The sequence below is a fragment of the Fringilla coelebs genome (assembly GCF_963513975.1).
Source record: "Fringilla coelebs genome assembly, chromosome: 2".
Classification (NCBI taxonomy): Eukaryota; Metazoa; Chordata; class Aves; order Passeriformes; family Fringillidae; genus Fringilla; species Fringilla coelebs.
In genome coordinates, this window is record NC_140029.1 from 91132688 (window position 1) to 91709403 (window position 576716).

General features: G+C 42.0%; 13 protein-coding genes across 19 annotated transcripts; 8 read left to right on the forward strand and 5 right to left on the reverse strand.

Annotated features, from left to right (window-relative positions):
* Positions 1-1985: 1985 nt before the first annotated feature.
* Positions 1986-41216, reverse strand: SIDT1 (SID1 transmembrane family member 1). 2 transcript variants are annotated; one of them, XM_084227228.1, is made up of 26 exons: positions 41040-41216; positions 27324-27445; positions 26182-26352; positions 25931-25976; positions 23415-23516; positions 22594-22677; positions 22370-22463; positions 21098-21169; positions 20645-20738; positions 19496-19539; positions 15658-15729; positions 13794-13942; positions 13144-13217; positions 12554-12620; positions 11844-11917; positions 11148-11271; positions 10013-10130; positions 9500-9636; positions 7767-7875; positions 7399-7413; positions 6556-6632; positions 5407-5453; positions 4548-4653; positions 4139-4249; positions 3286-3399; positions 1986-2885 (listed from the first exon to the last, which is right to left on the reverse strand). In XM_084227228.1, the coding sequence occupies exons 3-26, from the start codon at positions 26241-26243 to the stop codon at positions 2823-2825; spliced, it is 2055 nt and encodes a 684-aa protein (XP_084083354.1). In that variant the 5' UTR covers positions 26244-26352; positions 27324-27445; positions 41040-41216; the 3' UTR covers positions 1986-2822. The 2 variants fall into 2 exon arrangements, with proteins under 2 accessions (XP_084083354.1, XP_084083353.1); XM_084227227.1 differs by lacking the exon at positions 7399-7413.
* A 6146-nt stretch (positions 41217-47362) lies between these two features.
* SPICE1 (spindle and centriole associated protein 1) lies at positions 47363-71671 on the forward strand. Of its 2 annotated transcripts, XM_084226275.1 has the most exons (17): positions 47363-47496; positions 47936-47983; positions 49119-49265; positions 53109-53211; positions 53934-54055; positions 55596-55681; positions 55977-56119; positions 56350-56490; positions 57251-57516; positions 60723-60854; positions 61464-61611; positions 63011-63235; positions 65229-65614; positions 66993-67164; positions 68592-68694; positions 69431-69509; positions 70322-71671. In XM_084226275.1, exons 1-17 carry the CDS (start codon positions 47410-47412, stop codon positions 70373-70375), a joined length of 2442 nt encoding a protein of 813 aa, XP_084082401.1. In that variant the 5' UTR covers positions 47363-47409; the 3' UTR covers positions 70376-71671. The 2 variants fall into 2 exon arrangements, with proteins under 2 accessions (XP_084082401.1, XP_084082402.1); XM_084226276.1 differs by lacking the exon at positions 63011-63235.
* A 5442-nt stretch (positions 71672-77113) lies between these two features.
* TRIM45 (tripartite motif containing 45) lies at positions 77114-84520 on the forward strand (the record flags this gene model as incomplete). Its single annotated transcript, XM_084226394.1, has 6 exons — positions 77114-77439; positions 79565-80298; positions 81244-81373; positions 83173-83287; positions 83508-83634; positions 84266-84520. 6 exons carry the CDS (start codon positions 77114-77116, stop codon positions 84415-84417), a joined length of 1584 nt encoding a protein of 527 aa, XP_084082520.1. The 3' UTR covers positions 84418-84520.
* Positions 84521-89512: 4992 nt separating this feature from the next.
* VTCN1 (V-set domain containing T cell activation inhibitor 1) lies at positions 89513-98132 on the forward strand (the record flags this gene model as incomplete). Its single annotated transcript, XM_084226307.1, has 5 exons — positions 89513-89544; positions 94121-94185; positions 95140-95487; positions 97048-97326; positions 98011-98132. 5 exons carry the CDS (start codon positions 89513-89515, stop codon positions 98130-98132), a joined length of 846 nt encoding a protein of 281 aa, XP_084082433.1.
* Positions 98133-100317: 2185 nt separating this feature from the next.
* On the reverse strand, positions 100318-115829 carry CTC1 (CST telomere replication complex component 1). 3 transcript variants are annotated; one of them, XM_084226019.1, is made up of 24 exons: positions 115726-115829; positions 115502-115641; positions 113828-114074; positions 112734-112930; positions 110985-111129; positions 110298-110600; positions 109996-110124; positions 109434-109660; positions 107808-107979; positions 107522-107722; positions 107161-107287; positions 106846-106960; positions 106038-106503; positions 105613-105702; positions 105187-105330; positions 104830-104900; positions 103946-104046; positions 103449-103614; positions 103131-103217; positions 102889-103048; positions 102355-102419; positions 101960-102122; positions 101692-101818; positions 100318-100755 (listed from the first exon to the last, which is right to left on the reverse strand). In XM_084226019.1, the coding sequence occupies exons 1-24, from the start codon at positions 115744-115746 to the stop codon at positions 100595-100597; spliced, it is 3825 nt and encodes a 1274-aa protein (XP_084082145.1). In that variant the 5' UTR covers positions 115747-115829; the 3' UTR covers positions 100318-100594. The 3 variants fall into 3 exon arrangements, with proteins under 3 accessions (XP_084082145.1, XP_084082144.1, XP_084082146.1); XM_084226018.1 differs by having other exon boundaries at positions 105613-105705; XM_084226020.1 differs by lacking the exons at positions 100318-100755; positions 101692-101818; positions 102355-102419 and having other exon boundaries at positions 101966-102122; positions 105613-105705.
* Positions 115830-119279: 3450 nt separating this feature from the next.
* On the forward strand, positions 119280-135437 carry TNFRSF1A (TNF receptor superfamily member 1A). Its single transcript, XM_084226128.1, has 10 exons — positions 119280-119580; positions 128304-128505; positions 128827-128955; positions 129262-129408; positions 131282-131363; positions 131680-131747; positions 131961-132080; positions 132322-132359; positions 133128-133287; positions 133852-135437. The coding sequence occupies exons 1-10, from the start codon at positions 119542-119544 to the stop codon at positions 134151-134153; spliced, it is 1287 nt and encodes a 428-aa protein (XP_084082254.1). The 5' UTR covers positions 119280-119541; the 3' UTR covers positions 134154-135437.
* A 2147-nt stretch (positions 135438-137584) lies between these two features.
* On the forward strand, positions 137585-146972 carry METTL16 (methyltransferase 16, RNA N6-adenosine). The gene is made up of 9 exons (XM_084226477.1): positions 137585-137765; positions 137864-138063; positions 140340-140480; positions 141512-141627; positions 142390-142532; positions 143725-143794; positions 144611-144700; positions 145603-145776; positions 145867-146972. The coding sequence occupies exons 1-9, from the start codon at positions 137638-137640 to the stop codon at positions 146464-146466; spliced, it is 1662 nt and encodes a 553-aa protein (XP_084082603.1). The 5' UTR covers positions 137585-137637; the 3' UTR covers positions 146467-146972.
* Positions 146973-147318: 346 nt separating this feature from the next.
* On the forward strand, positions 147319-200933 carry POLQ (DNA polymerase theta; the record flags this gene model as incomplete). The annotated part of the gene is made up of 30 exons (XM_084226611.1): positions 147319-147415; positions 151756-151938; positions 152661-152791; positions 154184-154340; positions 158240-158348; positions 160986-161205; positions 163012-163156; positions 163254-163400; positions 165213-165425; positions 169207-169349; positions 170603-170807; positions 171343-171485; positions 173835-174028; positions 174349-174473; positions 175991-176234; positions 177066-180139; positions 181106-181249; positions 181858-182054; positions 183499-183739; positions 184831-185024; positions 186730-186867; positions 188177-188351; positions 188806-188941; positions 191363-191478; positions 192052-192236; positions 192581-192692; positions 194286-194410; positions 195924-196077; positions 197902-198017; positions 200820-200933. The coding sequence occupies 30 exons, from the start codon at positions 147319-147321 to the stop codon at positions 200931-200933; spliced, it is 7677 nt and encodes a 2558-aa protein (XP_084082737.1).
* An 8256-nt stretch (positions 200934-209189) lies between these two features.
* STXBP5L (syntaxin binding protein 5L) lies at positions 209190-389443 on the reverse strand (the record flags this gene model as incomplete). 2 transcript variants are annotated; one of them, XM_084226863.1, is made up of 27 exons in its annotated part: positions 209190-209231; positions 210260-210480; positions 210857-210968; positions 212759-212924; positions 213881-214241; positions 215130-215369; positions 227255-227425; positions 246057-246122; positions 252786-252857; positions 254548-254699; positions 258545-258670; positions 262973-263145; positions 266360-266577; positions 269797-269837; positions 271012-271079; positions 272626-272773; positions 273995-274067; positions 275664-275818; positions 275994-276072; positions 277598-277721; positions 282417-282500; positions 289402-289465; positions 300059-300193; positions 320432-320532; positions 322556-322637; positions 373234-373331; positions 389255-389443. In XM_084226863.1, the coding sequence occupies 27 exons, from the start codon at positions 389441-389443 to the stop codon at positions 209190-209192; spliced, it is 3561 nt and encodes a 1186-aa protein (XP_084082989.1). The 2 variants fall into 2 exon arrangements, with proteins under 2 accessions (XP_084082989.1, XP_084082990.1); XM_084226864.1 differs by lacking the exon at positions 252786-252857.
* Positions 389444-435737: 46294 nt separating this feature from the next.
* GTF2E1 (general transcription factor IIE subunit 1) lies at positions 435738-484635 on the reverse strand. 2 transcript variants are annotated; one of them, XM_084226124.1, is made up of 5 exons: positions 484459-484635; positions 476245-476722; positions 445462-445663; positions 440533-440780; positions 435738-437577 (listed from the first exon to the last, which is right to left on the reverse strand). In XM_084226124.1, exons 2-5 carry the CDS (start codon positions 476690-476692, stop codon positions 437147-437149), a joined length of 1329 nt encoding a protein of 442 aa, XP_084082250.1. In that variant the 5' UTR covers positions 476693-476722; positions 484459-484635; the 3' UTR covers positions 435738-437146. The 2 variants fall into 2 exon arrangements, with proteins under 2 accessions (XP_084082250.1, XP_084082249.1); XM_084226123.1 differs by having other exon boundaries at positions 483947-484635.
* A 168-nt stretch (positions 484636-484803) lies between these two features.
* Positions 484804-495968, forward strand: RABL3 (RAB, member of RAS oncogene family like 3; the record flags this gene model as incomplete). Its single annotated transcript, XM_084224299.1, has 8 exons — positions 484804-484849; positions 485034-485125; positions 486728-486857; positions 489677-489791; positions 490911-491061; positions 491699-491770; positions 492581-492619; positions 495197-495968. The coding sequence occupies 8 exons, from the start codon at positions 484804-484806 to the stop codon at positions 495260-495262; spliced, it is 711 nt and encodes a 236-aa protein (XP_084080425.1). The 3' UTR covers positions 495263-495968.
* A 7496-nt stretch (positions 495969-503464) lies between these two features.
* HGD (homogentisate 1,2-dioxygenase) lies at positions 503465-527195 on the forward strand. Its single transcript, XM_084201390.1, has 14 exons — positions 503465-503595; positions 508771-508842; positions 511661-511749; positions 513412-513517; positions 515679-515738; positions 516202-516293; positions 516879-516913; positions 518036-518115; positions 518245-518344; positions 520666-520790; positions 521371-521475; positions 522602-522728; positions 526051-526232; positions 526831-527195. The coding sequence occupies exons 1-14, from the start codon at positions 503581-503583 to the stop codon at positions 526960-526962; spliced, it is 1320 nt and encodes a 439-aa protein (XP_084057516.1). The 5' UTR covers positions 503465-503580; the 3' UTR covers positions 526963-527195.
* A 2960-nt stretch (positions 527196-530155) lies between these two features.
* On the reverse strand, positions 530156-532956 carry NDUFB4 (NADH:ubiquinone oxidoreductase subunit B4). The gene is made up of 3 exons (XM_084226937.1): positions 532716-532956; positions 532324-532470; positions 530156-530772 (listed from the first exon to the last, which is right to left on the reverse strand). Exons 1-3 carry the CDS (start codon positions 532914-532916, stop codon positions 530707-530709), a joined length of 414 nt encoding a protein of 137 aa, XP_084083063.1. The 5' UTR covers positions 532917-532956; the 3' UTR covers positions 530156-530706.
* Between the last annotated feature and the right edge of the window lie 43760 nt (positions 532957-576716).

Genomic DNA, 576716 nt, shown 5'->3' on the forward strand with positions numbered 1-576716 from the left:
ACAATGAGAGTGATAAAATACAAGAACAGATTGTCCACAGAGGTTGTGGATGCACCATCTTTAGAAAGGCCTGGTTGGATGAGTGTTTGAGCAACTTATTCTAAGTGGGAGGTGTCCCTGCCCATGGCACAGTGATTTCCCTTTTAGGAGTTGTGACAGCAGCTTATCCCAAGCATGGGCACAGCAGGAGGAAACAGGGATTCCACTACCAGCCCATGGGCAGCAAAAAGGCCCCCTCACCTCCCAGCACAATTCCACAGTGCTGCTCTGCCTTTACCCCTACACATCTGTCTCCCTCTGTGAGCAGAGCAAGGTGAGGGAACAACAGCATCCCTCCTGCAAATGAGGGAGTGAGGGTTCCCCGTGCACCCAGCAAGCTGCTCCTCCTGCCCAAGGGCAGGGCCCAAGGAGGACAGCAGCACCCAAGGAAGGGAAGGCTGCATTTCTGGGGCAAGGGCTGCAGAGCCAAGCATGCCTAGGACAGCTGGGAGCACAGAGTGCCCGAGTGCCCAGCCAGGCCCCCAGCAGCCACAGCCATGGAGGGGTCAGTGGCCACCAGGTGAGAGAGCTGCAGCACCAACAGAGCCCAGAGGGCAGGGAAAAGCCAAGAGGAAATTTTAAAAATTGATGCAGCAAGCTGGAAGCACAGAGGCAGCAGGGAGACTATTCCAACCCTTCCTCCCATCTCTCAGGCTTGAGGTGCCTTTCCTTGTATTTAATTGAATTCTGTCATGGTTTTCTGTTTGTTCTGTGCTGTTCCCCAGCCTCCCTCTCCCTCCCTGCTACCACCTTACCCTTCCATGCTGTGCTCATCTCTGCTCAGCACAGCAAGCCCATATGTTGTCCTACCTCCTACGTTGAGCCTTCCAACTGCTGTTCAACATTAATTTTTCCTCACATTTCAATTTAGAGAAGATAACCAGCTTCCTGTCTAGAAACAAATACAAGCTTGAAAAATGGTCTGAGACTACAGATTATGAAAACACAGGGAGAAGGTATATTTTATGAAAATGTGTCCCCAGAACTGGACAAATCTGGGGGCACAGAGGTCCTCCTTCAGCCTGGCACAGCTACCCTGACACACTCCAGAGTGGCACAGCTCTGCTTGGGAAGGTAAAGGCTGGCAGGCTCTTGTGTCCCTCCTCCTCCAGCCCTCTCCTCACCCTGCCCAAGGGACTACAGTGACAAACAAGAGTGTCTGTTCTTTTACTCTATGTAGCCTCACAAAGGCAATTTGGTAAAAGTACAAGCAGGTCAGCCACACCTACGCTCCAGAAACACCTGTGACAGTCTAAGGGTGACACCACTGGGCACTCCTCTGCCCTGACTGCTGTCTCTGCTGCTGCTGAGAGCAGGAGCAAGAATTCAGATCAACCTGCAGAGCAGGGTACCAGGAACATCCATTTTATTGACCATCTCAACAAACTCCAACATAGGAAAAAATAAAAACCAGCTGGTGCAAAACTCTTCAAGGAGATACAGACTCCTGGAGTAAAACATCACCAGAGTCACCTGCCTTAGTAAGCAGAAGTGGAATGACACCTTTGCATCACCGGCTACATGCACATACACCAAAGTAAAAATGCTCAGGCAGACAAGAATAAGGACAGCAGGCCTCAAAGAACACTTTTTAATTGCAAATTAGCAAAACAGGTCCCATTTTAGATGCAAGGCCTGAAATAATTAACACCTTATTCTTATTCTTGTTTTTTAAATAACCAAGAAACTGGAAAGAATGCAAAAGCCATTAAAAAACTCATTTCCGATTTGAACAAGTTGGAGAAGAAAATTTGGTCCACATCTTCAGCTAAAAAGCTCAACACCAATTGCCCCAAAATCTCCTTCATCCTCCCAGCCCATAAGAGAACCTACTTTGCCACGGTCGTCCAAGGCAAGCTCATGAGAGGAGAGAGTCTGAGGCTGCTGCAAGCCTCCCTGTCCCACCCTGTCCCCTGGCAAGGCACCCGTCAGGAGCCCAGGGCTGCCACACGGGGCTGTGGCTTTGCCGTGCACTGTCCCGCAGGGTCACTGGAGGAGAGCACTCTGCTGCCGGGACAGAGAGCAGAGCACTGCCAAGTGCCAGCAGGAGCTGCCAGAGGAGTGTGGCTGCTCAGCAGGAGTGACAGAGAGGCTGCAAGGGAGCAAGGCAGGAGGCTCTGAGTCTGGCAGAGCCCTCACAGGCAGCTCTAGTTCACCACCTCCTACCGACGCTGCAGCCTTGGTAGCGTGGCTCCCCACCAGCCACAGAAAGAGTCTCTCCAACAAAAAGAGGAAAAAAAGAAAACACAGTCCCCCCACTGCCGCCTCGGTTTGGAGTCCTTCTCTCCCTTGGCTGCTGCAGTACAGGAACCAAATGCTGCCCCTGTGCTGCTGAAGGGACCCTCTGAGGGCTGCAGGGCGCAGACATCAGCTCCCCGTGCAGCAAGGCTGGCATGGCACTTCTCAAGCCTGCTCACCAGAGAGGAAGTGGAGCTCATCAGCAGGGAGGAAGGGAAGCAAAGGTCTCTGACATGCCTCCCTCCTGTTTCCTCCCCCCTCACTGGCCCCAGCACCCACTGCACCCACCAGCCAGAGGGCTGTGCACGGGCACGGCCTCTGGATCAAGCCTGCCCCAGAGGATGTGGCGGGAAAGGAGTGACATCGTCTTCCCTCCTGGTCCCACCTCACTGCCACAGCACCCCTCCATGCCTGCTGGGGGATCCAGTTCCCTGCTCCCACTGGGCTGCTGGCCATGGAAGCGGGCTCACTCTGCACAGACACCAGCGGCCCAGTGCCTTTGGCTGAGCGCTTTGGGACACCTCTGCGCCCCCGGCCCCGGGCACTCAGAACACCGGGATCTTGTCCCTGCGCACCGTATCCAGGTCATCGTCCAGGGTCAGCAGGACCTGAGGAGGAAAGGGAAAGCCAGATTCAGGTCTTGCTGGCCAGGGAGGTCTTCTTTTCAGATCTTCAGACCTTGCCTTTATGGGAAGTATTCACAAATCCATGAATCATTGGTCACAGCAGCAGCACCTCAGCTTCCCCACAAGAGCTGTGTGACCCACAGCCCCAGAGGAAATTTGAGGCCAGAAGGCACTGGGAGAGAGATAAGATAAAGGAGAAAGCCTGATCCCACTGACAAGGAGCATCCCACTGTGAAGGATGTCAGGAGGTAGAGCCAAGCAGAGGAGTAGGGACACTCCTGTGGAGTTCTGGAGCAGGCACAGCTCCACATGGATAAAGGGGAGCAAGGTTAAAGGAGAGAGAGAGGCCATCCAGCAGAGTGGGAGGCTCAGCAGGACTCACCAGAAAGGAGAAGAACAAGGCAGCTGCGGAGAGGAAGTGCCAGACATCGTGGTCATCAAAGAACCCCAGCAGGATGCACGGCCGGTTCTTTTCCCGGGACTCTGCTGGAGTCTCCTAGGAGGGCAGGCAGAGGGTCAGGACCTGATATCCACCCCTACTGGGCCCTTGCTGGCCACACCAGACTCTGTAGGGATCACCCTGTCTTAACCCTCCAAGCAGGATCCAGGAAAAGTTGCTGTGCTGGCCAGAAATGTGGCATGGGCAGGCCAGAAACAACACAATGTTTTAACTGGACCTCAAAATGGATCTGGGACACCAACCCACATGCAAGGGGAACCTCTGGTCTCCACCTCTGAGGTCCTGCATAGCACAAGTTGCACAGCCTCCACCAGAGCACCCTGCAACAAGCCCCTCATTTCCATGGAGATGGATGTGACATCCTGTTGGAAGGCACCCAGTCAGGATTTAATGGCCTCCCAGGCCACCAAGAGCCCTGACAACCCCAGGCAGGTTGACCTGGTTGACTCCAGGTGACCATCTGCTCCAGGATGTCTTCCACCAGCACTGGTCAGGATTTTCCCAGTTTTCCTTCCAGAAACCCAGCTCCTCCTTTGTCCCCTAGGAAGGACCAGTCACCTCCAGATCACCTGGTTATAAACAGCCTCTACACAGTCATTTTTGGCTCAGCACAGCTTCCCATGCTCCCTTCACAAGTCTGCTACGTGAGTTAAACCCTTTCAACACCCCATGAGCAGCCCAAGACTCTTCAGAGTTGTTTTTGTGCAAAACAAGCACCAGGAAGGAAAGATGATGAGAAAGAGAGGGACAGAAGAAGAGTAAAAGGGAAATTTACCTCCCAGCTGCTGAGGGTCTGGAAGAAGAAGTAGAGGGCAGCTGCCCACACCACTGCTGTGGCCACGATGCAGAACATGGGGATGGGCAGGAGCTTCTCAGAGCTGCGGAGCTGCAGACAAGGACACACCCTGAGCTCTTTCCAGGGCACAGAGCCATGCACAGGGCTCACACACCAGCCTGTACTTCCTGCATCTGGGAAGGGCTGCCCAGCCCCCAAAGACACAGCCACCCCTGAAATGGCTCCACACCATCCCTCCCCAACACCCTGTCCCAGCCAGAGCCCCATAAAGGTCCCTCCACATCCCTCTGCAGCACCATAGGAACCCAAGCTGCAGCCAGAAAAAAGGCCCATCCCTTCCCCTTTGGAGCCAGGAGCCCCAGGGACAGCTACAGCTGCCTCCCATTACCTTCATGATGATGTAGAAGGCCAGATAGAGCAGCAGGTTGCAGATGAAGATTCCCAGTATGTAGGAGGCAAAGTCTCTGGGCCGGTACACCAGCCCAAAGATAGCACTGAGGGAGAGGACAGAAGGGACATCATGCATCTTCCTTCACTGGGGACAGGGAACATTCCCAAAGTGACAGCCACACACTGTTCTACCCCCCACCAGGACTGCAGGACACAGCACCAGTGCCACAGCTTCCCAATTCCCTGGGGGAAATGCACTGCTTGCCTCTGCTCCCAGCCAAGGAAATTAAGCCATGGTCAGCTGCTGAAGTGACTGGAGACCCCAGAGGACAGGCAAGGGCCTTGGATTGCTTCCAACCCATGGCCAAACACATCTCCCCTGGTAGGATCTGGCACTAGACCTGTCCATTTGGTAGAAGGCATGTCCCTGTGAAGCAGTCTCAGTGAAAAGCAAGAGCCTGGGGCAATGATTTTAGGTACATCTGATCCCTCCCATGCAGTTACTGCTGAGCCAGGCTCTGTGACTGTGTCTGCCAGGTCTCCTGCACCTTGGCTGTGCCAGAGACCTCCCAGCTCTGTGGGAAGCACAACACAGCAGCACAGTACCTGCACAAGCTCCCTGAAAGACGAGCCATGAGACACCCCCAGCTGAAATGCTCAGGGGATGCTCCATGTAGCTCTACTGCTGCACTGCATCCCATGGATCCGCCCTCAGACCAGCCTGCCTGCCAGAACATGTCAGGATTGTTGCACAGACACTGCTGCATCTCCCCATCACTCCAGGCCACCGTGCCCCAGTACCAAATCCTGCTGCCCACACGCACAAATACACAAAGCACCAGCACGCCAGCACTTACAAGGACCAGTTCACCAGGTTCCCAACGATGAGCAGCACCATCCTGTCCTGGAGAAAAGACACTGATGATCATATAAAGTGAAAAGAGTATGCAAAAAGGCCTTTGCCTCAGAAATTCAGGAGAGCATTATGTGAGAATTTGGAGTCCAGTTTCTGCAAACACAGATGCACCTGACTCTGTGGGAGCTTTTACCAGATGGAAACTGCTCTGACCCTCGAAAATTTTAAGAAAGTGTTGTAAGGAGACTAAACATCTAAAAAAGGACAAACTCAGCATTTAATGGATCAGCTTCAAGAGGTTCTGTGAATCCTTTGACTGCTTCTGTTTTTCTAGCTAGATTCCTTCCCTCCCACTGTTTTACAAAAGAATTACTGCAGAGAGCAAGGACGTGCCTGAAAGAGGTGGCAGGGGAAGCTTTGGACAGCATCCTGCACATATTCAGGGAGCCTTTTTTTCCTTGCCATCTCATCATTAGCTGGGGAAGCACTGTAACAACAGCAGACAGAAGGATTATATCTGTGGAGCATGTGCATTTATGCTTACAGCTGCTTTCATGATGTAGCTGTTTCAGGCTGGCCAGGCTTACTTCATGCCTGAGTGGACCAAGTTTGCTTATTCAGAGATGGGAGAATAAATAAAAAATTAGGAAGGCTTACGGATAAAAACTCCACGTGGCTTCAAGCCCTAATTAGCACTCTTTGCTAAGGAGAAAGCAATCAGTGGGACACAAGGTAACAGCCACCTTTCCTTAACTTTTTGCTATCTGCCCTGAGGTGCTGCAGAAACGGCAATTGCTTTTGCTTAAGCCACAGACCCAAAATAGCTGCAGCCTTCCCCAGAGGGGCTGCACTGCACAGAGCCTCGTACCTGCTCCTCTGAACGGATGCTCCCAGAGAGCAAGTGCAAAGGCACATCCTGTCACACTTGTATCACCTCTGCTCTGATGGTTTTTTTGCTGAGATCAGGGGAGGCCTGGAGGCTGGGGGTAAACACTCCAGCAGAGACCTACACTTACCCACCCATTTTGGGGGAAGGAGAACAAGGGGAGTGAGGACCATCACTTTTCCAAACAGCCCCACCTCTCTCCTCTGCACATTGCCTAAAGAAGTGAGGAATTGCAGAGAGGTGCTGGGACGAGAAGCCACCTACCATGTACATTGGTCGGCTGCACTGCTGGATACAGTCCGTGTACAGCACCATCACTGCTCGCCGAAATATGCCCATGTCTGCCAAAGGAAAGGATAGAAAGCCAGGACAGCCAGCACACTGAGCTCTAAAATGCCTGTGAGGAAGAAGCTGACACCCACCAGCTGGCAGCAGACAGCCCAAGGTGTCAGCAGACTCATGTCCTGCCCCTTGGAAGCACTCTGTGCTGAGCAGGAGGGCATCCACCACAGGATGTAGATGGCAGTTGGCCAGAACAACAGGTTACAACAAAAATAAATTTAAGATCCCCCTCTATACTAGCACTGCCCAGAAATCACACAAGCCCTGCCTGTACATGTAAAGAGGCTGGCTTTGCAACCCCATCTCTGAAAGAGAGGTGTGTGGAAGAAGAGGAAAAGCTCCTCCCATGGAATAAGCTGCCAAAGCAGGGAAGCAGTAGAAACAAGCCCCGCAGACTTTAGAGGGTCCTAGAGGGGCAGAGCACACTCAAGACAGTTCTGCTCTCAAAATCATTGCAGAAGCTTCACTGCAGAGCCATCAGTGGCAGCGGGCATGGACAAACATGCGTGAAAATACATGTTCCCCTTTAGCTACAACACAGAGCTTGAAAAGGCTCCTGCAGCAAGATCTGAGCTCTCCTGTGCTGGATCACTCCCCTCCTGCCAAGGAACAGGACTGGCAGTGCTGCTGGCAAACTGGTTTCACTTCCCAAGAGCTGACCCCAGGTGGCACATGATCCTGCCTCCCCACACACATCCATGCAATCCCTGGCTACTACAGCTCAGCACAATCAGTCCAACAGGGAAAAAGGAAAGCTGTGGTTACCTGAGTCAGGGTCATCTGAGGCAGACAGGGGCAGAAGAGGAAGAAGAAATAGGTTTGAGCAGAGCACAAGAGCCAGGGTCCCCAGCAGACCCTCTCCCCCCCATCCCATGACAGGGGGTAGGTCACCCTCTGAGCTCAGCACTAGGGAGAACTGCAGCTCCTCGGCAGTCCTGCCACCACAGAGCACACAGCTCCTGCTGACTCCCACTGGGAATCGGGAGCACAAGGACTTCAGAGGCCAGGAAAGCATCAGATGGATGAGAGGACAGGGAAGCCCAGAAGAGGGGCCACAGGACTGTGCTGCACAGGCAGGTGAGGACAGGAGGCACCACACACCCAGGAGGAGATGGCTCAGGCACAGCACTCACCGATCTTGAAGCGACCCATGTAGTAGATCTGGGTGCTGAGAGCCAGTGAGCCCAAAATGTGGATCAGTGAGAAAATAACCCAGAACCACATGTCATTTTTTCCAAACACCTGAAAGCAAAAACATTTTAAAAGCAAATTGAGCCCTCTCTCAGCAGGACAATCCTTTCCTGTGCTGTATCACCATGGGACATTAAACAACCTCACTGAACACAGAAAAAAAAAACCCTAAATCTTCCAATCAGAAAACAGATCTATAAATTCAAAATGAAGTCCAGAGAAGCAAGATTAGCTCAGCATCCTGGAGAGGAGACCATCCTTTCTGAATGCCTCTTTAGACAAGACTGGATGGACAGCAGCTGGCTCAGGCAGCAGAAATACAAGGCCAAGCAAGCTCTCTCTGCTGAGCTGGGCAGCAGCTCTCTGGCCAGGAGGTGGATTTTTACAAAGGCAGACAGGGAACCAACCATTACTTTCAACAACTGTACTGAACTAGACCAAACAGGACAGAACTGCTCTGCAGGCAATTGCTTCTATGGTGCATTTTCATTTTATTTAAGGACTGGAAGTAACCTGCAAGCACAGGTTAATGCTACATTAAAATCCTAATTTTTCATTCATACAATAAGAAGTCCAGAAACTCTGATCTGACATCAGGCTGTGACCACTTCCCTACCCTGGGGCAAAGCATTCGCCTGAAATTTTCACTTTGTGTGGGCAGAGATAAAAACCCACACACCAAAAAGCAAGCGGAAAAGCCACCTCTCCATGAATGGAACAAGGGAGACATGCTGCTTTCAAGCTCCACTGAACAGCTTCAAAGCATCCCACAAAAGAAGACAGAGGAATCCATAATAAAGTCTCAGAGTTTTGAACCTTGTCAAGCTCTACCACACCTATCAAGAGATTGTTGGGAAGTCCCAAGGTCACCAGCTCCTCCTGCATGCCTTATCCCACAGACAGCCTCTTATCCCACAGAGACCTCTGCATTATTTGGTAGTGAGGAGCTACCAGCGCACTGGAATCTAGCTGTTAGTTCAGAGCAAGAATTCCATGGATTTTGCCTGGTTACTGATGAATGAAAATGAGTCCTTCAAAAGAAGAGAAGCAGAGACTTCCAAGGAAAAGCACAGCTTGAGGATCCTGGTGAGCCCAGCTCAGTACTTGCAATGCTATGAGCAAAGTCTTGTAGCTTCTGCTCCAGGGCTCTTCTATAGGCAGGTACTCCAGGAATTTGCCTGGGAGCCCCCCACACATCACCCTAACCCTGCTCCTTTCCAGAGATAGGAAAATCAACTGCAGGAGGTGTGACAAACAACATGGAGTATTCCAAAGGGGAGAAATAGGCACAAGCAACTAGGTATAAGACACCTGTCTTGAAGCCCAGTCAGCCTCACCCCTCTCTCCTCAAATGTGAATCATACCCCAGGAGACCATCTGTGCACTTGGACATGAACATCTGGGTGCATCCTCTTGAGAAGGATGGCATGTGGTGGGCAAAGCCCAAAACAAGAGCTCGCCAAGAGGAAACTGTTCTGCTCTTCTCCTGCCTGAAAGCTCAGGGGAAGGAAGGAGGAAAGCCTTCTCAGCAGAACTGAGAATTCAAGTGCTGACAGCTGCTAAACACACTCTTACCCTACTCTGCTGCCTTCCCCAGTCATTTTCACACCTCAGCCATATTCCCAGCCATGCCACCTCCTTCCCAGAGAAGCAGCAGAGTAAGAAGGAGTCCTACCACTCCAAGGACAGCCAGGGAGATCACCACAGCAAACGAGGCATAGGCGGAGTAGGCGCTGGCATTGATGTCTGGGTGCCGGGTCTGGTAGAGCTTGAGCATGCACAGTCCTGCGATCATGTACATGAAGGAGGTGTCTGTGGGGGGACAACAGAAACAGCGTGAGCAGCTACTGCCAGTGGCCCAGAAAGCTGCTCCAAGGGCACACAGAGCATCAGGCATCTGTGCCTGCCAGCTTTAGGTTTGGCCCTGCTGCTGCACTACACTGTGCAGCACTTTGTGCTTTGCCGCCTTGCAGCAGCACATCTTCCGTGCTCTGGGGCAACAAAAACTAAAGGGGATCAGAAAATAAGTGCTCACAGGGTGTCACAACCTCCTGACTGAGCTTTGAAACAGGAAAGCTCCAGGGAAACTTGAAAGGGTAGAGAGATGGGAAATGTCAGCAACCCAGCAAGAGACAGAACATGGCAAGTCCTAGCTCCAGCTCAAAAGGAGAAAGGAAACTCAGCTTACCAAACTGGAAATTGGAGTAATTAGGGCAGACGTGGTAACAGGCACTGAGCACCCCTTCCATCATCAGAGCAATGCCCATAGCATAGAAGAGACCAAAATGCTTTGGGATCCCATAGTCCTGCAAGAGAGCAGAGCTGTATAGTAAATGCCCTCAGTGTCCTGATCACAGGCAAGCTTCCATTCTCCATCCCTTCATCCCTCCTAACTCCTACACAAGTCCTCCAGTCACCAGTGCAGCACAGTGTCCTGGGTGCAACCACAGGCTCTGGATTTAGATACATGGTATAGCCAGGTGAATCCACAGGCAGCAAACCTAAGCTAATCATGCTGGAAGCTCTCATCTGAAGACCTCAATGTCTTAGTACTGACACCAAGAAACTGAAAATCTCTGTCCTGCACCTCATGCCGTGCTACATCCTGCCCAAAATTGAGAGAGGACTGACCAGAATTGCTCTTGTGGTCAGTAGGGTCTTAGAAGCTCTTGAGCAGAGCCCATCAGCCAATGTGAGAAGGCATTTCCATCACAATGTGGCCAAGATGGCATCTGAAAACCACAAGCAGCAGACCCTTACAACTGCTCTTGTCCCTACTTGCTTCCAAGCCCATGAGAACAGAGCTGTGTGTCTCCAGAAACCACCAGCAACTCTGCCCACAGGGCTGCAGATATCTCCATCCTCTCCCACAAGAGACTACAGAAGCTCTGGCTACAAGAATCTCTGCTTCAGAGACTGAGGCAGCAAAATTCCTCTGAGTTATCATAAGCAGCTCTTGTGTAAGACAAATCAAACTTCACTATAAAGAGAAGCATCTTGGGACACTCCTACTGTCCCAGTTCCCCCACAGCAAGCACTGCAGGAAAACCCAGAGCCATGGGAATCCTTCCTCTATTAATCTCCTTGTCTTCACAGGCCCAGGCTGGGTCACCACCACAGCAGCATGGTCATACTGTAAGCAGTAAAGCACTGGGGTGTGCAGGAACACAAGCATCCCACCTAGACCCTTCTGCACAGGAGGAAAAAAAAGAGGAGGATTCAACCCTCCAGCGAGGAAGACAAGTGGCAACCCGTTGTGTACCACTCTGACTTTTGAGTTCACTCCATGTTCCCTGCCCCCACTCAGCCCCAGTGCCTCCTACCAGGGTGTAGATATCCTTCATCTCCATGGCCCGGCGGTGGAGGATGTCCCTGCGCAACACGATGAGGAGGAAGAGGAAGCCCAGCATCATGTGGCCCACGTTGCTGAGGACGTTGTTGAAGGCACTGCAGGAAAGAAGAAGGTTTAAGACAAAGGCAGCATAGCAGCAGGAAGCTGAACCCTGGGTTGTGATAAGCTGAATCCATTTTGCTCCCACCTCCACCACCTTCCACCTCAGCAGCTGCCGAACTGCAATCTAACACTCTAGATGACAATTTAATTTGAATAGTTTACCTGTATCCCAGTTAATTTAACACTTCTGAGAGACTCCCAACTCTGGGCTTTCTTTGCACTCACACATTCATTTAGAGAAATGCTACACTGGAAGGACTGATCTGAACTTCTTTGCAGAGCTGCTGCTCCTTGGATACAAATGTCCAACAGAGCACGGGAGCACCTCATTGCTGTGCCAATGATTTTTAAGGGGTACCCAGGTGTCACAAGTTCTAGGGTGAGTGTGTCTCACTGCAACAGAGCAGCACTGCTGAGCAAAACACAAAGATCAGAGTCCCAAACTCCCAGTGGTCTTATCAACACTGCTACTGTGAGCCCGGCAGGCATAAAATCCTGATCTGGGCACAGCACAAACACTCAGGAGGCATGAGACAAATATGCAGTGAGGAAAGGGCTCACTCACCTCAGCACCCCAAGGGGATGAGCACACAGGAAGTTGTAGTAGCAGATGTCCTGATTGCCAGTCACATTCACCACCTGGACAGAGAGCAGGTCAAGACCTGCCATTAGCAAATCCTCCCTGCTCTGGGGGGTTTGCCCCATGCAAACGCGGCACAAACACAAGGTGTACCAGGACACAGCCTAGCTCTAGCACCAGCACGGGGAGTACTGACATCTGCAAGAAAAGCTTTTAGGGTGGGACAAGATGTTGTCAAGGGCCACAAATCTGATAACAGTCTTCAGAGGAAACATTGTGTGCTCTCAACCCCCCACTAATACACCTGCTTGCAGATATCTGCATAACAGCAGGATAGCAAAGGTTGGGAGAAGACAGGAGAAATCACAGCAAACACTACTTGCTTTTAGCTGTCTCTTAGAGATAAAATCAAATTCCTCCTGTCTCTAAAATGAAACAGGACCCAAATGAGACATCAGTTGATCAGGAAAACAGCAGCACTCCCACTTCCCAAGCAGAAATAGCAGAAGTGCAAGCCCAGCGAGCCAAGCTCACTGTAACATCAACACAGTGCAGTGAGAGCAGCTGAGGTAAACTGAGATGATCTGAGAGCAGAACTCCTGGATGATCCCAGTTCCACTGTGACTGTCACCCTAGCCCAACACAACCAGAGGGCGAGTTTGAACAAGAGGGGGCAGCCATGGAGACAAACGCACCGTCTGGTAAGTGATGACCAGCTGGATGACCGGCAGGGCATAGAACACCGCAATGGTGATGATGTTCCTGCAGAGGGGAGACAGCAGCAGCACTTACACACACACCAAAACCAGGGGGGCACACCCAGAGGAAAGGCCCACAGTGCTCGTGGAGGAATGTGCACACCTCCCTGCTCTGGGGTTATGATCTCATTGTGAGCCCCTGAAGCAGAGGAGCACCTGTGCTCATGCACACAGGAGGTGAACCAGAGGCAAATGCTAAGGGCAGAGGAAAAGCCAGGATGCTGGCCACAAGCTCGTGTGTTTGAGTGCCAGTTTCTCCCTCTTCCCATTACGTTTCAGTGCACTGGTTGTTACCATGCTTAAAATCAAATGATGCAAAACAGAATCAACTGCCAAGATCATGTGTGCACTGGCCCACAAATATCCTTACTTGAGGTATGTGGGATCTGCAATTACTGATTGGAACAGGGTCAGAATGGGCAACAGGGTAGTTCAGAAATGGTTCAGAAGAAAGGCATGTGGACAGACTCCACAACCAGAGACTTTGGGTCCAGAGCTTGGGTCTTACCAGTTTGCCTTCTCCTTACCAGAAATAGATTTTGTATTTTTTGCTGACAATCCTTCGGTCTTTCCTGGACAAATCTGACAGATAGAGGAACACCTAAAAGATTATTGGGTGGGGAAAGAGGGAAGAAAACACAAAAGAACCAACGTAGATTACAGATGCCAGTAGGAGATCTTGACATATTTGCAGCTTGGTGATATTTGACCTGGTTTTACACTGTGTCCTTTGATTCTGTGGGGGTGAGTTCTGCAAAATCCCCTGACCTTCAGGAATGGCTCCAACCACACAGAGCAGTGCAGGATGACAAAGGGAGGCAGTTTGAGAGCTGCTGGCTTAAAGCCCCTCTTTACATCCACTGTAGTCACACTATTTGTACTAAATAGCACCTACTGTTGCAGATTATTTTCTCCCTATCTTCACACCTCCTTGAACTTTTCTGGGCATTTTCCTCCTTTCTCAATAGTCCAATACATTTTGATTTTCCATATTAAAGCACCCACTTCACCAGCACTCTTATCACAGCGGGAAAACTTCCAGTGACTGAAAAGACTAAGAAGCACACTCAGCTCTATTAGATGAAATCCACCCTGAAAGGGAACAGGATTTTTGAGATTTCACTGAAATGACCCGGCACGGCCCGGCACGAGGGCCACGGGCGAGCACCGGCCGTACCTTGGTGCGGATGATGTTCTTGTCACTCTCAATTTCCGGCATGGTGTCGAAGTCGCTCTCCTCCTCCACGGAGCTGTCTGTGTCCGAGCCGGCCGGGGCCCGGCGCTCCGGGGAGGACAGCTGCCGTGCGCCGCTGGAGCTGGACTCGTCTGCGCCACAGCAGGGACAAGGAGACACGCAGGGTAAGGGCTAACTCCTCTTGGCACAGCTAGAAGCCAGCTGTCCCAGATACTTTGATGCTTTGACAAGTTGATAGGGTCAGTTCAGGGAAAAAATTTTTCCATGATTGTCACAGATATATTTTATGAAAAATCCTTACGTTAGGATTTTTCCTCCTGAGAAGCTGAGAGGCCTCAGAAATGAAATGTAAACAATGATTATCTGCCGTTGTGGAATGCAACAGGTGGATCTTTGATTGGGCTCATGTGGTTGTTTCTAATTAATGGCCAATCACAGTCCACCTGTCTCGGACTCTGGTCAGTCACAAGATTTAATTATCATTCCACTCCTTTCCTTTCCTTGCAAGCCTTCTGATGAAATCCTTTCTTCTATTCTTTTAGCATAGTTTTAATATATCATTAATATCTTTTAATATAATAAATATCATAAAATAATAAATCAGCCTTCTGAAACACGGAGTCAAGATTCTCGTCTCTTCCCTCGTCCTGGGACCCCTGTGAACACCACCACATTTGGTGACCCCGAGTGAAGAAAAATTCCACATTGGGTGAACCCCGAGTGAGGAATATTGCCACACATGATCCCAAACCTTCCAGAAGTCTTAGATACTCAGCTAAGAGCAGTTTGAAGGACCATTATCTTTCCCTCTCTGCAGCATTTTAGTTTTCACTCTGCTTTTATTCTATTACTTTTCATCTCTTAACATTTTCTACTCTCTACTAGCCCAGGCTCTGAAATTTGGAATTCTGAGACAAGACAAATACCTCCAGAGATAGAAGCAGATTGTTAGGGGTCAAAACCTCACTCACCTAGTTAACCTTCAGATTTTATGTAAGCTTTATATATATATCTAAGCTTTCCTTTGTCTTCTGTTCTGCAGTATTTTTAGAAGAAAGTCGATTTTTACAAAGCAGGCAGAGTACCAGCTTTATTCCCATTGCATCCCTGGTACTGGTCACATACAGGTTAGCAGGACCTGCCTGCACTTCCCACAGGCTGGGCTACTCCCAGCTCATTGCCCACATCGATATGGGCAGAACACAGGTTTCTTCTCATTTCCCAAATGCTTTTAAAAGATTTCTTTGAAAAAAGGGGAAGGAGAGGTAAAGTGGTCATTAAGTCCTCAGGAAGCTTTTTCTCCTCTGCCTCCAGGGCATGATTCACCTGCTGGCAGTATGACATTACTTCTTCCCTAGTGAAACCCCTGGGGGCAGGAAATCTGATTGTGTCTTGCTTTATGGCACAGAACCCTTCAGCCTCCCAGGGACAAGTATGCTTTGGTTTAAGGGCAGCCTGTGAGCTAATAACAGGCTCCTAAAAGCTTGCTTGAGAGGGACCTTTTTCAGGCACTAGTAAATGTCCTGCCTGAAGCAGCATTGTCACCCACAGCTCTCAGGTGACTGTAGCTTTGTCTAAGACACATTTCCAATGAAATGTATCTCTTAGGGCACCTCTTTCAGATTTGCCACTTTTATTATGTAGATGCTTTTCCCTAAAGGGCAACCTGAACCTCACAAACTGCAATTTGGTTGTTTGGGTTTTGTTTTTTGTTTTTTAAAAGTTGCAAGACACTCCTAAAGTAACTTGCAGCTTTATTCTCCTCTGCTGTTAAATCACCCTGAAAGTGCCTTCCTCCACCCCAGGGAGAAGCCTCCCTGTGCCCCAGTTCTGGAATATACTGTACCAATAGCACCGTAGCTGCTTCCCTCAGGAGTGCTGGCTGAGATGGGGTGTGAAGAAGTCATCATCCCAGATCCTGCAATGAAACAGACCCAGGAGGGACAGTTAGTTTCATGTCAGTGCTTCAAAACATCTCTGAGGTGAACACAAACAGCCTGAAGAGCTGGAGGGGCTTGGGAAAAGGAACATTTCTCTAAACAGATGGCAGTCTCCCTCCAGAGCATACTGTGCAAAAGGGAAACCCTTGTTCTGCAGTGTGAAGGAAATCCATTCCCTTCAGCCTCCCCACACAGGGTGCCAGTGAGACTGGCAGCAGGAGACCCCTCCAGCACCCTGTACAGATCACACTGTGGGGCTGCAAGACTTGCTAAATTTTAGAGCAAATCTCATGATGTTCTTGACAGCCTTCTGAATTTCTAATTCTTCTCTTTCCCCATCTCATGCACCTATTCAAATCTCTTCAAATCCTGCTGCCTTCAGCTGTCTCTGGAAGAGTCACAGACTTTGGCAGGACAGCTGCTACATAACTTTAACAATCAAGGAGAAAGAAAAAAATGCTTTATGCAAAAAGTGGTAATGATCTCGTGCTGATGACAAGAAGGGCAAGCCTTTGGGGGCTAGGAACATCCTGCCTCCTACCCACATATAGGAAGCAAGGAGGAGTGCTTTACTGCCTCCACATTCCCCTTTTTTGCATCCAATGGTGGAGCTCAGCAGCTGACCTACATGGCAGGAAACAAAGCCAGCTGAATCCCTTCACTGAGAGGTCAGTCACAAAGGGAGGGAAGCATGGGCAGCAGGAACAGGACCATGTTTTCCAGTAGTGACAACCAGTGAGAGACAGGTTAAGTTGCTTTAAAGCTTCACCCCTGCAACAATCTCATGTGGTCAGTCTGCAGCACAGCAATGCAGATCATGGCACAGTATTTAAAGCTGCAGCCTGGCCATGGTCTGGCTTTCCAAGCTGCATCTCTGGTTTTCCAGTACCTGACTGGACTCAAAGTGGCAGGCACAGGCAGAGTGCTCTTTCCAGCTGGAAATTCTGGGAGTTCTGTAACACCTTGAGTAGGTTTTGATACCATTTTCATTAGCCACAAACGTAGAGAAATCTAAAACTTGTCCCTGGCTGACCCCAAGTCAGGGAAGCACCCATCCAGCAATGATATTTGGTATTTCAAGTCCCAATTACTGCTTTTCTTTGGCATGTCTGCTGTGCTTGTTGGGCGAGGGGCTAAGACTTGGTCTCAAATTTTGGCTCCTTTACGCTCCTGCCCCATCCCTCTATCAGAGAAAACAAACAGAGGAGCATCAGAAGTGAACATGGCATGAACTGAGCACCAGAGGGAGGGCTCTGGCACACTGCAGCCCCCAGGTGACAGCCCTTGAGCCCTGGGCTGAGATGGGCAGGATGTTGTAGGCTGACACATGAGCAAGATGCGGCTTCTACTCATCACCTCCAATCCAATCTCCCTCTCTCATGGAAGCTTTTCCTGTTGCTTTAAAAGTCATTTGGAATCCAGATCACTGGGAAGAGGGCAAAAGCATTTCCTTATGTTCACGGCAGCAAGGAACAAGCACAATTCCTAGGCCTGTCAGTCCTGTTCCACAAGGATACTCCCTCCTAATTTTAGACCAGGTTTTATTCTTTCAAATGACCTGTCAACCTTCTCTCCCAAGTTACCAAAGATTTAAATCTGGACAGAGCAGGCAAGCCGAGGAGAAAAGGCACTCTGCCCTGTCTCTAATAGCCACTTTGGACCCAGCTCACCCACTAATTTCCATCCCACTTCCCACTGTGAGAATGAGTCAGCAAAGTAAATGTACCACACCAGGCGTGGCTCCTCCAGCCATTGCCTCCACCAGATAGTGAGGAAAGGAAGGTGTGCCATGGGATTAAAACCACAGAAGCCAGACATAAGATGGATAACAAGAGCAAGGAGGCACATGGAGTGGCAGGACATTCCAAGACCAATGGCAAAGACACATTGCTGACCACTTCCATCCAGTTCCTTGGTGGGGAAAAGCAATAGGGAGTAATGAAGAAGGCAAGATCCAGGGGTACTTGGGAGGAAAAGAAATTCCAAAGGGTGGAAAGGGGACTAAAAAAAACCTAAGCGAGAAAGCCAGTGTGTCCACTGATCTGGAAGACAGGGAAGCTGCTAATTACCATTTTATAAGCATCAGTCAGACACACCCTGAAGAGACAATAGATGAAGGAACAGCGTGTGGGTAGGACACAGATTCCTCCCCAAAGGAAAGGACGTGGCTGCAACATTCAGTGCCAGGTATGTGAAAGTGGCAATGGATTACAAGGGAGAGGACAGGTCACAGAAGCAGTAGGTGCCTCTGGGAAGAAAGCTGTAAACTATGAAGGAACTGTGCCCCTCCCTCCCTCCCTCCAAAGGGATGCTGTTCAGCAGTCCTCCCTGCTCAGCAACCCAGTTCTCTACTCGCCAGGTCCATACTAAGTCCAGCATCTGTGCCCTGCAGCTTTTTGGGAACTTTCCAAACACCAGAATTTAACTTCCACCTCTCAGCAGGGCAGTTTGGCTTCAGCACATTAAACCTCAGCTGCAGCACCAGCAGCACTCCCTGGGACTTCTGGTCTCACCTGACTGAGACTGTGCCTCCTTGTCTTAGACAGTGATTCCTTGTCAGCACCCTGGAGCTCTTCCACAGCCTTGGACAGGTCCCTTCAGCTTACTCAAACTCCCCAGCACACTTTCCCACTGCTCCAGTGCCCTAAGACCTGCTCTTGTTTTACAGCAGGATCCATCCCAAATGATATAAAATTAGATTATCTTTATGGACACTTCCACAGTTCCCTGTACATGCTGTGAAAAAAACCCTTTCACATGTATTCCAAATACAGGGATACACATGGATCTTTAAGTGGCTGACAAAACAAGTCTAAGAACTCAAATGTCCCCAGGTCCTCAGCAGAAATATTAAGCCAATTATGGCCAGTCAGGAGTGAAGTTCCACTGCTGATCCTTTAAACACAGCTCAGCTACACTACCATGCTTATCTGATGGGATGCAGCAGACCGGAGAGACTGAAAAATGCTCACATCAAAAAAGGAGTAACATCAAGAACCTCTCAATGCTGCCAAGACTGTGTCCTCCCTTGCTCCAGGAGAGAGGTACAAATGTTTGAGCTACTTTACAGGCACTAAATATTTAATCAGAATGAAAAGACTCCCATGCCTCACCAGAAAGCAAGAACTCCCAGTGCCCCTCATCCTCATGACAAAATCTTCCATCTTTCACTGGCAGCTTCTTAGATGCAGCTCTGTTTTTATAAGGCAGAAGGCTGCAGCTTGTGGAAATGTGGGTGCAGCACAAAGTAAACTGAATCCAATGCCAACACAAATATCATAAACACCATTACCTAACTCTGTTAGTCATCCATTCACCTGGCTGTCTGCAACAATTTAACATTTAAATTCAATTAAAAGACCCCACGCTTAAATCAGGCAGAGGAATTCTTAAAGTGTAAGAGCTGACTTTCTCAAAAGTGCCTTGTTTAAAAATTAGCAGACCTGGCATCAGGAACATTTGCCTGTATCCAGGTCCAGGCAAGGCTTGGCCTTCCTCCACCCCTTTAAAAGGCAGCTCCTAGGGGCGAGTCAGGACCAGGTTCCTGGCGGCTGGCTTCAAAGGTCCTCTCTTGTGAGGGCAGAGAGGAAGCTCTGACATCTCTCCCCAGCACCAGAGACTGTGTGAGCTACCAGGGAAGAGAGCTCCAGGACAGAAGGTACTCGACTGACAGCCTGTCCTCTGCCTGGCCTGGGGCCTGTGCTGTTCACTCAAAGCTGTCACACGACAGAGAAGAGACCTTACCATGCTCAGGGCTCAATCTCCCAGCTGAAGCCTTCCTCTGAACCCTGCAAAGCAACAGACAGCACTCATGAGACAGCCAACAAATATCACCACCAGCCAGCCATGGCAGGATTATCTAGGACACCAACAGGTAAATATGGCGCAACTTCTAAAAAAAACAAATTAAACCAACAAAAATAAGCACAAAAGAAACAAACACACACAACAACAAAAAAGATACATACTGTTTGGACTAGACACAACTCAGACATGAGTGCTTGCTGTCCACCTCTCTAACTTCCAAAGCAACTTTTTCATCCCCTCAGCTATCCGCCAGAGGCAGGACAACCATTTCCACGACTTATCCCATCCTACACTGCTCAGTATGCTGGGAGAGACCTCCACACCATCTTTCCAAACCCATCTTCCCTGCTCAGGGGAACAAGCCCATATGAATCTCCTGAAGTGGCAGCAGGATTCAGAGGCACTCACTAGCATGATACTTAGGAAGCCCATATCACCCCTGTCAATGCAGATGTCAAAGAGAAAGAAGATGGTAAAAAAACAAACAAACAACAAAAAAAACCCTACCAACATATTCCCACAACACAGAAAAATACCAGCAAAGAAGAGCAAACACTTAAGTAATTTCATTGAATTGTTCCAATGAAATGTATTTTCACTGATGTGTCTTCAAGTTAAGCCATGCCCATGCAGACATTCTTCTAACACAAGCCCAGACACCAAGGTTTGGGGCAGGGGAGGCAGGTAAGGAAGGGAACCAGCATTCTTGGTCCTCCAAGGTCCAATTTGTGTCACTGCCACTTACTGCAGTTCTCAGTCCAGCATGCTCTCACACTCCATATCCCAGACTGGTCCCTTCAGAATTCCCACCTGCTGCCCAGTGTCCTTACATAAGAGAGCACAGGGTTGGGGCACTACAAGACTGGGAGGGCAGACCCTTAGATTTTCATCCTTCCCATGTCCCCAGAGCAGAGGAAGAAGTATTTTCTGGCTGATGGTCAGTAGGAGCCCACTGAGCAGTCATGGACTTCTTCAGCTGATCTGTTTAGATGCTTGCCACCCCACTCATCCCAAATTTTCTGTAGGGTGTGGTGTCCCTGATGACAGGAAACAAAAAGGCTGTTCTTTTATAACCCCTTGACTCACCTAATGTAGTGCACAAAAGCAACAACCACGGAGCCCAGGTAAAAGGAGAGGAAACCCAGGAAGCTGAAGAACATGGCCTGGATATAAACAGACTCTGAGGAAAGAGAAGGGATCAGTCAGCTCACAGAGCAGGAACAGCACCTCTCAGGGTCAGCACTCTTCCCAATACCACCTTGTAAAAATGCCCAGTCCCAAACAGCCCTTCCAAACCCATTTGCTTTCTTCAAAAGGAATTGACAGAACCTGTTCAGCACGATCTGCCCCCATTTCTTCACCCCCAGTGCTAGCTGGTGTGCCACACAGCCCTTCCTGGAAGGGAACAGGCTCCAAGTGGTTCTGCCTCCTTTGCTGGTGCTGTCTACACCATTCCTTCAGAGGCTGCTGGCCCAATCACACCCCTGTATTCAGAAGTGCCCCCTGTAAAGTTGCACTGCTCTACCCAAAGACACTAACTTTTAATGGAGGGCACAATTGTCACTTGAAGGTTCTTTGTCCGCTGCAAGTTCCAGGTACGGTTGACATTCCCTGTGAGGTGCAGTATACAGAAAAGATAAAAACAATCAACATTAATGATTTCTGGCACTGATCTTGGTTCTCTGAACTTGCAAAACCAACAGGTCTTTTCACTAAAATGTGGGGGGGTTTTGCTTTAAAATGTTCTCTGATCTATCAATACACAGCCTTTCCCAAATGTTTCTCCCTTCCTCCCTGTTCACAAACATTTTTTCAGACTAGAAATCCCTGCTTTGAGCCTTCCATATATAGCTTAAGTCTGGATGTCTGAATCCCAAAGGCATCTCAACTCCTATTCATTTAATCCCCAAAGGAGAGGTTCTCTCATTACAGGTAGTGGGAGTCCATTTTTGCCTTTGGCCAAATCTCTGTGAGTAAAACACTTCTGTGCAGGATGCCACTCCCAAAACTCACTTGGTTTCTGCAGGGCTTAGCACACCTGGCCAGTACAGCTCTGCTGACAGCATTAGAATGAGAGAATGACACTCCAAAGGGCACAGGTCTTTTTTTGTGGGAAAATTGCGGCAGAAAGGTGGCAGGGGAGTAGTAAAAAGTATATTGAGCTGTCAATAGCTCAATATATCTGTTGGTTGCAGTCTTGCTTCTTCTACAGGGAGGAAGCTTTGAGGCTTTGAGAATAGGAATGTTCCCACTCCAGTTACAGCCACTACATGAGTGGTGCTTTTACCACTGCCCAGCAAGTGGACACAGTGTTTTCTGGTTGGAAAAGACACTAGAACAAGTCTTTTGTAAAATTATTCCCCCAGAATTACCAATTTTTCCTGTTCCCCCAAGTTCAGAGCTGCCACAAATCCCAAGATAGCAGTTGGAGAAGATGCTCTCTGCAGGAACTGAGACTCCATGGAGCCAGGAGGATAATACAGCAGCAGGGAGCAGAGGTGAGAACCAAACAAAAGGCTGTAAGCAGCATTGCCTGGATGACTCCAGTGTCTCCCAAAGCCCCAGTGGTGCTGCTGAAAAGCACATAAGCCCAGCACACCAGGCACTGCACTAGCCAGCCACGTCCTGCATTGATCAAGACTTTCAATCCGCCCAACAACATCAAATTGATACTTCACTCTTCCTCACAACTACCTGGATAAGACAGACCTACATAATCACCCGGTGGCATCCCACAGGAAGGTCCCAAAGGACACCCACTGCTCCATCACTCAGATGCAGCAATCAAATCCACCTCCCAGAACAACTTACCATGAATTGAAGAAGGCACAGAACCCCCACAGGCATAATCCTCTGGCTTGATGACAAACACAACGAAGAACTGCTCACCTGGGAAATCTTTTCTCTGCACAGGAAGATGGAAGAAGACAGAAAATCCATGAGACACAAAGCCTCTCCCCTCCAAGAGGCCAGAGATCAGGTTTTAATTGCTACACAGGCAGCAGAAAACACTGGGACACAAATCAGCATCTCACCTGCACTGTTATGGCCGCCTGCTTTGTCATAGACTGATAAACTCCATTGAACTCCACGTTATGGTCCAGGTCATACACTGGGCACTAAAACAGACAACTAAGGGTTAAACCAGGGACAACATCCAAACTATTTTCAAAGGAAGCCAGCTGGAAAACACAGCACAGAACAGCAAAAAAAGGCCCCAGTTGGGGTATCCAAGGGAACAGAACATCTTGCATCTCTGTCTGCTCCTATACTGCAACCCCCTGCATTATTCAGTGAGGTGGGAAAAGAGAATAAGGATGGGGCTATTTCCCAGCTGCAAGCAACAGCCAGCCTCCATGACAGGGAGCACCCCAGGAAAGGGGATGAAATATACAGAAAGGAGCAAAACTCAAGGAAAAAAGACATTGCGTGTCTGAAAATCAGAAGTTGCTCAAGCTGCCTTGAGCCAGGGGAGAGTCAAGGGAATCGCAGTGTTCTCTCCCTGAGGCACCAACATTCCATCCAACACCCTCCATGGGAGACAGACCCAAATCTCAGAGCAGCAGGGAACCTCACAAGGGAGACATAAAGTCCCTCTGTGGAATGTGTTCCCTATGGATAGGCTAGAAATGAACAGCTTGTTCACCTATTTACAACAAAAGTCTCAGTATGAGCTGCTTGAACTCAGCATCTCTCCCTTGGCCTCCTTCCCACAGAATTTCCATGCCTCTTTCAGGGGCTCCCTTCACCACCAGGGCAAAGCCCTGCCTTGGGCTTTTCCCTCTGCAGGGCCCAGCCCCCTCACAGCTGGACACAGCTCCAGCAGGCAGCTCCTTACCCTTCTCTGCTGACTTACCACAATATCCTGCACAGAGACAACTGAGCATGGGTAGGCTGCATCAGACACCACATTAATAATGACTGAATCGACATCCTGAGGAAATTTGTACAGAAAATACTGTGGAGAAAGCAGAGTACAAGAGACATGATCCAGAAATCACCCTTGACAGTGTCTTCAACACCTTCCTAAGCTAGCTGAACAGCCCAAGATGGGCTCTGGGGTTGGATGTGGATGGCTTTCATAAAAAAATCAGATTTCAAATATTAGGACCTTACACTACAGAAGAGCAAATTAAATATACACAGGCAACTGTCCCCCTTGTACAGTATGCTGTTAGACACAAACATCTTCAATGTGCAAAATACAGCATTGATCCCTTCACCTTTCTCCCACCTGATGTAGCTAAAGTGACTTAATTTTACACCCTATTCCATTTTACATTGATATGAGCAATTTCCAGATGTTTTCATACTGCTGACTGCTCTTTTATATATGGAAAACATCATGGAGCTTTCTCAAATGGGTTGCCTCAAAGACAGACCAAGAACAGTATTAGGTCAAATGGCTGAAACTCTGTCAAGAGTTTAATAAACAAATGACTGATATTAGTTGAGGGATTTGGGGTTGTTTGTTTGCTTTGATGGCAAAGCACAATGGAGGTTTCTCTTTGCACTTCAGCTTTGAAAATAATGCAGCTGTAACTCTTAAAAAAATTTGTGAGAAGCTAATATCTGGCAATATTTCTACTTTTCCTGTGGGGGAAGAAACGGCATCTCCTTCACTGAGCAGGCCCACAGTTTGTGGGGTTAGAAGAAGCTGGTTTTTTCAGATCTGGGCAAAAGATGTCCCAAGCAATATCATTATTTGTATATTTGTCCAGTGAAAAGTTGGATGCACTACCTCAGCCAGCTGCTGGAGGAGTGGGGCTCCTGTGCCTGCCCCAGCAGGATGCTTGTTGCAAGGGCTCCCATCACCCCACTTGGAGGCCAGACCCTGAGAGCTCAGGCTCCAAGCCACAGCTACCACGAGGGGCTGATGGGCACCTCACACCCCCTCAGAGGGACACAGGCTGAGGAGTGCCACCAGCCACCTTCCCCCCTTCCATACAGTCACCAGGCAGCCACTGCTGCCACGCTGGGAGCTACCACCACCCCTGCTCCAAAACTATCACCTGAGACTTTCCCTTTCTGGCACATGAACTTTAGTGCTGAGCAAGCACTAAGGCACACCAGCTGTCTCCTGTTTCTCTTCCCCCAAGCCCTAGGAATTACAGCCCCAAAGTGGGAGGGCAGGAACAAGCAGGAAATCACCCAAGCCTTTTCCAAGTTGCCCATTTCTACTAAAGCATTTATTCCCAGCACCCCTGCCCAAGCAGGGTCCCTTCCCTGCTGAAGGAGTGCTGGCTCCAACCACAAGCCCCTACAAAGTGCAAACTCACCAAGCCAGTTTCCTTAGCAGAGCAAGTTTTGTCTGCACCAAGCAAGGACATGGGCAGACTGAGCTCCTTCGTTTCCCAGGGGCACTTTTTGCCCTTGGAAAGTTTTAAGGGCATGAGGATCACCTTTTAGTCCATGAGTACTCTTCTATAATTTCCTCTAAGCCATGCTTGCACCAAGGTACAGAATTAACACAAGAGGCCAGCAGTTCTCTGCTGCACACACTGCAAGTGTTAAAAGCACGTCCAGCCAACACTTCTCACCTATACAAGCATATCCAATTTCTCCTTCTGCCCTCAGGCACAAGCTGGGCTCCAGACAACATCTCCTTCAGTTGTTACTTTTTTTTACAGCACCCATCTAGGTTTTAAATCATCTTTTTTTTCTTCCCCCTAAAGACTGCTTAATACTTTGATTTACAAAAACCTCAGCATTATACCAATTAAGAAGCCAGTCTTCTACTCCATACACCTGGTTATTAATTAGAAGTCATAAATCTCATATTATTAACTGTGACAAAAAAATCAGACCACAGTCACAAAGTTAATTTCATATCCTAAACATTCTGTATTCAAACCACAAAATCCTAAGTAATGAGTGCTTACAAAGAGTCACCATCATTCCCTATGCTTCTATAGTATAAAACACTGCATGAATCTGCAAACCAGATTAAGACATTTGTCAGCAAAAAGGATTAGCCAGGATGCCTGGTAATACAAAACCTAAAATTAAATGGTGTTATTAACAGTGAAAGCAACAACAAAAACAGAGTTCCAGAAGCCTGGGTAAATCACACACCCTCCTAGCTCTACAAGTTCCTATATCTCTACAGTTACTGCCAACAGCATTTTCATTCAAGAGGGGATCTGTATCTGCAGGGCTCTAAGCAAAGCTGTTCAGCTGGAGGTGCTGCTCATACATGCCTCCTTCTGAACTAACAGACATATTGATGCCTTAAGTTTTAGCTTTCATATTTTCTAGATTCTGTACTGTATTAGTATATAACACTGACCTTCATATAGAAAGATCAAAGATCACATCAAACACTTGGATGTGGTAAGACATACAAGCAATCTACACAGGATTCCTCCTTACCTGGGGCTGGGAAGGGCTGGCAGTGAAGTTAAAGGCTTTGTTGGTCCTAGAAAACAAATGCCAGAATGCTGAAGTCTAAAACTTTTACAGCTGGAACACACCCAAAGTACCCTCAGACTGAACAAAAGAATTTTTTTTTTCCCCCTAGGAAGGAAAAATAAGGGAAGAGTAGGCAGATGGACCAAGTCCCTTAAGTGATGTTCAAATGATACATGAAGAAATTGCATTTGTATTCTCACATCCCAGCTTACTCAAGTTGGAAGTGCTCCAGCCTGGTGACTAGCAGCTCATATGCAATATTGAATGGTGCCATGGAAGCGACGTCCACAAATATAATCTGCTCAGAGGGTCTTGTTTCAGGTGTTGGCTCAGAGGGACAGAGGGTCCGACTCACTTCTTGGTAATTGTAGGTCCTCTGATACCTACAACAGCCAGGGAAAGGAGGGAAGAGAAAGTTAGATAGGAAAGAAAGAGAGAGAGAGCAGTTAAGATGTTTTTCGGCACTACTAAGAATGGCATCATTTTGCCTCTGTTTGCATAACTGAAATTCTCATCTAAAAGGTCAGGAGCATTCACTCTTTTATTCAGCATTCAAGCTCCACCTCTGTTGCCTCTTGCAACGTGCCCAAGGGACTGGTCATCCTCAACATTTCACTTCCCTCGGGGATGCCCACAACAGCTGTGGATTTCTAACATCTGCCATTTAGTGGAGGCAAAGAGAGCACTGACAGCCACTGCTGTACCCATCACCTGCATCAGGCAAAACACTGCAGGATATCTGCTGCTGGCACCAGGATTCAGTCACAGGATGAAGCTTCGCATCTGAAATGGACTAAGGTGCCTGAAAATTCTCTATTTGCAGCCCAACGAGCTCTGGGGTTAATGAAGATACAAAGCAGCATTGCTTTCATAAAGAAGCACCCGCTGAATAAATTTAACCTACATGTTCCTGAGGTGAGAAACAGAAGCTCTTTCTCCCCAAATGCACTGTTACACAGAAGCTATGGTGCTCTTTCATGAGCCTGTTCAAACGCTGTCCCAAACCAGAGCCCAGGAACTACCTGCACACATGGCAGGCAACTGTGGAATGACAGCAACGGTGTGTGGCAGATTCAGTGACTGGTGCCACAGGCAGAACCCTGCAGACAAGCCTCCTGGTGCTCTGTGCACATATCTGAGAAGCTAAGAGGCCAGAGCAGGCTGCCAAGTGAGAGGTTACCTATGAAATCCTGGTCTCCCTACACCCAGCTGGCAGTGAGCAAGGACCAACCAAGCCCTGCAGTGCACACAGGTTACAAGATGCAGCAGGTGAGGGAGGCTGCTGATGAATACAGCTGGTAGAGGAGTGTGCAGAGAGAGGAGTGTGTCACAAAGAAGAGCCTCCAGCACTTACAGGCCTCGGAAGATCAGTGGGACCTGCCAGGAGAGCACTCCCTTCTGCTGGCGGACCACAAACAGCACGGGGTACTGCAGGTTCTCGGAGCTGCTGTTCACGTACACCCGCACTGCATCTACCTGTGGGAAAAGAGAGCATAAGCTGAAGGCAGAGAACAAGGCAGCTCCAAATCTAGGTGGGAGAAGCCTTTCCTCCTTCCTCAGTCTCACCTAGGTGCTGACAATATGCACAGGGAGATCAGCAGTGTTTATCACTAGACTAATTATTCAGATCCAGAAGTCATTTACAGAAGTGCCTCTCTGCTGATGCTGCAGTCCAGAATCACGGCCCTGTGCCCTGGTGAGAGGTGACTGTCAGACAAAATACAGTGGACAAATGCAGAATACATAAGAGAGTTCAGTAGCTTCTGTTGGGAGCAACCCACGTAATTTATCTTACAAAAATTAAGCAAGCAGACGTGGACACACAAGACAAAGACTCAAAGCTACAACTAAGAATTTTTTTGCTGGACTCTTATGTGCCCAACTCAATCAACATTACTGAGAAAGTCACAAAGATGACACCAAGAGCCAAGGATGAAAAAGCAGATCAGCAGCTGGCTCTCATGTAAACAATTCCAATCTGACCATAATCCCACCTAACAAAACAGGAATACACTGCTGACTGCCCTCAAGTGGACAAGAAAGGCTGCTTGTGAGAAATGTTTTAATGCAGCCCACTGCACCAGCAATTGAAATTTCTCCTTACATTATCACTGGCCACCATATGGTTGCAGAGGAAGGACAGCTGTGGTGTAACACACCCTCAGTTCAATATTTGAGAAGCAAGAAGTTTGCCTGTACCACATGGAAATATCACCATTTCCATTTGAAAATGGCATCCCTTCAGCTCCCTCTCCAGAAGTGTAGACACTGATGGAGAATACAAAACACAAGAGTGCATAACTCATCATATGATAAGAAACAGTCCATCTCAACTAGAGGCCTTGAAATAATGAAAACATATTAAGTAGATAATGTATGCACATTTTAAACCTGACACATCCTGAAAGATTATAATGGACTCTCACTAGATCAGTAAAATACTTCTCACAGATATTCTGATTTTATACCCTCCAAGAAGAGTAAAGGGTCAAGGAGGTAGCACATTCTGAAAAGAGTATACAGAATTAGGAAGCCAGAAGAAGAACAGTTATCAGAGACAGCAGCTTATTCTTACCCTGGGGACACCAGTTTCAGAGAAATGACTTACATCTGCAATTCCAAGTAAAACAAAATTTCCTATTTATTCTTGTTTAGTGATTCTTGACTCACATGAGAGTTGAATCTAGTATAACAAAACACCTTCCTGAAAGCCATAAGCATCAGTTTTCCTGACATTATTACCATAATACAGAAGCGACAGCCATCAATTCCTAAAAAATTAGGTCTTTAACCAAACAAAAACAAACAAACAAACAAAAAAAAACCACCCCAAAAAACCAAACCAAACAAACAAACAAAAAAAACCAAACAAACACAAACCCAAATAATTTAATTAAAACCCCCCTGAAATAGGAAGGTGTCTTTTCTCATTGCCTTCTGGCTTCTAAACCTTTGCAAAGCTCTTTTGGCCTGCTTTCCAGTTTTTCCTTCCAGTCACAAGAACTATATATGCAATTTTGTTTCCAAGTATATTTCACCATAAAGTGCTAAAACAAAGTTAAGAAAAACAGCATCACAAAGCAAATGCAAAACACACAAGGAACACCTGAAGGGTGTGACCCCAGCAGCACTGGAAGCCACTCAGTGGCTTCCTCAGTCACAGCAGCTGCCCCAAGGGAGCTGAGCCAGCAGATATAGGTATGACTTGGAAACACAGGGACTGGGCTGAACAAGCTCCTGCTCCTGTTTCTTGGTGTTTGCTGTGACAGGGAATGAGGACATGAAGGAAGCAACTGGAACTGAACAAGAAAACAAATCTAAGGAGCATGAAGACACAATGGTCAAGCCAGTCTCCTGTAAGGACATGGAACAATTCTCCACCCATGGGGAAAACAACTATCACTGCAAAAAGGACCCATTTCAGCTACCTGTCCAGCAGCTTTTTGCTCATGAAGCAGTTCAAGCAAGCCCACCTCCACAGGTGAAGTGATTCTTGCTTGCCTCAGGCTGGACATGGCTCTGTGAACCCTCCAGGGCTCAGCACATCAGCTCAATGCAATGGGGAGCTCACATCAAACTCACAGCAACTATCACAACTATCACTACTGGCTTATGCATCCTCAACTATCCATACATACAAGCCAGAGATTGGGAAATTCTCTTCTCCATTGACTGCACAAATACAGACCATAACCCAGGACATGAGTTATGCATATATTGCAGATAGGTTTTCTTAATTGTACACAAGTATGTGTACATGAAATGAGTACAATTCCCTCCCAGTCCTCTCCTTATGGGGAGAGGTATTCCAGTGCCTTCATCGGCTTTGTGGCTCTGCCCTGGACTCACTCCAGCAAGTCCATACCTTCCTTATACTGGGGAGACCAGAACTGGCACAAGCAGGATCACCTAGAGCCAGCTGAGCATGGATGGAGACTCCATAACCTCTCTGGAAGACCTGTTATGGTGACTGATCACTCTCAGTAAGAAAAGAAAATTTCCCATCAATTCTAGAGGAACACAAGAGAAGGGAAACAAAAGCATTGGTGATTAATGCTCTGACAGAGAAAAGCCTGAGAAATGGAAGTCCTTTCCCGCTGCTGCAATCCAGCAGCCAGACCCCTCTTTTGGTTTCCCTCTCTCCACAAAACTAAGCTGATTGTACACCACCTACAACATTTATTCAGCTTTGCTGCTGATTCCATTATCTTATAATATGTGTAGGAAACAGGAATATCAGGAGAGGGAGGTAAGAGTCTCAAGACTCAATACCCTTTTAAATCCAAGCAATTACACACAAGAAAACCAGTATATGTCACATTACTACCATAATGACTTCTCTACATCCTTACACTGTGCTCAGCACTCTGTATTTGCTCCCTGTTACAGCTGGTTATAGCTTCTTTGCCCTGCTCCCATAAAAGCCCATATGCAGGTGCCTTGAGCTCTTTTTGGTCTGATATCTGGGGCAACACTGAGCTGCATCAAGGCAGGACCAACTATGGCCTAAGTACGGGCTCACAGATGGGATCCCACGACACTTTTTTCCCCCTCTAACCTTTCTCTCTGCACTCTACACAGGCAAAGCTGCTTCCCAGGCCACATTCAAACAGGGTGCCTCAAACAGAGAGGAACATCAGAAGTCAGAAGCAACATTTACAGAGAAGCTCATTAAGAAGATCCCAGTGTAATTTAAATTTCACCTCAATATACCAATAATTCCCTTGCAATAAATACCTCTGCTCCTCCTGCAATTGCACATACCCAGACCAATCTGGAGCATCACACTGAGTCTAACCCCATCAATATCATTATTATAAAGTCCAGGAAACAAACAGGGTGATTAAGAAGCTGGACAGATGGCAATTGAGGTTCCAGTCCATCTAGTTATGTACCCTGCTGCCATCCCCACAGCAACACAGGGCCTCTTGTGGGCAGATCCTGCACTTCTAGTGAGGGGCCAGATCCCCATCCCAGGGTGCAGCTCTGCTCTCCTTTCACAGGATCTCAGGGATACAGCAGCAGCTCCCAACAGCTTTGGTTGATGGGCATCTTTCTTATACAACAGCTATTTCTGCCAAACACTGCGACAAAACAGGTGGGACTCGCCTTCTGGCCAAACCTGTGCAAGAAGTCCCCATTAATGGTCGATGACTTGGAAATAAACTTGGGCATAAGTCCAGAAAAATGTAGGTGCAATTATCTAGAAGCTTGGAAAAGTGCAGAGAAGAATTACCATTTAACTGCAACCAGGGCATCTCTTCATCTGTTGTCACTCACTCTCCAATTTAGTGCTACAGATTAGAAGGAACCCTAATTAGTGTCCTGGAGAAAGACATTTTCCCTGGCAGGATGAACTGTCTAGCAGGAGCATCAGAAGGGACAGGATAAAAATATAACACTTATGAATGGATGTTTATGATTTTTTGGCCTTCTTCTATTTGACCTACCTTAAACTTGTAATCCATGCTTTACTCCTAGATTCTCTTGCCTTGATATAGACAACATACACTCATGCTACAGATTTAATGAATTCACTATTGAGTCAACGCTACTAATCCCATCTTTCCCTTTGAAAGTCATTTGGCATTTGCCTTCAGCAAAATATTTTTACAAGAGTGAAAAAAAGCAGGAGGTGAAGAAAGTGATTTATTTATTTCAAACATGCTTCCCCCTCCACACCTTTCCAAAGGTTATTTCATTTTAAAAACAAACAGTTCTAATTCAAGAACCCTCCCTGCTACAGAACCACTGCTCCCATCACACATACCTCCCCCTTCCAACACAAAACTTTATGTGGTGACAAGAGGAACTCCAGTGAAAAAGCAGTGATTTAATTTAAAATTATAATCATCACAAAGACTATGAGCCCTCTCTGCATCCATCCCAACTCACTTAGCACTGGTGAGATGAGGAGGAAGTTTTGCCTGGGCAGAAACAGGGTCAACCAGGCTGCTGTCACTCCTGCACTGCCAAGGGACTTCATTTTGGAGCAGATCACTGCCAGCCTCACAGAAAACTAGTTGCACCTTCCCCTTCCTTCTACACTCCCAGAAGGAGGCTGGCATTATAATATAGTGCTAGATTTTAGCTGCACCCTCCAAGCTGAAAACTCTCATCTTGGGAAACAAACTTGCGTACAAAATGCTCCCTTGGACAAGGCAGGCCTGCACAAATATTTGTCAGCAATAACCACACTGCTGCCTTTTGTGCTGTGGGGCTGAGGCAGGGTCAGGAGCGCTTCAGAGACTTCTGCTCCTCACATCCCTTCCCAGTGCCAAGGCTCTGCCGTGCCAGGCTCACGACAGTTTTGTTTCTCAGATGACTGACCTTGAAGTTTCTCCTGCGTTTCAAGGTGGACAGAGCAATAAGACAGCTGAATAGAGCTCTCAGCTCTGCACAAAAACGTGTTAGACCAGGAAAGACAAATATTTGTACTTCAGTTCCACCACCGCCATGGAGATAGGGGGAGGGAAGAAAAGAAAGGGAAAAAAAGTACAACTGAATTCCATTCTCTAGATGGGAACAGGCAGAAGGAGCTGGCCCCAAATTGGCACAGCTGAACAGAACCAACATGGCTGCAAGTATTAAGCAAAATGAACCAGGCTCTTGTTGACATGAAAGAATCTTTGGACTCATTATTAAATCTGCATTTGCCACAGAGATTACACATCATCTTAAGACTGTGGGGATGTGAATTTAAGGGCAAGGCAGGAGGTTGCAACAACACTTTGTGCTGTAAGCAAGGGTTTTCAAGGGCTTTACCATGGATTCCTTTCCAAAAGCTCTTGCTAAGCAAAGCCTTTGAGTCACAGCAGGGCTGCACCACGCTCTGCGCCGCACCCACACGCCAGCCGCTCCTTGGCAGCCTGTTGGGATTGCCAGCCCGTGTTGCGACAGCGCTGGGTCGTGGGCCTGCCGAGGCAGCGGGCCAGGTCCGTGGGCAGGGAACACATCCGGCAGGCAAACACCGACTGCGCTCCAAGTAAGGCCTCAGCACAGGACACGTGTGCACAAGGCACTGAACTGCTGCTGCACGAGAAAGAGGCGCTTCATTTGTATACAAACCCTGAAATGAAGTGAAGTGGGATTGAGCCGGATGGACTGGAGCAATCGGGGCAGTGAATGGATACCCCAGCAGCGCGCAGCTCTGCTGATCTTCCCACTGACGAGGCAATAGCTGAGACCCAGAAGGAAAATAGTTGAGACAGTGACAAGTTTTGGAGAACCTCTTTTCTGCCGTCCCTTGAGATGTGAGCACTACTCCTGGCTGACAACAGAACAAGAGGAGCTCAGAGGAGCATTGCCTTTCAGCCTCTGTCTCTGCGCTCCAATGTCAATAAGACTTAATTGCCAAAAGCAATCTGTCAAATAACCTTGGCCCAGAGTTTTCTTCCAGCATTTCTGCCAGGAGTATTAAATACCTGAAGCAGCATTAATGAAGACAGACTCTGGGTATGTCAAGTACAGCCTTGGACACATTAACATAACTGCTCCAGGATTAGCATTTTTCATTTAAATGTTTCACTCTGTGCAAATGTGCTGTGTGGATTTACAGTCTGCCATGGACTTTCCCATGAGTTCACTTGTTTGCAACAGTATCTGTGAAGCATAAATGAAAGTAAGACAAATATAAAACATGATAATATTTATCTTTTTCCATTATTGAAGTTTTGTCCTCTAACCAGTGTCGCCAGGGAGTCTCCAGGACAGCCAGAAGGAGACACTGGGAGTTGCTATGCTGGATGAAGTAGGTACCTGTTTCTGAACATCCCCAGACTTCAGAAATACATTAAAAATAAAAAATCCTATTTTGAACAGTCAGTTAAGGAACAAACTACTCTGCAATAATTGCATCTTCTTAAACCACAGCAGCTGGAACTCTGGGCCAGGCCAACCCTTGAAAGAAAACGGTATATAACCTTTCCAAATTGTAACCGTGTAACTCCAAGCTCCTGGCAATAACTCTGGGGTTTGCTGTCAGAACTTAGATACCTAGTTCTTTCTTGGCTCCCAAGTTCTTCACTTCAGTATGTGAAGAAGTTCAACACTTTGGATGTGGATTGAATTATGTCTTGTAACGCATGATGTCTTTTTTTTAAACCATTTTCCATTTATTTTAAACTACTCTGAAGTAGCTATTTCTACGCTCAAAGAAAAACATCAGTGTAAAAAGTAAGGAAGGCTGTTTCTGAAATCTTCTGTGGTTCTCCAAGTGTACACAGCACAAAATTATGTTTGCTTATGCAAATGTACTAAACTATATTTTCAAACTGAGCAGATGGCACACCCTTGCAATATACCTTTTACAGTCTGCACTGGGATTCCTTAAATATCCCCTGAAATAGCAGATGAGGTCCATACAGAAAAAGCTTACCTCCCTAACCAACAACTTCTGCACAAGTTATCTGAGGACATTTCAGCCTCTACTTACAATGCAAATGTATAATAAATTGCTGCACTGTTCTTGGAAAGAGCTCAAACTGAGGAGAGGCATTTTTATGAAGTTCCTCTTAATCAGAATTTGTTTTCTTTTTTAATCTAAACATCTCAGGGCTGGGACGGAACAACAAAACCTGATCAGCTTTGATTTTAAACATGACAGCCCAACAAGAAGAGAATGACTAAAATTTAGAGCAACATTCAAATTCAAAAGAGATTCTTTAGTTCAAGGACAAGTTATCAAGCTTGACAGCATTAGCTTACACATTAGAAATAAATAAAAATAAAATTCTTGCCAGCACTGCAGTCACCATCTGAAGTTCTGCCGGCTACCCTGCAAGAAACCAGAGCAGCTTTCAGTTTTTTCCCCTAAAGCCTGCAAACTGATAGGCTCTGTCAAGATGTACTCTCTTTTTGCCTCCTAGGTAGAAAAAACCCACAAAGTGCAAAATCCTAGAAAGATAAAGAATAACTTGAGTTTGAGGGGATCTCAGTTGCTTCTATCCCCAGCCCAAGGCAAAGCCACATCCCCCACTGCTCTTTCACCTAAGATATCCCACTTTTGTCAGTGTTTTCAAGACTGTATTTTCTGATGCAAAAAACAACAGTCAAGTTTAAGTTTTTAGAGGAGCCACATGCAATTTCTCTCATAGTTTACTTTTGTTTTCCTGTGTAAGCAAAAGCTTTTTGTGTGACCATAGGCAGGGTGAGGAGTGTTCAAGAGAACCCACTGAGAAGCAGCAAGCACATTCCAAGTGCTGTGTGCTCTACACTGCCTACGCTGTCACCTCCTAGGGTTGCCTGTTTTCTTTAAGGAATATAAATTATATATACAAAAGTTACTCCAAAGGGATTCTGTTGAACCTTGCTTGGCTTCAGACATCATATACTATAATTTGCTTTGATTTTTTTTTGGATTTGAAATCGTGCCTACATTCCTGTCACATAAGACATTTACTATTAGGTTCCAGAAATGGTGTGCTGAAGCTCTTCCAGGGTCCTGTGGTGAACAGACTAGAGCCAGCAACCAAAGACCAATAGTGTTCAGGCCCTGAAGATCCTGTAATAACAGCAGCTCTACCAACATCAGGAGATCTTCTTATGCAACTATTTGTAATCTTCCAATTTCTTTGATTTTTACCTGCATCTCTGTGGCTAAACTGGTGGGCTTCCACTCAGCATTAAGGAAAGACAGAACTCAGCCTGTTGTCCTCACTATAGCTCAGGTTCAGCCTTCTCCAAACAGTAGACTAAAGTTTTATTGCATGCATGGTGTAGCTGTGGACTGAAAGCTGGGCTGGAGCCAAGACTAACATTATGGAGAACGTGTGCAGGACACCATGGGAATATTTCAAGGTAGTTTAGCCTGAAGGTTCCTACATGTGAAACCCAAAGCCAGCTCAGAAGCAAGAGGTAAAAAAATTGCTCTTAGAGTTGTTATAATAGACATGGGTGCTGCTGGAGTGAGACCTACACTACTATGTCAAACAGCAGAGAATAGCAAACATAGATTTGATCACTACCACTTATTAAACCAGGCTGCCCTGTGTAGCAGATCAAGGAGTTTTCCTGCAGCTAGGACATATGGCTTTAGTCCGAGCAATTGTGTGAGTCATCACACAATTCCAGAGGAACATACAGGTTCTGGCTTCTTGCCTAAAGGAAAGCAAGTGCAACTACCATCCACACCTAGGAAACGAGACCCATTCACTAGAGGTCAGAAGAACACAAATACATTGTTCTCTTTGGCTGGAAAAGGCACTTGGTCACAAAATTTAAGGCACGCAATTGCAGTACATCTGATCTTCTTGCTAGTGTTGAAATCGCTCTTCCTCTAAAGATGTCAACTTTTTCCTATCTGCAACTCTGAAAAAAGGGTAATGATGGTAGCAACCCTCCCTGGTAGCACACAGCCTCTCATAGACCGAAGGTAATTTTTTACTCATCACTCTTCAGATAGACTTCACAGACAAGACACTCCAGGGCTACACATCCTCACACTGCACAACTGCTCAGCAGAGAAGCCACAGATTAATCAACTGTCAATCACAATTTATGGTAAGTTGGGCCATATGGGAACAGGGACTGGGGCTCTGTTCCTAGTCCTGGCAAGGGAGGAGGAGGGAAATAGCACCCACTCTTTCTCTTAAAATAGGCACAGCCCACTGCTCAGCTTCCGAGCTCATCGCAACCAACATGTACTGCATGAATGTCCAAGAACTGTGTCTGGATTGCAGCAGCTTTGCCTACAAATGGAAAGTTGGAAACGTGTTCTCTTCAGAGATACTTGGTTTTCTAAATATAGTGTAAGTATTTCCCAAATCATACATTCAGCTGACCTAAGCTCCAATGAGGAAAAAGAACTTCGAATGTCTTCTTTCTCATGATATTCTCCTGGACTGCTTACACTTTGATACAGGACATACCAACCTGCACAATATTAGTACAATTTGTGTTTTCAGCAAATTAACCATTAGCAATTGCCAGATCCTACAGTGGTGGAAAGTCTGATTCACTTTGAATTCCATCAGTACTCTCACACACACACAATTCTTTTTGAAAACCCTGGTATTACTGCAAACATAGAACTAAGCAGGTCCTCTTATTTATCACATAAAGCCTTCTCCAGTCAGTAGTAAATCCAGCAGAAACATTCTACAGCACTTTTTCAGTCTTCTGAGCAGGAAAGCACTGCACATACAGTTCCAGCAAATCAGCAAAGGTCTCCTTCCTTTCTCCCTCCCAAGCAGGGACATGTTGAACATGTGGAATGATTGTGCTTGTTTTTTACCCCCATCCTGGATGTCTCCAGTGTAAATAATCCTAAAATAAAATAACCCTGTTTGCTCAAATAATTGTTCACCCGACTTCTAACAGTGCACATCTGCCTTTCCTGCTAGAGCAGGAGGGCATAGCAACAAGTGACACAGTTTGGTTTATTACTATATTTTTTAACGCTTGGAGTTAAAAATTAAACAAACAGCTGTACAGGGGGGAAATTTCAAAGAGCATCTAGAAGGGGAGAAAAGGGAATTCAAAAAAGCAGTAAGACCCCCCCCTTTAGTCTTAGCAGTAAGACTAAGCAGAGGTGGCTGTCGTCCTCAGCACAGCTTTACCTTCACATTTCCACCTCAGCAATTAAGGCTGAAATCCTAGTACATAAAAGGCTGTCAGCTCTCCTACCTCAAGACAAGCATTTCTGCACAGCACATAGGAAGGCTTTTCCGCATCCACTGACAGACATGTTTTACACACAGAAGTTTCAGCTAGATGATCTGGTCCACATACACATATCATCATTTTCATTTCACCAAGCTGTACAGAGAGGCAGCCACATGTCTCAAAGCAGCTCTGCTGCAGAGCCCTGAGCTGTGGTTTCTTCACCTTGTATCTATCTGCTTGTGAATACTCTCATGGCACTCCTGTTTTTTCCCTCCTGTCTTGCATGCATTTCCATATCCCAAGGAGTAAGGATAATGATGTGGATGAAGAACACCCTCTCAGATCAGGCAAGCACAACACTTTTCAAAAAGCAGCAAGTCTCTAAACACCAAACAGGAGAAAAGGTCTTGTTCCCTCCTTTCTCTCATCTAACATCCAAGCACTGCTCTATTCAGCTGCATTTTCAGACGTGCCTGTGCACCCATAGCACATCAGTAACCAGAAAATTTACAGAGGGGCGACGGATCCCAAGCCAATGCTCACATTTTGCCCTTGTTCCCAAGTTTTCCCTTGCTTTGTAGGCCTGGCCTCATGAGAGAGAGCAGCAGAGAGGAAAACAGCAGAATTTACAGCATCATGAAAACAAATTCCTATTTTCAGAACCAGATCACTCCAGGCCTGACTTTGTTTCAGAGGGGAAAGCAATTAAACTCATCCACTGCAGCCTTTCCATATGGGGAATGCTCTTTTGATTCAATTAAGTTTTCTGTAACTAAGGTTAATTGCCCACGTAGTATCTGCCTTGAGTTATCAGAGGCTTCTGGCTAAACTGCCATCAGCACAGAGACAGGAAGAGACCAAAAAGACCAGGAAGAGCAGAGAGCTCACAAGCGGCAGGTAACTGGCAAACACTGGCTGGTATTCCCTGACTAGGAGTTCAAGGCTTAAGACTGTAGCAAAAGGCAATGAGTAATACACTGAGGTTTTGCAGGACTTGCATTCCTTCACAAGACTCAACACCAAGAAGACAGCATGTCCCTAAACACCTTCCCAACTTTTGCATAGGAAAACCTTGCCCACAAGAACTTGGTGATTAAAGCCAAGGTTTCCACTACCAAGCTTCTAAATCTTGAGCAATTCTAAACAACAGGGAGGCACAGGAACACCAAGACAGCTCAACCTTTGACCATGCCAGCAAGAGGAGATCCAGTCACATTTGCCTCTCAGGGCTGCAGCTGGGAAAGGAGCTGCACACGGCCACAGCCATCCCCCAAACAGGTCAGCCACCTTCTTCCCAGCTGCCACTGGTTGATCTCAGAAATGGCACCTGTGGAGCTCAGTGAGGAATCACAGAATTGGAAGATCATCTTCAGAGATCATCTAGTGCAAACATCCTGCCATGGGCAGGGTGATATCTTCACTAGATCAGGTTGCTCAAAGCCCCATCCAACCTGACTATGAACACTCCCAATGATGTATATCCACAATTTCTCTGGACAACCTGTTCCAGTGCCTCACCATAAAAAAAATTCTTCCTTATGTCCTACCCAAATCTACACTCTTTCAGTTCAAAACTGTTGCTTCTTGTCCGTCATTATGCTGTAAAAAGCTTTTCTTGATCATTTTATAAGCTTTTTTTAATACTGAAAGGCCATAAGAAAGTCTCTCTGGAGCCTTCTCTACTATCAGAACCTGTTCTAGGCATCCCTCATCAGAAAACTTCCTATGAAATTCCATCTTTTTTTAAAGCGTTTTTATCTTCCAAACACTTTTCCTAGCAGGAGCTGGTTGCACAGCCCATTAAGAATGTTCATGGCAGTGCTTAGTGAGTTCTGCATTGAAAAAAATAATGAATCTAAAACATGAATTTTCCTTTCCTAGATATGCTCTTGACCCTATCTCTGCAGAGACTTCATGTTCCAGCACACAGGACCATGGAGATTAGTCCATTAAAGCTCCTGCTTAAGCAAGGCAGTAGTCTGCACTGAGCAGTCTGTACTTCATAGCCACAGGAAGAGCTTAGTGTCTAGAAGTAGCCTAGAAGTTGCATATAGGTACCTGCAAACACCCCTGAGCAGCCATGTGCTTCCTCCCACTGTGCTTTCCTCCCACTGTAGCTCTCCAGGAGGGAAAACTTTTTTCCCAGAGGTGTCCAGCAAAAAAACACACGGTTTCAAAGAGCACACTAAATTGAAGGAACCAGATTAATTTTAACTGAACTCAATATTCGTGCTGTCTCTGCTAACAAGCCACAGACAGAGGAGTTCAAGGCTTAAGACTGGCCAATAGGCCCTCATCATAATACCCAATACTTATAACACCTGAAGAAACCTAACTTACACCTCATCCAGCTTCCAAAAGGAGGCTCAAGCCCAAAGTGTGCTTTTGGGTGAGACCTCCTGAGATCACTGGTGACACCCAACAGTTAAGTAAGGCTGGGCTCAGTTGCATCATAGCCCAGACACCCAACAGCTTGCTGGCCCATAAATACCAGGTGCATTTTATTGCATAGTATACAGTGTGGGAAAAAGCCACAGTTTCCATTTTCTATTGTTCTGTGCAACTGAGGACAGGAGGGAAGAGCCATCTACCTAGTTCACCATCTTTTGGTACATCAGATCATCTTACTCAGCAATTAACACCCAATCCAAAAAACGGGGGGGAAGGGGGGCAGGCAGAGTTTCCAAGGTACCACTTAGCTACTTGACATAAACACGACACCAAAAGTGGGGTGGAGAGAACCCACAATAACAGGGTATACATAGAGGACAGGTTTCTTTTCCCCATCAAACAGCCATTGGTGGCCTTGGCCACCCTGCCCTGCATCCTCCTCACGACACACCTCACGTGCACAGCCCTGCCTCACCTCCCGGGCTACCAGGGGAGAGCACCCTGATCCTAAGGAAACGCACAGCGGGGAAAACGGCGTTTAAGAAGGCTTATTACGTGCACAAGCACATACACTCTTTTTTTTTTTTTTTTCTCTTTCTCTTTTTTTTTTTTTTTTTTTTGTAGTTTGGCTTTTTTGTGGGTTTTGTGTTGTTTTTTAAAAATTATTTTCAATGTAATACTATTATCCTCACAACTCTCTTCTAGACTTCAAACGCATTCTGCTGCTAGAACCGCTGGATATCAAACCCCCCCTTTGGCGGTGGGGGGCACCAATCCACTTGTCCACCCCGCAGCCCCTGGGACACCAGTACCCTCCCAGCCGGCAGCCCCGGGGAGCCCTGTCCGCGCCGGGGAAGGAAGGTGGAAAGGAGCCCGCAGGTGCACTGCGGCTCCCGACCACCGCGGCGTCGGGAGGATGCGGGCAGGACAGAGGGAGAGCCCGGCCCGCTCCCGCACCGCGGCGGAGCCGCAGCGGCGCCGGTTGCTCCCCGGCACACACTCCCACCCGAGAGGGCGAGGGGACGCGGCGCCCGCCCCGCCGCGGGGACCCCGGCGCGCCGGGGGTCGCTCCTACCTGCCCGGGCTCGCTGCGGTAGGCGAAGGCGTAGACCCGCTCCGAGCTGATGTTCACGGCGCCCCGGTAGACGTGGCCGAAGGCGCCGGGAGCGGGGTTGTCCTCGGGGCCGTCCCCCGCCGCCGCCGCCGCCGCCGCTGCCGCGCAGAGCAGGGCGCAGAGCAGAGCCCCGGGGGCCGGGGCTGCCCTCCCGGCCATGGGCTCCTTCCTGCACACCCCGCGGGGCGCCCAGACTGCGTGTCCTCGGCAGGGTGGGCGGCGAGGCGCTTTATCTGCGACTTAAATAAAGAGCTCGGCGACACGGGCGAGAGGCGGCGGGGGCAGCGCCGCATGCCCCCGCCCCTCGCCCGGGGGACGCCGAGCAACTTTCCCCGGGGAAGGACCCTCCGCCGGCCGGCGGGGCGGGGAGGGGAAGGGAGGCCGGCCGGCGGGCTGGCCGGCCCAGGGGAGGAGGGTCTCCTCTCTGTGACCGGCCCCAAATTCCGAGCCCGGCTTAGCCGCCGATTGTCAGGGAGCTTTTCCCCTTGGGGAGCCGTACCGTCACCGCTGGCATCGTCAGACACGTGGGGATCAGCATCTGCAGGGCTTCAACACTCCCTGCCCACCGCGTTAGGGGCGTCCCCGCTCCATATTCTGCTGGATTGCTGGAGCTGCAAGTCGCACCTGCAGTCCTGTATGGGGCGCTCCCTAACCTTTAGTTTTGGCTTCTTATAACTTTGGGATAAATACTCTCGTCCTTTAATTCAGCCTAAAGGTGTGAAAGGCAGCAGCAAATGTAATTTCATTAATCTGAAAATGGCTTGGTGCATCTTTTCTTCGTGTAATCCATGGAACTGGCTGCAAACCATACTGTGATGCCCTTAGTTTTTTCAGCAAGATGGGAGCGATACTGTTGGGCTGTGAAAAGGCAAGGGATCTCTCTCTCTCACGGCTTAACACTCCTATGGTCTTCTGTTGAAAACACAACTAGGAAATGTGTAAGATTCCATGGTATGGGGATGCACTTTAAAGTCAGAGAAAATGGAGCGTTACTTACAAAGCAATCAGAAGGGTTTTTCAGGCTGAGGATAAACTTTCAGGAGCCACACTTTTCTATAGTCAGCCTGCAGTCTCCAGCTGCAGCGACTGTAGCCCTAGAAGCTTTACACAAGCTGTGGATTTTGTTTTCAAGGCTGAGAGATTTCCTGGGGGGTCACTTGTTGTCTTTGGAGGAAAAGTTGCGAAGCTCAGCAAAATGAGCCAGCATGCCTTGTGCTGCCATTTTGATCTCCGGGCCCTTGTGTGATTTCTGCCAAGAGAAAAAAAGGCAACAATTGTGTCAGTTCTGTTTGTCTTGAAGCAGGGTTCAAGTCACCCTGCCTTTTGTCAGAGTCCCAAGAAGTATCATTTAGGGTAAAATAAACCACTTGCAGTCTGCTGGAAGATGGAGAACCCAGCACAAAGATTTTGTCTTTCAGCCTGGAACATCATGCTCTTCAGACAAAGAGGGTTTATGACCCTATCTTGCCTCTTAACAGGACATGGCGTAACCTGTCCTGGGAGACTTCAAATAGTGGTGGCACTGGGAGTCTTGTGGCTTCCCCTCCCCACCCTGCAGAGTCCAAGGCTCCTGAGCCCTACGGCTCCTTCCTCACCACTGCTCTCTGCAGATGCACAGGTCCTTCTGCCAGGGCCAGCAGCCCTCTAGCATGTGCTGGAGGGAGGACACCATGAAACTCATCTTCTCCCAGAGAGGAGACTTCAGGCAACAGGAGGAGGTAAGGCAGAGCAATGTCACCGATGGCACAAAGATGGTGTTCTGCAAGCCAAGGTAGCTGTGGCAGCTGCAAATAATTTTTGTGTCATTTGGTGTCATGCATACTTCAGATTGGGATATCACTTTATTATCCCTCTCTAGTTGTGTTGGTTTCGTGGCAAAAAAATGCCTCTTCATATAGCCACATTTTCCAGTGCAGAGTTATGTTATTCTTCAAGTGCTTTCCCTGATTGGATGTACATTATGGTATCTTACCAAAGACTACGCATTTTCCCTCATTTTTAATTTGAGAATTCAAATTTTCTAAGTGTCATACACTGTTCTTATCTTAATTTCATCTCACTATTTCAATGCTCTTTCTGTGATGTAGCAATGGTAAACCTTTGCTCAAATCTTTGCCTCCAAGGTAAAATACTGCTTGACTTGGTGTTATTTGCAGAAGTTTGAAGTCAAAGGTCAACTCCACCATTCAAGTTGCTAATGAAAGTAAACAATCCTAGCAGACAGAGCAGATCTCTTTGTATGATATACCTTCCCACTGACAGGAAAATATCCACTGCACTAGTTTGGGAATTACTTTTTAATCACACACTCTTCTCATTTTAATACCATGTGAGGCCCATTTGCCTTTATGAGGGTGGTGTTCAAGACAATGTCAAAAGCCCTACGGAGTCAAAACATATTTCACCTATTCCTTTCAGCACTTAATAAGTCAGCTATCTTGGCAAAGAAATAAATTAGGTTAGTTTGACATGATTTGTTCTGGACAAATGCAGAGTGCCTGCTACTCATCACTTTACTGTTATTTAGTTGCTCGCACACTGATTGCCGAACGGCTCGTTTCATTACTTTTCCAGATAACAAATGGAGGCTGGCTGACTTATAACACTTCACTCAGACCCTTTGATAAAGATTAGTAGTCCATTTTCCCTTTTCATTACACCTGGATCTTGCTCTTGAAGGGCAGCATGTACTTTGGAAGAAAGAACCAATCCCTCTGAGAGATAGTATTCTCATCCAGATACACCATGGGTCCGAGGCAGTGGAAGCGATCTTTTCTTGTGTATGCCAAAGTTCTCTGGCATCAGGAGCCAGTAAGAGCCAAATGCTCCCTAAGGGACAGAGATGCGAGTGCCACAACACAGACAGGGGAGAGAGGGGCAGAGCAGGGATCTCACCAGCCCAGGCTCCATCCCCCAGGATCTGAGCAAGACAAGCAGGACAGGCCTGGATCTGGAATCAACAGAGTCCAGATTGGTGGACAAGTCAATAGCAATGAGACAGGTCTGAGGTCAACGTAGTTAGTGACTCAGGTCTGGTGATGGCACTCAGGGACAGACACAGTCCCATCAGCAGCAGGCAAGTCCCCAACAGTGAGGCAGACCTGAGAGCTGGCTGGGAAGCTGGTCAACAGGTCCAAAGGGATACAGACAGGGCTGTCACATGGCTGTAGCTCCAGCTCAAGCAGAGCCACGGACCAGAGCCTTACCTGAAAGGCAGCTGCCTTGTGAGGGGGAAGAGAGCCTCACTGAAGCCTCCCCACAGCCCTGATGCCAAAGTCTCTGGAGGGAAGAGGGGCAGCCCTCAGCTGGGCCGTTTCTAGGCTGCCTACGAGCCCAGAGTGCCAAACCTCCAAAAAAGGAGATGATGATCTCGGGGCCCTTGTCTCTGGCTGTGAGGAGGGCATGTATTTTGTAAAAGGACCCATTTTTGCAATATAAATAAAGCCTAGGGTTGTGAGTGTCTCAAGGGAAGAAGGAACTGTGCTGGATGAGAGGCTCATAACAGTGTGTTTTTGATTTTTTGCTGGTTTTTTTTTCTCTATAGCACAAAAGCAGAAAATCTCATTGCTGTTGGGAACAAAATAACAACAAGGAAAAAAAAAAAACCACCCCCAAACCAGTATACATTTCCCCTGGTAACCATGGCTGCAAAAATATCCAGGATAGAGGATATTACAAAGGAATTCCCTAAATCATGCTAACTAAGAAAGGAAAATAGCATAAGTGTATAACAAACCAAATTGTTTGGAAACCTGATGATTTAAAATTACTGTTTGCATATATAGTCTCTGTTTTATGTAAGCTCCTCTGCAAGTTAATAGATGCTGTAGATGCTCAGCTGGCTTCTGCAGAGATAATGCCACATTTTCAGACTCTGCTGAAAATGCAGTGTGAAGAGTAATGAGAAATGAAATGTAGAGAGGCTTTAAAGATGTCTGATAGAACATGCTCCGACCTTTCTTATACGTGGGCAATGTGTCTGAGAATACGCTGCTTGAATGAGAGTTGTCTCTGTCTTGTATCATATTTGCTTGTATTAGGTATTTAACATTTGTATTTGATTGTAATTAATAATAGCAGAGAGGTTAAAGAGGTTTCAAAATAGATGATGTGATAACGCAATTACGTCTTTATTGCTTTTTTTCTTCGGTAGGCCTCATTCTTCAAGACAATTTAAAGCCATGTTAAGAGAGAAGTCCAGATGTGCCCTTGATTTATGCTTTTGGCTTCCACATTTTCAGACCAACACAGATTAATGAATTGCCTCGCATGGAATTCTCTTCCCACAGGCAGAACTCTGATGATCACTTTCAGGTGCATATGGTACCTATGCAGATTGTCTAGATGGAAACTGAAGGTTTTGAGGTGCAACCTCCACATTTGTTGCATTTCATAAGAGGTAATTACTGAAAGTATTTCTCAAATGCTTTTTACTCCCCTTGTGATTTCCATCTTCTCCTTGTATCACATGTTATGCAATTCCTTCCTTCAATACACTAACCACTACCATCTGCATTTTCACATAAATCTTTTTACAGTAATGCTGGTCAAGCCAGAATTGCATTGATGGGGACCCTAAGCATCAGGAAATCTTAGTGAAATGGGAAAAGTTTTGAATGAAAAGCCGATAAATCTTATGCCTTCACTTTCCAGTTCCCACAGACAAAATATTGTGTTCACACTGTAATAAATGTTGTTATAAATAAGAAGCTTGACTGGGCCAATATTCAAGCAGCAATCAATTTATTAATTAATATGGTAAAGTAGGAGCAATACAGTTCTGGGTGCAGTGGGGGAAGTTTTCCCTCCAACTGTACACCGATGGTTGGGGCTTACAGGTATTTCTAGGGGTACTCATAAGCTTTCTCAGCAGTTTCTATTCCCAATTTGTACTCATCAGCAGTTTCTATTCCCAGTTTTTACGTCACAATTCTATACACTATTGTGATTTAGTTTTTCTCAGGATGTACATCCCGAAAGAAGTATCCCAGGTGGTGGTGGTCCGGTTTCCGAAAGAAGGAAGGAGTGTTTCATCTGGTGAAGTCCAATTTCCAGATGTGGGTCCACCTTTTGATTGCAAGGACTATAAATCTCATAACAGTGATGTCCAGCTTCCCTTGGTCGAACCTATTAGTCCTTGAGTTGATGTCCATCTTCCTTGCTCAAGCTGCATGTTTCCTTTTTATATAATCTAAAGCTATAGTTTCAAAGATCCTTACTACAAGCAATATTCTAAAATTATACTTCAAAAGGTTATTATTGCAAAACTCTTTAAGGCTTAGCTACAAGCAGAAAGTTCCTGTCAAAAAGCAACATCCTTAAAGCTTTCATTCAAATGCTCCTAAATCAACTTAAGGCTTATAAAGGTTAATTGCAAACAAAGGGTAGGTTCAAAGGCCTTCTTCCATGCTTTACCTTTCTCAATTATTATTAGAATTCATCTTTATAACTGTCCCATGGTCAGTTTCCACACATATTACAATCACAATTACACATGTTGCCTGTATGTACCTAACACGAAACACAGCTCTGTATTTCACAATGTTAACTGTAGCCTTTTGGAGCAATTACTCCATGTCTTCACCTGTGTGGAGGGAAGTGGAGGATCTGTGGCGTATAATGGGGTAAACCTGTAGGGAGTATGTTGCACCCATCTGTAAGCTCAATGACTCATTTCAGAACCACCAGTTGCTTTACAGAAACCAGAAATTCCTTGTGGCTACCGAGGTACACCCTTCCTCGGTGGTGCAGCTAGTGAGATCTGTTTGTTAAATTTAAACAAGGACCACTCTTTAATTTCGTATCACTTAATTTCATGGCTTGCGTGACATTCTGCTCTGAACCACCTGTAACAGCGCCTGAAATACATTCTCACACAGGGAAAATGCCAAGGGTTCCTCAGAGGGACACTAAGACATGTCTTTGGAGGGTATTTGCAGCGAGGAAGGATAATAGCGAGGTGAACGAGTAGAAAAATTAAGGCGAGGCGAGAGGGAAGACGAGTGCCGACGCCAGGAGAAGCTCCAGTGGAGAGGCTGGAGCAGCCAGGGCACTGCTCTACTGAAGGGAGGCGGCGGGCAGGGCTGTCCCCTGCAGCCCTGAGAGAGGGCGGCGGCAGAGGCTGCCCCTCACAGAAAGCCCGAGGGGCGCAGGAGCCGCGCTGCCGTTCCAGTGGCGGGACCGCAGCCCGGGGTCGGGAAAGGAGGGACGGGGAGGAAGAGGCGGAGGAAGAGGCGGGCCGAGGAGGCCGCGCTCCGCCCTTCCCCTCAGGGCGGGCCGAGCAAAGCCGGTGCCGTCGGTGGCGTCGCTCCCGCCCCTTCCCGCGGCCGCGATGTCGCTGCTCCGCGGGCCGCGGCCCCGCACCGCCGGCAGGAAGGGCCCCAGAAAGGCGGCGGCGGCGGCCAGGCGGGACTGGGATGTAAGTGCTCCCCGCTGCCGGGCGGCTTCCGCTGGGAAAAAGGCCCGGGAGTCGCCGTGCCCACGGCCGGGGGAGCCGCTGCTCTCCGCGGGGGCTGCGCCGTGGAAACGCCCGGGTTGTGTGTGGGTTCGGGCGGGCAGACACGGCGTGTGCCGGGGGGACACGGCCCCTCTGGCTTCCTTGGCCCTGGCACAGGCCAGGCCTCCTGCGTCTCCTGGGAAAGAACGCGCTCCGGGTTGGTGGGGGTCTCGCTTCTGGCGGCTGCCTCGCCGAGGGTGGAACGCTCTGCAGCGCCATGGAAGTGCACAGCAGTATAGTATTAGGCTTGTTATAATGCAGTTTAAAAGTTGTTTGTGTTTTTTTTTTAAATAAAGCTTAAAAAAAGAAAAGTTTGCCCTCAGTTATGACTCTTGACGTGTTCCCTGGTTACTGTTCGCAGAGTACCGTCCATGATTTGACAGTGCACCGTGCAACTCCTGAGGACATTGTAAGTTTAATAGCACTCCCTGCTCTGGCCCTGTGGCAAGGACATTTAGCTGGTTGCCTGACATAAAAGTGCTTACCGTGCTTAAGGGGGTATTTTCTGCCAATGTTTAATCTCTTTTTCGAGCTTCTGAACATGTTGTCTCTTCAGTGCTATTTTTTTGTTTATGATACTGAGCATTCCCAGGTCCAGCAGTTAATGTTCTTCAGTTTCCTGTTCCCACTGGAAGGCAGTAGCTGCAGTTTTTATTTAAATAAATTGTGTGCTATCATAAAAGCATGAAAACATAAATACATGAGAGGTCAGTAGATTAGCTGAAGGTCCTGCTTCTGCTGAGAAGGACTGAAAGATGTGCTTTGTCTGAGGAACCTTTCTAATTCTGAAAATACTCAATTTTAATTTAAACAATTTAACACAATTTCTTTATACTGAGTGGCCCGTTGGTTGCAAAGCATGTGAATTCTTTGCAATAAACAGATCATGTGTATTTACATTTATTCAATTACATTGTATTTACATGTATTTAGATGTGTATTTGCATTTTCTTGATAGCACTAATTACCGGGTTGGAAGAGGCAGTATGAGCTATTATTACAAGTTTTGACAGGTTTGTCAGGACAGATGGTCACAGTAGCAGAGAAAGACTTGACTCCAGAAATGTTTGCCTTGATAGCTTCTTGAGACTTTAGCAAGCACCTCGCACATTTAATTTCTTTAATTTGTATTTAAACTATATAATTTATATATAATCTAATTGTTATAAGAAGGGAGACACTATCTCTGGTGCCTGACGATGTTAAATCAGGAAAATGCATTCTATCTTTTTATGCACCTTATAGGTGCTAGTGTTTGGGTTTTGCCTCCCTTTACAGCTGAGGAGACTTTGCCAAGTCAGTGGTGTAGGGCACACAGAAATTGAGACTTTCCCCATTCACCTTTAGAGCTGCTTTAAATTTAGGTGCTACTGATGGCATTTTACACTTGTGGATGCTTATGAGGTTGTCGTTGGCAGTGCTGTGCAGTTAACATAAATAATGTTCAGTGCATGAATGATACAATCAATCAGAGCTCGTTAGCTTTGCTCTGAAAATTTTGCTTCAGGTTGATTTTTGAAATTATTTCTTTTACGTTTCTGTAGCTCCGTCGCCGTGAAATACACAAATCAAAAAACAAAGCATTGGCACATGTGGAACTCCAAGAGAAAGCGCTGAACAGAAAATGGAAGAAGCAAAGGCAACTGGATGCAGATTCCTTGGAGAAAAGGAAATTGGCTCTGATGCGTGAGGTGAGAGCTAAATTTGCACTTGCAGCCTGCTGCAGGTGATCTGCGGCACTCCTGGAAAACTGCTCATGCACATGGAAGCCACAATTGCTCCTCTTGTTGGATAACTTGATTTCATACTTGCACATGCTGTGTGTGCTGCATGCATGCAGTGGTTGGAGTAGACTGACAAACCAGCTCAGAATTGCACATTTGACCTAGGTTGCCTGGCTATCTATGCCCTCTGTAATTCTGCAGGCCTCTTTTCATCTGAACAGGAACTGTTTGCAGAGTTCAACTGTTGTAAAAAGTATGTGTATTCTTTGGGTTCTTATTGCCAGCTTGCCGTTTCTTCCTCATGTCTGGCATTTTTCTTTGATGCAAACATGAACATTTCTCTATCAGGGAGGGACGTTGTTTATTTAAACAGAAAGTGCAGTTTCAAGGCACCTGAAAGGGTGAGGCAAGAAGTTGTTAAGGGAGGAAAATTGACACAACAACGATTGATGAGCTATGGCTGACAAGCTTGTCATCTGAAGGATTGAAAAGCTTGTTCTCAGTATTCTAAAGCACTCTGAGTGTAAATATATTATTGAATTTGATTTTGAATATTGAACTGTAGCAGTAAACCTAAGCCTAGTTAACAGAGAGTAGCTGTCACTGAAAAGTGGTGGTAGATCTTCTTTTTCACGTGGCAGGTCACTCCTTGCCATATGTTACAAAAACTAATCTGAAAATTGGCTTTCAGACCTCTACTCATTGAGAATTGTTCATGCTGGTAAAGAATGATGATGAACAGTGTTCACTTAGCAGTCAAAATAAACATGATCTGCTAGTTCTGTAAATGTGCAGTGGACTAACCATCTTAATCTTCATTGTTTTGTCTTTTGTAATTTTTTGGCAGTCACTTTCTGATCTCTGAGAGCATTCAAGCATAGACAAACAAATGGAAGTACTTAGAATTGAAGATCACCACCTAGTTTTCTATTTGACCTGTTTCTCTGCAATCACAGTAGAATTTTTTCTGTTATGGATATTTTGCTAATTAAGCCTCAGACTTGGACTTTTGTTACTTTGGTACTTCTGCCAAGCATATTTCAGTAGAGTATTCAAAAAACACTATGAACTCCTACATGACTTTCCCTAATGCAGCCTAGTTTCAATAATACTTCCATGCAGAAATAAGTTATGTGTCACAAAAGGTAGATTTGACCATATTTTCTAATATTTGGCTGGGCTACCTATTATGTGACTTCATTCTTTTGCAGATGTGAAACTCATGTTAAGGAAATAGTCTTCTATATTTGTTGCTGTTTCTAATGAAAATGTACAAATCTCACATCCTCCTGAGTGGTTTTCCCCTTTATAGTTAAGAGATTACTTTATTCAGTTTACTCTGTGTTTACTTCTGAATCAGTGAAAAGGAAGACAAAAGGAAATGATGCCAAGCAAGATGAAACAGAAACACAGAGACAAAAACAAAACAGAATAACAAAATATATAGAGAAGAGTTACCATTTTCACCTCTCCCTAACTTAAATCTTGTTAATTGCCAGGTCCTGTTGTTCGGAGTAACTGTGGAGACTGTCTCTCCCAGTAGAGCACAGCCACTGAGAATTGTTTCCTTGTCTCTGTTACCGTGGTGATCTTTTTCTTTTAGTGCTGTAACTAAGCCTCTTGAATCCTGTTTAACTGCAAAAGACTCAGAGACAAAAGCTAAGAAGCTGTTGCTATTAGTGTTGTTTCTCATATAGTTGTGTGTTGAACAGGCAGACATTACAAAAGAGTTACAGAATAGATAAGCAAAATTTTAATATTTTGGGGATTTGTCTGCATAAAAATCTGAATGAAAAGATAATGAGTTTACTCTGAAACTTAGGACTGTGAATTTGTAGGTACCACACGGATTAGTCCTGTAGCAACTTATTTTTTAAATAATGTTAGTGCATTGCACCAAAAAGTAGAGGTAAATGATTTGCTGTAGTGGAGAGATTTTAGGATGAGTCCAGTTTATTTCCTTTGATAGCAATCTGAAACAGGAGGGAAGGTGATTTTTAATGAAATTTGTAGGTGATACTAAACTGGGACAAAGCACACTGCTCAGTGAATTTGTCCAGGGCATGTAAATGGGCCTAAAGGGGTTACAAGATGATACCACTTTTTTTTCTCATCACAAGCAAATGTGAGCTAATCTACCTTGGGAGCAATGCTCTAAAAATGTTCATAACGTGTTCAGCAGGAAGGTGGAGCTTAGGAACCTGCTGATGCCAAAAAAGATCTAGTGAGGAGGGTAAAAACAAACTAATCAGGATAATTTTTGTCTGATTATACACATCACTTTAATTTTAATTACCTTCAGGAAATGAATCCTATAAAATTTTTTCCTTTCTATATTTTTTTTTCTTCTGCCGATCTGGTATAATAACTTTACCTAAAAACCTGCATTGTTTTGATGTCAAATGGCTTAATGGAAACACTAGTTTTAGTTTGTATCAGATGTGAAAATTGAGCAACGGTCTGAAAAAGGAGATACGTGAAGTGCTTGAAAGGTGAACATTCACTGACTTGCTAAATTATTATGAGAAGTCTAGTTTATTGCAGTGCAATGCAAGCTCAAAAGACTAGGAAACATGGAAACTCAGATATGTAGGGATGCTTTGTGACGTAACAAAGCATGTTGTAAAATAGGGGGTTCAGGAGAAACAAGTGAAATGCCATTGCCTAGAATTTTTTGAGGCTAGATGCAAGCCAGCAAAATTACCAATGGACATTGAAAGGAACTCTGTGGAGATAGCAGCATAGAGTACTATGAAACCATTTAAATACAGTTTCTTATAATTTCTGGAGGAGCAAAAATTGTCAGTCAGTTTTCAAATTTTGATTAGGAGGACATACATGAGCCTTTTCTTTGAGGTCTTCTGAAGTACTCACAGTCTCTGGATCAATTTGGTGAAGGAGGTCACTTGCATATCTCCTCTCAGGTGTGTAAGAATATCTACCTTCTCCCCAGGTTGTGGGATATAATTTTACTAGTTTTTGATTTCCAGCTTTTGAATGAAGCCAGCATCAGTGAGGAGCCTTTAAACTGTGTTCTGCTCACAAAGCCCCATCCCCAGGCAGCTCCATTTGGCTCATGGTAATTGAATGCCTCTTGCTTTGCACTCCCAAAACGTCCTTCCTTAGGAGGCACCTGTTTTGATGGACTTCAAATGCTAGGGAGAGACCTTGGGAGAGAGAATTTAAATACAGAAGCTGTATTTTCTGGAGATTCCCAAAATATCTTCTGACGCCAGATGTAGTCAGCTGTGTTTATCTCTGTTGGAACTTTTGGTGGTATGTGGCTTAAGTTTTAGGTAGGATTTTCAGGAGGTGAGACTGAGTGAAACAAGTCTGCTTGAATTGGTTTGAATATCATCAAATAGTACATGTTTTGGGTGTCAGATGTAGGTAAGTGTTCTATCATTGAGATCAAATGATTTGAGGAATGCTTTTTTTTTTTTTTAATTGCTATATATGTCCTTTTTTTTCTGATGAGCATGTCATAAATACCCAGCTTCTTGTGTCAGGCTGGGAGGAGAAGAGGGAGTGAAAGAAGAGAGTGTTCTAAAGAGAGCCAGTGCTGATGAGTGCCTCAGAAGTAACAACTATTTAATTTTTCAGAAAAACAGTATGAATTCTAGTTACTCTGAATGAAGTATGTTTTTCTGATATGTCTTATTTAGGATCTTATTGCACAATACCAACTTTGCAAAGGTTCTCTTGTTGGCTGTTCTCTTAGTAACTGTTTAGAGAAACAATACCAAGGGGAAAAAAAAGGAAAGGATCAGTCTGCTCAGTGTAAAGTTTGTTTATGCACTGTACTTTCAGATTCTGTCTGATCAGTACCATTTGCAAGATGTATTGGAACAATCTGGTCAGGCTATGGCTGTGGCAAAAGACTTGCTTGAGGATGCTCCTCGCACACGAACAGGTAGCACATCTCATCTATATGTGGTAGCACATTTAAGGTGATCTCCTTGCTTTCCTTGAATAGTCTTGCTTTGCAAAGCGTTCTTTTTAACTGCTTTCATCTCATTGTCTAACACAGTATAATTGATCCTGTTCATGTTGGATGAAACACAGGTGAGGCTATCACCTCCCATGGCCAGGGAGAGTGACTGATGGCTGGTTATTCCACTGTATTGGCCCACTGTGGAATTTCACAACGTGTGCTCTGAAACACCTCCATGCTCACCATTTCATGGCCTGTGCACAGCAGCAGTTTGAGCTACTACAATAGTTTTGATTCTCAGTGCTGCATGAGCTGACTCTTTGCTCTTGGATATGGTTGAAGATTTATCAGCAGTATCAGCTTTTCCTTTTCTTAATTTGGCTTGTGGATTGGCCGTCTGTCCATGAAATCTTAAACCTAGGAGTTTTTCTCTGTAGGCTGCCATTCTCTTTTGTTCCTGGTGACTTTGATCCTGCAAGCTGCTTCTGCACAAGTGAATTTATGCAGGTGGGAAGGATAAAAGCTGGGTATGTGGCCCAGTGTATTAAATTAACCCTATTGTCTTTGGTTGTTGTTTAAAGCGGCATCCCTGTGACCCTTTTTTTGTGAAGTACAGGAGCTTGATTTTCAGTACAAAATCCTGCAACATAAGTACAGATCAAGCCCTCTGTGTTCTTCCCTGTGTTGTTTGATTCCTCTAGGTTTTCCTAATGTAACAATGGCTCCTAACTGTGACCTAGAATCATCTCAAGGACCCATTGTACAAAAAAGTCATCCTCCCAGTCAGCTTTCCGTCCTTAATGAATCTGTCATGGATTCCCAGGTAATGTACATTTAGTTCCATGCATACACATCCTGTGGCTTTTTTGTTTGCACAAAATAAGACTATTCAAAGATAAGAATTTCCAAGCAGAACTAAATTGGTTTTTGTTGATAACATTCACAGAAGACCAGATTAAACAGAGGTGAGTTTCTTTTGTGAGACTCTGGGAATCGTGATTTTTTTGATTTAACTCTCATATATGAGAAACTAATATCATTATGTCTTGTAGAAGCTCTCTCACAGTAGCATGTCCTCCCTTTTAAATTCTGGAATTCTCAGAACGAGTACAATGTGATTACAGTCTAAGAGAAGAACTTTCTGTATCACTTAACTAATTCGCATATTTCAGAATATGTCTCTGATTTACCAATTATGTCTGCATATATGGGGACACAGCCATTTGTATCCTAGTTCACTCCACAGCCTTGATTCCTACAAGTTTTACTTTTAATATTTTGCATTATTTTACATTTATCCAGATTTGTTATAAACAATTTTTAAATTGTTTAAAATTTAATTTAGTTTGCCTTTGTGCTCTGTTTTCTTTTAAGAACTTATTGTATCAGGAATGCTCACTGGGATTTGAGAATAGGCTTATGATGCTTGCAGAAAACTTCCCTCTGATGAAGACCAAACAGGCTGTTGGGAGCAAAAGTTATGGTGTCATATTCCCATGGTTCTCTACCTCCATTTCCTACTATCTGGCGAAAATATCTGTAATTTGAGTTGTGGTACTTCTGTGTTAGGTGTTTTGGTGTGGCATTTGTTTTTCCATTTTTTTAAGATGAGGAGTGAACTGCAGCACCTTTTTAAGCTGTGTCACTGAGTGCATGCTGCAGGATAAGCTGAAATTTTTAAAAGAAACATGTACTGATTGTGTGCCAAGCTTTTGTGAGTTCTTATGTGCCTATGAAAATCACAGTTAAAGGCTACCTGGTGAAACCTACCCAGCAGCTCAGAAACTTGGTAGTTTGAAGAACCCTAATTCCAAATTTGGTTTTTTGTATTTAGCTATAAATGTAGTACGTAGAATTGTATTTTGTTCTGGTTGCATTTTACACACAGACTATAAATGTAATTTTGCAGGTCTCTTTATGAAGTTGTTTAGCTTGTAATGTCAAATGACTGAAATGTTACAAATTGTATGGATTCAGGTTGCTTTTCCATATTTTGCCTGTTGTAGCTCTGCTTTGGTACAGCCTTAACAACTTTTATTTTATCCTCTAGTTTGCATGGATTTTCATATTTAGTATAAATCATACAAAGAAAACATTGGTTATTGAATTAGTCACTTGCTGTGTTATTTTCAGAGACAATTGTCAGTATCAGTGTTTCTTAGGTACTAAAATCCCCCAGAACTTCCTACAAAGGGGTGTGGATTTTTTTTTTTTCTGTGTGGTATTTTTATTTTGAGCATGTTTGGGGGTGGGGGGGAAGACTAAAACAAATGTTTTTGGTTTTTTTCTTGAAACAATTCCATAAAATTGGTCTCTAACTTCTTCTGAATTCTGTTTTGTTTTCTTTGTTGTCTCTTGAGAAGGCTGTTAATGAAGAGGAGGAGGAAGCATTATCAGAAGATGGACACCATGATGTTTTGCGTTTCAAATCCAGCATCAGTTCTGACAGGTCAGCACAAATACATCCATTCAGGTTTCCACCTGCTTGACACTGGAAACAGGTGGCATTAAAAGGGTGTTGAATGGGTATAGTTAAGTCAGTTCTTCTCTTTCCCTTTGCAGTCCTTTCCTGATCTCAGAATTCCAGGGAAAGGCCTTGTTGTAACATTGAGACTGGGAATGAAAGTGAGTAGGGAACTCACCTGAGCAATTGCAGATAATTTTAGGAGCTCTGTCAAGACAGATTATGTGGAATCATGCCCTTGTCCTGTTACAACTCACTGTTATTCTTGTTTTGAATGTAGGCTACTTCGATTGTTGAGAAAAGAAAATTCCTTGGTGAATTCTCCATTGTGGGCTGAAAAGGGCGTGAGAAAAACCACCTTATCACAGGAATCAAATGTGCCTCGGACTCCAACAACTGTTTCCCCTTCATTGGATCAGTCAGGTTGGTTTTGCCAAATCACAGCAAGGTTGTGAAGCTGTTCATAGGATCCTATCTGGAGTTCCTTTCCTGGGTGCAGGTCTGAGACAGAAATGTATGCTAATTTGGTTCAGATGTATTTTCAGACTAAAAAGCCATCTCTTATCATAAAATTACTCTAGAACATACTACTATTAAGGACGAGTCTGAAATATTTCACGTGTACTTTTTTTTTTGTTTTGTGTTTAAATCAGCCCTCAATGCTACCAGTGTAATCAAGAGAACCCATTCAAGACTTCAGAATGAAGATGAAGAAGAGTCTGTAGACTCCATTGACACTGTGAGACAAGTGCTGAACCCAAACTCAAGGAAACAAAAGCAAATTGCAGCAAAGAGTTAAGTACTTTTAAAAATAAAATACCCTTTGTCCAAGGTCCTTAATGTTGTAATAAAACGTGGGTTGGAGGGGATTTTTGGAAGTCCTTGCAGGGCTAACACCAAAGTTGGATGAGGGGGTTGAGTCTTGAGCATATCTCAGGCTGAGTGTTCCACAGCTTCTTGTCTGGTGTATTTCCCTGTGTTCTGCCACGTTCATTGGCAAAGCCGAGTCCATGGGAATTTGGGAACCATAAAAACAGCCCTTTGAGGCTGCCCATTACCTTGCTGCCCATGGAGTCCTCTCCTGTGCAGGACATCTCTAGTTCTGATCCAAATTTGTGTTCTGTGCTGCACAGGTTAGGGGTGCATTTCAGTCCCCATATTCTGCGTGTTTGTATGCAGGGACTGGCATCAGTTGCAAGTTGTAACATGAAAGGAGAGTTGCTTACTGAGCATGAGAAAGCAGTTGATGTTTTTCATTAGCAAACTATTTCCATGCATTTAACTGGAAAGGAGAAAAGTACAAACAGGTGTATCCAAGATAAAAGCACCAATCAGCTGTCCTTGAGAGATACTACTGTGGCAGCAAAAAATGTGGTTTTTAGGATCTGAAAATAGCTAGAATAACTGGGAGACATTCTTTGATGGTCTGTTTCATCTTATGGCAAGAGAGGGCATTTCCTTTGATTTACTTCAATAAACAATGCAATTTCATTGGTACTGTGAAGATCTCTGTACAAGTTGAAATTCCAATGATTCCTTTTTCTTCCCCTTCAGTGAAAAGAAAGCAGGCTGAACAGAACTCTGCAAGACAGAAGAGAGGTGATTCTCCAGCTAATTTAATCCAGACTGACCTTCAAAGGGACAACAAATCCAGCCTAGATGTTCTCAGCCACATGATCCAGGAAGTAGAGCATGAACTGGAGGAATATGAGCGATGTACAGGTCGTGAGGTCCCAAAAAAAGAGAGGAGTGAAGGCCTGTCTGGGTTTACTCTGTCACTGGTGAACGCTCTCTGTCGCTTGATGCGCTACCTCAAAGAGGTGAGGGACTTAGAACTGCCCCTGGCGACTGAGTGAAGAAGGGTGTGAAGTTATTTTACAGATGGGAACTTTGGTCTTTTCTGGCTTCCAAGCATTTTACATTGAACTCTGGTATCATTACTTATTACTAGGTTTGCATGCAATTAAGAGTTAAGGCTTTTGGTTTGTCAGGAACTGGTTTGTTAGGAATTGGTATCCCTAGTTAAAATGGAGGAGTTGACTGCAGTGAAAGTCTCAGTGTCTAAGGGCAGAAAATACCAATTGAAATAATTTAAATTTGTTATTTACATGTACTCAGAGTTGTAGCAGGGTAATAACTACAGCATTGTTTGCAAATTAATTTTCTTCCTTTGCCTCCCAAAGGTGATGCTGTTGTTACCAGAGCAGTGGACCCAAATCCCCTGTTTTACTTGAGGGATTCCTTAGTCCTCTTTTACTATCCGGAACAGAAACTTTACCTTAAGCAAGAATGACCTGAAGTGCTCACTGTAACAATGCATAGCTGGGAATTAATTGAATTTTATAAAGATCACCTGTGTACCATGTAGAAGCTTTTTTTAAAAAAGAAAAGGGGGGGAAAAGTGTGTTCCAATTCATCTGTATCCCAGAGCTATCAAGAGGCAGCAGTGCCTCTCAGATCATTTGGTCTATGTGACATTTTAAACCAGATTATGACAGTTCCTGCACTCTTAATAGGTTCAGCAGGATATATTATCTGAATGCTAATGCTCTATTTCATAGCAAAGGTAATAGATCTCTAATAAATGTGTAACTCTTATTTAGTTCCTTTTCAGAGGGTATAATAATTGAAAGGGAGAAACCCATCTTATTTTAAAATCCTATTTTTTTCTCTTGCTAGATGTATAATAACTTAATCCTTGTATTACTCTGTATTTCATCTGTATAGAAGAATTTACTTTAATTAAGTCCTGGAAGCAAATAGTAAATAACCAATCCAAGAGTGAAAAGCAACTGCCATTAGAAGATGGACTTCAGCTGAGAAAGTCTTATGTTTTAAAAAAAAGTTAATAATGCTTGGTTTTTGTTAAAATTGTAATACCAAGGCAGAGAGTTAAATTTGGTTCTTTGGCAGTTATAAGGAAGGATCTTAAAATTTCAGTAGAATGTTTTCTGTTTATTAGGAATACATCAATTTAATAGCATCCAGTTTGTGTTATAAATGTAATTGCAGTTTTAATCCTATTTAGATTGTCTTTAATTTTTCTACAGAAATGAGTTATTCCTGAGCCTCAGGCATCTTCCAAAGCTACTCTCATAATTTTTCTTGTTACCATTCCATCCTTCCAGAAGTTGATTTTTTGCATAATTGTCTGCCACACATAAAAATTTACTACCTAAATTCTTAAGTAAGCATTATTACAAAGTCACTCAAGCTGCATAATGTGGTTAATTGTATTCAGGCTTGCTTGAGATGGATACTGAATTCATATTCTAAAGTGACTTTTCTCCTTTTCAGGGAGGTTTAATTACAGTTATAATTTGAGAATTTGCTGGGAAGAAGCCCAGCAAATTGTCATGAGTGTTTCATAAAACCTGGTCCCTGTGATGCCAGACATAGATCAAGCACTTCTTTGCACCATCTGTCTTGCCTAGCCAACAGAGTTAGCAGAATTCCAATGCCTGAATTGTAACTGGCATTGCTTTTTAGGAAATTGACTTTGCAGGGGGTATTTAGAAAGCCCCTGATTTTAGTTAGACAGTCAGTCTTCATGGGGTTTCAAAGCTTTTAGAGATTCTCTTCCTCCCAGTTTTGCTGCAGAAAATCAGAAGGATTGCAATAAAGGGTGTTGCCTAATTTATTCTCAAAATTGTATCTAAAAAGTAGGAAGAGAAACTTGAATTCAGGAATCTTCCATGAAAGAGTTTTTATTACATGATTAACAAACCAACATCTATAAGAAGGAAACAGTGACTATGGAAGAGGCTAGAGAAAAAGAAATTTCTAAAATCCTTGCAAAACCATATGATATTCTTAAAGGGAAATGGATAAATCTGACTTGGTTTCTAAACTAATTTTTAGATCATCTTCCAAGTGTTAAAATTAATTATTCCCTCCTCACCTTCATTCTGCTGAGAAAGCTGTTTCTTTGCCAGACCCACATGACAAGAAGAGTATGGGCATACTCCCTAATCTCTGCTTTCCCTGTCTGCTTTCCCTGTCTGCTGCATGTTCTGGTGCAGTGTTAAAGCTCACGTGATCAGAGCCACACCTAGCACTGGGCTGGGACGAAAATAGTTCTTTCAGGGTATACCAGACCTAAATCCTACCTGGGGATAGGAATAGATGTTATCCTGATGGCTTCCTTATGCATAAATAAGACAGAGCTGCTTGGGAGCTTTTCTTCCAAGACTAGGTTAGTGCTCTGTAGGATTAGTAGATACAGTAGCTCATCCAGATGATCTAAGGCATCAGAAGCTTCATCACTGCTACCAGGGTAGAAATGCTTCTTTTGTGCTGTCTGATTTCTGAAAAGAAAGGACCAGGTACAGGATTTTTTTATCCATTTTCTGAGCCAGCATGCTTCACTTGGATCAATACAAAACAAAACTGTTCTCTCCAGCTGGAAGGGAAACAGAAAATTTCAAATACTTGGGAGGTGTATCTGCTTGTCTTTGTCTAGTGGCAGTATCTGTGAGTTATTCTCAAAAATATTTATTCATTCACATCATGTGTATGCAGAGCTGTTTGGTTATCATATTTTTGAAACCCTCTAGAACTTTTTCTCTCTGACTGAAAACATTAGAAAGCAAGTGTGTTCTCCTTTACATAGTCAAATTTGTCTTCATTAATGAATTAGGAAAACTAAAGATTAGGCACAAGTAGCATGGGAAATGCACAAGCATCAGCACACCTGGAATTATTTGATTCCTGCATGAAGATTCAGTGACTTAAGAAGCTGTATCTGTGCAGAGAGAAAATGCTTTTAGTTACATCCTGTAAAAGCTGTCAAGGGAGAAGAACAAGGATGTCTAGGATTCCCTACAGTGTCCTGGAGGATCAAAGACAAGCAGTAAGCTCTCTGACAGTTCTCAAGGCCAGACAATTTGATTTTGTCATGAAAGTAATGAAGTTTAGTAATAGTGGGAAGAGCTGTTACATTGCGATGTCATCATGACTCATTCCTGTTTTCAAATGAGTCTTTATTGGTTTATAGTAAGTTGTCAGTTTTTTTCTCCATCTTTAGGCTGAAATGCAGCTGCATGAGAAAGAGATGTTTAGGCAGCAGCAGAAGGAGAAGTTGAATGAACACAGAGAACTGATTGATGCTCTGACTGCTGAGGTTCTTCAAGTAAGGGAAGAAAACATTACTATGCAGGTACTGAGCCCACCTTGCTTCTTACCCATCAGGATTATGTGTTAGAATTCTGAGCTCTGTTATGGAGATTTTAACTATAAACAGAAAGAAAGTGATAAAATTGAGTGAGGACCCTGAGAATTACAGTAGCAGGTATGGGTATGAAATATTTGGAAAGTCATTTATTTATGTTTATTTAACTTCAAAGCCTGAGAAAGTGCTGGTTCTGTGAAACTGACCTTTACTTTATCCATCTAAAAGTTCAGGCATCTTCCTTCACACTTCTATACTGTTAACACTGCTGGAGCAATGAGTAGATGTAATACTACATTTTCCTTGTTTTAGGTTCCAGTGGAGGTAGATTTGATCAGTGGCTACATTTGGGAATGATGCAATTAAGAAACCTTAGAGAGGAAATAATGTAATGAGTAAGGCAAAACAAATTATTTATAAATTAGAAACATGGAGACAATAATATTTAATCCTTACTGGAATCCAGCAGAATCATGCAGTAGTATTAAGAGGCCAAATTTCTTCTCAGGACTTCTTGTATTATATAGTTTTCTAATTTATGTTGGTAGAACACAAATTTCTATACCTCTGTGTATGGTTTTTTTCCTCCTCCTTTAGAAGAAACTTCAGCAGTATATGACAGTAACAGATGAAAAGCTGATGTGTCTCACACAAGCATTTCAAGGCCTCCCTTTGGTAGAACCGGAAAGAGAACAAAGTCCAAAACATTTTGGAATTGCAAGCAGAGGCCCAGCAAACAGCCAAGGTGTGTACAATGAATGTGTGAAGGATGAAAGAGGAGTGGTTAGTTTATCCCTGTAGTGAAAAATCTGGTATTTGATAGGTGCCTGCTTGCACAAGTTCCTCTTGCAAAAGCATGAATGTCACTTCTGTAAATTCACAGGCCGTAAGTTCTGCTGTGAGCACAAGAAAGGAGGGAGAGTAGCATTCCCCCATTAAGGTGGCTTCCAAAATCAGTTTCTTTCTGAGCCTCCTAAAAGAACCCCAGAAACCCAAAGAAGTCAAACCAAACAGAATCAGGATCTCAGCTTCCCATTGCTGAGCAGCCTGACAGTCAGGTTGGTTCTTCCATGAGACACTGGAGGTCGCTGCTGGCCAGAACAGCAGCAGCTGAGGCCAGGAACCAGCCAGTCAGAGTCACTTGGTGTTTGTGACTCTGTGTGAGAGGGCAGTGGCCAGCTGAGTGATGTGTGACATGGAGACAGGCGAAGCTGAGCCAATAGATTGGTGGCCAGACTAACCAAACCGAATTCACCTTGGACTGTTATCCACCTTTCACCACTGAGTTCCCTCCCAGCTGTCTTTCCTGGGCAGTTGTTGCTTTTGCTACCAAGGTCAGTAACTTCTTGTGAATCCCAAGATTTCTCAGAGTTACTTGTATTCCATAGTTAAATGTTGGGTTTTTGAATCTTTCTGTAGCTAACAGCTTTCTTCCTGGAAAGATTATATTCTTCAGAAGAAGCCACATACCAGATCCTTTTTTGTGATTGACCCAGGCCTTGTAAAAACAAACCAAAGGAAACCACCCCCAAAATATAAAATCCAAACAGTCAGAAAAGCACCCTTCAAAAAACCCCCAACCTAATACCTAAACCTTCACATTCATCAATTGTGCAGCACTAGAATTTTCAAATCTTTTTCTTATTATCCTTAAAGGAAGAATGCTTTCTTTTTTCAACAGAGCTCAAAAAAGCCTTGAATTGTTTTCTAACAGCATTGTTGCTATCAAATTTATAATATGGGGGATTAGGACAAGTGCATAAGTTTATTTTCTCAAGAGATTGTTGCCAAATGCAGCTCGGATAGTTCAACTCATGTATCTGTAAGTCTTGTGCATGAGCTGCAAACAGATCTCATGCCAGTGTCCTGAAATTGTGAGGCTACATGTAAGAGTTCTTCTTGCTCTTATGGCCAGTAAAGATTTATAATTTGCCTGAGTGAAAGACTTCTGTGCCTGGATATCAGAAGAAAGGTGTAGAACATACTCTACTCTTGTCTGTCTTTTCAGGTGTCTGAACATAGGAGTTGTTACTGATACTTTTTCTATACTGCTATCTCACTATAAGTAGTTTTTGTTCCTTTTTTTGTTTGGCTTGTTTTGTTAATTTGTTTAACTTTTATCCCTGCTTTGCCTTTTTCTTTAGAAAAACCTGATTTGACCTACTCTGAGCCCAGGACTGAAGTAGGCAATAGGGAAAATATGCTGAAATATCCACAGGAAGAACTTCCTTTCACGTTTCACCAAGGGTCGGGTGCCTCAAGTGACGTGAGACCTAGTAGAAGCTTCCCATCTCACATCTTCCAGCCAGCTGTGCTGTTGTCCCCACCACAGCAGAAAAGCAGTCAGGAATTGTCTTCTCTCCAGAATGGTGAGATCTCTCTGACTGCAGTAGACTTAGGAGTCTGTGTTGTTGTTACTGTTTCAATCTCACACTACCTCTGAAGATGCATTTTCCATGGAAAATTTTTTATCTGTATGCCTAGACATATTGGCCCTATAGCTGGAGTGTCCTACTGCTGCACTCAGATATGCATTTCCTTTGTTGCTATGCCTGTTACTAGACAGCCTTTACACTTCCTGTTTTCCATCTCCTGGCAGCAGTCCTGCCAGTGGCAATCTAGACTGGCATTTTTGTTCTGTACTCATTTTGAGTATCATATCTGTGTGATTCCTGAAGCTCTTTGTCAATGACCTACAGCACATCATTTCAGATTTCCATCTGCTGATGGTGTAATCCAGTCTTCATCACCTTTAATGGTGAGACCACAGAAGCGTGGAACTTCTGGTTCTGCTATGTTGCAGACACAACAGGATCTCTGTAGGCTGTGTGCTCCTGCTTTGAGCCAATCTTCCCAGCAGAGGGGTTTTTGGAAGCTGTGGGAGCCAGGTTCCCATTGGGTTTCATTCCATACGCAGGAAATGGTTGAGAACATTTTGGGTGAAATTGTGTTGCCAGATAACCAGGTAGCTCAGTCTTGTCTCAGTATCCATAGCTCAGTTCTGGTTCATGGGAGGAAGAAAGTTCATCAGGGTGATTAGGTGAGGTGTTTCTCAATTATCCTTACTGAAGTGAGCACAAGGAAGCACTCTGTGATTCTAAAACTGAGCTGTTTCCTGCTGCAGTTGTCACTGAAAGCACATGCATCCCACTGGACATGCCACGGCCCTGAGTAGCACCCTTATTGAGAGGCAGATAATTACATCCATGGCCAGATTGATGGTGGCTGACAAGAAGGAGGGTACAGGAATAGGTTTTGGTGTTTATCTCCTTTTTCCTCCCTTTTAGCTGTTGTTTTGTAAGCCTTTTCTAAGTCAGAAAAATAACTGAAAGTCCTTTTGATTTTTAAGGAGTTGGCTGGGCAATTGGAAGTTTGTATCTCATTCAGCCACTTGGTGGGCTGCTGTGCTGTGCAAAGGTACATAAACAATCTGGAGGAAATGAGCTAAAGGTCATGATCTACAAAAAGCAATGTCTGGTGTCAGTCCCATTGAGAACTGTCAGATGTCTTCTGTCATTTGAAACAGCAATGCAGAACTGTATTCCAAGATTTCTCTAAAATATATTGTTCCTGTCTTAAGACTGGCCCAACAAATGTTAACCTTAATGAATATTTTTTTATGCTCATAGCTTCATAAAACACACTTGAGTGTAATTTTTTAAGTGTTCATCTCTGCTCAAGAGACAAAAACTAAAGCTTGTGAAGGAATGGGCTGTTTGCTGTATGAAGCATAGAAAATCTGGTTTTGGTCACAAAAGTCAAGTTGGACTTAGCATATAGCATCAAACAGTGCTGTAACTGTAGTCATGTCTCTGTGGTGTGTTATCTCTTTGCTGATGACGACCACAAAAAATACCTTGCTATTTTGTTGGCCACACTGCTTCCTCTTTAGGGGCTGGGTAGTTAGTTTATTATCATGCCAAAAGTCTTGTATTTTTTTGTTTCAGTTTCCTGAAAGTTTTGTTAATAACCCAGTGTAAATATCAGAACTGAAACAAAAACTTAGTTTATCAGGTAAGGTAACCGAATTTTGGAAAATGGAGGACTAACTAAGATTGTATTTGATCTGTCAGCTAAGAAATTCAAAACAATGTATCTTCTTAGTGACTACTCTGTCAATCTCAAATTAAATAATTTAAATGTAAGACTGTTTGCAATAGAAAATACTCACCTAGTGAGTTCTTACAGCAGGATATTGCATAGAATGGTTTTGATCAGTACCATAACACCATTCAGGCCAGAGGTTACAATTCAAATTCCTGCTTGATTATTAGTTGACCTGATGCAATAAAGTCACTGTTAGTCTCCTCAGTGAGGATCTCATGTCACTGTCCTTACTGTTCCTTCATTTTGTGTTTGTAGTGTTAGCAGCCATTTCCAAGTCTACTGAAAGAGAGCCATGCAAGGAAAGGAGCTTACCTTCCTCCCTGAGGACACACAGCACAGCTGAGGAGAACTGCCCCATCTCTCGAAGGCAACCAGTTCCTCCTGCAGACAAAGACTTGGAGAGTTCCCATGAGAAAACCACTCTGTCCTGCCCAGGTGACGCTGGAAAAAGCAGCACAGCTGAAGAGTTCCTTCGAAATGGTGATCTACTGGGACAGATAGCTGAGCTCACACAGCAGAATGCTCTAATTAAAGCTCAACTGAGCAAATTCAGAGGTGCCTCTGGAGACAGAAGTGATTGTCTGCATCAGCCAGACCTGACACAAAAAGCAGATCCTAGTCCAGACTCTTCACAAGGACAGGTCAGAATTTAACAGGAAAGGAAGGCTGGATCTCCTTTCTGCTGATCTGCTTTCCCATAGTTTACCTGGTGATTTTTTGTCTTTCATGTTGTCACTTACTATTTATTTGCTTGGAGACTTGTTATTTTTATTATTATTCCATAAGCAAATCAGCAGCAGTTTCTCATATTGGGCCTGTGTTGTGCATGGGTTCTGAAGAAGGTTATAAGGTTTTGTTGCAAAAAGAGCTGGTGTTGCAATGTGATCCAAGCTCTTGCAGTTTGGATACTATTAGCAGTGAAAGCGCTGCACCAGCCCACAGCTTCTTGTCAAGGTTGTAAAATTGATATTTCAAGCCATGTCATACACCTCTGCTACTCTGACACAAAAGCAGATGAGATTCAAGTTCGTGCAAGTACATCTTTTGTAAATCCTTGATCATAGTGTGTGCACTTGTTGGGTCTGTCTTGTCAGTCCTCTTCTGTGAAAATTCCAAAAATTTTGGGAAAGAGAGACCTTTCAGGCTTCAGTTTAAGTGGAAAAAAAATAAACTGCAACTAAGCAGTTACTCAGTAGGATCCCAATGAGTGAAGTTCACATCACATCCCTGCCCGTGCTATTGTCTTTTGTTCTATCACACTGACTGGTTGGCTGTTAAATTAAGGATCCCGAAGATTTTTAATTTTGGAGAGTGTTGTCACTTTCCACTTCCAGGCTAATATACTAAATACTGTGTAGTATTTATGTGTAGTATTTAGTCATTTGGTTGTACAAGGTGATGCAAACTCTTAGTAAGTGTTGTTTTGTGGAAGCAATTAGCCACAGGGAGGGGAAGAGGTCAAAAAAATCAAAACCTGCCTTAAAGATGAGTTCCAGGACACTTCTGTTAGAAACCTGCTTTTGCTTTCCCACACCCTCCTGAATGTGTCTCTCTGATTATGTATATTCTTAATTGTAGTTAATTGCTGGGTGTTTGGTGGTTTGTTTGGGTTTGGTGGGGTTTTTTTTTGGGGGGTGGGGCAGTTGTTGTTCTTTTTGGGTTTTTTGGGTGTTTTTTTGTTTTGTGGGGTTTTTTGTGTTGTTTTGTTTTGGTTTTTTTTTTTTGGTGGGGGCTTGTTTGGTTTTTTTTTCCCTTCTCAAATTGTATGGACAACAGTTGTATTTTTCCTACTTGAGGGAAGACCAGTATAAAATATTGTAATGTTTAATCAGTTGAGGACTTAGATACAGGACAGTAAAAGGGCCAAAATCAGATTTTTCACTGAAGTGCTACATAATTATATTAACTTTCAGTTTGAAATCAAAATGCATAGAAGTACTTGAAATATATTGTATGCCCTCCTTTAGGGTGAAAATTGTAAATATTTCTTTGAAAGTAATTATCCCATTATCCAAGTAGAGTCATCTCATGGTATCAAGGAGCTTGGAGGAAAGGATAGCGGAGCTGAATCGCCAGAGTACAGAAGCACGGGATAAACTGTTGCAGTTGATAGACCAGCAGAAATCAGCTGCTGCTGACATGGTCCCTCCAACACTGTCTCCTGTTCCAACCCCGTCCCTGAATTACACTGGTAAGTACCCAGCTTCAGGAAAAACAAATTAGTCTGACAGTTTTTTTTCTCCCTTGGTGAGTCCTTATCTTAGTGGATCAGTGGTTGTGGTCAGAACTACACTTGCTGTTAATGCCTGTGTGGTACAAACACCTCTTACTTCAGAGAGCTAAAAACATATCAGCTAAACCTCTGCTAAAGTTATCTTCTTAGTCATTAGTCTGCTGCAAGTACTGTGCTTCATGTTAAACCTGATCTTTGCTGTTTCTGAAGAGCAGGTGCTCCATTTGGACATTAGTAGGAACTTCTTTACAGAAAGTGTTCAGGCATTGGAATGGACTGCACAGGGAGGTGGTGGAGTCACCATCCCTGGAAGTGCTTAAGGAAAGACTGAATGTGACACACAGACAGTGCCTTGGTCTGTTTGACAAGGTGGTGTTCAGAGGTTGGAGTTGATGATCTCTGATGTATTTTTCAACTTAATTGATTCTGTGATAATCTCTGGTGGTCAGCACTGGGTTTTAATTGATTCTGTGATAATCTCCGGTGGTCAGCACTGGGTTTTTTTAATCAGTCCTCTGTTGTGCAGAATCTTGGGTGAAAAAAGACTAAAGTATTTATATGAGGCTTCTAAAACTTATGGCAGAGTGGTCATCCTATTCTCAACCTCATTTTAGTTTTTGTCTTTTGGGTACTCTTTCCATCAGACTGTCTTGCTGAGTTACTTGCTGTGCTAATAGAAAGGAATAACTGGAGCTTCCAGTTGTGTAAAGAGGTGGATTGGTTTAGAGAATGTACTTGCGGGTTCAAGATTCATAGATTAGCTGCCATATGTAACTATAAAAAAAGATTACTTTGCAGGGGATCAGGGCTGCTTTATCTTTTCACGGAGTTATTGTCATTATGAGCAGAACTGCATGTCACCATGTGCACATGCTCTGTGTGAGACACTTGTCCTTTCCCCTTGTGAAACCACAGAGCCCCCCCCAAAGGGGGAAGGACTTAGAGGAAGAAGGGGGAGGAGGGAGCAGCGTGCGGGCATTTGCATGCAGGCTCCTATGCAATGACTCTTGGGTGGGTTCATAACACTTCCAATGCTTGTTTGGCTGTGGTAAATTCAGCATGGTAAGTAAAATCTTAAAGCAACAAAGGTGAGAGATCAGAAGTCTCTAAGCCTGTTGCCAAAAAACACAGAAAATTTAACCGTGGAAGAATCATTCTATATATGTGAGCATTGTCTGTAGTTGCTCTGATTCTCTGCTTTCATTGTCAGTCATTGTCAGAAAGCGAGTGTGAGGTTGATGTTTAACCTGATGTTTTATTTCTGGTCTGTGTGTCTGTGCAATTGGGAAGAGGTTGTGATGCCTCTGGAAAAACAGTAAAATAAAATGAATGTTGTGCAATGTTGCTGTGTTCTCATTGGAATCAAGCAATTATTTATCACCTAGAAAATGCAAGGAGGACAGTTGAAGTGTCTGTTCCCATGACAGTGGCTATGGACAGCCCCAAGGATGACAGTGTTCCCCATGCCAGTATGACCAGTATGAGAAGGTAAAAGTTCACCCTTTACTATTTCATATTTTTAGTATCCTAATTGGAGAAATTACCATGTGGTTTTTTGGTTTTGTGGTTTTTCCCTTACTTTTTCACATTAAATTCTGTGAGTGGGACAAAGGTCTAATAGCTTTTTCACAACTTCCTATGTTTGTATTTAAAATATGTGCAGTCTGACACAGGACAGATGACATATATTGTATTTGTGGGGTGCCCTCGTGGCAGGAAGGAATGATGAATCTGACTCCATGTTCTCAGAAGGCTAATTTATTATTTTATGATACTATATTATATTAAAGAATACTGTACTAAACTATACTAAAGAATACAGAAAGGATAGGATACTTACAGAGGGCTAAAAAAGATAATAATGAAAACTTGTGACTCTTTCCAGAGCCCCGACACAGCTTGACCCTGATTGGCCAATAAGTCAAAATAATTCACAGCAGAAACCAATAAAACAGTCACCTGTTGGTAAACAATCTCCAAACACATTCCAAAGGAGCAAAACACAGGAGAAGCAAATCAGATAATTATTGTTTTCCTTTTTCTCTAGGCTTCTCAGCTTCCCAGGAGAAAAATCCTGGGCAAAGGGTTTTTTCAGAACGTGTAAATGCCAGAGGCATGTGTTGTTGAAGACTGCCGATGAGGGGTCCTAACTCAGGATCAGAGATAATATTCTAGTAGTCACTTCCATTTTTCACTTTTTAAATCTTATTTTGAATATTTCCAGGACTGTAGGAGACTCCAGCAAACCTTTAAGTGCAACGTCAGAAAGCGCCAAATTAGCTTCTGTCAGCCAAAGACCAAAGGTGAGACTGAAATCTTCAGCCAGAAAATTTTAATATGTTGTCATAAAAGGGAAAAGATAATCGTAAAATGGATGAAGGGAGGAGAGCTCTGTCCTATTTTAAATATCCCAAGGCTATTATTAATCAGTAAGTGGCAGGTTGGATTACAGACAATTGGTAAGAAGAGACCTAAGAACTAGTGACATTCATTGTTTTCTGCCGCAGAGTTGTTTATAAGTAACCCTTTTCTGCTGTGGCATCTTTGTGTTAGAACTGGAAACCTTTGGAAGTCTTTCCCTGGTGGCTCCAGAGAATCTCAAGCCATGATTCTGATGTACTGGTTGAGCCACAGTCAAGAGGCAAGCAAGCTCTTACCTAGCTGTTGCACAAGTCATCCTGCACAAGGATGAGTAAATCCAAATGTAAAGAGAGCCACAATCTAGATTTCTGACTCCTGATGTGCAAAGAAAAGGATATCCTGTGGTGAGATACTTCCATGGGGCGATCTGCAGTGACACAGACTGGTAAACCAGTCATAAGGGCTGTTTATAGGCTTGAAAGCAACCATGAGGACATATCAATAACCTATTTCCTGGTGTCCAAAATAACCTAAATTAGGACTGATAAGGAGAACAGAGTTAGGGTTCAGGACTTGCTATCCTGACAGCAAACTGTACATCCCTAGAAGGGAAATTTGAAATTATTAAAGTAGATGTGGCTTGAAGTAGGTGGTGGGATTCCCTGTATGGTGCCAATGGCAGACAACAGTCCTAACACACAGGTCTATGGGAAATTTACTGTATATGAATCTCAACTGGTTTCTTCTTTTACAGGTAGAAAAGCAAAAAGAAGAAGGGTGGTTTGCATTGTCAATGCACGTTATGTAAAGGAAGCTGAGCTCAAGTCCTGTATTTTTAAAATATTTTTTTATTAACTACAAATAAATCACAATCTTAGTCTACAGATGTGCAGTTTAACTCTGAAGTGTTTCCGTGTCAGTGCCGTTTGTATGGAAAGGTCCATGTGCTTACTGTATTTGTGCCCTACAGAGCACTCTAGGAAGCCCTGGGAATGAGTTTCTGAGCTGGACACACTGCTGTGACCTTACACCTTTTCACCAAAAAAAATTTTCATGAGTTGTAAACTCAGGCTGCTGAAGCTTTACAAGTGAGTGCCTTGATACCTCTGTTAGGTATGCTGAAGGCAGGAGGTTTTAGAAATTGCCTGTGAAACTTACTGGAGCATTTATTTGCACAAGATGTGGGAATAAAATGTCAGGAAGAACTGAGATGAGGGAAGGTACCTGCATTGAAAAGGAACCTGGACATTAGGAAGCCAGTCTGTTTCTGGTGGATAAGTATTTGCATCAGAAAGAATTTATTCCTTCTATGGTTTACAGTTGCTCCCAAAAATTGTGTTTTCTGTGCAGTTAGCATGTTAGAGATTGCATCTAGACTGGAGGATTGCTTTTCAAAAGTCTCATTTAATATTTCATCGTAAATGTAAAGTGACTATTTGAAGTTAAAATCAGAACCTCTATTTGCTATGTAATAAAGTATGTGGTCTTTGATAAAACAGAAAACTGATGCATATAATTGTATTAAGCTGGTTTGCTGTGTGTTTATGTAATATTCTAATGGCCATGGTTCTTACATTGGTTTTACTTGACTTTTTGAAGTAGTCATTATTTTATTAGCAATGATTACCTATAAAATTTAAGACTATGGGGACATGCTTTATCTGTTCCTTACCTTGTAGTAAACCTTGCCAAAAACATTTATGATGGAGAATTATAAAATGAAAATAATTTGCAAGTCTGGGAAAGAAAATAGCTGCAAGTATCAAAACCAGACTTTTTTTTTTTTAACCTGTGAAATTTCCTCCTAAAGGACATGATAGGGTAGAGCCAGCCTCTGTCCTCTCAGTTGGTTCAGTTATAGGAGAATGAAGAAAATATGCTTTTTTTTTTTCTGTTTTGTTTTGGTTTTTATAAAGGGAGGGTTCTTCTAAAAAGATCTAGAAAATTAAAAAAAAAGTGGGATTCAAAAGAGGATCTGTTCAAATATTCATTGATGCTTCCATCATTTATTTTTCCAATGGGAAGTGAAGAAGGTTTATATTTCTGTATTTTGCGAAATAACAGGTAAAATTTCTTGGAAGAAATCCCTCAACTCATGAAGAGACAGCAATACCACAGTTGGGATAGGACTACATAACCATAGTGCCACAGGTTAATGTTGTTGCCTCTGCTAATGTTTGCTACAAATGCTCTGGAATTAATGAGAATTCCTTTTAGAATACAGAATTGGAATTAATCCTTTGAGTCATCTATTTTCTTTAACTTGGAAGTCTCTAGGTGGGAGGGACGCTTCCACTCCAGATGTCTCCAGTCACCTCCCATCATCTCCTCCACAGCCTGTGACTTGCTGTGGTTCAGGCTGGGGTCACACAGTCTTCTGTGCTTAGAAATGAGCTGCCCCTGGAATGTCATGGAAGTGTGTTTGCTGGAATGCTGAAGACTAGTAAAGCTTGAGGCAGTGTCTGAGAAACTGCTAGCGCAGGGAGTTTTATGGAGGGGTTATTTTTTTGTCTGTTCTAGACCAAGAAACAAACTGCAGCTGTTGCTGGAATTGGACTCACCAACTCAAGCTTTGCTGCTTGATAAGCAGGCTGGCCGGTACCTGTCTGAAAGAAAATGCTCACTCTCATGAGATTGACATCTGCTCCTGCAGGGAACTAGTCTTCCTGCACAGCTGTTGCAGGCAATCAGATTTTATATTTCTTTGTGTGTACATGTATGCATAAAAGTATGATTGGCCAGGCCTCATACTGACCTCAAGTCTCATCTAAGTGAATTCTCTGGTCTCACTGCCCTGCAGCAAGGCCAGGTTTTTGTTCCTAGCTCTATCTCAGTGAAATACCCTACTGTAATATCCTTCTCTCTCGTGGTCCCAGCAGTGGAGGAAAAGAAAAAAAACCAACTCCATTTGTCTTCTCAGCATTAGTATTAAGTGGGCACAGCACCAAGCCTGACAGATTTCAAAAAGTGATGGGACAATATTCTTGGGTACATGGTGTGGTTCTTAGGGCTGTCCTGTGCAAGACCAGGAGTTGGAATTCAGTGATCCTTGTGGGTCCTTTCCAACTCTGAGTATTGAATGATTCTATGATCTTTTGCATGTAGAAACTTAAAGCCTTTCAGATCACTTCCCTCTCTCAAGTATGGCTGAAGGGAAGCTAAAAAGGATTAATGGCCTGACATCACAAAGAACTTGCTTCCTTAGAAAAGCCTCCTTGGAAAAAATCCAGTTTCATCTTCCCTTCAGAAAATGTATGCAGGATTCAGGAGAGATTAAAAAGAATATATATATAGCAGCAGAAAGCTGCAAGTGGCAGCAGGTGGCTGGAAAGCTGCAGGGAGGAGGGGAAAGCAGGAATGTCTGGTCAGAAGCCACAGCAAGGGCAAGTCTGCACAAATCCTGTGTTGCTGGGTGGTTTGGCTGCAGCTGCTTTGGTCTTCAAAGAGCTGCTGCTGCCAACTAAAAGGGATAATGCTTGACCACTTCAGACTCAGTGTTTCTTGTCACAAATCTGGAGAACAGGAGAGATCCACACATCTTTTGCTGCTTTCTTGATATGTTTCAAGTGTTAGCCCATCTCCATGCCCTATCCACTTCCTGTTTGCTGTTCCAGGGTTAAGCCAAGTCCATGTGTGATGGTGGTGAACCTTCCATTATTCAATGAGTGGCAGAGATTTAGGCTGCCAGGTGTGCTGTTTGGCTGCCTTCCTCCTTCACCTCTCCCAGGTCACACTGCAGTGTCTGAAGTCCTGCTGGAACAGAGGTTTGATGTGTGACAGCAACAGCTCACAGAAATGTAGTTTGAAGTCCAGCGTGAAAATGAAGATACATGGGCTTATGTTAAATGAGGTAACTTGCGATTCAGTTTAGTTTTGTCTCCAAAGCTCAACACAAGCCTGAAGACTAAAAGCTACTGGCAAATTTAAGTGTATATGTGTGAAGGGAGACATTTGGTAGTGAAGGTGTTTCTCTGAAGAGTGAGTTCCCCTGGGAATGCTTTGTAGAAAATCTGTGAGTTATCCCAGGACAGAAGTCCTCTCTCTCTGTCCCAAGTGGTGTTCCCAAGCAGGAGATCAGTGTTGTCCTTCTGCTGCAGCTGTCACATTCCCCCATGTGCCATCAGCTTGCAGAAATTTTGTCATGGGAGACTCAGGGCAATTTACTTGAGTATGTTTGAGGCCCAGCACAAGTAAAGGTCAAAGGGCGCCTCCTTTTAAAACATCTGTGGTTTTAAACTAAAAAAGAAGAGAGTTAGGTTAGATGTTAGGAAGAAAAATTTTACCCAGAATATGGTGAGTCCATCAGGCTGGACGCAGAAAGTAAGGGCTGGGGATGACACCAGCCTCTGTGCCTCTCAGAAATGCTCCTCTCACCATTCAATTGCCACATAATTTCAAATGCATCTTTAGCTGACTGAGAGAGAGGTTCTGCCTAAATTGGGAGATGTTTGTAAATCCTTTGTTGGATTTCCTGGATGAGGTTGATATATAGGGGAAGAGCTGTCAGCTGGTTAATGGTGCATCAAGTACTCCCAGACCAAGCCTGGCAGCTCTGCCATATTCAGAGAAGTCTCTGAAACATAGTAGTTCCCAGGGCTGACAACTTCATGGCAAAACTGCTCTTGTTGGTCAGCAGGAATGAAGCCAACAGTACGTTCTACTTGTCTTTTCTTTGTAAATTCCCCAAATAAGTAATTTTCCAGACTCCTATGGCTGCCATTAAGCTAAGCTCTGCCATTTTGACAAGTTCTCAGGTTTCTGTCAACAAATCATCTTGGACTTTTCTTGGGTCCTGTTTACTAATGACTTCTGTTTCACCACTTTTTCAGTTTATTTGTTTTTATGGCAGGATATCCAGAAACAACTCCCTAAAATTATCAGAGTGAATAGGTTCAGGAAAGCATGAGACATCCAATTAAAAATTTAATAAATGCACTATACCGACACCACCCACAGAGTCTAGGAGGGAAATCATGGTTTAAATATTTTCTGAACATGCTATAAAAAGTTTTACCAATGTTCCTTCAGAAAAAGATAAGCGGGAAAGCAGCATAAAGCTTCCCCCAGAAGAGGCTAATTAGGAGATACAATGGAAATATCAGTCAGAAGTCCTTGATGAGAAGGGAGAAGGAAACAAATATTCCATATCTCGGTGTAATGATCTAGTGCGTAATCATAGGAAATGAGAAGCAGATAAACAGGAAAAAGAGGAAGGAGCTGGCAGCGAAAGTAAGGTGGGGAAAGACCAGATCACTCAAAGCAACTGCTCTGGGAGGCTCTGATAGACATCATTAACAATAAGGGCAGGAAAACAAGTTTAGAGGGGAACTTCATTTCAAGTAAATCTTGGGTCAAATGAGAATAATTAGCTATCCATCAACTCTTGAGGAAAAAGGAAAACATTGGCTAAATTTTAATGACATTTTCATTGCTTCATTTATGTAACTACGCTCCTTTATTACCCTCCAGTGTATATAAATTAACACACTGGATTTTTCATCTGTAAATTTTGATCAGTTACAAAGCAAACTCTGAATAATCCAAGATGGGAGAGAGTCTCTCAGTCAAGTTCTTGCAGTGCTTTGCAGGCCAACGTATTTGAGATATTCACAGAGCTCCAGTTTTCATGTCCATTGAGTTGCCTTGCACAAGTTAGGATGTAGTGGCACAGGGGCTTCTTCCACTGGCTGATAGTACCCAAGAAAGCAATATTATGGGGAAAGTAACCAAAGTCAATCATGAGTTTGTAATAATGCAGCTCCTGTTTTGTGGGTCACAGGCTTAGTTTTTTGGAGGGGGGGTTTCTGCATTTCTGCTTTTCCTTTCTTTCCCCAGGTCTCACAAGGCTCCCTTGATGATTCTCTCCAGCCCATTTCACTACAACTTCCTCTAATCATCCCGAGAGTGCTCCTGCTTTGTACTGGTAGCTCATAAATACATTACTCAGCAGCAATCTGTGCTCCAACCTGATCAGTGGCAGGGCAGGTGATCAGATCAGCTGGGCTGGATCCTCAGATTTCCTCTGCCACTGCCAGTCATGGCTTATTCCACCATCTCTCTGCAGTGCTGGAATATGCTGCTGTTCTCTAGGTTGCTGACCTTTTCTGCACAAAGGTGACATTATGACTCTTCCCGTTTTCTTCCCACACCCACGTTTACAGGGCCATTTACTATTCTTTCTTCCAGCACGATTAAAGGAACCAGTCTTTCTTTGTGACAATATTGAATATTGTTATCAAGTAATCTTGTCTCACAATTACTGCAGCTTTTATCCTCTCCAACCTCTGCAACCACTGCACTTGCTAATAGTTAATGTGAAGAAGGCTGTTGGAACATCTTTCTTCTTATGATTGGCTTTGAGGTTGAAAACACTTCATCGTGACCTAAAACTTTGAACTTGTATTACAGCATAAAAGACACAGAAATGTTTTGAGTGTATCAGAAGAAGATGATTTCTGTGTTAAGCCATTGGGCATCAGAGTGGCATTAACATCTGTTACAGAGGAAATATTTACTTGTGTTATATACAGGTATTAAGTACTTATCTACTGCTCTGTAAATGGACTCTGGTTCTAAAAACAAAAACCTGGCTGGAGATCTTGCTGGCTGTTGATTTTTGACCTAGGGAAATGAAACTCCAGAAGTCTCAAATGCTCTTCACGTTACTTTGTATTCAAAACGGCCAGCAGGATGGGACAGGTAAGATACTGAACGTCCTGGGCAAGCTGATGGAGAGGCTGTTAAAGAGTTCAATTATTAAGGACTAAATGTGGTTCTCTAGAGAACACTTTATAGAAAAGAGCTTTTTCAAAACAAGGAGAATTGGTTTCAGTCTTTGAAGAGCTTACACATCAGACTGATAAAGACAACCGTGTAGATGCCATCAAAGTCCAAGGGGCATCATGCAGGGAGGGCTTCGCCGACGTTGGGCTTCCCAAGCTTGCCTTTTGCAGTATTCCTAATTCCTGGTGCAGTGAACGAGGACAGCCACCAGCCCGTCCCGGTGGAGTGTCGCAGGGAAGCCCGGCCGCCTTGCACGGTCTCAGTTAAAGTTTCACCGCTCTCGCTCAGCTGTGCGGCGAGCTCTCCAGTGATCCGAAGGAAAAACTTCCAAAGCCTGAAGGTATCCAGCAGACCGACAAAGAGGCTACAGTGGCCAGTCAGGCGGTAAACCTGGAAGTTTGGAACTGGAAGAAGTAGGAACATGATCTGCCGGCGGTGGGGTGGGAAGGGGCCGTATCCCAGACAACCGGCGGAGACAACCCCGCAGGGGCCAGAGGAGAAGAGCAGCGGCCCCGTCCCTCCGCGCCTCGGTGAGGGGGACGAGGACAAAGCGGGCTGCCAGATCCCCTCCGGCCGCCTTCCCCGGAGGAGGAGCGGCGGGCTAGGTAGGCGGCAGCAGGGTCCCCGGGCAGCCCCCGCCCCTCACAGCGCGGCCCCGCGCTCCTCACGGGGCGGGGAAGGACCCCGCGGTGCGGGGCGGCGCGAGGCGTTCCCGACGGGAATGCTCGGCGGAGCGCCGTGAGGGGCCGCGCGGGCTGCCGGCATGTCGGGGCCGCGCTGCCCGCAGTGCGCCCAGCCCTGCGTGTCGCCGCGGCTGCTGTCCTGCCTGCACTCGCTGTGCGAGCCCTGCCTGCGGCGGCTCGGGCCCCCGGAGGGGCCGCCGGGCGCCGCCCGCCCCGTCCTGTGCCCGGTGTGCGACGCCGAGCTGTCGCTGCCGGCCGGCGGCGTGGGGCAACTCCCCCCCGACTGCCTGGCCCGGAGCGGCGGCCGGGCCGCGGCCGGGTGCGACCTCTGCGCCGACGGGGCGGCGGCCGGGCGGTGCCTGACCTGCGGCCTCCGCCTCTGCCGCTTCTGCTGCCGGGCGCACAGGTGAGCGGCGGCGGGGCGGGGACGCCGGGACAGGGATACCGGGACACCGCGGCTGGGTGGGCGGCGGGAGGGCAGGGACCCACTCAGGGCCAGCCAGAGCAAGAGTTGGCGTGTCTCCTGGTTTTTACCCACCGCTCACCACCCCTGCCCAGAGGGTGTCCGCAGGGATGCTCTGTGCTGGGGTGGGGACAAGCAAGCTGCTAGCGTAGAATCACAGAATATCTGGAGTTGGAAGGGACCCACAAGGATCATGGAGTCCAAGTCCTGGCCCAAGATAGCTCCAGGAATCTCATGAGCCTGTGAGTGTTGTCCAAACACTTCTTGAACTTCCTGGGAATAGGTCCATCAGCCGTGTTATTGTCCACTGAGTTAAAAGCAAGCCACCCTTTGCCTGTAGTGGTGTCCACATGCTGGTTAGCACCTCAGTTTAGTGTCACTGGGCAACAGGTATGGGCAAGTACTACTAGGACAAGAGCCTCACATGCTGTACTGTCCCAGTTTGGAAAAGACTCATCTCCCAAAGGAAAAGGGGAACGTTAAGTTGCCGCTCTGCCTCTCTCCACCTGCAGGATCATTAACTCTGTGTGTGTGTGTAAATGCACCCTTAGGCAAACTGAAAGTCCTGTGGAAGTCCTGCCTAGCGTGGTTGCTACCTGCTGATGATCACCCCATGTGCTTGCCTAATACATGTTGTAGAATTATTGCAGAAACAAGAGGTAACTGCAGCAGAGTTAGGAGTCGAAGAGGAGAGGGATGCAGTGGCCTGTAAGCCAGGCAGAGGACAGAGAACACTACAAAAGAAAAGTGATGTAAAGCCTGAATGGCCTTCTGAAGCAAGGAGGTGACAGGCAGGGTCAGAAAAACACCCAACAGCACAAGTCAGCAAACCCTCAGCCTGGGTTAAGCAACTCAGCCTATTCCCTCCATGTTTGCTGCTTCCTTCTGCTTGATTAGCAAATTTTTTCCCCAGAAGGAACTGAGACATATTCCTGCCTGCCCTGCCCCCCTGCACACAGTGGTGCCTGTGGGGAAAATAGTTTAGGCTCTTAGTTACCTTTCCACTCCGGGTGTAATTTTCAGCATACCATTCTGATTAGCTAATGCCTTGTACCCCATGGAGCTGCTGAAGAGTGATAAGAGACCTTGAATAGCAGCCTGCTGCTCTGCCAGGGATAACTGCAGAAGAGAGAAAGCAGCAGAAAATTTGTCCCTGTGACTCTCTTCCTATAGTATTTACCGCAATCATTTTTTCACCCCACTGTTATCTACAGACTGTCACTTGATTTAGTTGATGCCAGAGCAGAACAAGAGCTAAGAAAAACCATTTTGATAGGATTTCCTGGTGTTGTAGGGAAGGTTTATATGGTTCTGTGGCATGGTTGTGCTCCTGGGAGCAAGTGAGAGAGATCTTAGGCTGAAGTCACACAACACTGGAAGGCTTTGAAAATGTGGTGCATCTAAGGGAGGTTAGTGGGAAGCAAAAGGAGAAGCATAAGAGCCTGTGGTGAGGTTGCTTTGTGTTACCAGAGCAACTCTGCAGAGCTTGGTCCTTGGAGTATGTCTTTGGTTGTGGCTTGGAGCTCCCATTGCAGCTGCCACAAGTCATTAGTGCAGGAGACAAGTAAGGAGAGGGGAGTTTTACATCCTTCTAAAAAACTAACTCCCAGTGTCCAAAACAGCATGGTAGATGTCTGGGTTATAAAAGGTTCCTTGTGTCCCATCTTTGGTCTCTTCTGAGCAGGACCTAACCTGGCACGCAGAAGGAAGCTGAGTTTGACTTTTGGAATATTAAATGTTTTACTGTTTGACTGTCTTCTGGCAGTGGCCTGAACTAGATTTTCCCCTAAGGGATATTAGAGCTCACTTGCCTTGTGTCTGAAATCAGGGCTGACCATGCAGTCAGTGAGGCTCCGGGAGCCTGGGAGCAGCCCCTAACGAGCTCCTCCTTTGTGTGGAACCTAGTTCTTGGGAGAGCACAAGCCCTTTTGAGGAATTTCAGTGGAGACTGGAGGAATCAGTACACACTATGACTGCAGCCTGTTGCAAATAGGTATTTTTAAAGTGTCTCAGTTTTTGTGTTTTGTATCCAACATGCACATAGTGATTGGTGTTTGCTCCTGCCTAGGAGACAGAAGAAAACGGCCTCCCATGCTGTGACAGAGCTGGAGAACACCAAGGATTGCGGCCAGGCCGGGAAGCCTCTCCTGTGTCCCTCCCATCCCACAGAGGAGCTGCAGCTGTTCTGCGAGCAGTGTGACCAGCCCGTGTGCCGAGACTGCCTTCTGGGCAGACACCGTCAGCACCGCTGTGACTTCGCCGCCAATGTCATCCACAGGCACGGGGACGCTCTGCGGGAGCTGCTGAAGGGCAGCCAGCAGCACATGGACACCCTGGAGGATGTGCTGAGCCAGGTGGATGAGATGAGCGGCGCTGTCCGCAGTCGCGCAGAGGCTGTGGCCGCAGAGATCTGCCTGTTTGCCAGGGGCTACGTGAAAGCGATTGAAGAGCACCGGGACCGGCTGCTGAAGCAGCTGGAGGACTTGAAGGTGCAGAAGGAAAACCTGCTGCACTTGCAGAAGGCCCAGCTGCAGCAGCTGCTGCTGGACATGAGGACAGGCGTGGAGTTCACGGAGCACTTGCTGATGAGCGGCTCAGATGTGGAGATCCTCATCTCCAAAGGGGTGGTGTCCAGCCGTCTGACAAAGCTCAACAGTGTTGCTTACAGCACCCACCCCAGTGTGGATGACAGGATCCAGTTCTCCCCCCACGAGAGGGCAGGGCAGTGTTGCGGCTATGAAGTTTTTGGTGCCATTCTTAATAAAGTGGTTGATCCAGCCAGATGTACCCTGCACGGGGAAGGTAATGGGGTGCTGTACAGCAGCTGAATGGGAGTGTGCCGCTCCCTGAAGTCAACCCTCTGCTCTCTGTAGCCACATGGTGTGCAGGTTCTGGCACTGTTGGCTCCTTGCTGTCCAGACATTCACCAGGGCAGAGGTAGAGCCCCAGCAGAGGTTGCATTGCCTGCCTATGGGAGCTGTGCTGGGCAGGCAACCAGGCAGCTTTTCTCATCCAGATGTGCAGAGCATATGGTACTACCCTCCACAACATCAGCAGCCTCAGCATGGGGCTGAGGCGTGAGGAGGGCTCGCTCAGGGGATGGGAATGGCGCCTGCAATAGCAGGACGTGATGATTAGCTGGTGGTCTGAGCTGTTCTGCAGCATGTGCCCAGGCAGATCCTCTTTGTGGCTGACTTTTTCCCATTACAGCTTCTGCTGAGCTTGCTATAGGAATACCTGGCAATACCTTGATGGTTTTATGTCACTAAGGACTTGGAGCTGGGCCAGCAAACAGATAATGTTCAGAGCATCCCACAGAGCACAGCCAGCTCTGGTCAGTAATGGTCTGCAGGGCAGATGAGACAGACTCAGAGCTTGTTCAATCCGTTGAGTGCCAAACTGTAGGTGTTGAGTTCTCTGGGGCACAGTGGGGCTGTTCCTTTTTCCTCTGGGATGCATGGTGCATCTTGAGGCCTTCTGGGAACGTAGAATGACAGACAAAAAGATGGTCTGTGCAGATCTCTTGGCTAAACCTGCCAGACATCTCTCAGAACCCATGGCTCCCGCTCTCTCCTGATACCCAGACTTTTCCCTGTGAGTGGAAGGAGCTGTACACCCCAGAAGCAAAGTCCTGGCTGTGCACTGATGGGGCTGCAACTCTGCAAAATAGATGGGAGGTGGCAGTCATGGCTTGACTTGAATCCTTTGTAGTTCTGTTTCTTTCTGGTTTGGTGTTTTTTCCCCCAGATCTCCACAGTGCCCGTCAGAACCAGCTGAGTGGCTTTACCCTGCTGTGCAAGGACACTACGGGGGAGCGCATGGGGCGGGGAGGAGAGGCTGTGCGGGTCACCATCACCCACAAGGACAAGAGGGACTGGTGGGTATCTCACCCAAGAAATCCCTGGCTTAGCCTTTCTGCCTCCCTTATCCTGGCTCCCTGCTTGCCTAGGTGGGTGGGAGGATGTTCTTCAGCATGTGGGTCAGAATCTGTAGAGGAAAAGGCAATATTCTTTTTCCCACTCTGCTTTCTAGTGGTTGTATTTGGCTGGACAGTGATTGCTAAGATTTGCTGACAGAGATTTGTATTAAGTCTTTGTGTGATTTGAGCTTCTTAAAGGATTCAACTCCTTGTGTGTGTTGCTAGGCAGAGGGAGCTGTTGTTCCTTCTCACTCCTCCCAGGAGACACCTGGGGCTCCTGCTTTTGTTAACGCCTGATCAGTGTAAGTCATTGCAACCCCTGTATGACAGTCACAAGTCAGACAGTTCACCAGCACCATCAGCCTCTGACAGCTGATGGAAATGCCTTCCTCATGTTCTGGAGAAAGAATCCGTGTTGTGCTTTCCTTCTTTTTCCTGTAGTTGCAATCATTGAGTACTCTAACAGGTTTGAAGGTTTTCTAGCAAGACCAGGAAAGGCTGCACTTGAACTCCTCAGTGTTTCCACAGGGAAAATGACCAACCAGAAAAAAAATATAACTGTTTCCAAACTACACTTGTCACTAAAGAGTAGCCAGGCACAAAAGCAGACCCAGTTGGGGGTTAGTTCTTAAGAAAAACATCTATTGTTTTATAGGAGCTGGAACCAGATTCCAGCATTAATTTGTTCCAGGAACACTCATGATGGGATGACATGATGAAAAAAAGGGACAGGATTCTAAAACCCTTTGCTATGTTGACAAAGTATACGGAAGCAGTGCTGGCTGCACAGATGCTTATCAATAGAGCATCTTTTTCCAAGAGTATTGTTCCAATGCACCTTCTTTCCATAAGTGCACTTAAAATGTAGGAAGGTGCATGCCCGAGGGGTTTCTGGATTTCTCTTGGTGGGGTAGAGGTCGCTGTAGCTACATTAACTCTGTTTCTTGCTCCTGGCTGTATGCAGTTGCTACATGGGTTGCTGTCTGGCTTTGCAAAGCTGTCTGGCTTTGCTTTGAGGCACAACAGCTGCAGAAGAGCATGAAGTATCACCACACAGTTCATGGCAGGAAATTATGTAGGCAGCTGTATTGATGTGAAGTGTTGGGGGTGGGGAATACAGATTATAAACTTATGTCAGGGGGCCGAGGAGACTAATTAGCAGGGATTAGCAAGAACACCTTCCTCTCTGCAGAGCTGCCTGATAATTGTCTGTGAAAAGCTTTCCATCTTCCTGTGAAGCAGGCAATTTATCCTCCAGTAACCAGCTGAGGCTTTCTCTTTAGCTCTGTTCACCAGAATTCCCTGTGAAACACAAGGAGCTTCACTAGGAAAAGGAAGAGTTTACCAGCAGGGACCTAGAACTCCTCAGCGTTGAAGGGAAGAGTTGGGGTCAGTGCAGTTGGGAGAGTGGTTAAAGTGATTAAAACCTACCCTTCCTGTCTTCTTAATAGGTTTTTCTGTAGGTAACTGCTTGCTGAAGCTGTGAATTTACCCCATTTCTGTGGGCTCTTATCTGATGGGATAATCTGACTTGTAAGTGTGCTGTGTGTCATCTTCTGCCTTTTTGGTGTGCAGGTTGCTACAAATCCTTGCAGTGCAACTGGCTTTGTGTGACTTCCTTTTTATGGTAATTGCAGCTTCCAGTAGCAGGGGTGTGTGAAATCCACTCTAGGCCAATCTAGGCCAAACTCTGGTTTACATTTTAAGCAATTTTTTGCCAGTCACTGACCTCTTGGGTTTCTCTCCACTGTTCACAGTGCAGTCAAGCCAACAGTGTGTGATAATGGTGATGGAACCTACTGTATTTCCTACAGCCCTGAGGAGCCAGGCTTGTATGCTGTCTGCGTCTGTGTGAAAGGGCAACATGTGCAGGTAGCATTTCTTGTTTCTCTTGCACTGCTTCTTCTTTACCTACTTTTCTTTCCTTAGGTATTTGTTTCAAATCTGTCTAAGGATTATTTCTACCACATAGCAGTTTAAGGCTGGGCTTAGTGATCTGTGGCTGACAGGGTCACCCAGATGGTGTCTGAGAATGCAGACACATCTGACAGCACCCACTGCAGCAGCCTCTCTGTTTGCTTGTCCTCTGCAGGGCTCTCCCTTCACTCTGATGGTGAAGCCCAAGTTCCGTGAGCACCAGGGGGTGTTTCACTGCTGCACGTTCTGCTCCAGCGGAGGCCAGAAAGCCGCTCGCTGTGCCTGTGGTGGGACCATGCCAGGTGGGTGCTCGGCTCTCCCCGCGCTCCTGGGATCAGCAGGATTTGTTGCACTAGGTACTCTCATCCAACTCCACCCTTGGACATGCACCAGGAATGTGGTAGACTGTGCGTACACTTGTTCTGGTGGGGTGACTGCAGCAGGGAGAAATGCAACAGGACACACAAAGGGGCTTTGTGGCACATCCCATAGACAGAGACCTGAGCCAGCTGTGCAGGAGGTGGGGCAGTGCACCTCAGCCTTTCAGCCCTTCTCAGTGAGGCTGAGTAGCATTGCACCTACAGTGTTCTGTTTCAGTGCTGGCATGTTGGGAGCTTGTGGGCTGTCACACAGTGACCAACTCTGGAGAAGCCTCACTCCATGTTTAGGACAAGAGTTCAACTCCCTTACTTGTTTAATCCCAACCACCTTTACTGTGCTTCACCTGCATGTGTCATCATGTGTTTTGTGTGTTTTTAGGATAAAACTGACCTCTTCCTTTCTTTATTTATGAAGTCCTGGCGTTTTTGGGTTTGAATATGCTGTGTTCTCATCTGCACATTTTAGAGAAGTCCTGGGGCCAAAGCCTGGGATTACACACTGGGATTTTCTGGCCCACTTTGGGTTGAGCTACTGGTGCCTCTTCTCTTGCAGGTGGGTACCAAGGCTGTGGCCACGGACACAAAGGTCACCCTGGCTGCCACCACTGGTCGTGCTGTGGACAAGTGAAGGAGAGCTCAGAGTGTTTGTATGGGCCACCCAGTGACACCTCACAGAGGAGTTTGCTCAGGACAGTGGAACTCTGAGCAGCCAGGTGAGCTCCTGGGAGTCCAGGGCACTGCTGCTGGCTGCTCCAGGAGCACAAATGATCCATGAGGATCCATATGATCAATCCCTGCGCACAGCAAACAGCATGATGGGTGTGAGCTGAGAGAAGGGGGGATGAGGGAAAATAAAAACCGTGCCTTATGTTCCACCAAGGGGTGTGTATGCAAAGTTATTTTGTGCTCAAACAGGAGCAAATTCTGGGAATGTACTGCTGCCTACACTTCTGAGGACTTGTGGCCTGTGAGGACATGCTCTAAGGGGAAACTCACTCTGAGCAGTAACCTCACAAGAGGGTCAAGATGTGTCCTATTCTGCAGGGTCAACAGCCTCTGCTGTCCTTCTTGATGAGGTTAAAGCTGCTCATCAGGGCCCATTCCAAAGGGTTTGTCGTCATGCCTTGGAAGGGCTTTGCAATGTGAATATGGCTTCTGCCTCCCTGTTGGATATGCATCAGGATTCCAGCCTTGGATGTGTGCACATAGCACAGTCATGCTTCTGGGAGCTGCTCTTTGTTTGCAGCCCCTACACTTCCTCCAAGTATACTGTAGTCTCATACCCTGCCTGCAAAGTACAGGCAAGGTGAGTTAGTAATGTGTCTGCAGGAAGGCCCAGAAAAGCTCCTGGCGCTGATAGGAACAGGAATCAGAGTATCATTCACCTGGTCTGTTTGTTCTCCATGGAGATGATGTGGGACACAGTGCTGCTGGGGGTGGTGGGGGAGCCAGGGGAGTGCCCAGCTCACCAAGTGGAGATCTGGGGGCAGTTTGAGCATCAGTAGGAGTCACAGACACCAGTTTGCAAATGTCTGTCCAGAACTCTGGAGCACAGGAGATGGAACACAGCAAAACTCCTGGATTTGGCTTGTGCAACTTTGGCAAGGCATTTACCTGCCCATAGCTGGGGAAATGGCATCTGTAATGAGGAAGAAGAGGCACTTCCCTGGAAGGGCAGTTGCCACCCTGCTGCCATCTGCTTGCCTGGGTGAAGCAGACACCCTGAATACCTTCCTTTACAAAACACGTTTCTGTCATTGAGGCTGAGAACACCACAGGCCTGAGGGTAACCTTGACAGTGGGTGTGTGTGGATAGGGGCTCCTAAATTCTGCCTGAGGAGCTGGGCACAAAGGTCCCACTGTTGGTGGGTCACTCAGGGAGAGGAATGCTGCTCCACTGTCAACAGCAAGGACTGAGTCTTGCTTTCTGCATTATGACAGCTGGCTTGTAAATAGCAGAAACCTGCACTGTCTGTTTGTTTGCTCTGCCTTAGAAGTCTCTCATTTGTTGTTTGTTCCTCTTACAAAGCCAGTTTTGGAGCTTCTTCCCAGCAAAGGAGATAGATATCCTTATGCAAATGCTGTTTATAGCTTTCCATAAATCATCCAGAAAGTTTCCCTGTCAAACAATCAGGGAAGGCTAGACAGTTTAAATCTCCAAGTTAGGCAGTTTAAGGTTGCTGAGTCTGATTTTTCAAAGCAAAAGTTTAGTTTGAGTTAGCCATTAATGGAACAAGTAGTAACTCATTCTCATCCTTGCTATGTACAGAGTCAGTGCTCAGTGCAGAATGTGATGTAAACCAAAATGCCTAAATTTTTGTCTTTCTAATTCTTTCCACCCACCCCTTAGGTGTGTTGTTTTTTCTCAGAGCCTCCATGCTGTCTTGCAGAGGGAACACATAAGGACAGCACTACCTTCTAGGCACATAATTTCTGACTAAAAACATCTTAGTCCTCTCAGAGAGGACTTCCAGACAGAGGAATGTGTTTTCTCTTTGTCTTAGGTATCCTTTACACACCCTGTTGCTGATGTTTTCCAAGAAGCTGTTTGTCAGAATTACACCAATGAAATTTAAACCCTTCATGGACCTGCATCTGACATGGGTGGAGCAGTTTTTGGACAGCTTGGGTCAGGCCTTGGTATTGATTTTTTTCTTCTTGTTAGACTTGAAGGCCAAGTTGGTCCCAGGGATTAGGAAGTATTGACCAACTACCGCTGTGAGTTTGGTGTTTGTTGTGCATGAGCATATCTTGATAAAAGACATTTAATGACCTTAGTGACTCTGAGGGGGAGTGTGGTAAGAGTGTCCTCCCATTATTTGACAGCAGCCTCAATATTTATAGTTCAGAGTACTTTGCAAATGAATACATCCTTCTGATCTGCTGGAGTCTGACATTGGACCCCAACATTCATTCCTGAGATAGGCTTCCAGGGCTGTGTTGGTAAACACCTGGGTCAGGGGGTGAATTAGGAAGTGTAGTTAGTCTGCTGGGCTATATGATGTTATTTCTGTCCAGCTGGTCCTTGAGATAATAAAGGTATTTTCAAGACAGACATGAATGCATGCTGACAGGACTGCACTGGTAGATACTGATATTTTTCTTTTCCCAGGACAAAAGCTCCTGATAAAATTGCCTGTCTCCAAAATTTGAGGAAAAAATGAACATGGGGAGGGGCTTTTGGACTCAAAAGAAGAGGATTTAATCTCTCAGTAGGGAAAACAGTGTAGCTGGAAGAGAAACCATGAAGAACAAGAGACTGTGGTAAACCTGGAAGATTTCCTGGAACCTGAAACCCTCCATGTAGGGTGCCTCCAGAGTCAGGGTCAGGCTAAGGTATCTCTCTTTTGAGAGGCAAAGCACGCTGGTGACAGGACTGCACTTGTGCCACCAGTGTCTATTTTGTCCAGGAAGATCTCAGGAGCAGAGCAGATTCTGGCATAGATGGGCTTCTTCTTTTTCCCACAGCAGAAGGTGCTTCACAGGGGTGCACCACCTGATGGGAATGCCATGTCAGGACAGATCCACATGCAGTTTGGAGCACTTTGTGTGTTTGCAGCCCAGGGTGGCTCAGCACCTTCCTCTTTTGAGAAGTGAAGGCTTGTTCTGGTGCTGCTGCTCCCAGCTTCCCTTCACAGGCTGGTGAGGCTGAGGACAGATATTGCCAATAAGGCAGTGTCAAGTTCTCCTTCCAGATCGCTTGCATTCTCATTTGTGGTGCTTCTCAAGCACCTCTTGACATCATTGTTACAGATGTGGGATCATAAGGCTGGAAAGATGTCCTACATTTTGGGTCAAACCCCAAGAAAAGCTTTCATCTCTTTCAGCTTACTGGTTGCCTACACCTCTGTGGAATGCTCTGTCATACTTGGCTGCTGGTCAGCTTCCCACAACTCCATCTTCTCCTTCACCGATAGCTCCTGCAGCATTCCAGTGACACTCAAATAAAGTGTGAATTCCCCATAAGCAGGGGAACTCTTCTGTAGGGCACCACCAGCTGCTGGGCCCAGCAAAGCTGGTAGCACTTTGTGCCTGCTGTTGCCTTCTCCTCAGGGAAGGCAGCTGATGAGTCCCAGGTGTTCAACAGCTCTCACAGACCATGTGGAACCAGATCCTGCTGTCACATTTGGTTGGATTTGCTAATAAATTCAAGATTGGTAAGAGGTGGGCAGATCATGTAGTCACAGACCCTTGGTTTCTTTGGGAAGTATCCTGACCACCTCTTTGTTTTTTTTGCAGTATGAGCATACAGACAGGAGTAGGCTCCAGCATGAGCTGCTCAGAAATGAATGTGGTGTTGCCCTGGGGAATGGGACTGGCCCTGGTCCTGCTGGGGCCGCCTGTGCCCAAGAAGCAGACGTGTTTTTCCAATGTGGAAGTAACCTGATTGTTGACTGTGCAATGGGGTGTGCTGTGGCTGACCTGGAGTTAACTGGAGTGGAAAGGGGACACTTGGTCTGCCCGCTGCACATGCAGCTGTAAATCAGGTGTCACCACAGCCATTAATCAAGTGTCACAGAGGGCAACAGGATATTTCTCAATGTGCATTTCCCACCAGGCCACTGTGACCTAGAGCTATTCTTAGCTTGTTGTACTATACTGCTAAATTATGAGAGGCTTAATGATCAGCAGAATGCTGACAAATAATGATGATTTTTTTTTTCTGATTATCACCACTGACCAGTATTAATTGGTCTTGATTATAACCTCTGGTTATTGCAGAGAAAGTAGTTTGGTTTTTTAGGTGCTGGACTGTTCCCAGTTCCTCTGGGCATCCTCAGCTCTGCATGGGAAAGCTGTTCACTCCCACTAACCATCCAAACTTGCTGGAGATAGCTACAAACTGTAAAAAATCCCCTTTTTCCCATCCTCCCTGGAACACAGGCTGATGTAGATGACAGGATACACAGGTTCCCTTTCGGGAAACTGAACATGGTGGTGCAAGCTGCCTTCCCTTCTCTTTCACAACCTCTCTGCCCTTCTCAACCTGCTCTGCCCAAACTGCTCATCCTGCCCCCAGCCTCATCTGAGACCAAGCCCAGAGGGAAAGACCTGCAGGGCCTTGCAGGTGCCAGTTTCTTTCCTTTACATGCTCCAAAGTGCACCACCCTGACAGACCTAAGAGGAGCTTGCCTCTGGGGAGGGTGAGAGGTGGTTTGGCCAGGAGTTCAGTGGGATTGAACAGCAGTCAGAAAAGGGGCTGCTGCCAAACCTGCGTGGCTCTGAGAGCACTGCTGAGCTTGTAGGAGCCTCTTAGCACAGCACAGAGAGGCAGGGGAGAGGGGCAGGGGAGATTCACAGTGTGAATGGGGCCAGGAGGAGACCCTCAGGCGGGACCTCTCTGCCCAGTGGCAAGAAAATGGCTGGAGATTTTTGTAGGGAGACCTGAGCTAGTCCTGGTTATGACACAGCCCCTAAGTGATGGGTAAGCTGCAGATCTCCTGGGATATTTGTGCAATCTAACCCCAGGATTAGCTGGCTACCAACGACAAGCTGCAATATTTTTTGTCTTAAATAAGACATGTTTCTTAAATGGATGTATAGGAGGTCTCTCCTGTTGCCCCAGTGTCCAACCAGGCCTCCCTGCTTATGACTGCCCTGGGGGTGGGGGGAGTTGAGATGCTCAGTTTCCTCATTCCTGAGAGTTGCATGCTTGGGCTCACCACTCCTTAGCTGCATTCAGTTATTTAAGCAGGACAGCTTGGGTGGATATATATAATGCAACAGGCAGGGGCTGTGCTGAACAGCGTGGGACCTTCAGGCTCCTGGTGTTTGACTTGTCTCCGTAGATGCTATGACCATGGCATCCCAAGGCCAGGTCATTTTCTGGAGGTATGGTACTATCTGCACTTGCCTTGGCAGAGGGGAGGGAGGGAATTGCATTTTTCAGGCTCTTGGGATGTATCACCCTGCTGCCAGGAGCTCTCAAGAGAGCAGATCTTTGCAGCTTGACTGTACTGCACTCACTCAAGCTACTTAAATACCAGTACAGCTTGTTTTATACAATTTGTTGGGACATGTATGTATCAGACACCCATGTGCAGTCATCAGCTGTAGTCAAGATGGAGATGCATGTCCTAGAATTCTGCATTTACTAGAATTTTCTATCCCAGGGTTGAATCCTGTGGTAGATTGGGGTGGCAATGCTTCAGGAAGAGTGTATTCTTGCTGTTGTATTTTGGGGGTTCAATGGCTTGAGGAAGACACCCCTCTTCTGCTGGTCCTCAGACAGTTGCTTGTGTTTCCATCACATCAGATGGAGAGAAAGAAACTGTGGGGAGAAAGAAACTGTCCTCCAGAAGTTTTCTTGCAGGAGTAAGAGCTGGGAAGACATTCTCAGAGTGTTTTGTGCCTCTCATTTCAATTGCCCCATTTCCTTTGGAGCCATTGACTGAGTGCTGGTGAACTAAAGTTGGAAAATGAAGTCATGAAAATATCTGCCTCGTATCCTTATCTTCTGATTAGTTGAAAATAACCCCGACCAGATGGATAAAAGGGCAAATTTTTCCTCCTCTAGTGAATGTGGACTGAGCTTTCATCTAAACCTCGTTGCTTGAACAGAGGCAGCAACAAGCTGTGTCTTTCCATCCCAGGTGTGGACTTTCCAGGCTGGATGGAGCAGAGGTTCCAGTGGTGTGTGAGACAGTCCTGCTGGCATTATTCTGTGAAAAAGATTTCAGCTGTTACCAGTATCTGTCCCACTGGAGTGGAACAGCAGTGGGGAGAAGGAGAGGCCACATGTGAACAGAAGAGACCTCACACATGAGCCTTGCCACATGGAGCATCAAGGAAGCACTAAATAGCAATATTTATTATCTGCACCTTTTCACTGACAGAAGTGAGGCGCCTGTAGACACAATGTCAGAGTGTAACTATTCCCTGGGAACTGTATTCCTCATGTGTCTGGAATGCATGCAATAACCAGCTCTGTTATTCTCAAGAGGCAGCCCAGCCAGCCTTTGTCAGGGAAATGAAATAACTGATGGGTGTGAAAAAATGCTCATCTATACCTTGCTGCTGTGGAAACTTTCCTCCTGCTCTGCCAGAGCCTCTGCCTGCCCTGCCAAGCAGCAGTAGTTTACTGGGAGAAGCAGGCTTTCTTCAGGGACATTTGCTCTTCAGGCTAATCCTGAAATGCAGAAACAGATCAGAGAGGGGTGAATTTTCCAGGAAGCTCCAGAGAAGCAGTAGGAGATTTCTGCTGATTTCAGGAAAAAAAACCAAAACCAACCAAGGAAACAAAACCAAGACATAACAATCCCCAACAAAAACAACAGCAACAAAACCCCCTGAAGTGCTGAAGAAAGTTGGGTTCTGCAATCATCAGCTGCATATTGGAATAGAAACCCTTTTGTTTTGGGTTACCACTGCCATTTCTTTTCCACAGTAAACTGCTATAAAGAGGAAGGCAAGGGACCCTCAATATCCTAATCTTCCAGTTCTTTTGACCCTCTAAGCCCATTCCTGAAGGAAAGCTCAATCCAAGTGGAGCTATAGAGATCTGGACAATAAGGACTGTTGCCTATCACAGCCAGGCTGTGAGCGTCTCCCTGTCCCTGGGCTGTGATCAGCAGCCTTCAGGCAGGGAATGAATGGATACATTTAATGTCAAATTTGATTCCAAGTTTGACTGGTGAGGAACAAGACTATGGAGAATAGGGTAGGAGGCACCGAGCAGCATCCCACAGGCTCCCAAATTGGCACTGGGAACTGAGGTTGGTGTCTGGCCTCTGACTGGTGCAGCCTCAGCCACCCACATCAGTCTGTTTCTATGCCTTTAAAACACTGGAGGTACCAGGGGTGCTGATGCACAGAAAATTGCTTCTTGCTTGAAGTGCTTGAACTGGACTGCTGCAAGACACAGCTACCACCAGCGTGTGGCTAGGATGCCAGGTTCCTCTCATTCACTCTGCATGCCAGATCTACTCGTTACACGCAGTGGGCACACAGCAAATGTTTGTAAGGATCTTGTGATTCCTGCATCTTGCAGTTTCTGCAGAGGAAACTCCAGAGGGACTAATTTCTCCTTGTCCCTCACAAGGGATGTTGAAGTGGGCAGTGGCATCTGTACACCCAAAATTGTCGTTCCTCCTGTGACAAATGAGCAGCTTTTCCAATCAGCCCTGCTGGAGCTCTGGAGCAGGGTGGGTAGCCACTCTCTGGGTGCAAAGCCAGCAATGCTTTGCAGCCATGGGGGCAGGTGGCACCAGCAAAGGACAAAAGCGTTGGTGTGGCCTGTTTTTGCTGGTTTGAGTTTGTCTGTGAGTAAGCTGAGGATGGTTTTGGACAGAGGGGTGTGAGGACAGAGGTGGTGTTCAGGCCAGAGGGTCCTTTCAAGTACCAGAGGCAAGTGTGGTGACACTTGAAGCATGCAGGGACTGCACAGGAGGACATCTGGCTGTTTGTCCCTCTGCCATACCTCCTAGCATTTACTGTAATCCTCTGGCAGCATCCCTTGACTGAGCAATTTCTTCCCTGCCTGTCCTTGGGAAGAGGGATTGTAAGATATGGGGATAAGGATGAGTCACAACTGTCGTGAGTCGGCACAGTGTGGCTGCTGCTTGCTTTGTGCTTCACAGGTGTGAGAGCTGAGGCTTGTCCTGACAACCTTGGCTGAGTTTGTAGCAGCTATCTCACTCTGGGATCAACTCCCAGAGTGGAAATTGGTAGAGCTCCTCAAGGAGATGGGTGTTATTCAGTGTACATGAAACACTCGGCATCTTCCCCAGAACAGGAAAGCACAGACTGTCCTGCTGTGAGCCTGGCTGGGACCTTGAGTGACTCAGGATTGAGTCCTGTGGGACATGGCAAGGCTTTGCTGAAAGCTGTCATACTGCAGAATCCACAGGAGCCATCAAGGTCTCCATCCTACAGGCCCCCAAGGGAAGTAGTGCCTGGGTCCCCAGCTGCCTGGTGCCCATGGCTGGATGATGTCCATGGCTTTTCTCCCAGTAGGGTCAGCTGTCATCCACCTTGAGGGATTAGGTGGGGAACTGCTGTTGATCCCAGACATGACTGAAAGCTGGTGACAACGGGGAAGAAGCCAGATGTGACATCTCCCAGCTCTGAGGGCATCTAGGCAGAGCTTGGTATGGATGTGAATGTGTAAATGGATTTGTGTGAGCCCTTATATGGAGGTACCACACATTTTGGTGAAATACAGAGTTCTGATCCCTTCTGAGCATGTGCAAACACGGCTTCCTCAGACAACTTCCCACTAGCTTTAAGGATGAGGATGCAAGAGAGACAGTGGAAGGTCAAACAAGTCTGCAACATCTCCCTTTTTCTCTGTTCCCTCTTCCCTTTCTCCCTTCCCTGCTGCTCCCTGTGGGAGAGGCTTGTTCACATGGTATGATTCTCTGGAGTTCCATATCAGCCCTGTGATGGTGGCATCTGTGGAAATGGAGCAAGTCACAGATTCAGGCGCACATCAGTGGTGGGAGGAGTCCATGGTTGTAGGGACACGATGGACTGTCCTGCAGGAGGCTGCCCATCAGCTTTGTGTTGGCCAAGTGTGCTGCAAACCAGTAAATGCTGCTGAAGGAGGGCAGCTGGTTTTGTGTGGGCAGAAGGACTCTGACCTCTCACAGCCTGCAGCTCTCTGGGCTTCTCCTCTGTGAGGAGTCTCTGTGAGACTGCTGGGCACGAGCCCCAGGATGTACCTGTGGGTTTTGTGAGGAGCTGCTTCAGGGCTCGCTCTGGCTGGGAGCTGAGTTTGCTGCCACAACTCCTCAGCCCACAGGGAAATGTGCCTGTGACCACATGACAACTCCACTGGCTGTGGTGGGAGTCCTGGGTCTGTCCAAGCTGGGTTGTGCCAGAGAGGTTGTGCTTGGCAAAGCTGGACCATGACATGCTGCCTTTCTTCTCTTCTGGCATGGCTGCTTCACCTGTGTGGCTTGGCAAGTGGTTCTCTCCTCTTCAGTCTCTCATTCAACAGCCCATTACCCATCCCCGCATGGTGCATCCCAAATCCAACCAGCTCAAAAAAATGGCCCTGTTTTCAGACCCCTCCTGCACATTCCCTGCCTTGTACCTGGTGTCTTCTGGGCTCAGGGACTTTGCTCACTCCCTGGTCACTCACAAGCACCAGCAGGGACTGCCTGACTTGCTTATGCACCAGGGAATGCAGAGAGAATCATCCTGCACTGGGGCCAGCTGCCTGCTCTCAAAGGCCGAGCCCGGGTCTCCTGCCACATGGTCCCCCACTGTTGATGACAAGGGCTGCTCACCTGAATGTTCATCACTATTGTGGTGGTGTGCTTTACCCATCTGCCTCATTCTGGGTCTGTGGCTCACCTGCCTCCACCTCCTTCCTGCAGGCAGCTCTGCAGATGGACAGTACGGGCAGGGGCTGTGAAGGAGGTGGGCTGTGCACTAATGCTGTCCTTTCCTTTTTCTCCAACAGCATGACTACAGTCATTGTCCTCCTGGCTGCAGTAATCGCCCTCATCATTGGTTTTGGTGTTTCAGGTACCTGACTGCTCAGATTTCTTGCAGTTACTGGTGGGATGATGAACTTCTGTCCTGCCTCTACCTCTGTGCGTACATCTCGTGCACAGGCTGAGATGTGATCATGTGTGGAAGTGCCACCCACCACCCTTTAACAAAGACTAGGTGGGTGTAGTGCAGCTTGTGCTGCTGGAGGCATAGTGGTGTGTCACCTGAAATTTCCTTGGGCTAGGAGCCCCAAACCTACACATAAAGTCCTGCACATTCTCTGCTCCTTCTCCCAGATAGGATGAGATGATGGGATGGTATTTATTGTGAAATCTGAGAGCATGTCCCAGGATGGGGTGCCTTTCCCAGGACCCTCAGAGACAACAAAAATGTGTTGTTTTGGCGTTGGCCAAAATGCAGCTTCCTTGGAATGTGCTGAGTGAGGACGGGTAGGGAAGGGCTGCATGGGGAAGAGGGCCTGGCTCTGGGAATTCTTGGGCTTGCAGTTTAGGATTTCAGATGCTCACTTTTCTTAAACGAAAGAAAAATATTTGGATTTCAGTAAGGAGGAAAGAGCTGCTATTTCTCTGCCAGCATTATGCCTTCCAATCACATTTATATTGCACAAAGGGAGATCCTGACTAAGAAAAGACATAAAAATCACGCTTTTCTGGCACCTGCGAAGAGAAAAATCCCTGATACATATAAGTAAACAAGAAAAAACCACGTGAACTCTTCTCAAAAAAGTAAGAAGAGCTACTTTTTGAAGCACTGTTTTGCTACAGAAATACTCCTGTGCTTTATCATGACATACAATCCACGGGAGCTGGCCTCTACTAGCAGCACTGGTAGCAGCCACTGGGGGCCTTGCTGTGTGCCAGTGACTGTTCAGCCTCAGGCTTGGTCCATGACAGCCACAGGGCAGTCTGGCCTTTCTCCAGGCTTGCTGCCTCACCCTTCTCCAGCCTCCTTGCTCTCTCCTTGCAGGAAAACACTCCATCAGTGTGACGGCGCTGACGTCTCCAGGGAACGTTGGCCAGCGCAGCATCCTGGGCTGCTCTTTCGAGCCCGACATCCGGATGGACAGCATTGCAATCCAGTGGGCCAAGGAGGGGGTAGCTGGGCTGGTTCACGAGTTTAAGGGTGGGAAGGACAACCTGCAAGAGCAGGATCCGTCATTTCAGGGCCGCACGGCCGTGTTTGCGGACCAGGTGATCGGTGGGAATGCTTCCCTGGAGCTGAGGAATGTGCAGCTTTCCGATGCTGGCACCTACCAGTGCTCTGTCACCACAGCCAGAGGGAGTGGGGCAGCAGTGCTGCGGTACAGGACAGGAGGTGAGGGCTACAAGGAGCAAAATCCTGCTGCAAAACACATGCTAGTGGGGCTTGGTTGAACCTACCTGTGCTTGTGATGCTGCTACACCCCTGAGTAGGGTATATTTCTGGCTTTTACAGGGACATTTATGGCCTTAACCCCTCTTTTGACACCCTTGTTCCAGAAAAGGTTATAATCTTGATAACAGCTTTTTCTCTCTAGAATTAGGATATATCTCCACCCAGAAGTGCTGCATAGTAAAAACTGTAGTGTATTGCATATATATTTTTCTCAGTTTTTCTGCAGTATTCATTTTTTTAAAATTACTACCAAAGCAACAAACCTCTGATATCACAGTTACCTGAAATGTTCCATATTTACAAGAGTCAGTTCTCCAGGAGAGATCTGGAAACCACCAGCCTCTTCCAGAGAGATGCATTTAGCTGTAATAACAAGTCACCTCCCAAGCAGTCACCTCATGTTGAGACTGAGGGATGAATCCCTTGAGGTCTCCTCCAGACTGCAGTCTTTGCACCCTCCCTCTCATCCCTGTGGCCAGAATTGCTGCCCTACAGCTCAGATTGGGGAAAAGCCCTCAGACCTCTCCAAGTGAAAGAGGATTTTGCAAGCACGAGGGTTGCAAATGTTCCATGGGGACTTGGTCCCCTATCCCTCCATCAAACCTTGTAGCTCTGCCTACTTTTGTGTTGCTTGATTGGATGTTTAAAGTAATCCACACAGAAAAGGCATTAGAAAGAACATGTGAAATGTTGTAATGGGTTTTATTTGCAGCATGGCTGTAATACCTGTTCTGTGTGGAATCCTTTCAGCTGATTTTCTTTAGCTCATCCTTACACCAGTTCACTTCCAGGTCTGACCACCCAAAACAAAAGTGGACAAATACTGAAGGCAGCCATCCTGTGCTTTGGCTGTGTAAGCCCTCCTTACTCCAGGTCTGCAGGGGATTGCTTAGGAGAGAAAATGGCCTCAAGTTGCCCCAGGGGAAGTTTAGATTTAGCATTAAGAAAAATTTGCTCATGGGGAAAGGGTTATCAAGCCCTGGAACAGGCTGCCCAGGGATGTAGTTGAGTCACCTACTATCCCTAGAGATTTAAAATACATGCATTTATGGTTATGGTATAGTGGTGGACTTAACACTGGGTTAACAGTGGGACTTTATCTTAAAGGTCTTTTCCTACCTTAACAATTCTGCAACTCTGTGAAGCTGTAGGTGTTGGTCAGGCCCCTTTCTGAGCGAGTGGAGAGGGTGAATTGTCTTTCCCCCTACTATTAAGAATAACTAAAAGACACTAAAGCTCTGTCACGACCTCAGCAGATCCTGTCACATTGGACTGCTATGTCCTAGGAGTCCTTAGATCCCTTGTACTCATCCTCCCACAGCCCAGCCTGTACAGAGCTCTCTGTCTGAGCCTGTTTTTGGCTTGGCTCCAGGAAGTGCTGTGCTGCCAAGCAGCAAGCAGCCTAGAAATACCTGGGACTGGTAGATGCAGTTGGGTATTTCATGCCCAGCTCCTATCACTTGCCTTGTTTTGACTCTCTCCCTTTTTTCCCTCCCAAAGCCTTCAGCCTCCCCGTGGTGCAGGTGGAGCACAGCAGCCATGGGGACACTCTGCAGTGCGAAGCCCCGCGCTGGTTCCCTCGGCCCGCCCTGCACTGGACTGCCTGCGGTGACACTGGGCAGCACCTGCCCCTCGCTGCCAACACCAGCTACGAGCTGAACCCCGAAAACATCACTGTGAAGGTGGTTTCCCTCCTGCACAACATCACTGCTAATGCCACCTACACCTGCGTGATTGAAAACAGCATTGCCAAGGCTGTGGTCAACATGACAGTGACAGGTAGGGTTTGATAGCACCCCAAGACCACAGGCATGGGGAGAGTTTCAGCAGTGTTCCTGGTGCACCTGGGGGTTCCTGCAGCAGCTGTGTCAGGCAAGAAAGGGACTGAGTGCATGGCTAATCCAACCACTTCTCTGTACCTGGGATGAGTGAAAGGGTCTGTGTTTGCTCCTGTAATCTCATATGCTTCTCGTGGTATTGTCACCTTGGCTTGGGGACAGAACTGCCAGGGCACCAGAAAGAGGGACACACTTCAAAGGAGTGTATTGCTTGGAATGTTAACCCAAACCAACCAAGCAAGCCCCACATCTTTTGACACTTTCTTTAGCCAGTTCATCTTAGATTCCATTTGTGCACCAAACCAACAGGCCCCTTCAGCAGTTATTGGTGACAATACCTTTGACTCCAGCCCAATCCCTTTATTTAAGAAGCCATTTTGCTCACAGAAAACCAAGTGTTCCAAAGGTCCCGAGTATTTTCTCCGAGTATTTTCTCATGTATTCCTACATGAGAAGGGCCACAATGTTTCTACAGCCAGGACTTCACTGCAATTGGTCTCCAGTACAAGAGGCAAGGTCTACCTTCATCCATATTCAGGAAAATGGGAAGGAATAAATACACACTTTATTTGCCTTCCCTGCTGTGTTCCTGTCCTGGTAGCCTCTCACAATTCTTCTGCTACAGATTCCAGCACTACAAAGGTGAGCAACTTGCAGCTGGTGAACCTGAATGCAGAATCAGTGTCATCCTCCTTTCCAGTCTGTCACTGGATGCTTCTGCTTCCCTTGTACCTGCTGTCAATATAAAGCCTCTGTGAAGCAATTGGGAACTCTGCTGCACCTGCAGGTAAGCTTGGGAAGAGAAATTCATATACGTACAATATACAGAGGCCCTCTTAGGGAGTTTTGCTACAGCAGCAGCCCTATCTCAAGCCTGCCAGAATGGGAGAGCGTGTCTTTCCCCTCTGCCCATCCTTTCCCCATTCCCACCTTTAGGTGGGACACATGGCTTGTCCCTCCCACAGGCTTCTCCCCTCACTTTCTGCAACCACAGAGATCCTTCTCTTGCATCATCAACTGTCAGCTCTTATTTGTCCCCTCATTTTCTTTCCTGGGCACCCTCTGGACCTGGGCTGCAGCTCACGGCTGCAAGGCAGCACGGGCTTTTTCCTCTCCCTCCCTGCTCACAAGACCTGCTACAGTACAAGCCTCTCCAGTAAATACTACAGACACCTTGAACATGGCTAGAGGGAGCTGCCAGCCTGAGCAATTCCCTGCAGACCTGGAATAAGGAGGGCTTACACAGCCAAAACACAGGACAGCTGCCTTCAGTATTTATTGGCTTTGGCTTTGACTGGTAGGACCTGGAGGTAAACTGGTGAAAGGGTGAGCTAAAGAAAATCAGCTGAAAGGAACACATCTGTCCTTCCACACAGAACAGGTATTACAGCTACACTGATGGCAGGACTCACAACAGACTTTCCTCCCAATGAGGCTGAGGGCTTCAGGAGTTCCTGCTGGTTCCAGAGTACACTGTAGTACAAACATGAAATTAGCTGATTTTTCCTATGTTATTACTTCTTACCCACACCAACAACAGGATACTTTGTTTGGCTTTGCAAAGACAGCAAGGAATGTGATAAGGAGAATTGCATAAAGTTCTGATTGTAGGACAAGATATGTTCCCCTTGTCTCATCTAACACAGTGACCAGAACTCTGATTGTGGGCAGAAGTTCAGACACAAACAGGAAAAGCGTTTCCCGCAATAGAGCTGAGAATAGCTCCTTCAGAGTACTAAAAGCAAGCAAATCTTAACTCCCCCCAAACAGAATTGATTCACCTATCTCTTGTGATTCTCTGACTGTACTAATACAACTGTAAATAGGAGGCAGTTAACCTCCATCTTTTTGGAATGCTAAAATCAAACTCCCCTGCTGAAAAAGATGTGAATGGCAGAACAGCAATGGGTTAGAAAACTGCCAGCAGTTTTGGAATATCCTGGCAAAGACAAACCACATCTAAAGTCCTGTATGAGGAGTGATGATTGCAGTTGTAATGTGAAATGAAAGAGGAACAGACAAGCAGACAGCAGACAGAAAACTAACATACAGCATGAGGAGGAAAAGGAGACTAGTAAGATACCACTGGAAGCTTCAAGTTATTAAAGTTATTAAACCCAGATATAACAATAGAGCTGATTTTTTTTTTAAAGTAAGTGTTATCAGGTACTTCCTATCTATTTCTGTCTGCTACTGTGTTATTCATATTACAGGACTACTTTCAGTTGCACTTTTTAACCAGATTTTAATCTTTGTCTTATCACTTACAGTCAACATTTTCCTCAGGCTGAGATAGTTTATTTTGGGGTTTTTTTGGTTTTGTTTTTCTTTCTGGAGGGTGGAGAGAAGCTTTACTAAAATTTTTTCTGTTCTGCACAAAGCACCCACAGAAAGTAAGGCTGTCACAGCAACATTTGCAAAGACTTCAGCTTTAAGGTACTTTGGCAACCTTTTATGATGGAGTCTCACAACATTACTGAATGGTGGCATCTATCAGGTCTTGTGACACTCACACTTTGGTCTCAGAAGTGGACAGCAGGCCTTGAAAGGGAAGACACTTCACTCATGCTCAGTAAAACCACTGCCTGTATCACAGCGCAGTGCCTGCCTCTTACCAGCCCCACCTTATGTTCAGTCTGCTGCTGATGAACTGCAAAATAATGCCCAAATAATCTTGTCATTTAGCACTGTGATTTAGTCTCCAAACAGCAGCTTACTCATTTCCCTTCTTTTCTTGAAGGAGATGCTTTAAAAGTGTAATTTTAATTGTTTCAGTTAGGTTAAGAAGACCATACCCCGTGAGAACTGTATAGTTTTGTTAATGATCACCATATAGCAAGTAAGCCTGAATACTAAAATAGATACTAAAACAGATACAGTGTTCTTTAAGTAATATTTTCATAGCTTTATTTAGTAGATACTACCACACAAAATGCACACACTGTGTGCCCTAGGCCCAAGAAAGAGCTGTCATATAAGAAGCACTGAACACCTCTCTTCCAAAAATTAACCCAGAGTCACTGTTTGACAATAGCCCAGAGTGACCATTCAGGAATTCCACAAGGCCCAGTAGCTGCTTGACTGCACCCTTCACCCTGTGCTCACAGGCTTGTGCTTCCACTGGAAAGGAGATTTAAAAAGCTCCCGATCGCAGTAGGTATTTCCATAATTCCTCTCCCACTAGGAGGGATATTAAGCAGTGATCCCACTCAGCAGGAACTGGATGTCCTGCTCATCCTCTGGCTGTTCAGGTAGCGTAAAGCATCTTGTCCCACTTCCTCCACCTTCAGGCACAGCAGGCTCGGACGAGGCCCCACTCGTGACACGAACTCCACTTCACCAGAGCGAAAATTCCGCAGCTGCAGGGGAGCTGCAGGAGAAGGATACAACGGGTAACAACAACTCAGTACAGGGCTCTGGCTCTGCTCTAGCCCACAGCTGCACAAGCTGCTGGGGGAGGGAAGGCCTTGCAGCAGCTGCTTGGCATCTGCTAAACCTCAAAGGACAGCACGATGAATGACTCCGGGCTGTAGGCAGAGGAATGCATTTTGCCAGCATCCCTCCAACCTGCAGGAAACAGACATTCTACACTGTGAAATGCTGTGAACTGTGTGCTCACAGAGCTGATGCTCTGAGCTTTGTATCCTCTATCAGTATCAGCAACCTGCCTTTACAGACAGTGTACATGACAGCCAGAAAGTCTCCACTGCAGAGCATCCTCTGGTGAGCCAAGCAAATCAACCCCTGCAGCACCTGCACTCAAACCTAAGCTCTAGGTATGTGTGCAAACAGTGTGAAGAATTGGTGTGAAGAATGTTCCCTTAACACAGCAACCGCACAGTGGTGGAAGCATGAGCTCAGACCTCAGCACTCATGAATTCAAAACACTTCAATGCTGATATCCAGGTGAGGATTCCCAGGCCTGCTGTGGACCCTACATGCTGTCCTGTCTACAGTCAAAACCCACTGGATTTGAGGAGCCTGCACAGTAACTCTGGCTGATCAGATTCCTGTCCCAGACGAGGACTGAGAATCTTTCTCAAGAACAGTTTTATGTTTCTGTGTGAAAATTTCATCCTATGTTGTTTTAGGAATTTCCATATTATTTCTCTATTTTTATAGCCATGGATCTACTAAGATACAACTTAGTTCTACATTACAGAATACAAAATTCCAGGAAAATCCTTCAAAGATCTTGCTATGATGGGCAGTGAAGGCACCTCTCCTTCCCCAGCCTGGTGAAATGCCTCCTCCCTTCCTTTCCTTCCCACACTAAATATTAGAAAAGCCAGCAGTACTTGCTTACCAGGCTGGAGGATCTTGGAGGGCTTCCTGTCTAGGCTGAAATCCAACAGGATAGGGCGACATATGAGAGGACTTCTGCACAGACTCCTTAGGTAACAAGCAACAAGATCCTCAGGTTCCTCTAGACACTGAGGAAGGAAAGAGTGTGTTGCCAGGGAGTGTTCAGTGGGAGGCAGGGAGGCTCTGGAACACCCAGAGCAAAGGGAAATCCTGTCCAGCCGAGACTTGAGTCCAGCAGGCTGCAATTGCTGCTGGAATAGCCCACTCACCCCTGTTCCAGGAGCTTCCCTGTGCTGAATGCACACGCTGCCCCTGCTCTGCACGCAGTTCTGCACAGCTTCCCACTCAGGAAGGCTCAGGCCCAGCACTGCTGCCACATGCTCATTCCTGCACAGCACCACAGCTTCACCAGTTCCATCCTCCACCAGCACCCTGTGCAGAGAGCAGGCAGGATGGGATCAGGAGGGCAGGACAATACCTGCTCCCTCACAAGGGTCACACCTCAGAAAACAAATCTCAGAAGAGAGTTTGTTCACATCTCAGAAGATGTGATAACTCCATCTTTGCTGTTGTGTCCACATCCCATCCTTGATATGATTTTCCCCCTCCTGTTTGTGGTGTAATTTGCTCCCTCCTTCCCCCTCTTCCCACACCCAATCCCTACCGTGCACTGGCTCGCCTCACTCCTGTTTGTGATGGACATGGAGGATTGTGTCGGGTGCACCTCCCCTGAAGGAAGAACAAAGCTACAGCTACGTATGGGTGTAAGTGAGAAGGGGAAGGGCCACTGCTTATTTTAATCCATCTCTAATTAAGTAGGCAAAAGTGTAAAGAATTTTACTGCATTTCCAAGGAGTGCCCTGGGAAAAGTTTATATGGGGAGAAAAATCACCTTGCTGCAAGGTGCTGACCCCCAATAGCAGTGAACATGGGAAGAGCAGAGCATTAACACAGTAGGATTGTCCTCTTCAGTGTCCTCACTCCACCCCCAGTCCTAGCTGCCAGCCTGCTTGGCATCAGATACACACTTCTCATCAGTTATCACTTTGGTCCCTTTCTAATATGCAAGTGCTTCTCCGGAAAGAGGGTTTGCAATTGAGATAGGAACTCTCATTTCTCCTACATAGTAGCAAAGGGTATGTGAGAGTAAAAAATCTGCAAGACCTCTCAAAAATTATGTTTGTGGAAGCCTGAATACCTCTTTGAAGATGCAGCTGCAAAGTGAGCAAACCCACTGCAGGCACACAGTCAGTACACAGGACAAGTGGCATAAAATCCGGGCCTGGGCCACATTTTGCAGCTGAGATCTCAAGCTGGATAGATACACCAGTGAGGGGGATGAGTCTTCTCCTGCAGGACTAGAAGAGATAGCAATTTGAGAGGCTTGGAACATAGAAGTCTTTCTTTGGACTCTATCATGAGAACAGACCCAACACTTACGTAAAAGGAAAAGGCCGGTGAGAAGCTGGCAGAGATAGGATGCTCACACAGCTGGAGGCAATGTATGTGCAATAAACATTATGGAATCTGCAATATGAAAGAGCAGACGTCAGAAAGAGCTCGCAGAAACCAAACTCAAGTTTTCTTGGGATGGCTGGGCTGATCTTCACTTGTAACATTGTAGGAAAAAAATTTATGGTAAGGGATTGGGAGACATGAAGGCTTGCACAAGGGATGAGGAAGGTCCACATGGGAGGTGAGATTAAGAGATGGTTTCAAAGACAGTAAGAGAGGTCAGGGCCCTGAAGACAGGAGCACCTTGAGATCTTGCGTTCCAAGTTCTGGAAGAGGATCTTGGCTCCAGGTAGCAAGCCCCTGAGGTGCTGCAGGTAGGTGGCAGTAATGTAAATGTCCATCACAACAGGGGAGCCTGGAGTAGCTGAGATGCTGAGCTTCACACTGTGATCCCTGGACAGCAGAGTCCCTGAGGAGGCACAGAACCACACAGACCATGAGCTCACTCACACAGGCAGCATGGCCTGTCATTGAGCTGGGCCTGCTAGAGGGGCTTTTCCTCCCATCATGATGAGGCTATCACTGTTCCACCTCCCAGATTTTCTGGATACTGCATTCCCATTCCCATCTTCACATAGACAGTGTGCAGTTTCCAAGCCCTTTGACATGCAGCAGGATGCAACATCCTGGCATACTTCCACTACTCCCAGAGCAGCAGCACACTTAGCCAAGTGCCCTGGCTCTCTGAAACAGAAAGAAGAACCAATCTGTTGCTTCTCAACAGGCTGACACGATCTTACCTGTCTGCTTTGGATGGCCAGGTGGCTTCTCATTCTTGGGAGAGGCACACAAGGTCCTCTCCACGATCTCACCACAGAAAGAAACAAGAGAACCTGTGAAACTGAGAGCAGACCAGGATTTTTGTTCCGCCTGAAGACAAAGGGAGTGGAAGAAGGCCTGATTTCAAGATTGCAACAAAGTGGAGCACTGTTGGTTAAGCCCAGTTTCTGGGGAACTTGCCCTTGAGCACCTGAGCTACTGGATTGAGGGCAGGCTTGTTGCAGCCTATCCCTCCCAGGGACAAGAGGCCCCTCTACCTTGCTTTCTGCTGCTTCAGGCTCAGCAGTGAAGATGAAGGGTCAAGCACTACAGCCTTCCTCTCTGCTAAACTCCTAACTGGTTTTCTGAATTAGATGAAGAAGCCAAGCAAAAATCCCGCAGTTTTTCATAAAGCACTGGTGAAAAATCCAGTGTACATACATATCACCCCAGATTAAACATGCTTTGAACAGAAAAGCTTCTAAGTTTATTATGTGTTTGAGCAAGGTATGCTAAAAAAAATCTAAAACAAAAATACCCAAAAAATTTACATTCAGTCTGATTTTCCCTGCTGTGCTTGTTTCCACTTCTGACAGGAATTTGGCAGACACCTTTGGGACTTAGTCCACACCAGCAGTAGCCAAACCTTTTCCTGGATGCCATTTTGCAGTTTTGTCACCTACAATCCCTTTAGCTTCAATAACCAGGATGAGAGAAGTCTGAACTACTTGCACACAGATTTTCCAAACCATATTCCTAGGGTGGATATTTCTTTGCACTTTAATATAGCACTTCCCAATAAAAAATCACCACAGAGCCATTCCCTAGGACACAGTCACTTGTAATTTGGGGCAGACCAACATACCTGCTGCTAAGCACTTCTGGGATGGAGGCAGTTTTCTGGTCCATGCCTGTCAGCACTGACAGGGCTGTCAGCTACAAGTGAGGGAGACACAGCCTCAGACGGGCAGCAGTTTACAGGCATCCCCAGCCAGAGCAGAAAAGACAAGCTCTGCGTGCTCAGAGATAGGTCAAGAAACTCATGCTTCCTCTCCAGATGAATTCTGAAGGAGGAAAATGTGAAGCCCAGCAGCAGCCTCTGATGGAACTTAGAGCAGAACAGTCTCACCAGAAGATACTCTGTATTGATAATTTTTCTAGCTAGTTCTGGAGAGACCTACAAGTAGCCTGTGAAAGCCCTGTGCAATAAGGCACTGCATACCTGGTGCTCAGGCAGACAGGAGATCCAGGTCTCATGCTCTAAGTGCCAGCTATCTTGGACAAGCAGGCACAGGGGGCACGATGGGCTGCTCAGAAATGTTGCTGGCACAGGAGGAGAACTGAGCTTGTAAAACACTTCCAGGTCCTGAAGTAAGAGTGATAAGGCAAGACAGAAGGCTATTAGAAGGAAGGAGATCAAAGTTCAATAGGGAAAAAGCAAAGAACAATGGTTTAAAAAAGGAAAAAAAATCCACTGAACTCAGAGTTCTGAGAATTTTAATCAAACACAGAACGAAACCAGTTTCTTGGAAGAGCAGAAGGAAATTCCAAACCTTGAAAACAGCTTAGTCACCCTCTGACTCCTTGACTCCCACATGCAGTTCAGAAAAGTGTCCAAGAGAGAAGAGCACGACAACTTGTCTCTTACCGAGCAGCAGGGCACAGTGAAGCGATACAGTCCATCCACGTGCAGGAATGGAAACCATCGCAGAGACTTCCCCATAAACAGCAGCAGTGCCTGCTGGGGAAGGGACGAGAGAGAGAGAGAAGGTGATTGGAACTGTTAGGTATGGAATGAAAAATACAGTAAAAAGAGAGCAAGCCCAGCCCAGAGGATGTCTTGATTGAGAAGTAAGGTTAGCATTACCAAGAGTAAGAGAAGACAGATACATTTGCAGGAAGGTGACAGAGAAGATGAAACTTGCTTGGGGTGCAAGAAGGAATTTGCTAGCACAAACACACAAAGGCATCCAACACAAAAATCACTTTCCCATTGATACTAAATTACCCCCCAGGCCCACTTGAGAGGAACCAGCTCCCAGACTTTCAAACCACACCCCAAAGCTGCCTCACTTCTTGCTGCTGCGTCACACCCTCTTTTCCATCACAGCCAGCCTCCTCCAGCTCCAATAGGTTCCCAGTTTCTCTGGGGTGGCTCCAGAGCTGTGGTCTGCCCAGCCACAGCACTGTGGCTTGGAAACTGCGCTGCAGCTCATGTGCTTCTTTATCTCCTTCTGCGGGCAGCTGGTAATTGCGTAACATGAGACCCTCTTTCTGGGTAACCAAGAACAGGTGAGATACACAGCTCCTTGTTCTGGGGCTGCTTGGGTCCCCCTGACAGTTCTCATCTCTGTCAGTATCTGCCTTGGGATCCTCCAGTTTCAGCATTTTTGCCTCTGGGGTTTCCAGCTCAGATGTTGTGCTGCCATCTTTTTTATTCCTCAAAGAGGAGCTGTTTCCACTCCTAAGGCCTTTCTGGATTTGTCCTTCAGCAGCATAGAGAACCTGCACATCCTCCAAGTAGAACTGTACATAGACACTGAAATGACAAATGGTAACAGTGAAACTCCCTATTCCTGACACGTGGCTGTCCTAAACAAACATTTATCTAGGAAAAACATATCTGGTGAGTGCCCCACAGGTACTCAGCAGAAGCAGTGGGAAAGAGTGAAGTGGAGGGCTGCTCCCAGGCTGCAAGTACTCTGAACCAAAGGGAGATGGTGGCTTTGATACTGAGAAAGCGCTCCTTTTATGCAAATAGCAAAGAACGGGTGCTTTGGCACTGAAATGCTACGTTGGTAAGAAGGCTTACCATAGTCAAAAATATTCTTGGAACTTGGGAATTGATGATTTTATCTACACACTGAATAAAGGGACTCACCTAGTTTTTTTCTCTCTCACATGCTCCAGATTTTCCAGGTGTTCCCAGGAGGGAAAATCAGTCTTAAGGAATCTCTCGACTACAAGCTGGTAGTTTTCCACCTGCAAGAGTGATCCTGCAAACACATCAGAGAAAACAGCCCAGCTAAATAAAAAGAGAACATAAAACCAGTAAGGTCAATATCCTCATTTTAAAGTCACGAGGTCAGGCAGTGACAGTTCAGCATCTCCACATAACATCTCTTCTTCCTTGTTTTGGAGCTGGAAGGCAGAAGAGCAAAAGCTCAGCCCTCAAATGCAGTTTAGTGGGACATACCTATGAGAGCAGTCTGGGCAAAGGGGCTACCATCCTTACGGGAGATCACACAGCGAAGTGCACTGCTCTTGTCCTGCAGCTGGAGGGAACTGCTCCTGGAGGAGACCCTCAGCACACCCAGGAGTATCTACAACAGAATGGAAGCTGCAAAGAGCATCAAACAATTCCTATCCTTGAAAGCCATAAATCAAAGTGTGTGCAGCAGCAACTCAAATTCAGTCTGTTTTCAACATGCCACAGTGAGAAAAGCAGGGCTGTTCCCTAACAGGAGGAAGAGGCATGCACTGGACAGGGTGCTGGAAGGCATGACGAGAAACAAGAGCTCTCAGGGTACAGACAGGAAAGAGAAGGAGGCACATACCAGTCGGGGCTGGAAACTTTCTGCTGAGAATGTGCAGTAGGACCAGGCCAGTCTGCGATTCAGCTCCTGGGTGCCCATATGCTGTGCCTCCAAGGGGGAAAGCAACTGTGATGGACCGAAGCCTTCCCAGCTCTTCTGCTCTGCCACACGGCAAACTGCAGACAGAGATGGGGCCTGGCATGGAGGGTTCAGAGTCAAATACTGTGAACAAAAGAGAGAAGGAACAAATAAGCTGGGTTTCTTCCCATCAGACAAACAGGAAACAGCTCAAAGAACATTTACTCACTTTCTGCAGGGGACACTGGTGTATTTTTGACAGAATTTCATTATAAATATCTCTTGCTTCTTCTCTGTCTGGCACCATAGCTTGCAGAAAGGGGACAAGGAACTTTTCAGCAGCTCCAGGGTTTTGGTGCATAGAGCTAAGCAATCGACGACGCCCAAAGAAACAAGAAAACCTGAAAAGAAGTTATGACCATTAAAAGCACAGGCAGTCCTTGCGTTTTAGTGAGTCTTGCATCTAAGTCAGGGACTCCTTCTGCTTGTATAGGACAGGAACTAAAAAGATCACAAAAAACATGAAATTATTAAAAAATAGAGCATTTAAGGCAAATGCAAATTATGTTGGGCAGACAAGGAACAGGAAAATCCACAGAAATGAAGAGACTGGCAAAATCTCAAAACTCAAATGGCCAGAGAAACAAACAACATGAAGATAATCTCCCTCTAAGCAACACAAATAGATCTCCATGTCTTTCAGCTGGGCATGATATGATTACTCATGGCTTTCTTTCACAGAATGCAAAAAACACAAGTGAGAAACAACCACAAACTATTCTTATTCCATTTCCCTCATGAAAAATTAATTTTCTAAGTTTAGCTTACTGCTTTTGAATGGCTGGAAGTGATCACACTGCCAGCCAAAATACGACAGAAAGTGAACTCAAATGAAAAGAAATAGCACTCACTGGAACAATTTTTAAGCAGTACCAGGACTGAGCAATCACATTTAAAGAAAGTGGAAAAGATAATAAAACTTGAAACTTATAGCTAGCATGATTCCCAAGGCAAAACTGAAATTGTTTTACTGGTAGCATGTCAAAATTCCACAGTGCCAGTAAAGCACAGGAACACTGAGCATTCTAAAAATTGCTACTTGACTGAGAATAAAATGTATATACTTTAAAGTCCAAGGCAGCAGTCACAGTGATCAGCCATAAGTGCTTCAGAACAAACACAAATATTTTCACTAACAGAAGCCAGAAGTAAACCCAGAAACTGGCCCAAAGCTGTCCTGCAAACAGAGTGCAGTGTCAGGGAGAGCAGGAAGCCATCTGGAAGACTTGGAGGTAAGCATGGGTGGGAAAATCTGCCAAGACAGAGACTCTAAAACAAATTATCACACTCCTGGGAACACTCAGAATATCTCAAAGTGTTATGCTGAGCAGCTGCTGCTGTTTCCATGCACAGTCAGGACACAAGAGCCTTTATATCACTTATGATCTAGCTGTAGCACCAGTTTCCAGCTTCAGCCTCAGTGCCCACCTTGATCTGCCAAACAAACCACATTGGCAAGCAGACACCCTGAGGGTGCTTCTGTATTTCAGGACAAAGCCTTCCAGCCAGGATTATGGGAGTACAATGCTCAGAAGCACTGCAGCTTCCCAAAACTTTTACCTCACCTGCACTTGAAAAATGCACTGGCTTTTCTCGTAGGAGCAACTGCAAGGTAACAAGCAACTGGACACAATGTGAAGTCTGGATAAATGGCTTACTTAGGCCAATAAACTAGAAGCAATTGCTGCTTGTATTATCCAAGCACAGAAATGTTGTGATCTTTTGGTCTAGAAGACACCCAGAAACCTACAAAGCACATTCAGGCATAGCCTGACTTCAGAAGAATTGTCCTCACCTCTCCTCAAAGGTCTCCAGGAGGCTCACCAGCCAGAGGTACAGCGGCATTCCCAGATTGAAGCGGAAGAGCAGCTGTAAGCAGAGATTTCCCGAAGAGGCCAGTGCCTGGTAGGGGGTGCTGAGCCTTGAGAAGCTCTTCAGCACAACCATGCTGTTCAGGCAAGCACCGAGTACAGTGAAAGGGAAGGACGCCAGAGGCTTCTGCAGGAGGTGGACGTCGATGAGCTGGCGTACACAGACACAGAGTGTAAGAGAAGAGATAGCCAGTCTGCCACCACTCCCCAAAACTGTAACCCCACCTTAAATCCTTTCTCACTCTACTGGATTGTCTATAATCAGGCCTGAGGCATCGAGAGCACAGTTTAGGGAGGAATCAGATAATAATTACATCAACTCTCATCACTGAGTCCAGGCAGCAAGATCTCCAGTTTTGTTCCAGATACTTGCTGAAATAATTCCCATGTTCCTGCAGCCTTCTCTGACCCACACACTCACAAGCCATGCCCAAGGCCTGAGTCTTGTCTACGGAATACTTAATGACCTTGCAAATCTCAGCTTACCTCCACACAGGCTCCCGGTCGGAGGCCCCGTGCAGAGTTCAGCAGTGGCTGGTAAGCGAGGCACAAGCAGACTTGGTTATCCAGTAAAAAGAGACCAGCTTGGACATTGAGTACTTTGGTGACAAATCCCTAAATAGAAAGCAAACAGAAAGCAAGAGGACTGTAGAGAGTCACAAAATATAAGAGACTGACAGGCCTGAGCAGTAAAAAAATAAACTCATGATGAAAATAATGGTCCTTGCAGGCCAGGAGCTGAAACCCCAGTGCATGAGTGGGTGAAGGCCAAGCCTATGAACCCTTACCACATAGGAGATGATCCTGGACTCTTTGGCTGGTCTTGGCGTCTCCTCTTCAGCCCCCAGCTGTAAGGAGCAACTGAGCTGCTCAGCAGTCTCAAGGGAAGAAGACTGAGTGGATTCTCCTTGTGAAGCACTGTTCAGTGGCTGCTCCCTCACCTGCTCTGCACAGTAGGGCAGAAGGCAGGAAGAAGCACTGGTGACGAACATCGTCTGTCCAGATTTCTTCAGGCTGGACATACTCAGGCCTGTGATTGTGTACCTGTGACCCAGCTGGAAGACACGATGCCACAGCAGCTGGCTGGGTTTCTAGAGCAGAGAAACAAAAAGCAACATCAGCTTCAACTCCAGTGAAAAAAACTCGTCCTGACCTAAAAAATCCCACCCAAAAAAACGTTTTCCACCCAGAGGATTGCCTCACACTCTTAGCAAAAGGACTGTATCTGCAAGACATTCAGAAACATTCAGAGACACTGCAACTGCATGAGGGAGAAGGACTGCAATTTGGCAGGCACAGAACTAGATTTCTTACATACCAAAACTATTGTACACTGGGTGCAATTAAAAAGATATCACTAGTAAAAGGAAGAATAAATCAAACTGGGAAATCAATGGCAAGCTTCAAAGAATTAATCAGCTAGCACATACACAGATCCAGATAGTGAATTTGTGAGCAAAATTCCAAGGACTTACTTGCACCAGCACAGGAACACAAACAGCAGATGCAAAGCACTTCAGAAACAGAAAGAAGAATGTCTTGTGGTGAACACAAAGGAGAGGCCCGAGTCTGGTCAATTCCCCTGCTACAGTAAGCTTTGATCTTTTCTTACATGGAATCCTAGAGGGCAATTGAAGAGGCAACTGAAATCAGAGATGAAAGAAAGCTTAAAAGTATCCCAAAAGCAAAATAAACAAATATGCAGCATGTACTTTCCGGGAATAACATATCCAATGAAGCAATATTGTCAATCTCTCAGAGAGGTTTTCAAAACACTATTTGACTACAAAATTTGTACTTTAACTTTTCTATACTAAATCCTTTTGATATTTTAGTATTTGAAGACAGAAGGAACAGAAGAACAAATTCACACACTCCATGACAACAGCCATGTTATAAAAGGCTTTACCACAAACAAGCAACTAATTGTTGGTCTAAAGGAGAAGAAAAAAGTCACAAGCAATTCTTCTGCAGGAAACAGAATTCGGATTCGTATATCCATGGAACATGTCACTGTGGAAGCTGTAGGCCTATGAACAAGAGGCCTGAAAGCAACAATGGAGTCTTTCCAACAAACCTGACACAGAGAGAAAGAGCAGCAAAACTGAAAGCAGATGAGAGGCAAGAGATTATATTTCTTGAATCAATTCTGTTTGCTGTTTCCAATCTATGTTTCAAAAGATTAAAAAAAAAAGTAATTTCAAAAAAAAATTTGTTTGTAATTTTCATTTCAGCTCCTAGTGGACTTGAATATAACTATCCCACTTACTTTGAACAAAACCATTCTTGATTCCAAAACATCTAAACAATTATCTAACTTTATGACTTTAAAAAAACCCCAACTACACACAATAGTATCAGCACCTCACTGTAACATTTTAGTTGTAACATGGAAAATTGGTCAGATATCAGTCAATAACAAAGGAGCTTTATGTTAAAAGTGTGAGAATATATACTGAAATATGGAAATAGTCTTCTTGTTTAGAAAGGTCTCTTGAGCTAAATGAAACACTTTACCTTAAAATTACTTTCTTAGAAGCAGATAAACCAAATAAAAACAAAAGATAACTACAAAGAAATGAAAGCAGCATGATTAGTGACATTTTATTGTAATTAAATTACACCAGGAATTCTCTATTCAAGAAGACAGAACATGATCTAGCACGACTCGAAATTATCAACTTATTAAGATTTGCAATTCCATTGGCTCATTTTCACATACTGTAAACTAAAGCACAGTTACTTCTACCAGTTGACATTTTACTGGCACTTTTATCTCAGTAATCTGATAAGAATTTGACCAGTGACACATATTAACATCATAACAAAATACAGGGTTACTTTCAAGTATACTTTTGGTTCACTGGAGGATCCAAAAAAAAAAAAAAAAAGTTGTGCTAATCAAAAGAGTGAATATTAGCCTCAAAGGCATGTGAATTGACACTGTTCTAATATTCTTTCTATAATCTGAAATTACATCTAGAAATACTTAAAATTCGTCCTATTTTTTCAAATTACAGAACAAAAACTTCCAATAAACTCCTGGGAAACAGATGGTTAAAGAAAAGGGGCTTTGTTGTATAACTTTTACTTCCACCACTCACTGCAATGCTTCCAAACGTGGTAGAAATAGAATTTGTCTGTTTCTAAGCCAAGTGCTCTTCATGTTACCTGCCAAGCCAGAGCAACAGTGGTATGAGGAGTTGGGCATGGTAGGTGTTTACCTGGAGGTAAGCAGTGGCTCAGCTGGCACTGGGGAGGTGACTGGAATGCTGTGAAGTACTTCCTTGGGGGCATTTACTGGCACTGGATCCACCAGGATTTCCAAGTACCCTGCTGCACTCTGGTCTGTCTGTGGGATATATGACCAGCTCGGGAAGACAAACAGTGAGTCCAGCCAGTCCAGTTCAAAGTGCAAGAGCTAAACCAAAAGATAATGAGATTGAAGCTTGAGATGAGTTTCAGTTTGTTTTCTCAGCACTACTTACAGTGTTCATTACCAGTACACCCTTGCACGTGCACCACAAACTCTTCTCCTACTGCCAGGCTTCATCACTAAATGAGAGCAGTGTTTTCTGCCCACTCTCTTACCTTGCATGGAGAACATCTGTCCTTCCAGATGCAAACCTGCCACAGACTTGCTGAACTCTACAGCTAGCACTTCCTGTTTACAGCCACAACCTCACAGAAAAGTGATAATTAATTCAATGCAAGGCTTAGTTATTGTCAGACTATTTTTCTAAAATACTTGCCTGCTTTCTTTTGCCCCTGTCTTTTCAGTTAGAAGTTCTTAACAATACAACTTTTTCCTAGAGTTTGTCTCATTGGAAAGCAAAACTTCAGAGTTCTGTCACCACCACTGTAGGGGTTATTTGTTACCTCAATTCCACCTGCAATTACCTTCAGGAGGCTTTCAAGTCAACTGTCATGCAAGCTATTATTTCCTGAAAGTATGTCATCAATGCATCACTGAACACGAAGTACAGCTCTCCAGAAAGTTATTTTTGCTCCACTAGTTGGAATTCAGCAAAGAGTGGAAAGGTCTCCCAGGCCACCTTGTACTGTGGTGAATAGAATAGAACTGTGCTGGCTGTCTCTTTTTTCCAGGCCAGTACATTCAGCATTTCTTCTCTTAGCAAAGGCACATTTCACATGTTCTATCCTCTGCCCAGGATGTGAGCTTGCTGTTTTCCAGCCTGTTACAGAGACATGTTACTTCCTTCCCTAGACTCTGGCAGAACACCTGAAGCCCCTGGTGGTTTGTGACACTGCCCCAGAAGTGGGAATAAACACAGAACCCATCAGAGAGAGGACCTACCTCACATGGAATTATCCCAGTATTGTCCTTCACATATAGGCAACCATCTACCAGCTTTTCTTTGTTGTCTTGCCTTCCATCTGCTAAATAGCCAACCAGGATCAGGTAAGTCCTTGGCAAAGTCTGCTGCATGGGTAAAGCACCTTGTCCTTGATGAGACCATTCCTTAAATTCATTAGTGCTCCAGCTCAGGTGGCTGCAGCACGGTATGTGCTGCTGTTGCTGCAGGTCAGAGATGGAGCTGAAACTGGAAAAAAAGAAAGAAAGAAAAAAGCGAGACTACAGCAGGATGTGTGAAGAACTCAGTTTACAAAGTACCCCAATATCACCACCGAAAGAGCCAACACAAACTCTTCTCCAGCCTGTGATTTTGGTACTGGTTTCCAGTGAGCTTCACTGACAATTTTAGGTTGTGAAACTGGAGCTCTAGTCACAATACCCACTTCCTCAGTAGCAGGACATAATCAAATTCAAAGGGTGTGAATTTGAAAAGTTTCACTTGATTAGTTTGGGATCAAAAGTTCAAAGCAAGAAACTAGTCCAGATGAGTGATGGGTCTGAATCACCAGTAAACAGTAATTAGATATATAAAAATTAATGAGAAGACATCAATTTATGCAGGTACTTATGCTGTGCATTTTGCAGGGAAATGAACAGGGGATTATTTGAAACTGCTCCATCTTCGGAGACAGAGCACCACCAGGAATGATACTGGTACCTATGATCCACAAAAGCACAGTGCTGCTCGTGTTTTTGTCAAATGTGCTGAGTGCTTTTCGGGAGAAACCCAGAACTACAGCAGGACACTGGCTCATGGTTATCACATACAGAAGCAAACAGAGACTCTCCTCGTACTCTATAGCTTGGTGGTTAGCTGGGGATGTAGCATACTGCACAGAAACAGGCTCACAGGAGGTAAATACCAAGTACCTTCAATTCTTCTTTATAGATTCTTTTAAATATGAACCAAAGTCTGATTTAAATGTCATAAAATACACAGGAAAAAATATGGCTTAAATTAGATAAGTTTAGCTGGTCTGAAAGATCAACCACCTGCATTTATTAACTATTAGTTAAAAGTCACAACTCCCTAATAAATTCCAGTGTACATTTTCTCCCAAAACTGGTCATGCCAAAGATTTTAATTCTCACACAAGTTGGAGCAAGAAACAGATCCAGACAAGCCAAACTTTCCAATATGGATATCTCTCAACGAGCTGCATGTTTTTCATGATGATGAGCACCCAAAAGCCTTTTAGCAACTAAAATATGGGCCATGTTATCCTAGATTCCCCTTTTTCAAGAAGCGCACACTCGAACGCTGAGCTCAGCTCGCCGACAGGTTCGGAGACCAGGAGCATCCTCCCGTGCGGGCCAGCAGGATCCAGCCGGGAAGGTGCCGTGCAAAGGCTGTACGGTGCGGCAGCCCGCCTCGGCGAATGCCCGCTTCGGTCACACGCGCGGCCTACCGCAGACAGACGGGGACGGTGCCTATCGCCCCGCGAGGGCGGCGGGGCCGCGCCGAGGCCAAAGAAACGCGCGCGGTTACCGCGTTCGACAGCATCCCTCCCACAGCGGCATCCGGAGCGGGCATGGCGCCGGAACGAGCCGCGCCGAGCTCACCGGAGGGCCGCGCGTGGGCACCGGAACCCCCCGCCCCCGCCCCGCTCTCACCTGTAGGCGAGCGGCAGCGTCCCGCCGCCCGCGCTCCGCAGGCACCGCAGCACCGCCTCCAGCGCTGCTGCCTCCTGCCCGTCCGGCCCCGGCAGCGCCCGGCGAAGGAACTCCCGAGCCGCCTGTAGCCAGCGCTGCTCCTGTGGGGGGAAAGGAGGGAAGCGGGGTCTCAGTGCCGGGCGGGCGGCGGGGAGGGCGCAGAGCGGCCCGGGCCCTTCACTCACCGCCGCGCTGGGCGCCGCCATGACAGCCCGCGCGGCCCGCGCCGTTGCCGTGGCGACGCGGCGGCGGGAAGCGCGCGGGAGCCGCGGGGAGCGCCGCGCGCGCACCAGGCTCCGCCCCCTCCCCGCCCTCCGCCCAATCACCGCCGCCGGTCCCCGGCTGTTCCCGCCCCTTCCGCGCGGGATGGTGAGGAACGGGAGCGGGAGTGCGTGGGACGGGCCTGGGCTCGGCTCGGCTCGGCTCGGCTCGGCTCGGCTCGGCTCGGCTCGGCTCGCCTCGCCTCGCCTCGCCTCGCCTCGCCTCGCCTCGCCTCGCCTCGCCTCGCTCACCAGCGCCGCAAGTGGGCAGGGGAGGGAGAATAAAACGAAAGGTTCACGGGTTGAGACAGCGACCGGGGGAGATCACAAATCGATTGCCGTCACCGGGAAAGCAGGCTGAACTTGGGCATAATAATTGAGTTTACTACGAACAAAATCAGAGCAGGGTAATGAGAAGTAAAAGAAATCTTAGGAACACCTTTCCCCTCCCGCCCCGCAGGTAGAGAGCGGATGGAGATTAGGGTCAGTTCGTCACGCCTGTTCCTGCTGCTGCTGAGGGAGAGCGCGGCCATTCCCTGCTCCTCCGGCAGGTCCCTCCCACGGACTTGGCCCATGACAGCCTTCCCTGTGAAATACAAAGCTGTGGTTCGTGTCAGGTACATACAGGCAAGGTGTGTATTTGTGATTGTGATATGTGTGGAGACCGACCATGGGACAGTTATAAAGACGAATTCTAATAATAACTGAGAAAAGTAAAGCATGGAAGAAGGCCTTTGAACCTATCCTTTGTTTGCAATTAACCTTTATAAACCTTAAGTTGATTTAGGAGCATTTGAATGAAAGCTTTAAGGATTGTTGCTTTTTGACAGGAACTTTCTGCTTGTAGCTAAGCCTTAAAGAGTTTTGCAATAATAACCTTTTGAAGCATAATTTTAGAATATTGCTTGTAGTAAGGATCTTTGAAACTATAGCTTTAGATTATATAAAAAGGAAACATGCAGCTTGAGAAAGGAAGATGGACATCAACTCAAGGACTAATAGGTTCGACCAAGGGAAGCTGGACATCACGGTTATGAGATTTATAGTCCTTGCAATCAAAAGGTGGACCCACATCTGGAAACTGGACTTCACCAGATGAAATACTCCTTCTTTCTTTCGGAAACCGGACCACCATCACCTGGGTGGTACATCCTGAGAAAAACTTTCGGGATGTACATCCTGAGAAAAACTAAATCACAATAGTGTATAGAATTGAGACGTAAAAACTGGGAATAGAAACTGCTGATGAGTAAAAGCTGGGAATAGAAACTGCTGAGAAAGCTTATGAGTACGCCTATAAATACCTGTAAGCCCCAACCATCGGTGTGCAGTTGGAGGGAAAACTTCCCCCACTGTACCCAGTGTTGTGTTGCTCACATTTTACCATATTAATTAATAAATTGATTGCTGCTGGAATATTGGCCTAGTCAAGCTTCTTATTTATAACATTTACCACTGGCAACAGAGCTGCTCTGACATGACCTGCTCTTCCACGGGGTGCACTCCTTCAGGAACAGCCTGCTCCAGCATGTGTCCCCCACAGGATCACAAGTCCTACCAGGGAACCTGCTCCAGTGTGGGCTCCTCTTTCCAGGGGTCTGTAGGTCGCTGGCAGGAGCCTGCTACAGCCCAGGCTTCCCACGGAGTCAAAAGCCTTCTTTCAGGCATCCACCTGCTCCAGCATGGAGCTCCTCCGTGGGTTACAAGAGGATCTCTGCATCCTCATGGACCTCTGTGAGCTGCAGGGGGATACCCTTCTTCACCATCTTCAGTCTTCATCACGACTGCAGGGGAATCTCAGCTCTGGTGCCACCTTCATCCCCTCCATCTCCACTGACCTTGGAGTCTGCAAAGTTGTTCCTCTCACATGTTCTCACTCTGCTCTTCTGTGGCCGCAGTTACATCTGCACAATAACTTTTTCTTCCTCCTTAAATAGGTTATCACAGAGGCATTGCCACCATTTCTCACGGGCTTGGCCTTGACCGGCGGTGCATCCACCTCGGAGCCAGCTGGCAGTGGCTCTGCCAGACACAGGAGAAGTTCCTGGCAGCTTCTCACAGACACCACTCCTGCTGTCCCCCCGCTACCAAAACCTGGTTGTGCAAGCCCAATACAGCTCTGCAGGCTGGGAGTGAAGCAGTTAGGCTGTCAGACGAGCTGCAAGCCACTGGTGGTGTGACAGGAGGGTGGGCTCAGTCCTTCTGGGCCTTAGCCCATAGCCACAGGGCCTCAGGAAGCGCTGGAGACCTGGCAGGCTGCAGGGAGGTGGCAGGGATGGAGGGAGGCCTGGACCTGGGGGTTCTGGTGAAAGCTGGCAAGTGGATGTGCAGTGATGCATTTGGCATTGGTGTAAATGTCAAACGTGCAGTGGGCTGTGAGATGTCCCTCCCTGAACTTGGGAGGAGTCAAATGTGAAGATTCACAGGGATTTTTCTGACATTTATGTAGTTCTAGAGAAGTAGGGCTGGTTTTTGCCTTTTTTATTTTTTTGAAGGCTGAACCTCCAGGAAGGTTGAAGGATGTGCCTCATCCACTCACATGCCAAGTGCTAAACCTGAAACAGACCATTAAAAACATTATTTCCTCCTTCAAAGAGTGCGTGCCAGAATTTTCCCTTTAGGGGCTAATTTTGTATTGTCCTCATTCGAGGCTAGGAAAAAAACGGTAAAAAATCTTTTCCACCTCTATCCCTGGAGATGGCTGCAATCTGGTAACAGGTTATCTGCTATTTCCTTCCCTCCTGAGACTTGCAGCTGGGAAGTCACAGCTGTTCCAAGCCAAGGTGTGGAAAAGTGCCCTCCCTGTTTTCTCCTGTGCACGTGCTGTCATTGGCTTCCACACGGCAGATAAGCCACTCCGTTGCAGGATCAGTCTGTGGAGGTGTTTGGATTTCTCCGCAGTAATTCAGGCAGTCCATGGAGTGAATTGTACCCATTTTGTGCTGAAATGGGCAAATTCTTCCAAAACAATGCTTAGTAACTTGATCTAATGCCTTTTACTGGAGTATAGACACAATTCCAGAAAGCAAGGGGAAGTCTTAATGGGCAACAAATGAAGGGGAGTTCTTTATCATTTAGCCACTCATTCCTAGCAGGATTTATGTTTTTCAAGCATGCTAAGAGGATTATTAAATGAAGCAGGGCTTACACAGAATGTCATGTTGGTTTTGCTTATATTTGCACTATCTGTACAGCTGGTTCATTGGAGCATGCAAGAGGACGTGTGTTTTAAATTAAAAACTGCAGGATGGCCATATAGACTCTAAAAATGCTGATCGTGGCTGCAAAATGCCTTTCTTTAAAATTAAGGCAGTTACGATGCAAAAAGTCTTTTTCTTACAAGTACATGGTTAATTTTCACGTGGAAAGTACAGCTGAAGAGTGAAACACTCCTGCGTCAAGAACTTTAAGATTTCAGCAGACATCCTCTGACTCCTTTCCCGTGTGTTTTCTAGCAGCTTTAGCCACTCGATGCTCCATCCGTTGCTTTTCTTCAGCTTGTCCATCTGGGTTTTTAAGGAGTACTGCCGACGCCGCTCCTCGCCCGGCGGAGGGCGGGCGGGGCTCGGCGGGACTCCGGGCCGCCTCCCGCTCGCCGCTCTCTTTCCTGCTGCCGCTGCCAGGAAGTTGGAGACGGGGTAGTCACTCTCCGCGCTGCCCCGGCCGGCGCTGGGTAGGGCTGGGCCGGCTTTCTCTGGACGGCGGGGACCCTGCCACGGGGATGTAGCGGTCCGCGGCGCCATGCGCGGCCCGGCGCTGCCCCGCTCCTCGCTGGGGACGGTAAGTCGCGGCGGGGACTTCGCCGCTCCCGACGGAGCGGGGCCGTGCGCCGGCGGGACCCCGCCGAGCCCGGCGACACCTCCGGTCCCGGGGATCTGCAGCTCGCTGCGGGTCCGCTGAGCGGTGTCCGCCGTCGAGCTTTCGGGCCCGGGCTCTCTTCCGCCCTCCCGGACGCCGTCGGGCTCCGCATCGCTGCCGGTCTGCGCCCAGCCCGCTTTCTGCTCGCCCTCTCCGGGGCGCTGGGGCTCGCCTCTCGGCAGCCCCATGCCGGGGCGGGCGGCGGCGGGAGAAGGCTCGGGGAGTCTGCGGGAGGGCGAGGCGGGCGGTCGTCGTCGCAGGGGAGGCTGGTGCGGGCGCCGGAGCGGCAGGAGCGGCGGTAGCGGGTCGAGGAGCGGAGCCGCGCCATCCGCCGGGCGCCCGCGGGGCAGCCGGGCAGCGGCACCGCCGCGCTCGCCGCCTCCCTCCCTCCGCTCCCCGCCCTCCGCTGGGCACCGAGTTCTCTGGCGCCGTTCCCGGGATTTGTCCCTGACTCAGGGAGAAGGCGTCTGGGCTTACAGGAACGGCGGTGGATTCCCCGAAGCCCGCGGCGCGGCCGTTAACGCGCGGGGCGGTCCGGGCTCGCCGGGACACCGACCGCCCGGCCGGGACCGGAGCCGCTCCGCTCCCTCCGCCGCTGTGCGGGCGCCGGCGGTGAGCCGCCCCCGCTTTGCTGAGCAGCCGGGCGCACACAAATGCCACTCTGCGGGCGTTTGAAGAAAGATTAGAGGGCTGTAGCTACGCCCCAAACCACGGGATTTGTATAAAAGCAAGTTCAGCTCTGCCTGTAGATCTTCCTTAGCCTTCCCGGGCTTCGTAGGGCAAGACTTTTAAGCTGCCCGTTGGGATTTTGCGGATGAAAAAGTTAAAAGATATCAAAGAGTTTTTTGAATAGCCTGATTGCCAGACGTCTGATTGCCAGACGTGAATGGCTATCGAGTATCAGCCGATGCGTGCTAAAGCTGGGACAGTGGAGTGGTGTCACTCAGCATCGGGCATGGCTATAAATTCTGCTGTAGAGGTTACGAGGTCGAACTGTTCACCCTTAAATACCTGAGCATCCTAGAAATGCACACTTGCACTTGGCTGCAGCGGACTTGTAATGTTTGCTTAGTTGTTAATTTGTGGTCAGAAAGTTGCAATGTGGGCAAAGTTACCTTCCAGGAGGGTTTGGATTTGGTCCTGGGGTTTTTTTACTGCTTGAAAGGTATGGAAACCCGGTGGTAGACTTAAAGCTAGTAGTTGCAGGACAACACAACTAAAACTGGAGAGAATGAATACCTTGACTGTTGCTGTGGATCACTTACCTTCTTGGGACTTAGGTAGGACACAAACTGTTGACTTATGGACAGATTTTCAAATGTGTATTTCTGGCTTAAGAATAGAGATGCATACATTTTGGTGTAAATCAGGTACTATATGTGATATTATTCATTCAGTTGGCAAAAAAAGAAAGATCTGTTGGATTCCCCAAATTATATTATCTTCAGTTAAATAAGACACTGGTGGAGGTGTCCTTCAGTGGGATTTCTTTTTGAAGCTGTTTTCCCCTTCCTATTTGCGTGTCATTTCAAGTTGTCAATAGCACTCTACTCCCTACAGATAACATTTATCTTTTCAATTAAATCATATTCTCTTTTTTTCCCCCCCCAGAGTTACAGGTCTCACTCTCACTCTGTTGCGTGCCCATCCACTGTCATTTACATTGCATAGCATCCTGTTTGCCCTCATAGCCTTTCTTGGCTCCCTGATGCCTCCCTTCTACCCTTCTGATTCTCATATGTTTCCTGTGATTCTTCAAAATTTCCTGTAGCCTGTTTCCATGCATTCAATCCTTCTGCCTGTCCTAAAACTCATTTTCAGGTGCTCTGTGTTTTCTCCATGCACTCCTAACTTTTACAGTGGTCAAAATTGCATCCATCTTCACTGAGGCCAGGGTGTTTTCTGTCTCATTAAAAGAAAAAAAAATTAACGGAAGTTTCATTTATTAAATAAAATTCTATTTTATGAAGAAAAAAGTCAAAATAGCCATAAGAGTACTTCTGGCACTGATTTATTTTCAAAGTAAAGGGAGAAACTGCCATTTTGAAGTTAGAAGCTACATTATATAAAAATGGAAAACCAGGCCACCAAGAGTGCATTGTAAGAGAGAGCTGTTGGGCCAGCAGCCTGTTTCCAGTAGTGACCAGTCACAGGTGTCTGCCAAGGGTTTTGGAGCAGGGCAAGTGTACAGCAATGAAAAATAAGAATACTTTCCTGGCTTCCAGTGGGCTGGGACTGTAGGAATTTCCAAGTTGAAATGGCCTCTTCATATTTTGCATCCCTGACTGTATTTTTTTTTTCCTTCTCCTATGGGTGTGGTGATCAATTTTGGAACCAGGACAGGTTTCTGGCAGAGCCAGCACTCTGTCATGGAGTCCCACACCTCAGCTACACGTTGGCTGTAGAAGTACCTCCCTGTGTTTGTTTTAACTTCCCTGCTGCTTGTCTTACGTGATGCCTCTTAGTTCTTGTATTGGAGGAGACAGAGAACACTCAGAGAACACTCATCCCAGTTCATCTTCTCTTTGGCATTCATGGCTTTGCCTGCTACAGTATCCTTGGCTCAGGTTTCTCTTTTATAGACTGGCGTATTTTATCATTCCCTGTGTGGCAGGCAGTCTGTACCAATGATATCCTTTTTACTTTTCTTTGTATTATATCTGGGTTGGTTTATATTCTTAAGGTTGGGGACCAGAACTACAGTCAAGATTCAATCCTTTATATATTGTTATAACAACACTCTTGGTTTTGCTCTCAAATCCTTTCCTAATAATTCACAGCATTTGATTGCATTTCTGATTGTTTTCTCCAATAAGATTAATTGAACTTTTACTGCTTATTAATCTAATTTGAATTTCTATTTTTAGGACTAACTGCTTCTAGCCAAATGAAATGTTTATATTAGGGTCTGTGCTAAGTACACTTATGTGGCAATTTTTGTTCTCACGAGTAACCAGTACTGTAGTTTGGATCCCTTTTCATGAAACAATCAATTTTCTACATTAGCAGTATTATTTGTGGTAAAACCAGTGTTGTCATTTTGCTCTTTCTTGCCCATTTTCTTTAGTCATCACAAAGAGGCTTTGTTTGTATTTGGGGCAGATGCCTCGTGTTTTCTTCCGTAATCCCTGGATAGCTGAGCGCTTCCTTTGCTAACACATATCCTTGTGCTGTGCTCTTAGGAACCTGACAGTGGAAAGCACATCTCACAACATTTTCCTATTAAACCAAACAGGAATATATCTGTTCCAATGAGTAGGACTCGGCATTTGACAATTACCAGACTTAGAAATTCACCTAGTGAGTCACTGACAAGGGGCATGAGCAGGTCTGTGGCACAGCGTGGGCAGGGGCCGAGGGCTCATGCCCAGCTGAAAATCATTTCAGGATGGAAAAGTAAGGACCCCCTGTGTGTTCCCATGGCTCCTGCTCCATCAGCGCTCTGCTGTGAGGCTCTACAGCAGCACAGTGGAACTCAGCCCTGAACACAGAGGCAGGTCAAGTGCTGGGCTGTTGAGGGTCAGTGAATGTGGCACTTTGACACAGTGTCCACCTCAGTGTCCTCGGAGGGAAAGCTTCCAAAGAAATTTTCTTATGGTTGTTGTCGCCTCCTGACTTCTCCATTATTTTCTTAATCTTTACTAATATGAAATAAAGCCTTCTAACTTTATATACTTTATGATGTTTTATGATGTGAAGTCCACAATCTTTATAGATAATCACAGTTTTCTTTTGATTTTTAAGTTAAGATTTCTAAGGCCTTTCTTCATTGTATCAAAGCTATTACTGGTTTCCTGAATTTAGACAAGGTCTGAAATCCAGCATTCTTTCATCTGACCTTCATAAAATGAGGATTATTTATAATAGTAGTTCTTGTAGCCTTCTTTTGTCCTTTCCAGACATTTTAGAGAGCAATGACAAAAGCTTCCTGTAAATGTTGCTTTAATGCACATTTCTCAATGTGTAAAGCAGAAGTCCTGGTTTCCCTTTCATCTTTGTATAGCAAACTAAAACAAATGCGAACCTCAAAGAGCTTTTGGAAATGGCTGAACCAGACAAAGAAAATGAGAGTAAATCCTGTACTCTGATTTCTTTGGTAGCTCATTAGTCTGAGCAAGATACTGGCTTTTGCCCAAGCCTCCAAGCTGACTAATTTTTTATGACTCATTAAAAAGGCTGACAGATGATTTATCTGTAGAATGCTTGTGCATGGGGTGTGTATCATGCTGGATTATTAAGCCAAGGTAACTTGCTGTTACAAAATATATTGAGACACTCTAATGACTCATAATGCCTCTTATTTGCAGGTAATTGATAATTAATTAGTTTAAAAATGGAATTTGCAAACTGGAAGCCTTTTTTGAGAGAAGCGGTTGATTAAGTTATTACAATGGAATCTTCGTGGATCTTGGTCCATGAGGAATATGGATGATTAAATATATTTATATTAATGAAATACTGATTTCATTGATGATGATAATGCTGAGACTAAAAGACTTAATTCATAATTATTTACAACACAATACAGATAGTTATAACTAGTAGTATGGTGGGCTGTTTTTTCAAGAAATATTGAAGCAACAGTATTAAAGATAGCAAAATGACCTGTATGTCACTGTACCTGCTCCCTCCACCCTTGTGCAAATTGTAGTGGTGGCAGTAATCCAAGAATATTTGAGTGTGAAAATTGTGGAAAGACTCCTAACTCCTGTCTTAGCTGTCAGAACGTTGCATAAAAGAGCTTTTGGGCTTGTGCTGTGACTTTTTTCATTGTAGGTGAAGTGCTGGGCAGTAAGTGCTGGTGTGAGGGCATGGGAAGGAACCAGGGTTGCCTTATGTGTGAGGAGAATGTGCAGCTGTCATCCAGAGGGGTGGAATGTTTAAAGGAAGCAGCGTTCTGCCATATTTTGGTTATTCCTGCAGCAGTTTCATAAGTAAACCCCAGAGTTTCTGCTGACTCTGTTTTCCCTGGGTAGTCCCTGCTGACTGAAAAGGCTGAGTAGGTATGAATCAGTGGTGTGTATCACATGTGGTTTGAATTACCTCTTGGCTTAGGTAATACACGTTGTCTCTGTGAAGTTGCTTAGTGGCTACTGGTTTTTTTTATCCTGGCAAGCGGAGTGTGCTGTACATCTAACAATGGATATTCAGCTTATTTCACTTGCAGAAGACCTCTAAACTTTGCCTTGGCAAATTCTTATCAATGACTTGAGGCTTCAGTGCTTGGTAAACAGAGCTAAATCTGGCAGGCGACTGATCACCAGCAGTGTTTCTCAGGGCTCAATTCTAGGGCCAGTTCTGTTCAATGTATTTATTCTAGATAAATTGGAGCACTGGGCAATGATTATTGGAATGAAATTGAACAAGTCCAAATGCTGGATCCTGAATAGGGGGACAGAGTAATGCCAGGCACAAGTACAAAGGGTGCCAGCAGTGTTGCAGAGTGCCCTGCAGGGAGGGCCCTGGGGTGCTGGGGGCAGCAGCAGCTCAGTGAGAGTCAGCAGGGCGTGCCCGGGCAGCCCAGAGGGCAGGAACCGTGTCCTGGGGGCATCACCCACAGAGCAGAGCCGGGCAGAGGGGGGATCACCCGCTGTGCTCAGCGCTGCACGGCCTCACCTGGAGTGCTGGGAGCAGTTTGGAGCCTCACAATTTAAGGATTTGGAGGTCCTTGATGTGTCCAGAGGAGGGGAACTGCAAAAGAATTTTTTAAAATTGGGTTCTCATCTCCATCAGACAGATTTCTTGGTACAAATCCACTCTGTTACATGGTAGCTTGAGCCAGGTGCCTCAAAAGAGGGATCCCCAGAAAAGGAATTCCTGGGCAACATCACCCTTATGATCTAAACTCCCTATCCCTCAAGCAACAGTCTGGATCAAAAAGCATTATGATATGGGATTCCTGCTCTTCATTGGGTCACTCTTTCACTACCAAGTGGTTGCCGTGTAGTCACCTTCATATCCTCTTAGAGTGGTTTTGCTGAGGATTTTGATCAGTTCTGCAGTCCATGTTGTAATATGGTTGTCACAGTTCATGTACCACGAGTTGTGTGCCTTCCAGCTGAAACAGAACAGACTGTTCTAATTTCATGTATTGCCTGAATTTGATGAAGCTGTTCATTGGTATAAGTCAGTGTATTGCTGAATGACTTGGGGAGCTGGTTAAAATGGTGGTGTTTTGGTGGTTTTTTTCCATCATGTGAATGATTTTGCTGGATGGCCGAGTCATTGGGGTGTGAATCACTCCTGGCCTGTGACTTTCTGTTCCTCAAATTGTGTTCCATAGCATGTTAACTCTGCTTTGATGACACTTACAGACATGCTTTCACTTAATCTGAAAAATTAAACCCACTTCTGTTGTCTTTTGGCTTTGAAGGTGTAGCTGACCAATTTTCTCTGTATTTTTGTCTTAATCTTTAATCTTCTTTCTATTGCTGACTTGTGTGACTTATGGCGTGACTGTTTATGTTCTCGTATCAGGGGATTAATCACTAGCTAGAGAATCAGAATGTTTTTATTGGTACTGTGTGTCAGACCATCTGTGTGAAGGATCTTCTATCCCTTTTCCTGCAAGCAATAAATCTTGTAATGTCAGCTTCTGAAACAATTTTTAGTTCCGCTGAGGAGTTGTTGGAGTGCTTACAATTATTCTGTGGTCAACTAATGAAGTCTGAAATGATATCTATTTAAATATGTGGTTCTCTTTTTTCCTGTTCACCATTTTAGCATCTGGTCTATTGAATGTGTCAGAGCTCTCAGAAAAACAATGTTTTAGTTTTGTCAGAATTGCAAACTCCATCCTTCTTGAGGTTTTAAGTTGCTTTTAGGTATGTACCTTTCTCTCCCAAGGCTTTAATTCTGAAAGAGAAACAGGACAGTGTAGGGCTGTCATAACCATTTCATTCTATGTATTTTTTTGTAAGCTTGCTACCACAAAATTGGTATCATGACTGTGGTTTATCTTTATTGGTTTACTTTGCTTTTGCTGTAAGTCTCCTAGCTGAAAAAGCAAAAAAAAAGGAGAAAAAAAAAAGAACTCTGAAGATGTGCTTGTACTGCTGGGCATCTTCAAAAAAACAATTTCAAAAAAACAAGCTGGGAAAACATTACAATTACAGGGAAGGTAGTATAGTAAAACTTTGTGTGAGATTATATTGGCAGGGCAGTGTTCATTTGCAAAAAATATAAGTTGATTTTCATCCTTCACATGATCAGATGCATAGAGTTCATTGGTACATCTGTACCATACTCAGAAGCATCAGCACATGGATGTCCAGGCAGTGTCCTGGCCAGGATCACTTGTGTGCAAAGAGGATGACAAGGGATGAAGGTTGTCAAGTCTTCATCATGCTGCTGGGCTTCTTCACAGTACTATAAAGTAGTTTTTGGACAAGTCTTTCATACTCTTCAGGAGTCATTGGTTGGTATGGGATGGGTCTTTGCTAGAAGCAAAGACTTGCTAACTTCAGGTTTCATTAATCTTGGACCAAGTTTTGACCTAGTTTTGTTTTGTTGTTGGTTTTCTAACCTTTTTGTTAACCTTTTTGTTGTATGTTTTTTCTTTATCTGAATGTTTGAAATGCATGCTTGAGGTCTGTTTCTCTATTGGGTCAAGAAGCAAAGGGGTTGTGTTTGTGATCTGCTGCAATCTTCTTACCAGCCTTCTGGATGATCATCAGGATCTTTTGCTCATGAGTCATTTATGCTGTCCTCTTACCAGAGGGGAGACCTTTTGGCCATTACATAAACAGTATATTTCTCAATTTCAGTGCTGGGAATTGTGTCCTGAAAACAGTGTCCAGGGAACAGCATCCTTCATTATTGGTACAGCTGTGCTTTTAACCCCTGGTTCATGTGTGTGTGGGTGTAGAAAGTCACCCTCTCTTACAGTCATGTGGCAGTCATTCCAATCCTAATATTTTTGTTAAGATTGGCATGACCACAGTAACTTTCAAGTGGAAAAATAGAAATCAAATTTTAACAGAGTTAAAGAAAGAAGAAATTGCTCATTTTTGTGTTGAATTGTATGGGCTGATTGTTAACAGCTGCAGTTTTAAGAGGAAGAATGTGCATTTGACACGGGAGAAATCAAAAACCTAACTTTCCCATGTTTCTAGGTCTGACTTGCTCAGGAGGCATTTTGGAAGATTTCCTGTACTTAGCAGGCAGTGAGATCCTCTTTTGCCATCTTATTCCAAACTTCCCATCTTGTGTATTTATTCAGTGGAATTACAAGTACTGGATGCATTCTTCTCTGTGGAACTGTTTCTACACGGACAGCTTTACTGCCTTCCTTAATAAAAACATTTCTTTGCTCTTGTGTAACTTTTATGCAAGCTGCAGCATTTTCGAGGCATTCCATGTATAAAATGCACATCATGAAAAATATTTGTTTTATATGCAACCAGTTTGCCATAGAGGCCATTGAATGGTATATTAATATCACAGATGGCAGGCATTGGTTTGTTGGAGTTTATTTTTGTAAATCATCTCCCCACACATATTTGCCAGTGGAGTGTCCCATTACCAGAATTAGCCAAGTAAACTGAATTCATGTAATTCTAAGTGCTGAAATCAGAGCTGCAGTCTGTAGGAGGATATAATGTTTTCTCATCTTGTTTCTCTCCTCCCTTCCTCTCTATTTACAGGTTATTCTAATATTTGTCTGTGTGTTGACAAAGGAATCTGTAGAAATTACTCCGGTGCCATATAGAGTGCAAGTCCGACGGGTAGCTTTGGATGGAAGAGACCCCTCTAACCCTCTGAGGAGAGAAAAGAAACAGATGCACTGTCAACTGGGACAATACCTACACCCCAGAAGGACCCACTGCTGCATGAGGTGTCATGCAGGTACGCAAAATAAATACAGTAGTAGTGACTTTCACCTGGGGGGAGGCATTTCCCGGTCTTGCACTCTCAAACTGTCTCTCTCCTACAGCTAATCAGCTCTCCCTTTGCTTGGTACCTATCCCTACCCAGATAAATTCTTATTCCTTTTATTTATTATTCCTTTTCTCCTCTTATGGGCTGTCAGTGTCATTCACACTGGTGAGAGGAAGCATACTTATGGCATCAACTCCAGGGTTTGTTTGAGGAACCAGTGACTCCTGTCCTCCCTAAGACAGCGCATTTGCCTTCCTGTCAGAGCTCTGTTAAGTGATTTTCTTGCAGGTACCTACAAGGCAAAAGACTGTGATGGGCCTGACCAGGCAACTGTCTGTCTTCCATGTGCCAATGGCACATTCACAGCTGTTGATAACACCATGTCTAAATGCTTCCAGTGCAAACGCTGCCGTACAGGTGAGGCACTGTCAGATCTGCAGGATCTGAGGAAAATGGGGGGCGATGAGGGCTGGAGGGGATGGCAAGGTGAGCGAGGGAGCTTGGAAAAGTAAGCAGTTGAGTGGGTAAGACAGTGTATGGGGATGGACTGGGGACAGCAGGAATAAGGGTTATCAAGTTAGTGCAGTCTGAGATATAGTTTGCAGGCCTTTCTGGTCTTTTTCTGTGAAAATTAGGGGATAACCATACCTATGATCATGACAGTGCTCTCAGTTGAAGGTGAAGGAAGAGGCTGGAGTAACAATTTCTCCTTTCTTCCCTCAGCACTCCAGCAGATAGTAGAGACCCCCTGCACCCCGAAGCAAGATACTGTATGTGGCTGTCAGAAGAATCAGTATCAGATTGATTCTGAGTCTGAATACTTCCAGTGTAGGAACTGCAGCTCGTGTGCCGATGGGGTTATTGCCAGCTGTGAGTATGGCTCCAGTGGATATGGGGCTGTGCACTGGAGCTGTGGCTATGGCTCCAGTGCAGATGTACTGTAGTAGGGTAGACTTTCTGATATGCTGCAGTGCCTTGCACTGAAAGGATGGTACTTTTGGAACAACTCTGGGGTTCATCTGCCCTCTTTCCCCAGAAAGACTGCTATTTTTTGCCTGCTCTGGCATCAATCCCTGTTTCGTATCATAGCTGCTTTCTTTTGACCTTGAATGGTTTCTTGGTTTTGGCTGTTGTGAGGAGCTACTTTCTACTTAATTTTGGTGCCTCTGCCTTGCCTGTCCTGAAACAAGGTCTTTATGTTCTAGAGCAGGTTTCCCCTTGCCTTCCTTGTTTGTCTTTCTCCTGATGCTCACTGCATTTTCCCTACCAGCTGCTGGAAGCGCTTTGAGTATGATGGATGAAAATACCTCTGGCCCTGGTGCTCAGCTGAACTGCTTGTCAGTCAATTGCTGAGCAACCACAGTGTTCTGTGCAGGGTTCTAAAGTAAGGAGCTGCTAGTAATGCTGAAGTATTCCCAGTGGCATTGGGCATTACCTTGGGATGATGCCAGTGTCTGGGAGAAGTAATCCTGTTAGCTGTCCCAATCAGAGATCTTAACAAACACTGCTGTCTAATTCTTTCCATGTCCCTTAAATGTCTTCTTTTGATGTGAGGACTGAGAAAGCACGAGTCACTATTGGATGCAGCACAAACTAACTTTATTTCCTTGATAAGCTCTTTTATAAGGTTACACAGGCAGATCTGATTGTGCAGCCGAACAAGACATCACACATCCATGTCCATTCGCACCCCGACTGCTCTTCCAAATCTGCACATACATACATTCCATAGTGGCTGTCTTCCAGCCCAAGGACACACACTCCCCTCTCAACATCTTATTCAGCTGGTCATGATCTGTATCAAAGATCCAATTATAATTAATTTAGTCATTGCTCTTTAATTATCCAGCAGATCCATGCTTCCAGTCCAGCTCCTCCCACATCTTACCTTGTCTTAAAGCTATCCTCTCTTTGCAAACTAGGCTGCTCCTGATCCCTTACCCTGCCCAGTGTGAGGTTTGCTGTTTCACTGGTGAATGTGTTCCCTCTAGTGTTCAGTCATCTTGCCACAGTTTCCACACTTGAGCTTCTCCTCAAGGGTCATGACTGCACATTGTCCTTGAGCAGCTTCCTTCCCTCTTGGCTGATGTAGAACTGTTTTATTCCCCTCCCTCCCTTGCTACAGAATGCATGCTCCTTGTTCTAGTACAGTTCCCTCTTCTCATGCAATTTGATGTCCTTCCATCACTGTTCTTGCCTGCTTCTCCCCACACCTGTTTTATTCAGGCTCTCTCCTGTGCCTTGCTTAGAAGTGATAGTTCTTTCACTTCTTACCCCTTCCACTCACAACATCAGAAGAGTGCTTATGTGTCCCATGACTTGAAATTATTTCTCCCTGCCCCAAACTGACTTCCTCACCAGTCCCAGCTGCTCAGGGACCACTTCTTCCTCATCTTGGCCTGACTAATGTGGTTTCCCCTTCCTGTCATGCTTGAACTTGGGTGACTTCTACTGCTTTTTGCGCATTACACTAATTCCAGCTGCTCTGTAATTATAGTCCCTTTCCAAGCCTCTACAGAGGTGCCCACCTTCAGGACAGTGGCACTCTTATTTTTATTACTTTTATCCTTCCCCAACTCTGTTTTTATATGTAGATCAAATCCTTTTTCTTTTCTTCAATAGCAGTTTTCCAGGCTTAAAAAAAGGATAATCCCTCGTCCATTTTGGAGTGGATTTTTTCCCCTTTGTTTTCTTCCTTGTTCATATTATGGCACCAGTTTCTGATTTTTTTTTTCTTCTACAGGTTCAAAGAACAAAGATGCAATTTGCAGGTGTAAGCCTCAATTCTTCCTGTCACGTAGTAATATTTGCAAACCTTGCAACAGGTGAGCTTTTTTAGTCTCTATGCCTCACCACTGAGTAGGAGAGACAGCAGGAGCTCCATGGGGGGAGGAAATTCTTCTCATGACTCTTTCTATTTAGACATAAATTTACAATATTCTACTTGCCTTTCTGGGGCAAGTAGGTCTTCACCCCCAGTCTGCTCCATGTGGGCATTAGCCCACTAAGAGCCCACAGTCACTAGTCACACTGCATTGCTCTGCTTTGCAGGCTCATCTTGACTTGTCTGTTAATTAGGGAGGTTGGAAATGGCCACAGTTTCATTGCACGTGTGCTCACCTCTCTGATTCGCCCTTTCAGCTGCACTGGAGAAGACTGCTTGCTGTGTCCTAGCCCAGTCGCTACCTCACCGACTTCATCTGGGCTGAGTGAGTGCTCAGGGGACTGAGGGGCAGTGGAATCTTTTCATTGTGGGGTGTTGTTCTCTTAATGGCTTTTGTAAAGGGTTATAATTTCCAATTTGTCAAACCTTTATCCTTTTTCTCCCTACCATTTGCAAATCTCCACTTGCTATTCTTCCTCTAGCACTTACCTCCTCTTTTCTTAGTCACTCATGCATTTGCTCTCTTCCTTTTGTCCAGATGGAAACCTTGTACTTGGCACTCTTGTTGCAATATTTGGAGTTATCTTCACCCTCTGCATTGCACGTAAAGTAGGGAAGCTGGTCCAGAAACATAAGATGGTGTCCTTCTACTCCTGTGGTGAGTACAGTGGCACGTGCAGTGATATTGACTGGGACAGAGACCGATTTCTGTGGGCTTTTGTGTGTGAGGGACAAAGTGGGATCCCCTGACTCTGCACATGAGCTTATTTCTGGGATGTTTATTTTGCTATAAAACATTTTTGAGGGCAGGATTGTGAGTAGCTGCTTTCCTGTTTTCTCTGGGACAAGAGGAAGTGAAAATAATTTCTGCTTTCATTTTTTTTTTCCTTTCTTTGAAGCTTCTTCGCCACAGACAACCAAGGAGCCAGTATCAGAGGTGAGCAAGATGATAGGTATAAGGGCTTACCTTCCACTTTCAAATATGTTAGCCTAGGATCTGGAGTAATATTTTTCCCCATGGGCTGTTTTCAGGCCTTGTATTTTCAAGTGAGCTGAGTAATAGAGCGGTCTAACTCAGAAATCTTTTCCTGTAGAGGGTGGAGCCAGTAACACTTTACTTCCCCTCTTCTAGAGGATGCTTTTCAAACTCCTGGCTTTTCTTTTTTTCCCTGGATGCATTTTGTTCAGATAGTTGATCCTTAATCCCCTTTTCTCTCTGTGTATCCCAGGCATGGAGGATTTAATTAATTTGACTGCACTTCAGATCTTGACTCCACAAGCCTCTCAGTGCTGCTTCACAGTATTCTCTCAGGTCCAAGGCAACTTTGCAAATGAAAGGGCTCAGGCAGCAGCTGAGATGGGGTTTCCACAGCCTTACAGAGGAGGCTGATGGGAAAGATGGCATGTGGAGCTTCTAGAATGGTGATGATTTTGGGTACCAGCCTTACTTGATTTTGTAAAGAAATACTTTTTCCTGGACTACTGTTTTGTGGTACCAAACGAAAGTTGAACTCTTTGGGTTCTGATGGATAGAAATGTTTGGTGTCCTCTGCTGAAACAAGGCATGTAGGAAGGATTAAAATCTCAACACCCCCTCCCCATCTATCTTGGATAAATTTTAGCATATAAAGCTAGTGGCTGCTTGCAGGAGACAGGTGTATTGTGTTGCTGTGGGTAATTCTGGACTATGTAATGTGTCTTTCAGGTTGGGGAAGAAAGAAGTGAAATTCCCACCCTTCATCCTGAGTGCCAGAAGGAAACAAATTTGCAAGTACATCAAACCCTATTACCTACACCTCTGCCACAGAGTCCACCTGAGTTACCAGACTGTGTCAGACCTGCCAGGAGCACACAGCTTCCAGACAGTAAGTGAAACTCCTCCATCCTTCTCTCCTTCCCCAGTCAAACGGGAAGCTAATTTGCAGATGCAGCTAGGAGTATGCTGGGCAGACCTTTCCCAGTGTATGTGACCTGGATGTGTACCCATGCACGGCACAGTTGAAAGGCAGAAGCATGCCCAGAGCCTGTGAGTCTGTATATGCTAAATATCAGTGCAAGGCCTTTCTGTTGTCCCGTTTCCCTACCAGCAAAACGGATCGCCATATGTATTGATATGCTGTCAATATGGGCAGTGACCCAGAACAATTTTAATAATTCACTCTTTTTCAAGAATGTATGGCAGAAAGGCCCTAAGCAAATGTGCTTGACTCTGCTTATAGCCTTATACAAGAGCATATGGAAACATTCCCATTACATTCTGAGGGACAAAAGCAAGTCTGGAGTCTGTGTGATTACTCAGGAGGACTGGAGAAGACTTGAATAAGAGGGGGCAATGCGAGATACCAAGGCAACCCCCAGCCCTGGATTATTCACATTCTCCTTGAGGTGGAAGAATCTTGCTTCTCAGGGTTTTCCCTCTGTGTTCACAGCCCCTGCCATTCTGTACACCGTGGTGGATCACGTGCCGCCGTCGCGGTGGAAGGAGTTTGTGCGGCGCCTGGGCCTGAGCGACTGCGACCTGGAGCGGATTGAGCTGGAGCAGCGGCGCCTGCGAGACGCCCAGTACGAGATGCTCCGGCTGTGGAAACTGCGCCTGGGCCGCGCTGCCACTGTGGAGCACATCAGCCGTGTGCTCAACCAGATGGAGCTCAGTGGCTGCAGTGACGCCGTTCAAGAAGCTTTGCTAAACCAGAACTCTCCTCAACCTTGCAGCCTCCACAACCATCTTTAATCTGTTTCTGCTTTAGCTGCCTTTGACCATTAAGGGGGATCATAACTCTCTTTCTTTCCTTATATCTCCCCATCTTTGTAACACTTGTCAGCTGGTTTTGTTGGAGACAGCATCAGGTTATGCTGGAGGAAGGCTGAGGTTTGCTTCTTAACCACCACGTAGTTCAACCTTTAAGCCACGGCAGACCTCTGCAACACCTCCTCTCCCAAGGAGGGGAAGCACCTCATCAAGGAAGTGGTGTATCAACTCTGACCAAGATGCAAATAGGAGCTCTGAGTGACTTGATCATAGATCAGCTTCTATGGACAAGTTGTTGCTGAAACAGGTGCTCCACACATTGTGTAGTGCGTAAACTTGTAGGGTGCTTTGGTTAAGCTGACTGTTCAGATGCTAAAGTACTCACTCACTTCTTGCAGATCTGTTTTTCTGTGAGATCAACCAGTTGAAGTGGCTCATATTGCAGCCTTTGGATTGCTAAATCTGACTCAGAGGAAGTGGTGGGAGGATGTGCCTATTTCTGGGAGCGGGAGAGGATTGCCCCCTCTCGGTGTCAACCAGTAGCAACTAGTTGGTATCGCTGTAGCACAAGTCTCCTGGAGATTCTGAACTGGTTCTCTCTCTGTGAGAAACAGGAGGACATTATCCTTTCCACACCATGTCCCTCAGGTTCCAGAGGAGTAAGAATTTCACGCCAGTGAGTCAGATGAGAGGGTTGGTGCTTTTTTCCTCAAGTTTTTTTTTTTTCCTGTATCTAGAAATCATGTAAGTTAGCATTAACAAAACACCTGCCTGTGTGTTTGTCCAAGTGCAGGGTGGCAAGGAGTGCGTGCACCTGCCTGGGTGAGGTGGTACCTATGCATGAGCACAGGTAGCATGAGCACCTCTGCAAGTCTGTGCTTGCACACAGGCTGGTAGACTTGTGTCTACCTGCTTATCTACATTGGCTGATTCCATGAATCTAACTGCAGATTGGACTGTGTATGTGTCTGTATAGATATTTTAGCAACTGTTGAATAACTGCACACTACTTCCTGGACTGTGTTCTGTGATTGCTGCTTGCCTGTGGGAGCCATCCGGTACCATCTCCAGGCTCTCCCCATCGCTTCTCACCAGAATTACCCTGGAGAACCAGATGTAGAAAAAATCAACTAGCCTGCACCAGGTGCAGGTTGTCCACATGTTTGTAACATGGGTTTTTTCAGTCTCTAATCCCTTGATCAGAGAGGAACTTTCTATTGTAAATACACTAAATGTTCTGAATTAAAGTGAATATTTTTACCTCTGTGCTGGTTTTGCTCATATCAGCTTCTTTTCTGTGACTGTGCCTGGGGGCAGAGGAAGGGAAATAACTTATAGAAGTGTCAAGAGTGGATGGCTTGGTGGTCTTGGGTATTTTTTTTTTTAAAACCTAAGTTTTATATATTTTGGTATGCAAAACTTAGCTGACCCTCACATCACAAGAAGCTAGCTGAGGGCAGGAAGTAGGCAGGATTTAAATGAAATGCAGTTGTAGGTCTTCTCAGATATTCAAGAATATGAATGCCAGCACATTTAGAGTGAATTTTTAAGCAATATACAATGAGTCATTTGGATTTGTATCTGGTTTTTTAAACCGGAAAATATCTTTAAACAAAAGAATAATGATAGTTATACTTTAATGTTAATCTTACATGTTTTTGTCTGAGGAACCAGAGCACCATGTTAAATAAGGAAGGACTACTCCTATTCTACTTGAAAGTTTCCTACTTGAAACATGGAAGTTCCTGACTGTCAGTAACAAAGCCAGGAACTGACATCAGTTTTAATTCCCAGTTTAAGGCTTTGTTTTGCTATGCCTACATCCTATTTTAATTTAGGATGATATTGTTGTTTTGGTTGGTTTTTTTTAATCAGAGGCAGTACGAAGCTCTCTGTAATACACTTTTTCTTTCATAATTTATATTCAACAAGCACAACAGTATGATAATTATTAGAAGTACGAGCTGTATATTCAAAGTGCTTGAAGTGGATAAATTCTTGGAAATCTTTTCCAGGTGTGATGTCTAAACCTTGGGTTTTTTTCTCCATCTCAAACTGTTCAATACATCATTTAAAATCCATGTGTTGCAAAGCTTGTGGCACAAGATAAGCCACAAGCAGCAGGCCCCAGGCCACTGCTGGGTTGCCAGTGGCTTTGTTAGCGTTGAGGAACACACATAATCACAGATAGATGATATGCAGGTACTAGGGGTATTAGCAATCCAAATCTAGCTCCGTGGTTTTGTTCAAAGTGCACATACTTATACAATCTCAGCTGGAGCACTAATCACTATAACAGCCTTATGGATATTGCTTCATTAGAGCTTAGCCCGAGCTTGTACAAACATGTATGAATCTTACCTATAGGTACCTTGGAAACTCTAAATACTGATTCCTGTTACTATAAACGTTCCAGCTTGCTAAACTATCCCCAATACCAAGCATTCTTTCGGCCTAGTTATACGTGATTTTCAGAAACTTTGAACCCTGTACTAACAGCTTCATGCAGGAATTTTACAGAAATCCATGGCTATGAGGTGTTTCAGAGAATGCTGAAGGTAACAAAGGTGCTTCAAGGTAACAAAGGTGACTTGGGTGGGTAATATATGTGAAGATGGGAGTGGAGGCTACTCATGCTGCTGCATGGACGGAGCAGCCCCCAGAGAAACACAACTTTTCATGTAATTTCATTTATTGTCTTCATTACTCATTGAGTATCCAACGCTGGAGCAATGATGGCTGTATATAGAACATTTACATTTTAACTTGTATGGGGTGCAGCTCTGGTCCCGAAGCATGAGGAGGACACGGAACAATTGGAGCAGGTCCAGAGGAGGCCATGATGTTGATGAGAGAACTGGGGCACCTCCCGTACAGAACAGGCTGAAAAAATCGGGTCTGTTCATCCTGTGGAGACCTCCCAGCAACCTCCCAGTATCTGAAGGGGGCTACTGGGAAGCTGGAGAGGGACTCTTCGTCACTGTTGTGATAGGGCAAGAAGTAAATTGAAAGAGGGGAAATTTAGGCTGGATATTAGGCATTCTTTACCGTGAGGGTGGTGCGACACTGGGCAGGCTGTCCGGGGCGGCTGTGCGGGTAACCATGGCCACGCTCAAGGCGGGGCTGGATGGGGCTTTGAGCAACCCGGTCCAGTGGGAGGTATCCCTGCCCTTGGCAGCGGGGTTGGGACTAGATAATCGCTAAAGTCCAATCTAACCCATGACGTTCCGGGATCCTATGGAACAGCGGTGGTCACTTCTCCTCAGCAGCGGCACATCCCTCACCGCGGCGGCGGACGCTGCACCGAGCGGGCCGGCGCCCAGCTGCCCTCCCCCGCGGCCCGCCGCGCCTTGGTACGGCCCGCGGGGCCGCGGTGCGCGCCGGGAGCGGGCCGGGCCGGCGTGCGGGGGTGCGGCCGAGATCCCGCGGCGCGCTCCCGGAACATCCCGGCACATCCCGGCCCGACATGGCCCTCAACAAGTCCATGCACGCCCGCAACCGCTACAAGGACAAGCCCCCAGACTTCGCCTACCTGGCTGGCAAGTACCCCGAGTTCCAGCAGCACGTGCAGACCACCCTGGCGGGCAGGGTGAGGTACGGCCGGGCGGGATGAGGCGGGCGGGTATTCCCCGTGTGTCCCCCTGGTGTGTCCGGCCCCGCACACCCCTGAAAGCTCCGCGTGTGCCTTTCAGCCTGAACTTCAAGGATCCCGAGGCCGTGAGGGCTCTGACGTGCACCCTGCTGAAGGAGGATTTCGGGCTGACGATCGACATCCCCGTGGAAAGGCTCATTCCCACCGTCCCCTTGAGGCTGAACTACATCCACTGGGTGGAGGATCTCATCGGCCACCGGGATGCTGACAAGCAAACCCTGAGACGAGGCATTGACATAGGTAAAGCTAAATGCTTAAATCCTTATTTACCATCAGCGACAGTAGCAGGTACAATTGGTTGCACAGGAAAACGTCAGGTTTGAGGAACAAAGAGATCCGAGGTGTGCTGGCTGTGGTGGGAGGCGGTCTGAGCTCCACAGGTGTTTCATGTGCCTGCTGGGTGGGCAGCGTTTCTCTGCACAAACACAGGAACATCGTGGCATGCAATTATGTGGCTTTTCAGGGCCTTGAACTCACTTGAGTGCAGCTTTGTGTGGTATACAAAAACTGTGCTTCTAGAAATGCAGGGAAAAATGTCATTCTAAAGGATCTAAAAAGTGTTTCTCCTCAGTGTCCTAACTAGTCAATTGTGTTTTGCTGCTAGTTTATTAATTTTGATTTTGGATGTCTACACCAGAGAGTTTGTGAGTTGCATAGCATTTTTTTTTGTGTGTTCCACTTAATAACATTTTTTCCTGTTATAGGTGTATTGGACAAGTGAATGATCTATCCTTTTTAAATTTCAATTTTAATTTTAATTTATTTCGACACAGTTAAATATGTGAGGTGAATTGTAGAAGAGGCCAAATTAGAAACCAGGGCAAATGGGTTTTGGTTGTAGATGGTCAAAGATTTCTTGTTTATTGTTGAGAACAAAATGTCTTTTAAGTTGGACCAAGCATCAGCAGATGGATGATGCTCTCCACTTTTAGTCTGGATTACTGGGTAATATCATGACGATATCTAGATTAGGCAGAAGATAAATGTAAACAGTAGAGGTGTGAATTTATAAGATGTATACCAATGGTTTTCATTGGAAATAAAAGAAAGGCTCCATAAGAGCTTTCACACACAAGTAATAAAATTGGCATTTGGATTCCCAGTCTTTGCTTATTCTGTATGAATTATTTAAAAGGCACTAGTACATTTGAATTTAGGTCGCATCTTTTATTTTGTCAGTAGAATCTTCCTTTACAATTTCAGAGGCCTGATTTCAAAGCCTATTTTGTGCTGAAGAAAACTTAAAATGAAATTGAGAGAAGCTGGAATTTCTTTTGTAACCTGTTTTAATGCTTGACATTAAAACTTTAAAGTTACTGAATTCCTCAAAGCTAAGGTTCAGTAATCTCTGTTACTGTGTCAGATTTTATGTTTCTTGGCATCTGCTAACATGACTTTTTGTAATGGGATTTTTTGTTCTCCTGAAATTTACTGACTTGTATTTTCAGCTGGAGTTGTACTGGGTACCAGGTTTGCATCATCACATGTGTGTCCACAGCAGCTTTCTTCTAGTAACTTTGAAATTTCTTAGACAGCTTCTGTGCATTTGATATTAGTTTTCATTTTTGAAAATTATTTCTATGGACTTCATCGTGGTAGGTGGCTGGGTAGAAGAGACAGATCCTCTAAGTCTTCCACATACTGCAAAATCTTCAGTTTGAGTTTGCATGAGCTTTGATGTTTCAGCTTTGGAAAAGAAGGAAGTCATCCAAGAGGGACTTGACAGAAGTGCTAAAGTAACCCCTTGCTGTTGTGTACTGACAGATGAACTTATTGATGGTTCAGTAAGCAAGTGTAACAGATTTTAAACATATGTCTAAACTCTAGTTTGGTGATGGTGGGATATCTTTCCCTTTTCTTGTATCCATTCCCTTTAATCCTAAATTTGGTTGTCATTGATAATTTGATCACCTAGGTATGCCATGATTATTTTGTGCTAGCATCTCTCTCTTTTTTACCAAGTTTTTATCTATCTGTCTCTCTTTTTGAATGTCTCAATTGATGTTGAGGTTGCTTTGATAGTTTTGGACATTAGAGAAAGGCAGTCTCGTGGAATGGATTTTTTTTTTGTGGTTGTTGTATGCATCAAAGTAAATTATTTCTGATAGATGATAGAAAAGTGCAGAAGAGGGATTTACTTGTGGTAGGGTTTTTGTTTTAGTAAAGCCAGAATGTATTTGACTTTCTTTGTATAAATTAACCATTGTCATATAGAAGAAAAATAGCTTAAGCCAAAGCTGATAGTTTACTAGAAATTTATTACAGATTATTAAATTTTTTCATTTTTTAAAAATGCATATTTGACAATGCTATTTTTCAAATTACAAAAATTAAGTTCACTAAAGAATTGAGTTGCAGATGATCAATAATCAGATAATAATCAGCAGATTATTAATAATAAAGTTTCTTGAAGTTAGTTCTTTTTGGTATAATAAGTTATTATTATAGTCTAACAGCTACGCTGTGTATAACACCAGTACTTATTTTGCCTTTTTCATGGATTTGCACTTCTGCAGGGACAGGGGCATCCTGTATATATCCATTGCTTGGAGCAACTTTGAATGGCTGGTATTTCCTTGCAACAGAAGTGGATGACATGTGCTTCAATTATGCCAAGAAGAATGTGGAACAGAATAACTTGTCTGATCTTATAAAAGGTACACTGTAATAAGGTATTTAGTAGCATATGAATGTTGTGGCATATTTTTGCCACGTTCAGTGGCATATCAGAATGTGTATTCCTTCCCATTACATGCTCAATTATTTTTACTGTGCAGAATATTTACTGAAGTCAGTGCATGCTTAAGCCAAAAAGCTGCCTTGTCTAGTATGGGATGTGTGGATAGAGAAATACTCTTCCTTATGAAAATCTGAAAGTTAAACTTCACCCTGGGGTGTTTTTATCTCTGTATTCCTTATCTGTTACTGAAGTATTTCGTAGTGTTTGGGCTATTTCTGCTGGTAGGAGACCTGGAATGCTCCCCTTGGATAATTGTATGATGCTGCCACAAAGGTGTATCTTGTACAGAGGGTTCCTCGTCCTCACTTCTTGAATGAAGTCCTGACACTGCCTGTAGTTGCAGAGGCAGTATGCCAGACTTGGTCTGGGAATGAGCTTGGAGAATTTTCTGAAGGAACTCAGTGTAGTAAAATTTTCTATGTAGTAAAAATCAGGGGCATTTATGAGCTCTGAATAAAAACTTTTGGAAGCATCCATTTGAACAACATGTCTTAATCTTTTGTCCATGTCAGTCTTGAAGATCCAGAACTTGATCTGGAGAACAATGAGAGCTTTCTGTCACTGCTGCCACTGATTTTTAGTGGTGTGGTGGTGTTCCAATATGCTGGAAAAGCAGCTGGCAAAGGAACAGGCCTCATGTGAAGCTTTAGTGCCTGTAGTTGTAAGGGCTTAAAGCACATTTGTGGTTGTGTTGGAGAACTTGGTATAACTCAGGTAGTCTTTGTTGTTTTAAACAGATTCATGTGGTTCTGCTGCTTTGTATAAACATAAAGGCTGTTTGTATGCTAATCCTTGACCTGAAATCTTTATTTGCATGGTGATATTTGTTACGTCTCTTTTGTAGAAAGCATTGTTTAGAAAGCACAGGTTTTATGCAATGTATAATGTATATAGCATGTTAAATCAAATAGGAAGTTCTTTACTGACCAAATTCACTTTTTCTAATAGTGGTTAAGGTACCACAGAAGACTCTTCTAATGGATGCACTGAAAGAAGAATCTGAGATCATTTATGATTTCTGCATGTGCAACCCCCCTTTTTTTGCCAACCAGTTGGAAGCTAAGGTAAGGTAACAAACTGCATGTTAAACATACTTCAGTACTCACTGAAAAGGTAGCAACAATTTAACCTCTTGGCTTGGGCAAGGTTGAGAGGAAAATCCCAAATCATCATGAATCGTATTTAAGTCTTCTCCCTCCTCAGCACCTAGTCCCTAAAGGAGTTCTGAAAACTTAACTGTTACCCCTCCTAAAGTGGAGAATGAGCTGGAGCATTCTTTCACAAGTTCTTACTGTCTTAGAAAATGAGTTTGGAAAGGAGAGAGCTAGTAAATCTGGAATCAGGTGCCTGCTGCATAACAGGCACCTCTGTGGTACAGAGGAATTAGTTCCTGGAATTTTGCTTAACTGTATTTTTCATTTCCATAATCATGTAGATGGTATCATACAGGTCATGCAATATCCACTGAATACAGCTGGAAATGTATAATGCAGGGCAGTAGAAAAGAAGGTTGAAGATTTAATTAAGCACTATAGATTGTAATTGCATAGATGCACTTAACATGTCCTACATGTATCGGAATCACATATTTCATATGAGCAGAATCCTGATGTGACAAGTAGCTAACCTAGGTTTGAGATTGTGGAGAATTCGCTCAGGTATGTTTATTTTGAGTGGATCTTTGTTATCCATGGTTCTGATGGTGGAAGGATGAGTAGAGGTGGTGGTGCTTGCTGCCCCCTAAAGATTAAGATAGGAAGCAGTGTACAAAGCAGCATAACATTTCATTAAATGTTCATGTCAAATGTTTTTGTTTTTTAATCCAGGGAGTTAATTCTCGAAATCCACGGCGTCCCCCTCCCAGCTCTGTAAATACAGGAGGGATCACAGAAATCATGGCTGAGGGGGGAGAACTAGAATTTGTCAAAAGAATTATTCATGATAGTCTCCAACTTAAAAAGAGGTTAAGGTAAGTGTTTTGTTCCAGTCAAAAAACCCCAAACTAGCACCTTTGATCTTCATCTTTGGCAGAAGTCATGCAACAATGTTATTTTTAGTACCTCTGGTCCAGTGGTATCTACTCAGTTTGTTTGATGATACTTACACATGCAGTTGTTCTTGAGCAGCAATTAGAAGTTATTGCTGGAGGTATTTAAAGGCAGAAGACAAAAAAAAGCCTGTACAAGTAACATTTGTAGCTTGCAGCAAAATTAACACGTGTACCTGATAAGACAGATCAAGGATCATTCTTGGGGATTTTTGGGATGGAAGAGGCTTTAACTATTGCTTAGTTATCTGTTGATTACCTAAAAAATTCTGTCTTTTCCTGGCTGAATTTTGGTAACATGCAGCTTTGTCTGCTGAAGGGCACTGTTGTACTGAATGCTGTCTAGGGTGAGCATAAGCTGCAATAAAAACCATAGTGAGGCCTTGTTTTGACCTTATTTTTAAACTGATGGCATGTTCTCGGTTTTCTGACTATATCATCAGGCTTTCGCTCCCCCAGTGTTGGACAAAACTGTCCCTTGATAACTGGCAAATCTTAAGTTTTGTACTTCAATATGTTATATTTATGAATAAGCTTTTTTGGATCCAGTCATCAAAAAATGTGGAAGATGGGGTTGTAAAGCTCAAATAATAGTTTAGATGAAGAGCAGGGCTTCATCTAAAGTAATGTTTGGGAGATTCTGAAGATGTGGAGCTGGGTGAAAGGATAAGCTTCACTACAAGTGGGAAAATAACTTTTTCCTTTTTTTTTTCCTGATTTTTTTTCCTTATGAAATATGGGTTATGTGATGGAAACATGGATAAGTGAGCACAAGTGATAGTCAATATGTCTGCTTTTGAGCATGATTACTTGCCAATAGTTGGTTATTCCTTTTTGTTCTGATAGAAAGTGGAGAAGTTTAAACAAATTCTTGTAAGGTGTAACATCTTCCCCATAACTGAAGTCATTCTTTCAAACAAGATTACTGAGAGTTCATGTGTTGTTTCTAAAATACTCCTAATGTATTTCTTAAAAGCTCAAAAAGATTTTCCTGTCCAGTCTGTCTTTGGACCTTCTGTTCTGAATTTTTTTGTACTATGTCCTAGTCACTCTGCTTAAGTATGATTTTTTTGTTGTGGTTTTGGTTTTTAATCTTGTAATGTGCGCTTTGCAGATGGTACAGTTGCATGTTGGGTAAGAAATGCAGTTTGGCACCACTGAAAGAAGAACTTCGAATCCAGGGGGTAAGTTTGCATAGAGTCCATATATATCCTGCCTGTGTTCTACACAGAATATAGTATGCCTCAAGTATTTATGGGTCATTATTGTTGAATTATTTCATGGAGTTTTTATTACAAAAAGGAACTGCAATTCCTTCTTAGGGAAACAACTGAGGTTTAACTATTGTATATTCAAAACTGACAGATAAGTAGCAAATATTATCTCCAAAGTTTTGTCTTTAGCATGTGTTAGAGCATGTCTTCATTCTAGAAGATTCAGGGTTCCTGTTTTAAAATAGCCTTAACAAGGCTGCAGTAAAAAAAAAAAGGCAACAAAAAAATATTCTAGCTTTCTAGCCATTTGGTTGATAAAAGAAATAGTAACATGATTTAAGTGGCAGTGTTGTTTTGTTTGTGTTCAATTCTGGCACCAAGTAAAATTGTCATTAAAGAGGGCTATGCAAAGGACTTTTGGATGGTTTTCTGGAGGAAGCATACTCTTCGCTAATTCCCATACAAAGAGAATAATTGTGACACCTGTCTGTGTGTTCACTGGAAGGAAAGAGAATGGTGAAATGGTGGAATAAATTCCCAGAAAGATGAACTACCAAAAGCAGATGCTGAGCTAGATACAAAGTATCTGATTTTCCTTCTCTGTCCTTGAAATGTTGCACCTCCTTCTTAGTAAAAGGAGAGAAATGAGAGAGGACCCTGACACCTCTGAGCCATGTCAGAAAGAATCTCCATTTATATAATGAGAAAATATGCTTTGTTTGGAAATGTATGCAGTAAAACAATACTGTTTATTAATCTGAAATAATGTATTGCTTCTTTGCATAGGTCCCTAAAGTCACTCACACAGAATTCTGCCAGGGACGCACCATGAGATGGGCACTGGCCTGGAGTTTCTATGATGATGTGCAAGTACCTGTAAGTAGCTTAATTCTGGTTTGCTTGTGATTTTCTGTGCCTCTTACTTGAGGAAGGGGCTAATGAGCTATTACTACTGTGATACAAACTGTTCTTCAGACTGGAATATTGGATGTGCTGGGCTGTATGGACAGTGGAATTTCTTAGATGGCTGCCAGTCTGTTAGCAGTTGTGACGTGGGATTCATGAGTGCCCCTTGTTGAGGGTGGAAAAAGGAAGCCATTGTAGGAACTTCCTGTGGGTTTCAGTGAAAATGAGGATCATTTGTAACATACCTCAAATAGTTCAGGAGTAATAAAAATATGCTAAGTTTGGGGCTGGATTTGAATTTAATCTTCCCTCCGAGAACTCAGTTTTAATTTAACATGTGGATTCTGTTACCAAATAGGTATGACCACGTCTAACTCAGACTTGCCTACATGAATGTAAGTGGAACTTGTTCACCTTAAATGTGAGCCAGTTGCTTTTCTGGATCTGGATGTTTGTATATTTGAATATAGGTATAGACAATAACAAATCTTAAGGAAGATGCAAGTAAACCTTCAGTGCAGTTGGATCAAAATGTGGATATTGGCAGTTAACCTCTATTCCCAAGAGCAGCCACACTTTCTCAGCTCATGGAGAGCTCATAGTTTAAAGGAACCAATGAAGCTTTTTGCCTAATACCTGAAGATAAACACCCTCTGTCTATCAGGCTGGCATAAAGTGCATCATCCTCTTAGCTGGTTTGAGTCTGAAACTCCTGGGAGTGAAGTGGAGCACAGGGCAAATGAATGACTGCTTAGTGCCTTATGATACACTCTTAATCCTTGTGTCTTACGGAATCGCAGTCTTCTGAGTACAAAAGTCACCCCACTAGTACTGCACAGACTTGTAAATATTGTCTTTCTTTCTTCTTCTAGTCACCTCCCTCTAAAAGAAGAAAATTAGAAAAACCACGAAAACCAATTACATTCATGGTTTTGGCTTCTACAGTCAAAGAGTTGTCTGTCAAAGCTGCAGCTATGGGCTGGGATGCTGTAGAAGCTATTGCTGTGGTCAGAGCCTGGGTGGAGAAGATTCTCACTGATCTGAAGGTACAGTATGAAGTATTAGATGTTAAAGTAACGTCCTAATTGAAAGCATAATTGTGAGAGGGTCGTATGAAATTCTGTTTTCTGCAATAGGTTCAGCATAAACGGGTTCCATGTGGAAAAGATGAAATTAGCCTCTTTGTGACTGCCATTGAAAATTCCTGGATTCATTTGAGGAGAAAGAAACGAGAGAGAGTAAGGCAATTACGAGAACTTCCTCGAGCTTCTGAAGATATTCTGCAAGCAATGGAGGAGGAAAAGAACAGCCAGAAGAGCGTGAGCAATAACTCGGACTGTGAAAACCCCAAGGCTGAAGACTCTGAAACGGGGTTTATGGCACCTGATGAGGATGTCCAGATGACAGCAGGTGATGAGCAACCAGAGGAGTCTGCTGCCAAAGAAGAACACAGTGATCCTGTGAAGGAAGAGGAGATGGAAGTAAAGCAGGGAGAAACATCACTTGGGAAAGGTTCTGGTGATGTGAAGGAGGAAGCTAGCAATCTGACAGTGGAAAAAGAGCCAGGCCCTAAAGAAACTAGTGGGGGTTTTCTCTTCAAGTGTTTAATGAATGTGAAGAAAGAAGGAAGTGATGTAGTAGTAGAAATGCACTGGGTCGAAGGACAGAACAGAGACTTGATGAACCAGCTGTGCACGTACTTGCGGAACCAAATTCTTCGATTGGTCGCTAGTTAGCTCTTTTTCCTACTTTGGTAAAGTAGGTCTGTCCTCAGATTTTGTAAACTATTTTTAATTAATTAAAAATTTCAGATAGCAAAACCTGTCTTTTCCCCCTTAAAAAAAAAAAGAAGAGTAGAATGAAGATAGATGTCTCCTTTAATACTTTAAATAGCTTTTTCAAAAGTGTAAGGAAGACATGAAGTGATGAGGAAGTAATAGATTTCATACTGCAGTTGTAAAACTACATGTTGAAGTGAAACATGTTTATGCTGTGAACATTTTAAATATCAGCAGTGCTTATTCTGGACTTTTTCTGGCAGAATAGAAATCTATATTGTTACTAAGTGGAAATCTTTACTGAGTTATTTTCTTCAATATTTTTTCAGTACTAATATAGGAAACGATTAGTCTGCAGTGGGAATTGTTTCCTGCAGTGAGAGCCTTTAGCAGAGGATTTCTGTATGCCTCTCCTCCCTTTAAAGTATCTAACTTTTGGTTAACAGAGTAGCAGCATAGATACATTCTCCTAGTGTCAATTCATTAAAATAATTGCATTAGGGAAAAAGTGTGTTTTGTATTTATCTGGTGCGTGGGCTTTGAAACACAGAAGAGCCTGCTGTTAGCATCTGGTTCTGTAAACTTGAACAATGAAAGAAGCTTTTTGAGCTACTTGATTTAAAGATGATTAAAATATGTTGACTCTTCTATTAGACCATCCTTTACACTTACTCAGATATAATTGTCTGAAATGACTGCAGTGTTCCTAAAGAATTTTGCTGCCATTTAATTTTAAGATTTAATGACAGGAATGAGAGCACATGCTCTTCTTCAAGGGCCAGAAATTTCTGTGTGTATGTGTTTGAGATGATGACCACCGGTCCTGCTTCATGTGAAGTCAGCCTCCTAAGCTGCGATCCATTTCTCTGCAGAGAGATACAGAATATGAAGAGCTTTTTTGAGTGGGGTGTGCGTCTGTGTATGTTACCCAAAACAAAGCAGTGGTGTTCAGAAGGAAGTTACTGTGTGTGTTCATACTCCTGCTTTCAATGTTCACCCTTTGTTGTCCTTATTTCTGGAAAGATCAGTATGCTTTCCTCAGTTGAAATGAAAAGCAACTTAGAAAAACCTTTGTTTTTGATATAATACTTCTTAGCACTTCAGTGGGTGATAGACAAAGACATACAATTTTTGGGTACTGCAGAATTTTCATAGAACTGCTCCTCATAGTCAGGTTGCTGAGGAGAGGTAAAACCAGTCCTAGTCTTTTAGAATCTGAAACAGCTATTTTGGCGTCAGGGACATTAGAAACAGCAAACAAAGCTGATTGTCCTCTGGGCCCTCTCCTGCAAGGTAAGCCTTGTTTTGTTGAAGCAGACCCTTCGTTGAATTATCTCAGCCTTTCACCGGTACAGCACGCGTTACCGCACGCTCGGAGCGCTGCCTCAGCGAACACCGGTGTTTTTACACAGGCAACCCGTACTCTGCGGTGGCCGCACGCCTCGGGCGTGCCGGGCTCCCCGGTCCCCCGCTCCCGCTCGGTTCCCTGCTCCCGCTCCGTTCCCCGCTCCCGAGGCCGCCCTCCCGCCGGCCGGGGCGGGGCCGGGTTTGAATGGCGCGGCGGGAAGATGGCGGCGGCACCGTTATCACCCCGAGCGGTGCCGCCGCAGCCTCGGCCGCGGCGCTCGGCGGCCGCAGCTCCCGCGCACCGGTGCGGGACGTGCCGCCCGGCCCCGCCGCTCCCCGCCGCGCTGTGCTGAGCCCCCCGCCCGGCCTCGACCTCTCCCTGCGCCGCAGCGGCTCGGCAGGTACCGGCGCGGAGAGCGCTGCCCTTCTCTCCCGATCCCCTTCTTTCCCTTGCCGCCCTCCCCTCGGTCGTGCAGCGCGGCGGGTCGGGACGTGCTGGGCGCGGGGAGCGGGGAGCGGGGCTGCCCGGAGCAGCGGGGCGCTGCTGGAAGCGGCCGCGACCCTCCGAGCCTCTCCCGGCGCGGGCGCGGGGCCCCGGCCCTGAGGGCGGCGCTGCTCGGGCCGCGCTTCGGGCCTTTCTTTCCCCTTGGAGGGCAGCGGCTCGGCCGAGGGACGGGCTTGTGTTAGCGTGGTGGTGGTGGAGGCGTTTCCTGCACCCCTCGCTGTGCAGTCGAGGAAGAAAATAAGAAAATGTGTATTCTGTGCACAGGTGCGAGATGAGGGCGTGCTGTGTGTCGTGTAACAGTGGGCCTTATTCTTGGCTTGGCCTCTAGGTGTTGCCATAATACAGCAATCGGTATCATCCTTTCTCCTCGGTCTCCTCGGTATACCAGGCCAGGTTTGTTTACCTACGTTGAGAAATCGATCAAAAAATACATATAGAATACAGAAGAAGTATACACAGTATGCTTCTGATTTTGTATAAACATCTTGTGGCAAGTCATATCAAGTGCTCCTGCTGCCAGACAGAGCCACTTAAAGTGATGCTTCTAGATGCCATACATACATTTTACCAGTTTATTGTGCTCTTGAATCAAGAGAGAAATCAAGACATATACAGCATCGAGATTGTATACAACATCTTAAATCAAGATATTTACAAAGCATCTTGCAGTTTCATCTCTTTTGTGATTTTTCTGTAACTTTTTAAAGCATTTACATCTCTTGGTCTCTTCTCCAGTCATGTCACATTTTCTCACTGATTATGCTCTGAAAGATACAATTTTGTCAATTTCTGCAAATGGAACCGAGCAAGGAAATGTACACATTTCCACAGTCAGCTCCCCAAAGACAATTCAGTAAGCAGCACTCTTGTGTTTAACTGGCCCCACACTCTGGAATGGTTTTCCCCCTGAGAAATCTAATACCTAATGCTATTAACCAACAATTTGTGTCTTCCTAATTTTGACTTTCTTAGCATTGTTTTAGTAAATAAAAAAAAAAGTTGGTTTCACAGGTTTACTTCTGTACATAGATCTCTAAGCCACAAGTTTCCAAACACATCTTCAGTTCTAATCTAAAGATATTCTTCAATCAGCTGAATCACCTGATCCTTTACTCATTCCATCTTTTACATAAAATTTGTTGGTTTGAACACTAGGGAAAAAGCTTGAGGTCCCATCACGTAGGGTTTTTCATGTTCCTGAATCTTAATTCTTGTCATATTAGTCACTGTTTTTGATTTGCATGGCAAGGGTGGGGGGACTATAAACTTCTGGTGAGAAGCCACCAGAAGTTTCCCCTATATTGGACAGAGCCAATGCAGCCAAATGCAAGAGGGACCTGCCATCAGCCAAGGCCATCAGCAATGGCAGTAGCCCCTCTGGGATAATGTATTTAAGGGGGGAAAAAGCCTGTGCAATGGCACCTGCAGCTGGAGGAGTGAGAATATGTGATGGAAGCAGCCTGCAGACACCAAGGTCAGTGAAGAGGGTGTGGAAGGAGGTCCTTCAGGTGCCAGAGCAGAGATTTGCCTGCAGCCTGTGGTGAAGACCATGGTGAGGCATGCTGTGATCCACCTGCAGCTCGTGGAGGTCCATGGTGGAGCAGAGATCCACCTGCAGCTCGTGGAGAACCCTGTGCTAGAGTGAGTGGTTGCCTGAAGGAGGCTGTGGCCCTGTGGGAAGCCTACACTGAAGCAGGCTTCTGGTAGGACCTGTGGAGAGAGGACCCCATGCTGGAGCAGGTTTGCTGGCAGGACTTATGACCCCATGGGGGACATGAACTGGAGCAGTTCATGGAAACTCTCTCCTATGAGAAGGACCCCACACTTGAGCACGGGTGGAATGTGAGGAGAAGGAGGAAGGAGTGGTGATGTGTGATGAACTGACTGCAACTCCTGTTCCCTGTCCCCTTGTGCTGCTGGGGGGAAGGAAGTAGAGAAAATTTGGAGTACAGTTGAGCCTGAAAAGAAGTGAGGAGTAGGGGGTAGGTTTTTTTGCTTTATTTCTCATTATCCTACTCTGATTTGATTAGTAATAAATTAATTCTCCCCAAGTCAAGTGTTTTGCCTGTGATGGGAATTGGTGGGTGGTCTTTCTCTGTCCTTCACTCATGAACCTTTCACTGTATTTTGTCTCTCATGTCCTATTGAGGAGAGGAATGACTCTGGCTAGCACCTGGTGTCCAGCCAGGATCAACCCACCACAGTCACAGTTTAGGATGGACAATTCTGGTCTCCTCCGAATTCCCCTTGGGAAGTCTGTCCTGCTTTGTAGCATATTTCTGTTCTCTCCCAATGGTGCATAAATTTTTGTTTTGTATTTTATGGCACTTTGATTACACAAAGTGAAGCAAATCTATGTAGAGGAGACTGATGATGCAGCAGTGACAGCCTAGATTGGGGTTAACCTCAAGGCAGCAGTTGAAATTTTTAGTGTGATGAGAGAAAAAAGGCTGGCTGCTTATGCAGGCTGGTATTATTCATCTAGCCTGCCCTTATGCTGTCAACAATGGTGGGAAATTTCTTTTAGAATTTTTTGAATGTACCAGTAGAAGAACAGGTGCAATAGAGGCAGTACACACGATTCTTGGTTTTCATCTCAATTTGACAAGGTCTTTCACAAAATGCTTTTACAGGAACTATATATTTATGGGTGATAGGGGAGGCATTCCTGTGCATCAGAAACCTGAATGGGGACAAAAAGCTTGAGTTTTCTTAATGACTTGGAAAAACAGAGAAGGAGAGGGAGGAGGCAGTGCCTGTAGTCAGCACAAAGTTGTTTAGGGTTACTAAGACAAGAAATAAAAAGCAAGGAACTTAATTAAGCTAGAGGAACTGGCAGTGTTGTGAAGATGCTATCAGTGTTAATAAACTGAAATATGACACACTGTACAGAGTAGCATGAGCTGCTTGTTTGCTTTAGGTTGTGGTTTTCATTCATCTGTAAAACAAAAAACACTGGGCAGTTCTGTAATCAGTGAGAATTAATGAAATTTCAGTAGCAGTAACTTCTTAAAAGGGAAATGGTGTGGGTGAAGACAAGATGGCAAATACATTGCCATGCTGTTACATCAATCAGTGCTGAAGCTCTCTTTGACTATGTATTTGGTAATGGCTGCTCTGTCTCAAAAGTAAATACCAGGGCAAGAGCCTGGCGAAGAAATTAATTGAATGTGGAAAATCTGACAGGAGCAAAAATTGAGAAAAAGATGTCAGAAGATAAGAAAAATGGTGAACCATCCACACAAAATATTGAAAAATATAGGGCAGATGGTTTATTGCCTTTTCTTGTAATACAGGAGTTTGTAGGGAAGTTTCACATTTGGGTGTATAACCTAAATGCCCTCAGATGCAAAAATGATACTTGACTTTTTAAATTTTATTTTCTCATTCCAAAGGGCAATATCAGCAGGTAAATGTTCCTGAAGACCAAGCAGACAAGTTGCTCCTTGCAAGCTGGGATCTTCCCAAAGCAATTCTGGAGAAATACCACAGCCTGGGAGTAGTGCAGATGTTTGAATGGCAAGCAGAATGCCTGATGCTTGGACAAGTTCTGGAGGGAAAGAACCTCGTTTACTCGGGTATGCAAACATCTGACAAAACCAGTGCCCCCCTAACTTTTCCAGTGCCATTTACAAGGACTTACTGGTGCTGAGACATTTGGGTCTGTGAGGTAGAAAGCTCAAGATCTTCTGGTGACATCTTAAGATCTGTCCCATTTCTGTACCTCAAACGTGACTTAATGATCTCCTTTCCAGATGTGAAGAGAGACTTTTTGCCTTGTTTTCTCTGTTAAAGTTCCTTTTCAAGTTGATAATTAGCAGTCAGCTAATGGTGACTCTTTTTTATTACACTGTCAGCTAGGAACTGAATGATGACAACAATTGAAGGTACACATACTTCTGAGAATATTATTTGCTATTAGTTTTCTTTCAGTCCATTTTTCATTTTTCATCACATATTGTGTGTGGGGTGTGTGTGCAGAAGGGGAAGTAATGCAAAGGGAGAAGGAGGACTGGTGGACTAGAAATCTGTAGGAAATGACAGTTGGTTGTCTACCCTTCATGGGAAAAAGGTTCTAGAGCAGCACTGAGAGGATGAAGAGCTTGGAAGAGAGGCGGGTGATTTTAGTCTTCTTGACTCTTTATAGGGTGACTGCAAATGTGGTTGTGGGTGAGAGACATCAACTGAAGAGTCCCACCCCAAGTTCTCCAGAAACTGCTTTTTATGCTTGATTTGTGATGCTTTTGGATTTATTTTTTAACTTTAAAAATTAATTAATCCCCCCCCTTTATTTTTCAAGCTCCTACCAGTGCTGGAAAGACTCTGGTCGCAGAATTGCTTATTTTGAAGCGAGTCCTGGAGACTCGTAAGAAAGCTCTTTTCATCCTTCCCTTTGTCTCTGTGGCCAAGGAGAAGAAATGTTACCTGCAGGTAAGCAGCATTCAAGGAGGGTAAATTTATGGGTAGTAGTTGTTTGGTCATGGTTTTTAAACAGAAATGCAAAAGCATGGATTTTGGGGGGGAAAAAAATTGCTGAGTTTTTTCAAAAAGAGGTTGTAGATAATTTAAAATTTGCTCTAAGCTGGAGATAAAAAAATGAAATGTTTAGCCAAAAAGGTAAACTTAGAAAAATTTTACAGGGTCAATTAAGACATTTTATTTCAGCTTTGACTTTTAAAACATTGTTACTTGCATTTATTCACCAATTTGATAATATACACAATTTAAATGAAATTTCTAATGAAAGATCATGTTAGGAAAAGTACAAAGGGAAGGTGTCAATGCTATCTTAAAGGTAAAAGTATATTTTAGCCTTCCTTGGTGTAATCCGCCACAATTTTGTGCATTTGATTTCACTTTGACTTTGCTAATTTTTTTCTGCCAGAATATGGTTATGTCTTGGCTTCCTCACCCCAGCTATTTAAAAAATAAAATTGCAGTGGGAACACTCTTCAAGACATAAATATTTTTTCTTGAAAGACTTCCATATCAAACATTGTTGCCATTAGATAATGACAATGACTAAAACCAAATCCAAACCCAGCAGGCATTTTTGTTATAGCTTCTAGCAGTTAAGACAGTTTGGTTGTTCATTAACTGAGGTATCTTAACTTTACAAATTGTTAGGAAATCCTACAAACTCAGTTCAAAAGCTACTTTGAAGTGCTTGATAATGGAGACACGTTTTTGCTTTAATCTTGTAAAAGTGGAGGACTATCAGTGCTCTGTTCTGCTACTCCTGGCATGAGGTTTGGCCATAGCTGCACATGCTTGAACTCGAAGGGTGACCTACCTGTGAGGTGCAAATATTTGCATCTTTTGTTAATGCTGCGTGGGATATGTCAAAGCTTTGTCACTGCAGTAAGGAGACCTGGAAGAGAAGAAGTTACTGTTTCTTGGCTTTCAGTGTGATATGTGTCATCACTGTGTTTGGAGTTCCATTTTGGCTTTTGCCCAGGATTTCTCAAGAGGAAGGTGTCTTTTTACATAAGCCACTGATATTATAAACTGTTGCACTGCGTGTTCCCTAACATTTTTGATATTAGATCTTATACATAGCAGGGGTCCTCATCTTTTACTTAGTTAAATACACTGTCTTGCAGTGTGTGCTCTGTGGCTTCTGTTTTGGAAATAAAAAATGTCAGTGGGGGTAAGAAGTGTCTGAGATAACTGGCTGAGATACGGCTTTAATCCGATTAGTTGGCGTTAAAAGTACCAGAAATTGTAGATGTTGAGTGCAGGCCTTTATGTGATTCCAGCAGGCATTGGTCAGAAGTTCAGAGTTGTAACCTTGGCCTGATGTTCTTTATCCTTGGGAAACAGGCCCTGTTTCAGGAGGTGGATGTGAGAGTTGAAGGCTACATGGGAAGCATGGCTCCTGCTGGACGTTTCTCTGCTCTGGATGTTGCTGTCTGCACCATTGAGAAAGCCAATGGACTAATCAATAGGCTCATAGAAGAAAACAAAATGGATTCACTGGGTAAAATACTACAGCTTGACCATTGTGGGGTTTACATATTCTGAGTGGATGTGAAATCATGGGATACTTCAAATTTTCTGAGTTCTGTATGTGACAGACATACCATATAGGATTATGCAGCAATTTTCTTCTTCCAGAGAACCTCTTATTTGGATTTAGGAGGACAGGCAGCACTGTTCCATGTAACTCAGCAGCTGGGATGAGTAGGTAGAAGCTGCAGGCTTTAGTTTGTCTCAAATGGATGGCAAGCTGCATTTCACAATGATTCTCATTGCTGGGAACTGTTCTCTAATTAATAAAACTGAATTAAAGTTCTGAGATATGTTTGAGTTCAGGAATGTGTTCAGTTCATTTGTTTTAGACACAGATTGGGGAATCTAAGATCTGTCTTCATTTAGCTTGAGGAAGAGAAGGAATTACACTCTGTGCACATCTAGATCCAGATAAGCAGAATGAATACATAGTGCTCCTCTGGGTAGGCATTTTGACTGGGAGGGCTGTGCCATTCATTTCTGTCTTGTTTGCTCAAAAACCCTCTGTCCTTGTAACATTGGCTTCTGGGTCACTGTGGCCCTGATGGCCACTAGATAATGAAAATGTTCATTAAGTGTTGGGGATAAGATAAAAGCTGAAGAAGCTCAATGTTTCCGTGTACACTCGAGAGAGACGTGCTTTCCTAATCCAATCAGAAGTTTGTTATTCTCTTTTTTTCTCTGCTCCAGAGAGCTATACCAGTTATGTTTTACACAGTAATCCTTCCCATCTTCACTCTGTAACATAGCTGGGTGCTATTTTAAGAATATAAAAATAGATGAGGATCGAACTGCTCTGAGACCTCCACCTTTGAAACTGCTGTTCTGTGTGCATCTGGTATCATCATATTCTGCTGCATTGTGTACCAGAAGAGCTTTTTAGAGAGAAAATGGGAAATAAAACCTTATAGGGTTTTTCAGAGTGTGAGATCATGGGATAACACATTCACACCTGGATCTATAGGGGCTGAATCACCATGAATGCTTTAGAGACCGCCAGTGGGCTGGAAGATGAGTGGGTGACTGTTGTGCAGCATTTTAAACTCATTCAAATGAAGGCTCCTGCAGTCCAGTTTGATTCTTGAATGTGGATCTTCATCCCTTCACTTGGAAGAAAACCTGTTGTTTATTTCAATGTATGGCTACTTGGTTGAAGGTTTTTTTGCTTGTTTAAGCTAGGGTTAGTGTGATCCTACATCACCACACTGTACAAGCTGTACTGCCACCACAAGGAATACAGTGGGGTTAGGATAAGCAACTTTTTGTTGGCTTGTGTGCCTTGGAAGCATACTCAGAATATTAAAATGTATTGTTTAATGATATCATCTTTCAGAAGCTAAAGATATACCAAATCCCTCTGGTTGGAACCTCCATTTCATCCCTACATGTTGTTGCACTTTCAAAGATTAATGTACTTGAGAGGAGTCATTTAAGTATAAGCAGCCAAGTGACTACAAGATTTGAGTTTGAAGATGTGTTCTCAATGCCAATTCCTCCTTAAAGCATCATGTTTTTCTATCACCATTTGAAAATACCTGTGCTGCAAGCCTCCATTTCCCTCATGCCCAAACATGACCATGTAAGAAAAATAAGGGTAAAATGCTTATTTTTTTCTTTATATGCTTCTCTGACATTAATTTTAAAATCAAATTTGACTTTAAAAAGTCATCGTTATGTAGGAAATGGATAAGTTTTCTGTTTGGAGGTAAACTTTCACAGAAGCTGTAAAGTATGGGTATGAACTGAAAATGCCAGTTTAGCTGTCACCCAAAGGAAACTTGTCTGAAACTGCAAGATTGTACCTTGTCTTCTAATTAATTCTAAATTTAGACCAGTTTGTAGCAAGGGTGTTTTATCTTTTGAGATGAGTTATTGGGAGATGACTGCAATCCTGGCTGGATTCCATCTCAGGCTTGAGCTGTTCCTTTTACTGATGTCAACCCCATACTGATAGCTCACGTTGCCTTTGGAAATTGTTGAGAGACTCAAATCCTCTGCCTGCCAGAGCTCTCTTTGCTGCATGAAGCAGTTAAAAGCAATGTTGTGTTGCTAATTATTATATAAGGTGTCAGTTTAGAACATCTAGGTACGCGGGAGATGATATTCCTCTTGTTCAGCCTCTTGACACTGATGCTAAAGAAATTTTTAGGAAAATGATTAGAGAAGAATCTGCTGCTTTCTCAGTGTGTCAGCTGGGAAGGGATTTGTAAAGTGCTGTTGTGATATTTGTTTCTTAATTTAAACTTAAAATTAAAATGTTAATAGTTGAATTATATTTTAAAAAAATCAAGTCCTTCCTGCTTTTCATTCAAAACTTTTTAATTTTAAACAGGATGGAGAATTAAAAAAACCTAGTTATTCTACAGTAAACATGTCTGGTATCTCTCAGGTACTTTTTAGTAGGTTTTTTCTGCTGCCTTCTAGGGATACACCTAATTTGCAGACAGAAATAACAGACTGAGTGTAGCCTCATTTTCAGTACTTATGTGGTATGATGAAGGTTTGAAGTGACTTGCATGGATTTTACTTTGGTAGGTATCTGATTAAACTGTCCTGTCTCAGCTCTGGAAGAATTCAGGCAGATTGTTGTATGGGGAAGCGGGAAGAAGCTTTTTCTGGTAGCTGAACAAATATATATTTGGTGACCAATGAATTGCCATTATTTACAAGCAAGCACAGAATAGAGGAAATAGAGGAAGACAGAGGAGCTGGATGGGTGGGAGTTTGTAAAAGAGGCTGATGAAGCAGTGCACCACTCTTTTCTAACTTGAGTGGCTTGAAAGAGGAGGGAGAAAACAGACGGAGAGAGAAGGAACATATGTAGGAAGGAGAGAAAAAAAAAGAGAAGGAAAAATAGCATTGAGACAGATAATGTAAGGTCACATTTGCCCTTAAGCTCCTGCTATTTTAGCCGTACCAGAAAGATATTACATAGCTGCACCAGGGAGGAAAAAAAATTCCACAGCAGCAGAGCTAATGAAGTGTGGTGTCCTCTGTGCCCTGCTTTTTTTTGTTTAACCTTCCTTTATCCTACTCCATCTCCCTGGGACCCTGTCAGCTGGCCAGAAAAGATACATACTGCTGCTGGGATGTGTGCAGGAGGTGCACTGGGTGCCTGAGTAGTAGTGGCTCTGTGTTTTCTCCCCAGGGAACACTCTTGTCTGGTCTATTGTCTCCAGCTGCTGATATTCAGAAGCCTTTGTAGATATTAGTCTTTTAGATATTTCTACACACCTTAAAAATTTCATGGAGGTGGTTAATAGATTAAAATGTCATTTGCAGGAGGCAGGAGGGCAACAAAGCTGTCAGATAAAGATTTTTTTTCATTAGAAAGCCAAAGCTGAATAGTAGAGCTCGTTCAGGTTTTGTTAATGAAGAGCAATTTAATAGGAAGCAAACTCTGCCAGTGTAATTACATCTGCTCTTGTTTTTTTTCTGACACAACTGCATTACTAAAAAATGATGTTTTTAACTAAAACAGTGATGTCAACAAAATTTTTTACTAGCTCATTTGGGTGCTGGAATTTTCCTTTCCAGATATTCTGAAGCCTGAGGGTTTTTACTTGCAAGGAGATTACAGTATAGATGCTGCAATACTGTTTTGTGTGGTGTCTAGACTAACAACTCACCTATTTATTTTTATTATTTAAAAGCTGATTGTGTGTATGTGTGGTTGTGGTGGGTATGAAATATCATGACGGCAGTCCTGATTTGTCTCTCTCAGTGACAGAAGGAAGCCATTGTGGTGTTGGTAAGTATAGATGGACTTGTGAATTTAAATTTCTGTTCATCATGTGGAATGGGAAAGGATCGAGGCTATTTGTTCTTAGTTTGGAGGTTTGTGACCTGAGTGCTCTTCTTTATCAGGAGTGGTGGTTGTGGATGAGTTGCACATGCTGGGAGACTCTCATCGAGGATATCTGCTGGAACTCCTCCTGACCAAAGTGAGATATGTTACAGAGAAGGTAGCAAAAAGGTGAGTAGACTGAGATGTTTGTCTTTTAATGCTAAATAATTGATGACTCTAAATATTTGTTCTCTGCGTGAATGGAAACTTGGGTTAGCTCCAAGGTTTTTATGAGGGCGATGACCTAGACTATTTTGTTTATTAAGATCTCATCACAGCACTTTTCAGGAGTCTGCCATTGTAGTTAAACCCTCTTTTCCACATGGTTAGCAATTTGTGTGCTACCATGGGATTTATCCTCTCAGGAAAAGAAGTAAGGCTGAAGCTTTCATTTACTTCTTTAGCCTTTTTTTTTTTAAAACTTTGGATTTTTTTAAAAACAGTTTTGCTAGCAGATTTGCCCTGCCTAATTTTTCAGTGCTTCATGGAGTGGTGTAATTATCCTACTGGAATGCTCTGGTGTGATGGAAGAGTGGGCAGGCTGTTAACTTGTGCATGGTGAATTGATCAGAAGGCTTAGAGGATATGTCAGCAGTCTGCTTGGTTAGCACTGCTCAGGGTGAGCTCTGCTTTTGCTTATAACATGTGATAGCCTAGTGGTTGCATGTTTTCTTTCCTTTAGCAGAATTGATTTCACTCTGGGGAATAGATAAGATGTTTGAGAAGACCTCTAGAAGCTTTTAAGAATCTAGTATCTAGATGCTCAGCACCAAACTGTCCAGCTTCTCCATAGTGCCCAAACACAGAAAAAAGGAAATGGAGGTTGTGGTGTAATCTCCTTAATCTTTATTGGTGGTGCTGAGAGAAGAGTCAAAATCAACTGTTTCCTTAGCACAAAAAGTCAAATTTTGTCAGTTTTCTCTGCTGCTTCTTGTCTTGTGAATTGTAGCAGTGCTGGGCTAAGCAGAGACCATCTATTTAGTGCTGGGCGAGCTGCCATTTCTACACTATCTCTCCACTGGACATTTCACTCAGTATTGCCCATCATGATCTCCAGGAGCCAGCAATGTTCTTGGTCTAATATCTGACTTCTCATGTTCTCCCCATAAATCCTGGAAGCCAGTACAATTTGGAGCAGTGTGAGTGACTTTGCCTCTCCTTTTCTCTTGGTTTATCAGGTAGCTGCAGCACAGATGCGGGCTTACCCTCTGCTTTACTCCCTTGCATTGAGGAAGCAGGAAAGAGAAAACACTTGCCAGGGGAAAAAAGTACAGGTGCATCAAGGGATGTTCCTGGGAAAGCACAGTGTTTCAGCCTTCACCATGCAGGCATGCTAGGACCCAGATTCTCTCTCTCTCTGCCAGGATCAAGGTCACAGTGGTACCCTGTACCACTCCCTGACACGAAGGAAGTGGCAGCTAATTTTATTTTGGAATCCACTGGATTCCTGGAGCTGAAGAGCACATTTTCTCTCAAATGTCCTTCTAAGTCTGTGGTTTTTTTTTTTTTTCCCTCTGTTATTTAATGAGCTTATATAAAGTCTTTAAACACTGTCCAGTCTGGCCAGTTATCAGAATGATCAGTGCCTGTCCCACTGAAGTACAAGCTGTGTCTTCACAGCAAGAAAATGTTCTCAAATGGCCATTGCCTGTGTGGGTGTCCATGCTTCTCCATGAGGCTTTTCCAGACTCAGCCAAAATTCTGCAGCAGATTTTTCTCCTCCTTAGTCATATAACGTGCTAGTCATATATGAGCTAGAACTTTTCTTAAGCCTTGGAGGTCAATAGTTGCCTTAGGGAGGAAAAGGTCCAGAGTTCCTGTAGGGACAAAAATCTGTAACCTTGATGGTGAAGCTGTACTAGCAAATGCTTAAAGAGCTTGGATAACAGAGAGTCTGCCTCTCCTCAACGTCCTTATTTCTGTCTCATCAGTGACTGGCCTTTTATACTACAGCTTCTGGATAATCTTATTTTCTCTGTCTTGTCTTTGCCAGGATTACCAGGGTCTTCTAAGAGGATTCAGGTTATTTCTGAGCTCACGGTGATTTGTCAGATCTTTTTATTTTTTAGAGTCTCAATTTGTGGCTCAGTGCAATGCAAATGAGTACTTTTCAAACACAAGCTTAGAAGCATAAAAAAACCCTATTGTGTGGATGTAAAAGCCTGAATTAGAATCTAAATTTGGGTATCTAAATTAACAGTTTATGTTGTCAGGTTTGTTAGGAGTCCATTACTTCTCACTGTCTTTAGTGAAAGCTGCTGTTCAGCATTTTAGGAACAGAAGCTACTTGCTTCTTTGCTGTTCGTAGGGTTTTGGTTCTCAGATCTAGGAAGACATTAGTCTAATATTTTTTGTCCTGAAATGGAAGCAGATAGAAGTGTTTTAATTAAGCTTTTTAAGCTTAGAAAGATTGCAGTGGAGATTGAGCCATTCCTTTATTTCCACGTTTTTGTTAGTGGCAATGAACTAGTTGATCTTTGTATTTGTTTTCAGTCTCTCCAAATATGCAATCAATTTATAGCTGTTGGCTACCTAAAAAAGGTAAAGGTTTAGGTTCAAATTGATTAAAAGCTGAATTATCTTGTTATCAGTGCATAACCTGACCTGTTTTCTAAGAGTAGCGTATGGCTTCTTTCTTTGTCAAGAAGCTGAAAAATTAGCTTTGCACTTGAGAGGCTGGAAGGAATTAGATTGAACTGTTTTTTCTGAATTCCATTTTCCAGCCTGTGTTGCCACTAACTTTCATTTTCTTTTAACCACTTCCAGACACCCAAAGAGCACCAGTCCTGGTTTTGGTGGGATACAGATAGTAGGCATGAGTGCTACCCTCCCTAACCTGGGGCTCCTGGCCTCATGGTTAGATGCAGAGCTCTACTGTACAGATTTCCGCCCTGTGCCCCTCAAGGAGTGGGTGAAAATTGGCAGCAACATATATGACTCCTCCATGAATTTAGTGCGAGAATTCCAGCCCAAGCTGCAACTGAAGGTAACAAAACTCTGAGCAGTGCTTTTGGGATAATGCCTTTTGTAGTGCTAAAGTTAAGGAGACAGCTCCTGGTATGTTTTTAAATTTCTTTTAAAATAGATGACATTCACAACTTTGTTGTTTACTTCATAGATTCATGCTCAAACTGAGAATAAAATTGGTATTTTTGTCTTCTCCTGACTTAAACAAAAAAACCCCAAAATACAGACTCATGAAGGTATTGAAGATTTTTCAATATGACTTGAAGACAAAGTTGACTTTGCAGTTATGTTGTTTCTGAGAACTTGACAGGTATAAAGAGTTTGATTCTCCCTTTACCCACCACTCTTATCTTGTGTCTGGAAATCTACTTCCCTTTCATAAATGCAGGTAAGTATTTCCTGCTTTGGCCAAAGAATTTGCATTCATAATTGGGAGAAAGTATTTGTATTAAAATCTGGTATTGAACCTGCTTATGTTAAACTGCTAAATGATCTAAATATGACACTGATTAGAAGGGAGATGTCCATTCAAATTCTTCTGAATCTGTTTTCAGTAGTTAGTCCTTTTGCATGCTTGAAAAGGATACAGAAAGTTAGGGGTAACATGATTTCAAAGAGCCAAATGGGTACAAGTGGAAAGTTTGAGCTCTCTACTTGTAGGTCCTTTCCTGTGGAGTCTTTGAAGGGTAAATTCTCCAGTTGATTTAACTGCTCTGTATAATACTAGTGTAGTAGTTGGGCAGTATGGGCTGAATGGCAGCAATATTTTGGAAAGTTTTGCACTCCATTCTTGCTGTGCATAGATATTCTCTTGTCAGCAGCATGGTGGTACAGCAAAGAAAAAGTATCCTGGAAACAGAAGGAAATTTTTTTCACTAGAGCTTTTGTTGTGTGGTCATATTGAGAAGGTGATGTTGCATTTGGATATTTTTGAGACAGCTGCTTTGGATAGTTACTAAATTAAGCAAGAGAAAGAGCTAAACTAGGCTTATGACTCAATGGTTTAAAGGAGTTGGCTTATTTTATAAGACTGGGGGATCTTGGGCTTGAAATCTATCACTGGACCTTCAGACTTCAGTGCCTCAGACTGGACCAATAAAAGGGAACTTGATGACTTCACCACTTCAGCTGAATTTGGCTGATTCCTTGTGGAGAAGTTCCTGCCATTGGTCCCCTGTTTTCATTTGCATGTTAGTGCTTTTTATTTCTTGCTGTACGCCTACATTTTTCTCTTCCTCCTTTAGCCTGCTTGCTACAAGAGAATCTGGCATAACCAACCATAACAGATCCAAAAAAGCAAGCTGTAAACAGCAGGTTTTTGCACGAGTATCTATATAAGTATCCCCAAAAGCCTTCCACTGTGCTCTGAACACCTGCAGTCTTTGGTCAGCAGTGCTTGCTGAGTGCCTCTTACTGGGGATGCTACATGCCACACTTTTAGTTCAGACATCCAAATTAACAAATGTTTAAGTAGAGGGGTTTTCCATTGGGGCTCTTCCCCACTGTTGTTAGTCATGATGTGGAGGTTGCAGTGATTTATTTGTGCACTGTGTGGCCTTCATTCAGATAAAGATTTCTGAAAACAAGATGTAAAACATGACACGTATTCATGGGTAGGTCTAGAGCTGCGCTCAACAACGTGGTCATACTAGTGCTTGGACTTCATTAAGCAAGACAGAAACTGAGATAACAATCCTCCATGTTCTATGTTCACTTATCTTACTGACTGGAAGTAGAAGGTTCCTACTGGGATACAGAAGGAGGACAGCATTTACAGACCTCATTCAATCTGAGAGTGCACTGAAAATATTTTATCTCAATTCAGGGAGATGAAGACCATATTGTGAGCCTGTGTTATGAGACTGTTTGTGGTGGCCATTCAGTCCTGCTCTTCTGTCCATCCAAGAGCTGGTGTGAGAATCTGGCAGACATCATTGCCAGGGAGTTCTACAATTTGCAACAAACTGAAAGTAAGAGAAAAGTACTTAATAGAAGACTACAGTATGCAGAATGCCTTTAATGAAAATTAATTTTAGTCGGAACTATAAAAATACTTTCTTTCTCAAGGTTCTGCAAAAAAGTCAGCCCTTGCCCCAGTTGTTGTGAACAGAGAAGGGATGGATGAGGTCCTGGATCAGTTAAAGCGCTCGATTTCAGGCCTGGACTCTGTGCTCCAGCGTACTTTGCCATGGGGAGTGGCATTTCATCATGCAGGTATTCCTGAATATCTTGGTCTTGAATTCAGTAATGGTTAAGTCATATGGGTTCTTTTTCTTGCAGGTATCAGCAATTTACCAATTGCTTTTTTAAGCATTTTGTAGACTATGATTAAATAAGCTTTAAGAATCCCACAGTTACAGGCAAATTTGAAATTCGTTCTTTGTTGGCTGAAGACTTTAATTCACAAATTGTTTTGGTATGTCTTCTCTGTGTTGTGTTGGTGTCCTAGGGTGACATTATGATGCTTGTATCCCCAGTCATCTGTTGTGTTTATGCTGGATGTCATGTTCTGTGCCTTCAAGACTGGCTCTGAAAAGCAAAGTTTTGTTTTGTTTTCAGCCTGCTCACTCCCCCACAGTCGGCGGGACACAGACGAGGCAGTCCATAGTGCTGCTTTCACTTTTTACTCTTGCTTTTGCTTTTTGCTTTTGCTTTTTGCTCTTGCTTTTGCTTTTTGCTCTTGCTTTTGCTTTTTGCTCTTGCTTTTGCTTTTTGCTCTTGCTTTTGCTCTTGCTTTTGCTTTTGCTTTTGCTTTCACTTTTTGCTCTCGTTTTCACTTTTTGCTCTCGCTTTTGGTTTTTGCTCTTGCTTTTGCTCTTGCTCCTGCTTTGCTTTTACTTTTGCTCTTGCTTTTGCTTGTTAGTCAGTTTAGCTAGGCAGTCCGAATTTTCCCTGGACTGTCTTTCTTTCCCTTTTCTTGGAACTACTTGAGCCTGCTCTGGACTGGGACCTGGGAAACACCAGGAGTTTTCACTTTGTGGCCTGCAACAGCCATTCTCAGCTCCAGAGGGACTGATAACAGAGCGACCCAGAAAAGACTTTCTAAATTTGTCATCTTTTTCAGAGCATTGAAGGAGTTTTGTCATCTGGTATTGTTCATTTTGTGTGCTGTGCCTGTTAAATAAACAGGTTCTTTCCACTTTTCTCTGAGGAATCCTTCCCAAACGGGTTGGGGAGAGGGGCCATGTGGGTTTGCTTTCTGGAGGGGCCCCCTTTGGAGGCTTTCTCCCAAGTTTGCCCTAAACCAGGACAGTTGGATAACAGCAACTTCTAGAAAGCAACTTGCCTGATCCTTTCTTTGTGAAATGGCTGAAAACTTCAATGATTTGCAGCTCCAGCATTTTCAAGTTGTTCCTAAATAAATGAGTAAATAGAGGCAGTATAACAATAAAAATAAAAATGAAAGGAGCATGTGTTGTGAACATTTCTGCTTGGATTTTTTATTTCTTACTTAGGTAGGTAATAGAGCATGTCACCTGTTGATTCACGGAGAGAAAAGACTGACTGGGAGAGAAAACAGTAGCTATTGCACTGACTATGTAGGAGGAATAATTCCAAATGCTTATAGAATCTGTATTTCCTATAAAATTGGCCTGAAGCCCTGAAGGTAATGTAGAAAGATGCATACTAGACATGTAATGGAAATAATGAAGAAGCAATCCAGGGTCAGGATGGCAGATGAGTAAATCCTATTTCCCTACTGTTTTCTCATTTTTTATTTTATTTCTTTATGTATTTACTTGCAGTGCTTGTAAATATGGAGTAAGTAGTTCATCTTTCCACAATGTGTGCAAGCACCTTAGAAAAGCTAGTATATCAGTGTCAGTTGAATAATAAAAACTTAATGGTGAAATGTTGCTTCATTTACTGGTGAGAAGTTAACTAAAGTAGTGCTGCAAGTCCGGTTCCTAATGCTGACTGGTGAATGTTCATTAAGTCTGCTCTTCCCTTGCTGGCCAGCAGTATTTTCAGCTCTTCCATTCAGTCTCACCATCACAAGGGTCAGTAAAAGCCACGTCTCCCCAGGTCTGACTTTCGACGAGCGGGACATCATTGAAGGAGCCTTTCGGCAGGGCCTGATCCGAGTGCTGGCCGCCACCTCCACGCTGTCCTCGGGAGTGAACCTGCCCGCGCGCCGCGTCATCATCCGCACGCCCACCTTCGGGGGCAGGCTGCTGGACATCCTCACCTACAAGCAGATGGCTGGAAGGGCTGGCAGGAAAGGGGTGGACACAGAGGGTAAGCAGAGCCTTTATTGACATTCTGTCGGAGCGGTGTTAACCTGATTAAATCCAGGGCGGTGCTTGGCAATTAGGGACTAATCATGATGAATTCCTTTTGCACGCTGTATGATTAGGTTAATCAAGATGAATTTGTTTGGTGTTAATTTTTTTGGTATTAATGGAGTAAAAGTTGTAATTCCCAGGGGATTGTTTTCACTGACTGAGACTGACTTTGGTATTTATATGTCAGTTACTTCAGGAACAGGCTATTTTTGCCTTTGAATTCTTGTTAGCTTCAAAGGCTGTGTTGTTCATTTGCCTTAATTCCGTGATCCATGGTCAGTTGATTAAAGTGTTTAGAGTTTCAGTGAGAAAATTTGCAGTAAACTCTCATCAGATGGGCCTAAAATGTAAGAAATGCATGTAAAGTCTACAACCCTAATTTGACAAACTTCTGTTGTCTGAAATTATGATTTAGATTTATTAAACTTAACCATCAAATTTATGGATCTGGAAAGTAGTAATGAGACAGAGACAGAGAAATATGAACAGTAGTTCACAGGTAATATGGCATCTTCTTGCATACAGTGGCACTGATTGATGTTCAACAAAAAAATCCTGCCTGTTATTTTAATTTGCAATGAAAATTTATCTTTGTGGATGATTGCAAAAAGCCACATTATGCAGGTATAAACACAGTAGAAAAGAAGAAGTTCAACAGATGCACGAAGTGGGATTTGCCCTCCTGATTGTTTGATTGGTGCTTGCTGGAGCCCTATGTAAGCAGACTGTTCTTACATTTAGCTTTCTATTTTTGCCTGAGTAGCATAGCAACAGAGCATTTTTGCGACCTATATCTCTGTGAGCTCTCCCTGTGCGTTCAAGGAAAGGGCAGCTGCAGGCTGGATTTTGAAATTTTCCAGACTTTCTCATTTGACTGTAGCAGGCAGGTGTAAAATTACATTATTCCTTGAAGTTTTTTCTTTTTCTCCTTCAAGTAACAATAATTAGTACCCTTTTTGACAGTTCTGATGTGTAAGCAGTTGATTTTATGCTGATGAGCTTCATGAATGTACCATTTTTTTCCACTCCACAGAATCTTTTGGATGAGAACATAAAGCTATGTTGCCAGCTGCTACTCTGTCACAGAGTAGAGAGACTGGAGGACAGCAACTTCAGCTGGAAAAAGTGCTTTATGTGGATATGAAATTTAGCTGACAGACAAAAGATAAATGCTGTTGGGTTGAATTCCTCCTCCTCTCCCAACATTGTAGTTTTGGATTGTCTTACATTTTGGTTTTTTAATTTATTTTTCTTGATTTGATGGAAACTTAAAAATATAATTTTGGAGAGTGAAATGTGTTTCTTTTTGCATTCATCAAAAGTACTGTTTTCCCAAGGAGAAATAGGTAAAGCTGAACAAAGCCTAGAATTTAGTAGGGCCTTTGTTGGCTGTAATGGAGTTTTATGCCTAGAGATGGAGAGTCTTCTGGTGTTTGTCTATCTGATGCTAACCTGGACCTTCCCTAGTATCTGAAATGTTCAATAATGGATATTGGAACAGCTCAGTTCCTTTTTTTAAAATTTATTCTTTACTAGATTGCAATTATTAGCTTTGAATTATCATTAGCATCTTGGGAAAGAATATCCCCCAAGTCTTGTAAAACTTGAATAATATGTCAGATAATGTAGAGCTAAGTGGATACCCATCTTCTGTGAGGTTTTCTTTTAGATACATCACTCTGAAAGAGTCAAAGGGAAGTTTTCAGAGGAAATTTCAGGTCACATCAGAACCCAAATGCAAAATGAATAGATGTTCTTTATTGCTAAAATAAAAACAAGCTTTTCTTTCACAAAACAATGCTTTACAGGCAGTTTATCTTAACTACTCCCCAGTTCTGTCAAAAGTATGTGATCAACTGATATCAATGTTTTCACCTGGCAGGATTAAAAAAATCAAAGACACATCCTCTGAACATCATTTGATTCTACAGTTAATATACGTAATTATGTTTAAGCTGTATTTCGTTACTCGCCTACACTGCATTTATTTATTCTGTTCATTAAATTTAAGTGCAGTTGTGTTTTCATTACCTCTGGATTTGCTAATTACTGTAGCATTTCCAAAGCTACAGTTTTATCCTAAGTTAACATTGCTAGGATCATACTAAGATACCCACTACCAAAATTACCTTGTATCCAGACTACATGCATTTAAATCTTAACAAGTTATCATAAATCTGCCATGATATTTAATGTACAGCTAATCCAACACTAATGTTCTTCTCTTAGTCAAAGGCAAATGTGTCCTACCCTGTTCCTTTATCCTGTGCCAGCTGACAAAGTGTGCAACTAGCTAAGGTCTTCAGTGGTCCAGTTTCTCCCTAACAGCTTTGTGGAAAGAAATATCCTTTATGTGACCACTGTGTTTTCCATGGTTAAGCTGTACTGATACATGGAAAAACTCCACAACTTGTAAAAGTTGTGAAGTAGGTGTGTGTTTATTCAGCGCTGAGGCGTGTGGGGTATAACTCCTCCAAAGATGCGTGCTTTCTGAAGAACTTAACCCTCTCTTTATTCCCTGAGATGTTACACGTGCATCAAGTTTTGCAGTACTCCATGCATATTCATTTCCTAGCCCTGCCCAGCCCTGCTTGCTATTATGATTAATAATAAGTGCAGTCCTCTGGTGGTCATCTGGTGGTTGCACGGGAGGAAGTGAACGAGCTTTCCAATGTCTTCCTCAGGGTGGGCATCTCACCTTGTCTCCTTGCACGTGCTCCCTGCTCTCTTGGTCACAGTTCCAACCACAAGGCTGGTCTAGGCTTTTTTGGGGGTGCGAGGAGCCTTTCTTATCTCAACAGCCTTGCAAGTCTGGCACTCTTTCCCTCCTGCTTTGGGATGCAGTTCCTAATCAAAGTATCCTCTCATTTTCTCATCTCGTCTTCGCAAGCACAGCAGAAGTTAAACAATACACATGATTAAACAGCTATCCTTAATCAATCACCTTTTAGTTTCTCACCCCCTTGTCTCAGTACTATGTCTCATTAAAGGAATTTAGCCAATATTTTCATTTTTCTTTCATGGCTCTGGGATGGTTTTTATCTTCCATAGAGTTTCAGTAGTTGGAGATTACCTGAACAATGTCTGACAGAGAATTTTAAGGTAGGATATATTGAGATGTACTTTCAGTGGAAACCATGCAGGATACTTATGTGTATGTGTATATAAATGCATATATAAAAGTTCAGAGGATGCCTAGTTAGATCAGTAATTTTGGATTTCTGAATTAGTTATATCTGGAGTGAAAGCTGGTTGACTTAATACAAACTGTCAAAATACTGCGCAGCTTTTATGTTTTCTTCTTTTGAAAATTTTTTTCAGTTTATTAATGTAATGAAAATCTCAAATTGATGCCACTGTATATTATAGTTCCAGTCAACTCCAGAAAAAGAAGCAAGAGTGGTTCAGCAGCAAAGCAGATGAACAGAGGCTGTGGAATCTCCTTAGACGACTTGGCAAGACCCAGACTAGCCTAATGTAACTTTGAAGCTGGCTCTGCCTTAGTTCTGATGTACTGTGTGTCTTTGCAGTTGTTACATAGCAATTCATATGCACTGTTTAAGGTTGCACATTTTTTTCTCTTCTTTTGTTACTCAGCTTTTTTGAAAATACTTACAGTTTTCCATTCCAATAATATGCCCTTGGTGAGCTGTGTGCAGCTGTTATAGTGCTAAGATGCCGTACTAAAGTAATTGTTTTTGTATTTGTTTTGTTTTTCTTTTCTTCTCCAATAGGTGAGAGCATTTTAGTCTGCAAGCCCTCAGAGAGATCAAAAGGTGCTGCTCTACTTCAGGGATCTCTCAAGCCTGTTTGCAGCTGTTTGCTTAGAAGAGAAGGGGAAGGTGTTGCTTCTAGCATGAAAAGAGCAATACTTGAGGTACGGGACTCTGAGGGATTAGAATTGTGCTAGGATGGTTTCTTCTGTGACACAACCAAATGTTTTCTGTGCACTTCTTTTTCACGTGTTTCCTCCTTTGTCAAGTCAGTCATTTATTTGGCTCTACCAGCTTGCTTCAGTATTCAGCATTTTGTCTAGGATGTTTCTTTGCTTGTTGCAGATTGGGACACTCAAAGAAGCTTTGCTATTGTGTTTAGATGTACTCAAGCAGCAGGCAGAACTAAGTTTGATTCTTAAACTTTAGGTGTGACCTGACACTGTTAACTGGAGGATGTTTGTAAATTACTGATCCTAGAGGCTTTGTAGGCTGAATTGGGCCATAATGACATTTGTGGAACCTTGTAGGGTCTCTTATTTACCCCCTCAATTTACCTACCTCTTCTGCGCAGGAACAATTGAAATTTTGTGAATACATTTTGGGTGAGCAAACAGGGGTGGTACCCAATTTTCTCCCTGCTCTGTAGGGCTCCTATAGCAGTAAAAAGGACCAAAAGGATTTCATTTCACTTGGGTGAGCTTATGTCCTTTTCCAAAGCTGCTTTTGGGCTTGAACTTGGATTAGATGCAAGACTCTTTAAATAGAATCTGTTTGCTATACTTTTACTGTCTTTTAAAAACTTTTGTGATGCTTAGAATTTGGTTGTACTTCCATAGATTTTGAATTTTAGCAGACCAGTATAATTTCTAAATGTATTTTTCTGCATAAGGGCTATCTAAAAGAAGGGGGTTCCTTTAAAGCAAAACCAAAATCCAAGATGAACAAAATCACTCTCAATCAGGATAACAATGGTGGGGTATAACATTCATATTTATTAACAGAAACCTTCTGTGTGCTGAATAGCCTTACAAGAACTCCACTTTCATGGTTTGCTTTTTGAATTCACAAAATTGCAGTTTGTGTTCTAACATACTTTAATATTTCACAGTGTTGGCTAAGAAAAATGCCTCAGGCTAGTCTCAAATCTAAATTGCTGCTATGTGTATGTTCACTTTCAAAATAAGATTTTGTTAATCATTCTTTTCCATAGCTTAGTCTTCTTACTTCTGCCCAAGATGACTGACTTCTTGCCAAGAAAGTCTTTAAAAGTTATCTGTTGCTTTGCCTCATATTCCCCTCTCTGGGAAAATGGTTCTTTAAAACTGAGATGATGGATCACTCTCTCGGATTCTCTTATCTGATGTTCTGTCCTACTGCATCTCTGGCAATATGAACAGGTATTTTTCTTCAACAGATCATAGTGGGGGGAGTAGCCAACACTCCAGAGGATGTGCAAACCTATGCCTCTTGCACTCTGCTTGCATCCAGTTTGAAAGAAAACAAATGGGAAAATGGGAAAGAGCAAGACAAAGCACAGGCTGGACCTATTGAGGCTTGTGTGGCATGGCTGCTGGAAAATGAATTCATTCAGGTTGTGGACTCTGGCAATGATGTGAAAGGTAAAGCTGGTGTTCCTCCCAGTGATTGCAGTTTTGATTTGCTAACTGAGTAGATGTTCAATGTAAATTAATAGTAAGGACTTCTCTGCATTTTTTAATATGTTATTTAAAAGAATTGTGTAACAAGAATATTCTAGCTTTCTGGAAGGTATCTTTACACCTGTTTATCATATTTTGCATGCACATGTTTTTGGAAGGCACATCACATCACTTGCACATCACCTCTAAGACTGATGCATCCTAGTCTGAAAATTCCCAAAATATCTTTAAACAAAGCAAACTTTTACCACAGGATTGGTGCATATTAACTGCAGACGGTGATTTTTGTCTTTCTAAAGAGAAAAAGTCTAGTTTAGACATAGGCATGGCTAAGCCTGTTATTGTTTCCATTTTTCTGTCTTCAGAATGTAGACATACACTATTTCTTATTGAAAAAGCAGCTGTGAAAATCTCAAATGCAGCACAACCTGAAAATTATTATAAACTTGCACCAAAATGTTTCTCTATGTAATATATATCTATTTTTTTTTGACAGCAAAGGTTTATCACCCAACACATCTTGGCTCAGCTACTCTTTCCTCTTCTCTTTCACCAATTGAAGCCATAGAAATCTTTGCTGACCTGCAGCGAGCTATGAAAAGCTTTGTTCTGGAGAATGATCTGCATATTGTCTATTTGGTAGGTTCCTAATCTGTGTCCTGTATTTTCCACTGCCAAAACTAAGGGGAGACAGCACAATGCAAGGTTCTTGGCAGCTCCATGAACATAGGTTTGAGTTTTTCTGTGCTTTGCTTTGTTTATCCTTCATGAAGAAAAGTTTCTAAATTGAAGGTTCTTCAGAATGAGTGTTTTACCATAGTGTCTATTGTGCAGACAGGTGTTGTGTGCCATTTAACCCCATTCTTGTCACCCTTGACTTACTAAGATTTCAGAACTTAATAACTTTTGAGCATAAAATAATTGTAGATTTTCTGAGGCACTTGAAATTGGTGAAACAAATTGATTTTTGAATGTGTGTTTGGGATCAGCAGGCTTAATTTCATATTACTTTTGGAGGCACAGGAAAATGTTGGGCTTTTAGTATCTATTTTGCTTCCAAAAAGCCTCAGAGACCCACACCACTTCCTTTCCATGGATGGGCCTTTCTTTGATTCAGTTACAGTGAAATTCATCCCTGATTTAGTTTACTTGCCTGGTGATGCTGCCAGGGCTAAAGGAAGGAGTGTGATAAATCTTAAAAGGGAAAAGTGTCCCAGAGTGTGTCAAGATTTATGAGCACATAGGCCTGAAAAGCTAAGCACTGCTATTTAAGACCCTGAGAGAGGAAGCCATGAACTTGTGAAGATCATTAAGGAAACCAGATGGATTTGCACTGAGCTGATTGGGATTCATGGCTGCCAGAGGTCCATCATGCAACCATCAGCTGAAATCTGTCAGTCAGCTTTAGCCTTCTTTAGGAGTAAGGTGTATTGTCTTTACCAGGATGATAAATCAAAGGCAGAGTTTGGGAGTCTTGTCTGAAAAGAAAGTTCACTTCAATAGGAATGTGCTTGCAGTTACAAAGCTTGTTGAGCTGGGAGACAGGGGCAGGCTGAGGGTACCTGTCTCTGCTTGGTGAATTCAATAGCCCAGTTATGGGGTAAAACAGCTAGATTTTTTTGGGGTCTACTGCTGTCCCATATGTACTCATATCTCTGTTTTAGAGGACCACATTATATATTGTTCTATTTCTGCCAGGTAAAATGAACTTTGTGTTATGCACCAGTGAATTTTTTCCCTGTTTGCATGTCCAAAGCAGAAAAAAAGGATGAAATTTGTTCCTGTTCTGGGGTAGAGGCAGTGATGGCATAATGTTTTTTATGCTGTACTTTTTAATTGCAGCAGCTTGTCTAAGGTTATTTAAAATCATACACTGTTGAACAAAATGTTCTTGAGATTCTCTTCTGTTAAGCTACTCTAAAACACTTTCTTGCAAGTCTGTTCATTTTCAAGGCCAAAGGTTTATTTCATTTTGTTGCTTTTTTTTTTTTTTTTTAAGTATTGTTCTTCATGTGTTCCTTATGAGCTACAGGGAGTTTATCTGCTAAAATACTTTTTAATTCTTTTAAGCTTGCATCTTTTACATGTACAAATATGAGACTGAATTCCAAGCCCTTGTATTTTAGGGAACTTGATTAAAACAAATAAGGATTTGCTAGACTAGGAAAATAGATTTCTTTAAAGAAAAAACCAAATCACAGCAAAAGCCCAATAAACAACAAAAGATAAACCCCCATCTTAATAACTTTTGTTTTTCTCAGCAGATGAAGAGGCATGGATGATTTACAACCACATAGGCATCTAGTATTCTGTGCCATTTAACATTTGTGCCAAGCAACTCTTAGTTCTTTCAAAATAATTCATCTTGCTTTATATTGATAAAGGTATGAAGACATTTTGTCTCCTCATAGAGGATCTGACTCTGTGCTGACTAAACATTAACAGAATTGGTTTTATGTCTAAAAAACATTAAAAAAAAGTTGTGGAGGGCTTTTTGTTAGTGTTTATAAAAGTGGAGATCTTTTGTACTCCAGGTAAATGAAAGCTTCAGCAAGTTCTGGCAAGTTCTGTGTCCTTCCTGCTTTATCAGATGCTGTGGCAGTGGTTACTCATGGTTTTAAAATGTTGACGGATGTCTGTAAATTATGTTAAAAAAATAATAAAATTTTGTTTTCTTAAAGGACAGTGAAGAGGCAGCTTAAAAATCGTTTAGTGGCTTGGATTTAAAGAATAATCTGACAAAGATTCTAAATGGTTTAATCATTGGAGTACCCATATGAGTCAGATCTCATCAGTACAAGTATTAAAGAAACTGGATTAGAAGAGCTTTTACTTTCTTCATGGTCCACGCCTGTGACTCAGTGCCTTTACGTCGTGCGTAGGATGCTCTAACCATATTCCCTAGGCTGTAGTTTTGTTTACCCAAAACTCTGTTTAGTTCTGTTTATTTCTCTAAAACAGTTTTTTGCTTTGTGTTATTTTCTTTAGGTCACCCCAGTGTATGAGGAGTGGACCACCATTGATTGGTACCAGTTTTTCTGCCTGTGGGAGAAGCTGCCTGCCTCAATGAAACGTGTGGCTGAGCTGGTGGGGATTGAAGAAGGCTTTCTAGCTCGCTCTGTAAAGGGCAAAATCACAGCTAAAACAGAGAAACAGCACAGACAAATGGCCATCCACAAAAGGTAGCCACAGAATGTGGGTGTGAAAGTGCAGAGATCAGAGGCTATAACATTTGTAATGCACAGGCTCTGTGTCTGTTTTCAGGAACTGGCTCTCTTTCTGAGTGAGCTGATAGGTCAGAGAACCTGGACCTGGTCTGCTCTGGTCTGGGAACACTGGAGGCACAAGATGTTTGTGCTGATGTGTTTGGAAGCCATCCTCTCTGTTTCTTTTGTGTGCTATAGCGTTGAACTGTTCTGTCCTATGTATCACAGCACATTTTGCCATGTACAGTAATGTGCCCCAGATGACAATTTTATTTCTTCTTGTACTTTCTCAACAGGTTTTTCACCAGCCTTGCCCTTCTGGATTTAATCAGTGAGGTTCCTTTACAAGATATGACCAAGAAATATGGCTGTAGTCGTGGTCAGCTTCAATCCTTGCAGCAATCTGCTGCCACTTATGCAGGCAAGTTTTCTGAGCAAAATACACCAGGCAGGAGTCTTTGGCTACTCTGTTTTGTTGTTTTTTTTTTTTTTTTTTTTGTCCTTTCAGATTTGGGGCAAAGATAGCCACAGTGTGGTACTGACAGCAAACAGCCTTGTGAAACCACTTATGGATTTATAGCTTAACCTGTGGTTGCCCCTGCTGTGGAACCACAGAGTGTGCAGTGGGAAGGGGGCCAGCTGAGGGGAATCAAGCAGTGTGCAGCATGCTGAGGTCTGTGGAAATCAGCTGTGTGCTGTGCAGGAATGTATCTTGTTCAATACTAAGTATGGAAATTAGTGTAAGTCCCTTCTAAAGCTTTGCTCTATGAGGAAAGAATACCTTTCAGGATTAAGTAAAGTTTGGAGCCTCTAAGATGGGACATGGCTTTCTTCTGAATGCAAAATTAATTGTTCAGAAGGTATAAGGTTATAGTTTTCAGAACAGAGTGAGTGGCTTCTGGGTCATTTATCAGCAGATCACAGGAGGTCAGACAGCTGCTGCCTTTAACTTCCCTAAGAAAGCTGTGCAGGAGTAGAAGTAACAGCCCACCAGTGACCAAGATATTTTTTTTCTGTTGCCTAAATCCTTCATTACTCCATAAGTGGGTTTTCAGTTTTTAAGACAGTTTTAGCTCGACTTGCGAAACCCTCTGTGTGGGCTGCAGCATGAGTCAAAGCCCCAAAATGAAAAGGTCACGCCAACTGATGCAGAATAGTTTAATTTAATTCTGGTAATATAAATAACGTTTTTTTAAAACTTCTTGGTATAAATAACTTTGTAGCAGTTTCATAATTCTGTGTTTCCAGTGTTAATAGTTTTCACAGAAGTAATCTGGGAAGTAAAATGAACTATTGATATGACATAGAGTTAAGAGATACGATAAAAGTTGTATTCTATGATCACTGTAAAATTAGTGAGGAATGCCATGTCTTTCAGTGGTTTTCACTGTCTGTAGATGCAATCTGTGAATAAGAAACTGTCTTCTCTGTGCTCTTTTCCTTCTCCCATGCACTGGGGGCTGCAGTTGTAACCTGTATCATAGGATTTGCTACCTCCTATGATGCTCTCAGTAACTGAAATCCTGCAGGCCAAGGTCTATTTTTATGGATGTCAGTGCTGGGTTTCCTCAAAGATCTATGGCTTCCCTTAATGACTCTCCTCACTACTTCTTCCTTTGCCTTTTTTTTCCAGTATGATTCTTTCATAGGACTCCTGTTTCAGGATATGCACGTGCTTCAAACTTTCAATATTAGCATCTGGGAAAAAAACAATGTCATTCAGAATTTCTGCCTCGCTGATTAACTAGCTAATTGCAGATTGAGTTCTGCAAGACTAGCTCCTACTCATAGATGTAATAAACATGTGTTTGTTTTTGTAAACAATGGAAGGTGAGAAATGTAAAGTGAGTGCTGAATCAGACTGGGAGGCGGGGAGTGAATCCGGCTTAGTAGAACTGGAGCTGGAGTTCAGACATTAATGTAACTTTTGTGTTCCAGGAATGATAACAGTTTTCTGTAATCGATTGGGCTGGCACAACATGGAGATGTTGCTCTCTCAGTTCCAGAGCAGGCTCACTTTTGGGGTGCACAGGGAGCTGTGTGACCTGGTGCGGGTGTCTCTGCTCAATGCCCAGCGTGCCAGGACACTTTACAGCGCTGGCTTTGTCACCGTGGCTGACCTCGCTAAAGCCAGTCCTGATGATGTGGCAGCTGCTCTGAAGAGCTCAGTACCATTTAAAAGGTGAGAAATCAGTAAGTCCAGAAGTCAAGTAAAGGGGTTTGTAAGGTGAAGGGTTACAGGATGGAACTTGCAATAAAATGTGGCAACCTTTTGGAACTTTGTGTCGAACATTAATTAGGCATAACTTGTAGGTTATGTCTCTCCGACTGATCACAGTCATTCCATGGTTGTTCTGAAATTAATAGAAGCACCTTGCATTTACAGAATAAGTTTTTGACACCAAAATGTTCTTCTTATTCCTCTTTTCAATGCACTGTTTAGTCCTGGGTAAATGGTCAGTGCTTTCTGGTCAGTTTTTGCTGCCTCTAAAGGGCAGCTTCACCATATGTTCAACGATTTAATAATGATTATCTTTTGGGATTCTCTTGTGATTTATATGTTAGTGCAGTAACAAGTTTCCTTGATCAAGTACTTGTTGGACTGTGCCATGATACTTGTCCGGTTCATGCTCTTGAAGTTTCCTTAATTTGGAAAACAGTGCACAGAGGATGATTCATTGAGACCTGCATCTTCCCCTGGCAGGGAATTGGGATTTGTCTGGGGTACGTTTGAACACAGAAATCTGGAAATGCTTTTGGGGTATGCAGCCAGGAATATCTTTCATCAGCATCTATTCATATTTAGAAATAGTTATTTCCAATTAAGTTATTTCCCATCAAGTGCATTATATTTTAAGTAGAGTGCTTCTGTAAAGGAAGCTGTGAAGACAGTTGACATGGGAGCAGAAGAGAATAGTGCCAGCTCCTTGTGTTGTTTGTTATGTTCTGCATGGGTGTTCACATGCGTGTCATGTTGTGCATGGGTGTGTTACATGTGTTACCTTCCCCGCAGTGTTCGTAGGGCTGTGGATGAGGATGAAGAGGCAGCAGAGGAGCGTCGGGCCGTGCGCAGCATCTGGATGGCTGGAATGAAGGGCTTCACTGAAAGAGAAGCAGCCTCTGTCATTGTGGAGGAAGCCAGGAGACTTCTGCAGCAGGATTTGGCACTGCTGGGGGTGCAGTGGAACCCAGAGTCTTTTCTGGAGACTGATACATCCTCTGTGATCAGCAGTGAGTCAGAACTGGAAGACAGACTGCATAGATCAGATGGAGAGGAGTCTGCTGAGTCTTCAAGGGTGTTAAACAAAAAAGGCTGCAGAGTTCAACACTGTAATGGCCTTGGTTCTCAGATTGGAAACTTATCAAATATTAAAAAGGGATGTAAAAGGCGACTGAGTAGTAGCACAGAAAGCTCTGTATTTGAGAGTGAAGTCCTGGGCAGGAAACAGGCTCGAGCAGAGAAAGGCAAGGGTGATTGTGTGTACAGTGCTAGAAAAAGGCCAAATGTGTGCAGAGGAAAGGAAAACGTGGAAGAAATTTCTCTGGTCAAAACCAAGATGAATTCCGGAACAGCAATCCGAGAGCACCTTAGTGAACAAGGAAAAACACCAACATTGAGAACAGAGTCTTCAGCCTCTAGATTGATTAAAAGCACAGATAGACACTTAAATCAGACTAGGAACAAAAATACCACTTCAAAACTGCAGGGGTCACTTCTTGAAGATTCAAATAAGCTTAGCATAGATAGACAAAATCTGCCTGTTTCCTGCACCACCATCTCTACAGATGATTCTGTTTCAAACCCAAATAATAAGGAATTTATGGAAACAGATTCTGTAACTCATAAAGTCTCAAGTTCTGTACAGATGAGGGATGTTAAGATTGGGAAGAAAGATAAAATGGAAGGATTATTTACAGAGCCTAGTACCACTAATGAAGGCATGTCCAAGGGGAGGGCAGGTTTTCAGGCACCTGTTATGCTGAAGGGTACTCCCCACACCAGTGTGGAGACACACAGTATTGTAGGAAGTAGAGGGATACCTGGTAGTGCTGGGACACATAGCACTGACAAAACTGATGTTAAGCAGAATAAAAGGAATAAAACTCAAACAGATGCGAGCTGTGCTGAGGCAAGGATTGATAAGAATTTTTGTCCAGGTGGAGAGAAAATCTGCAATATTCAGATTCAGAATGCTGGCAAAAATGGGAGTGAAAAGCCCAATGGAATATTGTTGCAAGCTGGAACCATGCAGAATGGCAGCAGTCATCCTAAAGATTTTCTGAAAGGGTCTTTCGTAAAATCCAGAGGTGTTTGCAATGCAAATGGTGTTCAGAATGATCCAGCCTCTCATCTGTTTTCTGACTCTAGAGACTTTGAAGACAGCATCCAGTTGGATACTCAAACAGAGATGATAATAAAACAGGAGGGAGCAGCTGGAATCACAGGACAGCAGGGGATACAAGGTTCAGAGCTGGCAGCTATACCACAGCAGGAAATATCAGAAAAACGAAGCAGTTTATGGACTGAGAATGATACTGATAAAAGGCTGGCTGCAACAGTTAGGAAAGTGAGCTTCCCAAGCCGTATCACAACAAATGACGTTACAAAAAACACAACTCATTACTGTAGTAATAAAGTTTTGGAGTCTGGAGGCCTTAATTTACAGCCTGTAGTGAAGAAAATAGAACTTTCACCTTGCCTTAAAGAAAGTGATTTCTCAATGACCGACTCACAACTACACAGTTTTCTGCAAGATTACCAGACCCAAAATTCAGTGAAAGGGGAGAGTGTGTCTAAAGACCTGAATAAAGCAACCTCCCATTTTGGTAGGGAACACATTGTACAAGTAGAATGCCAGCCTGTCCCTGAAACAAGCCTAAATACGAGCGATAACTTGCTGTTTGATGAGAGCTTCAGTAATGTCAGTGACCTTTCAGCTGTTCACATCATAGAAGCTGATGGAAAGGACCCTGTGGCTTTGCTTCCTCCAGATGGTGTTTTGCAGAATCCAAGGCCTGTTGAGAATAAATTTGATGTTGGTGACAATCAGAAAGAACATGAGAATCCTGCACAGTGTAACAATGTGTCTCTAGCATCCTCAGATGTAATAGCAGAAGTTTTAGACCATGGAAATTCCCCGTCTTTTCTGAAAGACATTCCTCCTACATTTCAAGGTCAGTCAGGATTAAGAAACTCAGTAATTTGTAACAGTGACCCCAGACCAAAGGATTTAGTAGGAGATCAAGGTGAAAAGCTCCAGAGAAGCCACCAAACTTTTGAGAAGAACCCCCATCCAGTGGTGTGGACTGAATGCTCGTTTGAGCTAAGCCCAGGATTGCAGGATGTGTTGGACAAATGGCCTAGCCTCTCAGGCATTGAAACAGCTTCAGCAAGTTCCAGTTTGAAAGGAGAGTTAGTTGCTCCTCTCGTTAGTCCAGAGCCAGATCCAGTTTTTGAATCTGACTGTTGTGAGCAGGAGCCTTTGCCCACTTGCCAGGATTTAAAAAGCTCTTTCAGGGTTAAAGAAAACAAAATGGAAAGCTTGGATCTTCAGAAAACACATGGCATAACACTTCAGCTCGAGGGAAGCAAGAGAACATCCAGTCTTGCAGCAGATAGTAATAATGGGTTTATTCCTCCAACACCTCCCAAAGAGCTTTTCCCAAAATGTCCTGTTCCTCTCCCATCTGCAAGAAAGGGACAAGTCACCTGCAAGAAGGAAGGGCAGACGATTCAGCTGCAGTGGAATAGTGAGGGAAATGCAGAGCAGCAGGGAAATGCAGAGCAGCAGGTAAAAACATTCCAGGACAATCTTGAGTGTCTAGACCCAACTGAGGCAGATGAGATAAAAGATAATTCCATTGTAGACCAAGGCTTTTCACTGCAGCTATCTCAGGATGTTTTTCCATTTGTTCCCTTAAGTGCTGAAAGTTTCACTATTATTGATGTAGCAAGCGACAGAGCACTTTTCCAGACTTTTGTTGCAGAATGGAAGGAGAAAAGCAGATTCTCCATCTCAGTGGCATGTGAAAGAACAAAGTGCCTTTTGTCTCCCAAATCAACGATTGGTGGCAAATTCAAAAAAGGTCAGTTTCCTGTTCCAGTGCATTATTTTGTGAACAGCATGTGGTATCTTCAGCTTAAAGCAGGCTAGAGAAGAAAAGGATATGCAAAATGGAGGAAAATCACTGATATAACAGAATCATGGAATGTTTGGGGTTGGAAGGGTCCTCTGGAGATTATCCAGTCCAACCCCCCTGCTAAAGCTGGTTCATGTAGAGCAGGGTGCACAGGATCCCATGCGGGCAGCTTTTGAATATCTATAGGGAAGGAGATTCCACAACTTCTCTGGGCAATCTGCTCCAGTGGTCTGTCACCCTCAAAGTAAATAAGGTTTTCTTCCTGTTCATATTAAGCCACCCATAAGGCATCCCTTCCAAATTCTGGCCTTTTCTAGCAGCCTCTTCAAGAGTTGAGATAGAAGTGTGTTCCTTCCTTTCACTCTAAAAAGCATTTCATATTTGCCCGTCAAAAATCTATTTTGATAGTTAAGAAATGTTGCTGTTGTCGTTATGGTGATGTGACAGCAAAGAATCTAACTGCTTAATCTTGTCATTTTAAAGGAAGAATATGTTTAAAAAGCAGCAGCAAACTGCAGTGTATGAATACTTCTGTGGGGAAAAGAAAGGAAGCAATATTGCAACAGCCCAGAGACTGATCTGAATTTTGCATGTGCTTATATTGAACCAAGTTTACATTTTGAAAGTATTTGAAAATGTGTAACCTTGGTTCAGAGGCAGTCACAGAAGAATATTCAGATGCTCTCACGTACCAACTAGCTGCTAACACTTCATTACTATCACCTGAGACCTGTCAAGGAAATGCTTGACACCAACTCTCCATCCTCTACCAACACACAGTGCCTTTGCTTTACTAAGACCTGATAATACTCAATTTTAGGCTCAACTGTACGTATTTGCATTTTCAGGATCCCAAATCTTCTGTATTTATGGATGCCATTTTATAACAGTAACTTCAAATTATTTCTTTAGTAAGTTCTCCTCAGCGGACACAAGTTAAAGATGAAGGATTTCCTGTCCAAGGATGCGAAGACATCTCGGTAGTTGGACTGGCAGTGTGTTGGGGTGGAAAAGATGCCTACTATATCTCTTTGCAGCAGATTCAAGACCAGACTGGTAAGTGAGCAGACAGGCTCTGCTGGGTTATTTGACACTGCATCTCAAGAAAGTTCCTTCAGCAGATAAGGTTCTTGGAAGTGCTGTGATTGTCCTGACCCCAGCTCAGTTGTGTGGTGGAGTAATTGGGCAGTCTTAGGTGTTAAACACCCTTGGACAGGTTGCTGTGGGTACATCTATAGCACTGTGTGATAAGGGCAGGTAATTGGCTCAGACACTGGACTGTGAGCATGCATATGGCTAAAACATTTGCTCACTCCCAAGTTCTCTTTATCTAACTTGCTTTTTCCTGTAAATCTCTTCCAGTTTTTGTTCTCCAGAACATATCTAGCACTCAAATGCTGAACATAGCCCAGTCTGTGCTAAGTGGCCTTGTGACTAGGGTTTGATTCCTGGCTATCCTTTGTTTGTCAGTACAGACACAGCATATTGCTTTTGGGAGCCTAGTCTGGTTTGATAAAAACATGTAATAGTGCTATAGATGTATTGTTTTTCATAGTTCAACTGAAGATTTTGTGCTTTAGGTAGTTGCATTCAAATTTTTTCTCTTGCTGTTTTTACCATATAATGGGTTAAAAGATGATTTTTGCTTGTATTTCCTGCCTTAGAAATCAGTCTGAGTTTGGCACCCCCACCTTTGGACCAAAGCCTACCTGTGACAGAGAGACTGAACCATCTGCAGCTGTACCTGCAGAAGAAGACCAAGAAGGAGCGCTCACTTATCATGTATGACTTCATCCAGCACTACAAAACTCTGCTGATGGCATGTGGCATCTCCTTGGAAGGAAGTTTTGAGGACCCAAAGGTTTGCAGGGTTAAGAAATTTCTCTTGGGTGAAACTACTAGGTTAAAAACAACAGTGGAAAGACAGGAGTACCTTCTGGTACTTCTGTTATTTCGGTATGAATCTGTCAGGAAGTTTAGTGAAATTTTCTTTCAGTAGGCAATCTAGAAGAGTATTTTGAGGACATTTGCTTTGCTATGGTTGTTCATGGTGCTTGCAAGAGAAACAAACAAAGGGTTTCAGAGGTTAGCACATTATTATTTCATACCTTACCTGGCAGGGGAAATGAAGATAAATCTTTCCCCAGTCCCATGGACAGGGCTTCTGTTTTGTTGCAGTAAGAAGCCTGGGACTGTAGTGTTACGAGTGCTTCTGGTCAGGTTATTCCTTTTGAGAGCAGAGGACTCTATAAGCAAAAGATTACCCACTATGCATACAGACCGCTTTGCTACCCCTGTTTTCTCAAAAGAAAACAAAGTTTACATGGAATTTCAAAGGTTTGGGTACCAGCTGTAACTCACATGAAACACTAGCTTGAGGTAAAAGTACCTTGTTGCTCATGTTACATAAAGCTCTGGGTGCACAGAAAATGCTGTTGATTTTTAAAGCTTGCTTTGCATTTGGGCTGAATAGCTTCATTGCAATACTCAGCTCTGCAGCAAAGTAGCTAGGGTGTTCAACACAAGGACAAATATAGATTTTTTTTATACTAAGACATAGTTTTAGGATGAAATTGAAGAGCAGTAAAAGCATCTTTCCCTTCACTGTTCCATGTAATAGTCATACTCATGTTGGTTCATTTTAGTGACACAATGAATATATACATACACCCTCCCCAACCCCATGTATATACATATGAGTTTTTACTTCTGCTTGCATGGCAGAGGCAATGTAGAAATCTGTGCTTCATCTTGTTTTGACACAAGAAATTGAAATGTACATATAAATTAATTTGCTTTAAGGACAGGGGTTTAAGCTCTACAAGGAGTAAAATATCCCATGCAGAATTCTTGGTATTAATCCTGTTCTGCAAAAGATAGGAGAGCTCAACTTGGCTAATATTCTAGATCAATAGCAAGTTCTGATCTCCAGAAAGTAATTTTTCAGATTAAACATGTTTTGATCCTGATTTTTGTATTTATTCCCTTTGAGTCAACTTTTAATAAATGAAAAGACATTTCAAGATGTGTTTATTTGACAGAGGATAAAGTTTTCAAAAGTACAGAAATAACTTTTCTTTTAGAAAGAAATAACTTTTCAATCTCACTCAAGAATTAAGCTCTTCAGTGACTTAGGCTTTCCTGAAGGTTTTTACTGAAATGATGTAACAAATGATTGCAGTTTACCTGCCAAACGAGAAAAAATAATATCCACTATAACCTTGAATTAAGCCCTGGCTAAATATTTGCATTTTATTATGACTAAAAGGTAAAACAAAAGTCTCATGGAGGTTTCCCTTTTTAAGGTTGCATGTTGGCTGCTAGATTCTGGCTCCAAGGAACATACCCTTCACAGCATGGTGACCAACTTTCTCCCCAGTGAGCTGCCCCTCCTGGAAGGAGTGGGCACGGGCCAAGGGGTGCAGAGCCTGGGGCTGAGTGCCAGCACTGACCAATCTGGGCGGTACAGAGCAGCCATAGAGTCTGTGCTTGTCTTCAACGTCATGGACCAACTCCACAAGGAGCTACAGAAGGAAAATCTGACAGGTAAAGAGACCTCCTCCTCTTGGCGGCAAAGATGGAAGGTGCTGCCACAGGCTGAATGATCCGTGCAGAAGAGAGGCAGTTTGGAAGTTCTTATCTAAATGTATTCGGTCAAAATGCTTCATTTGTTAAATGCTTTCATTTGTTAAAAGAAGAGAGGGAAATTCCCTTGGAAACATATATATTCTGAAAGAAAAATTGAAATATAATTCTTATTTCCCAAATTTCCACCAGTTCCAGTGGTTAAGGCTGTGGCAGAGTCTATTCTAAGTCTCTAAATCAAGCAGATTTGTACCTCCCAGGTGAGTGCCCTGGCCATTCTGAGGGTCTGTCTATGATTTCTCATTAGCATTTTCAAAAGTTTTTGGATTTTCTTGTCAGAAGTAATTCCTAAAATCCTTGAATGTTTTCTGAAGGCGATTTCTTGCTGGTTGGCCCGCCCATATAGCATGATTTGTCATGTATGCATTGTGTCCATGAAACTCTTGTGGTTCCATAGTGAATGATCCTGTATGTTTGCACTAATAATTGCTGAGTGCTTGTGCTGTTTTAAAACAAGCCATCAAAAAAAACCCCCCAAAATATACTATTGGTGGTCATTATAATAGTTTCCCCTAAATTATATCCAGAGCTGAGGATTGTGGTCTAATCCTGCTGAAGCATTTTATTGCAAGTTTACCACATCATTTATGATTGTTACAGTTGAACCTTAGAACATTTTAAAAAGATGTGGGTGGTGGAATTAATGTGTATCAAGTTAGAAAGCCTTACATTAAGTAAGGCTTAAATGTCTGCAGTTTATAAAATGTTGACATACGGAGAGATGTATTTTTTAGAAAAAAAATTGACAGAAGCTGCTTTCTTTAATACCTTTGTGATAGGGTGTTCTGGAACACTTCTTATTATGAAATATTTCTTATTCCAGAAACAAAAGTATTTAAATGAAATCTACAGTAAAAGATTTCAGTGTGCCAGAACATTTCAGTATTTTCAAAACATCATTCTCCTTTTTTTTTTTTTTTGTTTTAATGAATGTGTTTATCTGCAGTTGATCTGTTTTATAAAAGATTTTCTTTGGTTTGTACTTACTACAGATGTATTTTCTAAAGTGGAGATGCCCACCCATTATTGCTTGGCTCTGCTGGAGCTGAATGGCATTGGTTTCAGCACAACAGCCTACGAAACCCAGAAACAGGTCATGCAGGCTAAACTGAGCCAGATTGAGACCAAGGCATATCAACTGGCAGGGCACAGCTTCTCCTTGACCAGCCCTGATGACATTGCAGAGGTACGTGAGGGTTGGGGCGGGAGGGGGAAAACTTCCCCAGAAGTTATCATCAAGAGGCTTTGGCTAGAATAAGAAAAAAATTTCTTCATGGGAAGACAGCGTGAAGAAAATCCAAGATGCAAACCCAGCTCTGCTGAGTTAATTTATCCTTACACTCATTATGAGCTTGCTGCCTGCAAGAGGCTGGGTCTCTCCTGCTTGTTACTGATCATTCTGGTCTGTGCCAACTTTAGCAGAGATAAAGAAGGTAGAATTGGAAATAAGTACGATGGAAATAAAAACCAAGTGAAAATAAGTATGTGGTTTGTATAGGACCGTGGCCTCTCAGGGTGCATGAGAAGATCTGCCAATTAAATGGCTTTTGGAGTATTTTGGATGAGTGGTACAGGACTGGAGAAGCTTTTTTGCAATGCCACTGTTCCTCACACGAGATGTGATTTGGTGTCATGTGGTCTTGAGTCTAAGAAAAGTTGTACTGAAAAAGTCACATTGTTACCCTTGCCCCGTACAGGCATGAACGAGGAGGAAAAACTGCTTTAAAAGTTTTGAATCAGTTGCTGTCTGCTTTTAAGAACTGATACTTTTTAAAGTCTAAGAAACAGATTTCTATGTAAAATAGCAAAGCTTTTCTTCCTGAAGAATTTAACTTTTTTTTTTAATGCACATTACGTTGAATAATTGAAATTGATTAAAATTGCTGTGCATGGTTTTCTCCCCCTTCTCTTTTTTTTTCTCCATATACTATTTTCTCTCTGAGGGGCTGTACTTTATATGAAAGTAGTCAAAATCTGCAAGCAGCTATCAGTAAAGAAATTCCACAGAAATATTCCTTCTTTGTTGCAAATGTAGAAGTCTTGCTCAGTAACAGTAGTCTAAGTTAGAACACCTGAAAAAATGTTTGACTTCAGTTTCACTCTGCTTCATGGAAAAGGGGAAGTGAAGTTTGTCTGAAATGCTGTTTTCTGAACTACAGAAGCTTGTACCTCATGTGGGAATTTATTACCAGTCATGCAAAGTACCTTGTATAAGTTAATGGAACTTTAGCCTTCTAGTTTAGTGTCAGTAAAACTTCTGTGCCATAAATGGGCAGGAGAAAAGCTTTCTGTTCCCTTCTGCCAGCTGTGAAATCAAAGACAATAGCTGCTAAGTAGTGTATCATGCTGCATAGAAACATAAAGTGAAAAATTAGGACCTGTATTCTGTCTGTCACCAAATGAGCATATACTTAATTTTCTGCTTTTTGGCAATTTGTTTGAAAAACTAATATTCTAGCTATTCTCTAAAAGTATTTGTGACCACATCTTTCTGTGCCATTCGTATTGTTCTGAAGCCTGCTCCCTGCTAACTCTTCTTTTTTTTTTTCACCAATGTTCTTCCTACTTTCAGTCATCTGAACATTACATTTTATTACAGCTGACTGTCAGTAATAACCTCACTTATTAGATGGAGTTAATTACCTTTTCTAAAAACATACCTCTGAACTTAAACTTAGAGTGTTCAGAAAATGAGATTTTAAATTGCATTTCGTAGTTAATTAAAATGAGGAGGAATGACTTTGATAGCTGGGATCTTTAATCAGCTTTTTAATTACCTGAAGCATTTGTACTATCCTTTGGCTGGAACAAGCTGTTTAAGTGCTCAGTAGCTTTTGTTTTCTCTTGGGAGCAGCATGCAGAAACTGATTTGAAATGCTGGCCTCTTTCAGGTGTTGTTCCTGGAGCTGAAGTTGCCACAAAATGGAGATGTGAAAGTCCAAGGGAACAAGAAAACCCTGGGTTACACCAGAAGAGCAACTGCTAAAGGAAACAGGGTCAGGCTAAGCAAGCAGTTCAGTACAACCAAGGTACAGTAAAATCTGTTTCTAGTCTGAAAGTGAATTTTAATTGCCTTTTGCTCCTCCAGTTACCACTGCAAATTCTACCTTCTCTGTTAGCAGAATTAGTGACTCCTACTCTCCTAAAGCTTGAGTGCAGTGAGGACATGGCTGTAAATAGCAGGCTTCAATAAGAGTAAATCAGGCAGAATCTGGTTTCCCAAATCACGTGTAAGACCAAAATAGCACAATAATTTTGTAAAGCCAATAGCAGAAAAATTTTTCCACATCAGCTTGAAAGATACTTAAATACCATGTCAACTAAATACAATATTTTCTCCTCCTGCTACTATCAAATCTGTATTTTTTTGCTTTGGAGAATTTGTCTTCAGAATGGCTAATCTGATGGTTTATCAAATTAAGTATATCAGAAGCTTGTATAATGTGAAGGCTATTGACATTCTTGCCAGTTGATAAATATTGTGGACCTGCATTAATACCAACTGCTTCAGGCTAATGGGTGCTCTTGCCAGACAAGTGGAATTAGCAGATATATATGTTCCTGTTTTCAGGACTCATTAATCTGTGTTGTTTTCTTAGTTTCCCCTTGTTCAGTGTAGTCTGTACTCGGAAGACAAGTATTGATTTCTTGAACTCAAGTGGCAGTGAAGACATTGGGTGCAGTGGTGGTGGCAGAGCAGGGAGCAAGAAGCAAAGGGAGGAGTTCCTCCTTTTGTGATGCAGAGGGATGAGGCTGCAGCTGCCTGCGGCACACAAGAAAAGTTATTTTGAGAAATGTTTGCATGACACTGTCTTTTGAAATTCTTGTTAGTCCCTTCATATTTCTGATTAAACTGAAAGGATTTGATTGCTAGTGATCAGCTTTGTCTTTCAAGGAGCGTGGTCAAGGGCTTCACTTGGTGTTCCTAGTGTACAGATAGGAGAGAGCAGGGAGAAAAATATGCAAGAAGATGGAGGAGAAGCATTAACGCTGGACAAGAGGAGACAACATAGGGGACCTATGGCAAGTGATGCTTTATTTCATCATTTCAGGTGTGGTTTATTGGTTGCTGTAGATTAAGAGTGATGATGAGGGTGCAGAAGTCCAGAGAGAAGTGATTGTCTTCTTTTGGGTAATAAAACTGCAGCTGTGTCAGGTGGTGCTTTGATTACCCAGGTGTAGGTGGTATAAGTGGAGAGGATATGGATTTAATTTTAAGGCAGTGACACTGGAAGCTCACTGTGGGTGAAGGAGTCACTTTTTCCTGCAGAGCAGCAAAAACTTTATAAATAAAGTTTTAAAGGCCGTTGATTAGTTGTGCCCTTTTCTTCCCACAAGGATGTTTTGGAGAAATTAAAGACACTTCACCCATTGCCAGGGCTGATATTGGAATGGAGGAGGATCAACAATGCCATTACTAAAGTGGTGTTTCCACTACAGAGGGAGAAACGATTGAATTCTGCGCTGGGAATGGAAAGGATATATCCAATTTCACAGACTCATACAGCTACAGGTGAACAAATGTGTGCAAATGCCTCTGTTTTTACTGGCTTTTTGTCTTTTTTTATGTGTGTGCAGCTTTCCTAAGAGGAAAAGATAGGAAATCAAGCCTGTGCTGTGCTTCAACCAAGCAAAGATACTGGTACATCTACTTGGCATATGTCTGCCTTAAAAAACCAGATGTGTTTAAAATAGCTTTTGTGTTCACTGAGCAGTATTATTCATTTCTTGCACATATTACCATGTAAATATCTGACTCCAGAACAGGTTATTAGTGGCACAGAAATGGGGAGCCATCACAAGCCCATTAAGCACAAATTACTTTTCCTTTTTAAATTTTTTTTTCAGTGGTTGTGTCCTCTCACTCTCCTGGCCATTGCATTTTGGAGATGCAGTGTGTGCAGCTGTACTGAGTTAGAGAGACTCCTTTTGGACCCTTCCTTACTTCTGCCCTATCTTGCTTTCAGGTCGAGTAAGCTTCACAGAGCCAAATATCCAGAATGTGCCAAGAGATTTTGAGATTGAAATGCCGACTGTGGTTGAAGAAAGCCCCCCCTCCCAAGCCCATGGAAATGTTAATTCTTGTGCTGCACTGGGGGGCAGGTAGGAGGATCTTGACAAAGCTTCTGTCTAAATGTGGTCGGGTTGTCAAATTTCTTTTTTCTGCCTTCACCTGTGGCTGCTGTCGTGTCAGTGTGACTTGTTCTTCAGTGTTTTACAGGGAATAAATGCCTAAAAATCAGTGATACATGAAAGACATAATAATACTAACAGCATGTGGTTTCATGTAGCTATTTGCCTTCTTTTTGACGTTCTTTATGAAACCCTTCAGTGAGATTAGTGTTAAGTTCCCAGCTGTTGGATGGAAAAGCCCAAGTGTGAAAATAACCAGACTGAAGTTAGGATCTGGTTTGACTTGCTAAGAACCATCCTGAAAGAGGATAGAATATTGTGGAAGAAGTAGAAGAAAATTCATTTGTTTTATGCTGTGCAGCTCCCTTTTTAAGGGAACAGAGGTGAACATATTTTTCATTCTTTGTTAATAATTTCATTTTTGATAGTGACCTGCAGTAACTACCAGGTAGCAGAGGAAGATTTCTAAATTTGGTTTTTCTTAACCAAATACCCTGTTTTCTATGATTCTACACTTCTACTTTGACAACATTACAAGCCAATGCCTAAACAGTTGTGTGGAAGTCTACTGAAACACCAATCTTTTAGCATCTACCTTGTGAGCTTTGAGGCTTCCTACTTGGTGGTGCTTTTCTGCCCTTTCAGTTTCTCTTTCCATTAAGGTTCTTGTCCCAGTTGTGTCACCTGAGTGACTTTTCTAAGCATTTTTCCCCACAGCAAGATGTGAGAAATTTGAGGTTTTTGCTTCTTCTATCTGGTGTCTCCTACCACCATGTATTTAACTGCCTTGGGAAAGAAATGAGAAAAGAACCCAGGAGTAGAAGGATCTTGTTCATATCCATCTCAGAAGAACCAGGCATAGCCATGGAGGCAGGAATGTCATTCTGAGATAAAGCTGTGGCAGGCTCGGGCTCGCAGCAGCTTTTCAGGATGGCTGGGGAGTGTGCTGGTTTCTTGAGAGTCTTCCCCGTAGAGAAGAGCCCATCAAAGAACTGGAGTGCCTGCCAGACTCTGAGAGGGCTCTCAGGCTGACTCTTCCTCCATTTTTCTACATTCCTTACTTAAGCAGCCACTGTGTTAGGAAGATGGGCAATCCTAAAGGCACAGAAATGACTGCTGGCACAAAAGAAATTGCCATCCAGCCAAGTCTGATCAGCCTTCCAGACTTTGGTCCCAACTGTCTATTATTTTACTAACTACTATTGCTACTCTTTCCTCCTGTTGTAAGAAGCTTCTGACCAAAGGAGTGTAGCTAAATTAGGTCATGGTATAAAGCTCCTTACACATTTAACTAAACTGAGAGCCTATGCTGAACAGTGTGATTTTCTGCAGTAGCCAGACATGCAATTGTTCCTCACCTTTATTTCTTTTGAAAATTTATTTCTGTGATTTTTGTGCATTCATCTCATTGATCCCTACCGTGCCTGAAAAGGCAATATTTAAAAAGAAAAGGAAGTGCACAAGGGAGAACATGATGTTTTTTTTTCTGTGCTCCGCTGAAACTAGTCTTGATCTCAGAGATACCTTTTCATTTTGATAAAGAATTTGCTCAGATCCCTGATCCAGACATCAAGGATTTAAAAAGGCTTTTTGCCTTCCAGTGAAGAGCCCATTGGACTGTCTGGTAGACTGGTGCTGATGGGAGAATGTGATGTGAATGCTGTCAGAGCTGTGCACTGCTCAGTGAATGTGCTCATGGATACAAATCCATCTGCAGCTACAAATGGCTTAGTGGGACCTAAGCTGCCCTGAGAGGATGCAGAGCACGTGGGTGACACTATAAACTTTTGGCCTCTCAGAAAAGAAAATTGAGCAGCTTTGGGGCACTCTTTCCCTCAGACTAGGGAGGAAACGTGCAGTGTGTTATGAGCACCTTTTCTGCAACTTCTGCTCTGTTTTTACAGGCTTACTTGTGAATATGTGTGTGTGCAGTAATGAGGGTGATGTTGAGGGGGGGATTTTCTGCCTCTGGGCTGGTGTATGCATTCTGCAGAGGAGAATGGTGTTGAGAGACTTGGCACTTAAGGTGAAGTGTTGAATTTTTCGGATTCCTGTGACTCCATTGCCTGTCTGGAATAAGCTCATCACAAATCTGGGGCCATTCATCTTACCTGTTTTAGAGCAGAATTATCTGATTTCTGAACTGAATCCTGAATGTACTAGGAAGATTTATCCCTAAATCTTTTTGTAATCAATAAATCCCTTTCAGATGTTTATTTATGTGGTCTCTCTCCAGTTCCTCCATGGTCAAATGTGGGTATGGATTGTCCAGAAAAATGGAATAGAGGCCAGTGTCTCACTTGTTTTCACTGATCCGCTGTGGTAAAAATGATTATGCATTTCTTAGTATTTTAGAAATTGGTGAAGGGCAGTCATTTTTTTTCTCCACAGATGCAGAAAGCGGTCCATTTTGCCTAATGGGCTCAAGATTCAAGCTGCAAACAGATCCGAAGCAAGAGGAATACCATTTTCTGTTAGCATGAGGCACGCTTTTGTTCCTTTCCCAGGTAATGCCCAGGTCCTGCTCTGGAATTGTTAAGTACATGGTTAGCAAAAAATCCTAGATATAATGAAGGTTTAAGGATTGATAACAGTATATATGTGTCTGAGCAGCCTACTTGGAAAACTAGTGCAGTAGTTAGCATGCCTTCAAAATTATTCACACAACTGTCAGAGAGTTTCAGCTGGGCAAAGTGTTCAAATGATACCATTCACATGTTCACACTTACATTTCCTCTTTAAGAATACCTGGTTTTTAAAGAGGTAGCTAAGGCAGCTGTTAATACACAAATTGCACTCTGCCTAGTGTTCTTTCTATCCAAATGTCAGTTCTCACATTGCCTGCTCTGTCTGAGACACCTGGACAGATACTTGTTTATATGGTTTTGATGGATTCTAAATGGGATTAGATGTAAAGCATTCAGGCCTGAGCATTGGGGAAACAGACAAGAATTTGTCTTGATAGAAATTGCTGTGAAAAACTCTCCGAGCAGAGGATAAAGGACGGGTTCAGTCCTTCTTGCTGGCAAGTTGGATGGAATGTTGGAGTAATTTATGAAATAATGCTTTCTTGACTTCAGGTGGCTTAATCTTGGCTGCTGATTACTCTCAGCTGGAACTGAGGATCCTTGCTCATTTGTCTGGCGACTGTCGCCTCATTCAAGCCTTGAATGGTGGTACCGACGTCTTTAAGAGCATCGCAGCAGAATGGAAAATGATCGATCCCGAAGCTGTGGGAGACAGGACCAGGCAACAAGCTAAGCAGGTAATTTTAGGAAAAAAATTCAATAGCAGCTTTCTGGGCAGGAAGGTTCAGTGTTCAACACATTGTAGTGTGTTTTTCTGTTTGAGTCTGGCCATGATTGTTCAGTAGTTGCTTTGTCCGTCCTCCCACTCTCAGTACGTTGTAACTGGAGCTGTTGGGGATTTTTTTGGGGGGATGAGGGTGGAGAAAAGCAGCACAAATGGCTTGGACTCGGGGTCTCTCTTCTTCAATACTTGCCCTTGTTTCCGTACACTTGCCTTCCAGTGGATCAAATTTTGTTTTGGCTCTGCTTTCTCTGCACGGCTGACCAAACGGTTGCGATTCTTCACCCTTTCCTCTGGCAGATCTGCTATGGAATCATCTATGGAATAGGAGCAAAATCTTTGGGGGAGCAGATGGGGATTGATGAAAATGAAGCTGCCAGTTACATTGAATCCTTCAAATTGAGATACACAGGTTTGGATATGGCTGTTTGGGAGGGGGGTGGTGGTGGTTGTTGTTTTTAATCCCTTCCCTCCGTGTCTCTTCAAATCCTAAATTTGTCTCAGCCTAATACTTGTATCTCTTGAAAATACTTTTCATTTTGAAAATGTCCAGTCATGAATGCAGCAGTTTGATACTCTGTAATGTTTTACTCTCTCTGGTTTTATTTACCTTTAGGACTTTGTTCTTTACTTATTACAATAATTCTTTTGTTATTTTAATTAATTAATAAGCCCTGAGGAGTCATTTTAAAGCTCTTTTTTTTCTGAATGCGAAACATGCTTTTCCTTATTAAAACACACAGCTTCAAATGATACGCTGTGATAACTTTAGAACCATCTTATAATTTTTATATATAACCATTCTTATAATTTTTAAATATAACCATTTCTTTCTTCTGCTTTTGTCTTCTGCTTTCATGGAGTTTTAAACTGTTTTGCATATTACCCTTTAATTTTTATCCAGCTGTTCAGAGTAGCTCTCCCCTGATTTGTTAAAAGACATGGTTGTGTTTCTAAGAAGCATGTTAATTTTTAGGAAAGCTGTAGAGACAATAGAGCTACAATCAAAGAAGAATGGAGGGCAAATGGGACAAGAGGCAGCTAGCTCTAATCATAGGACTTGAAAATGAGCTGGAAAATGATGTTCTGAAGATTTAGGGTTTGTTTCTTTAGGAGACAGATGCAGAAAAATGGTTTTCTGTTAAGATTCTGTTTAGTCTCCATTAATTTCTGAATAATCTCTCCTTCATGACCATTCGGAATGTTTTCCTGCTTCCTCTCTCTGTACATGTGTGTGCATACAAACTGCGGTGTACCTTATTTTGGAACTTCACTTCTCGTGGGTTTTAACTTGCTAGGTGTTGCCAGGCTGACTGCTAAATGACATACCTAATGAATTGACTTAGGCTGTCAGTCCTGATTTTGAATAGGCTCTTTTATGTTTTATATTTTGTAAACATGGAAAGAAACTGTCTGAAGTTAACTTCTCCCACTTTAGTACAGTTGTTACCTGAACTTGCAGTGCAAGTTCACTCTTCCCTGTCTAACCTTTCTTTGACCTAAGTTTCTTTTTAACACTCTTGGTGGATTGGCTCCTTCCCTTGCAAAGTGTAGGTGGGTTATTTTCTTTCATCCTAGAATCTGAAGGGACACAGATTCCTGTGTCCCTGAAGTCAGGCAGCCTGAGGCATCAAGGGCTCTGGCTTCTGCTTTCAATTTACTCCCTCCCTACTACTTGTCCTTCCAGCGCTGGTCCAGGTTCTGACCTCTCCATTATCAGTAACAGACGTGTGACCCTCTGTGCCTGGGCACTGGGCAGGATGGACTTCCCACCTCCTTGTGCACAGCCAGATACCCTGACACTGTGCACTCTCTTCCACCCCAAAAGTCTTAACGGGTTTTGCAGCAGAGCTGAATGAGTGATGGTGTGCCTTTGTCCACTGATGGGGTCTGGGAAGCTGAAAGGATCTCCTCTGTGCTGCTTGGCTGCCCCAGACTGCTTTCACTGAGAGGTCAGTACAGAACACCAGCTGTATGACAGAAAACTTTCTCTCTCCTTTCACAGGGGTTCAGAAGTTCTTGAGGGAGACAGTGCGGAGCTGCAGGAGGGATGGGTTTGTGCAGACCATCCTGGGGAGACGGCGCTACCTGCCAGCTATCAAAGACCCCAACCCCTACAGTAAAGCTCATGTATGTTCAGTGCTGTGCCTTTTTTAAATTCATTTTTGGTTTTATTTTTAAAATGCCAGATTTCTTTGTGTAGCCATGTCTGCAGTTTAACGAGGTTTGTGAGCCATCTTAGTCGTGACCTTCCACTTCTTGCTTAGTTCATTGTTCCCTCAGTCACTCTCTGAATAGCAGAGCTTTTGTCATGGCCTGTTTGACGTAAGTCTTGTGTGACTGGGTGTGCAGCTGTCATCACTGTGCTAACCTCACTTCAGAACTCCTACGTTGGAGCTGCAGTGAGTAATTTATTGAAATCGATGGACATGATTTTAAAAAGCCTCCACACAGGGGTACACTTTAACTCTTCAGGCTGAGTTGCTCCCACTCAGCAGTCTTTGTATGTTTCATGCTGTCAGCACTTGAACAAGAAAGGGCACTTAAGACCTGTATTTTGGGGTATTTGTTCCTTTTCTTATTTTCCCTGAAAGGAAAATTGCTCTAACTTCTTAGATAAATATTTACTTAGTATACACCTTTGCACTAGCATAATTTTTTTTTCCAGGTAATTTTGGACACTTCTGTCATAGATTCTACTTCAGGAAGAGTAAATTGATTCCCTAGGAAGGTGTTTCTGTGGGGAGGAAGCATTATACTTCTCAATAGGAAGCTGGATCAAGTTGTGTGGAATTAAAGATTAGAGTAGAAGAGGGAGGAAGTGGGGGAGTTTGTACTCCAAAGAGTTGACAGGGAAACAAGGAGGCTTTCAAAAAACTTTTGAAAATAATGGACAATTTGATCTGAAAAATACTTCAGCAGGAAGCTTTCTAGATGCATCTTCTGTCCAAATTTGATTTAGTCTTTAAAATCCTATTAAAGACCAGTTAATGAATTATCTTCACTTTCAATTCAGCATCCTCATAATTCTTTGCACATGTTTCAGCTCTAAACAAAGAAAGAGGAAACTGAATACAGTTTTCTTGTCTGAGGAGGGGATTAGTAGAAAAGTTGCTTGTGTTGAAAAAACAAAAGGTGGTCTGCTGTGTTTTTGCACAGCTGTAATGCTCTGGCAGTCAGGGTGGCAGACCAGATTGTTAGTCCATGAAGTCCAGTTTCTTGCCTTTGGTTGTCCATCCCTTATGGCTTTGCTTTAGAAAGGCAGAAATGTCATGTGGTGCTTGGATTAACTGAGATTTTTCCTCTCCCCTTGAAACTGTTACCATGGGTATAGGCTCCTCCTTCTGGGTTGGGGTGGGTTGTGACTCTTGACTCTTATTTCTCTTGATATTCATTAATTTTAAATTTGTGGAATTTTGTCTGATGCCTGTATAAATTGTGTGTCTGAAGCTAGTCTATAATGTTTCTTTCTCTCAGGCAGATAGAACAAGTGGAATTTAGAATTATTTGGAATTTGGAATTATTTGGATTTTTGACTCTGTGTATATTTGGCCACGTATTTAATATTTTTAATTAAGTACATGTGACATGTTGGATTTGATTTTTGGGGGGGTGAGTTTTGAGAACAGCTATCTCTGTTCAGGCAGAGCGCCAGGCTGTGAATACAACTGTTCAGGGATCTGCTGCAGATATTGTCAAAACAGCCACTGTGAATATTCAGAGACGCCTGGAAGCTTTCTCCTCTGTGTTCAAGTCCCATGGACATCTGGAGAGCTCCTTCCAGAGGGATAAAACTGGTATGGTTGCCTCTTCTTTGCATACTGGAGCAAGATTTTCAGTGTCACTAATGTTAATTAAAAAAAAAAGAAGCCTGAAAAAAACAAAAAAAGAGTGCTTTTGGGCCTAGAGGTGGGGAAGTTTTATTTCCTAACAGTGGTAAGTCTGTGTTTAATGGGCAAAAAAGTCATCAGGAAGGAGGAAGAATGTCTGCTCAACAAACTGAAGCAAATGTGACCAGAACAGAGACTTCAGTTACCGCAGAGCAGATCTTGCAAAGGTTGGCAGTGAGAGTTCATGTGTGATGTGGTCTGTGATGCCACCACAGAATTGTTCACAAGTAGGAAGGAGGAGCTAAGCAGACACTTTGGCTTCAGAGGCAGTGAAAAAATTGAGTGGGGTGACTTCTGGTTCCAAAATTACAGGTTTTGGTTAGAATTAAGGCTGGAATTTGTTGGCTGGAATTGGATGTACAGAGACTTCACAAGAGTCTTCATATGAAGAGACTTCACAAGTGCTTCACAGAAAGCACTTATCATCATAAGCTTTTTCAGCATAAGTTTTTTTCTGCAGATAACAAAGCTGTGCTGGGGTGCTCATTCCCAGAGGAATGCCACAAAGACTTTTTTTAGCTTAATGTAGATGGTGTTTTGTTCATCAGGTGTATTTTAAAAGACTACTGAAGAGATGGAGAGCTGCATTTCTTTGATAGTTCTTATGCTTCGACTGAAACATGAAGCTGTCTTAATAAGAAGAGTCTGATTTGGAAACTCAATAATTAATTGGCAAACCTCTAAAAATGTGTCAGGGAGTGTATTTTGGAGAGACCAGATTCAGAGGTCAGCTAGGAGTAGAAGGCACGAGCTTGGCAGAGCTCCCCACCCCTCCTAGGAGCAGAAGCTCCTGACCTTTGGCCAGTGTAATGGTGAGGAGGTGAGTAGATGCATTTGTGAGAGTTTTCCCCTGCTCTGATACTGAGTGTTTCAAGAACTGTAAGGAATTCTTTTTCAGCAAGTTAGAGATGCCTGTGCCATCAGAGGAGCATCCTGCATCTTGTGGCTGCTCCAACATTGTTGCTTCAGGGTGAGAATTGTGTGAGCAGCTGATGATGGCTTGAAACCCTCTCTGTGAACTGAAGTCCTCCTGCTAGCTAACCTGAGAAATAAATAACTTTTGAGTGTCTGTGTGTGAGGTGGTGTTTGTTTATTTTAAAACACCAACAGCTTTTACTATGGAAGGGTTTGGTTGGGTTTTTTTTTTTTTTTTTTTTTTTTTTTTTTTTTTTTTTTTTGTCGGGAAAGGCCCACCAGGATCTTGGTTTTGTCAACTGCTTACTTGTTTATTCAATAACTGCTCTTTTCTTCCTTCCTCAGTCCTACTCAGGAGCTACAGTTTCAGAAACTGCATTTTGCAGGAGGCTGACTGCTTTCTTGAACTAGCCATTAAAATGTTTGTGGAAGAAAAGCAGAATCTTAATTCATTGCCAGAGAGAATGTTGTAAACCAGCTTCTGATTAAACTTTGCATGATTTTGTTTAAAATTTACTTTCAGAACAGATGGTTCAGGAGACACAACTGTCTCTTCTGTTCTGATTCATGTCTTTATAATGTAAGGCTGAAATGTGTATATCTAACATACTTTTCATTAACATTTTTTCCCTCAGTAGCTGTACAAATATTGACAGAATAGCCATGATTTGTGGTTCTGGCTGTAGGCACGGGCTTTTTAATTTTCAAGGTCCTCACATTCTTTTTCTCAGCATTAGGAATGTGCAAAGGTTTTTGATACAAGAAACACATTTTTGTGTGATGGTGCCTAACAAACTCTGCTCTTCACCTGTGTAGGAAGGCTGTTGAGGAGCAGAAACACAGGGATGTTGCATCCCATCAGAGGAGGCTTCTTTGTCCTCCAGCTGCACGATGAGCTCCTCTACGAAGTTGCAGAGGACGATGTCATCCAGGTACAGCCCTGCAGTTCCTCTTTCAGCTCTGCTGTGGTGCTGTGTTTGAAACAAGCCTTCCTTCTAGGAGCTCACATTCTCTTCCCTGGACCCCCCCTCCCTGGGTGCTGTGAAAACAAAGCTCGGTGGGATGAAAAAAACACGTTTGCATGCTTGATCCCTTGATTTTTGGATTCAAGTCATCCTCGTGGCTGAAGTTCATTTTCAGCGTGTGCTTTGTTGCTTGTAACAGCAGCTCATGCAACTTCTCTGTGAGGCTTGATGAGTGAAGTGGCTTAGTATTGTTTTCAGGTGTAGGGGGAAGTGTTTCCTCATCTGGAGGTATTTTTGCCTTCCTGTTCATGTTCTGGTGCCTAACTCAGAGCATGGACTATAACAGCTGTGGTTTGTACTCTGTGCAGGGGAAGGAGGATTCTGTCCTTTTGGTACTCATTTCCTCATTCCCTACCTGCTTGTCTTCCTGCTAGGAGCGCTGTGGCGCTGCTTGGCAGCGGGGTAGGTACAAGGAGTGTGCTCTGTGGTTTTTAAGTGCCCTTAAAATGTCTCTGTGTGTGCTCCTCCTCCCTGAGGGCACTCCTTGGCCTGGGCACAGGGAGTCTCTCAGGGGCAGGTGTTGGAGCTGGATGTTGGCAGCTCAGTGGTGCCCAAGTCCTGAGCATGGACACAGGGAGGCTCCCAGGCTGTGCTTCCATACCTTGGGGTTCCTTTCTTCCCCTTCTGCACATTTGCTGTTGACAAAAGGTCATCTCCCGATGGCAAGCAGTAACTCCTAGTCTGACAGAGCTTTCAGCAGTGCTGACTGGCCTGAGCATGCATTTGTATATTAATAAATATGTGCAGAATAGAAGTGAGTATATTTATTAATAATATTGATACGTTCATGTAAATAAAAACAAAAGGTTTTCTATTTTTGTCTTGAATCTCAGCTCGAACTTTTTCTCATTTTGTCAGCTTTGTTCAGACATCTGCTGCTTCAATCTAGGCAGGCTGTTTTTGAGACTGAAAGGCTCCTAATATTCTTCCTGAAGAAGAATGAAATCCCCTGAGTGTAGGCTTTAACATCTTTAGATACTGACTCCAGTTTATCATGGTGTTCCCAGGAGGACTGGAGACAAGTGCATGGATTTACTTATTATTTATTGTATTCTATTTAATTCATTAACTACCTCAACTTCAAGAGCAATTATTACCAGCTTTTCTAACTTCCTTCAGATGCATTTCTCCATAGATTTTTCTGGGCAGTTGCTTAAACCAGCATCTGCCTGCCCTGCAGCACAGCTGCTGTCCCTGCTTCTGGGTGCAGCAGCCCTAATCAGACGTTCTTTGCTGGTGCCATGTGCTGGACTTGTGACCATTCTCAGAGAATCTCCTTCTGTACGGTTCATGTTTCTTTTGATCTGCTGGGCCCCAAACTTGATCAAGGCTGGAGTGGTTTGAATAGAGTGGAAAATTGATTTGTGTGTCATGCAAGCAACATTTTCTATGTTCCAGAATTTCATTTCCTTGTTTTCTCACAGCAGTGGGCCTTGCTTAGGCCCTGTTCAGTTTTTAATCTCTGATAACCCCATTTTTTTCCTGCCCAGGCAGTTATTTTTCAGCCTATTTTTGAACAGTAGATTATTTCTGTCCTAATTCTCTACCCTGCTTCTTTCTACTCTGTACTTGTCTGTGCTGAATTACATCCTATTTCAAAGAACTTTTCTAGGTTATCAAGCTTATTTTGAAATGCAGTATGTAGGGGCAAAGAGGTTTGGAAGACAGATCTTCCCCTACTTCTTCATGCTGTTGCAAAGTCTTGTGCTCTGATCTCCTCACATCCCCTCCTCCATTCCCCAGCAAAAACTACGGAGGAATTTTGATGGTGGCTACCTGTCAGCAAATTATGAAAACACACGGAAGAGTCAGACAGCTTGAATAGTTCCTCTGCTGCCAGGCTGGCTTTTAGCTGAGCTGAGGAATCCCCATAACTTCAAAGCCTCTTTTCACTCTGCTGTGGAAAGGTTGATGGGATGGGTGTGGATTGAGATATTCATTCAAATCCAGGACAAGCTGGATTCTGCATAGGGGAAAGAAAGGGGGTACCTTTGTCCAGGAGAAAGGTTTTTACAGTCAGGAGAAAAAAAAATCCAGTCTCTTGTAATCCAAACTACTGCAGAAAGAAATAATTTCTGGTCTCCTAACTGTGTATAGAAATGAGTGTTTTCTTAGGAATACTTTTGGAGAGCAGAGAACAGTTACCTCATCTGTTTACTAGAGGGCAGGAGTTGCCTAAACTAAATAGTGAGGGGGAACCTGGGCAGTATTTGTAGCACCCACATGGAATGTGACCTGCTTTCCCAGAGGTTTATAATTTGTGTTTCACAGAGCGCTTTTCAAGCTGGCACAACATGGAGGAGCCACTGTTCTTTGCTTCTGGCAAATTTGTTTTGTGCCTTGCTTTCAGTACCTTGAAGTTTTCAGAACAGACTCCATGAAACACTTCAGAGTTGTGCAGCTGAGGGAAAGATGAGACTCTTCAGGACTCTCTGGTGTTTAACAGAAAGTTAATCTTGGCCCCTTTTTTGAGTAGTCTTAAACACTGCAGAACCAGTCACAGCTCTGTGCTGCATAAAATCTCTCTGGCTTTATACAGTTTCTCCATTCAAAAGCACTAATCAGGATTTGGTTGCATTCCCACTGGTGGTAAGTCAGCGCAAATAAAGGCAGGATAGGATTCCAGGTGCTCGTCTGCCCCAGCTATTGACAGAAACCCAGAGCACTGAAGCTCTGTGTGTGTGTCTGATGCCTGATGTTTTCTTCTAGGTTGCTCAGATCGTGAAACACGAGATGGAAAACGCCATCAAACTCTCAGTGAAACTGAATGTTAAAGTGAAAGTTGGCCCCAGCTGGGGAGACCTGCAGGACCTGGAGCTGTGACGCTGCTGTGTGACTTTGCCGTGCGTGGGGAGGCAGCAGGCACCACGGGCTGGGCAGGGGGCAGGCTTGGGATCAGCTGCTGGCGGTGTGATCCTCCTGGGCTGTTTCTGCTGGCAGGGTGCCCAGCTGCCTTCTGAAACCTGTGGTGGAAGCTGCTATGAAGTCACCAAGCCAAACCATCCAGAGCTCGGTCAGAGCACTGAAGCATGTTGAAACTGTAAAATTATTAATTGTTAAAAGAAGGATATTTAAATGAATTCTGTCAAGGGTGCTTGATCTTGTATAAACCCCCAAAGCCTAATGAATTTATTACATATGAAATGAGCTGGATTACGTTATTAAAACAAGGTGCAAACATAATTTGGCAGTGCCTGTGTATAATTGTCTAGGGCAAAAAAAGTCAATGTGATTGCACTTGATGTAGAATTTTGCAGGCCTTTGCCAGGATTTTCTTGTACTGGATTCTGCTGATGACACTCATGTGCTGAAGTGGCTTTACAGTTGGCTGGATTTCTGACTGAGCAGCTGTGCAGCATTCACAGTGAGTGGAACCTGTGCTTGGTTGGCCTCTGACTTTTAAGAAAACATTTTGGTGACTGACTGCTGTAATTCATCCTACTGCTACCTTGCAAACTGGCCTCAAGAGGAATATTGTTTGGAATCTCTTAGACTTAATACAAAATCACTAGCAGAAACATTTTAAAGAATGAAGTTCAATTAATTGGTTCAAAACTTCATGGCAATGCAGATTTTTGTGAAGAAGAAAACTACCTCAGTCTGGCCAGCTGACATGGCAGCCTTGCTGGTGCTTGAGGTCTGGTGTGTTTAAGAGAGTCATTACACAGCATTGGGTGACCTGTGGCTCTTCCTTCAGAGACCATTCTCCTAAGGAAGCCTCACACCTGCCTGTTGGAGCTAAAACTAAAACCTGCTCAGATTTCTCCCACTCTTTGCCTCAGTGTCTTTGGCTCTGACCCTGTGATGAGGCAGAAAGTTTTCCTGGGAGTTTGGGCTTGTCAAGCTGAGCCGGGATCAGATCCTTCAAAAGAAGGGGCAAGGAAGGACCTTGCAGGGAATTAATCTGCCACTATTTGGCATCACTCTCCCCACTAATACCTTCTGGTCTGGCTAAATCTCACATCACAAGTTTTCATTTCCCTTCCAGACAGCTGTGATGGTTACACAAGTTCAGCTGCTTTTGTTAACTTCGCACAATGCCTGACCTTGAATTCTGTAATTTTCATCGTCTAGCCCTTGTATCTCACAAGAAAGGGAGGACAAGTGCCTCCCGTCATCTTCCTTATGCCTCTAATTATTGTATCACGTCTTTTTCTGCAGTTCCTCCCTAATGTAATCAATCTCCATCTTTCCATTCTTGCCTCCTGTGAGAAGTTTTCAAGCCCTTAATTATCCTTTCATTTCTGAACTTCTGCTGGGTCCTTTTTAAGCAGTGTACTTTTGAAGTTGCTTTTTCAGCCTGATCTGAGAGGACGCACACTTGGCTTTCAGCAGCCTGAGAGGGGGCTCGGCATCGTTAACTTCAAAGGCGGCGCTTTCGGCAGGGCCCTCATCCTGACATCAGCAGTGGCCAGCACCGAGGGCTGGAGAACACAGGGAGTGCTCAAAGATGTTAATGGAGCCTCCTCACAAAAGGCAGCATCCCGGGCTCTGATCCACCTCCTGCCTCTTGTGCAGCAAAACGGACACTGAGCCAGAGCCCCAGGTGAGGCTGCCTTGACTGCCCCTCTCAGCACCGTCTTGGCCTTCTTTGCTGTTCTCTATTCCACCTTACATTGAGATTTTTTTTGTTTTCTTCCTGCCTGCTCTATGCCATGGCTTTCTACACCTGTCACCTGATGGCTGAGCTCTTTATCCACAGCATTGTCTTTTTTCTTACTTTATTAAAGCTTTTGTTATTAACGGATCTGAGCCTCGGCACCCTGGTGCCTGACCATTTGTGTGCTCTGCCTGTGAAGCTGCTGGCTTGGGCTCATTATCAATTCACATGGCCTAATGCTTTCCTGTCCTGGGTGTCCTGCAGTGACACACCTGTGCCGTATTCCAGGCCTCACTGGGGCTGCTGTCATTTGGGCTGCTTGTTCCTTGGCACATTACAGTATTTCCCTCCCACACGCTGCCTTCAGAATTTCCTAAGGATGGATCTCACACGTGTTTCTCAGCAAGCTCTCTAGAAGGGGGTGATGCTAATCAGTAAGGGGATTAACATGTACCCAAACTTATTTTGACTAACAAACTCGATGGGCTCATTTTAATTAAGCAGTAATTTGGAGCAAATGAGAAGATAAGAGGTAGCCACTGTGGCATTTGAGTTGTGTTACAGGGACTGGCTCTGAGCAGTTTTCTGATTGCTGCTATTTACATTCCTCAATTCTGATTAGACTTTAACTCTTAGCGAGACTGAGCAGAGGAAGCAGAAGAGGGCTAAGTCAGGTAAGCAGAGGCACTGTCCAAAACTGCAGAAAAGGGTTTATGTTATTTTCTGAAGGTGGTAAGAAGGAGTTTGGCTGCTCACATTACTTATCTGGTTTTGCCTGTGGGCTCCTTTCCCCCCCCTCTGATTGGCTGAGGGCATTTTATTAATTCAGGACCTGATAACCAGGGTGCATGTTAGTCTCAGTCTGTGTGTAGTCAGGATGGGATGCATCTGGTGGTGTTTGTTCCTCAGCTTGTGTGTTTCTCCCTTCACAGCCCATGCCAGCCTCCTGCCAGCTGGCACAGCCCAACACAAGGACATATGAATGCTGCAGAAGGGGTAAGAGTTCTGTTTGCTACAACTTGTGCACAGCCTTGTCCCTCGGTGCACACAGAATTCCTACTGCAGCCCAGCCCTGCACGTGCTCTGCACTGCCCTTGCCTGGCTGCTGCAGCAGCAGGGATGTGCCTGCCTGCCAAAAGAAATCCGGCTGGGATGCAGTCCTGGCAAACAGCTGTTGTCACTTGTGTTCATGGGATGGGAACCTGCAGGACCCCGCTCCTCCCAGGGACGGCCTGTCCCCTGGGGCTGCTGAGCAGCCTGGTCTGGTTGGTTCCCATCTCCTTTCTGCTCAAAATGACTCAAATGTGCATTCAGCTGGCTACTGGTACGGGGCAGGACTTGCCCAGCCCTGGTAGCAGGAACTCACACCTTTGATGTTTGCTGCAGCCTCTTGGTCCTTTTCCTCACGTGCAGACCACAAGCTTGTTTTGCCTTGGTGTTCTGCTGCAGCTTTCCTTTTCTAAAACCCTGGCTACTGGAAGCGGTGACACGCAGGTGACAAATAATGGCACTGGTAATCTGATCTGCTTTGGTCCTTCTGCCTTTCTCCCGTGCTGCTTGCATTTCATGGAGAGAGTTGCACATGGCTGACAAGAGGCAGAGGGGAGCTCAGCACCTTTGGCTGACATTTGGAGCTCACTCCTGCCCTTCCCAGAGCTCAGCCTGTGGCTGGCTGCGCTCACCCTGAAGTGGGAGGGACAGGAAGGGCCCTTGGCTGGCTGCCAGCCCTGGCCCAAGGCTGGTGGCATTCCCGGGGATGTATGGCAGTCAGGAGCTCCGTGTGAGCATGGGAACACCGGCTGGGCGTGGGTTCTGTCCGGGCAGCAGCTGCTGGAGGAAGGGAGGCGACCAGCCACACCCCAGCAAGAACCATGACTGCAATTTTTATATTCCTGAGCGAGAAGTGAAAACTCCAAGCACAGGCTTTACACAAACCATGCACCTTTGAAATACCATAAAGAATGTAGTTGTAGAAGTTGGGGAAAAAAAAGAGATTACACCAACTAGTATTAATTCTTTCCTTTATTTTCTTTCCCTCTGTCTTGTTTTTTTTTTATTTTTTTATTTTTTGGTTGTTAATGGGGGCTTGAGACAGCCTCACTTTAAGATGCCTTAGCTTTGTGATACTGATTTAGGATACCTGTGGAAACAGGACATGGTTAGCACAGGAGTGTGTGGTTCACCCCAGATCAGCCTTCGTTCTGAGAGACAGGTAATGACTCGTCAACAAACCACACACATACTCAGCCCACATTTCCTTGACACTGAATCTGAATATTTGCTGCTATTTAAAAAAGTACAATGTTTGATTTGCTGATTAAACCACAAAACAAAACACATGAATGGAAACACTCATATACATGACTATTGCTTATACACCTAAGAGGAAGAGTTGACTACAAATGTCCACAGCAGTTCCTTCATGAGAGAGAGTGTGCTCTTACCAGAGCCTGCCAAGGCAAAGAAACATCCAAGACTGAAATATGCTGTGCTTGGATTCACCTTTGGGCTATGGGAAAGGATGCATGGGGCAGGGCTGGGCTATTTGAGGGGCAAAATTAACCAAAAACTGGGGCTTTGCCTGTGCTGCAACACACACAGTTTGTGTATGAAGGAGGGCTGTGGCTGGATGCAGCTCTGAAGTGGTTTCTATTGAAAAAAAAAAAAGCAGCTTTCTATGCCCACCTGCATTATGCACACACTGTGGTGTGAAAGGGATTCTGGAAAAGGAGTATTAACTGTTTTAGAGGAGGGTTTGTGTGATAATTTTATACAATACATGTAGTAAATGGAGTATTTTTGTTACACATTTTTGTAACAATCCTGGTGCTGTGGGAAATGACTAATTGAGTTGAACTGTAGAATTGTAAAAATACTTAAACCCCCTCCCCCCAGGTAATTGCAGAAAACAAAACCTGATTCTCAAAATTTCAATTGTCATGTCTTTTAATTCAAGGTTTGCAACTGAAGTTAAAGCTCTAGGAATAGATTTAATTTTTTTATTAATAAATAAAGTAGCTTGTACTTCATTGAAGACTTGCCAACTCTGCAGACTTATAAATAATCTAATTCAATGCATTTTTTTCTCTCTATCTACAGCACTAGACATAAGATTACAAACATCTGGTCAAACCCAAAGGTGTGTGTGCTGTTGGAAGTTCTGTGTAACTGGTTTTGGATCTGATTGTGACAGAGCTCCCGGAGAGAAGATCGTGAGAGAACAAAGTATCTAAATGAACAAACAGCATTTTAAACTGAACTAATACTTCCAGCCAATCTGGCCTGGTGTAGCTGAGGGTTGCGAGGCTGAAGAGACATCTAAGCTTGGGATTTTGCTTGAGGTGGTGCTGTCTGAGTGGGAAAGGGTGAAAGCACAGAAAGATCTCAACATCCAGTGACAGCCAATGTCCTTGATTTTCCTCCAGCCAGTCCCAGTCCTACAGTCTTTCTCAGATGCTGTGCTCCTCGCTGGGAATGCTGCAGCTCCTTTGTGCTGTCACTGACAGCCTTGAGCAGCGTGCAGGGCAAGCCTTGCAAAAATCCCACACTCCCCCTCATTTCACAATAAATCACCCAGGCAAGAGTTTTTCCTCCCTCATTGAACTTTTTAAGTGATGGGTTTTTTCCACATACATGGTAAATCTTGATAGAAAGCATTTAACAGTGTGCACTAACAAACTTATACAACATATACATTACATATATATATTATATATATAGAATGTTCTATATACAAACATATACAACTTTTTAGATCTCTACAGACTACAAGAAAATTGATAATTATAGTCACAAGTGGTGAACTTAAATTGTAATTGGTAACTGTCTGGAAATATGTAAAATATGTAAGAGTGGAAAGCTGTGACCTGATGGGGAGTACTAAAGAAAAGTTGCTTAAAAGTTTAGCATTAAAAATTGTAAGTTTGAGGGCTGCTAAATTCTCATTTCTCTGTTGCATAAAAATGCAAATGGAAATCTACTGGCAGGTTTTTTTTTTCACCCTGGTGTTAAAGACTGTTGGCAGCCAGAGTCAGCTGGGCCTTGTGTAAAGACTTGTTGAGGACACTTTTCTCTCTGGGTGAGATGCAGCGATCAGCAGTCAGAAGTTGCTCTTAAATTTTCTTTAAAGATCCCACAATTCCAGTCAGCCTCTGGGGCTACTTCTGACTGCCACACACCAGGGCAGAATGGAGAATAATCTGGCTGTTGGACGTTTTGAATGCTGCCCCAAATGATTTTGTTGCCCCGAGACAGTGGGTTTGGATGACAGGGCAGAGCACAGACCGGTGAATGCAGGTTTGTACTCAAGGTCAAATTGCCATAATGTTCTCCTTTATTTCTCATTCCCAATGCCTGCTTGGAGTAGTGCTTCCTCACAGGCACAAGTTACTTCTGTGACCCAGCCCCTGGAAGGAATTCCCCAACCCAGTTCCAATTGGCATCAGACTGGCAAGTTTGGCTTATCCTTGCACACATGCACACAGAGAAATCCTCTTGGGTCATGGAAAACTCCAATTTCTGAGCTCTCACCAGAAACCCAGGCATTGCTCAGGCTTTGACCTTTTTCCCTGCGAGTTTCTACAGTTCTGACAACATAGAGCAGTTTCTCCTTGCCAGAGAAACTTGTGGAGTCTCACTCCCAGCTGAGCTAGACCTGTCAGGGCCATCATTTTGGTTTCGGCTTCAACAAAATGTAAAAATCCTGTAAGTCATGAAATTCTGTTCTGCTACAATGGCAGTTTAAAACTTAACACCTCAAATCTCTTCCAACCCTTTAACTTGTGCAGTGGGCCAGTTGTGAGGCCAGACTTGTGGATGGTACAGCTTCCTGGGCTGTCTTTTATTGTAGGCAAAGGAAGAATAAGGAAAAGATGTCTTTGAGAGGGATCATCTGATGATACAAACACCAGTGAAATTAAGGTCTAGGTGGGAGTGGGATGGTGCCTGACTCCATCAGTGTCCATCAGGATTCCTTGAAGAGACAGAAGATGTCATACTTCTTCAAAAGAAAAATTTTAAAGGCTGTTTTTCCAGTTTTTCCTCACTTTGTTTTTTCTAATTTGAAACTATGTCCAGACACATGAAAACAAGCCTTCAGTGCCTTGTTTCCAGGCCAATCTTGGAAAAATTTCTAACCTAAGAGTTGACCTGTGAGTCTTGTAGGATAGGCAATAAATCCAGCTTCTGTGGCCGCAGGTTGCAGAGTTTCCTGCAGCATTCACTACAAAAACCAAACAAGCCACTCTGAAGCAGAAGCAAGTTTTAGCAGTGTGAGCAGAGTATAAATTGCCACTCACCCATGGTGTCACTTTATATCTGTTTTCCATAGATATGTTGGCAATGATTTTCCATGCTCCTCCCTGGCCCACTGTGTAGTGTTCCTGCTCTAATCTCTCTTTCTCTCACAGGTTTTGGGGGGGTTTCTGGGCAGGCCCCCTCTCATCATTTCTGCTGAGCATTTCAGCTGCTCTGCAAGCTGCTAAAGCAGCCTCTGTGAGCAGTGTTTGATGGGACTGTTGTTTCCCATCTTGCCTTTCCTAGCTTGAAGAAATGCTTTCAAAAGGTGGTTTTCTATTCCTGTTACTGGGAAATAAGGCAACCAAGTGATACAAACTCCACAGGGATGAAAAGTGCCACGGCCCCCCTTCAAGGAAAGCAGATGAATCTAGAGCACATTTTAAAAAGTATAGATTAGGATGATGTTTCATGTGCTCTGAATTGCAAATAAACTATCTATGCACATGTCTTAATGATCTTTTTAGAGAGTGCCTGTCCAGCTACCTGCAAAATCGTTAAATTTTGGGGATAGGATTTTAAATTTATTTATTTTTCTGGTAGGAATTAAAGAGCACTGCCTTGAGCAAGGCTTTTCAAGGGAAATAAATAGCAGATAAGAAAATGCAGCTCAACTCATTTTTATGTGGAGAACAGTAGCAAACATGCTTGAAATGTCCTGGCTTTTCATAATGTAACTTTTAAAAAATAAAGATTTTTGTCATTTAAGGTGGTTTTTTTTTTTTTTTCCTCAGAATAGAAATAAATCCCATTTTTCTTCGGTCACAACATGCTTCCTTTGTCTCTTTTTTTTTTTTTTTTTAAGTTGGCAATTAGTCATGCAAAGTTTTATAAGTGCATTAACATTCGAGTTTGTACAGAATATTTTTAACCAGACGCACTCCCCACAGTTCATACCTACAGCTTCTGAAAAACTACATGCCACAGTGATGGTTGAGTTCCTTTTGGGAAAAAATTGGCCCCCCCAAGAGTCAGCTGTTGGAAAGACCCTCATGATTCCAGCTTCCATCCCACGGTCTGTAAAATTTCTCCTTGACGTCCACTGTGATGAATCCAATAACAGAAACAGGAAAACATCTTCTAGGAGAAAAAACTGTCTCTGGCCAGTGACTGGTAATCTGGGAATAAAGGCTGCTTCCCTGAACAGTGTTCTTAATAAAGCCACAAGCAGCTTCTTTGAAAGTCTAAAACTGGTACCACTTTTTGTCCTTGTATTTGAGCATCACCTACAGAGATGGGGAAAAAACCAAACAAACGGCAATCAAACACCACCCTGCATCTGAGAGACCACACATGACCTAGGCTCATTCACTGTCAAACTTCAGAATTAATAAATGCAGAACAATGCAATACTTCACTAACAATATCAGCAGGTCTTGAGTCCACTGAGATCTCATATTTAATTTCATAGTTGTTACATTTAAAAAGCGTTACCTGCTATTGCTGGTTTTAGAAGATTTTCTCTGAGGAACTTTAACTACTTTTCTTCTTCAAAAATTAAAGGAACTTGCTTTCTATAGGAATAAAAAGACGCTTCTCTATGGAGCATAGTAGATATGCCCTGACTATATAAACTTCTTGCAATTCAGGGCACATTCTTTCTGCCTCACACTAACAAAAGCCAATAAAAATGTAAAGGTCTTGTCTGGAGATGCGATGCACATTAAATGAAAAATGTGCATTTTGGGAAGTGTCCTTTGATGTTGTTTTATCTTCAAGAAAAATCATTTCAGTTTTCCCAGTCTTAACAGCGTGGGATGGAAAAGCTTTCCATTTCCAGCTCCAAGCACAGAAGCTATTCCTATTCCTGGCAAGGCCTATTCTACATAACAGTACCACAGGGCTGTACTAGTGATGTTCTCCTTTTCCCAGTAAGATCTGTAAAGGCTCCTCTACACTCATCCACCTACCTCTTTTCTGCCCTACTGCATGGATGTGCTGCATTAAGCGGCTTAAAAAAACAAACCATAACGAAGTAGTGAGAAAGGCAAGATGAGAAGTGCAGCGTTCTAAATTCAGAGGCTAACAATGGATGCTCATTTCTGGAAACGTGAAAGGAAGGGGCTGTGTTTATTTTTGGCATTCTGATAGTTTGGGAGCAGGAACAATGCCGTGCCAGCTGACACGAGCACACCTCCAACACCATGACTGGGTGAAGGGAGAAAGGGCAACTTGGCTTTCCCAAAGGGAAGCACAGGCTGGTTTGCAGGGTTGGCAGTTCCCAGTTGCAGGGTGTGGGTGCCAGAGCTCCTACCTCGTGTGCATGTTTGGAAAACGCCTCTGCGCTGGCCATCATGCTGGCAGTCCTTTCATCCAGCTCGCCCAGCTTCTGTCCCCTCTCGTCCAGGGCAATGCGCGCACGGGTCAGGTCCCCAATGACCCCGCCGGCCGCTCCTCGCACGCCTTCAATCCCGCCGGATCCAGGGATGTGCTGGGCGAGGCTGCGAGAGGCTTTTCCTGCTGTGGCCTCGCCGACTGCAAAGGAGAAATGGACAGACAGAGAGACGGGGATGAGCTCTGGCCTGGCTCTGTCAGCGCTCCCCAGTCTCGACTGCCTCCTTGCAGCAGTGACACCATTCGAGGGGCAGGTGGCACATCTGGAAGGCTCTGCTCTGCCACCACCACATCTGCAGCGCAGTCGTGTGCCCCCCACTCAGCTGATCGAAAGAAGCTGCCAAGGTGAAGGAGTTATGGGATGGCAGACAAGGACCCTCCCCTTCCTCCACCAGGTCAACTTTCTCTTTTCATCAGTCATCTTAATCATGTGTACTGCTCCATTCCTAGATGACAAGGGCAGGAGATCTCAAGAATGAATTTCTGCCCAAAAAACCCCAAACAACAAATTACTCACAAAGCTCCTCCCTGTCAAAAGCTTGTCCGCTTCCTCCAAAAAGTCCTTTGAGGAAGCCTCTGTTCTGGGCTTCTGGTGTTTCCACAGGAGTAAACAAATCCCCAAGCATGTCCTAGTAAAGCCAGAAAAAAGTCCATGTAAAAGGTTACTGAGGTGAAAGTGATTCTAGGTGTTTTCTTAATTTTCATTAACAAGCCACATGCACTGGATCTAATAAACTAGTTTTAAAAGAGTCTGTTGTGTGACCAGTATGGTGCAGGTAATATTTGTGTATTCTGACAAATCCTTGGGCTAACTAGACTCACTCAAAGGGACTTGGTTTGTCACTGCTCAGTCCCATGTTACCAGAGGGAAGAAAACTACAGCTAATATAGAATGAAAATACCAGGGATAAGGTCACATTTGGCTTAGAAACAGCAGAGGTGACACTACAGTTGAATAAACAATTTGTTGTGCATTATGTATTTTGCTTTAGCGATTGCCCAGCCAGGCTGGGCAGTCACTCTGCTTTCTTTTTATAGCACACCTGAGTTCAACGCTTGCCAGCAATTCAGAGTTTGGTGGTTTGTCATTTCGTTGATTTTTTTCCTTTTTAAACAAAATTCATTACCTTCCTACAACTTTCCCCCACCCCATTAGTGTGCCATCAGCATTGCTAAAAAAGCACATCTGCTGAAGGCACTGCTCTGGTGCCACATCTTGGAACAGTCATTCCCAACAAATGTCAGGCTCAGATTTATTTGCAGCAGTATTAGGAAAAGCAGGCTCTCTGGAAAACTGATGGGAAAAGTGTGCAGTCCCATTAGTGTTTGAAACCAGGGGGCTGTGTGTACTGAGAACAGTTTCTGCCCTGTTGCTCCGCTCTGTGTTTGCTCAGCCAAGCCTCAGCAGGCAGATCCAGCTGCTGTGCTGCACACAGCGCTTGCTCCTGGGGGCTGAGCGTGAGGACAGTGCTGTGACTCACAGCCACTGCTCCTCTGCACAGTCACCTGCTCTGGGGAGAAAAATTACTGCAGCCCTTGGAGCACAAGTGGAGCTCTTGTGCAGCCCAGCTTTCTCTTCTCAAGTAGCAGGTGATACTGGGTCATCTGCTTTCTGTACACACATAATGATCATGCAAACCTTTTTTTTGCCTAAAAGCCAAGATAAAAGCAGCCACAGTCCAGGAGTACAGAGAAGCAAGGGCTGTATTTCCCTTTGCTTAGTAGTTGCATGGTGCTGTTAAGGCTGGTAAAAAAAAAAACCAGCTTGCAACAGCCTCTTGCTGTAGGTCCAGAGTCTAAGATGCATCGGTCAAACCTTTAGATTACTTTAAAATTGGCTCCTTGCAAAATGATCTCCTCTCTGGTGCACAAAAGCTGGTGTGCAATACTCGCTCCTCAAAGTGCCTTTTCAGACTTGAGACAGACAGTGCTGTGATGTGAGTTGAGCAGCTCAGCACATGTTATTCCCTAGGGCATAATGAGTGCTGGCAGGACCATTTCTTTTATACTTCCATTCTGGTTCACTGGTAATTATATAACCCAGAACTTATTCCCCCTCTTTTTTTTTTTCCTTTTATTACTCATGTTTCTCCCTGCAACCTCTCACAATTCCCTCCCTTCAGTAAATGACATTTTTATTTGCATTTTCATTGTAAAAGAACCAAACCAAACCAGCCCATCTCTAACATGGTAAAGATGTTTTGCACAGGTGCAGGTGAGAGTGCATGAAAAAGCCCAAGGAACAACAGAGCTGCTGAACCTCTCTCTGTTGCTCTGGCATCATTCAGTCAGGGCAAGTGGAGAGGAACAGATCTGTCCTGCCTCTGCAGCACTGTGCTTATGGGGGCCAGTTTAGCCCTGATGAGTGAGGCCACCGTCCCTCCCACACACAGGCCCCAGGGCGAGGTGTGAGCCCTACCTGCAGGTTGTCACACATCTCCTGGCTGTAGGTCAGGCGCTGGATCTCCGTGGGAGAGCTCAGGTACAAAGCCTGCCCTTCGTTAGTGAAACAAAAGGTCCGTGCTATCCTCATGTCTGTGACAGGCAGATAGTTGATGTCCAGCAGCGGGCGAAGGCTGGGCAAGCTGAGGAGAAGCACATTCCCAGGTTAGCCACCAGCTGCCACACGTGGTACACCTGCTCTGTGCCTGCCTTTTAAACCAACACTTCACTTCCTGCTCTTCATAACTGCAACAGTTCAACTACAGCTCTAAGCTGAAAAATTCTGCCACAAAAATGCTGCATTGCCATGGTATTTTGTTTGCTTGCATGGAGGAGTTTCAGCTGCCTTGCCTCCATGGCCCTAAGGCTTCTGCTTCTGTCGGGATATGGGATGTGCATGTGGCACTGTATGGCTTCTGCCACATGGCTGGGTCATTTGCAGGGCAAGGCCTGCAGGGACATCTGTAGGAAAGGGCCTGGCAGGGCCCCGCTTCCACCCTGTGGACAAAGGCTCCAGCATCACCTTTGCTGTCCTCCGGCTTCCCGTGGTTTCTGGGCAGTACTTTTTCCAAATTTAAACGGCCTGGCCAGGGAAACAGGGAGCAGCAAGGTGAAGGTACAGCCACAGGGCTACTGCCCAGTCAGCTCCTGGGGGGGAGGGGACAAGGAAGGGGAACCGAGGGCTCTGAACAGAAAAGCTACAGAAGTGCCTAGAGTGGGACTTGGTACTTCACAAAGGACAAACAGAACCCTTTCTATGGCTGAGTTTTATACTTCTCTATACCTGACCCACCATAACCAGGCAAAATTATCAGGGCTTTCTTTTATCATAGTTAAAAATCACCAGCCATCAACTGTCACAGGTAGGGGATTACTAGAAAACACCAGGAGCTTGCTTTACTGTGCACCTGCCTGCCTTAACTCCCCAGGTGGAGACAGCCCAAGGATCAGGTGTGGCTGCATCAAGGCAGGGAATTATACACGCCCAGCAGGGAGTTAATGCAGAGCATCGGGTGCTCTGGAGCAAACACAAGTGGAATATGACAGCACTGTGCCACCTCTTTGCTTAGTTTTGCCACAAGATTAGTTAGATAAGTACCTCAGTGTCATGATGTGCCCATTAGCACAAAAGCACGCCAGACAGACGCTGTTACAGAGGGTGACCACATCTGCTCGCAATAAAAAGGACGTTTCGGTGATGTTGTGGACATAAAGACATGTTTGGGAAGGCAATGAGAAGACTTTGGCTTGTTTTTCTGAACAAATGACTGCAAATTGATGATCACCCATATCCTGGGAGGAGGAAGGGGAATGCATGACAAGTTTCCTTTTCCTTGTTTTGTCACCCTCATCGGCACTGTGTGGATCCCTCCATACTTCATAGGGCTGATGTGTCAGCGTCCCCATGCAGTCCAAGCACGCGAAGGTCAGCACGGCTCCCTTCAGTGTCAGCACGGTGCCTGCAGAACAGAATTTCCTCTCACTGGCACTGGCACCACAAGCAGGCTGCTTGTGAGCCCAGCACAGCTGACACCCAGCTTTTGTAAACACAGCACACACATTAATCCAGCCAAGGTGACAAGGCGTGCTTGCTCAGTTGTGTCTGAGCGCATGAGAAGGTGAGCAAACAGCCTGCCAGTACTGGAAAGGTCTCAGGCAGCTGATATCTATAATGATGGATGGAATACATGCTGGTAAAGATGGCCTGTTGTTTATCTCCACATTATACTAGTAGAATATGTATTCCCCAGCCGTAAAATCGCTCCAAGTCCGGTGACCTTCCAGCATTGTTTTTCTAAACAAACTGGGGGTGGGAAACCTCTGCTTCTGTGCATTCTCCATTTTTTGTCCATTTTTTAAGCACATGCTGCCTCTCCTCAGACCTGACCTCTCAGCCCTCTGTTCTCTCTGCTACACCATCTGTCACTCACTCAGCCAAGGATCTCTCCTGGTACAGCAACCTGCCAACATTTTTGTTTCCTTTCCTGAACTCCCTTCTGCTTCTCTGCAGCTTTCTGATACTGAGACAGCCAAACTGCTTGCAGAATCCCAGACGGAATTGTAAACAGGACTGTAATTTCACAATGTGAAGGAGGTCTGGTCCTCACAAGAAACATGTAACTTTGCCTGTTACACAAGGCAGTCTTTGGAGCTAACACAACCAAAGTGTCTCAGTCCGTGATGCTGTCTGTCCTTCATGAGCATCTTTACCTGTGTGCCCTCCACTCAGTGAGTGACCACTGCTTGATTTTTGAGACACTTCTGCCCAAAAGGCCATACAAAATCATGCAGTTATTGCCCCATTGTACCAAGCCAAATGAAAAGCAGGAAAAGAGCTGCACTCTCACCACTTGGTGACACCATGACCGGCTCTGACTGCCGTAAGTCGTCGCTAGCAGGCAGATTAAGGGACAGGATTATGACCATTCCGAGGCCTGTTCCGACCCAGAGGCAGGAGGAAACAGCAGAGTCGTTCTTTCGGGCAAAGGACTCCATGAAGTACAAAGCCGTGATCGCCTCCTTGGAGTCCCTGTCGATGCTGGACACGCTGGAGCTTCGGGAACGGCTGAAGGAGTTTTCCCTGTTTTCTGCACAAATAGATACAAGCAAACAGGCATAAATCAGTGCTCCAGGAGCAGGCACAAGCCTGCAGCAAATACAAACTCCCTGCAGAGTACAGAAAATAAAGTTTTCTTAACCTGAGCAAACATTGTGACCCTAGCATGATACCAGCTTCCTGCCAGTGTATAAATAAGTGTGGAAAATGCTGTCAGACATCATCAGTTAGAGCTGCATTAGAAATAGCTGCCTATTATGGAGATTAGCATGGACTAATTAGAATTTACAACAGCCTTAGCTCAAAGGACTTGTTCTAAATAGCACAAAACAATTTTAGACCCATATGTTACCAATGCATTTAGAATTAATCCATGTATCTCATTGCTGCAGGACATGAAGGGAGATGCCATTACCACCTTCAGAGCATGTGTCCCCTGCCCTGATCTTGTTGCCATCATGAGACATTCCAGCACTGCATTCACAGCCACCATTTATTGTGAAGGAATTAATAACTGCTCCCTGGGGAAAAGATACCCATTGCTGAACTGAGCCCAGTCTCCAAAACCTCTCAGGGTACACATCCACTCTGGCTTCCCAGGGAGTGAATTGAGAAACCTGCTCTGTGCCCTTGGCAACAACTGCAGAGGGAGCTGGCACTGCCTGAGCTTTAGCAGGCAGCATCGAGAGCCAGCTGGAGACAGAGCTGTGCTCTCCCCACTGCAAGTGCCCAGGTACAGAGACTCTCTCAGAGCTTTTCAGAGAGAGGTAACCATGAACAGGCTGAGGAGCTCTGCTTGGCTTTGTCTAGTGCCAGGCAGGAAGCATGGAGCTGTGTGAGGGGGCTCGGGGCATTAGCAGGAACATCAGAGGCTGGAAAGCACAGAGAGCTAAAAAGTTCCTGAAGAGTCAAGGAGCCAGAGGGAAGAGGAGTAGGGCTGGCTGCTGCACAGTCCTTGCAAAACAACTTATGCCAGTGCTGCTGTTTACCAACCTGTAGTTAAACATGGGATCAGATCACTAGAAACCCCACGTGCTCTTTTGCAACAATAACAACTAGAAGTAGAGAAATAGTTGAAGGTACTGGATCTGAGATAAAGGTCTTGCTCCTGAACCTATCATTATGAAGCAGATCTGTATCTGGTACAAAATTGTCCTTTTTATAGCTCAGAAGAGTCACCTCTTCAGAGCCAATAGAAGTGTATAAAAAGAGGAATAGTTTCTGCCATGGTTGAAGAATAAATTTAGAAAGTTGCTTTCTCACATACTCCAGCTTAAAACTGTGCTAATCCCCACATTGTATACATGGTTCCTGTGCTCCACCAGAGCAGCAGCTTTGCCAGTGAATCTCTTCCTCAGCATTGTGTTCCCCTGCCCAGCTGCCTCAGTGCAAAGTCCCCCCTACACTGCAGCTCCCTGGGGGAGATTGGAGAGAACCAGGGCGAAGCACTGCTGGAAACACACCAAGTATTTCTGCATGTGCTTCTGCCTTAAGTGTTGGCACACAGGGCTGGGGCAGATTCTCCTGCTACTCTTTCACACTTGGGTGACCTTCTGTCCTTGGAGGGCACCTGTAGCATGTCAAAGAGGAGTTTCACAGGAAAGCTGTTCCTGGCACTTCAGTTCCGCTCTCATGGAAGAGAAGCTTATGTCTACTTGAACTTCCAAGCACTGCCCTCACCCCATTTCCATGTTTATGTAGGCACTGTTGTAGCTCTCTAGTTGTGTCTCAGCACTGCTCCATGTAGCTGCATAAACTGGGATTGCTGGCACATCTACAGACACAGCTGCTAATACCTTGAGAATTAGCATCTCCCATAACCCCAAGAACTTTGTGCTCCTGCTGCAGGGAACAAGTTGGCCCAGCTCCTTCCTGAGCACTAGCAGCTGCCAGGTAAAGAAAGGAAGACAGTAATTTCATCAGGGATATATATATAATATATATATATATATATATATATATATATATATTTTCTCCCAAAGGGTACCTAATCTTTAATAAAAATGCTATTATGTAATTAATCTTCTCTTTAACAGGTGTATTAATATCACAGTCACATAAAAGTCAAAAACGGTGGTGCTCAAGCTAAGAAAGATGTTGAAAGGACAAATGCAGTTAGTGTAGGCGACATACACATTACTTTAAATATATGATGTGCCATTTGCATGTGTCATCAAGCTTTCTCCCTCCCTAAATTAACAAGAAATGTTCCTCACTCCTGTGCAGTACAGTTAACTAATACATCTCTGCAAAACTGACACTAACAGATATAATCTTTAGGACACTTCTGGGAACATACTGTGCCATTTTCTATTAAATACACTACTCAAACTGAAATTCTAAAGATCAGCAAGACATATGCCAAAATTTGATGTCATTAAACATATCCGAACAGCAAAGCCTGCAACTGCTATGTGACTTTATTGGCTGGCTATAAGCAAGGTAGAAATCTCTACTCTGTCTAGATTTCAAGATAAAATTTAGTTAAGTTTTGTTCCCTGGGTCTCTTTTCTCAAAGATATTCTACCCCAAATTCTTCATCTAGAAAGCATGCCATTGTATCCAGGAGAAACACAAAAGCACTTTCCTTGGGATGTTTTAAATTTGCCAAATCATTTGCTAGTATGATTTCTATGTCTTAAAATGACATCCTGTCTTCTCAAAGTTGACTTGCCAGTGTGCAGCAATCCTTAACCCGACCACCATATTCCAGGTTTTCTCTTCTATTTCCCTTTTCTTGCTCAGCATGATGGGAGTAGTCAGAATGTCAGGTACATTTTTCTGCAGGAGTTTGAGCTAGGACCACTTCCTTGTGACAGAGGTCAAAGTTGATTTGGACTCTGTGCTTCAGTGAGGGGACAGGACATTCACCTGTGAAAAGCTCCTCAGAAGTTTGTCTTCTTCTCCTCTGGAGAACACCCTGCTACATGGCACTGTCTCATAAATATGCTCCTGTCTCTTGATTGCTTCCTGCTTTGAGGAAGCCCAATATTCCCTTTTCTCTGAGAGGCACATATCCAACTCCCAAGATCCATTAGGTCCCACACAGCCCCTCAGACCACCACTTCTTTCTCCTCTTCCTCTTGCACACCCAGATTTCTTGGCTTTTATTTTCTCCTGTATAGGTCTCCAGGCTGTTCTGCAGCTGGCAGCAGAGAGTTCCATCAGACAGACCCAGTGGCCCCTGAGTGCTAAGTAGTGACTGGAATCTGGGAGATGCTGCTGTTGGATGATGAACAGCTCTGAGCTAAAGCATTACTACCTGCAGTCAGTGCATTTCAAAAAGCTGCATTCCATGGGTCAAGGCCACACAGATTAAACACCACTGCTGTCCTAAGAGTAGCCCTGCTTACTTCAAAATGTTTTCATTCAGCCCCATCTTATGCACTGTTTGGGTTAATGAGCTGCAGCTGGAAACTCAGGAACCAGCTTCCTTTGTGACACGGTTGTTAAATCTGGGTGATGAGCCAGCAGCATACAAACAGAAGCTTTTTGACTTAAAAGCAACCAAAACCTCTCTGAGTTGCTTCCCACCTCATGGAAAAACACACAGGACACTTCAATGCACAGGCAGGCTAAAAAGGAAGGTGGTGCTTTCGAGTCCTCTGTTCATCCGCGTGTGAGCAGTGCGGTGCCACTTGTCGTGTGAGGATGTCCTGATTCCATGGAAGTCCTGGAGCGCTGGGAATGCCACCCACTGCCACAAAGGCACATGCATTGCAAAAGGACAGGAATGACTGAGTCATCATCATGACATTTATACAAAAGCAGCCCTGAGCACTGACTTTCTTTATGAAGTTAGGAATCAGGAAAATAGAAGCATCACTTCTTAAGAGGAATGAAAAAAACTCAACCTACCAGTAACAAAGACCAACATTTTTATAGCAAATATTTACATTCATTACTGAAGAGTTTTGAAATTGATTGTCAGAGTCTTGGATGCTATTTATAGGTCCTTTCCTGGTTTTAAAGTAATGAGTAATCGATCTGTTTATGAAATATATACAAAAGTTGACCTTTTTGACATGGAAATCAATATATTCTGGAAAAAAAAAGAAAGTGGAATGGTTTATATTCTCCTCACTTGGAGAATCCTAAAAGTTTTAATCCCAAACACCAAACCTAACAGAGGCCAATGGAACTATTTAAAACATTTGCCCATTTAAGACCATCATCTTACATTTTAAGAGAAATTTGTCGCTTTCAAAATTATGTAGTCAGGAAAGCATTCAAAGCTCTGAATGTCAAGGGAAATATATGGTAAAGAAATTGTACTTACAGCATGAATTTGTGCACAGTAACATCACAGAGACCAAACATGGTGCTGATGGCAATGCTTCAGCAACACCGAGGAGAAAGGGGCAGGCCAGAACACACATTAAGGAACACTGCACATTTGATTAGCTATGAAACCAACATTTTAACAGCACCACTCTAAAGCTGCATTCCACATAACACAACTCACTACAAAGCAGCGGAAGTTGTCCTGAGCACAAATAATGTACTGGAATTTTACTGCAAATGATTTCCTACTAGATCAACTTATATAAGTTACCCTAAAACTATGCTGTGGATATGCAGCTTGCAGAGCATTCCAACCACTGGAATGGCTGTGGCTGTGCTCTCATGGAGCTCACAGCTGTGGGATGCTTGACCCTACCCAGAGAAAGTTCTGAAATGTATTGCCCTGAAGTTGCTACGATTAAGGCAGTGTAACCTGAAAGGTTTCCTGGAATTCCCACTGACACAACACTGATGGAATGGATGACAAATAAAGGCTTGAAACAGAAAATAGATTCAAGACAGTAGACCTGGATCTTTGGTATTTCTGGAATATAGTAAACTTGAGGCTTATGTTTTAGTTCAGCGAGTTTTAAAAACAGAAGGGAACTGTCAGGGCAGAATTATTCTTCATATTGAAAAAGTAGAAATGCAAAGATCTTTTGCATTTTTTTCTATAAAAATGCAAAAGATCTTTGCAGTAAGAATCTATCAAACTTCCATATTTAGTTGTATGAATCACTTCCCTTGACTTACACAAGCAAACTGTCTTTACATTAACATCACTAAAAGCTCAATTTGGACTTAGTTTATGAGCTTGGACATGTGTTCTTTAATTAAAGACATCACAATTCTCTAGAACTGAAAACCCAACCTGAACTATCCATTCTGCTGAAGCATCTTTCATAACACTGATGGTTCAGGAAAGAATAACTTGTATACCTTTTATACATGGAAGCACCCAAGGGTAAGGTGGAGACCAAAGGCATCATGGAAGATGATGAAGCCATGGCATGGCAACATCCCTGCCTCCACACCTTTCTCACCTGGGCCACCCATGGTGCTGGGGACCTCAGCCTTATCCCCAGGCTGTCATTGGGGTGAAAGTTCAGAGATACAAAAAACCTGAACCTCCAGGGACACTGGGAGTGGAAGAGGCAGCCAAGGAAAGTGACCATGGATATAGCAAAACACTTTGTGTTGATCTGAAGTGATGGCTAGCAAAGAAAAAACCCTAAATTTGAGTACTCAGGGCATAACTCACCCTCAAATTCAACATGCCTAGAGTACAGTGTGAAATTAGCTTCACCTGGAATCAAATCATTATTTAAATTAAAACTGACTAAACTGACTAGACATTCAGTGACTGTAAAAACAACATTTTCATTGAGTTGGTTGTTTTAAAAACAAGAAAAATTTGCAGATTCTCATAAGAATCAAGTCCATCCTAGCAGAACCTAACAGAAAATACACTCCAAGGAAAGTAATAAATACCCTTTCTAGATCTAGAACAGGTCTTCTCTGCAACATTTTCATCTGCTCCTCTGCACAGACAAGAAATATGATGACAAGCAGAAATGTTAGTGGGGACTGTGGTTTACCATAGTGTCTCTAAGTTTTCTCCTGTTATACAAGTCTTACCAATTACACTGATGGCAAAAATAACTTCAAACGCTAGCAAAATTCAAATGATTTACAGGAAGAATCAACACTATCAGCCCCTCCCTGAGAAATTAATTAATTAATTAACTAATCAATCAAGCTAAGGGCTTTTCCATATGCTGTGAAAATCCAGCTGTGAAAAGCCATGACACTCAGGGGCCTGGTAAAGCATGGCCCCAGGACTGCTGTGCCACGTCCAGGGCATCAGCTAAGTGTCAGCCTGGCTCGGCTGCTTGGGCAAGGAAGTTTACCAGAAATGATCCACTCTGCAACACAGAGAGTATTGGCAAAGGGAATGTGCTGGAGAACACGAGCTGTTCTGAAAACCTGCCAGAGAAGCAATAACCTCCTCAGAGAATTAATTTCTGCAGTTAACTACCCTTGTGATCAAAATGAATCCCCAACTGTCTTCCTTAAGTCAGGCTTCTGCCTTAGTAATTTGTATCCTGTCCTTTTCTCAAGAGACACAGACAGCTGACTATTCCCTTCCTCTCTGCAGTACCCGGCCATGCATTTGAATAATTTTGTGCTTTCTTCCCCAATATTTTTCTATATCAAGCAACCAGGCTCTTTTTCAGTTTCCTTGGAGGCCTAGGAAGTAGTGCCTTAAAAACTACACCAACCATCCATCGTTACCTACCTCACATCCACATTTGGGCTTCAGACCCAAGAGACTCAAGAGAAAGAAGAGCCAGTGATAAAAATAGAAACCTCCCTCTTCTACCCCCACCTTGCCACATGGGAAGGAAACCTCATGGCCACATTTACTCATCCAGTGCAAAAAAATCCAGTGTGTTATGGATCCAGTCCTGCTTAACAGCACAGCCATAACTGACAAGAGAAAAATTATGTAAATGGTATATAAATGACATAGCAAACACTGCAATGCTCAGCACGACACCAGGTGAGTCTCCTTCCTCAGGCAGTAGCCTTTTTCCTAAGATAACTACTCAATATCATGGTTCAAGACCCCAGCTCCAGCACACTGGACTTATCATGAAGTTTCCATCAGGATACCTAAAAGGCTGTTTTAATGGTAATTTTCACAAATACTTTGATGAATAAAAAAAGTTTAAATTATATAGTATGTACCAAATACTGTATATTTTCCAAAACAAATTGGACAAAATCATGCAGATAAGAGAGTAACTTATCCCTGAATAATTGTAGTCATCCTGTGTAGCTATGATATTTTCTGAAAAATCCTTTTCTTAGGATTTTTTCTCCTGAGAAGCTGAGAAGCCTCAGGAACGAAATGTAAACAATGATTGTTTGCTGCTGTGGAGTGCAACAGGTGGATCTGTGATTGGTCTCATGTGGTTGTTTCTAATTAATGGCCAATCACAGTCCAGCTGTCTGGACTGTCTCAGTCAGCCACAAGCCTTTGTTATCATTCTTTTCTATTGATGAAATCCTTTCTTCTATTCTTTTGGTATAGTTTTAATATAATATATATCATAAAATAATAAATCAAGCCTTCTGAAAATGGAGTCAAGATTCTCATCTCTTCCCTCATCCTGGGACCCCTGTGACCACTGTCACAATTGGTGACCCCAAGTGACGAGAAATTCCCACAGTCCGATGGATATACAGACACAAAAGAAAAACTTCAGGTATTAAAGTATCCTGGATCAGTTAAAATGGAAACTGTGTTGTACTTGCCATAGAATTTTGAGAGGGTTATTAAAAAGAATAACTACTTGAATGGTTCGTTTTGCCAGCTCATAGTGGCATTTCAATTCAAGTGCTCTATATCAAATTTTAACTACATATAATCAAAAGAGTTAATCCAAAAGCTAAGTGCTGAAACTGAATTGTTTTAAAGAAAACTAAAGCAAATTCCAAGTCTTTCTTCACAGCATTCCTAGAAAATGACAATGCACAGCAAACCTTGCTGGGATTCCTTGTTCAGAGGCAATTTTGTAACACCAATATGTTACTAGCCTTTATAGAACAAGGTGATTAGGCTGGACTAATTAAAAACTATATAATGGGGAATACAAATAATAGTAAAAACAGGAAGACAGTTTTCTATCACTGCTGCTGGAAGTCAATGAATTTCCAAACACAACACTTCAAAGGAAAAACTCTCCTCTGTCTTTACTTTCTTCCCATGATGTATGATGGAACCACAGGTGGACATATGTATGCAGAATGCCCAGATTTCTGTATGGATGCAGACAAGGAGAAAAATAATGCAGACTCGGCCAGCACAAGCCAGAGAGAAACATTTGGAGAATGCAAAATAGCTTTAAAAAGCAGTGTTTGAAAAAACCCCAAACAACCAATAACCAAGAAGCATCAAATCTGAAAGGCTTCTCATAACACACAAAAGAGAAATGTGTGCCAGCACGTGGATCTGTGCACACATCCACGTACCCACCAGCTACACAAATACAACCACACTGAGCTCCCTCCCACAACAATTTTATTTTTATTCTTTAATGCCACTGTTTTCCTTAATTCAGGGTTTTCTTTAGCTAAAATTGCAATTAAAAATTCAAACAAAATATATTTTTTTGTTTTCCTGTGCAGAAAAGAAGCAGATGTTTGGGATCTATTCATCTACACTGGTTGAGATCTCTGCAGGTTTAAAAACTCTTAGGCTGAGATGGACTATTTTGAGTCTGTGCCACAGTACAGAAGGCAAACCAGTCGAGCCACACATTATCCCCAGGAAGCTAAACAAAAATTTATTCCCTATTTCAGTGTTTCTGTGAAGACCTGCAGAAAAAAATGGGTGCTAGTCAGAACCCAGAGCTGAAAGTGACTGAAACATGAGCAGTGCAAATGGCTACAGCCCTTAAAGAAATCCACTAAGCTTGAACACAAAACACATTTCCATTCAACCGAATTTTATCATGGTTGAGAATCCCTGTAAGGATTTCATTGACTAAGAATAATTTGCATTCATGTGTATTTTTAATTATTGTTTAAGAGCACAATGTTAAATTGTTAATAAAAAATGTAGTTTATACTCTGTGCAAGAAAGCCTTATCAAAGAAATATAATCACTAATTCCTGAAATCTCAAAAACTTCTTTACAAAAGGGACTTGAAGCTCAGCAATGGAATTTCTTGTATTTGTGGGTTTGCTTACAATGCCCATAAATTCTTTATTATCTCAAGAAATATACTGCTTAATCAAAAATATGTGAAAACAAAATTGTTTAGAATTAGTGGTTATGGGATCATAGAGAAGTTTGGCCTGGAATGAACCTTTAGAGGTCATGTGGTTCCAACCCACCTGCAACAAACAGGGACAGCTTCCACTAGGTCAGGTTGCTCTGAGCCCTGAACAATCTGACCTTGAATGTTTTCAGGCATCACCTCTGTGGGAAACCTGTTCCAGTGTTTCACATTAAAAAATATCTTTCTTATAAATAATAATGTGCTATTGAGAATTTGCAAGGTTCTAATTTTTTGCTAAGATTAGATATAGAATACTGAGGAACTACAGATTTTTTTACTACAGCCATGAGAGTGGCATTTCTGAAAGCAAAAGATATTGAGACAACATGCAACATTTCAAAAAGCATAAAAGAGGATGATGAAGGGACTTGGAAAAACATAGGTTTAGGCAGTAACAGTAATGATGCACCACTCCTCTGCCACTGCTACTTGGCTTTTGAATTATTCTGCTGTGAATGTGGGAGAAATATCAGCACTGTATGAATCTGAGCAGTTTGCAGTATTTCAAACAGCAGACAACAACTACCCTGCCCTTCCCTCCCCTCCCCACCATTTCCTTCCTATGATTCATCATTGCAAAGACATTCTTCAAAAATGTTTGTCTATATTAGGAATCCTTGTGCAGAAGTAAAGAGGTGAGAGTCAGCAAAATCTTGACAATCAGCTCACTGGAACGAAGTCAGAAAAATTTATTGTGTGAAAGTTTGTTGAAAATAGACTTGGTGAAAATGCTGGAAATACAGTTCCTATTGTACCAGGAGGTCAGATTTAAGTAGAGTAGAGTTTGAAATCCAATGCAAGGGGAGAAGATTCATCTCTTATTCTAATATATGTCTTATGATTACTTACCAAAATGTATTATCTTTTAATCAAATCATATAGAAGAGGTTATAAAGAACAGGAACTGGAAGCATTATTAAAAAAACTCTCCAAGTATTATCAGTGCCTTGGAGACAGGCTTAAAGAAGGTAGGAACCATTTACCCACACACAAAGGCTTTTTTTTTAATGTCTAAGAATTCCTTCTGAGATAGCAAACTAATCAAAATTCTACTCTGCTGGAATAATAAAATCCGACCAAATTTTAACCTGAAATGTTACCTTTCTAGAAAGGATATAAAACATGTACCTTGACTCACCTCATGAGAATATAAAAATAAAGGAAATAATTTCTTGGTAATACATCTATTTTTGTTGCAGCATGTGCTCCTAAGTAGCCAATAAATTCTTAGCAAAGACGGGAATTTTTTCATTTTATTTTGGAACAGCTCAACCAGAAGTTTTTGATCAAAACCACTTTCACATTAGAGAGAGAATTCTTATTCTCAGCATATTCTTTCTCAAACCATTTAACTTCTCTTCTTCCTTTTCCCTCACCCAGACTAAGAATCTTTCAAGCATCATACCACCTTCCACCATATTATTTAGTAGAAAAACCTTTAGAAACACATCAAACCACTTGACAAAACAGTGTGTCTAGAAATTCAAGATACATGAAGAACAGTGAACAGTCAGTCATTCCAGGCAGATCAGGCAGTAGAGCTAGAACTCAAAAAACTAACACTGCCAACTGAAAAATCATTTAGACAAGCTGGACAGAAGGCTTTGCTTCACTGAGAGACTACAGGTAATCAGAAAACTCTTTTAGTCAACAAACCTGCTAAAAGGTGACTTGTACACAAATCCACACAGCCAAGGACAAACTGCAGCCATGCCCCATCACATTACATGCTGATATAAATGACTCTGGAGATTGTCTGGCTCACTCCTGCAATTCACTTTTTAAGTTTTAATACTATTTAAGTGATACTTCAAATAGGAATTTTTAATGTCAATTAATGCAATTTCCTTCTCAAGCCTGAAAGCAAGTTAGATTATTATCTCTAAAAGAGGTACACTTTTATATTAAACTTGATGGGTATTATAAATAGTGATGAACAACATAAAGTGACTCTTTCATGACACAGGTAAGCAGAAAGCAACATGATGCCATTGAGAGTATCGCTGTGTTACTCAATGTTTTGTACACAAGAGCCAGTGGGACCTTAGGGGGCTGTGGGTTCTGCCTGCCAGTGATCCTATTTACTCTGGGAGCATGGAAAAAAAAAAGGAGCATAAAAGGATTAGATAATACTGTGGCCTTGGCAGGTACAAGTAGTGCTGATATTGCAGCAATATCAGCATACAAGAATTGCAGAAGAGTATGGTACAACATAGGATGAAGAAAAACACTCAGCAATATAAACTACTGTGGCAGTGGTATATTTTCCATCAGGAGCTGTTACGTGACAGTGTAACTTACCATGTTTGTGTGACAAATAAAGAGAAATATGAAAGGGTTATGTTATGTTATGTTGATAATCAGTCCTTAATGTGGAGGAAAAAATTTGCTATTTTATTTTACAGTAACAATTAAAAAATCAAATCTTCTAGCCATGTGCCACTAATAACAAAGGTATTTGAAACAATTTGCACTTATAAAAATACAAAGGTAGACAGTCTGAGTGATATAATTCTCTGTCTTCATCAACAGGTGTGGAAATCAGGGAGCACTGGTTCCAGCTGTAACTGTGATGCAGATACCCCTGCAGGTGGGTGGCTTAGGATACAAATGCTCCTCACAAGAAGAGGATTAGGACCATGCTGTTGCTGATAGCCTATCACAGTTCAAAGTGTTAGTTAGCTCAAGGCAATAACCCAGACAAGAATCCTGCTGAACTTATTCTCTTTCACACCTGGTGAGAAATTCACAAATACCTGGCAAAAGAGTCATTGCCACCCACCTTCTGTGGTGACTGGGAGAGAAATCTCCATGCAGGCTGCAGACTGGGCTTTCCTGAAGGGGGGCCTGCCGGGCCCTCGGCGGTTTGCTCTCGACACATCTGCACTGGAAAGTCGTTTGCCTGAACTGCAGCTCTGGGATGTTGGGCTTGTACAGTGACCATTCACGTGATCTGGAAAGTGAATGCAACAAATGCTAGGTAAAGTGTCAGCTCCCAAGATTCAGAATGGAGGAGAGATGTGTGTTCTGATACTTGAGAATGGGTTAAATCAAATCTTCTACTGATTTGTTTTATCAACCCATCACATGTATGTAGAAAATAACTCACCATACCTTTAAGGTATAATTTGAAAAAACCCAAGGGCCACAGAACTGGTGCATGTTCTCAGAGCTGCAGATCCCACAGCATTTTGCTGACCTATGCACACAGGCATTTACCAAAGTGTTGCAGGTAACACTGGCACCCTGCTGTTGTGTCTCCTAAGAGATACCAAGTCAATTTGAGTATTTTCTTTCCTTTTTACTCTTGTAAGAACTGCAAGTATAATTTACTCCAGGGTAGAATTCAGAGCTAGACATCTTCCCTGCCTGACTCAAAGCTGCAGGAAACAGGCCACTATTTGAGATAATTACAAAACTAGCCGTAATATTGCTAAGTATTTTATTCTTTATATATCACAGATTTATTTTACTTCTAAGGAAACTGACTGCTGAACAATTGATTTGTCTGCAACAGCTCTATAGAAATGAGGCTATGGTCAATCAGCACAGTGCATGTTGCCGTCTCATGGGGTGGGAAACAAAACATGCCTGCTTCAAATTCTTTCTGCATTCATCTGTTCTTGGTCAACAGGTTTTTAAACCACAACATCCATTGATCAGAGTTTGGATCAGAGTTCAGAATTGGACTGGACAGTAAAATATTCATGTGGTATTTTTCTTCCTCTCATGCTGGGCAAGACAACATAAGAAGAATTACTGAACACAATTTCCTCTTCAATATATGAAAGGATACACACCCACGTATAAATGAATTATTTTTGGTCAGCAGGTTATTTTAGTAAACAGCAGGTAACAAGCAAAACAAAAGTTCAGGTTCATGCAAGCACACTGAGGATTTTGTTCAAAACTGTAAAACCTCAACACTATAGGTAGGGACAATCTTGGGGTTTCTACCTTAATTTTATATGTTGGGTTATTTATATCTGAGAATTATCTTAGTCTTCAAGAGTCTGCATTTAAGTATCATATTCAGGCATTTTGTATTGTATCCAAGGAAAAGATGAATGTTCACGTACCAGGATAAATTTATTTCTTGGTTACCATGCCACAATAGCACCAGTGTACATTATGAAAAGCTATTTCTATATTCACTCAATATTCTGGTCCTGTACTGAATACAGTGTACTGTGTGGTAGATGCAGCCTTTGAATGTGCAAGTCACATCCTTTCCATGTGAGAAAAGTTCACTCTTAGTGAACAAAAGTGGAAAAAAAAGTTCAGAATTATAGGTTGGAAAGCAATTTAGTATCTGTACTGCATAACAAAACAGCTCTGTAGGAGACACAACTTCCACGATTCTTGTCATTTTTCCTTAATACATGGCTATTAACTGAGCTAACAGCATACATAAAACTGATGTGGATGACTCATTCAATTTTTAGTTAAGAAATTTTGCAAAATTTGCTGGAACTGTTTGTATATTTGAGCAGAAAGTCCTTTGAGATCGGGGGCTTTGTTCAAGGACACAGGCTGAACAACAGACACATCCTCATCCAGCTGCTTCCTTTCTTCAAAATTCAGTTTGTGGGAAGGTGTTTCAGCATGATATCTAATTATCTCCAGGGAGAATCCTAGGAAGTGGTGAGGAACATAACAGAGTGAAAAAAATCATATTTTATAGAAACATCAACAACATTTGTGAGTTGTCTCCCCTGAGCGTTGTACAGAATGGCCACAACACATCCAAACCCCTGCTCACTACGCCTCAGCGTAAGAGAAATGCTGCTGTGTTTGTTTCTCTGGGTATGCTGGCTTGTCTCAGTTACCTTCAGAGGCCCACATGAAATCATCATTAGGATCTGGGCACCTAAATCCCTTTAGCTATTTTGACAATGCTTTTTTGAATAAGCAAAGCCAGTTCCTGGGAAGAAAAACAGTCAGGACTCATCTCAGCTGTAGGGATATCCCTTCAAGTGCTGAAATTGATGAACTATTAGGGGGTGCTATAACAACGAGCAGAAGAGGGATTTTAGTGATCAACTACAAACTTGTCTGTATTTTAATACTGTTCTGTTCCTCTGATTAGATACAATTTTTAAAATGTATACAAGAAGAAATGCAGGTCTTCAAGCCTTAGTAAAAACACAGATATTGTACAAATAGTAAGATAATTGTAGGAAACATGACTGCAATTTTTTTTTTCTGGAGAAACTGAAAAGAATCCAGCAGATAAAGACCACTCAAATCTATGAGAAAATTCTATGTGTGTATTTAAAAATGAACTTCTCACATTTTTTTAATGCTCTAAGGCCTGTGATACAAAATAATTCTAAAGAAAGGTTATGTACTGTTTAAGAAAAGGTCCCTTGCTGCGTTGTCTGAAGAAAGATGAAGTGTCCAAGAAAAGTGACAAGAAAAAGAAATGTACTACTTTCTACAGTGTACTTTCTAAGGGAGAATGAGAATGTTCAAGCTCTCAGCCTTTGAGAATGACTGCAATGATTTACTACCTCTCTGAGGCCTGAGTCACCTGATTCTCCTTTGCCATGACAGATGTCTCCCAACCACCCCACAGAACATGAACAGGAGGCTTGTAAAAACACGACTTTTTTCCAGCTTTGTTTGATTTTTAAGGAAAAGCAACATTTTCACTTTTGTCCTTGCTGGATTACTGCTTTTGTCACATGGTCACTGGGGCTCTTCTCGGCTCAGAAATATTAATTGATATGGAGCATTGATGACATCAGGGACATTAATGTTGGACTTCAGCAGCAATGCACAGATTGCTCTGTGCTATTGCCACAATAGTGCAGCAGCTCCTCACTCTCTCTTCTTCTGGAGGAGGCAAAGACTTGTTGCTGAAGAAAACACTGCACAAAACATCCCTTTTCTACCACTGCATTTGCCATCACCTCCTACCCCTTGGGTGATACTACACCTATGGGTGCTGCTGCCCTTGAGGTGAAGTGAGTTAGAATTATCGTCTCCAGTGCCCCTGGATCCCTTCAGCCAGTCCCACACTAATGCAACATGTTTGGGCACCAGGGTTTGGTGGAGCTTATCCTAGAAGCAGTCTCCAAACTGCGTAAGAACCATCCCACTATGCCAGGGGAGCAGCCTTGTCTACACTCCATGGAGAGTGAACTAAATGGCCAGGGCTCAGTTTTATAGCTATTCTGATCATTAATTTAAAAATTTAGGGCTCATGCAAGCCATTGGAAGTAATCATAGGCAATTCCTCCTTTAGTCCATTTATACTAATTTACCTGTATTGGTTTAATATAGCAGTAAATCATGGTATGTATATATGATGTATTAAAATATAGAACAGTCCATGACATAAAATTCTGTAACGCTCTCCACGTGCTGCTTCTACAGCGCAGTTCATGGTTGTATGCCTTTGTCTGGGCCCATGGATTAAAATTGCTTACCCATATGAATTAAAAATGCTTTGTCTGTCCCTGCTACCAAACACTAGCACCATTCAGTGCCCTGTGCACCCCACAAACTGCTTTTAAAAAGATAGAGAACTGTGCTAGATGTAAGGCAAGAGTGTCACACAAAATACCAGCAGGATGATGAGATCGCTGAGAGATGTGATGCGCAACATGACAGCAGCAAACCCGCAGGGCAGCCTCAAATTAAACCAATGTTATTTGAGGCATGTTGTGCAGAGAGAATATTCTATATACACATGTGGATTTTAGTTTACACACAGTAACGTGTATATCCTACACAACCTGCCTGATTACAAACACAGAACTTCTAAACAACTCGGTGACCTCTGCAAAAAAGCAAAAGAGACCAACAATTTACCAGTAAAAAGATGAATACTTGTTAAAGTGAAATGTAATGAAAATGTCAATAAGAAAGAAGCACTCATTTGCAGTTAGTGCCTAGCAATTTTTTATACTTGATACAAAAAATCAAGAAAGAATATGAGCAACCAATTCTTTTGGTTCTAACAAAGGGATAAATTCAAACAAAAAAACTAGCTGAAAACCTTCTTACTAATGATTTGAGAGAGGCTGAGACAAAAAAATAGAAAAATCCATAATTAGAAGCATAATAATATCATTTTAAGCTGTAAGGAAGTAATCAACAAAAGAGAAGATGAGAACTAGAAGAGAACCAGAGAAATGCTTTAATATGGAGCAGAAAGAACCTGAGAAATAAGACTCAGAGAATCTTCTCAACAACTGCTGAAGAATACAATCTTTACTGTTAAAGTGAAGAAAAATCCATCTGTTTCCACTGGGGGATTTTCTGTGTATTACCAGTAAATTAGATTTTGAGTAATGATTATGATGGTGACTAGCCTTTATTTTTACACAGCAAAGAGATACATATTTGAATTAAGAAAAAAATGTAATCTTAAAACGGTACAAATGGCTCCAAGAGCTTGTCTGTAAATAATCAAAATGAGTGTAATAGTGTGAATATTCATTAGTGAGAACACAGGCTGATACCATAACATATAAGAATTTAAAGGAATTTATTAAAAAGAAATTTCCTTTAAAAAGTCAGAAACACAGATTTCCCTTGGTGCAGTTCTGTCAGCCAGGCAGGAGAGAAGGTGACAGCCCTGCCAGAAGAGGTTACTGCAGATGCACTGCCAACAGAAATACACATTTAACATCACGTCTTCATCAGTTTGAAGAGGAAGGAAGAGTTGCCCTAATGACATGCTGGTAGAATATCTAGGTCCACTCTAACACTGTAATATGCTGTCATTGTAACATTCTGCCTACTGCCTGTATAATGCAATGGCATTCTGCCTATGGTAACAAAATGCTATCATACACTTGGTGCTAAATCCACTATGCTTTTTGAAAGCAGGATGAACAGATGAATTTGTCAGAGAACCAAATTACTGTGAAGTGGCTGAAAACATTAAGTGCATTGTCAGATCACTGACAGATTCTCTTTTAAAACTACTACTTTTTGCCTGAAATTATGAAAAAAATGAAATGAAAATAAAAAATAAACACTCTCCAAATGAAAAACATTGAGAATACATTATTGTATGTCATAACATCACCTCTACGTTATCATATCTGAAAAATCGAAACTTTGCAGTGCAAACCTAAAAACAAATCTACCTTTCCTCCCACAGAATAGTGGAAAAATTTTGGACTACTTGGATTTAAGTCTGCTCCTGAGATTCATCTGCTGAATTTCTAGTGATCACACCACACTGCTGGACTGTCTCAAAAGGTACACAGCATTCTGTGTGCCTCCACAGAATAATCCAACATAAATGGTTGCCATGCTTTGTGCAATAAACAGGAAAACATAAGACAGAAAACTTGATTGAATTCTGAAACATAAGCACAAAACATGATAAATCCTGGGCTGCACAGAAGACAACACTGGAACATGCAAGCAGAGTGGATGGACCACAAGACCACCTGGATATCAGCAACTTGTCCTGAGCACCCCTTAGAGTAGCATTGCCCTGCATTTTCACCATGGAAAAAACTGGCATTCATTCTCTAGTTTTAAAAGTGAAAAATGTTACAACCTGAGAGGTGAACAGAGACCCCAGAAGAATACCTTGTATGTGTTTGCAGTGCTTGAAAGGAGTGGAAAATGACTTACCTTTGAAGTCCTCAGTAAAGAACTCTTCTTTATGTAAAAACCAAGGAACTCGGGAACAGTGAGTACCTGTGACACTGGAGCCTAGCCAGTTGCATATCATTTGGTTATTACCAACTCCTAAATGTATGATGATCTTCACTGCTTGTTTTGTTTTTCCAGCTACCAAATTTCACTGCCTTTCCTTTGTGGTGATATTTAACTGTATTACTTATAATCATTTTAGTTAGGGCATTTTTGTATAGTTTAAGGCACTTACCTTTCTTTTTAACTACTTGCTTGTAAAATTCCCAAGTAGATCAGCTTGTTGTATTTTTTTTTTCTCATCTGGAAACATTAGAAGTTAGAACACAGCCTCTTTCTGCTGTGAAATATAACCACCGAGTACATGTGTATTCTGCTATAGTAACTGAATTATCTTGTTGCTTTTGCAAAATTCTGGTCATTTGGACTGGTAGAGTGCTAATATATCCATTAGATATATAGGTTCTCTTTTAAAAAGTTTGACTATAAACATTCTCCTACTTAAGGAAGTAAAAACCCAGTGCTGTCGTACACCTGACCTTCAGAAGATTAAGAAACTTTGTCTAGTAAGGTCCTCAATACAGAATATCAAAATCCAAGCCTCAAGATGTGAAATAGCCAAAAGACTAAAGTTTGAAAACCATTTCTGTAAAGTGAAAGACTTTAGTCCACTTCACGATGTTTTGCACTTTCATATTGATCAAACTTCAAGCAGAAAAGGCAAAGCTCAGCCTTTTCTGCTTCAGAAAGAGCAGAAGCAGCTGGTTGAGAGCTGAAATCCTTCCCCTGTATTTGGCATTTGCCAGACTGCAGATCAAGTGCTGTGAAACTGGACTGGACACTGTTTTGACCTACCTGGTGTAGCCTGACCTGCTTTGAGCAGGATGAGGGTCTAGACAACCTGGACCTGTGGGGTCTAGAGGTCCCCTCCAAATGTGATTATGCTGTGATTCTACCTAGAAGCAGAGTTGAGATGATTCCTCAATTCAGATGGTACTTTCAGACTGAGAAGGGAACAGAAAGTTCCTCTACCCTTCTGGAAGGAGACATACACTGGACAGTCTCTAAAATCCTTATCATGCAAAAATACAAATAATTTCCAGTTATTTGTATACTGCCAAGCATTTAAAGAAAATTATTTGTACAGCTGGATGTCTGGGCTGCCTTTTCTACAAAGTCATACCAAGGAGGAAAGCAACTCAAAGTTTCAAAATTTCTGAAATGTTTTTTAGCCTTGTAAACAGAACTATAGATCCAGATAAATCAATACAGAATGCTCCATCTAAAATCTACCAGTTTGTCCAATGCAGTAGTAAGCAAAATCAGATTAAAAGCTTCAAAATTGTGTGAGTGCCTAATGTCTGCTGTAAATACTTTGAAAAATTAAAGCAAGAACTGCTATAACCCCGCTGCTCATTCTTAAAATGGAAATGAGGTTTCATTTATTCAGGTATTGTTTCATAGGCTTGGGAGCATCCCAGAAGTGCTACTTCCCTGTCAATGAAATGCAAAGGCATCAAATGGTGGATACTTTCATATTATAACTCTATTACCATATACATAAATCAAACAGATTCCACAGACCTCATCCAAAATGGACAAAATGAAGCACAAACCCATAAACCCAGGTCCTTAATTGGATCCTTACAATTATGTTTTATGAACCCAACTTTCAGAATTAAAGTTTTTGGGCTGTGATCTTACTGCTTGTAAGTATCTTGTAAGAAAGCATAGGAAAACATATTACAATTTTGAAGATGACAGCTTAGCAAGAATAAAAAAAAGATGTCTATTTATATTTGCATTTCCTTTTGTTTTTTCATTAATAATGTCTAGGTGATGGCATAATTCCTTATAGTCAAACCATCTGTTCATAGTAATTCTAGAAAAGTCAGCAGTTACTGACTCTCCCCCATCTTTAGCTAAGGCCTCTGTCTGGCTCCCTGTGATCAGCTGGAATCTTCAAAAGCTTTTAGTGAAATGAGCAGAAATATTTTCTCAAAGGAAAATACAACGTGATGCTTGAAGTGGCTGGTGAAGCAATGTCAGAAAGCTCTCGTACCAAAGCAGTTCTGTGTCTGGATATATCTCAGACTCTCCACTTGATTCAATAAAATTAGGATTATCCCCATAATTCATCTCTGTGAAACGCTGCAAGGAAATGAAGATGATCTGTCCAGAATACTTTGGGAAACATTATTAGGTTTAAAAATAAGAATACTATCATTCAGAGCTGCCTCTGAAGGATAATAGAGAAGCTGTACAGTCTGTGCAGCAGCATTGCCATGTCTTCCTCCTGGTCACCTCAAATAAACATTGGGTTGCTGTGACCTGCAGTAGCTAAAACTATTAAGAAGTTTCAGTGTATCCCTTCATGTGCCACATCACTCATTTTCGTGTGGAGATACAACATCCACAGGTGACAAGTGCTTCAGCAAGAAGAGATAATAACCACCACATCATAATAAAAAGAAGCTGAGATCAACTTCATCAGTCATATAAAGGTCAAAGTGGAGTCCCACAGTACCTTTAGGTCATGAAAATCCTACTGAAGTTTAACAAGAACACCCTGAGTCATCAGATCACACGTTATTGCCCTAAATGATAGCAAACTACTCCCCAGACAATTTCCAGTACAGGCAACACCTCCACCTGAAATAGATTTAAATTCTACTTAACATCTACTATTTACAATTCAAAGCAAAGTGAAAGCAAGGACATTCCACGAGGCAGATCATAAGAAGGGAGCAGAACTGTAAGCTGCCAAATGCTAATGTATGCCCCAATTAGCTGCAGCCGCTGCCGAGAGTGGGCAGAGATCTATCAGCACTCTCTAAAGAGCTACGAGCCAGAGCCAATGGGATGCATGGACAATATTTTATCATTTCAAAGTGGTGACCTGAATATCCTTACAAGAATTGTGGGCTAAAAACTATTGTTAGCCCCTGAATATTCAAACTATGGGGACAATCTCAGGCAGCAGCCAAAGAGTGGATAATCAATCTCCAAGAGCTCTGACAGTGTGGCCAGGACATTTTGGAGCAGAAGTAACTGAACCGCGGTCATCACCTTTTCCAGGAACTCTCATTTAAATGTAGCTCCTTATATTGAGAAAGAGAGGCTCTTCCCAGCCTGTTGTAAACTAAGCAATCTATAATTCAGCACAGTTTTAATGGCTAGAATAATTAACAGGAATATTTTGACCTTCTAAGACAGTCATGAATGAGAGCTGAAAGTTTGGGGAGTTTTCAGTCCATTTTCTTTTCCTTTTCTGAACCTCCCTCTGCTGTTGATTATCCATGAGTATCTGCCAGTTTACACATTGAATGCTTCTTCCACATGCTTCATCCTTAGCTTCTGGGTAATCTGAGCAGAGGATACGTGATTGCTGCAGCACTAACAACAGACAGGATGCTTTAATGACAATTTGATCACTCCTCTCAGCGCTCATGAACCGTTTGGAACCAATGGCATTCCACTATTTTCTGCAAGATGTTGAACTAGACCTTCTTAGGCTTATTCTAGTTTATAATTAGCTTGTTCTATACTATTAGAAAATAATGAATACAAGCAAATAAAAGAATGGGAGAAACATGACTACTCTGAAATCAAAACTACAGGCAAGATTATGCATTCCATTAAACTTCTAAGTTCCTTATATATGTCATACATTTGAAATGGATCATTATGCTTCCAGCCCTTTTAGGTTGAATTTGTTTAACTTCTGGAGCTTTTTATCCTGCTCCCCTGTCCTTGGGGTTTTCTGGGGATTTTGTTTTTTGGTGTATGTTTGGGATAGTTAAAATATAAATCTGCCTGCAATTTTTCAATATATTCTAGGAAAAGCTTACAATATTGTCCCACTCCCAACATGATTACAGGAAAGCTGATAATAAGGTAGCTTTTTCTCTGATATGCAACATTTCATATATTACACAATAAAGCTCTCGCCAATTCTAATTACAATGGTATACGTCTTTCTTTTTCAAAATCCTCTAAATACCAACTTTTATCTATTAGGTTTATCTTTTGCTTCTCTTATGCTTCAGGATTTAAAGTTATTTAATGCTATGTGTCCTTCAAGACAATGTACTTTAAATAATACTAACAAAAAGAAGTTGATCTGTAGAATATGGCTTAGTCTTAAGTCCTATGGCTTAAGCTAATATGGCTATTTTGATACTCTAAGTATTCACCTTCCCTTTTAATAGCTACCCATTATTTCAGTGATAAATATTAATTTCACAGGTTTATAGGTGCCTACTTCTTTCACCTTTTTGGAGTATTAGGACATTACAATGTTCCACTCCAAATTTTGTTTGGGTGTATTCCTCCACTCTTACTTTCTCAAACTTATTTCAACTAAATCACTTTGTACTCTGGAGCCTACAAAATCTGGATTGAATTTTCCAGCGATTTTTCAACGTTTACTTACTTAATCTTTACCAGGAGCAATTGACAGTTTTCCAAGTTTCTCAGTCATTTATAAGGTGAAAGACATATTTATATCCCTGACTTTTGCCCTGTGGAACAAGTGCTGCCTTGGTTAACAGGTGCACATGATTCCCAGTGACAGAAATGACGTTCAGCTGTCTTATCCAAGGACATGATCCAACTTAAATTTTTATCTCTAAAAGGACACCAAGTAACGAGGCATGGCTACTTCGCCTTTTCGGTCATCTTACAAGGGAAACTTCCCAAGAGAGCAAAACTAGAAAGAACTCCTTGAGACTGAGAATATTTAACGAACACTTATAAGAATTTTTTTGTGTGAACCACACATTCCAATCCAAATACCAGGAGCAATATCCTTTATGTGGATACAGGGTTGGTTGCATGATCTGCTCCTAGCAGTTTTAGGTTATTCAAGACATAGAAATTTTCATTTTAGCTTTTAAGAGGTGAAATTTGTGCTCTTATTATGCTCTTCCACTGAAATATTACAGCAGAACTGAGAAAAAAGATTAGAGCAAACTATGTATTTAACAGCTGGCTGAGGTAAGTCTCAAGGAGAGGACTGAGACAAATGACTGATTTCCAACCTGACTTCTCAGACATTCAAAGACACCATAAAATACAGATGTTCAATTGTCTTATCACTGTTGTGGCACAACTCGTACACCAAATAAAGAAAATAGACCAGCGCATGCATTGAGTATTTTAGGCAGAGTTCACCAACAACCAGCTTGGAAAAACTTCTGGAGTTTTTTCAGAATAAAGTATTACACACACAGTGTGTAATGATTTGCAAGATATGTCTACATGAAATAAATGAATATTAAACAAGCAAAATGCTGAGAGCTGCCAACAGAACTGTATGGGTTAATAGGTGGTTTTTAGAAAGCCTTTTCAGACAAAGCCTCTGAGGTTATTGTGTTATCTCATGAATCAGTTGGTAAAATGTTTTGCCAATGAATGTAACGAAGTTTAAAGCTGTTGGCTTTCGCCTACCGTACCAAGATCAGTCTTAAGATCTGTTGGCAGACTTAACTTTCTTGATCCTTTAACTGAAACAACAGAAAAAGGAGAAAGGCAGTTGTTAATAAGTAAGAAAGAAAAAGGAGCGAGGGAGAACAACATGCCATCTTCTGGTTAAAGCCATGTTGCAAATTTGTAGCACTTTTCTTTTAATCAGCATATAAAGGCAGAATAATGGTTTAAATATTTTCATTTACACCATTCAGCAAAATAAATGCAATTGAACAAAGAAGCACTGGAAAAAAAAATTACTCCAGCTGTCAAGGAGTGAATGATGTTTTACACAGCTTTGGCTGTGGGCTGCAATATCTTACCTTGTGGTGACAGGAATGATAAAAAAAGAAACCACAAATGAGATTAAGGCAAATATTGCAAATGCTGGCTATGCAGCATATCACAAATATTTAAACACCTGCAAACCAATTTAATAAGAGGGTGCAATGAAATTATGACATCTGATGACATCATACCTCAAGATAGCATTTGAAAAAGAGAGGGCATATTGTAGAGGTTATGGAGACAGAACAAACTGTTGTAATATTACGGAAAAGAAGACAGATTGCACAGAAACAAAATACAGCAGCTTCAGGACATAATGTGGTGTTATCTAGTCATCAAAATTTGCACTCAATTTAGTGAGGGTTTAATTATTTGTTGGGTGCCAATTATGCAAGAAACTGGTAATTTTGCTTCTGTTCAAAAATGTTTTCATTTCCTCACACACGAGCACATTTTCAAACAATGAACACCAGAGAACTGAAATAAAGCATGTCTTGTAGCAGTCAAAATGGCATTAAATTTATCAGAAGAATGCCTTAAGAAATCTTTTATTAATTATTCAGAAGACTTGATTTCCAATTTGGTTATTTCAATTTGTATTCATTATTTTTTTCACATGGCTTTTTGGCTTTAACCCCTTACCCATGCTGTCTGTTACTAGAAGGGAACAGTCAAATATTTGTCAACTAATTATTATATTACTATTATTTTACTTCTAAAGGAAGTCCCACATAAGTACCACAGTAACAGGAACAAACTCTTTGTAATTTGTATTTAGTAAGTTTTTAGGTCAGAAGGATGCCCAGAACAGACACTCACTTTTTTAAGTCACAAAATCCCTAAAATAAAAAATTTCTGTTGTATTATTTTACAAAGCCTGCAATGTGTCAGAATTAAATATCAGCCAGCACCTATGTTAGATGGTTTTCTCTTCAGGGATGAGTAGGGGAACCTATGAGGCTCTTGAGCAATATTTTGTTATCAGTAGAACCAGCACAGCCCTCCCAGTAACCCATTGGTAGCTGTAACTTTAAATCAGGACATGATGAAGAGGTGTCTCCACATCGGCCTGATGTCAAAAATACACACCCCTAACACTACTACATAAGAATTCTCTAATTTGGATACCAAGTGTTAGGCACCAATGTCCATTTTAGGCACTCACACAAAGGATAGTTTGATTTTCAGAACGGCCTTTAAAAACACATTACATTTATCTGAGCGGCTGGCAAATACTCTTTCAGACTCTGAATGGGTGCTTCAGAAAATCAGTGCTCTGCTATAAAGAAGCATCACTTGTGATATAATCTCCTTTTAGGGGAAGGACAACATCTGGCTTAACCAGCCCTCTGAAAAAGGATAAGCAATTCATAAGAAAAACTGTAGGACTCTTCACTAAAACATTAGGACTTAGAGTAGCTAAATTAGTGCTGTCATCATGCAGCTTTGAGCTTTGAAAATTGGTAGTCTAACCTCTTCTCTTTCTAGGTTACAGGTGTTGGTGTACAGCAGGAATTATGTGTCTTGTGCTGCATGCCACAGCTGTGTCCCAAATAGTGACACATGCCTGAACCCAATAGCTCCCAGCTGTTTGTGTGCAGGCTCATACAGCACATGCAAAGTTTGGACTTTCTGATTCCTCTGAAGGAGTCTACACAGGCTTGGTTTGGGAGCTGTCATGGGACACGCACACCTTTCACATGGCAATCATACAGCTGGACATTGGTGCACTAGGACACAGCACGGTTCACTGATTATAGACCCCATATCTGAGGGCAAAAACAAGAGAAGCGGGTTGTTTTCATGCTTTACTGTGATTAAAGCTGTCTATATTAATTTTTTTTAAACTAACTTTTAACTATTAATAATATCCACATTCTGATCAGTTTATGTAACCTGTTTTTAGTACCTAAATCATGCATGTTTTACTATCTTTACATTTATTATAAAGAAGGATCATGCACGTGAGCCTATCTTGCTGACAGAGAGCTTTTGAAATCCAGTTTTATTTGAGAATGGAGTATAAAGGCTTGAGAGGCCAGCAGAGTTGTCTGCTATCATCATTTGTTTATATTCGTGCTGGAGGCAGCCAGCAGAAATTGTGATGCTACAGCATAAGGCAAGACAGCCTATACTCAAAAGAGCTTCAAGTGTTTAGAGTCAAATTATTCAGCTGTAGGATGAGGAAGGGTTCCTAGGTACAGTCTAGCAGCCAGCTAAGCTGAGCACACAGGTCTCCTGACCTGCCAACATCCTGCTCCACAGCCATATGGTTCCTCTCAGTCTTTCAAGGAAAACACCACGGCACAACCAACAAACAAACGTGTGCTCACAGCTCCGGCACTCAATGCTGAGTTTCCCTCAGCTACTACAGCAGCACTGCGGTCACAGATTTTCATATTATTCAAAATGAAGGTGACTTCATACAGGATTTTTTCTACTAAGGAGCTTCTGCCTGGCTAACACTTGGAAATATGAGTCCCAGTTACTGCGAAAGCCCCCTTGAACCCTGAGCCACGCACCAGGGGCTGCAAAAGGGCCCAAACCCAGGTCCCCAGCTCACATTGCTCCCTGTTCCTTGCTAATCCCTACACACAAGTCCCTTCTCAAAAACTTAAGCATGAATTCACCTGTTCAGAAACTCCCTTGCTTATGGGAAATAGTGATAAAATGCACCTTGTATCCACACTGCTGAAGCTGATCTCTAATTATTGTCTTCTGACTAGTTAACATTCTTTTTAATTTAACATGAATAAGTAGAAATGGTTTTGCAGTGTTATCAGTAACTAAGTTTCAAAATAAATTCCATTCCATGTTTTACAGACATCTAAAATGTTTTCAAACATTTACTTTCTAGCTTGTTTTCTAGGAGAATACAATTTTCAAATGGAGTCAAATCTCTTCAGCTACTCTGAAGTCACCTACATGTTAAGAAAGAGAATAATTGTTAAGAAACTTAATAATATTCTTCTTGAAAGAAAGCTCTACTAAAAACAATTCACATAGGAAAGTGGGAGTTTGGTATGGCAAAGGCCTAATCCCAGCAGATTTAACCAGTGAAATGAATAAGGATAGCAGCGCTTGGAAATCATAGCATGTATAAAAATTTGTGGTCTTGCCATTAGGGACCCGTCTCAAAGCTCATGGGAATTAGTTGTGGGAATCTTTACACAGCCTTCTCTACGCATGAAAATCTTAAAAGTATTTTGGATGCTAGCCCCCAATATGAAGGTGCTTCTTAAGAAAAACCACAAATCCTTTTTAATTTTAGAACAAACATTTGAGAAGTAACTCTTCTATACAGAGACTGAAGAAATTCTTTCTAGTCTTTGAAAGAAGTCTAAAATGTCCAATTTCATCTCACACAACAAATGACCTATCCAAAGTTGCATTTTCCTGTGCTCACAGTGTATTCCGATTAATACACTTCAATAAGAAGCTCTGTATCAATGTTTAAAACAGTAATGGACATACATAATTATATATTTTACATTCTATTCCTAAGAGCCCCTTAGTAAGTTTACCTAATGAGATGATAAAAATAAAGACAAAATTTACTGGAATGGGTACTGTTCTGTAATACATTACACAGTAATTAACTCAAGCATTTGATACAGTGCCACTTACATGACGAGTGCTTTAGAGCTACTGGGCTCTGTGTGCCACTGCAGAATGAAAGTAGTACAGAGCCCTTCTGACCCCCAAATCACAAACAAAAATGAAAATGCAGCTTGAAAGAACAAGGCATGCAGGAACAAGAATAGGATGTTCTGAGGCTTTTGGTTTAAACCACCAGACACCATGATGTGGCATGCCTTGCTGCATTTCTACATTCATGAAACATGCTTTAGATAGGTAAGAGTTTGGGGGGTTTTAAAGTTCTTTTGTTCCACAATTTTTACCAATGTTATTCCATACATATTACTCCATCCAGAATACATTTACAGTGGAAATTGCCACCTCTCAGATATTCAAAAGTAAGCAGTCTTTCTAATGGCTTTACTAACTTCTTTTCCTTTATAGTGTTGTAAATGCATCACTATAGTGTTTAAATACTAGTTTAATTAAACAAGATACCAGTGCTTAAGGAAGATTATTCATCTCCTCTGCCTACCACTCTTAAAAAGCAAGGTTGCTATTTCTTCACTTGCTGCTAACCTCTGTGTGGCACTGTGCATTTCAGAAAACTTTTAATCAAATGGGTTAATTTTATGTTCTATTCTGAACAGTGTTCAAAATGGGAATCTGATTTTTCAATTATATCATCTGCAAAGTCATGTTTCAGTAAGTAGCACAGGAGGAACATCTGAGACGACAGTCTTGTGAACCAAGTTAAAAATTACTTAATAAAGAAGTAGGATTTGTACTGAATTATGTACTAGCCCTGCATGTGAAATAAGGAGCACTCTTCAGCCCTGAGTCTCTTGCTCAGTGCTCCATCACTCATATCAATGACAGAACACACAGATTACTAATGCTGCTTTGAGGCAGGGAGAAAAAAACAACACAGATAAATTACTGAGTTGACCTAGGCTGTCTCTGCAGAAATTTAGTCATAGGTTAAAACATTGCCAAGCACTAGAACGTTACAGGCATAATCAATTTTTCATGGAAACATACAATTCAGGCAGTCTAAGCAATGTTCAACATCAGACCAAGAGATGAGGAGGCAGGAGATCTTTCAAGTTCTCCAAGAAGCATTTACCAACACTGTTCTTATGGCCTGAATGGAACAGAAATCTGACTAAGCTACTAATGGCTCTCAGATATAGAACTACTCATGTCTACACTGGCAATTAGTGTGCCCTGGGGATTCTTCCTAGGCATTGTCTTGGGAGTCTCAAAGTACACAAGCGAGCACAGCAATGCTGTTCCTCAAATCATTGCCCTTTTGATGGAGCTAAGGATGAAGATGCTCACCACTATGCCATCCATCACGTGTGCAGTGTTTGCCATCTAGACTCGTGCCCTCCAGCAGTTTGCACTTTGTGTATGTATGGCACACTCGGGGCCAGCACCTGGGATGAGCTTCCCTGCTGGGTGAAGAGCTGATGTTGATGCGCTCTGGCAACCAGAATGAACAGCTACAAATCAAACTCTGTTCTGTCTTTGCAACCTCACGTAGTCATACTCAGCAGGCCCTCCTCCACTGGGCAGCAACTTGAACCACTTCACAGAGCAGTTCAAGTGTTCTTTCTGGTTTTGCTAAATTTCTTGGTCTGTTTTCAGCAGAGGAATGCGGTCAGTGGTTTTACAAACACAGAGATCACGGGGCTCTTTCGGAACACAGCACAGTTCCACTGCAGAGCTCGTATGCCATGGACTTTAAACAGATAAAGGCAAGGCTGGAAGTGGAAGCATCCTGCCTGACAGATCCCTAAGTATGTAGCTGTGCTCTATGAGCAAGAAACATTAGTCAGTGAGAAGGCTGGTGTGGGTGTGAGGCTGTGCTGGTTAAGCACAGGATTAGTTCCACTCCCAAGTTTTGAGGTCATTTATTCCAAGTGACTAGGTTGGATTCTGCCCCTTTTACAGCAGTTATGTAGAAGCAATATAAATTAAATTTTTCAATAATTAAATAAAAATAATTAATATCAGTCACAGTAAAAGAAACTCCTTGTTTTAAAAAGTAGCTCTAATAATAGTTACTTCCTACAAAACTGCACCTGATTTCACATTTTAAAAATATAAATATAGCTTGGAAAACAACATGAAAGTGCTAAAATAGGAAACACCCATAAATATGCCATGTTTTCCCTGCTGAATATTTCCAAAACAGAAAAAAGCAGAATAATGTTAGGAGCAAATTATCTCAGATTTATCTAAGAAAGCTATTTTTGAGCGCTTGCAGAATGAAAAATTTAAGTTAACTGCAGAAAAAGTAAAGTGTTATAGGAGACACTCATCATTATAAAACTAAGAATATGCACATATGGTTACCAAGTCAGTCATCTCTTAGCTTTCAGTAAAAAGAAAAGGAAAGGTTTTAGCTCATTTCTGAAGAGAAAAGTGAAAAGTTGAATCCCAGTGAGCCACAAAATAAATAATCTAATTATAACTGAGTTGTCAAATGTTTTATTTTAAAGCCTATATCATGAGTTTCTGAGGCCCTGCTCAAGGATTTGAGCTCCTAGTTTTATACCAATATCATTACAGTCTATTTCACTTGGATATCTCCATATCTACAGATTTTGGGTTGCAAATAGTACAAGGAAATATGTATTTCAAAGCAGCTGTTTTGTTTTAGCTCTTACTGTGTCAGGGAAACACTTTTATTAGTTTCAGCTTTTTATAATTACTAATTAGTGGCTTTCTTTCAGGATTAATGTATCCTGTTATTATGACACAAAATATGTGAAACAATAACAGAGAATTTCAATTGCATACTTGTGGGTATTTGTTACCATAACTAAGGGGAAAAAATATCTATCAATACTTACCAAACTACAAGGAAAAGAAGTGTGATATGCATACCACAAGCAAAACGAATGTATCACAGCTACACCTCCTTATTTTCCATAACATTTAAAAGCCAGCTACTAGAAAACAGCTCTTAGCAACCATCTTTAAGACAGTGAACTCACATTAAAGAGATCAATGCAGACTAGGCACTTGCTGAAAAGGTATCTAGGAATGGATGAATTCCACCTTCTGAAGGACTATGGGCAAAATGGGAAACATTTATGAATTTTTCTGTGGCCAAGATTTCCCTGCCCTGGCTCATAAGCAGATATTTTTATCTGAGGTTCTGCAATCATTGTAAATTATGTAAATCAGGCACTGGGGTTCTAATGGCTAAAATGTACCATCTCCATATTGCTGATTTCAAATAATTTCTTCATGTACACATACGTATAATATATACATATAGAATTACAAGGACTCCCTACTGTAAAAAAACTTAGAAAGTCTTTTAAGAAAACAGAGAGACAAGCTTCTTATAGGAGGTTATAGGAATATACCTGCATGATCCTGTTACTTCAAATGTTTTCACACTGTTCACCTCAAGATGCACCACGTACATTGAAGTTTTCCTTAAGGAAACAGACTTAGGATTTTACTGTGCTACGTATAAAGCGCTTCTCCAGTAATTTCTTCTCTTTGGAACTATGCACTTGACTTCTTAGGGATCAATGAAACACAGTGATGCATGACATGAATGGCTTATACAGACTGCAGGAAGAGAAGCCAATCACCTTTACCTGAAGTGGGAGACTTGCAACGCTCAAGCTCCAGGGAAACTGGACTGTCACTGAGTTCAGTCAGGCCTGAAAAAATGGAGTTAAAGAGTTAAGTTACAATCTAACAGGGCATGCTTCAACTTTCTTGGTTGATGATATTCTGCACTTTAAAGTCAATTTGGAGAAAGGAATGGTGTGAAATGAGAGGGAAATAATCTATTTCAGATAAGTGCAGTTATCAGGCTGTCACTGCAGCAATTTAGGCTTGGTTTAAAAAAAAAAAAAAATCACACCTCTTGTTAACTCAGATTTGTTTTCCGAGTGCCTCGGGATAGAAAAGAGTGACTGTACCTAACAAAAGAAAACAAGTAAGTATAGTTTAAAATTTAAAAGTCTGTGATATGACTCAAACTCATTCATCCCTGTCAATCTGATGTGGAAGCAACTCTGTGCTTTCAACTGCTGCATAATGCAGGGAGGAAATCTTAAAAGAGGGGGGAAAAAAAAGAGTAAGATTACCGCTACCGTGCAATATTAGAATTTTCATGAGTTCACACAAGATAGGTCATTTTAAAGGACACAGAAGTATTGATAATGCTGGCTGAGTGTGACTGAATTTTCTGACAAAATACTTTATACATGGTGGATATATATATATATTTGTCAGGAACTCCACCTACATAGAAGACGGCACCAAGGAAAGCAATCCTAGTCTGTACTGCATAAACTCAAGCTTGTGTCTGGGAGCAAAATAAGATCCATCTTTGGCGCATGTTGAATGTTCCAAGTTCAAATATGCCTTTGGCATGGTGGGGAGGGAAAGTGTGAGCTGAGCTCACTCTATCTTTTACCATGGGCTAGCTGGGCATGGCCACACCTACTCAAATGCACCCTTTCTATGTATCTGTAATGCCCTGTGGGAAACCCTTGTTGGAGGAGCTCTGGCACTCCATACCAGTGATTACCTGGGACTGACAGGCAGCCCTGCCCAGACATTCACATGCCAGCTAGGTGGACCCACAGCACTCAGGTCAGAGCCCACAGTCAGGGGTACATTACTGTCATCCTGATACTGGATTTACACACACACTGATTGTGCTGCATCCTGAGAATCAAACATCCTACAAGAACCTTTCAGGATGCTTTAAATGGGCACTGTGCCTTCTGTAAGAGAACATGTTATAATTTTTATTGCTTCTGGACCCTCAGAGGTGAGGCCCAGAGACCCTCACCACTAAAATTCATATACACTCTTGTTTTGGAAAATTCTGCCACTCAGTCACCGGTCCTGCTTTCTTAGTATTAAAACCAGTGGAATCTTAATGTAGGTACTGACAACTTTATTACAATGTATTTTTGAACTGCTATAAGAACTGGAGAGAATCCAGAGCCCCAGGCAGCGGAACAAAAAAAAAAACCCTACCAATAATGTAGATGCAGGAGCCCTTTGGAAAACCAGCAGTATAGATTTACTCTGTTAAGTCAGTATTAACATCATACTTGCTCCTGACTTGAGAAACAAGATCTGCCAAACTAGACACTATTGTTGAAAAACAAAGATTTTTTTTTATTTTGAAACATGTACTTGAATCTTTCTTTCAATTCACTTAGAATCTGTGAGAAAAAAAATGTATTTCGATCAATTGCAAGTTTAGTCACTTTTGATGTTATGAGAATATTCAGAAACTGTAATAATTTGGGAAGCCTCTCTAGTACAGCAGATCTTACTTCCACTTGAACCCAAGACTTCTGTATGTACCTAGAGGTTTGGGACAGAATTGATTTTTTGCTGCAGAACTGTTTGCAAGGTGCAGCGGGAGCAATTTTTCATAGCATCAGAGGCCTCAAATAAATAGAACTTATACTGTTTCTTTTGTAAATATATTATTTGAGATAGGTAAATTTTAACACCTTGCCTAAGATGTTCTAAGAATTGTGTAATTAGCACCGGTGCTGGATACAATATCAAATCCCAGGTCAGATTTTTATTCTGTCTCAATATTAATTATGGTGTTATGGACTTAAACAGGAAAATCACCAAACTGCACCACCCAAGAGCAACCACAGTAAGAAAACCATGACTACTTCATGTTTGGCACAATTTCCACCATAAAACATTAAAGATACATTTCATGTTACAGTATTTAAAAATGTTGAACACGTGAACTTCTCTACAAACCCTGACTTGTTGTCAAGCCATGGCCACCCCTAGCAATGACCACCTACAGATGCCTTTCAAGACGAAGTGCAGTATAGCAATGACCACCTACAGATGCCTTTCAAGACAAAGTACAGTATATCCCCATGTGAAATATAAGTGGTACCATGTGCCCCGCAAAAGAGCGTTGGCTTAATCTCACTTCGATTTGCTTAAGCACTTCCACTTGCAGATTTTCTCCTGCCATAAATCTTTATTGCTTTGAAATATTATAATGAGTTCTGCTCATTACACTCCCATTTATTCAAAGTCTCTTTTAATCTTGCTAAATTCTAAGTTCTGAAGATGTTGTAAGGCAATGAATTGCTCAATCATCATTCACTGAAAAGGATAAACATGTATTCGTCAAATTTTTTGTGTTACCTTTAATTCCACTAAATGTTTCCCTTTGAGATAAGAAAGCGAGCTCTCAAGCTTTTCCTTGTACTACTGCTCTTTTTTCACTCTCATTTCCTTTTTAAGGAAACTAAACTAAATATTTTCAATAATTAACCGTGTATAAATATTTCCATGAACATCAGCTTCCCTCTAATATCTGAGAGACTACAACGCCCGCTGAAGTTAGATTAAAAAATATTTTCACTTTCCATTTTGAATTCTATAGGGAGTTTGTGCCCCAAGATATTTCAGCTATTTTTAGCCCCCCCAAACCACCACCCCAGCAAATTTTAAGCCTACCTAGAGCAAGAGGAAGAGAGCAGTAAAAATAAAGGCAAAAAGCCAAGACTGGCAATGTGAACAGCCACCTGAGAGAAGATATACCCATGGACATTATAAAGAAATTGGCTTTGGTTTGAGCAAATCATAAATGTGTAAATAGTGTAAGAGGTATATCTCACATAAGGCATTAAAACACTTTTAAAGGCTTGCCCTATGGATACTTTTCTAAGTTTAGTGTGATTTTCATTTCCTTTTTATTCAAGGATCAAAACTAGTATGAGGTAACAACTTTAATGCACCCATAATTTAAAATTATGTTAGAAATTTCAAATTTCTATCTGTATGTTTGAATGATTCAGACCAATCATTTACTCTGAAGCCCCAAAGCCATCACATCCTTGCTTATAAATAAATGGATTATAAATAAATTGTCATAAATATTCACAAGCCAATGAAATAAGTAAACTCAGTGTTATCTTAATCCATCATCTTCACACTGAATTATCATACCATGTTTTCTATATACCTATATATATCTATGCATGCATTCTTTGGAAATTAGTTAGCTCAGAATATAGCTATTGACTTAAGCTCAACCTATATTAGCTTCTTAGGTGTGAATTAAAGTGCCAATTACTGATATACAATGACTCATAGCACACAGTTTTCTGCACCCTCCTGTCAGACCAACCATACTTCTGCTCACCCCCTCTCAAGGGACTGGCCTGAGGGAGGAACAAGAACTTCTCATTGAAAAGTCTTCATTATGAAAATTATTTTGCAATGTATCAACATCCTTTGGATTTGACAACACTTTGGATGCTTCATAAAGACTATTTTCTTGTTCTACCAACAGATGGTATGAATTTCTAGTAGGAGATGCAAATTCCTTTTGCATCATTTTGGTATTTTTATATTCTGCTGCAGACATTATCCCTCTAGATGCAATAAATGTACTTGTTTTAATATTTGAATGCAGGTTACCCAAAATCAGGTAATAACATGTACAACTTGATTTCAACTGAAGAAGAATACCAACCAACCAACCAAGCAACCTCATAATTCTGCAGTACAGCACAAAGAGTTTATTTTATTTAGCTTGTAATATAATCTTGATACAAAGGGAGATGGCTGTAGATGTTACAGCAAATAGAACCAGTCATCAACACCTGAAAGTTATCCCCAGCTCTGCACTTATGCTCATCTTTGCTTCTTCTTTTCCTCAAATTACTTCCCTGATAGGACAATTATGTTCCAGTCTCTTCCTGGAGACTGTGTATAGCTAGAACTGGTAGCATTTCTGCCCTCCTTGCTTCCCTTTCCCCTCCCAAACCAGAGAATGTGCTGCCTTAATGCTCACCACTCTGGGCGCATTTGAGTCCACTTTACAGATGTAACCAGTATCAAGCTATCTATAGGTTTATTGGCTAAAATAGAGAACATTTATTCCACCACAGTGCTTTGCATATTGGATGTCCTTGACATTGTTGATTATGCCTTTCCTCTTCTCCAACATATTGCTTCTTTCCTCTTACATGTTCATTCTTTTTTCCCCTTTCCCTGTTCAGTTGCAGGACATCTCAGACTGAAATATCAACACTTTCTTTCTCTGACCCAGTATTTGAAGAGATTATTTTGTATATCTATATCTATCCCTAGTGATTCATAAATATACATCTTCAACTTGGATTTCTTCCATCCAAGTTAGAGTAGTAATCCTGTCTTTCTAAAAATCTGTTCAGGATTTTCCAAATATGAAATAGTTCCAAATAGTAACTATTTTCCAAATAGCTCCAAATAGGAACGTAACATTGCCAAGATGAATTCAACTTTTTTTTTTGTGCTGAAGTTTCCTCTTTACTACATGAACAGAGCTACCAGCATCACTATCTTCACTTATACAGCAATCTATATTATTGGTTACATCTTTGAATGTCACACTTTAACCTCATAATTAGGCTGGACACTAAATTATATTGTCTCTTCCTGCAAATCACCTCTAAAATGGCCAACAAAAATGTAAGTATCTTGCTCATCGATAATCTCTTCTTTGGCTTCAATACCTGCAAGTCTTATTTTCTCATACAGATCCACATGAAATTATCTTCCTGCTTCATTACTTAATTGAATCAACTACTCATATATCTGCCCATTAACTTCCATTTTCATTGATATAACCCATACAAGTTTAGACCTAATGCTTCTGTTATCACATGACTGTTCCTGCTTTTGTCATAATAATATTGGCTTCGACTGCACAATTCCCAAAAATAATTTACTTTTCCCATCATCATCCTTTATGAGAGAAGATAAACTTGTAAGCAAAATTCAAAATTCCCTCTTAATACCCATCTTAAAATTCATCTCTCAGATAAGACATATAACAAAGCACAACTTGAGAATGACTGCAAGATATTTCGGTCTGTGACAGATTCTAGTCCTGTTCTTGATCTTACTGCTTGGTGTATCTTTCAGATCATACAATATATACTCCTGTATAAGTGTCAAATGACAAAAGCGAGAACCAAGCCATTTTTGAGAAAAGACATTAAACTGTTAATGATCTTGCCTAGAACTTGGACTAATACTTCATAGGAAGATTTTGCAGACTTTTCTGACTATGGGGATAAAGACAGAAACAAGATAATACATTTTCAGCTACGAAAGACTCTGTGGTCTATGTTTCCAAATCTGAATGAAAACACTGGTAATTTTTGCCCTCAGAATGTATTAATTTTTAGAGGGGGCAAAAAAACCCCCAAACATTTGGCTGCTGTCACTCAGGTTCTCTGTTACAGACTTGAAATTATCAAGATCAGACTAATAGATTTTAAGAGATCATACACCAAACCTTTTTATGCACTGCTGAATTGGTAACCGGACTAGTCTTTTAACTAAACAGTCCACCTTTTATGAACTATTATGAAATAAAGTCATAGAAATCAGCCTAGAGGGATGGAACAGAATGTGTTGTGCAAGTGTACAAATGTATTTCAATAGCTACATAACTTTGTATTTATGAGAGATAATGAAACAACTGCCACTCTTTTATCCTGCCTATACTGAATATTTAATATAAAATTGCCTATCCTGTTATTCTGTGAAAAGTACTTTAAAAAGAGGCATCCTAGAGACCTAATTACATACAAGCACTGCAGTTAATTAAGATACGTATGGCTCATCTGTTGAACAGTCATTTTGCAAAATTAATTATAGCTTTGTTCACTGTATTCTGCAGTGATGAATACTAATATTTAAATTTCATATCAGTATAACTCAAAATGTAAAGATATTAAAAACATGAATTTTCATAGCCCTCTTTGATGTATGTATTTTTATGCCCACTTTATATTCCCATCAAAGAACAGAGGCATGGGATGGCTCCCCAAAGCCAAATATTTAAGTACCAAACCAAGATTAAAATTTTAAATTTCACAGCATCCAATTCAATGGGTACTCTTTTAAGCCACATTGTTCTTCTGAAAAAAGGGAAGAATTAGTCGGTAACTACAGATAGTGCCATTGCAAAACAAGAAATGCTTCATATTAGCAAATGTACATGGAAACGAATATAAAACCAAAGAAAGATACTGTCACCAAGAACATAACATTGTTGAGAAATAATTTCTAAGGCTCAATCTGTCCCATATAACACTGAGGTTTTCTCTTTGACTTTCTTTTTAAAGAAAAGAATTTCTCTATAATAAAGATAATTGTCAAAAATAAGCATGGTTGACATCACAAAATGTAATAAGTTTGCATGCATGCTGAATGTGTTTAAAAAAACACATTACAAAGCACAAACACATGGGTTTAAGTCAGGCATAGCCCAATCATGATACAGCTTTTTGCCTAACCTTTATAGAACTTACTCTGATAGGAAGTACGGATCCGTTTCGTTAAATCTGGATAAAAGTTAGACAGGCCACGCATGCAAAAGTTGTCTTTGGAACATGCCAGTACACCAGCATCAGCAGCAGGCAGAGGAAAGAGAGAAAAAACAGTCTAAAGTGAAAGGAAGTGATATCATAACCAGCATCTAGAACAGCCAAGGTGAAGAAAATTCAGCAGATGCTTACCTTCCAATTGGGAGAAATAACAAGAAAAATAATCAAAAAAGTAAAGGACGTGGGATGGATGGTGAGAAAGCAGCTGAGGCTTTTTTTAGATGCACAGTTTCTGTGAGCAATCTAGAAGCTGCAATCCTTCTTAGTGGTCATTTATCTGCAGTGGGCTCCATTCTGGCAACACTGGATAGCTGGAATGATGCCTTAAAGGATGGCCCAGACTGCCACTGACAGAGAAAAGCACTGTGATACAGTGCTTGTAACAGCTTTTTCTACAGGAGCAATCCTCCACCTTTTGTACAGAGTTCTGCAGCATGCTGTTTGTGGCTAGCTGCTCACATTTCTTAGGGAACTGCTGTGAGGCTGGCTGAAACCAGACAGAGAAGCTGAAGGTAACTTGAAGCTGCTTGTCTCTTCTCTCCTCCTCTCCTCAGCTGTGCCAAATTTACATATTTAACAGTTGGCACAAACGGGAACTAAGCTTGCCATGATTAAACGCATAGAAAGTGGGATAAATGGTCTTCAGGAGCAGGAGTAGGCCTGAAGACTTGTATTTTATTCTATAAATTTTCCTCTAGATTTTACTTTCTGTTTGGAGTGTAAACACATTCCCAATTAAAAAAAATTTTCCCATAATTCTACGGTGAAGTAGGACTTGATTCAGTGCAGGGTCTGCTGATGAAAATGCTGATGGCATAAACCCACTATAATCTGTTGCTTTTATAATTTTAGGGTTAGATTCAAAACTCCACATTTTCAAAGATATTTTAAAATCAAATTCTAAAACTTCACAGCTATGAAAAACACATTTTATAATTGTGTCTAACTCTTGCATGTTACTATGGAATATGTCAAGTGGAAAGACTTGAAACAGATGATCTGACTTTTTCTCATACAAATAAATGTTTATACAAGTAAATGTTTAGACAACCAACAAAGTGTGGTAAAATTTAGCTCTACTGAAGTATTAATATTTCTAATACATGACACATAACAGGAGTTATGACTTACTGTGATCCTCTTAGCATCAAATTTTAAAACGGGTTTGTAGGATTTATATTAAGAACTTCACTAATGAAGCACTAATGAAGTGCTTAATTTGAGCTCCTTGTGTTACCTAGATAACATGCCTCCCAGGTGTTACACACCTCTAAACACAGCTGGCTATTCAAAAAATAGCTCCTGGCAGAAAATACATTTAAGGTTAAATTGAAGTCTTACTTACTGGTATGAACTTATTGAAACCAGAAAGAGAACAGCATACAAACTACACACCAAGTGACTGCCAGAGAAACAATTTATTGCTCTGCTCATTATGATTTTTTACAGACTCAGCTAAGGGAATTACTTGCTGACCTCCATCCCAAAAGGAAAATATAAAACCTCATAAAACATTTTATTTCTGAGAAAATGCCCGCACCTAGAGCATGTCAAGTTTCTTTTGCCAAGTTATAGAAACTCCATTGGCCGGCAAATAGTCATGCATTCCAAAAGCACTAGAAAAAGCCACAGGCAAAAAAACCAAAGAAACACATCAGGCTCATAACCACAATGATTTATTTCCTACCTGCAGCAAACTGCCTGCTCTTGCGGGGTGAGCGGGGCTGCCGCTGGTATGGATCACTGGATCCATAGAGGTCGAGGGTGCCCATGCTCAGCAGGACTGTCTTCTGCATGAAATCCACAACAGCCAAACCATTGCAGTTCCCAAAAGCCACTCTGCAAAGAGAAACGCCCCCCTAAAGTGTTAGCAATATGTAATTAAGTCCTGAAAACAATAATAATTATTATTATGAATAGTGCACAAACCTTTTCTTCAGGAACTACTCAAGGTCACATTTTTTATTTCTTACAGAATCCTGAATTTTAAAACCTGTTTTCTGAATTAACTTTCCAGAAAGCAGTTACAACTTCTACCAACTTTCTGTATCAAGCCCATTGCAGTAATGTCTAAATGTTGCTTCATTGAACATTATAATTCTAATGATAATGACATCAATTATGACTAAAAATTGGGATGTAGATTTTAAAAAGTGGTTATGCATTCATATAAAAGACAAATATAAATTAAAATATATGTACAAATACATGAAAAAAATATTCTAAAGTTAAATGTTAATGACAAATGAAATATATTAGGCTGTATTGTGTAGATACCCAAATCCGAAAAGCATTTATAAAATTTCCTTCCAACTCTGTCAGCTTATCTACAGCAGAGGTTTCTGTTAAAACAGTCTCTACCCCTCTGAAATACTTCTGCAAATGCATTTTGATGGTGCCCTGATTTATAGGCAAGATCTCTCCTTCTGTATCAGACTGCAATTTTAAATTCCAGACAGAAAAGATTGCAGGTACAACCACAAAGAAACTCAAAAACCCAAACTATGTTCAATCATATTCAGAATCACTTGCTATCAGGCTCTGTAATTTTCTGCACAGAAGCATAAAAGCACTTAATTCACACTAAAAGTGAGCTGTGCACTCAACTCCACCTGGCTCTTCTTAATGTATCTCCAAAATATCTGAAAGGAATTTGTGTGTGGAAAAACAACAATGCTAAAGGAAAATAATGAGGTGGAGGGAAAGCAGGGTAGATAGAAAATTTTCTTCAGTCCTACCTTTTGTTACACTGCTTCTATTATAAAAAAGAGGGTTCCATATAGCAAATTAAAAAGTAATATGTAAAGAAGATGTAAAGAAGAATGAAACTATTTTTCCTCAGTTGTCAAACTAGCAAATTAAGGCACCACCTGCAACAGTTGCTTGAATTCTACTGGTTGTTACTACACTGTGTTTAGTCTCAACACTGACTGCAGTACAGCATCTATGGAAATACTATGGATGCACTTTGACTTTTCCCCATTGGTGTTTTTTTCTTGATTGGTGTCTCTCAGGGGCCCATACTGGGACCAGTTCAGCTAAATGTCTTTACCAGTGACAGAGACAATGGAATGGAGGGCTCCCTCAGTAAATTTGCAGACAGCACCAAGATGAGATGTGTCTGAGGGACAAGTACCATCCAGAAGGACCTGGACAAGCTTGAGAAAATGGCTCGTGTGAATGGGGGTAATGGTTTTAGACTAAGAGAGGATTGATTGCATGTGTTCTGCATTGTAAGTTACTGCATTCTGGGAGGAGGAAAAAAAAATACAAATGACAAGTGTCAATCTCATCTATTAATAGTTTAGGGGAAAAAATGGTCATTTGCACTTTGAAAATTATTAACCTGAAATTTATTAATTTTCAAAAACACAGTCACAAAAAGAGCTCGTGATCATTCACACCTCTGGTCAGCAAATTAACAAAATGTATCATTTCTTGGTCTGTATTTTTCTAAACTCCTCCAATTTCACACACAAGCATGGATCTAATATTTCTTATACCCAAACAAATTAGTTGAAAAAAGAATTCGAAGTTGCTCATAAATAATGCTTCCGAGGATGGATAAAAAAATCTAGACAGCCATTACTATTAGCAAGGCTTAAGATAAATAGCTAACAACCAAGTCCTTATGAAATCAAAACCAAAATGAATTTCTCAGTTTTGAGCAATGAACAGAATTAGTTGCTAGGTGATGTCCTGTTCTGTTGGTATCTTTCATAGAAATATCATAAAACCCTCATCAGACATTTCTGGACAATTAATATGCAGATTAGCTGAAAACTGTTACCCCATGAGCCAGTAATAAATTTTCAGTCACTGCTTTCAGTCCAACAGAATCTACTTCAAAACAAATTTATTATTTGTATTTAACCTTGTTCCTCAAGGTTAACCTAATTCTTCAGTTGTAATTGTAGCATTTTTGCAAGATAACATGAAGAAGTTTTTGATGATTCATTTCAACATAAATAAAACAGGTGTTAATACTTTAAATTTGTAGACTTGGTACTGTTATAAGTAAACCAATTACATTAAATAAAATTCTGCAGTCTGAAGTCTTTCACCTTTGCTGGGAATAAAGGTTTTTTTGCATCTCACTTTATTTCTGTTTCATGGCTGCGGTATAACAGTTTCAGAAATCATAATAACTTAATTAAAAGAATGCTGGAATGCAGACTCTCCAGAACACACACCATTTTATGTCTTTGACCTAGTTAAATTGATTGGTATATGAAGAAAAATTAGGCAAAAGATGACCCAAATAACTCTACAATTAGCATGGCAAAAACAACGTGCTCTCAGGCTTCATGCTGAAGTGGAATAGGTTTTTCCACATGGTGAAGATAGATAACAGGTGACAAAGTAGTAAACAAAATTCTGATAAAAGAAAGGACTGTGCCTTGTCATAGGCCTGAGGAAAAAGTTAAGAGCGACAAAAGAAAGGAAGCGAGAAGAGAGCCGGCAGAAAAAAATGTAAGGAAAAAGACCTTTCTTGGGTAGATTTTGTAGGGAAGTTAAATTCAGGTTATCAGCCTACTTTATTCATACATGCATTTATTTCTGAAACACTCTTGTATTTAGCTTACAGTGTTTTAAAGGAGGCTGTCCCGTAATCTATTATTGCTCCTAGCAAATGAAACAATTTAAAGCACTTGATTGAGTCAATCAGTGGTTTAGGAAACTACTGTGACCATTAGGAGAACCACAACCTATCAGAGTAGTTTACAAGTGACAGAATGGTGTGATTATTCAGATGCTGCCTTGAGGTCTGAGACCTGCAAGAGAGCAAAACCTAACAATTTGCCCAAGTCACAAATGTATCAAGGTATGGTAAAGAAAAGAAACTCCTAGAATTCATTAATAGGAAATGGTCTAGAAATTCAGGCTGAAAACTTGAAAAAACAGCCCCCAGAAGACAGTATTTTAGCAGAAATGTAAAAACTCTGCATTAAACAGCCTAAGTCTCTGAAAAGAGTCCAGTGACTTACTGAAAATCAGCAAGAGTCAGCACCTAACACCAATTACAGCCAATAGTTTTACTGGAGTAAAACCTACAGGGAAAACCATTTTTAATGTATCAGGGTGACTCTCAGCAAGAGAAAACATTAAAAATTTGCAAATAAACTGAACCTGAGGAAACAATTACATACACTCATTTGCATTGCCATCCAGAATACAGCATTTAAATGTTCCTTATTAAATTTTCAATTTCAGGTCACCGATTCTTGTGCAAGCAGACATTAGCACAGACATAAAAATGCTGCTCTCAGAAGACAATTTCCAACTAAAATATGATGTAATGTAAAATGGTATTTAACAGTTAATCACTTCACCATTTTCTATTAAATGCATTTCACCTTGGTGAACCTTTCAAAATAACTTTGAAAATTACAGATTTGAAATGCAATTAGATCTTATTTGAAAAGATGGAAAGAATTATGTGAAAAGATTCAGTCTTTTAAATAGGATTAGTAAAAATATTGGCAAGAATGGCAGTTTAACATCCCATATTACAATCTCTGTGTCAGTTCAAATAACGTTCCCCCAAAAATCTGATTTACAGCATCTTTTGAATACTTTGCTTTGACCTTAATTGTCTGTGGGAAATTTCAAAGTATAGTTGGAAAACGTGATTTAGAGCAATAAACAATAAATCAATGCAACCTTAATTCTGAGTTACTTACAGTCCATAAGCAGAGTTTACAGCAAGACTGGTAATCTGTTGTGGAGGCTCACCATCCACCCACACCAACTGGATAACCAGATCTGCCTGGTAGCCAGGAGGCATCCGCACAGGTCGAGCCTTAACGCTAAGAAGAAGAGGTACAAAATAAGAACAAACAAACAAACACTGGGCCATGAAAAATAACTGATTTGCATAATTATGTTTCTTTTGAGACTTTTAAAAAGGGCATTTTTGTGTATTTGGAACTTTTGTCTTATGAAGCAAAGCCTGACAGAAAAATGTAAAGAGGCAAGAGAAGATGAGAAGATATACCTTTCTGAAGTGGTCCTCACCAGAGCATATTAAAAACTTATGGCCTTGACAAATTTATTTGTCCATGTAGTGCAAACAAGTCCTGTTTTACTTCTAGGAGTACACTCACCTAGTATGTGAACTAATGGTTCCTACACCAAATCTAATCTAACTATTAACACTTGTTCCTACTGTGTTATGGCAAGTTCAGTGACTTGCAAAGCAGGTAGTGAAGGTGTACAATTTAAGGGGAAGTGTAAGAGCTGAATACCTCTGTATGACTGCTTTATGTGCTTTTTTAAGTGGTACAACAAAGTGAGGTATGCTGGAAGAAAACATTATGCAATAATAGCAATACTTTGATGTATTCATGTTAGTCATTAGTACATTCACGCTGTAGAAGTAATTTACAGGTAAAACCCACTAGTCAGTGCATTTTCACTGTACCTGTTACTGGTGAGAGTGCTTGTATTGCACCCCTTTGCACATAGGCATAAAATAGGGCAGTATACTTTATGAGAAAGTCATTCCTCATCTATCCTCTAAATGCATTTCCTAAACAGCAGCTTGGCACACTCACTGTTCTATTTCTTCTCCCTGTGGTACTCTTCAGATCTTACATGTGTATTTGTCTGGAGCAGTAATCAGGCACTTGGCTGGAATATTGTAGTAGGAAAGATGTGACAGAGCAGTTCAGCAAGTGCTCAACCTGCTACAGTTGGCAATAGCTTCGTATTGTTGTTTTCTATCAACAGCAAACCTCTGCTCAGAGTTTGGCAATTTCTGACCTGTTCTGCTGGCACTAAAGCTTTGCCCATTTCTTTGTTCATATGATATATAGCCACGAGCATTTTTGAAGTGATGCTATTCATAACCTTAAAGAAGCAAGCCCTGGATTACCCAGGAGTATTCGTGCTGAGAACAAAGGTGTGAACATCTGTGAACTCAAGCTGCCAAGGGAGAGGGGTCCTTTGAGACCAGGATAAACTGAAACTACAGACAAGAGTTGTATACAGAAAGATGTATTATTTTCAAAGAAACTTCACAGAGCAGAAGCTGAATATTTTACAAACAGTCTTTCAGAGTATCATTGTGATGGAGCCCTTCAACTTCTAATGTCAATGGATAAGCCTTTAAGAGGCATAATAGTGGTGATCTTTCCATCTTGTACTCCATTTTCCATTTTCAGCTCCTGCCCTTAACAATGCTAGAAAAATATAGAACAGGTAAATGAAATCCAAGAATCAGGACATAGTCTAATGCCCTTTCAGCTGAGCTTTACATCCATATTTTCTAATGGATAACTGATGGTGTGGCAGAACACTAGAGGCAAGCATACTGCTCCAACAAGTATCTGTCAAAGCAAGTATCTGTTTCCTTCCTCTAAACAAGTTACCATGAGACTGACAATGGCTGCAGAAGTAATTCTGATCTTCTAAAACATGTTTTTCAATGTGGTATTACTTTTCCAATGTGTTTTTAATGGCACCCTGAAAAAATTAGAGAACTTCAAGTACCTTCTAAGTTTTCTTTTGGATTGCTGTCACTTGAGGGGAAAAAAGCAAACACGTTTCCCTCTAAATATTTTTCACTATAAATTTGAGGATCTGCTTTGATAAAAATGAATATTATTTCACAGGGATTTTCTCTAAGCATATAATACACTGTAGGTGGTGAAAGACTATAATAATGGAGTAAAATAATTTCAGATTTAATGATTCAGATTGTCATTCCCATGTTTCTGTGACATCTTCCTGCTTAAGAATCTTTGAGCTGTTTCTCTTGTTTCCCTAACCATTCTGCTTAAACAGTAATGCAGATATTCAGTTCTACACCTTGTTTTGGATGGCTTTTTATCTGAAGTGTTTATAATAAAAGCCTAAACAGACTGCAGGAGTCTGAGCAGAAAGAACGTAGACATTTCAGTGATTTCCTTGACACGTTCTTTTTATGCTACACTGAATTTCATTGCTGCAAAGTTTTGGTTTTTAGTTTTTTTCACAAGATATTCACAGTTCCTTATCACTTTGGAGTTACTTGAAGCTACTGTCAAAACCCTTGATTGACCTGATTTTGGGATGATACTGGAAGTCTGAGAACAAAGACTGACATTCTGGGTTCAGCTTTATGGTAACAGCATTTACATCAAAAGTATTTATCTGCATAATCACAAATCCATTGGTTTCTTAGGTTATTAGAGCTGCCTGTTTCACTGCAAAGAAAGAAGCAAGAACAACATTTATTCCATTCTGCTGCCTGCCTCTCTTGGTAACAGTTACTTTTGATTTCAGAAAAGTGCCAAGTTTTCATTACTTCAGTCCCTTCAATTACTTTCTTCCTAGTAGCTATTCACACACACAAACACATTCAGTCATTCTGACTTCTGGCTAGAAAAAAATATGTAGTGTGGAGTGCCATTCATTTGCTGTAAAAATGTTGAGAGGCAGATATGAAAATAAACATAATGGAGCCAGTTATGTATGTGTGCAACATTTTATGTGCATTATCAATATAGTTCAAGCTGTGCACTCACCCTCCATGTGCAGCTGGTTGCCGCTTTACATTAATACTGTTCTGTTTTAGATTCTATCCTGCTGCCCACCTGAATGACTTGCCTAGAAAGTCAACAGCAACACCCTGGTCTTTATTGTTTTTCTTCCAGTGTTTTCAGCACTACTATCATTTTCCCACCATAATTCTGTTTAGATCAGAAGTTCTTAGACAGATAAGGCCAGCTAAGGTCTGGGGGGAAAGTGCAGATATTTGCCTTTCCTGAGAAGGATAATAGCATTCATAAGTATATTTTTATCTAAATGTAGGAGTGTGCCAGCAGTTCTAGTGGTATAATTACTCTGATTTTGAAAAATCACTTCTCAGTCAAAATAAGATTACAGTTACCTTGTCTAAAATTTGACAAAAATCTATTGGCCAGCTTAATCTGAGATTATTTGAGATAAGAAAACTTTAAAAAATAACAAGCTGAACCTCTGTGGGTTCATAACAACTTTTCTGCCTCCAACATCAAAAATTCTTCTCCTTCACAGACAAAATCAAGTAAGAGTCTCTTAAGCAAAACTCTTAGCCAGTGAAATGATTAAATGATTGCATTCTTCCTGATATCAATGTCATAAATAGATTTCACATTTGGATTTTTAAAATAACTAATCTCTGCCTCTTCTGTTGATTTTCATAGTTCAAATTAATGATTAAACTGAGGTCTGAAGTTCAACTGCTTGATTGAATGAGATGGACAAATGAACAGAATGCCAAAAAATACTGTTAATTTTACAAGGACAATATCACAATATTGCTTTTAAATGCTAATGCCATTTTCAGGAGCCAAGCAGCCCAAAGTAGCAAATCAAGAAATGTTCCTTTTAACTGCTTTTGAAATAATTGAGGCATTTAAAAGATTTAATAATAATTAGACCAAAATAATAATGAATTCACCAAAATGAGAGCAATTCTTGTCAGCAATGCACTCTAATTGCTGGAAAATTACAGTTTTTATAGAGTTTTGTACAGAATTACTGTTTTAAGCTATTCAAATCCATAATTATCTGCCTTAATAATAAGAACATATTAATCTACCCCAAAACAGTGACAATGTATTCTGGCAGAAAACAATTTGCTTTTTTTCTAAAGATTAAACAAATATAAACTTCCATACAATGCGATTGTTTAATGATTATACATTTTAAGGATTGTTTTATAACTGAACACAGTTTCCATATCTTACACACCATAAAATGTATACAGTTCTTTCATTTAAAAAAAATTCAGTATTGTATTAATTAATCAAGGAGAGAAAGCTTTGCACATGCTGGCTTTTACAGAAGTTTCTTCATGAACTACTCTCAGAAATTCTTTGAAGATGTACTGCTAGATCACACTGGAAAATGCCAGTCAAACCTTCACTATGACAGTTTATATTCTTCACAATTACTTCTATCCTTTTAAAAATCCATTGTTGATCATTTTGCCTTAATTATTTTGTTTGTTCCATATTCTGGTTTCTTCCCATTTTGTGTCACATACATACAATTAATCTCTTCTTCTTGGGAGTTGATGGATTGGCTGACACATAAGAATGCTTTTTAGAGAGATCAGTATTTAAAGAATGGCAAAAACTTACCTAAGACATGGGATACTGTCCTTCATCGTTCCTTCACATGCTACAGTGTTGGTACTGCCTGAAAGGCTCTTTAAAGAAGGAAGCTGGGAGGAGGCATCTGGAAATGGAGGATTTGTTTCTGGTTCAGGAGTAATGATGTCTTCTACTTCGCACTGAAGTCGTACCTCTAATGACTTAAATAAGTGAAAAAGCTAAGTTATCATTTTATAAGGAAAGCTGCTGAAAGCTCTGTTACTTTCAAATAAATATCAGTATGCCTTTTTTTTTCTTAAATAATCCCCATTTATCATTATAATTTGCAGGCAAAGAATACTGTCTTTTATTATTTATACAGAGTAACAGCAACATCAGATAGGAACTAGAAGGATCCCCATCTCTGCCTCCTGATTACTTGTACAACAGAGTCTCTAAGAGACAAGTTTTATCCAGCATAGATACGCCAGACAGTGTGAATAGTACTGATACACGAGCTTCATTTATCCATAGGTGGGGCCAGGAAATCAGAGATTACAGCACAGACGGCTCTGTGTTCCTTAGAATGAACATGAGTTGGGTATTCTAGAAAGCAAAATTCAAACCAGTTACTTTTTGCTTTCTTTCTGGCCTCTCTAGAAAGGGAAAAAAGGCCAAACTACTCTACAATTCTCTCCACTAATTCAGGAAATATTAACTGAGGACGGGAGAAACTGACAGGAAGTTCAAATCTAGGTAAGTAAATACTGAACAATTCTTTCTTCCTCATGAGTTGTCCTAGGAAATCTGCATTTTGAAAAGAACAAAAACCAAGGTACAGCTCTCAATGAGACAAGGTCTGGGGGTTACTAGCTGAACAGCAATTTCAGTGCTGCTACCTTCAAAAGAATAGAAGTAATTGCAGAGGTAGACACTGCAAGCTCAATCTTAGCGATCTTTCTCTGAGACATCATCTGTACCAGAATGAAGATTTTTAACAAAATAGCTAAATTTCATGAGAATTGGGAGATAAAGGTGAGTAGTACTGAAGGATCACCTGTTTCTCAACCATTGTGCTAAAACACACAAGATTTCAGAAAGAAGAGATTCTGTTCAACCAGGAGAGAGAGTCCTTTCTCAAAATTTCCCTTTTGTTTTCTTCTTTCAAAATCCATGGATATTTTGTGCCTGAATCAGTTAAAGAAACCTACAAACAACATTTGCCTTCAAAGACTGACTGAAATATTGAGTTCAGGAAAATCTAATCTGGAAGTAATTGCAGCTGACTGAAACAATTTATAATGCTGTTTAATATTTATGCAGGACTGGAGTAACTCTTGAAGAGTATGTTCTCCTGCTTACCATGTCAGAAGTGCATCACTCATCTTTGAATGTTTTTCTGTGGGCATTCCTTTTTCGACTAAAATGAATTTTGTTAAGTTCTAGCTGTTGTGCATTTGAAGAGAGAAGGAAAAATTCAGGCCAAAAACATGACTGTGAATTTGTCTTCTGTTTTTGTCCCTGCTTTGACTGGCCCTTAGGAAGGTTGTAGAAACGTTGAACCAATCTATTTTAACACAGACTAAAGATATTTTTGGGGGATCTCATTCACTGGGCTTATTGATTCACCTTTCCACATTCAAATGAGTGTAAACTTTTTTCCTATGTTTCTTCTCAAGAGGTTTGAAGAGGAGCTTCACTGAGGAAAGACTGCTCACTGAGAAAATGATCATGTTTAATTAATAGATCCTTTTGAGACAGGATGGAGTGGATTCAGATAAGAAAACAAAATTAACAGCAGTAAATTCTTTTTATATAACTGCGTGGCAATGACTCCAAGGTTGGATATGAAGCAAAATTTCCTCATGCATGCTCCTTTCCTCCAGAATCTGATATGAAATGATGCAAATAATACTTCTGTTGAGGAAATTCCAGGCACAGCCTATGCTCCTGAGGCATATTAAGCTGCAGACTTCCCTGCTACACAGAGCAACCTTTGAGTAGCCCCCACACTTCCCATTTGCCACAGCAAAAACATTACAACACTGACATCAGGGCAGTCAAACCATTGTGGGGGCCTTAAAATGCTGGGATTTGGAGATTGAACTCAAGGTAAGTTCAGCCTGGCTGATAAGGAAGGAAGGACACAAAGTGCTTTGTGCCTCAGGCAGCAAAGAAATCCTGAGACTGGCCATCTCAGTCTCAATACAGACAAAAACACACAGCCTAAAGTCAGGTACAGATTCCAACGAAGAATTCCATACTTTTGATTAAAAATCCCTCCCATCATTTAGAGTGAAGACTTGAATGCAAGCAGTAAAAATGCAGAAAGAAAAGAGAAGGCCGTTTCAGAGATGCACAAAACCCAGGGGAATTCTGTGACTATGCCACCAAGATTGCATAATTTAATATTCAGGGAAAAATGCTTATTAATTACAGAAGAAATCTAAGAAACTGTTAAATTGCACCTATTACAACACTTTGGAAAATACCAGTAATGATGCAATTCAGCCAGAGAAGTGAAGAACAGGGAAAAAAGACATTAAATTATAGATAATAAAAGATAAGGTGCATTTTCTGTAGAACAATGTAAAAATACTGCAATGGAGTAATTTTCACAGCATTATACATGAGCTGGTCAGTAATGTGAAATTACTGTTCATCAGTTTTAAATTTTTCCTGAAACGATACATTCAGGCAGCTTAATAATTGCCTGGTGGGGAAGGGGGAGGAGAAAAGAGTGGAAAACAACAGAAGAATTAGAGTTAATGAATATCATAACTACAGTTATGAATATGCCATACAGAATGGCACATGGCTAGAGGCCAAAAATAACACAGGTTTTTGCCACAGTAGAACTTTTTAAAGAGCATTAAAATAGTGTGAAAAGGAAAAGAACTATAATCAGGGAAGGTGACAAATAATCTGGCATTTCATATAGTTTCCATCTTTAGGGAAACAACGTCAGCATAAGCCAGAAAAAGATCAACTCTTTGTTTTGTTAAACTCACTGATAATTTTCAGTCTCCTTATGAACAGAAATTAAAGAGATTAAATACTTGAGTTAAAAAGAGCATTGTGTATGTACACAATGTACATTAACTGATAAAAACATACAGGAGACAGTAATTTTAGACCAGGTAAATACAACAGAGATTACTGTATCATAAAGTCTTAGAAGCAAACCATGTCTGAAAGCTGCACTGTATGTTACTACTAAAGCAAAAAGAAAGTGGAGAGTAGGTTCCCAAACACTCAGATTTTTGTCAGTAACTGAAGTAGGATCAAGATTTCCCTGGAAAGGTTTAAAATGGAATGTTCCTAAACCTGCATTTATACTGATTGCTATTTTTATTTAAGTACCTGAGCACAGATGAAGCAAGGCAATTTGATTTAGAAATTGTTCTCTTATTAGAGAGTGAAATGAGTACTTACTGCAATTTCAGTATTTACTTCATGTTTGCTGAACCTGTAAACAATCACATAGGCAGAAACTCCTGCCACACAGAAAATTCGGCTCTCAGGACACCAGTACATCATCTGAACAGCAAAAGGATCTTCTTCCACAATCTCAGCTGTTGCTTTTCCTTCTCCCACTTTCTGTTTTTCAAAGACCTTTGATGTTTTTAGTTTGTACAACATCTGTAGAGTAACTGGAATATATTAAAACATATAAAAAATACTAACATGAAACAAATCAGTTATAAAATTCCTCAGTTCTCACTTTCTTCTCAGTTGTGGCATAACAAGGAACCTTAGGAAAGCCTAAGAGGAGAAGATGTGTATTATGCAATCGTCCAAACCAGGACAACAACACAGATGCTGTTCTGGTACTCATTACTGGTAGGATATGTATTTAATACTTTTCAGAAGGGTGTTTGTGGAATACTTCTTAGTATTTTCTGGGGAAAGGTGTCAAAGGTGTAAATCATTGTGCCCATAATTAGGCTTATAATCAGTGCCATAGAGAGGCTCTGACCATATTGATACTTTCCTAAAGAGATGTGAAACTAAGATTTCATTTGTCTGAGGTTATGGTCTTGATAGAATGTAAAGAGTGTATGGCAATTCAAGAAAAAACATTAGGAAAGCATACTGGTGGCCTGGTCAACACAAAATTCTTCTGAAGTAATGGGAGCTCAAAAATGTTTTGAATTTCATGACTAATATGCAGATCTATATTTATACCTGTATATAAAATCCTCGTATCCAGAAGCTTTTGTTGAGATTAGAAATCCACCACAGCAAATTTCAGAAGTAAAGGAGGGGTGATAATTCACCCCATTATGTTTTACATTCTTCCCTGCTTTTACTACTTTTACATTGGTTTCTCACTGGCATTAATCAGTAACTGCATAATGTCAGAAAAAGCCAGTCAGGCTCAGCACCTACAAAGGCAATGCTGATGCCTATGTCAGTGTAATTGTGGTGGCTCAGCCTGGCCAGCTTGTGTAACAAGAGCAACAGGAAGATGAAAGGACAGTGTTTTAGTTATGTAACCAGATGATGAACACAGCAGAATTACATTTTTGTTTGGCAGTGCAGATATATTCCAGGAGGTTTAGCATATACAGTTTTTAATGTTTTAAAAAGTTTTAGCACATAAAGCACTTCCGAATTTCACAAATTACAGGAACTGCTTTGGTAAAAAATACGTAATTCTTCCTGCCCTCAGTGGCAAATAAAGAGGGTTCAGGTTGCCAGTTAGTGCCAGTAGCAAATCTAGAGTGACACTTCAAATCAGGCATCATGGGTCCATGCACATTATGACTGGAAGAATTATAGAATCATAGGGTACAGAGTAGAAGACAAGACTCTCTATGCTCTATTACTGGGTATCATCTGCACAAGTAAATAAAAAACCAGCAATATCTTTTGAATAAAGATGCATTTTGGAAACTCCAGTGGCCTAGCAAGTCCCTGTCTCTCACAGATCTGTGCCTTCAGACATAAGACTACACAATTAAAATATGTCTAAAAGCAAAGTATTTTGTGCCTTCATATACTGGTAGGATATTATGTTTGCTAGGGAAACTCAAATGAACTTTGAACTCCATTAAACAGGTTAACACCTTGTAAATAAAATAAATAACAAAACTGTAATAATCTAAACTTTGTACATAAAGAATACCAAGTACAGTAGGAGTAATATAGTGCATGCCCTGAAAATCAGGACTAGGACCAGGACATCAGAGATGCACTGAAAATACCAGCACTGTTGAAGAGATTGTGAATAGTCATGATCATCTAAGCTTTTAATGTTAAGAAAAATTCCTACTGCAGCATGTATATATTGATTAGGTTATGCTTATATTCCCTATGAGAGGGTTTTTTTCTTTCCCCATTTCTGCCAGAGTTCTAGGAGGAATAACTAGCACATTGCTTCCTGTGCTGTACACACACTAAATGCCTTGGGGTCTTCCAGCAGTCTGCACTGTTTCACCCTAACTTTAGAACCTCTATTTGCACATTCTTCTTAAAACTGAAATATTCACAAGACAAAGTCTATTGTCTCACTGTACTTCTCTAAATAAAACTAATTATCCTACTTTTGTTCATATTAAAGCTCTCAAAAACTTCTGTTTCAGCAGATAAACTGTTGACCTCATTTGATGTTTGGTGGTCACCATAACTTGAAGACAGTGGAAGATGTAAATTCTGAGCACAATGTTTCAGTTTTCCCACCATTTCCAAACAGACAAATTACATAATAAAAAAACAATCCATGGCCATGTTCAGTTCCTGTGCCTATTTAATACATGAAATGTATTTTGTGAAATGAAGCTTTGGAAATCCTCATTTTCTCCTTGTCCATCCTAAGAGAAAATATTTGGTATTAAGCAAAAAGGCAAGTACCTGACAAAGTCATCAGGTTTGGCTGACATTAAAAACTTGTCAGCATTCCCCATGCTTGGCTGGTAATGGTAGCAATATGAATAATTTCAATTCTGTGGCACCACGTAGAACTAGCGGGTATCTTAAGTACCCCATACTCCATGATCTTGGCACCCATTACAGACTGGTTAATAGGGTCATATTAAATCTCTCTATGCCTAACATTTCATCTAGAATTTTCTCTTATACTCTTTTTCTTTAACACACTAATACCTCATAAAAGAGAGATATTACCCAGACATACCTGTACCATCAAAGAAACAAGAATACAAGACAACTCTACAGGAACCTTGGTGAAGTACCGTCAATTATTTAAAGCAAAATATTTTCAATTTCCATAAAAATGTATGTGTATTTTAATAAATATATTTTAATAATGAATATTTTCTGTACTAATGAGTATTTTCTGTAGGGGAAAATACTGGTTGCTGATATGTGCAGTTATAGCTAGATTATATGGAACAAGTATTTTCTGAAGCTTTTTCCTGCTAGGATGAATGAAAATGCTTCCCAATTATTTCCTGGGATTTGAGATTTTCCATCCTCACCAGATTAAATGTTTTGAAATATATGAATGCATTTTAATATTTTATTTTTACTTAGCTATAAAGAAGACTTTGTTGTACTCAGGATAGAAGTGACATGACAACTAGAACTGAATGTTAGATCTAACTCAGCCTTCTCCTCTGTACACACAAGAAGAACGTGCCCTAGGGATTTTTTTCCAACACTTCATCCTTCATAGATTTTGGTATGCTGGAACTTGAGTTATTATTCCTTACTCTTTTCTCCCCAATATATCTAATTAGCAGCATTTTTTCTCTTAACTTATTAAACATTTTCTAAATTTCACCCCTTTGTCCTAATTTTATCAGCCCAGCTATTACTACTCAACCTGTTAAATATCCTGTTTTATATATAAATGTGTGTTTGTGTGATTTATCAGCATTATGTAAAAGTGAACTTTAGAAACTTACTGGCAGAAGCATCCCAAAATTTTACTGATCCATCTGCATGGCTTAAAAAAAATATAAAAATTAAATGTGTTAAAACAAGATGCAATTCTAAAACATTATCTACTTTCAGTGACTAATAAATACAATAAAAAAATAATTCATTTTGTATATGTAACTCTCTATAACTTACTGACAATATATTAAAGACATACATACAAACTAGAAGAAAATATTTTGTTATTTGGTTTCATTTGGTTAACAAAATATTTTTATGCATTTCCTGCAGAGAACTAAGCCCCCAATAAATTTTAAGATTGCAACAAGAAGAAATTAATTCCCATACTAATAACAAGTTTAAGTCACAGCACTTTTGGCTTTGCAGTGGGCCAGCATCAAACCTATGTACTCTAAAATTGCCATGTACAGTGAACTTTGAAAGGACAGAAGGTAACTTCATTCTGCTTGATACTTCACAACTGTGCTCCTTTTATTAACATAAAATTGCTGAAGCAAAGCTGAAAAAAGGGGACACTTCTGTTTACAATGAGAATGATCCCTTCATCACCTCCTCGTACTACTGCATACATCATAACTTTATTTTTAAAATCAGGTCTTTAGTATCATTGATAGCAACAATTCATCAAATACATGACTGAGACTAGAGAAAAACTCATTGTGCATCTTAGCTCAATGAATAGTGTCTGTTTTAGAGTATGACCCCTTGGGAATCCACCAGGCACTATTCATGGGGCTCCTACTGCAATCTGAGCCTTTCTAGGCCTTTTTGCTCTGTTTCTCTGCCCACAAGGTGAAATTCATCCCAGTGCACCACACCCTCACTAACGATGAGTATTAAAATGAATTCCCAAACTGTCCCCAGACAGAGAGTCCAGAAGGCCAGGGGACAACAGCTGTGTTCCTTTTCGAAGCTTTTCTCTGTGACCTGCAAGGCCAAAATATTCTCTTGCAATAGATTTTTTTTTCCAAAGACCCCTCTGTTACTAACACTGCTATTTAACACTAGGGCCTCAAATGGTCATTCTTAATGGGAGCTCAACCAGGTGTACCAGGTTCTGCTTTCTAGAGCAAAAGAGAATTTCTGTGGTGACACTACTGAAGTGAAGAGCCAGGAAATACACATGTGGTGAAGTCTCAACTCTTACCTATAGCTAACCCACACTCAAAAGGAATAGACACAAATAGTTTAAAAGTACCAATCCCCAGTTTCATTCTCACCCTGTAATAATTATTTCAGGATATGTCTGAGCTCCAAGGTTCCATGCTCCACCACTGATAGGCCACTCCTAAACAAACAAAAGTGCAGAGATCACAACTTATTCTGATGAACCTTGCTTGGCTACTTTTTAAATTCAGGAGTAGACAACATCTTCCCCCCAAAAAAGCAATGCAACTGGTAAAAGAACAAAAAATATGAATAATTCAAGGCTTTTACAGTTTACTAACATTTTTGTGTCATCAGTTCGGGCTTTGGAAATTTAATAACCCTTTTATATTATCAACTAATGTTCTATGATTTAAAAATATTCCCACACAGCTAACATTCAACAACCTAAAGCAGGAATGAGAAGGAGGAGTAACAAACAATTCTGCTGGTCTTTTGAGATGGCTTTTCTCTTGGAGATTCTATAGAACACTGAATAGACCAAGAATTTATTTTGAATACAAAGACCAATGAAGAAGCTGGGCCAGAAACAAGTATCAGAGCATGATGCCATGTGATAAGAGAATGCAACTTTTACACAACATATGAGATCATCATCTCTTCCTTGCCTTTTGTTTACTAATGGTCTAGAATGCTGCCCTGTTCCTGAAGTCCTGACATGAATGGATACAGGATGCAGAGGGTGACACATGTGCAGAGTGGGTCAGGATGTGTGCAGAGTATGTGTGGGTGGAGAAAAACTGGGAGCACAAACTGTTTGGGTGGATACATGTAGTGGATGCTTGTGGCTACAGAAATGGGTGTGTGGCACATGAGTGACCACCTGCCTTCAGAGTGCATTTGTACATGCTCAAGTAAAGCAAGGGGGCAAGAGAGGATGAGGGAATACAGGCAGGTGTGCAAAGTGCATGAGGTAAGGGTAGATTCAAATAGGAGAAATAAAAATATTTTCTGAAGTACTTTTGTGAACCAACTTGCAAAAGAAGTAGAGAGAGCTCACTCTTTGAGTTAATGGAAAACAACCCAGCTCCAAGGAGAATACTTCCGTTGATTTGAATAGAAAATTGATGATGTCTGACTTGCCTACGCAGTATTTTTTTCTAGTTTATTTATTAAAATGCATTAGTTCTAGCCAAAATACAAACCAGTTAAAAGCTTGAAATTTATAAATTAATTGAATTTCCTCTTTTACTTCCTGAAGTTTGTCCTATTTCTACAGCATTATGGTAAGACTTTGGTAGCTCAGTAAAATTATTATTATTATTATCCCTATTTAATAACAAATCTCACAGATGTTGTCAGCTCTCACTGAACTTCTGCTTAAGCCTTTCAGTTATAATGCTTTCACTTTTTTTTTGATAGAGAGAACCTATCCATACAAATTTGAATTGTACTCTGCTGGCTCGCCTTTAACACAATCTGATCTGGAATAACTCCAGTATCTTAATGATTAAATCCTATATAATGATAATTCATTGTTCTGCTTAAGTGGACATGTTTCTGAGGGACAAATACTGGACTGTAATCAGGCTGCTAAGCTGCTGGTTGGACTAGCCTTAAGGTGATTATTAAAGGAGTAAAACAAAAATAATATGGTAAGAGGTTATAAAAACATAGGTTACGCATCTACTTCCTTTGTTTAAAACAAGAATATTGGTTTTGTTTACCTTATTGCTGTATCCTTGCTTTTTATGTTTTGCTCCTACAGAATAGAGTACAGGGATCAAATCTGGAGGACAGTCCGCAAAATATTCTGTGCAGGTAACAGGTGACTCATGAATGTCAATAGGATATGGATTTTCAAAGATTGGAAAACTAGTTAAGGAAGACAATTTATTAGAAGCACTGTGACACACTGAGCCATAGAATAAAACATATTCTTATATTAAAGTATATAACAGAATCTAAATAAAATCACTACTAATTAAATATATTTTCCCTTATTTATTCAAACTTATGTATTGTTTTTAATATCAGTAATAATGTGCAGTTACTCAAATAAAGACACAGAAATTCAACAAGACAAGAATCTTACATAAATAGTCCCTAAGGCTAATAGGGCTACCTTTATGAATGAACAAGAACTAATTTTTTTCTGACATATCTCAAAATCTTATTATTTTCCAGAAGTTTCAGGTTCATGGATATGATGTATACTATGAACTACAAACTACTTTTACAAGTGTGGATTTTATATCAAACATTTTAGCTTATTGGGTTGGTAGACTTCTGATTATACAATGAAAAATTGCAGTAACAGATGAGTAGATCTCAGTTTATCTCTCACTTCCATCAGTTTGAACAGCCTGATAAGGAGGAAAACCTCACTTTTCACACATTATGCAATGCTATTCACAATTGAAAAATACAGGAAATTGGGTTCTGATTTCAGTTATGTCCATTTTACTCTGATGAGAATTATTCTTTAGAGTAAGTGAGATCTGAATATGATTCACTTAACATTTTTCAATACATGGACAGAAAAATCTGTTCCTTGTCACACCAGTGTGAATGTGGTTGTCCTTTACTGGTAGTGATGGAGGCAGAACAAAATAAATAATTGGATTATGCTTTACATAATGTAGAGCTCCTCTGTGATAGGAACATTGATTCTGATATGAAAGAACTATTTGTCATTTAAACCAGCAACTGGATCATGAAGTAATTCTGTAGATCCATATAAAACAATGCCATTATTTATTAAGATACTGAGGCTAGACATGCATAAAAGTAGTTGTTGAATCTTATTTCCAAATCACATATGTGTTCAAATATTATTTAACTTTGGTGCTGAATGAATGTTTGAGGGCTGTTCTGAAAGGACTGCAGATTTAGATTTATTCCAAAGTTTAAGAACAAATATTATCATAAGTTCCTGTTCATTAGATGAACTTAGCTCTTAAAGTGGAAGTAAATATTTAGCAAGAGTTATTTCCAAGAGTAAATGACTTTGGATAGTTAAATGATTTTGAATTTTATGGTAATTTACTGGACTGTTAAACACACAAATAACTTCATCTAAACCTTTATACTTACTTGGTTTGTGTCAGGTCAACGACAATAAGATCTTTTTCCAAAAGTACAACTACAGCATAAGGTTCTTGAAATTCTGTAAACAAGGAATCAAGTATAAAAGACATGGAGTTCTCCTATCAGCCATTTTAAGCAAGCAAGCAAGCAAGCAATATTTATGTTCTTTAAACTTTCACAGTATATTAGAAGCTTTGAGGTATAAACCCTTGACATATGCACAAACCAGCCATAGCTGGAAACTAGGGCCAGAGAGGAAGTAGGAAATTACTTTTGGATAGTACTGTTGGCAAACATACAAAGCAGAAGAGTTGGAGCATTATAGCCTGCCAGCATGATGCTATGTTTAAAGTAAAGAAGTAGAATATGAATAAGCTGGGTGTATCATTGCATTATTGAATCCAATTGTTACAAGGAAAAGTATTTTTGCTGTCCAAAAGTAATACTTCTACTGTGTACAGCTGCTCTTCAGAAACAGACTGTGCAGGACACTTCATGATACACAATGCCCCCATTTCTGAGGTGACTCAAGGAGAATATTCCCTAGGAATCCTGTTAGTCTGCTGTTTTCAATTCAGGTAATAACATGCCCCTTCCTTCCACAGACTCTTTAGGGGATTATTTGGCTTGCTTTTTTATACAATTCTCTTTTTATTTATCAAAACGAAAGAATTAAGATGACAAATAAATGCTTCCCTTGATGCATAGAGTATATTCATTTACCTACTTTTTATAATTTACATTTTTTTATTAAAAAATAGAAATGTGAAATTATGACTCTTTTCAACAGCAGCAAATCATTCCAGCACGTGCAAGCTCAAAATAAACTGTTCAGATGGGTGATGCCAAAAGGACGAGTAAATGAGAGCAACTTATTCATCTTCCTTTCAGTCCTGCTATGAATACACATTATTTTTTGCCCGTTTTTATACTTGGCTATGAATAACACAAGTTAAACCAAAATGTTTAAATATTGGTCTGTGAGCAGGGGAAGATGCTGCAAGACCAAAGTACTGGGAAATATTTGACACGGTTAAATGAAGGCTCAAAGCAACTCTGATTACGGAAAATTAAATTTTTGCATTATACAGAAGCACACATACACTTTACTAAATGTTTTTAATGTGTATTTGGTTTAGCTATGTATATAAGATTTATTTTACTTTTCTGCTTGAGGGCTTAAAGTGTTAAAGTTAGTTCCTTTTTGACTTACAGTTTTTCTTAATTTATTTTCTGGAACTTTCTGACAACATATTTCAGAACTTGGCAGCCCCACAGTATGCAGCAAACATAACACTTTTAAACAGTTAATTTCATGCTGAAGTGTAAGAACTTTTTTGCAGGTAAGTGATAGTTAATTTTTCATAATTTAGTGAGCTGTAAATGATGAAAAATTTCAGAAATATAAGTACCTATCTTTGATTAATAGCAATGTTTTCTCACAGCAGCCCATGGGTTTCAATCCTATAACTGGAGATTTATGCATGCTTTATTGTCCATTCACTACTCACTTCCTACACTGAGGATGCAAACAACTTCCAGGTAGTTTCAGTTATGTAATTTTCTTCAGATGAAAACAAATATTAGGATGGAAGTCCCTGGGATGGGATTAATATATGAGGAAAGATCCCTTTGTTTATATTTTCCATAATTGCATTTTTCCCAATAAACTCACCATTTGGATATGGGGTTTCACAAAGAGTTAAAAAATCAACTATAGGATGATCCATTTCAAGAACTGTAATTGCTTTCCCATGCATGATTGTTAAACTTGGTCTTCGACAAGGCTTATCATATGACAATCCACCAGAAAATACCACAAATGGTTCACTGTATAAAAAAAACAAACAAGTATAAGTCTACATAGTACATACAAGTTTACATTATAGGTTTAGTATCTGCAAATATTAATAAATAGATTTGTTAAAAGAAAGCAGGAAAAGAGCCTAAAAGGACTTACACTCCAGAATGTAATATTGAGTTAATTACAGAATTAAAAACAAACCTGTTTTTACAGGTCTTGTACTCTACTTTAAGAATTGGTTTACAAGATTCAGGTTTTTTTCCATCTCTTTGAACTTTTCCTAAGGAAAGAAAGAACATGGAAACTATTAAAACATGAAATTGAATAATCAAACTAACACATATATATTTGAACAACTGTATAAGAAACAAAGGAACTTTAAAGCTACAAAAGATTAGAAGTATTAGCTCCAATTTCCATAAAATACACATGTGCCTAAATTAATTACATTTATTATGTCTTTGTGTTTTTACTGCCACATCTAAACAACCACAGAGCATACTTCAAAGTCATCTATAAACCATGCAGATTTCTGAGTATGAAACTTACCTAATAATGAATGAATTAGACTAATTATATGCCTTTTTTCTGAACACATAATGACCATAAACAGCTTCATTTTTTCCAAAGACATTCTTAGATTGACTTAATTCCTGTTGTTGACAAAACATTACATGCTTTGGAGTGTACCTAGTTGAGTGATAAAATTAAATGAAGCATACCTCTGAAATTCATTAGTTCTTAGTTAATTATGGCTCAGTACTTTCTTCCAATCAGAGAAAAGTCACTTGCAAACTAAAAAACAGCCATTTTGAGTTTGTTGCTTTGGAAAGTCTATGCTTGCTTTTGCCAACAGCCTGACTGGAGGATACAGTGTAGATGGATCCTGACATTTCTCAGAGGTGCACAGTGCTATCATGGGACATAAAGGACATAAGCTGTGGCATGGAAAATTCTGGTTAGATATTAACAGAAAAAAAAATTGTGCCACACGGGTCATTAAATACCAAAAGATATTGCCCAAAAAGGTTGTGCAAATTTTTGCTGGCAGTGTTCAAGTGGTCAATGTCCTGAGTTAACTCATCAAATCAGGCCCATTGTAATCTGGTCATCTGACTGGCTGAGAGTTCCCTTCTGACATTATAGAATTATATGACTAAAAATGATAAAACAGAAGTAAATTAAGAAAATGCTAAATCCTTTAGGGCCTACTTAGATCTTGACTTATTCTCCTTCCTCCCTCTTTACCCTCTTTAGATTTCTCAGTAAAGTAAATGTAAATATATACATTTACAATGGTGTCAGTACTTTAAAAAAACCTAATTTGTAGGAAGCAATTTTATATAAGGCCCTACACATAAAGATAAAGCCATCTCTTACAATTGCTCCTTTAAATTCTTCACTGTAGTTCTTTGGGAAGCCTTGAACCATCCCCATGACATACACCACAGTACCTTGTACAAAACACATTAATTTGTTGTGAAAATTACACATAAAAGTACAAACTATAAAAGAAAGAAAGAGCCTCAGGGCCTCACAGAACAGCTGCAGACTCTTAAAAGGAATTGGATAAGACATTACAGTAAAATAAATCAGAAACAGGTATTTATGACACCAATTACAATAAAAAGTTTGATCTAAGTTACTGATTTTACAATAATTTGCAGATACTTTGTTGATCAAACTATTTATTCAAGAAGCAACATCTGGGCTACAAGGAAAAATTAAATAAACATACACATCAGCAAGCAGCATTGAGAACACTGTTTTGCTTCTTAGTTACACATTTTAACTATCAGAATTACCGTGTGGAATTGTGGTCTGGAATGGTCTGTTAGGGCTTTTCAGATTCCATAGGGTCAAGCTGCCATCAGAGTGACTACACATGAACTGCTTCCCTTCATGATGCCAAGCAACGGAATGAATAGCCTACAGAAATGCAAGAAGAACTTGAGACTGGAATGGAATACAGTGTTTACACTACTGATAGTTTCATGTATGACTTCAGATTATATTGTTCTAATGGTATATCAAGAGTTGGACAGTTCCTGTTTGTCTGAAGTCCATTACCATCACTTTTTAGCAACAGATAGCTCTAAACCACATTTCATCCTAAAGGCTAATGTAACACAGTATTGTAAGAAAGCCTGTACTGAATCAGGCCAAAATTGAAGGAAAAGGGTATTAAGGTAAAAATGTAAGAACAAGGGCCACACAATGCAGTTGTAAGATGTCTGATAGCTCTCCTTACAAGTATTTAATCTGGTAAATTTACAGGTAATTTTGTGTAAAAATCTTTCAGGTAACATGCAACACGCACAGTCTTCCCCAAAAGAAGTAAAACACTGTTTTTGGATAACTTCCAAACGTACTTTTGCATACTTAAGTTGCAGAACAAGTCCGCAGAAATCTGGAATGTTTAATGTCAAAACCAAAATACTAAAAAATCCAGGACTGTTTCACTGGTATAGAAAATTACCAAAACAATGATGTAAGATAGTTTTGGAAGAGATAGTGAGTCAGAGGAGAGGAATATCACACTCCTTTGTGTATGCTACAAGAACCACACGATGAATGTTACATACTCCATTCTTAGTATTTTATGCATAATTAGTGGAAAATATCCATAGTTACATCAAACTATTGGAAAGGATAATGGGGTAAGTCCTTCAATTTCCCTGATATGTGCTGGAAACTAACAAAAGCCATATTCTGACAAAACATTCATTCTGTACCACAGTTCCTCACACACTCCTCACAGAAGCACAAACTCACAGAATTCTCCCTTGAATCCATATCCCTTCCAGAAATGTTCACTGCTAAATAGCAAAAAACACAATATAATTTTATGCAAATGTAAATAAAAGAGATCTATTTTTGAATGCAACTTAATAAATTTTCAGGGTTTTTTTTCTAACTAGGAAATGCTAAGGCCTTGCATGCACTTAAAATTGCATATAGACATTTACCTGATTTATTCAAATGACTTAACATCGTGCCTGAGTATTCATAAGTCAGCACTGCAGCTGTTCATATTAATTTTGCTTAAGTGCTACTGGTCAGAATTTAAAACTTCCTGTTGGTTTTCCTCTTTTAATCATTACATTGATTGTTATGGTTGGTTACAGCTCATCATCTGGAGACTATCAGAAGAAATCAACCAAAGGGCCACGACCCATTACCAAAGCTTCACTCAGCTCCTGGGTCTGGACAGCAGAGCCACAAATGAGTTTGCATTAAGATGATGCAGATGTTTTAACAGGAATCTGACATGCCTTGTATATGAATGCTTGATTAACTAAACTACTAAATTAGTCATGTCAATAAGGACGCAAAAAACAGAGCTGAAGAAAATTGAACTCTAGGAATTTATGTTTTGGTGACATAATGGGTATCACCCAAACTTCTACCTTCCAGAGAGGGAGTTGGTACACAATTCCTCCTAATTAACCAGAAGAAACTGAACTATAACTGAAGTAACAAAAGACAACTCAGAAAGACAGTTCATGCAGAGTCCAGTGTTGTTGCCCTCAGGTAGAATAACCTTAGTTCTGTGGGGAGTGCTGCTTCACTTACACTGAAGGCATGTCTATCTTCCTGCAAATTAATTCTGACATCAGCTCATTCATGCTTGCTATCATGCCAAATTTGAATTTGGTTTTGATGTGTTGTCACATTTCGAAACATTTCACATGGTTACAGTCACTGACTGTGTCTGAGCAGGAGCTAGCAATGAGCTAAAAACTGTACCAAGCTGCTTGTCAAACTGCCTCTCCGTGACCAGGTGCCACCTGCCAGCATAAAACTCCCATGGAGGGGAGTTGAGGTGGGATGATCCTGGCACAGCCAGCTGGCATAGCAGCAACTCAAACTGACCTGTTAGACTTTGCCACAAAATGGGCTAGAAAAACAGAAATACTTTTTGGAGGTCTCAGCTGCAAGTCATGAGTAATTCTGAAAGATGGTCCTGAACAAGTCCCGAATTTTCTCTCTGCTAGATTATGTCTAGCATTCAAATCCACTTCTTTAGCATCCATACTCAAAAGGAGCAGTTATCTGCTTAGAACAGGAGTTCCTCATGGTGGGTGGCTCATGTGAATATTCACACAGTGTAAGCACATACAGCATCTCACTCCAGATTAGCTATGTTTTTCCTTCTGCAATACCCACAGCGATTGCAAACACATTCCATCTTCTCTCATACTCAGCATGTACTAAAATTAAGCACGCCTAACACCATTTCAGTTCCTTCCCAACCACAAACCTTCACCACTGAGGGTCTTTAGTACCACTTTTAACCATATTTTGGAATGAGCAACGCTTGTCTCATCTTACTATTTGAATGCTAAAAATCCTTTGTGTTTATGGTACTGCAGGACCATTACAGCAAGGGCCACATCCAATTTGATACTTCCATAGTGGCGTGGTGCTAGACAAAGGTAGGGAGTTGTCATTTGGCATATGCCTCTGAGAACTCTGCATCTTCATTTTGGGATGTGTTCCAGTGAAAGATGACAACTGCTTCAGACAGCTCTGAATGGGGGTTGATGTAAACTTCTAAAGCCTGCATAGAAGATGGCTGGATTTTGGGTTTGCCAACTATCAGTAACAACTTGAGAACCATTTGAAAGATCTGACTTGTTTATGTGCTGTCTTTTTATACCACTTGATGGAAATAAACTTTTACAGGAAATTATAAAAGAGCCTTGAAGGAAAGCCTTTTATAGAAGGCATTGTGTAGGAGCATTGATTGGAAGGGCCTCAATATCTCATGCCTATCACTATTGAGAAGATGAAAATTATAATGATAGTATGAAAAGTGAGGGTGAATTAATTTAATTCAGAACTCATGCAAAGAGGAACTTTGGTACTCAATGAAGATACAGAACACTTACAGGAATTTATCTGAGACTTCACAGATAGCCTGCAACTGAAACTGTTCTGGCTCAGTGCCAGAACAATACCGAGAGATTGGGCAGACATCATGGGGCACAGAGGCCTTCCATCAGTCCAGATAGCATGGTGAAGGGAAGCAGGAACAATGACTTCTGGACTGTGATCTTTGTGGCCAACCCATAAGATGAGACTGAGGCTTGGTAATTTGGGTTGCTGCAAAATACCAAGTGGCACATGTAACGCAGGATTTTAAAAGGACCCCTTTTTAGTGGCTCCCTAAGGGTAGTGGCTTCCCTGAGGGAATTCCAGCAAGACTGCAACATTATGAACATGGAGCCTGAAAGTCTGGAATAAAGTAAAATGGCTAGTCACACAATCCTTTTAAAAACAAAATAAGAATCTTGCAATTATTTCAGTATGTAAGAAGTTAGAACAAGTTGCACAAAGTGGAGCAATGACATAGCAAATAACCACTGAGGAAGAAAGCATGGGACTGATTAAAAGGCAAAAAAAAAGTTCCTGAGAACAGTATTGAAAAATGTAGAACAACTAAATTCTAAATTGTATGAGGTATTTCAACATCCACCCACTCTGTCTCAAAATGAAACAAAAAAAAAGGGGAACCAGCATTAAGAAGGTCCTGCTTCATGTGGTCTCATTCTGAGTACAAGAGAGGACAGTGAGCAAACAGACATCCCCACCCCCACCCTTCCTGAGAAGACCTGTAAAAGGAAGAAGTTGTTCAGCCTTAAGTAATAGAAGGGGTGCAATTTCACAAGTGTTTGCACAAGCAGACTGTCACTGAGAGACAATTCAGTTGGCAGGTCTTGAGGCTTAAGTGCTGGCCTGTTCAAACTTGTCCTTTGAAACATTTGCTATGCTGATGCTCAGAAACTCAGACTTGAAGCTCAGAGTAGCTTTAATGTGTCTCTGACAGCAGGTCTGAAAGAGTACAGGATCCATATGTATTCAGATTGCTTTTTAGAGGGGAAATAAATGCGTATACACTCCTTATACATAGCAAGGTGACAAGATGAAGAAGGAAAGAGAACTACAGGAAACCAATTACTGCCAGAATCACTTTAAAGAAAATGTCCTTTTCTACCTTCAGGTATAGTTGCATTCACGTTCATCCATGGTGAACTTTAGAGGACCGGCAGAACAAAGAATTTTCTTTCCTAGGGCTAGTGCTAAAACCATAATAACTAGGAATATATCTATTTCTCAAGCAGCTTGATTATTGATACAAGAACTGCATCTGTGGTTAACACAGACTGCTTACAAATGACAAGAGACAACTATGTGACAACTATGACAATATAATTTTGAAAACTATTTAATCAGATCTTAAATACTAGGCAATATCAACAGCTGTACAAGGCAATTCATCTTCCAACATAATGAAAGTTCCAGATATACCCAGCAGAGATTATTATGTAATTCCTATTGTAGCTATATCTCAGGTCAGCTCATTGCTAGACTCTGTTCAACTGAGGATCCCCACAGAGAAGTTGATGAACTTTTCAGGATCAAGGGGAAGACATTCTGTGTCACAGTACACTCAAGATTTCAGACTTTGATTTCTATTGCCAGTAATTTGCCCAAAAAGCATAGCACAAACAGTATTTCCAGAACCAGCAACGGCTTTAGATAAACATCCATCTGCTTGGTAAGACATATGGCAAACTGCCGAATAATGGCTCTGCTGAATTAATGGAAATTGCTTACCTCATCATAATAAGCTCTCAGATCGGCTCTTTTAGATCGTAAGTCCCAGAACACGATGGTCCCATTCTCATAGCCTATCAACAGCTGGAGGAGGGAAAAAACCACAATTATATTTTGTGATTCAAAAGGTACATATAAATATTGAGTAATATAAAAAGGAATAACAAAGTGATGGCCAAGATTGTAATTTGCCCTACACATAATACCTTGCTTTCAAATTATCTTTTAGTATAAATTACTTTACATTGTCGACAATTTAAGATCTGACATGGAAAAAAAAAGGCCTTTATACACCTTTTTTTCCCCTGAGTGATTATGTGCCTGGACAGTCTTCTCAATTGCACATCTGCTGAAAACCAAAGATTGCTGCATGTTCCTACCAGGTCTTACCTGCCCTGGCCCTTGTTGGAGAAAAAAATCTTTGACATCTAAGATACCACCTAAATAACTTCAAACTAAGAGAGTCACCAGATTAAACTCTTATTCAGCTACTTGTATTCCTTTTATTTATGTTTGCTATTCTTTTAAAACATTCTGAAGAACGCCTCCAGCAGAGAAAAAATTGCTTGCTTTCCAATAATTAAAAATAAATTAACTGATATGTCAATTTTTACTTCTTATAGAACTGGGATTTCATATCATCATGCACATCAGAGAAATACCAGCAAAAAATTTCTGAAAAGGTGAAAGAGAAGAAAAACAATAGTCAGGAGAAAAATAAGAATGAACACAATCATATCTCCTTGTCTCCAGTGAAAAGAAGTGAAATATTGATCTGGTACTGTAGAGTTACTCTTCATTTGAACACAATTAATCTCAGATCTTATGGACAATATCATGTCTAGCTTATTTAGGTGTCATGGAAACTGTTTCCCATAGAATCTGTCTTCTTAAGAATCTGTTTTGGACACAAAGACTGGAAATGGCTAAATGGCAAACTCACATTTCTGCGATAGAATATTTTATGCAATGGGCAATGATAATTGCAGTTATTCATCATCTGTAAACAGATATAGCACAGAATGCAGCCACAGATTTATAGTTTCTATATGAAGAATTTGTGAAGAATAATGAAAAGACAATCTCTTAGTTGGAGAAACCCTAACAGCATCTTTGCTATCACTCACTTTAGGTTGCACGAGTCCTAAAAATGAAATTTGGCTGGCCTCCTAAACAAACCATCACTTTCTTTCCAAGTTAAGTAGAACTGATACATCAATACTGCTACAAAAGAGCCTGGGAATACTCTCAGATCTACTGGATGTGGTTCTTTTCATTGATAGGAGAATATTCCTTTTCTGGAATCTTCTAGCTAATCTGGAAATGATTTATAGTTAATATATTTAATACCTTAATATGAACAAAAACTACTTATATTCCTGAATAATTATTCTCCTGAAAAAAAATTCAAACTGTCCTGGAAAAATTACAGAATATTTAGCATTTTTGTTCTGGATGGCTCCATATGGGATTTTGTGTCAGAGTCAGAAAGCATGCAGCTACCTGGATAGGTCTTGTCTCAGGATGCCATATGGTATTCTGGGATAACAGGCTGCCATTGAGAGAGTGAACAAAGGAGGGTCTTACTGCAGCTGCTTGCACTGTTGGTATAGCAATCCCAAATGGAAGCTATTTGTATATCAAGAGTTAGTGATGCTCATAGCTCTTCACTTGAGTAGGTGCAGGTCAGTGCTGTGCTGTGCTGCACACAGCACTTGGCTTTCAGGCCTGCACAGATTTTTCTTGGCCACAGGGTTAACTTAGCTGCTATTTCTAAAGGACCTTGTAGGCTTCTCCCACTTGATAAAGGTAAGGACAGCACCTTTGTGCCTTTATCTTAATGTAAGGCAGCATGTCTCATGTGAGCATACTTTCGATTGACAGTAGAAATGGATATGGCTCTTTAAAAAAAAAAAAATTGGGATCTCCAAAGACCAAAATGTTGGCAAGAGCCTCTTCACAGAGAGGACGGTGCCATGCCCTTACTGGAGGTTCATCCCATGCTACACAGCTTGAGGTTCCCATCCTCCTTTTTGTATTTACTGGAATAAATAGTATTTTACTAAGTTATGGAGTCTGAGTGCCCTCCTTACTGTCATCACAACAAGCACTTGCACCTGTGCATTACACTGGATACCAAACCAGTCACATTCAGTTTGTATCTACCAATATGCTTCTCACCTCAGCTTTTGTACAAATATATTCAGGAAAGGGAAGGAATTGAAAAGCATTTAGTATGTAGCCCTGTTTCTTAATAAGCCTTTCTTCCCTGGGGAAGAAGGCTTGCCTTTGATTTTTATGCCTCTCTTTTGCAAAGATATCATGCTCCAGGTAATTACTAAAAGGTTAAATACCTTTTATCAGAGGCCACATTTCACCTGAACTATTGCTAAAATGCTTAATGCGCAACTGCACTAAATAATTGCAAGTTACAAAGTATGATTTCAGGGAAGAAATTGAAAGGCAAAGAGATTTGCTGCATAGCCAGGAATGTCTCTTTCAGACAGTAGTCATGCTGCTTTAATACTAACACCGTGGTACAGCATGAAAGCCACAACTCCAGCTTGGGTGAATGGGATTAGTCTCATTGCCAGCATATTTGTGATGCTCTGGATTCTGACCTGTCTGAATCATAGCAAACTCAAACATTCCCACTCCTCTCAGTCATAGTGATCACTTAGGAGATCTATAAGACAAGCTCTTTTTCTGTAATAAAAGTAAAAAGCAAAACATCCATAAATACGGTTGGAGAGGAAAACCCAGACAAAGAAAAACAGTATCTGTAAAAAGAGTTAAGGATGGAAAAAACTCCCAAGATTTATCTTGCCTTTTGTGGAACCTCGTTTAATAACTCATGCTTAATTAAGTAACAAAAAAACCAGAGCATGGGACAGAATTTGGAGAGAGAAGTCTGGGCAAGATCTTCCTTTCTTATTTGAGTTGTTTCACATTTTAACTTAAATTGTTCTTCATCAAATGCTTTTGATGATGGGAGGAAATTTCGTTTTTACAGTTGACTAATTACATTCTGGCACATGAGAGCAAGCCCCTTTCTTGTCCTGGTAACACAAAATAGCTGGAGAAAAAAATCCCAAACAAACAAGCCTGCCAAACAGGCTTGTTGTTTTAGGTATTATTAGATCTCAGAACTCAGACTCAGAGATAAGAAGTTTAGCCCACCAGCTAATTGTAAATAACATTAAACCTTTTCCTATTAAGCTTTCTCCATTTGCTGGGAAACTGCAGATCGTTGCAGTTAATGTCTTTTCCTTTGCAGCAAGAAAAATCATATTTGCCACAGATCTGCCACTTATAAATGTCTGTGCACTCCAGTCTGTCCCTAATGTACACTTATTAATTGATTTGGCAGACGCAGTTATATTTCATGAACTTAATCACTTGGTCCCCAAATTGTTCTTCAGTGACACATTAAATGCCTAAATTCTCTCTGATGTTTGTCTTCCAGGCACAGCTTGTTAGATTCATAAAAGAGACTTGTCTCCAAAGCCTGCTTAGATAGCTTGCCTGGAAGCCACTCTGGAGAAGTTTCGAATGGCAGAAGTCATCTTGAATTGCATTCACTCTTTTGGCACAAGGAAGCCCACCACCAGTCAATGAAATAAACTGGAACTTTTAGGAAGTAAAGGATCTTAATGAAAAAGGTGAAGATACTGCCAGAGAACAAACTTCCCTGGCTTTCAAATAGAGCTCTTATGACTGTCACAGATTTTGAAAGGTCTGACTATGTTTTAGGACTCTAAGCCACTCAGTGTTCATAGAAGAAATACTTATTTACTTCAGCAAAACAGTCCCAGGTCTGTAACCAACTTTGTAATACCCCTGAGAAGGCTATACCACTGGGATCTTGGCAAAGTATTTGTAGAGTAGTACTCTTGTAGAGTACGAGAACATCTACATTTTGAGTAATGATTATGACTGAATTATTTAATTCCTGAAACATATGCAAAGAACACTTCTATCTGCTGCCTATTATGATGTGATGTGTGGAGTCTGACTTCTGCCTCCAATACATTTTGGTGGTCTTTGGTTAGCTTGGAGCTGTGGAGATTAACGAAGTATGTGGAACTATCATCAAACAGCTCTTTTACCTAAGAGTAACTCTGCTAAATTAAATACAAGTCTACCTATGACAGTATCAGGTACTGAAATGGCCAAGAGCAAATAGTAATGGGAAGAAGACAAGTGTTTGCAACATTCTCACATATTCTCTCATTCTATGTAATTTTCTCATTCAAGTATAGCCATCTCCTCAACAATACATGGCTCTGTTTAACTTCATCTTTAAGAACCTTCTAAGAGAATTCAGCAAATCCCATCAGTTACCCTTACATGGATTTCTTTTGTGTTAACTTTTCTAGTCTTCCTTGTGATCAGTACATTTTCAGCATTTGGAAAAAGTTTCATAGGTTCTACCCATTGCACATTTGAAGAAGTACTTAATTGGCTTGTCTGGAATCTGACCTGTCAGCTTCATTTGGTATCCTTTTAGTTTTTGTATTGAAAGAGACTATAAGCTCTTTCCATCCTCTTAATATCAACTGTAATTTTTCAAACTTGGAATCACAATCAGGTGTTTTCCATAATGAACTTTCCTGTCTCACTAAGTTGTCTCTCACATAGAAAACCCAGTCCCTTCTCTTCTCTGAATTTCTTTTAGCATTATGTTCATTTTAGACACAGAAGGACAAGTATTATACTCAGGAATCAGCAGGCAGGTCAACAATGCATTTCTTTAATAGCTTTGTTTTGTTCTCTATTCTTCTCTGCATAATGCCCAATTTTGATTTTCTTTATTGTTCACTACTGAGCATTACGCTGACTGACACTTCCATTGAACTATCAATCATCACTCAAAGCTCTTGATACCAAACAGGAATCGTCAGCTCACACCCATTGTTTTATATGTGAAGTCAAAAATATTTTGCCCTACATGTACCACTTGCCATCATTTACACTGAATACACTTAAAAAGACAGTATTTAACCTGCCATTTTACTGCTGAGTTTCCCAGCCTCCTAAAGTCCAGCAAACTAGGTGACATCACTGTTTACTCTATTTTCTAGGTTATATATGACCATGTTCAACAGTAAAAGTCCCAGGAGCTGCTTTTTTCCCCATTTTTTCCTCATTCTGAATAATGATTGATTTATTCTGCATTCTTTAACTAAAGTTTAATGAGACTAAGTTGAAAAATGTAGTTTAATTTATTTCTTCACTGTTTATTTTTTTTTTACTTAGAATTGTCTATTGATTGAATGCTTGGATCTTCTCTTACACCTGTCTACCTTTTACTGATATCTTCCTGTAAACACTATCAATTCTAATTCTGCAAAACTGCAAGTATTTTGTTAGCACCAATTCATTCTTTACACCACTCTCAACCTATCAATGATATAAAGAGCTGCATTGAGATGGTTTTAGTATACCTTACACTTTCTGCTACTTCTCCCCATAAATTTTCAATGTTTGTTTTTCATAGGCATTTGTCTGAATTTGCTGTTGTTCTTCGAATGCTAGTACTTCATTGGTGCCCAGATGTCTCCCATGTGCCCTCTGAGCAACAAGCACTTGTATCCCCAAGCCAGTTCTCTTTTAACTCTCTTGCCTGGGTCCTTTTCATCTTCTCCCTTTCTGCTGAAAAATATTTTTAGGTTTCTGTTTGGACACAGTGCACGGCATTCCTGTAAAAAAATCTTCACTGACAAGACCTTTTTTTTTTTAAGTACCTTTTTTTCCTACCCTATGTGCCTTAGGTAGCTCATCAGCAGCTTCTGTTGTGGCCAGCAAACAAGAATGATGCCTCATCAATAAACCTTTATTCTCACCAGGTATTTTGCCAGAGATAATTAAACTGCATTTCTTGATGGCTTCTCGTTTGAGGCTGCAACACTACACTTCAATATGCTTAATTACTTTATTTGATAGTATTCCAAATTGCTTGACCTATTGTGATTCTTCCAGAAAGGCTCAGAGATGCCATGGAAGTTGCTGGAGGGTTGGTTCACAAGTGCACTGTTTGTGTGTAGTTCCCCTCGCAATATGGGTAAGTCCAAGGACAAGCAATGCAAATATAAATCAGATGCAGTCATCAGTGCTTTTCTAGGTACCCATAATTTCAGCATAATATCCCCCGTATCAGTATCAGAAATTCAAACTGTTGCTAGTTTCTAACAACTATTAGCTGTTATGTGGGGCATGCTGTCAAACAGATACACCATTTGGAAGATGCAGTACTTTATAAATGCACCCTGAAATGCAATTACTAAAAATGATCAAAACCAATGAGAGCATTAAATACCTTTTCCACACAGGCAAAATGCTCAAAAATCAGTAGCAACACATTAAAAAAAAAAAAGAAGCTGTAATAGAACCAGGATTCTGTCAATCATATTTCATCTTTGAAAAGCTGCCATACAAGGAAAGCCAGCTCTGATTGTGCCTCCTGGTGGTATCAGTAACAACCCTAATGCTCTGACTATATGTTTGGTTTCCAATTGTGCACAGTGAACAGAGTTGAGAATTCCAAACAGCAGCAAGTTCCAAACTCGGGTTATTATCATGATAACTCTTACGTAAGAAAAGATTTCCTATCTTATAAAAACTTATGATAATGCCTTCATAAGCTCATGTTTATCCAAGTACCGAAGTCATGTCACAATTTTTAGTGAAACCTTACTTAAACAAAGTCAAGCTTTTTTAAACAGGAACCATTTAGACGGACAGACATTTCAAGGTAGATTGTCTTTGGCATACATTTCAAGGTACAGTATGTTGTCTGCATCACAAATGTTTACTCGTTAAATTTGTACAAAGATAATTTTTTTCTTAAGAACAGTAAAATAGTTAAAGTGACTTGCAAACATAGAAAGAAAGCAGATGATATAATCAGTGAGTAAGGAAAGAGTAGCAAGGCAAATAAAGGCTATGAAATGCTGCAACATTTTATACCATTGGTTGTACTCACTTTTCCCTCGTCTCTCGGGCTGTCGCTTAAATGTACAACTGGGCCAGGGTGAGTCTTGGTGGATCTGCAATACAAAAATCAATTAAAATCTGTGAATGTTTTTTGTTGCAAGAAGAGCTAGATACCTCAGCTTCTAGGTGTGCTAACATGTACCTCCAATGGTTTAAAAATAGTTGTAAACAGCCTAACAGGGAAAGGTAAAGTTATAGGTATCTTTCAGTGTTCTCCTCCATTTCCTTTTTGCCATTAAAGGCAAAGGTTCTCTTTTCTTAATGAATCCTTCCTTCATTTTTTAAAAAAATCTCACTATTCTTCCTGTTACAGTAATTTTCCCCCTCTCTCATTCTTACAGCTTTTTTGCCTTTTCTATTCTCTATTCCATCTCTTTCTGACCCTCTTTCCTTACTTGTTCTATTTGAAGGCTAATTTGCCAAGGATTTACAAAGTCTTCAGTGGATTAATTTCAGATACTGATAGCATGACTCACCAAGTTCCAATGTCACTAAAGAAAGGGTTTCAGTAACCTCACCTACACTGCCCTGTCAGGAAGTGTTTCAGCATTACTGCAGCGGGGTTTCAGAAATGAAGCAACTTGCCTCTGTCTGATCTGTAAAGCCTTATCTCATCTTCAGAACACCTAACACAGTTACACCCACAGTGCATATTCAGTGGGGCTCCTCAGCCACAACACCCATCCTATGAGTCTTTGTAAACCTATATAGAAATTAATCACTATCCTTGACATCCCCTCCCTTTTTGCAAAATGTATCAACCACATCATACATAACTTAGTATTGAGTTGTTAATGTCCAGCACCTGACAGAAAATGCAGATCATAGGAAAATGATTGGACAGATGGAGATTTTTCATCTTTTCTGACCTGACCTTCAGGCCCTGGCAGGCATAGAGAGCAAGAAGACAAGCACCAGTCCACAGTTAATGCCTGCACAGAGGAGGACATTTCTCCCATCTAGGTTCTGGGGTCAGAGTACATGTTCCTTGGAGTTCAGCTTAGGATCTGAACTTGTATGACTGGTCTTGGTTCACCAAAGGTCATCAGGAAAAAAAATATGGCAGAGATCGGCAGAGCCCATAAAATGAAGACTTTCTCTGGAAACCATGCATAAAATAACCTAGGCTCCAAGTTTCAAAACAATCTGCAAGAGAATTGCAGAAACAAACCAAAACAAGCTTCTCCAGCTAAACTATTCAAAGGATTTTTCTAAAATAATAGCCTCTTCCTTTGGCTGAATACTGCACTGTAGCAAAACTGGCCTCTGTTCTACAGGTCAGACTCCAAATCAAGACTGAAAATGGTTACAAAAATTCTCAGACAACTCAAACATTAAAACACTGTGGACTGATCCATAGCCTCATAGGTTTCTCCTTCCCAGAACAGTATGCTCCAACAGACTTAAAAGCATGCATACTCTTCTCTGGCCTCTATACTTTGCCCACATTATGTTTTAAATATTTTAACTATTTTGTCATGAACCAAAGCTGGGTCAAAGCAGAGAGGCAAAGATCTGAGCTGAGGACAATGAAAAATTACTCCAAACATTCTGAACATGCAGCATGTTGTTCTCCTACATGAGGTCTCCAACAGCACAGAAATGAGATCAGCAGGAAAGCAGTGGACAGACAGTTTATACAGTGACATTCTATACAGACTGTTTTTCATGGTGCCAGCAGCAAGCACCCATTTGTCCTGAGACATGGAATAAAACCATTTTTACAGAGATACAGATAGCAGGAGATCTGGCTGTCATTGCTATACAAGCCAACTTACCAGAGGGGACCCCTCTGGCTGAGCTTCTGTTTCTGAGTAACCTGTCCTGAAATAAAAATAGCGTTTGCACAACACCAGGCCTTGGAGCAGGCAAGGTAAGTAGGTAGTGACAGGGAACTGGGGGGCGAGATGAGGTTGTTGGCAAGCAGTGCTTAGACCTACACACATCTTGTACATCTATCCTGAGGGAATACATGTGACAGTTTGGGACAGTTTCAAGTGCTATTTCTGACATAGATCACCTGTCTGAACTGGTCAGAGTATTTTGATGGACAGAACTAGGTCTGTTTGGAGAATACGCTGCCTATGCAATGATGGGCAAAGGAGGAAGGGCGAGAACAAGAGGAAAAAACAAGACGAGAAGACACAGTATAAGAATTTTCATTTTTTTAGCCAGATCACAGACAGATGACATAAGAGAGAGCAGAGGCAAGCAAACATCAGATATGTTTCCCTAGAAAGCTGGGGACAAACAAAATGGTAGCAGAAGCACATGGAGGCTGACAAAGCACAATGGGTTGGGCAGCTATCCCAGGCACTGAACCAACCCAAGGATGCATGGTTGGATGCTTGGTCATTCCAGTCTTGGCACATGACCAAGATAAGGCTCTACAGATCATGGCAAAATCATGACAAATGGAGGGAGAAAGGAAAAGAGCATACTGTCTTTCTAAGGTAAAGATTGATTCCATTTAGTCAGCCCTTTGTACCTAATAATTTCAAAAGTCAGGAACAGTTTAGATAAATCTGGACAACCAGTTTCTTTGAAGGATACATATGACATTGCTGACCAAAGAAGGCATCAATTTCTCTTTGGGTAGAAGCAAACTCTTACATGAGCTGTCCTCTACTCTTTAGGCTAAGTATACTTTCATAGTCACACAAGCTTGTCGTTCCTCTGTAAATGGTCTAAAACCCCCTGTCTTTTACTATTATTTTTATCTTATATTCCTGCAGGGTGTAGCCTCCAATTTCCATGTTAAAACCTCAGCTGAAAGGGTTTTCTTCACTAATACAATACATTTTCCAGTCTCCTCCATTTCCCTCTTGAATTCACCGTAGTTGGGGGACCCTGGGATTTACTGCACTGTATTAATATTGAAGGGTTTAGGGTTTTTTTTTTCCTTAGGCTCTTTTTGTTTCTTTTAGGAATATTGTAATTTAATTATTATGCACCTAGTTACTTCTTTAGTTTTGTTGAATAACCACTTTATATACACTATCATCAAAGCTGACACCAAACACAGCAGTCTGTGCTCTAAATGGATGAGATTTTATTTTTCCCCATTGTTTTTCCTCTATATTTGATATAAATATGCTCTTAGTATTCCTATTACTTCTTGTTATTTTAATAATTTAGTTGTTTTGTATAACACCTGGCTTGCTCTGGCTTCTTCCTTTTTCTTTCACTTCTATTACATCTAAGACTGTCAGGTATGCCACTCCATCAAAAGACTCAACAAACCATTTTTTAGTTTTCATACATACATCATTGGTCTAGGAAAAATAAGGATTCAGGGGGAAGGGGCTTTAGTTTTTGTCTTCGTTTCTCACCATTCTACTCTATTTTAACTGGCAATAAATTGAATTAATTCTTTCCAAGTCAAGTCTGATTTCTCCATTGACAGTAGCTAGTAAGTGATCTTCCTGATTTTCCCATAATAAATGAACTTTTCCATCTTATTTTCTTTCCCTGTCCTGTTGAGGACAGAAACAGCTTTGTTTATACATAGGTAAGAGTAAGCAGAGAGTCTAACAAGTTTGGCAGTCAAAACATGGCTTCTGTCAGGAAAGCAGAAAGGTTCCTTTTCAAGTAGCTGTACATATCTAATGTGCCATCACAGATAAGATCACACACAGGTGACAACAGATGTTTCTGAAGCTTTTTGGAGGTGTAGAGCCTATTCCCCGGCAGTCCTCCTGCACTGCCTTTCCAGGGCTCCAAGAAACATTGATTTTTTTATACACAGCAAGTAAAGTATTTGCCTCAAAACTGATTCCTCTTTGGACTACATAATGAGGAATATTCACATGATGCAGCAAGCTTAAAGTTTGGTGTTCGGTTTTGGATGAACATGCACAGTCCCATCTTGGGGGAGATGTTTGTGGGAGGATAAAGTGATACAAAATAATCCAAGTTCAGGTGGAGCAAGGAAGAAAGCATTGCTGTGTGTGACAGCATTGCAACTTCCTCAGTTCTGCAAGACCTTTTGCTTGTTGCTCTGAGCCTGCCTGATGGCTGGATACAGAAGGAGTGACACGGTAAATCTTCTCTGGTTTGCTCCTCCTGATGTTTTCTCCCTCTGGGTACAGGACTGTGGCAAGGGACCCAAACCTTGTCCTTTGTGCCACAATAAGACCAGGAACTGTCTGCCAAGGGCAGATCAGTGCTTCACTTCTTGCATCTCCTTGTCTCCTCAAGGAAGGTATGTATAAATAGAAGTAACAACAATATCTTTTGGAGCCCTAGGGAAGTGCTGCTTGTAAAAGGAGAGCAAGGCATTAGGCTGTACAGTCAATTTCTCTTGAGGATAGACATCATGACTGCACTACATGCAGGATTAAACAAAGCAATGATTTACTTAACTATATTATATCAATAACATTATTTTATAGAACCCATGAAACACAATCAGAGCTACAGATACCAGTAATTACTGCTTTCATACAGTAAATTATACTGTATATGCATGGGGAAATGTCTACACACAAACTCCATTTTGCCTCAAGTTGTTTTTATATACATAAAATGTTCTGTTTCCCCTCATTGCCATTACAGTAAGGTTGCCAAGAAGGTTGGAGAGTTGGACACTGTCATTGTGGAACTGTCTACAAAGAAAAAATACCCAGCCATTCAATGATATTAAAAGCAAAAGCAGAGATCCGACAGCTCCTGGAAAGGACGAAGAGGTGCTGGAAAACCAAGCAGATTTGAAGCTATTGTGAATAAAGCACTCTACTGTTGATGACAGATACCTGTGTATAGGCATTCCTTCAAGCTGGCCTTGGGGAGCTGCATAAAAACTAACTAGATCTACCTAGATCCTATTCCTTGAGAAAGGGAAAAATAAAGAAGAATCAGCAGGTGAAAATAAGGTGTAAGTGAAATAGTTGAGCAGGGAATTTTTCATTTCCAAATAGCAGTCAGGGTACAGCTGAGAATGACTGAGAAAATAAAAGCTCTGAAAAGACACAAAAAGGATAGAACACAAATCCAAGTCAATTCTCAGCAGAAAGAAAAAAGAAAAAAAAAGAAGGTCAAGTCTAAAAACTATCAGCAATGATTTGCAGTAAAAAATTTCTGAAATGAAAGCTAACTTCAACAGAGCAAGAAAAAAGTATGAGCTAATGATACAAAACTTTCAACGTTTCATAGTCTTTGCTGACCTTTAAGCACAAAAAAAACCAGACTGCAGAATTGAAAAATGGAACCAAAGATTCCCATGACAGCTGTACAGAACTAAAACTAGGCATTTGCTAAGAAGATACTGATACTTTTGAGTTGTTTTGCACTTCATCAGAATTTGTTCCTGACAGCAGCAGGTATTAATTTACTTGGTGTATATCCATTTGGGGAAATGAGAGAGTGGTTATGCTGTAAGACATGACTCTTGCTCAGAAGAACTGCACTGAAATTAAGACAGCAGTCACTGTAAAACAGTTTTCAAATGACTTGTAAGGATGGAAGCTTTTATTTGATTATTTTATTCTGAAATTAGAAAGCTCAAAAAGAAGTCTTCAGCAATGGTACAATCTGAACCCAGCAAAATGTGGAAAATACACAGATGATGTATTCCTCAATCATCCTGGAATATTTTATGCACTCTAAGAAATTAAGTGACTTAAATACTGTCATAAGAACTTCAAATACCAAGACAATCTTCAAAGCAGGTAAAAGTATGCTATGACAAAATAGAATCAAATCAAAACCATTTTCCTTTTGACAGAAAAAATAGCCTGCACAATTGGAGAAGTACTGTAATGATTTCTGAGAATGATAAAAATCTGGTGTTAGAAAGTGATAGAAGCAGTTAGGAGAGGGGGAAAAGAAAGAAAACATCCATATTAGTCATTCTTATGAAATTGACTGAATGTGCTGAAGAAAACACGTGCATAGACAAATACTTCTTCAGTGAGAGTAGTCAGACATCATCCACAGTCCTGACTTCCGTAAAGGTGCAGTGCTCCAGGGAATTTAAGACCTTTTCACTGGTAGAGCCGTAGAGAAATTGAAGAGAATGAGTAAGTTAGACACATTATTCAAATGATGTGGATCAAAGCTAGGAGTTGGAGTAAGCAAGAATCAATTCAACCTCAAGATGCAACTCTGAGTCTTAGACATACTTTCTGAAATGTCCAGAAAAAGGAAGCCTTGAAAATTGTGCTTTCTTTATATTAATAACTTTCTCCAATTGGGTCTGCACACAGAGAGGGCAGCAGATTCTTCAAGACTGTTACTTCTCCTCCTTTGTACTGCTTTACCTCACTGCTGTGGATCTACTGACTCTTGAGTTTCCATTTTAGGAAATGGGGATGGGCAAACAAAGGGCTAAGAAAGGAGATATCAAGTTATGGCTCTGTCATTGTTGAGTTCCAGTCTGCCCAATTCTTTGATCCTTCAAATCTCATAAATTTTGGCAAGTTTTGTTATTCATTCATTAGATAGTGGGGAGTTAAAACACTGGAATCTTATTGGGGGCTTATAATGCATATTTTTCATTTTTGGAGTTCACATATAAAGATCTTCTTTTCCTTTCCAACACTAGATGACTTTCCCAAATGTATGATCATGCTGTGAAAAATTGATCTCATTGTAGTTGGAGTAAATGGAGACATGCTGGGCTCATTGACTATTTTTCTCTTCCAAAGCTGTTTCCAAACATTTGGAAGGAAAAGAGATAAACTGTTTGTTTATTAGAGAGTAGAAAACCAAACAGTATTATGAGCCTCAAACCCCTCTGGCAAAGGACTAGCTCTGCTACATGACAGAGAAATGACAAGTGAAAAAGTTTTGATTTATTCATTCTTAGCTGAGATCACTTTAGTGTGGCCTGAAGTATTGATGCATGACATGATAGAAATGGCTGAGACAAGAATTGGTACCCATATGCTTGTGGTTTTTTTCAGCTCTGTTCAAGGACAGGTCCACTGAGACACAAACAGTGCACATAATTTAAGAAGGAAATTTTTCCTGTAACTTCCAGAATTGGTTACGACTTAGTTCTGAAAATAATCTAAGAAAGAAAAGAAAGAAAAAAGAAAAGAAAAAAAAAGGGGGGAAAAAAAATCTGTTTCCTTTGCATTATTGGCTGTTCAGGCCTTAATTTCTAGCTAACACTAGATTCTGCTTAAGCTCACTGAATGTTTTCTCCTAAGAGAAGACAATAGTCACTTATGAAGAAATATGTATTGCAATCATCTTTCTGACATGTATCTCCACTAGATGCATCTAAACATGGCATAAAACCACTATCACTCAAAAAAATAGTGCTCTAGAGATCTTTCAGATACAAAAGTAGACAAGAAAAATCACAAAAAAAGCCCTCTGCACCAAATGCTAACTTTGTAAGTAAAAGTAGCTGCACAGGACGAGATGATCAGATTTCTTGCATCATATGCAAACTCTAAAAATGTTGCATCTAAACCTGTTTCCTCTTCAAGTCTTCAAACTACCAAGCCTTTTCACCTCAGTCTTTCACTGCAACAGAATCACTGTTACAAAAAAATTCTTGCAGGTATTTGATAGGCCTCACTGACTCAAAATATTTGGTTGTTTCTGAGGATGAGGGTTACATGGAGATTTCATTAGAAGTAGATACAAATCTGTGAAAAGTAAGAGGGTGCAATTAAAAGAAAGAGAAGTTATGCTGGTAGACCTTCAGTTTTAGAAACTGGATGAGAATTGCATGAAGAGGGATGAACTCCTTCCGGCTTGTTAGAGCAGATGATACACAAGCTTAAAATTTTATTTACAAACCCTCAATCTAAGCTGAGGACTTGAATACATCAGCAGAGCAATGGCTTTTACTGGTCTTTCCTTGCCAATAAGCTTGAAAGACATATGATTGTGCCAAAGGTAACACCTTTCCTTCCAAGCTTTATGGAGAATAGTAGCATCTTCAAGCTAACCTCAGACTCTGAAATGTTATCATTAACTCAGAATTTAACATAATGTTATGAGCCCCTTACATTGTTCATGATAAGGTTGAAGATTTTCCTGAATTTTACATACATATATTTTCCTATTTTCTTTTGTCTTTGAAAGCACCAAACATCAACAGACCCTGTGAACTTATACAGCCTAGAACAACCTAATTTTACTGTAAGCAAGAAGTTGGTCTTGAAAATTCTAGAGAAGCCTTACAACATTAATTATTTTATGATTCTGTAATACAAAAATGTGAAAAATATGCAAAAATTATGTGAAAATAATGTGGAGATTAAAAATATAATCAAATCAGAACATACCCATGGCCCAAAATAAAACTCTTCTTTCAAACATTTTTCTCAGTGCTATTCTAAAGGAAAGTCTACGATCATAAGTTCATCCTCATGAAGTACATTTAAAGGCAATAACATTTCCTTTAAAAGCTAATCTACATTCCATTTTACATGCAGGAAAGCAACAGTAGTGGAACAGACATCACAGTTTATTACCAGAGAGCATTCAAATTACTTTACTGAGTCACCCAATTTCAACTTCAGAGGGACTGTAGCATTTATAAAAATGGCTGCCGTGGCAAACATCACAATTATTCCCACCAGCCTCTTCCTCTAATACAGAGAAACTAATCTGGAGACACATAGGATCCCCTGTCCACCTGCAAAACATTTATGAGGACAACTTCCTCCACTCTATATCAAGGACTACATGGTAAGATTGGATGGAAAGGATGGAGCTTTAGAGAAGCACACTGATTACATGGATCAATTTATCCTTGTAAGAGTAGTAGAACTAGAAGCAGTTTGAATTGATTGAATACCTCATTCAATACCCCTGTGCTCACCTGTCAACAAAACAGTACATGGCAAACTTGCTGTTTAGAAGAAGAACCCATTTTGGTAACCATGCAGCACCTCTGAGTACTTGAGGTTACACAGTCTATCTTTATTATGTTGTCATTACCTTTTACAACTCATGGAAAGAGATAATTTGGAAAATCTAGATATTTTCCTGCATAGAAAATACAAAGAAGATAGTTAGGAGGGGCTGCTTGCCTCCTTGAAGATTCTAGAGATGGAGCACATTGCACAGCATCTAGTGAGGCTTGTTAGGAAGCAGGCCTTATTTTCCACATGGAAAGAGGGGCATCATTCTACTCTACTTTCATATAAAATGTTTGTTGTGGCCCCTAAAATAATTTTAAAACATTTATCCAGAAGAATTTTGGAATAATTAGAAAGGGAAACTTGGTGGAAGGCTTCGAGTCCATAAAAAACTTTTGGATCTATTTCCATACAGAATAGAAACATCCTAATTTCTGGAAGAAAGAAAATTACAAGTGCACACAAAATGAAAACATGTTGTTCACAAAAACGTAAAGAAATGTAGTAAACATAGACATTCTAAAATACAGGATTCAAAAAGCCCTCCAATATGTCAATGCCACCAAAACAAAGTGAGAAACAGAAAACAATTAGGATACTTTCCACCTGAATAACTCATCAAAATGATCTTGCTCCGGTGGAAACCATGTTCTCCAGCAGTACTTTTTTGCAGTCAAAACTACTAAACAGAGACAAGCAGTCCCACAGGGGCAGAACAACCAAACATTCCAAAATTGAGAGCTGGATGAAAGATTTACCAGCAGACTGAATCCTGATTACTATTTGAATCCTTGGTTTTATGTCCTTTGAGGGTAAACTTGGATTTTTACAACTGTGCATATGAAGTTTGGCGAGGGTAGAGAGGGAGAAAAAAATGAGGCATCAGTTCAGCCTGGGGGACAGAGTGATTAGTATAATGATAATAATAATAATAGAGGGAAAAGAAAGGAAGGGATTTTTGAGAACTGGGGTTACACTGCAGGCCTGTAACCCTGTTCTTAGCTACTGTTCTCTTGGTTCACAGAGATCGGTGTGTTTCAATTTACTACCAGAGGTTACAGGTCCCTCACAACATGAAGCAAATGTCTCAGAAACTGCAAGAAGTACTTTGAGCTTTCCCATAGAAGTTCCTCTTGCTGGAACTTCACAGAGAAACCAGCAGAGAAAGAGTTTTTCCTTTCTGTCGAGGCTTTTACTTGCAGGAAGCACAGATGTATCCCAGATTTTTGTATGTCTCTTTCCATTTCACACCCACAACACAGGCACCTTGCTTAGCTTGTTAGAGAACTATCATTTAATAGGCACTCATTATATTTCCTATCCCTTAATCAGGTCTTGATCTGTTTGAATTAACCTTCAAATTCTCACTGTAGTGAGCAAGAGGCTTGGTCTAGAGACCTCCTTCTGTCCCTTCTCATCTAAATGATTCCATAGTTCAATGAAGAAAAGTTCTCTGTAGAATCTTAGGGCAAATAAACTCCATTATTCTCTTCACAGGATGGAGGACATGGTGAACAAGCTTTCCTCATAAAAATAGCAAAGTCTGAATTTTAGTGATTAAAGACTTTCTGTATTTCATGGAACTTCATAGTTAAACAGTACACCAATTTTTTTTCTTTTATATGAAATATGATTATGGTCTCTAACATAAATCTGATTCCTAATGTCCTGTAAAAAAACACTTAATACTGGAAATGCATTCACTGAAATTAAAGGCTTCAAAAGATCTGGTAACATTTGAAAAACCAAATAATTCTTAAAAATTAAATTTAAGACAGCTATGACCACACATACAAATGAAAAAAAAAAATCTGCACTTACAGTTCTATTGCCTTGTTCCACATAATAACATATCCAGAAAGAATGAAGGACTCAATATTTACAATGTGTGTATTTCCTCTCTCTGTTCCAACATAAAGCCATTTACTCTGGAAAGGTAGATGGCAGTAAGTAATCCTGGAAAAGAAAAAAAACACAAAACAATAAAATAAAAGTGACTGAATACCACGTTAACCATATTTTTTAACACTTCTGCAGCTGAAAGAATTATTCTTTCCATTTTACAACTTGAGAAAAACCTGCCCAGAAGGCATTCTGAAGAATGTGCAGGTTCTGGGGTGTCATCTCCAGGAAAATGATAAAAGAGATCATGAAACAAAACAGGGCCATCCTGCCTGCCAATATTAAAGCCAGGACAAAAGAGAAGCATCACCTGAGCACTGAATTAAGTCTATCTATCTCCATGAGTATCTAAATTGCACTTTGACAGTATTCAAGACTCTCAAGGAAGGCTTTCTTATATCCTTTCTCAGAATAAGCAGATTATCCAGTCAAACAGAGTTTTGTTGACATCAGTGGGATTCATGTTTTGCACAACAGAAGTATAATACCATAATTCACACAAGAAAACATTCATTTGTTTGCCATCTGGAAAAGCAGGGCCTTAGATAAGAGCATTTATCAAAACTGAGCTACCACAGACACACTGAACCCTACACTCATTACAACGTGATGAAAAAGTGCTACATTAGCTTGCAAAGATGTCATGACAATTTCTCATGATAACACATAAAAATTTTCACAGATGATGAATGAGTAGGTTCAGGTTACTTTTATAATATATAGATATTACATACACTAAAACAAACTAAATCTATGGGATGAGAAAACATTTGCTACTAAAATGTAAGTGAATGTAGGCTACCTACAGAGACTGAAACTTAATCCAACCTTATGGTACAGACTTGTAAATTTTATCAAAAAAACCAGGCATTTTTCTTGGTATGTCACATGTTATTATATTTATCACTCAGTTCCACAAACAGGCTATTTCTGGCTTTTATATACAAACTTGATTTATTTTTCCTTAGCATCTTCAACCACCCCAAATTACATACAATATTTAAAACCATGCATATTAAAAAAATTTCATTCTTATGGTACAGCAATTTTTCTGAATTTATTATGAAGGAGTGAGAGGGATGTTGGCATTCTTTCAGTAATTTGGCTCTCTAGTCAAGTAAAGACCTCTGAGTAGAGCATTTGCCACTCTTTAAGGAATTGATCAATAATTATACAAATTAAATATATTTTATGTAATAATTCCCTGTAAAGTACTCTCAACAAACAAAAAGGTTCCAAACAGATTATACTCAGTATTTGCATAGTTCTGTAGTTTTCCAAGTATCTAATAAACTGTCAGTACATTCAATGCTAGATTCATTCAAGTGAGGAAAATTACTTTTTTTGTACTTATGCATCACACTGGATTGAATACAGTTGAAATATGGAGTCTTCACATTTGTAATTTATGGAGAAAATGATTGTGGAATCATGGAATAAGGCTTACCTTTCACAGAAATCTTGTTTTGTTGATTAAAGTGAGACCTAAATATAAGATAGCCTTCACTCTGTCCTGCTGTACAGGACTAAATTTTACCATCATTTGTCTAATTTTGGCAATAATTCTGGAGCCTTTAGTGGAAAGAACACTGGCTTTTTCAAGAGAATTGCTTTGAGAATGGGAACTATATTTTAGAAGGCATAACTGAAAATTTTAGAAGGCATAACTGAACTGCTTGTTCAAGCAGCAACATAATACTGATATTGTGGGTACAGCCAGACCAACAAAGATCCAACAGAAACCACTGCAGAAGGTATATGCCACCTACATAATCCTTGACGGAGGTCAAGCTATGAGCTTTATTCTTCTGCTCATAACAGGTGCAAGGAACCAATTGCCCTTTTGGCTTTATAGTTTCAAATGGGAAGTAGTTTTTCACATCTTTTCTGATCCTTTTCTTTTAAACTAAACAACTCTATTTCTTTTGCTTTCTCTTCTGGTGCACCATTTCCTTCACTTCTGGTTAAATTCATATTTAGTCTCTTATTTTTTTGGTCAGTGTTCCATTTCTTGCATTTCTGTACTTCCTCTACTCTTCTTTCTTGCACTGCAAAGCATATGGGTGTTTCGTTAGGTCCCAGCCCATAAAAAAACTTCTCTAGCTAATAAACCCTCTTAATCACTTCATGTTGAAGATCACCCAACACTTGTTTGGTGTAACAATAAACTGTTAAATTACAGGAAGAGGAGATAATTTTGATTTGAAAGTCTTGAAAACATAGCTGTGTAGTCACTGAAAAAAACCCCTGAGTTCCAAAGTGAGCCCTACTCGACTTGGACACTGCTACTCTAAATTCTTGCAGTAGTGTCATCAGACTAAGCAGGTTCAGTCCACCTAGGACAAAGCTATTTTTCAGTCCTCTGTTAAACCCAAGCACAAGCCACTACAGGGTTCTGTAGAAAACCTTGATCTCCCATGTGCAATAATGAATTCTATGTCTTGATTATGAATTAAGTTTCAACATCACCTCATACACTGTTTGAGGCTGCTTTGGGCTGCTTTTCATCCTTGAGATTTGCTTCCATGTCATAATTTCTAGGACACACTGCCACAACAACCAACAGAAAAAGTGGGGGTCTGCATTCCCAGATGTTGCATGTCCTCTGTTTGCCTGCCTTAGGTTTAAAATTTCAAGAACATAATGCTTTAAGAACAAGGTCCTATAGCAAGAGAAAAATCAGACCAATGTAGTAACTACCAAAAAGTAGTTAGGCCATAAGTTACTAGACTTAATATCTTGCTGGCCTAGCTGAAATCCCAGACACCAGCCACTACTAAGCCTGGATGCACAATATGAAGGACCAAAAGAGAATTAGGCATTGCTAAAGGATGGAAAAGAAAGCACCACAGCCATTTGCTGAAGCCCAACTATTTCCTCTTAAATAATATCATTTAACTCTGCCAAATGTATAGGACAGCCAGGTAAGAAAGTATCCTGCATGTTCTTCCTTTCACAATGAAAACTACCCCATGAAACTTTATTGTTTACCCAAACTGTTATTAAACATTATGAAATGTCAAATTATGAAACACACAAATCCCATGATGAAATCTTTTACAATATGTGAGCTTATAAGAAAATAGCACTCCCTTAAAGACAATCCAGGTATGTAACAAACCTATTAGAGCACAGGGATTACTCGGCATTTTAATACAATATATTGTTAGGCTTCACCAAACAAACCCATATGATTTTCATATTCTCCTATAACTCTGCACTTCTCTGAAGTAGTTTTATTTTACATTATGTAAATTAAATTCAAACTGCTTTATATATTATAGTCTTTTCACTTCTACAGAAAACATTAACTTGACTTTGAGGCTTGGAAGCTTTGAAGCAAGACTCAGATTTTTAATGAACATCTTCCATCTCAGTAAGTACTGAAATTACATAACGATTTCTTCAAGAGAAAACAATGAAGTCTCATACTGTAGTTTTCATTGGGGATGAAAGGTATTCTATTATATGACTCTATTAGTCATATATCCCACAAGCAAATTAAGATGTCTTTTGATGCCATTACAAAAACGAGTCAATAAGCCAGAAAGAAAGAAAGGCTAGTTTTCTTTTTAAGAAGCTAGGGGTTGTACTGAATTATGTCAGCATGAAGTGCTTTTGACAAAGTTTAATCAGATTGTCAATCTGATTCAGATAACATGCAACAAAATTAAATGAAAACTTGAGGATTTTCTCATTGTTGATCACTTAACAGAAAGTCAGCCAGAAATGTGGATATTGTACATTCTTAGCAGCAAACCACAACATAAATCTTATTGATCATTATAAGAAATAGTGAAAAATTGATGAATTGATACAAAAAAGGGTGCCAGAACAGTCTGAAACATTTAATCATTTTTTCCAAATGACAAACCAGGATATAGAATATTCCATAGGATAATTTTTAAAAAATCGGAGGTACTAACTACAATGCTTAAATCGGAATTTAGTAAGGAAAACTATTTTGCTAAGGTCCTAAAAACCCATATTATTTACATAGATTATGTAAGTAAAAAAGAGATATAATGGATTAACTGAAAGAGGCTTTGTCAAAACATTGAACTTTATTTTAGAAAGGAATATATTCTGACTAGGAATCTTGAAAAGGTATATTTTTCAGAAAATCTCAGCATTCTAAAGTCTAACAACCATGCCAAAAACTCACTGCATATTAATAGAATATTACAATGTTAAAATAATTTAGAATGCTATAACCTCTAAAGTATTAGTAAAAACTCACAGATTACTTAAAATTATCTCTATTATGTTAATTGTATTCCTCTAGGAAAAATAAAATATAATTTTGAGAACACTTCTTTCTGCCTCTGCTTTGTTATTTTTGTTTTTTCTATTTTTAGCATGAAAAGTTTCCTGGAACACTATTGCTGGTGGTGAATGGGAAGACCTGCTGAAGGGTGGAAAGTAAATTGCATTTTTGTCAAAATGAGAAACAGTTATTCCAATTTAATTATTTAATCGTGCATTCATAGACATCAAAACTGAAATTAAATTTACACTATCGCTTTTCCCTTTCTACAGATAATCTTAAATATGAACAAGCATAGAAACTGTATTCCTTAGGCACAGCACTGACTGTCAGAGTTCTGTTTCTATAAGTTCCTACAGAAAAAAAACCATTAGCTCCCTTTCAGAATCCTACCAAAATAATCAACAGAGTCCAGGTTCTCAGGAAATATGGAAATCTCACAAATTTACATGAAAAGAGGGAGATAAAACATGAAGGAGCATTAACTTGGGAACATGAGTAGCTGACAGGAAGCAAGCCCAGTCGCTGCAAGACACGCCAGTCATGGTCCTGGCCCAGCCTTCTGCTCTCAGTGACTGCTGAGGGACTGCCACTGCCTTACACCCAATTTACAGTGAATTGCCCCAGCATGGACAAATTCAGCTGCTGAGAAAGTTGATCACCTTCTTAAGAAGGTTATGGCTATCAGAAGTCTACCTTTTCACTGCAGTGATTATGGTTTTTTTCCTGACTCCAGGGATTTTCTGCAGCATCCTCTGGTGCTTTCAGTACTTTCCACTAACTTATGCTATTTCCTTCAGCTGGTCATTCCCAAAAGCTGTTCTCCTGGCACTGCCACCTGATAGACTGGGCAGCACCCATGGTACTTGCCAATGACAGGCTGATGTTATGTCAGGTCCTCTTTCAAAGCAGCTCTTTGAAATGATTCCTCTAGAGAGGAATCTGTGGCCTGTGTAGCCTTCAATGGATATTCACAACAGGGGAAAACCGCTGCATAAGCCCTTCCCTTCCTTCTTGACTTCTGCAGGATTTCTTGACTACAGCCAAAAACTGCAGCTGCTGAGGGGGCTTCATGCCTTTGTATCAGTCCTCTTCTCCCTCCAGCAGCAAGCACAAATAATTTCCACACAATTAATTTTCTTCCCTCATACTCCCTTAATCTTTTGGTACTTTTTAACAAAAATAATACAAAACAAAGCACACCAGACTCATCTAGTGCTCCCTCCTTATGCAGCGGTTGAAAATGGACTGAGGTAGCTTCTGGCTACCCTGTACTCTCAGAAAGTGAAAGGTTCTTTTCAATCAATTTAGTAGAGGACATTCGAGCTGAGATTATTGCTTTAAGTCACAAAATGGACGCAGGAAGATTTGGACAGATATTCAGGCAAAGTAATTTGCAGCTGACCTGAAGTGCCTAAACAGAAGCACAGGTTAAAGCTACTGACAATGAAAGAAAGGAGTTCTTTCCAGCAGATCTACCAAAGGATGTAAATTATGAGCTATTTGGCCTCTGGAGGTATTTAATCATCTTCCTGGTCTATCTATAAATTTGGAGCTCATCACTGTAAGACATGTAACAATAAACATGCACAATAGCAACAATTCATGCAGTCTGCCATCCACATCATGTGATGTGTTTTCAGCAGATGGTTGTGCAGTTCCCCAGATAGATATGAACTGGGTCTGTGCATAGTAACAACATTTCCTCTGCTACAGGGGGTGTTGTTATATACCAGGAAGACCAGGAAGGCTGAAACCCAAGATGAATTCCATTATTATGAGTTCCAATCTTTAACTTCAACTCTCATTTTAACTTGTTTGCAGAGTATGCAAAGTATGCAAAGTCTGTAAGAGCACAGGAAATACTTAAAATTACTAACTGGCTGACTAAGAGTCAAATGAAACAGAGAACAGTTCAACACATCTGGAGAGTTCCTTCCTTTCAGGGTCTTGGTGCTACTAATCACAACATGAGTATTTCTCCCATTCACACTAGATTCCCCAAATACCACATAAGATAATTTCAAAAATTTCTAGCAGCCCTGCACACACAGATCCTACTGGAAAGTGAATGAACCAAACATGCCTTTGAGACTGATACTTGTAGTCAACCTGTTTTTTTAATAATGTGGTTTAGTTTTAATTTTAAATAAGAAAAATCTTCTCTTTCACATATATTTTCTGCTAGCAACAGACAACCTTTATTTTGAATTAAAATCAGTGTATCTATCTTATGTTTTAATTACTTACATAGAAGAAAGTGAAGCGGAGATAAAAAAACCCTGAACACAAATTGCATTGCATCCTGGTGACAGCATATCATGGGATAAACTCATTGTTATTTAGGAATATCTGGACACAAGAGGAATATTAAGGTAAATTATATTCTTAAAACACTGCATTAACAATTCTGTCTCTGGATATTTCCCACAGTGTTATACAGACCGCTCAAATATTTGTTGTTTTAAGACTATAGTGCATCCACTGCAAATAAAGGTGATGACAGGACTGGGTAGATGAAGAGCATCTATCTAATGAGAAATGTAAGAGCTAAAACTTAATTGCATTTTTCCACCAAATTCAGAGCTGATTGTGACTATTTTGTTTATAGCTACTCCATGAATCATCTCTACCAATAAATTTTAAGTTAATAATGAAAGTCACAAACTATTTATAATTGAAAACTGTGAAACAAGTCATCATTTAGCTCACATACCACTGTGCCTATTTCCTGACTGAACAACCAATACCTGCAGACAGTAGGTATTGAAGATCACCTGAAGATATTACTTGAGCTTACACCTCATATCTGTAGAGATCAATGTTTTCAAGAAAAACAGTAAAATGAATTGCTTTACATGAGGCAATCCAATATATGTTCCTTACAAAGAAACATGAATGAAAAATGGAGTCAAGGCAGTGGTAATAGTTACTTTCTAGACTTCTGCTTCCCAATGTTCCTTTCAAGTTTGGTATCTCAGACTATTCGTCTTATCCAATCAGTCCAGAGAGCAGTTTTATTTGTCTTTGTTTTACACTGGTTTAGATACAAATATTCATCACAGTCACTGCTGCTTGTACAACAGCAAAATTTTAATTTGTGGATTGGAATGTAAGAAATGAACTTCTGAGATTCCTCTCTTCTGTTTGATTCTGATTTAATCTTATTTCTTCAAATTAACTACCACTTGAGCTAGAACAAATTACTATAAGATACCTCTTGACTTAAAGAATTTCAGTGATGGGAGATTCTCTACAAACGCTGATGTACAACAAATCAGGATTCCACCTCTAAACTATAATTTCAATACAAATTATCCTAAGCAAAGTATACTTTTAGCTAGTTGTGAACATCCTACATATAATTAAGACATCCTCCTCTCCTCCACCCCCACTTCAATTTCTGCAAATTCTGTGTAGAAGAAATGTTAAGAAAACATTTTCACTTTAGAGTTTCATTTGAGGCCAATAGGCTTAAATAGTGCTGAGATATCTAACACAGTTATTTATTTTGACAAAGCAAAAAAGTTTATGCAGCTATTTTCCATCAAATTATTTAGATATGTCATATGGCTGGTGGTCCACTGCTGCTTTCAAAGTGTTTAAGATACAAGCATTTTTCATTGTGTTTCTTACCCGAAATATTATACATAAAAAACTTACAAGAATAAGAAACAGTAATACAAGAAGCAAAAAAAAAAAAAAACAAAACAAAAAAACAAACCCCAAAATCATAAAGTTTTAAGAAATGCAGCTGGAAAACAATTTCTTTCTCAAGATATTTTGGTTTTGTCCCTTTTTTCATTGGATCTATTGGCACATTGTGAAGCATTCTGTTTTTTACAAATTGGGACTGATCATTAATCCTTTTTTTAAGTGTTAAAAAACAAAAATACAAAGTTCAAGGTAAAGCACTATTAATAGTACATCTGTTTCTTTTTTCCCTTCTTTTCTGTTAAAAAAATTGAGAATAAAAGTAGACTGTTCCTATGTTTCTTCAAAAGCCAGAACTTTCTGTGTCAACCTTCTGGACAGGGGAAATAATCCTAAAAGCCTGAAGTTAGGCTCATTCTTGACTTGTGAGCTTAGTATTTAAAATGACTTTGCAATCACAACTGTAGTTAATAGCTTACAGCATTTAAAAATACTTGTTTTAGGAAATGCTCATGTTAACCACAAAGGACATCAGTGTAGCAACTATATTAATATTTGTAATGGGTGTCAACATAAATTATTTACAAGCAGTTAACTCAAAAGAACCTAGAACACAAATCAGAAAAAGCATGTTCAGAAATAAATTAGATGCCTTCCATTTGATTAAATTAGTAAACCCAGAGATTTCCCTTGAATGAAGAGTTAATATATGTATTTAGACAAAATCTTATGAGGTCATTATGAACTCTTTACAAGGACAGTCAAAGTCCACAGCATGCTACAGGACCTTTGGTTTTTCCCAGTTTTATTTATTTTCTTTCTTTCTTTTATTTACAACTCCACAGAATGTCACCCTGGTCTGTCCAGCATGCCATAACACATACAGAAAGACAGCTGCACTATATCTTCCTATGAGATACAGGCACTGAAATTCCCACCCTCAATGACTCCAAGGCTAATTGCAATAGCACTGCAGCAAGTTATGGGCATTATAGGAGCTCAAGAACAACTTAGAAGTCACTCTTGAAATCCTGGTGTGCAAGGAGATGTACAGCTTTTGTAGCCTGTGCTATGGATCATTTGTTTCATTTTCAGAATGACAGAAGATTACCTTTCTTCCTCTTGGGCAAAATGCACACTCTTTTGTCGACTCCCTTTTATGGTTTTGATTGCAAATTCATTGGAGTGTCTTACTTGTAGGAGCAGGATCACTGACAGTGGCACTTTCTCCCTGCCTAGATCTTTAGTATTACACAACAGTAATACCATGGATTGAACAGATGTAATATGAACATTTGGTCCCACGAAAAAGAGATAAGGAAATTACATGGAAGCGTGCTTCCTTAAATAGAAAAAGAGGTTGGAAGAAACCAGCATACTTTTCATTGACTTCTAATTTGTTTCTGATGCTGACTCAAGGTCATTACACAACAAAAATGAGAATGAAAGTTCCACAAAATCAGTGAGGTGAGCAAATTAATGAAACAGGGTTGAAAAACTCTTGCTCTCATCTTCAGGGGAAAGACAATGTACATGATTTTTCTCTTGTCTACTGGCTTGTGAAATCACTATTTCATATTTGTAATATTTCACTTGTCCTTCATAAATTTCTTTGAAGGTTAAGTAAAAATGAGGCTGTAATACCAAACAGTGACAGTGACAGTCATGGGCAATACAGAGCACAGTAAGAGCCACTAAGTTTCTTACCAATGAAAGAAAGCCAAATAACAAAGGCTGGAACGGCAGGATGATGTTCTCAAAAGAGAAAGTTTTTGACGCATTTATTTCATTGATTTTGTAGCATCTGCATTAAAAAACCCCAAACACCTAAGGGTAGAGTTTCTCTCATCCCTTCATGCAACACTGAATACATGAATCAAAAATGCAGATTTTGGTTTCTAATCTCATAGTTCCAAAAAAGTAAACTGGGACCCAGCTAAAAGATGAAAGGCTGAAATTTGTCTTTTGTTTAGCGGCTTGACTTTCCCAGAGCTGTTAGAAAAGTAAACTAAACATATGTTGGTATTTCATCCTCTGCTAGCTGCAGCATACACAAATCTGTGTTTATAATACATTCCTACTAAAATAAGTTTAAACCCAATTTTATATCAATATCAATCAAGTTATTTTGAATGACATGCTAAAATCAGGATAAGACTGAAATACTGAAATTGACTTCAAAGAAAAAATGATTTTACATGTGTATGCTTTTTCTTTGTATGCATGCTTTTTTCCTTAACAGCTTCCATCAATTAAAATCATGTAGACTTATTGGAGACCAGCTGTTCTCATTTGTTGCGCTTCAGTAGACAGGGACTCTGTGATTAATGGTCCTTGTTTTTCTGCAATCTGCAGTCTCTCTTCTCTTCCTGCTCATGTACTGTTTAATGATATAATCTCAACACTGACATTACTAGCTCTCTTTCTGATTTACTGGAATAATGCCCAGAGTTTATTGTGACAGAAGGAAAAGTTGCATTGGGTTCTTGCTTGAAGCTGACATGTGTCTGGGCAGGAAAGAGGTGGTGTGGTTTCCAAGAACCAAATTACTTACTGCAACTGAATGGGTGGCTGTTCTTCACTGCTCTAAGATATGACTGGAAATCTAATATAACAAAGGTCAGAGGAAAGATCTGAACAGAACTCTGAAAGATGTCTCAAAACTCTAATTTGGAAACCTCAAAAAAGAGAACCATGTAATTCCCAGATCTACATTATACCTGTAACAAGAAAATTCTGATTGATAGTGTAGACTGGTTATGCTGCCTGAACTTGCATATATTTTAAAAGACTTTTTTTTTCCTGTTGTCTAATATGATACATTTTTGTATTACAGTATTGGGCCTCTCCTTTGTTATGACTGAAACCATGAAACAGCTGTTCAATGCATAGCTGAGAGTATATATTTTAAATTTTGCTATCCAAACCTGGCCTCAGAGCAATTTGGCAACATAGCTGCTATGTGAAAACAACATAACATGTTACCCTGTGTTTTCTCAATAAAGCATAAATCCACTGACAAAAATGCTTTATTTTTTACAAAGCATTAGAAACAACTAGCACACTGCTCAGCATATGATGTAAGGTTTGACAGCATATAGCAACATTATGTCTCCTGCTAAGGAATCTTTTCCAGAAGGAAGAAACTCAGGCAAGCAATCACATGTGGCCAGGTGACATAAAATTTAAATAAACCACAATACATTCTTCTTCCCTATTGAAGGAAAAGTAAAACTTCACAAAGACTTTTTTTTTAACGGAATTTTGAAGAGATTGGGTTTTTTCTCAGAGAAATAATAGAAGGAAGTACAGCCAGAGAGACCCAAAGAAAGATGTAGATTGGAAGAGTGGTGTTTTTCAGGTCAGAGGGCCCTGTGCTGTAGTTAAGTCCTCAGGTAATTATGCCAGCTACGCATTTTTGTCCAGCAGCTCTATGGGCCATCATGTGTGCACGTGTTAAGTGATTGGTTGTAAGTCATCTTTCAGGGTTTTTTTGCCCTTCTGCTGTCAGAGACAGCTGCTAGCTCTGAGAGTTATTCAGATGTAGCATATTAGGCATTTTGCCCTCAGAGGAGTTGTTTAACGAACACATATAAAAGCAGATACTGTGGCATAATGCATTTAAGGGCTTTTTAAATTGAAATGAAACTGATGATAATAATACTGGCAGAATCCTGATGGACTAGAAGTTACTTTGGGGAAAGGCTGTTTTAAAGGCCACCATTTAGAAAGAAAAGAGATTCTTAAATTCAAGTGTGGATCTGGACATACAGAGATCCTTCCAATATTCTAGAATGAAAAATATGACCAGGATTTCCGTGATCTTCATTTAGAGTAACATTTACCCTTGTGTAATTTAAGCATAAAGAAACCAAACTGGTTTTAGAATAGCCATCTTAAGCTCTTGCAGCACTTTTTCTGCAGTGGCACCAACTCAGACTGCATTACAAATCTCACCCAAGATGGTAAGCATAAAAAAATAAACCTGATAAAATTAAGTAATGATGTTATGTCTGATGTTCTAACTGTAATGTTATTACTACTTGGTCACCCATACATAAAAATACACACTAACTAAGGTTTGAAGTCATTCAAAAGGAAAAATTTTGAAAGTTATAGTAAAATATGGAAGGTAGGTTCACCAAAGGTAGCCTATTCCAGAATATACCAATTATAGGAAATACAGGATATGTCAATATGCTCAATAAAGTACTTGTAGAAAAAAATCACTATAAAATTCTGGTTTTAATGTCTAATTTACATGTGGTTTTACTGCAAAAGGAAAACTTTTTATTGGATATTTGAGAGATTCTAAAGAATAACTTTTACAGTTGTTGTAATTTCATAAGTGATCTTGGTACTAATACTAAAGAAACCTCAGAGGGATACAATATTACAGAGGAAGGACAATCTGCATGAGTAAAGTACAAGAAATTGAATTAAATTTAAAATGCAAAGGGCACAGCCTTAAACTTCAAAGAACTTCCATTTTAGGGTTAGAGCTCATGATCAGAATTGATGGAAAAAGATAATTTCAATTTTGCTTCTCTTGCTTTGCTTCCACTATTAAAGGCTTGCACTGAAAAGCAGCACATTCCCTGCCAGCTAGATATACATCAGGGAAGAAGTGTAATGGGTGTATTAGTCAATCACAGCACGACCACAAACACTGGTAAGATGAAGCCACATGAAAGGAAGATGACATTTTTGCATGCATCAGTAAACATATTCCTGCAGAGATTACAAATGAAAATGGTATTGTCAATGGCCACAGCACAGATGGGACCCTCTCTAGAATGTGCTTCCTCGATGAACCATCAGCTCAGAGAGAATTGATAGGAGAAAAAAGGCCCAAAGAAAAGATAAGGTAATGAAGACAAAAAAATTATAAAGTAAAACAGAGAATCTTGATTTTTGTAGTGAAAAAAACCCCCAAAACCAAACCGACCCAGAACAATTTTCCTGCAGAGCAAACAGTGGATTTCAGCTTGAGTAGTTCCATAACAGAGCAAGGCCCTGGCTGGGGGACTGTTGCACGTGGAGGAGTTGGTGATCCACACACGAGTGACCCCAGGCAGGCGCCAGGGGCTGCATGAGCAGCACGCTCTCCAGGCTGTGTGGAGCTGCACGTACCCCTCAGAAGCTGCACAGACACAGCCAGCTTGTTGTCACTGAGAAGCCTGCAGGCAGCTCCCACTTGGTGGTTGCACCAACAGTGCAGAAGGAAGATTTAGTGTTAATGTCCTTTCTGTTTGATAGTAGGAATAATGCACACAGCTGTCTCCTTACAAGAAAATATTGCAATAACTTGGACGACAAAAATGGGGTGACACTTTCTATGGATGGGTTACCTACTCACTGAAGGCCTGTGTGACGATGCCCAACTCAGGGCTCCCAGCATCTACAGGGATGCAAGATCCCCTGTGCTCTTCTGCCATTCTTTGTAGTGCTAGTTTTAATAAATAGTATTTTGAATATTAACTTATAGGGCCTTGAGTGCCTTTCTTCCTGGGAGCATAAGGGACCAGTAAAACATTAATGTAAAGCATCATCAGCTTGCTCATTTAAGAAAGGGAGGTATATGAGTTCTCTGGTGTGCAACTGAGGGAGCCAGACTAAGGAGGTCCCTTCAGCTCCACTCCACTAGAAGGCTCACATGTTCATCAAAAAGAAAATTTTAAGGATCATTTGAATTTTCATTCTATTTCAGTAGACTGCACAGTCTTACAAATCTATCAAATCAAGCCTGTTGATTCTTGGTATCAATGAGCAAATCTATCTTTTGCATTTTTGCTCTTTCCTGATTGTTTAGCTAACCTGCATGGAAGACAAAACACCCCAAAAGCTTTTGCTTGATTTCTTTTTACGACTAAGACAGGTTAGGTTGCATGACACTTTCCAGGATGAGCTTATGGTTCTCATTGACCCTACATGTCAAGTGCACTATGAAATTTTCCATAACATTAGATGTGAAAAAAGACTGTTGTGGGGGGGGGTTTGCTTTGTTTTTTGGTTGGTTGGGTTTTTTGGGTTTTTTGTTTGTTTTCTTGTAATAGCAGAGAAAGCAGAGGCATGTGGTAAATAAATACATTAATGAGATTTGGGTCAGTCTCACTGAAGAATCTTTCCAGCCTTTTGTCCATCTGACATTTGCCAAAGTTCATTTTCCTGCCCTGCAGCACTAAGGTATAGTCCCCTAGAACAAAGGTTTTTAAGAGCTTCAGGAATCTTCTCAAGCTCAAGAATTGCTTGAAAACACTGGGTTTTGAAACCCCTGAAAATCCTTCTTTTAAAAGTGACAAATGCTGATGCAAGACCACACTACACATATAAAACCAACCAACCACTCTCAAAACCAACCACAACAAAAACAAAATCCCAAACAAAACCCCCAGAAGAATGTTTTTTTAAATCTTCATCAAGATGTGGAAGTGAATGCCAATCACGTCTTCTTTTGGTTTCCTCATTTCTTTCCATCATCAATCTGATAAAATTTACATCCTTTCCAGAAACTGGCATGTTTTTATGGTGAAATGTTGCTTTGTATTTGGGTTCTATGGTTCTTTGCAATAGTTGAATGCTAGACCACACCATGTCATCAGAATCTGTTTTGTTGCATAGCATGACCGTGCAACTGTACAGAGCCTTGCTTGATAACAGCCTCTGACTAATTTGAAAGTACATAAACAGTTTGCAGCTATACTCTATTAACCAGGAGGTTCATTTATGAGCAGGCAAGCAATCACAGGAATCCAGTTCCTTGAACACGCAGTGAGACAGAGAATCTACTTGAACTAGCCCACAAGTTCCCTAATACAAATGAACAGACACAGGTACTGCTGTGACTGCACAACCAGTCACCAGTTTTCACTCAATAGCCTCTTGCTGTCATTTTGATGAGGTTTATCTGAAAAGGAGAGAGAAAGTATTTTAAATGCTCTCAACACAGGACACAAAACCCTGCAAAGATACAGCAAGGCAAATGAGATTCCTTACTGTCAGAAAAGAATATAGAATCAACAAGTTATCTTAAAAACACTCATTTTTTGTTTTGGGTTTGGTTTGTTTTAATTTGTTTCCAAGCATTTGGAGTAATACTCTTAATCATCTTGTTCAAATACAGCAAGATCTCAACTGTAGGAGTCAAATTTCTAATTAGTAGTGAGTTACAGTTAACAGAACTGCTCTAAAAGTCACCCACTTAAGAGGCTCCTCTTGCTCTGTGCCAGCATACCTTAACACTGAAGAAAGTGCAAAGAGTCTCAAAGCCACTTATACAGATTGTGTCACCTGGTGACTCCCCTCAGAAGGGCATTGGTATGGAGCACATGCAGATGGATTCAAAAACCCAGCACTCTGTGTCACACTGTCCTCATGCGTGCTGCTCTAAGTCATTGGCTAAGCTGCTGCTGCAGCACTGTTGGCTCCTCTGTAACACACCAGCCAGCAATGGCTGAAAGAAGAAAGAGAGAAGGGCTGTCCCCTGTGCCAGCCAACACACCTGAACCAGCTGAGGAGATGAACTGTGTTCATAAGTGAAACGAGTGCCTGTTGGCTTAGACCTGGATTTCACCCTGCAATCCTTGCTGGTTTTCCTACCCCAGCTGCGCTTAAATTAAATGGGAATCTGTAAGCTGTTGTATATTTAAAGCTGTACTTGCTAAAGTCTGCTCTGATTATATTAAAAATAATGAAGACCTATAATAGTTTCCAGTGGTTTTGCTTAATCCTAATGTTCTTTGCAGCAGATAGAGACAGTGTCTAGTTCCAGCAGCTTGATGCCAAAAGCCAATGCCTTGTGAATGCTGACCTAGAACAGAGACCAGACAGAGCTAAAGAATAAAGTAGGTATTTATTAAGAGGCCTCAAATAGATCCACCTTGGGCAGCACCACCCAAAATGGCCAGAAAATGGACGACAGGTCCCAGGGTCTCACACTTTTATAAGTTTTGGTCCATTTGCATATTGGAGCTAATTGTCCAATTACAGCTTTAGCCCATAAATTCCCATCCTTCTTGTTTTCTCTCTTTGGTCCGCCATTGTTTATGCTCGGGAGTCTGAGATCTGGATCACCTGTCCTTGGTCCCCAGTTAGACAAGGAATTGTTTTGTCTAGCTATTCTGTGGAGAGAACTTACTATCCCCTAAGATGAAGCCTAGACTTACTCACTAAAGCAGAATAGAACTTGAAAAATATAAAGGCTAAAACCTGAGGAATCAGCTGAGTTTTTTACTTTGCGTAAAATGACTACTGAAGATCAATCTGGCATCTCCTATGACATCAAGGAAGGAAAAAGAGGTACTTAACATATGGAAGGTGTCCACAATTTTGACCTTCAAAAACACTGAGGTAATTCTTATAGAATGTTTACAGAGTTTAAAATGTTTTACCTGTCTACCCTATCTGTAAAATAAACCATAAATCATGTACTACCAACCATATGCTACTGTCAAACATGTCTTTGAGTAACTGTCCTGTCATTACAGCTCTTGGTATGGAGCCAAGCTCTGAGACACATTGCTTACAGATGTATTTTCCTGAAGGTTCTTAATGCATTGTATTACATTCCAATTATAGCAATAGAAATCTAAGATGATTACTTCATAGAAAATAAATATATACTTTTTGGCAAAATTTGTATAAATTGCTTAAGTCAAAAAAATGCCTGAGCATTACACCATAAAACAGAAAATATCTGTTTGCCATTAAGTCTCTTTTGTGTTCCTTCTACACTTGCTCCAAAGAGACACTTAGTAAAGGAGCAGTGAATTATGAATTATTATTGTTAGTGCTGCATCATCATTGGTTTAACAATAAGTCAGAAGAAGAAAAATCTGGAGAAGCCTCAATGGCTATAAAGGTGCACTTTGTTAGTGAATTATTATTCATAAACCATTCAGTGTCTTAATACTGAATCTTATCTATTAAGTCAAGGACTACTCTTTCAAGTGTTCTTTGCTCTTTAAAACTATGTTTTTACCAACATCCAAAGAAAAGAACAAACATTTTTACTTTTATGGAAGGGAGAGATGGGATATACGTATGTATGCACCTGGGGAAATTTGACTCAAGTAATTGCAGAAACCTGTACAGAAACACTGCTAAAGAGCAGTTTTAATCCATTATCCTGAAATCTTAAATGTCAAGAAGAAGCAGCAAATTAAACAAGTCAACTACATGATGACTGGTGCATTGTGAGTAATTGCCAAAGATTTAAGTAACATTCATCTGTCTAACAGAAACTACCAGCTCTATGGTTCATGCACCAAATACCATAAAACCTCAGAATAAACTGATTCTACATGGAAGTTAATTAATCAAAGTCAAATAAAACAAGCATTTGGAATAATGAAATCATCTTCATCATCACAAGCAGACAGAATATTAGAATTTTAAGTGCATTATACTGCATCACCTCATGAAGTAAATCTGCCATTTGTTAAAAAAACCAACTAAACCAAACAGTGTAACAAGGAGACCAACATACTGGATGAATAAAACTAAAATTTTTTAAAATCCTGAAGAGATACATGTAAATGGAAAAAAATTGAAGGATTCACATGTTCCATTTTCATAGATGAAAGGCACCTGAACAATTATGTGTTTGGCCCTGTGAAAGCTACCTAAATCTAAAATTAAGTTACATTATAAATAATCTTAAAATAACTAGCCTTTGACTTTCTGAACACTTCCCTTTTTGGCATCTTTCAATACCTTACTATTTTTTGAAGACATGCATCATCATTTTAAACCCATTTTCTGTCAACAAGCATTTCTCCCCATTTAAGAAACATTTAAAAACCAGCTTGTTCACTGGTTCACAAACTTAAGACAAAAGAATCTCTATTCAATATGAATCTTGCTTTCTCTTAATCCCCTCTCCACATGGGAAGAGAGGAGGATAAAAATAAAGTATTTTAAACTGTTCCTACAGTGAGGAAAACATTACTTTTTGAAAGCCAGACCTTTGAATTTCTTGAAGAAAATCAATTCTGATCTAATGACTTTACTGGCTTCTCAAGTTCCCCTTACATCCATTTAGTCATAGATTTCATATAGCTACAGCAACCATTATTTCATTCACTATTTCTCTGACTATTCCACAATTTAGAGCTTCTGTTCTCTAACGCCAAAAATATATTCAGAAAAAAAATGAAAGTTCTCTTTTAGACTTGGCTTTTTTAGGCATATAAATGTTCCAAACTGAGAGGGTTAATTAGAGCTTTAGCCTTACTTTTTTGCTACTTGCCCAGAGGATTATGTTGAATTTTACATACTAAATGTGTAATTGAGCTTAGAAAATTGAAAGTTAGATGACTTAAAATAAATTTATATGGATGTAAAAAGAAAATATAATAAAAATGAAGAGATTTCATTCTGAAGCCAAGGGCTTGAATAATAATTTAAAAATCCAAACAACAAAACAACCAGAAGCTTTTAGCAGTGCTAGAGAACCCTGAGAAGGAATGAACTGCCTACAATGTTATTTCTTCATATTTATGGAAAACTCTTTTTAAATTTAAGACTGGACTTACTTCTTTGACAATATTATATTGCAGGATATTTGCCTCACAGACTCTGATGTCCAAATAAAAATCATTTAAATGACATCAATTTAACAAAATTGTTTCAAATTGTTACAATTGTTACAAAAAATACATAAAAGAACTAACAGTATGTTTTTGTGCACAACTTACTAGATTTTGATAGAAGACAGTATAGTTAGCTATGCATTTGTTACAAATAATTTACATTCTCAGATCCTACTTGCACCTCATTAAAAATGTCATTAGAGAAAATTTGATTTTAAGCAAATTTTCCAGTACTCTAAACAATTTGCTTGCAAATATTTTGCTCAGTGTTTTAGGGTGTCAGACAAAAAAAGAAAATTAGGCAAGTGTGATGACAAATGTTTTGCTCTTAGCAAAGCACAAATGTATGTGAGTTTCTCTTAGCAAGAAAAGCTGATAAAATATTGACCAAGATAACAGGTTAATATCTCTAAAGAGAAGGCAGATATGAATAGAGGCTGCATTCTTATAAGCAATGACTGGTTAGGTTGTGTGTCAGATTGCTGGCTGGGAGAGCTCAACCAAGATGTACAGGAATAACTTCTCTGATATTTAGATTTATCACTGACAAATTGTGAATAATGCACCTACCTGATAAGAATACCAAGATTCAAACATTTCACCATGTGTAAAATGATAACTTACTGTCCAGAAGCAGCTAGAAATGCACATCTAATTTTTCATTTTCATCTTCTCTCACGCAGTCCCAAACCACTCAATACACTTCTGCTATAGGTTATAAACTCATTGGAATCAGGCTATATATTTCCTAAATTACTACACAGTACTTCCCACTACAAATCATGCACCTCAGTGACATTTCAGTGCAAATATGATTTGTATCTGGATAATAAACTACAAAGAAAAATGTATTTCCATAATAATTTTCAGACTTGCTGCAGCTAAAGTTTTGATGAGTCTGTTGCTCTGGTGAAGTACTGGGATCTTTTCCCACTGCACAAGCAAATATATAAATACCAAAAAAAGTTGCTGCACCTTAATAAACACTGAGTACACATGCTAAGAGAATGAAAATATGAGTTAAATTTCCAGTTAAAAACAACTGCTGCATTTATGTACTGCATCTTGGTCTCCTGACTACTGCCCTAATTCCTTAAGAGAAACTTGGAACTTTTTCTCACTATAATAGATGTGCAGCACTGAAGTTCCCTAACATCATATCAGGTTTTACTTGGGTGACTAAACACAGATTGAAGTGCTCAGCTCCTGTTTGAGTTTGAAAATTACAACCACTCATTTAATCTATTTTCAGAAGGGTTTCCTACAATTAGGTACTGATAAAGTAAAATTAAGAAAAACACTCTGATTTACTTTACACTTAACAGAGTTTCCCAAATTCACAATCTATTTCTACTAAACTTCCAGTATTTTACAAAAATAAAATTATTTCAAGGTAAAGAAAATAATTATTACACTCATTCAGCCAGCTGAAGAACTCTGTCTATTACTGAACAACAGTTCTGCCAAAAGTGAGTGCTTGTGTCCAGTTCTGAAGAAAAAATGAATTACTGTTCACAGCAGTTCATGTAAATACAAGTAAAATGAAGAATATTTTGGCATAAAGAAGACCAAGTTTTTCTAGTTCTGAGAAAGCTGCAGAAAGAGAAAGTGAAGTTTTTGTTCCATAGATACAAACCTAGAAAAATATAGATACATAGATACAAACAAAGAAAAATATTCAAGGCAAAACTATATCCACCTGTAGAAAGGCCAAATAGAAGAAATCCAGGAAGTGTTGTTTTTGTGATGAGATCTCTATTTTGTGTCATATAGTCTTACCTTTCTCTGTTAAATTTCAGAGAATGCAGAATAGCTGGTCGTTTCTGCCGGAGGTTCCACAAATGAAGTGCGTCATCTGCACACGCACTGACCAAAGCACCCTAGAGCAGACCCAAAATACAGCAACACGTTATTTTCCTGCAGGCTTTGTATTATTCTTACATGATCCTCCCTGCTAAAGATCCACCTGTCAAACTGACAGTTTATGAAAAATCATTCTTTTCTTCTAGAACAAAAATACCACAAATAATACACAATTGAATTAATCTGGTAAATGCAAACATTTTAAATTAGTTCAAGGTGAGCCAAAGTTAAATTAAAACTCCATCAATTTAAAACTCAAATTAAAGCTTTGTACCAAGGTTACACAAGTCAACTTTCAACTCTTTACAAATAAGCAGAAAGACTAACAAAATGGAAAAGAGACAACACTTACTTAAAAAGGTGAAAAATATAAGTGAAGGATAAAGGGATCAGTGCATGCATGGGCACCCATGTGACAGTGCCAAGCACATCTTAGTAGTAATATCAAGGTAAGATGAAAATTCAAAACTGGAACTATGAAAAGAGGATGCAGATAAGAAAGTAGGGACAGGTAGCAAGAGGACAGGACATAAGAAGAACTAAGAGATGTAGACAGAAGGACAGAGTCTTTATCACAGATCAGAAATACTGTGAAGACTGGTTCTGCTTGTGGTGTCCCAAAAATGGTCATCTTTCAAAGCCCAGGCCTCCATCTGACTGAGAAACTTGGAGTGAACTTATTCTACCTGCTTTTAACTGCCTTTCTCCTCACCACAGAACACTGATGACATGTGAAACTTGCCTGAAGGGGAAGCTTCCTACTGCTCCTGCAGTGGTTTGCTGCACTTACAGCTGCCATCAGGCCAGGCACAGATCTACCCTTGTGTATTACCATCACAGAGGGGAACAGAATGCCCAAAAACACACCAGTGCTTTATACTGAGGAAGGGCAAGCATGTAATGGGAAAGATTAGTTCCTGCAATCTTTGACTAACTGATAAACTTCTCTATTCCTAGTAAATGTTCTTTTTCAACATTGACCTATGCAAATAAAATATATGGAGGTGAGACTTCTCTAATACAGTGTAATCCATGCTTTAATTCTCATCTCCCAAAGAGTGAGAAAGACTGTCCATCACCGAAATCAAAATAATTCTATGTATTAGGGGGCTTGCTGGTCACCCAATGAAAAGAAAGAATATTAATTCAAACTTTGTCCTTCCTGTTCTCATCCCTGCACTACTCTTAAGAATTTTACTGGACTGTTTCACCGAGCTCCCTCCTCAGTGTCCATGGTTCAGTTACTTTCCCCAAATAGGAGTAGAAAAAAAGTTAAATATTTTTCAGGTTTAAAAAACCCATAAAACTAAAAGTCTTCTCCTGAGAAGTTCTAAGACCTCCCCATTTACAAAGAGGACTTGCAACTGTCAAAAGTGTTTCCTTATGTCATGGGAGAAGATTAATCAAAACTGAACTAAGATTAGGCCAACTTCTAAGGTCCTCAAAAAAACCCCCTCTGATTTGTATTCACCAGAAAGTCCTCTTGCCTATTCCCATCTTCAGAACCTTCTGCAAAGAGCAAGCTATAATCTGGCACTGTTTCTTCATGTTGTCTAAATTTGATTTTGACAAACCATTTACAAAGACTAAGCATGATGGTTTAATTGATGATCCTTGCAATTGCTTTTCTTTGCTTCACGTAATAGCATATCCCCAACTATTGAGTTTTCAGCCAATAACCATCAATATATTTTGATAGAAAGATTTAGCTCATTTATTAATTTCTATTTGAACCAGAACTGTACAGCATATTTAGTAACTTAATGGATTTTACATCATTTTACACACATTCATGTATCGACTGCCTTTTGTTCAGTACTTTAAACTGATGTATAGGAAGGCAATACTTCTCCCTGAGTGCAGTCCCATAAATATTCTTCTAAAAGGCTGTATGTTGAATGTCCTCTGGATGTATACCACTTATTTGTTGGCACAATTTGAATTTGTCAATGGGAGAAGTTATATCACTCAATTACAATAACATGAATTGACTTATTCAACTAAATTTATGCAGAAGAATCTGAGTAAATATGTCCTTACCTCATTGATTAAGAACTGGAGCTGCAGAACTGCAGCACCACTTTCATGCTGGCAGTAGCAATCAACACCAGGCCTGCCCAATCTGTTGTCATCAAAGTCAAGGTTTCTAACATTCCTGTTATCACCAGAAGTAAAGAGGAAAAGAAAGAACTACCAATTAAACTCTAATTAACCTTTAATTAACCTCAATTCTTCTTGCTTTCTGTAAAACAAAAGAATTCATGCTGACATTCCACTATTCTAATTAAAGTACCAACATCAGCAGCCTGAAACATGTGCAATTGTGAGTGATCTGTTATAACCTATTTTTTTTTCCTGTGAAACAAAGTACATGAATTAACAGGTAAATTCAGCAGGATGCATCTTAAATTTATTTTTATACATTATTGGTTTATATAACTCATGAATGTACCAGATTTTTGTACTTATCAAGACTAGACATTTAATGAATGTAGCTTTTTATCAGTTCTCTTCAGGTCTTTTTCAGTGCATGCTAAATTGTCATCTCCCTAACTTAGAGGATGATGGCCTTTCTCATCTGAGTCAGAGACTTCAGCAAGAAACTGTTGTTCCCGAAAATTACTGGAGATCAAAAGTAATGCAAAAGGAGAAATATGAAATATATTATTAGCAACCATATTGTGTGAAACATATTAAACACCACATATTAAAAATATCAGGATTGTGATTAGAAACAATATTTTACAATGTAGAGCTTGATCTACTTGTAACATACAATCATATTAGCATATTGTAAAACCCTGACCAAAAAAAGCCAAGTGTCCACTCGTTTTAGCTGCAGGTAAATGTCAGGATCTTTACTTACCTTTTCATAGGAGAAAGATGCACAGTAAACCATTCTAATATTGGCCTCCAGAAAGTATAACCCATTAATTAGCAAATTTGAAGTTCAGAAGCTTCAAGTATGAAGCAATTGCTCTTCCAACTGTTAAACAAGCAGCTTAATGGATACCGTTTACCCTGAGACCTGAACTCTACTCTTGATTTTGTCACCTGGTCTAGTGGATAACCTTTGGGGGAAAGAAGTATTTTTTTTCTTACCTGAACCTGTATTTCTCTATTTGTAAGATAGAGATAGAGTTTTATAAAACTGGTGTTTACAGATTAAAAGTTGTGTATAAAACATCATAACTACATTACAGACCACCAAGGCAGAGAAAAATAAGTAACTCCATTTGCTGCTTGCTCCCAAGCTGTAGTCATGGATACAATCATAACTGATAAAATAATAAAAACCTGCATCTTTTACACAACCTATTCAAAATGCACAATAAAGATGCATTGTAGTCTAAGGCACTTTCTAAGTGTTGATGGTAATCTTCTGGCCCATTCTGAATGGCTGTTCTGTGGCAATCTTTATTAACATTTAAGAACCACTTCTTGTAACATGAGAGAAAGTACCAAAACCAACCAAGCAACTCACCAACCCACCTGGGATTTCAAGCTAACTGGAACTTTTAAGAGATAAATGCTTTCCTTTTAACCTGAGTTTAATACTCAGTACAAATACATGGCACTACTTAATGATTGTCCTTAATGAAAATTACAGCTGCATTGCCCTGATTAAGCATCTGTCACCCTTCAGCATCAGTTCAGTTTCATGCTAAGTCAGTTTTCTAGGAAACATCCTAACAAAGTAGATGATTTCACTCAGCATACCCCAAACAAACAAAGCACTCTCCAAAAATTCACATTTATATGCATCAGTGTTCACCCTGAAAAACAAATTACTAAAGTACTCACAAATTACTAAAATAAGAGAGAAATTGTGCTGTCTGCTTCATTCTGGCCAGTTGCCCTGAAGTGAGAACTGATGCTTAAATAGCAGCATTAGCACTGACTGCTGGTGGTGTTCAAACATTCTGGGAGCTGCAGTGAGGTCCTTCCAGCAGAAGGAGCTGAAGAGATATGATGACTTGGCACATGTTCTTGGCACTTGAGCCCATCTTCTGCAAATTCTGTGTTTTGCTGCCAAGCATGGAGATGTACAACCTTACCTCATCAAAACTTTTCATAGCAGTATATTACAAGGGGACATACAACAGAAAAAGTACCTATAGTTCAGACTTTTGACTGACTTTATTCTTTTTACTTTTGCCTTTTCATTAAATGATGACTCTGCTATCAGAGAGAATGGAGTATCTCTGAGGATATTAAAAGGGGGGACCAATACATCTAAATACTGCAAGGTAGACACAATGGATTTCAAGAATAAAAGCTAGTCACTATCTTCTCTCTTATCAGTATGTTGGATCTCCCAGGGGCCTTCAAAGCCATGCCAGATTATCCTCATTTATATATAAAAGGGAAAAAGATGAAAAGTAAGTCTGGATGTCTTCTGGGATGTAGAGCGAAACAGGTAGAATTTGAATTACGTGCATCAAGCAGTGAAAGTGTGACAGTAATAACATTCTAAAAGAAAAGTGTTATTTCTGAAAACTAAACTTAATACTGGTCTTAAGATCTGTGAGAGTGAAATAGGATTTTTGCCCTACGTTCACTTGTATGCAACACTTTTTCACTGAGTATTTCAACATTCTGATATTCCAAAGCTTATCATTACTTGGGGAAAAAATCACTTGCTAAGTTGACTAATTTAAAATAATTGGATTCATCTTCCAAGATGCAGAATTCCATGACGGCATAATACATTAGTAACCAAGAATTTACACTCTCACATCCTGGAAATTAAAGTTGTCAGTGAATGATTACATTCATGTTGAGAGGTAACAATGACCAAATCTTTTCATAGCATGATCTATGACCACTTTCCTAAGAACCCCACAGCTTTTTTATTCCATGACTCATTTGTACTATGTGATACACACAGATCTGATGTGTCTCATTCTTCTCAGAAGTTAGTAATAATGGAATCCAAAGACTTGCAAGTCCTTGGTGCTCACTGAGAACCAAAAGCGCAGATACTTCAGAACTGACTCATGAAGTTTGAGGCCAGTGTCACTTGCAGCAGGTATTTAACTTCTTAGGATCAGAAGGGGATGAGGTAGGACATGTTTTCCTTCATTAAGACAGTGACTCTTTAGTAGTGTGAGATTAAGTCTTTTAGGAATAAAAAGGACTGCAGTGTGATTCATTCCTCTTTGCAGGGGCAAGGAAGTGAAGATACGGTGTCATAAAGAACGCCCTTCCAAGGCAGATAGCAGATATCTCAAGTAAAAACTCCTAAATTCACATATGGCACCTTTTTCATAACCAAAACTCTTCCATGGAAGAAAATGACACCAAGCTATGTAAATAAGCAGCTCTAACTTTTTTTGGGTACTTAACCAACTTTTTCCATGACTAAGAAAAGTCTATGTCCAGAAATGAACATTAGAGCAGAAACCATGGTCTCACATCTACTATTTTAGTAAAATGATACATACAGGAATGGGAAATCTCCATTTAAAGCCTCTCCTTTAAAACATTTGGGAATTGTGGGGTGCTGCAAAAGTAGCATGGCTGCTCTGAGTCCTTGTCATCTGATCTGCACTGACTGGTACATGTTTGAGTAGGACTATGCAGCACCCTAAGAGCAGATGCTTGTGGGCTGGTGTTACTCCATTACATAAACCAACTGCAGAACTGACTTGGGGTGTAACTTGAATATAGGACAGCTTTTTCTTGCAGAAGACTTATTCCACTGAATTGAGTGATTTACCAGTTTCAAAAGCACCAATGGATAAATAGTCAAGTATCAAAGAATTCAACCACACCTCTGACCACCTAAACAAACCAGGTTTGTCAGTTGTATCTGTGTCACGGGGCAGATTTTGTCAAAAGATAACAATTATGGAAACAGCACCTTTAGCACCTAGATTTGCAGTTCTGAACATAGCTACTTTCAGTTCCTGGAATACATATTTTTACAGTTCCCTCATGAAGTTTCTCCATGTCTCATACACATTAATTTTCTACTAAGGACAGTGCATATTCTGGTAAAAATAAATGCCACAGTTCTAAGTCCTAAATAAATGCCTAAGTCTTGAGTACAAAACTGGGGTTCAAACTATTTTTTTCCTCTCTTTACATGAAACATTCTATATTTTGATTTCTGAAGTGTACTGCTCCACTGTTTTGTTATCCTCACTATTAAGAGTGTCATGCTATATGTGGAATCAATACATTTAGCTTTAGTTTCAAGCTTTTGCATCTCATTACATCTTTTTATGCTAAATTAAATACCTTCATACTAGCAGAATTTTCCTGCTTTGAAAGCTGTATCTTATCTATCTTCTTCATAAATAAAAGCAAAAACTCTGAGCTCCTTAACTTTCATGTCACCAGCCACTTTCTTAGCTTTGAATAGTTCCTGTCTGTTTTCATACATAGTCTAGAATGTATACTCAACTTCTTTCAAGTCTCAAAACCAAAGCCACACACATCATCTTGGTAATGGTTTCTTTAATACAATGCAAAAACCTAGACTGCATTTTGTAATTTCTTATATTCAATATAGTTTTTTAATGTATGTGTGTACCACCTATTTTTTACAATAAAAAATTGGGAAATCATATTGGTTTTGGTTTTTGAGACTTCTCCATTGCTCTTCAAAAAATAAGCACTCACTAAGAAGCTCCATTCTGTCAACTGCTTGTAGCTGAGCTCACTGAATTCCTTACAAAGGACACACAACCCCTTCCTACCTTTATGGCCTTCTATTTGCTGTAGATTCACTGGGCACTGCTTCATTAAACAATATCTTTGTGGATTTTGTTTTGAACACAGAAGGATTCAGTTTTACAATGAGCTTCATTATGTCTGGAGTTCATTCAGCTGGTTAAACAAATAGCTCTTTTTTTTCCTTTCCACTGTGAAAAGGTGAAATATTGCTGCACTTGGCTGCTATCTTAGGATACTACATGTGGAATCTTTCATAAATGCAAATTTTTTTGGCACCAATAAACATGAGATTTTGGTCTACAATGACCTTCACGTTGTTTATTTTTCTTGACATAGATTTCTCTGTTCATGCATACAAATTATGTAAGAGTTAATCTCAAGAACAGTTAAATATTCATTATAATCTTTACTGGCTGAAAATTTTTCTTTTGGCAAATCTTTGATTTCTTCCAGGTTAAAGCTTAGAGATAGCTTGTTTTTAATGGCAACTCTATATACTAGAAGCCATTTTATTTCCCAAAGTATATGCAGGCACCATGAGAATAAGCAAAACTCATAAGGCTGCATATTTTCATCTCTTCTGGATAAGACTGCCTTTCAAGGTCTTTGTCATTCTGAGAATTACCTGTTCCAGAAACAGAATACAAATACAGTCAACATGTGACTGAACTCAATCAACCCTAAACCTGAAGCTGTACATTGTGAAAAGCAGTTATTCAGAAGTACTGACTCTAGCAAAGTTTAACAAACAACACAAAATCATAGAGTGGCTTGGGTTGGAAGGGACCTTTAAGATTATCTAGTCTACATAGGGGAAGAATTTAATATTCCATTTGTGGAATATGAATAATTTTAAATGCCCTTTTGCATATGCATACACACGCACACAAAATGATTAACAGAAGCCACATAGTGCTAAATTCACCTCCAAAGAGAAGTAATTCAGTTACTAGTCTGTAAAAGCTCCATATTGCCAGGCATCTACACTGAAGGGTCTGTATTTTAAGGTTGTACTTCATGCAGTAGTAAAAAGAAAAATTAAAAGGTTGCATTCACAGTGGGCTTTCTCTTTTTTCCCAGGTAGTCATAAACTTCAGCAAGTTCACTGACACATACAGATAACACCAAGAAAGGCAAAAATGAATGAAAACTGGAATCCATGGAAATGAGTGAAGAGTATAATTAATTATATTCACAGGTGCCAGTGTTTCAAAGCCAGTGCAGATACCAGTTCAGTCAAAACCATGACAAATATGGGGATAGGAGGAATGTAACTGTTTACAAACCCATCCACTAAAAAGCTGCAGAGAGAATAAGCTGGGACAGAATAATACTCTTGCCCTAATGCACACTGGAAGTTATAGAAAACTAAATAGACACAAATGAGAGGGCTGTGTGTTCCAAAGCCAGAAAGCTACTTGACCAAGATCCTGAGCAACAACCAGCAGAGATATAGACAAAAAAATTGATAATACCACAGCATTCGATTCAATTTACTGCCTTTTAAGAGGACTATGCAAATCATACAATTTGCTGCCCATCTGTTTGCAGTGGGCACAGATGGTAGTCTAAAACACTCTGTCTTACCAAAGAAGCCAAGCAGGTAGCCTTAACTCAGCCATTTTGATTTGCTTTTTTTCTCAGCCTTCAGTCATTAATATTTAACACAGTATTTGCTTCGTGTGGGTCTTACACCCAGGACACATAACAGATGCACCTTATCACATGTGCAGTCCCTGATAACAAATGCATCCATCTACAATGGTTTCATACTAAACCCAGCTGCATTTAAAACTTAAGCACCAATGCTATGTTAGTGTTTGTTTTCCCTGGTTTTGTACACTCTGCCACTGGATTTGCTGATAACAGATTTAGAGAAAGTTTAAGGAATTTTTGTATGCACTCTTCAAGCAAAAATGAAAGACTATATAAACTCTACATAAGGTCTAAACTTAGTATTTTTCATATTGTTCTTCAACACAGATTTTTTCCTAATGTTTGTTGAACTTTTAGTGATTAGTAGCAGTGATTACAAGGCACAGATTTTCTTCATAGCGGCCAGTTACGAAGAACAACTGGTGACAACAAAGGATAGAATCAAAAGTGATCTCATAACCAATCCTTTGTAAAAAGGTCAAAAGATCTGTTGAAGTAAATGTAACTAAAAACAAAAATACATTTTCCCAAATATTAATTCCTCCCAGAGTTCCTATGAAAAAGTTAGACAAGTAAAATAGTACATTAGGCCTTCATCCATATAGTGACAGAGCTTGAGATACACATTATAATTTCTCTGTTAAACAGAGACAGCACTTAGCCATTACTGGAAACCTTAAAAGCAAGACTGCTTGTTTTCCCAAATGCTACTTCCAGCCCCAACAACCAGACTAGGAACAAGGTGATGAAGGTCCTTTGGCAAATTATGTAGTCTACAGGAGATGGGCGCAAATGATAAGATAATGTTCCCTCTTACATGAAATCATTCCACTGTTTTGGCTAGTACACACAGGGGAAAGAAGAACTTCATTGTTCAAAGGTGATAGAATAATTAACAGTTGTCGCAATTACCTCTGGCTAATTCTCTGTGCCAGGTACATCAGCAATGAGTCCCACACAACTCTAGTTCTGTGCTTCATGAGCATTTAAGGAATTTTAAGACTAACACTGCCTTGCACCCTGTTGTGTTACTCCAAAGGCAAAGCAGAAGCCATCAGGAGCACATGTATGACTGGTTTTCATGGGAAATTCTGTGCTATGTCCTGCAATAAGAATCTCCTACATTTTACTCATATGAGGTCCTAAGACCCTGCCAAAACGGCTTTTATCAACCAATCAACACGGAACTGAAATAGTGAAAAGTTTCTACTGAAAAGCTGAAAGAATTCTATACTTCACTGAAAAATTACAAGCATCTTTATAAGGCATTCAAAAAAGTCAATACAAAATAAATGCTTTCTATAAGCAACTTGTTTTCTTCAAAGTTCAGTTCACAATTACCTGCTAAAATGACAACATAACAATCCCAGAACTAATTTTAAGAACTTTACTCCCTGAAAATGTCCAGACTACTAGCTATCAAGACAGTCAATAGGTCATAAAAGTGAGGTGATTGTCCAATAATAGATGATGAGCAGAGCTTGTATACTGATTGACATATTTCTTGTCTGAACTCAACCCTACAAATAAAATTAAATAACCATTCTGTTAAATTTTCTGATTATACTGGAATATGCAGTAAGGAATACTGTGCAAATGTAACTCTGAGGCTCTAAAGTAAAAGTGCATGGTTTGAGGATGCATTTTTTTGTCTTATTCAGTAATATGTCAGAAAATTTCCATGCATAACATCACAGACCACTTTTGTAAACGGAGAGATCTAAGTATACTTAGAGAGATATATTATGCAAGGGAATTTTGGTCAGAAAATAGTGCACCAACACACATGTACTAATTGGGAAAGATATTGGGAAAGACAGCACCTGATCTTGACTCAGGCTTTGGAAGTGGTAAGTGGTGTAAGATTTGTTTGCTTGAGTGTTTGAACATTTCCACTGTTCCAAGGAATGCGCCCTTTAACATCAATATGCCAGCAGAAATAATTTAATTTCAGTGTTTATCCAACCACAAGGTAATACAGATGCTGAGGTCATACACCATGTTCTTTTTAGGCAGATCAGTGCTGCCTAAAATATTAAATAATTCCATTACTCCACAGGAAACTGCTCACAGCTTGTTAGTCAGCTGATGAGCAATTCCTTAAATTCATCCACTGCTTCAGCTCTATTATCATTTGTTTAGTATTGGATGACTCCAGGAGGTCTCTGGTACAACACAGAAAAGTACCTCACATTCATAAAATTATTAAAAGGAAGTTCAATATGTTACTAGGCAATAATTTCATTCCTGTCCCAGAAAAACAGACAAATGATATTGCTATAAATTTCATTTAGGCTATATTAATATTCAGCTCTTTTGCCACTCAATATATTTATTTTGGCTCTTAATAAAGAAATATGTTAATCTACAATTTCATTTGTTAAGCAAGAATGGTCATGTAAAGTACACAGGAACACGTGCTATCAATAAAAGCCAAAACTGACAATGAAGCTATTCAAATTTGAATTACTAAAATTAGAAAAATGTAAGAATTTAATTGAAGTAAATTTAGCATTTGACAAAATTTCAATGAATCATCTGGCAAGTTTTATTCTTAGGTTTAGTTCCATATAATTGACACTATAAATATGCCTGTGTTGAAAGGCATTTCAAGTATCAGTCAACCTTAAATAGTTTTAGTTTCTACTATCATAAAATTTATGTCATTTTAAAGAAAATATTTCAGCAATGAGCTACATGGAAGAGGTGCTTTTTTTTTTTCTAGTCCAAGATACAGGTTAAATGATATCTACATTTATCACTTTTATAACTCTCCTGAGCCACATAATTATTCCATCTGATTTTGAAATAAAGTACAATATAGACCACAGTTAATCAGCCCTTCTATTCAACATGAAACAAGTAACCAGCAGCTGGCTAAACAGTATTTCAGGAAGTCTTTTTGGTGTAAATGAGTATGAACTATCATTTTGCCACTTTAAAGAGACACTTGCAGATTGTGTTATACAAACTATGTTCATGGTTGATGAACATAGCTGTAAGAAGCATTTATGCTTTATTTGCATTAAAATTTATAATCACATTAGTTGAGATGGGTTAAAACATGAGTAAAGGTTCGAAAACGTAGTTAGTGAATACTGAATAAGTTCCAAAGAGCATTTGCATTTTAAGAATAGACTGCTGCTGGGAATAAAATAGGACATACCACAAATCTCCCAGGATCCCAGTTTTTTCATGCCAATTACTGAAAATCTGCATGTTTCAGTGAAGCAGGACACTGTTTCAGAACTTACCATACTAATACGGCATTATTTCAGAATAACCCAATTCTTGTTGGACAAGAATCAAGAAGGATCAAAACTACTTCCACATTTCCTTGGCAATTCTAATTAAAAAGACTGTAAGCTCTGCCTCCCTTGGAGGGATTATTCTTTGCAGATTTGGAGAGAACTGAAGCACTGCTACAGCTGAAGTAGATCTGGCTCCCCCAGGTAACTGACAGCACAATGGTGCTGCTGGGGATGCTGGCTCCCAAAAAACCCAAATCCCTCCCTACAGAATGAGGAGACCTGGCAGAGAATGTAGAGGTTGGATAGTTCTCAGTTCAGTTTTCCCACTGCCATGATCTTTGGCAAGATCTGCTGGGGTTGTTATCTCACATCAGGAAGCAAGCCTGCAGTAACAGCAGCAGATCCAGCCCAGCACAATAGGACACACCACCAGGGCCTTGCTCCCTGCTCAAGACAATGAGGAAAATGTCTTAAGCTCCATCTAATTTGTGTTTCTGCAGTGTGATGTGAGGCAGGAAGCCTGCAGGGAAACAAACTGGGCAGAGGAAGCAAGATACAGCATAGGCAATCCATTCTGTCTCCTGGAGAAGTCCCCATTATAATTTTAATTATTAAGATAGGCTTCATCTAGGGAGAGACAGCTTTTGCAGAGCAATCTATCATACATGTAGGATGAGCAAAAGAGAGCAGAAACCTGGAGCAAAACAGAGAGAAACCCAGTTTCACAGTATACACACACATCAATTGCACGAGCTTCTCCCCACATTGATTTTCAGCAGTTGGAGATATTACTCATAAGGCCATATTGAAGTTTAAGTATTTAAACTGTATGTAGGATAAGAAAGGGAGACCACCAATTAGTTAAAGCCTTTGACTCTTACTAGTGTGAAGGTCAAAACAGAAATATTTGGGAAGCTAAACATGGAGATGTAGTTAGCTTTGATTTTGTGAAACCCTAACAAACATTACTGACTATTCAATAACATAAAAGCTTTACCTATTCTTTTCATTTCACAAACAATAATCACAAAAGTCACATTTCAGTTATCTTATATTGTCTGCAAGACTTGATATATAAAGATCACCTTTGCATGGCCACTGTTCCTGCATTTCTATATTCCTGATTTGCCTTTTTACTAATGGAAGTTTACTGATGTAAATGGGGGGGGAAAAAAGTTTTCTTTTACCAAGCACTGTTCTTCCAAGTTCAGCATAGAAACTACCACCCAGATTAGTTTTAAGATAGATAAAAGAACATAAATACAAAAAGTTGAAATGGAGCAACTGGGGAAGAGTGTTATTTATCTCCATGTGACTTCAGTGCACATAAACATCACATAAACATTGGGATGTCTGTCTAGGAAAACAGTAGGGTCATTCTGAATTTGGAAATTGGACTGCCTATTTTCTGTTGTTGCATATTTCCTTTTGATTTACCAAAATGAGCAGGAGTTTTCCAAGCTTGAAAGCTTGAGTCTATCAAATTTCCAAATGAATATATATTTATTAAGGGATGCTTTGTGTGACCACAATTTATTTGCTAAATAAGCCCAAAAAAATCAGACTGGAAAAGACAAATCCATACACACACACAGAGATACTGGGATGGAGAGAAATGTCTAAAAGAAGGGGGAAATGTGAAGATAACAAGGAAAGAATGATGTAATTGATTAGTGCTTGCAAAAGGCAGAAAAATTAGATCATTCCTACCAGAAAGTCAGAAGGAATGGCAGAGAAACAGAAATTTTACTTTCTGACATTCTCCAGACAGAGTGAAGGGGAGGGGGGACCCAAAAAACCCTAAACAACCTCCCAATTTTCTTCAACAGAGACTTCTGATGTTGTAATTTTAATACTTTGAAAGGATTCAGAATTTTCAAAGAGTAGGTAAACAGATTTAGAATTTAGGTTTGCCCAAGGAAATGCCAGTATCTGTACAGATAAAGCAGGAGCTGTACAAGGTCTTCTGAGAATACTGATTTATTAGAACAAGCATTGAAAAGATATACTCACAGCTACTGACAATGCTTGGAGGCTTTCTTGTCCAAATTTGCTGATGGATTTCTCTTAAATATGAGATATACTTGCATCCTAATATGTCATAAAAATGTAAGGTTGTTGCTTGGGTAAAGTTACACAGTTTACATAATTTACATCTTAGCACTCTTTAGTAACTTGAAAACTGAACTATTAGTAAGTAAATGGGAAAAGAAGAAATGCCAGTGAAAGGGATGATGTCAAATTAACCATGTTTAGAGGCAAATATTTATTCTTGCTGAGTGTCCCAGCTCCTTTCTGCCAAAGACAGACACCAGAACTTGAAGCTGATAGGTACCTACAACAGCTGCTTTTGTGCAACCTAAACTATCATTATGAAGAACATGATATTGAATATCTATACACATATTTCCACAAGAACATGAAAATCTAACTACAAGTCCTCTGCTGTTGCAGTCCACAGTGAAGCTTTCTTGCCAGGTTTGGCTTTGCAAAGAAGTTCAGCTCTATATACTCAAAAGAGGTTAATTCCTAAACTGACTTTTGCTACCCAATTTAGCGTCCCCTTTTTCTTGTGGCTTACTTTCAGTTTTGATGGTTTCAAGCAATCACTTTTGAGAGGGAGCTCTAGCTCTACCTTACCAACAAACATTTCCCATACTGATCTTGCCAGGAATAAGAGAACTGCAAATTCAACACACCAAAGCTTTTTCAGGGACTAAGACCTGCATTTTCCAGACTACTAAGATGGCATTGGTTGCTCAATATGATTTCTATGATCCCATAAAAAAATTACAATTTTTTGTTGGCTTTTTTTAAATTAAGAAATTCCAAATCCAAATCACCGAGGCATTTATATTTCCCACAGCCTAGTCTAATATTTAGCATTCACATTCATTGCACATTAATCATTGGTCAGATTTATTATTAATGGTACTATAAAATGACAGTGATAGTGTCAAATTTAAGTGATCCCCCTGACATTAAAAAAATAATTGATTCAATAATATTTATCAAAAAGCAATTAAAGTCTCTAAATTTTTTATCTACCTAATAACTGAACTAAATACTTTAGATTCCATACATTTTTATTTCAAAAATCAGTAACACACCTAAGTCAATACATTAAAGACAATAAAAAAGGCTGTGTCCCAGCGTAAGGAAGATTAACTTTTGCACTGATGATCCCACACCACGTTACAATCAAGGGTTACAACTGGAAATATTCTCTTCCTTTACTACCTCAGGACAGTAAAGACTTGTCATTTTCCTTCATTTCTTCTGAATTACATCTCTGCAATGAGGGTACAATCTATCTGTTGCTCCAGCTACTTCATTGATGTTATTTCATCTATAAAGTACAAAAACTTCTTTTGTTCACTGTATATACACATTACACATTATTTCCCTGCTATAATTGTTAATCCAGAAATAAAATGTGATAAGAAACTAATTAAAATTCTAAATTTCATACTTCCTCTATTCTGGCTACTATGCCCCATTATTACCATAGTCTCTGGCTGAAAGAGCAAAATAGCTTTTTTGATACTTAGAGATTCAGGGGAAAGAGGGTTTTTTTTGTTGTTGGTATATTTTGTGGGTTTGGGAAGAGATTGTTTTTAAGTAATACAAGTAATACCCTAAATTTCTTTGAACTTCAAGCCATTTATACTTGTGGAGGATCACTGCATTATGCATCCTGCTTTACCTAACAGAATCCAGACCAACGACAACAGCTTTAATGAACTCTATTCCAATGCTTTTAAAACCTGATTCCTGTGATAAACATTATCTTTTGATACAGAATACTCAGATTCTGGCCATATTTCTTTTGCAGTGATATGCCCAGGAATACTGTTCCTTGAGAACAATGCAAATGCCACAGATGGACCCTGGTTTTAATGCTCTGCTGAAGAGTGGAAATTCTTCAAACGAAGGAAATAGCGAAGAGCAAAGTGACTGCAATTGTTTATTTAGCAAAGGCCTGGTAGAAAAGCAGGTGGAAAATCATAAATCAGGGCAGCTCCTTCTTTGTTTTAAGCCTTATTTGAGTCAAATACCACAAATTCCAAGCTCTGCACTAAGGCACTTTGCATATCAAAGTATCCTGCATTAATTTAAGTATATTTTGACATCTTCGCATGACAGATTATGAAACCTGAACCAGATTCATTCTTAATTTTCCAAGACTCTCTCATTTTTTCTGGTGCTGAATCTATTTCAGATCACTGTGTAGCACATCATGGTATCCTCAATGTACAAGAAGTCAATTATTGATGGTCTAACCAAAACTCTTACTAGAACATCCTTTCAGAATTAGCCCTCTTCTATTGCCAGCTCCAATTTTACAAATATGCCAGAATTGCTGGATTAGCATTAAAACAAATCATAAGAATAAAAAACCCAGTAGACAAAATACTATAAAAGATTCCTCTGTCTGAAATTAAATTTTTAGAACTAGAATTCTCTGATAGTGAATGGAAAAAGGCAAATTTTCTTGGTTGTTGGAGCATGAAAATGTCTACTCCAACCTCTTGTATTACCTCAATGAACACAACACTCTTTAATAAAAGCCTGTCTTCCAGAAAGACAATAAAGTTTAAAATTTCAAGAAATGAAGACCCTATGACTTTCTTTGGTAATTCATTTCAAAGACTAAAACATATATTGCTTAAAGTATTAAGGCAATTTGTCAGACTTTAATTTCAAGCCACTAATATATTTTTCTGTTACTTTAAAAAATCTTTTCAATAGCCATTTTATTCCTGTGGAAGGGCACGTAGAAAGCAGTTAAATCATCATTCCCTCTCCTTTTTCAGAAACTAAGTCAGACTGAGATCCTCAAGTCTCTCATTATAACACACTTCTTCCAGCCAAGTAATTTTTGTTTCTCTCCTGTAAACCTATCAAGATTTCTAAAGTTGTCTTTTACAGCCACAAAAACAAAAAGACAAGGCAAGCAAAAAAGAGAGAAAAAAGTGAAAGCTTCCCTAAAAAGCACTGCATTCTGGTTATTCAGCCCTTATCTAGATTTCACACACTGGTAATTTATATCTCTGCTATACAATAACTCAACCACCAGTGCAGAATTAAAGTAGTAATGTAGCAGTCAACTGTTAAACTTCAGTACCATTAACACACACTCCTGTTTGTAAGGCAATTAACCAATTCTCTTAATAACCCTCACATTAAGGTACAGAATCATGAATAGAGAAGCATAACATGTAATCACCTCTCCAGAAAATGAGACTGTAAAATGCATTCTGATTCTTCATGGGAGATAATTTCATTAATTTTCTCTTTATCTAAATTGCTACCTGCTTCATGAGAAGATGCTTTGTCTCTGAAGACAAAGCAGTTTCCCCGTCTCCCAGATATTAACATCATTAAGTCCCGGAGCAGGGAATGTGCCTCAGATAGGAAAAAGTAAATACAAAAGTAAATATTCCTTGCACCTTCTTTCCTGGTAAAGATTAGTCTGAGCCATGGAGTTGTATGGCAGGAATGAAGTCTAGCTGATGCTACTCACAGAAATAATGGAGCTTCTGGGATGATTTGGGCTGTCACCTCCATCCCCACTTGTGTTCTTCCTAACTAGGAAAGGCTGCCAGAACAACAGTGATCCGTAGCCAGTTGGTATGGTCAAAGTCTTTGTTATTGTGCAGTAGGGAGAGAGAGACTGACAGATAAATTTTTAGGAGATTTTGGGTCCAAAAATCTGTCCAAGCAATGGATTTTTCAATGTTAATTATTTTGCTGTCTCTTTCACCTCTCCCCAGCCCTGGTTTCTAAAACAACATGTTTAACATTGATATAAGGTCAAGCATTAAGAAGAAGTTGAGGAATGTTTTTCTCAAATCTAATAGAACCTCTTATTTTGAGGATTTAACTGAATGGAAATAAGAATGTGATTGTAGTTTAGTAATTCCCTTATTTTTCCTGATTACTGAGAAGTAAATCGATGAAACACACAACTATTATTTTATCATTACAAAATTGCTTTTTTTTTTTGTTTGTTTCAAGGAAAGCAGCTAAAAATTTTAAAAAGAAACATTTTGGTTATACACTAAAAAAAAAAAAAAAAAAAAAAAAAAAAAAAAAAAAAATCACCCAAGCACAACTGTACAATTTTTCAAGAAGTGAAGCGTTAGTTACCAGTAACAACTGTGATCAATTTTTCATTAGATACAGAGTTCTCACACAGTGCTGCTAATTCCCTGGCTTTCACTAACAATTTAAGATAACTTATAAAATAATAGAGAAATAATTTCTGTGCTTTAGACAAAATGCTTTGATTATCTCACTACATAAAAATCTAACTATACAAACTATATCTAAACTATAAATCTAACTATATAAACTGCATTAAAAAAAAAAAAAAAGAGGAAGATTTCAGATGGACAAAACCCCACACAGACCATGTCAAATAGGGAATAACATGAAAGATTTCCTGATATTTTTTGTAATCCAAATTATTGTCACCTCTCATACAGCATGAAAGCTTATTTGTATTTTGCAGGTTGATGTAATTTGGTTGTTGACCAGCACAAATACAGAAGTCAGAAGAGAATGAAAAGCATTTTTCAGAGCATACATTCCACAATATTGCTGTTGTGCTTGTTTGTTTTTTTAAGCAGAGAAGACTGTGGTAATCAGGAAAAGTCACTTTTTCAGACTAAAACACTCTTAACCCAATAATTAGCCCTTTTAATAACTTATGAAAAAGTACATTTGAAATGACACAGACAGGAAAGCTTGTCACCTCATACTTAAATTAGTCTCCCAAGTTCTGATGCCTGATAGAGAATCTGATCCAGAATCTGTTCTACAAGTGCATAATAAAAAGGTCACTGAAGCAAAAATTGACACAATCTGTGAAGACTCTGCTTGGTGACAAAGACTGTGAGACTAAGACTAATTTGTTTAAAAGCCTGAAACTGTAGGGAACTCAGGACAAGCCTGCAGAGAATTTTGTAATCATAAAAGATAAGGAAGAGCAGGAGTTCTTCCAATCCTTCAGGCCACATTTGCCTAAAGCAAGAAGATAAGGGAGCAAAAGGAGGTGGCCACTGAGTGGGAAGAGAAGATCTATTGAATTATGCAAAGCTACCCTAAGACAGCAGTAAAGAGAGGCTTACATTTGTGGAAAGCACAAAGCACTGCTTCAGACATTTCCCCAGAGTGGAGGGAGAGAACACAACACAGACTTGCCTCCGAGCTTCCTGCACATTTCCCATCCTGATCACAGAAGAAACACTGCCCCTTGGCCCTGCCATGATCACGGATTTCAGAAGAGCTACCTTCTTCTTTTCCCCCAAGTGGGAAACCTCCAGAGGTCCCCAAGGGCTTGGGATCACTGACATGAGCTCTTGTCAGGGCATAAACCAAACCATGGGGAAGGATAAAGGCGCGCTGGGAGTGAGGTTGCTCCAAAAACGAGTTAACAAGAAGAAACCTCCACAGTGCACATGTGCAAAGGGGCACATCACCCTGGGATGGTTCCTCTTTGGCACCTACAAAAGGTTTCATTTTTGTCTTCCACCAGAGCTGCCTGCACACCAAACTCCCAGGAGTGTTGTTTTCTACTCCTTACTCTTCCCTCCTCCACAACTGGAAACTTCCCATGGCTGAGAGGATTTGAAGCAAACCAGGGATATCAGCTTTGCCCTAGAGATCCAGCCAGCCAGCAAGGAGTGTAGATGGAGCCACCATAAGGCAAATGGAAGACCTCTCTTTCAACTGACCCAGATAATTCATAATTTTGTGATTTGGCACCTGAAAAGAACTTGGAGAAGCATATGGGATATTTTTTATATTTTCACTTACGTCATTCAATAAGTCTTTCCAACAGTTATTTTTGTTGTCACATTATATTTTTATGGCATTATTCCTATGATTAAGAAGCTGTTTTTAAAAATGTACTGATATATAGTGATTTATTATTTTTCTTGGCTGTAACAAAAAGTGATGAAGTAAAGCTCTGCAGATAGCTTGATGTAATTATAAAACTACAATATCTGGCATGCATAATACGCTTTAAAGCAGTAATTATGCTATACATAATTACTATACTATTTTGATATCTTTATTTCCTAGACTCAGAAAGACTCAGTTTAACTAAATATACTTATCCTCAAAGGGCACCTTAGAAACTTATTTTATATTACTAAAAACTATGAATTTTTTTCCAGACCTCCATGTTTTGAGGTTTTTTTTCAACTGGCTCAATTTTTTACAGAAAATTATCTTCCACTCTTCACAGATTATGTATCTGGAGGCAAACCAAGAGATTTCATAAGATTCTACAGATAAATATTTCTTTTGAATTGTCCTTATATACATACAGCTTTCAATCTATCAAGCCATCTGTCTTAATATGCAGAACACTCTTGGTCATTAAAGCTTATATATTTATAGTTATATTTTATATATTTATATTTATAAATACATATACACATATATATCTACACACAAAAATAGAAATAAAATACATATGTATAAATAAAGTACAATTACATACTTATGTGTATGTACCAAATATATATGTTAGAAACCTCAGTTTCCAGTTACAATTGTTTTGTGGCCAGATTCCTATAAAAGACATATTCTCTTTGAGGTATCTGGGAGGTACCAACATCAGAAGAACAATGTCTGACATATGAAAATTATACACAATATACATAGCATACACAATATGCTACGTAAATAAGGCAGTAAAACTAGCAATATTTTGAAAATTCAATACTATTTTAATAAAAGATATATAAAACTATTAAAGGAAAATACAGTGGCTGTTTATCACTGCATAAAAGCTGTGATCTTTTATAGTTTGGTCTACAGTAATAATTTATAAGTTAATTAATTGTAAATTTTAAATGGTTGCTACTATTGCTATTTGTACTTTAAAATGTGGAATATCTTGTAATTCATATAATCAGAAAATATTAATGTGGTTCTGTAACTGAATAAATACTTCTTATTAAAATAGCAAAGGCCGCAATTTATCTTTCACTATTAACAGGCAGTTTCTCTTTATTTCAGTTTTCATAAAATAGCTGACTGTGCTTCAGAATGAAAAAGAGATCATTAAACAGAAGCTATTCTGACACTATGTGAAAACTTCCATGGATTCCTAAAAGGGAAGTGGGAATAATGTAGGAGAGAGAAGAGGAAAACAAGAGTATTCAGACATTTGCACTCCGTAGGGCAAAGCAAGGTAACACACTGAGAAGCTACAGAAAATAGTCCAGTTTCACTTTAGGCCTGGCCTCCCTAAAAACATAAGCCTGACTAACTATGCATTTCTGCAGCTCTAGGCTGAAGTCTGAGAGAATATTCCTGATCATGATCCTTACCTAACCCAGATCTAAAAGTCATGTACTAATGTTTGTGAGGAGAGTTATCTTTTCAGCAGTGTTAGAACAGCACTATATACATTCTACCACTTTATAAACATAAACTGATCTTTGAACATATTTAAAATCAACTAACTACATATATCTCTGAGCTGTTAATGAAAAATGTCTTTCACTTTACCATATTTAAGGCCATTTGTGTCCATTAGGGTCTGTACATCAGTCTCCAATCTGAAGAATGCTGCATTGATAACATAAAAATGCAATACATCTATTCTTTATGAGGCACATACCAAAATTCTCCATTTAACTGTGAAAGGTACCCCATCCTGACAGCCCTTCCTTTTTCCTAGACAATTTATGAGCCTCAGCACCTGCATGCTGCATCCTTCAGCCATAAACTCCTTCACTTCTGCCAGAATCAGAGCCTTACTGCACACTCCCCACTTTCTTATCCTGTCCATGTCAGAGGCTCATCCTGTTTTGTCAGTCATGCACTGTGACTCTCTCTAGGAGTCAAGTGTAAGCAGAGCTGTTGAGGTCTCACAGAACTTGCTCCTCCAAAGCAGGTAGCGAACCCTAAACCGTCCATCTCCCCATTTCAGTTTCTTATGGATTGCTGTTAGGAAGATGTTTCTTATAAAGTTCTAGAAAACAAAATTAAATGCCACACAGCTTGGAAAAAAGTCTCCAGGTAAGCAGACTTATTTACTGCTGCATTTGGCACATAGTCAATGTCTGCTCAGCGAGTGAAGACACAGCCTCAGTCACATTTATTCTTTTAGAGAGGGCAAATGAAGACCATGGAACATTTAAAGCTTCCAGAGAGCTTAAGTGAGGCAGCACAATGCATAATGCTTGTATAGGCAATCTCCAGAGACACGACGTTTACTTCGAAAAATGTCAATGTCACTCTCAATAATTGCAAAACCCCAGAAATCGCTCAAATGTTCTTTCATTGTGTTTCATCTGACTCACCCTGCAGTAAGTCTTCAGTGCTGCTTCTCTGCAGATGCAGCAGTCATTGGATTTTTTCAGAGACCACTTTCACAGCTCTGGAGACTTGGTTTTTAGCAGAACTGATACTATGAAACTGGCTCTACAGTGCTGATATGGTCTGGTCACCTCCCACCCACAATGAACAAAGATCTCATAAATGTGTGGGGAAACCAATTATACAAATTCTGGCAAAACCTGGACCCCAGAAAAATACTGAAAAAATAAAAGAAACTTTTTCTAAAAAAAGGCAAGCCAAAAATCTGAAAGTATGGGGGTAACATGAAAGTAACTAACTATATAGTCAGTGTGTGTGTGTTCTCCTGAACCAGCTAAAAGCAGAGTGACCAGAATGCTGATCAAAAACTCAGAAAAAAAAACAACCAGTAAGAAATAAACAATACCTGATCTATGAAATTCTGCTTCTGAACTACTGACTCTCTATATCAGACTGATATTTACATATATGTTGCTAGCATAAAGAAGAATTTTACAGTGAAAACCCTTCCATTTACATGCTTGAGGCCTTAGAAACAACATGGAATTACAAAGACAAGACATCAGAAAATCCTAAAGGAGGACAAAGAAAGTTAAAAGACTTCTAAGAAATCCAAGAATGCACAGTAGTTTATTTATCAAAAGATAGCAAGAATTGGCTAGTACTTTTTTTTTCTGCTTGCAACATGTGAAAATAATGTAAAACTGAACTGTGTAGACAGCCTCAATAAAACTGACAACGTCAGTTTCATTGTCCTTGTTCTGGTTTTCAGATCCCACCCCATAAACTCACACAATGTTTGAATGAAGCTTCTCTCACTTTATACCTTCTTAATTCCTTTTCAAATGGTGCCAAATCCTTAGAATTAAAAGCCAGCCTTTGGATTACATCCAAATATATGTGTGTATGTAGATATATATACCTATATCTACACACTTCCACTTACATATAAACCATAGAGTCAATCCTAAAATGCCTTGGGTTGGAAGAGACCTTAAAGGTCATCTAGTTCCAAGCCCCCTGCCATGGGCAGGGATACCTTTCACTAGACAAGTTGCTCAAAGCCATGTCCAACCTAGCCTTGAGCACTTTCAGGGATGGCACATCCACAACTTCTCTGGGCAAACTGTTCCATTGCCTCACCACCCTCACAGTAAAGGACTTCTTCCTAGTATCTAATCTAAATCTCTTCTGGTTTAGTTTAAAATTACTCTTCCTTATTCTACCATAGTCTGTCTGTACAAACTCACTCTCCCTCTATTTTATAAGCCCCCTTTATGTACTGGAAGGTTGCTATATGGCAGGCTCCCAAGAGCCTTCTTTCCTCTAGGTTGAACAACCCCAGCTGTCTCAGCCTCTCCTGATATGAGAGATACTCCAGTCACCTGATCATCTTTGTGACCTCCTCTGGACCCATCTTAACACCCACCAGAATCCCCAGGTCCTTCTCAGAAGTGCTGCTCTCAACAAGCTCATGTCCCAGTCTGTGCTCAGGTCTAGCCTTGCCCTCACCGAGGTGCAGTGTGTTGCACTTGGACCTTTTAGAACCTCACAGGGTTCTCATGGGCCCACTTCTCAAGCTTGCCCAGGTTCACTGGGATGGTATCCCTTCAACTGACAGAATATCCCTTCTACACTGGAAATCTGGACTTCTCTTAAACCTCACATTAGTCCCATTGTTTGGTTCAGCACTCAGAATTGGCCTTTTGAACTCAGTGAAATAAAATAGAAACAACAATTTCTGCAGAAATGGCAGCTCAGCTTGTAGCTAAAAGGACAATATTTACTGAATCACCTTTGCTAACAACCTCCCTCTAAGTCAGTGGTCTTTTGCTCAGCCACTTCCTCTTTTTAGCAGTCAGCATGACCTTTGGTCACAAGAGGAACCAGATCAATAGCATCAACACAAACTAATCCTTGTGGAAGCATTTATTTCTTTTTTTGTCCTTTGTTAGACCAGAAGGAGCAAGAATTGCCCCAACTCTCTAATTATAAGCCTAAAATGGTACACTTGAAGTTATGTTCCTCGACAATTTAAAAAGCAATCTGATTTTTTAGTGTTAAGGAAGTTCAGTTTTTTGTATACTGAGGTAAGAATTTCTGTAGCCAGAAACTGTGAACTCAGTTTTTGCAGTAATAATGGTTTATGGACCAAAAACCTCTAAAAGACATACTGATATAACTCAGTTTGCAAAAGGTATGTATGGTAAGAGGAATCCAAGGTCCCTGAATTTAATCCTAATCCGTATTTCTTATTGGTAATTTTACTGATGTACACAGAAAAGTGCATAAAATTCTTATTCAGGTAAAATGTCCACAGGTTAGCGAATAGAATGTTGTTGGGTTTTTTTTAAGTTGGAAAGCAAAGATACCATGAACAAACCTGACTATACTGATGCTAGAAATAAATCTATAATGTCTAATTGTATGTGCCATGCATGTAGGAGAGATCTGTTCACATTTCATTTTCTCTCATTTTGAAGCAGTAAAGAAATAAAACTATTCAAAAGTGGCATCCTAATTTTCTAGACTTTCAAGGCTCCTTTTCCATGTTTTTCTCCAACATTACCAAATACCTGTTCTGCCCCACCGCCACAGCAGCATCCCATTTGTGTGGGGGAGACTACCTGCTGTGTACTCACCATGGTGATGTGAACATAAGGTGAAACATCATTTGTAAACCCATCTCTGCTGCTGGTGTGCAAAAGGATTCAATATTCCAACACAACTGGGGGTGGACATTTTAAGCCCCAACAATTCTAGCTTTGAGAGAGGGTAATTAAAGATGGTCAGCAAAGCCTAGGACTGACTTAGAGTATAAGAAAATGGTAATAACAAATCAAAGGAAGAAGAGAGATGAGAATTTGTGCCTTCTTGATTTCTAGTTTATTTATGAAATCAGAAAAGGGCAGACCAATCTACAGATTTTTGGCTTCTTGGAATGTTGTACTTTGAGAGCTCATTTTAATAATAACAATGAGATAACCTAAAAAGATGAAACAAATTATTACAATCTATGCATTTTTCCCTTAGAAAGAGCAGCAATTAACGAAAAGGCAAACTCTGCATGAGATTTTTAAGACGCCTGCCAAAATTCTGCTCATTTTCATTCCTCAGCTATTTAATAATTCAGGCAGTTTATTGCAGTCAAAAATGCCCATTTGCCATTTCTGCATTTATATAAAGCATAAGTCAGTGGGTTTTAATCACGCTGCCTATCTTTGGAACCATCATTGTCCTTTCTTATTTCACTTCTTTGAGAAAGATTGGAGATAACAATTTCATGCTTTGAAAAGAAACATGAAATGCTATAATTTGTAAAACTGTAAATATCCATTTTAAATTTCATCCACATACCTTTCCAAAATGATGATTTACCTCACATTCCAAGATATTTCTAAATAGCTTTGCTAGTTCTATTCTGCTACTCTTTCCATGTGAATAAGTTTTTTTCCCTTCTCATTCATATCTTTTAGGATATCATTTCAATAAATGAGTATCTAAATGTTAATGCCACCCTTACACAGTATTATACCAGGTTGCCTTTTGCCCATGTAACTGTACACTTTGAAATTCAAATTGCAGAAGTTTGAATTTATGGTGTTTCTGCATGTAACAGTTCGGAGGATACACAGCACATGATGCCACATGTCACATCCTTACAAACACTGATCTTGAGTCAAGAATATTCATTCATGTACTAATCTTGATAGTGCCTTCCTCTTAGCTCCTGGACAAGGCAGTGATGAAGGAGTTGTGCTACCAGGGCTTCTGAGAATATGCCTCAAACAAATACACAGTGACCAACCTTTTTTCTTTTCTTCTATTTTTTTACATTAGAACATTAGTGTAATGTCCTGGCCAGAAACTTTTCATGAATGGGAATGGGAGCAATGTTCACCACTCACTGGAGGTTTAACGGTGGGGAAGTGGCAATCAAAGATATTTAAGCAAACACAATCTATTGAATTAAAAATGACAAACAGAACTGGACAAGAACTCAGGGATACCTGAGTAATTAAAATTACCACTCTCCCAAAATAATGCTCTCAAAAGTCTGGGTCGGGGTTTCTTTTATAGCTGTGCTTGGCTACCAGACTAAATTACTGCTGCTGTGCTTCCCTGCATAAACCCCCATAAATCCTCATTCCCTCTGCTGGCACCCTGGAGTATAATTGCTTGGGAGATCAAACTGGGTCATGAATGGCATGCAAATGAACTTAGAAGCTTCTCTTGCTCCTTGGTGGGTAGGAGGCTACTGGCCAGAATATGCTGGTTTGAACATAGCTGATTGCTGCACTCTTTATTCCTCAACAGATATCAGCATTGCCCTTCTTATCTCCTCTTTTAATAAGTTCAAAGCTCCTTCAGAACCTATTGTTAGTTAAGACTATTCAAACAGAAAACAGCAGTACCTCCTCCAAGATATTTTGGGCTGCAGGACAATATGCATGCCAGATCCATACCTTGGAATCCATTTGGCAGCACTACAGTAGCAGCAAGCTTGTTCTGACAGCAAGAAATTGTTTAAAAACAAATGTGAAAAAAAATCCCTACAAGTGTATTCTTCACAACTGAACACAGGACAGTAACTATGATAGAGGCAAGAACACAAATGATGTTTGTAGAACCACTGAAGGGATAGCTTATCCCAAACAAAACCATTAGCTAAGTCTAATGGCATTAAGGATCCTGCAGAAAAAATACTGTGCATTCAAGTAATTAAAGACCACCCCTAGAGTATTTCCAAATGAAAGAGTTAAAATTACAGTGGCAGAGACAAGCATGACAATGTTTTATTTTAAATTGCTTTCTGAATTATGTTCTGTTCTTGCTATAAGAATAAAAACTATCCTGCCAGTCTCTCCAACTTCAATCCTTTACTGGATATCATATTGCCATTAGGTAACAGGTATATGAACAGTGGTCAATTCATTGTATATAAACTCATTGAGAGAACCTTTAAATGTTCCCTTGAGTCAGGATAATTCTAAGTAATGCCCTGATTTATTGCAGCTTGCCTACAAGTTTGCATTCAGCAATTGTGTGATAGCTTTCACTCTTAGAATCTAAGAATCTGAAGGAATGATACTAGTTTTAAACTCAGCTACAGAAAAACAAACAGTCTAAACAGAATCTCAAAAAGCCATTCTGAAACCAGGAGCAAAAATAATTCAGCCTCAGTTTGAAGCATGGTAATTTTTATCAAGTTATGGAGCATATTTTTGGTGCTATTAAATTTAATAATATCTTGCTCAGAAACAGCAAAGGAAATAGTTTCACCTAATTAAATTACTTGCTAGTAGGACCTTTGGAGCATCTTCAAAAGCCATATGAACAAATTACTGGAAAATGCAATAGCCTTCCTAATTTTGTGTGTGATGATTTGTTAATGATTACATTAAGAAGAAACTGATCCATATCAAGCTATTAAAGCAAAAGGGGATAATTTTATCTTTCACATATCGCAGGTCACAGGTGTTTGTTATGTGGTTCTTGCATTATTGTGTTTCTGTTTCAACAGGCATAAGTAAGTTAGAAAGGGATGAATGCTGCTTTAAAGATGTCAGGACTAAGCACTGTTCAACAGGGCAGACTGTACATCCTCCCGTGGTGCACTGAGCCACAGAGCACTTATGATGCTACATTCACACAAGAGTCTTGCATGATGATAGATGCCCTTCCTTGATTCAGAGAAAAACATTCCTATGAGGCTTCCTACAGCATGATTTGCTTATTGTCTATAAATCTACTTTAAAAAACCCCAAAACTAAACAAAACCAAACAAAAAAGAGCCCAAACAAACAAACAAAAAAAGAATGCAAACAAACAAAAAAACCCTACCAAAGATTTCTGTATTCTGAGAAAGCCCTAATAGGCAATTCCTGAAAGTTGAACTCAAAAAAAGAAGCAATTTTTTTACAGATTTAAGAAATAAGTGAAAAAGGGTAGGTTTATGTCTTATTTACAAGGTAATAAGAAATTAATAGCTATCACATATTCATTTATTACTACGATACTTCAATGACAATGTGGGGAGTCAGGAATAGTAGCAAAGATCATTAAATATATGCATAACAGATATCTTGCATAATATTTCATGTTACTGTATTGGTGTCTTTAGTAATTCAATGCTTGAAGAATAAAACATTCGTGCTGGACAACAGCAGCTGGCTGACAAGCCATGAACCTTAGTTTTTAACTAAGGTGCCTGGTTCCAGAAAAAGACCTCAGTGGCACACAGCTACCTGGTTAATTCAATAGGTACCTTTAAGTAACCAGCCTGCCTGATTTGACAACTATCATCAAATGCATTTCTGTCTGGTGTTTAAATCCAAGGGAATAGAAATGCAATAGATGAATGTGGAACTAGTCCAGACTGTAAGGAGCAGTTGGAAGGCAGACTATTGCATCTACTTTGCTAAGTAAAATAATCCCCCAGAGCAAAGTGAGGAGCAGATTCCATGATTATCCATGTGATGTAATTGTTACTCAGCTTCCAGGCTGCTTTGAAGAGATGCATTTAGCTCACTCTGAGACCTAACTAGGGAATTGTGCAGAAGGAGGAATATTCCATGCACCACTCTCCATATACAGTGTGAGAATGTTGTGTCTGGTTTGGGTTCTTCTTCCCTACACAGTCTTCCAGCTCTATCCCCAAAGTTTTTTCATCCTCAAATACCACTGCATACATTCCTATCGCACACTGGAGCTTGAAAGGCACATCCTTTGTCATGTGTTACAAAAATACTGTGCTGTAGGGCTGAGACACAGATCTTACATATTTAAGAGGTTTTGAAGCAACAAGAGAAAAGGAAAGAAAAAGATAAGAGTCCCTCAGTGGACCCCAATCAAGTGCTATGCTGGGTGAGATCTCAGAAAACAGAGACATGAGTAGTTTTGAAGCAAGATATGCCATCCCTGGGAGTTCAACAAGCATTTTCTCAGATAGACACCATTTTCATTTGCCCATACATCCTCTGACTCACCTCTACTCACACTTAAAAGAAAAAAAAGGTGAAAAAAATTAGTTAAGGAAAATTTAAATGGGTGAAGACACTCTCTAATGAGTAGCGATCAGGAGAAAAAAAAGACGAGAAATAATCAGGTGCAAAATACCATCTTGCTCATGAAATCTTGAACCAGAATTTAATTAGATTTTTAGTTAGTTCAGCTAACTAAAATCTTTGCTTTACTTAAATCATGTAGAATGATGAAAAGCAAGATGAACCATAATAAAAAATGGCAAGATAAGAATGCACTGCCTCTAGAGGTTAGAAAAAAATTCTGAAGGATTTGCTTCTATGAATGTTAAAAAGAATTGTTTAAGAACCTGAGGATGTGGAATACTCTTCTGTCTGCAAAAGGTTAGTGGGGGAACTATGTAGCTTGCTCAAGCTTTTAAAGAGAAGTATAGACTGCCAAAATTTGCTCTGGCTCCAGGAAAATTCTGAAGTATGACAGATGTCTGTCCTGAACAAGTACTGATTCACCCCCATGTATCTCTTTTATCTTTACAGACCAGAGGGCAACATAGAGCAAACAAATGGGCTAAGGTCCTTCCTGCTTGTGCAACACAAAAGTGCTCCCGTAGCTACACACATCCCATGTTCTGAAGATACAAGGGCATGTACTCAGTGGCAGTCACTTGAAGCATAAAACATATGCATAACTTAAGTAATGTAATCCCTTTTGACTATTTGAGTTCAGGAATCTTTTAGTGCTTATGAAACAAGACTTGACTATTGCTTCAACATACAGCATTTTTGAATTTAGGCCAGTTCTGAAGTCTCATAGTACTTGCTCCATTCCATGTGCATTTTCCCATGTATATTGTTTTGCTTAATGTATCTGTATGTTGTACAGCTGTTAGATGCAAAATTATTTCTAATCTTTGTTAAACTAAAATTAGGTCTGATTGATCAAACATGCTTTTATATAATTTTTAAAAAGTACTTTGATTGAAATAAAGGACATATATAAATGCAAAATATTTCCATCACCAATAATGACTGCAACACGTAAAAGAAAGGAACACACAGAAAGGACATGTTCTAAAACATTTTTAAACTCAGCCACTCAGCAACTGTTATGAATAACATCATGCTTAGAAAAGGAAAGAGTTCACTTAGAGATGGAGTACAGTGAAGGAAAAGGAAAACTGAGCTCTTCCATGACAAGCTATCAGTAATACAGTCAGATCTGACCAAATTAGCTAAACAGAATAAGGAAAAGGTTGACATGTGAAAAAACAGTTTGATCGCTTGAATGCCATATATCATTATATTTCATTCTAAAGAGCATCTGTCTCAGCCACTCATGGTCATTTTTTAAAAGAACTGCCCTTTATATTTCTAGCGAGCATAAAGATCATGCAGCAGCCAAAAACCAATTCACTGTCAAAATTAAACAGCAAATCTCTGCATGGCTTAATTCCCAGGACCTTTTTTTCTATGATTATTATCATCACTGACCACACAGAAGCTGTAAACAATTTGTACACATGCAATATTTGCCCTGTGGGAACCTGCTTTTAATGGATTCAGAAATGATGTCAGCAGTACTTCACTTCTGGTAGCAGACTGCAAAATGTTGATGGTTCAACACCAACTCTTCAAAGCATTGGGAAATGAAGGGGTAAAGAGGAACAGAATGAAAATCAGAAACTCGGGCAAATATTAAAATGATAGATTAAAAGTTGTTTGGGAATTTTTGGACTACCTGTATTACCTGAGAGTATTATACAGCAAAAATGTGATTACAAGTAATTCATATAAAAACTTTCTAAGTTAGGAAATGCACAGTCACATTTTCCCACAACATGTGAATGGGGAAGTGAAATCTTACAACTATAGTGTAATTTAAAACTAATCAACTCATTAACTTGTGCAGACATCACCGTTTTGAAGATGATGGCAAAAAGCCATTTGGAATTCTGTGCTACCTGTATAGATAGCCTTCTGAAACAAGAAAAAAAAATTGTTGAGACAAAGCCCTATATGTGGAAATTTTGATTAAAAATCGCCATTCTACATCGAAGGAGAAGCTGCTGAAAACAGATACTCCTCATGGAAATCTGCAGTTTTCAGTGATGAACAGACCTGTTGAAAAAATCTCGACTGTTAGTTATGTAATTGCACTATATAATAACTTTTGAAACATCTCATTGTACCCGGAGCTCTGTGACGTGACTCAGTCCAGTTTGTTCGTCTGATCTTTCTGCTCTGCCTCGTCTTTTTGATGTTTGCAAAGATGACTGACAAATTGAAAATCAATCTAGTTAATTCCTTCAGATCATCCATAACATCAACTGTTAAACAGCAGAGGGGAAAATGCTGTGGTGTGGTTCCATGATTGGTCTAAACAGATTTCAGCCCACAGCACTGACCAAAGTGATCTCTGGCCTTTCTCACTGCTGCCTTTGGCTGAGCAGTCTGATCTTCCTTGTCCTGACAGCGTGGCTCATTCCACTGCCACACAAGCACAACAGGGAGGCATTTGTGCTGAAAAGCAGCTACACAGCAAAAGACAAAACAACTCCTTCCCCCTAGACTGAATTTCCTAGCTCCCACATCTGGCTCACCAGGCAGCAAGAGGGAGCGATGGCAGTGCTGGCTGGTGGTGGATGGTCTGAATGGAACCAGTCCTCAGAGCAGGAACACACAGAGATTAGTTTAAATCAGTTGAGCACCTGTACCTCTTGAGACAACCTCAAATAAATATTCCAACTTTTTGCAATTTTAAGTCCTTAACTCCTCAAATAAAGGAATGGATTTAAGAAAAAATAGAGAGAGAAAGAGAAAATGGCTAATTTTCTCTGGGTGTTCATTATTAAAAAAAAAAAAAAAGTTACATTAGAAAAGTTTGTTAATTCAGAAAAACATACCAACCTGTTCTTATCTGCCTAAATAGATCAGAAACCTAACGAGGTATCCAGCCCCCAAAATATTGCTAGAGTCTACAATACTTCAGTGGCTTTCCCCACTACTTTCTTTTGTATATTTAATATCCCTTTGGCAGTTTTGTTTCTAATTTAACTTTGTTTCTGGAGATCTTGAAACTACAGTAAGATTAAATTACTTTCTGACAATGGGAAGTGAAATTGTCATGCAAATATCAGTATGTACTAACACCAAAATGTCAGCAAGTAAAAGCAACCAGCAAGCAATTCTATATTAATTTTATTTCCCATTTCTAATGGCATTTTACAACGGAAAATATTGTAATAAATACCTTGTCTAAAGGAAGTGTATGCAGACAGGAAAACTAGCCTTTTATTTTTTCTTATTTCTTGCACAGTTTGCATCAGCACAGAAAGAAAGAGTTTTTGCTGTTTCAACAAAGAGGCTTCCAGTAATTTGCCCCACCAACAGAATAAAACTTCAAGCAAAGCTTTCACTGCACTCGTGGAAGATGGGGAGAAACCTGAAGCTCTAGGAAAATATATAACGACTTGTATGAGTTTTAATGGGTGACTAACCTTAAAAGTAAAACATATCTTGAAGTGTTTAGTTCAAACCCAGTGTTATTTAATGTGTGAGTTTGCTCTGAACACAGTAAAGCAGCAAAGGAGATCACATTTTTTGCTGCAAGATTTTGGTTTCTTCCATAAGTTTCGATTTAAGTAAATACAAACAACTGGAATTCCAAATTTGTATCAGGTTTATCAAGTAGATATCTAGAAGAATATTTTAGAATTTTAATAACCCTCTGTACCATAATATGTGCTGGATTACATTTCAAAATTGCTCAAGTTATTTTGATCCTGGATTACAAAATAGGCCTTGTAAGGGGAATCCAATTACAGGACAAAAGAAATGGATCTCCCTATTTAGGAACCTACTAAAGTGAAACAATTTCATGATTTTTATACTTTTTTCTGGTCTTCTCTGTAGAGCTGCTAGAAAGACACCGTTCCTAACCATCCCCTCAAAACAAAGGGGTGAAAAAAAAAAAAAGGATAAGAAGAAGCAAATAGAGAAAAACTAATGAGCTAAAGTGGCAGTGAAAAGTTCCAGGAGTTGCAGCACTGCTCTTCCTTAACCAGTTCAAGGGCACAGCACAGCTCCACCATTTCCAGATACCCAGGTTGTTCCTAGCTTGGGCAGGAGACATCCTCAAGAGAGGTCAAATAATCAGCCTCAGCTGCAACCCAAGAATTCATAAAGGCATGAACCCTCAGTATTTCTAGGAAGTATATCAAGCCCATATGATCCCATTCTGGGATGGGAATGATTACAAATAAACATGTAGATGTATTTTCCATCTTGATGTGAAAAAATCTGACATTTGTCCATGGTCACAAGTCAAAAAATCATTGCCTTAAATGGCTTTCTGATGTGGATTTCTAAACATAAAACTGCACCAAGATCCTTCTAGTGTTGCTCCTAGTATTTTATCTTGGGAATGCTTTTCCTCTCCACAAACGACTTCAACCTGATAGGTCACACACAAAGGATGCATAAGAAACACACAATGGCTACATCTCTGAGGGGAAAAAGCCCCTAAACTGGTTGTAAAAGAAGAGGTTTTTAGTCCACCAGATTTTTTCACATTTTAATAGCTGTAAAGAGTAATTTGTCTTTAAGCATTATGAAACAAATTGCATTCAAGTGTAAAGTCTCTTCATAAATAGGAAGCACTAGTGTGGGACCCAGTGAGCCGCTAACCAAGGTAACTCACGTGTAAAGTACTTTTTATCATGCATTAGATGTGTCAGCATATTTCCAGGCTAAGAATAGAGCAGAATAAGTCATTCGTTATTTTTTTCATGAAAATAGATTGGAATTCATATTGCACATTATTCATGCAACTAGAAAACTGCAATCTTACATGTTTTCAGTTTTACTGCTTTTCTTTGCCAAACTGACTGAAATAAATTAAGGTGACACATTATGAAAATCATTGCACATAACAAATTCATAACTTCTAGAGCAGAAACAGCACTAATTGCTCAAAAGCTGTCTTAAACATTTATGAGTTACTGTAAAATATGAAAAGAGTACAGCCTCTAGTTACAAAAAGACAACCATACAGCCAGCAAAGATGTGACTACAGCTCAGGAAGGTAATTCCCAATGAGCTCACAAAGCCCTGGTATTGTAATAATGTTGTCTGCAGCAGCACAAAGGTCACTGTGGGCTGACCTCCCAGCACATATTCACATTCCCAGGCACAATGTGAGCTCACCAGCTGAGTTCTTTCCTACCACAACTGTAATCCAGTCACTCAGTTTAGGCATGCCCACAGCTGGCAAAGCTTGCGGTGGTACGACACCCCATAAAGCTTTAAGCTTTTTTAAAGACTGGAAAAAAACATTCTTCAAAATGCAAGAGTATTTGAACAATCTCTGGAGACTTGATGATGAATTCAGAGAATTGTCCAAGTCAGATGATATTTATTCTCCTTCTTTCAACTGACCCAATTGCATTAAAAGAAGTTAAAAACAGTACTGGTTTGGTTTTTGTTTGGTTGGTTTGTTTTTTTTTTTTTTTTGTTTCTTTTTAGGTTTTTTGGGTTTTGGGGGGTTTTTCTGTATGCTCTATATTTAGCAATTGCTATAGCTGCTATTCCTGCTTCAACTGGAAGCAGGAGAAGAAACTTTTAAGTTCTTTCTGTTCAGCTACAAATATTAGTATATATGGTCAATATATCCTCCAGCAAATAATAGCAACAGAAGACCAGAGCTCTGCAAAACCTGGAGGCTCTTACAGATGAACAAAAGGGGTAAGACTTGCTGGGTGTGCTGAGAGGCTGTGAGACACTCTAGAGGGAAAGGCAAATGCCAGATCTGAGAAACATGCAGAGGCATAGCAACGTGCAGAGGAGTGCTAGGCAGGCTGGAGTGAAGGACTCCTGGGTTTGCTAAGACAGCTTTAATGTGGGTATCTGCTGATACTGAGAGAATGCAGAAAAGTGGCTGCAGATTTCTGAAACAGCAGAAATACCACAGTATTTGAAGACTATGTAGTCTGAAGATGCTGGAACTGAATACTGGAGCTTTCTGCAATTGCAGGAGAGTATTCTACAGCAGAAGATTTGGAAAAGACTGTGTTCTCTCCCTGAAATATGATGTTTCAGTTTCCCTCTCTCCTGTTCATCACCTCTTGTTAAGATCTCAGTGAAATAGTCAGATGGACAACACTAAGCTTCCAGTTCAGGATCTGTGACAAACATATTTGAAGAACAGGTTCCCCAAAGTTTTCCAGAACACAGGACTGCAGCAGAATAAAAGTATTCCTGGGTGCAAGATGTGTAATACCTCGTAGCTTTAAAATTTAGTGGCAGGGGAGGTTGCCCAAGTGATTGAAATTAGTAACAAAACATTGTTGGAGACAAGGAAAAGGAACAGTACTTTCCTATTAAAGTTTTTCCTTTCAGATGTGACTCAGACCAATAGCTTGAGGACTGGCTATGGCAATAGAGGCAATGTGAAATCTTCATGTATTCATCATTTCAGTGCCATAGTTAACCCTGCCTCATCCTTCAGAGAGAAAAGACAGGGAAGAAGGGAAAAGGAGAATCTGGAAGCTTCCCAATCCCTCTTTGTGAGAAAGGAGGTAAGAAAAACCAAAAATAGAATTCTATATGAATTTATATTCATATATAACATATAAATATATATGGATGATATAGCTGATGGTTGTTTGAACTCCTAAGCAAGAGTGATTATCATTTTGCCACTGTGACTGAAATTAAAGAAGCGTTAGTGAGACGGAAGAGAAATGTAAACAGATGCTTTTAGTATGCAGCCTTACAGAACCCAAAACCTAACATACACATAGATTTCAAGAGCCAGTTCTGTCTGCCTGAGACTTTGATATTCTGATACACAGTACAAAGAATTTATTTGGCCTTTTATTACCTGGGTAATAAATAGTTTGCAACCCTGATAAGTAGATCAACCCATCAACTGTTTTCGCTTATTGGGGTATCACTATTTATCTGTTCTGTTAATTTTATGAACGACTAAAATCAAGATTGGAGACAGGTGGTAATTTTCCTGACAGGTGGCTGCATTACACAGCATTTTCCCAGCTCCCCCCCATAAAATGCAAACGCAATCTGGAAGTATGCAGTTGCCAAAAGCATCTTCCTTTCTCTTCTTTTTTGTGTATACTGTTTCATTTTTCCTCATTTCAGATAGGAACTAAAATAAGACAGAGACATGCATTTGGGTAACGAAATTTTTACTTCTTCTTACATTTGAGGAATGTGCACACTGAATCCATTTATTCCATGATTCTACATGGCATTTCTGTATGTGACAATGCATTAAACAAATGCCTGTGTATGCATCACAGTGCTCAAAACCTGACTGCGAGAACAATTTCTGTGTCTGATATATATGCCATTCAATGATTGTTAAAGGCAATCTAAAACCTATTGATCAAGCCACAGCAACAGTAAAGTAAATGGAGAAAATAAGATAAAGGATGTATTTAACTTATCCTTAATACAATACGTTGTTAGGTTGCTATTACAGCACCACAATGCAAAAGGGTAAGAGAATCAACCCTAAATTCCTTATGACCTAGAAGACAACATGTAAGAGCACCATCAGAAACATGCACAAAAACTTTCAGGCTAAATGCCATTGAATTGAACAGCTAGTGGTTGAAGTGCCAGCCTGAAAATCAAAGGGCCTATGCTCTTCAAGCATCTCATATTAAAGACTGGGTTAAATAACTTTAGTGCTTCAGTTTCCTCACATCAGTAAAACTGGGATAGCACTGTCAATATCCATTTTAATAATTTTGATACTTGGTGATTAAAGGTCTCCCTAAGAAATACTGCTTTTTCCCCATTCTATAGTGTTGCTTTTTGTAGTTTTAATTCATATGGGTATAGCTTTTAAAATACTGATCTAGAACTGTTCTATTTGCAGATCAGTTCAAACATGCAAATGTAAAATAGAAGTATTAAAACTGAATGAATTCTATCTTCCCTCATATTAAATGTTTCTCTAGAGTGCTTAAACTTCCTTTTTTAAGAAACTGATTGAGATCCATCAGAACTGTATCATTCCCTGCAGTTTGCTTGGAGTTACACCCACAGGCATTGGCTAATAAGAGGGATTTTCTTGAAAAACTAAGAAACTAAACCCCAAATCCTAAACACACTTCAAGTAAAGACTATGTTACTTATTAAATATGATGAAACCAAAATGGATGTAATTTTTCCTGAGAAATGTAGAAGAAAGTTTTTCCAATGGAAATTTTGTAAGAACAGTAGCGGGGCTAAGAGTTCAAACTTCTTTATGTAAAACCAGTTTTTAGAACAACTCTTTGCCCATTATCATAATGAGCAAATATATGTTCTTGCTCATACATTTTATTTTATTTTATTTCATAAGGAGAAGAAAACCTGAGGGAAAGTGCTGCCAGGCTATGTGGAGGTGGAAAGTACAACATCCATTTGGAATAACCACATTCAGCTCAGAAGGGTTGCTCTAGATTTATACTATTGTACAGAGTATTAAGAGAGATAAAGGTAAAAAAACCTCAAATGTGATATGTTTGGATCACATTGGAAATGGGAAACTTGAAAAACAATAATAACTACAACAAAATCTGATTAATCTCTTTGGTTCCCCGGGCTACAGGAAGCAATCCAACAAGAATATTAAAAAATCAAGCAAGAATATTAAAAAAAATTAATAATTTCTTTGATTCAGCTTTTAACAGAGTATATTGGCAAAGGTTCACTTATGCTGCTGCAGAATCCTTATTTGTGTGTGTGTGTGTATCTGTTAAGTAAGATTACTAAAGATGCAGGTATCAGAAATGTAGGTTCAGAAACCAGCAGCTAAAGTCCCAAGTAAACTACTAGTCCCAAGTAAACTACTAAAAAATATTTATGTCATGCTTGGAAAGGAGCATAGGAATGAGGCAGAATGGAGGCTAGCAATGCCCACTCCCAAACTGCATAGCTAATACTTCTGAAAGAGACTTGAGATTATCCAGAAAATTGCAAGACAGTAAATCTTACACTGGAATCTTGCAAACACCTTTAAATTAAAATAGGAATATAAAAATTAAAAAAAATTAATCCAAACATTATTTTCTAAAAATTAACAATAATTCCTCCCAAAATATGATACTGATCTCTTGATACTTCTTGGCCCTCTGAAAAGTCATGAAATTGGAAAAAAACTTCCTCTGTTATCAAAAGGCTGCAGAAAATCATCTTAAACAGAAAACAAACTAATTGAAGACAAAAAACAAGACAAAATACCTCCATTGATTAAAAGTTATGGTAGAAAAAAAGGGTATGACTTACTGCCAATAAAAACCTGAATTCTAATGGGCTTCAAAAATTTCCAGTAGGATCTTCCAGTAATTGAAGAGCATTTAAGAAATGAATGGGATATAAGGGAGCACAGTCCACTTTCAGTAGTGATTTTGACATTCTTAAGAGAGTCACCAAAAGCAATGGCATCTTGGTAAAGTCACAGGATCACAGTATACATGTGATAAAGTTTGCTATATTTCATAATCTGTTAAAGATCTAAAGAGTTAAACATGTGACAAATCTATTTGGTTTAGCAAGTTTAGCAAGAATCTTTAAACAGACCAAAATAACTTGATGAAAGAGCAAAATGATGGCTATGTGCAAAATTGAAAAATTCAGTATATTTTCCACTAGAAGAAAAATCAGTTTAGTTGCTTATGCACATCAGGAGAATCTAAACTTACAGCAGGAATTCTAGAAAGAGATGTGTGATTCTCTACAACTAGCTCTATATGCAGTGTTGATGAATAGAATTGTTGCAATTAAAAAAAGGTCCATGAAAGATCCTATATAATTACAAGCTTCAAGCTGACATAGAAGATCCACAGCTCAATTTCTCTTTAAAAGATAACTTTACAAGATTTTGTTGATAAAAATACCCTGCCTAAATTTCCAGAATCATGTCTAAAGAATGACTGCAATGAGCAGTGACAACAAGGCTCCAGGGCAGACATACTATGATTATATAACCATAAACGGACTAAAACTAAAAAAAAAAAAAAAAAAAAAGCATTGTTTTCATGGACAGTATAAAATTCTCACTTAAATAACATTTGCTAATTTTGTCATTGGTCTTGTAGTTAGTTGATAAACAAGAAGCTAAGTCTAAGTATGCATTTAAGAAAGTCGATGAGAAATTAGGTTTTGTTTGTTTGTTTGTTTCTTTAATGAAAGATGCTTGCATGAGTCTGCTCCTCCCAAAAGCTTCTGCTGGTTTTTCAGGCAGTTTGAAAATACTTCCTATGAAATTCTCAAACGATCTAGTCTGGGGGAGCTTCTTTTGCTCTCATCCAAGATGCTTAACCATGTCATAAGCAGCAACACAGGCAGATTTAACTTGATTTCTATGTCTCTGATACGTTCTATGTCTCTGAAGGCTTAACTTCATTCATAAAACCCACTCACAGCCTCACAGAATAGTGACAGACTTCCCCTTATAATCATTGCAGGAACTATAGACAGTATTAGTTCTTTTCAATCTCTACTAAGGAAGAAGACAAAGCAAAAATGAGAAATACTGAATTGAAACTTGGATTCTAAAGGTAAGTCTAGCAAGCAGGATGATATATATTTGGCTATTGTTAATTCAGATTTTGAGATACTTTATACAATCTGTTTTTTTTTTTTTCTGAAATTCAACTGATTTATGTCATTATTAACTCAATATTAGCACTGATGTTTTAAAGTACATTTCAATACATTTACAAGAAAATAAGTTGTGATTCCAACACTAGCACAAAACTGACCCAAATCTTGAATAATTATTTACTATATGATCACACTGAATTGATAAAGGAATGCTAAAGAATGTAAATTAAAGCCAAGAATACAGAAATATGATCACCTGGAAGGGTTAAAGTTGCATGGAAAACCTTGATTTGCATTCCATTCTGTCTTAATTAAAATCCTGATGCCAACATCATATCAGAGTCCAGAAGTGCAACATACTTATCCTGAGATGAAGCCCCAAAACAAAATGTAACAATCTGCCATTGACTGTTTTTTGTCAATGCACAGACCTTGCAAAACTAGGAGCTGATGATCATACAGGTGATGTTCTAAATATGGGAAGTATCAGAAGCAAGGGCAGATAACATAACCCTACTTAACTACTGGTTCCTAATCTTTGCAAACTCCGAGATATGTTTATACAGGTTGATAGCAGGAACCTGATCTAGTGGTGCTTAGAGACAAACCAGTAGCCAGACAACCATTAGGCCCCAGTGGAAGTTTTGTTTCTGGATAGCAAAGATAACACTGAGCACACAGATTGTGAACATTCTTTCTGACCATCTCCACCATTCACAAGTTTCACCTGTCCTGTGAGAAACTACACCGCATTAGCAGAAATTGCTGGATTTTTCAGTTGCTCACATTCAGGATCCTGTTCTAAATTAGGGAAGCTGAAGAAATCTTTAAACTATTCAGCGGCAGCAGCTTTGGTGGCTTTTGCCCAGGTGAATAAATTTAGCTGTACCTGATGCCCCTCTAGGGAGAACAGAAGAACTTTCAGTCCCTGTAGCCAGTTGAAACATGCCAGGGGAACCAGAGCAGACACTCTGATTGCTGAACTTTGGAAGCAGTCAACCAACTAGACTGTTTCATGAAACCACCAAAATTTTCTCATTTTTCTCCTCATGACATAATATCAGTCTCACAGGAGATGAGACAGGAGACCAACTACAGAGAAATGTAGTAGTTCAAAGAAGCAGTGTTTCAGTCTTTCCTCCTCATTTCCTCTAAATATAATGTCTGTGCTTCTTCCTTTCTCTATAACTCACAGTATGGCAAAGTAGACAAGGACCCTGACAAAGCTCTTCCTTGTCAGGCCCTAAAGGATAAGGTTGGTGAAGAATCCTGACATTAGCAAAGCTGAAGAAGTGTGAGGACAGAACTGATGAAGGACTAATGAAAAATGAACTGAACATGCAGACCTAATTGTAGCATATTTCTAAGGACTCTAAGTTTTGAGTTCCTTTGGTTAGGGTATAAATGTAGAAGTAAAAGAATTCACTCTTAATATTATCTCTCTTAGTATCTTTTCTGTGAAGACCTAAAAAGGGTTATTGCTAGCTAGAATATGGAAGCCCTGGCAGTGGTCAGCTAAAATAGACAAGTAAGGTACAACATTCTACCTGCTTGCTCAGAATTACACTAATTAAGGAATTTCAAGTCAGAAAAGAACCATTCTTCTAAAGAAACAAGTAAGGACTCAGTGTTCTTCTGTCCTCTCTTATAGCAGATGATTTACTCTATTTCTAGGAAAATGTAGCAAGTAGCATTATATAAATTCCTTTTGAGAGTTAGACTTTTTTTTTAACAATTGGAAAATATCTTGTCTTTAAGTTGCTCAGAAGCCATGAAAACAACACTGTTTTCTTATTGCATTTATTGATCTCCCAGTGATTTAATTTACGCTTAAAAAACAGAAAGCTTCTTTGCTGTAGTAAAACTGCCAGCCTAATGAAGTGATTCTTGTAATTTCTAGTCCAAAATAGTGATCTATCAATTAAAACTGAGGGAACCTATAAAATGAACCAGTTTTTCATTAGTATTTCCTATCATTTGAGAGTTGCAATGCTAGAGAGATCCTAAGCTACAAAATTCAGGAGCATAGGAGAAGACGTTCTTAGGGATGATTTTCACAGCAGAATTTGCTTCTCCTCTCATTTCAGGAAAGACTGGGGTTTCTCATATTGTTTTCTTACTAGCTGGGACATCCTACTTGAGGAAGCTGACAGCTTGAAAAGCTTATGGTGTGGATGATGATGATGTTAATTTACGTAAGTTATCTTTAATTCAAGGTCCATTTTTACAGAAAAATTTTGTTTTTTATTGAAAAATACATGCTCAAGAATGGTTATTTATTCACATTATACAAACCACACACTGTGTAGGCATAATTAAAGCACACCTGGTAATTCACAGATGCTTTTAACAGAGCTCATCACTCTGATGTCAATGTATTTATGGATTTCCTCTGTCTGTTGTTCTGGAAAATATAAATGTGGTATTTTTCATCTTAAAAGCCTTTTAAAACCATGCATTACATTTATTAAATGTAATGACTTCTTGACACTGGTTGATACTTCACTATTTTACAGCTAGAAACAGCAGGAATCAAGTTAAAAGCTCTTTTTATTAAAGGCCAAAGGACTTGAAAAGGCAAGTCTTGGCTCTTGCTGAAGATTAGAACTTTTCTCTCAAAAAATCCATGTGACCACTTCTAAATTTGCAGGTGTCTCTATCTACCAGATACCTTAGTGTATGAAGGAAAAGGTGTACTGACAAAGGATGAAAAAGTTTCCCCATTAACAGTGCAACATTTTTTGTGTCTCAAATAAAATAAAAGTGCTATAAGCACAGCGTCCTGACCACACCCTGCTTGGAACTACAAGAACTCTTGACTTGTTCAGCTCAGGAGGGCAGGATGTGGGAGTTTGAGACAGGAGGGAATACTCAATTAAGAGAGATGGAACAAGAAATCAAGGCTAGCAGGTTTTCACCTAGGATGGGGAAGTCTTAGATTCCACCCCTATTATAACCTGTGTATGCTATCCAGTGATCTGTTTATATAAAATAAATGAATTTACCAAAACAAGAGCAATGGGTGCAGACAGGCAGCTGTGAATTTAAGTGCTACTTTGAAATCACCAAATCTATTGGGTAACATTTGATCTTCCACTACAAACTAATTTTATGAACAACTTCTGTGAAACAAACATATGAAGCTATTATGAAATAGATATTCCATCTGTCTTGCTAAGACAACACCATCTACAAAAATGAGAAGGACTTCATATCTTATAACTATTGCATCTAGTCACTGTTGCAAGTAAAATTCATAATCTGTCCTTGAGCACAGTCTGGAATGTAAGATTTCTCCCTTTAAATTAAGTGACACAATCATTATTCTATAAACACTGGGTTGCACTTGCTTTTCCTATAAAGTGCAACACTTTAAGGTGAAAAATACCTCACAGGTATATATGGTTTGGTAGGAAAAATGATGTGTGCAACGGGATGTGTAGGTTTAAACTTTCTGCTATGAAAATTGAATTGACAGTCCCACATCTCAATTCTGTACATCCACAGTACAAGTCATGGATGAGCAGAAACCCTTAGAAGTAGCACCCACTACTGCATTTTATGTTCAGTATGACATGCTACACTTGCTCTGACATGGTCTGCCAGATCTTAATCCTGTAACAGAGGTTGCTGGAGAAGACTGATCAATCATTTTCGTGTTCTGTCATAAGACAAAATTAACTTTTGACTTCATTTTTTGTATGAGACAGTACTTTGGGTTTCAAAATGATGCCACTCTCATGAATTTTGCCAGTTAGATAAAATATATTGGTATTAAAACTATGCAAATAATCTACTAAATAGAATGTAGGATGTTTGCAGAAATTTTAAATCCAGTTCTTCAACAGATAAAGTATTGATGCATTATATTAGCCTCTCCTTAGTTCTAAGCATTAAACTTAAAGCGGAATCTCTCAAAATCTACAAATTAAGATTAATAAAACTGCTGTGAAAAAGAAAGCCCTGTTGTTATATCTAATGGGAACTGGGGCACACATCTATCCACACCTGAAATGGAGAAATTATTTACAAATGTGAACTTATGTATTGCAAGTAATTAGGGAAAAAAATATTAAGATAAATATTTTAAAAACCTAAGTTGGTATGTTCTGATCATAGGTTTCCAAGAGAATATTGACTAAAGTCACTTACTTTCTTGCCTACTACATGAATGTACTCAAATGTACTCTTCTACCACACATCTCATATTGATTCATCTCATAAAAAAGCATGGAGCTTTTGAAATCAGTGTGTGTCATATAAGACCACTTAATTCAGTCAATCCTTATTTATTTACTGAAGCAACTGAAATACATGACTATATCACAGAGCTATCAATTCTGCATTGCAGAAAATACAGCTAAATAACAAAACAGAAAGTCAAACTCCTCTAAAAGTCACAGCATTTAAAATGCACTTCATGTAGCTGCTAATATGTAGTGTATTCAGTGACTGGGGCTTTGTTGGAGCAACCACACAAAAAACCCAACCAGAAATCAGCTATAATACTAAAGAACCATATTCCAATATTTCTTTCTTATACTATCTGTGAGCATTTTTAAGGGTTAATGTTGAATATCAACATATAAATATACTATACATGGTATATCTATTTCATACCATATAAATATATGCTACTATTTATTCAATAAAATGAAAAAAAAAACCAAAAAAACTGATTACTGGAAAGCATAGTTATTGTCAGTAATTAGAAGATCTATCCTTTTTCTGCTCAAATTATCAGTTTTACAATTAAAGCATGTTAAGATCACTGAATTTCCACTCTTCATTGTCTGAAAACCACAACTGTTCGAACAAACAGTACTGCAGAATTTTTGAAAAATGTGCTGTGTCTGGCTGAAATGGAGGTGATTTTCTTCATGGAGGCCTGCAGGGCGATGTGTTTTGAGTACAAGACTAAAACAGTGTTGATAAAACACCAGAATATCTCCATAGTAGCACTAAAGAGGAGCAGACTCACAAAATTTCTGTCTCACTTCTCATCCCTGTGCTCTCTCTGGACAAAGAGATTGATGCCACACTTGCACTCTTTATTACCCTCTAAGACTTGGCTACTTCAGCTATTCATTTTCTGATAGCTCTTGATCCACAATCTCTTTTGGACAAACCTGGCTTCTCCCATGATGGTCTTTTTTAATTCTTCCTTTTGTACCCAAGTGTGGCTTTGAATGTGGTATCTGAAGCACCTGGGAAACATCTTGGTTCTTGACTTGAACAGTCTCCTTAGAAAAAGATGTAATTCAGAGACTGCTTTGCACAGGTCAGGTGCAAGATGGAGATTGAAAGAATATTGCTTTCTTAATGCCACTAAGAAAAGACAGGTCAGGGGTGAGGAATAGAAATCTAAGAACTGGAGTGAAACTAGGTCAGCTAGGAAAAGAGGGCTGACCATGGATGAGGGAAGAGAACTTCTTCAAGAAAACCTTCCCCCCCCCGCCCCCCTGAATGAGATCATAGTCTCTGTTTTGCTCATCTCCCCATTTCTTGAACCTCAGGAAAAACTGTGCTTTTATCCTACATCTTTCCTTGAGATTTAGGCTGAAATAGTGTGTGAATGTCTGTCCCATTTCCTACTGAACCACTCATCACATGCTTCATGTTCCTTGCTGTGCAAGATCCTCATGGGGGAACTCTGGTTTCAGAAACTTCTCCTTAGGTATTCCCAATGCAGAGACAATTATTTAGAGTCATTGTAGCCTTTCTACCTCATAATGGGCATTCAACCCTCCACAGTTCCCTTTCATCCCTGGTCTTCCTTCCATTAACAACACACATGCAAGAAAGGCACCTAACTTCAAGAAGTCATCAAGACTTCAAATTGAATGAGTGCCTGTAGCTAGAAAAAAATAGGTCTCCTTTCACAACACTAAATGCTCCCACTGTATGTGTCTGTGTACTTTGGGTTAGTCTTCTCCTAGATATTAGCTTTCCTAAGTTATTTGGAGAAGTATCAATTCCCTCTACCATCAAGAGTATCTGCCAGATAAAAGCAAAAGAAGAAAAGAGTCAAAATAACAAATTATGTAGTATGACTACAAATTTCTGTGGTTTAAGGACATCTGCCAAATTTAGGTCATGGATATTTGTCTAAAAAAGATAATTAGCAGACTGGAAAGGAGGGCAAATTGATGTACTTCATTTCATATGCACATCAACACTGCTGTTGATGACAAAGTTTGGAACAAAGAAGGTAGGGAAAACTCTAAAGCTGACACAGGGTCTAATTAAGACATATCACTTATTTAAAATAGTCGACTATCACCAATAGTCATAATTTCACTATCAGAGTAAGCTGAGGGGGTTTTTTATTATACTCAAAAAACCCTCTTGTAACAGACATCCAGAAAGCTTTTTTTTTTTCAGATACTGTTCATAAATGCAGTCATCAGCTCCACTTAAAATGCTGCCAGAGTCATCCACCTGTATGCCAGTTTTACATGCATCTCCGAATAGATGAAAATCTACATTTTCTCAGTAGATTTGTTTGCAGATGTCAGATTCCATTTTTATCTCCTAGATAAACAGCAACTGAAAGTGAGGGAAGTCCAGTACATTTAACTGTAACATATTCAGTCTCCTTATTAAAAAGCAGGGAAGAGGCTTGGGAAACAAACAGACCCAAATTTATGCATGTGTGCGCAAACCTAATATATATACATGTGTGTGTGTGTGTGTGTGTGTGTATGTATATATGTGTATATATATATATGTATATATGTATATATATATGTGTGTTTATGTTTATGTGTGTATATATGTGAATGCACACATAACCAGATGCATAGTATTGGTATTAAAACTATGTCTTAGCATAGAAAAAAATTCTCAAACTCTAGTTCTGTTAGATTTAGCAATACAGGTAACTTTGATTATTTTGGTATCTTTTACAATAATTTTTTATTCTTGTAGATTGACAATAAATTAATTTCTGCAATAACCTATTTAGCTATCTATACACACAAAAATAGACATTTGTAAGTTGATTTCCAGGGGAATTTTTAAAAGAACTTATATTTGGAGTACTGACTCAGTGAAGTTTGTATTCCTGAATAGCTCAAGTTCTCTAGAAAAATCTCAAATACATTGTACAATGAGACAACAGATGAAACGTATCAATGATTCTTCCAATTCAAACAACAGAACTTTGGGTTTATGATCTTGTCTGTGCTACCCCCATTCCATCTGCCCAATAAATCACACAGAGTAAACAGCAGAGAACACAGTTGGCTTATTTTAAGGATAAAGAACCACTGAAACCTTGTTTAGATTAAAAGACAGAAGTTCCAGGGAGAGTAAATCTGTCACAATTTATATTTAGCTTTTATGCCACCCTTCTCACAGACCAAAACCCCAAGTTACATTCTCCTCTTTTCTTTTCAAGTACATCCAACCTGATGTCAAACATTCTTTACCACATTTCCTTTAGCTACTGTAAAATTCCATGCCTACTCAGAACTCCGCCAGCAATGATTTAATTAGCGCTATTTATCTTCTTTGCCAGATTTTCTTTTCTCTAGAGTGCACAAACAGCCTCAGTTTTACCTCCCAGGAATACAGTCTCTCTGTGTATATCAGCTGCTGAGGATCCATGATGTTCAACAGAGCTATCTTGGGTTTAGATTTCACCTTCCCCTTTACTTGGCACAGTTACTCTGGAATTGAAGATGTTTACTGGCTGTTTCACAGAAAGAAGATGATTTTATAAAACCATCTTCTTTCAGACTCCAAGGCCATGGAGTCTAACCACTAACCCAGCACTAAAAAGTCCACCACTAAACCATGTCCCTCTGCATGACTTTTGAACACTTCCAGGGCTGGTGATTCCACCACTTCCCAGAGCAGCCTGTTCCAGGGTTAGACGACCCTTTCAGTGAAGTAATTTTTCCTAAGATCCAATCTAAACTTCCCCTGCACAATCCAAGGCCATTTTCTTTTGTCCTTTCAAGTACTTGAGAGAGTGATAAGGTCCCCCTCCAGCCTCCTTTTTGCAAGGCTAAACACCCCCAGCTCCCTCAGCAGTTCCTCGTAGGACTTGTGCTCCAGATCCTTCCCCAGCTCTGTTTCCCTCCGCTGGACACACTCCAGCACCTCAATATCTTTCTTTTAGAAAGGGGCCTAGAAGTGGACACAGGATTTGAGGTCTGGCCTCACCAGTGCTGAGTACCAGGGGACAATCAGTGCCCTAGTCCTGCTGGCCACACTATTGCTGACACAGGCCAGGATGCCATTTTTGAAGGCATGTTTGTTTCTCCACAAAACACACCTGTTAAAATAAGTGTTGCTGCACCTTATTTGACATTCAAAAATCACTCTTCCTATTAAAGTATTGGAAGAAGTACATAAAACAGGCCAGAAAAAGTTATTCCAAATATGATTCTAAAGCAGAACCTCCCTTGAGCAAAACCTGTAGGATTTTTGTGATTTGCAAATGGCTACACATGTAGATGTTTTAAACATAAGTAAAAGAAATGGTATCTTCTATATCACTCAAAATTGAAAGACTATTTCTATATTTTGTAGCAATTTTCATAGCTGCAATCTGCCATCCCTGAATTTATCAGATGCAATTTCATACACTAAGACAAGTAAATTTAATGACCTGCTCCTTAGTGCCAAAATTTTCTTACTCCCCCATTTCCTTCTCTATCCAGTCCCAACTGCACTCCTTCCACTTTCTTTATGCATCATTCTGACTAACACTGGAGGTAAGGACCAGATAAATCAGTTTGTTAATCTGGCAAAAAATGTAGCACAGCAGAAGAACTGGTATTTTGCCAGGTTAGTGCATTGGATGGCTCACAGTAATAGATCTGACAAGCAGCAGAATTGGAACAAAGGAAGGGTTAGGACTGGGCAGCTAAGGTAAAGGTGGGGATAGAGGAACGCTTCCACTGTCATGTGTTAGCGAGTCAGAATAATGTTTTGTTTGCCTAGGTATAAAGTGGCCATTGTATTTTCTGATAATATGGCTAAAAACCAGCCATGCCTACTGGAAAAGCTTTGCATGGGTTGCAGATGACTTACAGCTTTGCTCAAGCAACTAACAGTGAAAGTAAAGATCTGCATGCCCCACAACCTGCATCCATGACAATATGGAGCCTGTAAGTCTAAAGAATATGTATCAATAACAGCACCAGACCACACTATAACACATACAAAAACATATAACTAATTTAAGCCTGTTTGATGGTGAATTTTTCAGTGGTGTGGCGGCCAGTCTGGACCCAGTAGGTTGTTTTCTTTGCACTGGATTTAAGACAAACTTCCTCTCATTTCATGATAAAAAAAGATGGTAATAGCTAGAAAATTGTTTCTTCCAGAATTTCTCACTGCAGTTGACCACTAGATAGTCAGCAGTTTGATTGAAAAAAAACCCAAACCAGTAGACGTTATATTCTCTATGTTGGAAGTAGAAAGGTGTAATGGCTAAGCACAGCTTTGATGCAATAAAAGAACTCAAAGGAAGGGACTCAGTGACTCCAGAAAGTATTAGAATGAACTTTAACAAGCATTTGTCAGCAGAATAAATGACAATATAGAAATATGCATTCTGAAATCTGAGCACAGCATGCCACTTCAGATCTGTTACTGGAATAATCACTGTTAACAATACTGATTTTAATCTATTTATTCAGACTGAGAATGTAAAAAACCCCCAGACTTCTCCTTTTCCTCTGAAATCAAGAAGAGACTTAAGTCTGACCAAGTATCTTAATTTCTCACCTCCCTGTATGGTGATACAGAACCTTCTCTGACAGCAACCAGAGACTGCAGTTGGTTTTATTGTATCAGAAGGTTCTTCACACTGGGACTAGAGAAGATGGATATGGAGACAATAAGAAAAGGAATTCAATTTCATAGCCCCTCTTCAATAGAATGTATTTTCCTGAAGCAAGGATATTCCACTTAAGAGTGGTATCAAGCAATGATCTGAACAATGATCACAAGTATGGGAGCTGGGAACAGGCTTCCAACAGGAAGAAAAGACCTCAAAGGAAAAATAAAATTTTCTGTCTAGGACAAAGGTAAAGAATGACCAGATGCCAGAGCAACTTTTTCATGGTCAAAACCCTTTATTTGCAGACTTTGTTAGCTTGTGTTGGTAGTAGGGATACTCCTCCATCGATGGTTTGCAGTGCTGGAGGTAGCCTGCAGGTGTTTGAACTTCCTTGGGAAACCCACAGAGACTGCAAGGATCAGTAGAGCGTAGCAACAACAATTCCCAGTGCTACAGAAGCTAGAGAGAGCAGTTGCATCTAAGCACCTTGAAAAGAAATCTAGGAGAAAAAAAATTGACTGCCACACCAAAATGAACTTCCATATCTGCATTCTCATGGCAGCTTATGAATAATATGCTCTATTTCAGGACAATTTAACATAGTCAACTTCAGTACTGCTGCTGGATCACTCAAAATGATCACCTGAAGGCCTGATGCTTGACATTAATTCACAACACAGAAGGACACGCTTCCTTTTCTTAAAAAACAGCTTGTCTTTCAAGGCCTGTTACCTTGTGACCAGTAGAAATACCAATACCTTGTGAATCTTTCAGAAAATCAAGAAAGCAACAATAACATCATGAGACTTGGACTCAATACGGGAAAACTTGTTCTACATCATTACATGAATCTTAAACATAAATTCAGTCTTCCTATCCTTTTGTGTTCCCTAAAGAAGTGATTCGGATCCAAACCAGGTGCCTTTGGCACCACCAGAAAACAAACAAATAAATAATTGGGTGAATTTCTTTGATGGCAGCCAAGTAGTCTGTTCTTTCACTCCATCAACAGCACTGTTTAGAAACACCAGCGAAACACAATGTTTGTACAGAAAGAATTCCCTTTTTTCTTACATGACCTACTCATAGCAGAATAAAATTGTGCAGCTCTGTTAAAAAGTATTTTTACAGGATACTGCAGGAAACTTAGAGCCACTACAAACTACATTTTCCTTAGTTTCTAAAAAAACACCCCACATTATGAATTGTGCTTTCAGATGTAATACTTAATCTGTTACACCTTGGCTTGAATTTTATTGCCCGATTTCAACAACTACAAACATCTGCAACAAGACTGGCTTAAATGAGTGATGTTCTGGGGGTAGTCTTAGGGCCTGTTTCACTGCAAATTTATTAGTCCACAAGTAGGTTTTTTTATGTAATATGTTCTGCAAAACTTAGAGCCAAGTGAAGAAACCTCAGTTAAAATGAATAAATAAGTATTTTTATGGCACCCTCTGTCTTCAAAGCACAGTTTCCATTAACTCAGGGCTCAGTTAAGCAAACCAGGCTCTCTGTGACTAAGCTGAGAAGCAATTATGTTATGACATATCTTCCAAAAAAAAAAAAAATCAAATTCCCTGGTAATCCTCCTGCTCTTGCTTGATTAAAATACTAGAACTGGTAGAAATTTTTCCATGAATGAGGTAGGAGTTCGCTAGCAAACAGGAGAAGAAATGTTAAAAGGAAGGACACTTTGAAAAACATTCTTTTCCCTTCTGCTAACTCTTTATAATCTATTTTTATAGAAAACATATAGAGAATTTTACATAAGCTTAGGGATATAGCTCTTTTTCCACTTCATGTTCCATTTCCTGGGTCAGAAGACATGCAGGTTTAAATTAATTCTACATGAACCTGCATTAATTCAGGCTCTGTACCTGAATTTTCCTCAGAGGAGGGACTTGTAGAGATAGAGGATGTCTAGCCAGTGACAGCACTGCTCCTAGAAAAGCCACATTGCTGAGATGGAAAGAACAGGTAGGCTCAGGAGTCAATATTCTGCAAGGTCTTCTTCCTACTTCTACCATTCCCAATACCCTCACTCTGAAGAGATCAGTGAAGCTTCCAGGGACAAAACCCCCGATTTTTAACCTTGCATACCTCTAAAATGAAGAAGAAATCATGACTACTAGACTTGCACTTCCCAGAAGTACACAAATTCATGGACACTTTCTTCTTTGCATTTGAACATAATATATTCAATCTACTTCACATAGGTAAGAAATAAAGAGTAGAACTATCAAAGCAGAGCTTGTGACATAAATTGAGGTTTAGTTGAGTCTTGTGAGAAATTCTGGGTCAGATAGAAATTGAGGCTTATGAAAATGCAACTGTTCAGACCAAGAGTACCCAAAAACAGAAGAACCAAAGTTTTAGTAACATTACATAGGCACAGGCTGGTTTTCCACAAGGAGATTTTTCTTTAGTTTGTAACCTGCCTTGGGTTCATTACATTTACAGTTACCTTGGGAACCGGGATAGCAAAAGAACCAGAAAATATTATATTGCTGTTTCATACAGCATTGTCCCCTACTTTAAACCCATAATTTATTTGGCTACAAAAAGTCTGTAAAAAACCATTGGTTTATTAGTTCTGTATTCTGTAACTTTTAAACCTTCTTGTCTTTCTTCTTTTTTCCTTGCTTTAAATGTATTTTCACTGAAGTGGAAAATGTTGGAACCATGCCAAACTAAGAAAATTATGTAGATAAACATTTTGAAATACATCACATTCAAATATTCTTAATTTTTTCTTTAATTTAAGTCTTCAAATTTTAATTACTTTGTAATTAAATTTATTCTGTATAGACTTCTAACTTCAAAATCATACTGTATTAAAAACAACATATAAATTGCTGGCACTGAAGTATCTTTATAATCAACAAAAAGAAATAAGCACTTTTATAGTGCTTCACCTTCTCCTCTGGGAAGATATGAATTCTGTCCTAAAACCACTTAATTCCCACTATTCACTTGAAAGTGTCTAAATAATTTCATACACAGCCATCTAACTGCAATCTAACATTGGATAACTGCATTGCAGCAATGAATTTATTTATTGCTAGCACAACGTTCACAACTTACTCATTACCACTTTGCTGTCCACTTTTACTTTTCATGCTGAAAAAGATCAATTCTGTTTTATCTTAACCAATATATGCCAAAACCAGATGCTAAAAATGCAATCAGAAATTGTTCCTTGAATCCCTTAGGGACCTGCTTGATTCCTCAACAGCACATCTTTGCAGTCTGTCTCATAAAGCAAAATGAAGCAGAACATAACAACTGTAGCCTTACCTGAGTGCATGAGGAAGGTAATTGCCAACCCTGTATGACAAATACACAGAAATGGTGCAAATTCTGAATGAGAAAGGATACATTCGTATGGCTCCTGTTCTTGTTCCAATTGCCAGAATTTTCTGAACTGGGTCAAACGCTAAGGCAGTGGGTAGGTAAGGAAAACCATGGCGAACCGTCTGAAACAGAGCAAAGGAGCAAAGTGACTGAACTGCAACCACTGAGAACTGCATCAATGTTTCATGCTTATGTTTTTCTGTATGTTGCAGCATTTTCAATATGTTTCAAGAGTAGTATTTTAAAAGATACAGTATTTCAAATACAGAGGTGAATTTTGTTCATATGAATTTCTAATTATGCTTTTCACTCAGTAATACTTTAAATAGTTTTATTGCAACAAACTAGATTGCAAAGTGTATGTTACTATACAACTGGTATATATTGCTGAAGTGGTATACTGAAAGATAACCTTAATATGCAGGTCAGCTGAACTGTAAACTGAAAAAAAAGACACATAATATGCTTTCAAAACACTCAGCCTCAACAGAACAGCTCCAGCAGAAAGAAATGGAATATGTCCAGGGGAAAAGATCCAATAAACCAATAAACTGAATCGAGTCTATGAGGTAAAAACCCTTAATATCAATTTAAAACACAAAGATGCCAGAGAAGATGTTCTCAAAATGAGCAGCTGAACCACTCACCCTTTCTTAATCTTTATTTACAATACTATGCTTTTAATTCTAATTTTTGCAGAGATACTTTGGGGAATAAATAAACTGAGCATGATACCACACATCCTTGAAGACTGTCTCAGTATTTTAAGTTATCTTAACCTGGAAGTTATGAACAGCATGACTTGCCCAATTCTTATGAGGAAGAACACTAACATAAGAACAAAAGTGAAAATAACAAGACACATTAAAAAAAACCAAGACACATAAAAAAATACACATTAAAATGAACTATAATTAAATTTTTGTGTGGGGCTGCTTTCCTAAAAATAGACACAAAATGCTATTTTTCAGTATAATAATAATGGTTTATATTATTTAACAAAATAAAACCTTGAACTCTAGGACTGACTCTTTTTTTAGTAAGTGGTTGGGATTGGAGAGGAAGTACTTTGAGTTGAATGAATTTTAACTTTTTAAGCTCTCTTCCTCTTCCTTGAAATTATCTAGTTCAAGAACTATGTCTGCTGAAGCATCCAGCAGTCCCTATGGAACAATGTCAACAAAAGGGACTCCTTAATTGCAGACCTGTTGAGTAAAAGGCAGCTGATGATTCCACAGCTGTATCACTCCAACTTCTCCATTACAGCTGGAAACACTTGAACTGATATTCACAAGCAGTTTGGGAACAACCAAATGTATGTTTTTCAGCAAATAACCACTTCCTTAAAAGAGATCTTACTTGTCTTGTATATTAATTACTGCTGATAAGGGAAGTTGTTTAAAGAATGTCTAATTATTAGTTTCTTGGCTGAAAAAACCCAGAAGCATATGCTACTTCAGTAAGCTGTAGAAAAGTAACTCACTTTTTATGTTAATGTAGGCATTTATCAAAGATCTCAATTCTGTATCTGGTTTGGTTTGCTTTGTGTTTTGGAGTTTTTTAATTTTCTTATCGTCTTAAGTATCAGGATTACTCAAATATTTTTTTTTTTTAATTCTGATATCTAAGCTGGGACCAGACTAACACCCCTAGAAGTGATTTTACCTCTCATGTCACAGAAATAAAAGCAATCATGGATTGTAGTATTTTCTAGTCTGTTGAACATATACCATTACTAATCTGCTATTATATTTGAAATTCCTGTATTCTGGAATACAGGAATAAATGTTCAGAAGAAATGAATAACTAATATGAATAAATTCTGGAACGGAATAAATGTTCTTCCTTATCTGAAAAACCTTTATTTTCACCAATTATCCTTTTTCAATTATTGATTTTAGAAATGCTGTCTATAATAAAGTTTGAATTCCTATCAGTTCCAGTCACAGTAAGCTTCTCTGATGTTTAGCCATGACTGGAGTTTTCAGTACTATTTTTAAGATCTAAGAATGCAAAGATAAATATTTTTAAAGTGCTACTTGCATCCTTGCTGACATATTTAGGATCTGCATTGTATTTTCAGTACTTCTGCAATCTAGAGTCAGACTTCCCATTTGGAAATTTTAATTGGGTCCTGTATTTAAGATAGAACTATGTTTTAAAAGAACAGGGATGTACACCTTTTCAGGATCATAGCTCAGTACAATTTTTAAACTCTAGGATTGACTCAAAAGTGCTCTTTCTATTTTGCAGCCATTTTCCAAATTTGAGTATTTAGACTAATCCAAATTAGGAGGTTTTTGTGACTGCAAAATTCTGCCATTTGTAAAATATTTTTAAAAATTTGTTGAAATCCACTGAACATGCAAGTAAATTACACCTTTCAATTAAAGTATTTATATTTATTAAGATTCCAAAAGAACAAAACGATTTTGGAAGGAAAGCCAAGTTATACATACAGAGTTAGGGCAGAAAAAGATGTCTCTATAACTGAGGGGTTGGCCCAAATTCGTGCAGCCTCAGAAATTATTCTGAAGATTAAACCCATTACAAAAGAACATGGAAAAACTTTAACACTCCAAACTTCCAGGTTCTTGTCCTCAGCTTTGGTCCAACAAAAGCTTTTTGGTCCTTTCTTTTTCAAAGGACTATGAGAAAGACTGACATGAAAAGCCAGCGCTTGGAGTAGACTTTTCAGCTGTGCTTTGATACAGCTCTAGTGAACCTGAGTGTAAGGATGAGTAACAGTTCTAGAACTGTGGCTGGGCTTCCATACAGCATTTACTAATACATATGAAAAAGAAGAGAAGGCCAAAAAACTAACTTGATTCTAGGGTGATTAAAGAAAAAAAAAAAAAAAAGTACATTCCTATTTTATCTGAGTTATGTCCTGTAGGAACAACAGAGAACAATTCAGTCTGTGTTCAAAGAAATATAGGGGGGCCTAGCTACCCCAAATACCCCAAGAAAGAAGCTGCCAAGAAAATAAAAGGGAGAGAGAAAAACCAGACAGCAGATGGAGCCAGGACTGCTTTTCTCCACATTATCCAGCTTCCTTTTATGTCTCCTTTTTGGGCACGCTGTCTCTAGAGGCGGTCTGTGCTCCCTAGGACATGCAGTTTCCGTGCAATATGCAAAACAATTTACTTGAAACAGAACAATTACAAATGCGGATACAATTTCAGCATAAATCTCTGTTCAGCTTAGTTATTTTCTCTTAAATTCTCTTCTAAATCATTTTAAGCAGTGAATTGCATGTATATATCATTAAAGAAATCTTTACAAAAACAATTTACCTAAATTAATATAGGAAATTGATTATTTGGGCTTGCTAGTAATCTACCAATGAACATTTTAATATCCTGTACAGAACATAATGGTCTTTCTCAGTCTAAGATACCATGATATATTTCATTAGCTGAAAAAAAATTGCACTAGTACTAATATGCAATATCCAGTATAATTGTTCCCAGGGTGCATAATACAATTTTTCAGTATAAGTTTTCTTAACGTTTATTCTATGGTAGTTTCTATCAGACTTCAAAGACACCTTTTTAATAAAAGTAATTATAACATTCTCTCGCTCCAGAAAACACAGAGCTAGATAAAATTTTCAACTGTATCAACTAATAGAGTTTACTGGCAAAAGTGTTTCTGAAAATTTACATAAACTTAAAAATTGTAACTTTTCTACTAATATTTTATAGAGACTCTGTTTTATTTAACATCTGACACCAAAATTGATTTACTTAAGTAAATAATTTTTGAGGATATGTACATTTGCTAAAATTTAACTATGTAGTTTAAACCTGTGGCTCAGTATGTAGAGTCTACTTCCAAATTGTCACCAACACGGCACATGCAAAAATGTCATTGAAGAATAATTGATTAGAATCGAGGATGAAGTGTTGGCTGAAACCTCTCCAGCCTCTATGTCGGAAATTAAAAAATGACAATGATTACAGCATTTTCCCCACTTCAATACTATTTTTAGTACTGTGGTGCTCCAAGACTGTAGTGATAAAAATGAGTGCTTATACAAATGAGCTGCCATGTATTCTATCACTACAAGACCATGAGATCCCCCATTTATGCATCACTGTGTCTGTAATCTCTGATTGGTAAGACTGATCCCTTCTCATTAAAAATGGAAAGAGGACAAGGTATCAGCAGGCTTCCAACCAAAGTAAACAACACAGGAGAGATAAATTTTTTATTAGTTAAATTTTCATTTTTTGAAGTAATGCTTTTTGTAAAAATCACAGCTTAAGTACAATTTTCAAACCCAAGTTATTGATTCCATCTAGCTCTCAACCTCTAATAGGAACCAGGGCTTCTGAGCATATTCACAGAATATTCTAAAAAACTACATGTTTGTTTTTTTTTTTTCTTAGATAAATATACCCACAGATAGTTCTTTTCCTTGGTGCAAAGCTAGAAACAGTCATCTGGAAAAAGCCATTTACAAAAGGGACTCTGGACCTGTAGACTGGGAAAGCTGATTGCTGTCCCTGACAAGATGATAAAATAAAGACTAACAGAGCACACAGATAAAGATTGTTGCAGAAGTCAGCAGAGTTTCTTCAATGGGAAATCATGTCTGACTAGTTCTCTCTAATTCTATGAAGCTGTCAGCATGCAAGTAAATAAAGGGAATATGAATATACATAAGTTTTCCAAAAGCCTTTCAATAATATTCCACTGCAATGTTATTAGAGAAACAGAAGTGTCATGGGACCAGAAAACAAAGGACAGAGTTTTATGGATTCTTACCATGAAGAAAATTCACAAGTAGAGTTCTCCATGCTTGGATCAATTTTATTCATTGTCTTTAAAGACCTATAAAAGGTAATGAACCCTGAAATCTCTGAGATCACAGCTAATAGTAAGCTCCTTTGGATAGTGAAATTCAGAACCACCAGTGCCCAGCTCCTGAAAGACTTCATTAGAGTGACTTAAGTAGGCAAGAAGTTGATAAATGAGATTCAGTGTGGATAGATATAAGATATCTAGGAGAAAAAAAAATCTTAACTAGATCTGCACAATGCTGAAATTGGAACTAACATTTACAACTCAGCAAAGTAATTAAGTAATTTTTGGGCATGGCTATCATTTCTCTGAAATATTTGGTTTAATGTTCAACAGCAACCTTAAAAAGCCAAATTATTTTGGACATCATGAGGAAGAGCATAAGGAACAACATAGAGGGCATCATTCTGCTGCTACATAAAACCTGTGTGAGCCCATTGCTTGAGGGCTGTATGTGGGGGGATATGATTCAGACTTTCAGCCATGGCGTGTAAGATAAACATATTTGGCAAAGCCATGGAGGCATTCAAAAGAAATTAAAGATTAGTTTAAAATGGGGGGGGGGGAATGGGACAAATTCATTGACATGATTAATAAATGGATTTTAAAAGGACCAGCTAAAGATATTCCCTCCAACATATCAAATCCAGTGATGGTGAATGATGGGAGATTGGAAGGGGAATGGACTGCAGAAAGTGATGTAATTTATTACCCTCCCTAAGTGACAATTTCGCTGCCACTGTCAGAGACTGACTGCTGGGAGATATGGACCGTGGGTTTGTCTCAGCAGGCCATTTCTTATGAGCTTATTATCCTCACCAGTAGCAGTGAAACAGAGAGGAAGAAAAAGGAGATCAGTATTGGTGGAGAAAAATACAGTAAAGAAAAAACATGGAAAATGCAGGCGCAAAAGAGAAGTGTTACTGAAATAGGAATATTGGGGCAGGAAGAAAAGATATGTTTAAGAAACAAGCAGAATTTCATAATATTCTCCTACAAAAACTTCTGGCATAGAAGAATAATACTTTTAGTAATAGGCAAATTTGGTTTGTTGTTTAATTTTTAAAATATGGAACTTACTTTTTCATAAAATGTCACTTAATAAGCTATGGTAGAATTTTGAGAAAGTAGCTGTCCTGGGCATAAAGCAGACTTCAAATACAGCCTGAATTTTAAAAGTTTTGCTTCACAAATATTACAAACTGATAATTATATGAAAAATAAGAGAGATTTTAGAGTATTTGAAATTAACTGACTTAAATATTATACATTTTTTGTACAATGAACATACAAATTTTTTTTTCTGTAACAAAGATCTCTGCAGACACTTCAGAGATGTGTTTTTCCACTGTCATTTTCAGTTCTGCAAGCTAGATGTTAGACTATTAAATAAGGATGGTCCTATTTAGATGTGATTCATATAGATACAAACAGCCAAGCTAAGCAAACCACAGGGGAAAAATAAGACCTTCTGAATTTCAAAAAGCATTTTCCTAATGCTTGTCCTTTGAAATGCACTGTAGTGCATCAAAAATACAAAATTAATATAATTTAGACAGGAAAATCCACAAATAAAGAAAACATTGATCCATAAGATTCATAATCCCCAAAAGCTCAGGTGAGGTTGGAAGGGAACTCTGCAGACTCTCTGGTCCAACACCTCCTGCCAAAGCTAAAGGGGTTGAATTTTAATATCACTTTCTGGATCTATTTAAATCAGTGCAGCTATGGCCAAGCAATTGCTTGGCAGCTACACCATCCTGCTACATCCACCACAGCACTGAGTTACAGCATAATAAGTTACAGGGTAAGACATGAATATAACCATCCCAAGAGAGGCATTATGCCCTTTGGAGAAACCCCAAATCCAAGAGAGAATGATGCATGCAAAATTCTTTCACCTTTTCCCTTCTTATTCTTTCTAAAAGAACTCTCCCAAGTCCAAAAACAAACAATCAAACAAAAAAACCCCATAATAAACCCCAGGTAAATATACAAAAAGGGAAGAAAAAAATGAGACCATAATGAAGGAATCTCACCCACTGTATAGGAAATATGGTATCATGTACTTCCCACTATTGCCATGTAAACTGGCAAGAAGAAACAGGGCATCAGCATATGGAGAAATGGCTTGATTGCTCATAAAACTATATCTACCCTTGTCTTTAATAGAGAATTCTAAAAAACCCCCAACCCTAAACTACTGATTGCAAAGTTCATTTTGGCCTACCTACTTAAGCAAGACTTCAGTCCACCAAATGGAAAACCTTTATAATCAAAGGAATTCAAATAGCAGCTCCATTGATTTTTGTCATTGCATCATTTAACTGTACCGCTCTAGAACCTGAGACAGGCTAGCTCAGAATGTCATCTGCCTTCTGGAGATCTGCTTCAGGGGCATGTATAAGAATTGCAAAATCATTCAACTTATCTGATGGCCCTGAAAGGAAAATATTTTGTCTTCAGTGTGACTGTGGATACAGAGAACAAGACAATTCTGTAACTTTAATGAGAAATTAAACAAAAAGAAAACTGTTTTTGTTAAGTTTACATCAGACCAACAAAATAATAATACTAATTAATTTTGCATGACTTCCCATTTTTGGATTTTCTGAAACTTCACTACTTTAGACTAATTATCTTCTGTTATCGCTGATTGTGGTTTCTGCTCTGAAACAAATGCTTCGGTTGCTGCTATCAAAGTATTTTTGTTTTAAAAAAAACAGCCATACTGGGGGATTGCAAAAATGTTACTGCTCTGATAAAGTTCTTGAAGGGGGGGGGGGGGGGTTTCGTCTGGGGAATGACAGGGGAGGAAGCTACAGAAACAGTGTTAAAACCACTTTGATACAAAGATAATCTGTATTATTGGTTTATTCCTGTGAAAATCTGTTTTGCAATGTAATTTGACATTCTTGTATACAAATGCTATTACCAGATTTCATTACTAGCATTTACAGTGTTGTTCACTATTTAATACTAATTCATAATTAATCCTCTCCCACCTTCTTTCTGTATACATGCTGTATGCAATTTGAAGATTTTTTTTTTTCTGATGTTGAATTGAGAACTTAATCTGAAAATAACAGCCAGCATCTCACCTCACACAGGGTGAAGGTATATTCCAAATGAAATGCAGGTATTTTGTGGCATGTTTTTACCTTCTCACAGCAGTGAAATCCAGCAGATCTTGAACATCCCTCTCCCCCTCTGCACGCCCTATGAAGCTACCAAGGACACAGCTCAAACACCAATGAAGACAGCACAGCCAAGGATCATAAGAACCAGATCTCTGTTTACATAACCACAGGCCACTTTTCCTGCCCTTGCCTCATTCAGAGAGCATTTCAAAATATATGTAGGGACAAACAATGAATAAAGCAGGAATCTGTGGACTCAGTAAAATTAAGTTTCATCCACAGCTGCATGGAATGTATCTGTAACACAAGCGATGATGGACAGCTGTAACTGAGCACATCTCCACCCTGAAGGGATACAATAGATGGAACAGGATGAACGAAGCTGAGATGAGCATTCATTAATTTATTATTATTTACTATTTTTGTGATGTCCAGTGGATAACACAGAGATCTTCTCACCGGAACCGTTGCAAAGAACACAAACAGAATAGCATTCATCCTCCTCACATGTTGTACACTGCTCAAAACAAATGTGAAGAGGATAGGAACAAAATATAAGTAGATACTTCAAGAAAATAAAAATATGCAGCAAAGACCAGACTGCCTCACATATAGACATAACTGGATAAGGGACCTGACTTCTGAGTGTCTGACCTCACAGCATTCTTACATAACAGACTTTTAAATGAAACAGAAACAATTATTTTTAATTTGTTGGATTCAAATTCTGCAAAAAGACATACTACCATACACACATGCATCTACTTATACACACCACATGGAATTCACTAAGGCTCCTTCTGAGTCCTGCATTCATCAACTCAAAGCCTGGAATATTGAGGTTGGGGTTTTTTCAGTACTATATAGAACTTAACTTCAAAGGAACCATAAAGAGTGCACCTCCTCAGACTTTGACCCTAGCTACAGGTGACAGATTGTGTCTAGTACTTTTTATTATTCATAGTCTTTGCTGGTGATCTGTTAGGAATGGACACAGCACTGCACAAAGATAACATCTTATTACATTTGAGCACACTTGCCAGCCATCTGTACCTAATAATATTGCTTTCTCTCCTCTCCACAGACGCACATTACTTGTATTTTTAATCCTACAGTCCTCAAATTTTCCCCTATAATGACTCTAACACACATTGTGACAAATTAATATACTCCACAAGCTACTTTCATAAGCACTTTTTCTTAGAATAGCCAACAGACCACTATATTCATGTAGTTTAGGAAGGTGTATTAGATCACTCTCTACTGCTTCCTTTTCTCAGTTTATAAAGTGAATACACTAACTTTTCACAGTATTTTCACAGAGACTTCAAAAAGTGTTTTGGGCATAAGTCATACACCAGGGAGTATCAGATGTCTCAAATAGGAAGCAGATACAAGTGGGTATTCATCTAAACTAAGTGAGAATGGGGTCTCTCTTGGATTTAGTCCAGCTCCACTGAGGACATTCTATTACACAGAATATGCATTTCTATCTGGAAAAAAAAAATCTTTATATTTTTAGCCAAGCACCTCTAAGTAATTTCTTGGTCATTTCTTTAAAAAGTTAAGTGTAAGTATTTTTCTTCCAGAAGTAAGTTAGGGCCAAAGTGGCTTATGCAACCAACTTTTTATGTGACAGCTCCTCAATCAGAACACTGTGAGCCAACGAGTCTGAATTTCCTCCATCCCTCCTACAAGAGATTAAAAATTGCTTTTCCCACTGCAATAGTGAGAAAAATTCTCATTAACTACCTGGTGACCTCAGGTGAGGAATAATACAGACAGTGTTCCCACTAGAATTGGAGTCGTTCAGCCTGGAGAAGAGTAAGCTCCAGAGACACCTTAGAGCAAGCACCTTCCAGTACCCAAAGGAGGCTAAAATAAAGCTGGACAGGGACTTTTAACCAGGGCATGTAGTGATAAGACAAGGGGAAACAACTTTGTTTCCCATTGTCCTAAAAGAGTAGATTCAGATTAGATACTGGGGAAAAAATTCTTTACTGAGAGGGTGGTGAGACACTGACCCAGGTTGCCCAGAGAAACTGTGAATGGCCCATTCTTAAAAGCGTTCGAGGACAAGCTGGATGGTGCCTTGAGCAGCCTGGTCTAGCGGAAAGCGTCTGCGCCCATGGCACTGGGGTTGGGACTAGATGATCTTCCAACATCTATGATCCCATGGATTAAGAAAGAAACCCCCCAAAAAACCACCAAACCAACAACCAAAAAAAAGCCCACTTGAAATGGGACACAAAATTAGAGCAAATATCTTAACCTTTAGGTTTCCCTTTGTGAAATCAAGAGTTGAACTCAGTGATCTTCAAGGATCCCTTGCAACTCAGGTAATTCTTTGATTCTTATTTTGTTAAAAATGCAAGGTCAGCCATACAAAGCAAAACAAATAAATACATGAAATAAGTTAATCTATGCAGTATGAATTTGTTCTCCTCTTGTAGGGATTAATTAAATTATCTTCTTCTGCCATAGTACAATGGAGCCAGAAATCAATCTGCAGTCATTTGAGACAGAAAGGAAATTCAGAGTCATTCTGGCTATCTAAGGTGGGCACATAAACAGAACAACTAACCTAATGATCACTCTGCAACTGGGCAGAATATGTGCAAGAGAATGTGAAAACAATGGGAGGCCCAATGGGAAGATGTGCGATAAGTTAAATATAAAAAAAAACAAAACAAAAACAACCAACAGATGCAAAGCAGGTCAAGCTGGAAACTCAAAACAGGGGACCCTGAACATTTTGGATTTTCTGTGGCATCTATACTGCAGGGATATCATTTCCATCTCACAGAAATATTATGAAGGTCAATTCATTAATGTTTATAAAGCTTTCAGAACTACAGTGGTGAGCACTTCTGTTGGAAAAGTCCATGGGGAACTTAATATTCAGGCATGCTCTGAGTTTTAAGTATGCAAAGAAATATTGAAGTACTTTCCTATGAGCAAACACTATTTGTTCTGCTAAATTAAACCTATAGAAGAAATGTGGGATCATGTAATTAAAAGTTGTCTGTGCAAACAAAGGTATTTAAGAAATGTGGAACTTTTTGAGTGCTTTATTCAGCAACCTTAAAGGTCTGGAAATAATTTTGAAGATGTAACTGCATGTGTTGGTCATGAAGGGTGTGCATTACTTCATTTAGGATTAATAATACAAAAATACAGATGTTTGCACAAAAAACCCCAAACAAGTGAATCCAGTTATACTACTACAGGTACCTTAAAATCTTCAAAATTCTTTCAAAAGAAGCTTTTTATGTGCTATGCTCTTTCCCATGGATAAGTCCTATTTCTAATTAATACAAACACTTAAAAAAGAATAGATTATGCTTATCACAAATTTCATGAAATTACTATAATCTAATTTAGAAGTGTCATTTATGACTCTGTAGTTTTAAGCAGAATAAGGTTCTGCACCTAACTTTAGATCCAAACTCTGGTATAGAGGAAAAAAAAAATCATTCCCCACATTATTTTATTTAACACTTAAGTATTAAATGAACTCTGAGAACTTACAAGTAAAAGCTTATATTAATTTAAAAATGGATTTTCACTAAAATGTAGCACTTTACAAACATTTTACTTTTTGCTCTCTGTATGACCTTAGCAAGGAAACAAGACAGATTAACCAAACAGCTCAAACTGACTAAAACACTATGGAAAGCTTATAACAAGGATTTTTTTGTTTTTAATACTTCATAACCAAAAATGTGCTCCTGCAGCATTGCACTTAAATTGCCATTCCAAAATTCATCTTCTCTCTGTCACCACTGAACTACAGTGTCATGTTGCATTTGCAGCTAACATACCTATTTGGCTGTTGTCAAAAGGATTGCATGTTTATCTTAACAGGTTGACAAAATAAAGTATTATAATCTATAAACTCTCAGAATTAAAATTTAAGACCACCTGATAGGAAATCCAGATAATTAAGGTATTTAACTTGGCTACTCATTGACTGTATCTTGAAGGCATGTTTTTGCCAAACATAAGCAGGATTAGGAAGGCACAATTGCAATTGGCCATGGGATTCCATATCAGCTTTAACAAAAGCCTAAAACTGTTCTGGCCTCCATGGGTTTTGCATAAAGCCTGGGTAATGAACATACTGAAACTATGACTATACTATAAATATAAACAATGCAGCAAGAGTTAAAGGATGTTTATTGTGTTGCAAGAGTACCCAGTAATAGCACTGAAGACCAGTTTGGAAAAGAACAGAAATCTCATGCTTTGGGGTTTAAAGGTAGTCCATAACCATTTGGGAAGCAATTCTTTGAGAAGATTAAATTGCCAGTTCTTGGACCTTTTCAAGGGTATTCAGTTGCTGCCCACAGCAAAAGAAAATGTGTTAGAGTAGATTAATTGTATACCTAGTAAAGTACAACTGTTACTGTGCTCTTAACTGAGGTCTTGATTTCAAAGCTATTAACCTTATGCTCTACAAACTCAATTCAAGTCTATGATTGTTCTCCAAGAAAACCCAGAGTAGTTCTACATGGGAGACCTATTTTCATGAGGAACAAGAACTTCACATACCAAAACAAGTACACCTTCATTCTTATTCAGTTTTTCCCAACTGTGTCATCCCCTAACAAGCAACCTTCTGAAAAAGTAATAAAATCACTGTTTTCTCCTTTTATGTTCCATCTGCTCAAAGTCCTACTTAAATGATTTAAAACATCCTAACTGTGAGCTTCTCACTTCCTTTTTTAATAGCAGATCTTTCCCCAGTGCCATATTTTAGTTTCTGGATGGTCTGGACAAACACAGGTGAACCTAAAAATGCTTGCCAGAGACAAAGAAACAACACATATACAGAAGCAAAATACAAAGAAGCAAACCCAAGGAAATTAAGTCTATCCCAATTAAAATTAATATAGACTTTAGTAGCATATTCTACTGGATCATGCCTAGTTTTAGGATGATGCTGCTATCTCACATATTCAATTTATTCAACTTATGTGAACTATAATCAATATTTTCATTATTTGCACTTGGATACCAAATCCCAAGAGCAGCCCCTAGATGCAGCCTAAACTGTACTTCAGCTTCCTGCTGTCACAAAATAGGTAAGACAATATTTCACATTGCTTGAGTACTTTGAAAATGGTGCCCCTGATTCATTATTACAGCTACCAACGCATAAATTTATCATGCTTAAAACAGGACATAGCTATTTCATACGTAATAGTTTCAAGAATATTTCATTCTTTTAATATAGAAGATCACATTAATGATTTAAACATAAAGGCCAAAAGTAACTCATTGAGAGCATCTTGGTGTAAAATATTCAGTTTGCTTCTGTTAAACTCTAATCTGTATCTCAAAAAGACACTGTGGTCATAACCAGTCTAAAAATGCCACAAAATGGAGAGCTGGCTTTCATGTGTGTTACAAATGAAATCAGGAGTGCTGCCGTTCAAAACAGCGTTCTGCTAGAGGATTGGATCTGTGTTTTCAGTCAAGCAGACCTCCCACAAACTTCAGAAAGGCAACTTATTTACATAAAAAACTGCAGGGAAAGGCCCTTTAATTCTTAAGTATGAGTCAGCTTTTATGTTTCCCTTCTAAATGAGGATTTTTATAACCAGCAGAGAAAGGAAAACCAGTCTGAGGTGCTACTTAGGCTGTTAGCCCAGACGCCTCGACCCTGCAGATAACAAACCAAAACTGCCATTAGCTTTACCCAGCTCTGCGCGCAGCAGGATCACAGATGCTTGAATATGCAGCCCGTGTAACTTATGTAACTGAACATGCAAATACCCAATTGAAATACCAGAAGTGCTGCACAACCAAAGCTCGGGGAGGACGGGATTTGGGTTATGTGTGCGTGGTGTACTTTTAATCTGATGCAGACTGACCAAGGTACAAATTCTGGCAGGGCTGTGGCCCCTGGAGCGGGCAGGGGGAAGCTGTGCCTGCGTCAGGCCCCACTGCCCCGGTTCCCTTGCACAGCGCAGGGCCCTCCCGGCTTCTGGGGCTTCCTTCAAACACGCTCCTGGTGCTCCTGAAGTGCGGCAGAGCTGCTGAGGTGGAGCCCGTGGAATAAACACTGCGGAGTGTCAGGAGCACATGACCACCGAGTGGTGTGCAAGTTTGCTTTCGGCATACCTTTGTATCCCGGAAAAAGCTATCCAGTATTTAGCGTACCACAGAGTTCTGCAGTGACATACATTCATAAGCAAGTGCTGCTGCAAGCAACCAAAAGGTTTCCTACACAAATATTTACTTTGTTGAGAACATTTTAACCTGAGAGCTAAGACAGGCAAATATTAGCCACTAAAATCTTCTTCAAATGACATATGCTTTCACACATATTCCAACTAGATCAGGACATAACACTAACTGTCTTCAAGTAATATCAAAGCAAACAAGGGAAATAACAGAGATTAGAAAAAAATTAATTTCATTTTATGTTGCTTATTTTCACAAATATGCCATACAAAATAAGAATATCTAACTCACTAAATAAAGATCTTTGTCCTTATCACATGACTTAAACACGAAAAACCATGTTGACTTTTAGCCTTACCTAGAAATCTCTGAATAATGTACCTTGATTGTTTGTGTTATCTTTTTACTGACATGACAAAAAAGGGAATCACTGTACTGAATACCTGGAGTTTCACAAAATGCTAAATTACTGTGTACCTAAGCAAAAGTAGTCAAATCCAAGCCTGGCAAGCAGGTATGACTCTAATGCACTCATCACTGATGCTCTGTTGAACTACAGAATCATTTGAGTCAAAAGGCTAGAACCTGTTGTGGTTCAGGATGACAAAGAACTATAAGAAAAAAGAATTAGTATTTTGTAGAACCTATCTAAAGGTCTCTGAGTCTTTAAGCCATAGGGGCTCATTCTTCTCCCCTTGAACTCTGCAAGAGTTTTGACACCAGCTGTAGCTGCAAGCCGAACAGAATTAGAAACATGGTATCTGAGATCAGGGAAGCTGTGTGTTTCGCAAGGACCAGATCTGCACAAAAGTCTCATAGAAATATAAACAACCGAGACAAGCCTTTCTTCTTTCCAAACACAAAAACAAACAATGATGTGCTAGAGTTCACTGTCATCCAAATTTCAGATCAATTTGTATCTGATTAATAAAAGCAAAGTATACTTAATAGGTGAAGTCAATTTACTCCTAGTAATGCAAATTGCACTAATTAAAAATTCTGGTTTTGAAGCTTCTGATCAAAACAAATAAGCAAACAATAATTCTAGCAAAGCCACCTGAATTCACATAAAACTGACAGGTAATAGTAGAAGACCATAATCTCCTTTCATATTTTGTCTTCATTACAAAAGCATGATTTTCATATTCCAGATCTGATCAGAAGTACCAAATAGTTTGTTCTGTTTTACAGGTGCAAGTATTTAAAACCACCACTAAAAGCTTTGTTGCAGAAAACAGATACAAACCAAAATACATACGGGGATATCTTATACTTTCTACTCATAGAAAATTCCCACTTAAGGAAGTGATCAACACATTAAAAACTAGAACAGATTTGGCAACTTTTGGTATTTATGCTGTCCCACTAAGTTTGCTATCATGCAATCAGAAACTTCAGTACTAATGGTAAACAGCCCCCCTGAATCTACATCCAGCTCCTCACAAATAATTGAAGTCCGGGGTTCAGTAGTCACTGCACTGTTTCTTATTTCTAGCTCGTGCCTTTTTCTTAAAATAGAGAAGGAAAAGCAGGGAGGATGAGAAAAGACAGGAGGGGAAGTAGATGCATACAATCTTCAATTTCTAATGACTTGTAAATGTTATCGGTACTAACACCAATTGATTTGCTTTCCTGTCCACAATCCTATCAGCCGTTTGGGGTCCAAGTGTGAACTTGGAATTCAGCCCTCAGTGCTGAAATCAAGATTTCTACCAATTTACTGACCACCCCAACTCTGCAGCAGGAAGAAAAATGCATCCACTGGATCTCTGTCTTTTCATTCCAAAGTCCTTATACAACCACTGCAGTTCTCAAGTAAAACGCTTATTGGTATCATATTACCACACCCCCCAACCCAGAGTAGATTTTATTATTTCCATAGAAAATAAAAATACAGCCTTTACCTTACAGATCTGAAAATAATCTGAAGTGAGCGTCTCCTGGATCTCCTCTCTGGGTGTCCCTGCAGCTCCCGCAGTCCCTCCTGGGTGCACGGAGCCACCAGCCCCACTTCCACTGCCACCGCCACTGCTTCCAACAGGGGATGCGGCAGTTAAACCATCCAAAACTTTGCGAAAATTAAATTTCTTCATTTTGGAAAAATCTTTAGGAAGATTTGAGGGGGAAGAAAGGATGTGTCGTAACACATTCAGCTACATGTAGCGACCGAGAAAGTCTTTAATGGTCCTCTGAGTGAGGCAGCACTTTAAGTCTCTTGTACCAAACAGAATGTCAATATTAGGTATAATTGATCGAAAAATACAAAGGCTTCATTTTGTCAGACGCAAAAGCTACCTGGAATGGTCCTTTCCAAAAATAAATAAATAAATAAATAAATAAAATAAATAAATGAAAAATCCACAAGCAGCAGGACTAAGATTTACGTTCAAACAAGGAACAATGGAACAACCGCCATCGGGTTCGCTCGCAAAATCCACATTTAGCAGTGGTCAAAACAGAAAAGTAAATAAAAAATTCAAGCCGGCATCCAAAACAGTGGGATCCATCCCTCTACCTTATCTGCCTAAGATCTGCCTTCGGCACTTGATTATTTCAGCAAAACTACCAAAATGCGTCTACATTCAGTTTCCCCTTCCCCTCAAAACCTCTTTGAGCCAGGGGTAATCTCTGCCCCCGAGGTTTCCGCGGAGCGGATTCCCCGCTCCCAGCCGCGGGTGCGACTCCTGTTTCTGGTTCCCTGCCCACCCCAGCAAATGCCGGCAGCCGCTGCCGCACTCTGTGCTCCTCTCTCTCCCTCGGGCTCCACGGCGGGGTGCGAGGTGCGGGCTGTGAGCCCCCTCGCTCTCCTCGCCGCCCCGGCCGCCGCTCCGTGAGGAGCGACGGCAGCGAGCGACCCCCTAAGCCAGTCCGGCCGTCCCGGGCTGACCACCCGTCCCGTCCCTGCGCTGACGGACCCCCGCCCGTCCCGATCACCGAGCCTGTGCCGCTGCGTGCTCTCCCCCCGGAACCGCTCCGGCGGGACCGGGCTCCCTCCGGCGCCGGGGGGACGCGGGCCGGGGAGGGGCGGGTGAGGAGCGGAGCGGGGCAGGTGAGCGGGAAGCAGAAGGTGGCGGTGGCGGCTCCTGCCCGCCCGGCGCGCTCGCAGCCGTTCTCCGAGGTACTGAAAGCTCCGCCGGCGTCAGCCGCAGCTCCTCCTCCTCGCCCTTCCTCCTCCTCCTCTCTTTCCCTGCCTCCCGCCCCCGTCCGCCAGGCCCCGCCTGCCGCAGCAGTGCGCAGCCGGCGCCCCGCCCCCGCTCGGCTGTGGGCGGGGGGGAAGGGCGGGGAAACGCTAGAGATTGACAGGCGCGCGCGCGTTCCTATTCCTTACTGCGGGCCGGCCGCGGGGACGTGACTGGCGGGCAGGGGAGAAGGGGCGGCTCCAGATAGGGAACGAGCGATGTCTGACGGGCCCCGCGATCCGCAGTCTCTGATTGGAGCGCTGCAAGGATGGGCATCCGCTCTTACCAATAGGAGCGCAGTTCCGCGACGCCCCGCCCCCAGCCCGGCGGGATGGGCGGGGCCAGGGTAGCCCCCGCCCCACTGCGGCGAGAGCGGCCGCAGCCGCGGAGCTGCTGAGGGGGAGCAGGCTCGGGGCAGCGGGGCTGGAAGAGAGCAGGGTTTGTGGCGGTGGGGGACTGAAAGTTTGTGTCTCAGCTGCGTGCGGGAGGTCGAACAGACCCAAAATTCGGCATAAGCTTGTGTCAGGGGAGACTTGGGTTGAATATTAGGAAAAGGTTCTTTCACCCCGAGGGTGGTTGGGCACTGGAACGGGCTCCCCAGGAAAGTGATCACAGCACCCAGCCTGACAGAGTTCGAGAAATGTTCGGGCAATTCCCTCGGGCACATGGTGTGACTCTTGGGGATGGTCCTGTGCAGGGCAGGAGATGTACTCAGGGCTCCTGGTGGGTCGCTGCCAGCCCAGGATATTCTGTGGTTCTGTGCAAATGCCACGGGAGGAGATTGGCGCTGGCAGGGAGCGGTCCTGAGTGAGGAGCCCCCATTTCTCGCCCTGGCTCGGAGGGGTCTGTGCGGGTCACTGCTCAGCCCTCACACTGACATTGCCTCCTCGGGGGCAAATCCCTTCTTCCTTTCCAGGAGGAATGCAAAGGACCCAGGGCTGCCCTTCCCGAGGCTCGCTCCGAAGCCGTGCAAATCGCTTGGGACAGCTCTGTGGCCTCTGAAGCGCGATCCGGCACAGGAGGTGTTACACTGCACACAAGCCTCTACAAAAAGGTTATTCAGGTCAGGAACAAATGAGGCAGCGATTAAAAGTGACTCATGGCACAGCGCTGTCAACGTCGTTGGAAGCCGAGAACTGCATAAAATGGTGTAAGGAATAAGCACATAGCACCTCTCCTGTATAGGAATTAATCTGTAACACCTCACCAAAGTGTTACACTTTTCCTCACACTTGAGGTGACCAATGAGTGCCTACTGGTCACCTCATTTTTCACATGTTTTGGGGGTGCTTAGTGTAGTTCTGATACCCACTCTAACCCCAAATCTGGTTTTTACGAATCCTACAGTTCTGTGAAGCAAGATACTAGTTTTTATTTCATCACCTTACGCTGAGATCTATGCTTTTTTTCACTTTAGCTCATCCCTTTGTGTTCACAGGTACTCCCCATCTGCATGATAAAAAGATTGCAGTAAAGTTCAAAGAATAAGTGTAGCTTCACTTAATGCCCTCGAAAAATAAAGGGTACATTGCTGATGAAACTGGAAAGGTTGATAGGTTTCCATAGCCAGGAAAAAAGGGACAACTTTTTGTATGGGAAACAAAATATATGAGGACTATGGCAAGGAGACAGAAATGAAAAAGGGAATGGAACTGAGTAAGCAAATCTGTAAAGATAAAAGTACAGAGTTTTGGAGAATGAGGAAAAGTCAAAACCCAGTTGAAACTATTTGAAGAATGTCATGTCCTACTAATACTATGTTCACCAGAGGCAATGCAAGTTTAAAAAAAAAGGCTAACAAAACCCAAAAGAAAGATAACGACATTAATTGTAAATAGGAAAGGGAAAGATAAGGTTAAAAATGAAATAATTAGGATGAAGAAAATATCACAGAGACTTGCAAAAAGTCGGTCTGGAAGTCAGAGGGTACTAGAGGAAGAAAATCTGATAACACAATAGTTTTACAGTTCTAGGGAGGGCAGAGATAACACAGTTTGTTTTAAGTCAAGAAAAGGATGAAAATTAGAAGAATGAATGATAACTTTGGAGTTGGAATAAGGTGCAAACATTTTTTGAATACCAACAACACTTCTCTTCCAGAGAATGGCTATGGAGAGCTGGGTATTGATGATTAGATACTACCTCAGAGTATCCAAAAAGGTGATCAAGGATCCTTACACTGCCAGTGTGCTGTTAGGAAAACTGACTTGTAGGGAAAAAAAACCAAAACAAAAACAAACTGACCAATAAAATACAATCAGTCCTGTTTATAAACAACTGAGAAAAAAATTGGTCTCACTACTGGTGCATGTAAGGCATGTATGTCCCTTTTGAAAGTTTTTCTCTAAGATGGACACAAATCCAGAAGCAGAGAGGGAGTGATGGGAATGAGAGTTGTGGGATGGTGAAGAGGGAGAGAGGACAGTGCAGGGCATAGGCAAGCTCAGTTTTGACAGGCACAGAAAGAAGCCCCACTGAACGACCATTGCTGAGAAGTTTTGTTGTATAACAACAACAACAAAAAAAGGGAACAATTTGGTTTTGACACACTAAAGAAACCTATTGCTTCTTTTTTTTTTTCAGTGGAGAAACAAGCAGTAGACACAAGGAATTCTGTTGCTGACTTGTACTGGTTTAGATGTTGTTGGTGTTTCATAGGATACTTGTGAGATTGCCACCATGAGTTTTAACAAAAGTTGATAAGATTAGGAAAATATGGAAAGATTTTAGATATTAAATTGGTACATAAATGAAGTTAAATAATACATGCCAACATATTGGGGAAAATATGTATCTGAATCTGTATTTTAGATAGTAATGAGAGGATATTCTCTTCAGTGTCTTTTTTCTGGATAGTGGCTTACATTTAGTAGTCATCTCACTCTGCAAGGTCAAACAGAAACCAAATGTTAAAAGGATAACAGCTTACTACAAAGATTTTGCTGAGAAAGAGGATCTTTAACAGTCTACACCATCAAAATTCATATGAACTTTCATTCTGATTTTTGCTTAAGGAAGCTTGTGATTATGTGCAGTAATATAAAAAAGATCGATCACAATAAAACCTGGCAAAGGAGAGTAATATTAATTCAGTGTTCTCTCAATCTGATTCAAGAACTGACCAAGAAAATGAAGAATTGGGAAAGATGTGCTTAGATCACCTGACCAGAAAGTGATAATATTAGAGATTGGATATGTTTTGTGTATAACTGATCATTAATGTTCTGGCCAGTTCTCTGGCTTTCTTGTTTAATTTTTTTTTTTAATAGCAAATCCTGCTTTAGACTAGAGTCCTGACTTCAAAGCTGCAAGCATATTTTAATCTCAGGCTATATTTTTGGTAGTTTAAAAAAATAAATACATGCAGAAGTGTGCAATAAGTGATGGTTTCACAGCTGACACTTTTTAAGTGATTCATGTGAGTCCCTTTGATAATCCATGTGTTAGCAGCTAGAAGCAATGACCTTGAGAGAAATCACTGTATGCCCACCAGCAGCGGACTAGACCACAGCTTTGCAATTAAACCCTGACAAAGAACTTCTGTGCCTCTAGAGAAACTAAGGAAAAAGATGGAATCAAATACCAGAAACACATCTATGCCAATGCAGGCAAAACTGTGACTTTGCACAGCTACCTATTCCTCATTACACTGTGGGACATTTGCCAGTGTTACCCATGTTTCTGTGTAATTCCAGAACATCGAATGGCAGCAAGCATAGTGTTCCTGCCTGCAGAGCTCCACTAAAAATATCCCCAGTCAGTGCTGAATATCTGGTTAGAACAGCTTGCTGAACTCTATCAATTAGCCAGATCTTAATCTATTTAATGTGTTTTATTAAGGCTATATAATGCTAATGTTTTAATCAGAATGTCAAGCAGTACTAAATCAGATTCATTAGGAAGGTCCAAGTCTATCACATCCATGTGGTTACCTTGATCAAACAAACCTGTAATCACATCAAAAATTGAAGTCAGGCCTGCTTGTCAAGTCTTGTTTCCATAAAGCCATGTGGACTTGTTTCATTACATTCCTACCTTTAACTCTTTATTGATTGAATCACGCATAGCATGAGTGCTTTAATTCACATAACATCACTGTTTTGTCTAGGATTACCAAGGATGCCAGGTCTGGTATTACCTTGGTCATTCTGCTTGATTCTTGGAATAACATTAGCTTTCCTTTTGCTCTTTGAATATTAGCTGTGAAGAGAGCTGTTAAAAATTAACATAAGAAGGCTGGAAGTCTCCTACTCTTTAAGGATACTCAGGTGCCATAGAGACTGCTGATTGAAAAACAGCAGTGCCATTCTCATCCTACAGAGGTGTCAATGGATAGAAAGATAATTCATCATCCTCATGTAATATTAATACATTATCATTTTTCTTTCTTTCACAAGAACAGGATGGAAATATTTACCATAAAAATGAGATCTTTTATGCATGCTCTGAAACCAGATTTCTTAATGAAGAAGCTGTGGAATGTGTCTGTACAAAACTGAGAATGTAATTTTGTAATAAGGACTCCATTTTGTGCAGTAGGCAAAGTACAGGTATAAATTAGCCCATGGGTAGAGTTTCCCATGGATAAATCACCTCAGTTTGAGGTGATCTGGTCTCATTGCTGTTGAAAAGGAAGGTCCTGCATCCATTTGAGCTCTTGGGGGGGCATTGTCCCTTCAGCAACTCATTCATTTGCTAGGAAAGTCAATAGTTTTATTTTGGGTTAATGAGCTGGATTAGCTCTGCACAGAGTCAGACAAGCCCTAGAGCTAGTGCAAAGAAATGCAGAGCCACAGACCTGGACAGAAAGATGAGGTTAGTCCCACTTTTTTTACATGTGGTTTAGCTCTGGTGTACACTACAAATTCATTGTGAGGGTGGCCTATTGAGCTGCATTCCAAATACATGCCCTGCTCAGGAAGGGCTGCATATCTCAGTGAAGAGCTGTCCCAAGCCACCTGAACAGCAGCTGGGGGCAAAGAGACTGCCCTGTTGTGACAGAGCAATGGGGGTTTTTGCAAGGCTCTGGGTCTCAACCTAGATTTGGTTGCTCTGAAGCAGGGGCCCTTTCCTAACAGGTTGTGGGGTCGAAGGTGTTACAGAAGCCACAGAGGAGCTGAAGCCTCAGTGATTGCATAGCAGTAACTTGCTTTTTTACTATAGCAAGTTGGCAAATATCTGGGATGTCAAATTGAGATAACTTGGGTTCTAGTCAAGACAATGTTGGGCCTTGCCTGGGAGACGCAACTGGTCTGAGAGGCTTGATAAATTCTAGGGTAGTTAATATATAACATATACCATGTTGCCAGAGATTTCTTATCCACCTTTATTGTAGCTCTCAGACTGACTTTTTGGTATTCGCTCTGCATGCAACTCGCATTGTATTCCATGCACAGTTTTCTAGTGCTTCCTCTTAATCCTTTTGCCTAACACTTCATTTTATAGATCCCTGTCTGTCATGTAGTTTAGCTCCCTATTTCCCCTCTTACCCCTTCAATAAGGATTAGACAAAACGGTCTGGCTTTCCCAGGTCCTGCTGTGAGCCAGGCTATTTGAACTCCTAATGACCTGGGCTTGCAATCCAGCCTGTGCACATCCCATGCATCTGAAGGTGTAATGGTTCATTAAAATATTTTTAGTAACTGGCACAGGGAAGCAGTGTTGTTATTTTCGTACTCTGAAGTTTTCATTTCCATCAAGCATATGTCTGACTTTTGATCAATATGTACATTTCTGAGTTTTTTGGTGGATGTTTTCCAATCTGAACATTTTCATCTTCTCTAGGAGCTACAAAACAGCAGGAGCTGATGCCTTTTCAAAGTCAGTTGTTAATAGTTCACTGAACAGCCTTCCAAAAAAAGACATTTACAAAAATGGAATAGCCACTAGCTTTTCAATACAAGGGAACGTTGGGGTCCTTGACCAAATGTGTACCTATCCAGGTAACAGATCCACCAAACTGATCAGTCACCCTCCCAAACATGTTTGCAAGAGATCACATATTTCCCAGTCATCAAGGATAAGCTTTTAGATAGAGAACTTAAAGCATCAGTTAAGCATGTTAGATAATCTACTGTATTTAAATCCCTTGAGAGGAGAATATCCTTTATTAAAGCAAAATCAGTAAGAGCTTTAGCAAGTCAGGAAGACTGTAATTCACAGTGAATATTCTTTTTGTTGTCAGCTTTGCTACAAATTTGACATTTTATGCCTTTTTCCATTATTGCTCTGAGTGTTTTGCAAATTATCACTGACATTTGAAGTGACAGCCAATGTATTGAAAATTGTTAGCTCACTTTACTAGATTCTGCCCTAACAAAGGTCTCAGTTAGGACTGGGCTACTTGTCTTGGTTGCTTTCAAACCCACACAGTCTTGCAAGTTTGATACATAATCTTTGAATTCATTTAAAAGCATAAGGAGTTTGAAAGGGAAAAAAATATGTTTAATGAGTCTGCACTTGCTCTATAGAAAAGCCATCAGCACAGTTTGCATTTTTGGGCAGGTTTCTTCCAATGTTCACAGAAAAGAGACTTCTTATTAGTTGGGGGAAATTTCAGCTGCCTTTCAATATCCTTCAGTTTAAATTATAGGGTAAAAATGTCCATTCACTCAAACTAGTTTGATGAATCATAGGAACCAAAAATATAATGTGTCAGTTCGCAAAACATCAGATATCACATTTCTGGTCTATTTGTGAAAAACCTTCATAGAAAAATCTTCTTCCATGAGCCAGTGACTGCATTTCATACGGATGGTCCTTAATAGTGTAGATATTTGCATTTAAAAAATAGTTGGAAAGATCAAAGTAGAGAGAAAAGAAAAACAGGTAAAATGGAGCCCACATTCTAGTATTTCAATCCATTTGTTATTAAGAGCACTCAGTTTTATGTCTGCACCTTTCATTTTTAACAACTGATATATTCTGCAAATTGCTGTCAACCTGCAAGACCAATACCCTTGTCTCTTTTGAACTAAATAATTCTTCATAATAAACAGCCTAACCAGAAGACTCCAGGGAACAAACACTACCTGCAGTCTGACTTCCAGCCTTCTTTTGAAGTTTACGAAAGGAATCCTTGCTGCTACTCTATAGAATCTCCCCCATCTCCCAAACCATCCCCCAAAGCTGGACCACATCCTGACCACAGCCAGATCCTTCAGCACAGGACTGCAAAACACCTAATCAGCTGTCTAAGAATTAATGTCATGCTGAGCTATTCCATGGGTGAATCTAATCACGGAAATGGCTCTTATGCCTTCCTTTGCCCCTCTTTAATCTTAATTTAAGAGCAAAGTGAAGGCAGATCTGACCATTCTATCTCCTCTGCAAGTATTCTATGAAATACTCCATCCTAGTCCTGATACTTTGTTGAAAGGAAGTCCGGCAGAAATGTTAGCAGTGAAAATCCAATCAGTCCTAAAAGTTTAAAAAATGTTTCTTCATGCCAGAAATGATAGCTGTATTATTCCTCAGCTCTTGTTCTCTCTCACAGTCAGGGATTTTCTTTGTGCCAGTGTTCCATATCAAATAGGAATTTGGTGTGTTGTGTCTGTATTGGATTGGATTGAGTTGTGTCAGGGGCTTGGCATCCTTGCTGTCCCATCTGCATCCTTCAGGTAGTGGATATTTGCACAGTGCTTTTCCAGCTAAGAAGTTAGTGCAGTGCTGATCTGCAACACAATCCTCTGCAATCTGTGTGTGTGCAATCCTATTAATGGCCATTTCTTCAAACCTGGAGGAAATGAGAATCCACCTCAGGACAGATCTGAGCTTATTTCTTCAGTGTATAATCAGTATTTAAAATGACAGGAATTATTTGTTTTCCAATTCAGAAGCTCAAGATAATGTCTATATATTTAAAATATATTGAAGTAAATATCCAAATGTAAATTAAAAAAGGAAATGTCTACTTTGAAAATATCAGAATTGTTTTTTCCAAATGTTCCTTGCGTTTTATTTCTACTAGAATCATCTTCTAAACCTGACATATTCGTTCAGTCTTTCTTTCAACTCAACCTAGTCCAAAAAAGCTGTCACTGACTTCCACTTCTGTCCTTTATAGATGTCTGATGCATTTGTCAGCGGAGAATTAGGCACAGCTGTCCACATCTCAAGTTCTGTGTGATGGCCATTGAATCAAAGAAGTTTCCCAAGAAACTGCAGGAGGAGTTTTCTGAAATATTTGGTAGAGACCATGGTCCCCATTGCAGATTCAGGTCTCTCTCAGGCAGACCCACCACCTCCTAGTGGAATACACCAGACTGATGGGCTTGCTTATTCCCTCTGTGTCATCAAGCCATGCTTTATTACCCAAATCTAGGCAAAGAATTAAAAAAAAAAAATCTCTCTATTGTTCTACAAAGTCATTAGCAAATAATTGCATAGCCCACTCATGTACGTCACATCATGCTCATCTCTATCCACAAGGAAAATCACTTTTAATCTTTGACTCCAGCGTTAGAGAAGTGTTCAGAGTGATAAATCATATGGAACATTTTGATAGTTTCTTCCTAATAGAATTCAGTTTTCTGTATTTTTGAGAATTATTTTCTCATCTCTGTGAAATAAATAAGACTATAAATCCTGGTCTAAAGGATAACACCAGGAATCTGGCAGTTATTAAATAACACGCAGCCAGGACGAAGTATTGTACCTCTAACTCATTTGTCACATATTTTAGTCATTTGTTTCACCTGTTGGCAGGTTTGAAGGTGAGTAGGTATAACGGATACAAACAGTAATTTATTTGGTATTTAAGTTTGCTTAGTGGTGCCTGGGCTGTAGGAGTTTGGGTGATTCATCAAAGGCTCTTGTCCTCTAGACAGCACAGACTCTGTTTCATTACAAGCCCAGCATTTTTTGAAAAACCAGGAGGAGGAGGAGTATCTAAGATTTCCATTCTTGGTTAACATGAACATAACATCCAAGGCCTTGGTTTGCTCACAGACAAGCTGTAAAAGCAAAGTTCTCACTCATTTTGAATATTAAGATCCCCAGACATTTTATGGATTGTGTGCCTTCTGAAATGCTCAGTTTTGATCAGGTGCACATTCACATCCTATTCCTCACTCAGCAACATAGCCTATGGAGGATGATTGGCATTCATACTAGAAATGCCCTATGCTTTCCTACCACTATGAATTATTGCTTTCATCTCTGAATTTACATACACGATGCTTGGACAGATTCTAGATACATTTGGAAGGAAATGTGCTTCAAGTGACTGATGAAACAAAGAATGTTTCTACTTGTCATCAGACTGTTCTTTAAAATATATCACTGACTTAGTATTTTGATCACTGCATTTAGTTTAGGCTCACTAAAACTCATTCTGTCAAGGTGGGTTTGTCTTTCCAAAGATTTGTGCTAAAATCTAATCTGTTCTGCATCCTCAATGTTTTAAGGCTTTTCTGTTTTGATGCTACTGATGCCACTGTGTTTATTTAGAAGGAAAAAAAGGCTTTAGTTCTTTACAAAAGAACTAAAAAAGGGTATAGTTCCTCACATCCTCTTTGCTCATGTGGCTGGGATTTGACCCCTCCATGTAAGAAATGCTTTTGTTTCAATGTTGCATTGGGGTTTGTGTGACAGGATTTTGGTAACAGGGTACAGGAGCAGCTTCTTTGAGAAGCTGTGAGAAACTTCCCCCATGTCTGACAGAGCCAAAGCTAGCTGGGTTCAAGATTGACCTGCCATTGACCAAGGCTTAGCCCACATAACTTATTTAAAAAGGGGAAAAAATTATTGGGCAGAAGTAATTGTGGCCAGAGAAGAGACAAGTGAGCACAAGAATATGTGAGAGAAACAATTCTGCAGATGATAAGGTCAGGGCAGAAGGAAGGGCAGGAGGTGCTCCAGGTGCCAGAGCAGAGATTGCCCTGCAGACACCAAGGTCAGTGCAGAAGGAAGGGCAGGAGGTGCTCCAGGTGCCAGAGCACAGACTGCCCTGCAGCCCCGTGCTGCAGACCGTGCTGAGGCAGGACACTCTCCTGCAGCCCAGGAGGTCCATGGTGTAGCAGAGATGCCCCTGCAGCCCATGGAGAACCTCACGCTGAAGCAGGTGGATGCCTGATGGAGTCTGTGACCCCATGGGAAGCCCACGCTGGAGCAGAGTCCTGGAAGCACCTGTGGCCCCTTGGAGAGAGAAGTCCACACTGGAGCAGGTTTGCTGGTGGGACTAGTGACCCTGCAGAGGACTCACACTGCAGCAGTTTGTGAAGAACAGTAACCCATGGGAAGGAGTCCTGCTGAAGAAATTTATGGAGAACTATCTCCTGTGGGAGGGGCCCAGTGCTGGAGAAGGGGAAGGACTCCTCTCCCTGAGGAGAAAGCAGCAGCAAAAATAACCCTTTCCTTTCTCCCTGTGCTGTTAGGGGGGAAGGAGGTAAAGATTTGGGAATAAAGTTAAGCCTGGGAAGGAGGAAGAGGTGGGGAGAAAGTGTTTTTTTAAGATTTGTTTTACTTCTCATTATCCTGCTCTGGCTTGATTTGTAATAAATTAAATTAATTTCTCCAAACTGAGCCTGTTTTGCCCATGACAGTAATCAGTGAGTGATTCCTCCCCATCCTTAACTCATGAGCTTTCATTATATTTGCTCTCCCCTGCTCTCTCCAGTTGGGAAGGGGATTGAAAGAGCAGCTTTTGTGGGCACTGACATCCAGTCAGGGTCAAAACACCACAAGTGTTAAATTGCACATTTTTCTGTCTCTGTAGTTTGTTCTGGCTCTGTTACATTGGAGGATGCTGCAGATGTAGACAAGCACTGTCCTGTACACCAGTAACAGTACTTAGCATGTCAGCATTTATCTGCTCACAAGTGTGGAGCTTCTGGAAGCTGCAGGAAGTATTCTCTCTCTTCACCAACTCATATTCATCTTCTGCTCTGCAGGGTTTCAGAAGGTCCTCCCTCTCCCTTGATTTTGGTTCTGGTGTGAATACATAAAAGCTTGAACCCTGGATACATGTTGTATTTGACAGGCTAATTGACCCATTTTAATTAATTGTCTTTGACTCACACATAAGAGATCACCTTTCCCATAAGTAGCTTAAGGAATCCACTCATTAATCTTCTTAAGCAGCTATTCTGTTCTCACTTTCTCTAAGGCATTTGCTCACACAGCCTCCACACTAGACTTATCCAGCAAGGAAATCCCCAAAGGCTCTTCATTGAGCTCTCGGAGAATCCTACCTCACAAAATCATTCCTGGAAGAAAGGGGTCATTATATTTTATTTAGATGCTCTTTTACCTCAGGAAAGGTAGCCAAATTAGGCTGACCTCAACTTGATTTTGAAGTTTTTCCAGCTTCTAGGAATTACACAATTATACCTGGAGGTAGGGAAGGCCCTCTAAAACCATCGTTCTGGTAATACATTAAAATCACCTCTGAATACAAAATACCATATTTGCAACCCCTTGCTATCATGCTGAGATGAAGATTTGCATTAATTTTAAGTAAGATTTGACAATGTCAAGTATAAAAACATACTGAATCTCAGTTTTTGCCTGGTGTAACCTCACAGATACAGAATTCATTAAGCAAGAAGAGCTTGTGCTTTTTTTTTCTGACAGCATCACAAATGTTTTTGGAAATGCCTTGTTTGGGCTACATTTTCTTCTTCTGCCACACAACCTGCTCTGGCTTGTAAGTAGAATGGTAATAATGTAGTAAAATCTCTGTTCTCACTGGCGTAGTAGAGACAGGAGCTGACAAACTGATCGCATTTGACAGATGTAGAGTCAATGAAAAGGACAGGGTGGATTTTAGAATAAGCAATGCAAGGCAGCAAGGCTTAAAAAAGGACAGGGTGAGAGAGTTGGGGAAAAGCTGATTTGGACTAGATACTGGTGTTAGGACAAGGCCATAGATTTTCAACATTTTTGGGAAGAGGGACTAACAGAGAAGGAGAGGAAAAAACATAAGGTGGGGGAGAATAGGAAAAATCAAAATCAGCTTTCTGTTTTGGTTATACTGAATTGAATTTGACAGCTATTTAGCCCTAAAATTATGTCAGATGAAAGCTGAGATGTTAGTTTGGACATGAGAGTGACACCAGTCACTACTGTGTTTGTCAGGATCGTGATGCTCGTTGAATCTGTGTGGATGAAATTACCCTCAGGGAATGTGCAGAGGGAAAAAGAGTTTCAGGACCAAGGATATGGAATTACCACAAAACATTTCAGACATGAAAGCCACTTTGAACTGTTGGAAAGTTTACGGCATCCTAACCAAATGTGGCTGATCCTGCCAAATGTGGCACAGAAACCAGGATACTGTGGATACTTGGAAACAGCACATGCTGAAATGTACTTGGAGGTGTACAGTGGATTGTCAGCAGGATAAGGCTCTCTGTCCTTCCCAAGGGTGAGTGCAGAGGATTCCTTAGCACATCTGTGTCCATCTCTGTGGGGCAGCAAGCTTAGTACAGGGCTGGTTTGACATTGTTTATGGGAGTGGCACCAGGCCAACTACACGGCCTTTCAATCAATCTTCCCTTTTCCTTATAAAGAGGAAAACAACCCCAAACAACCAGACTACTGCTCTGAGTGTCTCAGAGCTGTCATGGATGACCACTCAGTTGGGCTCTGTGTTGATGATGACAGGTCAGTCTTGGCCTGACTTCCTCTGCCCTTACACCAGCCAACTCTCCCTTGCCTTGTGCTCCATCCCTTGTACCAAAACCTGTGAGATTGCATAAGTCAGATCAACGTGCTGAAACTATTTGCTTTTTGGCAATGTCAGATTTCTGCCAGATCAGCTTGTTCCTTCAGCCCACCCTGCTGTTGCAGAACCTCTACAGATTAAAACTATTGCAAGGGATCACAGGAGCATGTGGCTAGGGCTGGGAAGGCACCCCCTTTCTGCAGGCACTGGGCAAGGCACACCAAAAAGCATCACTGTCATTAGGGTAGAGAGAAAATGTCCTTGTGAAAATGAAGCAGTCTGTGCTCTAAACCCGAGTCACCAGAATGCAAAGCTCAAGTTTTGTATTGCATTTATATTTATTAACAGTAAAACTACTAATTGTCTTGTCTTGCTGGGTTTTGGTTTTTTGCATGTTCCTCTTCATCTTGCACTAAACAAACACTGTTCTGATTCCTTTCCACAGGCAGACTTTACATTGAGGTCTGCATATAGACACTCTTTTGGATACAAAGTGTGAGCAATCATTTTTAACCTCTGAGATGAACAGATATACTCGGTGGTATTTTGTCACCACCTTTAGCTGAGTTTTTAGAATAAATAAAGCAAAAAATCCAAGTGCTCTGAGTAGGGTACATGTCTCGAATTTAAGACCAGTCAGTAGGTGGGAGGTGGGTCAGATCTACCCTGTGACCTGGGGGATAAGAGTGTTTTGACACTGCATGTTTCTCTCTCACATACTATGCTTGCCTCCTCTCACCTTGATTATAAAGTTAAAAAAAAAAATCCAATTCCTCACCACCTACACACATGCTATTAAAATCATGATGTGTATTAACAAAAAAACCTTTCCCAGCTGGAGGGGAAATTGCTGATAGTGTTGCTATCAACAGAAGCCAGCTCTTCATTGTGCAGCCATCCACCATGATGCCATAAAACCAAAGCCTGCCGGGTTTTACAGTCTTAGAAATTGTAAGTTTCTCATCCACTCCTCCATCTTTCCTTTGGTTTTTTTGTTTCGCCTCCTCTCTCCCTAGATAAATATAAACTGCCAAGATCATGGGTAGCGCTGACAAAGCACGATAGAGAGGTGACCAAATTACTCTGTCTCGTGTTCCATTATTTTTGGGAATGAGGTGGGAAGGAGCAAGTGGATAACACAGGCAGACCTGCATTCTAGGCTCTAACTCCAGAGCAGCTCCCTCCCTGATTCTTAGGGCTAAGCTGTTTTCAGGAGAGTGACAAACTCTATTTAACAAGGAGCAGTTCTGAAACAAGTCCCTTGGACCACAGTAGCTTTCGAATTCCAGGGAACTCAGACCTCAGTTCAAACTTCAGTGCTTTCCTGCTCATAAGGCAGCATTTGACAGCTCTGGTCATACGTTCTGACTGGGGTTAGGAGGTGATATCACAACGTAGGCCCTCTTGCCAATCTGAAGTTATGCTATGAGCTATGCTTTATCTGTGGGAAAGACACCAGTTTACAACATCTTAGTAACTTAGTCCCTCACTAGCTCCTATTATTCTTCTCTGAGATTTCTTCAAGACTTGCAACAGAAAATACTGGACAGGTTAAATAGAATGACAAGGCTGGTCTCTAGGAGGAGAGGTTTTCTCTGGAATTCAGTCAGAGACAGCTACTGCTTCATTGTGCTTTCTTATTGGTGTGAAATTCAGTTGTTGTGTATCACAAACCTACTTGGGCTGGTAACTAACAGCTGTAGCCCTGAATGACTCCACATATGCTGGCAGGATTGCTCCATTCTCAGTAGTCCTTATTTCTGCTGTCTGTGAAACACCACAAAACATGAATGATTGACATGTGGATTAAGTACAGTCTCTAGACAAATTGTAGGTAATTAATTCCCACACCAAAAGGAAACATGTCAAAAACCATTAATGTACAAATAGAAAACACATATCTTAGTCAAAACAGAGCCCACAGCTGCTACCAAAAGTAATTCTATTGCTGCTGTGTTCTGAGCCCAAAGGGGACTGAAGCAAGTAATTAATGAGACATCTCCTTGTGTCTGGGTGTTGTGTGTCCTTTTCAGCAGTTACTGAATATTTCCTCTGCTTTCATATATCTTCTCCCACCACTTCAACATGAAATAACAATTTTCACTTTGTAATTAAGACCTGTCTTGCAAGCGTAACAGAGCCTCATCTTCTGCACGGCTGTGGGACCTGTATCACACCTCCTCTCCTCAAAAGGAGCTGATCTGAAACATGTGAGGTGAGTCACTATCTAGGCAAACAGAGCTGGGACTGGAGAATTTAATGCCTCCACCAACCTTTATGGCATGTGCCCACTTAAAAACAGCTGGGGTCTGCAGCATGGGGCTTTTGTTTTAACACATACAGAACTGAGAAAGAAGGAAAGAAAGAAAAGGAAAGAAGGAAAGGGTTTTGTCCCTAGGCCCTGGGAGCTCCATGGGGAGTTGAGAGGATGCCCAGGGCAAGCATGTAGACATTCTCTAGGGGGACCTAGCACCAACCAGGGGACTGCTCCACTCCAAGACTTGGCTTGGAAAAGAGAGTAACCATCTCTTAAGGTGGATGGCCTTTAGCAGTGTAGGTGGAGCTGTGGTAACTGGGTATTTCTCCACTAAGCACCACCAATGAAAGAGTTAACAAGTTCCCAAGAGCTGAGGTACCAAAGCCCAGCAGTAATTTGTTTCCACAGTCAACTTTGCTTTGGGTTGTTGCTGTTATATTTGATTGAAAACGAGAAGCCAGTGGTTTGTGTTCCGTTTTTCTGCAGCGACCAATGCAACGAGATAATTTTAAAATAAGGATGAAAAATTTTCAGTCCTGTTTACCGTGCCTATCCTGACCTGTAAGATATCCTGGTTGTGTTTTATCTTTAAATTTATTTCAGTTATTTGTCCCTTGGGATTTTTTCTTTCCTGTTCCATTCTACTCTGTTCTTTTGCAGGGTGGTAGTCCATGCTCACCTCCATCCTAAACTGAAACTGTAGTAGACATCTTGACCTTGTGTAGCAGCTGCTACTATGTCAGTGGAAGAACAGACAGTTGCTGCCACTTACTCACAGGTATCGGGGGACACAGACTTTTCTCTGCTTCTCCAATTCAATTAAATCTGTACCTTCTGGTGTGGCTCATCGCTTTTAGCTTTGTCCTCCTTCTGAGTTTGGCAACACCTATCTAAAATCTGGCATCACTGGTGCTGCTTCAGTCAGGTATCACACATCACCTGTGCACCTTTGCAAAGGGTCTGACTTGCTCTTTGCTGTGAAGTCACCTTACAGTCACCAGGCCAGCCTTGGGAGGTACAAGGATCATCCAGGGCCTGGTCTGAGTCTAGAGAATGGGGGCTTCCTGACAGTGATTTAGAGGCTGGTAAGCAGAGCTCTCCTCCCTTTTTAATAGTTTTGCATCCCTGACCCCAGTCCAAAAAGTTTCTGCATAGCTGTGCTTCAGCCTCTCTAAAGCCTGTGTGTATGTCCCCTGTGTCCTGCAGTGGGAACATACACAGCCACAGCAGTAACATGTCATTAGTTGGGAGTTGTTCTGCTTGGGGATAGAAGAGAAAAACACAGCACGTTAAACCCCAGCACGAGTAAACAAAACTGCAATTCCTGAAAATGTGGCTAATTAGAAATGGCCAATTCCATTTTCCCTCATGAAGGGGGGAACCAAGGTCTTATTCTTTTAAGCTCTATAGTCAGGAGACACTCATATCAGCATTAAGAAAGCTTTACACTGAGTCTTGGGGTTTTTTAAACAAACAAAATAGGCCCAGAGTTGCTGATTCCTTCATTCTTTTATCTCGTTTCTGTCCATTTGGCTTATGTGTGTTTTGAATTGTGCTGATCAAAACATGCTTCTATACTCTCCAGCTACATTACTTGTTTAAAGTCATGACACCTATTAATCCCAATATCCATCTGATAATTCATTTTGAGCATTTGTGCCAGCCTCATCTAGCAATTCCCCCTTGACTATGTTCTCATTAACCCTAGAACTCTTTTCTGTGATCTCTTCATTTCTCTGTACTCATGCTTATTCATCCTTTCCTTTATTTGTTGGGGTTGAACTTCAATTAATTGATTTCAGCTCATTCTTCTAGCTTGCACTTTGTCTATTCTCACCTTCCAGAGCTATGTACATGCTTCCCTCTTTCTATTCTGCAGGTATGAGCAGGCTCTCAAGCTGAGAGGGGTTCCTTGGGCATGATAGGAGACCTCCTTGATTAACTCTCCACCACTAACACTTATCCTGGATGTTTGCCTTTTTTTCATCAGGCGTTGTACAAGGCAGAGGTATCATCAGTTGACACTCCTGCAGCCGAGACTTGTTTGCAATTCTGCAAAGAAATTGCTTATCTTGTTTCCTTGTCATTCCACATAAAGATAAGAGAGGACTCATCATAGAATCACAGAGTGGTTTTGGTTGAAAGGGACCTTGAAGGTCATCTAGTTCCAGCTCCCCCCCCAGAGCACAGATCCCACCCACCCGGCTGATGGAGCACAAAGTCATGTAGAAAGCAACTGACAGCAAAAACCAGGAGGGGATAGGGAAGTCAAATACTTGCTCCAGACCTCAGGAGAAATGGACCAAACTGTGTTTTTGTGTGACCTCTCTCAAGAAGATCGACTTCTGTCCTCCTCCAGTAGCAGACCACAGTGAGGTTCAGGAATTTTCTAATACCTGTCTGTTAGCAGATTTGATCCATGTCACCCCTTATACACTTGGATCATGTTTTAGGCTCCTAGCATTGCTACTAACAAAGTCCTTGTGCTAACTATGCTGTTTTTAACCACTGGAGCCTATGGTGTTTGTAGGTCCAAACCCAGGACACAGGGGACAAACACCTTTCATTGCAGTAATGCCAGTATACTGACCAGGGCTGGTGTTCCAAATGGAGCTCCTCTTCAGAGAGTGTCTGTCTTAAATTTATATCCTCTATCCCTCTCCTGGAGCCCTTTCTAGTTGCCTGACAGAGAGCCAAGGAATGAGCTCCTCCCATGCTGGCTGAAACAAGTCAGGGTGCTTGAACAATGCCACCTCCTAGCATGGGTGACCAGGCAGGCGAGTGGGTGACAAGGAGGAGGGAAGAATGCACCTTTGAGCAGCAGCTTTCGTGATGTATTTGAATGAGGGTGTTTGTTCACAACTCCAACGATTTTTCCACCTCCAGCAAACTGCTGACTACCATCTGATGGCAAAATAAACCAAAATTGTGTGCATCGCTTCTACTGCTTGCTCTGGCAGCAAAACATCTGCATAGCTGTGCTCCTGAGCCCCTCTGGTAGCTTGAAGTTGAGGATTCAGATCCCTCGTATAAAAAAGGATGTGATGTAATCCACTTGCCATTCAGTGGCTTTCATAGGTGTGGAGGGTGACAAAACATGCTTACAACAGCCATGGAGTTTAAAATTAGTGTGTTGGCTGCAGGACACTGCATGGACACATTTCCCTGCATTTGGCACATGCTGGAAGAGCTGGGCTTTGAGCAGAACCATTCAGATTTCATTAATCCACATACCAGCTCATCTCAGAGAATGATAGACATAGCTACTGTGGAGCCTTTTTCGTCCACTAGGCTTGTTATCCTGTCAAAGAATATAATTAAATTGGCTTCTCTGATGCACTATAGGCCCCAGTTGTCTGCTATTTATCACCTTATTTTGCTGTAGCTGCTCACACAACAACTATGTCGTTAATTCCTCACCTATTTTTTAGCAATTGATGTAGTGTGCTTTGTGTTCTAGTTCCCTGTCTTCCATTACCTATATAGATTGGAAGCTATCTCATTTCTTGGAAGGAAAAGTTGGCTTATATTCTTTCCCAGCAGAAAACATTTAGGGTCATGCTTTGCTTTCAGGAGTGCTCATAAGTAATCATCAGCAGTTGTGATTATTCAGCTGGTTACCCAGTTTACTTTTAGTGGTGCCACACTGAGTAATAGCCTGTATTTAAGTTTTCTGTGTCTTCATGTTGAACTTCACACATTTGTTTTGTGATTTGGTTTGTTGCTTCCTTCCTGCTATCAGAAAGGCTTTCTAAAGGTATTATGCTTTTTGGTAGAAAATAGGCAAGAGTTTCAGTCTTCATACAACCACAATAAACCAAAATGTTCTGCGTGTCTTTCCTGTAGTAATTGATTGATATCCATCTGCTTTATTAATATGAACTAATATGTTCTCAATGGCTCCTCTGTAGTAGTAAGATATCACTCTTGCTATCTCTTAGAAAAGGCAGACTGGGGTTCAGAAAGGGTGTGGATTGCTCCAAGTTCATTGAGAGCCACAAGCTGTGATTGAAATCTCTAACGCCTGCCTGGAATAGCTGCACTGCAGCACATGTAGTACAAAAGCTGCTCAGAACCAGCTTCCCCAGCTCTGTAAGACACTGATAACTCTGTGGAGCCCTCACTTTCCTGCATACTCCCTCTTCCAGAGGCACACTTTGGGTGAAATGCTCCCCAGATTTCTCCTGGTTGTTTTTGCCACCCATAGGAAAACTCATGTGGGTCTGGCCCCCCACCTTCTGCATGCAGCTTGTATCCTGATCACCCTAAAATCCTTTCTTAGAAAGACTTCAACCAGGATATAAGGAGGAGCGGGTACTAGAGGTAGGGAAGATCTTGTCAACAGGACATTAGGCTCTTAGGGGTAGAAAAGTCATACTTTTTCAGCCTACTTTGCCCAAGCTGTGGCAAGACAAGTTACACTGTGCTAATGAAAGAGGAAGCCTGAGTTTTTGGAATTGTTTGGGACAGCCAGTCTTGGAGGTAGAAGTAGCTAACCTCTTTTCTCAGCATCAGTCTCTCCAGGGCCTTCTTCCATCCAGGCCTATCTTTCTTTCTCCCTCCTTTTCCCAAAATCCTAAACCCTGGGGCAGTAAAATTAAGTTTTACCAAAGTCACTGAAGCATTGAGCTGTTCCTGAGCATTTCTCTGTGCATTTCCTATTTTCTGTGCTCCAGTCTCAAGCTGCGCCAAGGGAGATACAGGCTAGAATTAAGGAGGAAGTTTTTCACAGAAAGAGTGGTCAAATACTGGAATCATCTGCCCAGGGAGGTGGTGGGTTCACCATCCCTGGATATGTTTAAAAAAAGACTGGATGTGGCACTTGGTGCCATGATTTATTTGAGGTGTTAGAACATGGGTTGGACTCGATGATCTTAAAGGTCTCTTCCAACCTAAAAATTCTGTGATTCTGTGATTCTGTATCTGAGGTAAAAGCTTTCCTTCTCAAAGAAGGAAGTTTCTATCAAATACAATTCCAGGCCCAGAGGGGGAAGAGTGAATAAACATTCAAAATTTATATTCTTAAATGTATTGAATTTTAAAGACAATTATGTGTTTTGAGACCTGATGCATGCTTTTTTATCATTTGGAGCTGGCAAAAGTACAAGTGTCTGGGGAAGTTTTAAAACCTGTTTACATTATGAACAGAGTACATTGCTCCCATTCCCCACTCCAGATCAGCTGTACTGGGTTTTTAAAAAGCGCCTATCAGAAACATCAGCTCCCCTCCTTTGGGGGTAGCAAGATCTTCTCTAAAATGATCGTGTTTGCCCTCTAGAAAATTCAGCTTCACAGGTGGAATCAGGGCCTGACAGAAGGGCACACTGACGTGGAGGAACAGCAAGAGGGATGAACAGCTCCGGGCTGCCCTTGCTCATGCAGGGATGCAGGTGCTCAAGTGCGAGACACTTGGGCGATGCGCTGGGAGAGGAAGCTGTCTCTCTGCTGGCTCTCTGCCTGGGCATGGCAGCAGCTGAGATATTAATTCCGTGCTGCTGCGAGCCTGAGTTCCCTCAAAATGAAAATAAGGCAGTTGTAAAGAGAAGTGGAGACCCAGGGTTAACTGTGATATCCTGCAGGAGAAGATAATATTGAAGCGTTGTCAAGCGCTTTCACACGCCCCGGCCATTTCATCTTTGTGTCTGACACAATGGCCGGGAAGGGAGCACAGCACTTAAGGCTCAGAAAGGAGAGCAGATAGGGGCAGAAGTAGCTAAAGGGCTTGGAAGGTCAGAGAAGAGAAGGAAAAACATTTCCATGTTTCTCACAGCAACCTGAGCAATAATCCTGGAACATGGATGCAGCTGCAGTTGGCAAGAAAGATGTAAAACCGACAACAAAATCCTCCTGGGATTAGGAAACAGTGAGGAGCTAGACTGAAAACCAGACGCATTTCAGAATAAATTCAGTGTTTCAAAAGCAATGATGTGAAAGGCACATGAGCCACAGCAATAAAATGTGATATGAGCTGTTACCGTAAACAGGGAGGAATAATTGACAGGGAACTAAAGCAGATCCACACAGCATGCATAGCCCAGGGCTCTGCAAGCCTGTGGCTGAATGAGAGGAAGAGGAGTGGCGTGGGAAGAAGTCAGAGAGAGACTGACAAATCACAGCCAAAAAATAAAGAAACCACACAGGAGCCCGTGATCCCTGAGACTGAAGATTCAGCTGGAATGTGTCTTGTGGTGGATCAGCAGAAAGAATAGTAGGCAAAAAACAGACTCAGTCTTAGCCCAAACTAGAAGTATTGGTATTTTTACAATGCAATGAAAACCAAATGTCTTTGGGGCTGAAGAAGAGAGACAGTGTTTGTGAATTGGTTGGCCAATTTGTTTCATCCTTTGGGCATGTTTGCTATCAAAAACCTGCAGCTTAGGAGAAAGTGGCCAGTTTGGATGTGAAGGGGAGAAAATCCATGGCTGAGATCTGAGACACAGCACCATAAACAAATGCTCTTTGGAAAACAGTCTGGTGTGGTGATGGAGTAGCCAAAGATGCAGGATAAACAGCACAGAGTGCACAAAGCTGCAGCTGAGCAAAGGCTTTCCAGAATATCTGGCAGGTTATCACATTCTTCTGACACATACCATACACACATGAAAATATGTGCACAGACACAAATGTGCATGCTATGCATGTTTGTGGATGTTTATGGACTACAAAGCCACCTGAGAATAACTGTGGTGTTTCTTCCAAAAGAGAAGGATGTTGCTATTTCACAGTTCAACAGAGGGGTGCTGCACTGCCTCTTTCATGGAAACCATATCCCAGAAATGCTCAGTGAATTAAATAATACAGGCAGTGCTTTAAATAATAAATAGTAGTGTACAAATGAAGGATGTTGAGAGACTGCAGGAAAGGAACACCAGTGATGTTTTCAGCTGATATTAGAAAAAGATGGAGGGGCAGATGGGCACTTGGGACTGACCATTGGACAAGAAGGGGTCATTTCTTTGTACCCCACAGCATGTGGGGAGCTAGCTACAGCAAGAGGCCACAGTCATGCTTCCTGCATACACCACTAGCACTGGGTGCTTAGCAGCAATCCCTGCTCACAGGTAGCAGAAATCTAGGGGGGGTTAACCACTGTCAGTCACCCCTACAGCCACAGACAAATGCACACAGATGGGTGGAGAGGTATCACTTAGTCCCACTCCATTCCTATTTGTGATGTTTTCTCCCTCTTTTGCTCTTACAATGCCCATTCCTGCAATTTCTCAAGCAATCTCCACAGAGGGGACTTGCAACCATTTCTCTGTACCTTGCAAGCACAGTTTACACCTTAATTGGGATGTAGATTCTTCACTGCTGCTTCTGAATAACTAAAATGTTTTTTTCCATACATGTGAAGAGAAGTGTGTCAGCCTTTGATCATCAGTAGCTATCCCCTACCTAAAATATAATTGGCTGTGGCAATGTCATTTCCTCGTATCTTGTGAGTATTAGGAAAGACAGGCAGATAAAGAACAAGAATTGAAATGAAACTCTGATGATGAATACAAACTCCTGCCATTACAGCAAATTCATGCCATGTCATAAGCCAACTGAAAATGTCTGGGCATGCATTCTTTGGTCATTTGCCCTCCCTGCCTGCTCAGGAAGCAATAGGGGGAAGCACAAAAAAGCCAGTGATGTCCAGAAGAAAAAAGTAGAGAAAAAGACTTCCTGCCTCACTAAACCTCAGGATTTGACACTTTCTTTGTTCTTCAAAAGCTCAATGAGAGGCAAGAGCATCACCTCAAAGAGTGCTTAGAGCTCTGTAGACTCAATCTTGTGTATTTTCACAGATGTTCTGATTTGTTTTGCTGAGATCTTTAGGACAAGTAGGCAGATCTCTCCTACATGCTGTGTGTCTCACTCTGAATGCCTTCATTTTGTGGACATTGTAGAGGAACCTACAATCATGGTACATCTAAGACAGTCTGCTTGACATTGTGGGAAACTCCTCTGTGAGTCTGTTCAGAGCCCTGTCATAGATTAAAAAAAAAGGTTCCATAGACTTCCTCAGGATTTTTTTGGATCAGATTCTGCAGAATATGCTCAACACTGATTTTGTGTTAAGCTATCACTTCTATATGCTGAGATTCATCATTTTCAGACAGGGTCAGCCATACAAGAAAGATACTCCTGGCATTTAGATTTCCTTCCAATGACATGAAGATGCTGTGTAGTACATATATGTGTTTTGTTCATGGTACCTGTTTAAAGGAGGGGAAGAAAGGGAATAAACCAAATTGTCCTTCCCATGTCATTATCAGCCATGGTGTGATTAGGAACAGAAGTGCAATTACTTGAACAGCAGAGATGAGAGTCTGGCACCCTCACAGAGTTGGATGACCCTCTGTGACGGCTTGAAGGAATAAAAAGCTTTCCCTGTTAAACAGCTTCTTCATGAGTAAAAGATGTGCCAATATCCATCTCCATTATTCCCTGCCTGTTGCACTGTGAGCACCGGGAGGTATGTCAGACTCAGCATTTTAGTTTGGATTATCTGAGTGCTTTTGATGAGACTTTCCTGGTTATGCCCCATCTCCTGCTTTGGCTTGAAGAGTGGAGCAGCTTTAAAGCTGCTAAGGGCGATTCAGTCCACAGGTCCAAACCAGAGCCGGTCTGAACCCGGCGCCCCACCCCAAATGGTTTTTCTGCACAGGTCTGCTCCAATGCACCTTCACCTCTTGCTTATGAAAATGCCTGAGATACCATTACCACAACTACTCCAAGTTAGTCAGCCCTTTGTTCATCTTTCTCTTTTAACAGCAGAGATCTGTTTATGCACTGAGCAGCAACCACGAGGAGCAGCAAGGTCCCACATGGCATCGACTTCTCTGCCAGGGCAAAGGAAATTTGTTCTCATTTGGGAGTCCTATGGGCCTTACTGGTCAGCCAAGTCTGTCTTAGTTAATTAATCCCTGACCCATCGTTTTGTGCTTTTCAAGCCGCCCCAGTAGTTGTTTTTTTACTAAGATCTGATGCATAGGGAGGTGATTATGCAGCATCTTCCCTTCCCAAGGTAACTTCACAGCCATTGCAGTGCCAGAAGTAATGTGATCTGACCTCAGATATCTAGCTGAGTGATTCCTGTGCAACAGGGGATAATGAAATTCAAGTGTCTGTCTGCAGTGTTTGCAAGCAGAGTCCTGAACCAACCCAGGCAGCTGTTTGGAAGCAGCGCACGCAGGCAACAGTCAGATGGCTGCTCTGGCAAGAGGTGCCACCCATGGGTGCTGCTGTCTCTGCTCTGGGTTTGTGCTGCCCTGCACACCCCCAAGAAGAGAGAGAGGCAAAGCTTGATGCAGTGCAGGCACTCTGAAACACTGCCATCTGACATGGCAAGGGACAGGGAGCTGCCCTGAATGAGACTTGGTGGCCCCCAGCACTCACCAGGGCAGCCTGCACAGTTTGTCTGGCAAATACAAGGCTTCAAACAGGTATAAATCCACTACTTGCCTAATGAGCTGGGCTAATAATCACCTGTTCCTTGTTAAATATTTTCTTCTTCCTACCTGGAACTTGTGTATGATTGTTCTTAGCTGCACTATTTTACAAATCTAGCTTAGCTAGATGATGACAGATCTATCCACTTACTGCCAGAAAGTGCTGCCCTTGTGAGTATTTATAGATCACAACCAAAGTCAGTTCTTTGGCCAGACCAAACTTGAAGTTGTCATGAAAAGTACTGACTGAGCTCTTTTTTTTGACAATTACTTGGACATCTATGAGCCAGTCTTTAATTTCACCAATGCAGTACTGGCTACACTGATTTTTAATTGTCTTTTTTTTTAATGAGAAGGACACATGCAACTGTCAAATAGACGTCTCTTACTTCCAGCAATCTATAAAGATAACTTTAATCAGATAAATTTTAAAAAATCTCATTTTTATAAGAGGTTTCATTGATTGCTTTTAAGAAAATAGGTTTCAGCATTTGCTGGCATTGAGTATGCTCCCATTCATTAATGCTTTATTCCCCTCCCATATATGCTTAGCAATAATTTTGCCTGGGATTAGTGGCAGACTGATTGGACTTGGGAAATCCAGCTATGGACTCACAGTTTAAAGGGGCTGGCATGCTGCTGGCTGGCACGTGGTCAGCATGACACCAGGCATGCAGTACCACTGCACAGGTGCCCAGTCTGCCTGCGGGGGGACCAGACAGGTTTGCAACCAAAGCAGTGCCCAGTATGTCCCCCCATTTCTGGGGACAGCCCTGGGTCCTGCTGTTTAACCAGCAGTCACTTCTCTGGCTCTTTGTAGCTTCTCCTGTCTTTCAATATGTTCTACAAATACTTTCAGTGTTTCAGGAAGCTCCTCAGACACTTCTTTCAATATTCTCGGTCACAATTTTCTGGTAATACTTCTGTGCCTTGCTGTGATGGCTACTACAATCTGTCCATTGCTACTGATGAGATAGAAAGTATTTCTTCCTTCCTGTGAAATGAGCACATCCCATTTCTTTCCAAATACACAACATAAATATTCAATGAATATTTCTTCTTTTTGTATTATCACAATTGGCAATTCTGCCACCTTTAACATTGTAGCTACAGAGGCTAAAAAAGGGAAGAGATGTTACTGAACCTGATGAGTGGCATTTTTGTCAGAGAGAGAATGGGTGTGAAATGCCGACAAAAAAGTCCAAGTATGAAATCACAAGGAGGTTATAACTAATCAAAATACCAGGTTCTAAAATGCTTTCCACACTCTCCTCCACCCCTTGGGATCTGGGGAAAAAAAGAACTACTTTAATACTACTGTTTCCATGCTGAAGATTGTCTGATATGGCAATACAGATAGCATGAGGATTTGATGGTCCAAGAGGTCCCTATGAAGCCTATCCTCCTGTATGATTGCAAGGATTTTGTTAGGTCTTAGTATACTTAAATAATGTCTTCTTGCCCTTAATCTTTAAACCCAGGTTTTTTTCATTAATGTTTTATTTTCTTCCATCAGCTGTCTCTTTCCTAGCTGGTGACTTGTTTGCACAGCCATCAGACTTTCTGTTATTCTCATTCCTTACATATAATAAGGTTCACAATAATCACCGTTGCTTGTCATTTTCACTTCTTGTCTTTACTGAGATGGACTTGAGACCAGAAAGCCTCTCACAAAATGACAGGTTGTGGGTTCGGAAGGAATCTAATTGTATTTTTCAGACACAATGTTCTTATTTCTATGCTAAAATTTTTCCTTGAAACAATTATTTGGCTGTAGCTGACCTCGAGAAATTGTCCTAGGAAAGAACCAAATAGACTCCTGCAGGCTCAGAAGCGGTCTGTCTGCACCTAGAGGAGTTTGTCAGGGGCTTCCACAGAGGGAACCAGCTCCCTGAGGGACTTGTTTTTACCCATCCTGAAAGAAAATATATCCATTATTCCCTGCAAGTGTAAGATTGTTTCCATAGTGCTGGCTCCAAACCTGTAGGATCCAACTCCTTTGCTGGGACTTTGGTGTTCAGCCAAGCGCCAGCTACCAGGGTGGGCTGCCAGGTCTGGCAGTCCTGAGGAGCTGGGGACCCAACAGCCACTTCCAAGTCTGGAATTGCCAGTGAAGGGCTGGGAGGCGAGGCAGGGCACGTAGATGGGTCATTTCTCACCAAGGGACAGCACCCAGGGATGTCAGCAGTTCTGTGCATGTGGGGAGATGGAATGTAAGAAAATAGTGCACCAGGTAATCTCACACCTGAGGAGTTGCTGCAGAGCCAATTACTAAAGATTAGAAACAGACCCAGCTCTTAACAAGCCGTACCTGTATCCAATAAGGGCAAGGGCTACAAAAGAGCAGGTTGGCTAACTGTGAGGAGAGCTGCAGTTTGCTAGCTAGTTGTGAAGAGAGATGGTGTCTGTTGGCTGTGCTAAGAAGAGAGCTGGCATTTGCTGGCTGCACTGTGAAGCGAGATGGATATGTTGGCTGTGAGGAAGAGGAGTCAGATGACTGCTGCAAGGACCAGGGACAGGCAGCACATAGAGGAGCTGTGTTGTGAAGAAACTTCAAGGAGGTATGAGGCTCTGGAGATATAAAATCCCTTGCACTCTAATGACCCTAGAAGTCATGCTAAGACAACATGTGCAGAGCAGCACAGGACTGTTTGCGGGGTTCATACGTGGCTTGCAGGGTGAGGAAACCTGGGCACCCCTGATGGAGAGTAGCCAGGCTGTAATCGAATCCCTTGTAGTTTATACCTTGCTGGCAGCTAAGGTTCAGGAGTACTAGAGAAAAAAAAAAACAACCCTGTGCACTGAAGAAACACCACAGCTCCGGGCAGGCAGAGGCATTTTCCATACACGACCTACGGTGAATTGCCTCTTTATGCTTGAACTTCAACACTTCATTAGCAGCAGGGTCACTGGCTGCTCCTCCCTCCAAAAAACCACAGAGGCAGCACTAAGTGCTGCAGTGAAAGAGGAGGAAGCACTTTTCAATCAGCCACAAACTTTATGAGACGTGAGACTGCGGCGGCAGCGCGGAAGGTGCCGGGTGTCCCTGGGCTGGGCTGCAGCGACCTGCACTTGTTCATTAAACCTGCTGCTCGTTTACAGCCGTGAATGTCACGTTTGGCTGCAGTGGCATAAATAACAGGGGACATTTTAACAATATTGTCAGCACCGTGCGGGGCATCTTCTCACAGTGATGAGTTATGTGAGGCCAATGTGAGTTTTGTGGGGTTTGTTAGTTCTCCTCTTTCGAGGCAACCGCCTATTTGCTCCTGAAAACAAATGTTAAATTAAAAACCACTCATATGCATTGCAAATAGCTTCTCAGGAGGATTTCTGAAGTTGGAAAATGGCAGAGCTATAATTCTGAGTGAGTGAATACTGGAGGATGAGAGATGGCTATGAAGAGAAGTGTGTGTGCCCCATGCACATGTCGTGAGCAAAGGGATGGAAATGCTCCTGATAATTTAGTCTTCTGAACATGGCAACATGATTTTAACAACAGGTTTTGCTGTAAAAACACATTCTCTGTTTTGGCATCTGCCTCTCAGTGTCCTGGGCCTTTCACGTACCAGGAGCAGAATAAAATGGAATGTGTATATATACATGCATAATATAGCAAAATCTTCTCTTGCTGCCAACCCTTTGGTTATTTCTAAATGACACAATAATTAAACTGAGTGATTTATCACAGAAATACATGGGAAGTCACAGCCTGATTAAAAGAGGGGAAAAAAAACCCATCAACTCACAAATATAAATAATAAAAGTACTGGAAGTCCGCACTTTGATTCAAATCACCTTGAGAATTTCAAGCCATTTAACAATATTTTACAAGCTGTTTCAAGCCACTCAAAGACTTAACCCTGCTGCCAGCCAGCTCTTCAAAACCCCCTGCGGTGGCTCTGTTACTGCCTCCCTGTCACCCACTCTTGGTGCTAGAGAAGGGATCTGCTGAGCCCTCATCATTGCTGAGGAACAGACCAGCCTGGAGAATAAGGATCCCCAATGGCTCCCAGCAGCCTGGGTGCATCCATCCCCATCTCTTTCTCTTCCACCTGCAAGAGGTGTGCAACACCAGGGGTTGTGCACCTGCAGTCCTGCAGCTCTTATGTGATGTGATTTCCACAGCAGCTTTGCCTCAACATCCCCCCCTGCACTGAGTGCAATGCAGGGTCCCAGACCCTGCTCCTCTCGCCCCAGGAGCTGCTGCTGCCCTGGTCCCCCTGCAGGATGGGAGTGGGCTGTGCTCCCACGCTGCCAGCACTGCTCGCATCAGGATGCATCCAAACTGTGTGTCCAGCTGCCTCCTTTGCTGGGGTGTGCATTTCAAAGGATATTTAGAGCTTGGACCTGTGACAGTTTGGACTCATGGCTGATCTGACACCTACACCTATTTTTATTTTTAATTATCTGCTGAAACCGTATTTTTTTTTTCTTAAAGCGTTTCTGCCACACTGCAGAATCCCCAGTCTGGTTATGGGCGTGTATTGCCAACAGAAGAGATGAAAACTTCTTTTCCTGAGGCCAGGGGCTTATTGCTAACATTAAATTTGGGACTTCCAACTGCAGAATCAATTTGATTCACCCAACCTAACAATGTACTTGGAGAATCTTCTCCATTTTGGGGTTCCCCAGTGAGGAAACACATTAGCATGGAGTTCAGCAGCAGGTCTCCAAAATGGTTAGGGAAGAGCAGTATGTGATGTATGGGGAGAAGCTGGGGGAACGGGGTTGGTTCAGATGTAAGAGAAGGTTTGGGGGATCTTAATGCTGTCTGCAATGGGAAGGCACAGAGAAGATGGAGCCAGATTCTTCTTGGAGATGCACTGTAGCAGAGACAACAGGCATGAGGTGGGATGGGAGCAATTTGGAAAATTGTGGCATGGGAAAAATTCCTTCCTCCTTATAAGGGTTGTCAAAGATTGAAATAGAGTCCAGAAAAATTAGGAAATCTCTCTTCTTGGAGCTATTCATGACTCAGCCATAAATAACCTGCTTTAACTGGGCCTGCTGTAGTGGGGCCTTTGGCTGGATGGCCTCTGGAGCACCTTCCTGACTTCAATTAGTTTGGGATTTGGTGAACATCATTTATTGAGCTATGCTTTTCCTCTAAAATGAAGAAATACCTCTTTGATGAGAAGATAATATACTTGTTATAAACCCTGTCCCCTGGGATCTTCAGAACTGGACAACTAAAGTACTAAATATATGCACCACCATTCAGAGCTGGTATTACATTGCCAGCACTTCACAGTTAATTATTTTTTGCTTTCAAAGGAGGAAAAGTAATTTAAAAAATAGTTTAATATCAGTCTGACACCAAAGGTGTTTCTTACTGCTTTTCTTCCATAAACCACCAGTAGCATTAATTAAAATTTTCATTTCTTTTCCAGTTCCTTTTCTACTGTGAAGACTAGACCTTTAATAAGTAGCTGCCACCTCAGCAGTGAGTCCTTTCAGAATCAGGGTGGAATTTGACAAGGAGATACACATGTGGGATCTTGAGGAGAGGGGCATTGTGGTGTCAGAATTACAAAGGCTCTGCAATCACCAGAGGAAGCCAGACCTTGCTGTAAGTCATGATCCATAGTCCCAGGAGCCCTCCAGCACTCAAAGCTATCTCTCGAAGGATCTGCCCAGCTCCCAGGAAGGCAAGACTGGAAAGGACAGAGCCTTAATGTATTTAGTCTCTCCTCCTAGAGGGACTGTTCCCTATCTCCCCCCTGTCTAATTCCAGGACCTGGCAGTGCTGCTGGGCTCCCAGGTCCGAGTCCTTCCAACTCCATCGCTGCTCCTCAGCAAGGAAGAGGGGTGACCTCAGCACAAACTACTTCCCCAAACTGCCCTGAGTTTGGAGACTAAAAATGGACAATCAGGGAAACAGGATGCTGAAGTGACAGGACTCTTGTGGAGTTTGTCACCCTATAGTGCTAATATATCCCTTCAAGGACGCTGTAACTTGGAACACAGCAGCACATATTCCAAGATTTGGGCATATCAAGCTATTACAGGGTCTTGCTGTGCACCTTGCTCCTCTCTAAGTAATTGGCAGATTTCTGGACTCCTTTACTACTCTGAATATTGATCAGTCTTCAGGACCAGCACCAGGCTTAGCAGTGATTCCTCTGGAGCATTCTCTCTCCAGTGGGAGTGCTGAACTTTTCTTCCCACCTTTGCTTCCAATCTCATCCTTCGTTCATTTGTGAGTATTTGATGTGGAAGATGGTTGGAGAAAGTGCGAGATAACAGCAGGATTTTCCTTCTTTGTGTATCTGGTGAGGGCATTTCAGGGCACTTAGAGTGGGAAAGTGCAGCTCTCTGCCGAAGAACTTCCACTCACACTGTCAGCAATGGTCCCAAGAGATTCATTAATTCTATTTATTCCAGTTTCCACTATCTGATGAGCATGGAAATCACATCCTGTACAGAAATTGGACACACTTGTTTCCTGCTGCTGCTCTGGTACCTGGGCAGTGAGTCTGTGCTATACTGCCAAGAGCATGATCACAGGCTCACTTCTGCTCCCTACTCCAACTCCAGACTTTGCAGGCCAGGAGTGGCACAAACAGAGATGTTCTGACTGCCTTCCAAGGCTGCCTATTCATCAAGCAATGAGGACAAGAAATTAAAATGTGTGTATTTCTATGCAGAATAGGTGAACCCCTTTGGCCAGCAAATACTAGAAACCCCATGCACTTTATCACCAGATCCCAGTAAAATCACTTAGACTCAAGATGTCACACAGATTCCAGCGCCATCAAGTCACAGGCACAAAGCTGGAACACTGGGCCCAACAGCTTGGTGCCAGGTCTAAGATCAGATAAGCCTTGAGTTAACTTAATTGTACACAAATACACGAGATAAGACAACCTCACCTCAGGGCACTGTATTCCACACCTCACCTCTCATGCAGAGAAGAACATCTTAGAAACAAGGCACAATACTTCAACAGTCTCTCTAAATAAACGTGTGTTCATGCAAACATAGGCACATGTATTACATCCTCACCTGGAGAGTGTTTTTCCAGGGATTTATCATTCACACAGCACTACAGAATAGTGCTGTGAACTCAAACAAAATGAGATGTGGTATTTTTAATCTGGCCTACACAAAGATATCCTCTTTGTGTAGGATACATAGAAAGAGTTACTCATTAAGCTTTCAAGGTTGTGGTGCTTGCTGTCAATATCTTGGATTTCCCAGCAGGGCCTACTGTGTGGCAAGTTCTCTACATGGTTTACTTACAAGAAAAGAGAAGCTGTGGCAGACTGGGACATCCTGCAGGCCCAATGGGGTAGACCAATGGATTTAATCTTACAGGCACCACAAACCAGATTGTATTTTTAGTTTGTCTGATGTTGTAGTTCCATATGACATGGAAACTGAAGGGGCTTGTCAGACTTGTGTCATCCTTTCTAAACCATCCTGCAGGTGAACAGGCTCAGAGGCATCTCACACCTGGGCTTGCAGCTGTTTTTTCTCCTGCTTGTTTCGTTGCAAAACTACTTCTTAATCTTCAAATTGTGTTTGACATCTCATTGAAAATAGTGTAGGTTATAAACATCTCAGGTGTCAAAATCTGAGTGCATTTGCCTACCATTCTGGTTTGCATCTCTTTCTTACTCTGCCTGTTCAGCAGCTGTGTCCTTGGTAATGACTATGTTTGAACCTGGAATCTGAGTTAGACATAGGTTTGGGTTTAACCTGTGAGAGCTGCCTGGCAGGTGGACATTCAATTCCAAATGAGAAAAGTTACTCCAGAAGGTCTGGTGAGGAGCCAGGGAAGTGGTGGCCATGAGCACACAGCTGTTGAGAAGTCACAGGGAACTGGGGCTCAGTCTCAGAACTGGTGAAGTCACTCGATGAACCTGGTACATCCTTGCTCCTTATCTGACTCTGGATTCTAGAATGGCTGTGTCCAGCAAAGCATTTCCTATCACTTTTAGTCAGAAGAACAGCCAAATCCAGGCAGGTAAGGACCAGTCTTCACATAGCAGATCTTTACCACTCCATCTCACCCTGATGATAACAAAATGGTTTGGGTCATCTTGTTCCAACCCCCCACTAGGACACCTTCCACTAGACCAGGCTGCTCCAAGCCCCATCCAACCTGGTCTCGAACACTTCCAGAGATGGGGCATCCACAGTTTCTCTGGGCAACCTGTGCCAGTGCCTCCCCACCGTGACAGTGAAGAATCTCTTCCTAATATCTAATCAAAACCTGGCCTCTTTCAGCTGCAGAGACAGGCAGCCTGCAGAAGGCTGAACACTGTTCAGCAATAAGTATCTGATCCAGCAATAACTCTGGGGCCAACATTCTCAAGAGCACACCCACTTACATAATTTTTTATAGGATTTAAATGAAAACAGTAATTCATCAGAAATATATGGGGAAGGGACTCTCCATCTGGCAGACATCCTCCCCATCCTAAGAGACACAGAAGCAATTATCTGCCAGCCTTTTCCTATGCAAGTGGATTCGTGTTATGCTTCCATCTCAGAAGATATTCAAATGGGACTTGGGATTAATTAAATCTCAAGGCACCTGGAGGGCAAGTCAGAAACATGTACATTTTCTACACCAGACATTTAAAAATGTGGAAAAAGGAATATTTTTTACCAGCAAGTCGTTTTGGTTTTGATGGAGGGGCGGAACTGAAGACCAGCTTGGGAATTTCAGGGCAGTAAGGCAGAAGAGCCCAAACCTTGAAAAGTTAAGTGCTTGTAACTGCAGCTACCACCTGATGCAGCTGGTGGTCTCTGGTGACCAGCAGCAGTTGAAGGGCTGAGAGGTCCCACTGGTGCTGCACATTGTACAGGTGACTGTTTCAGGTTACCTGTTATTAACAGCAGACCCCTTTTGGAGACACATCTGGTAATGGCAGCAATTAAGAGTCTCAGCTCCTGTGAAGAGGCTCAAGGTTGTCCCACTCTCCCCATTTTTTTCCTGCCATTTGGGCAAGGAAAGATGTGCAGGGTCCTCCACCTCCATGCAGGAGGAAACTGCTGCTGATCTTTCCATCATACATGAGCTCACATGTCAGAGTATCAGAGTCTCTGGAAATAAAATCATCTCAGAGCAAAGCCCCAGTGACCTTGACTCCAGCTCAACACCTTTCTTGAGCTTTCTCACTATATCAGCTCTCAGATCCCCAGTATAACATCACTTTAATACAGTTTCTTATTGCTAGATACTGTTCCCTAAAGGATTAGAAACTGGTGAAAGTTTTAGTGGAATGATAGGAAGTTAAGAGGAAGAAAAGAGCCAACAGTGTCCCCAAGGAAAAGCTCAAGAAAAGACGAGATGGCCAACATGTCACTGTGCCTCAGCCAGAGCAGAGGAGCTGTCCATCTCCCTGCTAGCACCCTGCCTGGGAAAGCAGGCATCCCAGCAAGCCCTGGTGGAACAACTGTACCATAATCTGTGTTACCAAATCATGTGTTACCATGTTGTCTGGGGGAAAGAGCTCAGTGACACAGAAACATTGGGCCTTGCTTCATGTGCTGTGCCTTCCCACCCAGCGTGGTTTGTTCGTGTGCCCAAGCCTTAGCTGCTTTTAAATTAAGTTCCAGAGCCATTTCACAACCCACAGCAGCTGCAGGACTCCTGCTGCTGTCCCTGCTCTCTGTGTTAAAGGACCTGTCCTGTTGGAAGCCAAGACATCTCTCTGGCTGTCTTGGATGGCTCGAGCCCCTGCCCGGGGGGCTCAAAGACCTTGGACAGAGCCCAAGACCCCTGTGCCTTTGATTTTTGACCCATGGAGCAAATTACCATCTTTATATTAAGAATTACAAGTCAAGAGAGTTTAAGTAGAATAATAGTTAGTTTGTCATGGGGTGAAAAATAGATTTTTGGGGTTTTAGAATGAGCGCTTGGGGTGGAATTTGGGCGTGCCCTGTCCTTCTTCTTTCTTCTTCCTATCCTCCATGCTCTGGGTGATGCTGGCACTTTTGGATTGGTTTAAGCTAGAAACTCACTGTCTAACACAGGTGATAGGTATTGAAAAGTTATTGCGAATAGTGTACACACAGTTTTTAGTATAAAAAGATAACACTGCCCCAAGGATGGGCAGTGTGCCTCAACCTGGCCTGCCAGACAGACCTTGGTATGTTGGAGAAAGAATTTTATAGATAAGAAACAATAAACAACCCTGAGAAGGAGAACAGAAAAATGCTGACTCCTTCTTCAATGGCTGGGCTGGGAAAAAGAGGCTTATATATATCTCAGGGTCACTCTGACCAGCAGAGATTCTGAGACTGTCTCTCTGCAGAAACATCTCTGACACTGATCTCTCTGCTCCCCATCCCTTTTCCATCCCCAACTCTGACTCGCTGGATACAGGATGGGATCCAATGGTGCTCTGCCAAGTTATGGGGCTGCCTGACAGCCACAATGAGGGAGCACATTATATTTTAGAGCTCTGTCTAACAGTTGCCTAATTAATTCCCATCCCCCACTCCTACATCCAGTAGGGAGTGGGGACATCTCAATTTTCTTATTCTCCCAATGAGGGGAAGCCGCAGCACAGCAAACTTCCACGATTCATTCCTGGGCATTACAAGAAGGCACATGGTGAGAGGAAGCTAATGCTGAGTGTCCCCCTTCCCCTGCAAAGTAAAATGTAGGGATAAAAAAGGCATCTCATGAGTAGGACTTATCCTCGGCAGCATCCCTCTCCAGCGCGCTGTGCTCGGAGGACAATTAAATTACACTGCTGTTTCCCTTTCATCATGATCCGATTTACAGGGGAATTAATAGGGGCAGAGGAAGAGGCCTGCATGAAGCCAAAGCCAGGGCAACTGGCAGCTCTGAGCCTTCTTGAAAAACAGGAAGCTTGCCAGGATGTCTTTATTAGAGAGGAGAAGGGGGAGAGAGGAAAGGGCTGCTGCAGGAATGAAAGGCAGATACAGACGTCAGCCTTGTTTACATCAGGGATTTTGCACTGGTGCAGCTAAACCCTCCAGTTCAAAATCCACCCATAGGCATCTGCCACCAGCACAGCTGGAAAAAAATCACAGCTCAGACTTCTTGGCAGCTGCATGAAGAAGAAAGTCGGCCATACAAGAAGGGTTTTTGTGGTGCTTGATTGCGTGGCTCCAGAGGTCACACCTCTGAGCGGTGATTTCCCATATTTCTCTAAGAACTGCTCCTCCCCTGAGCTCACAGGATCAATGTCCCCATGGAGCAGCCTGCAGCAACCCTGTCTCTACCTGGCAGTGCCACCCTGATGGTGACCAAGCCTGTCACCCAAGTGGGACAGCAGGCATCATGGAGACACACTTACTTGAATATATAATAAAATCCCAGCTTCTCACAAGTTGTTTGGCCAGGCTGTGAGTGTGCTGCTCTGCAGATGGAGACATGGGAGCTAGCTCTTGTAGTGCCACTTCACATCCAGACTGGTTATGCCTTGGATGCCCTATGCTGCAAGCTCAGCCATGGCTGCTGTTGCCAGCTGTGCTCCAGAAGCACTTTGGCAGCTTTGGGACAGCCCAGAGCCATAGCAATTAAAGCACAGGGCCAGTGACTCTGTGCAGGGTGCACATGAGGGTGCTTTTGAAACAATTCCCTGTGTAAAGCCAGATGAACTCCAAATGCATCTGGTTTGATGCAACCCATGTAGCTCTGTGCCACGCTGCCTCATGGCTGGGAGCAGTGCTGTGTGCTGGCACTGGGACAGGCATCTGCTAACTGGGACCTGGGGGGTACAGGAGCTGCTGGGAACAAGAGAAACAGGGAAGAATGTTTCCAGGTCCATGTTCCCACTCTGCAGAGCCCCTGCAGCACCTCTGCTCTTTGTTCTCTGTTATGTTCCATGTTATTGAGATTTTCCTGCTCACCTGAGTAGCTGAGCCCTTGGATGAACTTGCAGCGTCCAGACTGTGGAAAGGGAGAGGAGACACGGTGCCCCTGGGAAGCCATATCTCAGGTAGTTATATTGACTGCATCCTTAAATCTACATCTCCAGTGCCTCTGGTGCTGGAAAGGCACAGTGATATGTTCTTCATCTAATCCTTTTTGAAGGTTGACTTATGATAAAAGTTTTGAGATGTGCTGGAATCCCTCAGCTCATGTTAACTCCCCTCTGTGTGAGGGACAGTCTCTCCAGATGACAGATCACGTAACAGATGAGGGATGTCATTGTCATTGCTCTCCAGAGCTGGAGAAAAGCAACTCAGGTCATTGGAGAGTTTCTGAAGAAGCTTCCTGTGTATGGACTTCTCCTTGACATCAGGGGGATGGAGGTGCTGGAGAAGCAGAAATGGATCAAAACCACTTCTGGAGTCTGGAGATTCCTGGGTAGAAAGAAAATCGTTCCAGAAATCATAGCAGGTAGATCATAGCTGTACAAAGGTGTAACTGCCTCTCAGGAGCACAGATAGAGGAAATGTCAATTCTTCATTTCAGAAATAAAATGATGAAAGGAGGGAAATAAGTAGAGAGCTAAAAGTTACATGCATTCAAAAGAAGCCAAGGATCTAAAATTGCAGAGTGAGTGAGTTCAGTGGTGAGACTGTGTGCGTGTCACTTGCTGGTGAGGAGATGGCAGAGTCTGTGTGTACCTGATGAATGAACTAGCTGTTAATTCTTAATGCCCATCTCCTCCCATCCTATTTTCACCTGGGGCTGCTTCTCAGGGAGTCATGGTTCTGATGCAGCTTTGTCAGTGGAACCAGTGGGCTGAGTTAGCTCAGGGGTCTGAGGACAGACCCTCATTTAAAGGTGGGGCTCATTATGCAAATAATACCCTGCTGCTTTGTTTTAATTACTGTTGCGTGAATTGTGGCATTAGCTCTGAGTAGCAGGGCCACTGCTGTGTTGTCACTGTCACCCATGGTCCCACAACAGCCACCCAGCCCAGCTCCTTGACCCTGATCTTGGCTGCACCTCATCGACCTGCCCTTTTTCCACTGCCAATACAGTGCCAGCAGTGAGTTTTGTGTAAAATGTAAAGGGGAATCTCCACTGTCAGTAGCAACCCCTAATGACAATTCGGCACCTGAATGGTGTGTGTTGGTGAAACATCACTTCTGCTGGGGTTTTACTCAGGCAGTGGTGGCATGAGGACTGTGGGAGACACTGGGATGTGGCTTCCCAGCCAGTGACCCTCCAAAAGCAAGGTGAAGTGCGCTAGGAAAGGGAGGAGGAGCTGGAGAAACCAATGTCACTGACTTCAAAAAAGAAGGATTGTCTTTATACTCTGAAAGCGACTGAATAAAATGACTAGCATCATCACTGAGCTAAACAGGATTTTCTACTTGAGTTGGATTATTTTAGATGACAGTTTGATTAGCCTGATTGGTGTTGATTTGTCCCTAAGAAATGTATTACTTTAATTTAGCCTTATATTAAAAAATTACTTTGAATTATGATACCATTTATTAAAGTTGATTTGCTTTCTCCCAACAGATGTGTTAGCTTTGCCCAGCACTAGAAGCCTAATTTTTGGAGTGGAGCTCACAGTGCTGGTTCCAGCTGTGGGCAGAGCTGCCCTCCCTGTGAGCACTTGCTCACAAATCACCTGGTCATGCAGGCACTCCAGTCATCCCATCCACTTAGTAAAGTTGCAGCAGATAACCCCTCATACCCTGCTGAGCTACAGTCACCTGAGGGACAGTTCACACTGCTCCATTTCACACATTCCAGATAAACCCCTGGAGTCATGAAAAGCACTGCTTTTTCTATTATTAAGGCAAAGGAGTTCCTAGGAGAGGAAGGAGGAGGAAAGATGACTGAATCCTTGCTGAAAGCAAGGTGAGATCTTATGGCCTGGGAATGCAGCCAGCATTAAACCCCACTGCACCAAGGTATATAATTAACAACACATTGTTCCACCTCCACTTCCCAGTTGTGAACAGTGCTTGTACTCACTGAAACCTTCCTGGTGAGCTCCTGTCTGCACTCAGCCTTCCAAGCACTGGGACAGAAATCACCCCTCATCTTCAGCCACACATTCTGGAGCCTTGCTTCTGACAGAAGGGCACCTGGAGACCCAAAGAAGCATTTGGAGGACACCCATGTGCAGGTTGTGTCAGTAAGTGATCAAGGCATCTCTCGGGATGCTGCTGCAGCCTTTGGCTGCAGGAGAGCTGCGGCTCTTTGCTCGCATGGTCCATAATCTGGAAACGGTGAAGCACTGGAGCAAGTGAAATAAACACAGACTGACCTCCTCAGGCAGAAAGCAATTTGAGAAGGAGCACCTCATTTAGTCCACCTGGGAATTGCTGAAAGATATATTCAGGAAATTGTCCCTGGCAACAGCAAAAGCCCAGGTTATTCAATCCTGTGGCTGTACAGTGTCAGCCATGGCCCCAGCTCCTTTGGTGGCCTCTCAGAGCTCAAATGCACTGGGAGAACTCCCTCATAACCATCAGCTTCTCAGTCCTGCCAGGTGAGGGAAATGTTTCCAAGATTTCATTTAATACCTGTATTTAATCCATTAGTTCTCCCTGCAGACTTCCTGAAGGCTGGGCTGTGATTAAGGAGGAGATAAGTGCCCTTGTTTATTGCTCTCTTGATACTTCTTCACTTTCCTCTACACTTTCACAGTTTTCATCCTACAGTCATGCAGTGCCTTGGAAATGTGCATGGGAGCCCCCTGCTTTGTGCCCTTGGGATGGGCTGGAGAGTCCACCCACACTCCAGCATTACAGCTCCTGCTCTCCTGTGAGGCCCTCTGAGATTCTGTGATTTTATGGAGTTACAGCCCTTGGTGTGAGCAGAAGTTATCAGCAAAATGGACTGAGAGTCATCTGCAACCACTTTTTCTCCTTGATTCCTTGCCATTAAGCTGCAGGCTTGAGTATCATTTGTTTTGTTATCTCAGTTTAAAGGGAAAATTCATTATTTTTTATGTTTTTCCTCTTCAAAATACAAGAGGAAGGCAGCAGGAAGTGGCCAGGCCAGGAAGGAAGGAAAGTAACCATCTCCAGTAGACCATGTTCTACGTAGAGTTCTTTCTGGTAATATCCTCCATGAATCCTGCAGCATGCCCATGACTCCTGTAGAAATCAGAGAGGACAAGCATGAGCATTGAATCACAACAGCTCTCTCTGTGCTTCTGCAGCTGTCACTGCTACAGCACAGGCTGCACTGGTCTCACTGAACACTTGGCTTCTTCTAGTGCTAAAAAGCGCTGGATTTCCTGTGCAGATCAATCCATTGGCAGCTGTGAGGTCAGAATGGTTCCCATTTCTGCTTCACTGGTACATCCCCATGTGCCAAAGGGTCTTGTATATGGGACAGAGAAAGGTTCTGGTTTACTGCCCCTTTCTACTCAAGGAACATAAATAATCCCTCAGTAATGCACAGTTTATTTCCCTCCCAACACAGACTTCCAGTCTCGATACTCTTTTTATGACTGACTTAGGCATAAAGCAGTTTTTATGTTCACTGCAGACTTGGAGTGCCCTACACACTTTCTGCAAACAGAGAGCTGTTCATCTCCTGTTCACTGGCTTTGACCACCTGAACAAATGCACTGCTGCCCACAATATTCATCTGGCTTGTCTTCTGTGTTTCTAATGGCTTGACTCACACCTTTCCTGGGGCAGATACCATTAGCACGTGAATTAGCAATGCCTCAAGGAGGTCTTTAGTTTGTGGCAGCACCTGCATGCACCAAAAAGGTGCTTGAGCCTGCTGCATGAGAAGCAAAAACTGCAAAGAATTAAAGAAAAACAAACCCAACACTGGAAGAGCTGAAAATCTGGCATTTTGACATATGTTCAGCTGTAAGCACCCATGTCTGCTGTCTGTGGACATCAGCACATTTAGTCCACGCTTCAGACAGCTGCAAGGATGTGACTGTCTAGTTAACAAAAACTCCAGTTGTTATTTGCTGCTCTTGGCAGTAGCTTCTACCTAAACCATCCAGAAGTCCTTATCTGTTAACATTCCCAAAGGGGAACATGTCTGAGGAGGACTGGGCAGCCCCCTACAGGCCTTTATGTTTGTTTCTCATACACAGACATAAGAGCACAAATTCTGATGAAATGTTTGAGGAAGAAGATTCTTTCTAATGTCACAATTGAGCTCAGTTTCACAACTAATTGCTGTGAGGTATTTTTGCACCAAACCTTTCAGCATGGCGAAAGAAGGAGCCAGATCATTCAAACAGACCTGCAAGCTCCTGCTGAAGTTGGTTGCTAACTTGGGACCTTCCTGATGCCCTTATATAACTTACAAGAGGTTGGCACACTTGGAGAATATTACCCTTCCTAATGGGCTCAGAGGCAAGGGAATACACCAGGGTAAATGCACCATAAGCCAAGTCCTTCTTCATCACATTGTATTTTTCTTTGCTTGGATACAGCACCCATGTGGCCTGGGAGAGTATGCCAGAGTGACATTTCTCTCATGATGCACCATCTTCTTAAGGACCAATTTCCCTCTAACTCCATTTCCCTCTGCTCTTCTGTGTTGTACTGGGAACAGTTTTCATCTCCTGACATCAGTAGAAGGGCTGAGAGATGTTGAAAGCATACATCTTCTGGGAAGAAAGCAATGGAATGTGTGGCAATGGAAGAATAATTGTGGTGACAGGGCAGGGAGAGCAGATATGTCTCTCTAGCAAGATTTTACAGCCTCATTTACATTTTTTAAAAAGAGTTTTTTTCTTGTTAGAAGCAGCAGTGAAACATGAGAAATTCAGAAACTCAAAATATTCCCAAGGAACAAAAAGAAAAAGGGTTAAAAAAACCCCACCAAACCCACTCCTACCAAATCACATTTAGTTCAAGAAGCAAAGAATGCATGACCAGCCTGGGGCTGATGCCTTTTCCTAAACACTGCAGGAATTTCAGGGGTCTGAGCCCAGCCAGGGCTCACTTCTGGAGAAAACACAAAACACATTCATTAACCTCTCTGCTGGGATGTGGCACAGTTTGAGGCAGTCATGGCCAGGACCTGCATGGTGCACCTGGAATGAGAGCCACATGTCCCAGGAGTGGACATGGCACAAGCTGGAGCGGCTTGGTGGTGGTGGTTGTAAAGGGCTTGAAGCTTAACTTTAAATTGATACCAGTGTGTGATTGCAGACACAATTGATTGAATTTAGGACAGCCCCTCAGCACTGACTGATAGGAGAACAACAACCAGCACCTTTGCAAAGAGCAGGTATTGATAATCCAACCAAAATGACCCAAGCAATTATTGCCTCACCTGGGCCAGGGCTGGTTCAGACACTGCAACCTAAAGCACACCCAGGTCAGCTGGTCACAAACATTAGTGGTGTCTCACAGACTTGTCCCCTCCCAATGCATGTCATGAGAAAATAGCAAAAGCATGGGCTGTGCTACCAGAGCATGGCAAATTTGGCATTGGCTCAGGCAGACTTCCATTGTCAGAAGTGCAGAAAATAAATGCTTAAGACTAGGAGGATCTCTTTACCAGGAGGAACTGAGCCAGGCTTCTCAGCTCTGTGCACAATTTTAGCTCACTGCAAAATTACCACTGTTCATCCTCCTTCTTCCAGCAAGTAACGGGATGGCAGAGGCTGGCAATACAGATTCCAGGTGAAAAAAAAGCCCAAGCAGTATGTCAGGGCTTTAATCACATCTATATGAGATGTGATTTTTCCTCCTTGCCAGATGTACCTTTTTTTGTACACAGACATTAATGCTCGTGGAACAGCACTTGATCAGCCTTCATTTCCTGGCTGGATCCCTGCCCGTTTCTCTGGCTGAGCAGCCCAAGGTTTCCTCCTGCTGCCTGGCCAGCCCTGGGCAGGGCTGGCGCACGGGCGGCTGTGACAGCCGGGGCCGAGCGCACGCAGGGGCTCTAACGCACTGCGGTGCAGCCGCTGCCCATGCGGCTGCCTCAGCCTCCTCTCTGCCATGCCTGCCTGCTTCATTAGCATCCCGCCGTTCAAAGGCATGGAAATTAAATTATATTTAGGTCACAAACATGTTTTAAGCAAAAATACCTATTCTATTGAAAGCATCTTCTTCAGAGACTGTCTGCTGCTTCAGGATGGTTGCACTAATACTCACTGTCCTTAATGTTTTTTAATGAGATACCAGGTGCTTCCAAAGTCTGATTTTTGTTTGAATATAAATTAGATTCATTCTCTCTCTCTCTCTCAATCTAAATGCTGGTAAATAAGAAACTGCTTTCTGGCAGCTCATGTAGGTATCCCAAACAGGAAAAAGCCCAGATTTCCCTAGATATCTATGAAAGAGAGAGAAAACAGCTCTGCCACAGGGACAGGACTATAGACCCGAACAGTCTGGTGCTGCTGGTGCTCTGCTCTCTGCTTGCTAGCAGGCAGGCAGGCAGGCAGGCAGCTTTCCAAGAGCATCAGCACTCAGACATCGCTCCCCATGCTTTGGGCTGCCACTTCTTTTAGCAGTGGCCTCTCCATGACTCTCTGTGGATTCACATCTTAACCAGATTCAAGCATCTGGCTACACCTCCTATCAAGGCTGTACGAGTGATGATCTCCTTGGACTTTGTAAATATTGATCATTATTCTGGAAGCAGCTCAGCAGAGAGAAGCTACTCTTCAGCCCCAGCTCCTCTGCTGCTGGAGACTTGTCTCACAGTCAATACACTTTAAATTGAAGCATATTGTGATGCTTAGGGATCCTTGGCTGTCCACACTTAGATCAATATTCCCAAGCCTCCTGTGAACAAGCCTGGGGCATGGTTACCTGGCCCTAGGCTTCCAGTGGAATAAGGCAGTGCCAGGTCTGGACAGACCAGAGCAATAACCTGGAGCACTGTGTGACATGTCCCTGCTCCAAAGGACAGGTCCCAAACCCTCCCTTGTTTATTCTGACACACACCAGGGGAACAGGGCTGCTGCTGCTTTGCCCCCACAGCCCACCCCTGGACAGCCCGCTGGCTCGCCCTGCTGCTGACATGTCCTTCCGCCTCATCATAACCTTTCTGTTTCCATCAAGGCTTTGTCTTGCATTTGATTCCTGAGACAATTTTCTCTCTCCTCCCAGGGAGGCTCAGTGGGAGACAGAGACCCAAGCACAGCAGCCTGTTTCCCCTGCCAGGCCCTCTTAAACTTCACAGCATATCCTGGCGCTGCAGGCATCACTGAGGCACAGCTCCTCAGATGTCTCAGGAAGGTGATGTTATTTTTCTGCCCTCTAGGATTCCTCCAGGGGATCTTCAAATCCCATGACTCTCACAGAGCAAGTCTGTTTAATCCAAGTCTGAAGGAGGCAGCAGCACAGGAAGAGTTGGATGGAGGAAGCTAATTTTTGGAAGCTTAGTAGAAAGATTGTAATGCTTCTGTTCTTCAGGGTTGACAGTGCACAACTTAGCTCATCTGCTCTGGCCTGCTCTGCACTGTGCCAGGGAGCACATAACTCCACTGCAGTTTTCTTGACCTGCAGTGGTAGCAGGAACAGAGGCAGCTCTCATCCAGCTGGGAGAGGCACCTCTGACCATTGGGAAGACGAGCACGAGCAGCCTGAGAAACGCACTTCTCTTTCCAGAAAGAGCTCCAAGTGCCCTGCCCTCATCTACGTCCACAGAACCATAGAATACTCTGAGTTGGAAGGCACCCACAAGCATCATTCAAGTCCAGCTCCCAGCCCTGCTCAGGACACCCCCAAGAATCACACCATATGCCTGGCAGCGTTGTCCAAATGCTTCTTGAACTCCCAGGTATCACTCATCAGATAAAATGCTCTTTAGGCCAGAAGCAGATGCAGAAACTGGTTTGAATGGAGTTAAGACAGAACATCCACCCAGGAAGGCTTGACAGTGTTATTGGGTTAGCATTAATGCAGCACATGTGGTCCAGGCAGGCAGGGGAAATGGCTGGGCCTCCCTCAGAATTGATGGCTTTATCCCTTGCATTAGCACCAACCTGCCAGCAGCGCCTGGCTTTGCTTGCAGAGGCTGCTTTTCCCTCCTGCCATGCCTGCAGAGCTCTGTTCCACTGCAGGAAGAGAAAGAGGGCACTATCAACTGTGTGTTCTGTTCATCAAGCCAGGCTTGTCATGACAGGGAAGCAGCAGTGTATGGTTGTCCTTCAGGAGCCCGAACTGGTGGAACAGAGCAGAGCAGCCATCCTTTCTAATGCCAGAACTGTTGGAGAGGGCAGGAAACAATGATGGCATCTCTGCACCTTTAACCTTTCCAGTCCTCCCGAGGGCAGCATGTAGTGGATGAGAGATGGAAGGCAAACCCTACAACCACCACTCCAATTTCCCCATGTGCAGGATGTGCCTTGCTGAATGACAAAAACTTCAACTGCTGCACAAACCATGATTAAATGTGTTTATTAAGAAAACCACTACTTTATAGATTTTTATGGTGGGTATTTCTTCACTTCATCTTTACTAAATCTACAGCTTGATTTTGCAAACTGAAAACTCAGTATACAGACCGGGTGTGTTCAGAGCATGAGCAGTTTTCTGTATTCAAGATTAGTTCTCAGTTTCTGCTTTTGGCTCCTTGTAAATCTACCTGCTTTTCTCCAGTGATAATATTGGATTCAGCCAGATTAAATCTAGACAGAAAGGGTACAGCACGTTTTTGTCTGCCAGCTGATCACTGAATCTGATTTATCAGCTCTGTGATTTGATATCTAGAAGCTTGATACAAGATCTTGGAAGCCTGTCTACACAAGAACACCATTTTAACCAGCAGGACGATGTCTGCAAGCCCTCTACCATCAGCCTACGCTTCCCATGAGGAAGGAGGAAAGAAATGGAAGCGCTGATCAAAAGCAACCTCTGTTTTTTACATAGCACTGATGTAATGAAACATCCATCCTGGAAGTGCAGGAGGTTCCAGGAGGCATTCAAGGAACCTCTGCTAAGGAGAAACAATGTGCAGTGGGATTTCGAATTGTCCTCTCAAAGGAGACCTCAAATTGGTTTTTTTTTTCCTTGAATCCAATAAATCAAAATGATAAGCAAACAATATTCCCAACCAGGCACAAGATAAACTGAAACATGACAAAGGGGAGAAGTTTCTGTTTATTCATTCCTCTTTAAAATGACTTAAAAGAAAATTCAAAACACTATTTAAAAAAGAGGGGATTCAGAGTACTGAGAAGCTGAAAAATCAAACCACAAAGGAGGCATTACAAGGTTAGCAGAACATAGAAACCATAGTTAGTATAAAACAGATTTACAGTCTCAGTGAGCAGCAAATTTGTACCGCCCATATAAGTGGAACAGCACATAATGCTGCCCCTACTCTCTGGAACACAGAACTCTTTTATAATTTTATTTTATTGTAGTACTGTGTAGGAAAACACAACAATTTTAAAAAAGCAACATTTTCAATTGAAAGAGAAAAACATTAAAAACATTATATTGCTCTATAGGCACTGATAAATGTCTTTCTGTGGTAAAAGAGTGTGCCAAGCAGAATTCAAAATTGTATAATTCCTTTTAAAATCATATAGCCCTGGTGAGATTGCAAATAAAACTTAGTTATGCTGCTTTTCTGGCACTGCCTGACAGCAGCTCTGCCCATTGTGAACTGTCTGCATGTCTTCATGACCAGGGCTAGGCAGAAACAACAGGCAGCAATATTGGAAAATGAAGGTTTCTCGTGGCGAATCAGAGCTCGGATCCATGGAGGGCATTTGTTACACTGACAAGAAGTGACTGACTGCATGTGCTTGCCAAGGCTTTCACTCTGCCTGTTTCAAGTTACACCTGACCTTGAGGTGCTGAGTCCCAGTAGGGAGTGAACGGGAGCAAGAAAAGGTTGCTGCCTACAGGCCTGCTTAGAAAGAGCCACTCTGGTAGCCAGTGGCTGCTGGCAGAGGGTCAGCTACAAGCCCTGCCCGAGCTTGCCACCAGCAGACAAATACTTCCCTCTCCTCTCCCCTCGCTGAGCACAGGCAGCTGAATGTTACATATGCCCTCCTCTGCAGAGTGCTCTGCTCAGACTATGGAGCCCTTATGTCCCCTGAGAGCAGGGATGAGGACTTCACTGGGATCTGCAACAAAAATCAACTTAAAGCCATCGGGAGAAAGAGCTGCTAGGGCCTTGGAGAAGGTTAAAGCAGTGCCTGTGCAGGGCACCCTGAAGCAGATTTTTACCGTGCAAGCATCCTCACTTCTGAGACTCGTCCTCCCCGATGTGTTTTGGCACATGCAGCTCTGCTGCTACCCCGCTCTGGCGAGTAGGATGCCTGAGATTAGCAGCGCTGAGCTGCAGTGACCCTGCCTGTGCACAGGGGAGGGAAAATGCGCTCCAGTCTTCTGTTCTGCTAAAGAGTCTGTGCCTTAAAAAGTCATCTTTTAAAAAATGCCCCAGCAGGGACCAGTTAATCGAACATGTCCTCGAACATGCGCTGCCCCATGGCTATGTAAACCTCTTTTTCCTCCGGCGTCATCTGGGCCACCAGCTCGGGACGCTGGCTCACTTGGCTGTAAGAATGCGGGCGCCCAGCCACCGTGACAGTGGGGTCTTCTGCCACCACCTCGAACTCTTCCTCCTCCTCCTCCTCCTCCAGCCCGTACGTTGCGGTGGCCGTGGCAGCAGGGCGGGGAGGGGACTCCTCCTCCGACTCGCTCGTCTCGCTCTCGGAGTCACTCGCGTTGCCGCCGGAGAGAGGAGCGGCACCGCTGACGGTGACGGTGGAAGCGGAAGGTGTCTTCTTCTCATGGATGAGCAGGGCACGCATCACCTCCTCATTGTCATCCAGGGCTGCCCGGCTCTCCTCCCGCTCCTGGAACGCATCCAGATCCCGGCCCCCTGCAAAGGGACATGAGGCAATGAGCATTTCCTCACAGAGATCGGTGTGATGGCCCTGAAAGCCTTCTTAACCTTCATTAATTACTGCCACTGAGCTCAGCTGACAGTCACATCCTTTCCCTGTGCAAACTCCTCCTCTCCCTTCAAAGACAGAGATAGTTATGTCTCATAATGGCAGAGCAAATACTGACATTTCCTAGGAGTCACTGTGGCTCCCAGCTGGAAGCCTTGACTAGGAGCACATTGCAAGTGAAGATGACAAATGCACGATGGGCAGGCACCTGGAAAAGACTTCCCTAGGGAGGTGTCAAACTCAGGCTCTACAGTGGAGCAGAAAGCAAAGCAGTCCTTAAAATACAGACCCCAAACCCAGGCCCTACCCTGCTGAGCTCCCTGCCTGTAAGGATTAACACAGAGAAGAAATTGATCCAGGCAGACAGACAAAGAATATGTGGAAATCATGTGTTATGAAACAACATTTAGAGCAGCCATGCCTGGTGAGCTCAGAGGGGCACCTGTACCAGGCAGAAAGGGAAAAAAAGCTCCTTACAGGAAGATGATGATGGCACGGAGCAGATGGAGCTGGCAGCCTGCAGCCCAGCTGTGCAGCACAGCACTAACCAGTGCCTGCTCTCCAACTAAAACACAGCACAACCACTCCCTGTAGCTCCCTACCTGTACCTCTTATTTGAAGGGGACTGCAGTGTCCCAGCTGACACACCTGGCCTGTGCCCCTCTTTCAGAAAACTTGGCTGAACAACAGCCAGGAGGGCTCAATATGGCTCTGATAGGCAGAATGTCTGCAGTTCATGGATTCTAAAGGTAAAATTCTGCTCAAAAAGTAGCATTCCACAGAAAACCTCTCCTAATCCTACCTTTGGTGAGAGGGCTGTGAGTCCACCTAGCACCAAAAGAACTACAGGGAGTATTGGAAAAAAAGAAACAAACCAAATCTAAAAAACACCACAAAACAAAAAACAGAACAAAAAATGAAATATGGAGAAAAAAAAAATAAGGCCTAAAAAGTAGGACAGGCTCCTTGTGGCAAACTTTCTGTCTTACACCATCAAAGATGCTGCTTATGAACAATTGCTGGAGCTGAGGTGTTGGCATTCTGCCTTCTTACAGGCATCCACTTGCCCACTCCTCCAAGACATAGACCTTCATGCTTTCAGCACCACATCCAGGCAGGCAGCTCCCAAGTCTTTTCCCTCCCCAGTTAGAAACGTGCTGGTTACATTTTTCAACTTGAGATTAAAAAATAATGTGAAGGAAATAAGTTCCAGGGCAGTTTGTGGTCACTCCTTTCCTGTGGCAAAATAAAGGCCCAAAGAACCAAATCTAATTACACCAGAATTCTGTTTTCATTGTAAACAAAGTTGTAGTAACAGGTGATGGCTACAACTACTAATACTAAAGCACTGCCAAATTCCTGAAAGAAAGGAAGAATAAAGGCAGCGTGTTGGCAGTCGTGTGCTCAGCTCACTGCTTGTGACTGTGGAGCAGAAGAGGCTGTAGGAGAGCATCTCTGTGAAATAACATCATAGCTCATCACACTGAGAGCTGTGAAACGACAACAGCCACAGTCAGCTCCACAAAGGCTGACTTTGTGGCTCAGAGGGGCTGTCTCTTGCTTGCAAGAACTGTTTCTGCCAATCTTTTCTATCAATGGTCCCAAGTTTCTGTCCTTCCTGTTTATGTGTTGCAGAAGCAATTTCAGGCTATTTTCACAAGCTCCCTCTTTGATCTCCAGTAGCTGAGGAGGTTAAACAGTGATGCCACCGTGCTGTAAGGAGATACTCCATCTCCATGTCCCTCAGTGACTTCTTGAGAAACATTTATGCTGTGTACATCAAAAGCTGTCTCAAGGAGTTGATTTAAAACTACAGGTGAATTGAATGTCTAGCAGAAGAATGGGGTGAGAACTCACCATGGCTGGTGAGTAACAACAACATCTGCTACAGACTGCAGGAGCAGGTTGTTCAATCACCTCTCTTTGCTTAATCTATTTGAAAACTGTTTTGGGATCCATAATACACTTGAAAGGCATTACATGTGAACAAATTCTTTAGGTATCTTGTGACCATTACATCACATCTATTTTCTTCACTTCTGCTACACCTAACTACTCCGCTCCTCTCCTGAACATGGCACGAGTTCCAGGGTCACATACTCACCCATATGACTCTCTTTTGCCTTATTTTTTTCCTAGGGCATCAACAGTTTTGGTTCATAATCCTAAAATTACTCTCTCTATTGACTCACTCTCATAAAAATCATAAAAGGTCTCCATTTCCAATTTTGGCATGGAATCTCAAACAGCACACATACCAAGGCAGAATGGTTATAAGATTTTGATCATTGGTCTGTGGATAACCTGACCCCAAGATGAATGAAAAAAAAAAAGCAGAGATAATGAGAAACAAACAGAAGGGAATAAAGACTCACCTGTCATGGTGACAGACCTTCCTACTGTACTTCCAGAAGCTGCATATCTGAGTATTCTTCATACATAACAAGTTTTGAGAAACAATTATCAAGAAGGCTAGGGGCATATAAACAGTGCTGGTAGATTTAGTAGACTTCAGGGTCACTGAACATTAATAAATGTTATTTTTTAGCAGTAACCTATTAGGGAGACAGCTTTCTAGATAAAACTGAAAGACCTTCATCTAGAAGCAATAAGCTCTCAAGGTGGAAGACATAACAGTTAATTAACATTTTAGAAGCCCCCACAAAATTTCATGGACAGCTCAGCTTTACTGACCTAGATTTCAATCCTGGATCTAAGGAATTTTTACATCTGCCTACACACAGGTGCTTTGCACAGCAGAGGGGAGCAGACACTCCAGTGTTGGGAGCAGCAGCTGTACACAAACACCAGAAGATGGTTTTGACAGCACTGTAAAGGCCTTGTACAAGCCCAGCAGTACTTCTGCTCTGTGAATTTCTTACCATCTTTGATTTCATCAGGGTCATAAGCCCCCTGCACCGTGCTCTCCCGCAGCCAAATGGGTCTCTCTCTGGCTGGCTTTCCTTCGCTCGCAGACCGGCTCAGATCCTCCTGGTCCTCCATGCTGATGACCACATTCTGCGTATACAAGTCCTCGTAGGATGGTCCCTTTGTAGTCCATGCCTCCCGATGGTGTCCCCCTGCAAGGCCAGCTGCTGCCCCTGAACCAGCACCAGCCGCACGCTCCTTGCTACATGAAAATTAAAGAGAGAAAAACAGAGCTCTCAGAACAAGCCCCTCCTTAGACAAAAATACTTAAATGATGATTAGTTATCACTCATGATCTGCACTGAGAACTTTCATTCTCAGTTCTAACATGTGCTGCCAGGAATTTCTGTGGCAGCTTGCTGGTTTGGAAAACTTGTGGATCTCTAGTGGGAAACCCTACATAGGGCAGTGGCAACATCCACCACAGACACTGAAGAGGCAGCACTAGAGATGCAAATGCACTTAGATTAAAACAAGCATAACATCCCAGAATTCCCTGAAACAAAAGCCACAGCAGCAAAACACAGTCAAACAGTAGTGTGGTATTTAGAAAAGCCTCTTTTTGGCCTTCACACAGCAGCCAAATACTGCATGAAAAAAGCAGTGAAGTTTAACCAAGGTAGATAGTAGGCCCAGGGACTCAGCATGCTCAGAGCTATGAACTGTTATTAATCACAGGACTCCTGAAGAAGTTAACTCACCATGAAAAACACAATTCAAACCTTTGCTTGAATTGTGAGTGACAATGCACTTGAGAAGTCACCTCTCCTGTGTTACACAGGAGATCTGTACTATCCACAGACGCAGCCCTGGGATGACTGGGGAGCCCAGAGAGAGATGAAAGAAGAGAAAGCACCTTCAAACCAGAGAACTAGGGCTGGACAAAAGGCTTTGTGCCCTGATGGAGTGCAGGAGGAGACAGAAGAATTGTCTTCACTGTAGAAAAAGTGGAGAAATGAAGGTGCTGACCCATGTGAAGGGTATGGCAGTCAAAGCCCAGCCCTCCTTTGCTCTCTCCACATATCCCTGTAGGGCCCCTTCTAGCTCAGGAGACTGATGGAAAAAAAACATTCCTGCTTGGATCTGATCTAAACAGGGTATCAGGTGAAATATTTTCTGCACACTGATGATGGCAACGAGCCTAAAATACACCCTGGCCTGTGCTGCTATGTATGCAGAGTGGGGAAAGCCAAACGTGATTGCTCCTCTACTTCAGAATGAGATTTCATCTTTTCAGAGAAACAAATCCACTGCAGATCATACCCACCCTCAGCCATATAATTTCAGTCATCCGATTGCCAGGGGTAACTACAGCTTTTCATGAGGAACAGCCCTGCCTTGACTCCTTCTCTTGTCCAGATTAAATCCATCAGGGATACTCCAGGATGCCAGCTGAGCTGACAGTTGTCATCAGTGAGCATGGTTCAGTTGCTGCTATCTACCAATGACCTTTTCTCCAACCAAGAAGCTTAAAATAAAGTTGCACTTGGAGAAGACCTGACTAATATAAGGGCTTTTTTAGTTCAGCAAGGACATTACCACTGTTTGATGAGCTAATTCTGCTGGATTTTTAGGGGTAAACAGGGAGGGGAAATTACACAGGTAGGTGAACATTGCTCTATTGGTGTGTTCAGCCACAGTGTTGATTGAGAGCTACTCACGGGCTCTCGGTAGTGGAATGGCTGGGATTTGTTAAAAAAATACTTCACAGCATCTGTGTTAGCATGTCTCGTGTCCTTAGCAATCCTGCAGAGCCAGCTCTGCTAGGAGAGCTTCACAGCAGCCTTGAATTTTGGGGCAGAAGGCTCATGCGCATGTATTGCTTATGTAACCTAAGGGACCACACAGAGACCTTCTCCCCAGCGTGTTATTTCAAGTGTTGGTACCTTTCAGCTCTCCAAGACAGGCGTGTGTTCTGTGAAAAGCACCACTCTGCTTCCCACACAATAGAAATCTCTAACTAGCGTTTCCCTGACAATTTTATGTAATCCACTTTCCTCACAGGATGCACAATGCAGCTCTCCCCCAAGCTCTCCCTCCCCATGACTACAGCGTGACACTAAACCCTCAGTAGTGCCAGGAACTACTTAATAATACTTTTGCATAGAAGCCTCTGTGATTGTGCCTGAAATTGACTTTTTTCCTACACAGAACCATTTAGCAGCAAAGCACTTATTCCATGACGTCAGGAACGTTTCAAAAATGAAAGTAACACTTCTAAGAGACACCTACAGTACTAATTACTTTGTGTGATCTACTGCAATGTCCTACACTGAGCTGGAGCCATCTAGACACTTTCTGTCTGATTTTGGACCCCAGAGAGCTTTGCAAGTGTGCCTCAACTGATGTCTCTTCATTTTCAGTGACACTGGTGGTAGGTGTGAGCACCACCCCAAGACTACCTGAGCAGGGGAACACTTGATTCTGCAAGAAGAGAACTTACTGTTGAGCAACCTGTTCCAAAGTACAGGATTAGACACCATGGACCAGGCACCAACAAAAGGCCAGGTGTGGGAGCTGCCTTACAGGCAGCACAGAGCAGATGAAGGGGTCTCTTAAATCTCTCTTTCTCTCTTAGATCCACAAACTACTTTTTCCCCAGCTTGCTCTAGACTTCACATGGCCACCCTGCAGGCAGGAACTGTGGCAGCTCAGTGGCCCAGATGTGGCTACATTTAGTCTGCTTTATTCAACTCGATGGAAATCCCTTAATGAGTGGCTTAGCTGCCTTTAAAGGCAACATAAATAGCCCTTGACACAGCTGAGGTATGGCCCACAGAAACCACACTGTGCAGTGGGCAAACAACTTGAAATTTTCATCTCAATCCTGCCCAGACTATTAAGAGAGGTCTTGGATAATGGGGGTAACTCTCTTTTTTTGCCACATTTAAGATAAAACAAAACACATTTTCATTATGCTGCTCTTAAGAGTTTCAACTTCACAACAGACAACCCATGGTTCTCGACAGCATGACCACAGAAAATTAATTCTGTGAAGATTTTTTGTTAATTGAAATCATGCTATTTTGACACAAGGAAATAGAAGGGTTATTAAAATCCACGATTTTTCAAAAGCTACAGAGAAGGGCTTAAGTTAAACAGGTTTATTTTGAAACCTGTGGGGCTAATTCATGCTCTCCCATGATTAAGAAAATTAACAGCCTCTTAGGAAAACATAAATAAAGATCTACCCAGTTTCCCAGGGCAGGTGAATGGCAGTTATGCAGTGCCAGTGGGGCCACTTAGAGCTGTAACTCTCCTGAAAACACATGGAGTTGCCGAAGTTACTGCAAAGAGAAGATGCAGGCATTTTGTGACCTTTTTGCTTTGTTTCAGAATCACCAAATGTCAGTTTTGTCAATGATTTCAGACACTCAAGACTCCATAAAAACAGAGATGATAAATAACCCAGGGTTTGGCACTTTAAAAAAATCTCACAACAGTGCTTTCATGGAATTAACTGCTTTGAATTAATAAGAGTTAATAAATAATTAAATCACTGTATGTGCTGAAGCAAGTTGTGTTCAAGTAAGCATTTAAAAAGCTGCCTATTTATTTTGTCATTCCTTGCACAAAGTAATTAATCATTTACAATGTTTTTTAAGTATTTAAGAGTCAAGTAAGTGGGTGCTGCTATTTAACTGGACTGCACCAGGCCTCGGCTATGATGATTTCCTGTACACAAAAAGGGAACACTAAAAAATTACTCTTTTTGGTAGGGTTATCCCAGTTCTACTACTTAAACTACTGAAAAAGGATTTTAAAGCAAAGTCTAGTGATTCAGCTTGGGTATAAAGGCTTCAAAGAATTCCCCATATCACCAAAGACACGTTGAGTGACCTTGGAAAAATCTTTCTGCTCTTTATATTGCTTCTGTTTTTCTATCAGAATGATGAGGAAAAATAGCTACCTTCTTGGCTAGAAAAAGACTATGAATAGACAAAGAATTTTTATTATATTAATTAGAAGCTGTCTAGCATGAATATATGAGGAACATTCTTTCTCAAGGTTAGCCTGAGAGAAAAAAAAAAGAGTATCTTGCTTGCTCTCCTATTAACTGAAGCCAAGCACCCCAAGGCACTGTGGGAATGCTTCCCCTCATGGTAGAGCTCTTTTCCCCTGAGTGTATAATTAATTTTTTTTTAAATACAGAGAAGTGCATCACATTTCACCACAGCTGACAAAACTGACAGCTCCCCACATCTTTTTGCATTATTTAAACATCATCTGTTTTTGTAAAGCTAGGAATGTTCTGAAAGAAAGTGTCATTTCCCATGGGTAAGAACATTTTAAGGAGTTTTTGATTCCAACATGGTCTTCTCCTGAAAAGAAGAGGTGTGTAACAAGTTGGACAAAAATCAGAAGAAAAAAACTGCTTATTACAAGTAATGTCTTCAAACTAGAATGCTGTAATATGAGGATTTGAAATACAAGGTGTGGATTGCAGATAGCTTCATTTCAAAAGCTCGGTTGAAGCAAAAGGAACAGATGACAGATAAGTATTTGAGAGATAGAAGACAGCAGAGGTGGCACCTTCAGAGCTTTGTCAAGCAGCTGCATTTTTTAACTACTGGGCCAAGGGCTTGGTGTGCATACCAGCTGCAGCATGGCAAGCAGCATGCAATTCAAGCATCCCACCTCAGAGAAAAATACATGCAGAGGGCTGACCAGAATAACAGTTATTTGCCTCGTTTAGTAAAAAATGGTTACAGCCTTCTGTCTCCTTGTAAAGCACACGTCCCTGGGGCAATCTGTCAGTTGTTTGCATAGTTGGTGCTGTACAAGTAAGTCCTGCACAAGGTTTGGGAAAGCCCCACAGAGCAGAGCAGAGGAAAGCTCTACAAGGAAGCAGTGCAGTGAGGAAAGACCAGGCGTGCTCCCACCTCTGCTTCAGGGCAGGAATCTCTGTGGGTTCTGGCTCCAGGATTTCATAGGCTAAGTTAACGTCTTCCGTCTCACGAAGCAGTGCGTAGATGGGCTCAATCTGCTCGTTGAATCTCGCAACCAGCGTCCTTGCATCCTTTTTGGGCATGGCCGACTCATCTTCCTCCACTTCAGTCTCACAGAACGTACAGCGGAAAGTTCCTAAAATGAGAGAAGTTGCTCAGTGCTGGAAGGAAACAGCAGACCCGGCTCCTCACACAGCCTTCCCAACAGCAGTGCCTTGCTGTTCCCTTAGCTGGATGCTAAGGAGCTTTTCTGCCCTGAAAATCCCTTCCCACACATGGTGTACCTGGCTATTATTCAAGCAGACAACAAAGGCAGTATTTTGATACCAGCCAGGGATACCTAGCTGGTACAGTTTCTCGCTCTGAAAAGCCCAGATGGGCTGCAATACCACTACTGAGACATCTAATCTCCTTCCCTCCTTGCTGCACATTTTAAATGTCAGCTATGACTGGGCTGTGATAAAAAGCTACACAGCATCCTCTAAGGAGTTCAAATATCTTCTGTTTCAGGTGCCTGTGCCGCTATCTCCCAGGCCACACCAATAGGCTGACTTCACAATAGAATGGTGCAGTTTTACACTGCACCAACTAGCCTGCAGTAACTGCTAATCTAACCGTTGTCACTTTGCAGCTACTGCAAAAAGGAGATGGCTTCTCCTTCTGTTGCTGGGCCAAACCAGGCAAAAAAGTCATTACTGCAGAGCAGCCAATGCAAAAACCTATCCCACCCAACTCCCATATTAGCTTCTTAAAATTACAAATGGTAAGATAAGAATCATGTGAATAGCAGTTAAAAATAAGTTTGTTTTGCAGACCTCGTCAGGATCTCTAAAAACAGGTCAGACTGAAATGGCTACATGGCAAAGCAGCTACAAAAAACCCACTGAACTCCTGCACAGCAGCTTTAGGGTTTCATCACTCCATCTGTGAGCAGGACCCTTGAGGCGGTACGTGCACAGTGGGACCTTTCCATCTGCTCTGCTAGGAGGGAGCAGAACACTGTAATGGCTTTGTCTTGCAAGTGCTGGACTGAGAACATACCCCTGCCACCTCAGAATATGAATCCAGAGTGATGCTCACAGGCTTCTTGATTTCTCTTGCTCCTGGATGATATTTTTTATTTATCCATTCTGTGACACCCACGCACATCTAGCCTCAATAACCCAATGAAGAAATTACAAGATCTTTTTACCAATAAGAAGCCTGAGGACAGGTCCTGCCACAGAAATGATAATCTTATGTATAAAAACCAGCATTAGAATCAGTATTGAAGCCTGCTATGTCACCAATGCTATGGACAAACGCAGTCAAAAGAACAGGGTTTGCCCAGGGCACATGGGTATGATGTAATGACACAGGCTGGCAAGCCAGGGCTTCTGGTATCTTGGTTTGCTGCTTATACAGATTTGCTAGTGTTGTCACTTCATTTTTCAGCAGAACTCCTTCCCTGCCTGTTATACAGTGATAAAAACAGACCTAACTTCTTCAGCGCTGGTGGTGAGGGCTAGACAATGCTCACACTCGTCTCAGCAAACACAAAAAGCACTGTTTATGACAGAAGGGAGATCTGTTGCTTCTCACCAGTCTGTAGAGATGCAGTTTTGTACCCTGGCATCATCTGAAGCAGCTTTTGCTCATTGTTACTCAGAAATTAATGCATGCTTTGTATGTGGCCTGCAATATGGACACATTTCCTGCAATAAATCCTCTCTTTAGAAAGTTCGTCTTATTGACATGCAAAAGCCAGAGCAGCCAACAACAGCACTATGCAAAGTAAAGTACAAGTGGATAAAGTGCTCTTCTATCCAAGCACAAAACACTTTGTTTATTTTTTTCCAGGCTGTAAAAACTGTCCCTACTGATTCAAAACTGTTCATTATATAAGCTGTCAGCCCAGAAAAAACTGAACCCCACATTTGGTCTCCTTATCCCACATCTGAGGCTATCAGTGTGACATGAGTTGAATCAGTTAAAAATAATTAGCACACCTCAGTTCCCATAATGGACCACGGGAACAAACACAGGTTAATGAAGAACACTCCCCTGTTTTTACACACCCCCCAAGTCCTGTTACATGTTCCTGAGACAGCTCAGACTTTTCACACTTCCATCTGTGAACCCCATGAGCATCTGCAAAAATTAAGATCATAGGGAGAATGGTTCCAATTCAGACTACCAAAAAATCAGAAAGTAAATACAGCTCTAATGAAACAGAACTCCTAAAGCTATCATGGATTTGCTGCAACTTCCACCCCTCAGGGTTCATAATAAGCAAAAAAACTTAATAGATGAATTATGTAAAGAATTTGGGAATGAGTGAAATGACAAGCTTCCTCCATTAATATGCTAGTTTTTTTCAAGGTGATGCAGCATTTCACAAGAGGCATATGTGATTAGAGAACTGGGAAGCTGCTTTGCCATGGCAGATGGCATTTACAAGTTGCAAACCTCTTTCGTTAGTTTGTAAGAGGTCAGAAAATGTCACCAAAGCTTTTATGACATGGCACATCACATCAGCAGCGACACACGTTCCTTTCAGATATGAATTGCATGTGACAAACATGAAGTGGAGGCCATCCAAAGGCTGAAAACGGCAATGTTTCCACTCCAACGATGTATTTTTTCCTTCAGCCCTTACACAACAGAGTTTTTCAATTCCAAAATGCTGCATGAACCAGGACTAACAGATACTCTGGAGCAAACAGACAAGAGGCTTTTCTGCATCTTGGAAATGCTAACAGAGAGCACATACATCCCCTTCTTTGAACACATGCTCAGGCACTCAACAGACCTCTCTGGCTGCGTGTTAAAAACCAGCCATCTGAAAGAGATCTCCTCATATGCTCCCGGACTCTGGGGGGCAGATCTGCTGGTAATCTGGCTCCCCAAGGCTTACTAAGATTAAAGCAGCTGAAGCTCTGAAGTATGGGGCCAGAATAGTTAGAGACAATTCCTAATGACTTGATTTCACTTGAGAGAAGGAAAAGGTCAACCACCCACATGCACTGAAGGCAGGATGTCCAAGTGTGCAAGCAGCATCTGCTACAGTTAACACATTTAACGGGCTATAGAGTCCTGAGTCTGAGCCCAGGCCCTGCTTACACCCTTGTCAAAGGGCTCAAGCCTCACCTCCAGCCCAACAAGGGGTTTTCCACTCTGTCCGTTGGGATGCTGTCAAAGACTGTCACTACTCTCTTAGAAAACTATTTGATTTTCAACCTCAACTTAATTCCCATTTATCTCAAACCTAATGGTTGTTTTGCCAAGAACTGTTCCTCGCCTCATCCGGTTTCCATCTTGCTATTAATCCTTCAAGTGTATTCACAAACTGCTGTCTTATTCATCCCTCAGTCTTCCTTTTGCAAGGCCAGATATTCTCCTTTACCTTTTAAAACTGGCCACCCATTCTTTTGACCTTGCTAACAGCCTCACTGGCCCTGTCTCCAGTTTGCTCTCATCTTTCTGCTGTGAAAATGGACATACAGACAAGTGTCCAGAGGAGTTCTCCCAAAAGCTCAAAGGCATTAGTGCTTCTCTGATAGCTACTAAGACCTTTTAAGATCACATTGTAAGACCATGAAAGTGATGCCTCAATTATCACAAGACCCAGCAATGTTCCCAGATCTTTCTTTTCCTTTGTATCTTTCCTTCTCCTTTGTAGTTTACAGTTGACGAACTCCATGTTTATAGCAGACATTTGGATTACATGGTAGGTGCATGACACTAGTTCATAGTACAATCTTTCAGCTCCTTTATATTCCTCCAGCCTTCATCCTCATCCAATTCTTTTTTCTTAACTGCATCACAAAACATTAAGCTAATTTATTTTCAAAATCTCCCACAATCTTCTTTTAGAAGTAGCATTATTACCATTACATGGTGAGTGAGCTAAGGCACAGATGGCATAATTTCAGAAGTATCTGCTGATTTGAGCAGTACTTGATTTGAGATGCTTTTCTGAGACTTCTTTTTCAGAACAGAACGTGCAGTATTCTTACCACTCTTCTTTCAGGCTCTAGGATTGGGCATTTCCAATGAGTTACATACACTGGCTAACGACAGCCTCTGAAAAGCTAAAAATGACTAGTTCAATATCACACAAACTCAGATGGCCTGGTGGATCAGATCATGTTCCTGTAGCTTCTACAGCCACTTTCCTCAATTCCCTGACTCTTACACTGCATTTTTATTTTTATGCAGCAAGCCAGACAAAAAGTGCATTCTATAAGCACAACTCCTCTCTCTCATTGAGCAAAGCATGTTTTGGCAGAGGGGGGAATTACATCACGGAAAAAAAGTTACAGGATGCACAGGCAGCTTTAGTTCAGCACTACTCAACCCTGAGTGCTTCACCTGGTGTTAAAATGAGAGTATAAAGACCCTGAGGAAAGGACAGCAGTTTCCTAGGTCCCTACCACCAGGAAGGCAGACAAATGTCTCCCACGGTGGGACGCTGTGGCAGCAGCCATATGGTTCATCTCAGACCTGGAGCCCTCAGTTCTGCACAGATCTCTGCCACTTGATTTGTCAAAGGCAAGATGGCAACCTGCTAGTGCTGCAGAGGAGCAGGATGCTGTGCCAGCCTGCTTCCTCTAACAAAGGCAGGATGAGAGGGAAACACCTTGGGTGCTGCTCTAGCTTCTTGAAAGAGAGGTGCTTTGTGGGAATCTGCTATTCGACTTGCTAGCCCCACACCTAAACTTTCCTATCCAGCTCTTCCCATCTGCTTCCCATCCCAGTTCTGGGCTTTTCCTTCACTGATGGTCCCATTCTCCTTGCTGTCCTGCTTTTTCAGCTTGGGCTTCACTCACTTCTCAAACTTCCATTCATTCTTCTTTTCCTGGACTTCTTTTTCCAATTTCAGCCTCTTCTCATTCCTGCACCTCTCTACCCCCCACTCTTAAATCAACTAAATCTGCCTCTTGATTTGAGCCGTGGTCATCAAACAAATTTCCTGTTTCAAACCAGAGAGATGGAAGATCTTTTCACAGCATTGAAAAGAATATTGTCATTTAGAACAATATTACACAGGCAAAAGAATGTACATTTTTCTGGTCTCCCCTTCCATTTTCTCATCAGCCCATTCTTCAATACAGCCAGACTGGTTTTAATTAAATTTTCCTAAGCAATTTAAACATAGTCAGATGCATAGAATGGGAAAAACTCAGCGTACAGTAAGTGTTTGACAAAGTTTTGAACAGAACAAAAATCACAGAACAATTCCTATGCCTGCCCTCCACCAACGAGCCAATCTCATGCAACCTAAGTAACAGACAATGCTGTCAGTACAAATTATAATTAAGTTCCTTTCATTTATCATTGATTTTTAAGATTTAGAGGACTGTTTACAGCAGCACCTAAAGCCATACCTCTGCTGAATCATTAAGGACACAAACAGTAGGCCAAGTAGGCTACAACAGACACCTGGATCATCAGTTACCATAACATAATCTACATTAGGCTATAAGGACACTCAACCTATTAGAAGTGGAAACCTGAGGGGTTAAATGAAAGCAAAGAGAGTTTTAATTACCTTAATGGACTGATCTGGTAACAGAGCTAATTGTTAAAATGGTTGATTGTTGAACGGATTAATCATAATGCAGATTAGACTGTGGTAGCTGTTGTCCTTTAGTGACTCCCAAACTTAAACAGACTTCTCAGCCCTCATCAAACTGTTCTCACCTTCCCAACGAGAAAGCAATCCAGTGTGTCTGAGTGGGAAATGTACTTCTGCCACACAGAAAGATGAGTCTGCTGTTAATTTCATCAGGCAGCCTTCTCTGACCCCATCCCTCTTTTCTCACTGTACTGGAAACCCACAGTCCCTAGTACATTCCTATTCACATGTAAGTTCCAAAAATGCAGCTGCTTTAGGTAAAAACAAGAGAAATCCACCAAAAAAAGCTGTCTCCTGAACACCAAAGCAATACACCATTCTCTCTTGAAAGGAATTCAGTGATTCTACACATGCAATAAAAGAGCCAGTTACGAGCACAGTGTGTTACATAAAATGCCACATCTCATCTTTCTGAGACAGGTTTCATGGTCCACTGGATCTTAAGCTCCTGGGGGCCACTCCACAGCCCAGGGCTGATTGCAGTACTCTCTTGAAATGTGACACAGAAAGTTTAACTTCTTATATTAGTCCTGTTTGGGATAGCCGAGAACAGACCCTGTTGTCAGAACTCAGGGCATGAAAACGAACACTGGGCCATGTGTAGAAAATGTCAGCATTTGGGGAAGATTTGCTGACCCACTTCTGTAATAAAACATCCAGTTTTGCCATTGAAATCCAAAATGCATCTGGCTTCACCCAATTTGCTTTATAATTTCTAACTATAAAGAAGATAATGGGATATTGCAATTGAGATGAGTAGCCTTGGTGAGAGATGGTGTCAGGGCAAATCCAGAACATGTGGGTGATACCTGAAAGCAGAGAATTGAAAGTTTCATGGGCAGTGCTGCCCAGAGAAGCTCAGTGCAGTGGCTGCAGTTTGGAGCCAAGAACACAGCACCCCTTGAACAGCACTGCACCCGACCAGATGCAGACTGTTAAATACAGATCCTGCCTCCAAAACTGACAGCTCTCCTCATGACAAAAATTACAGCCTCATGAACTACAGCATCTTCTCTATGCTCCTATTCTTTTTCTGAAGACCTATTAGCAGGTACATACAATTACCATTATGGGCAGGAGGCACAGCAACAACCGATACTATTCTCTGCTGGACATATCCTATAGTCAGAACCTAGACAGAAATTTGCTAAAACATCTTTTCTACCACAGTTCTGCCTCAGATGAGTGAGGAAGCATGTGGAGTGCACATTAGAAAATGTCAAGCGTGGTACTTCAGCTAAAAATGGGGCTAGGAACAAATAATGTAACTAATACTGTTATCTGAAGAATGATTTAAATGTCTTTATTAATTTTTCCACAATATCTGAATTATTAAGAAAGTAATCTACTGTTTACAAATGGGATCAAGACTCCACAATGAAGTAAAAAATTCCCCTCCTTTTAACTTTATGTGCCCCAAATCTTGATCCAGTTTTTCTCAAGTCTGTACATATTCTAGCATAAATCCTACTGAGTTAACAGCTATGAGACTGATCCTTCTCAGTATCAGACCATAAGGTTTTAAGATAGGTTTCTGTGAATTAGAGAATGAGTAAAGACTGTTCACCTTCCAACAGCTTGTCTTCACTGACCTGCTGTTCAATATGAAATGGGACTGTAGAGTGGAGACAGGAGAGCAAAATCCAGGTTCCTGAAACAGCATTCAACTCCCCAGCCTACAGGTTTGGGAAGGAGTCATATATACTCCTACCCTCCAAATCAGCCTTTGAAAATAGATGATTGAAAAGGGCTTATTCTATGAATTTAGTAAGTGGAAAACCCAATGTTTCACCATACAATTCAACACCATTTCATAATACATGCATTCCAAGATACAGCTCTGACTTTTGAGTACCTATTTTGAGCCTTAATAATGCTTCTTAAACATTTTAATATTAAACATGTTTAATATAGATTCAGAGTATTGAATTGCCCACCAGGTATTAAACAGAGAGTAAACATTTCATTTGGGATAAATGTCAATCAGTTTCCTTTCAAAAATTCTATTCTTGTAATATAGATGTAGCAGCCACCTCATTTAAGGGCACTCATGCAGTAGCACTATTTCTGATTTAGATGAGGTAATTCTGCCAGAAACGTGTTCAGAAGATTTCAAAACTGCAACTCACTAACATATGAAAAATGATCAATTTGTTTAAAAAATAAAAACAAGAGGGCAACTTAAAACAACAACAACAACAAAAGATATAAAGGCATACTCTTCAACACACAGCAGGAGTAGCAAAAGATGAAAGAAACATATTTTATAATTGCCATTAAACAGTGCCTCACTATAATCAGAAGGAAATTTCACTTAGCCAATGCATATGTTCATGTATTATTTATTCTTCCAGAGAGCAGTGTGTAAATGTATAAAATTGAGGGACTGGCAGTCCTGGAAACAGAAGGTCCCTCTGTTAAGCTGCAGAGTGGATTTTACTCCGGCAGTTACATTATCCTAGGCATAATTTGGAAGAATGGTGGTGCTAGAATGTTATTACAGATGGCTAAGAATAGTGTCCAGCACTCATTCTGGACCCTCTCGGCACAAAATGAACCCTGCTGTTAACAACAGAAGGAGGAATTGCCAAGATAAGACACCCTTGGCAACACCTTCAAATACATAAGGCCAGCGTTTTTCTTCCTTGAATATCTCAAGTGTTTGGGACAGGAAAACAGAAGGTTTCAGAGGCTTCTTCTACATTGCCCTGTTCCAGGCAATGGCAAATGTTAAATACTTTCCCCATGCCTGAGATCCACTTGTTAAACTACACAAGCACTTCTGATTTTCTGAGAGATCTTTTCTTCCATGTTCACTGCCACTACCAAATTCCTTTAGTATCATACAAGACATTCTCTGAGGAGAGAAATCCAGAACTCTGGCACACCTACTATGCTACTTACAGTCCAAAAGGGCTTCAAATTCCACTGCTCAGAAATGGCAACAACTTAAATCCTTTACTTTCAAATTCTCCTCAGAGAATTCAGAATCAGAGTTCATATGTAGCAAGAAAAATCTCCTGCATCAGCACCCAGAGCCACCAAAAGAGAACAATACAGATTAACAGAAAAAATGTAAAATGTCATTTTTTGCCTTATTATAATAAACTCCAGTTAAAAAGAAGGGCACCCAAGGGAACACACAGTGGATGCTGAGACTTTGCATTTCATACAAATCTGCTCATGTACACACCAGAAATCTATTTAACAACAAAGAGCAAGAACAAAATCCTTAAACCATGGTCCCAAGGCAGTATTTGAAAGGCTAACGGGACCAATATCAGAAGCGTGTGTTTCCATACCAGTGCTTGGGATGGCACCAGCTGGAAATAGCAAGAGAGAGAATTAAAGCAGGACTCCAAGCCTGCATGTTGTTTCCAGCCTTAGTTTCAGCAGCATCACATAGTGAAATGGGTCAACACCAAGAGGACCAGCTGCTCTTAAGTCCACTTTTCACTTTTTGTTTTCCAGGAGGTTTTGGAGGCCCTTCACAAAAACAAACAAGGCAGGTTTTTCCAATGTTGGTTACTTCAGAATAAAGACAGACTATTACCAGAACAGACATCACACTACCCTCCTTCCTCCAGGTCTGAAATAATTTAAGGGCAATACTGACCAACAATTTACTGGTGGAAGAGATCACGCTCCTAGCCTGCAGCTTTTGAAGGTGCCCCAGCACTGCAAAAATATACATCAGTATGTGATAAGAATGAATGCTGCTTTTCAGCTGACTTTCTGCTGGTAATGTGAAGGATGATGCAAGGCAGCATTTTCTACTCAACTAACTTGGCTTCTCAACCATACATAAGGTAACAGATCTCCTTAAGAAACTCCTGCACACACCCTTTGCCTGGAAGTGCCACTTTTAACTGCTGCCTTACACGGTATTTTTGTCAATCTATTGATCCATTCTGTATTTCTCACATTTTAGCACATGAAGCCTCACTTCTTACCTACCATCAAGGAAACAGAAATATCCATGAATTCTTTTTTGTTCCTTCAGACTTTCTTCTGGATAGTCAAGCCACCCACTGATCTCTTTTCTGCTTAATGTTATGCCTTTTAGAAACTCCTTTGTGCAGAAGTTCTTTGTTCTTTACTCTCAAAGGAAATACCCTTCCCCTGCTCCCTGTGAACACTACATGCCACATGAAACCAGTCCCAGCAGTGCTCCATGAAGGGCCACCTCTCTTGGCTGGGGAAGGACTACAGCCAAGCCAACTCCCCTCCTGCACATAACCTAGGCCTCAGGCCAGAGCTGGCAGAAGGGAGTGAAGAGAAGTCCAAAGAAGGGTGTTGGAAAAGCTTCCCCTAAAGACAGCACTTAGTGCTTAACCACCCTTCCTCCCTCTGTCCATGCAGAGCCATTAGAGTAATGGGAGCAACCCTGAAAGCTTGGGCAGTGCTTCCCAGAGGCTACCAAGGAGGACCCCATTTTCTCATGAAATGTAAGGGAAAGGGAGAATAAATGCAAAGAGAGGCTCCTTGGGACTGAGCTGAGCTCCAAACTGAAGGATGGTGCCAGAATTGCCATGGACAGAAATAAGTTGGCACTTTCTAAGTGAAAGAACTGCACAGATGCCAGGAGAGAACCTGGAGCATAAAGGGAAACTAACACAGACTAGGACTACAAAAACATTGAAAAAAGAAATTAGGAAGGAATAACAGGGCACCAGGTGAAACATGCAGGAGAAATTGCTGAGGCTGCTCAAGTGCTGGTCTATTATACTGGGCAGGATGTCTTGTGAAGCCTGGACTGAGGTCTGGGTACCTCTCTCCCACACTGCCTTAGGGAAAGAAAGAATAGAGGATGTGTATTTTTTACCTTTTCTTTTTGACTCATGCAGTGGGAACCACATGGGCCTAGACAGGTGAGAAGGACTAAAACAACAGCTTGATCTGGTGAAACAGTCACAGGTGCCACAGGCTTGTGTTAATAAACAGAATTTCTGCTAACAACACTTCAAAGACCAAATTCCCAGCACTCTCACTTCTACTACCTGCTTGGAAAGAAGGTGCTTTTTTTCAATTACTGTTCTTCTTAGAGGAGAATTATCTCTACAGCTAAGGGCGATTTTTGCCTTCTGTACTGCAGTCTCTCATCACGGGTTTCATGGTAAAACTGAGTAATGCTCACCCATGGAGCCAGGCGCCTCCGCACTGCAGGGTTTGTACAAAACCTCACCTTAGCAGCATCCAAGCACTTCAAAAGATTTAAAGAGCAAGCCACCCCACGTGCACACCACTTCCTTTAAACCATCCTCTCACTCCAGCAACATGCATACCAAAAGCAGCAGTTTGGAAGGGCAAGGACAATGAAATAAACAGGTTCGTGAGATTATTTCACTTAGTAAAAAAAACAAGTAACAAAGGACATTTCAGGTGCTACAGATGCCAAATAGTAAGAGCCTGACCTTTCTGCAGCAGCACACAGGAGAACTGATCAGAAATTAAGCCAGTGAGACTAGTTTTCCAGTTCAGTCTGACTTACACCCAACAAGAAATACACCAGTAAAAAATTATTTTAATTCTCATCATTTTCTACATCAACCAAAAGAAAATGACTTAGTAGTATCAGGAATATTTTAACAGGGTTCCTGATCTACAGATTGCTGCTGTTGCAGATAACCCACCAGTGATCTGCCATCTTACTGATGGAACTGTTAAGGACAGAGGCTGATGAAGCTCACAGTAATGCCAGACAAAGCAACAGAAAGTCTGACACCTGCAAATTTTTAGTACAGAGGCACCACCTCTCTTTAGACATTCTATCTTATTTTTAACATATCAAATTAGACCACCTGAAAAATAAAAGCCGAAGCTTTGATTTCAGTCTTGCCTTGACTTAACACTCCCTGTTACATAAAGACAGAGCCCTCAGATTATGGTAAAACTTAGAACAGCACTACCTTCTTAATAGAAAGTATAAAAGAAGAAGAGATTAAAAATGTGAAGAAATAGCAAATTTCATCCAAATTTTTGTATTTTTACTGTATATTTGTGGAGAATGGGCTATTTCAGATAGACTGTACAGACCTGACAGTCTAAAATAAAAAATACTTAGCATATCACCTTCCAAAACAAAGCATAAATTTTCCACAAATTACACCTCAGCAAAACATTTCTTTTGACATCAGCTTGGGTGAACTCCAAGGAGATGCTATCACATAGCCTGGACAACAGAAGCAGAATACACAAAATAAGAAATTTGGTTTAACACATGTTAGTAGCTTAACAAAATAGACTGACAGGTTATCTAAGTGGACTAAGTGATCAAAAATTACCATTATTTTTTATTACAAAACAATAATCAAGAATGCGCTTCCTGTTTTATTTCTTAACGTGATCCATCACTGCTAATTCTTAAACCATTTCATTAACCTCTTTAGTGAAAAAGAAGGTAACAGGGATAAACTACCCTTCAGATTGCTAAAGCATCAGAACTGATGCTGCCTCTCAGATCAGTGGGTTGAGTCAGCTTTTGCCTTGTCTGTTTTGTGAGTGTAGAGATTTAACATTTGTTAAGTTTTTTGAGCCCAGCAAGTGTCAAGTCCTTTCCTCTGACACTGATCACAAATCTGAAACAGGTGCATTCATGGATAACATTTCATACTAGCAACAGAGCTAGTGCTTGTAAGGGTCCTATAAACCTCATAAGTCTTTTTATTTTAGATTATCTACAATTCCAATGAAACAAATGCAAGAAGAAAATAACCGAGTTTGCCCAGTTGCTTTTCAGAAGCAAAGCATACCTGCAGATATATAAAAGTGTTAGTACATTAAAAAAAAATCAAATCCTTAAAACGTTCCTGTTTTGCTTGTTAGAGTCTTCTCTCCATCAGAAACTTTTTGTATCTTCAAAACAAGTGTTTTTCCAACAATTTATTTTACAGAGCTGCTTCTCTGCTCTTTGTTCTTTTTTTCAGGGGGAGCAGTGGCTTCACTGATCATGTGCCACAACAGCTTCTGATTAATTCTGATAGACAACCAGCAGTTAGCTGGCGCATCATCATCATCATCACCCTAGGATGAACAATAATCTGCCTCACCATCTGCTCCCAAATTTATTTTTAACCAGCCCCTGCTCCCTCCAGTGTGGAGAGCGTGGCAGGAAGGGCAGCCTTCCCCTGGAAATGCTGTGCTGGGAGGTGCTGTCAGGGGCCAAGTCCAGTCACACACCCCTGAGCACCACCGTGGATAGGAAACAGATGGATAAATGCAGCATCCCAGGAAGCAAAAAGGGCTTCTGCACCAGAGGAGCTGGCAACTGCCTGTTCTCCTCCAGCAGATAGGGAACACCCAATGGTTTGTCAGTTCCACAGGCAAGCTAGATAAGGTTAAATGAACAGGCCAAGGTGGTAGGAGAACTAGGGGAAAGTGATGGATGTGGACCAGTTACTAATGGGAATATGCATGCCTACTTTTTCTGACATCTACCCAAAATTTCAACACAAGAGCTTTTTTGATCACTTCAGTTCACCACTGAAAGTTAAAACTCTGCAGTGTTCATAGACAGACACTGGCCCAAGTGAACTGTGCTGCTGTGCCAGTTAGTGTATTACACCCCTGGTATAGCACAGACTGGATTCAATAATTTCCTTTGAGAAGGAGCACCAAGATGTTACATCTCATGGGGAAGGAAGCTGGGGGGGGGTGGGAGAAAGACAGGCTTGATGAAGGCACGGGGCAATGAGGAGGTTAATTTTGTGACTGTATGGCCCTGCTTGCCACCTTCAGGTACAGAAGCACAGTCCAGAAGGCAGCAATTACAGGGTCCCTGTGGCTGTGTCACTGCTCACAAGTGTTGCTGTCACCAGCAAAGTGCCCGTAGACAACGCTGTATGTGGGAACTGATAGGATGTAATAGAGAAAAGAAGGAAATCAGGTGGAACCTAAAGCTTTGTACAGCTGGTACAACCAGTTACACACCTGTTATACACCATCAGCAAGATCTGACGATGATTCCCCCAGAGAAAACAGGGAATTGTTGAAAGCAGGCTCTGGGATATAAAGAACTATCAAAATCTCAGAAGGACAAACAAAGAGTAAACAGATCAGATCTGAGGAAGAATGGAAACACAGATGGACCTTAGCATGTCTCCAGTCCAGCCTCTTGCACAAATGAGGGCAGTCAGACCTGACTGCTCACAACTTTACCTACTGATGCTTTGAAACCTCCCAAGGGTGAAGACTGCACAACATCTCTGGGAAGTCTTGCTCAAAGTGAAAAGGTCAGATATTAGTTTAGACCCTCTTGTTCTCCAACCTGGCATCACTCTGAATATCCTGGCTTTGTCTTCCTGGAGATCTCATAATTACAAATGCTGAAGAACAGGTATTAGGTGTGCTAGAAACTGATGCTGGACTGTCCTGAAAAACATCCTCACCAGGGAGAAAGGCTACAGCTGAAATGACAATAAGAAGGATGCACAATTGAAAAATATTCTCAATATTCTCAGTGAGTAGGCATCAGGAATTTGGTATCAGGTGGGAATGAAGTGAGGCCTTGATCACAGTACTTTCTAGTGAGTGTCAGGTAACTAAATTTTATGAATTTAGCTCACAATTTAAAGAGTAGAGATTATCAATGCTTTAGGAGACTGGAATGCCATTCCAAATGAAGAAATGCTTGGAATAAGTATAAAGAAATTCAGTAAAGATTGCTAGAATATATAACGTTTGGGTCAGGAAAAAGAGAGAGAGAGCGCGAAAAGAAAAAAAAAAAGGAAGGGGGGTGACCAGAAGGGGGTAATTGTTTTGGCAGCACACTGCAAAGAACCTCAGGTTTCTAACAGAGGACAAAGCCAGGAACCAAATTTGTTGTGTTGCAAGGAAAGTAAGAGAAAATCTGGCTGCTGTATTGATACCTATGTCATGCATGACTATGACTGTTACTCACCACAGTGTGTTACCCTGCTTTATTCTTCCCTATGAGTATCTGCTCCTGATAAACCAGGTGCAGCTCCAGATTCCATACTTGTAGTTAGGAACCAACTGTAAAAATTTCAAATGAATAAAATGACACAGCTTAATACATGTTTCATTAGGGAAAAATTGGAAAGACAGACTTGTTTAGTTTTAAGAAGGTGGTGGTAGAGAACAGCAAATTTTGGGTATTACAGTAATGAAAACAGTGACAAACTGTTCTTTCATTTCACACATACATAAAAAGATTACTCACAGCTTTAATTGGGGGAAAAAACCCCTTTAGGTTAGGGTATTATGAAAAACTGAGGATAAGAAGCCTGGAATATACCAGCCATGAAGGTTAAATTTACCCCGCTTCAGAGAAGGATGATGACATGGCTATCTCTTCTAGCCCTGCACTGTATCTGAAAATAACCTTCAGCATATCCTGAAATGCAGATAATTTTACTGTATACTCATTCCCGATTTTGTGTCTACTTTTCAAAGCAGAAACACACATGTTTTTAAAGTCACAAACATAAAATTAACTACCAAGTATGAAAAATTGAAACAGAACTTGCCTCCCACCACTGAGGGCTGTTTAATAAATAGAATTGTTAACAACATCTTTCCTCGGAAAATTTGATTCTGCATCAACATTTTGGTTCACAAATGCTGTGTCTCTTGTTTCAGGCTTTCTCCTGTACATTTTAATCAACCGAATGCCAGTTTTAGACTATGTTTTTCTGCTACGTATATGCTGGAAGCCAGTGAGCCAGGGTCACAGTAATTGAAAGGCACCAGAAAGCACACCCCTCTGGAGGCCTGTATGATTATTCATTCTCCCTTGCCTTCTAGTTAGTTCCAATAACTGATATTTTAATCAATACCCCACAGAGCCTGAATGCCTTTCTTGCTGGGACTGTGGCAAACACTTGCACCAGTGCCTCACACATGGACTGACAGACCATCTGCTAACCTGTTCAAGTGAAAGTCCCAGCTGTGCGTTTTACTTTAACAGGTTATTTTATGTCTGACTTGGCACTGAACATCTCTTGATGCTCTTGTCCTGTTTTCCCAGTCTCCAACACATACAGGCTGAAAGAAGAGTAAAAAATTGCTGGCTGATTCCTACGACAAATTCTCAATCCTCACATTTCTTTTCTGTTGCTCCTAGCACATTCCCTTGCTAAGTATGCTGTGAGACACACACTCTCCCTTTGGGAGACTGGATAGAGTGAACCTGCCGATTTCAAAGCTGGAAGGGAGCTTAATCCAACTTGAATTCATTTAAGCAATGACCACTAAAAACCCCAAACAAGTGACATGCTTGAACCTTCACACTTTAAAACTGTTTCAGAGGTAAAAATAACAAAGCATACATGAGGAATTTTACCTTCATACTTGAAACACTGTACAGAATCTGAGCCATGATATCTGTGATCTGTCTGCTATTCATGCTTTTAGCAAATCAAAATATAAAGCACAGCCAAATAATAATGAGTAGCACAAAAACTATCCTAAGGGATAGAGTTTGATTTCACAAACCCTAAGTTTTATTAATGAATAGCTTTCTTGAAGAAAACTAAACCCTGTTATTTTTGTAACACAGCTCAATGTCTCTCCTGAATTGGGTTGTTCTACACAGAAGTTTAATACACACCAGACCATACGTGAGCTCAGCTTTAGCTTGTGCCTGTTTAATAGGTGATCCAGAGTCACAGAACGAAATGGCATTCCTATGGTACATGTAACAGGCAGAAGGAACTTCCACTGAACTTAGGACACTTAAAACCAGACAAGAACAATAGGGGCTACTGGTCTGCAGGGCTCCCTTCACTGGCAGCAAACAGAAAGACGGATGCTCTGTTGGCAGTCTTCTTCTGCCTCAAGTGTCCATGTCTGCTCTGTAAATGCCTAAAAGTAGGAAGATTAATACCTTGTCTAGTGTCAGTACCCATGCTTAGGAAGACTCTCTCTTTTCCTCTCTCCCATTTACTGAATTGTATTACTGGAACATTTTCTTATGTTCTCCAAGTAATTTTTTTTTTTTTAAGCAAAAGCATTGTTGAGGGTAATTTTGGCTTCCTTCCAAAGTCTTCAAAAGATTACAAAAGTTATGTGCATCAGTTTCCTGAGCTGCATTTTCCTTTTACTTTAGCAGAATTAACTAATGAATAGTGCCACTCTAAATATCATATTTTGAAGCACAGGCAGATGAAAGGTTCTATAGTTTCAGACAGTGGCATCAGAAAGAAAATAACAATATCCCAGCCTTTCAAGTTTTCTCTGAGGATGACAATTTAGAAGTCTGAACTCAGAGTCTCTTTCTAGGTTTTTCCAAGTTATTTCCAATTAGGAACATGTCATACACCTACCCATGCAATTTATTTACATTTATATATACTTTCACAAGACCTCACTGTAACACTGTCAATTATTGCCATCAGGTAAGAACATTACCGACACAATTATTAGTTCTTTTTAATTAATTAATTTAGCTGCTAAGAGTGCCAGCGTATTTTAACATTATACATGAAAAAGCAGCTTAGTGCAAGTATATACTATCTGATACAGCATAGGCAGAAAACTCATTTGCAGAAAAACAATATCTTGCATTTCTTCTGAGCAGGGCATATGCAGATTGCGTCAAATGCTTATGTATAGAAGAAATAAATTTGAAAATCTACCGTAACAATTCTAATTTCCTGATTGTTTTTAATATCAGTTTTTCACTCTTCTTGAACCCAAGCTGGAAAACTCTGTTTAGATATTTCATGTTCATCACTGCAGTAACTTCTAGAGTCCAATGTCAATAGGCTTTTTACTCTGCCTTGCATCCTGAATAAAGTTTTGCATGTATACATTTTTGAAAAATCTAAGAAACAGTATTCTGAGTACTTCTCCATTCCTTTATTAAACACACTTTTTTTCAGAGGTTTCCATCAAGTATTATCTACCCCCACAGATAAACATCTTTCTTTACTTACACAATCCAAGATCCTATCACTTTTGCTGGCTTTTATTTTATCAGAAAGCTCCAACTTTCCTAAATCTTTCCAAAATAATTTTGCCTTACTCACAACAACCTGAGGAATGAAACAATTTGTTCTGGTTCCATTTGAACACACAGGGATGTTTTTCCTTAGAGCTATGACAAAGTAAGGTAACAGAGGATAAAAACAAAAGCAAAACCTCAAACCACATAACCTTGCTCAGCTGCAACCTTCAGCCTTAAGAAGAGAAGAGCTTTTAATGGGAAGCAGGCACAAAAGCAAACACTTGTTATCACTGCAATCCCAAACTGGAATAGTGTCAATTCTCCTTGGGCAGAAGATGTAGAATAGCACTACAAAGTTAGTGGCATCCTCTTCTGTGTGCTCCAAGGACTACCCTTCAGCTTGTTCATCACATAAGGGTCACAGCAATCCTTTTTATCTGATGCACATCCAAAGAGATGCACAGAAACATGTGAGAAAGGCTGAAGATGCCAGAGAAATCTCAATTTCACAACAGCGTATTCAGTGCATTTAAGGAGTTTATTTCAGGGTCAAGGAAAGCCAGACAAAGATTCCAGTGGAAGGAAGAAGAAACATTCAGCTTTTTGACAAAAGCAGTCAGCAGGAGATCAAGGTGCTTTATTAAAATCCATGCAAGTCTTCTCAAGAGCACAAAACACTGCCTTTCAAATTTATAAACAAACCAAGAGTCTGATTTAACCCTCAAATACCAAAATCATAATGCTCTGGATTAAAAAAATAAGGATCAAAAAAACTTCCATAATAAGATCCTGACATGGGCAAAGGACTAGAAGTTGTCTTTGGAAGAGAAAAGAGGAAATCTGAAGCTCCATATCACTTTTTTGATTGCACAACCCATCAGTAAAACAAACTTCTGAGCAAATTATAAGAATATTTACTTATAAATTATACATGTAGTACTGTAATAATATGCTATATATTATAAAGCATACACAAAAATAAATTAGGAACAAGATAAAGACAATAAACCGTTTTAGAATATTTTTATTGATGCTGCAAAAAATATTTTCCTAGTATTCCTCCCACCTTGATGGATTGTTTTGCATGCATCCCACTTTGGAGACTTCAGCAGATGGCCTTTTCTCTTCTTTCCTACTTCCAAAGACATTATCTAATCTCTTGCAGCTCAGTGAAGAATAGTTTACCTTGAGTTAATGCAGAGAAAAATAACAACTATGATGGCAGAGATCCAGTGACTGGTATTCAGGACTGGGGAAGCCTGGAGGACAGCTGAGACTCAGCCCATTTTGTTAGGGGCTTAGGGGCTATACTCCATAACACATTCAGGAAAACTGCATATTGGTGGAGGCTAAAGCATGGAAGAGAATTTAGCCATAAGGAGGGAACTGATCAGGAGTATGAATTGTAGGAGGAAAAAAAAAAGTGAGCCAAATTTTAAGTTTTAGAGAAGGATAATGAGATGAGATAAAGGATAATGAGAAAAACAGGAAGCAATGTATTTTGGCTGGGAGAAGAGATGATCTTCAACTGTTCTAGATGCTTATCAGCAAACTAAAGAAACATCATCCAGATAAATTAATCACAAAATGATTGCACACCTGGTAGAGAATACAACTTTTAGAAAAAAAATCGTTGCTTACTGTTAGCCTTAGAGGGCATTTCAAGAGTCTATCCTGGTTCACTTCAATTTCATACTCTCTCCTAAAGATTTTGAATGCAGACTCTTAGGTGCATATGCTATGTACTAACAAGACAAAATTGGAAAAGGTCGCAAATCTTCAGTAGAAGACACAACTGGAATGAAAAACTGTCTTTATGAATTACATAAACTGTCATTACTCAACAAGATGCTGTTTAATGAAGAAAGCATCCATTCATTTTTCCATTATTTTTTCCATACCTGCACTCTACTTTCTATACTGCTTAGAGATGATGGCTGTGAGCCTTAAAAAGGCAGTTCTGGATTGGCAGAATAGGTATCAAAACAATATCCTCTATCACCATTCAGACTCTGCCCCTACAAAGATTGATGCAGACAATCCAAGAGACTGTCTGTGCCTGCAACTATATCACACAGGATATTCTCAAACAAACAACTTCTGACTAAGAGATCAATTCCAAGTTTTAACTGCTGTAGCCTAAAAGGTGTATCACAAACTATATCAAACGATTTTGCATCACAGCTGACAGCAGATCTTAAATGAAGAGTCATCACAAATTGAGGAATCAACGTTTTGACACCATGCAATTGTACAGCATACCTGTAAGCAAACACTGCCATTACATAAAGAAAGTGACTCTATATAGCTGTAATAAAAAAATCAGTGAATACATATTAAAAATGTTTTATTGCACAAATTCTGATGCAGGCAGTGATCTGAGAAGAAAACAAACAACGACTACATAAATTAATTCTCAGATTTCCAAACCCGATTTCCTGTCTTTCAGCATTCAGCAGCTTACAGGGTCTTAATGCTCTTCCAAAACTGATTATAAACAAACATACGGACATTAATTGCAAATCTTTGAGCCCTCACAGGGAGTTTCAAAGAGCAGGCCTGCTGTGCTGTTGACTTGCATTTGCTTTCCCTCTCCTTAAGCACGCACTCATGCTTGGTGCCACAAATGCTTCCATCAGAGCAAGCAGAACTGGCACAATTCCAAGGCAAATTGTCATCTTGCTATTAGAAATGTACCAGAGATGATAGAAGTGAGCTAATAAACTAAAATTCAAATAAAAAGGGGTTAAGAGAAGCAAGCTCTTATTCTTTTCTTTCACAGGTGCAAGAGCAGCAGTGCTCCAATGATCTTGAATCTGAGATAAAACTCATTACCTGTACTCAGAAGAGGAAGAAGTAGGATATAAATGATTCATTTAACAAGGTTACAAAGTCTCTTTCAATCCAAGAGAGAAGCAATAGACAGAAGACCTCAGAAATTTGTAAACATTTGTTTGTAATTTTGTAATCTAGTTAAATATAAACATAAAATTTCAGAACAGTGCTGAAGACCAGCAGAGACTCATTGGTATTCATGAGGCATTGGTCCTACTCACAATGGATACAGAAGTTCTGAACTGCACAGAACTGGTATCCCGCAAAAAATATTTGGTAGAAAAAGTTCTGCTTCAAAAACTGTCAATCTAACCAGACAAATCAAGCAAGTGTGAGGAAAAAGCATTATGCATTCCCCATTTGGAAGACAGAGAACTTAAGTAATAAGTTTAGCTACATAGGGATATGATAGAAGGGGGATCTCTGGAGCTCATGCCCAGTTTAAGCTGGGGTATCTGAACAACACAGTCACCCAAGGAGCATTTAGGAGGAGCTAAAAGCTGCATGCTGATGGGCACAGGTCAAACTGAGGCTCAGCCACATCTTCTCTGGTCCCACAACAGCAGCTGTTTTTCCTTCACTTGACTGTAACCACCGCAGTCCTGGGAACACACAAGGCAGCAGATCCTTAACACTCCAACTCCTGCATGATTACTACAGATTCAGATGATGACCAGGATCATGTTTTGGAAGCAAATACTAAACTGCTGAGAAGCACAGCAGCCTTCGTTGCCTGAAAACAGCAAGTTCCTGTCAGCTTTATAAGTTACTGCTTTTGTGGGTCATTAACTCCCAGCTCCAGGCAGATTAAGATGAATCACCAAAACATTTACCAGTGGCAAGACCCTTGGCCAAGAGTGAAGACCACAGGCAGGACTGAGGAACTCAATCCTCAACAAAAACATTCCAGCCTAGACACGCGATGTTCAGTTATCACATAAAATTATTTGGGTGATACTAAGCAGCTCAACTGTGTCTTGAGAACACACAGATTTCCTTGAGTTAAATTCTTTAAAATACAAAAAAAGGATCAAGTCAAGCACAGAACCAGCCCAAATTTTAGCTGATAAAGCATCACATACAGCAGGCAAGAATTATTGCCTCTTCCTTTATCAGCTTCTCTGACATTTTTAAGATTTTTACACCAATATTTTTACACTGACACACCAATTTAATTACAGCTCTTATTGTCTTCTCATACAGAGTGTTCAGAGGGGTTTTGTTTGCTTTTAAAATTGATGTGCCCTGTTCCCAACAACACTCATATATTCATGCAATCTTGTTTACAGAGCAGGAAGAACCACTGAGACTGCCATCTCTCCATTTCAGCTTGAGTGAAGATTCACAAATCACCTAATCTGTTGTCTTTTATGGTCAAGTTACATCCTTGTCCTCACCACTTTTTAGGCTTCAGGGTAGATAAACAAACCCCTTTTTAATCCGTTTCAGCAGCTCAGTGCAATTATTATGGAAATTAAAAAGGTATCTCTTCTTTCAGCTCCACTGAATTACATTCAGAAGTTGCTAATCTCTTTGCAACTTAAAACTACAGTATTCAAGTATTCCCATAATCATGGACACTAGGAGCTTATATACTCCAGTCATGCAGTAAAACTACTAAAGGCATTTATCTACTGGTCAACAGGATTGTTTTCAGAAGCAGAGTAGTTTAACTCTTTTCCCCAGCCTGAAGACAGCAAACTGGATCATACTGTTTCAGACTAACAGCAAAAAGATTCCAGAAAAGACAGCCAGCCTTAGCTCCACCTGTAAGCACAACCAAAGAACCTGATTATTAGCCAGTTGTGTTAATTCATGTTAAGTCCCCAAGAAGAAACAAGAAAGAAAGAATGAAACTATTAAACAGCCCAAGAAAAAGAAAATTTTTGACTGTAAAGAGAAAAAATGCTTCCATGATGCAATTTTAGACTGGCATTTTCAGAACAGATTTGTATTATTGAGCTTTCTCCTCTTCCATCAAAGCAGCTGCCTGTTCCCTTCTGACACCCAGATTTCTTTTAATCAATGAAGACAGGATGCTGTGTTCTGATGAAATGCCCTTCCTGGCCGTCCCTGGTAGAGAGAATTAAAAGCCTTGCCAATCCTTTTGAAGTGCAAATCTCCACCAAGTAGGTTTCATGCCTCTTGTTATTGTTGCCTCACTCTGGAGAGCACAGTTGAGGTGGAACACTGAACACTGGACTGTTTACTTATCTTCTAAACTGCATCTTGCCTTGCATTTGAGATCCCATGGTCTCTGTCTGCACTTCCACTCCCTTTCTGCATTCCCAAATCTTACATTGTTCAAGCAAAAAAAAAGCTCCTTCCTCAAGTGGCAGAATCACTTACCTGAACATGGGTCGAGAGATTTTCTTTCTTCAAGCTCCATGCCTGACCTGCAATGTGCTCTGGAAAACACATATCAGCACAGGATGGGCACACTTGAGCCTCCAGCTTGTACCCTGACAGCACTCTGGGAGAAAACACACCCAGATGTATCACTCTGATCTTAAACTGAAAGCCAAAAAGACACCAGCTTTTTTCTGGCTAAGAACCAAGTACAGCTATACAAAGACAGTCCAGGGGCCCAGTCAGCAGTTTAAAATACATTTCTCTAGAGCACTGTAAAGGATACAAGTTAATAAGCTCTGCCAGGAGGCCACAGCAGGTTATCAGTGGAGAATGAGGCATGCAAGGTGCTCTAAGGGCAAAGCAGTGCTGTAACTCAGCTGTGAAATACCAACTCGATCACAGATTGCAATGTGCATGTGGAACTGCCCCTATATGTATTTATTTCTTGACCATAATTTAGGCAGTAAGCTCAAGAAAATTTAAGATATCAACCAAATTCCCGTCAGCATTTCACAATGACATTAACCTATACTTCATGCTACAGTTTCCCCTTCCTGATGAGATGGCTTTGCAACTAGAGAAGGGGAACAATTTAACCTTTAATGTTTAAAAAACAAAAAAAGCAGCAACCTAAGAACAACTTTATATTATCTAGAGGAACACTGCGTTGCTCATTCTTCTCAGTGCACAGATCATTTTTAGCTCAACTAAATTAAAATTACTTTAACACAATTTTTAAGCAAAGACATTTCTCTTGAAAAGGTAAATTAAACATTCAAAAATTGGACTGCATGAGACACACATCAAATTACTGTTAATTCAGAAGCGTCAGATGATTTAATATGTATTCACTATAACCTGGAGGAGAGGAATCCTTTCCTCCTCTCTGGAAGATAATTCTGCTGCAGCGCATATGCACAACCTCAGCAGCTCTTAGCTGACAGAGTTCCTCCTGTGGTCCTACTGTGGATAAATTAAGCCAGACACTAAGCCAAGAAAACACAACTGCACAGGGGAATTACCCAAAGGAAGCCCAGTGGGAACGACAGATAGGTGGTCTGTCTTTCAGCCAAGAAGACTACACCAAAATACCAACTAAGCCAACATACTATACCTTTAAATTGCATCCAGTAGCAGAGAGACTGCAATACAAGTTAGAGGATTCTCCATGAGCTCTTGGTCTGACTTAGAGATGCCCATGCCTAAAAGAGTAACACCCTTCACAGACAATATTACAAAGGATGCAGTTTCAAAAGAACAAGTCGCTAGAATAAAAGAAAGGAATGCTGCAGTTCAGCTTTCATCACTATAAATGGCTTAGCAATATTCACAGATTTCACAGAGATCTTGCTGCAATCTATTTCAATTTGCAAAGCTAAGAGAAGTTAAAGTGATAACCTTTACTTGAAGGGCAATTACTTCTTGTACTTCAAATAATAAAATGCCCTTCACAGATAAAACAAAAAAAAAAGGCATCAATATTGTAAGTCAGGACATGCATTTATCAGATAGGTTTTTTAATCTAAGAGCCACAAGCATTCCAGCCAGAGGTCAGTGTGGAATACAGGGAAGTGATCAGCTAGCATTCTACAGGCAGCAGCTTATCCACTTGGGTGCTGTTCTGCATAGAACAGGTTCCAATCCTACCTTCACATATTCCCCCATCAAGCTGAGAGATCCATGGTTAGACCAGCTGGTTATTTTCCAGACAGGGTGTCCAACCCACAGGGAATGGGTTCAAGTTACAGATGAAACCTTTAAGTCACTCTACAGAGTATTCTTACTTTGAGGAAAACATGCATTAATTCTGATATGTTTTTCTCAGTTTTCCTTTCCCTGTGGCTCCAAGCCTTATCAAGCTGAAGCAGAGTGAAGCTGACAGGAATACTCTTGGAGATTTTGCCAGGAATTGGAATAGAAATAGAAAAACTAAGCAGAGCATGGACACTTTCCTTCTGCTGGTGTTTGCCAAAAGCTCTCAGTGGCAGCACAGACAAACAAAATGTGCTTGTAGAGTCAAGGAAAATCACACTGATGGGTTTTTATGCACTTGGAAAGCTAACAATGATAACAAAACCACACAACTTCACAGAACTTGTAGTTGTTCAAAGCAGAACTGCTCTGAATCCTTTCTTTTTCAAGGGAAGTTTCAGTATGCCTGTTTACATTAAGACTTGCCAAGTCCTCATTTTGGCTGGTTAAAAGCTGTAAATTGTTGTAGTAGCAGCATCACCTAGCACATACATGGCACTACATGGCAGACAAAGCTATCCAGAATGTCTGAAAATCACTGAACTCAAAGGACAAGAAAAAACAGCATAAAGATCAAACAAGACGGGCTACATTGTGTGAATATATAGAATAAATAGCTCTGTGTGATTTGTTTTTTTTTTTTTTCCTTGTGGCTGGAAGGGACAGAATAAGAAAAATAGATGTACTAGAAATGGACACAAGAGCTCCTCAAGAAAGGGTAAGGCAAAAAAAGCAGGGAAAAGGGGAAGCATAATAAAAAATTAACAAAATAGATAGGACAGGCTCAAAAGTAATTTGAATCAGATGAGGAAGTTTTGAAGCTAACGTAGAACTCGCCTGAGGAAGTGGGAATTCAAAAGAAGATGAGAAGACAGATGTGCTATGAGCAGCTCACTGGGGATGAAGTGAGGAGCTGAACACTCAGGAGAAAAGGCAGTAGCTCCAGAAGTCAGCACACAAGACCAAAGCAAAAAAATGAAAGACTAGTCAAATTTCTAATCTCAGAAACGGGGCCCAAACCATTCAAGTGCTCAGCTGCACACAGACTGCCTGAATGTGATATTAAGTGCCTTGTGACAGGTAGACAAAACCAGTCTCTGAATGTGTTATGTGCAATTCTGTTAGGAAGTACACAAAGGACCTGTGAGAAGCTGACAGTAAAACAAGAAGGTTAAAATGATATTCAAGATGTTGTCTTTCCTTCTATAAAACTGATATTGTCACCTTCAATTTGTTCTTCCCAAATTAAATTTCTTATCAGTACACCGAATAAGAAAGGCATACAGATACACAGTATGTTACCGTTACAGTGCATTTATAGGAACAGCTAGACATCCTCACAAAATCATTCACCAAACCAAGAGCAAACTGTGGGAGGAGGAAGAGCAGACAAGTAATTAACTGCTGTGATTTTAAAAAGCAAGAAAATACTTCGGTGATTACATCTGTGATTGAGAACATCCCAACCAGCATCACCTTTCTGATTCACATTACCCACTTGTCTTGCATCCTTTTCACTACTATTCACACCTTATTTAACTGAATATTAGGGTGAGGACACAATGTATAGATGGACATGAGACATACTGGTAACATCAAAATTTTTCTTCACAGTAACAGAAGTGAAAGAAACACAAAAACTGGGTAAAAATTATATTGCAAAGGTGGAAGAGAGCAGTGGAAAAACTACTTCATCTAGCCTTACACTTTTCAACATCAAATTCACTTACTGCACTGGTGAGTACCCTAACACAGTCTGATATTTAGAATACCTAAGAAAATCCAGGGCTGAATACCAGTGTGATGCACTGCAGAATCTGATTTCTGCCACTCCTTCAGTTCTACCTCACTCTCCCTTTTGCAGTTTCTAGTCACATACTTTCTTTCAAACTGACCTTGAATTTGACAGAACTCCAACACTACACTAGATTTACAAATATGATTAAGGTATGAGAATAGGATACATTAGAGACCTTCTCCAGCCAGATCCAATTAATCACACTACAGAAACATACATCCATGAACATAATTTCCAGTGTTGTGACATTCCATAGATTAAGCAAGCCAATGCCATCTGTAGAGAGCAAGGACAGAGCCCTCTACCGGGTGAGAAACGCAGCTCCTGCCGTCCTTCCCCGCACTCCACAGAATGCACGTGGGCGGATTCAATTCTCCAAACACCCAGTCCACAAAATGGTATCGAGCTGTTTAGGTTGATCTGCAATTCAAGGGATTGGCCTGCAGAACCCAAATTTCTGCAGTTTCTACATTAAAAGCACAGAGAAGAACATTCTTCCCATAGGTTTAAGAGACTAATCTAACATCCTATATCAAGGTGAAACAGGAAAACCCAGTGTTCCCTTATGCCAGTGTCCACTGTCAGCCCAGGTCTGGCAGTAGACCAAGCTCAGCAGTGTTATTCACATCATGTATCTCACAGATGGCTTTTCTTACTGCTCCTCAACTAAACTCTTTCCTTGTACACCCCCTGCCTCAAGAGACAGCCCTTATCTTCTTCAGGGGAATAGCTGAAACTTTCCACCTCCATAAGAGTTCATCACATCGGCAGCTGCAAACTATTGCTCATGTGCAGAATGAGCAGTGATGAAATACCAGAATACAAACAGCAGATGATGGCACAAGGGAAAGGCAAGGATCAAATGGCCATACTAGGACACTCCAGGAAAACAACAATCTTTTTTGTTTCTCAGTCACCCTACCTGAAAAACAAAGCTAGAAGTAACACTTTTCATTCATCAGCATTACTGTTTTCCCACCTGTAGATTACAAAACACTCACAGAAGTGGCTGCTTAGCCTATAACAATCCAGTCTGCACCAATTGCCATAGATAGGCAAACTCTTCAATCAGAAAGCGCTTCTAAGGTTTGCTACAAGTTTCCATTGCAAACTTTTGCACAGTAAAATCATGCTGTGTTCATACTGTTTGCCTCTAAAACCAGGGGTTACTGATATAGCTTCTTTGGAGGCAACAGTAAAAAACACCACTGAGGAGAAAGTGTGACAGCTAGAGGATCTGTTCAAGCTCCTCATGTAGAACAGATGGGGCTAAAACTCCTGACCTGGGCATGCCATGCTCAGAGTTAACAAGCACTCACTCGCTGGTCATCCAACCAAGCAAACCCTTCAAGACAGCATGCATTTCTTTTCACTTTCTGGAAGATCTCCTTGTGAGTTGAAGCAGCAGAAAAACTCCAGTTTTTGGCATCATCTTGACTTTCACTGTCTCACATCCTGTCCTAGAACTTCCTTCAAGTACCAGATAAGAGCTGTTCAACCTTTGACAACCTAGAAAGTCTTTGGAGCTTTTTTTGGGTTGAGACATTTAATGGAAGAAGGGATGGAGAAAAAAATCTTTTAATGCTTTTAAAAAGAGAGGGAACACATTCTCAAAGTAACACTTCTACTATTTAAAATCTACATTTAAAATTACTGCAGTGGCAAACATGCTACTCTGTTCAAAATATTTTTTTCAAGTTAAATGAACAGCAGTCAAAGCACATCTGTACCTACATGTCCTGAAAACACACCCTTCTCATTATCAAATATTTTTTCTCATCAGACTTGTGTCTATCTTCCAAAACCATCATTAATCACATTTTCTGATGAAAAAATAAACACTTCAGTTTATTTTAATATTATTCAGAGATGGAGTAAAGAACAGAGCCAGAAGAGAGCTACTTGACCCATAAGAAACAAAGGTCTGCTAAACCCAAGAGGCAGACACAGATGCTGTGGTAAAAATTAAAGAGCTCTACAGATCCAAATTATGAACAGGCTCTTCATAAGCACTCTTGATTCACAAATTCCAGAATAATGACCACAGTAATGGAGTGGTTCTGGAAACCTCTTCACCCACACTAATAAGGAAGTGTAGGAGCAACTCTTCTAATTCTACAGTTGCTCAGAGTTTGCATTTGAGTTGTAGATAGGAAAGAGGAAAGCAAAGCAGAAGAAAACACAGGACATCTAAATCACACCCCTCTCTGAATGATAAGGACAAAAGGCAGGCAGTGAAAGAGCTTAACAAAAAGCTCTCAATTTAAGTCCAGCTTGGTGTAGAGAATGCCTTCCATGTCTTACCTGCTCTATGGATTAACAGATTTTTGGCCCTTCAGGCCTTTTAATTCATAAAGTTTTATCAACATAGGTGCAGTCTAAAAGCAGCTCAGGTCAACTGTGACTGAAGCTATGTGGCTTTTAGCTACCCTTCAGCAGTTGTACTGCCACAAGTTTCCATGAGTGGGAGAGGTTTATCTTTAGCACTGACAGGAGCTAAAGACATTCTTGGAAAAGCATGGCTCTTCACTGTCTAATAAACCTTGTTTCTCTGCATGCCTTGACTTCGTGAGCTTCCTCTGTGAAAAGACCTAGGGGTCTCTCAGGTCTTTTCTAAGACAGAATTCAGAGCAGCAGGAAACATGGAGACAACACATTCCACTGCAATATAAAGCAAACATACTACAGTATTATTGTGCACAATCTAGATGAAGCTATCAGTGACTTAAAAACAATATAAAGAGAAACAGAATATACATAAATTCTAGGCAGGTATGTTTGCACTGAAAGTAAGCGGAGGTAAACTGACAATCTTGTTATTTGCACAAATACTGACAGAACTCCTGGGAATTGCTGAGAAAACAGCACTCAGCCCTTTCCTCCATCAGAACATAAAACACTCCATGTGCTACTGAATGATTTCACATTGTGGACACAGCCAGTGCCTGTACTGCAGGCAGACCCTTGGTTGACCTTATCAGTTCCTGGAGCACAGGCCTTAGTATCAAAGCCAAATCCCAGCATTATTATTTTCAGCACCACCTTGACAGGCAGTTCTGTGCTCTCAGAACTCACCGCCCACACAGGCTGGGGGGCAATGGCCACAGGCCTTTGCTAAGTGCTACAGGCCCCCTTGGGATCAGTGTCTCACTCCACACTGTGTGTGCTCTCTGCACAGGTTCTCTACTCTCTCCTTACCAATGCAAACTGCAAAAGCACAATTTCCCTTCAGCCAACACACACAACTGTAGCCACCACAGATGATCATTAAATGTGGAGGGCATATAGAGTTTCTACACTCAGTGGTGAGCACAGAAATTCTGTGCTGGCACTGCTGGTTTGGTGCTCCGCAAGGAAGCAATTTCTACTCAGCGAGCTGTGCTGGATTTCATCAGCAACTGTTACTTGTAGATTCTGCTTCTCTAGTACTAAGTAACATCTTCATGTTGCTCAAGTAAAAGGAGTTTCACAGCTTTTTAACTTCGGAGGTAGGAAAAAGGGAAAATGAGAGGTTGAACATTTCTTGGGTGTTTGCGCTTGGCAGATTAAACATCAGTAACCCTAGATTAAAAGCTTCAGTGTTGCTAAGCAGTCAAATTTTACAGTTTCTCATTATGTTAACTGACACAAAACATCATACTTCAATGTATCTGAGAGCTCTCCTAACTTTTGTCCTCTTACTTTTCTGAAAAAGTAAAATCAGGACACAGAATTCCAAAGAAAAAAATTAAGAAATATATTAGCACCTAACCTCTCTGCCTTCCCCCCAGAATAATCCCAGATTAGACTAGCAAAACGGAGTCTCATCGGGTGCAGGTGTTCTTCCTTTTATTCCCTGGCACAGAAGCAGAAGGTAGACAATGACACCCAAAAAAGACTCTCATTTAATATGCATGAGACAGATACACACTTCCACCGAGACTCATACATGAATAAGAATCTTGTTTACTCCCAACCACAGACAAGACTGTAATTAATTTCTTTTAACTTTTGTGAAACTGCCTTGCACCAGGAAACAAGGTTGTGCAGTACAATGCACTAGGCTAGAGAATACTAAACAGTAACAACTCACTTCTTGCATGACCAACTAAAATCAACTCTACACATGCCCTCTCTGCAAACTATCTGGAAGGCTTACAGTTTACTGGCAAGACAGGTTATACTGAAAAGCCATCACCTTCCAACAAGGACAGATTGCGTTATTCACCCTTGAGTGTGACTTCAATAAGACCTCCATTTCTCTACTGCTTGTCATTTCAAAGCATTTCACCAAGATTCTTCTTCGTCTCTATAAATTTACACTCCTTTTGGATTTCGCTCAAACATTTATCGCCTGCAGAAACAGGCCCTCTAGCTCTGGCCAAACTCTTAAGAGAATTTTCTAAGGCTCTGTCTCCTTAAAGTCCAGCACTTAGAAGCACAGCAAAAGCACTCTCCTAGCCATACCCTTACCTGTCCTGGGGTCAAACAGCTGGTTGGCCTCCAGATCTGTGAAAGTGCTGAAGCAGATGGGGCATTTAAAAGAGGCGCGGTTGGTGGAGTCTCTCTCGTCAGTCTCGATCCTGCGGCGCATGTGGTCCAGCTTGTACTTGACCACGTTGACAAGCAGGCGGTAGTTGATGAAATAATAGTTATGGCGCGTGGTCTTGCCATCGGGGGCTGTCTCGACCCTCATCCTGCATTTGATGAACTTGTCACCCTTGAGGGTGTTGAGGACAGCCCTCAGCTGCTTCCTGTCAAACTTGAGGAGCTCCAGCATGTCCTCCTCCTTCACACAGGGGTTCCTGATGAGGATGTCCAGAGCCAAAGCATGCTCGATGCCATAAAAGCCACGCACCACATATTTGGCAAGGCGCTTGAGAGCTGCTGGGACCTCAGTGAGGACGTCTGGATCAGTCATAGCAGGTCCAGATCGTGAGTTTCATGTATACTGCAAGGAAAAAAAGGCAGATGGATTCTTAGCCAGTCTTCTTAATTCCAAAGTTCTTATTTATCTTACTTAGAGGTAAGAAAAGGATGGGGTGTTTTCCATTGTACTTGTATTGTCTCCTTAGGTCTCAATAATGCTACTGCAATTGCAGAAATAGGAAATGATACCTCTCATTCAAAGCAAAACGATGTAAAACTTTTTTAAAAGCACACAAGAAATTAGTACCAAAACATACAGCAGATTTCATTTGTATTCAGTCACAGCCAACACAGCTCGAGTAAGAAAGCTGTCCTCCAGAAGACAGTTTTGGGACAGCTGAGACCTGTAAACTGGGAAAAGCAGAAAATGGCTACAGCAAGAAAGGTCCTAAGACAGCCCAAGAGTGGAGTCTGAGGGCTTCAGCTGACACCACTTTATCCCACTGTAAGCAGCCCTGTCTGGTTTAACACCTCGGCCATCCCTGGGCGGAGATGCATTATGAGGACAGCTGGCTGTACAGACTGGTATGCACTCAGGCAAAAGCTCCCAACTGCACGAGAACAGATCCTTGCTCATAAACAGACCTCAGTCAACTATCGGCAGCATGAAAACCATTAACACTACTGACTCCTATACCACAAACTGCCTCAGCCTTGTTCTTATATGAGCAAAGAGGTCCTTACAAAGGACTGAACCTTCATTTAAAGTCCCACATTCAGCCTTAAAAGCCCATGAATAACACAGCATAATAAATGAAGCAAAACTCAAGACATACCAAAAATGAAGTGATGATGTGTTTAAAAAAGAAGAAAGTATTCCATGAAGTATCCTTTGAGTTACTTACCACCACTTACCAGGCTGCCTGTGACAAGACAATAATTTCTAAGTACTCTATTTTCACTGCACTTTTCTTCACTATAACATCAAATGGCAGAAATGGTCATGACTATGACATACATGGCAACATATATAAAATCACACACAAGGAATTCCTCACATTGTCACCCCTGCCACATTTAGCTCACAGACAACACCAGTGATTCAAGGGAAAAACAAAGCATTAGAGGTGCTTTTGAAATAGCCATTCAGAAGGCTGCACTTCCAGCTAACATCAAATAAGACTCGCAATTATCTTTTTCAGTAGGAGTTTTCTATGCTAGTTTAGGACATGAGCAACCATTTCTTACACAAAAGGTTCCTTCCACTGAAGAAAACCCCCCTCACCCTAATCTCTGTTTTTTTTCATCATTGCTATGCAATTTTTATCTGTGAACTAATATATTAAATTGTAAAACTCTGCCAATCCTAATTTTCATTTCCATTAGATGTTTCACACACTGTATATGTATTGCCCCAGTATTCAAGCCTATCAAATAAAGCAAAAAGTGACAGCAGAAGAAAGGATCTGGATGAGTATTTTTTTCATCATTGTGATAAAACCACTGATAGGCCTTTTCACACACACCATCACACAACTTTTGTCCATTCCCCACACTAAGACATCACTCTGAGATCACCCACTCTGTAGGTAACCAAGCAGCTGCTGACTCACTTCCAACAGCTAAGACTTCTCAAAAATCTGTGATCATTTCTCACATTAGTATTCTTGGATTTTTTTTTTTCCTTATGATAAACAGTGTCCTCTCAAAAAAGTATTGCATTACCCACTGAAGCTTTACTCCTCTTCCACCCCTACCCTCTGTTGCCACTCAGAAGGGATGTTCCTCTCAAGGGTTATGGCCAGTACCACTGCAAAGCAAGTAGGCTGTGGAATGTGAAGCTTCACAGTAACTAAATTAAGATCATCCTGTCGTTTCTGCCTCCTGGATAAGAAAAACACCACCTTCGTGCTTTTCTTTTAGAACACTTCCCTGCTTGAGCTTTTCTTTCCCTCTAACTTAGAGCCAAATGGTATTTGCAGTGCTCAGATTGAAATTAACTGAATGACATTTGTTGATTGCTGGTGTGCAGGCTGAGAATAGCTCCCAGCAAACAATGCCTGGATGTCCAGCTACAGCTTCCCTTTAAGGAAATTGAATTAAAACACATCTATCACACCACGAATTAACCATGAAACAAGTACTTCTAGAGTCAGCCAGGTTTCTCTTGCATGCCAGAGACACAGTGATTCACCTCACACAAAGGAGAGCTTTACAGAGCTTTGCACTGAAGGTGAAAGTGTTAGCAATAAATGATGCCCCACCAAGAGTTAGCCATGCAGTATTTTGGAATCTCTGAGTCAGACCAAATCTAAATACTGTCAGAGGAGATTGTCCCTGAAGATCAACATCATTACGTTGGTATTTTTTCAGTCTTTCAGTCACCTAAAGACAAATCTTGGTTTTGACTGTATCTGTCAGCAACATACTGACACTACAAAACAATGCCAAAGCAGAAGCTGGAGGGAAGCCTTGACTTATTCTAATTGATTAAATCTTACTTAGAGTTAAAGCAAAGTAAAGAATAAATGTAAAGATCAATTTTAAATAAAACCTGGCACCCCAAGAGAGTTAAAAGTCAAATTTTTGAAGTCAAAAGCTTATTAAGTGCTGATCTGAAGAGCAGACAACTTTCTCTCCTCAACAATCCACTTTCCCTACAACTTCCTTGCAGAAAACTTGGTGATGCAACTTGCAAGGGCACAGTGACCTTCAGACATCAGTTGAAATAAAAAAAAAAGGAGAAAAGTGCTTTTAAATAAGCACATCTCACTCTGGACACCTCATCTGAGAGCTGAGGGAAAGCACTTTCTCTGCATTGATAAGACAGCTGCAGATTTCCACAGATACTTCCAAAACAGGTTTAAAATAAAATTTCCTGAATAATGCACTCAAACAGCTTAAACAGAGACCAACAAGAGACCAATAAATAAAACTAACTCTAAGAGTTTTCAGCAACATTCAGAGATTTTATAATATTTCAATCACTAGAAAATATTCTTCATCTAGTGGGAGTAGGAGTTTTAACCCAGTTTCTTCTACTCTGCTGTAGATTTTGAGTGATGTTCAAATCTTCTGTGTCCTCAGGTAACAGAGGGCATCTTGGCTGTGATACGGTTTTCTTCCAGGTGGTGATATATGGAAATACAGGCATTCTGAAAACACCAGAAACTATTCTTTCCTGTTATCCTCCACTGCAAAAAGTGGATTAACTTAAATCCTGCAGAAGGCAGTCCTTGGGTGAAACAAACAACTGACTAGTGCCATCTTTGAGATGAAAAAAAAACCAAAAGCAAGTGCACCACAGCCAGATGTCACCAGGACAAGCTGATGTCTGGTCCATGAAGAATCCAAGGCTTTTAATCCCTAAGCTGCAAATTCTTACCATCTTTCACCAGGCAAAAAGGACACTGATTCAGCTCACAAAATTCAAACCCAGGGGACTTCAGTACTGCATCCTTCAGCAATGATTTAACCTTCCCCTGAAGCAGTAAGTCAAACCTGAATTAATTACATGTGCAAAGAAATATGGTAACACCTTTAACAAGTTTTTAATGGGCGTGCATCTGTTCCATAATAATGTCTGAACTGACCTTAATAATTTATGAACATCAAGGAACATTTTCAGGGAAAAAAAAAAAACAATGGCCAGGATACTCAGCTATGCCAGTAAGCACCTACAGCATCAATAATAAGGCACACTGGACAGCATCATATTCAGAAACAGCCAAAAGAAGAATTTCCAAATTTAAACATGGACTTTATTAAAAGAGACAGTTGGTGGGGAATTGTTCTGGGTAATCACATTAATACAATTCAGTATTATGGGTACAGGAGGAAAGCAGACCTGTGTTAACACAGTAGGACAGCAAACCTAAATACACATCTGTTGGGTTTTTTAAATTGCTGTAATTGAAAGAATTAATATTGATGTGTCTATAAAAGGCAACACTGGAAAAAGAGACTTACAGTTACACAACACAATCAGATCTGCTGGGTGAAGAAAATAAGGGTTCCTTCTACAAGACTGTACCCAAGGCTTAGTAAAATGTATGAGGCCTTCAGCATAACCAGAGATGCCAGAAAGGATGTCACGGGGAGAACAAGTGACTGTAAAAAAACCCTTTGGCATGATGGGATCAGAGACCACACAGAAGCCAGAAACTGAACTGAGCAAACACCTCCACTCCCAGGTCCTTCCTGATGGAACAACAAAACAACTGAACTCTTCTTTTCCACGTACAACAATTTCAAGAGTTTTCAATTCCAATGAACTCTAACAGCAATTGTGCTAATGAAGTTAAATCTGTTTTTCTTCCTGCTTTTCCTGACTCAAATTGAGACAAAGAGTGCTAGAAGGGTGGTAACCTAGAATTCACAATGCAGATGAAAGTAGTACTAGAAAATATGAAAACCTACATCAGCTAGTGAATTAATATGCATTTTTACCCAATACTGCAAATGCAGATCTTTCTGTTTCAACATGTAACTTTTGAGACTTACATCAGTTTTATCCAGAAAATTCAGTGGTCTCACCATTCATGTATTTGACAGAGGATCTTTAAAAGCAGGATCTTAAAAAAGGAAGCAGACTGCTTTAGACTCACAAGCATCCTCAAAGCTTTTGTAACACCCCAGATCTCTTTTGGGGGAAAACTTGGGAGTTGCAGGTTTGGCTATGAACCTAGGCTTTCAGACACACTGTTAACACTTGCACAGGTGCTTCCTATTTTTCCCCACATTTATTTAATTAGCGCTCTTTCCCACTAAATCTTTGAAACCAGCTTAGAAAATGCTTCTGCAAAATTCTGACACAAGATTTTTAAGAAAGGGAGAAAAAACGTTACTTGCTTATACCACTGACACAGTTTCTTCAGGTAAAATCAAAATCAGCTTATAATAAGAGAATCCCCTCTCCCACAAACGTGGGTAGGTACAACAGGCTTCCTGGAGCCAGTGCATGCCATATCCTGCTCCAACTGTCACTTGCAAACACTAGGTCCCAGTTTTGTAGTCTCTCACTCTAAGCAGATTTAAAATTTTGCTTTTCAGAAGACGATGAGGTTAAGCTAAGAAAAGTAATCCTGAATCTTCCTGACAACAGGAAAGGAAGCCATAAATTTCAAAACTACAGGGGGAAAACATGTCATCTGTATTTTCAATGTCTGTACAATATAACCTCAGATACTATTCATCCTTTCCAGAAAAGGGCACAGAATCTTCCACTTTCAAGTCCTGTTTTCACTTGCATTTCTCTGTAGTGAGCACAGAACTGCCTTTATCCCACATCAGTTGCAAAATAAAATCTTCTGACATTTTATCAAGAGCTTACTGAGTTTCATTCCCTGGAGAGTTCATGAATACTGCTGCTCAGCTTTTCTCCTGCACTACATCTTGATGAGAAGTAAGTGTATTTTCATTGCAAGACCTGCCTTGAAGTATGAGGGCAGAAAAGAACAATCTGCTTTCACTGAAATCCCATCTTCATGTTGGCTTTCAATAAACTGAAACCAGGAGGCCACAGGTATCAAAGGGTTTTCTTCACTCAGGATGAGAAGCTGTGCTGCAGCTGCACACAGAAAGGCTGAGAGGCCTGGTTGAAATGAGGGTGCTATCTCCTAATTTCACAAGTAAAAACACACAGAGCCAGATGTAATAAAGCCACAAGGTTTGACCACACCGGGCAGAAACTGAACAATTTGGGCTCAGGATGTAATTCTCAATCACTTTTATAATCTTAATCCAGCATAAACAATAGCAAGGTGTCAGGAAATTAAAGGACCACCTGTGTGCATGTGCACAAATGGATGAAATTTCCTGTTGCAGCTTACGTCAAATGACACCTCCCTCCCCTAAGGAAGTCTTTCTTTTCCTTCCTTGCCTTTAGCCACAAGCCCCACACCCTTCTGTCTTAATTCTGGCAGTTCAGTATTCATGTAGCAACAAGAATGAATTGATAAAAAGTGGAAAGCTAACACGCCAAAATAAAAAGTGGGACATTTCAGAGAGGTCAAAGGGGAAAAGTTCAAGAATTGAATCATTTATCTAGTTACCAGACTAGAGCCAACACAAAAAAGAGAAAAGAATGCATGGCCAAGGATGTAGATGAGTGGGGAGCTTTCCCCACATGGTAGCAAATTAACCTAGCTGTAATGTGATGCTATTAGAAAATTTTAATTATGGACACCAGAACCTCTTACAATTTACAGTCTGATCTGAACCTACCGGGACAATATGTGTTATTTTGGAGACGTGTAATCATCAGCCTTCACATAATGTAGTTGTAAGGTTTTGGGGGTTTCTTTAACGGGAAGAAAGTAAGATCATTTCTCTCACATACCAAGCCTAGGAAGTCATGATTACACCAAAGCACAGTGAACTTAACCCCAGCATTCCTTTCTACGTTTCTGACAGGAAAAAAAAGCAATAATTGCTTTTCACATTTTGGATTCAATAAGACCTGGAACACCACATTTTTCATCATGACAGATTAGGTGAGCAATACTGCCTTTTGGAAATTTCAGAAAGAAAATGAAAAATTATGGAAGTATTGGGTCCAGTACAGTTTTAGTGCATGAGAGTGCAAGCACATGGGTATATACAGCAGATACAAGCAATAAAAAAACAAAGAAACTAAGTAGCAAGACACCAGATAAGCTTTAATTAACACAGTTTCTTGTTCAGAAGAATCCCCTAAAGCATCCTGTGAGAAAGTGAGCTGTATGTCACAGGAAGTGGAAGGCAGGAATGCAATTCCCATCAAGCCTCACTCCTGCCTGAAAGCATGTGCTCCTTCCCGGGCACATGGCTCTGCCCTCACAACACCATCCCGTGCACCAAACTGATTGCTTAAAGGTAGAAAAATACTTCCCCCCCCCCCCCCCCCCCCTTTTTGCTAAGTATTTGAACAGTTCAGTGAGCTGTTGGTGAACTCTGACGACCAGCAGAACCAGCACATAAGAGAGGATGCCACTGCACTGGAAAAGATGAAAGAAAAAATTCCACCTTTTGTGGATGAAAAATTTTAAGCTACCTAGACTTCAAGAAAATGCACCTTAGCCGTGCACGGCTGAACACTCTTTCCAGAATGCTGAAGTTCATTGTTTGGCATGGCACAAGCCTATAGCTGGACCCATTTAACAGCAGCTCGGTGTCTCTATGAGATGCGGTGTTTGCCTGCTTCTCGGGGAACCAGCACGCTCCTGAGGCCAGAGGAAATGTAATACACCAAAAAAAAAAAAAAAAAAATATATATATAAAACAAAATGACCAAAAATAAGAAGGAAAAAAGCCGAGCAAACCTCACCTTGCTGACCTGGAACACTGCATGGTTACACAGCTGGCTGGTTGGCTCAAACCCGGCAAACAGGAATGAGCTGGCTTTGCCAGTCAGCTCCCCCTGAGATAGGTGCCCATAACCCTGCATCTCCCTGCAAAGCACGAACGGCTCAGACCTCCCGGACCGGTCAGAGTCAGAGGGGACAGCCCCTGTGCCGCCTGCACAGCTTCCCGTTCCCTACCCATTTATGTGTTGAGGTTTAAACATCGAACTGTGTAGGATTCTGTAGGGCAAGAGGAGGTCGGTAGAACCTCTTTAAAAAAAAAAGAAAAAGAAAAAGAAAAAAAAGATAAAATAAAACAAAGAAGCCTCAACAAACACCGCAGGAGGAACAGCAAACGGTGGGAAGGAGCCAAGGCGAGGAAGGGGCCCAGACGGGCACAACGTGCGGGGAGCACGGGCCCCGCGGCACCCAAGCGCCGGGCCGGGGGCCTCCGCGGGCCGCAGGCACCACCCCGCTCCCCGGGGCCGGCACTGACCTGGCGCCGCTTCCAGCTCTTCCCGGCTCCGGGCGGCGCTTCCAGCGGCTCCGCCACCCGCGTCACCGCCGCGCGCGCCGCTGCCGTCACCGCCCGCGCGTGCGCCTCACCGCCCCCCCTCCCTGCCCGCGCACCGCCCAGCGGGCCGAGCGACACGGAAATGAGCCAATCGCCTGCCCGCACGGAACAGAACCTTCCCGCCCTCACCGGGGCTAAGCCAATCATAAGGGAGAACCGCCCTGGACGATCGAGCAGACAGCCAATAGGTTGGGAGGAGCAGCAAGAACGCGAGTCGCGATTGGCGGGCGCCCCGGTGGCCGGGCGTTGTTGCTAAGCAGGGTAAAGATGGCGGCTCTGGACAGGGTCAAGGTGCTGGTGCTGGGCGACTCCGGTGAGTCCGTGTCCCCAGGCCGTCTGTCCTGGGGCCGCTCCTCGGCCATCTGCTCCTCGCCTCCCTCCCCGTTACCCGCTGAGGGGCCGGGACCGCCCGCGTTCACTCAGTGCTGCTCCCGGCCTCGCCACCTGTAACCCTGGCACCGCCTCCCAGGAGTTGTTCTCTCTCTGTGCACTTGCAGGTGTCGGGAAATCGTCCCTCGTTCACCTCTTGTGCCACAACCAGGTGCTGGGAAACCCGTCCTGGACAGTGGGCTGCTCCGTGGATGTGCGAGTAGGTGACGTGCACGGTCTCTCGGTGGCCCTGAGCCTGACGTGTAAGGGAAGGGCCTTGACTTTTTATTTCAATTACTTACCGCCACAGAAAGAGGTGTACTTTGATCATGTGTTTTGCTGTGGGCTTAATCTTCTGGTGTAAGTAGCGTCAGATGTGAGCCAAGCACTTGTGTAAGCAAGTTTTGACCTTCCCAGGTTGTCACAACCAGACAAGACATTTGTCACTTGTAGCTCTGCTCCCTGCTGCAGTGGCCACTGGCATGTTACAGGGTGGCCAATTCCTGAAACAGGCAAGGAACAGCCAAATTGTCAGCCAAACACAGTGGGGAAAAACAGTTCGCTCATTTAGCTTGTGGGAACACAGGAAAACGCTGGGAGATGCTCATGTGTTAGAAAAACAAATTAAAATTTAGGGCCTGGCATGCTTCAGTGCTCTTAGACCTGAGTGAGGAAATAGGCAGGAGAAATTTATTGTTGAGACCTCGACACAGGAATGCAGAATTTATGAATCACAAAGACATGTTGCACAGAAAGCAGAGTTGAAGAAGAAACTAACAGACAATTAATAAGCCTCTCCCTACCTGGGAAAAAGATAATAAAAAGGCTGAAAATGTGGGCTACACAGCATGAGAAGTGAAAAGTCAATAACTAATAGAAGATCCCATACTAATTAAGGAAGAGAACTGTGTCACTTGTAAGCCAGTGAGCACTAATTCCTTTGTTTGCCAAAATGTATAAACAGTTGTAAGTTTTGGTGACTGATGCACCAAAACTTGGCGAAGTGCTACTCAGGTACCTCAGTGCTGAATAAATTAGTGCTGGTTTTCTAACCTATCTGGGTTAGAGAGTTTATTTCCTGGGTTTTGGTGACAGTTGTGACCATGGGGTTGCTTCTCCTCCTGACTACTTGCTGCAGGACCTGCTGTGGGAAGAATGGGGATGCCCATCCAGCAGTTCTTTGGCCCAGCCTCCAGCCCTCATGGGACATTGATGAATGCTTTCTTCCTTCGTCACTCTTTGCTGCATTCTCCTTGAAATGCATTGCCTTAGGTTAGAAATGTATTTCCAAAATCTGAGGAGACAAACATGGCAGTCCTGTTTGATTGTGGAGCAAAACTACTCAGCTGATCTGGGGGCAGAAGTTGTTGACTAATTCAGTTGAGATGTCAGAGTTTGGGTAGGAAAAAGATGTGGTCAGTTGGAATCCGGGTGTCTGTCACCTGTGTTAATATTCTTGCAGTGCTGCCATGTGGGTTTTAACAACTGTAAGAAGTCAAGACCTTAATTTTTCCATTTGCTTTAGCAAAACACTGTGTCTGAGCACATAATGAGATGTTGGGTTTGTTACAACTGAGATGCTCCCTGTGCACTCACCAGGCTCCCTCTCACATGAGATGGTGATCTCCATCTCTGTGGTGTCCAATGGTTGCTGCTTGGCTCCTTCCATCTCTCTTCCCCTTGAGAAGTTTGGAATAGTGTCAGCATGAGAATTTCCAAATATCTATCCAAGTGCAATAATCCAGCTGAAAGCGTAAGTGCCAAGTGGATTAACTCCTGTGACATGGTGCTGTGGTTATGTATCATGTGAATTTTTCATCAGATCCATGACTACAAAGAAGGAACTCCAGAAGAGAAGACCTATTACATTGAGCTGTGGGATGTTGGAGGTTCTGTGGGCAGTGCCACCAGTGTGAAAAGCACACGAGCAGTGTTCTATAATTTGCTGAATGGTAAGTTTGCTTGGTGTAAATGTGGTTTTAATACTGTTTCTGTGAGGAGCTGTCCCTTGGTCCTGGGGCAGAGTTCCAGGCAGCCTGCCTGAGGGCCACATTGTTCTCCTTTCTGATTTATGCAGGAACAAACCTGATACCATTCATAGGCAGAAGTTTATGGATTCAGTTGTGAACAGCAGATATTTCAGGCAAACTTGTGCAGATGGGCTCTATCAGCCTTTCCCTTCAGTCTTGTGCAGTTGGCACAGCAGGGAGGGTTTGAAGGTGCAGTGGTTGCCTTCACCTTTCTGGATCTGATAAACTGCAGAAATATGACTTCTATTTTTTGAGAGGTTTTTTATTATTTATATTTTCTTGTCTGGTTGTAAAACTTACAGCAGAAAAATTATTATTTCCGTTTCTATGAACTTTGATAGTTACATTCTACCCTGGCAAATTTGAACTGTGTCCCATAAAATTGCCATATGCTGATAACCATCTTGCCTCTGCTCATTTAGCTTACCAACTTATTTTTAAGAGTTGAATCTTGCAACTTGCTGCATGTGTAGGAAGTAGTATTTTGTGCCTTCTGTTGAGATATTGTCTTAAAAGCTTAGTAGTTCATCTGTGTCTCTAACAAGAGTAAATAAGAGATTATAAACATAACAGTGCAGAATTTCAGTTGTTACTTTCTGTTATCCCGGGATAGTTCACTAAAAATAGATGTGTATCAGACTAAGAACTGCTTCTGAAAATCTGGCTCAAGTGTTCTCTTTGATTCTCTTTGCTTATTCCCACTCATTTGAAGACTTTTCAATAACATGTTAAGCCACACAATAAACATTTTTGGCCTGTGACTAACTAGTTATTTCTTCCTCCTTTCTCAGAGAGAAACTTAGGTACCTCTTGCTTATACCATTAATCGGATTTCTGTGCATGAGAATTGAGTTGTGTTGTGCTCTCAAAGCAAGCCTCTTTGGTATATGAAAAAAAATTGATTTCTTTTTGATACCAAATCTACAGTGTGCCAAGGAGTGTGGGTCAGACTTGGAAATACCCTAGAACAGCCCATTAGGAAATGAAGTCTTGGACTTGTGCATCTGAATTATAATTGATGACATTAAAATAGAGTTATTTATCTCCACTGCCCAAAAGATACTAATTAGACAGCTTGCATATGAAGAGTGTTGACTTTGGTAGTTAACCTTGGGTCTTGTTTCTTTCATTAGATTAATTTCTCCATTAGAGCTTGTCTCACAAATTGCCTCTGCTTGACCTGATTTAAGAGGAGAAGATGAATGCATTTCTTCTGCCTGACTGCTTGTGCTTTCTGGGCTTGCAGTGGTCTGGAAGCCAGTCAGTGTTTGGTTGTGGCAGCAGCTGAGCAGGCTGCTGGGTTGTTGACCAGGCTGGTACACTTTGGTTTGGGATTATCCACAGATCTTCCTCTTTGCTGACTCTCCACCTGATGTGGGGACTGTGATAGCTGAGGACAGTGACTGGGCAGTAAGGCTTTGGCTTGCAGACCTTGTTGTGGGAGGAGCATTTCTTTGAGTCATTGGTCCTGCCTGCTCTTTTTGGATGTTGGCAGTCTTTTTCTGCTGGTGCAGCTAACTGTGCAGGTTTTAGGTGAAGCAGATGAGGAAACTGATTAATCAAAGACATAACTGAGGGAGAGTGTGTGGAGGTGGAGAGTGTTTCTCACAGGCTGTGCAGCAGTGGCTTTGGATCTGTTGCTGTAGGCCAAGTTGTGTTGTATCAGGCATTTTCTCTCTACACTGGGGGTGGACACGCAGCAGAGTTGCCTTTTTATACTGTTACTGAGATAAATGCTTTGAAATAGGGCTACAGCTGTGATATGCTGGGAACTCTCCTGGGAGAGTCTGTGCACAGTCATGTGGGGTAGTGGAAAATGTTTGTGGAAATGTGGTTTGTTCATAGCAGTGGGTGGCACCTCTGGAAGTTATGGTGAAAGACTAAATTAGTGAGTTTTTTTCCACCTGTAGGCTGTGAAGGGTTTTGAGAATGAATCCTAATGCAGATAAGGGATATCATTCCATTTTGTCCTTGAATTGGTGATAGTTTGAAGTCTGGAGGAAGTGGGAACATTCCACATATTGCAGAAGGTGTGAATAAATAGAAGAAATTTGCTAGCAGGAGTTGGTAATTGAGTTAGGAACTGTGGTTATCAGAAGTGGGTGTCTGTTAATAGCACAGCTAGGAAGCTTGACTCTGTCTCAGAATTTACATTTTGAAGGCTCATGGTAATGAAAAATGCTAGAAACTTAATCTTAACTACAGTAAGTCTTATTAATTCATGCTTTTACCAGCCATTTAGTGGACTGTGAAATTTTGTCAGTGTCTGTTTCCCCTTTGGATACCTCCCCAGATGTATAGCATTAATTCTTGAAAATGCAGTAGTTCTCTCTGAACTCTTTTAAAACAAAGAAAAAGCCTTCAGACTTAAGAGATGGTGGGATAAAAATAATTATGTTTACCAGAGAAAGGCTAAATTTTCTGCTGCAGTAATATAGAATTTCGGTATCATGAGAAGTAGAATCAGTGAATGTCTGCAAGCCTTTTGCAGATTAAAGCCTGAGATGGTTGTTTGTTTCCTGCTTTCATGTGATTTTTCTCTTAGCTCTTAGCCAGTTCTTGATAAGCAGCTTTAAAAAACCTGTTGCATCCTGATATTTTTCAGCCTTACTTATTCACTGTAACTGAACTGGTTATACATCCCTTCATTCTCAGATATCTGGGAACCTGTGGGTGTCATTTTGGTAAGATAAGGAGGAGAATATGTATCTTTAAATGGCACCTTGCTGTCTTGTCTTTAGGGATAATTTTAGTGCATGACTTGACCAACAAGAAATCATCCCAGAATTTGTATCGCTGGTCTTTGGAAGCACTCAACAGAGATGTTGCTCCAACAGGAGTTCTTGTGACAAATGGGTGAGTGAAAAATAAACATGCAGAGCTCAGACATGGTAATTCCAAGCAGTTGTAGAAGTTTTTGTTCCTCTCTAAGGGTACTTGGTCTCCACAGGAAAGTACATTGCTTAGACTTGGAAGAAAGAAAAAAAGAAATGGGGAATGTCAAATAAAGTTGTCTGTTGGTTGTTCTTGTTCTTTTATACTGCCAGACAATATCAGGCGATTCTGACAGCAGATCCCCAAACTGGGTGGCTGGGACCTTGCTTTATTTGTCTGAGGCCTCTGTGAGAGTGGCTCCAGTCCCCAGTTACAAGATTGTCTGTACTGAGAGATGCCATTGTACAGGAGATGTTATGGAATAATGTGTCTAGGCAAAGAGGCATTCCTTCCATGTCCCAAGACTGAGGAAGTTCACTTCAAACATTTTTGGTTTGGGTGATGGGGGAGTGATTTTAGGAGTGTGGCTAAAAGAGCTTAGAAAACTCTGCTTAAATAGCATGTTCATAATTAGCTCTCCAACACCTTGTCAAGGATTTCCTCCTGCAGCTCTTCGCTCCTGTCATCCATCAAGTCAAGGAGGTTTTAAAATCATTGCTAGACCTCACATGTGAGCAGGAAGGCAATAATGAGGAGTAGCTTTTTGAGGGAAAAATATCAATTGTTTATCTGTCTGTTCTGGTACACAGAACAGTTCTGTAGAAATGTAGGAAATGGGAAAGAGGATTTGCATTGTATAAACTGCAAAATTCTCCAGTGTCTCCACATACAGGTTTTTCACAATTTTGTTTTAATTTTCAGAAGTTTAACTTCTGTCAAGGACAGATGTTCAGCCATCAGCAATTCTTGCTCAAGTTGTTGCTGTTGGTTGTAATATTACTTGCTAGAAAGCTTGGTGTAGGTAAAAATGACAGACAAGTGATTATCCTAGCTAAGGAGAGTGATTGAAGCTTGGGTTCCTATGTAGTGACTTAGATGAAGAAGCCCTTCCTTAATTTAAAGATATTGCACATTTTAACTTAGATAAATGTTAATAATTAAATTACTGCTTTTTGAGAGGCACAGGGGAGGTGATGTTGTACTTGTGCCCACTTACATGGCCATTGCCTCATTCAGGATTGTCTTTGTTTCCCTTATCAGTGACTATGATCGTGAACAGTTTGGTGATAACCAGATCCCATTGCTGGTAATAGGAACTAAACTGGATCAGATCCCAGAAACTAAGAGGAATGAAGTTTTGACCAGAACAGCATTCTTGGCTGAGGATTTCAATGCTGAAGAGATAAATTTGGTTTGTATCCTTGTCATCTTTGTTGTTTTTCTTTTGTATAGGAGTGAGTCCAGTTTTTAGTAAGTAAAGATGTAACAAAAATTTGGCTTTTGGAGATTTTTCCAGTAGTGCCAGTCATTCACATTTCTGTTGGCTCTGCCCCTTGCTTGATGAAACAGATATCTTTGTTTCACTGTAGGGAGATGTAAGGGGTATTAGATAAGGTCCCTTGAGCTTTGAATTGTTGGCTGGGAGTTCAATTTTCTTCTTAATAGCTCTAATATATACTGTCTTTGAATTAAACATGAAGATGACTTTATATAGATCTGTGGGTATAAAAATATACATGTGCTGTGTGAATGCTTGTATACACACTCCCAATCTCAGGTGTAGCCTGTACAAATCCCTGTCTGACTGTATAGCTGGTGGGGGAAGGAATATGTGAAGCATATGAGGGGTTGCTTAGAATTCTGCAGTAGATTCACAGAGCAGTTGGTCTTTTCTCTGAAGTGACTGTGGAGCAGAAATCAGCAGATCCGTTGTTTTCCCTTGCTGATGGTGTGTGTCAGGGGAAGGGGTATGTTCTGTTTCTTTGTGTTTGGCTTCCTTGTGCTGATTTCCTTGTGCTTGGTTTGTTCTTGTCTTTTGGGTGTTCTAGGACTGCACCAATCCTCGTTATCTGGCTGCAGGCTCATCCAATGCTGTCAAACTAAGCAGGTTTTTTGATAAGGTAAGTCAATGAAATGATGTTTTGTTATCCTGTGCATTAAATGCTGGGATTTGAGCATGAGCAACAGTTTAAGCTGCTCCTTTCACATTCCACTCTCTGACTCGGTTCAAGCCAGGTGTGGGAGGGCCAAAGATTGATCTGCTTTTGGAACCCTACAGGAGATAGATGATCTGCTTGAAGATTTAGTTCCTGATCTGCATAGAGCAGTGAAAAAGAACTCACAAATGTGCAACGACACTCAGCTTATGCATTTGAAGTTGTCTGGCAGGTCAGAAGGGTTGCAGCATTCTGAGGCAGTAATGTGGGGAGACAGAAGACTGGTTAGTTCTGTTGATCCTAGTTAAAGCAACCTTTAGGAATTAAGAAATTAATTAAGAATATTATTCTCCCTTCCTGAAAAAGGGACCATTAAGGTCTATTGTGCAAATGAGAGAAGGAATGCTCTGTTTTAAGCATCCTCTGGGCAAAATAGCATAGTGGGGCTGCTGTGCAGTAGTAGGAACCAGTATCCCTGCAGAGGGAATGGGAGTAACTGATTCTGTAGCAGGAGGCACACAAACCATCACCTCCATTACCCAGGAGGGCTATGTTGAAGTTAAGGATGATTAGACAGTTTGTCTAAGAATGGCTGTAGGTGGCAACTGCTGTGTGCTAGATCATTGCACTAAAGCAGTAGGCCTGGAGCAGAGATGTGAGGTCAGACTTTGTCCCAGTTAGCCCTGAGTTTCAGTGCTCATGTGTGAAGTGTTGGTTGCAATCCGAGGTTATGCACGTGCTGTGCAAGCTAAGATCATTCTCTGTTTTTCCCAGGTCATAGAGAAGAGATACGTCTTAAGAGATGGCAATCAGGTTTGTCACTTTTCCTCCTCTTTTGTTTCATTTCTCCGTGTGTAATGTGAACTGCTGACATAGTCCTCTTTAAAACACGAGCTTCCTGCAACCTAAATGACAATCTGTGCTGGTAGTTTAATTCTTGTATCTCTGGGAGCACAGCTGTTAAGCCTAGACAGAAGAATGGCTGACTTTTGTCAGCTGAAGTATTTGTCTGTAAAGCCATTGGCAGTGAAATACTTAAGTATGCTAACATAGTAGAAGTTGGAAGAGTGAGGTAAAATGGGCAAATATGATTTTTTTCAGCTCTGTCAGCTTCAGGCTGCTTGGTTGCAGATTAAGGCCACAGATGCTATCCTGAAGGTCAATGAAAGGGAATTTTTGTACCGCTGGTACGAGAGTTTATGTTTAATAGAGGTAGTTTCCAGAGACTCAGTGGAGGCACAAGGAAAATGGCAGTATGATATCAGCTTGTAATTAATTCCTAAAGGACTGAATTAACTGTTTTCAGCCAGTTGGGGAAGTACTAGCAAAATGCCTTCTGGTTTGGACAGGCCACTTCATCTTTTGTGTCCCCCACCTCTCCACATGCACTCTGCCATGCAGGGAGTAGTGAAGTTGCATTTACCTTATGTAAAGGTGTTGCAAATTACCATGAAAAGCATCTCTGAAGTACAGTCACACCTGTACATTGTTAGAGGTAGCTGTGCTGAAAGCCCCTGGGGTGTGGGGGGGAAATAGTCACAGGTTACAAAATGCTTCCTTTCTTTGAGCGCTTTTGTAGTGCCTTTTGAAAATACATTTGCTTTTGCCTCTTTCTGCATGATACCTTTTTTTATTCCCCTCTCCTCCCCACATTCTACTGAAAGGAAGTTTCCCTTCCATGGGAATAATATCTTAATGCAGAAACCTGCTTGTGTGCTGGTTGTTTTTGATGCATGATGTAAGATTTTTATTTTTATCATTTGATCCTATTTAGTGGCTAGCCAGGGATTAACTATATATTCCTTTTGGCTGTGTGCCAAAGACTGAAGCCTGCTGATGACTGTCTACCTCCCTGACAGGAGCTCAAAACAAATCTTAAACAGCAAACAGTCATGTTTAAAGAGGCAAAATCCAAATTGGAAATGGAGGCTTCAATGGAACCTCTTAATGTTATCATTTGAAGTTACCTACTTAATGTAACCCTTACCAATGTGTTTGTGGGTTTCCTACAATAGGTCACTACAATCATTCGTGTTTTGAGGTATTTCTTTTATAAAATTCTTCAGGATGAAAAGAATGATAAGTTTCAAATTGTTCACAGCTATGACTTCAATCAGATATGTGATAAATAAATAATTGTTACTCTTAATTAGTGACTTTGTAAGAAATGATAAAGCAGATAACTTTTTACCTATGGTGTTCAGGTACTTCTTAGTTATAATGATTGCATTTTTCCTCTTTAAATTCCCAAAGCAGTTTTCATGAGGTGAACCTTTGTACAAAATCTGCCTGATTTTGTCCTTAGAGATGATTGCTTTTTAGAGATGAGTAGACCAGTACCTTAATGAATACCTTGCATATTTGCGTTTTGGGCCTGAAAACCCCAAGTAAATTTAATCTGTGGACTTTTTAGTGGACTTTTATTTTGGGAAAGCTCTTCAGCTCTCTGCTTACCAGTGACATGTGTAATCTGAGCAATCTGCTGTGAATTTTTGGTCCCACACCATCCATACATGCCCATGTTCTTCTGGCATGATTTGTAGGGCTTGGTTGACTCCTTCCATTTTAATAGACTGTATTTCCTATGAATGTGTGGAATTGTTTTGGAAGGGCATGTCTACAGGGTCTGCTGTTTCTGCTTGTTTGTAGTGAGCAAGGTAAAAATTACTTTGGCCTGTAATCAAATAGTTTTATGATGCCAGTAGGGCAGATATGCAGTATTAGAAAGCAGCACATCACTTTCTTTTGAGGATTCACACATACATTAGATTGAAAATCAGTCTGAAATGCTGTTAAGGCCAGAGAAGTTTCTGATGGTTTCAGGTAGATTTCCTTTGTAAACATCCATTGTCACTGTGTAAGCAGTGTCTGCAGATGGGCTGCAAAAGCAGGAGTGCTAATCCTTTGTATTGTTGCAGCCATTTCTGTCCCAATGTTTTTCTTTAAGCTTTCAGCCGTTGATAAAACTGTACTTTCAACTGCCACTGAAGTGCTGATGCTTGGGTTTCAAGGCATAAAGCCTCAACAGCTTTTTGATAGGACTTGGTTTATATTGTTTTATAGTTTTAAAAATGAATGGAAGAGAAATTCTTGTATGCACTTGAATCTGCTTTGAAATCTGTCTTTGAGATCTGTCATTAACTGTGTTAGGATTGAGGCTTTCAATTTCCCTTGCCAAAAAGTCTTAGGGAGCCTCAGAGAACAGATGAGCCATAGTGGAGTTGTGCAGTGTTTAACTAGAGGTGCTCGTCTACCAAGTCAGCTGAAGCACTGTGGCCCTGATTCTGGAGATGGCAGAGGTGGAAGATGCTGCAGTTGGCTTGGTAACAGTGTGGGCTAGAGGGAGCTCCTGCTGATTCTGACATGACAACTTGTCTTCCCTGCCTCTAGATTCCTGGCTTCTCTGAAAGGAAGAGGTTTGGGGGAGGAACACTGAAGAGCCTTCATTATGACTGAGCACTGAAGAAGTGGAAGACAGCTTCTCTGAGTTCCTAAAGACATTCCCGTTCCCACTGGATGCACAAAGACAGTAATGCTGTCAAGCAGAGTAAAGTGATATTACAGCTGGCTAGCCTGCTGAAGCTTCTGTTGTTGGAAAAGACTTGGGACAGGTTTTCCAAAAACTTAATCTGGAGCCTAGAGTATTGCTTAGGATTGCAGACCATCTGGATCTGTGGGAACACCTGGGGAAAGTGTGCAATAAGTTGAATGCCTCTCACTGCTGTGGGAAACTTCATCATACACAGCACATATATGTGACATTGTTTGCAATGATTTGCAATCATTTTACCTCTAAAGGAAAGATGACATTGAGTGGGCCTCTCATGTACAGTAAAGTGACCAAAACAAGTGAGCAAAGCATTATGATGTGTAAGGAGTGGTCTGCAAAATAATGGAATGCCTTCATTAAATGAATGGAATGCTGTTTCACCCAGAGCACACTGTTCATCCCTATTCAAAAGGGATAAAAGCAATAGGCAAGATATGAAAAAAAGATTTGAAGCCTTAAAAAGAAAATCATTAGTAGAAAACAACTGGTGTTAGTTCTGCTGCTTAAATTAAAATTGTTTACTTTGGAGAGGGCAAAGTAAATCAGGTTGTCCTGTTTATCTTTTCATAATGATTGTGGTCTTGTTTTTTGTATTAAATTAAAAGGCAATTCATTGAAAACTGATGGAAAAAGTATGTTTTTATACAGTGCTTATTTGGAACCTATGTGACATGGTCCTACTGAGCCTGAGGACTTAGTGGATTCAGAAAACATGGAATGTAAGAACTTCCTCTGAATTAGAACAGATAGAAATTTAGAAGGGATATAAAGCTGTGTAAAAAGTAGGAACTGGGCATGATTGGGAGGAGAGTTCTGTGAAATAGATGTTTCCTTTACATAGTTAGCACTAAGGATAAAGGAGACTTGATCTGGTCTGATCTCCTGTACAGGGTCTTCTTTTCCTAAGTAGCCCAAGATTTGCACGGTTTCTCACCATGCTAGAATTCCATGGAGCAGTAAAATCCTGATTTATGGCGGTTCCTTCTTTCCACACCTTCCTCACAGTCGCCTCTAATGGTTAAGCCTCTGGCAAAGGCTAACTAAGAGCTGGAGTTAGATGTAAATAGAGATTAATAATAAATGGGGAAAGAAGAAAGTAAAATGCTGGTGTGAAATTGACAGGGAGCAGAGTTCTGCAGTCTCTGGATTACCTCTGCCTGCAGCTTTTCTGGCAGCTGCTTGGAAATAAATAGAAACCTGCCTACTGCCACTAATCAGGCACAAAAGTGATAGCTGGGGGCACCAATCAAACTTGTTACAAAGATGGATGCTTTTCTTTTCCTTAGGCCATTTCCAGAAAGGTCTGGGATCAGTTGTAAACATGAGTGCAGTAAGTTTTTAGGTGCTTGTGTGAAATAGGTTGTTAGTTTACAGTTAGTTTACAACCAGAAGAAACAAGGTATCAAAATATTCATATAAAGAACACATGTCTGAGCTGTGCAGCTTGTGACAGCCCCAGTGTCTGTCTCTGATCCTTTGACAATGAAAGCTGGAATTGTTTTATCAAGGTCAGGTGCAGTCTTAGGGTTACCAGATCTGGGCTCCCTCAGGTTCCCAAGGAGCTGCAGAACAGAACAAGCAAGCTGTAGTGCTATTCCCTCCTTCACCTTTAGTGGCCAAACCCCTGCCTGCAGCTCACGTGTCTGCATGTTCTAAAATAGGCCTCTAGCCCAGAAGAAGTGTCTTGTTTGTTTAGATCTCAGCAGGTCACCACAATTAGGTCTATTTTTTCCTTCTTGGGACAAGGTGATGTGCAATGGAGTTGTGCACGTGGATGATGTTACATTTATTTGTGCAGGGAGTTCCAGCTTCTTGTCAGAACCAGGAGTATGTGAGCAGCTGGAGTTAGTTTTATGGCTTTTCCACCTTACTTGTTTCAGCTGTCCAAAAATGGTTCACTTGCAAGCTTAGGGATGTGACACCAGACAACTTTTCTATGTCACACTTGTTATATGTGTTTTACCTTCCTTTTCTCTGCACACACACACCTCTTCCATGCCCTGTGACCCTTCTGTCCGTCTTGCCTCTGTCTGCCCATACCTCATTCCCTGTTCCCACAAATACTATCCCTCTTTCTCTCCCCATTTGCCCCATTTGTCTGACCACTCTGTATCACAAGAAGTCACAAAGACTCCTCTTTGTGTTTCCTGCTCGGATCTCTGGTTTCCCCCTTTTTCCCATTTTCCTCTCTGTTTCTCTATGCCATGCCTTGTCTCTCTAGCTGTACCACTGAAATTCTCTTTCTCTGTTTTACTTCATCTCTGGTCCTGTCTGTCTCTGGTTTGTATTATATGCACACACATTTCACATCAAAACATTGTTACCCAGTCCCTTTAAATTCAAGCTACTCAATGTCTCTGTGTTATTTCCCAGGCAGAAATATGTGCCCAGGTGCTGTGTTCCAGAGGTGTCAGTGAAGGTGGTTGATGCAGGTACATTTGAGATGTGTTGGACCTTCCATGCACACACAGGTGAAATGTAGAGCAAATAAACCATGAGCCTTCCCTGTTCCCAAGGGGCTTGGCAGAGCTTCCTGGTTGATCTATGACCACTTTGATGACTGGGGGCTCATCAGAATGAATATGAGTATGTCCTTAACAGGGAAAATTTAGCAAGGATGCTACTGGCTTTTTAAGCATGTGAAACCTATCCAGTAATGGGATTTTGGGTGCAACCTTAATGCAAATTTTTATTATTGATTATATTTGCACAGGCAGCTGCAATATGCTCCATTTGTCACAAATGAGAGATGAGCTGCTGTGTCGTAGCCTGCAGTCAGTATCAGTCAGCTATGGTGAAGTCAGGGTTCTCATTTCTCAGTGGATAACAAGGTGACAGTTTTCACTGATTGAAAACCTGCTTTTGCTTTTCAGCAAAGGGAGCTTAATCCTTCTATTTCTTTTGTTAGTCAGTTCCTCTTGTTAGAAGTCATGTTTCTGTCTCGCTATCCTTACAAGGATGCTGGTTACTTTGATTCCTTTGTAGGGTTGAGCAAGTGTGTGGCTTAGTGCACTAGTTTGCTTAGACAGAAAGCCATTATCATTATTGATGAACCTGTCACTGGCTGGCAAGTTACCAGGAAGTGTGCAGAGGTAAAGCTTTCCTTAGGGTGTGCTTTGCTGCAGCACTCTGTGTTAAGGTCCTCAGACACACAGTCTCAGACACACACCATCACATAGTTTCCAGGTGAAAGAGGGGAATAAAAATAAAAGCAGTTCCAATTTTTAATTTCAAGTAGCAATGGCAAAGTTCTCCCATCTAGTGAGGGCCTGTGGCATGTAGCCAAAAGTATTATTCCTAGTATTTATTATCCACTTTGTGCTACTGTTTTTATTCTGACATCTGATCTGTAAGTGTGGAAAATATATTTCTTTATGGTACATGAGGACACAAAGGAGAAATTAGGAAGCATCTCTGTCACTAACAGTGTCCATGTGAGCAGCATAAGGGAGTTCCAGTTGTGCAGGCAAAGCTGCAATGAACAGCAATACTCAGGTCCTGACTCTAAATGGATCTTGAAATGAGATGCAGCTCCCTAATAGTGAGAGTGATGATGCCTGAAACAGTTGCTGGAAAAAAAAGTGGATTTGTCAATGTTTAGAGTTTCTCAGAGTAGCATTAGTTGCTTTGGGAAAGGCATGCTTTAGCACAGCTTTGAGGACAAGTCCCTAGCATGCATGTAAGGAAGGTGGTTTAGATGTTCAGAGCTCTCTGTGGCAGCAAAGAGACTGTGAAATCTAACTTTGGCAGTTCAGCTGCTTAGCCAACACCTGCTGCAAATACCATTAAATACAGAAATGTGGTTTCTTTTTCCTACTTCAGCATTGTATTGCTGAGGTACAGCTTCTTGTGCCCCTTGGCCTTACCTGTGCACAGAAATGCTGGTTCCATACCTACTAAAATTGCACAGAGAGGTTGATTGTCAGCATACCACCACAGACTTCTCTCAAAAAGATGCTGAACACAAGACAAGCTCATAAATAAAAACATGCGCTCTTTCTTGTCTAGATCAAAATGAAGTCTGGACTGCATGAGCAAACCAACTTAAAATTCAATCATATTTTTGAATAAGAGGAGCATGAAGGGAAATTGTGGGTGATTAACCCATGCACATCTATGTTCCCTTTGACCTGAAAGTTAATGTTTACACAGTGGAAATGCACTGCTGGCTTTTGGTTAAAAATTGTTTAAAGGACAAGGGTGCCCAGTAGCTGTGAAGGCTAGACTATGGTCAGAGCTTCTCTCTTTCTCTCTGGTACCATCTGCTTTTCCTGAGGCTTGTTCTGCTGTGGCTTACATGGGGTTGATGGACTGTTCTACCCTTGCTGAATAAAAGGTCAGATCACAAATTCAGTGGCTGTCCAAAATTAGCACCAGAGTGGGGAAGGACAGAACAAAGCAATGTGACTAAATTTTCTGCTGACTTCTAAGAGTGGTGGTTCTGGCTTGCAGGCAGAAACATCACAGCAACGTGAGCAGGTGGCTTCTCCTGCTTCTATTCATGCAGCATCTGCTTTTTGGCAACAAGGAGTGTGTGCTTTCTGCTGCAAACAACTTTTATGATCTTTCCTGCACAAATAAATGATAATAATTAACCTGTCTGGCATCTCCTGCTGAACAGTCCCAGAAAAATGACAAGGACATATTTCATAAGAGCCACTCTACAGGAAAGTACATTTATTGAAAAGAGCCTTTTTTAACACATTGCTGTAGGCAGTGATTAAAAAAAAAAGTATAAACTTTATTGCTTTATTTTGCTATATTGTGATGAAAGGTTCAAAAAAGAGGTTAATTCTCCTGGTACTAAGTAGTACACTATAAGATAAACAAAGACAGCTGCTCTAAAGAGCTCCTGTCCAATTTAGCAATGTGTAAAGGGTTAACAAGCAGAGAACAGATGCAAGCTGGGGAAGCTGGGATCACAGAGACAGAAGTGAATGAGGATATTTATTAATAGGTACATCACAGATGCATTGTAGCTGATGAAGATAGGAGGAGAAGTTGGTCAGTTTAGAAGCAGGGTGCATCATTGTGAAAAGCAACAGGTTGTTGCAACAGGAGGAGCACAAATACATCAGAAAGGATCTGCCTCAGTCACCCATGATGTTTTTTGCTCACAGGAGAGAAGAGCTTGACTCTTGGGACCGGACAATGCCTAGCTGCAGGACACAGTGGTGAGCTGTGATCCAATAATAGTTCACACCATGGCCCCACTACCTGAATCAGCAGGAAACAAAATGCCTTTTAATGCATATGCTGTGAATTCAAATTTTTTTTATTCCCCTTTTCCTGTTGGATCAAATACAAGCTGCTTCAACTTCTCACTGAAAGGAAATATTTTCCATTCTCCTCTTCATCTTTCATTCATCACCAGGATGTTGAACACTAGCTGCTAAATTTTCAAGCAAGTCCCTTGGTATTTTCATGCTGCCTCTCTGAAGCAGAAGAGCTCTTTGAACACCTCTTCAGATGCCTCTGAGAACAGTTCACAAGTAATAAGCTGCTGGCATGCAGGTACCATCCAGTTGTACATTCATCATGTAGCAAATACAGTGGTATGGATGTCTTTTGCTTTTTGACATACTTCTTTTGGGTCTTTTTATGTCTTTCAGCTGGAATCTCCTTGGAGTAAAGGCCAGGTGAAGACATGCACTGGATAACGTCATGAGCCCAGAAAGGTAGCTGAGAAAACACTGAATGCTTTTAATGCTCATTCTGGGTTTCCATGTTTCATAGTTATATGACAATGAATACAGTTGCTAAAATATTAATGAAATACATCTATATTTCATGTTACATAAGATTTATAGTCAAGATTTTTACTGCAACTAACTAAAGGAGTTTTTTAGGCTAAATCACAGAATTACTGAGCCTGGGCATGACCTTTGGAGATATCTCGTCCAATCCCCTGCTCAAGGAGGGTCAGCTGGAGCAGGTTGCCCAGGACCCTGTCCAGATGGATTTTGAATGTCTTCACTGGTGGAGAATGCACAGCCTCTCTGTACAATCTATTCCAGTGTTTGACCACCACTTAATATTCACATTTATGGGCAAGAAGGGAAGTCCACAGAGCTACAGGCCAGTCAGCCTGACCTCCATCCCTCAGAAGGGATGCTTCAAGGCAACTAATCCTGGAAAACATTTTCACACACATGAAGAGCATGAAGATAATTTGGAGTGATCAGCATGGATTTATTATTTCCCTCTTGAATTGTATGGGCTAGAACAGAAACACAACATGTGTTCAGATTTTTTTTTTCGTATTTCATATAATTTGGGGATCAATAAATTAGGTGGCGTTTCAACAGAATCTTACTAAATAATGTTTTTCATGGAATGGAATGGAATGGAATGGGATTGCAAGGTTAGGCAGCCTAATCAGCTTTAAAACATTAATGGCCATCAAGTGAGTTAAGTGACAACACCTTGTCTGTTTTTAGGAAACAAAAACAACCAGGAAATAGGCCTACAGATTATTAAAAAGCAACACCTTTATTTTTACCTGTCCCATGAGAAAAAAACAAGAGAATGGAGCCTGTAAGGAGATGTGAGCAAGATGAAGTGTAGGCTCCCAAAGGGAAATGTAAGCTCAAATGTGATGTTCTCTCTCCTGCTGTGTGTCTCAGTAAAAGAGGATCTTGGAAACCCCTGAAACTCTGCAACTGCAGTTCGCTAAACTGTAGTCAAATGTGTAATTTTTCACTGTCAGAAAATAAGTGAGGTGAACTTTTTACTCTTAAATCTTGTCTGGTAGAAAAGGAGTCTCAAGGGTAGGTGACAGGTGCCAGGTACTTCATTTCTTTGGCAATGATGAATCACTGCTCAAGGTGAGCTAACATATTTGCAATCTCTGCCCTGTCCTGGAGAATTCCTCTCTGCTGGAGCGATTTTTTATGGCAAAGCTGGGAGAGACCAGGGTATGGAGCCTTCCTGGTGTGCAGAAACAGAGACCTGAAGAAAACTTTTAACTTGGAGATTACTCAGTCTATATTCTTCTAGAGCCAAGGAAAAGTCTCTCTCCCTCTCCCCCATCCAGAACCACTGTCTCGTCATACAGCCCATCTTCTCCCTCAGGCCAGCCAGCCCATTTTGCCAGCTCCTGAATTGGCAGCTCTCAGTGGCTGGAATGTGTTGCTCAGAATGGTGTGAGGAGCTACCAGTTCTCAGAGAAGCAAAGGTGATTTAGGACCTGCCCCTCTTGCAGCCCAAGCCCTCAGTGGCTGCTGTGGGGGTCACAGGGACTGGTAACTGCTTTGCGGAGGGAAGGCTTCCAGGATGCTCTAGGAGAGGAAGGGACATTAATTCAGGTCGCATCCAAATTTCAGTGGGTGACTCCTAGAAGTTTCCTCCTGGCAGGGCATATTAGCAGAGCAGGTGATGGAAATGGAAAAAATTGCTGCTTTTTCTTTCCTTTTTTTTTTTTTTTTAAGGGGGGTTGAGAATTCAAAGTAAAAAAAAAAAAAAATCAAATAAAATCAATTGTGTTTTTTCCCCTGCAACTTCTGGAGTGCAGAGCTACTTTCATTAGTATTCTGTAGCTAAATGCTTGCTGCCATTTCTTCCCCAGCAACAGCTTTCTTGAAGAATATTAATATTTCAGAATTTGTAAGTTCCCCTTACTAGCTCTAATCACAGGAATACAAAATCCTCCCCTGCTTTTGGCCCCAAAATGCTGTGTAATGTTGCCACACAGTGTTTCCCAAATATCACTGCCTTCACCATGATGAAGGTGTGATCTCTTCTATCCCCAATGAAGCACAGCTCAGAAGAATTAATGAACAAATATTTGTTGCACATTTAAAGGGTTGCGTCTGAAATTTGCTGGAGGTACAATTTACAAAAGAAGCTTATAAAACAGCTGCAGAATGGCTTTTCTTGGTTCTAAACACCTTGTTCTTTCCCCCTCCCCATGTGTGGGAGCTATGACCCCTTTTTTAACATCTAAGGGGGAACAGGGGCAATGAGGAAACCCAGTCCCCCTCACCCCCTGTTTATTCAGATCGATCCTGGGGTTGGTTCTGCAGAGAGGGGCGTTTGGTTAAACACAGACTGGGCTGAGCAAACAGGTTGAAAATTCCCTTGGACTTTCTCACTCCCAGCACTGTCAGCCTGCCTCCAGCCCAGCTCAGTTGATCAGTGAGCAGGCTTTGCTTGCCAGGCTGCTTTGGCCAGATACCTGCTCGGGGTTTGTGTCTGCTCCAAGAAGAGGATAACCAGGAGGAGGATGACGGGCCTGCAGGTAAGAGGTCGGGTGCCTGGAGCCCACCAGTCCTGGCTGTAGAAACCCTTTCTCTGCTCACACTAATTTTTTGGAGCTGTTTCATTTTATTGTGCCCCTCTTTTGTGTGCCAAGGTGTGTTTTTAAAGCTTTCTTGGGATGAAGTATTTTGCTGTGTTTCATCTATAAATAAGGATTTCTCTCCCTCTTCATCTCCTTTGGAAATCATTCTTGGTCAGGACCTCTTCATGGTGGGAGTTATCCTTTCCCCACCCACAGCATGTGCCCCTCCTCCTGTCCTGGCTGCCAGGGGGTGTTTCCCTCTCAGCCTATGAAATCTGGCTGGCAACATCTGCCCAGATGTTGCAATCCTGGCCACCATCTTCCCCGGCAGCCCCTGGGAGCAGCTCCATTCAGGGCCGTTTCTTGGTACCCCTTGCAGGACACCCTGGAGCAGCAAGGCTGTGGCCATGCCCTCCTCTCCCAGCCCCAGCAGGGCAGCTGGCAGGAGCTTTCCTTGCACCATGTGCCAGAGCACGGGGGAGCTTTGGGAGCAGGGTGTGATAGGGTAGGTTTGTGGCTCAAGCATAGGAACACGAGACTTGCAACTCTGAATCTCATCAGCACCTCACCACTGTTGTGGGGGGCCAGCTGCCCCAGGGCCACTGGGGTGCATGAGCTGCTGCAGCATGCAGGAGTGGCAAGGCCTCGCCCCAGGACATGGTGAGTCTCAAGAGCTTGTGCAGGATCATCATATTTCTCCCTGGACTTTCAGGATGTTATTGTTCCTAGGCCTGTTCCTAGTTCTGGAGATACATGTGTGTGCTCCTTCCCCACCTTCTGTAATGCTCATTATTTTACACAGTGCTCTTATAGTGCTCATTCACCTGTGAGGAGTCGTGTCTCCTCAAACAGTAGGATTTCACCATGCTTCTTCCCAGCCTGTCCATGACACTTCCCAGCTCACAGTCCTCTTTCAGCAGCAGCTGCCTTGTCCCTGTACTGTTCCAGTGCCCATCTTTGCCCATCTTTGCCTCGCTCCTAGCAGCCCCTAACACCTTGTTGGCCATTGTGGCTGTGGCTGCAGGCTGAGTGTGGGTCTGCCCTGAGCTGCTCATGGGGACAGGCTGCTCTGCCAGCAGCTCCTCTTTGGGACGTCACATGTGTCCCTACCCCGTCATCACCTCGCCTGCTTCACCTTCTCTTGGCACCTCTCCTCCAAAACTGTTGGTTTACCCTTCCTCCCCACTCCCCTGGCATCCATCCCTCTCTTCTGTTGTCTGCAGTGTCATGTCCCAGCCTAGAGCTGAGGAGGTCCTCTCAGGAAAGGTCTGCCCCTGGACCATCTCCAGCACTTTTGGAGCGCAGAGATGTTGAAATGTCAGGGGAGGTGGCAGCTTCTTCTGGGGATATTGGCCCTGCAGCACCAGGGCAGAGCTTTGGTTTGTGTGCTTTGGCTTCAGCCTGCCAGGAGGCTGTGGAGCCCCACACAGAGGGTGAGAGACCTGCTCTGCTCATTGCCCCAAATGCTCATGTCAATGTTTCTGCATTTGTGTTTAACACTCCAGGGCTGACTGGACTGAGCTGATAAAAAGTGCCATGCTTCTTGTCGAGAGAGGAATGTTGTTTCCCTGTGTCCTGCAGCAGGAGCTGATAGAGAAATATATTATGCAGTGTTTGAAGAAGGGTCTTAATTATTTTGCAGACTATGTGTTCAGACTTCAAATGCATTTTTCCCATGCCTGCTGTCTAATCTGGAGAACAAAAGGTTATGGTTTATAGGTCAGAGCACGACACCCATTGCGAGCACTCTGCTTTACATCCCAGTTATTCCAATCAATGAGCTATGCTGAATTTTTTATGCTGTGCTGGGCTTTTATCTCTCTCATTTTATCGAAAAACTACAAAACAAAAACCAAAGTGGAGTCAGATGAATACCTAAGCTCCTGTTGGCATAAAAATCTACAGGATCTTGAACAAAATAACAACAGTAGTTAAAAGCAGGACTGAAAACAAAGAGCCACAGAGACTATTTTGTGTAACAGAGAAACCAGCTGCTCAATTACAATAGTGCCCATCAACCTACCCAACCTGGAGATTTTTATAACTTCTCTAGGAACTGTAGAGGCCAGGCAGAGACCTAGAGGGATGTGCTCTCGGACTCAAATCATGGTACCACTTCACAGAGAACAGTTGGGTTCCATTTTCACAGATTTTTCAGCCCAGGAAGGATGGTCTGCTGCTGGGCTGGCAGAAAGATATCATTTCCCTTGGCTTGGGGGCACCTTCTGCGGCACAAAATGGGAAGTGAGAGGTGGGAGGTAGGCTCAGAGGGTTGGAAGGGGGAAAGGCCACAATGTGCCTGGCCCTTTCACTGCTGCTCCCACCCAGCCTGTTTCAGCAGGATCCCTGCATGGTGCCCCAGAGCCCTGGAGCATGACAATTCCAAGGCAAGCAGGGAGCACATGTGGTACAGCTTTTTGGGAGCCCAGATAATGTTTGACACCAATTCTCTATGGGCCTGTAGAGGACAGAAGCCTCTCTGAGGGATGCCACAGGGAAAGAGAAAATGAAACAGGGAATAAGAAAAGCCACATCCAATCTCTAGGCAAAAGTCTTGGAGCCACACTCAGGGTGATAAATCACCAGCAAGGCGTCTCCCCTCCAGTGGCTGCAGTCCTGCCAATGTCATTTTTTCAGCCCTCGACGCAGTTACCTGAGAATTCTTTTTTTTTTTTTCCTTGGCAAGAAAGAATTTATTTGACCAAACAATGATGCAGCAGCTTCTGCTGCCACTCCAGAGGCAGCGGGGCAGTGCCACCCCCTGCAGCCCCTGGTGCAGCTGGGGAAGGCAGCAGCTCTGCATCCAGCCCGGTGGGGAAGCGTCCCCTGCATTGCTGCTGTGCTCGGGCTGCATTGCTGCTGTGCTCGGGCTGCAAGCACAGCACCAGCGCGGGCTCAAAGCAGGCTGCTGCCACAAGGTGCTTGCTGCCCAGTTGGTTTGCTCTCTTTCCTCTGGCCCAGCAAGCAGAGGCAAAGGGACTTTTGGGGGTGTGTGGATGGGCAGTTCAGATGTGCAGGTCTCCAGCTTTTTAGCCTGAAGGACAAGGGATGGCTTTGTCACAGCAAAATCTCTGTGCCTCCTTTCCCCCTCACCCCAGCAGTGTGGCACGGGGGTGCCGGGGGGCACACGAAGCTTGCCAGGTACATGAACCCTCCCAAGAGCCGCTGGCTGTCCCCTTCCAGCCCTCCATCAGCATTCAGCAGAGCCTGTCGAATCTTGCTGGCTATGCTCCTAGAAAATCAGCTTGTTCCCTCTTCCTCCTCTTCCCCCTTTCCTCCCCTTTTCACCAGGGCTGCCCCGAAGGCAAAAGCTCGGGACAAGCTCTAAAGGAGGATGGATGCCGTGTGGATGCCTCAGTTAATTCTGGAACTGCTGCAGTCCCATCAGATATTGCTGCATTTCCGTTTAAAAGAAGGGAGGGGGGAAGAAAAACGGGGCGGGGGGGGAATGGGGGGGGGGAATATTCCAATACAATACATTTGCCAAGGCTGCTTAGGTGACCTACTGCTTTGCATATCAATATGCTTCTTGCAGAACCCAGCGGAGAGCAGCTCCTAGCGATGTATATTCATTTACGAGACGAGAGAAATATCCTCCCTGAACCGAGGGAAACAAGGATGTTTTCAGGTTCAGGCTGAGCAGAGCTTCCAGCCAGCCTGGGCCCCCTGGGAATGGTCTTCTCTTACAGGTCGCTGAAAGGAGCCTGAGGAAAACACATGATTTCTCAGGAGGTTTCAGGCTCGCTCTCTCAGTGTCTGCTACACTGGGAAAATTATAAGGGGGCTGCAAATTGCCCAAGCTTGAGCACCCCAGGGGGGAATATCCAGGTGCTGTAATACTTTATATAAAATAAACCAGGCATAGGGGCTTCTATAACCAGGTTATAGGGGCATCTGTCCATTTTAATCTCAGACCTGTGCCTCCCAGGGGGCTGTACCACACTGAGGATGGGCCCTGTGCCTGCCAGGACTGCTCAGTGCTGCTGACAGCCAGGATGTGTGACAGCCAAGCCTTAGGGCTCCTGGGCTTTGCCATCCCGGCACTGCTGCCTGAAGGCTGATGTGCAGCCCTGCGACTCTCGCAGTTGTTAGAGGGCAGCATTAATATTTAACTCCCTCCCCAGGCCACGGGGCTGAACCGCCAGTCGCTGCCAGGAAACACCTCTGCGTTCACACAGAGTTCAACAGAGCTGCTTTGTGGCTTCCTGTAGCATCTGAAGGGGCTGTATTTGCATTTCTGACAGTGCAAAGCTAAGGTCTCTGTTATTCCTGCTTCCCTTATGTGTCTCAGGCTTGCTGTGGGGCTTTTCCCCGTGCTGCAAAGCTGGGATCTGCATCACTCTATCCTGTGGCTTTTAGCCATGCTCAGACCACAACAGCTGTAGGCAGGTATGGGAGGATGTGTAGGTCTGTTCCACCTGTGGGTCTCTTGGGAATTCACTGCTCTAGAGACCCAGACAATCACCCAATGAATTTATTCTTGCTTACTACCATGGTGGACAGTTTATGCCCAACAGGGTAACGCTTACTTAGGGCAGATCAGTGACACAGTTTAACTTGGCTGGGTTTCCCTTTGTCCCTCATCCCATCTACATCCTGACCTTTTCTTTGAGCATGGGGATTTATCACAAGGCACGCCAACCAAATGATTCCCAGTTTCATTCCCTAAGAATCTGAGGACCCAGTGAACAAATTTGCAAGGCAGTCTGGAGATTTTGGAACAGCCATGATTGAAGCAAAGTCAGATTGAACGTGAATGGTGTTAGCACACATCCATAACGTTGGTGCACAGTTCTTCCTATCCATCACCCTGTTGTCCTTGAGTCTGACAGTATATGTGATATTTGGGTTATTTCTCAAGCACCTCAATGGAGCAGAATGCAGTCAAAATAGACATGCACTCTTAGGAGAGCAATTCCTGTCTGTGCTTCCCAGCCCAGCACACGGTTAGCTAATGAAGCAAATCCAGGAGCCGTGAAAATGGTCTGTGGCAACATGCAAGCAGATCACTTGAGTAAGTCTTAATGCATACTAAGAGCCTGGAAAAATGCATGGGAAAGCAATGGGTGGGTTGTTTGGAGAGGTTTTTGATTGTTTTCAAAACAGTGGTGAGCTATGTGGTTTATTTTGCAGTACATGTCAGGATTTGGAAATGAACATGCTTCTGAGGATCCACGCTGTCCAGGAGCTTTACCGGAGGGACAGGTACTGGGGTTTTTTTAAGTGCTTTATCAAAATGCACTCTTGAGTGAATATCTAATCCTTTGGCTTCTTTTCATCTTAACATGTTTCCTTTCTCTCTGTCACCATGAAAATCTCTAGGAGCCTTCTTTATACAAGACTGGAATAATAAGATGCTGGCAGAAGTCAGAAATAAAGATTTCCATTAATACTTTCTATTTTAAAGTTATTTGTGAGCTTCCAAGTCTCACCTTGGGTGTTAAGACCCGCTTAAATTACCTCTGCTCAGCAACAGGGATTTTTTCCTAAAGGAAAAAAATACAAATGGCTCAGCCACACTGAGAAAGAAGCCACCAGCTCTGGATTAAACCAGAGCAGAAGTTTGAAGATTGGCAGAGAGATATGCTCTGCTCAGGAGAGGCAGATTTCACAACTTCTGTAGGAATGGGGTTCTATGAAGCTGACCCACACGTCTTTGGCAGGGGAGAAGCTTCTTTGGAGGGAGGGGACATGAATACCTGTAGTAATAAACTGACAGATTAATTTTTAAAAGTAACTTCTGAACATGTTTGATGACAATAAATGATAAGGGATCATTCTGTTTTAAGGAAAGGAATTGCAACCCGTGTGGTGCTATCCTCTGGGAGCCCAAAGGCAAGAATGAGACCCTGAAGAATTAAGCCTCCCTCACCTCCTTTTGTGCTGGTCTCCTTTACACCAGCACACATTCTGAGGCTGCCTGCGGCTTCCCTTGGGTCTCCTGTAATCTTGGGATTTGGATGGCTGCACACCTGCTGTTAAGACAGGCTTAGAGGATTGGGCTGTTCAGCCTGGAGAAGAGAAGGCTCCTGGGAGATTTTATAGCACCTTCCAGTACCTAAATGTGGCTACAAGGGATTTGCAGGGGGACTTTTCACAAGGGCATGTAGTGGATAGGACAAGGGAATGGCTTTAACCCAAAAGAAGGCAGGCTTAGATTAGATATTAGGAAGAAATTCTTTGCCTCGAGAGTGGTGCAACACTGGCACAGATTGCCCAGAGAAGCTGTGGATAGCCCATCCCTGGAAATGTTCTAGGTCAGGCTGGATGGGGCTTTAAACAGCCTGGTCAAGTGGCAAGTGACCTTGTCCATGGCAGGTTGGTTTAGGGTCCCTTCCAACCCAAACCATTCTAGGATTCTATGACTTGGTGCTAAGCCAATTCCATCCCTTGGTGCTCCCCTTCCCCATCTATGCAGAGAGACCAGTAGAATTAAGGTAAATTGGAGACTTTTTCAACTTTTGCTTTTCCTGAGTTTCCTGGATGCCCCCAGTTCTGATATTTTGCATGTTGTGTGGCAGCGAGGACGCTAAGACACAACAGAGGGACATGTTAAATGCAAATGTCCCCTAGGTCTGCATGGCAGCCCACGGTGTGCTCACAAGAAAGACAAACTGCTGTGCTGGGTCAGGCTGGTAGTTTGGCTGGTGCAATGTCTTGTTACTGAGGCTGGCTAGAAAAAAGGTAAGAAAGAGGCATTTAAAACTGGAAGATCAATAATAGTGGCTGCTGGTTGAAAAAGGCAGTGGGATGTGGTGGATGTGCTCTTTGATGATTTCCACGGCAGCACCACTTTCCAGAGCAGACTCCTCCAGCTCCTGGCTGAGGTGCTCTCATCTGGACAGAGTGTGTACTCTGTATCAAAAGAGTTAATAGAAAAATCTGAAAACAAGTTAGACAAAAAAGATTTTCAGACCCAGGAGTGGATCCTTTCTCTGATGCAGTATTTATAAGACTGGCATCTGCAGTAGTGCTGGCTAAGTTAAAAATTCCAAGGGTTATTGATCCCCCTGCTTCACTGCATACCCATACTGACAAGATGGAGCTGGAGGGCTGGAAGATACACACACTCAGAGAGCTTTAGCTCTCCCTTCTGCACACCTCTCAGGGCAGGGTTTGATACTGTATGGATGGCTGCTCTGCTCAGCAGCAGGATACAGGATGCTGTAGTAGACCTTGCAGGAGGGAGATGGGATAGCAAATGGTGTATGACTGACCCACTGGGGTGTTTCCTGCAGCTCTTGTATGTCTTTGCTTCTTGCTGATCTCAACAAATAGGTGGTGGCCTACTTAGATAAAAATGCTTTGTTTCTGTTCTCTGAAAAGGAGGAATCTGTCCTCCAGTTATGAACTCATAAGGGTTGCTAAAACCTGTGCTAGTTGTACCCACAGCTCTGCAAAGGGGAAATGCCCCCTTTGTACTCCAAAGGAGGACTCACACTGTGCAGAAACCCTGCAGGGAAGCAAAGGCTCCGACACAGGTCACTGATGCTTTTGGGCAGCAAGCAGCACTGTCAGGAGGAAGCAGTCTGACACCAAAACACCTGCTCTGGGCACTGGTTCCATAGGCAGAGGGCAGGAGAAGGGAGAATTCAGTGCATTCAGCTTTTGTGTCTTAATCAGCCTTTTGGAAAGGCAGCCAGACATGATGCTCTGGGGCAACCCCTCCAAACACTTGGTCTGAAAAAAGTTTGTGCTCAATACCAGTGTGCTTTTCAGTCTGTATTCACTGGGAATAATATCCTTTTCCCTAATACTCCTGTCTGACCCTGTGCAGCACTGCCCCGGCAGCTTACTCTATTGCTGCCTCAGTGACTGTGCTGACTCCCTGGGGCACTTTTGTGGCGTGTGGGAATGGTGTTTGGGGTCTGGCCGGATCTGGAGCTGAAGCACAGCCTCAGGAGAGCACAGCACCTACAGCATCAGGGTGCTGGGTGCCCAGGTCAGCGCTCTGCTGGAGGCTTCAGAGCCAAGTTCCATGCCACTGCCTCTCACTGCTTGTTTTCCCTTGTCCCCCCTGCAGAACAACCCCCAGGTGTGCCCCTACGGCCTCTACGCGGAGCAGCTCTCGGGCTCTGCCTTCACCTGCCCCCGCGCCACCAACAGGCGAAGGTACCGTGACCCTGGCACTGGGGGGATGTGGCACTTGGGGGGGATGTGGCACTTGGGGAGCAGTGGGGGGGCTGCCTCAGTGCCAGCACTGCTTTCTGCAAGTCTAGAAAGGTAAAAAACCTCTGCTGGGCACTGGGAAAGGGACAAAGACAGAAGACCACGGGTGAGGAGAGAAAAGGCTTTGGTGGGGCAAATGGGTTAAAAAAATGCTGAGAAAGGAGTGGTTGGGGTGGGAAAGAGAGTGGTTTTCTGAGCAAGATGAGGAAGGAGGGGGATGTTCACAGGGACCACGGAGTCCTGAATGGGTTATGTGTGCTGTGTGAAACAACCTCAGGGTTTCAGCCCTGCTGCTTCTATGGAAAGATCACCCCTGGCACCGGCACTGGCACTGGTAAGCAATTGATAGTGCACAGTGTCAATGCCAAGCCTCTGAGAAAGATTCTTTCCTCCTAAGGGATGTTCCTGCACACTGGTTGGGGCCAGTGAGCTGCTAGCTCAGTCTGTTCCCATTTTGGGGCTGCCCAGGGCCTCAGAAAAGTGCCAGGCACCCAGCATGATCTTTAACACCTCAGCAGTGCTGGGAACAGCTTGTTCCAGCCAGCAGCAAGCTTCCCAGAGCTCTGTCCTGGTTGTCATGCTCCAGCCATAACCAGATTGCAGAAGATAGGTTTCTCTTTTTGCTTCTCCCACTGTGGCTCTTCTGTCCCTTTTGCTGCTTTTTCAAATGAAAGGCAAATGCATCATCTGAGATGCCTCTGCTCTCCAGGCTGGTGCCAGCTCTCAGTGTGCGTGGGAAAGGGATGAATCATTGTTTGCTGCACGAAGTTGTCCTTGATTGAATTTTTCAAGCTCTCAAGGGAGAGCTCCCTCCTCCCCTCTCCCACTTGCCCAAACTGTTGACACATCAAAAGCATTGGCTGCCCTGCCTAGGTTCAGCTTTTCTGATCACCTCTGCTCTCTCACCTGACTGAAAGCCCAGCTTGGGCTTGGCTGCAGCATGCAGGGTGTGTGGATGTGCTGGCAGGGCCCACAGCCCCTGCAGGCAGCAAGGAAGGAGAGTGACAGTCCCAGGCAGTGACAGAGGCATAGGGGATCTCATAGAGCAGCAGGAAACATCACATAAAACTCTGGCCTTTGCTGCATGGGCATGGCCAACCAAGCAAAGGATGCTACTTTTTGTAATCCATCCAAATTCAGATACAGGCTGTCTCCAGAGAGCTCCTCTGTTCTTTCCATTGGACGCTCCTCATCCCTGTCTTGTCTGAGCTGCTTTGTAGCTGTTTTAAACAAGCATCTTTTTCCAGCTTTGAGATTGCTGTATTTCAGCAACAGAAAAAGCTGTATCTTTATTTTTTTATATGCATATGTGTAAATGTAGACGTAAGTAGTTACACATAAATACATATAGATGTTTACCTGTATAAAGCTGGACATGTTTATATTTAGAGCCCATAATAAAAGCCATCCCTCTGGAAACCTCTGGCTGTGAGCTGTTGTTTGCTATGTAATCTTAATATTAATATTACTAATTTGAGATTTAATAAACCTCTTGTTTCAGTTGCCACCCATGTAAATGTTATTCTAGGAGCTCAGTCAGCCAGCAGCTACCCAGAGGGTTTTACCTCTTCCCCAGGCTAATCCAGGTGTTTTCCTTGTTTGTAGCTGGCTGTATCGAATCCTACCTTCAGTCTGCCACAAACCCTTCAAACCTCTCGAGGAGGGCCACTTGACACACGACTGGGATGAAATTGAGCCTGACCCCAACCAGGTAACCATGCTGGAAGGAGCCCTGGTCCTGCCAGGAAGACAGTCAAATGTCAAACTAACCAGAAGTGCAAAGGCACTGAGTTGCAAGAGATCTGAAGGGAGCAGTGGGTTCCTGGGCATCTGACCAACGCAGAAGCAGGGTATTGTCTGCCACCCGTCCATTGTTCCTCACCACGGTCACCCAAGGAAGGACAGCCCTTGATGCCTGTTGCTTCCCATCTTGACAGATCCTTGTGCTGCTTCCCAGCACGGCTACAGTGCCACAGGGTTAGATCTGTGCTACCTGGCATCTACCCTGGTGGCTCCAGCTGGCCCCCTTTTAATCTGCTCTCTCTTCTCCTCCAGTGTCCCTCATGAAATTCTCATGCCCCAGCTCAGCCAGCAGAGCAGCTGCATGTCTCTGCCATCCATCCTGTCCTTCCCTGTGCTTTTGGAGAGGCTGCTGGCTGCCAGCCCATTTCCCTGCAGCCCTCATGGGAAATCTCGCTTCATTCTGGAGAGTCACACAGAGAGATGGCATTTGTCTTCCTCTGTTACAGCCTTGCCATTGTCTTTAATCATGATTTCTTCCCTGCCAGCCCCAGAACATTTGGTTTTGCTAATCTGTTGCCATTCTCCTCTCAACATCATCTCATGGTCATTGGTTTTCACTTCTCTCAGGTTTTGCCCTTTGATGCATCATGATTAGCTAATTTCCAGCCTCCCGGCAGCCTCACCATTTGTCTAAATAATTTCCCGGATCTGCTGGAATATGTTTTCCAGCCATTGACCAAGGAGCAGTGACAGGCTCATATTTACATTCCTTTGGTGCTCCTTCCCAGATAAAGCTCCAATGACTTCTGTTATCACCTCATCCATCCTTGATGTCCTTTTGCACCCTACATCTGCTTTTATGATTATTTATGATTACAGTAATTCCAAGATGCCCAGCTCTCAAGCATTTGAAGCCATTTACATGTAGTACTTCTTTTGTCTAAGGAAACAGCAGGAAAGCTCCTGCCCACTCCCTCTCTTGCTAATTTCAATGGCAACCACCAAACCCAGAAAAGTTATTTCCTGGCAGTAAGTGGGAGCAACCTTCCTGTTTTCCATCTTATTCTCTCTGAAGCAAAGCCAGAGACAAGGTTCAGTTTGCTGGACAACACCTACTCTTCCCTGCAATGCTCTGTGTTTCACCCAGGTACTTAAGGAGCTTCAGCAATCCTCCTCCATCTAAAAAGATGGCCATATGGAGGCACCTTATGCAAAGCCCATTGAAGTCAATGGGGCAAATGACACTTCAAAATTACCCAAGGACAATGGCAGAATTATAAAAGATGACAAAGCTGAAAAGGAGTCAAATGTGATGAAAAAATATGGGGTGGCATCTGAGCAGGAAATGCTGAAACAGAAGAAAGCTCTCCAGACTGGAACAGAGATTACAAAGGGAAGCTATGATTGAGAGGCAGGAAAAAAACAAATACCAATAGCAAATGTCACAGTAAACAAACAAACAAAACAAACCAACAAACCAACCAAACAAACAAAAAAGCTCCAGACAAACATAAACTATGGAACTTCTTGTGAGAGGATGCAGGTGGATTCAAATCCAACAAATATTTTGGACTCCTCTGGTACTTTCTGCCTGAGGACCTCGATAGGCTTTGCAAGAAGTAATTAATGCCGCTCATGGCTCCTGCTCATGCAAGCAGAGCTATTTCTGCTTTGGATGTGGGGAAAATTAGGTGGAGCAAAAAAAAATGTCATGTTTGGGTCACAGAAGGACTGGATAATTTAGCGTGGAGCACAGGACCATAACAATTTGACTGTGGAAAGCTGGCTTATCTTAATTTCTTTGCTCTTGAAAGTGTTGTTATTAATAGAGACAGATTTTCAATAGGATTTTTTGACCTTGGCACTACACTGGCCTGCCAATTACTTTACAAAATGACGCTAAAAATTTTTAAAGCCCCCCCCAAATATTTTTTTAAATTAAAAAAAAGCACAGCAACAACAAAACCACTTGTAAATCAGATGATCAAGGCAATGAGGAGAGGAAAGAGAGAGCTACCTCAGCAAGGAGAAGCAGGGGAGAGGACAGGGGTCTACTTTCTTTTGAATTACCACTGTTTGTGTTCTGATCACTGGCACCTCCTTCTTGTTTTTTGTTTGTTGCAATCTAGCTGCGATGGAAACCTTTTGAGATTCCCAAAGCCCCTCAGAATAAGATGGACTTTGTGAGCGTAAGTTGGGGGACCAGGGCTTCTGGGCATCCTCCATCTCTTTCCCCTCAGGGGGTGGCAGGGCACACAAGATGCTCAGAACTGGGCTAATATTGGCAGTTTTGAAACCAGTGGGCTTGCAGGGCATCTATGGGAGGGGAGAGGATTGCAGATTTCAAGCAATTGGCAGTGGGCTTGATTTTCTTCATTGACTTTCAAGGAACTCTTAAAGAAAGAAAAAAGCCCCAACCCTCAGTTTTCCCCAGACCCTTGGCTGGGAAGCACCAGCTTACATGGATTTTAAGAAACCCTTATTATATTAAAAAGAATCCAATGCATTTGACAAAGGGCCACACAGAGAAAGGCTGGTAGCAGTGTGGGAAGTGAGAGAGGAGGTGAGACCCAGCAAGAGGGTGGGGTGAGGGGAGGAAAGAGGGCTGCCTCTGCTCCCCTGCCTTCTGCTCACTCCTGGGTTTGCCTGTAGGGACTGCACACCTTGTGTGGCGCCGGTGAACCCCGAGGACGCAATGGCATCGCTGTGCATATTTTTGTCTGCAACACCTCCATGGCTGACAGGTCAGTGCCTGCTGTGCTGGTGGCTCAGGCTGCTCCAGGCTGTCTGTCTGCCACCACCTGGAGCTGAGCTCCCAGCGTCTCTCTATGTCCTGTGTTCCTGTGTGCACGGGCAAGCGTGTTCTCCATGCGGGTTGTGCTCTGTGGTCAAACACTGGAGGAGTGCCTGAGGAACCACCTAGAGAAGTAGGCAGCTGGACATGGGGGTGCAGCAAGGGGAGGTGTCTTGGATTTAGGTCCTCTAGCTGCTCCTCAGAATTCAACACACATGCAGCAGGCATTGCTGCTCCCTGTCGCGGCTCAGGGGGGAAATGAGCCCCACTCCCCAGCTTACAATAGCTGATGTGCCCATGAGTACAAAGGCAGGGACTTGGCAGAGGTCAGAGGTCCTGCTTCCAGGCTGGGCCATTTACTTAAGAGTTGGACTTGATGATCCATGTGGGTCCCTTCCAAGTCAGAATATTCTGTGAATTTGTGAAACTGTGCCATGTCAGTCTCCCAGCTCAAAACTCCCCAGCTGTGGCTGTGGTGTGCACAAATGCATGGGGTTTATAGCACCTTAACCTTCCTGTTTCCCTTTTTCTTCAGATGCCTTTATAACTCCGATGGTGATTTCCTGATTGGTGAGTTGATGCTTTGGGTTCTTTTTTCCTCCAGGTGGTTCTACCTGGGCTACCACCTGCCTGCCTTTTTGTTCTTCCAGAGCCTAGGGCTCTACAGCCAAGATTTGGAGGAGAGGGTTGGCTTCACCCATGCCATGCAGATTTGGTGTTCTGGCACCAGCTCTGCTCCTGTGCCACACCTCAACTTTTTGAGCAGTGACCCAGCTTCCTTGCCATGGTGCTCAGGGATCATTTCCCAGTGCTCCCCAGACTAGTATTAGACACGCCACAGGCAGAGGTTTTCTGGAAACCATAAGCCTCAGGATTTCAGAACAGCTTACAGTTGGATGCCTTTGTTGCTTTAGCCCAATATTATTTGGCACGGCAGCTTAGCTCCCATGCTGTGCCAGCCTCCGGCAACCAGACTGCCACAGTGAGTGTGGAGGTTGACACATAAAGTCCACACATGCTGAAAAATATTCTGAGTGGTATCAGAAGGCAGATATTTGCTTGTATCTTTCTTGAGTAAGGAACAGGAAAGCCTTCGGGACACCGACAGGAACATTTGTTCCATCAAATAGCTATTAAATTGTTCTCACTCACCTCCCTCACTACTGTGAAGTAAAAGTGCCAGGGCAGGTTTTGTAAATCTGGTAGTTTTTCAAGTCAAAATGTGAGCTCTCCTGTGCCAGAACAGTCATGGAAAACAATGCAGATGTTAGCAGAGTATTGCTTCTGCCCTCAGGAAGCAGTTATTCCCAGACATCTCACACTGCCAAAATCCAGACAAAGATGGGTACATGCACTGTTTTGTATGAAGTTTGTGAGACAGAGAGGTATGGACCCAATTGTATCAAATCCCATTTATGTGGGCTGTGGTACAAACCTTACACCAAGGGGCCATGAAGTTTTGGCTCATACAAGTACCTTCTGTGACATGGGGAGGATGGAGCTGGTCAGGAAGCTTCACTCCAGTGCAGGGCTCTCTGCCGCAAGAGTCTGCATGGGAGCCCAGACTCCCTGTGTAGCTGTGCCAAGAAGGGGACATTGCTCTTCCTTGGAGCCTGGGTGCTCTGACAGGGAGAGAAAAGGTGGCAATCATCACACTACTTCAGCTCCTCCGGCTGCATTTTGTTCCCACAGTGCCCCAGCAAGGAAAACTGCTCATCACAACTGAGTTTGGGAAGATGCTAGTGGAGCCCAATGAAATCTGTGTCATCCAGGTAAGGCTGAATGCACCCTGCCTGTGGCTTAGAGCCAGAGGTTGGAGCAAGCCAACTCCTGCACTCAGCTGCTCGTGGTTTGTCAGCAAAGTCCTGGGAGGATCCTTAGCATCTTTCTTCATTTTCCAGCAAGGAATGCGTTTCAGTGTGGAGGTGTTTGGGGAGACCAGAGGCTACATCCTGGAGGTGTACGGGGCACACTTTGAGCTGCCTGACCTGGGACCCATTGGTAATGATCTCCTGTTTACACCTACAGTGAATTTCATAGGGACAGGCATGAATTACAAGCCCAAATCCATCACATCCTCCCATGCACATGCTCCTTCACAAAGATGTTTTTCATTCCAGCACTGTGATTTCCCAGAAGAGCCCAAAAAAATGTGACACACTAGTTGTCCAGAGATTCCCCTGGCACTGAAGGGACCATTTATCCCCCACCCTCTTTTCTATTGTTTTCTTTTCAGTTCTGGTCAGCGTGTCCCCATCTGCTGGCTCTGAAGCTGTTCCTACCAAAAGAAACCCAGGAGGCCATCACCACTGATGCCTCATACTTACAGATGTGGCATAAACTGAGTAATAGAAGAGAATTTTCCTGGTAAAAGGAAGGGCAGATTTCAGAGGCAACTGAAAATGAGATATTCCTGAAGGCCCATTTTAGATTTTATCAAGTGGTTTTTCCCCTCCTGCTTCTGATAACAGAGGAATCTTGGAGCTCTAGAGTGCTTTAGTGTCAGAAACTGCTTCCTCTGGAGAATTAGAAACCAATAAAATAAGCAGCACAGGACTTGGACCAGCAAGACATTCACATCATGTGGGGTGGATCTGGGGAGGATCTGCTTTCACTGAGTGCAGGTCTAGCTCTCAGAAATCACAGATCCTCTGTGCCAGATGCCTCCTGCTCTGTGCAGAGTCATGGATCGTGAAGGCACAGCCTCTTGCTGCCATGACAAAGATATTGCGAGGGGACACAGCATCTGAAGGCCTGCTGCCCAACTTTCTGGCAGTGCTCAGCTCAGGTTATGACACCTTCCTCATCCCTTGGGTACTTGCCTCCAAATTTATCTTGCTGAGACAAACACCTCCTGGTTGCTTCTACTAAGATTGTCCCAGGGAAGGGAAGTAAAGCTCCTTTTGTAACAGCTAAAATAACTACAAAACCAGTGCCAACAGTTCTCCACTTTCAGACTGGTGTTTTGGGCTTGGTTGTTTTGTTTTAGGTTGGATTGGGATTTTTTTCCCCACTAGATATTTTTAGCTCTCAGCATGACCTAGAGGACTGGCTATGCTTCAAGCAAATTACCTGGTATTATCAATCAGTAACAATCTTGGCATGGCACATCTGCATACAGGGGCATTTGTATCTCACGGCCATGGTGAAAGTGAAGTTGGTCCTTCTTTCAGTGGAGAACCAACCCAATCTGCAGCATTCAGTGGAAGCCCACTTGAGCATCTCTTCTGTGTGACATTTTGGGCACACCATTTTCCGCATGGAGCCTACAGGTTTTTTTCAGCAGCTTGCCTTTTAGTCAGCTGCAGCTTTCTGCCATCCTCCACTTATCTGTGCCTGCTCCACTTGATTATTGATATGGCTGCCCAGCCTGTTTGTAATAAGTTTTCCCATTAGCCAGTTTTTCAGACACAGTTAGACTTTCTTTGGGATTTTGGTTTGGATTTTTTGGGGGGTTTTTTTTGAGGGTTTTTTTTGGTGGTTTTTTTTTTTTTTTTTTTTTGTCTCCAGAAGGCAGGAATCTATTATAAGGCTTACTTTCTGGAGAAAAGAAAAAGACTGCACTTGCCTGTAAACCTTTTCAGGAGGTGGTAATTATAAGAGCTCCTCTTCTCACCATCTACCCGCCTTCCCCTCAGAGACCAAGATCCTTTGTATTTCAGTCTTACTTTATTTTAACTTCACTTTTCACTTGAAAAAAGTGACAGCTGGAGAAAAGCAGTGACTGTTAAACCTTAGCAGCGGGTAGTAATGTCTGCATTTTTATCCAAGAAATTCAAAACCACTTTGTAACAATAATACTAACAAGGAGAAGAATGCTCCAGCCCCCATATGGTGCTTTGCACTTTGAAAATGCACTCTTCACATTAAGCAACCCCTCAGTCTGTAGGTATCACTATTTTATTGCTCTCTTTGTTAGCATTTAGAAATGTATTTGGCCCCCCTCATAACTTCTGCGTGGCTAAACATCCTGTCAGCAGGAGGTCCAGGAACAGAGAGCAATTCATCCTCCATTTTTCACTTAATTCCTGGTTGTTACATGCCTTTAATTGAGGATGACGTACTAATCTTGTTCAGAAGGCCACTGGTGGGACCTCTCTTAGTCACAAAGGGAGCATGGATTTGAATGCTGGGATGAATTACAATCACCTACTCATAGGAGCACAAGAAGTACATGACTATTTCAGGTTCCATGGTGGGCCAAGAAGCAGTTGGGTCACTCATAACATAGAAGGGCACCCACAAAGCCGGGAAATGGCACCAGCCTCTCGCTTCCCTAGCAGATTGCCCAAAGAGCTTTGTCACCCCTCCTTCTTTTCCAGGAGCCAATGGCCTGGCCAACCCACGTGACTTCTTGGTGCCCGTGGCGTGGTACGAGGACCGCCAAGTGCCAGGGGGCTACACAGTGATCAGCAAGTACCAGGGCAAGCTGTTTGCAGCCCAGCAGGTGAGGATGCTCTGGGAGAACAGGTAACACTGAAATGCAGTGACTGCCAGTGCATGACTTGGGATATGCAGCTCAGCAGCAGGGATGTTGTCTCACAAAGTCCTGCTCACTTATGTGGAGCAGAACTGAGCCCTTGTCTTCTTGGGTCATTCATTTTCCCAGCTAAAGATCCTCAGTCTGGGAAAAAAGTGTTTGTGAAGACTTGGATGTCCAAAAACTCAACAGTGATCTTTGCCTCCATATGTTTATAGTGACAATGTAGAAATGAGGAGCTGGTGCTACTGTGAAAATCTAGAGTTTCCTTACCAGAGAGCTGGTGTTGCAGCTGGCCTTGCCCAAACACTACCTGAGCACTCAAAAGCTCTTAGAGACCAAACCCCAGAGGGAAGGCTGAGGTTCACCAAGAAGAAATGCTGAGGAAAACCTCATCCTCACAACACTGGGTTGTGCTTGAGGAGCTGCCAGTGTACCTCTAATCAGTACTAAACCCACTTTTCACTTGGGGATGAGCAGCATCCTGCACGTGTGCAGCATGTGGGAAGGTTGTGTATGGTAATCCTCTGTCTCTTTGCTTTGCTAGGATTACTCCCCCTACAATGTTGTAGCTTGGCACGGGAACTACACGCCGTACAAATACCACCTGGAAAAATTCATGGTCATTAATGCTGTTGCTTTTGACCACGCGGTAAGTTCTGGAACTGGGCAAGGCAAAGCAGAGCAAAATTTTGTGGCCACCGTACCACCCAAACAGACCCTGAGCTCCAGGGGTCTACGCCTCTTAAAAAGTATGTTGTGCTCTAAGAAACAGTGTGAAATCTTTTGTGCCGCTTTCCCTGGGTCCAAACCAAGATTTCATAGGAGAAGACATCCTCTTTTGTGGTACAAAGACATCACTGGAGGTTGATCAGCTTCTTAAACAGCTCTGTGCAGCTTAGCATAGAATTTCTGTGCCCTGGAGGAGGAATGAATACTGATGCCAACATACACTGTGCAACTCAGCAAAAACACCCTTGCTTCAAATTCTTGCCTTGATTTATTTCTTGCTATTGGACAGGCTCCTTCCTCTGGAGTCCAGCACTGAATTTCATTTTGAAGAGCTGGCAGCTTTTATTACAATAATTTCTAGATTTTATGGAAAATAACTAAGGACAAAACTAATGTAAGCAACTCATCTAAAAAAGAAACCAGTCCAGTGGGAGAGCAATGCAAGTGGGCGTGCAAGGGAGATTGGAGCATTTCTAGAGAGAAAACCAACATAAAGTATTGTTTAAAACTCCAGAAGAATCTGCCAGGAGGATGGGTTTGGAATCAAAGCCCAGAAAATCATTTTACTGGACTAGAGATTTCAACAAGCCACAATTTCTCTGCAATTTCTTCTCCATTTGTAAACTAACGGGGCCATGAGGCTAAATGCCTCTAGCGGGATGTTCCTGTCCTCCGTAACTGGCTAAGGAAAAGGTGTGGTTTTGTGGTAGGAGTGTTGGAGACTGCTCCTGGAATTGCAGTACCCCATCTTGCAGTGTTGTCCACCCTCCTCATCTATGCTGCCAGCTACCAGGGCCGGGATGGGAAGGATTGTCAAAGCTGCTCAAAGGAAGAACCATCCAGACCTATTTCTTGTCCCCACTGTACAGCATGGAATTGAGTGCTGTCCCCCAGGGTCCCACATCTCATCCACACTATCAGGTGCGGGTGACAAAAGTGTTCGCGGCAGGGAGAGGCTGTATCAGTCAGCTTTACCACCCGGGTGACCTGAGCAGACTGCTCTGAGGCCTGCTCCGTTTCATGCTTTTTTGCTTTGCTTTTTCCAGGATCCTTCCATCTTCACTGTCCTGACAGCCAAGACGACCCGCGCTGGAGTGGCACTGGCTGACTTTGTCATATTCCCCCCGCGCTGGGGGGTGGCTAACAACACCTTCCGCCCCCCATACTACCACCGTACGTCTGCGCTGCCTCGGCCCTGCCTGAGCCCAGGGCTGCAGGAAAGAAACAAGGCTCATTTGTTTGAGAGCATGTGCAGGGAAGCAGCAGTCTGGTTTGTTGTCCTTGGCTCAGTTAGTCAGCTTCTTGGAGTCAGTCAGTCCTCCCTGGAAAACGGACAAACCCAAAGATGTTCCTATTTAAAGCGTCTCACAAAATCTCAGAGATGATGGGCCATTGTTTCTGCACAGGTGTATGTATCTGTACTCGAGGGGCTCCCAGAGAGCTTGGGTGCATATTGAACTTGGCATTGCACAAATGAGTCAGATATTGTCCTGCCACCCAGCCATGAATCACTTAATATCTCATTAGAGTACATAGATAAAGAACAGGAGAAAGGGAAATATCATATTACAAGCGGTGAGAAGCCCAGAGGGCTATAGAGCTGGCACTTGTATGGTGAGATCAGAGCTACAGCAAAGGAAGGAACTGGCTCTCCACAGCCCTTCTTCACCACCTGCACAGTGATGGAGGTATTGCTTGCATTTAAGAAGCCAGTGATGAGGAATTGGCTTCTCAGGCAGGGAGCTGATTGATATTTTTTTGATTTGATTGCCATCCGCAGACCTGGTTTCTTTTTGGCAATTTTTTGGCTTTGTCTTGGCAGAGCATGGCAACATGTTGCATTGAATGGATGCTAGAAATCCAGTTCCTGATATGGGACTGCCCTTCCAGGGAGAGGATGAGACATCCTGCTCTGTGAGATTGAGGGGGAAAGCATGGCCATCCAGCACCCCTTACATCAACAGCTAACAGGCTCCATCCCAGAAGATATCAAGTGACCATGCTGTGGTCACTTTGAAGTGCTGAGAGGATTTCTGCACACCTACTAATCACAGTTTAACAGCCAGTTCCTTCTGCCACTTAAATTATTTCCAAGAACCTTGGAGGCCAGCAGAATTAGTGGGACTTAACAAACATAGCAGGCAGCTCTGCAGTTATCTGAGTAAATCCCACAGGCAAAGTCCGGCCCTGTCATTCTGCTTTCATTTGCAATAATGAGGGTGACAGGAAAACACATCTCCTGACTGGCTGGGATAGTGCCAAGACACTTTTTTTGGACCCTAGGAGGTGAGCCACACTGCTGGTTAACTACAATGAAGTTTCTGCTCATCAGCAGAGCTGTGCTAATTTTACACGGATGCGTTGTGAGCCATAACAAATATGAAGTTGTTCACCCTTGCTTCAACTGTGTTAAAAGACAAAAAAAGGTTCTCCTTCTCTTGTCCATGTTGTGATGATCTAAGAGCACCCATGAGGACAGCTGTGGCTGCCATAGCTACTCACTTGACCACAGCACCTCAGCCATAAGCTGGAGCACTAAATTCATGATGAGTAGGTTGGTTGTCTGCTCTACCCCAGCCATGGAGAGGAAGAGCTTGATGAGTAAGGCAGACATTGTGATTGTCAATTATCAAGACACTGCACATGTTAATTCCTTCTGCAATTAGTGTTGTGACGAGAATGTTGTTGCATTAAGAGAAGTATAGCAGGACTGAGCAACTCTGGGGTAGAAGTACCATATTGATTCCAACAAGTTCAGTTCTGCAGAACTCCCTTGTCTCCAAGTATTTCACCAGAGGCTTATTTTGCTTGCCAGAAATCCTTTGTTGCCTCCTCTCCTCAGGTGCAGTGGAAAGCCTGTGTTCAGAGAATTTCGATGCACTAAAGAGTTATATTTCATTAACTTTGCTCCAAGTATAGCAATGGTGTTTCAAAAGTATTCCTCTTAGACACTGTAACAATTTCACATACTAAGGGGGTTGTACAGCTTGTAAATACTGACTTCTGGCTGCATTCACATCCTCAGAGGCTGTACTAAGTACTTTTGAACTTGGACTGAAAATCTCTGTTCCACTTTTTATACCATGGGCATATATTACTTCTGTCTGAGAGTGCTTATGTGATTGTCATGATGGTGGGTCCTTAATACGTACTGGCCACTAAGAGATTTTAACTTCACAACATCCTGTTTGTAGACAATGCTATTTAACTAACAGGGAACAGAGGCACACCTGAGTTGTTTGGGTTCACATATGAAATTTGCAAGTGAAAAAGAGACTGGACTCTGCTCATCTACAAAGTTCCAGGCTGGTTTTCTACTTACCTGCCCAGTTTTCCTAAGAGATATTAAGATTTCTGGTACAGACAAATTGGCTATCCAGCTCTGCAGTTTAAATGCATCAAGTATAGTACATGAGCAGGTTCAATGAAAATCTTGTAACTATCCAGTCCTACATGAGACATTGACAACTTGGAATGAAAATTAATGAATGTTTGCATACATATATAGGCCAACCCTGCTTTGAGCTAAATTAGTTTTGCTGTTAAACATTTCAGACTCTGGATTGTACTTAACAAAGATTGAACTAGTGGTTAAAAAGGGCTATATATAAAATAGCTAGGGAAGCATGTCCTGGTTTTGCAAAAACTAACTGCTGAGCAGAAAGTTGCTATATTGTTTAGTCACATCAGGTGTAGGAAAGCTGAAAGCTTGGATGAAAGGTGTTAAAGTACTTTCCTTACAGGGAACATAACTCAGTAAGTATGAATGATTAGATATAACCATTGTTGCCTAAGTTAGTGGTATTTTACTCTAGTGGTTTCAGAGGGTCTACTGAACATATTCTTCCTTGGGGAAGGACAGAATTTGGCTCCTTGTCTTTGGGGGCACAGTGGATATAGAGAAACAGGCAGATAATGCATGAATTAAAAGCATAAGGTAGTGATGCCTGACTGCACTAGAGGTGGTAGAAGAGGATTATCAGAATAATTTCCTGCTTATAACCTGGGACAGCAGAGCAAACTGTCTCTTAAGATTGTTGATCATGTATATTGTGTCTGTAACACAGGGATGATTATACAGAACTTCCTTTCCAATGCTTCACAATCCCTAATCCAAGTCTGTAAAATCAGGTTCAGGTTACACCATGCAGTCCTTATGCAGGTGTATTACTAACACAGCTCGAGATGGCAGGTGAAGCACAGGTCTAACAATGTCATTTAGGGATTGGTGGAACCCCCTTCACTAAGGTAGTTTCTAATGAACTTCCTTCATCAGGGAGCTCTCTTTCTGAACCCAGGTAGTAAAATCCTGTACAATTTTACAAGCATTGGCTGTAGGATCCCTGATGTCCCCTAGCATGATACCCTATCTAGAAACTTCCACTCTATCCTCTGCTTGGCCCAGCTTAGCTCATGAGTTTCAAGGAGCTCACAGCCTGTCTGTGATCCCTCACAACCACCGTTCTTTGCAGCCTCTTCTCTTTGCCTCCTGCAGGGAACTGTATGAGTGAGTTCATGGGGCTCATCAAAGGCCACTATGAAGCAAAGGAGGAAGGTTTCCAGCCAGGAGGTGGCAGCTTGCACAGCATGATGACCCCTCATGGGCCAGATGCTGACTGCTTCGAGAAGGCAAGCAAAGCCAAGCTGGAGCCAGAGCGGGTTGCAGACGGGACCATGGTAAGGAGCCAAGGGAGCTCGTGAGAGTTGGGGTGTAGAGCATGGCGTAGTGCCCACTTTTAAACTAAAGCCTAGTACTGTCTCTTCTTGCTGGCAAGCTGGAAAAGTACTTGGACCCAACTGCTGCAGCATTCAGCTCCCTTACCAGTGAACACTGCTCAGCTCCCAGGAGCTCCCCTGAAGACATACAGTGCCAGGCAGCTTTGATCATCTGCCCACATATACTGCTGCCTGAGCAGGAAGCTGGGAATTTCATTTTTGTCTTAGCCTATGGGCTAAGAAGCAAGCACCCTCACTGTCCTCCTGTCTCTACCCCCTAAGATCTAATGATGATGATCATCATTAGACCTTGAACCAGAGCTTTTGGAATAACCTGGTTTCCTAGGCAGGCAGGGAGTCCAAAGTCACTCCTGAGACCTGACTATTTCCAGCATTACATTGCCAGATCTAAAGAGCATTCTCCCCAGGTTGATCAGGCTGAAGGCAGAACATGGATATACTGGACCATGTATACAAATCCTGTTTGTGGTAGAGCAGACACCTTGCCTGGAATTAAATTTTTCCTTTTACCCTAACCTACCTTTCCTCTTCCTAACAGGCCTTCATGTTTGAATCATCCCTCAGCCTCGCCGTCACAAAATGGGGCCTCCAGACCTCAAATCGCCTAGATAAAAACTACTACAAGTGCTGGGAACCTCTGAAAAGCCATTTCAACCCTAAATGCAAGTAAAAGGAAGTGCTTTCTGCATGCAACATGAGTGAAGGCATTCATGGAAAGGCACTCATGGAAATCCAGCATACCTACATGTGATGGCACAGTCAACTCGGGCAGTGCAGAATGCTCCAGCACAGAGTGGCACTTCTACCAGCCACTGAGCCATGAAAACGATCATCTCTAAGTAACATGGGAAATGCAATAAACCCCATCATTACTCTTAACTTCCAAGTATCCAATTAAAGCTTTCCTGGTGACATGTTGAAGCTGAAATAGTTGTGTGGCTCTCACCACATGTAGCCGTTGTGAAAGCTGCACCTTGTGTGGACACGAGGTACCAGCAAGCTCCCATTAACAGGGCCTCCTGAAAATACAACCCAGTGTGTCTTTCCCAGGGAGAAGCTAGGGACTGACAAAGCATTGTATGCTGTCTGTATGGGAAGAGCTTTATAAACAGCTGAAGGCCCTACCAGGCCTAAGCCCACTATCAGAGCAAGCCACTTCAACCTGCTCATCCATGGAGGGCTGCCCACAAAAGACTTGGTTGTCAGAAAAGTAGATCACAAGTTGTAAAGGTTGGAGAACCCAAAGCACTTCACTGCTAAGTGAGGGAAAGTTCCTATTCCACACTCTGGCCATCCTGCAGTATTGACTTGTTTGTCAGCACTTGACAAATTCTCTCCCTAGTTCTGTGCTAATCTGCAGCATAGCAAATGTGAAAGGGCTTCTCTGGCCAGTCCAAGCATTTGTTCCTGGGAAGGTACCTGGAAAATAGCTCAACTCCAGACACCATGGGGGGGCCTCAACACTGATTGGAATATGCAAGCCTCACCCCCAGCTGGTGAATTCCACAGGGTAGAGGGAGCAAGCAAAGCCCCAAGTAGAGTGGGAGCCATGAGGACAGCCAGGCACCCCACACTTCAAGCCTGTACTTTAGCACATACCCACGTGGAAGTTTCTAAACTTGGTGCTACCAGATTTATGTTTCTTACTTCCCCAGAGAAGCAATTTTCCCAAAGAGAAGGAAATGTAGACCTGTAACACACAGTTATCAGTCAGTTACATCCATCATCAGTTTTGGACTTGCACCAGGTCCTTGGGGAAAAAAAAAAGGCATCAGCTTTGAGCCAAGTATTATAAAATCTACATGGAGACATTTACTCTAAAATAACCAATTCAGAAAAGGACATTTGGGAGAATCAATTTGCCAGAGAAGCTGATTTAATCAGACTGATCCAGAGATAAATAAGGTCTAAATGTTTCACAGGCAGAGGGGAAGAGCTTGTTTTCTGTTTGGGACCTTAATTATCATCCAGTGATCTACAGGCTTGAATTTCTCTCGTACAGACACATCACCAAAGTATATATGGGTGGTAACACATCAGTCAAGGGTAAAATTTCACAAGGCACATTCACTCTTCTACCTCCACCCTAGATATCTGAAGGGAAACTTCTCTTTCCTTCCTCACTGCACCCAGCACCACTGCCCCAAATATCGACCCCACCTCCAGCAGCACGGCATGCTCATTCCTAGCAAGAAAACAGCTTGGAGAGTTCTGGAAATAACAAGAGATAAAAGTAGGGCAGCCTTTCCCCAAGCACCATGCTCAAATCTGCAGGGATGTAGTATCAGAGGCTCAGGACTGGAAAGGGCTGGAAAGGAAAGGACTGTGGCAGGTGCCAAGAGCATCAATCCAACGCTGCCCTAAAAGACCAGAGGCACTGTGCTCATCCACAACCCATCCTGAAGCATTTGCTCAGCTGGCCTGAAACAAATACAGCTGCAAGGGAGAATTTACATGTGTGGCAACTCAAGTTCCAATTAGCTGAGGAAATGGGTCCTGGGAGATCAAATTTGTGGCAGCAAGAATAGCTAATTTAGCATGCTCAGACAAGCAATTATTTCTTTCCCTAAATACCACTCTCTCCATGCACTGATGCCTCTCTGCACTGGTCCACAGCCCTGTCTTGTAATATCATTTGTGACAGTCTTTTAGGAGCTATTCTGCAGAGAATAATACGGGTTTGCTTTAGTTAAACTAGCAGAACAAGCTGCAGAAACTGGTGCAAAAGAGTTGCTGGGAGCACATATGGGATTGCAAAACCTAGCACTGACTAGTCCAGTTTTTGTACACAGCATTAGTGCCAAGCTCCACACAGCCTGAATGCTTCATGGCCCACACCAGAAGAGCTGCAATAAGAAACACTTTAAAAAATTAATTAAAAAAAAAACAAGAAAAAAACCTAAAAACCAAAAAGCAAAAAACAACAAAAAAACCAAAACAAACAAAAACCAAAACACAAAAAACAAAAACCACAAACAAGCAAGCAAACAAACAAAAATCCCAAGCAACAAACCCACCATCAAAAAGAACCCATACAGTGAGAGTGATTTTATTGTGAGGGTGACTGAGTGTGGGCAAAGGTTGCTCAGGAAAGTTATGGAGTCTTCATCTCTAGATACTCAAAAACCACCTGTACAAATGTGATCCTGGACAGCCCACCTCAGATGGCCCTACCTGAGCAGAGGGTAGGACCCAGATGAGCTACAGAGGTCCCTTCCAACCTCAGCCACTTAGTGATTATGTGGAAAAGCTCATCAACTCACTCTGCTGGAGTGTGACTGCAAATGGCCCACATTTACATCTTCACCATGCAGGAAAAGAAAGGATGCAGTAGACCTGTTTTTGCTGACTTCACATTGGCTGCTTTCCCAGCAGGCAAAGGGAAGTTTTCAACTTTTGTATCAGACTGAGCTTCTGGCATGAACCTCAGTGCCTGGGAAGAAACCAATCCCATAGTCTCTGAAGAATGAGGGTTGTTTGGAACATGATGGCACCAACAGGCCATGTAAAAATTCAAGTAGGCCTCAAAAATCTTTTCTTTGCACTCATACTTCAGTACACTGGCAGTACCAATTCCAGAGTCCTCTATACCAGTTGACTGTAATAAAAGCTTGCCTGCTTGTAAGAATAAACAGAAAAAGCATCTTTGAAGGCATAAGATTCAGTTATGCTTGGTGGTGGATTTTTTTTTTTTTTGGAACATAGCCCTCTTACAGGGATGAATTCTCCCATACTACAAGATAGTCAGTGTCAAAGTAAAAATCCTTATCTTACACTTCTTGTCTCCTATTCACAGGAACCACAGAATTAGGGGAAATTCTGGTTATAGACAGCATGACAACACTGAGCTCACTGTTTCCAAATCTGGTACTAATAAAAAATAGAAGTTTATTGCAATAAACAAACACATGGTTTAGGCTTGTAGTTCATTAGGGAAAAGAAAAATTAACTTATTGAGAGCAGTCAGGCAGACTCCTAAGTTCTTAAAAATGTATCATACAACTTGCCTATTATCCACCACACAGCCAAAGTGACACCTACAGCCAAAGTGACACCAATAAGAAATATCTGGAAGGCAAGCAGTAGTTCCTTTAGGAAACTGCTTTGGTCTTGCTTAGCATTTTAGCCTGCTACTAATTTTAAACTTCAACCTTCCTGGACAACAGCAACTTCCATGGTTTAAAAAGATCCTCTCTATGTACACTGAGAGAGTACAGTGGCTGAGTTCCAGACAACCTCTGTGTACCCATCTGGTTTAGACATAAAGATCCTACATTTTTGCACTTCCCATGATTTTTAAAGATGCAAGACAACCAACAAGCAATTTAGATTTATTCTTGTGACAGAGAAATGTCATCACATAATGCATCTTATTTTATTTCTATCCCAAGAACATCACTGCAATTCCAGGGACTTAGAAGAATACACTGAGTGGCGATCGCTTGAGTTTACCTTCCTGGATACGCTTCTCTTTACAATCCTGTGGAAGAAAGAGAACATTTATCATCATCCCACCAGAGAAGGACTTTCAATCAGCCTGGGATAACAGAACAGCAGGTCTAGTATTTCAGCATGGACTACATGAAGGCAGTACCATATAGGATTGGAACGGTCTTTTCCACCCTAAATGATTCTTTGAGCAGAAGCTGTTTAAAAGTAAAAGATAACAAGGCACTTAGCTCCACCTACTAAAGACCTGCTTAGATTGACCTCACATCTAGGTACTCTCACAGGCCAGCAGAGACCAATTCCTGTAAGGCATTTTTCACCAAACTAGTTGTGCATCATCATTTGTACCTTAGTTTCTATCTCCTCCTTCTGGCTGAATAACCCAGCTCAGAGATCTAATTATGGAGAAACTTCTTAGTAACTTGCCTAAAAGCACCTGTGCTCACTTCCTACCCATTTGTACCTCACTCTGCAGTTATGTACCTTTATGACAGGTACCATTACAGTACACAGGCACTAAGGATAGTGGCCAGATTCCTTCTGCTAGATAAAACCAGAAGATTTACTTAAAACCCGGTAATTTATGTCTTGCCTTCCCAGACACAGAGCAAACATTCCTCAGAGAAAACACTATGACTACCGTGCCTTATGTACTACCAAGAAAACAAGAAGAATCCCTAGACATCACTAAAGGAGCCACAAAGGAAAGGCAATTATCTTGGACTTCAGCATGGCGAAACACTGCAAAGGCACTGAAGTCTCAAGAACATTTATATCAAGCTGCTCAGCATGTTTCCTAAAACCTGAATTTTCACTCAGGAAAACATTCCCTACAAACATTCTGTTAATTTACGTTAGTGTTTTGTGGTTTATGATTTGATCTAAAATGCTACTTCTGTGCAAAAGAGGGAAATAAAAGTGGTTTACAACAGCCACAAATTCTCCTCTAAAAACAGCCACTGTCTGCCTGTTATAATTTTTTATGTATGTATATAGCTGAGTTTTTTCATAATGATCTACCATTCCTTAGATTCTGACACTCATAGTTTAGGAGTTAGAATGGAAGCAAGATAAACCTTCCAAATTATTAAGAGTGTCCAGCTGAGATCAGACACTGCAACTGGCATAATTACTCCTCCCCATTTGCTTCACTAAATTAGAGAAATGGTCAAGCAACTGCACAGAGATATTGCTAGGCCTGTCATCCATAAGCTTCCTGTGTATTTTGAATTCAAAAAGCACAGTTAATGCATGTCAACAGCTGAAAATAAGAGTAACTTAGGATTAATTTTCACTCAGTGCTACAGAGAGCTTTGTGACGGCAGAACAGCCTGGTCAGGCAAACTCACTGGCCATAGCCCCAATGCTACAATAAAGGGCTCTCAGAAAAACAAAACTCTGCAACCAGTAACAGGATTTGAGACAGTAGGTTCACTACAGCCTTCCTTTCCTCACTACTTCAATGGTACCTATCATTCTTAGGTGCATGAGGATCCCACAGACTGAGAGTCCAAGCAGACCTACATTTTACAAGCTAGTGTTTGTGGGGTTCGCTGACGTTCAGCGTTCTCGGCCGACTTACCCTGTCAGATTTTAAGACAAAGATCCAGAAGAGGAGGGGGCCTAACCCATAAACAGCTCCTAGAAAGGACGTCCTGGGTGTCGGGCGGAAAGTAGGGTACACGTTCTGCGACTTCGCATAGGCCCAGCGGATCAAGGCGGGATTTTCCTGGGGTGCAAAGACAACAGCGGTGAGGCCCGCTGGGCTCCGCAGCGGCCCCTCCACCCGGGGACTGAGGCCAAGGCACACCGGGAAGGGCACCAAGGTCACGGGGAGGGCGGCAGCGTCCCGCCGGCACGGCCCCGGCCCCAGCACGGCCGCAGGCGCGGGCCCCGCTCCGGGACGCCGCCGGGTGAGGCAGGCGAGCCCCGCGCTTCCCCCGCCGCCCCTCGGCCCGCTCCGTCCCCACTCACGATGACGGCGGGCGCGCTGGGGTCGTTGAGCTGCAGCAGGTACTGCCGCTTGAGCCGGGAGCGGATCGCCAGGCGCTCGGCGTCGGCGCGGAGCTTCTCCGGCGATGTGTCGAAGGTGGCGGGGTCGAGCTCGGCGGGCAGCGAGACGTAGCGGTTCGGCCTGTACAGCTGGGCCGCCGATGGAGGCGGTGCCGACGCCATCTTGGAGAGCCGGCCCAGCCGGCGGTGGGGGCGGTGCCGGCCCTGCCCCGCCCCGCCCGCCGCAGGAGCAGCCGCCGCCCCTCACGGAGCCGGAGCCGCGGAATGGTTCGGGCTGCCGGGACGGTAAAGTTCATCCTCTTCCAGCACCGCTGCCATGGGCAGGGACAACGTCCGCTAGACCAGGTTTATCAGAGCCCCATCCAGCCTGGCCTTGAATCCTTCAATGGATGGGGCATCCACGGCTTCTCTGGGGAACCTGTGCCAGTGCCTTACCACACTCAAGAGTAGAGGATTTTTTCTGTAATATCTAACCTAAACCTACTCTTTCGATTTGAACCCGTTCCCTCTCCACCTGTCACTGCATTCTCTTGTAAATAGCCTTCCCCCATCTTTACTGTGAGTTCCCTTCCAGGTACTGGAAGGCCACAATTAGGTCACCTCAAAATCTTCTCTTTCCCAGGCTGAACAAGCCCAATTCTCTCAGCCTTTCCTTGTGGGAGAGGTGCTCCATCCCTGTGATCATCTTGTTGGCCTCCTCTGGACTCGCTCCAACAGGTCCATGTCCTTCCTGTGCTGAGGCCCCCGAGCTGGATGCAGTGTTCCAGGTGGGGTCTTGCAGAGCACAGGGACAGAATCCCCTCCCTTGTCCTTTGGATGCAGCCCAGGACACGTTTTGCTTTCTGGGCTGTGAGTGCCCGTGGCCAAGGCATGTCCAGCCTCTCACTCAGCAGCACCCCCAAGTCCTCCTGGTCAGAGCTGCTCTTGATCTGTTCATCCCCCATCCTGTGTTGGTACCGGAGTTGTTCTGACCCAGATGCAGCACCTTGCACTTGGTCTTGTTAAACCTCATGAGATTCCCAGGTACCCACTTCTCCAGCCTGTCTTGGCCTTACTTGGCCTCACCTGCCATGGCTCAGGGCATGTCAGGGGCAGGTTTTGTTCTCACAGTGACAACAGTCCCAGTAGGTAAATTTTTCCTGTCCCCTGCAATTAGGGGATGGGTCACAGGTCAGGAGTATTGACCTCTTTGAGTCTGCTGGAACAAGGGGGTGCCATTGCTGTGGGGGTGTTTACTGACCTTTTGAACAGTATTTCTATGTTTTAGAAAGTGTAGTTAGATCTCGGGACTTTAGCTGGTCAGAGTGACCACGAGATACATCAGAAAGTCTCTTTTCCCAGCCCGGTGCTCAAAGAAGGAGTCAGAGCTCTTCATTTCTCAGTCTCAAGGTTGTTTATTGTATCTTATCTATAACATTCTTTCTCCTGACTTGCTGAGGTCCGATCAGCAAGATAGTCAGAGGCACACTGCCCACCCCCGGGGTGGTGTTATGTCTTTATACTAAAAACTACGTATACAATGTTTACAATAACTTTCCAATACCTATGTTAGACAGTGAGCTTCTACTCTAAACCAATCTAAAAGTGCCAACATCACAGCAGAAGATGGAGGCCAAGAAGAAGAAGAAGGAGAAAGGCTGGACATGCCCAGATTCCTCCATCTTGCCCCCTGAACCCCCATTCTAAAAACCCCCAAAAATCTATTTTTCATGGTGTGATAAATTCACTATCATTCTGCTTAAACTTTCGTGGCTTGCAATTCTTCATATAAAGGTTGGTAATTGTTTTTTCCAAGGGCTAAATCAAAGGCACAGGGGTCTTGGTCTCTGTGCCAAGGTCTCTGAGCCCCCTGGACAGGGGGGCTCAGAGACCTCAAGTCCTCCAGGGCAGACAGAGGAATTTCCTGGGTTCCGACAAACTGCTGAAAATAAGTCTCTTAAAATTACAGGATCATGGAATCACAGAATATTCTGTGTTGGAAGTGACCTGCAAGGATCAAGTCCAACTTAGCCCTGCACAGAAGCATCCCCAAGAGCCCACACCATGTGCCTGAGAGCATTGTCCAAACATTTCTTGAATTCTGTCAGGCTGGGTGCTGTGACCACTTCCCTGGGGAGCCTGTTCCAGTGCCCAACCACCCTCTGGGTGAAGAACCTTTCCCTAATATCCAACGTAAACCTCCCCATGCTCAACTCTAGGCCATTCCCTTGGGTCCTGTCACTGTTTGCCAGACAGATCAGTACCTGTCCCTCCACTTTCCCTCATGAGGAAGGACTGCAATTAATTTACACTGTCAGTGCTACAGAGAGCTTTGTTATTGCTACCTTTGAACATTAACTAATTTTTGAACTGAATAAAAAATCCCTGCATTTGAACAGTATTCCATGTTACACAAGAGATATGTTGCAGGTAGACTGGTATTTGCAAAATCCCACTGTTACTGGCTTTCAGCTTCAAACTGTCCCTTTGATTCTTTAACCAAGGCTGAGCTGACTGGACAAGCTGCCAGGTAACTTCCAGGATTCTCAAGAGGTGACTCACCACCTTGACAGACACTGCTAGAATCATCTGCCCAGGGAGGTGGTGGAGTCACCATCCCTGGATGTGTTCAAAAAAAGACTGGATGTGGCACTTAGTGCCATGACCTAGTTGAAACTGTTAGAACATGGGTTGGACTCGATGATCTTGGAGGTCCCTTCCAACCTAGAAATTCTGTGATTCTGTGATTCTGTGATACTGACAGGTTGAGGATTCACCCTCTGCTTGGTGAACACCGGGCAAAGAGAACAGGGGTTTGACCCTGCACTGCTTTTGGCCAGCGTGTGCCCAGGTGGCCAAGAAGGCCAATGGCATCCTGGCCTGGATCAGCAATGGTGTGGCCAGCAGGAGCAGGGCAGGGATTGTCCCCTTGTACTTAGCACTGGTGAGGCCACATCTTGATAACTGTGAACAGTTCTGAGGCCCACTCTACAAAAAAGACATTGAATTGCTGCAAAGTGCCCAGAGAAGGGCAACAGAGCTGGTGAAGGGTCTGGAGCACAAGTCCTGCGAGGAGCAGCTGGGGTTGTTTAGTCTGGAGAAAAAGAGGCTCAGGGGTGACCTTATTGCTCTCAATAACTATCTGAAAGGATGTTGTGGCCAGATGTGGAGCTGGACTCTGGTCCCATATAGCAAGTGATTGGACAAGAGATAATGGCCTCAGGTTGTGCCAGGGGAGGTTTAGATTGGATATTAAGAAAACTTTTTTCACCAGAAGGATTATTAGCACTGGAACAGGCTGCTCCAGGAAGTAGTGAACCTTCTCTGTGGATATTCAAAAGACATGGCATGTGGGGACACTGTCTAGTGATGCACTTGGCAGTACTGGGTTCATCATTGGACCTGATGATCTTAGAGTTATTTTGCAACCTTAGTGATTCTTAGGCTTTGTCTTTAAGAGGTTTTTATCTTGTCAGTATTAAGAACTTTGGTCTCCAGTGATGTAAAGTTGTCTTTCTGGAAACAAAGTAGCCAGTAAACAAGTTTACTGCTGTGTTTTCTTCTTCTAGTCTACAAAGCAGTGATAGTTATGCTGATTGGGACCCAGTAAGTTGCTGTGCATATATAGTTATGGCCTGATTCACTCTGTGCTAACTGCAGACTCAGGTAATGTTGGATGAGGGATTACAATTTCCTCCTAAGCATACACAAAGTAATATTGCTGACTTTATTTAAGATACTGTGCTTTGGCACTGCAATAATAGAGCACAAGCTCTTCCTCACATCCTACAATTTCAGTCTTTTCCCTAAGCACTTAGAAAATAAATGACCTCCTTTTGGTCCGAACAGCTAATTAGGAGTTGTGACTTGCTTTCAGCAGGACGAAATACTAGTTGGATGTTTCTGCAGTTTGTGTACCTTGAGCACCCCCACCATAACACACAGCATTAGGTGCATTTCCCTCTCTCAAGTACAAGCCTGTAGTCCTCTCAGAAATCTCTCCAGCTTTTGCACCCCCATTTTCTTCACAAACGTGTCTGAAAATCCAAGTGAAAACCAAGCTGCTTCATTCACAGCCAGCTCCCATGGAAGTACTTAATATGCCCTGTTGCTTTTTCTCCCAGGACTTTCAGCTTGGGTCAGTGGCTCCTATAACATGGAAAAATATACTCCCTTTACTTCCCATTTTGTGACCATTAGATTTAGTGAGCTCAGTGTCTCCAGCTCCACGATTTGTGTCTCTTCATAACCGGAATGTAGAGAGCTGCTTTAGCAGCACGGTACCTATACCAGCAGCACTGCCATGTGGCACTCCTGTGGTACTTTCATCTCAGAGTGTTCCCAAAGACTTGGCAGCCTGTGTCTCCCAGCCCCTGCATGGCTTGCTGCTTTTAAAGCTGCTCCTCCCTTCTCTCTCTTATTTCTTAATAAAAGGACACGTGCAGCCTTGAAACAAATTGATTCCTGGCAGAAGCAGGAGTGCAGATTGGATTAGCAAACTGGGAAGAGTTAGCTGCTCAGTGGGAAGTGGTGGGGTTTTTTTCCCTCTTTGCTGCATCACAGAGTGGAACAGAAGATTCCTGTTCCCGCAGCTCTCCCAAAGGACTTCAAAACAGCCAGATGCCTTTGCCCCAACCTGCTGACTCCTGAGGCCTGTCTGTAGTGGTGTGTGATGGTTCCCGTGGGCAGGAGCAGAAGTGGTCTTGTGGTGAAGTCACTTGGCAAAGGCAGCAGGTTCGGCTCCAGCCCTGTTTCAGAATCTTTGTGATCTTATCAGTGCAGGTCCAAGCTGTGCCTCTCCCCAGAGCTCATTGCTGTGAGTGTGCATGCTTGGCATGCAAACAGTGCTGGAATTAATTCTACTGGGAGAAAAACAGAAGGTACAAAGCAACATTTCCATTAACAATGCAATGTACTGTATTAGAAAACCGAGCAGCCAGCTGCTATGCTGAAAACACCTTTGCATTTCATCTCTAGCCGCTAACTCATCCTCCTTCCCAAAGGATCAAAATCCTCACAGGAAGCCTTTTCTGAGACATGGCACTTGTTTCATGGGGTAAGAAAATAACTAAATTCCTTCAAGAGAAAAATATTCTCTGACACTGAAGCCTGTGCATTGCAATTTGTTGTTTTCACTCTTCCAGGGGTGAATTTGTGCACTTTCTTGGTTTTGTAACAGCCATGTTTCTAACTTTAAAACACATCCTTCAGCAAAAGCCTGAGTCACCAATAGTCAGTGTGTCACCCTTGCATAAAGCAATCCAGGACAAAGACAGAAACACTGCAGACAAAGCACTTGACTGAAATTAGTGATTGTTTTTTCTCCTGCTGACAGGAACTGCTGCACGCAGGGAGAAATGCTGCGGTGACAAACTATCCTCCTGTGCAGACCTCCTGCATCATCTGCTCCTCCTGGACCACCCTATGGCAGCTGCTGAACACAGTCCTGCTGCTGCTGCAAACCACCTCTGAAACAAAAGATTTTGCAAGAATGAACAAGACCCTTCTTGTCCCTGTTTTGTCAGCCAGATCTTGAAGCTCCTTTGACTCTTCTCCTGACTGCTAGTGTTGACCTAAGGCAAGCAGCAGGAATATAAAATAGGCTCTAGTAAGGGTGGGGCCAGTCTCAGTAGGGCAGCACAGGCTTGAGCTAGAATATGCTGGTCATAAAACCACATCCTCGTGGGCTCACACACCAAGGCTTAACAGGTAAGACCCCAAATGGTTTTTCTTCTTTTTAATTAGGACTGATGTTTATTGAATGTTCAAGGTTGGCAGTATTAAGTGAAATTGACAATTCTCCTATGAAAATGCCTTTGAAGTTTACATCATCTGTTTTCTTTGCCATCAGCAGTAACCAAAATGGAAAGAACAGTCAAGAAAATTAATCTTTGTCCAGAACCCCATGGAGTGTTGGCCTTGACCGACTGCCAGACATCTACCCAGCTGCTTTCTCACTCCTCTCCTTGAAAGGGCTGGGGGAGAAAATGGCATAGAAAATCTTCTGGTTTGATAAAAGTGCAATTGTTAAGAAAAGCAAACGCTGCACATGGAAGCAAAGTAAAAAGAGGAATTAATTCACTACAACCCATCAGCAGGCAGATGTCCAGCTGTTTTTTGGAAAGCAAGGCCTCAATAGGCATAGCAATTGCTTGGGAAGACAAATGACATCACTGCAAATGTCCTCCCATCATTCTCCTTTCCTTCAACTCTTATTTCTAAGGAGGACATCATATGGCATGGGATATCCCTTTGGTTATGGGAGTCAGTTGTCCCTGTTATTCCCCCTCCCAATCTCTTGCCCATCTCCAGCCCTCAGACCTTCAAAGTTATTGGTGGGGTCTTGGAGAGAAAGCTCTGACACTGTGCTAGCACTGCTCAGCAATACCCAAACCCATGTGCTGCCTGTGCTCTTTTAACCACAGATGAAAAGCACAGACCCTATAGGTTGCTGTGCAGAAAGTTGAGACCATCCCAGCCAAACCCAGTACAAAGGCAGTTTGAAAGCTGTCTGACACCACTGAATTTCAGAATATTCTCATACAAGGTAGCCTGGAATCAGACACACTTCTATGATGCTCTTTGATTGAAGCTGAAAATAACTTCCACCCAGAGTTTAAAGTAATCCAGGATGCCTTCAGTTTAGAACTGTGTGATTTTGCTAGTGGCTTTTCAGTCATGCCCTGAAATACACAGACTGGATTTTTTGACTGTATACTCAAAGTCACTCCTTTCAGTGTGACTTTCAGATGAAAGTACCACAGGCTAAGTGATTCTGTGCTTCAAGTGAATGAGAGAAAAACTAATCTAAATCACATACTTGTCTACGTACCTCCAAGGTGACCATGCATGATGTTTTCAGAAGAGACAGGTTAAATATGCTGTCAACTCCAAAAATACTGGTGCCTGTCAGACTTGTGCTGAGTGCTTGCAGTTGCCCTGTTTGAATACGTTGTCAGACTGGGTCAACAGGTTGGTGGGTCTGTTGTGAATTCTCACTGACCTTTTGCAAAGAAAGCAAGCTGGAAAATGGTGGAAACTGACAAAATCATTCATGTCACAAGAAGGTTCCTGAACAGAGGCCCCTTACTTCTAATTCCCATATGTAATGGCCAAGAAGGGTCATTTGGCTCCTGTTTCCATTCTGTACAAGTGAATAAATACTGTTAAGTGTGCTGCTGTCCTTCTTTTGAAGGGGTATCAATATCAAGCATTCATGTGCATGGATATATACATGGTAAAAGCCAAATGGATACAGAAGGGGAGCAGCATAAGAAGCATTAGGATTCAGCACAGTTTATTTGAGCTCAGAATGAGTGTATCTAACTGCAGCATATAGCTATATTAATAAATTTTCCAGATACATGTAATTCATTCGGTGTTAAGAACTGAAGTCCCCAATATCTTTATTTTATAGTTGTTTAAAGGAAGCCTAGCATGCAAAGGAAGGAGTTAAGATGGTTAGGGGAATTATGAATTGTTAGTACAGCCAACAGACCACCCATAAATGTGTATCAAATGTTGAGCTCAGCAGGAGTTAGTTACAAAACTAGGACATTTAATGAGTCATGAAGTGCCAGGAATAATGAGACATGGCATTAAACAAACCATTCCTGCCTCTCCTTGGCTTGTCCAGAGACGATGGCAAGAAGCCCTCTGCTGTTTCAGCTTTTCCTATCAAAAGAAAACTTTGGACTCACACTGAATTATAGCCGTGACTGAGCTGCCTCAGCCAGGGAGCTGGTGCCGCCTGGGCGGCCCTGGTGAGAGAAGGATAAGCTGGCAGCCAGTATCCCTTCTCCACTCCTTTGCAAGTCATTGATTGTAGCATTTAATGGTGTTATATTCTTAGCTCTCCCTCTGCTTCCAGCTCCTAGCACAAGAAACTATTAATAGTTATGTATCAATGAAGAGTGGGAGAGGAAGAGGTCTCAGAGTAGGGTGGGAATTTGAAACATCCCCTGCATGTCTGAGGGTAAGTCCTGTTGTTGGTTAAGTGTTAGAAGTGCTTAGCCAGTTGAGGGCTAACACTGTTCCTAGACTTCCCCTCACATTGGCTGTCAGGACCTGGGGTACTCCAGCAAGCTGTCATTGCTCCAAGCACCCTCCACCTGGCCCAGGTGCAGCATAAAACTGAGATCCTTGCTTTAGAGCTGGCCTGAACTATGTGAGATGTATGCTGTATCTAGGCTTGGCTCCAGTTCCTAGCTTGACCTCAGGCCTTCCTTGTTACTTTGGCTTTGCCGGGACAACACTGGACTGCAGCTGGTTATGGTTGTTGCCACTGGACCTGCCCTCATCACCTTGTCTGGCTCCCAGCTCAGCCCAGTCTTGCCATTCCTGGACGCCAGTGTCACTCATGGAGCAGTGCTCAACCTCATGGCTGTGGGGATTGTATGTGGTGCCAAGGGTGAACTCAGATGGCTGCCAGAAAAAATTCACAAAGCAGCTGCTAGCAGCTTGAAAAGAAACTCAAGTGTTGCAGGAAATGGCTTATGCAGCATAAGGGGAGGCATCTTTTCTGGCCTGCTGCTCCTGACACAGACCATCACCAGAAGCTGATGCTTCTTTTTTTCCCCCATTTCTCTGCAGGTGTTTTGCTTGCCCACAAAAGAAATTATAGATCTGCCTCATTCAGTTTGGGTATCAGAAAAGTAGCAGTGCCTGCTGTGAATTCTGCCTGCTTTTCTTTGACATGATGGAGTTTCAGATGGAAAGTCCTCTTAAACCAAAACATGTCTGAGAGGTGAGCCATCCCTTAGAGATTAATTTTTGCTTCATGGGTTTTGGAAAGAGTTTTGTGTGGCCCAGATACTTTCCAGCTCCCTGAGTATCCACTGTGTGACAGAGTGCCTGTGTACAGAATGCCGTGGCTTGTGTAGCTTGGAGCAAAATGTTACACAGCCTTTATTGCACATGGAGGATGCTCCTGTAAGTTCTTCTCAGACCCATGGGTGAAATGCTGGACTTGTTGGCAGCAAAGGAGAGCCCAATGAAAAATGGCTCTGGCTCACAAAGCTTTCAGATTGCCTGCAATGTCTTACTTGAAGTTACCTGGTGGGTTTAGCTGGACTTTCTTTCACAAACAGAATCAGAGTGTAAAGAAAAGCCTGCTGTGTGAAGACCCAACCAGGAGGGGCCAGGGAAACTTTAATCCCCCACAGACATGGCTACTCCTGCCTGTCAAGACAGAAATACAGTGTCTCAACAGTTGGTTTGGAGTTAGGGACTTTGCCTGCCAAGGTGGAGTCCACTCAATATTATCTTGGAGGAAGCCTCACTTTGTGTATCATCAGGTCCGAAATTTATCCACAGCCTGAAATTAATTTTTAACTCAAAAAATAAGTAGGACTTTATAGACAATTATTCTTTTAGAAGTCACAAATTTCTCCTTTGTACAGGAAGACACTCCAACTGTGTGGGGAAAAACCTCCTGCCTGAAATCTGTGATAGATGAGCCTTGAAGTAGAAGCAGCTCTGTTGAACTGCTATGTAGAAAAAGATGCTCACTTTGTTTTGCTTTATATATTTTGTTAGAAGAATGGAGCTTAAATTTTAAATCAAGTATTTGGGAACACACTGTGAAGCAGACCATCAGTATGAATAAAATATGTTTGTAGGAACATGTTGAATTTAGTGTGACTGCTTGGCAGTCTCTGTATTGCAGTGGGGAAGGACTTAGTTGTGGCAATGCAGAGTGGTTTTTTTCTTTGCTGAAGTAAAAGACAGAATACAAATGAGGCTGTTGCTGCAGAATGCCAGCTAGTGGGAAAGATACACCATGTCCAGACTTGGTATTTCAGTGTTTAAAAAAAATTATGGCAATACTAGAACTTTTAACTTCTGACCCATAGAGATAGAAAGGCAGAATAGTGATGTCCCTGGATTCTTGTTATCATTGTATAAATCAGGAACATTCACTGAACAAGAAATATGCCTTTGCATTGCAGAGCCCTGTATCCATCAGGTTTTACCTGCCTTTTTGGGGAGATGGGGTAAGGCAGCTGCCAAAGTTAAAAATTGCTTCCTAAATTAATGTTTCCACACTTCTCTAGATAACCTCTTAGCAGAGGGATTTGCTCTTTGTGTAAACCACTTCTATTTACAGTGCCATAATTCCCTAATTCAACCAGTGTAATTGTGATTTTAGTCCTTAAAGGGAAGATTTCTACTTGTGATGTGACCCTTGCAGGACTCTTTAGACACAGTGCCTTTCCTGCTCTCCTAGTGCCCCCCACTCCATCCCATTATATGCATCTGCTTCCTTCCTACTCACTTGCATGTTTTAGCCCTACCCAATTCTGTTCTCCCACACTCTCAGCACTGCTGAGGGGCTCTTTACTCCCTCAACCTACTTTGACTTCCTCTGCCTCCTTCACTTGCTGCTCAGTCTTTTCCCTGCTCTCTACTGGACGTATCTCACTCACTTCCATCCACATCTTCAAAAGTAGATCCAGTTGTGGTGGCAGCCACTTGCAAAATGCTTGACAGATGGCAACTGACGACTTTTTGGTACACTGCTCCCTGATTCTTCTCATCTTCTTTGAATCAAGCAATGTGTATACAGCAGTTTGGGAGCAGGAGCATTCAAAGTTCTTCCTCCTTTGCTTTGAATTATTTCAGAAGCTTCCTGGGCCTTAAGCTGAGGGAAGTGCAAGCAGCCATCATACTGCTTGCTGGTTCTCCTCAACACAGGGAGGCTGATCAAACTCCGTTTCCATGACCAGCCTTTCAGTTTTACTGACTAGTATCACAGTGAAGGCTACGGAGAAGGGCCCATCCATCTCTGTACTAATGCTTTTCATGGTGAATCCTTCCTTTCTTTGTGTGCAACATATGTCAGGAGAGAGTTTGTTGTGACTCAGGTGCAGGCATGGTATCCCCACCTTCTGTTGCTGTGTTGGTCTTGCTGCAAGCTCCAGGGAGTCAGCCCTCTCTTGTTCCCAGCATAGTCCACCAGTCCCTGCAGTGACCAGAGCTGCCCACAGCACAAAGTCACAAACAGAATGAATCCAAGGGAAATTGCAAAGCCTGGTGATGTTATGTCTGTATCAGTCTTTCACAGCTGTCTGAGATCCCTCTTCTTCTGGACCAATTAATAGGGAGGTTGCATTTCTCCATAATTTCCCTAAGGACTGAACACATCTCAGCAATTGAAAGAAAAAGGGTGGTGACTCACCTCTCGACCTGCTTAATTCTTTCCAGGATAGTCCTTCTCATGAAGAATTGAGACCATCTGGGATATACTCATGGGACAAACTAATATGCTAAAATCTGTCTCAAATCCAAATGAAAATTTGAAATATGATAAAACACTTGCAGCACAACAGTCATCAAAATTAAAGTGCTTTCTTTTTTTACAGTTATACAACTTCTCCCCAGCACAGAGCAAGACCCCATTTCCCATCACTTTGCTTTGCCTTGTGAGGCTGAGTCAACTTGTTGACCCTTCCTTGTTTTGCTTACTTGTAGAAAGAGCTTGAACAAAACAGGAAACTGAGCCCCTAATCTTAAAAATCTCCTGCATATCTTTTAAGATCACTGAAATGATGAAGCTTTGGTTTCCTTGTTCTTAGACATAGTTTTTGCAGAGGCATCACAGGAGTGAAATCTGCTCCTGGACAGCAATGCTGCCTTTTTTTCAGGCAATGATAGAAAAGGTCTTTCTGACCTGCAGAGCAGTCTCAGAGCAGAATTACCTCTGGCTGCATCATCCCACCTCCGACATTTGTCAGGCAGTTGACAACTTCAGTTGACAGCTTATGGATTTTTATCCTATTTTCTTGCAGCACAACCTCTTCCAAATACCAGCATCTCTCTCTTCTCTGAGTGGACCTATATAGCATCTGGCACCAGCTTTGTCTTGCTTTTTGACTCTGTTTGGGACAAATTCTTCTGAATTGCCTATCATGTAGGATACTGCTCACAGACTTTTTGATGTGCTGTGCATGGTGCACAGGAAGACAACTGCAAGATGTGACACCATGGTGAGAGGTCTGGGAGGGAGAATCTGCCACTCACTGCATTATCTTGACCTTGTTCAGAAGCAAAGATGCAAAAGTATTTCTTGGTCCCAGAGTCTAGACAGTCACAGGTTTGATTGGGACTGAATTTAAACAGTTTCCTACAAAGAGTACTGCCGTGCTCATGGCCCTAGGGTGACCTTGGGGCACAGCATGCAGAGGGGTGTCCCTAGGAGTTTAGAGCTGACCATTGGCTTGTCCTTGCCTAATACCTTACTCTTGGAAGAAAGGAAAAGTCAGCACTGGGTGTCCCTTGGACAGAACATTAGCTGATCAGAGCATAGATATTTCAAAGTGATTTTTTATGGTAAAGATTGCTTTCTTGCTTGAGAGTTGCTTATTGTTTGTGCTCTGTGGCAGTGAAAGGCCAGTATGTGATGGGGGAAAGGTGATCTTTAGTTTAGGACAGGAGAAGTGAATGAACAACCCAAAGCTGGAACTGCATTGGGACATTGCTTGGCGCCCTCCTGCTCTTATGGCTTGACCCTGTCTCAGGATTTCAAATCTTTGGATCCAGTCCAGGATTTCTAAAGAAGTCATCAGTCTTTCCCAGCAGTAAGAGACAGTGCAGAGAGCATAGTGGGTTAATGGTGATGGTGATAAAAAATACCAGTAAAAATAGTCTGACAAAATTTCCCTCAACAACCATTTTCACATATTTGCTGTTTTGATGAAACATTTCTGGGTTTTTTTGACAGAAACAGAAGCACTTTCTTATCCTTCCATTAAAAAAAAATTCTTTGTTTATTTTTCACCTCCTTTTTTCCTCTTTATACCAGTTGCTAAGGGAAACAGAGGAGTAAACAAGAGGAGGAAACTGAGAGGAAAAGAAAACAATTCAGGTTTTGTCATTTTAAACAAATTTTTTCAACCAAACCCAGCTATATCATCACGATAAAAATACAAGAAAACTCCTTTCAGTAAAAGCTGCTGGTTCTCTGTGCTTTCTCCAATCAATTCCTACTGCATTGTGTCCCCCCAAGTGTAGCAAAGGCTAGCATGAGGTATTCAGAAAATGCTGGCTTCTGACAACATGGCTGGTTTGGTTTTAGAACTGCAGAAATGCAATGATAAAAAGCAAATCTTAAGTGTTTTCTTAACAATTATCAATAGCTGCTCCTTCACTTTACAGAGTAACTTTAGGTTGCTCCTTTCTCCACCAGTGAACAAAGCCTCCTGAGACTCTGCACATACCGGTCTGGTAGGTGTGCTGCAGGTGTGCAGGAGTCCTGCTCCAAGAGGATGATGATGATGATGATGATGATGATGATTATTGAGAAACTTCAGCTGCCATTCTTGAGCTGAGATCAGTGAAGCTCTGCAGAAAGCAGAAGGTGAATAGCAGTGATGCAGCAAAACTGTTTCCTAGAAAAAAATCTTTTCTACAAGGGTTCACACTGCTCTGCAGAGACCAAAAGAGTCAAAAGAAGTTCTGTACACTTTTAGGCAGCATCAAACATATTTTAGCAAAACTGATGCTCTTTATTGAGTTCTAGAATGCTTTTCCACTTGGTAGCCAACAGTTATGCTCAGCTGAATGGGGAAGGAGGTTTGAGCAATGCAGTCCCAAACTAGTAAAATAGAAAAGGGTTCAGAAAGAAAGGGATCTCTGATCTATTGCAAAACTTGAAATATGTTTTCAAGATGCATCTTGGCTGCAGCAGTAAAGTAGATAGGATCAGAAGTAATTCTGACTAGTATGCTGGGGTTCAGCCCAAAGAAAAATTCCTAAAGGGAAAAAATAAAGTTTATAAAAGAATACATGGAGCAAAATGGAGCTGTGATAAGTAATGTTTCTTCTACCTTCATTCTTAACCCTGAGCCGCATTCTGTGGGTAAAAATATCTGCTGCCAAAAATAATAGTTGCTTTAAAGAAGCTGCAGTGCCATCACTTCTAGAGGAACTTCCTGTTGTTTCTGGGTACAGTGTTAAAATAAGCATCTAGTTCAGAAAATAATATTGGGGTTGCAATAGAACTCTTCCAGTTGTTAACTTTCCCAAAGAAAACAACATAGGGGGAAAATTCCTTATTTACACAGAGGCCAGTGCAGCAACACTGAACTTAAAATCTCAAGCCTAGATGAGAGAGAGCTTCAGGGATCTGTCCAGAGGGATCCCTGTCAGAGGGTTCTCAGGTATTTCTTTGGGAGTCCTTCTCCAGAAAGGATAAGCTGGTGTGTTGGCCCTGCACAGAGGCACAAAGGAAGAGGACAGAAGCAATCTTCCCCTCCTTGGTCTGGTAGCCAACACAGGTTAAAAAGATACAGTGTGTGGGAGGGCTGGAAAGAGAAGAAAATACACTGTCAGGCCCAAGTTGTGGTGGATTATTGAAAGTCAAAACACCTTGCCATCTGATGATGGGATCAAAACTCATTCTTAGGGCTGCTTCAAGAAGTCCATGCACAATATGTCATGACACGAAAGAATGAGTAAGAACTGAAGCAAAAACTTATCATGGGAAGCTCAGCTAAGGTTCCCCTCTGGTCACTGCCAAAGGACCACAAAGCAGATTCACACTGGCTAAAATTCTGGGTAAAGAGAGAGTTTGACATCTGAGTTATCTATGTCCTTAGTGCACAAGGTCAGGACTCAGTCCAGCTTTTTCTGAGTACCTAATTCAGAACTTTTGCCTAGGGATGCTGTAGATTGCTCACCGTACCTGTTACTTGGAAATACATACAGAAGCATTTCTAACGCATTTTCACCCAAGATCAATGCAGTGGTGCCGCAGTGCTGCCAGATCAGAGTCCCTCAGTACCACAATATTGCACCATTGGCAGAGAAGACTAAGAGCCATTTGGCAGTGGAAAGACATAGGTTTAAGAAAGGGCAGAGCAAACTTTTTTAGTTGCTTTATTCTGGGCAGGAGATATGGAAAGAAATCATGGATCACATCTCAGGGGTTTTACCGTGATGAGGATGTGTTCTCATTGTTCCTGCTTCTTGTGGCAGGACTATCACTGCCAGGCTGCAGATTAGGCCTGGAGGAAGAGTAGTAGCTGTATTGCATCATGGGCACCTTCCCACAATTTCTTTGGAGACCTTGCCTTGGGCTTTTGCAGCCCACAGTTACTGCCCAAATTTTTTGTGTCCTGCAGGAGGAACTCCACCAGTCTCATGGGAAGGCACCCCTCATCCATGTTGTGCTCCTCTTCACAGATGATAATTGACTTTCCCTTTCTAAATCTCCTGGGCTGACTCCCTGGCAGCTCCACAGCCTTGGAAACATCTGGTGCATGTAGAGAGACAAATTGTCAGGCAGAGAGGGTGAGAGCAGATGTTTAAAACACCCATAAAAGACCTGGTGCCTGCTGGTGAGCCTCGTGGAATGCTGATTTGTATGTATTTCTGCCTATATAAAGCTGGTCCTTCCAATTGCCTGGTATTTTTAGTAGCCTGATCATTTGCATAAGAATACAATCTTGGTTGCTTGGGAAAATTATATGTCCTATATAACTGCTTTCAAACTCCTAACCTTTTCCAGCACAACACACTCCGATACTTGGCATTTACACAGAGCAACATCTTAGGCTGTCTTTTATTTTTGCTTTTACCAGTGAATTGCTAGACTCCAATTCAGAGTACCTTCCAATATCCATTTTTATCTTCAAAAAAATAAAAATAAGTTTTACTATATTTCTTCCTTTAAAATATGTGGCTGCTTTGGCAAGATCATGTTTGCCTATTTTGCTTGGACTTCAGTTCATATGGATAGAAAATTACAGGTATTTATAACTCCACGCACATTTTCATCTGAACAATTTATGCATCTTGTTCTACCATTAACTAAGGAGAAACAAAATCTTAGTTCATCAAACTAAACCAAAAAGGTTCACTAATTCACTTTTTTGTTCCTTCTGAGTTTTAATGTCCAAACCCGTAGTTTGGTTATTCTAAACATCAAGCCAGAAAAGATACCACTGTTGGAGACCAGGTATATACATCTTATAAGGAAGTGCAAGCAATTTTCCAGCACTTCCCAACATAAAATACATTTGCATGAATTCCTGAATAAACTCTCATCAGTGAGAAATACCTCTAGGGAATTAGTCCTGAGTCCTCATACAGCATCAAAAAGGCCATGCTGATTTGGAAGTGCTTTTCTTAGAGAAAAGGTTAACAGCTTTGCTGAAAGGAAAAATTTTTGGTTTCCAATGGCTGTTGGAAGGCTTCACTGTAAATTGAGTAGGTCTGAACTTCAGCCTAGTGTAAATTACCATGCATTCAGTGTTTCTTTGTTTTACTGTCAGTGTTCCTGAACTTGCCTTACCCTGACTTCCCAAAGGCATGGCTAATATCCTGTATTTTAGCCATATTTTATTTATGGTAAAAAAAAAAAAGAAAATAAGAAGAAGAATAAGATGAGAAAGGTTCAGATCTGTGGCTGCTCTGGTTAGATTTCTATTGTCACATCAAAGGAGAGGATATGCTGGTTGTCACACTGTGTTGGCAGTGACTATTGGAGAAGAAATAAAATAGAATGTGTTGTTTACTGAATGGTCTTTGCAGAAGAAGGTCACTGCCCTATTACTCTCTGCCCTGCATCTTGTAGTTCTGAAATGGCGGTGAAGGAGGAGTGAGCATTCACAACCCAGCTTGCTTCCCACAGGTCAAGAGCTGCAGGAAACTTCACCCTCGTGTGCCCAGGCTTTGGCTGATGCCTCAGCGGCTCTGAGACAGGGCTGTGGCTGCTGCACAGGTGCGTAGCACAGTGCAAACGAGGCAGAGCTGAAATAGGAAACGGGGCGTGTTGGCAGAGCTGCTTCTGAATGGGCTCAACGGAGGAACGAGACTTGTCAGATGCTTTCCTCTCAAGCCATGCAAAGTGGCAATTGACTGCCTTCTCTTCCGCCTCGGCTAAAGTCTCAGGGTATTTTCTTCTTAGACAGGGCTTCAGGTCCAGCCAAGAGTGTGAAATGGAGGTATAGGGAAGGTGGGAGGAAAAGGACATCAAATTTCTCCAGCAGGTAATCCCCTTGTCCTTGCAGGCTGATGCTTCTCCTGGCAGAGCGGGGAGCCGTGCCCTCTGGTGGCAGAACAGGAGAGGGAGAAGTTAAAAACCTTTTCAAACATCCAGTACCAGGACACCAGAGCAGTCTGTACGTTTTGACCCCTGCCAAAATATTCGGCCTCTGATTAGGCTTGTACTGCCCTTGAAATTCAAGCAGCTCCCGTGGGAAGTGGGGTCCCTCATTGCAGCCAGGATTTTCTTGCTGCAGTCAGAGGCTAGCATGTGCTGGGAATGCCATTGTCCAGGTGGGCTGGCAGATTTTGGAGGAGTCCTCCAGCTCTCAATGAGAGCATGTTCCCTGCCAAGCACAGCTATTGCAGCTCAAAGTATGCAGCCAGGGCTGTCAGCAATTGAGTGCTTCAATACCCAGTCTGTCTCTCACAGATTTATAGTGAGTCCATCACACAGCAGAATTAGGAAGCTCCAAATAGTTCATTTTGAAAAATTAGGTTGATTCAGATTCAGATGTGGGAGAAAAGCAAGCAGAAGACTTTTCCTGCTTGCAGGGACAGCACAGTCCAAATGGATTTTGACAAAAACACGTGTGATTAGAGTGAGTAATCTGTTTATCAAACTGAGAATGTTCTGTCCTTGAAGAATGAGTTTCTTACAGTTGCTTTTAACCTAGAGGAGTGTGGCAAAAGCACTTTATGTGAGCTACCTCAGCACAGCACCTGTATGATGCTTGAGCAACTGACCATCCCTTTCCATCATGTGACAGATGCAGCACAGTACAGGCAGATCCACCCCTGCTGAAGGGATCTTGCAACCAAAATTAGGGGATCCGCAGTTTGCAGACTTCTTGAATCCTGAATAAAATTATGTTGCTGCTCCTAGGCAGACACAGCCTTCACAAAAATCCTGCTTACTTCTCATTCCTAATGAGCTTTGCCACTAGAGGAAGTCAGCAACACCTTTTCTCATGCAAAACTTCGGCTGCTGGACTCTCCCCTCCTGCATCTTCATGTGCACATGGTTGCATGCTGGCAACACAGGATCATGTCAGGAGCCAGTGTGTGGAGTTAGGAAGAGATAGAGAGAGGAAAGTAATTCCTGAGCATCAGGTCCCCAGACCTTTTTCCTTATCAGTACAGTGGCAAGTTACCGTGAGCTGTAGTTCAATACCTTAAAACCTGCCAACTTTAAGAGGACTTTCCAAGAAAAAACTTCACACAGTTTGCCCCTTTCTGCCTCACCTTCAGCCTTTCAGCAGAATCGAGCACTTGAGCAAGAATGCTTTCATCACAAGGCATCTCTCTGCCTTGGACTGCATTTTCTACCAAAACAAGCCCAGAGCTCAGTATCTGGTATAACTCTTGTTGTTGGAGGAACATGGAACATGTCCATAGATAGCTGAAAAAGCTTACATGTGGTTGCAAAGATATCTCACCAAATGGACCTGTCTGTGCTTGGATATTAGGTGCTTATGAGGATTTTCTGTTGTGGAGAGCTCAGGATAGCTTAGATGTGTATGGCAATCTTTGAAACAATTAAAATGTCTTGTGTGAGGAGACTCTGTGGTTAGTCACACCTAAAATGAATTACCAAGGAAGGCTGGTGCAATAGTCTGTTGGCTAAGAAATTATTTCTTTAGCTCTATGCATAGCAGGAGGCTCAGTTCACTGAACCCAGTGGACCTGGAAACATTGGTTTCAAATGATGAAAGAATAGATTGAGATTTATTTTATAGGTGTGCCAGGAATAGTAACAGAGTGCACAGTCATGGGCATTTTATTTCTTCACAAATATGTTAAGAGCCTAAAACTGTTGGCTTGTTGTCTTAATGGGTTTTTTTCTGCCTTATTTTTGCTTTCAACTGGGAATGCAAAGCCTGAAGTTTCATCAGGTTCATAAAGAATTTGCCAAACTTCCAGCAGTGAAATAGGAATGTTGTTATATCCAAACTGAAAGACCAGAAAACTTATATTCTCCTAATTGTTTGTTTGCCATTCAAACAAAACTTTTTTTAACAGCAAGTGAACAAAAATAATTTTAACAAATTAATAGCAATGGAAACTACTTCGCAATTGAAATTTGTGCTCACTGCTGTATTACCTGTATGATAGTACTGCTATTTTTTTTTTTTTTGTTGCTCACAGAAATTTCAAGAAATCAAAGATTAGGAAATTCAGAATCTTGTAAGCACTAGCAGGACAAAAAATTGCTGTTTGGAAGAGGACTTTCAGCTTTTCTTTTTGCACAAGAAGCAAAAGCTATTCTTGCCATTTGGAAGCAACTTTTATGGATTCTGGATTACTAGAAAAGAGTACTCGGTTTCTATTTTATTCTTCACTTTTGCATAAATGTTTCTTGTTTGGAGACTGTATTTTTGTGACATGCACTCAGTATGTTAACACCTTAAAATATTTATTTATTTCATGATATATTTAAAGCCAGCCTTTTCCACCCAAATAGACATCTGGCCTACATAGATTCAACTTGCAAAGGGATTTTTTATAACTACATATTAAAATACTGTCTCAGTTCATTGGTCCCTGTATGGTCATAGCAGCAATGCAGTAGCAAAAGATATTGAAAGTCTGTTCCCCTGCAGCTGATGGGGAAACATGATTTTGCAGAATATGCTTCTTTTCTATGCAGTGGAGGACCAGGAGCAGCAGCCTGATGCTGGGAGGTTTTTCTGTCTGAGAGGTGACATGGTTGAGCGTTTTAATATCTTAGAATTAATTTACTTGTAGCTCCTACTTCAGCCACACTAAAATACTCATTTTGGTGCCTGACTAGTCACTCATGGGAAGTCTATTGTATATCAGAATGTGGCTTAGTAAACAATATCCACCTTTCAGGAAAGATTCCTATGTTTCCTATAATGTCTGATAGACTACAGGCTCCTACAAACTTCTATATTTTATTATGTCCTCATTAGACAAGAGCAAAATGCAAAAGTGCTCATCTCGGGCAGCTTTAAATCCTTGTTATTTACTGGACGTTGCAAAGTCACGTTCTCATTCTCAAAAAACACCCTCAACTTTTGAAAGAAACTTCACACAACAGTCTAGCTGTTTTCATGTGCTTTAGCTGTGAAAAGGCAATTACACTGGAAACATCACCCTCAGTCCTTTGCCCTGTGTAAATTCCCTTCATGGTCCTTTAGGAACCCTGTTCTAGTGGAAAGTGCCCCTTCCATAGCAGAGGGATTAGAACTGGATGGTCTTCAAGGTCCCTTCCCACCTGAACCATTCTATGTTACTGTGATTCTAAGGATGAAGTAGCTCTTCTTCCAGGACTGTCTTCTGCAGTTTAACAGGGTGGGGAGGAGAGATGTGCAGTGCCTTGAGAGCCCCACCTGCAAGCGCCTCCATCTCCCAGACTGCTTGGCTGGAGGAAAGATAAAAGCTGTGCATCCTGAGCCTGACTACTGCACTGGTGTGAGTCTCAGCAGTACCAGTGTGCTCCCACCTTTCATCTGCCTCTGTGCTGGAGGAGTAGGCTCAGCAGAGCTGAGGGATGAAATGCATCAACGGAGGTTGGAGAAGGAGTCTGCAAAAGATCCACCTCTCCTGTGCCTCTGCATGAGCAGCTCTTCATGTCCCTCAGAGGAGAAGTATGAGTACTGCCTGAGTATGGCAGAAGCACTTCTTTTGTTTCCCAAGCCTGCACTGACTGTGAGGCAAAAGATAAAATTTGAAGGAAAAAGACATATTTTTTGAGTTGTTACTTATTTCAAATGTTCCATTCTGCTTCCAGTCTTAAACAATGCCTTTGTTCACAAAGCTAGGACATTTTTCTTGCTCAGGAGGGAGCTTAGACACTTCAATCTGCAGATAGTGCTTGGCATATGGTTTTGCTGCTGCACACAGAAGCATGAATGAAATGAGCTTTGAGCTTCCAGGAGATCTCATGGCACCTCAGCCAGGAATATTTGTTATGCCTTTCCTGTGCTGAGTGATCCTGGTTGGCACACACACAGCCCTACATTAAAAGTTTTAAATTGAGTTTGTTTTCTTTTAAGCATGTTTTCTGTTCATTGTTATGGCTTGCTTCCAGGGGCATGGTTTGCCCTTGGCTGATTGAACTGGGCTACCAGTCAGTCAGAGCCCCTGCAGAAGTGCACCAGGTTTGGCCAGCTGTGTTAGCAGAAGCTTTGTCTATACTGGCAAAGTTCAACTTCTATATGACTTAATGGTTATGTTCCCTGGCCACCCTTTTGGGCTGTGCCAGTCAGCTCCAAGGACTGGATACCATTTAAATGAGAACTTGGGGAGGAGCAGTTCCCAGTTATTTCCTTATGAACTGATTAACCCTGAGTCTGGTGTCAGTTTCTGTTCACCTCAGAGCCCCCTGGACAGGTCTGGGATCAAGCCCAGGATGTACTTTTAAGGCTCTTAAGAACTTATTGTATGAATATAGGTAGCACTTTCTCTGGTGTTTGACAGCATTTCTAGGTCTACAGATGTACCAACAGGCAAGAGGGGTTTGAACACAGCTACCCTGTTCTCGTGGAGAATTTAGGTGGCTTGACATGGGTGATGCCCATGTCCCACAGCCCTTGAATCTTTCATTCTGTTTTATTTAATAAAATAAACAGAGATGCAACCTGGCCTGGAGGGGGCCATCACTTGACTAAAGCATTGGTGAGGACAACAGGCAGTTCTGCTGCTGAGACACAACCCACCCATGCATGGAGGGATAGTGGTGGCCTTTGTTCACCATCACAGAGGCAAGGCTGGGGTCAAGGGAGGACACTCATCTGTTTGCCATGCAGTAGCTTCCAGCAAGTCTCCTTTCACTCTGTAGTGTCACTAGCTGGCATCTGTTGTGGTGGTTTTTGGAAAATACTTCTATTTTGATAACCCTTTGGCATTCCCAGTATAGATACAAGTCTCCATGAACCAAACTCTGCATGGTCTAAGCAGGAGAAGTTTACACAGGTGGTATTTCAACGCAAACAGAATCTGCAGCAGATTATAGGATTAACATTCACCCTGAAGGCATGATGAGCTTTTTAATGAGAAAAATGGGGGAAAAAGGAAAATGGAGATCAGATTATGTAAACCATCTCTGCTTCACCCAACTAGAAAAATCAAGCCAGGCAAACCTGCAAGGTCCCAGTTCTCTTACAGCCTTAACAAGTAGCACAGCCTGGAGAGGAGGCTGGTGACAAGGTGTAGTCAAGTGCTGTAGTCAGTAGCCCTAGAGCCAAAGCCGGATATCTCTGACTATAGTAGGAAAGCAGGCAGGAGGAGAGCCAGGGCTGAACTGCTGCTGTGAGAAGGCTCTCTCTTTCTCCTGCCCCTGTCTTTTCTGGACTCACTGTTGTTTGAGCAGAGTTAATGTTTGCTCTGGCCCCATGTGCTCTTCACAGAGCTTTCAGTAGTCAATCCAGCTATGGCAGCTGGATACTGCTTCACAAAATTAGCCCTCAAAAGTCCCTGGGATAACTGCTGAAGGGAGAGTCACACCTCAAAGAATGGTACAAAATTTCCAATAAATGAGGTGGAATTGCTGCCCATCCACAACTTAGGGACACATTGGCTGTAGGCTTCCTTAACATAGAATGGATTCTCTCAGCTCCCAGCAGAAACCCATGGCAGGGGTTCTGTCCTCTGAGCAGCATCCAGCCCAACAGCATCCTGGTTCTCAATTGCATTTCTGAGTTACAGGTGGCACATAACCAGAGCTTTCTTTATCTGTCTTCTGTGAAACGAGATGTTTGAAACACTCAGAGTTGGTTTCTTACTGGCTTCTCTCACATCCCGCCCATGGTGTAGTCCACTAGTCTGATCTTCACCTGTGCCACTCAGTTGTTTGAGTTTCAAGATTGTAGCTACAATCATGATGTTATCTCCCTAGCCTCCAGCTGTTCCAGACTGTCAAGATCAGACGTGGAGTCCCCCCATAGAAGCATGGCATTCTGCCCATTTATACCTTCAGATTCCTCCTCAATCAAGATAAGCATTATGTTGAAACCTGGGTGCCCCAAGAGAGCTGTTATCTGCATGTTATTTCAGCTAGCACTTGAAGAGCAGTTCTGTATTCATTCTACAAGGGTACCTATACTAATCTGCTGCTGGGATGAGCCTTCAGGGATTTTAATGCACAATCTGAATTCCTCTCCTTCTGGATACCGTTAGAGATAAAATTTGTGTCTTTTCTTAGTCATGTTCTCCCTTGGTTTTATTTTGTAGTTGGAGGTTGGTTACCTTCCTGTTTGTTGAAATCTTCTTTACAATGAAAATACTTTATTCTGCTTAATGGCCATAATTCTTCCAAAACACCTGCTAAAGTCTCACAGTATCTTCGAGGGTGGCATCTGTTGCAGATGGTACTTTCAGAGGAGAGACAAATGCTCCTCTTCATTCAACTCAACACAGAATAGATGGATCAAATTCCTCACATACTCCCATTTCTTTCCTGGAGGCGTGGGCAGATGATGGAGAACACCTCTCTGGGGATGAATGGATGCTTTCCAGCAGACCAGGAGGGTTTAGCAAGGTTGCACAGTGCCTGTGTGGTACCCAGCCCATATTGCAGAAGCTATCCATGGAGCTCCTGTTCTGAAAGATGAGAAAGGGATCCCTGCCTGTCTCCTGGTATAGACCTGATGTCAACCACTGGCCATGCTCTTATATTCAGCCCTAGGTCAGAGATACTTTCTGCTGTCCCAGCCAGCCTCTGCAGTGCAGTATTTGTGCAGCAACAACTCCCCTGTCCCCCCAGGACCGCTACAGCTCCAGTGTCTTTTGGCAGGGCTTCTGGGAAGGATGCAGTGTGCTGCTGATCATCGTGCCCCCACCTACCAGATTCTCTCTAAGCATCTTTTATAAGAATTCCTCCAGTTCTTCCAAACTAGGGATGAGGACAAAATTTAAGGAGGCAGACCAGTTTTCATCTACTGCCAGGGGATTTCTATCCTACTTTACCTGCATGGAGAATTGCAGACCATGTCATTTCAGAAGAGAGCCTTTGCTCTTGAACTGGCTTGGATGTACTGCAAACTGGCCGACCTTCACTGGCCACATACTTTTAAGATATTTGGCTTCCATCAGCTATCAAATGGGTGTGTTGAAGCAGATGAGATCGACCCAAATTTACGCAGGTAAGACAGGAAACATCTTGTTTAGGATTTTCAGATGACTAACGTGACTTTGTGGTTTCAGATCAACCTGCCAAAGAATGACAGGTAGAGGTGAGACAAGGCAGATTTTATATTGGGATATCACTTCACTAATCAATTGATCTCCAGTCTAAAAGCAAAGTAATAGAAAGGAGTTTGGAAGGAAGAGAAAGGGCAAGGCATCTCTTTGGTCTGAGTACAGACTTTTATTAATGTGATATGCAAAATAAGTTCTAATTCTCCTCCTCCCTTTTCAGTGTCCTTTGAACAAAACCTTAAGGTGAAAACGCTTTGGTTCTGTCAATGTGAAAATTACTGCTACTTTTGTGGTGCTGAGCACTCCAGGTTTTTTTGGCCTCACATCTGTCCAGTCTCACTGCACATTCTGGCTGTCTAGGTCCTTGGTTCCCTGTTGAAACCCAGAGGGAGACCTGCACAGTAGTACAGAGCTGTAGGCAATGGCAGATGTGCCACCTGCTATCCTAGCCCTGATATAGAAAAAGTCACTCAGTAGAAGAGCACAAGTCTACAAGGTTGTGGCAGAAGCATGAGGTAGCCCTCATTTGCTGGACTGGGCCTCTGAGAGCTGGAAACTTTTCTCACTGCAGCCTTTGCATGCTACCTTCACCTAGATTTCCAGCCTTACTCCCTCCTAGGGCATAATTTGGTCAGCAGAAGTGCTTTGGCCCATACAGGTTATGCTGTTTCCCCAAAGAGAGCACAGCTTTCTGGCCAAAAGGATTTTGTGGCCAGCATAATCACATTTACATGAAGGCTTTTTCCAGCTTTGCTGTATTGGCTGGGACTAGAGTATGGTCTGGGGGTAAATTACACTCTTGGAGACAGAGCTTTGCCAGAAAAAGTTCTAGTACCTTACTCTTAATAGCTGTCCTTCTGGTTCTGTATCTCTGGTTATTTTTAGCTTGCCTTTGCAATAGACAAACCCATACCTTTCTCATGAATAATGTGAAACTTTCCAAGTTCAGAGTGCACATTTTAATTAAGTCAGTGTTTGCTTGAAAGAAAATGATATTGCTGCACTTTCATTTGATAATTCAAGTAATACTCGCTGAGTGTTCACTGCTGACCTGCAAGCCCTCATATTTAAAACAAAATGGGAGGGGGGGAGGGAGGAAAGGCAATTTTTGGCAAGGAAACTGCTGCCCTCAGGCTATTAATGCATCTTAATCCTGAACAGAAAATGAAATCACTTTGGGTGGGTGCCAAGCAATACAGTGACTTTCCTCTGATTTTAGTGAGTTCTTGAACAGCCTGTCCTGCATGGAGTAAGAGCCATATTCTTCATTTTGCTCTGACTTTACACCCATTTTATACCCATGCAGTGTCCCATCAGAGTTCCCCCAGATTAGGAAAAGAAAAGCAACCCTCATTGCTGCTGTTATTTATTACTCTAATTGTGGCTCAGGGTCTGTGTTACTGCTGCTGACACTGGACTTCATGCCTGCAGAGCCAGCAGGCACATTTTTATCTTCTGATTGTGCTTTTGAGCATAATTACCTCTATATGGCTTTTTCTGGTCCCCTGATAGTGTTACTTAGAAAGAAAAATGTCTAAACCTCTTCCTACAAAGCAAAAGACCTGTGATAGTCATCAGGCTGTTCAAAAGAGCCAAATAGCATCTCCTTGTCAATGATTTGTCCCAGGGCACGATTCATGGTCCTGTTTAGCTACCCTGATACTGCAGTACTGACAAGAGGGGCTGTCCCATGGGTTTTTTTCTGCTCCCCTGTGGCTTCTGCTTGCCTCCTATCAACTTGGACCTGGCATAAGATTCTGTGATCTGAATCAGATGAGCCGAGTGTTTTGGCTGGAAATTACTCCAGGAAAATGTCTGTGGGATGAGTGTGCTGATCTGAGTGACTGCCCAGCCATGCATTGATGGGGAAGTGCAGGAGCAGGATGGTTTCAGTTGCTGGCAACCCACACTTAAATGTCCTCTGAGCAGTAGCTGGTAAGATGTTAGTACCCTCCTTGATGTGGGCAGAAATGCAAGCATTCCATAAGAGGAGAGCAGGACATGAGGGAAGGAGCAGATGGGAGCAGAGTAGGGGCATGGAGAGCTTATGGAATGACAGCAAAGGAGGTGGGCTGGAGCTGGATGCTTTGTGGTGACTGCTGAGAAACTCAGGGCAAATGAACAAAGAGACAAAGCTCAGCAAAGGAAAAAAATTCTGCACAACACTAATTATCAAGGAAAATATCCAAACCTAGGCAGGAAGAGCCCAGTAGTGAGTGGATAATTGAGGTTTTAAGGAAAATTCTGCTTTGACAGAGAGGAATGGTGTACTGAAGGAGAAGGTTTTAACAGGCTCAAACCAGAAAGGGGCACAAGGAAAATTGGCAATGAAGACACATTTATCAACTGAACAGAGGGAGCTCAGAGGGCACAGGCATCATCAACAAGAAGAAGCTGGGGTGGTGTTACCTCATAAGATGAAGAGACAAGGACAACAGAGTGCCACAGGCAGTGTGGAGAGGGTAGGGAGGTAGCAGAGGGCCTGAGCCATGCCCAGCAGTTAAAGTGGAGCCAGCAGCCGAGGCACATGAGCAGAATATTGGTGTGATGCATTGCCCTGTGCAAACAAGCAGACCTGGCTCTCCACAGTCCAGGTGAGAGCTTGTCTTTTGAGCAGATGGAAAGGTACCTGGCCACACCCACAGGTGTGACTGCAGAGCACCTCAGCAGCACAGCAATTCAGCAGCAGTGACATTGCACTCTTCCCATAGGGCCAGGAGTTGGACTTGATGATCCTAATGGGTCCCTTCCAACTTAGAATATTCCATGACTGTATGAAATTCCATGATATGTAGGGCTTAGGAGACACACTGGTGACGCTGGATTTTCTCATGGCTCTACAGGGCAGTTACCATCCTAGGACAGAGTAAAGGAGGATGCACAGCCTGAGCTGTCCCATGAACACTGTTGTGAGGCTGGCAGGATGCAGAGACCTGCATTTGGTATAGGAGGGAAATGCAGTGTTTCAGACACACATACATCAAGGTGTCAAGTATCTCCAGTGCTGTGATAGAAAAATGACAGGAAAACTGCTCCTGGGACAAAAAAACCTTAAGTCCCTGACATTTGATAAGAAATTTCAAAGTCTGCCTAAAGAAGAGAAAACCAAATGCTTTCCTGGAATTTGAAGATATGGGATGGAGAGTTTGTCAAGGCCCTGAGGGCACTGTCACTCTCCTAAGATTTTGGTTGTCAGCTTCAGACCAGCTGGCTGGTCAGAACTGGTGAGAAACAAAGAGCTGGGAGAAGCTTTTGTGGAGGATTCCTTGCAAAGATGTGCTGAGAAATTTTCATGGGAGACCCCCTCCTCCTTATGCTGGGAGCTGCTTGAAGTCACAGCCCTCTCCGGCTTGTCTGCTGCCTGAGCTGCACTATGGCCGTGTTCCTGCCAGGCTGGTACCCTGCTGATAGCAGCCCTGACCCTGCCACGGGCTCTCAATTTCCCGTCTGAACCTCAGGCTTGCCTCTTCACTTGGGCGTTGCTGCTCCCTGCCGTGGTTTCCTTGTGCCTGCCAGGCTGGAATGGGGCACTTGTCCAGCAGTGGAGCTGTGCTGCAGCAGAGAATGATGGATGATTTCTCCTCTGCTGCAGGAGAATTGAATCGGCAGGAAGGCAGGAATCATTGAGGATGACATCCCAGGCTCCCTTGGGATTCAAACACAACCCCTCCCTGCAAGAGAGTAGCTACTGCCTAAAATTATGAACACACACCATGGCATCCACCAGCAGCAAGACTCAGAAAGGGCTGGGGAGCAGAGCCTGTGCTGCAGCTAAAGACAATTGAGCCAATGGAGAAAGCACTGGAATGATATTTCACAATAATCACAGGGAAAGAGAAAAATATCATCATAATCTGTAGCTGCAAAGGCTATGGAGACAGAAGGAAAGCAGTAAAACATTGCACTTTACACACCCAAGATGAGATCACCTACCTGCCTTCTACAAAAAATATACTACATGAAATGAGTGTTCCATCTAGGCACAGGCAGTTCAGGCTGGACCAAGAAAGCAGAATGTTAATGGCTTTAAGACAGCATTTCAATTTTAAGCCTCTTAAAATGCTGCCTATGCTGGATATATTTCCCAAAATATTCCTGAAATAACATGAAGCTGATAAAGGGCAGGAGTCACTTTTGATGACATTCTTATGAATGACAGACCCAGAGAAAATATGACAAAACCCCCCAAAACTAACAGCATTACCTACAAGAAGCAGAGAGTGCAGCCTAAAATTGAATCACAGCAAAACGCAAATCCATGCAAAGGAACTGAATTATTTTGTCCATGCTGCAGAAAGAGAAGACATCAGATTTGATTCAAAGTAAAGAAAGCAGCTAATGAACAGCAACTTCCCTCTCAAAGTCAGCACCTGCACAAGGAATATTGACATACCTATCAAGATTTATACCATGAGCAGCATAAATGCATGGCTTATGAACTGGGGAAAGATATAAATGAGGAAGACTGAGAAGGGATAGTGGCAAGAAAACCTTGAACAAGACCTCCAAAGCAGTTGCTTTGAAATCAGGCTAAATCAGCAAAGGCAAGGAAAATACCACATCAGACAGTTAAAATAGTAGGAAGGACCTCTGGTAGTTTATGGATGAATTGAAGCCAATGCTGCAAAATGAAATTCCTGGAAAAGTCCTTGTTTGCCATTGTCTGGATGTCAGAGTTTTCTCTGTCACAATGCTGGACCTCAGGCTAACACTGAAAGAAATTTGCAGTCTCTTAGGAGATGTTCTTCACAAGCCTCATGCTCCTGTACAACCAAGTAATTCACGTGTAACTCTAAAACTAGAAAGATTCAAATTGAAAGGGAAAATGTAATCAGGGAAAGATAAGTTCTTCTGATATATCCTCCTTGAAATTTCATACAGAAAAGGAAAAAAAGAAGAATTTGAGGAAGGAATCCATACTGATAGTCCAACACTTAACAGTGCCTACATTTAAGTTTTCAGAAATAGCAAGAAAAGCAGAGCTTGGATGTGCTGTGTTTTAAAAGGAAGCAAAGAGAGCAGAGTGACCTGCACAAGAATAACAAGCTCCCTTGGCTATTGCAGACTTTTGGGATGAGTAAAACATTGTCTGCAGAGAAAAGATTAAGGATGAAAGCATACCTAGGAGCAACAGTGATTCCTAGAAAAATGGATCTGAAAAAGAAAATAGGGGATTTTTGCTATAATGCTTTACAAAAAAAAATAGAAAAGGAAGCATAAGTTTTTGACATGGTGGGAAACCACAGGTAGAAGGAAATATGGACATTGGTACTCAGACCAGAAAGAGTACTGCAAGAAATGAATCTGAGTTTGTATTACTGGCAGAAACTGACAATGATATATTCTCTAGAGGAGATACCACACTCATTGTGAATTATTGTCAAAAGATAGGTGTTGTGTAGCTACACCATTACCTAACAAATTCTAAGGCAGTGTGCTGAATCCTAGCATCCTATGGCAGTGTGCTGAAAAGCAGCATTCATTCAGCATACAATGATGTCTACAGTTCATGTAAAGACAGAGGGGTGAGAGGGTCCAGGAGAAGTCCTTGGGAAGTTGAGTGCTGTCTGTGATTACTGTTTGGGGAGGGTAGGAGCATACTGTGAGGAGCTAGGAGCCAGCTATCATTGACGACAGACAGATATGTACCATTAATTTGTACCATTAATTGTTATCATCTACAGTTTCTGGCCTTAGAAACATTGTCACCAGCAGGGAGGCCATTCTCCCCACAAGGGCTGTGCTCACTGAAAGACACGATAGAATTCAAATGCAGTGTCAAGCTCTTCCTCTTCTGTCCACTGCCTCCTCCAGCTGCCCCTAATTTGAATCAAATTATGACAACATATGTCATGCTCTGAGCTTTTCCAATTTGTAGATGGGATGTAAAATGGGGAGGTGAGTTTTAAGAGACATTTAGCAAGAGATTCTGGGATCCCATTTCCTCTTTGTTTTGTCCAGGTGTGTGCAAGACTTTGGGCATTTGATATGGTATCAAGTGTCAGAGACAGACTAGTGACTGCTGCAGTTTAGGGACATGGTTTCGTGGGACATGGCAGTGGGAGGTTTACAGCTGGGCTCCATGATCTTAAACAACTTTTCCAACCTGAATGATTCTATAAATTTTAACATTCATTAATTTAAAGAAGATACTTGCAGTTTCAGATGAAATAATGGAAAATGTGACACAGCTAGAACTAAAGACTAAAAGACAAAAGAAAAACTTGGCCAGCTCCTGTTTCTCTGAAAGTCCAGCATGAAGCCCTGAATTTCCCACATGTCTATGAAGGGACAAATAAGCACTGAAGCAGAAATAGCTCATCATTTACAACAAAAGAGGTAGCATTTCTTCCCTTTGAACACCACACCATATTTTGCATTGGTCCCAGCTGTCACCTAATTTTTGGCCCATGAGAACAAAAACACCACACTTTTGCAGTGGCAGGAAGGTGGACAGCAGGACTGTGCAATTGCCTTCTCCAACCAGAGAATGCAGGGAGGAGAAAATAGAGTTAATTTTGAAGGTGGACTATCAATGCAGGGCAACCCCAACGTAGGGAAAAATGTGCTCTGACTCCATGATTTCAGAAGGCTGAACAAATGCTTTATTAAGCTATATTATATTACACTAATTCTATATATTAAAACTATACTAAAGAGATACTATAGTTTTAGTATAGTATCTCTTTACTATGAATTGATACTATACTAAAAAAATAATAAAGAAAAACCCGTGACTGTCTCCAGACAGTTACAACACGGCTGTTACCCAATTGGCCAATCAATCCAGACAACCATCAGTAAAGTCCAATTAACGAATCACTCTCAATAAACAATCTCCACAACACATTCCACATGTGCCAAACAACAGGAGCAGCGAGTAGAGATAAGAATTGTTTTCTTCAATGAGCTTCTCACTGCCTTCCCCAGGAAAAATCCTGGGAGAGAATTATGTCTCTCTCTGTTCAGAGAATGTGAATACCACTGTGGACTAACCAACATCACATCCAATTTGCATTTGCAAAAGAAGACAAGTCAGTCCAGGTTTACCCAAAAGTTCCAGGCTTACCAAAAATGCCAGCATCTCATGGGATCTGAGACATTTTCAGGAGTCTGTAATTTTAACATTTTGGGACATTGAAGAATGTAAACGATTCAGTGAGATCAAATAATTCTTTCCTGAAATTTGTGCTGCTTTCAGTCCTGCTGTGCTGTCTTTGGAGGATTGAGCCAAAAGGTACCAGCAGGCTGAGCTCCCAGAGAGCGGGGTTGCTTAGCTGGGAGGGCTCAGATGTCTCAGGTACTGGTTTTAGGGGACAGATTTGGTGGAAAAGAGGGTCCTCAGGGTGGATGTCACCAAAATGAAAGAATCTAGGATGTCATCCCAGAATGGATGTCACACAGGAGGAGTGTGTCTGGGAATATGCACTTGGCACTCCAGATATAAACTGTGGAATTTCCTTTGATGCAACTGTGTCCATTGCTTCTCATCCGTTCAGCTTGGACCCCTGTGAAGAGTCTGACACCCATAACCCTCCCATTAGTCAAAGTCAGTGAGTAAGTCCCCAACAACTATCTTTACTCCAGTATGAGCAAACCCAGGTTCCTCAATCTTTTCTTATGCATTAAGTGCTTCAGATTCCTTATTTTCTTGGTGTACCCCACTTAGTATATGAATATCATTCATACCTCTTGAGTGTTGAACAGAGGCAAATTATCCCTTTCCTTAACTTGCTCTCTTGTTTCTGCAGTCCAGCATGCCCTTGGCCTACAGAGCTGCTGAGTGCACTTCTGAGTTCAATCAGTAGTCTTTTGGGACCCTAAAGCCTTTCTGCAGAGGTGTTTCCTGGGCAGTCAGCAGCCAGCCTGCGCTGGCAAGCACTGCAAAACTTTGTGCTTGTCACTGTTGAACTTGGTGAGATGTCTGCCAGCCCTTTTCTCCAGCTTATTTAGGTCCTTCTGAATGGCCATGCTGCCCTTCAGAACACCCACCACTAATCCAAGTTTGTATGATCTCTAAACTCTTCAAAGTGTTCTCTGCCTCCTTTTTCCCTTGCAGATGAGCATGTTAAATGGTATTAATCCCTTGAGGAATGTTACTCCCAAGTGGCTTCCCATTTTCCCATTAGACTTTGGAATGTTGCCCTCTACACTTTGAGTTCACCTGTCCAGCCTGTTTTTTACTCACTTTGTAGTCCCCTCATCTAACCCAATCCATCTTGTTCTGGCTACAAGAATACTATGGGCCAGTATTCTAGTAATCCAGCGCTTCATTTGAGGGAGAAATATGCATGCACCTAGACAGCAGTAATCAAAGAGTTTTCCTGTATCACATTTGGCCACATCTTCACAGCTGGCAATAGATCAGCTGGACCAAAGTTCTCTGGAAAGTGGCAGGACACAGGGCCAGAACTTACATATGGCAATAAAACTGTCATGGAGTTGTGGCAAGTGGCCAGAACCACAAGCTGTGCTATGCCAGTCACAGATGGGAAATGGAAATTTGTGACATTTTGTACTTAAACCCAAAATCTGAACAGATTTGCATGAGACTATATTACAAAAAGTTATCTTTTCCTGACTTATGTACCCTACCACATTTCATAGTCTTGCTACAACACTACAAGTATTGCAAGGAAGAGAAAAGTCATGAAAGGGTGGGAGGAGAGCTTTTTTATTTCTTTTTTTTTTATATTAAGGAATGTACCAGGCTGCCAAGTTTTAGGAGTGTGAGCTCCTCTGTAAAATCAAAGAAATCAGGATCCAGTTTTCAGCCAAGGTCTGCTGGTTATTTCTACCAGCTGACCACAGGAAGCAGTTAGCTGTAGCCCAGAAAGACTGGTATTTGTGCTGATAAATTCAGATTCCTGAGGAGTCTGATAAGGTCAGCCAAGGATCTGGTTGGGGACAAAAAAAAAAAAAAAAAAAAAAGAAGGGATTGGGTCCTCTCTCTCATCTAAAGTTATTGCTTCAGCTCCTTGAATTTCTGCCCCTTTCTGGAATGGTTGGAAAAACAAACCTGCACTGTTAAAACTATTCTTTTCCCAAGCCCCTTTCAGAATACAAGGATGCTATTTCTGTAAGAATTTAAAAGGAAATACATGTCTGAGACGGAAAGCAAGAATGGAAAATTTCAGTACAAATAAACGGTGAATGTTTGGCAGCCAGGGCAAAGTTTTGTAATACACTGTAAGAGAGAGGTTGTCTTGTTGGCTCTACCAGTGGTCAGATTTCTAAGGAAAGAAAAGAATGTGCCTGTTGGAATGTTTTTTCTTTTGCAGAAAATGCTACAAAAGGCTGCTATGGTGGAGAAAGAGGAGGTATTTTTTCAGATGGAGTCGAGTATGTTCCCCTAAAAATGCCTCTCCTCTCTTTCTCTTCCTTTACCTTGTCCCAGCCTCGGCCAAACATTTTAGCTACAAGTTTTTTTTTCCCTCTTGCTGTACCCAGGCTTCCTAGCTCCAGTCTATCTCCTTCTGCCTATATTTTACTGAGATCAGCCATGCCAGCAGCATGGAAATGGAAACAAATGGCTTTATCTTGTTTTCTTCACTCTGTGAAATGATGGAAAGATTTGGTGCAATCTTATCTGTCCATCAGGAAGGTCAAGTTGAAGTCAGTTACCATTATTAGGAATGCAGGACTGCAGCCACCAGGTTTCATGGTCTTTCTCACCTCCTGTCAGGAAATGACCCAAGGTTGTACATTTCTCCACAGAGCATCTACTGCTTTTCCCAAGGATACAAATCTGGCTGTCTTAAGAGGGCTTTGCTTTAGTGTGTTTCTACACACAAACACTAAAATGAGGCATTTCTGCCACAGAGTAGTACTTCTGTTTGAAAGACAATCAACCATGAGAAGGTAAAATGGAGCTGTGTCTGAGGACGGCCTGGTGTCCATATCTCCACATCATCACATCAGTTGAAAGCCACTGCTATGGCCCCCACACTTCTCATATGCTGGATGGGTGTGTGGGTACCTGCTTTGATCTTTCTAGGTTTGGGTGAGGGCAGCAGCACGAGTTTGCTCTCAGGATGGACGAGTTTGCCCATTGTTTCCCAACTGGAGGCAGGAAGCCCATTATTTCTGTGCTGTTCTGATGCCTTTGCCAGTTGCCCAAGCAACTTGGGAAAGAAAAGACATTTACCTGCAATGCAGAGTGGGGAGACCAGATGGGAAGGAAATGGATTATACTGGGACAAGCCTTCAGGACCTGAAACAGGGAGAAGGCAGTGACTGTGGGTAGTGAAGAGTGACCAGGAGCAAGTAGTACAGGAACTGTAGGATCTGGAACACAGGAGAAGATGAGACTGAGAGTGGGGAGACACAGCCAGAAACAGCTGAGTTGGAGGGGCTGCGGACAGCCTGAGGAAGGACACTGGGAAAGGTGGGTGACTGGACAAAAAGCTGGAGGAAGGAGCCTAGGATCAGGAGATGGATGTTTGGGGGAATGGTAGTGAGAAGTAGAAAGAGGCTGAGCCTCAAAGGCAGATAGATACTTTGTGCGGCAAGTAAAGACAGCAAGCAGGGAGCAATTATGAGGAGGGCAGGCAGTGACTGGAGAGCAAAGAGGACTGGAATGAGAAAACAGCTCTGAGTACAGGAAGGACCGGGACAAGGTAGGAATGAAGGAATCAGACTGGGAAGACACCCATTAGCTGCCCACCAGCCTCAGTGGGATGTGCTGTCTGCATACAGGCAGCAGCCTCTCCTCCAGCTGATCCATTTACAGAGGCTCCCTCTTACAAATGGCTAGAACCCCAGTATTGTTTTGGGCAGTGGTCCATCTAATATCATACCATGGGGGTTTGGCGTTGTTGCTGTTGATTTTTGGTTTTTTGTTTTCTTTGGGTTTTTTTTAATTTATTGTTTTGGAGGTTGGGACAGGTGAGAGTCTTGCCAGATGAGAACCTGCAGGACATGGAAAGTTATTTTATATTGTCCCTTGCATTGCAGTGAAACCCCAAGTGACCTCCTTACACCAGTTGCTCTTCAGGAGCTCCATACATGGCCTCTGCCAGCCTGTGTGCTGTCACCTCATCTGGGGCACCACTGCTTCCCACTTCCCTTTATCTTCCCTACCCTTTTTCCAGTCTCTGTCTTTTCTGGATGGCACACTGTCCTTTTTCCTTGCACAGGTACATCAGAGACATCTCTGTGTGTTTACTGTATGCTGGAACCACAGGCTGCTCCCGAGCCCCCGTACCTGCAGTGATTACAGTGTGCCCTCTGCTGTCTTGCTATCTGCAAGTAGTCGGGAGTTTCTGAGCATTACAAAAGCTCAGTCTCTGCCCAGAAGCAAAATCAGCTGTGACCCCCCTGCCCTTGTACAACCTCAGCTGAGGGAGCTGCAGCATTTCTTGGCAGACAAGTAAAAGTCAGCATTGCTTTGGGGGAAATGTCTGATCTTTGCTCTGACCAATGTAACCAAGTTGGTTTTAATTTTGTTTACCTTACCATTGCAGTATAATGTATGCAGGAAAAAAAAATGAATGAGGCATGACCCACAAAGCGGAGAGAGAATCAGCTAGGTGAAACAGTATACCATTATTCTCAGCTAAATTGGCCAGGTTTTCCTGCTGTTGCTGTGTCTGTGCTCAAAAAACCAAAGGCCTTTTACCAATCTTATGACTGATCAGAGCAGGAGAACCGGAGCAGAAGATGGCTGTGTGCTGTTGAATGCCTTTTTACCTTCTACTAACAAAAAAAAAATGCAAGTGGAAGAGTTTGTAGAAAAGGATTCATGTAGATATGCATTTTCAGTCAGCATTTACATTATTTTTAGGTTTGTAGCACGTTTACTAATGTATATTAATTCTTATTATTACTATTACATCATAGTATTTGTATTAATAAAATTTTATAATTACCTTTATTCCTAACTTTTAGCCATAGCCTAAATTTAAACTAATTCCTGATGTCAAGTAGAGTGTAATGCCAGAGTGACTTCATCAGTGACTCAGGTTGCCTATGGCCAAGATCTGTCCAGGTCCAGGAGATTTCTCAGAGCAGTCAACAGCTCCATTTCAGACCACTAATCTCCTACATATGGAGACCCCTACAGATGCTGAGGGACCCCATGTCTGGGGACATGAGGAGGGGTAAGAGTAAGTTTAGGGAGGATAAACTCAGGTTCCCAGTACAGTGGTGTGTCACTGTAACAAGTGCCCCAAGGAGGTGGTGGAGTCTCCATCTGCAGAGATCTTCAAGATTTGGCGAGACAGAGGCACAGCCAACAAAATGAGTGTTGGTCATAGCCCTGCTTCAGGTAGGAGGCTGAACCACACAGCCACCAAGATCCCCTCCAGGCCAGCATTTCTGTGATTCTGCAGGACTACTCAAACCCACATATAGTCCCTGCCTGGCAGAGTTTCTCAGCTCATATCCCCTTCCCTTTGATAGTCAGTTCAGCTCTGCAAACAGCTGCCAAGGAAACAGTTTCTCTTCATCTTTCACCGTCTAACCAGGTGCAACATGCATCTAGGCTTAGTACGGCAAAAAGGGAGACACAAGGAATTATGCAACACTGTTGGTGAAATCTTAGGGCTTGCAAGTGAGAAAAAGTCAAACTCATCAAGCCAGTTGAAATGAGATCTGGTCCAGGTCATGAGCTCTGATCATGAAAGCCAGGCCTGCCTAATGTGTTTTGCTTCCCAGAACATCCTGATAAAAAGCAGAATACAGCTATTGGGAATACAATACTTCCACTCAGACCTCCCTTGTCCTAAGGCAGTCCCTGCTCATGAAGCAGCAGAATTCTTTCACATTAGGATGCTGATATAGGAGTCCTGGAAAATCTTTCTGCAATGAAAGCTGTGGTTGTGAGTACCTGTTTGACATTTCTGCTGTAGCTTTGTTTCACTGCCTAGAGCTGAGTTGGACGGAAGGAGACATGTAGGGAACCTGATTTCATTTCTAGATTGCTCTCATCAAGTGCCACCTTAACATTTTGCAAACATGAAATAAGCAATTAGAGATTTCCATTCTCAAGGCAGATGAGATCATGATGGTTGGAGGAACTTCAGCAGAAGTCTCCAAAGGCCAGAATGGCAAAGTTATGTGAGGATGCAGAAAGGGGTTTTGTGGGTTCTTCAGATGGGTCCTTCTAGCTTGATGACTCCCTCTGCAGCTGAGCTCAATGGAAAAAGGAATCTGCAGAGCAGAGCCTGATGCCATTTCAGTAGCTGGTTTCTGCTTGCAGAAAGGAAGCTGCTTGGCTCTGTGCAGTAAGTAGGTGGCCCAGCTCCATACATGTGGGACCCCCAGCAGAGGATGATGTTTTGGGAGGGGTGGAGGGAAGAAGCATCCAAACAGAAAACCTCCCTGAAGTTTCCCCTCCCTTCCTCCAGCCCTGTTTGGTAATTTTCTATAGCAGAGACAATTTGACTCCCAGACAGAGGCAGCTCACAAAATATGAGTAAGTCTCGGGGAGGGGGGCAACACAAAGGCCCTTTGTACTGTATGCTGTGGAGTTAATCATCAGTCACTGTTGTCTACCACCAGTCTCTATAGTCAGTTCCACACAATATGAATATATCTCATCAAAGTTAATTTGCCACGCTGTTTAAATGCCTGTACAGTACAGTGAGCCTCCTCCCACCATTAGCATCTTTTTCAGCTGCTCCCCTGCTGAGGATGCTTCAGTCTGGGTGGTCCCAGCAACACCCTAAAGCATTTTTCAGACTTGTCAGCAGCCTGGAATAGGGTCCTTTCTTCTGAGCTTTTGGCTTCGTTTCCCAGCCCCAGTTACAGGAGTCCTGTGGAAAATGATTTGAAGGACAAGAGGCAGCTCTGATAATGGAAAACGTCTGTGAGGGATTGGAACATTGGCTTGTAATCCTTGGACAAAACTGCCTCATTCAGAAAAAGGGAAGGGGAGGAGGGAAAGCATGCAGAACAAAGATCTTATTTCACTTCACGTGATGTTTTCTCTGGAATGCCTCACTGACAGACAGGCCCAAATTTTCCAGGGACCATGGCTTTTATTTAAGCTCAGACAAGGCCATAAATGGCTGTGAGAAGTATGTAAACTCACAGCTTATGTTAATTTGTCATTTCCAGGCTCCACACTAACTCAGAGCCGTGCCATTCCCAGGTTTGCATTTCCTGGGGAGTGGGATGATGGAAAAGGCCTCTAAAAGCCCTGCCCCAGAGCATCTGGACAGATGTTATGTGCATCACATACAGATTTGCATGGGCACAGAGTTACAAAGCACAGCTCCATCCAGACCTGCCTGTGTCACCTGGCCAATAAGTTTCTCCCACCAAACTGGGATAGGTACACACAAGAGCCAAAAGTACCAGGTTTTTTTTGCCAGAAAAGTTGTTTTGTTTGGAGGAGATGACCTCATACCTCGCTAAATGAAGAAAGAGGCAAACTTGTAAAAGATACTGAAGATTTGGGTTCAGTGGACAGATTTTATTAGCATTTTGGGCTCTACCAATGCTATGTTAAACAGCTGTACCGCTTGCTCTGGGAAGTCATGGATATAGACATTTTAAAATGTCAGAAGTTCAGGTCCAGTGAACATACTCCTTTTCTAAAGGTAGGATTGTGCTACTGTTAAAGGCAATAAACTTGGGAGTATTGGATATGTAGATGAGATTTGAAGATGTCACACTTCCACCATGAATTTATCGCCTCCCTCAGCCTTTCAGAGCCAGGCAGGCCCCTCCAAATCTATGCCATTCAGCCGAAACCTGTTCCTCTTTCCAAGCCCTCTGATGGTGCTTTTATCCTCTCTTTTTTGCTTATGGCTTGCTTTGCTCATCTCCTGCACTCTGTTGTTCTGCCAGAAAGGTGTCTCTCACCTCCTTCACCTTGCTTTCTGACTGAGTTCAGTGATCACTGCAGTGCTGCGCTGGCCCAGAGCAGTATGTCATTTGAGCTTGCCCATCCAGCTCTCCCAGTTTCCATTCTCCTGGGACAACTCATTCAGTTTGTAATCACAACTTCTTATCCACTTTCCTTCCTATCACTAACATTTCCAATTCAAAAGCTTTCTCTCATACAGGTTGAAAGCAGTGACCTTTTCCTTTGGATTGTCTTTGTTTACAGCTATTTATCCTCTTCTTACACGTTAAAGGTCTGGCATAATCCTGACCCACTGGGTCAGCTTGGCTGCAGCATTAAAAGGCCAGCGTTGGAATATGGATGTCTAAGGTCAGACACTTTCTCTATAGTTACCACCTAATGCAACAACCATATTTTCAGGTACTCAGCAACTGCACTTGCCTGCCCCTGTAGTGGGGCTGAGGGTGCTTAGCATCTCCTAGGGAATGATAGCTCTGGTTGAAGACAGGCATTGCTCCTCTGTATGAAGGAAAACTAAAACCCCTTGGTTTCCACTGTCTAGCCCAGGGCTGGGAGGGGAATATATGATTTCATAGCATTGCTAAGCAATGACAAGAGCTAATCTCTAGGGTGAGCTGTGTTTACTAACACATTGCACATTTTCTTGCTTAGCAGCATAATTTCTCATTTTATAAGAGTCCCTGAACTCATGTTTATGTTTTAGGTCAGCTGTCCAAACTTACATGGCCAACTCCCAAGCTTTCTCATATACACCATTGGAACAGACATCCTGAATCTGTGTACAGAACATTGCAGCAGCCTGTACTTTAAAAAGGCTGTGTCAACCTTTCCTTCAGGTCTCACAGACCCCTGGTGACTCACAGAGCTGCTGCTCCACACCCAGTCCCCGCTGACCCAGGCTCGACTCACATAGCTCAAATGCATTTTAGGCAAATTCCTGAATGCCTTCTAGCAAGTATCCCAGGCTCTGCCTCTGCCACGGACTGGGACAGATAGCTATGTGTGTGTGATCATGTTCTATGCTAGCAGGTCGCCCATCCTTGGAGGATGAGAACAGCAAAATGATTCAGAATGCCTGGAACAACCTGAGAAACCCTGTCCTCTGGATCGTGGAAGTGACTGGCACAGTCCATGAGGTTTTTGTATACGTATAATGTAAGGGTAAGGAGAAGGTTGCTACAAGACCTGAGTTTGAGATGTAATCGGCAGTCCTGTAGCATTACTGAGAGACAGGATCTGCTGCTGTGACAATTGTTTGAGTGGATTGGTGGCATCTTGGTGTGCACTCAGTTTCTACCTGCACACAGCTGTGGACAGATTATGCAGGTTTGGAGACCTTAGACAGAGCTGCTCAGTGGAAGGTCACTTCAGCGGTCTCTGAGATCCTGTACCTCGTAGATGGATTGTGTGGTGTTGAGGCACACAAAAGCCTCTACACAAAATCTTCCCACATCTCAGTAGGCTCCGTGTCCTTGCCCTTCCCAAGAAGAGGCAGGCTGCACACACCCCAGCACCTCCTGTGACTTTCATATTAATCCTTGAAATGCCCACTGGCTCTTCCGGCACTTGGCACTCTGACTTGGTAGTCAGGATCTGTAGGTCCCACAGCTGAGTCACAAGTGTGCTTTGGCACCTGAAGAGAGGGAGCCTGCTTCTTTTCAGCAGGATGGCAGGTACTAGCTCACCTCCTGGAAGTTTTTCTGGGTATTTCATTCAAATGTTAAGCTTGCCCCTGCATGACAGCAGCAATTGTGAAGTGACACAAGTAAGTGGCATGTGAAATACTTGTTTTGCTGGGATAAAATTAATAGGTTATAACGGGTCTGTGCCTGAGTTCAAGACATCCTGGGTTGATTTCCTGCTACATTCATGAGCACAACCCCCCTACTGTTTCAGCTAATGGAGGAAGTGCTCTAATTGTGTGAATCAGGATTTGCTGGTGGCAGATAACCGCTTGCTCCACAGCAACAGCATGTTGGGAATAGGGTGCTTGGATTATTGTATGGAATATGGCAGGGCCGAGTACATCTTTGTATCCCAATGATGCAGAAAGACAAAGTAGCTGAAATTTCATTCAGCCACAGCAGAGTCCTGGGTTTGATTGGGTGGTCTGACAGAAATTACCTTAGCAACTTCTCAGTGAAAGTGTCTCCAAATGAGGGAGAAAATGGGGAAAGAAGTGGAAGGTGGTGATGTTTATTTCCTTACTTTTCAAGAATAGTATCATATGTAATAGTTTGTGCTGTGAAGTGCACGTGACATTGGCAGGTCAAGCTGGAACTCGGCCTCGCAGTGTTTCTTCATGGCAGTGCGTACCTGCATCCTGCTTTATGATGTAGCATTGCACATGAGGAAATCCATATTATGAATTCGATGGGCCCATTCAGCTGCCTATACAATGGGCAACTCACCTTACCTTGATACCAGTCCCAAGACTTAATTTGCTAGGCTTCTGCAATTGCCTGTTGCATTATCAAACTGTCTCTGAGGGGCTTTTGAGATCAGACTCAAATCCAACAAACTGAGGCAGTGGCACATAGGCTAGGACCCCACAAATACAGATATCCTGCTAGTGACTGCCTCATTTGGATGAAATAAGTGATAAGCCACGTCTCCTCTGCACCAGGTTAGATGTGGCAGGCAGTCTCTATGAGCCAATCTCTGTGACCAGTCATCATCTACACAATGGTGGAAGCGCACATCTGGCAGCTGGGATAGTTCTTACTCCCCATCAGACTGGGGAGCAGCCTTGTAGATGATATTGGACTGCCTGGGAACATTATTTCCTTCATGTCAGCTGCTGCTCTGGATGCATGAGACATGTTCTTTATACATAAAGAATCACAGCAATTCTCACAGGCCCATATCTCCAGATCACAGCTAGTGAACTTAGCAGTTCTGAGCTATTTGGCCATGGACAAGCACCACCCTAGGGAGCACTTTCAGGGAATTGTATCAAACTGCTTTTGGATAGGTAGAACTTCTTTTGTGAGAGTGCTTTTAGTTTAAAGGTTGTGCCAAACTTAAAGGACCAAACAAGTTCATTGAATTATTCAGGTTGGAAGAGTCCTCAGTCTACCCTCCTGCTCTGAACAGGGTCTCTTCTCCAGGCTGAACAAGCCTTGTGCCCTCAACCTCTTTACCAAGGGCACATGCAGGAGCAGAATCAAAACCAAGAATGTTTAATTTATCTGTGTTGTGCATCCTGGCCTGACAGCAGTGGAGTGAACTGGCAGGAGCTGAGGCAGAAGCATGCCACACTACTGAGGACAGATTGACTGTTTCCACACTGAGGCTTTGAGCCTGATTTTTCTTTCTTACACCATGACTTGGATCCAAGTGTAGTTCAAGCCCATGAGGTACTGTGAACATCAAGTTAGCCTTGGTCAGGCTGTGGCAAATGCAGAGTGGATATGGTGACACTGTCTGGACATGGGTGCACTGTGCCCACTCTTGATGGGCATGGCTTACCTGAGTTATCACACCTGGGTGCAGCAGCTGCATAAATTCTGTGAGGAAATGCTGCCTTTGGGAGCTCATCTGAAATTAGAAAAGCTCACCTTGAATAAGGGATAGCAAGGATAAAGTTTAAGGGCCAGGCTGTCAAAGTATTTAGGCATTTTACTGCTCTAGCTAATGAGATATCCAAAAGCCTATCAAATGCATTAACCATTAAAGAATGCATTTTATACAAAGCACATAGCCTGCTAGTGCCAGACTTGTGTGCCCTTTGGTCAGCAATGTCCCTAGCACTACCTGCAAAATAAAAACATCTACTAGGGGAGAAAAAGAGGGGAAGGTATAGCACTTTATTACATCAGGTCTGAACTACAGCTTTAAGGAATAATGATTAGTACAAATACTGCAGCTGGAGCAGGAGCAAGAAATGAGGAAACCACAGTGAGAAAGAAAATTACAAGAGCAAGGGAATGAAGAAAAAAAAACAAAGCCAGAAGAATAGAAAAAAACACTGTATTTAACAAAGTGCGGTCTGCACAGTAACCAAACTCCAGAAAAGTAGTTACAGACTCAAGTCAGCACTGCCAGGTCAGGGGGACACCTGGAGAAGGCTGCTGCAGGCCTGAGTTCTCAAAGAAGGTGGTGAGGTGTCCATGTGATCCACGTGTTACAGCTCTGGGGACCCTCACTCTGGCCTTGCGGTCATCCTAGAGTTCATTTGTGTCTGATGCCCTCATCCTTGAGGGTATAACCCTGCCCCAGGCTTTCCCCTCATGTCTCGCAGTCTTGGCCAATGTCTGCTGGGAAAACCCAGACATTCCTTGGTCCTTCCTCAGGCGCTGGCAATCTGGTCCATGAGGAGTCACTGCTCACATAGCTCAAGACAACACAGATGTCTCTGGTGCCACACGAGCTGAGCTTTCTCAGCTACAACCTTAACAGGTTTGCTACTCAAAAATAATTCCCCGCTTCTTAATTCCACCAAATAATGTTGCTGCAAATTTCCTACTCTTCAATGGGACAGACTGTTCTCCCGTCACGCAGGCAACTATTGTCCTGTCAAAAAGGCCACTTGCCAAACAGCTTGGTTTCTTGAATTGTAACCTAAAACACAGTGCAGGCTGGGCAATCACTGACTTCATCACAGCAGTGTGAGCACAACCCCATCCCTTAGGGCAGATGTTTCATATGGCAGGGGGGAAATGGGGAAACATGAAGGATGTGGGTGGTGGATAGGAGTGAGGTAATGTGGAGAGAGTGATATAATGGTACAGCCACAAGGGTTGGGTGAGGGCTTAAGAAGTAATTTTTTAGCTTGTTTAGCCTCATTTCCCTGGGAAACGAGGCTTACAATATCATTTTGGGTGTATATGTGTGCACATGCTGTAATAAGGGAGAGGCTGAGCCTTCAGAGCAACCCTCGTGAGGCACCACAGATCCAGGGGAGTGATCTTGACAGTGCCCCAAGAATGGAGAAAGCCTCTGTTGAAGCCTGCGTTTTATTAAACACAGGAGAATGTATCCACCCATGAGATGTACACTTGCATGTGTCCAAACTT

Coding starts and splice junctions, on each gene's coding strand:
- SPICE1 (XM_084226275.1), top strand. CDS start 47,410: ATGTCGCTGCTCCGCGGGCCGCGGCCCCGCACCGCCGGCAGGAAGGGC. Junction 53,212..53,933: donor TGCTCCTCGCACACGAACAG/GTAGCACATCTC, acceptor TGATTCCTCTAG/GTTTTCCTAATGTAACAATG. Junction 67,165..68,591: donor CCCGTCCCTGAATTACACTG/GTAAGTACCCAG, acceptor TTTATCACCTAG/AAAATGCAAGGAGGACAGTT.
- TNFRSF1A (XM_084226128.1), top strand. CDS start 119,542: ATGCGCGGCCCGGCGCTGCCCCGCTCCTCGCTGGGGACG. Junction 129,409..131,281: donor CGATGGGGTTATTGCCAGCT/GTGAGTATGGCT, acceptor TTTCTTCTACAG/GTTCAAAGAACAAAGATGCA. Junction 132,360..133,127: donor CCAAGGAGCCAGTATCAGAG/GTGAGCAAGATG, acceptor TGTGTCTTTCAG/GTTGGGGAAGAAAGAAGTGA.
- NDUFB4 (XM_084226937.1), bottom strand. CDS start 532,916: ATGGCGTCGGCACCGCCTCCATCGGCGGCCCAGCTGTACAGGCCGAAC. Junction 532,471..532,715: donor CCAGCGCGCCCGCCGTCATC/GTGAGTGGGGAC, acceptor TTTGCACCCCAG/GAAAATCCCGCCTTGATCCG. Junction 530,773..532,323: donor TTGTCTTAAAATCTGACAGG/GTAAGTCGGCCG, acceptor TTTCTTCCACAG/GATTGTAAAGAGAAGCGTAT.
- CTC1 (XM_084226018.1), bottom strand. CDS start 115,746: ATGGCGGCGCCCAGCGCGGCG. Junction 114,075..115,501: donor ACGCTGCCGCTCGCCTACAG/GTGAGAGCGGGG, acceptor CTTTTTTTCCAG/TTTCAGCTCCATCTCTGACC. Junction 102,420..102,888: donor GCAGCTGCATCTTCAAAGAG/GTATTCAGGCTT, acceptor TTCTTCCTTCAG/GGGAGGTGCACCCGACACAA.
- SIDT1 (XM_084227228.1), bottom strand. CDS start 26,243: ATGGCACCATTCAATATTGCATATGAGCTGCTAGTCACCAGGCTGGAG. Junction 25,977..26,181: donor CTGGAGCACTTCCAACTTGA/GTAAGCTGGGAT, acceptor TTTGTTTTCTAG/GACCAACAAAGCCTTTAACT. Junction 23,517..25,930: donor CCAGCCCTTCCCAGCCCCAG/GTAAGGAGGAAT, acceptor CTTTCTCCACAG/TATTTTCTGTACAAATTTCC.
- HGD (XM_084201390.1), top strand. Junction 508,843..511,660: donor GAGCTTTACCGGAGGGACAG/GTACTGGGGTTT, acceptor TCCCCCCTGCAG/AACAACCCCCAGGTGTGCCC. Junction 516,914..518,035: donor CGATGGTGATTTCCTGATTG/GTGAGTTGATGC, acceptor TTGTTCCCACAG/TGCCCCAGCAAGGAAAACTG.
- GTF2E1 (XM_084226124.1), bottom strand. CDS start 476,692: ATGACTGATCCAGACGTCCTCACTGAGGTCCCAGCAGCTCTCAAGCGC. Junction 445,664..476,244: donor GCTGTTTGACCCCAGGACAG/GTAAGGGTATGG, acceptor CTCTCATTTTAG/GAACTTTCCGCTGTACGTTC. Junction 440,781..445,461: donor ATTCCTGCCCTGAAGCAGAG/GTGGGAGCACGC, acceptor ATTTTCATGTAG/CAAGGAGCGTGCGGCTGGTG.
- METTL16 (XM_084226477.1), top strand. CDS start 137,638: ATGGCCCTCAACAAGTCCATGCACGCCCGCAACCGCTACAAGGACAAG. Junction 140,481..141,511: donor CTTGTCTGATCTTATAAAAG/GTACACTGTAAT, acceptor TTTTTCTAATAG/TGGTTAAGGTACCACAGAAG. Junction 145,777..145,866: donor AGATTCTCACTGATCTGAAG/GTACAGTATGAA, acceptor TTTCTGCAATAG/GTTCAGCATAAACGGGTTCC.